We start from the raw sequence: 576,716 nt of genomic DNA, 5'->3' as shown, positions 1-576,716 counted from the left end.
TGGCGGTAAGTGCCGCCTACCACTGCGGCGATGGCCGCCAAAAGACCGTTGCCGTGGCTAACATCCGTCTGCCATAATATGACCATAGCCGGATTTCCACCACAAGAAGGGTGGAAGTGCGGCTGTGGCCATGCTGGCGAACGGTGTTAAAGTGGTAGTGTACCACCAGCAGCACCACACCAGTAGAGCGCTGCCAGCTGCATTATGTCAAATAATACAGCCTGGCGGTGTTCTGCTGGTGGGCGCTGCTGGTGGTAGCAGCACCCCATCCCGTCCCCTGCAGGAAGACCCCTGGAGGGGGTGGAGTGTGTTGTGTGTGTGTGTGTGTGGGGGGGGTGCCTAAATGTGTGAGTGTGCGCGTGTATGCGAATGTGTGTAGTGTTGTTTGTGTGTGTGTGCATGTGTAAGAATGCGTTTATGAGCGGTCTGCGTGCCAGTATGAATGTGTGTACGGATGCATGCGTGAATGAATGGATGCATACGTGTATGAATGCGTGTATGCCTGTGTGAATGAGTGTGTGCCTGCGAGTGTGCTTGTATGGGGGGGATTGGAAGGCTGGGAACGTGGATTGAGGGGGGCTGGTGGGCATCTGGGCAGTGTAGGGGGATGGGTGGACCTCCTACCCGTGACAGGGAAGGAATTTCCTGTCACTGGCAGGGCCTACTGCCATGGTTTTCGTGGCGTCCATGGCGGTAGGCAGGGTTAAAATGCTGCCAGCGGTACAGTAGCAGCCTCCAGGTTGGAGATTGTTATCTCCAACCCTGCGGCTGCTTCCGCCATGAAGGTTGGTGGGTACATTGGTGGGTTGTCATAATGTGGGGGTATGTACGGCCAGCCTGTTGGCAGTACTACTGCCACATTTACACTGACCGCCGTGGTCATAATGACCCCCTAAAAGTTGGCTTACCCACTAACAACTTCCTTTCCCATACCAATTGTTCTTGTGCTGTTATTAGTGTTTTTGCTAACCTTGGCTCCTCCTGACTCCGACCAGCTGCATCTTGCATCTTTCTTTCCCTGGTACTAATTAGTTGTCCTCCCAGGGCCTTCAACTACTCGCAAGCGTGTTCGGGGCCGGTACAACGTCAATGGTATGTCTCCCACAGCTGGCATTCCCCGACCTGGTACAGTAAACACAGTGCTTTGGCAGATAGTTGATTCTATTGAAAAAAGTCAAAAGAAGCATCACAAGCTCATCTGCTATCTCATTGTGATACATGGATTTTCTGTATGCACTTATCAACACTGCCTAAGCTAATTAACCCTTTTGTGTCACAATGTCTACTGCAAATTTGGTCTTTTACAGTATACCTTCATGCACTTTGGACTCTGCAACACCCCTGCTGAGTTTCAGTTCTTCATAAACAAAATGCTTCAGGACTAGATATAACCACTATCATCTATATTGCTGATATCCTTATCTACTTTCAAAATGAAGCAGAGCAAGTCAAGCATGTGATAGCATTGTTAGAGCGACTTAGGGGAGTAAGATTTGTTTTGCTAAATTAGAAAGCTGCTCCTTTCATGTTTCTACAATAGAGTTCTTAGGTTACATAGTATTCCCAGAAGGAATAAAAATGGCCAAGAAAAAAGTGAGTTCTATTTTAGATTGGACTCCCATATCCTTGGTAAAAGAGGTGCAAAGTTTTCTGTGGGTCATCAATTTTTAAAGGCATTTTGTCCTTCCACTGGTCTCCAGAAGCTCAAGGGGCCTTTAACACTCTGAAAAAAAAGTTCATCCCAGCTCCAGTACTCCACCACCCTGACACTACTCAACCATTTTTTGTTGAAACTGATGCTTACCAGGTGGATGTGTGAGGGGTTTTGTCTCAAAGTGATCCTACAATAGATCATCTCCATCCTATCGCTTTCTTTTCTAGAAAGCTCCTCTCAGCTGAACAAAATTACACCATCTTAGAGAGAGAATTACTGGCCATTAAAATGGTCTTTCAGGGATGGCAGGATTATCTGAAGGGTGCACAGCACACCATCACCGTTTATTATGATCACAAGCATTGGCAATTCTTCCACTCAGCAAAAGCCCTGACCCCCTAGGCAAATGCAGTGGATTCCATTGATTTTGTAATTACTTACAGGCCATGGACACAGTAACTGCAAGCTGACAGATTGGCCCACTTGGAAAGTGGGTCTGTAGTCAAAGTTAACGAACCTTCCCCTCACATAATTCCAGAACACAAAATTGTGACCATCTGCACTTTCTATTGTAGGAAATTGGGTAATAAATTGTGTGGTGTGTACAAGTAATAGGTCCACAATTGTTATTACTGGAAACCAAGCATCCCTATTGAGTGCTTGACTCTCTCAGAGTAGTGAGGCAGAGCAGTCCAATGCCTACCCAGGGGCAGTGGTGTTGGCTAGTAATCACCATTCACTGGCATGCAATAATAATACTCAGTAAATGATTGTCCAGTCAGTACTTTTTATTTAGAAAAGAAGTACATTTATTACGTGCACACTACTCAGTATTATGCACTAATGTATTAATATATATATATTTGCAGATGGAAAACACCATAAATGACATAGTATAATCAACTTTGGCCCCCTAAAAGGGTCACACAAACATATTGAGTCTATTGGTTTTGTTAAGGTTCAAGAGCAAAAAAAAAAAAAGTGTTTAAATCATCATTTTGTACTTAAATGCAATTATCCAATTATCAAAAATAATAATGCTGCATGAATGCACTTATTGATGCTAATAAAGCATATACTGTTAGCAAGAATCATTGTAATCAGAATGGGGAACAAATGAAGCATTTTTAATTAGTAAAACCTGTGTTTCTGAGTTTTTTTCGTACATTTTTAACCATCAAGCTGCAATTATATAAGTAACCCCTAGAGGGTTGCAGTCACACACTTGGTACCTACAGGGCACTTCAAGATACATATTTCCTTTTACCACCTTTAGGCCTTTCAGGCAATAATGACTGTAACCATACACATGGCCCAAAGAGAGCACAGCACTCCCACCTGTAGAGCAAAAGCTCCATCCTTAGGATTGCTTGAAAATATGAGGAAAATCCTGTAGCGGTTAATGCTTTTGAGTCCCACCTAACTTAGGTTGAGGACTCTTCAGGTCTGTCTTGTGGGAAGCTGCACATTTCTTGATGTCATTGGTGGCCAACCCGCTGTCCTGGGCCACTTCAAAGGGAGAAACAACCACTGCAAAAACAGACAGGTCCGCATGGCATTAGGGTGCACTCCTTCTGGAACAGTGAATATTATAGAAGCAGGTATCAAGCTGTGCCAGGAGCCCACGTGTCTTTTGGTTGCTGTTTTCATTTCCATTTTTAGGGGGTATCTGGTCCAATACTGGCACCATATGCTACCATTTTTTGGGGAAAGTCAAGGGAACCCATCCCTCCCTGCTCTGTCGATTCCCACATAGTTTGCACCTCCATGTGTGGCTGCAGGAGCTGGCATTGTCTCTCTGTGCAGCCTTCTGTAGTGGCCACCCCGCTCCCTTCAGACTTGGGCATTGGGGAATGCAATGATGTTCTCCCATCTTGCTTGGCCTTCGGGGTTTGAGGATGGGGTCTCAGGCCCCTTGATGATAAGTACACCCAGGGGAGGGAGTCGCCAGCCACTACTGAGATTCCAGGGAGGGGGGCCACAAACACTCCCTGATAAATAAATCACACCCTGACCTCTTGGCTCTGGCCCACCCTGGGGGTAAAGTAAGAAATGACGGGGGAGTCCCACATGCTTTGTTGCCAAACAAAATGTTGCCAAATTTGAAAATGCCATAACTCAGACCAGTTGGGCCAATGTTGACAATCTTGGGTTCATTTTACTCCTGGTGGCGAACTCTAGCCACCAGTGGTGCTGTTCTCAGGAAGCTAGTTTTCCTGGCTCCCGCTCCAGCCTTCTTCCTGCTCGTGGTTTCTGAGTGCCAAAGTTGAGGGTTTTTCCCCAACCGGTCCTCAGGGAGTGTAAGGAGACCAGCCTCATTGGGCCTTGAGGAAACCCACTGGTTCTGGGGTCAGCTGGGCACAGTCACTAGTCATTGATTGGTGTCAGAGTGTTCCTCCTTCGAGTTTTCCATGGTAGACCTAGGGACCAGCTGTGAAATCCACAGGCAAGAGAGCATCCCCCCCTTTTGCAAAAGTTTTTAAGGATGAGAGGTATGTTCCAGAAGTTAGGTACCCCGGACAATCCTAGGGTACCACTTCACCTCTCCACTCGTGCCCCAAGCCTCTTGCACAGCATGCTGGAACAGTCCAAATGGCCTTATTCAGAAGTCACTTGTCACACCTGCTCCTGTCTCAAATCCACCTCCTCACTGACATCACTGCCAAGGCTTTGCATGCTAAAGTTGCATAGAGAGCCCACCTTCTGGGTTTGCTCCAGTTGTCTGTCCTCTCTAGTTTGTTCTGTGGGCTTGGGAAGGTCCATCCCTTGTACAGTATGACAGTTGAGTGATTGATGAAGAACATTTTGCCCCACCCTTTTCCTCCTCAAGAGCTGGGTAAAGTACTGTTAATTGCTCCTTTTGTGTGAGGTGCTCTTTGTTCCTGCTGCTGGAGAGATACGTAATTAACTGGGCACAGCAGGGTGACTACAAGAACTAGGCTTTAATCCTGAGCTGAGCCAGAGAAATATGACAACTGTAGATGACCCATAGAATGTACAATTATCATTTTGGAAATTACAGATTTTCCCGCATATCTCAATTCAAGATGTCAGTGGCTTCTCTAGGCCAAAGGGAAGTGAAAGTGCACTCTAAGGCAGTTCTTTCCCTATTTGTATATTAGAGTGTCACTATAGCCAAAACAGTAAATCACAATGACTTTCCTTATTAGTGTACACCAACCTTATAAGGCCTATCCCAAGTGAATATCTAATCCTTCAGAGTACTCATTTTGCCAGGCTACCTATGCGCAGTTACTGGGATGTGTAATCTGCCACACACAGCCCACACACATGTGTACACTCATTTGAACACATTTTCAAGTGTAACTAGCCCAGTGCCCCTTACCCTTGCTGTATCACAGCAGCCTTATCTTAAAAGCCGGATACTGATGGTAAATATGCACATTCCAGTCACACCTGTAATGAGGCTAACCCACAATTAAAAGTCAAAAACTGGGTGACCCAAAAAGTAAAAAATCCAGGTGTACTGAATGGGCGGAAATTAATTGCAATACCTACAGTTCCCTCAATACAGAAGTCTGGTCAAAAGGAAAGTCCCAAAACATCTCAAATGGTATATTTTACAGTGATAACAAGCTATTTGACCCACCCCCTGTAGTTGATCCAAGAAGTGTAACATTGAGGACATGGAACTGCTCTTGCTAGACATCTTGGGGAACAGGAATCCATAGCTAACTGTGCAAGATGATTTTGGTGGCCAACCTTATCAAGGGATATGAAAGAATTTGATCAAACCTGTCCAACTTGTACCAGAGCCAAGACCCTGTGACAATTACCAGCAGGGTTGTTACATCATTTTTCTATTCCTCCCATGTCTTGGCATACTATAAGTATGGATTTTGTCACAGATTTACCTAAATCAAATGGTTTCATTGGTGTTTTGGTGGTAGTAAGATGGCTCATTTAATACCCATTAAAAAGATCATAACAACTAAAGCACTAGTTCATTTACTTATACTTCACATTTACAATTTCATGGATTGCCCTCAGTCATCATTTTCGATCGAGGACCTCAATTTGTGTCTGGCAACGTTTCTGTATAACCTCAGATATGGATCTCTGTTTATCTTCAGCTTATCACCCCCAAACAGATGGGCAAACGGAGTGTACAAATTAATCTATGGAACAAATTCTAAGAGTTATTTACCTCACATTCACCAGTTATTGGGATAAACCGCTCCCTCTAGCCAAATTCATGTATAACAACAGCACTCACACTGCTATAGGTACTCACCTTTCGTTTGTGTCACAGGACACCATCCTAGAATGTCCCTTTTAGCTGACACAGTAAAAGAAAGCCGTGTGTCCTCAGTTCAAAAGGACCATGGCACATGTCTTCTTAGAAAAGAAACCTATCTCGCTATCACAATCACATGAAACTCCAAGCAAAGAAGCATTGCACCCCCTGCCAGAATGGTTGTTAACTAAACATTTACAAATGGAACATCCTAAAAAACTTCATCCACAATTCAAAGGTCCCTTTCTATTCACTCAGGTTCTTGACCCTCTTTCATCAAGTTCACACTACATCCTGAATATTGGACCAACCCAGTGTTCCATGTTTATCTGTTACATCCAGTCTATACTCACAACAGAGCAGAAAAGCCACTTCCTCCACCGGTAAAAGTAGGTCAGCACTGGGAATATGAAGTTCTACTTACTGCACTGTTGGTCTTGCGTCTCTCTGCATGCCCTCTGGCATTCTGCTGGCCATCCAATGTCTGCTTTGCTGTGGCTCCTCTGGTGGATGACAATAGTTCCAAAACATTCTCTGAGGAATTGGAGGCATGTACCCTCCTTGTCCCATATTGCAATGCTGTTGTGATGACTTCAGCTTTGATTGCAGATGACAGACAGGACAGGGTTGCAGATTCAGCTTGCCATCCTCTACCCAGTGTAGCACCACCTTCTACTTACTAATTACCCTCAAGATGTGAAATACAACATAGACCTTGATGATTATTCAAATTGGTGCGAATAACCTACCTCATTGATACTATATGAGGAACAGCTCATAATTTAAAGTTGATGTGGGCATTTGAGTCCACATAGCCAAAAGGCAGCAGAGTAGTATGCAGGGCAAAGCCAAAGCTCAACTCTACACATGCTAGTTGGGAGGATACTTCCTGAGAGCAGAAATTAACAGTCCTTACTACAGGTGTACTGAGGGTATATGAATGAGGTGTGCTTCTCAGTCAGACAGATGGGAGCATCAGTTGTGATTGTTTTGTAGCCAGTGCTCAACTTGTGAAAGAATGAGTGTCAGTGCCCAAAGCTGTGCTCATAAGACTGTGGCTTGCTCTAGTAAATGTCAGTTCACCCAATACCAAGGTATGCCTCTTTAATTAACTACCAGGCAGCCCTTCACCCTAATCTCACTCTTGCAGGTTCCTCCTTTCTCCCTTTTTGATTTTTTTCTATCTTTCTCTTTCTTCTTCTTTCCCTTTCCCCTCTCTTGCTCTCAGGAAGCGTCTGATTAGGAAAATAAGTACCTGTGCTCAAAACTGAGAGCCAGTGGTCCCCACTGGCAACTACCAGCACAAATTAAGCACTGTTTGTAGCTTTTGTATCTGATTTTGAAGAATGGTATGGGTAGGAAAGAGGAGCCAGTGGTTTGTCAATGAAGTGGAGATGATGGAATCAAGATGGTGTTAATCCAAGCATGTTAGACTTGGCATCATTGGCATGGTCTCCCCTCATTTTTTGCCTCTAATTCCCAGGTTGTTTCTGTGTGCTGGACTCTGTGTTTGTTGTTTTTATTTGCTCTGGACACTTTACCACTGCTGACCACTGCTGACCAGTGCTAAAATGCAAGTATTCTCTGTATACATTGTATATGTACATTGGCTTATCCATGATTGGCATATTTTATTTACTATTTTTTCCCTAGTAAAGTATACTAGAGGTACCCAGGGCCCGTAAATCAAATGCAACTAGTGGTCATGCAGCACTGATTGTGCCTCCCACATTAATAGCCATGTAAACATGGCTCAGACCTGCCATTGTAGTGTCTGTTTGTGCAGTTTTAAAAAGCTAATTCGACTTGGCAAGTGTACCCACTTGCCAGGACTGAATCTTCCCTTTTCTTAAATGTAAGGCACCCTTATGGTAGGCCCTAGGTAGCCCTATGGGCAGGGTGCGGTGTATGTTAAAGGAGGGACATGTACTTATGTGTTTTACATGTCCTATAGTGAAGTACTGCCAATTTTGGTTTTCAATGGTGCAAGGCCTATCGCTCTCAAAGTTCAACTTGGGGGCTGCCTTTAAATATCTTTAAAGTGGAGTTTTCCCTTTGAGAGCATATGGAAATTTGGAGTTTGGTGTCTCTGAACTCATAATTTAAAAATGCATATTTTGGTAAAGTTGGTTTTTAACTTGTCAGTTTGAAAATGCCACTTTTAGAAAGTGGGCATTTTCTTGCTTAAACCACTCTATGACTCTGCCTGCTTGTGTAATCGCTGTCTGGGTCCGACTTGACAGTTGGGCTGTTTGTGAATCCCCGCTAGACAGTGACACAAAAGGAGCTGGGGTGTAGCATGCATATCCTGATGGGCCATCTGGGCTAGAGTGGAGGGAGGAGTGGACACTTGCGCCTGAATGGGCTGTGCCTGCCCTCACCCAATGCAGTCTCCAAACCCCTGGTGTGAGTCTGGAGCCAGGCACGGGTAAGCCCATTGGGCTACCAAGGGCCTACCTTAGGAGTGCCTAAACATGTATAAAAGGGAAGGTTAGTGCCTGGCAAGTAGGTATACTTGCCAGGGTGAATTGACAGTTTACAACTACGCACACAGACACTGCAGTGGCAGGTCTGAGCCATGTTTGCAGGGCTACTCTTGTGGATGGCACGACCAGTGCTGAAGGTCCACTAGTAGCAATTGTTTTACAGACCCTGGGCACCTCTAGTGCACTTTGCTAGGGACTTACTAGTAAATCAAATGTGCTAATCATGTAAAAGCCAATTTATACAGAGAGCATATGCACTTTGGCACTGGTTAGCAATGGTAAAGTGTCCAGAGTCCTAAAGCCAACAAAAGCTGGTCAGAAAAATTATGAGGAAGGAGGCAAAATGTTTGGGCTTGACCCTGCAAAAAAGGCCAGGTCCAATAAAAGGCATGTGACTTATATCTTCACCGGTGCTTGAAAGGGATGTTTTTGGCCCCTGCATTCATGAAATAAGCTTACACTGTAAGAAACCCAGATGTGCTGCTCTCTCCCAGTATATACACAAATAAAGATATAAATACCACTATTTGTTTAATTTATTTTATAGCTCTTTAGCACTACTCATCCCAATGCAGGGTGTAAGAGCGCTTTACCTCACACGTACATTTTAGGCATTGACAATAAACCATATGTGTGTAAATCAATGTACAGGAAATGTTACATAATACAGCAAGGGTTACAAGGTATAGGCGTGGCATGTCCTTCATAGCTCACTGTGATTTACAATTTATTAACTGCAAGTAACAAAAAGGAACTCAGTGCCAAAAGCAGTAACCCACTTACCATTTACATAAAATGAACTCTGTTATCTGTGTGTTACCTTGCAATGGATTTGAATGTGGGCCATTCTTAGCATAACTTGTGTCGCTTTTATCTGACAGGTGGATGATCAGCATTCTCTTCAGGGTTGTCTTTCATCAGTTCTAACTTCTAGCTTGTGCATCAATTTCTACATAAAACCCTTTTATAAAATCTCTCCCCATTCATCTACTGGCAGAACAATAGAAGATTTCCATGCCATGGCTATGTGTAGTTTCACAAGTCCCAATGCTGGACTCACAAACTGGCACCTATGTTTTTCCTTTTTGTACAAATTCTCACATCTAATAGCAATTAGACTGGATCTTGTGGGAGCAAGCTGTGGGTCACATCAGCTACAGAGTGTAGTATTTCTCCCCAGACCTGGGATATCACCGGGTATTGCCAGACCATATGATAAAAGTCATGTCCTTTTTTCACACATTTGGGACAATTGCTCGACGTGCCTGAATATATGTGTTGTAGGTGTTTTGGGATAGGGTAAGTATGATGTATGTAATAAAATTTGGTGTACTGTAATCTGGCATTCCACGAAAATCCATTTCTCTAAACTCAGGCCCTTCCCCCATGTGACAGTAGATAACTCTTGTCCCAGCCTGGCATCCCACCATTCTTCAAGTGCTGCAGATTTAGTATCACTCTGTTGAATCTGTGCTTTATTTATGCATGTGCTTGCCTTCCCACTTTGGCCATGGGTTAAGAGAACTCTTAATACTAGGCAATAGACATTTCATGTACAGTGCCCCACAGCTAGATCATCAAATGTCTACAGTACACAAAAGAAACCAACTCAGCCCCAGTTCATATATTTCCATCAGATTCCCAAAGGATCTCAGTTCACTATCCTCAACCTTATTGTCCCTTATAACCAGATCCACCTCTGTCCAAGTGTTGACTTAATATAAAGTGTGTAGGACTATACATTTAGGTAGGAACCATAGAGACTGCTCAGATGCATATTATGGCAACTTGGCATTTTCATGGACATACGTCTTCCAGTACCATTTGGCTATCATCATAAGAATACCATCTGGGAACATATTTTATGTGGATCCCCATAACCAATCGAGTATACTATGCCCTCCTATTTCCGCCAACATATCTTCTCACTTCAGACTGCTTGTTTCAATCAATGATGTCACAGACCATTTCAACTGTGCAGCAGCATAATATAACTATAATTAGGTGCCCCTACACCCCCCTCCACTAAAAGGACATATAGTTTTGCTATTGCTACCCTGTGTCTGCCTGGCCCCCATATTAGGGATGAAAGCAGAATCTGTAGGTCATTTAATTAACATCACCAGCAGTCCCACAAAGAAATACAAAAGCTTGTGGAGGACTATCATGTTCAAGATCTCTAACCTGGTGATTGTCAATTCACGCCAAAATGGAAGGGATTGCTGTAGAGATGCAGTAGTCTTTGTAGTAGGGTTTGTAGTCATTTCAGGACTCCATTGATGAAATATTTTTCAATATGATAAATATTGGCTTCTAGAGAGTTTATGGTGTCAAGTTCCTACTGCAGTTGTGTAACTGGGAGTGACCGACCCTCTTCTTCCATTAATTTAACTAGGGGAAACAAAACAGGACTTGTTGCAGTTAATTTTTAGTCCTAAGATCTTTCCCGAATTTGTAGAGCAGTTCTATCAATTCTAGTACAGTGTTGTCATCTGTACGGAGAGGTATTAGTGCGTCTTCCACATATAAGGATTTGATGTGGCTCTTCACTCCACACCTATCATCCAACATGGGCCCTGTGACTGCAGCAGACAATCCTGGACACCACAGCATAGTGCTCCTTCCCATATGTATGGTCTTGGAGATCACCTTGTAAGTGTAGACTCTTGCTACTGGATCAGTGTAAAGTAACTGCATCCAACTGCATCCAACCCAGGAATCCCAGGCCCATCCCTAATTTGCAGAGTACAGCCATCAGATAGAGCCAGCCCAAAGTTCAAAAGCTCAAGGGAAGCCACTCAGTGTTTGACATCGCTTGTCCCAATCCATAATCCTAAAGAGTCACCATAGGTTTTGATAGTTATTTCTACCCACAATATTTTTTCTACCCAGAGTAAAGCCATTTTGTACAAAATCTACTACCAGGAGTATTGCTGGTATTAAGCGATTCACCAATATTTTTCTCAGTACCTTACTATCCAAGATCAAGAGGGATTGGGTGAAAGGAGCCTAAATTTGGTTGGTCCCTGCCATATTTTGGGAGCCCCACAAGCAATGCCTCCCTCATTGAGATCAGCAGAGTTCCCTTTGTTGTAGCTCTTACATATACCTTTTAGATGCATGTTGCCAGGTTTTAGTTGTATGTAGTGTAAAACTCAACCGAGAAGCCATCTGTTTCAGGAATTTCACCTTGCTCTATTTGCGTGAGTGAAACTTGTATCCCCTCCACAGTTATTGGTGTTTTATAGTTTTTCCGTTGCAGCAGGCTTATGGATGGCAATGTGTGGTGCTCCAAATACTCCTTCTTGGGGTGTTTGTTTACTCTTCCTGGTGCCTTGTACAGTTCTTAATAGTAGTCTTCCAATGCCTGATTGAACTCAATTTGGGAGTTAAAAAGCAATCCCTGGTAGGTATGGATGGCGCCTAATGTGATTGTTGGGGATTTTAAAAGCCTCTGCAACATGCCACCTGACTTGTCCCCATCCACCTACTGATGCAAAACTGACTCTTTGTAGTTTAATTTTCTACTATGTATTACAGTTTTAGTTTAATAAGTGCTTGAGTTGATTCTTGTCCCTTTTAATCTTTAATTTTAAATGTATGGCTACAAGCTTCTTTAATCCCTTAGTGCTCCCATAACACTGTCTTATCTCATATATCATGAACACACCCCTGAGCACAATCATAAATACATCCCACTATATGTGACCATGCCCATGCTTTTTGTAAACAATATTGCCCTAAGCTGTCTCCTTAACTTGGTTTCATGGTCTGTATCTACTAGCGTTATCAGCTGTTTCTTTGGGAGATGCCATGTGGGCGTGGTCTGCCTCATGCAAGAGAAATCTTTAATGGGTTGTAGCCAGACAGTGTGCATCCCAGATAATTTTCTCAAACTTGCTCAGTTAGACATAAAGCACTTTGAACACGTGCAACACACCTTTTCTTTTCAGAACACAAGATTTCACTCTTGTATTCAAGTGAATCTGATCATACCCTATCACCATATTGACAGTCCCACCAGATATGTACGTATAAATTAAAAAATATGATCAGTAGTCATTGGGATGAGTTCAAGACCCCATTTCAATTCCGAAACAGCTGAGTCGGATCCCTGCACATCCAATCAATAAACATCTGTTCCCACGTTGCCACATTGCTCCACCTCAGCCACTGTCAGTGCTCTTTCCTTTGCTGCCTTGTCTTTGGTGGGTCTGCTTTGCAATCCTAATGCTCTAATATTTATGGTAGCTTGATCGAGCAGTTAGGTCAATCATGGAGAAGGGCAAAACATTTGTTGTACTCACATCATCAATCTTGCAATTCACACACTTTAATAAAAAAATAGTCTTTTTGTGCCTAATTACACACCATAGGAATCAGTGGAGGATAATCTTTAAAAATGCACATAAAATCATACAGTAGGTTTACCAAGTTCTTCTTCTGCTGGTTGGTCGAGGCTGTCAGTTGACACACTGTGCCAGCTGGAGAAGTTCAGGCTGCTCCCAGTTCCGACACAAGCAGCAGGGGAAGATCTCTAGAATTGGGGCAGGGCCACTGCAGGGGACCTGTTGGAAAAGCACTGCACAGTTAATTATAAAGGTGGATCCTGGGGGTCCCCTTGGAGTATCAAGGTCGCAAGTGGTGGGGGACCCTGCAGGCACAGGGCAGTTGGATGCAGAGCAACTTGGTGGGCCAGGAGCTGTACGCCAGGATGCCTTCAGAAGCAGGAGGTAGGTCAGTTCAAGGGTCGATTTCAGGACAACAGGGACACTCTTGTGGGAGGTCCAGGTTGTTTCTGAAGTTACTCCAGTGAGGCTTCCTCTGGTCCTTTTATAGTCAATGGTGGGCTGTCTTTCTTGGTATCCAAGTCAGATGACCAATGTTGGTATGATGTTGGTATGATTCAGCCGCTAGAGAGCACAGTACCACCAAACTTGGCAAACTGACAGGGTATGTCCTGGTGGTTGTCAGTGTGAAGTTTGGTTCAGCTGTGGTGTCTAGTTCCAGAGTTAGCATCCAATCAGTGAAGTGGACTTCATTGGCTTGTTGGTTCCTTGTGGATTTAGAATGGTACCTCCACTCTGGAGGGAGTTCTCTGGCAAATTATGAAGCCCCAAGGTACTCTGTGGAACTTTTAGAGTTTTTACAGATGTCCAGCAGCTCCTCAACAATGATTGTCAGGTCCTGGATGTGGCAGGCAGGGTTTGGCACCTTTTCTTGGTGCAGCTGGTCGATAGTTCTTGTGCCTTTGGATCTTCTTGTTGCTGGCCTTCTTCTGTCTGTTGAATCTGAGTTATTGGTCTAGGGATGCCCACTTTATACTGTACTTAGTGGGCGTTTTAGGGGGAACCTGTTATTAACCAATGGGTCATCTATCTTAGAGTGGCTAGACTCACTAAGTGACCACTTCCTGTGGACAGAGGTCACTTTTCTACACCTGATTTTCCTTTCATCCAAGATAGAGGAAAATGAAATGGAGAGTCCACCTCCCATGCAACACCTTAGGGGTGGTGCATGCTAGGTAGGGCCACTCCTGCCCTTTGTGTGTTTTCCCACTGTTGCACCACCAAAAGTGGGGGTTTGCAATGGGAGAGGCCATCTGCTGCTAGCAGCAGGTTTGAAGGTTGGGTTTCAAGGGCGGTAAGCTCTTTGAAGCTCTTAGGCAGGGATGTGCATTCCTGTGGGAGGTGGTGTAGCACATCTTCCCAGGAAGGGCTTTATTCTCTGGCCCCAGAGAGCAATGGCTCTCTCCCAAGGAGTCCAGAATCCTGTCTGGTGGTGGCAGGCTGGTCAGGACCGGCCAGCAACCATGCCAAGGTAGTTACCTTCTGCAGGGGGCACCTCTAAGGTGACCCCTAGGTACAGTTCATAATAAATCATATACTGGTACCAGTTTGGATTTATAATTCTGAGTTGTTTGATAACAAACAACCTAGGGTTTAGAGTAGCCATCATGTAGCTGGGAACTTGTACTGACTAGTGTCCAGCTCATGCATTTAAAATGGCTGCTCTGTTCCCTTACTATGTTCCAGGGTTGGCAAGGACATGGTAGGAGCATATTGCTCATGCAGCTACTCCCTCACATACAGTATAGTGCACCCTGCATTAGGGCTAGAACGCCTGTCAGAGGGGTGACTTACCTGTATTGAATGCAGTGTATAGTAAACAGCGCGCACAGGGTGTGTGCTATGTTGAGTTTGCATTTTGGGATTGCACCAGGACACTCAGCCTGCAATGGCAGTGCTGGGTGCATCTGGATGCATGGACCTAGAGGGTGGTACAGTCAGTGCTGCTGCCCTCAGGGGCCTACCCTTAGTACCCAGTGCCCTGGGTACCTAGGTACCATTTACTAAGGACTTGTAGTTGCAACTTAAGGTGGTGCCAATTACCTTTGCAATTTTTAGGAAAAGAACAGTGGCACTAGGAACCTGATTAGCAGAATCCCAGTGCACTCCAGTCCAAGTTGCATCATGAAACTGGGCAAAAAGTGTGGGGGGGATTGGGGGTAAGGCAACAAAGTGCCAGTTTCCCTCAGAACATATGTCTGTTTGTGACCAGTGTACATTCCTGATGTTTGGTAGAGGTGTTTCTCCAAAGAATCCAACCCTGTCCAGGCCTCCCTTGGTGCCGAAAAGAATGAGCTTTATGCCCCTCTAGTACTTAAAGTTTGGATGGAAACATCAGAGCATGTCATATATACCTTGAACTGAAGAAATTATTGGCAATTTTTTTCGATATCAGATGTGTAACCAGGGAACATAGTTACTTTACTTTTTTCCTTAATCCAGGGACCCATAGTCATGTTATTGTGAAGAATATGAACCCTGACACTGTAGTTAAACAGTCAAGCCACCACCGGTCCAGGAGGGGCACACTAAGGTAGGGACATCTGCCTTGGACTTTGTGGGCTTGTTCCACTTAAATAAACTAGTGTTTTTCCCTCTAGCACTGTGTTTGATAACCAGTCTTCTAAGAATATGTCCATTCTTGGATCTTTGATTCATTCAGGAAGGCTGACCACCTTAATATTGTTTCAAAGCAACAACCATCCACTCTCCTTCTCAGAAACTTAATTAAATCTTGTGGTGCTTTGATTTGGGATTGTGCATTGTTAGAAAAAGTATTGTGTTCTAAATTGATCAATAGAGGGTATACCTACCGATCGGCTAAACGATAATTGAAAAGAGCATGGTACTATGACTGTGAGGGCCTATTACAAGTGAAGGAGAAGCAAGTTCACACTTCACACAACACATCTTCCTGGTGCTCATTGTTTTCTGTCTCCTCCTTTTCTCTTCTGTGCGGCTTGACTTCCTCCTTGGCTCCTGATGCCTCTGAGCTGCTCCAGTTTTGGGATGCCCTTCCTCTTGAAGACTCCTCCTCCTTCTGCTCCACACGCTTGATAAAGGTTGAGCCCATTTTTATTATCCTTTGTAGGAAGTCCACCTCCTCTCTTCCCTCCACCCATGACATGAATCAGGTCTCTGTTTCTTTTTTCCTTTTCACCTGATGTTGTCCTTTTCTTTTCAGACAGGCTCACGGTGACCTAAGGAAGTTTTCTGCTGAGGACTGCTTTATGCAGGTACACGTTGATGTTCCAGTCCGCTGACTTCACACACAGCAAAAGAAGCAAGGTGGACATGGGATGGAATGGAAAATATGGTGTTTTTATAGAGGAGGGAAATGAATGTACAAAAATAAATGGATAAATATACAGAAAAGTGGAGGAACAGATTAATATACGTGGAAAACATGTTAAAATAAAAAAAGATGTGAAAAGAAAAGAAATACATTGATTATTAACTGGCAGTTCTAAAAAGTGTATGGCAACCTACAGAACTTGTAATACGGTGAATAGGATATCCATCAAGTTTGTGACAGAGTATCCCATTTGTCAAATTTTAAATCAGGCCCTACATTACAACATAGGAATAAACCAGAAAGGAGAGATAGTTCACCTACATTCTGAGTCATAACTAGCCCTTTCACCTACCTACCCTAACTTACCAAGTATGTGCTTTAGATGTTTACCTTTGAAACAAGACAGTCAACTCTGAGAGTACTCTTTCTCCCCTTGTTCCCTGCCTTAATCCTGAAAAGGGAATGATCAAATAAATCCTGAGGTTCTTGACATGGTAAGTCCATACATTAAAATATTAATCTGGAATTTCTCCTCAAGTTCTTTCATTAATGTTATACACGAGTGAAAGGGTGGAGATATGATATACTGGCAAAAACCACATGAAGATAACCTACCCACCCAACACATGATCACAGAATACCATAAGGAAACTCAAAATTACTATCCTTTACGAATATTGTGAAGCATTAATTGTGGAACACTCTTTCAGTGAAGAGGCTAGAAATCTTCAAAGTGATTGATCAAAAGGAAGACCATTCCTGTATGGCTAGCATTCATGGCAACACCTGAGATACCTATAGGCTTCCAAGTGTAATGAACAGATATGTTCCTGCTATTTAGAATTGGCCTGACATCTCATGTGAAGTCCTACAGAATGTTGACACAAAACTTTACCCCCTTAAGTCAATCAATTCAAACTGTTGAATACAGACATCTCTTTCATCGACTCAGTCCATATCTCTATGTTTCAACTAGAATCATCCAGTATCCAAAAAATGATGTCCTACTGGCTGATCATGGAATGAGCATCATTCACCTTGATTCACATATTTACTGGGAGCCAGTAAACCTCTCGACAGCAAAAGCTAATGAGGTCTGATTTCTGCAAGCTGAGACAGAGACTCCATATTTGCTATTGCATCATCTATTAGTTTGAGTGTTTCAGCATAGATTATTTTAAAATAATGCAGCCAAGACAAAGCCAAAGCCCCTGTTAAGTTTGCTAAGGTGTGTTTTATGCTCAAGTCTACCAGACAGTGTGTGCTGAATGGGTGCAAAAGATTCCTTGCAGACTTACCAAGAACTTATAGGGGCTTACAACCCATTCATTGCTTATCATTGGTTTGCCTCTGTTATGCTCATTTCTACTCACGCTCTGCTCTTTTGCTACTTTTCTAATTTATTTCCTCTCACTTTTTGCCCCTTTTTCCTTTTTTTTGTCTTTATGCTCATCAATCAATCAATCAATATTTGTAAAGTGCGGCTACTCACCACCTGTGAGGCACTGAGGGGGTGGGGAGGAGTCTCATCTGAAGAGCCACTTCTTGAAGTTCTTCCTGGAGATGGTGAGCGACAGGCTTTGTCTGAGGTGCAGGGGGAGGTTGTTCTAGCTCTTTGCTGCTGTGTAGGTGAATGATCGTCCTCCCACTGTGGTTTTGCAGATGTGAGGGACAGTGGCCATGCCATCTGGGCAGAGCAGAGGGATCCATCTGAAGATCTTTCAAGTTTGCTGAGTGTGTGCCAGAAGGAGGAGGTGACAGAGTTTACCTAGCAGGTCATGGAGAGGGAGGAGACGAAGATGATTCATAAGTTGTGGCATGCTCAGTCGGTGCAGGGGAGTTGCTCATTAGCCTCTTTTACTGTTGTTGCATTCCTGTGCTGCACCTTTCCACACTTCTTTTTTCTGCCACTCATCTCCCACAACCCTTTCCTTATATTCCCACTCCCCACCTGCCCTTCCCTCACTCCTGATAAGTCCCACTCATCACTCCCTGCATTCTTCCCCTGGCTGCACCTGGACCATTCACAGTGCCTCAAACCCTGGCCCATTCCCCCCCTCCAACAGTACTATGCAGCATCTCTCTGGACTCTCAGCCTGGTACACCTGTCCTCATGTGCTGCTGCACCACACAATGCAGAAGGTTCATTCACTTGAAGCCACAGTTGCTTTGCATGCAGGAACATACCCACAACACCAACATCACCCTCACATATGAGACCAAATAGAACACCACCTTCACGCCCACTAATAAACACTGCAAACTACCATGCAGGCTCCTCAACACCTGTCCACTCAACAAATACGCCACAGAAATATGGGACATCCTGAACAATGAAGCCCCAGACATCCTCTTCCTTACAGAAATATGACTGACCCCACCAAACTTGTCGCCAGCTTACCTATTGAAGACATCGGAAACACCCAGACTGCATGGAACGCAATCACCATTGACGAAACCACCAACATAATGAAAACCACCCACTCCGGGGCCCTAACAGACCCTTGCCCTGACCACATCTTCAACATGGGTACCTTTCCAATCAGCAAAGTTCTTGCTTACATTCTGAATTCCTTTATCACCTCAACAACCTTCCCAGGGTCCTGACAACACACAATGGTAAATAAACTATTGGAAAAAACCATCACCAAACTCGTCTCACTAGCAAATTACCACCTGATCTCCCTTCTTCCGTAAAGTAATGGAGAAAACTATTGACAAGAAACACACACCACCTCAAGAAGCATCAACTTTTGGAGGCTACCCAATCAGGCTTCTGGGCTGACCACAGCACCAAAACTGCCCTCATCGCAGCAGCAGATGCCATCAGGATGATCCTTGACCTAGAAGAAACAGCAGCCCCCATACAGCTCAACCTTTCAGCAGCTATCAACACAGTCTCTCACTCAACCCTCATTAGGAGACTTCATGAAGTGTGAATCCAAGGACCTGCATTCAACTAGATATACTCCTTCCTTACAGGAAGATCACAAAGAAATAGCCTGCTACCCTAAATATCAGAAGTCAAATCCCTAATTGGTAGATTCCCCCAAGAATCATCTCTCAGCTTGACCCTATTCAATGTTTATATGACCCCAATGGCAGACCTCATTAGATCCCATCTTCCACTTCCAAGTCAACACTCCTCACCAGATTAAATTTGCCACCTCCAGCCAGGCTAGTCGTAACTGCAGCAGACTGACGGAATCAAAATAGTTTCACACATGCATGAACCAATCCAACTGCAATGGCAATCTACATTGTGCCGTCAAACAACTTGACAAATGGATTGCAGATTGTACTGACTCCCTGCTACCCCGCAAAAACAGCAAGCAAAAGAGAACCAGGAAGCAACCAAGTTGGCACACCAATGATCTCCGAGCCACTAAATAACATTGCAAACAACTAGAAAGAAGATGGAGAACCAATCACAAAGAAGCAGGAAAAGACACCTTCAAAGCAGCACTGAGACACTACCACAGGCAGATCAGATGAGCCAGAAAGAAGGCCCTAACTGAGCACATCACAAACAGCACCAACAAATGCAAAGAGATCTTCATGATCATCAAGGACTCTGCTGCACCAGCTCCCATCACAAACAACATTAGGCCCTCACAAGAGTTGGCATCAACATTCTGAATTACGCAGATGGCCCCTAATTGATCTAATTGATACTCTGCCTGTCGGAGAAGAACCTGCAAAAAAAAATATGCAACCAACTGCATGTCTGTGGTGACATCCTGCATTAGATCTAACTGCCTAAAGCTCAACCCAAACGGAACGGAAGGATGATTTCTGCTTGGAACTCCACCTGCTGGCCAGCAGACCTCGGCCCCACACCAGTCCCCACCACTTATGCCAGTAACTATCCTCGATGACAAACTTGACATGTCAACCCAGGTGAATGTGGTGACCTCTACCTACTTTCAGGTTATGAGGATGCTGTGGAAAATCTTCAAGTGCCAACCAGAGAACACCAGGAAAACTGTAAAACAGACCCTGACTACTAGCAGACTACTACAGCAAAACACTCTATCCACAAATCACCAAGCAGTTCCTCAACAGCCTCCAAACCATCCAAAATTCTGCAGCTAGGCCATCCTCAGCCTCCCTTGACGTTCCCGCACCTCTCCACACCTCAAAGAAGTTTACTAGCACCCCCATACACAAGTACACTCAATTCAAGCTACTGAATCAATCAAGTGGATTCATATAGCATGACTAGTCACCTAAGAGGACATCCAGGCACTTGAGGGAGGGTCATGATGGTTAAGGTGACTCAGTTAAACACCCATGTCTTGAGTGCTCTCTGGAATCCCAAAAGAGGGGTGAAGGTCTGTAGCTGCAGAGGAAGGTTGTTCCAGGATTTTGCCATGAGGTAGAAGAATGAGGCTATTCCGCTGTTGCTTCCATAGATGTTGGGGGTGCAGGCAAGTGAGAGGGAGGTAGAGCCTAGTTGTCTGGTAGGGTAGTGGAAGTTTTGGTGATAACTGATGTATGTTGGTCCTTGGTTGTCCAGTGCTTTGCAGGGGTTAATCTTCAGTTTGAATTGCCATCACTACTGTATGTAGAGCCAGTGGATTTTTCTGAGGTGGAGGATGATGTGGGTCCATCTAGGGAGGTCGAGGTTGAGTCTAGCAGCAGAATTCTGTATGGATTTGGACTCTCTTCAGAAGGTGCGTGGTGATCTCAGCATTGCTGTAGTCTAATTACATGGTGATTAGGGTCTGAGTGATGGTACATCTGGTGTTTAGGGGAAGCCATTTGAAGACTGTTTGTAACAGGCCAAGTGCGCAAAAGCACGCAGAAGTGACTGCATTCATCTGAGACTTCATGGTCAATTTTCTGTCAAGGATTATGCCAAGGTTTCTGGCATGGTTGGTCAGTTTGGGTGATGGTCCTAGATCCAAGGGTCACCAGGAGTTGTTCCAAGGGGTAGTGTTATGGCTGAAGATCAGTATTTCGGTTTTGTCCGTGTTGAGCTTCAGGCAGTTCTCCTTCATCCAGTTGGTGATGCTTGTCATGCACCTGTGGAAGTTTGTTCTTGTGTTAGTGGGATCTTCTGAGAGGATGAGCTTGATGTCCTCTGCATAGGATATGATATTTAGCTTGTGAGATCTTATGATGTTAGCCAAGGGGGTCATGAGGGTGTTTAAGAGGGTGGGTCTGAGGTAGGATTCTTGAGTGACACTACAGATGATGTCCTTGGATTCAGAGGTGAATGGAGGTAAACTGACCTTCTGAGTTCTTCCGGTGAGGAAGGAGGCAATACAGTTAAGGGCATTTCCTTGGATACCAATGTGAGACTTTCTTATGATCAGGGTGTGATGAGATATGGTGTCAAAGGCTGCTGAGAGATCGAGGAGGATCGAGGACACTGTTTTTCCCCAGTCGAGAAGGGCTCTGATATCATTGGTGGCTGCAGTCAAGGCAGTCTTGGTGCTGTGGTTGGCAGGGAATCCAGATTGGGACAGGTCTAGGAGAAGTTCTATTCCAGATAATTTGTTAGTTGTTGGTTTGTGGGTTTTTTCAAAATGTTACCAGGGAAAGGGAAAAGGGAGATGAGGTGGTAGTTTTTGAGTTTGCTTGGATCGGCAAAGGGTTTCTTGAAGAGTGGTTTGACTCCTGCATGTTTCCAGTCTTCTGGAAAAGTAGCTGTGGTAAGTTAGGAGTTGAAGAGGGTAGTGAGCAAGTTTTGGGTCCTGCGGTTTCTGAGCTTGAATATGTGGTGTAGACTTGGGTCTATGGGGGTTCTTGAGTGAACGGAGTTGATGATGGTGGTGGTGTCCTGAGGGGCCAGCTGGTCTCGTGAGGTAAGTCAGTGGTCTGTTTCAGAGTGTGTGTGAAGGTGCTAGAAGTCTGAGTGCTTGGGCCGGGTTTCAAAGTTCTTAAAGATGGTTGTGATCTTGTCACGGAAAATTCAGCGTCTGTCACACATTTCTTAGGAGGGGTGATGCTGTTTTCTCTGGCTGCTACGTTGGCACACTCTCTGATGATGGTGAAGAGCTCTTTGCCATGGTTGGAACTGGACTCAAATGTGGTCGGCTAAGACTTTTCTTTTTGTCTTTCTCAGTAGCTGGCAGTTGAGGTTGAGGGAGGTCTTGAAAGTGGTCCTGTCTCAGGTGTCTTTCCTTGTGCACCATCTTCTTTCCAATAGCTTACAATGGCGCTTTGCTGTTCTCAGCTCCTTGGTGTACCATCTTGCCTGCTTGGTGGATCTCCTGTGTCTGCTGGTCTTGATGGGAGCGATGATGGCCATCCAGGAGTGGATGTTTTTGACAGTTTGGTCCAGGATTGATGCAGTATTATTGCATGATCTGTTGAGGGCATTGAACCATTTGCTCTCTGATACTTTGGTCCAACTGTGGTGGGGGCGATGGGTGCCTCTAAGGTGGAGGTGCAGGGGCTGGAGATGTTGAAGTGTACGATAGAGTGGTCAGTCCAGGTGAGTTTGGTGACATAGCTACACTTGACCGTGTTGCTGGAGTTGAAGATGTGATAGAGTGTTTGTTGTGAAATTTGGGTGGGGTCGGTGACAAGTTGGGTGAGTCTGATTTCATTCATGCTGTTGAGGATGCTGGCAATGTTGGTGTCATTGAGGTGAAAATTCAGATCTCTGAGGAAGATATAGGCCCTCATTTTAACTATGGTGGTAAAAACCGCCTACTGCTGCGGTGACGGACGCCAAAATACCGTCACTGCGACTACCATCTGTTCGCCATATTATGATCACTGCTGGACTTCTGCCACAAGAAGGGCAGAAATTCACCAGTGATTATAATGGCGGACGGTGGCAAGCTGGCACTGTTACCACCAGCACAGCCATGCCAGTTGAATGCTGCCAGCTGTATCAAGACCTGTGATACGACCTGGCAGTGTTCTGCTGGCCAGGCGATGCTGGTGGTAGCAGCGCCCCTTCCCTGCTGGAAGACTTCCTCAACAAAGGTAAGTTGGGCTTCTGACAGGGAAAGGGGGCGGGAGGGTGGTGGGTGTTGTGTGTGTGTGTGTGTCTGAGTGTGTGCATGAACGTTTGAGTGTGTATGTAAATGCGTCTGCATGTGTTGTGTTATTGGTGTGGTTGTATATGTGTGAGTGAATGCGTGTAAGAATGGTGACATGAGTGCTTGTCTGCATGTCAGTGTGATTGTTGTAAGAATGTGTGTGAGCATGTCTGGAATTATAAGTGTCTTAATGTGTGTTTGCCAGTGTATGTATAAATGCATGTATGCCAGTGTGTGTGTGTATGAATGCGTGTATGCCAGTGTGAGTGATTGGGAGTATGCGTGGCGCGTCTGCAGGTGTGTGCATGTATGGTGGGTGGGGGGAGTGTGAGGATCGGAGGGGGTGGGTTGTGTGTGTGAGGATCGGAGGAGGTGGGTGTGTGTGTGGACCGGAGGGGGTGGGGTGGAGTTTGGATGGAGGGGGAGTCTGGTGTGTGTTTGGGGGGGTGGGGTAGCTGCCTACCAGTGACAGGGAAAGAATTCCCTGTCACCAGTAGGGCCAACCACCATGGTATTCATGGCATTACTACCGCCACGAAAACCATGGTGGTAGGCAGGCTCATAATGCCAGCGATACTATGAGAGTTTGACATCTCTGGCCTGGTGGCTGATAATACCATGGCGGTATGAATGGAGAAGTGGCGAGTTACTTGCATCCAACCCGCTATTCTAATAATGTGGTGGTATGCACCGCCAGACTGTTGGCAGTACTACCGCCACATTTCCATTCACCGCCAGGGTCATAATGACCCCCATAGTCTCTGAAGTCAATGGTGAGAGGGTCAATGAAGTCAGGGATGATGGGGCAGAAGCTGGGGTCTGGTACAGGTGGCCTGTAGGCAAGGCTTTCTCTGATGGTGGTTTTTAAATCTTTTTGGAGATTGAACTGAGGTGTTCCAAGGTCTGGATGGTGTCTTCTGTCTCAGTGGTACAGTGGATGTTTTCTTCGTGGATGATACCAATCCCTCCTCCAGGTTTGTTGGTGCGGTCTCAGTGTGCGACCTTGTATCCTTCGAGTGTGGCTTTGGTGATGTTGGGAGCGGATGTGCGCATGAGCCAAGTATCAGTGAGGAAGATGACACTAGGGGGTAAGGTTGATGATGAGGTCGCAGATCTTGGTGGCGTGCTCGCAAAGCAAGGGTGTGGTGAGGAGGAGGCAGGTAAAATGTTGTGAAGTAGGTGCAGTGTAGCTGCGGGGTGTAAGAGAACCAGGGTTCCTGGCACTGGGCACAGCCCAGGCATGGATGGGTACAGACGGGTTTGCCTTTCATACACCTTTGGCATGCCAGTGACATGGCCACGCTGTGGTCTCCACTAAGTAGGTCCTGGGAGGAAGGAGGGGCACTGATTGATGGTGGGCAGGGCAGAGGGAGGTGGGAAACAGGCTTCGGCAAAACAAGTGGAAGAAAAAGGATGGAAAAAGGAGAGAGAAAAAGGAGTGAAAAAAATGAGCCACAGACAGGCACAAAAGGGAAAGGCAAAGGATAAAGACATACAAGGCAGAGACTAGAATGATGAAAAAACAAAAGTAGAAGGAGGGCAAGAATCTGGCTGATCAGGGCCAACAGAGAGGGAGAGAGCGGCACCCGGGACCAGCTCAATGGGGTCGCTCTGCTGCCTCCATTAAGTCGTTCCTGGAAAGAGGGAGGTGCACTGGGTGGTGGTATGTGGGGCTGGTGGTGGTGGCAACACAAGTGGGAGAAGAAGGAGGGAGAAAAAGGAGAGAATAACAAGCTACAGGCAGGCACAAAAAGTAAAGGTGATAAGACAAAGGAGAAAGGCATAAAAGGCAAAGACCAGAAGAAGGAACAAATTAGGCACAATGAGGGCAAGAATCTGGCTGATTGGGAGCCAACAGCAAGCCACAACACTGGTCCTGCCTAACTCAATCGCCAAATACACTTCCAACAGTCCACCACCCCTCCAAGCTCCTCCAATCTGCTGGACGCTCACTAGCACAGATACCTAGCATACACAGGAAGAGAAATAGAGGGCGTGCCTTCTACATATCCACTAAAAACTGAAGCAATTTGCCATAGCAAATCAGAGCCTCATCGTTGCTTCCCAAGTTCTGCCATAAGCAAAAGACTTTGCTTTTAGTCTAGTCTTGCCTTGAGATGGCAAAGCCTACCTACCTGCAAAGCATCTGGATCCCCTTGCGTGGGATAAGAGCACTGCACAAATGGATATAACAATGAAACATATTGTCACTTTCATTTGCTTACTTCTTATTTGATACATTTCTGTGTCTATCTTTGTCCATCTTGTGTTTGTCACTCACTTGGAGCACAGACTCTTGGCCATCTCTCTGATTGGGATCGTTGACAAAATATCAGAAACAGAAATATCGAAGTGGACATACTATTGTGTCAAAAATATTGAGGGACAAAATATCAAGAAGGTAAGTGCAAATAGGTAAGTATAAATGTGATATTCTTGAATGCACAACTACATACCTTGAAGATATATATCTCTTCAAGGTACATATATGTGGAATGATATATAGTAAAACTTTCCTTACCTATAGAAACTTACCTTCAAGATAATTGTGCTCTCGATATTCTTGACACAAAATTTTGATTGACGTTGTTTCTGTTTCTGATATTCTGTCTAAATACCTCTGATTGACTGGCTTCTATTTTTCCACTGTTCACTATTAGGGAACATTTTTTTCCGTTCTTGTGAAGCACTCAATGAGAGTGCCTGCGTATTCCAGCTCTCTCCTTCAGTCCTCCATGTGTTCCTCAAATTCCCTTCCCTCCATTGTGCTTTTCTCTTTTGAACTTCTACCCTGCACCCTTCTTGGTCAATGTTGTTCTCACCATCATGTGCTTCTGCCCTACTTCCTGTGTTGCTGTCACTTTCATGGGCTTTTTGCTCTCTCTTGTGCATCTTCGTCCAGTCACCTGAGCTCCCTCTTGTTCCCTCCCTGCGCTTTGAGCTCCTTCCATGTATGCTTCTCCTTTTGCCCCCTTTTCTCTCTTTTTTGTGCAATACTCTTACTCTCCTCGCCCCTAATTGTGTTGTCTATTCGCACCTCCATTATCCTCTGCTATCAGTGCTTTTTTAAAGTTTATGCCTTTGTGCTAAAGAATTTTTTATTTTTTTATTTACCAGTCCTAGTGATGTTGAGCATCTTGGATGGGTAGGCAACAAATTAAAGCAAATGGTGCCTATGTTATACTACTGGTGTGTTCACGTGTTATCCGTTTTCAAACATTTTCACACCTATGTATGCCAGTTTAATGGTGCCAGTGCTGTCAGTTGCATCATCATTCTTTTTGTTTATGATGCTGCTCAGCGTTGGGGTAAATCTCAAGGATGCAAAAAAGCCAGTTGGTCCTAAAGGTGAGACCTATTGGTGTTGCCAATGCTTGATGAAAACTGTTACACTTTAGTGTGCAAAGCAACCCATACAAACATATTTTCAATATTCCATCTCTAAATGGTGTAGGTAATCTGCATACTGGCATGCAACATATTACCAGAGTTACGCATCTCAGAGAAAATATCCAAGCCTTAGCCCAGATCTCTTCCTCTTATGTGTGAAAGGGGACACCTTCACCTCAAAATTCCCAGAACTTCCCCAGATATGTTAGTTACTTTGCTGACCATATAATAGTACGATTGGTCCAATAACATGGAAACTGGCTCCATCACAGATAACCTGCTTCTTATGATGAGACTCTCAATGGTCAGGAAATGAAACTCAGGATAGGCCTTTCACCAAGAAAGATATCCCTAATGAATGGGCTTCCCATGAAAGAAATTTACCAATGCCTACTAGTATTGTAAAGTAAAACAAATTATTTTAAATGAAGAAAGGGAAATCAGGTAAGCCATAAGAGCAACATGCATCATTAACACATTTCATGTAGTGCCAGACACTCTGTGGAACAAACAAAAACAGCTATAAGTTGTCCACTGTCAAAGCACTGGATTTGAAAGGAGCAAGTGTGAGAAATTGTTCTTTTGATTGCAGGGGTTGGGGTGGTGGGTAAAAACTCTGTACAGTCAACAACCACAGTCCTTGTCTGGGTGAACCACAAAAGTCAGTAAATCCACCTGTGCTTAACACCTTCGTAGCTTGGCACAAAAACAGTCAGGTGTAAGATAGAGGCACCGTGTCAAGAAGAGCAGGCGATATGCAATGTTAAAGGTTTAAGTAAAAGTAGCGCACAAAGCAAAAAGCACTAACTGTGATATCTAGTTACGGTAGACAAGGACAAAGTCACAATTAGAAGCTGATCGACTGCGGTCTAGATACAGGAACCAGATTAGTACCACTTAAAAAGTTATCTTCTCAAAGTCAGATCTGCAGAGTTCAAAACTTCAGGACTTTACAGGAAAAACTCAACTGATACTAGGAAAGTGTCCAGGGTCTAGGGAGGAGTCTCTTGGGGATCAGGAATTCACTTGAGCTAAAGTTAGCAAGGCTCAAGCAGGTCCTACTGTAGGACTAGGTAGGGCCACCTGCTACAGGTTAGATGGGAGTTTGCCGGGGGCCTCTGGAGCTTGTTGTGTCCCTGTAAGTCTGAACAGGAGGTCAGCCAACTGACCCTGGGAGTTACTTTGGTAGTCCTGGGCTTAAGGAAACAGCCCTCTCTCCTTCAAGCAACAAGGTAGGTCTCAAGCAGCAGGACAGTCCTCCGAATAACAAAACAGGCCTCTGGCAGCAGTGCAGTCCTCTGAAGGACAAGGCAGACCTCAAGCAGCAGAGTAGTCCCTTGAGAAACAAGGCAGGCTCCAAGCAGTAGGGCAGTCCTCTGATAAACAAGACAGTCCTCAATCAGCAGGGCAGTCTTCTGAAGTACAAGGATATCCTTCTTAAATCTTTCACATGTTTATGAGTGAACTCAAGACGTCACATATTTATGCCTGATACCTCCCTTCGAACTGGGGCTCACTTTCTGCCCACCCACACATCTGATTTTAGTGTCTTCCTTCCCTGCCCAGGATCATATCCAGGGTGATCATAGGCTGGTGTCAAGGTCCTTTTTGAGTGTTCTGGAGGCTTGTCGTTTGAAATGCAAGTGAGGCTGGCTCCACTCTGCCCCTCCCATTTGCCAGGATATCCCTCTTCCAGATAGACCCAGGACCTATTGTTCACTGTCTGGGCTCAAAATGCATTCCTGATGGGACCAATTAACAGACCCAGGCAACTAAAAACCTCTGGAAAACCTCAGAAAGGTTAGGGCAGGAAAATGGCAACTTTAAAAAAGTAATTTAAAATTTGCTTTGCCATTGAGGAGAAATGTAACTTCATTTGAGTCCAAATATGATATTTTTGCCTCCTCCCCATCAACAGTTAGCACTTATTAAATGTAATACGGTAACCTAATGTTATTCTATGGGAGAGGTAAGCAATACAATAGTAAAAAATTAATAAGGAGTTTTTCACTACCAGGGCATGTAAAACCTATTAACACATGCCCTAATTTTTAAATACAATGTTTTCTGCCCTTTGGGATATTTGAGGCCAGCCTAATTAGGGAAGGCTTACATGCATTAAAAAATAATGTTTAGGCCTGGCAAAAGGTTAAGTGTGCCAGGTCACATTAGCAGTTTAAATCTGCATGACAGGCTGCAATGGTAGGCCTGGAACATGTTTTAAAATGCTACTTTTGTGGGTGACACAATACGTGCTGCTGCCCACTAGTTGCATTTAATTTACAGGCCTGGGTACCTGTGGTGCCATTTTGCCAGGGACTTCTAAGTAAATTAAATAAGCCAATTGGGTGTAAACCAATGTTATGATATTATAGGGAGACAGCATAAGAACTTTACAAGTGGTTAGCAGTAGTAAAGTGCACAGAGTCCTAAAAGCTAACAAAAATGGGTTCAGAAAACAGGAGAGGAGAAGGCAAAAAGTTTGAGGGCGACCCTGCAGAGAGGCCCATGTCCAACAGCAAGCATGGTTGTCTTTCTCCTTGATATGGAATTACCACCATGGGCAATGTGATGAGGAAGTGGGGCAAGGTGGTAATGGAAATGAAAGTATTTGTGTGACAGTGGAAAAGGTAGGTGTGAACTGCTTCCTGCTTTTCAAATTTTTAATGTATATTTTTTGTCTTTACTTGCAGGTATATTACACCTAATGCAATGGAAACCAATAACAAGAGCGTAGTAACAGAATTCCTCATCAGTGGCTTTTTGGAGTTCCAGCATTTCCATACTTTCTTCTCTATGACCTTTCTAGTGATCTACATGATAACCTTGTTTGGAAACATCACAATCATGTACATCATATTAGTTGAACCCCGGTTAAAAACTCCTATGTACTTCTTTCTCTTCCATTTCTCTACTGCAGAGCTGAGTTACACATCAGTGATTGTCCCAAAGGCTCTTTCTGTTGTGCTGTCTGGCTACAGAGCAATTCATTTTATCAGTTGCCTTGCCCAGTTATATTTCTTTGTGGCACTGGTATTTACTGAATGCTTCTTGCTTGTACTCATGGCCATTGACCGCTATGTTGCCATATGCCACCCTCTACAATATGCTACTATTTTGACTAGTATCTTTACTATGAAGCTAGCTCTTGCTGCCTGGATTGTCGGATTTCTGATCCCTGTTCTTCCAATCACTCTTATAGCTAGACTTCATTTCTGTGGCCCTAATGCAATCAATCACTTCTTTTGTGACATTGCCCCCTTGCTACAGCTCTCCTGCTCAGATACCTCCCAGGTTAAATGCCTGGTATTTTTCAATGCAATTGCCATTAGCCTAGGCACAAGTTCTTTCATTATTGTGTCTTACTTCTTCATCTTTTATGTGATTGCAAGATTTCCACCTGGTAGAGGAAAACAGAAGGCTTTGTCCACCTGCCTCTCCCACTTGATTGTTGTGTTTATGTTCTACGGTGCGGGGATGTTGGTTTACATCCGACCTATGAAGCAAACATCTACTGCCCAATACAAAGTTCTATCTGTGTTCTACACCATGGTGCCTCCACTCTTAAATCCATTTATTTACAGTTTGAGAAATAAAGAGGTTCAGAGTGCCCTAAGGAAAGCCACATGTGGGGAGGTTTTCAGACTTAACTGAAACAACTTTTTTAAACTTTGATTTAGAGTAACAAAAATACCTGAAAAAACAACCACTCACAAACAAATTGCTATAATCGCTAATCTGAAGGCACTGGGTCCCAAGTCTGACTCCCAAGGATGAAAATGTGGAATCAATGGATAATTTTGTGGAACATTTTAGTCATGTATCCATACTTTTTCATTCTATTTTTTGCATATTTCAGTTTTACAGTGCAAGATGTAAATGAATACAGTTTGCAAATTAGGATTCTAATCAGCCACCATTTAAATTTAAAATGAGACTAGTATTCACTATGTGTTGTGTATCATCTAATTAGAGGTAAATCCATTGCACAATATGGATGAGAGTACATGCTGTGACGTCATAATACAAAAAAAATAGCTACAGTATTTCAATGTGATTTAAATCACATGTAACTATGTATTAGTATAAGCTATTGATCATCTTTAAGCATATTTAAGCAAATATTTCCAAGTATTTTCAACCTACTATGGGCTGCAACATTATAAATCACTCAAAAAACGAAAATGGTCATTCGTAAAACTTAGCAACCAATATTTTTTAATATAAAGGTGTTGCGACGTGCCAAGACAAGACGAGAGCAATCGAGCGCCGACTGCTCGAGCCAGGACCGCGTGTTCAGGCATTCGGAGACCGGGAGACCACGCAGCTGGAGAGTGGTCGGAGACTAACTACTGGAGATATGTGGGAGACCGGCGTGAGACCAGCACGGAGCGGCATGGTAGAACCGAGAGCATGGAGCGGTGAGTGTGGGGTTAGGGGTTAAGGGTCTGCGGGGTAGACAAGGCAGAGGCAGGAGGTCGTGGGCTATAGGGTTATAGGGCAAGGTTGCGGCGGTTGGGGATGGTTAAGGGTGGAGGGCGGGGGGTTGAAGTGGGCTGAAGCTGGAGGTTGGGGCAGAGGTGCTGCAATGGAGGTGAGGAGTGTGCGGAGTGTACAGAGTGTGCATAGGGTGTGCATAGGGTGAACACAAGGCCATTAGCCACATTGTGCTTACCTCTCCCTGCCTCCCATGCCTCTCCTGCTCCATCTCTGTCATCAACTTTACCCTTCCCGCCCCGGCCCCTGGCACCCCTGCTCCTCCTCACGCCCACCGCACCTTCTGCTGCCCTCTGCCGCCCTCCTTTACTGCCTCCTCGCTGTCGCTGTTCCCTGGTTGCCATTGCATTCTGCTGGCTTTGGCTGCCCCTAGGCCACCACTTACCACCCACCCCACCCGTCCTTTCCTGTTCCTTCGGATTTCCACTACCCCCCACTGGTCCTTGTTCCTCCCCGCTTCTCGCTCCTTCTCACTCCGCCTTGTTTCATCTCCTGAAGACTTCTAGGACAACGCTACCATGTTGTGAGGAGGGTTACGAGCGCAGTGGGTGGAGCAGGCCACCGCTGAGTGTGTGCCATGGGGTTCTTGCGGAAGCGGCCCAGCTATGCCTGGGTGTGGCTTGTGAAACCCCGGTGAGACCCACTCATAGCTCATCCTCTTCAGCCACCTTCCCCTTGTTGACGGCCTGTTTGCATCACACAAGCCTCCCCAGCCCATACGCCAAAGGGAAAAAAGGGAAGAGAGACTGCAGGAAATTAAGCTGCTACCTGCTATCATCTAGTTGCCAAGGTTATGAGTGCACCAAGAGTGTAGCAGGGGAGCAAGAGAGCGAGAGAGCTGCAATCCTAAAAATGCACTCCGGAAGAACTAGGCCTCCCCCCACCTCTCGCCATAGGAAGAAGAAGCTAAGTCAGATAGGGGGGACTGACACACGTGAGACTCTAGTCAGTAACATTGATACCATCGATCAGTCACTGCTCCTACAGAACAGCTGCTCTAACTTGATCAACACAACTGACCAGACAGGGTCCCATGGCAGGATCAACCAAGGAGGTCCGAGGACAGTGCAAGACATTCTTACCGCTGCAAAGGGCCAGTCCAAAATTGACCCAAAATTTCTTCTTCTTAAGCACCCGGCTTCAACTATCTATGCGACAAACCCAAGTATTCCAGGTTTACCTTACCCCCTAGAACCAACTATTATCAGCTAAGTAGCCGCCTTTGGTTTAGCTCCAAATCCAGAGCGCACCCCTAAAACCGTTGGGCAACCATCAAGCCCATCAGTCTCCCTGCCTCCACGGCCATCTTCCCTACAAATGACAACTAAATTCTTTATAGTGGCACAGGTCCATTCACACCGCCCCAGGATGGAGTCCCCACCCAAAGGTGAAACTGGCAGCAGCAACAGCTGCACAGACAAATTTAACTTAGTGGACCCCAACCATCTTTTCTCCCCTCTCTGCTGTCATCACCACCAAGGCAGCCATCCCAGCATGCCAGCTTAGTCCATCCATGCCCATTGGACTCACCAGGCTTGAGCCCGAACTATCTACCAAGAGCTTGCTCCTGCGATAGTCTGCCTAGCACAGTGTGAGCAGACCCAATCTTGGGCCAGCACTCATCAAAGCACCCAAAGCACCCAACGGACGGACACTGCCTCAGCCTACCCCCTGACAGCTCCGCACTCCGGGAAAAACCAGCTAGCTGCTCACAGCAGAATCTGTCTTCACTTACCTCTCTGGAATAGGAGGCAATGGTGGCAATATATGGAGATGGCACCTTGGGGCAGAGCCAATCCTGTTCCACCCCGCGCTCACCCTCAGGGTCCTGTTCCAACACTACGCTCCAATTGGGCACCAATGTGCCTTTTGAGATTGTCACGGCCAACAGTCTTGAATATCATACAGCTCACCACAGAAGCCCTAAACCTCCAGTCCACTAAAATGAACACTCAAATCAAGCTGCTGAATACATTAGCAGTTTTTACTTCAGGAATTGATTAAAAAATTGCAGATCTCAACAATTTGATAGTTAAAACCCCAGAACTCTGCAGATTCCTGGCCGCCTGCCTGTCCTTGTACATGTTCTTCAATCTTGGATAAACTGGGATCCTTACAAGGAGCCTTAAGCAGCGTCTTTGAGGTCTTAAAAAGAGCTCTGGCCTAAAATGAGGTGGCTATTTCAGACTTGTCTCCAACCCCATGAGCGACAACCCCCTGCAGCCTCTAACAACACGTCTGCAGGATACGCCCTCGGAGCCTCCCAAGCCCTATGCACAGGAATCTAAGCATGGACATCGAACGCCAGTGAACAATCAAGCAGTATTGCTGCACGAAACTTTCTTGAAAACTTAGACTCACTGAGCTGCATCCTTGGGAGTCAGAACTCAGGGCCTCCTCCCAGCCCTGGGGGCCTTCCTCCTTCTGCCACAATTGGCACCCCAGCCAAAAATAATTTGCCACCCCCTCTCCGGAATTAATGCCAACGGAAAGGGAGGAAGCACAGGCTATGAGCACTCAAAAAGAAGACAATTACTTCCTTCTTCAGCAACCAGGCAGGAGGTCCTAAAATATCGACCTGCTCTCCTTTAGGGCTCAAGACCCAAGCACATACATCCCCATCAGAAACTAAGGATGGGAAATCTATCCCTCCCCAAACTGGTGACTCACCCTATTTCTGCCTCCTTACAAAACAAATCTCGAGGAAGCGCCTCTGACGGAGCAATTTAGTAGTAACACCACTGCCAAAGGAGGCATTTCCCAGACTACTTCTCCGGGAACTGACAAATACGCTTCATCAAACACACCTCTCACTGTTACAGCAAACTTTGGCAAAAGATCTCACCTGGTCCAACTCTCCCAGAACTTAGTAAGTCAAGAACGGCTCATGACGAAGGTGCAGGAGAGGAACCTCATGCCAACAGTGCCAATAACTTTTGAGGCTAAAGGGCCTCAAAACAGGACCAGCTGCACGATGCCCCTTTCTCAAGCAGCCCTACGAGCCCTTTGATGATCCTGCTTAACTGTGGCCAAAGCTCTACAGCAACTTTGTTGCACTCAGAATACAAATCAAGAGGCACATTTGACCTGCTGAACCACTGGAACATTCAATGGCTGCTAGGACAGCTTCCCGAGACCACAAATCTTACCTCAGCGGATATGGTCTCAGTGGAATTTATCCCACCCTTGGCACCCCAGATGAATGAAGTAACCGAAGTGACCTGGACCTCGGCAGAGGTAGCAGAGCAAGTGCTTAGAGTAGGTGCAACTCTCAGGAGCTGGGGGATACATATAACCCCCGCAGCACACACCGCTTATCCGGGAAACATCCTGAACAACGAGGTCTAAACCACTACTTGCCTGAACCACTACTGCTAAACAACTAAAAAGTCTCTATAACTAAGTACTGAACAACTACTGTCTGAACAACAATTGTGCCTGAATAACAATTGCCTGAACAACTAATTTTAAGGTAAGTTTTTCTTTTGTCTTTTTTATGGTTTATTAGTTGCTTAGAATTTATATATATATATATTCTACCCTTAGGGAGCCCGGCTTAGCACAGCACCCTCACCCTGCTCCAGAGCTTAGTCCTTCTCTAATGACTGGAGCTGGCTACCCAGCATCCTGAGCATAGGACCAAGGCAATCATGACGGGACAGGCCACATACCAGCAACCAAGAGGACAAAACTAATTTTGCAATATGCTCCTGGAACATAAATGGGCTGCTGGACAAATTGGAGGACAAATGCTTACTTAACCACCTAATGTAAGCCCAGATAATAATGTCGCAAAAGAGCTGGACAGAATCCCCACCTACAATCTCAGATTTGTGAGCTATCATGTCCCGGCAACAAGGAAGGCTCGTTTTGGGCACCTAAGTGGCGGGTTCATCACATTTCTCAGTTCAACAGTGAAGAGGCACCACCACATGCCCCCAGTCACGTGCAAAATCTGCTGACAGTTTTTTCTCTCTGCGACACAAGGCTCCTCTACCCTCCATCTAGCCCTAATAAACACCTAAATCCCACAGGGGAAAACCTGCAAACTGGAAGCTGCATGGCTGTTGAAAGAGTATATTGAATAACTATTTAATAATGTTCCATGTCCCCAATGGATTCTAAGCAGTGATTTCAACAAAAACCTACTGGGATCTAAGCTTTCTGATGAAGCCACCGTGGCGTAGAACTTCTTTTCGCAGATACCAGACGAAATTCCACCTGGAATTTGCAAAAGAGACAGGCTAGGAAACAACTCATAACCCTTTGTTGGGAATAGCTGGGTTACGCAGAGATCATTGCATCCAGTTGTGACCTCTGTCAGCACTTTCTGGCACTGCTATTTCAGCATCTAATGACCTCCTCACTGCAAGAACCCTTTAGACCACTCCACATATCACTAGAATGCATTGAAAGCTGCCTATGATTGGCTCCCTCTTTAGATGCCTTCATCCGTATCACTGATAAGGTAACTCTACATTGTACCTAAATTTTATTGTATGGATGTTAGATTCCCTCCAGACTCAAGTTAAGTATTCCAGTGCCTGTAATCCCACATTAGCACTATTTTCCTGAAGAATTTACTAGCAACCTTAGACTATAACCAACTTCCCTTATGGCTGTTTACCCTACTGACCTAGGGTGGGATTGTTTATATTTATACATCATCAGGTATGTTATTGTTCATGTTTGAATAATTTTAATTTGTTGTTACTTTTTTCTTGTGTTGTGAACTGTTTTGGATTGTGTATGTTCTTTCTTGCAGTCATAACAGAGCCAGAAAGCCACCAAATGAAGAACTAAGGGCATAATAGAGAGTCATAAACACAACTCTCCTTGCAAATAGCTGAAATTAGGTGAAGGAAAGTTCATATACAGTGGTGGCTCTTATTTACTCTTCCACTTCTAGCCAGTCAATGCCGTCTTCAAATTGCTACTTTGCAAACAGTGAAAATGTTCAGCGAAATAAATCTCCTAGAGAAATTACATCTGATTTAGAGTTGGATGGTAAGAGAATATCCTCTGGTTTCAGGAGTACACGTTATATCTAGAGGAACCTGCACTGTGGAAATTTCAACTACTACTGAACTCAGAGGTTGGGGAAATTCAGTGATGGCCTTTCCTTCAAAGTTAGCACTTTCTCCAGAAATTAGAAGATTATGGTGGTCATTACAACCCTGGCGGTCGATGTTAAAGCGGCGGTAAGACCACCAACAGGCCGGCGGTAACATTTTTGCAATTACGACCGTGGCGGAAACCGCCAACAAAGAGAGCCACTTTAACACTCCGACCACCACGGTGGTACAAACAAACAGCACGGCGGTCACCGCCAACAGACAGGCGGAGGACAATGTACCGCCCACAGTATCACAACCTACCAATCCACCACCTTTTCCGGGACGGATTCACCGCAGATAAAAACACGGCAGAAACAGGATTCCGAAGGGAAAATGCTCACCTCTACACACCCCACGAGGAACTAGGACACCATGGAGCCGGAACTCCAAATTCTCCCTGCGATGGTCTTCCTGCTCCTCTACCAGGAGCACGAACGCCGGGGGCGAAGACCACGGTGAGTACTGCACCTACGACACAGGGGAGGGGAGGGAAAAAACAGGGACACACACACGCAACAGGCAACACCCCCAGCCCCACCCTCACCCACGACAACACACACACTAATACATATTGATACATCACAGTTACACCCCCCAACTCCCCTGGAAGAATGCAAAGACAATAGAAAATGAGTTTAACCATTGTAATATATTAAAATCAAGTTGGCAAAAATATATATATATACACCTGTAGCCGGGTCTCCACGACCACGCCTATCTCGGCCGCGGGCTGGCGCCTCGGCCGCGTCACAACGGACCAACTCGCGCGTCTCCATGTTTCCATGGGGAGGATTTCCGGATCTTGGGAGGAAAAGAAAAGACGGGAGACGGAAAGGGGGAGGAGTTGTCCTGGGAGACGCCGATGGAGAGTGACACGAGAGAGATGCCGAAACAGGAGCCAGAAGACCCACCAGTCCGCAGAAACAGTGGAGAAGGGGGAAATCGGACCCCCGAGACAAGCGCTTGCCGCCACGACCCTGGAGGGTCGTGGCTTGATAAGGTACAGTCCTTGTTGCAAGGACAGGGGAAAACAGTAGCACCACTAACAAAAGGGGGAGGAGGAGGAGGAGGAAGGGAGGGAGTGAAGGGGAGAGCAGGTGTAACAGAACCCGGAAGGAAAGAAAAGACAGACATAAAACAATAATCTCAACGGGCCAGCACTAGAGAGGTGTTGAATGTCACTAGTTTGGTTTTGCCCTTATATAACCTCACTACCGGCTTCCTTTGGTCACTTACCCTATTCCTCCACACTTCCCCTGCATGAGTACACATAAGCAACCCCAAAATACCCCAGAAGACTTACCTTCGTTTCCTGCTTTGTTTATATTTTCGGTTTCACCTGGGAGGTCCAAGAACTGCCACCACGGAAGACCTAGAGGAAGAGACGACAGGGACAGGACAAGAGAAGAGAAGAGAAGGGAACCGAGCAACCAACAACACCCCGTACCAGTTATTATTCCCACCTTTAATACAATAAAACCTTTGTACATACACTACGTACATCTCCGACTCCTTAGTACCGCCTAATCCCCACCACAACACCATTAACAAAATATACACAAAGCATAGTAGTCCAGGTAGTGCTCCAATTAAGTCCGTGGAACACTGGGCCCACACAGTATGGGCGAGGCCCACACAAGATCCCCGACCATGACAGACAGAACACTGCAGGGGCATCAGAAAGCAAGAAAACAGGCACCTCAGAAGGAGGGAAAGGGGGGGCATCTCAGCCGCTTGAGTGCACAACGCCAAATCCACGAGAGGGCCACATGCCCACTGTTCAATCCTGGGGAGTGCAAAGCCACAGTCTCTCAAGTCTCTACAGTGGGTGGTTTGCCCACTGCCATATCCTGGGGAGTGCAAAGCCACAGTCTCTCAAGTCTCTACAGTGGGTGGGTTGGCCACTGCTTTATCCAGGGGAGTGCAAAGCCACAGTCTCTCAAGTCTCTACAGAGGGTGGGTTGTCTACTGTTCCATCCTGGGGAGTGCAAAGCCACAGTCTCTCAAGTGGATAACAGTCTCCACTGGTTCTGGAGGGGGCCTTGTGCCCAGAGTGCATCATCCTGCTAAGGACAGAGGTAGTAGATGGATCTCTCCACTGGTTCTGGAGGAGGCATTGTGCCCAGAGTGCTTCATCCTGCTAAGATCAGAGGTAGTGGATGGATCTCTCCACTGGTTCTGGAGGGGGCATGGTGCCCAGAGTGCTTCATCTTGCTAAGGACGGAGGTAGTGGATGATATCTCCACTGGTTCTGGAGGGGGCATGGTGCCCAGAGTGCTTCATCCTGCTAAGGACAGAGGTAGTGGATGGATCTCTCCACTGGTTCTGGATGGGGCATTTTGCCCAGAGTACTTCATCCTGCTAAGGACAGAGGTAGTGGATGGATCTCTCCACTGGTTCTGGAGGGGGCATGGTGCCCAGAGTGCTTCATCCTGCCCGTGACGGACTCAGTAGTGTCAGTGCCCTTGGCGATCATGGGCCAGCGGAGCTTGAGACGGCGGTGCCCTGTTCAGCGGTGCTTGAGACTGCGGTGCCCTGTTCAGCGGTGCATGAGACGGCGGTGCCCTGTTCAGCAGTGCTTGGAGCGGCGGGCTCCTTTGCAGTGACTCAGCTGCTGGCGGTCCTTCATGGCCCAGCGGGGCTTGTGCTGGCGGTCCTCTCTAGCCCAGCGGGGCTTGTGCTGGCGGTCCTCTCTAGCCCAGCGGGGCTTGTGCTGGCGGTCCTCTCTGTCCCAGCGGGGCTTGTGCTGGCGGTCCTCTCTAGCCCAACAGGGCTTGTGCTGGCGGTCCTCTCTGTCCCAGCTGGGATGACGGCTGTGGCCTCCTGGGCAGCAGGGCTGGCGGCGGTGGCCTCCTGGGCAGCAGGGCTGGTGGCGGTGGCCTCCTGGGCAGCGGGGATGATGGCGGTCTTCTCCGCTGTGCTGCTCTTCCCAGACTTGCTGAGTTTCTTGTGCCCCTTCCCCCCCTGACTCCACACTCCCACCTGTACCGTTGGGAGCGGCTTTGGTGGCTGGAGTCTTCCCCCTCACCCGCCGGGCACTGGCCAACTTCTGATGCTTCACAGTTGGGGGACTGTCTGTGCTGTGGCTCCGTGCCACACTGGCTGCCCTGGTGGCGGTGCACTCCAGATTCCGGTGACTACAGGCACTACTGGTCCCGGAGATGTTGTGGCTGAGGTGCTAGTTCGGGACGTAGGAGACAGACGGGGTGGGGGAGGTGTGGGAAAGAGGTGAAGGTTGGACAGGAAAGGTTTTTTGGAGATACTGGGATGGGTAGCTGGAGGGTGTTTGGGAGTGGAGGTAGAGGTTGTGGTGGTAGGAGGTGTTCGTTTGCTGACTTTGGGTGAAGGTGCATGCGCTGGAGGCTGTCGTGAGGTGGATGGCTGTTGGGTGGGTGTGTGCCTGCGTTTGTGTATCTTGGGAGGGGGCATCACAGACACACTGGGAGAGGACACAGGGGACGTGTGAATGGTAGTGGGGGTGGTGACTGCACGTGAGCGGGGTGTGGTGGTGGGTGTGCTGGTGATGGCAGTAGTGGCTGTAGAGGTAGTGCTTGCAGGTGTGAGTGTAGACGAGACTGAGAGGGAGGAGGGAGACGAGGAGGAGGGGGACACAGTGGAGGCAGTGGATGTTGGTGTGTCTGCATGGGTATGATGCTTGCATGAGTGCCAGTGGGATGTGTGGTGCTTATGTTTGCCTGAGCTTCCCTTGTGTGTTGACGTGTGTGCATGCTGGTCTAGAGGTGTGCTTGGGATAGGCTGGGGTACAGGGGATTGGGTCTGGGTGGAGGAAGTTGGAGGGGGGAGGCTAGAGACAGGGACAATGGCTGCCATCAGTGCTGAGGCCAGAGTCTGAAAAGCTCGCTGAAGGGCCGCCTGACCAGAATGAATGCCCTCCAGGAATGCATTTGTTTGTTGCAACTGCCTTTTTACACCCTGGATGGCATTCAAAATGGTAGACTGACCAACAGTGAGGGACCTGAGGAGGTCAATGGCCTCCTCACTGAGGGCAGCAGGTGTGACTGGGGCAGGGCCTGAGGTTCCTAGGGCGAAGGTGATGCCCACCCTCCTGGGTGAGCGGGCACGGGGCAAAGGCTGAGGGGCTGCTGGGAGGGCGGTACTGGAAGGGGGGGTGGCGGCTGTAGATGGGGGGGCACAGATGTTGCCGCCACCACAAGGGAGCTCCCATCAGAAGACGAGTCCGTGTCACTGGTCTCAGCTCCTGTCCCCGCCGTAGAGCTCCCCTCGCCCTCCATCCCACTGGTGAAGTCCGATTCCGTAGTGTGGCCCTCCACGGCCATGTGGGATGCAGCCCCCTCGTGCTCCGGTGCCACTGCTCCTCCGCCTGATAATGCTAATGCACACAAGAACAGGGAGACCACAAAAAGGGGGGGACGACAGAAGAAAGACATATTGAGTGCTTTGGCGGACACGACAGACACAGAAGCCCCCTGCACTGCGCCGCGCTCTTGGGCTCCTATGTTCAATTCCTGGGAAATGGCCTACTAGGCTATGGACGACATCTGCACACATGGATGACACAGGGGCATGACTAGGTGTAGTTGGCACTCTACAGTGGTGTGGTGGGGTGCCACATGGCCTGCCTTATGGAGGGACCTTGTCTACAGAACTCGCCCTGGCCTAGGGAAACCCACAGCCCACCTCCCCCACCCAGACCCCTCCACTGCACGCTAAATCAGCAGAATGAGAGTGTACTCACCCGCTTGTGGCTGCTGTGATGCCCCCAAGCGCCCATGGTGGGTACGCCACCGACAGGATCCTGAACATCAGGGGGGTCATGGTGCGACGGGCACCCCTCCCAAGTTAGGAGGCCATCCCCAGCTGAGCCTCCGCCATCTTCTTGCTCCAGCGGCGAATGTCCTCCCATCTTTTCTGGCAGTGGGTGCTCCGTCTGTGGTAGACCCCCAGGGTCCGGACATCCTTGGCGATGGCACGGCAAATATATTTTTTCTGGTGGGCGCTGACCTACATGAGCTGTACAGGGGGAAGAGAAACTTATTACCAACTGCACCGCCAAAGTGATTGGCCCCAATCCCTACCCTTGCCATGTGGCACATGCACTCACCATTGTTTCATGCATGCTGCACTCTCCCCCCTTCCTTCTTACATCCACCCCTCTCCACACAGGCATAGCCCATACAGCATGCTCCCAGTGTACTTACCTGTTTGTCTGGAGGACCGTAGAGTAGCGTGTACTGGGGGAGGACCCCATCCACGAGTTTCTTCAACTCCTCCGATGTGAAGGCAGGGGCCCTTTCCCCAGACACTCGAGCCATTGTCTCTTCCAGACCGAGGTCACAGCAGCACTTGCAGTGTAGGTCCTCTCCTGTCGAAGATCAGGTATCAAGGGATTGAACAGATAGAAAATGGCAGTCACGTCCAAGGCGGTGCCTACCGTCACCGCTGGCGTACATCGTCATTGGCTCCTGGGACCCATAGGGTCCAATGTTAACCAATCCAGCATTGCGCTGCGGTCTTCGACCGCCTACCGCGATGGTGTACAACGCCAGCGCAGTTACCTCACATCCCATTGTCCCACTTTACAGGCAGCTGCCATTTCAGGGGCCCACATGGCTTCATTTTCAACTGCATCACACATACCTAGGCCTAGACTCAACACACATACAGGCCACTTTTTAGATTATGATTGGTGTTCTGTGTGAGCTGTGGGTACGTACCTCTGAGTTGTTTGACTCTGTGCTCGCTGTTGTCCTTCATATGCACCGTCCGCTGGGACATGTGAGGAGATGGCGGCATCCTCCGGTGTACCTACCGTTGGTGGACCTGTCGACAATAGAGGAAAGACATGTGATAATCACATACAGGCTTGACCATGCCACAATGCAGGAACTGTGTACCCAGTTGGAGCCAGACCTGATGTCAGCTATCCGCCATCCCACAGGAATCCCCCCTCAAGTGCAGGTGCTGTCAGTACTCCATTTCCTAGCAAGTGGGTCTTTTCAAACTACAGTGGCCATAGCATCAGGGATGTCCCAGCCTATGTTCTCCAACGTGTTGTCCAGAGTGTTGTCTGCCCTGCTGAAACACATGCAGAGCTACATCGTTTTCCCTCAGGTGGAGGATTTGCCTACAGTGAAAGGTGATTTCTATGCCCTGGGACATATCCCCAACATCATAGGTGCCATTGATGGGACACATGTGGCTTTGGTACCCCCCCACAGGAGTGAACAGGTGTACAGAAACCGGAAGAGTTATCATTCGATGAATGTACAGATGGTATGTGTGGCGGACCAGTACATCTCCCATGTGAATGCCATGTTCCCTGGCTCAGTGCATGACGCTTACATCCTGCGGAATAGCTGCATCCCTTATGTGATGGGTCAATTCCAGAGGCACCGTGTGTGGCTATTAGGTGAGCAGCCGGGAAGCTAGTCAGTGGGAATGGTTGTCTGGGTCTGGGGATATCCCTCCAGGTTAGTGTGTGTCTAACAGTTGTCCCTCACCATTTGCAGATGACTCTGGTTACCCCAACCTGTCATGGCTACTGACCCCAGTGAGGAATCCCAGGACAAGGGCAGTGGAACGCTACAATGAGGCCCATGGGCGAACTGGGAGGGTGATCGAGCGGACCTTCGGCCTCCTGAAGGCCCGGTTCAGCTGCCTCCATATGACAGGTGGATCCCTATTCTACTCACCAAAGAAGGTGTGCCAGATCATTGTGGCCTGCTGTATGCTTCACAACTTGGCTTTGCGACAACAGGTGCCTTTTCTGCAGGAGGATGGTCCAGATGGTGGTGTTGTTGCAGCTGTGGAGCCGGTGGACAGTGAAGACGAGGAAGCAGAGGAAGAAGACATGGACAACAGGGACTGAGTGATCCACCAATATTTCCAGTGAAACACAGGTAAGAATACAAACCTGCCTACTACATGTAGTTAAACACTACTACCTCTCTACTGTCTGTCGTTTTCACCCAGCGTATGGTCACTGAGTTGTCACTTTCCCTTACGATTTCACAGATCTGGGTCCCACAGTGTGACACCTGCTTTGATTCCTCATGGACTAGAGCTGTGTGACATAGGTATGTTGACATTACAAATGAAAGAGCTTTTTGCCACAGTAATTGCTAATACAGTATTCTGAAATCACAGACTGACTCCAAATTGTTTTGTGCTTTAAGGGTGCTTATTTTAGTGCTTAAAATTGGAGGGGGTAGCAAAATGGTGAGGGGTGATGGTGGTGAAATGTCCATGGCATAGTCCAGTCTATTAGTCTCACAGGTGCATTGCCCAAATGGGCAAAGAAAGTGGAGCTGGGGCAGTTTAAGGATGGACAGGGTGACAAAGTGGGACAGTAGAATGACAATCAGGGTGGTCTCATTTCTTGGTGGGGGTCTTGGCATCGTTCTCTGTCTTGTTCCTGGATCTCAGGGACCATTTGCAAGGTGGTTCTCCCTCTGCAGGGGGTGGGGTGCTGGTGTGGTGGTCCTGTGGTGGTGCCTTCTGTCCACTAGCGTCGGCGGAGGTGGTGGGCAGTTCATCGTCCATGCTAGTGTCAGGGGCCCCTTGTAGTGCCACAGTGTCCCTCCTGGTGTTGAGTACTTCCTTCAGCACCCCAACGATGGTGCCCAGGGTGGAATTGATGGTTCTGAGTTCCTCCCTGAAGCCCATATACTGTTCCTCCTGCAGGCGCTGGGTCTCCTGAAACTTGGCCAGTACCGTTGCCATCGTCTCCTGGGAGTGGTGGTAGGCTCCCATGATGGAGGAGAGGGCCTTGTGGAGAGTGGGTTCCCTGGGCCTGTCCGCCCCCTGTCGCACATCAGCCCTCCCAGTTCCCCTGTGTTCCTGGGCCTCCGTCCCTTGGACCATCTGCCTCCAGGTCCCTGTTGTTGTTGGGTTGGTGGGTTAGCCTGGGTTCCCTGTAGTGGTGGACACACTGCTGATTGACGTGTTCTGGGGACAGAGGTATGGGCCCGCTGGGTGGGTGCTGTGCTGGTGTTTCCAGAGGGGGGAAGCTCTGTGGTGGCCTGTGACTGGGTGTGGGGAACCGACTGTCCCGAGGTCCCAGATGGGCCGAGCTGGTCATCTAGATCCAGTTGGACAGGTGCTGTCATCACTGTGGGCCTCATCGGTTGGTGGTGTGGACATGTGTGGACCCTCCTGTCCGGTGATGTTGGGTAGGGGTCCTGCAGGGGTATAAAAGGATGTTTATTACATCTGTGTGTGGCATGGTGTGCAATGGGTGGGTGACCGTGTACCCCAGTGCTTGCATTCCAGTGTGGGACCTTGTGTGATGATGGTTTAGGGGGGTGTATGGGTATGTGCAGTGGGCATGCTTTAGTGATGGGTGTCCATGCTTTGTTGTTGCATGCAGGGCTTGGGGTTAGGATGTGTGGTTTGTGATGTTGGGACATTTGTTAGGAGTTGGGGTGATTTGGGTGAGGGTGAGGGTGGGGGTATGTGGTGGCATGCAGGTAGGGTGGGGGATGTAATAGTTACGATTTAGTCCATTCCTCCACCTACTCCTGCGAGGCCCTCAGGATGCAGAATCGGCAAGACCTGCTCCTCCCATGTTGTTAGTTGTGGGGGAGGAGGTGGGGGTCCGCCGCCAGTCCGCTGAACCGCCAGGTGGTGTCTTGAGACCACGGAACGCACCTTCCCCCGTAGGTCGTTCCACCTCTTCCTGATGTCCTCCCGATTTTTTGGGTGCTGTCCCACTGCGTTGACCCTGTCCACTATTCTTCGCCATAGCTCCATCTTCCTTGCAATTGAGGTGTGCTGCACCTGTGATCCGAATAGCTGTGGCTCTACCCGGACGATTTCTGCCACCATGACCCTGAGCTCCTCCTCCGCGAACCTGGGGTGTCTTTGCTGTGCCATGGGATGGTGTAGGTGATGTGTGGGGTGGTGTGTGGGGTGATAAGTGTGCTGATATGTAGTGGTGTGTAGTGTGAGGTACGTGGAAGTTATGTGGGTGATGGTGTTGTGTGCCTGTGGATGCTGGTATTGTTGATGGTGGTGTCTCTCTCTGGCCTTCGTTCGTGATTTTTGGTTGTAGGGGTTTGTGGGTGATGTGGATGTGTGTTATATATTGTATTGGGTGTGTGGGAGTGGCGTGTGTATGTGTATCAGGTGTGTGTATTTTGAATTGTCCAATGTGGCTGTGTTTTGTAAATGTGTATGTATTTTGAGTGCAACGGTGTGTACCACCAATGGAATACCGCGGTTGAAAGTCCGCCACGTGGATTCGTGTGTCGTGATAGTGTGGCCGTATTTCTGTTGGCGTGACGGTGGAGGTTTTGTTTTCGCCAGTTTATCACTGACCTTTGGTGTGGTGAACTTGTGTGGGTGTCTGAATTTTGGCGGATTCCGTGTTGTGGGTCATAATGGTTGTGGTGGCAGTGTGTTGGCGGTCTTCTGCACGGCGGTATGCGGCTTTTACCGCCAATGTTGTAATGACCGCCTATGTCTTAAAAACTATGTTCAAAACTGGTCCTAGATTCTGAGGTTTTGAATTGGGGGAATGGAGGGATCCATATACACACAAATTGAAAATGTTTCTATTGTTGACTGTAATCTGAATCAGAAAGCTTATTTGCCTAGGTGTCACATTGACATGCAGATGTGTCACTTATGAACGTAAAAATTCTGTGATGCCAGCAGATGTTTCCACATTCATAGTTTCCACCTTCAGGAATAGATGCCTGTATTTCCAATAAAGTGTCTTGGGTGATCAGGAAACATACCCTGAAATGCGTACGTTTGTGTTAATCACACACATTTTCAGTACCTCCCTAAAACTTTGACCAACTACAATGTTCAGCTGGTCGCACAAATACCTCACCTCTAATGAAGTTCCCATTGTTTCCAAGGAGGTGTAGGGCAACAAAAGACAACCTCCATGCATTGATTGACTCATTCAGTTTTACCAGAAGCACCGAAAGAATAACAGTATCATAAAGAATCTGAACTGCACACTTATGAAACGTTTGAAGAGGGAAGTTTAATATATAATCAGATGTGAGTCCATTTAGTCTGTCCTGCTTCATCATGTACAAAGCTTAAGTCAAATTACATAGTGAACATCATTCTGCCAACACATCCTGTTCTCATATGACGTGGGGCTTATTCAGGGCAGGCAGCAGGTTCATGTGGCAATAATATTTTTGAACTTCATATTGGCATTTTTGATAAAGAAAGGTTGTATTAAATTTCCTGACAAACATATCAGAACTATCCCGCCTAATAACAATAATCAGAATACAATTGCGTTCAAATTATCTTAATCATTTGAACAAATGGTTCAATTACTGTATTTACTACTTAGCCATGAAAATAAATTCGAAAGACTTGAAGTGAAACAGATTTTTAAGCTAAAATCCTAAATCCAGTGCAGACTTCTTTTGTTGGATGAAGAAGAATTTCATTTTTTGGGGGATTAATCATTTTTGTTTCTATTTTAAGCATGAATAAAATCATACTTATACAAATGAAATAAAAAATAATGACTAATTTACAATACTTAATATTAATGACAATTTAAAGACTGTTACATTTAATGCTGTTTATAAATAGATTACAACCCTACAGCACAATGAGCAATATATAATTATCGTTGTACTACCAACTGAAGGAGACAAAATTTATCTTTGATTCTAACTTTATGTATATTGTACTATTTACATTCAATTACGTATTTTTTATTGTCATTCTCTGACTTGTTCATTGTTTACTTGATTAAAATGCAGCATTATTGTTGTTCAAATGTGAATTTACCTTGAAAAAACAAAAGACAAGAGGTTTGGCAAAACAGGAACATTTGGTTTAATTAAACACTACAGCCAGAAGAACAGTTACAGAAAAGGGGTCTGAGGACTGTCTCAGAGTACCTTTAATATGCGTGGTGTTTTATACATTTTTCTGGGTACCATAAAACAATTACAACATTCCTTTTTGGATAAAGAATGCGAGTCGTAGTCTTGGAGTCATATATAAGGTCCTAATAATAAATGGAGGTGAGCCTCGACCTTGCATATATTCAATGAGGGCCAGCAGGTACCTGTCCAGATGTCTGGCCTGTGGGTCGTGTGATAGCTGTGTGCTACTGTGTGTGCTGTGTTCTGATTGGATGAGTGTTCCTAACTTCATCTGGAATCTGACTTTATGGTGTTTGGGAATGCATGCACCCCTCTGTCTATGTGTGTTTTATTGGGGCCAATCTCTTGGGAACCTTGTGGTGTCACTGTGCCTATCTGTGGGATCGATCTGAGTTTCCTGTTTTCACGTTTGACTGCCGGCTACCTGCTACCCCACCTGTGACCTGCCAGTCAGTAACCTCAGGCCTAGGTCACAAAGCCTGCCTGGCCATGTACTTTGGAGTCGGGATGATGGAGAGTTCATGACGGGTGAATTCGGTAACAGTGATGTGACTTTGTTTTTATATATGACTGTATCATTGTGTACAGCAACATTGACTTTTTCAGTATTAACATTCCCCCTTCTAGTTAAATTTTCAAATACACCATCTAACCCATACTTTATGACAGTAATATTATTGGGGCCTACCTCCCTAGTTACTTACATTCTACCCAATTTGAGGACTGCGTTTTTACAGAAGAAAACCACCATTTGCAGGAAACCACAAGAAACAATAACAATATGAAAACGGGCAACAGTAATGTGCACAAACTGGCCATTCACCGTGGGAGCAAAGAGAACAAGTTTGTGAACCACTCCTGCTCAGGGGCACCTTCTTCCTCACACATGTCTCTTTGTAAATAGTGCAATGCTTAGATGGCAAGAGTCAGCGTCCAATTGTCCATGCCATTGCCTGATATAAGCATGCAGCAGGATACACCAATCATCTTACACATCCCTCCCTCCATTGTAGTCATGAAGTCCAACACATGCTGATGTTGCATAACCATGAGGCTGATGTCTCTCAGTTCTTCCTTGATTGAATTAAGGTCGAACTCAGTGCTGTTCATCATCTTGAGCAATTCCCACCTGGATATTTGTAACCAGGGGGTGTTCGCTTTTGTCTGCACATTGAAGAAGGGTATGGACCCTCCTACTGACAACAAGGCTGAAATCTGAGATGTCTGTGTACTGCCCCAGTCAAATTAATCAGCAGTTCATTTTTTTGCAAACCTGATGCAACAGTCGTCTTCTGTAGTGGGTGTTGGCACAACTGTGACAGATCTTCTCAGGCAATGACCAGGGTTGAGGTGTGTATGGTGATGAGGCAGCAAAGGCCAAGTCATCCAAGGACAAGCTGAGTATAGGCAAACTTGCCACATTGCCAGTAAGTGTCCATCAGTGTGGAGGTGCCCTGTTGCATGTCCCCAATGTGCAGGATTGAGTCACAGTTCTCTTTACCAGCTGGATTGTTGTCAACATCAGGGCAGTGCGCCCTCTATGGGCGACTAAACTGCAAAAACCCAGTCTTTATGCAAGATCATAATTAATGCATTGTGTTTATATGCAGTTTGTTAACCTTTTGCATTGCAGAGATTTACCTCGAAACCACTATTAATGATGTTTGCAAATAATGTTCAATTGCAAAGTATTGCTGCAGGCTCACAGAGTATATCAGGGTGTGGTTCCTTTCTAGGACCTTCTAGAAGCTTTCCCTGCAGCATGACTGGGTGTGGTTTGTGGGCTGGGCCAGACTCTATATAAGGAAGCCAGCCCAGCTCCACGTGCTCACTATTCAGAGGTCCCGGTGCAGAGCAGCAGCAATTTCCTGAGCTCCTGTTCCGGAGGCCTACCTTGACCTTCCAGGCCTTTGCCCTTCATTGTATTGGTGATCCTTGTTCATGGCGGTAAGACGGAGGTCGGGCTGGGCCCCCAATCTCGTTTTCAAAGGCATTCGAGTTTTTGGGCCTAGCATTCATGTTGAAATATTTTCCTTGTGCGTGTGAATGTGCTTGTGGTTTTCTGGCATTTACATGTTAGTATTCGAATTGGAAAGATGCACGATTCATTCCTTGCATTTAACTCTTGATACTCATTGTGCGCTACCATTTCTTGGCATTTGCATGGTGACATTCAAATCGGCAAGACGTGTGATTCATTCCTTGCATTTAACTCTTGATATTCATTATGCGTAACCATTTCTTGGCATGTGCATGGTGACATTCGAATTGGCAAGACACGTGATTCATTCCTTGCATTTAACTCTTGATATTCATTGTGCGTAACCATTTCTTGGCATGTGCATGGTGACATTCGAATCGTCAAGACGTGCAATTCATTCCTTGCATTTAACTCTTGATATTCATTGTGCGCAACGATTTCTTGGCATTTGCATGGTGGCATTTGAATCGGCAAGACACGAAATTCATTCTTTGCATTTAACTCTTGATATTCATTGTGCGTAATAATTTCTTGGCATGTGCATGGTGACATTCGAATCGGCAAGACGCACAATTCATTCCTTGCATTTAACTCTTGATATTCACTGTGCGCTACCATTTCTTGGCATTTGCATGGTGACATTCAAATCGGCAAGACGCGCAATTCATTCCTTGCATTTAACTCTTGATGTTCATTGTGCGTAACCATTTCTTGGCCTGTGCATGGTGACATTCGAATCGGCAAGACGCGCAATTCATTCCTTGCATTTAACTCTTGATATTCACTGTGCGCTACCATTTCTTGGCATTTGCATGGTGACAATCGAATCGGCAAGACGCGCGATTCATTCCTTGAATTTAACTCTTGATATTCATTGTGCGCAACCATTTCTTGGCACTTGCATGGTTGCATTTGAATCAGCAAGACATGCGATTTATTCCTTGCATTTAACTCTTGATATTCATTGTGCGCAACGATTTCTTGGCATTTGCATGGTGGCATTTGAATCGGCAAGACGCGCAATTCATTCTGTGCATTAAAACTTGGATAATCATTGTGCGTGACCATTTCTTGGCATTTGCATGGTGATATTCGAATCTGCAAGACGCGCAATTCATTTCCCGCATTTAAAACTAGGTGTTAAAATTCAAGATGTTACATTATATGTGCATATTAAGTCCTTAATACAATTCCTATTGTGTTCCAGGAAATGTTCAGGTTATTTTTTGTCCTCATGAAAAAAGACCATGTTTGTTCTGAAAACATAATTCTAGAAGGTTCTTATAATCCTAGACAGTGTGTAACATTCCATGAAGTTTCATTGAGAAGTTGTATTAACCATTCTTGATTATTTTCCAGGTACCTAGATTTCTTGAGGCCTAGTTAGAGTCTAGTTCTAGGCCATTCATGTTTCTTCAGTCAGAGTGTTATTTCATGTTCTGAGTATCATTGAACTCTTGATTCAACAGAGTGTTATTTCATGTTCCGAGTATCATTGAACTCTAGATTCAACAGAGTGTTACTTCATGTTCCGAGTACCATTGAACTCTAGATTCAACAGAGTGTTATTTCATGTTCCAAATATCATTGAACCTTAGATTCAACAGATGTTATTTCATGTTCTGAGTATCAGTGAACCTTAGTTTTAACAGAGTGTTATTTCATGTTCCGAGTATCATTGAACTCCTAGAATCATAGTCTAGTGAAAGTCAATGCGATAATATTCTGATATTGTGTTATTTAACCTATTGCTTCCTACAGGTCTCCTTCCCAGCTGTTCCCTTCCTATTCCCCTTTTCTCCACTTGGACTCTCTTAGGCTCTGTGATACTTCTATCAGAGTTTTGGAGCTGTCTTGTGGTGGACATGTTGGGTATGTGCGCAGACCCGAGGATCTGGTCTCCCTGACAATTGTTCCTTTTCCGCTGAAACACAAGGAATACAGTGTAACTTTCGGTAGAATTAGGGGTTGTCCCTCCATTTCTATCCACATTGTTAGACCAGTTAGCCTTAGGGTGGTCTTCCCCCAAACTTTTTGCCTGCTTGCCTTCAACTTGTCTGGATTTTTGCTCTGTTGACTCTGTGCACTTTACCACTTCCAACCAGTGCTAAAGTGCATGTGCTCACTCCCCTAAGCATAGTTTGATTGGTGTTCACCAGATTGGCATCTTTAATTTACCTTTAAGTCACTTGTTTAGAGGTATACAATATACCCAGGGCCTGTAAATTAAATCGTATCAGTGGTCCTACAGCACTTATTGTGCCAACCACTTGAGTAACACCTTAGAACTTGTCCCAGGTCTGCCATTGCAGCCTGAAGAGCAGTGTCCCACTGCCATGTAACCTTGGCATTTAAATCCCCTTGCCAAGCCCGAAATCCCCCTTTTATTACATACAAGTCACCTCTAGGGTCGGCCCCAGGTAGCCCATATGACAGGGTGCTCTGTAAATAAAAGGTCAGACACATACCTTTTAATTTTAGATGTCCTAGTAGTGAAAAACTTCCAAATTTGATTTCTCACTACCGTGAGGCCTACCCTTCCTATAAGGTAACATTATGGACTCCTTATTAACATTAATAAGCTGTAATTCCTAAACCAGAGGTGGTAGATATTTCATGTTTGGTTCCTAAGAACTTCTAATAATAAACCCTCTTTTTGGTAGGCAGATTTATTATTACAAGCTTGAGAATGCCACTTTTAAATAGTTGGCATTTTCCAGCCCTTAGCCCAGACAGTCACAAATTAGGGGGATTAGCAGAAATTGAATGAGCCCTTAACTGACTTGATGCTGGGTGGAGCTAAGCACAGCCCCACTTCCAACTGAATAGGCTGCGCTCTGCCATCACACAATAGGCTTAACAACCCTGTATTGTCAGTGCAGCCAGCTAGGAGCCAGGGCAGGGGAGGTAGAAAATTCCTGGAACTTCAGAGAACCATTCTGGAAACTCACCCAATGTCTAGGAGCAGCGCACCAGGGTATAAGAAGAGGGCTCTCAGACCTGCTCCTCAGTTCACTATTATACCTGTAGCAGGACTCTCGGAGGACTGCCTGATGTTGTGACCTTCTGTGGACTCTGCCAAACTGCTTCTACACCTGGAAGAACTTCTTCGCTGCTAATAGCCTGCTTAGGACCTTCAGAGACCAGTCCTGCTGCAGAGCCCTACATCACCACTTACACCCAGGACTCCAAAAATGACTTCAAGAGCTAGTTCAGCTGGTCTCCTGTTTTGAGCCACAGGGACATAACAGGCTCCCACCATCTTAAACCGGTTCCTGAAGTCAGCCTGAGTGATTCCTGCACTCCCAAGAGGTCTCCATGCACTCCTGGACCCCTGGTTGTGGGGCTAAAGGTACTCAGGTGGCCATTTTCCAAAACTGAGGGCTTGCTATTTTGAACCTTAAACTTTATAAATTCTGAACTCTGATTCTACAAATTAGATTTTCATGGTTTTGTTGTCAAATAATGTATTATTCTCTAGTTTTCTAAATTGGTTTAGTTGTTTTTTCACTGTGTTGCTGTTTGTGTACTGCATAACATTTCCCTTAAGTTTAGCCTGACTGTTTTTCAAGCCTCGCTACCCAGGGTTAAGCACAGTTTAAATTAGTGACTTTTTTGGTTTACCCTGTAGGGGATTGTGGCTGTTGCTTGACCAGGACTCACACCCCAATCAGCCAACAACCCAATTTCTCACACACGTACATCTATATATCTATCTATCTCAGTACCCCAGATTTCCTGACATAGGGTATCTATGGTGTTATTCAACTCTCCCACATGAGACTAATTTCCCTGCATATCATCCAGGTGGATAGCCCTACACTGGAACTCCACATCTGAGATTCACCTTTTATTAAACCCCTTTGCTGCTGGGCGTCCCACCCCCCGTGCTGAGCCCTTTTTTGGGTATTTGGGGTAGTTCGCACTTAGGCCTTCATAACCTTTTGTCCACATTAGCTATGCATGCCAAATGTGCATCCTTTTTTTCTAACATCCTAGGGATTATAAATGGACCCAGAGTTTGTGGGTTCTCCTGGAGGAGACCAAGAAATTAGCCAAAGTACAGCAACATTTTTACTTTATTCCAAAAAATGGGGAAAAGGGCTGCAGAATATTGAAATTGAGGTGACAAAAAACAGCCATTTCTCTCCACTTTTTACTCTGTAACTTTTTCGTGCCATGTCAGATTTTCAAAAGCAATATCCTGTTACGTCTGCTGGAATCTTCTGGCTGCGGGGATACATAGGGCTTATAGGTTCATCAAGAACCCTAGGTACGCAGAGCCAATAAATGAGATGCACCTTGCAATGGGTTTTAATGGTATGCCGGGTTGACAGCAATTCATTTGGTGAAATATAAAGAGTGAAAAAAAGGTGTCAAGGAAACTTTGGAATTTTCAAAATGGGCACAAGTTAAGGTGTTGAAAAGCAGTTGGTATTTGCACATCTCTGAATTCGGGGGTCCCCATACTAGCATATGAATTACAGGGCCTTTCTCAAATACACTTCTTTATTACACACTGTCTTACATTTGAAAGGAGAAAATGTAGAGAAAGACATTGGGCAGTAACACTTGTTGCTCTATTCTGTGTTCCCCCATGTCTCCCGGTAAAAATGGTACCTCACTTGTGTGGGTAGGCCTAGTCCCCCCGACAGGAAACGGCCCAAAAAGCAAAATGGACACATCACATTTTTACATTGAAATCTGACGTGTTTTTTGCAAAGTGCCTAGCTGTGGATTTTGGTTTCTAGCTCAGCCGGCACCTAGGGAAAGCTAGCAAACCTATACATTTTTGAAAACTAGACACCGAGGGGGATTCAGAATGGGGTGATATGTGGGGCTCTCACCAGATTCTGTTACCCATAATCCTTTGTAAATCTCAAAATTTGGCAAACAAAATACTTTTTCCTCACATTTGGGTGATGGAAAGATCTGGAATCAGAGAGGAGCCACAAATTCCCTTCCACCCAGCATTCCCCCAAGTCTCCGATAACAATGGTACCTCACTTGTCTGGGTAGGCCTAGTGCCCGTGACAGCAAATGCCCCAAAACGCAACATGGAGAACATCACATATTTCAAAAGGATATTGACCTGTTTTTTTCAAGGTGCCTAGCAGTGGATTTTAGCCTCTAGCTCAGCCGGCACCTAAGGAAACTTAGCAAACCTAAAAAAAAATTAAAACTAGACACCGAGGATAATTCAGAATGCGATGACTTGTGGGGCTCCCACCAGGTTCTGTTACCCAGAATCCTTTGCAAAACTCAAAATTTGGCAAAAAAAAACACTTTTTCCTCACATTTCGGTGATGCAAAGTTCTGGAACTGAAGGGGGCCACAAACTTCCTTCTACCCAGCATTCCTCCAGGTCTCCCGATAAAAATGGTATCTCACTTGTGTGGGTAGGCCTAGTGCCCGTGACAGGAAACGCCCCAAAACGCAACATGGACACATCACATTTTCCGAAAGTAAACTGACCTGTTTTTTGCAAGGTGCCTAGCTCTGGATTTTGGCCTCTAGCTCAGCCGGCACCTAGGGAAACCAAGCAAACCTATTTATTTTTGAAAACTAGACACCTAGGGAAGTTCAAAATGTGGTGACTTGTGAGGCTCTCACCAGGTTCTGTTACCCAGAATTCTTTGCAAAACTCAAAATATGGCAAAAAATAATACATTTCCCTCACTTTTCGGTGATGGAAAGTCCTGGAATATAAGGGGAGCAACAAAATTCCTTCTACTCAGCGCTCTCCCTGGTCTCCCGAAAAAACTAGTACCTCACTTGTGTGGGTAGGCCTAGGGCCCACGACAGGAAATGCCCCAAAACAAAACATGGACACATTACATTTTCCGAAAGAAAACGGACCTGTTTTTTGCAAAGACCCTAGTTGTGGATTTTGGCCTCTAGCTCAGCCGGCACATAGGAAAACCTATCAAACCTGGACAAATCTGAAAACTAGACACCTAGAGGAATTCAGAATAGGGTGACTTGTGGGGCTCTCGCTAGGATCTGTTAACCAAAATCTTTTGCAAACCTCAAAATATGGCAAAAAAACACTTTTTCCTCACATTTCGGTGATGGAAAGTACTGGAATCTGATTGGAGCCACAAACTTCCTTCTACCCAGCGTTCCCCCAGGTCTCCCGATAAAAATGGTATCTCATTTGTGTGGGTAGGCTAGTGCCTGCAACAGAAATTGATCACACAAGGGTCAATGGTAGTCCTTGCATGAGGGCTACTGTTAACCGTGGAGTGATCCATTTGTGACGCAGGCACTAGGTGCAGGCACACAAGTGGAGTTGTGTTTTTATCAGGACAAGTGGAGAAACACTGGGTGGTAGGAATTGTGAGGATCTCTGCACATTCCTTTAGTTTCTGTGATGAAAAAGCAAGGAAAAATAGTGTTTTTAATCAACGTTTCACTTTTGCAGGGTATTCTGGGTCAGAAAACTTTGTGAAATCCAAACACGCCACACTTCCATGGACTGCCTCGGGTGTCTAGTTTTCAGAAATGTCTGGGTTTGGTATGTTGCCCTGTATGACCGCTGAGCCCAGGACCAAATACCCAGGTGACTGTCTTACAAAACAGGACTGTTTTGTGGTAGGAAATTTTGATGTCTCCACAATCCGTTTTGGGTACTTCCCTGTTGTGGTCACTTGCCCACTCACTAAAGAGAGGCTTTTTTTACAGAAGACTTAGTGGAAGTCTGAGTGGTAGAAAATGGTTGGCTGCCTGCAGACCGCAGGACTTCCACTCACTCCGCAGGTCGAGCCGGGGCGTCGGGTGTAGAGTGGAAAGTCTCACGCTTCCGGCGGGAAACGTGCAGTCCTTTAAAAGTTGTTTCTTTGTTGCAAGTTGTAGTTTCTTTGGAACAGGGCCGCTGTCCTCTGGAGTTCTTGGTCCTTTTAGATGCAGGGTAGTACTCTGAGGCTTCAGAGGTTGCTGGACCCTGGGGAGCACGTCCCTGTTAAAGTTTCTCTCGAAGTAGGGAGACAGACCGGTAGGGCTGGGGCCAAAGCAGTTGGTGTCTCCGTCTTCTCTGCAGGGCTTCAGGTCAGCAGTCCTTCTTCGTCTTAGGTTGCAGGAATCTATCTTCCTTGGTTCTGGGGGCCCCTAAATGCTCAATTTAGGGGTGTGTTTAGGTCTGGGAGGATAGTAGCCAATGGCTACTAGCCCTGAGGGTGGCTACACCCTCTTTGTGCCTCCTCCCTGTGGGGAGGGGGGACGTCTCTAATCCTATTGGGGGAATCCTCCAAAATCAAGATGGAGGATTTCTAAAGGCAGGGGTCACCTCAGCTCAGGTCACCTTAGGGGCCGTCCGGACTGGTGGGTGACTCCTCCTTGTTTTTCTCATTATCTCCCCTGGACTTGCCACCAAAAGTGGGGGCTGTGTCCAGGGGGCGGGCATCTCCACTAGCTGGAGTGCCCTGGGGCATTGTAACACGAAGCCTGAGCCTTTGAGGCTCACTGCTAGGTGTTACAGTTCCTGCAGGGGGGGAGGTGTGAAGCACCTCCACCCAGAGCAGGCTTTTGTTTCTGGCCTCAGAGAGCACAAAGGCCCTCACCACATGGGGTCAGAAACTTGTCTCTCAGCAGCAGGCTGGCACAGACCAGTCAGTCCTGCACTGAACAATTGGGTAAAATACAGGGGGCTTCTCTAAGATGCCTTCTGTGTGCATTTTTTAATAAATCCATCACTGGCATCAGTGTGGGTTTATTATTCTGAGAAGTTTGATACCAAACTTCCCAGTATTCGGTGTAGCCATTATGGAGCTGTGGAGTTTGTTTTTGACCAACTCCCAGACCATATACTTAATATGGCCACACTGTACTTACAATGTCTAAGAATGGACTTAGACACTGTAGGGGCATATTGCTCATGCAGCTATGCCTTCACCTGTGGTATAGTGCACCTTGCCTTAGGGCTGTAAGGCCTGCTAGAGGGGTGACTTACCTATGCCACAGGCAGTATTTTGTGTGAATGGCATCCTGAGGGGGATGCCATGTCGACTTTGCCGTTTTCTCCCCACCAACACACACAATCTGCAATGGCAGTGTGCATGTGTTAGGTGAGGGGTCCCTTAGGGTGGCACAACATATGCTTCAGCCCTTAGGGACCTTCCCTGGTCACAGGACCCTTGGTACCACTGGTACCTTTTACAAGGGACTTCTCTGTGTGCAGGGGTGTGCCAATTGTGGGAACAATGGCACATTTTAGGTGAAAGAACACTGGTGTTGGGGCATGGTTAGTATGGTCCCAGCACACTTCTCAGTCAAGTCAGCATCAGTATCAGGCAAAAAGTGGGGGGGTAACTGCAACAGGGAGCCATTTCCTTACACAGGCACCAACCTCTTTATGGTCCATTCACACGCCATTCATGCACAACAAACAACCTTTTCATAGCGCCAGCCACGGGCCAAATCCAACCAATCACTGCACTCACATTAACTTACCGCTGCCAGACAAGGGCACATCACATTCATACGCCACAGAACGGAATAAGTTTGACTACATTTGACCACCTGTTAAATAACCGCACCCTTCTTCCTGAACATTACCAAATGCATGCGTAACAAACCTTTACTAATGACTCTCATGACAGCCAACCGAGGCTCAGGAAGACATGTTTTTCATGTGCCTTTAACTCACTCACTGTGCTAAATCCAGCTCCTTCCAGTTTGTGGCTGCAAGTTGGGGGTGTCCAAGTATGCCGTACAAAGTGATTCCTCGAACTGAGTGAGCATATCCACCTTTGAAACTAAGGTAGACATGCTGGGGAATTCTTGCGATGTTCCCTAAAGAGAAGGTCATAGGCTATGAAAAAGGGTAGTGTTTGGCACACAGGGGAGTCCGTGAGAACATAGCATATGTCCAAGCCAACATTATGTGCAGTGCTGTGACTGTAATGCACTTATCATACAGCAAACTGAACATCTACTAACTTATGATGGAGAATGAACATGAAAAGCAGGTCAAACACTGACCCATACATGTCATTGTCCTTCAGTGCTCGGATGGCACCAATGGGTTTGAATCCATAGGTGTAGATGATGTATATCTGTACTACCTTTACTATCTGCCTTACCCCTGTGCAATATCCCTGTGAAGGCACACCTACCATAAGCTTTACTTACCCATTCATGTCTCTGTTCTCACCAGAGTCCTGACTAATCCTGTATAGTTGCGAAGCGAACCTATACTAGTTTGTGGATGCAAGTTGGGGGTGTCCGAGTATGCCTCAGGAGGCCTATTCCTCAAAATGAGTAAGCATATCTACCGTTGAAACTAAGGCAGACATGCTGGTGAAGAAATCCTAAGGTCCTAAAGTAAAATGTCAAATATCCTGTGGGACTCATTCACCAACACTTCTACTTTTGTTTGAAAGTGAAGATACAAATTGAGTTTGCACCATTTCAAACAAGTAGAAATGTTGGTGAATATGTCAGACAGGGCTTTTGTTTGACTTATTACACTTACTCTGGTTCTCATTGGCAATCATGGTGGTCCTTGTGTAGTACGCATACGTTCCCTAACAAGCACTTCAAAATTCAGTCATGCTTTTAACAGTCTGCCACACAGGGTACTCCGTGACAATGTGGCATATGTTCTGTCCACTAGTATGTGCAGTATGGGGACTATAATGCACGTTAATTAAACAGAACACCTACCACCCTCTGACGGTGGAAATAGGTCTCAAGCAGGCCATAAGGAAGTCCATGATTTCCTGAAGTAGATGAAGTAAAATTCTGAGGCTCCTTGCCTAACGAAGCAGTGGCCCATGGACGTTCGGTATCCATGCACTGACACTGAAAGGATTACCCAATGGCAGCTCCACGTCAGTCGATTTCCCAGAACTTTGCTTTAGTATGATACAACGTAAAGTAAGTAGGGACACAAAGGCCTGGTTAAGATGGGCACTGGGGACAGTAATACCAACTATTTTGCTGCTTTCCATGCTTTCGAGCACACTTTACAGCGACGACATGCACAATCCTTTTTGGGTGTTTTAGGAATGCGATCAGCAAAGTGTCACTCCTTTAGGCTTATCACGTCCTCCAGAACATATGAGGTGGAAGCTGCTGCTGCTTCTGTAACAGCAGTGAGGCTTTCAATTACAGACAACTGGAAATAAAGGAAAGTCATGAGTCTTCCTGTGGTTGTCTGACAGTAAACAACATACGCATTGTATGTTGCCATCTGGATTAGGTGGGTAAACAGTTTCTTGTACCAAGTGCGCATTGTATGGTTGAAGAACCTGGTCGTTCTTGTCCACTCCACCCATACAGTATACAGATGGGCCTGTGGACTTCAGCCATCTGACCCCAAACCGTGATGGGGGAAGTGCTTTTATCATGAATTGTAGTGAGCATGTATACATCATGCCTATCCAAGAACTTGACTGCGAGCAGTTTGTTGGAACGCAATGCAGTATTCTGGGATTTCTAGAGCTTCTTGCAAACAAGCTCCTGCGGGAATCCTTTGTGGTTACAACAAACTGTATTGCAGGCCACAGTGCCAGCTTTGTAGAGCTCACTAAACAGCTCTACTCCTGTATTTAAACTGTCCACATAAAGGTTATAACCTTTGTGAAGAAGTGGCTGGTCAAGTTCCCATACAATCTTACCTGTGAACCCTAACGCGGGAGGGCAACCTACAGGGTTTAGGGTAGAGTCCTTCCCTTTATACTCTCTCAAGCTGTACACATAGCCAGAAGAGCTCTCACACAGCATGTACAGCTTTATACCATAGCAAGCTCTTTTACTCGCAATGTATTGTCTAAACAGCAGCTGTCCTTTGTACAGCATCAAGGACTCATCGACTGCTATAATCTTTCCAGGAGTATAGATCTCTGTAAACCTGCCAGACAAATGTTCCACGACAGGCTGAATTTTGAACAACCTGTCCTGATCTGGATGATCCCAGAGCAATGCAGCAGAATTGTCATTGAAATACATCATGCGATGCAGTAGCAAAAAACAATCTCTTCTCATGTATAGTGTGAAGATGGGGGTTACCCAAACCGTGCAAGTCATCCAGTAGGACTTCAAGGTGGGTTTCTGCACTAACCCCATTTTGAGTGAAAGGCCCAAAAATATCTTCGACTAAGCCGATGAAGTGAGAGTCCACTAGAGTGCCTCCACGCTCCCTCAGAAATTGGTATGCACGCAAATTTGTTTGCTGCACAATTTCCTGAAGGAAGTCAACATACAAAAATAGATGGACGTAGTCGACTGGCAAAAAGTTGGCTGTATCGACTTTACATCCAGCGTCACCAGTAAAAGGTGGAATTTGGGGCTGAACTAAACAAGGGGGCTGCCAAGAGAGCACTCTCTCTGTGCTTGTGGCCGCATGCACCTGCTCCCTGGGTTCGGCTAACCCAATGTTGTCCTCCTGCACAGACTGTGCTTGCGAAGCGACAGCACGGCTGCCGCCATCGTCTCCTTCAGAATCACTGGAAGAGGTGTTGTCGGATGGGACTCCGCTGACTGAAAAATCACTCCCAGTGTCTGCCCCATTGTCCTCTCCCTCAGATGCTGTCTTAGTATATGCTGTGTCAGTCTCTAATACTACATCAGAGCTGTCCTCTACAACCAATGAGACGCCATCTCTGCTACTGGCTAAACTGTCCCTCTAAAGTACTAGCCTACATAGAAGGCAGATAGAGCCACAAAATTGCTTGTGGGTGTGTGATGTGTCCAATAGTAAATGTTGTCACCTTACCTTCACTTCTTCTCCAATTCGGCAGATTCTCTGAAGACACTGAAAAACAGAAAAGACACAGTATTACTTCACCTTACCACATACCCATCATCACAGCCTTTAGCGCTGGTGGCACCCAGTGCGACAGTCATTTTTGGTGCTCTGCCTCCCATGACCTCCTCTTCTAATTCCCTCAGTACCACCCAGCAAAAGTGCCAAAAGTGCCCCTCATATCTCCATAGTCCCCCTCGCACATACATTTCATTTGTTTTAAAGCTCAGGTAATGTTGACTTTACTAATCCACTCAGCTAAATACATCTACATTTATATCCTTTGCAGGAGGACAATAAACCATTTGCACTACTTTATGGTGTCAAAACTGCCACTAGACAAAAGACAGATCTATATATATATATATATATATATATATATATATATATATATATATATATGCATCCAAAAGTTCATGAAATACTGAGGCTCATTCGTGTGGCGGTTTGACCATGGATTCGGCAATTTCCATAACATATGCCAAATATTTCTTTGTGCTCAAGGAAAAGGTCAGAACACTTCCAGCCAGTTTTCCAAAAGTTTACTATCACACAGAGAGTTCCTCCCAACGCGTTTCAGCCATAGCCTTGTTCACGGATATATACATATCACTTTTATATATGTGTGGTTTCCCTGCGGGGCCCATTGTGACTCCCGGAAAACAACACATGTAAATATATATATATATCTATAGAGATTTGTCTCTCATTTTAAATATATATGTATAAACTGTAAACAAGACCGAGAGGTCGAAATGCGTTGGTGGTGTTGTTTTACACTTTTTTGGATAAAGTAATAAACTCTCCTGGAGTGCAACAAATCAATTGCTTGACAATTGTTTGTGTTGGATATATATATATATATATATATATATATATAGGGAGAGAGAGAGAGAGAGAGAGAGAGAGAGACTGACTCTCTACATCACTTTCTTTTTCATATATGTGTGCTTTCCCTTGGCAAAGCACACATGTGGAAAAAGAAAATCACATGTAGAAATAAATGGCTGTGGGTTGACCTCTCCTGCCCCTCACGACAACGCCTGAAGTGTGAATCGAGACGATCCCCCCCGACTGAGAAAGCTCTGGACAAAGATATCCGATGCTAAAGGTACACTGCACCCGCAGCCCCCAGGCCTTGGAGAACCCGACCACTGGTGCAGCAACGTTCAGCAGGCAGCCCTCCTATTTGTCTAGCCTGTGGTTTTCCCAAACCGACCTCCTGGACCCAGCCTGCAGGACCTATATGACCCCCAGTGTCCATTCATAGGAAAGCATTGGGAGCCCGATGCTCTGTTTGCACCCTGCACTCGAATGCCCCGTGCCGCTGAGGGGGTGAGTTTGGTGCCCACTTGTGGCCCCCCAAGTGCTCCTTTAAACTCCTCTGGTCTGCCTTCCGGAGATGCGGGTACTTACCTGCCAGGTGATCCGAAACCAAGTGCCCTCAGTCTCCATGGGAGCCCATTTTAAATTTGTTTTGACCTCGACGCGCAGCCCTGTGTTGCTGGTGCTGGGGATTTGGGGTTAACTTGAACCCCAACCTCAGGACTTCCTAACCCCTGGAGACTGGAGCTATAAGTCAAGCACTTACCTGCAAATTGTACTAACTTTTCTTACCCCCAGGAAGTGTTTCTGGAAATTGCAATGTGTCAGCTTTCAAAACAGATTATTGGCATTTATTCTTAAACTGTGTAATTTATCAATACCGAACAAAGTAATATTGATTCATATGTGAAATATGTACTTATTGATGTGCTTACCTGCAAATTGAAACTTGTGGTTCTAGAAATAAATTTAAAAAATATATTTTTTCTGCATAAAAACCATTGGTCTGGAGATGTCATCGAGTGTGTGCTTCTTCTGTTGTCTGTGTGTACAGAAACTGCTTCGCACTACCCTCTGATGAGCCTAACTGCTCGACCACGCTACCACAAAAGAGAGCATCAGTATTATCTACTTTACCTTCTGTTAAAACTCTGGGAAAATCCTAGACTCTGTGCACACTAGATCTTATTTTGATACAGTATAGAGAGAGCCAGCTTCCTATATAGGTGGATCAGCGGTGGTGTCTATGACTTTGCATTTGCTGGACTACTCAGCCAATACCTGATCACATGACAAAATTCAAAAATTGCCTTTAGAAACTGATTTTTAAATTTGCCATTTTTTTTCTAAATTTTGAAAAGTCCTGCTAGGGCCTTGGTTAAGTCTCCCTAGCATTACCTTTAAGATTTACATTTTATTTTAAGTTAGGGGTTAGTAACTAGAAGTAGTTTTTAATTCCAAACTTTAGTAACATAATGAGCAGCTCAAAGGAGATGGTTGTAGGACTCAATCTCACCCCTTACCTCCATCTAGGGATGGGAGAGTTAGGGTCCCTCTGCAAGCTAAAAAAGATTAGAACATGTTTCAACCCTACCAAGGTCAAGCTCCAGGAGCTCTTGGCAGAGTACACCAGGGACCACCCTGCTGAGGAGGAAAGATCTCTCCTCAGACAGGGAGTATGTAAGAGATGAGGAGGATGAACTCCCCCCTCCTCACCTAACTAGGGAGATCAGGGTCCCAAGGTCCCTATCTCCAAAGAAAGTACTAACAGAATCTAGATCTTCCACAGGGGAGTCTAGCTCCTCTGGGAACATTGAGGGCATCCTCAATAAAGAGGACCTTCTCTTAGCAAGGATGGCCAAAAAGTTAGCTTTGGAGCAACAATTCCTAGTTATAGAAAGGGAGAGAGCGGAAATGGGCTTAGCACCCATTAATGGTGGCAGCAACATAAATAGGGTCAGAGAGGATACTGATATACTAAAATCTCCAAAGGTATTGTCTCTAAATATGAGGAAGGTGATGATATCACCAAATAGTTCACATCTTTTGAGAGAGCTTGTGCAACCAGAAAGCTAAAGAGTTCTCACTGGGAATCTCTCCATTGGGAAATGTTTACTGGTAAGTGTAGGGATAGACTCCTCACACTCAATGGTGCAGATGCTAAATCCTATGACCACATGAAGGCTACCCTAATTGAAGGCTTTGGATTCACCACTGAGGAGTATAGAATTAAGTTCAGAGGGGCTCACAAAACCTCAAGCCAGTCCTGGGTTGATTTTGTAGATTACTCAGTGAAAAACCTAGATGGTTTGATAACTGGCAGTGGAGTGCATGACTATGATGGGCTCGTATTTGCTTATGAAAGAACATCTGTTAAGTAACTGCTTCAATGACAAGTTACATCAATATCTGGTAGACCTAGGTCCATATTCTCCCCAAAAATTGCGAAATAAGGCAGACCATTGGGTCAAGACTAGGGTGACCAAGGCTCCCACAGCGGTTGACCAAAAGAAAGGGGTCACACAGACTCCCCAGGGGAAGGGTGGTGAGACACCTAAGGTCTTCACAAGGGCCCCAAAAACCTGCACAGGAGGGAGGACCTGAGCCTCTTTACAGTCCACAAATGGATATAAGTGTAAAAACATTGATCCCTAGAAGGCCTGGTGTCACACCTGTAAACAGCATAGACACCGAACTGGAGACTTGGCCTGTCCCCAAAAGAATCCCCCTTGCACTGCTCCAGTTAGTACTGGTATAGCCAGTCTCCAGGTGGGATTAACAGTGTGCCCAGAACAAATCAGGGTCCACCCTGAAGCTATTCTAGTCTCTGAGGGTGAGGTGGATGTCGCCACACTTGCTGTCTGGCTGCCTAGCATGCATAAATACAGACAGCACCTCTTAATAAATGGGACAAAAGTAAAAGCCCTGAGGGATACAGGTGCAAGTGGGAGGAAAAGCAAGGGGGCACACTCTGGATAATTCTAGACTGCTCACTCATTTTGTTGGTGTGGAAGTGCATTGTGGCGGCCATCTAACTTGTTTGTTTAAGAGGAGAGAAAACAAAAACTCCAGCTTAATTCTTTATCTTGTTTAGGAAAGTTTTCACCATTCTCATTACAAAGTCTACATTATTTTTAGCACTTATTTAATTCGTAAATTTATTGTTGACCTCATTAGAGTTCAAAGGAGAATTTATTAGACATTTGTTGTTGTGGTGTTTAAGCAGAGTTAATGATATAATTTAGTCATGACCTCTGTTGGGAATATTATTTCACCACCATATTTCCTTCAACAAGCGGGCCAGCCCGATATTTGTCGGGAGGATTGGATCGAAATTTTAGAAAATTACATCATAGCACTTGATGGTCAGAACTTTTCGTCGGCCAGGAAAAAGGCAATTTTGTTGAGTGCTCTTGGTAACGAGGGGCATCGAATCTTCAAGTACTTGCCAGTAGCATTAGGCCCTAATGGTCAGCCTATGGATGACGTTTATAAAGAGGCTATAAAAAGGATGGAGAATCGTTTTGCAAGAGAAGTTAATTTAATCATGGCCAGATATAAGTTTTACGCACAGCATCAGGGGGAGCACTAGTCCATTGATGAGTTTGTGGCCAGACTAAGAGAACTCTCTATTAAATGCCGTTTTGGTTATATGACAGAGGAATTGATCTGTGATCAGTTGGTTGTACAATGCAGGGAGAAGAAAATTCAAGAGAGACTTTGGGAAGCAAAAGATCCTTCACTCATGGAGGCCATCGGAATGGCTAAGATAAGTGAAGGATCACAGAGATGCATGAAAGAAGTTAACAAGAAAGATAAGGAAATGGATGTATCTGTGGTTGGTCAGGATCAACAGAACTGGGCCGAGAATGAAGTCTGTGCAATCAAAAAAAAAGGAAAAGAGAGGTCTGAGCAAGAACAAAGGGGACAAAAGTATTCCTGGTGTCAGGAGTAAAGGGGACTGTACCCTGGGTGGTAGCAGTTTCCATGACTCTGAGTCAAAGAAATGTTTTGCTATTAACAAAGTTTGCAGGAAGTGTGGAAAGAAAGGTCACTAAGCGAGAGTGTGCAAAACCAACAGGAGTGTGAGTTGTAGTGTGGGTGTGGTTGAGAGTGCAATGGGAAATTTGTGTACTGACAGAGTTCTCGTAGTAAGTGAAAGCCTCAAGATTAGAAGTGGGGCTATTTCCGAGGAGAAAGAGAGGTTGTCTAGGCCAAAGGCAATCTTTAATGTGTGTGGGAAGAACATTGAACTAATGGTGGACTCTGGGTCCATGTACGCTATCATACCCAAACGTGTTTTCAAAATGTTGTGGAAGAATGTTAAACTTATGCCAAAAGACATGAACCCAGGTGGTTATCAAGATGAAGCATAGACATTTTGGGGTACATGGAAGGTAATATACAGTATGGTTCGAGGGTTACTAAGGGTAAAGTGTATGTATCGTTTGATGGACATGCAATCTTGGGCTGGATGCACCAGTTTGATCTGAACATTATATTAAATCCCATTGCTCCTAATCAGGTACTGGTTGTGGATGAACTCACTCTAATGAAGGTGTTAACTGAAGCGGAAAATGTGTTTAACAAAAAATTGGGATGTCTTAAAGGCTACGTTCATAAAGTAAATGTGAAATGTGATGCTTCTCCAGTACAGCATAAATCAAGGTGGGTCCCACTGTCAGTTCGTGAGGGATTGAAAAAACATTTGGCAGAGATGTTGGAAGATGGGGCCATTGAGCCTGTTGAAGCGTCAGAGAGGGTATCGCCAGTGGTTAATAACAAGAAAGCTGATGGTCGCCTGAGATTTTGTGTTGACTTGCGCTCTGTCAACCAAAATATTGTAGTGGATGTTTTCCCGCTTCCCAATATAAGTGAATTACTTACCTTGGTGAAGGACAAGAGAAACTTCTCTAAACTAGACCTAAGGAGCGCGTATCACCAAGTAAGATTACATGAGAGCTCAATATCACTCAGCACATTCATCACTCCAGAGGGAACATTTTGATTCACTCGCTTGCCGTTTGGGTTGGCATCCGCTGCCAGTGTTTTTCATCAAGTTATGATGAAAGTTTTGGAAGGGGTAAAGTATGTATTTTATTTCCAAGATGACATTTTGGTGATGGGAAAATCAGAGGGAGAGCATAATGCCGCTTTAGTGTTAAGGAAATTGGAGGAACATGGTCTCACACTTGGGGCCAGATGTAGCAAACAGTTTGCGAGTCGCAAACGGCGAAAATCACCGTTTGCGAGTCGCAAACGTGTGTTTGCTATGCAGAAATGCATTTTGCGAGTCGGAACCGACTCGCAAAATGCATTTCCGACTCGCAAATAGGAAGGGGTGTTCCCTTCCTATTTGCGACTCACATTGGTATGCAATTCCATTTGCGACGCCGCAAATGGATTCGCAGTTACCATCCACTTGAAGTGGATGGTAACCCACTCGCAAACTGGAAGCGGTCCCCATGGGACCCCTTCCCCTTTGTGAGTGGACCCAAAAATATTTTTTCAGAGCAGGCAGTGGTCCAAGGGACCACTACCTGCCCTGAAAAAATCCGAAAACTAAAGGTTTCGTTTTTTTTTTCTAAGTGCAGCTCGTTTTCCTTTAAGGAAAACGGGCTACACTTGGAAAAACAAAAAACTGCTTTATTTAAAAGCAGTCACGGACATGGAGGTCTGCTGTTCCCAGCAGGCCTCCATCCCCGTGAGTGCCCATAGTCGCTATGGGGGCGCAAATTGCGACCCACCTCATTAATATTAATGAGGTGGGTCTTTGCGACCCCATAGCGACTCGCAGACGGTGTCTGAGATACCGTTCTGAATAGCAAATTGCGAGTTGCAATTTGTGAGTCGCTCGGACTCGCAAATTGCAAGTCGCAATTTGCCGGCTTCCTACATCTGGCCCTTGATCAGGAAAAGTGCACCTTTTTAGCCGAAGAGGTGGAGTATTTGGGTTATAGTGTGGCTATGGTTCAATCAAGCCAAAACGTTCCTTATTGGATGCATTAAGTGGAGCATCTGTTCCACAGGATAGAGATCAATTAAGATCTTTCCTGGGGTTGGTGGAATACTATGCTAAATTTGTTGAAAAGTTTGCAGAGAAGACAGAAGGTCTAAAGAAATGTTTGCGCAAGGGGAACAAGTTTGAGTGGCAGGAAGAACTACAACTTTGTTTTGATAAAATTAAGAATGAGCTATGTCAGGCAGGCATATTATCAGTGTTCGATAGAGGTCTAAAAACTGCTCTCACTGTTGATGCCAGTGCTTGTGGTTTGGGAGTAGTGCTTTCTCAGTTTCATAGAAGTGAAGTAAAGGCTGTGGCGTTTGCTTCTCGCACCCTGACGACGGCCGAAAAAAACTATTCGGTCATAGAACGGGAAGCTTTGGCAGCAGCCTGGGGTGCTGAATACTTCTGTGTATATTTGTGGGGCTTGCCATTCGTTTTGCAGACAGATCATAAACCGCTGGTCAGAATTTTGGCTCTGGATGGTGCAGGGAAGGGTTCCGCCAGGTTAGCTAGGCTTGCCGCCAGGCTTCAAAAATATATATACACTGTTGAGTTCCTACAAGGGTGGAGAAATGTTCAAGCGGATTGCTTATCCAGGCTATCATTGAACTGGGAGGAAGTGGATGGTGATGGTGTGAGAGATACAAATGAGGAGGGTGTCGTTGCCACCGTGCATGATGTAGTGGATTGTGGAACAGGTTTGTTTTCGGAAATGCAGTGGAAGGAGAAGATGAAGGAGGATCCGGTGATGAAGGATGTAATTAAAATGATTAAGAGTGGAGGGGTGAGAGAGAGTGTTTTAGCCCAGGCAGTGAGACACTATTTGAAGGTGCTGGAGGATCTATCAGTGTGTGGTGGTGATGTGATTATGAAGGGAGATTGTTTTGTTCCTCCTGTAGGGTTGAGTTTTCGTATCTTTCATCTGGCGCATGAGGGTCATCTTAGTCAAGGGCTGACCACCAGGAGAGTGAGAATGAACTTTTGGTGGCCAGTCATGGACAATCAATTCAAAGAATGGGTGCAAAATTGTTGCTTGTGCAAAGTGAGTGATAAGAGAGTGGTTCTTGAAAAATGTGAAGGTGCACATTTAGTGGATCCTGGCAAGTCTTGGCATACTGTCTGTTTGGATTTTATTGGACCACTGAGAGAGTTGTCTCCAGATATGAAATTTGCAATGGTGGTGGTGGCTATTCACTCGAGGTGGTTGGTGGTGGAATTTTTAAGAGATGTTACTACAAAAACCACCATTAGTGTTTTAAAGAAGATCTTTAAGGAAGAAGGGGCTCCAGCAGTTCTTATTACAGACAATGGCACAACTTACTTCGCATGACATGGTTGAGTTTTTAAGAACTTGGGGAGTCAGACATTCTTGCACATCCTTGTATAATCCCAGGGGAAATGGTGTGGCTGAGAGAACGGTCAGGCTTCTCAAAGGGACTTTGCAATTGGCTTTGACAAATCAGTGTGATGTCAAGGATACCATTTTTGACATGGTGTGGGCTTTCCGTACTACCCCACACAGTGTTACTCAGAGGGTCCTTTTTGTGGACATGAGGGGGTGTTTACCTGGCACTAAATTGGTGCCAGGGTGGTTAAAAAAAGATTTGTGTGGTGAGACAGCTTTTGATGATTCGACTGAGTTTCCCAAGGTGGGAGAGAAGCGAACTAGTTCATGTGTGAAAGTGGGAGATTGGGCCAAAGTGAAATCGGGCAGAATACAAGGAGGCTTAACCAAGTTCAAGGGTCCTGTCCGGGTTAGACAGGTTGGTACACATTTTGTGATTTTGGAGAATGGTAAGAGGTCGGAATTCAGAAATGTAGCTTTATATCAAAAGGGTGGAATAATTGATAAGGAATTTGATGAATGTTGTTCAGGAGCGATGTTCATGAGTGGTGGTGAGGTTGTCAGTGGGAAAGGACGGATGTTTGTTGGCGATTGCATTGATGAGGTTGCAAATGAGTTCAGTGATGATCCTGTTGAGGGTGAGGAAGTGCCTGCTCTCCAGAAGAGGATTAGGAAGCCACCATCTTACCTGGAAGATTTCGTTAGATGAATTATGTTACATGTAGCTTTACTATTAGAGAATGGGAAAAGCATATTTTATTGCATACATCTTTGCTCATTTTGACTTGTCCTAGGTGATGTTTTGTTATTTTTTCATTTCAAAAGTTCATATTTTTGATCTTTGTTTTATATATTCTTTCTTTGTCTTTGGTTGCTACTTTAATGTAGATTATCTTTCTTATTTATAATTTGTTAATGAACGGGAGAGGATGTGCTATGATGTGTATAGTTCTAGGTATCACGAATTGTGGAATGTGAAGGAACAGGGATTCGACGGTGGGCGGTTGGCGGAGCAAGTCTGGTAGCCAAACGCCAGGTTGTGTCTTTGGAGAAATAAACTCAACTTATTTCAAGTAAACGCGTCTCTGACGTCCGTTCACAACAGTGTCCATGTAGGTCTGTGAGTGGTGTCAATGTATTGGTGGTGCATGCAGGGCTTGGCATTGGGATGAGTGAGATGTGATGGTGAGGGTGCGGGTGTGGGAAGTGATGGAGTGATGGGAGTGAGGGTGAGGGTAGGGGTATGTGATGGCATGCAGGTAGGGGGGTGATAGTAATAAAGAGTTGATTTACCAGGGTCCAGTCCTCCTCGTACTCCGGACTGGCCCTCAGGATGCATAATTGACAAGACTTGCTCCTCCCAGGTTGTTAGTTGTGGGGGAGGGAGTGGGGGTCCACCGCCAGTCCTCTTTACAGCGAGTTGGTGTCTTGCTGCAATGGAACGCACCTTCCCCCGTAGGTCATTCCACCTCTTCCTGATATCATCCCTTGTTCTTGGGTGCTGTCTCACGGCATTGACCCTGTCCATGATCCTCTGCCATAGCTCCATCTTCCTAGCAATGGATATCTGCTGCACTTGTGTTCAAAATAGCTGTGGCTCCACCCTGATGATTTCCTCCACCATGACCCTTAGCTCCTCCTAAGAGAATCTGGGGTGTCATTGTGGTGCCATGGGTGTTGGGTGAGTAGTGTGGGTGAGGGTGTGTAGGGTGATGTGTTGAGGTGTGTGTTGTGAGGTGCGTGGGTGGTGTATTAGTGATGGTGGTGTGTGGCTCTGGTATTGTCTGTGGTTGTGGTGTCTGTCTTCTGCCAATGAATTGTAGTCATAAAGGGGTGTGGGTAATTTGGGTGTGTGTTTTATAGTGGCGTGGGTGTATGGGTGTGGTGTGTGTATGAGTGTCAGGTGTGTGTTATTTAAATTGACCAATGTGGTGTTCTTTTGTTTGAGTGTGTGTAGTTTGAGCACAGCGATATGTACCGCCAATGGTTTACTGCCATTGAATGTCCGCTGTGGTGATTCGTGGTGTTCTGTTGGCGTAATGGTGTGGTTTTTGATACCGCCTGTTTATCACTGACCTTTGGTGTGGTGGAATTGTGAATGTGGCTGAATTCTGTCGTATTGGTGTGTGTGTGTAATAATATGGTGAACGGATATCCACTGCGGCAGCAGTACGTTGGCGGCAGTCAGCGTGCCAGTAAGTGTGATTTACCGCCATTGTCATAATGAGGGACTATGTTTGGACTCTTTGAGAGGCTTCTCCCAAAACTCTCTCACCAAACACAGGTCTCTTATAGGGTGGCTGTTAGACCTGACATCCTTGGTGTAGTCTCTCCTATCTTTTTGTCCCTGCTTCCTATGCTGTGACTGTGTGCTGGACTTTTATTTTGCTGGTTTTTGTACTCTGGGCACTCTACCACTGCTGATCAGTGCTAAAGTGCAAGTGCTCTCTGTGTACCTGTATGTGTAATTGGCCTTTCCTTGACTGGCATATTTTAATTACTAGTAAGTCCCTAGTAACCTGCACTAGAGGTACCCAGGGCCTATAAATCAAGCACTGCTGGTGGGTCTGCAGCACTGATTGTGCCATCCACATGAGTAGCCCTTTAAACTTGGCTCAGACCTGCGACTGTAGTGTCTGTGTGTGCAGTTTTAAACTGCCAATTCGATCTGGCAAGTGTACCCAATTGCCAGGCCCAAACCTTCGCTTTTTGTACATGTAAGGCACCCCTAAGGTAGGCCTTAGGTAGCCCAGTGGGCAGGGTGCAGCATATGTTAAAGGTAGGACATGTTCCGATGTGTTTTACATGTCCTGACAGTGAAGTACTGCTAAATTCAGTTTTCACTGTTGCAAGGCCTATCTCTCTCATAGGATAACAAAGGGACTGCCTTTAACTATCTTTTAAGTGCATTTTCCCATTGGGAGCAGATAGAGATTTGGAGTTTGGGGTTTCTGAACTCACAATTTAAAAATACATCTGTTGGTAAAGTTGGTTTTTAGATTGTCAGTTTGAGAATGCCACTTTTAGAAAGTGGGCGTTTTCTTGCCTAAACCATTCTGTGCCTCTGCCTACTTGTGTATTCCACGTCTGGGACAGACCGACAGTTGGGCTGTTGTGAATTCCCTCTAGATAGTGACACAAAGGGAACTGGGGTGTAGCCTGCATATCCTGATGAGTCTCCTGGATTGAGTGGATAGGGAAGAGCTGACACTTACACCTGAAAGGCTGTGCCTGTCCTTATACAAAGCAGTCTCCTACCTGGAGTGCGTCTGGTGCCAGGCCTGTGCAAGATCTTGTGAACAATAGAAACTTTCCTTTGAAGTTTGCCTACTTCAAATGCAGAGAGGAGTATAAGTAGTAGCCCCAATCCCCCAAATTTTTAGAACACTTCTGGATCAAGAGGAACCTCTGCCAAGGAGAAGAGCTGTTGAGCTGGTGGAGGAGTACTGCCCCTTTGCTTTGTGTGCTTTGCTGGGTTGACCTGCAGTTGCTGCCTCTGCCTTAGAGAGGAAAAAAAAATGACTTTGCTGTGTATCCTGCCTGTGAAGTTTCTCCAAGGGCTTGGACTGAGCTTTACTCATGTTCTGAAGTCTCAGAGCTATCAAAGACTTCCTCTGCCAGCACCTGGATTCTCTCATTGAGACTCCTACCCTGCCAAGTAGTGCCTAATCCAGTACCTGGTCCCTTGAAAGGAGAAGCTGGAGAAAAACCCAGAAAAAACAAGTGAACCGACTTCGGACGACACCTGGACTGACGCTGCTGCCTGATCCTGTGATGCCGCCTGCAACTGAAACCATGGTCCCTGCTGGAGTGCGATGCCCCCAACGGCCCTGCAGACCCGACACCGCTGCAGCCTCGATGAAGTCCACAACTCCGTAAGTCCCAAAGTGGCATGCCATCGATGTCTGTGACACCCAAATCCGCCTAAAGTGTAAGAAACGGACGCTTCGCCCCAACACCACCTCATCCCCTCAGCTCTTCTGCAAGGACCCAACGCCTCACACTGACGCCTCTGCTCCTCTGTTCCACAGCACCGGAAATGATGCCGCACCAGATCCAGTGACGCCACAATCCTCGACTCCGTGCACATGCTTGTTTCCTCATTTTTATAAGGTACTGTACGTAGGGGTCCGTGCAACTCTGTGACCGGTGCCATTGGCATCAGATTGTTAGGAACGTCTGTGTCACAATGCTGTGATACCACCAAATTGAAGCATTTGTGTTTCTAAACGCTACATTAAAGTTTAGTCTTAAAAAATTCATAACTTTGTTGTGTATTTTGGATTTTTTTCATTTTGGTCTTGTTTTACTCAGATAAATATTGGTTATTTTTCAGGACCGGTGTTGAGTGCTTTGTGGTGTTTTCACTGTGTTACTGTGTGTGTTGGTATAAATACTTTGTACATTGCCTTTGAGATAAGCCTGACTGCTTGTGCCAAGCAACAAAGGGCAGGGATTATCCTAGATGGGTATCTCCATTGCACAGACTAGAGTGACGGTCCCAGCTTGGACAGAGTGCAACCTGACTGCCAACCAGAGACCCCATTTCTAACACTGGTGGGACAGGACTTGTATTTGTACTTGACATACAGTGATTAAGTGTACAGTTCTGTTTTCAGTGAAAACCATTACGTGACCACATACTATTTGTTTTTGTTTACCTCTTTTTTCTACCTCCTTTTTGATTCTTTTTCCCCTTGGGATCTCTCTCCCTTTTTGGAACTCTTGCATCTTTATTAGAACCTTACCTACAAGCATGTCTCAATCTGGCAATGCACCAGCTGTTGCTACACAAGTTGTGCTTGCGTTGGATAAACTGGAGGTGTATAGGTCAGCTTAAACAGTTTTGCAAAGACCTTTCCTGCCCAATCAAAAGCTCTACCATGAAGGAGGAGCTGCAAAAGGCACTGAGGGCCCGGGTGGCAACTAAGGAGCGTGGGGGGCACACAGAGGAGGAGGAGGAGTATGAGGAGGTGCAGAGCATACATGATGTTGTGTTGGTTAGCCCTGTTCTTCCTGGGGGAGGGTCTCGAAGGCAGGCAATAGTTTCTTCCAAAGGTCTGGCCCATGAGGAGTTGCAGGACAGACAAACAGAGAGGGTACACTAATTGGAATTAGAGAAACTTAAACTGGAGATGGAAGAGAGAAAATTGGCCGTAGAGGAGAAAAAGATGCTTTTAGCTCATAAATTAAGTTTGAGGGAGCTGGACTAAAGGAGCCCGTCCAGCAGAGATGGTGGCAGCAGTACCTCAGTGCAGATTGAGAGCAGGGTACACATTCCAAAGAACTTAGCGAAGAATTACAAATGGTAGGATGACATCTATCTGTGGTTTAAGGGGTATGAGTCAGCCCTCCACATGAACATGGTCCCTGATGGCAACTGGATGACAACAAGCCACTTCAAATTAAACTTAGAAAAAACCAAGATCATCATCTTCGGTCCCAACAAAACAGCATGGAACGACCCATGGTGGCCCACCATCCTAAGACCAATCAATCAATCAATCAATCACAACATGTGTAAAGCGCACTACGTACCCGTTAGGGTTTCAAGGCGCTGAAAAGGGTGGGGGGTGCTGCTACTGGTCGAAGGGCCAGGTCTTAAGAAGTCTCCTGAAGGTGAGAAGGTCCTGGGTCTGTCGCAGGGAGGTCGGGAGGGTGTTCCAGGTCTTGGCGGCGAGGTAGGAGAAGGATCTGCCACCGGGGGTCTTGCGCTGGATGCGTGGGACTACGGCGAGGGCGAGGTTGGCGGAGCGGAGTTGGCGGGTGGGGGCGTAAAAGTTGAGTCTGTTGTTCAGGTAGGCTTGTCCGGTGTTGTGGAGTGCCTTGTGGGCATGGGTGAGGAGTTTGAAGGTGATCCTCTTGTCCACGGGGAGCCAGTGGAGGTCTCTCAGGTGGTGGGAGATGTGGCAGCGGCGGGGTACGTTGAGGACCAGTCGGGCGGAGGCGTTTTGGATGCGTTGGAGGCGTTGGATGTCTTTTGGTGGGATGCCTGTGTAGAGTACGTTGCCGTAGTCTAGTCTGCTGCTGACGAGGGCCTGGGTCACCGTTCTTCTGGTTTCCGACGGGATCCATTTGTAGATTCTGCGGAGCATGCGGAGTGTGTTGTAGCAGGAGGAGGAAACATCGCTGACCTGCTTGGACATGGTGAGGGTGGAGTTGAGGACGAAGCCCAGGTTGCATGCGTGGTTGGCTGGCGTTGGCGGGGCTCCCAGCGCGGTGGGCCACCAGGAGTCGTCCCAGGCGGAGGGGGTGTGTCCGAGGATGAGGACCTCCGTCTTGTCGGAGTTTAACTTCAGGCGGCTGTGTCTCATCCACTCGGTGATGGACTTCATTCCCTCGTGGAGGTTGGCTTTGGCGGTGTGGGGGTCTTTGGTGAGGGACAGGATGAGCTGGGTGTCGTCGGCGTAAGGGAGAATGTTGAGGTTGTTCTGATGGGCCAGTTGTGCGAGGGGGGCCATGTAGATGTTGAACAGCGTCGGACTCAGTGAGGAGCCTTGGGGTACGCCACAGATGATGTTGGTGGCTTCGGAGCAGAAAGGAGGGAGGCCGACTCTCTGGGTTCTGCCGGAGAGGAATGAGGAGATCCAGTTGAGGGCTTTTGGATTCCGTTGGGGCGATCTCTTCTGGTGATCTTGTAGCCGTCCGGGATGGCTATGGCGATGTCAGGTGCTGAGGAGTCGTTCCACCAGGTTTCGGTCAGGAAGGCTACGTCTGGGGCGGTGGTGTCGAGCAGGTCCCAGAGCTCGATGGTGTGCTTGCGTGCGGAGCGGGTGTTGAGGAGTATGCAGTGGAGGTGGTTAGTGCTGGTTGTTGTAGGTTTCCTTATCCTGGAGAGCCTCATGCTCTCCAGGATAAGTGGACTGAGTCTTTTGAGGTGGTGGAGCACAAGAGTGATGTTACCTATCTGGTGAACTTGCTGACTCCTAGGAACCCTTTAAGGGTCCTGCTTGTGAACCGCCTCAAACCTCACTTTGAGAGGCCTGAGTTAACAATGCTTTTGGCTACAGATGATGGGGTGTAAGAGGAAAGTGAGTCTCTTCCTGACCACCTGTCTGCACAGGAGAAAGATGAATCTGTCAAGTGTGTGAAACTCTCCCCCACCCTGAACTCACAGCAACAGAGGGACTGTTGCCAGTTGTTGAAACAGATTGCCTTTGTGTTTTCCTTGACCCCAGGGGTCATTCATCTGTGTACACATGATATGGACACTGGGAACAGTCCACCTGTAAAATACAAGATTTACAGGGTGACTGAGAAGGTCAGGGCTAGCATCAAGGATGAAGTTTCCAAGATGTTAGCATTAGGGGTTCTTGAGTTCTCCAGCAGTCCATGGGCCAGCCCAGTGGTCTTGGTCCCAAAGGCTGCTGCCCCCGGTGCCACCCAAGAACTCAGGCTCTGTGTGGACTACTGTGGACTCAACGCAGTCACAAAGACTGACGCGTACCCATCCCCAGATCTGATGACCTCATTGATCGGTTGGGAGCGACCAAGTTTCTCAGCACCTATGACTTTAAGTCTGGGTACTGGCAGATTGCCTTAACTGATGGAGCAAAGAAGATGTCAGCTATCCCACCCTAGATGGACACTACCAGTTATGGGTTATGCCCTTTGGCCCCAAAGGCAGAAGAACCTGGACAGACTATCTGCATTGGCGTTTTCTGTACCAGGGCGGTGTTCCACCGTAAAGTCCATTTCCTGTAGGGAGATAGACCACCTTAGCAGTTTTGGGTTTTCATCCCTCATCTGCATTAACCATCTTAGGGGTCTGTCTGAACCTGGAGGTGAGTCTCAAACAAGTAGGGCCTCAGCTTCTTCAGTGTCCAGACCACAGCAAAAGCTTCTCGCTCAATTGTACTCCACCTCTGTTCCTGGGGAAGTAACCTCCTAATGAAGCTTCAGGCTCATGTAGGCATTCTTAATTTAGCTGTGCAAGTACTGCTCCCACTCCATGGTCTGAAGCGTCAGTCTGCACAACGGATTACTTGGAAAAGTCGGGTGCCTTCAGCATGGGTGCCGTGCATAGGGAGGCCTTCAGGGCATCAAAAGCGGTCTGGCAAGCCTCAGTCAAGATCACCTTTTTGGGTTGTTTCTTCGAGGTCAACTCAGTCAAGGGGAAAGCAATAGTGCCATACCCCTTGACAAACCTCCTCTAGTATGCTGTGAGACCTAGAAAGCCTCTCATCTTTGTCTGGCTCTTGGGAGGCTCCTGAAGCAGAATGGTATCAATCTTTGGTGCAAGGGTGCCACATTGCCCCTGTCCACCTGGTGTCCAAGGTAAACAACAGATCCTTGCCCTACTTGGCCTTTACGAAACTTAATAGTGAGGCCTGCCTTCTGCACAGCCTTCAACACCTCACAGAGGTGCTGCAGTTGTTCCTCCCAGCTGGAGCTGAGCACTGCAATTTCATCCAGGTAGGCTGCACTGAAATCCTCTAAACCAGCCAAAACCTAGTTGACCAACCTCCAAAAGGTGGCAGGGGCATTGGATTGATGGGAATGACTCCGTGATACCATCAAATTGAAGCATTTGTGTTTCTAAGCGCTATATTGAAGTTCAATCTTCAAAAATTCATAACTATGCTTGTGTATGTTGGATTTTTGTTGTTTTGGTATTGTTTTACTCAGAGAAATATTGGCTATTTGCCTAAACTGGTGCGGTGTACTTTTGTTGTGTTTGCACTGTGTTACTGTGTGTGCTCCTGTGTTACTGTTTCACTATGTGTGTTGGTAAAAATACTTTCCATATTGCCTTTGAAATAAGCCTGACTGCTTGTGTCAAGCTCCCAAGGGGGTGAGCAGGGATTATCCTCAGTGTATATCTTCATACCCTGAGTAAAGTGAGGGCCCCTGCTTGGACAGAGTGCAAATTGACTGCCAACCAGAGACTCATTTCTAACAGCACCCAAACAGTAACTCAAAGAGGCTGAAGCCAACCCAGTTCTGGGATACCTCCCTGTAAGCAAACAGCAGGCATGGGCGGAGAACATCCCATCTCCTCCTGAGTCTGTCAAACAAAACCATGATCATGCCCCTCAGGGTCTTGTTAAATCTTTCCACTCGATCATCGGTCTGGGGATGAGATGGGGTGGTGAACTTGTAAGCAACTCCACAGTCATCCCGCATTGCTCTCAGTTAGGCAGACATACATTTTGTACCTATCTGAGACCACGTCCTTGGGAAAGCCCATTCTGATGAATACACCAAGTAGGGCCCTAGCCACTATGGAAGCAGTGACTGTCCTGAAGAGTATTGCCTCTGGATACCTTGTGGCATAGTCTACTGCCACCAAAATGCATCTGTTGCCTGAGGCAGTTGGTGGGTCTAGGGGACCAACAATATCAAGAGGGAGTCCCAACCACTGACAATGGTATTAGAGGAGCCTTAGCTTGCCCCCTACCTTGTCACTGGCCTGAAAAGTGACTCACGAGCTACAAAACTCCTTTACTTTTTCTGACATGCGGGCCATCAAAAATGATTAGCCAGCCTAGTCCAGGACTTGGTCTGCCCCAAATGTCCTGCCAAGGGAATATCATGGCTTAAGGTGAGAAGAAATCCCCTGTACTTCTGGGGGACCACCACTCTCCTGGTTACCCCTGGTGGTTGGCCACTTGCCTCAGTATAGAGGACTCCATCCTCTCAATAAACCCTGTGGGGTCTACTGACATCCCCCTACTCTTGCCTGGAGGCAGTCTGCCTCAGGCCCTCAAGAGTGGAACACTCTCTTTGTCTGGTGGGTCCACCTGCCCCTTGAAATTCTGCCAAGTCAGGCAGGGCTTGCAGGGGTGGGGGCTGTCCTTCGGAGGTCAGATGCTCCCCCTCAGGATTAGATTCCTCCTGCACCTCTGTAACTTCTGGTGCTGGCAAGCCAGACCCTGTGCCCTATCTCTTACTTCTGGAGGCTTGGACCTTTTTTCTAGGATCCAAGGGGCATATTTATACTCCGTTTGCGCCGAATTTGCGTCGTTTTTTTCGACGCAAATTCGACGCAAAACTAACTCCATATTTATACTTTGGCGTTAGACGCGTCTAGCGCCAAAGTTCATGGAGTTAGCGTCATTTTTTTGCGTGAACACCTTCCTTGCGTTAATGATATGCAAGGTAGGCGTTCCCGTCTTAAAAAATGACTCCGATGCATATGCGTCGTATTTATACTCCCGGGCAAAAATAACGCCCGGGAGTGGGCGGGTCTAAAAAACCCGCATTAGCGCCGGATTTTAACGCCTGGGTCAGGGCAGGCGTTAAGGGAACTGTGGGCTCAGGATGAGCCCAGAGGTGCCCTTCCCTGCCCCCAGGGACACCCCCTGCCACCCTTGCCCACCCCAGGAGGACACCCAAGGATGGAGGGACCCACCCCAGGGACATTAAGGTAAGTTCAGGTAAGTATTTTTATTTTATTTTTTTGTGGCATAGGGGGGCCTGATTTGTGCCCCCCTACTTGCCACTATGCCCAATGACCATGCCCAGGGGACAGAAGTCCCCTGGGCATGGCCATTGGGCAAGGGGGCATGACTCCTGTCTTTGCTAAGACAGGAGTCATTTCAATGGGGGTTGGGAGTGAAAAAGAAATGGCGCAAATCGGGTTGAGGCGATTTTTTTGCCTCAGCCTGACTTGCACCATTTTTGGACGCCCATACTCCATTTTCCCCCTACGCCGGCGCTGCCTGGTGTACGTCGTTTTTTTTAACGCACACCAGACGGCGCCGGCGGCTAACGCCGGCTAACGTCATTCAATAAATACGGCGCCCGCATGGCGCTTCAGAATGGCGTTAGCCGGCGCTAATTTTTTTGACGCAAAACTGCGTTAGCGCAGTTTTGCATCAAAAAGTATAAATATGGGCCCAAGTGTCTAGCACTTCCCTGTTGTACAGCCTGTGGCCTGGTCACAGCACACACCCATTCAGGGATGTCCAGCATCTGTGCATGGACCCTTCTTTCCACCTCTGACCATTCAGATACTTCCAGATCATTTCCTAGTAGACACTTTACAAGGATGGCAGGAGCTACAACTACCTTTTTAGGGCAATTCACAATTCCCCATTCCAAGCTTACCATGGCCATGGGATGGAGCTTGGTTCTGCTGCCTTCATGTGTCACCTGGTGGAACACACCAGGTAGGATCTGCTCTTGAGGAATCAGTTTCCCTGTGACCATGGTCATACTGGCTCCTACATCCCTCAGAGATCCACCTCAGTCCTGCTGACTTTAGGCCTCTGCCTGTACTTCTCCATGCTTGGAGGTAAATCAGCCAGGGTTGCAACATCCACCCTTCCCACGAACACTAACGTGACCTTTCTGATAACCTGAACCCATCCCGGTGCCAACTGCCACTCCCATCCCTACATTAGCAATCCCATGGGACTGCCCACCTATGGAGAACTTCTTGGAGCAGACAGCATTTCCTATTTTGTGCCCAGGCTCATGCCACTCAAAACACTTCCCTGCCTTAGCAAGTTCCTGGAACTTTCACGCCTTAACAGGATCATAATGCTTCCCCAGATACCCTCTTCCCTTGGAAGTGGCATTGCTCAGGCCCCCCATGCCATTGGGGACTCTTCTGAGGACTCCTTTGATATTTTATCTTCCTTTCCTTGGGTTTCTCCTGTGAAAGACCCTGTCCTCCTTTTTTCTGATACAGGGTGGTTGTTGTTAACTATGGTTATTAACCATTCATCTGCTGACTCCCCGAGGTCCCTTGGTTTTGGAGAATGTAGAGTGTACCAGCTACTGGTGTAATGTCTCTGAGACACAATGAGTCAGAAGGGGCTCCTTCATGATTAAATTGTATAGCCATTCATAGGTACCTACCGTATTAGCCTGTATCCAGCCCTCCAGTGCCTTTACCGAGATGTCCACAAAGTCAGCACAGGGCTGGGCATTGTTCTTCTGGGTGTTCCTAAACTTTATCCTATACTGCTCTGGGGTAAGACCAAACTTCTGGGTGAGGCACTTTTTCATGTTGGGATATGCATTTGTCCCCTCTTCCCCTAGGGTCAGGCGTCTATCCCTCCCAGATATTGGGATCAACTACCAAAGGAGTGAACCCCAATACTGAGGCTTAACTCTCCTCATCCTGAGAGCCGTCTCAAAGGCTGTCAGCCACATGTCTATGTTATCCACCTCTTTATAAGCAGGAACAGCCCCCTTTGGTAGTCTGGGAAGAAGCCCACAACCCCTGGACATCTTAAAGTCTACTTCACTGCCACCATTTCTCAGTACCTTCTCTTACCCACTTTCCGTTCTCCAGGGCTAATGTCTCTACTTATAATGGTATATAGGCCAACAAGGCCTCAAGCTCTCTCTCCCTGAAGGACAGGTTGGCCCCTTCTGAAGGTACCCCCTTTCCCCAATTAGCTTCAGGCAGGCCCTGATAACTGTGTGGATAGATGACCAGACATTTCTCCCCATCATTGAGGTCTAGGTATTCTCCTTCTTCTGAGAGGTTGGATCTGGCATCCACCCTCTCCTATCCAACTGGAGCTTCTTCTGAGCCTACCTCCTAGGCCTCTACCCAGGCTGTCAGGGATTTGATCAGCTGATTCTTTCTAATGTTAGTAACTGCTGGCAATCCCCTCCTAACATTCAACTCCCTAAGCCGGACAACAGTAAGTGTGGTTAGCTAGTTAGATCAAGCTCCATGGTACTCCTTAAGCTTTGTGGCTCACAAAAAACATTTGTAAAACTTGAATCAGAAATTTAGAAAAATCACAAAAAATAATACATTGAAATTAGTCCAAATTAAAAATTAAGAACAGGTTTTTGCACTAGGACAATTTAGAGGATTTTTAATTGGCTTCACTTAAAACTGTTTTGTGATATTAAACACAAGTACTGGATCCCACTACTGTCACCAAAAATGTTGGAAAGTGGATTATTGGTAAGGGGATGTAAGTACATACACTTAGCAATAGGCCCCAAACACCCACTAGGTCCAGTCAAAGTCTCAATAATTCAATCCCGGCTCAATCCTTGGTAGCATGGCAACAAGCAGTTAAGCTTAACTTAGGAGACAGGTGTGCAAGGCATTTAATAACCGCCCAAAACAGTAAATAAGTAAAACACAATAAAAATCCCAATTGAATTTATATAAATTGATTCTATTTTTATCTTTAAAATGACACCAAAACAACAAGAATCCAATAAAGTAAACCAGAGATATGATTTTTTTCAAGATTAAGGGCCTTATTCTGACCCTGACAGAGGAGTTTCCTCCCTCACAAATGTGATGGCAATCCTGTCAACCGTATTAAGATCTTCATTGAATATATTGCGGTCATAATATAGAAGACCGGACATCCACCACATTTGTGATGGAGGAAACCCTTCCGCCAAGGTCGCAATAAGGCCCTAAGGGGGTTATTCTAACTTTGGAGGAGGTGTTAATCCGTCCCAAAAGTGACGGAAAAGTGACGGATTTACCACCAGCCGTATTACGAGTCCATTATATCCTATGGAACTCGTAATACGGCTGGTGGTATATCCGTCACTTTACCGTCACTTTTGGGACGGATTAACACTCCTCCAAAGTTAGAATAACCCCCTAAATGTTTTCTAGCGCACAGAAACCAAAAGCGTCAATCAAGACATCTGGTTGCACTTGACCGGGCCAAAGTCACAAGTTGAGGCCAACTGCAATGGAGCCCTGTTTTGCTACATTGAGCGGGAGGCCTCGGTCAAAGTTCTACCTTCGGATTTAGAAGAATATTTGAAGATCTCTCACTGACCGGGATAAAGTCACATGTTGAAGCTGACCTTGCTGGAGCCCTCTTCTGATACGTGTCGTAGGAGGCCTCAGTGGACAGTTCTACGTTCGGACTTGGACAATTTTTCAGGGTGGAAATCTTCGTCCGGGACCAAGTCGAAGTTGAAGACAAACTCCCTAGAGCCCTCACTGGATACAATGCGTGGGAGGCCTCCGTCATCTTTTTGTCTTCAGACTTAGAAACTTTTTGGGAGCTTTTTCTCTCCGATGTTGGACGATCCTCAACAGCAAGCCGATTTCAATGCACTGTTGTTGGATTGCCTTTTTACAAGATCTCAGTGAAATCCTTGAAGTCTGGGGCTCTGTAGCTTTTCAGCGGGACGAACGTGCAAGTCAGGCTGGGTCGCGGCTGACATTGGCCGGCTTGACTCACGACGTTGGGTCTGTCCACTTAAGGAATTTTCTTCCAAAGTTGCTAGAAACTTCTCCAAACTTCTGGATCTTCTTCAAGAAGTTCCTTTAAGGTTCTTTAGGTGTCTACAACTCACCCCAATATCTCATAAGCTCTGAGTTGTTCCTTGGGGGTTAGGACTCCAACTCCCAGAATGCACACGGTTCGAATCCAGAAATGACCGCTGGTCAGTTTCTTCAGGGGTTGATGCAGGGGACACTGGTCAGCTATTCTTTACCAGCCGCATACAGGGAGTCCAGTTTTTAAGCAATGGAAGTCAGACAAAGTCCTTTTCTTGGTGAATCCCAAGTGTGCAGCGAGTGCAGTCCTTCTGAGTGCAATGTCCAGATACAGGCCAGGGGGTCCAGTAGGGCAGTCCTTCTTCTTCTTGTCTTGTTCCTTTAGAGATCTGAAGTGGGGTACAGTTCTGCCATATTTATCCTTGATCCTGGGGTGGCTAGTCAGGAGGAGGGGCCTGTCCAATCACATGCAGGCCACCACCCTCCTGACTGACCACTTCCTGGGAAGTGTGGCAAAAATCATTCCCATCCAGCAGCATTCCTCCAAAATCCAAGATGGCAAATATTCAATCTAGAGGTTAGATCTGGCTGAGTCCACCCACTGGTGCGGTTTAGTTTCCTTTAAATGCACAAAAAACAAGTGATAGACGGAATGCTGAACAACGTCCAACATTCACCCCAGTACAGAGATATGGGCCTAAATCCATCATTTTTTTTGCTACCCATGCCATTCCAGTTTGAACCCAGCCACATGCAAATCGGTCTTGACCCTGTTCCCCATGGGAACTGTCCAGCCGAACTGTCAAGCCAGGTCTTCCCTGGACTGGAAACAAGCATCTTAGGACCGTTTTCAGGTTATCACCCTTCATCAGCCAGGCTAGCTTGACTCCAGTGGTATGGGGAGCAAGGGACCCACATCTGGGCATACCCTTCTCACTTGGGGCAACAAATGGAACAAGTGATGGATGGAATGGAGGATTTGGCTTAGCAGTTCAGGCTTGACTGTTCCCAAGGAGAACAGGGTCAAGACTGATTTGCATATGGCTGGGTCTAAAGTGAGGTGGTGTGGTGAGCAAAGCAGTGATGAATTAAACCCAGCTCTTGTGACTGGGGGTGAATGTTTGCATTGTTCAGCATTCTGCCCATCATCTGTTCTTTTTTGCATTTGTTGCCCTAAGTAGGAAGGGTATGCCCAGACGTGGGTCCCGTGCTCACTGCTCCACTGGATTCAAGCTAGCCTGGTTGATGAAGAGTGATACACTGAAACCAATCCTAGGATGCTTGTTTTTGGTCCAGGGAAGACTTGGCTTGGCAGTTTGGGCTGGACTGTTCCCATGGAGAACAGGGTCAATGCTGATTTGCATATGGCTCGATCCAAACTTGGGTGGCATGGTGAGCAAAAGACCGATGGATTAAACTCAGATCTTTGTGACTGGGGGTGAGAGTTTGCATTGTTCAGCATTCTGTCCATCATCTGTTCTTTTTTGTATTTGTTGCCCTAAGTGGGAAGGGTATGCCCAGACGTGGGTCCCGTGCTCAGTGCATCGTTGGATTCAAGCTAGCCTGGCTGATGAAGGGTGATGCTCTGAAGCCAGTGCTAGGATGCTTGTTTCTGATTCAGGGAGGACTTGGCTTGGCAGTCCAGACTGGACTGTTCCCATGGGGAACAGGGTAAAGACTGATTTGCATATGGCTGGGTCCAAACTGAGGTGGTGTGGTGAGCAAAAACATATGGAATAAACCCAGATCTGTGTGACTGGGGGTGAATGTTTGCATTGTTAAGCTCTCTGCTTATCATCTGTTCTTTTTTGCATAAGTTTCCTTTAACACACCCATTTCCAGGCCTCTCTCAATCTAATCAGAAGGCATCTGGCTATCTGGGTTTGCAGGAAAAGGGGGAGGTACAGTTGCTGTCTCAAATGTCCTTAGCTCCTTTGAAGTCCATGTTTTGGCTGATCTCGATATGGAGGGATAAGACTTCAAATAAGACTGCTGAGACTTCCTTCGAGGTATAGGTTTTTTTCAGATGTAATTATCAATCAAACTAGATAAATTGGTAGCACTAGTGGGGCAGGTCAGATGACGAGAACAAAGCTTCCTCAATGTCATTTTATCTCCAGATGCAAAAAATAACTTCTTCTGCCTAATGGTGCCCTATTGCGGGAATTTACTAAATGATGAAGCTGACAACGCAGTGGAATATTCTAAAAATGCTTAGTGCTGCACAATACAACACAATACAACTGTAGCTCAGCGCAGCTCAGTGAAATATAATCCACTAAATTGTGGTTATTTTATGATGAATCTGGCGAAGCTCGCAATTTCGAGGCCTTACGGTTACGCAGGTCAACAAGCTTCCAACAGATCTTTCCGCAAGACTCAGCAGAGTTCTGTGTGGTTCAACATGGATAAGCATAATTTAGTGAATCAGGCCACAAACTTTCCAACTACGAACAACAGGCCTCAGGCATCTTGAGCCACTATGGAGAGAGGCGAAAGCTGAGAGCCAAAATGTGAAGTCAGCACCAAAAGCACCATATGTGCTTGCCTCCTCAGACTAGTTCCTGCAAACCCCAACTGGGCCGCCAGTTGACCCACCCGACACCCACCTCTATTGACCCCTCAGTGCCCCCAGAGAACCCCCAGGTGACCAATAAACTACTTGCAGCTGCACCAACGCTATGCCAACCCAACCCCAGCATAGTGCACCCAACTTAACCCCACTCACCTCACCACCGAGATGTTAGAGGGGACATTGAGGCAGGGGCAAAGATCTTATAGGGTAAAAGGCAAGCTTCGTACAGCAGAAGGCAACACACGGAGGTCAAAGATGGGAAAGATGGGGACGGGGGACAAAGAAGAGGGAAAATGCAGTTGGGCAGAATGGGCCTTGGCACATGCACCCTGGCCACTTCCCTGAGCCATCACAACGGAACTGCCACTGAGAATGCTGAAAATGCTGGAAATAAATTCACTGTGCTCCGCCTCTCTCTCTGCAGGCGTTAAACGCTGTCCTGCTACAGCCTCCCGAATTAGGAGGCCTGTAACCTGTAGTCTGCTGCCCTGGAAGGCTGTGCCCAGGGCCGGTAGGGGACACTTAGGCCTGCTCGTGGCTCACTTTCCCCTCACATCTTGCTTCCTCTTCCTTATACTAGGAGACCCGTAGCCTGTAGTATGCAGCCACTCGCTTCCTACTACTCAAATTAGGAGACCCATAGTCAGTAGTCCACGGCCCGGCGAGGCTCTGCTCGGGGTCAGTTGGGGCCACTCATGGCTAGCTTCTTCCTCTGCGCTCGCTTCCTCCTCCTCGTGGCTCTTAGCCCCACGAAATGCGGAAATACAGCAGTGTGGCAATACGCAGTCTAACGTCAGAACAGCCCTCCTACCATTTTATGATTATTATTATTATTAATATTATTATTACTATTATTATTATTAGCTGTTTCAGTATGTTTGGCAGACAGTTGTCAAAAGTTGAGCCTGAAGGCTGCGATGTACTCTACGATTTTTCACCATGAACTATTTCAAAGAAGCGAATCAGTTTGTTTTGAGTTTCTGTGACTGGTATACTAGGCTTAGGAGCCATGGAAAGGATCATATGTGAATCAGTTTGAGAGCAGATGTGTTTGATTTTGTAAATAAAAAAGTTTGACAAATTATCACAGTAATTTTGAGAAGGTTTATAAAACACATTCAAAATAGAAAAGCTATTTGGACCCCCACTTCAGCCTCTAAAGATACATCATAACAAGGATTGGTGCAGTAGTCTCCAAAAGGGCAATTGTACATATTTAGGTCCATATTTATACTTCTTGACGCAAACCAGCAGCAGCGCTAGTTTGCGTAAAAAAAAATATCGCCGGCTAACTCCATTCCAACACGCCGGGGGCGCCTTATTTATGGATTGATGTTAGCCGGCGCTGCGGCCTGGTTAGAGTAAAAACAAAATGACTCTAACCGGGCAACGCAGGCGTAGGGAAGAATGGGGGTTATGCATCAAAAAATGGTACAAGTCAGGTTAGAGTAAAAAAATCATGACTCTAACCAGACTTGCACCATTTTTTGATGCACAACCCCCATTGAAATGACTCCTGTCTTTGGAAAGACAGGAGTCATGCCCCCCTGCCCAATGGCCATGCCCAGGGGACTTCTGTCCCCTGGGCATGGTCATTAGGCACAGTGGCATTGTTGTGTAGCCATTTTATGTGTGGCTCCATGCACGTTAGTTCAACATGCTAGGCCGCTGTGCACTTTGTCCTAGATATATTTGATTCGGCTTTGCACTGTTATTTTACAATAACCAGTTTTTACAGTTTTGTTTTAATTTCTTCTATCACACTGTTTAGCTTAGTTCAGCACTGTGTTCTCAAATAATGCATTCTTGATCGCCCTGTGCTTCAGTCAAAGCTACAGTCTGGTACATTGCCGGTACACATGGTAGAAGTTTTGTCTCCAGCATTCGTATAAAATACACATCCTTACATAGGGACATTTTCTTAGAACATCTGCGTATTAGTTATAAAAACACTTTCTAGTCCTAGTACATGTCAAGAGGGAGATTCCAGCCCGGGAACCACAACTGTATGCTGAATGCCCGTTGCAGACGCTGATGCAGATTACAGGCCTTTGCTCAGGTATGAGGGTTGATGTCCTCCCAGGGGAACCTGAAAGGCAGGCTTAGAGCTTAACATGCTGTGCTCAAAATATATCTTAGAGAGAGAATAATCTAGCGGCACTATGATAGCCTTAGTCTTGTGTTTCACTCTCATCGTCACTATTTTAATATTATTGTGTTGTGTAGTCCTGGTTATTGCAGCTCACGCTTTGCTATCCAAAATGCAGTTGTTTTATCAAATCAATCTTTAAAACTTATACTGCCTTTATTGTCATTTATATCTGAGACCGCATTGTGCATGAGAGAACCGGTTGTGACCTGAGTGACCACGACTTCCCTGAGAAGAACTGACATGTCATTCGCTCGGCTGCCCAATTGTCTCTGCCATTGGGGGGAGATGAGGCACTTCTAGTTAGCCGGAGCAAAACCCAGATTTGGAGTGACAAGCGTCATCCACCGTGGGTCAGACTCAGTCCCCCACATTGTGGACGATCTTGCTGCTCAAAATCCAGTAGTCTCATTAAGATAATGAGAGCCTACGCAACAGAATGGAGGGGGGCCCAAGTTAGGCCCCCCATGCCACTTAAAAAACCCCAAATACTTACCTCTACTTACCTGAACTTACCTGGGAAGGGTCCCCCCATCCATGGGTGTCCTCCAGGGGTGGGCGAGGGTGACAGGGGGTGTCCCTAGGGGCAGGGAAGGGCACCTGTCGACTGCTTCCATGGTCAGAGACCATGAAAATGAGCCCACAGGTCCCTTAACGACTGCCCTCACCCAGGAGTTAAAAATCAGGCTGGGCGCCATTTATTAAGGCCCGCCCCCTCCTGTGCGTCAAAATGATGCGGGAGTATAAATAAGGCGCACATGCCTTAAAGTCATTTTTTGGACCGGAACGCCTACCTTGCATGTCATTAACGCAAGGCGGTTTCACGCATCCAGTAAATAACGCACACTGCTGAATTTTGACGTTCACAGGGTCAGGCGTCAAAGTAAAAATATGGTGTTAGGTTTGCGCCGAATTGGCGTAAAAAAAGTTTGACGCAAATTTGGCGCAAACAGAGTATAAATATGCCCCTCAGTGCCTTAATATGATTCGTTTCTATCTGTACCACTTCGTAGCTTAAGAACTAAACATTTTTAGAAAATGTATGAGGTGGTCTCACCCACATAATGACATGCTTCATCATCGGCCAGCTCACCCTACTCTGGTAAGATAGTACTACCAGGGTGGACACAGCGTCAAGAAGGGCTATAGTGAGGGAATTCTTAACAATTATTTCTACTGGATTATTTTCTAGGTAAACCACAAAGAATACTTTATTAGGTGATACTCAGGGTATATGTAAAAATAGTAAAAAAGTATCCTTAGATGACTTTCTTGGGAGTTATGACTGTTACGTACCACTGTTATGCCAACATGTTTCTGCCACTAGGTAGCCTAACCTGGTCTCAGACATTCGTCAGGGCTATTTGATGACATAAAAAACGTTTCCAGGTAAACTCACCTAGTAAAGGATAACAATAGAAGGACATTAAGGTCGACCTATGATATCGAAAATAACTCAATATATATTTACAAAAATGTCTTACAGAGTTACACACGTGACACTGCACACTAAAAGCACACTGCATGCACGAAACAAGTGTGAAATACACACATGGGGATAAACACGTTTGGTTTCCATGCTCTTTTACCTATCTTACCTTATAGGTTAAAACCCTGTACTTCATGGTCTGTTCCGGGGTGGACTACACCTGTAGTCACATACTGCAGAACATATGTCATACATAAGTTTCATGATAACATCTTTTTTGCACTTCCAGCGGTGATGGTTTTAAATAGCATGATAGATGAACATATAAGAATAAGGGACCCAAGTTACAATATGCCACATTATTGAATAGTGCACGTTAAAATGTTATGCACATGCATTGCTTTGCATTTGCTTTTCGAATAATAATTACATTTCAGCTGCAGCCAAGGTGTCTCTCTCTGCATGTTTAAAGTAATATTCTTTTAGCTTCTGCAGCTGAAGAGATGGGTTTTGAAAAATTTCAAGTAATTCAGTTAAATGTTAATTTTTACGTTGTTGTCATGGATGCGAAGAACAGTCCACTGAATAAAGTTTCACTTCTTGTTCATTTCCTCTGTGCAACTAAATTGTGTAAATTAATAGCCCGTGTAAATTAATGTGCAAGAATGCATTATTTTGGGTGGATTGGAAGCTAACTGTTTGGTGCTCTGGAAGAAACATTTTAGTGCTGCTGTTGTACATGTCATGAAACTGTGGGGCATTATCTACAAGCGCCTCTGGCGTGTCACTTTTTGTGAAGCTCCAGTGGCGCTGTGCACTGAGCTATATTTACAAGGAGGAGCTAAGCCACCTTTTGTGGCTTAACGGCGCCTTATGACTATGGGCCCCCGATTGCTTTTGACACTGCCCCAGATTTACAAGGAATCGTAAATCTAAGGGAGTGCCAAAAACTAACACCACCCCGGGGTTAGCATGGCACAACGAGGAGAAATACATGTATTTCTCCTCGTTTTTGCTTTTTTTTATGTGCACTGCATTCTGCAACACACATAGAAAGAGCACAAGACCATGAATGGTTGTTTATGTGCAGGGACACCTTCCTGCACATAAACAATCATTCCCTTCAACTTAGACACTCTTGCATTATGGTGCAAGGATGCCTGCATTGCGAGATAACTTTATTCCCAGCACTGGGGAAACACAGGGATGCTCCATTTAATTATACGGTGCATCCCTGCATTTCAGAACTGATGCACTCCCAATTTTGACGCAGCCCACACCAGGTCTTTGTAAATATGCCCCTGCGTGTTGCCTTTATCTGAAACATAAAAGATGTGTCATATAGGGAGGAGTTAGATTATTGTGCTAGAGATGTTACAGCGTCCTACTTTTTGTATAGGGCTTGTTATTATTTGTTTGTTTATTTGACAAATGCGCTGCAGCTAACATAATTTTTTAATGGCAAATTTGCATTATTGCATTTATTAATGAATTGTCCAGGATCTAGCTTACTTTTTACTTTCTATAATGTTAATTTTTAAAATTGAATAAATGAGCAGAACTAAGAATTAGAAAACACCACTTGTTTAAGTTTTTTTTAATGATTATACATGAGGATTCTCCCTTCCTGTTACTTGACCCTCCTACATGTTAAATGGATTGGAGCACCAACAATATAGTCACTAATAAACTTGTGAGGTAAATATTAGGTAAGGGTTAGGGTTATGATCAATGCTAGTATTAGTTAGGGTTAGATTGAGGGATAAAAATAGCTCTGGGGTTATGGTTAGGTTTCAGTTTAGGGTTAGTGTTAGAAATGGGGGTTCTGGTTGGCTAGGGTATGCACCTCAGCCAGGCAGAACTTACCCACTCTAGTCAGGGCAAGGGAGTTACAGGTCCAAGATAACCCCTGCTCACCCCCTTGGTAGCTTGGCACGAGCAGTCAGGCCTTTCCCAGAGGCAATGTGTAAAGCGTTTGCACAAGACACACACAACACACGTACTGCTAGATGTACACCACAAAGTAAACACAACACTGAGCTATGTAAAAGTAATCTGTATTGCACAAAACATAATTAGACCAAAATTACACATAAGTAACATTGCTACCTTAGCAGTTGTCAGAATGTTACACAAATTACTAATACTCTGCAAGAATACGCAGTTGGCACATAAGAACACGTAAGTACTCAGGATTCTGCAACATAAGCAGTAGTCAGGAATTACAGTAAGAATTCTATGCACTTGTCATGAATAAATCCTAAATACCCATAAAAGGAACATTAGAAAACATCTCCCAAGTCATAAAAATACATGTCAGCAAATCATGCCCATAAAAAGAACATTAGCACGTATATGTAATGGCACGAAAAACAGGTAACACAATTCTCCTAGGTCCATACTTGGCTCACTGAGCCACTATATTCCTAAAAAGTACCTGGTTTCCTGATAAAGAGGCACTCCCAATGCCTAAAACAGGAACGAGGGCCCCCCGGCGATGCTATGTGCGAAACGGGGGCAACTTGGTGCTGTTGGGTAGAGAGGGGCGATTGGCACCTCTCTGTGTAGAAAACGGGCCCCTCCAGGGGCCCGCGATTCGGATGGGGGCCAGCCTCGGCCTCCTCACACCCTGTCCTCGGGGTGGGGGCCGGGTGAGGCCCAACAAGCAAATATGGAGCGAGAGGAAGGGGGCCTCCGTTGAGGTCTCCCTTCCCCGTTTTAGCCAGAGAAAATACCCGTTTTGAAAAAGAAGAGCGTTCTGCTCCTAGTGCAGAGACCGGGGAAGGGGGCGCTCCAGTGCGCCTTCCCCGCGTCCTGCAATGCAGCTTCTTTGGAGCTCAGACCCCTGCAGGGGCCCAAGAAGGCACTCGCCAGCACCCGACGTGGTGCACAAGTGTCCCAAGTTGTTCCCGGGCCGCCGCAGTGATTTCTTTGGGGATAAGAGACAGCTGGTGCCCCGGTGCGCTCCCGAGAGTGGACAGTGCCCCGGGGGCACCAACAGGAGCATGCTTGCTCCTCCGGACGTCTTCTCGTGCCCCGAGGGCACTGAAAGCAGCGCAAACCTCGCGCTTAATGATAACTCCACGCCTGGGATGCGGCGGTGATCCGGAGCAGCAGGGGAGCGCTTGTCGAAGCACGAGGAGATGATTATCAGCTCGGGCTGCGGCAATGATATTTCTTAGACACAGAGCGCGCTCCAAGCAGCAAGAGCGGCACAAAAGTGACCCCGGGCTGCGGTGGTGATCCTGGGACAGAAAAAGTGCTTTTAAAAGCTTGCAGGGCACTCAGGAGTACTCTCCCAGTGCTTCCTCATCACAACAGCCCTCTGTGTGCAGAATGAAGTTTACAGAGGTCAGGGGCCACAGCACCCTGCCTCTCGAGACAACAAGTGAAGAAGGGGGGCGCAGGGCTGGAGAACCCAGCAGCAGGTCAGCACAACAAGGGGTTACCAGCAGTGGCAGTTCCTCCTGATGACCAGGCAGCACAGCAGCAGCAGTTTAAGGTGGTCCTGGTGCGTCCTTTCAACAGCCTCCTGTCCAGCTCCAGGTAAGGTTCCTGGAGTCCCCAGACTGTCCAAAGTCATGTCTAAATTGTGGGGAAAATTCCCCTGTACTTATACTAAGTTTACAGTGTGATTTACAATGGCCAGGAGAGGGGGTTCCAACCAGTTACAACTGGTTCTGGGAGTGCCCTTTCTCTCCTCCAGCACAGGCTCCAAACATTAGTGGGGGGTAAACGACCCTATTGTGTGAGGCCAGGGCACAGCCTTTACAAAGGCAAGTGTACCCCGCCTCTCCCTTCTCTCAGCCCAGTAAGGCTTTACAATATGTAGATGCACCTCTGTGACCCCTCCACCCTCCCTGTGTTCAGGCTGTCTGAGAAGTATGCACAAAGCCCCAACTGTCAGTCTGCCCAGACTTGGATTGGAGGCAAGCTGCAAAACACCAAAGTCATAAGCACAGGTAAATGCACACTTTCTAGAAGTGGCAGTTCTGTGATAGTAATAAAAAATACACCTACCCCAGTAAGCCACATTTCTCACTACTATCACAACCATACAAACATGCCTACGCTACCCCTCATAAATCAGACAATACCCCTTACACATAAGGCAGGGCATTTCCAATGCAATCCTATGAGATGGCAGCACTCACAGCAGTGAGACACCAAGTTAGGCTGTTTGTCACTACCAGGACAGGCCACGCAAGATGGCACATGTCCTGCCTTCTACATACATGGCACCCTGCCCATAGGGCTAGCTAGGGCGTACCTAAGGGGTGACTTACATGTAGTAAAAGTGGAGTTCTGGGCCTGGCAAGTAAATTTAGATGCCAGGCCCCTGTGGCAGGAAACTGCGCACACAGGCTCTGCGCTAGCAGGCCTTAGATAGGTTTGACAGGCTACTTCAGTGGGTGGCGCAAGCAGCGCTGCAGGCCCACTAGTAGCATTTAATTTATAGGCCCTGGGTATAGGGATACCACTTTACAAGGGACTTATAGGTAAATTAAATATGCCAATCAGGTATAATCCAATCATACCAATTTTGTAAGGGGGAGCACATGCACTTAAGCACTGGTTAGCAGTGAAAAAATGCTCAGAGTTAAAACGTCAGCCAACAAAGGTCAGAAAAATAAGGAGGCAAAAAGCAAAAAGTCTTGGGAGTGACCCTGTAAAAGGGCCAGGTCCAACAGTTAGGTTCAGGTTAGGTTCAGGGGTAGGATTAGTTAAGGGTTAGAGTTAATTTCTGGTTAGAGTTAGCTTTGGAATTAGGATTATGTTTCTGGTAAGGATGAGTTAAAAGTTGGGGTCAGGATCAGGGTTAGCATTAGCTCCAGGGTTATGGTTAGGCTCAGAATTAGGGTTAGGTTCAGAAATATGGCTAAGTTTAAGCGTAGACTTTTGTGTAGGGTAAAGTTCAGTGTTGTGTTAGGGCTAGATGTGTAATAGTATGTCTAGGATGTGCTATGTATGCTGTATTTCATTGCCTACAGTTTTATAATATGCATATACTAAACCAATGTTTTGACATACAATATAAGCATAAATTATATCATTATAAAATACATAGCATATGCTGAAAATGCAACATGTTTTTAAGATATATTTTGTCAATGATAAACATATACCATTATGGGCCTGATTTTAACCTTGGCGGACGGCGGAGGCCGTCCGCCAAGGTTCCGCCGCCAAATGACCGCACCGCGGTCACAAGACCGCGGCGGCCATTCTAACATTTCCTCTGGGCCGGCGGGCGCTCTCCAAAAGAGCGCCCGCCGGCCCAGAGGAAATGCCCCTGCAACGAGGACGCCGGCTCAGAATTGAGCCGGCGTAGTTGCAGGGGTGCGACGGGTGCAGTTTGCACCCGTCGCGTATTTCAGTGTCTGCATGGCAGACACTGAAATACTTTGCGGGGCCCTCTTACGGGGGCCCCTGCAGTGCCCATGCCATGGGCATGGGCACTGCAGGGGCCCGCAGGGGCCCCGCGGCACCCCCTACCGCCATCCTGTTCCTGGCGGGAGACCCGCCAGGAACAGGATGGCGGTAGGGGGTGTCAGAATCCCCATGGCTGCGGAGCGCGCTCCGCAGCCATGGAGGATTCCCCCGAGCAGCGGAAAGTCGGCGGGAGACCGCCGACTTTCCGCTTCTGACCGCGGCTGAACCGCCGCGGTCAGATTGCTCGTGGGAGCACCGCCAGCCTGTTGGCGGTGCTCCCGTGGTCCGGCCGCCAGGGTCAGAATGACCCCCTATATTCGGATATTCAATATTGTTTCATACAAGCGTTCAATATGTTGAAAAAAATACTTTGTATACATGAATAGAATCCACAAAATAAATTCACATAAATGGTCGCAGTAGTGGATCTAAGGGCCAGATGTTCCAAAGGATTTTACCCATTCTGTGTCTATGGGAAAAAGCTTTTGTACATATGGCCCTAAATCACTTGGAAGAGGAAGTTAAATACCACATAAATAGATGAAATAATAAAAAAGCTTGCATGGAAAATATACTCTTCCATAACTAAAATAGTCAGTGAGTGTTTTAGGAATGATACCAAATCATGTTATCTTTGAGTAATTGAGACTTGTTAGGTATATTTTGTTCATAAATTTGGAAACAGCTGCATCTTTTGGCTTCCACACATTTCAGTTTAGTGATACTGGGGTGACCCAATAGGCTATTGGAGTACTGTCTACAAAACCTAAGAATAAAAAATCTTACATTTAACAGAGCTGTTACTATACATGGTCCATTGCTACTACCCCTGATTTGGTATGTAAAAGAAGATTTAAAATTGAAATATTGCATACAGTCATTTGCTCTTGATTGCAAGAAATATTACTTTGAAACACTCCTTCCACTCCAAAGAGTTCAACTCCATATATGTGGAGGGCAGGAAGCACGTGCAGGCCACTTTTTGCTGCTGTCCACAAGACCAGTTCTAACGTGATGCTCAATACCCTCAATGTGGCGTTAATTGAGAACAAAAGAGTGAAAACCCCACACCCCATTTAATGTTTGACGAATCAGCTCAATTGTGTTGCACAATTTCTCCACCTAAATTCAGAGGATCTTCTTTACAGGGATTAAGAAACGTTCCAATTTTTAGTTAAAAGCTGAATAACTTGAAACATTTATTCAAATTCTGACATTTTAGTCTTAATTGGATATGAAAGGGTATGCTGGTAGCATCATTAGATAGATTATGCAAGTTTTCCAATAATGCTTTGCAGATAATCTATAAGGGCCTCATTCAAAACCATTTGCACAGGTTTGGTGGTCTAAGGTGGGAATGCCCGGCGATATTCTGAAGAACAACATACTCGAAGGTTTGGGTGCCGACAAACTTTTTTGACCCATTCCCAGTCTGTAACTGGCTGAAAATGTACTCCTCCTAAGGGTAGAAGTAAATGCCTTCACTAGGTGGAAATAGAAATGCAATAGAAATCTGTGCTAGCACAGGTTTGTGCCAAAAAGTATAAATATGGGCCAGAGTGTCCACTGAATCCTTTATCAGCTTGAGATGATTGTAGATATCAGGGTCCATATTTGCTCACGTTTTAAAGAACATTCATAGCTTTTTGTGTTCTTTACACAGTGAATACCCAAGTCAAGTTGTTAACTAAATACAGTATAGTTTGACACTCTTGGGAGAAACAACTTCAGTGATTGTAACTAAGGGTTACTATGTTGATAGATGAACTAAACAATGTTATCGTTAGCCTGGAGAACAGCCCCCGACCTCCAACACCTAACCTGAAACAGGTTATCACTGTCTGTTGCCTTAGAATCAGGTACACCCAAGACTATCTTGTCTACCACTAATAAGAATGACCAAGGTCAATATATCGCAATCATTCTGTAAATAAAGAGAGCAACGGGACACTGGTATAGTTTTCTATCAGGGCATTGATTAAATGGTGTGGATGACAGCTTTCCAGGTGATCATGTTTGTCATTTCTAATACGTAACAGCCCCAGTAAGTTGTTTCTGCTAGAAAGTCTTGCATCACTCTAGCGTCACTCATCAGGGTGCAAGAGCGATGGAACTCTTAAGTTAGACTTATCAAACTACACAAGGCCACTTTGCATGGCCTTGCCTGGCCTGGTAAATCTAGACTAAGGCAACACAGCAAAAAATGCTATGCTACATTACTCTGCCATGAGAATGCGTCCCATGGGTGGCGTGTGGGTGTTCCCAAGCCTCCTCCCCTTGATTTTGGTGCATTCACAGATTTAACATTATTGGTAGACATGGGAATCTGTCAAAATCCTAACCCTCCCCAGGTGAGGCATGACGATGAGAAATATCTTTATCTCTCCTTGTTACTTCCTCTTTCTATATGAACTGCATTCTGCAGCACACTTAGAGGAAAATGCCTCTCAGGATTGTTTTTGTGCAGGAAGGTACGCCTCCCTGCATAAAAACAGACCTTCTTACAATACAGGGGTCGGCATTGACACTAGGCAGCACATTGTGCCTCAGCTCAGGGAAAAGGCAAGAATGTGCGTTACAATGTTAACTATCGTGCATTCCTACCCTTTCCCTATCTAAGCACATAAGATCAAGTCAATCTGTCATCACATATGCCTGCTCCTTAGAATGAAACTATTGCTCTTAGAAGCTAGCCTGAGAATGGGCATCAAGATGCTAGTCCTGCCTCTCATCTATGGAAGCTGTGCATTATTATTTGGTATCCTAGTGACTAATGCCCATGAAGTATGCTGCAATATGACTCATCATAGGTCTTTGGATGTTTGGTAGGATAAATCCAGTGCTCAGGGACATCCACTGGCTGCCTCCGACAACTCACATTAGTTTCAAGTCTTTGACAGTAAAACTGGCAAACTCTCTACTGTAGCCATGGTGTCCTCTGAAAATATGAATGCCTACTACGGTCATTTTGCAAGACCATGTTCTAATCCCTTGTGCCAATATGCTAATATATAAAAATGTACATTCATGAGTCAAACTGGTGTATGTTTTCCCCATCGTCCTCTTTCTTCCAAAGTTTATGAATTACAAAGGTGACCATACCATATTCCTCATAGAATGCCACTACTAAGCATCCAGGACAGGTGAGTTTCCTTTGACACTTTCTGGAAGGACTTTAAGAAAAAACTTTGGGGAATTCTCATTATTTACTAGATTTTCTTCAATATTATTGTACTACTGAGCAGCTACTCAATATTAGACTCTGCAGCTCACATTTACTAACATTCTGTACCTGGTGTACATTACTTTGATAATGCAAACCCACAAAGTGTAAGGTTGGGATTTACTATCCGACACAAAATAGGATTTGAGTTGGATAGTTTCCCAAAAGTAACGCAAAGTTGTGCAATGTGTTGCCGTGTGTTACACTCCATCAAATGGGCGTTCTATGGGTGGTGCATGGACATTTCTGTGCAACCACCCATGGGTTTTGATGAAAATCCCTACCTACAAACAATCATAAACCAGGATTAACACCACAATCCTATTTCTCCTTGAGAAAGAGACAAAAAGGAGAAGCGTTTTCATTTTTCCTCATTTTCCCTACTTTGCATGCATGCTGCATTTTAAAAGTGTTAAAGGATAGTTTTTGTAATGGAAGGGTCTGCTTCCAGCTTGAAACATATTCCTTACAGAATGCCCATACTCTTGCACTACAGCACAAGGGTGTGTGTGTTGGCACATGGCAGCCTAAAGTGTGCCAGAGCAGGGAGAGAGGAAATCAGCAGCACATCCTAGTAGCTAAGTTGCTGTTCCGCTCTCTCCCTTTCAAGGCATTGCATTACTGTTAAATTAACCAGGGTCCAAGTGTCTATTCCTAAACATCACCCTATTACTTTTCTTTAGTGGCAAGACTGTGCTTTGTTTCACTCAATGCTCTAAAATCTTCTTCATTTCAGCTCGTAAATCTCTTTAATTTAGGGGCACTTCCCTCAACGAAGTACTTAACAGAGGAGATTTCACTATATTTTATTCACCTAAATACCAATCCACAAAGAATGCACCAACATCACTGCAGTCTATAACCTCTTTAACCTGATAAACTCACCCTTCCTTGAGAAAGGACACTGTTCGACTTTGTTGGTCCTGATTCTCAAAAATTACTTACACTTTTTGAGTAATTTATACTATTGAGTAAGTTTACTGCCTTTGTCTATTCAAGAAATCTATTCATAAGCTCCTACTTAAAAAAAGAAAAAAAAACAGTATTAGATCCAGCAAGAACCATACAAGGTCAACCATTGGTACTGCGCCACTCAAACATAAAAAATAAAATAAAATATAATATAATAATGTAATATAATATAATAAGAAAAGAAAAGAAAAAAATGTAAAGAAAATAATACCAAGGGAATTACAATACAAAACTACAGGAAATGATTAAATAGCTTAAAATAAAAATATATTTAATTTCATGTTGAAAAATATTCGAAAAGTACATATTTATTCATTAATTATGAAATATATTTTAATACCACATTAAAAATGTAAAAATGTATGTAAAATTATATTTATTCAAATAAAACAAAATTAATTTTATGTGATTCTATTGATCAGTTGTATTTATGTATTTTTATTTCATTTATTAATGTTCAGTAGATAAAACATGTAAAAAACAAAGTGCGTGGTAGCAGAAGAAACATACAATAGTCTGGGATAGCAGCCGTACAATGTAACTGAAATAATCTTCTCCTTACAAGTGAATGACCTCAACTAAGGGAATTTAAAAAAAACACAAGCCTCCCGTATGGGCTTGCCAAGAACCAGGAGGCCCTTGTTAGCCCACTTAAACATAGTTGCATGACAAAACACTGGTGGGAATATTGCCGGAGTAGCCAGACATTTTCTGTTTAACTTGCACCCATACCTTGCAAGCAGCCTTGATAATCCTAAACCTGGTTTTCATGTAGTATCTAGGCTCCAGAATTTTAGTCAGACTTCTCACTGCCTCGTTCCCGAGAGCCATCTCAAAGATTGTAGGGCTCTCTCTTGCAATAATGCTACAAGGGCTGCCGCCAGTTAATAAACCCATGTGTTGAAGCATGCACGCCCAAAAATAAAGTGTTAAGTTAGGACCTGACCACCCCAATGACATTTCGGGAGAGCCATATGTTTGGCTGCCCGCCATGGACTCCTATATCCCCACAGGAAGCTAAAACAAGCATTCTGTAGGCTAAGAAGCCGATGCTTATTGACTTCCAATGGAACCTTCCTCAAAATATAAAGATTTTAGGAAGAATCGACATCTTAGATACATTGCACCTCCCATAAAGTGATAGATGTAAATGGTCAGTTTATAACCTGAGGAGGAACCAGACTGTTTAGCTAGGTCTTCAATTGCGGTGAGTGCGGTCGCAGGATTGATCGTGCCTACTGCAGTATCATCAGCGTAGGCCAAGACTCGATATTCTACCTGTTTTAAAATGGCAGGCTTGATGCACCAGCTTTCCTCAAGCACAGATTTAAAGGATCTATATAGAGGAGGAATAAAAAGGGAGAGCAGGGACATCACTGCCGAGTACCCCTTGAGATCCTTAAAGAGTCAGACTCCTGACCCAATATATTAACAGTGGCTCTTGGCGATACAGCCCCTTAATAGCCTGAATGAAGTGTCGTCCAACATCCTTCCACTCCATTACTGCCCACAGAAACCCCTATGAGACTCAATCAAATGCCTTCTCGGCATCCAGAAAAGCAAAACAGATAGGCACATTTTGAACTGCAAGCATATCTAGCAGAGCAATAGCCCTTCAGACATGGTCAGCTATACCACAGCCAGGTATAAAGCCATGCTGATGGGTTCAAACACCCTACTTAATCTAGTCACCAAAATGTTGGCATATATCTCCCCATCACTATTGATCAGAGAGATCGGTCTATAGGAGCCAAGGAACTCTGCCGATTTATTTCTCTTTTTAAAGACTATTATTTTAGAAATGCCCCAAGATGGAGGGATAATCCCTGATTGTGCTTGAAGAAAAGTCAGCAACATATCATGCTTAAGTACATCAAAAAATGCTGCATAAAGTTCTCTTGCTAGAGATTTAATTGCCTCTAATATCTCCTCTGAGGTATTTGGAGTGTCTAACATTACTTGGTCTTCTTGACTTATTATAGCTGAGTCTAATTCATTGAAGAGAGTATCATAGCCCGCCCCTGTCTCTCCCGACTCTTCGGAATAGAGCATTTCGTAGAAGTCCTTAAAGACCTTTAAGATGACTGAAGGAGATTCATGTAATTGCCCCTATGGTCCCGTATAGCAAGAATATTGTTTTGAGTCATTTTCCGTCTAATACATTTAGCTAACAATCATCCTGTATTCTCTCCAAATTCATAACAGTCTGCTCTGAACAAATGGAATTTAGTAGCAACTTCCTTCCTTAGGTCTTGATGGATTTTAGCTTTTAATATAGCTAGCTTTTGTTGCTCTGCCTGAACATCTGATCTCTTAAGTAGCCCTCTAGTTAACTCTACCTCAGTTAGAATAAGCTGGTCATAAAGGTTTTGTCTATCTTTCTGCTTTTAATCACTTTGAATAATTATCAGTATATAATTTAAAGAACTTAGGGGGCCATTTTGAGTTGGTGGATGGAAAACTCAGTCCGCCAAACTTCTGACAGTGTGGCCGCCACCTACGCAAAGCAGACAGTGAACATTGCGATTGTGCTTGCTGGGGTGTGCCTGGACTGTGTCAAGTGTATGGGCAGTGCAGGGGCCCCCCTGTGGTCCCCTGCACCTGTTCTCTGCCAGCCTTTTCATGTCAGTGTTACCGCCATGAAAAGGCTGCCAGAGAATGATGCCATAATCCCCGCCCTGGCGGATTAGGATCTCTGCAACCGCCAGACCGCCAGGATCCAAGATCCTGGTGGAGTTGGCGGATCCCTGGTGGTTGGACCACAAGGGCTGTCATGTGGCGGTCGTAAGACTGCCACACTCATGATCAGTCCCTTAATCTTTCTACTTTACGTGGGAATTTATTTTTTGAATTTAAGCTTCAGAAAAATAATTTTCATATAATTTACTATATTTCCATTAAAAAAAGTTAATATTGCTTTGACTTTTTTTATTTTTTATATATTTAAAATACATTTGTAAAATATATTTATAATAATACTTAATTTGAACATATTTTTAATATTCATTTTTGATCTAAATGAACCTTTTTGTTTTTCACTCTACTTTACCATGCCAAAATCTCTGCATGACTTTGGAATATGCTGTACCACTAACAAATTAGCTCAAATACATGTATCAGTGTTTCAGTATATTTCTTACATAGGAAGCATCATTGTTCACTTTTTTAAGATTGGTCCTATTTAGGCTGTATCCAGGTAATAGGATTAATATAAACAAATATGCAAGCCTTCAGGAGAGAGTTATTTATTTAACTACTTAGCTTATAACTTGACCAATATATTTTATTACATTCATGAATATCAATAATAAATGAAAGTACTTTAACCTGCTTTTTGGTCTACATTTAAAATAAATACATAAAATGATTTATATTGATATGTAATATAAAAATATTTTTAATATTTATTTTTAAGTTAAATAAGCATTTTTATCTTTCCCCATAATTTATCTTCAGGGATCTCCAACAACCCTGCAGTCGGTGATACCTCGAAAAAAAAAAGATCAAATACGAGCAACATGTAACAACGTTGCAGTTTGTTTCTGAAATAGGTGGCAAAATCTTTTACGTATTTTATAATTTGCCCAAGAAAACCTGTATTCAGATCATAGGGTTAAAATGCAACGATCTGTATCTATTCGTCACTGCTGCCACCCTCAGGCATTTGTGAAGTGTTATTGATACACACAAAATTCATAAACTCTGCAACTGTAACGTAGACAAGGGCACTTTAAAAGAAATCGACTTTGAATGGGGGTCTCACGGTTTTGTGAGAAAAGCCTCTGCTTATCTTTGTTTACCTCTTGAAAATTAAAATGTGGGTGTGCACCCTAGATAATTTCCTCAAAATATTCCACTGTAGCAATAGATTTTGGAAGGGCTGTAAAATGATGATCTAAGCAAGTATACACCACCTTAGTTTCCAGTTGCCCTTGAAGACCAGGGGCCGTAATACATAAGGTGGCCTGGGAGCACAACAGACATGTGCACCCGTTTTGTGCACACACAGAGCACTTTGGCATTACAGAAGGGCCTGCAAATTCTTGTTTGGCTCCTCTCCTGATACAGATAGTGCTGGCACACATGTGGCACCTGCGCTATCATTAGAGGGCATTCCCTCATTTGCATGATGATGTGGCCCATTGGAAATGAAAGAATCTCTTGGCTTGCACCAATGCTGTATTACCGACGTGGAAGCAGAGGCAAACATGCCTTTAGGAGGAGCACTGAAGATGCACCACAAAAAAGTGGTCACCTTCAGTACACCTAATAAAGGCAGCCCTATGAAGGGGAGAAAGGGAGTTCTATGCACCCCCCAGACATTCCCTTCCAGGTGGGTACAGTTAGTCACTGCACCTGCCTGCAAGGGGATCTCTCTCCTCTCTTGAAACTTCAGGTGGGTTGCTGCCTGCACAGACAAACACAAAACAGCTTTTAAACAGCTGCTCTGCATTTTTCTTGAACGTGCTGCCCTCAAAGCAGCGTGAGTTTGCAGCTGGCATGAGAGCAGCACAGACTTAATAATTGGGTGCACTTTTCCTAAGTGCACCCAACGCACCTGCCTAAAGGTGCGCCATGACGTAATTCAGGGCAATAGTTGACTCCTGCACTCAATGTTAGCGCTCTAGTTCTGGCTGTTCTCTTTAGGTTCACGAGAAATCTGGACATTCATTGGCTGCAGGTTAGAAGAGTAGAGCAGTGGTTCCCAACCTGTGGTCCGGGGACCCCTGGGGGTCCGCCAAGCCTTCTCAGGAGGTCCGCGAGAGCCTAGAAAATTAAAAAATCTTAACAAATATTGACAAATTAGGTCCCCAGCTTCCAGTAATGACTCAGGCGGGGGTCCCCGGATTCCCATGATGATTCAGTGGGGGTCCCTGGGTTCCATTCATGTTAAAGTGGGGGTCCACAGGAATCAAAAGGTTGGGAACCACTGGACTAGAGGATTGATTACTCCTGCTATAGGCTCTTCTGGCTTGCGGCTTGACATTCATGCCAACGCTTCTGAGCGCATACAGTTTTGAACGGCTCCCCCAAGACTTAAATTGAAGCTAATTGCTGTGGTTGCGGAGATAAACAGTTAGTGTTTACAATGCTGCGGCCTAGAAAAGAATGTTCGCACTGCATGAGCACCGGAAAGCAGCAGCAGGCCTGCACGCGGCCTGCTCGCGATGTGCTGCTATGTCAAAGACACAGGGAGCAGCCCAAGGAATGCAAGGAATGCACTCCTGGGTAATCGCGTGCGAGCACGCGATCAGCACTAACTGCTACAGACAATATAAAGTTCAACATTTGCTAATAACACTGCAAAGTCAATTTTACTCCACTCATGGTGGTCCTGCAGGCTGTACTAGGATCTCTCCAATAATTATGAACATTTCAAAATACAGGTGAACAAGGCAAGGTTCAGTCAGATTTCCTCGCAGGTGTTGGTGGGTGTCCTGCCCCTCACAGGTTCCCCTTCACTATGTTAATAAGTACTTCTGAGGCCAAGTAAAGTTTAAATCTTCTTCTTTAATCCACTAACAAGTAGCATGAACTAGGACAGCTCTTTACCCTTTAACAGTCAACCCTTCTCTGCCTGGCTTAGTGTTCTGATGTTACCATGGTAACATCATGGCATCACATAGAATCTCTGTGTGCCATAGCTCTTTGGTGCAGTAGATTACAACACAGGGTGCACTGTGCAGGTTCAGTTCAATAACGGATTTACTGCTTCATTCCCTTTTGCTCAAGCAGGGTAAATTGTGCAAAAGGTATGTGATCTGTTTTACCATACTTAATTACATAATATGAACCATTAATCCAACTGGGTATTTTCCTGATTGTCACAGACTATAGGAATTATTGTCACCCAGTGAATATGAGAGCACCCCTGTAACATACTTACTAAACATACTTACTAAAACAATTTAAAAAAAACATTGCTTAATGTAAAAACACTAAAGCAAAAGGATCCCAACTAATTATTCAATTATTTGCTATAAACCACTATGAATCAAAATTGTAGATAATCGACTTAGAGTATCCACTTAATATGATTTCATCTATGTAACTGACATAAGCTGGTGGATAGAGCCATTAGATAGTTTACCAATTGAGGATTCCGCTTTCCCTTACTAATAAAATAATCCAGTGCAGGAAAAGGGATTATTAAAATGTGTCAGAGAGAAACTGCAGTCTTGTTGTGAAGTGTGGCTGAGCTTCCGTAAAGACACAACTGATTGAGTCCTAGTAGATCAAAATATTTTAATAAGGCATAAATGTCCAAACTTTAGGAAATTGCATGTGGTACATGTGAAAAAGCAACATAAACAATAATTCCACTCATGAATTAAATATTGTAATTTTTTTACACCAATTTAGTTTAAACGAAAAAGTATGATTAAGAAAATGACACTAAAAATATTATCCAATTCTTATAAAAATCATGCTTTTTTAAAAGCAAAAACTGTTTCATGAGAAACATTGGGAACTTAAAAACAGCAATCTTGGTTAATGGAGTATAATTGACCGGGACTTAGGCACTCCACACATCTGACATGTGATAGAGCATATTCATCTATGCAGGCATCCTTGTACTTTTCAATTGCTTCTTCTCTCTGCTAGGATGCAAAAGGAGCATGGACCCACTATATAGACACTTAACTGCCAAGCTGATTACCAAACAGATCTTGAAACAGGGGTACCTTCAAGTGAAGAAGGTTTGGGAATGAACAATAAACTAAAATATTTAAGAACATAATAAAGAGAAAAGTTGTGTTCACCTGCAAAGAAAGAGGTATCTCATCATTACTTGATGTTGGAATTCAATATCCCTCTTTGTTAAAGCTCTTCTTACAATCAGGGTCTTACTTAATACAATGTAGCAATCTCTTAATTTAGAGAAGACCTGCTCCTCCCAATCTAAACATTCTCAAAGAGGATGCCTCCTCTGAATCATTGGTTCATCTGGGCGCAGAGCATAAAATACATGCTGCTCCAAAATGGTGGTCAAGACTTCTCAGGTTTCGAGAGTGCACCCTACCATGTGATCCTACAGGCAGAGACAGCACATGTTTACTGCAGACACAACACAAGTTAGTTCTTGTTATGAGTATAGCTATCACAAGAGGTTTCATATTGTTTACATTTGCTCCTTAAGGCATCCCACAACAAGTTACACTATACCAAATGTTTCTTTCCACATATGACAGGTCATGGTAGAATCGTCATACCATGGTGGAACCTGTATACACACATTGGCCCTCATTACAACCCTAGCGGACAGTGATAAAGCAGCCAACAGGCAAGCGTTAAAAAATTTGGAATCATGACCACGGCGGAAACCGTCAACAGAAACAGCCACTTTAACACATGGACCGCCACGGCGGTAGCAACAAACAGAGCGGCGGTAACTGCCAACAGCCAGGCGGAAGACAATGTACCGCCCACTGCATTACAACACGCCTATCCACCAGCTCTTCCGGGGCAGTACCAATGCCATAAAAAGCGCGGTGGAAACAGTACTCTGAAGGGAAACAACTCACCTTTTGTCAACCAAGGAAGAACCACGACGCCATGGAGCCCAAGCTGCACTTTTTCCCAATGCTGGTGTACCTTCTCATACACCAGGAGTATGAACGCCGGCAAAGACGACCATGGTGAGTACTGCACCTAGCACACAATGGAGGGGGAGGAAAAAGAGAGTGACACGCACACGCAACACTCAACACCCTCGTCCCCAACAACATACACACAAACAGATGCAACTACATTACATATACATCCTGTAACCCTCAGGAATAATGCAAGGACAAAAGGAATTGATTAAATTGAGTGTAATATTATAAGTATAGAAAAATATGTTCTTAAAGCAACAAACAGTATGTAAAATATATGCAAAAGGAGGGACAATTCCCACTCCAAAATGTCCGTGGCCCACACATAGGCCAAGGCCACACGTGACCCCTGCCTCAATACGGAGAGAACACTGCAGGGGCATCAGGTCGAAAACACACAGGCACCTCAGGGGGACAGGGAATGGGGGGGGCACCTCATCCGGAAGATGGTACAATGCCACTGGCCTGGAGGGGGCTCAATGCCCACTGCTTGGTCCTGGGAAGTGCAAACCCACAGTCTCTCAAGTGGGTGGTTTGCCCACTGCTTGGTCCTAGCGGGGGGCAAAGCCACAGTCTCTCAAGTGGGTGGTTTGCCCCCTGCTTGGACCGGGGGAGTGCAAAGCCACAGTCTCTCAAGTGGGAGGTTTGCCCACTGCTTAGTCCGAGGGAGTGCAAAGCCAGACTCTCAAAGTGGGTGCCTTTTTCCACTGGTTCTGGAGGGGGTCTTGGGCCCAGTGTAGTTCATCCTGGCAAGGAGGGGCTGAGGTGATGGAGGGGGCCTTGAGCCCAGTGTGCTTCATCCTGGAAAGAAGGACCTGGGTGGATGTCTTCTTCTACTGGTTCTGGAGGGGGCCTTGTGCCCAGTGTGCTTCATCCTGGATGGTGCAAGGTCACAGACTCTCACCTGTGTGTCACACCGACAGGTGTTGCAGGGGCCATGACGCACTTCAGCCCATGTAGTCACCACTACACACTGCTCATCGGTGGTGACAGCTCCTCAGTGGATGCCAGTTGCGCTGCAGGTGGCGGTGCTGGCAGTGGTGGTGGTAGCCTCCAGGCCTTCACATGCAGCCTCAGACGGCTGCCCACTGGGACTGGTGCTGCTAGTGGCGGTGCATGTGGCGGTGCTGGACGTGGTGCAGGTGGCGGTGCTGGCAGTGGTAGCCTCCAGGCCTTCACCTGCAGCCTCGGACAACTGACGTGCCATGGTTGGTGCTGTGTGCCCCTTCCTTGCCTCTGCAAGCTGGCGTCTTTTTCTTGCTGGATGGTGGTACCTTCTTCCCCTTGCTGGCTGGTGTCCCATTCTTGCCCTTGCTAAGTGGCGAACCTTTATTGGCCTTGGCAGGTGGTGCTGGCACACTGGCTGGGCTGACGGGTGACTCCTTGGAGCCTCTCACACCTGCAGTTGCTGCAGAAACCACAGTGGCCATGGACTGGATGGCTGAGGTGCTGGGCTGGCTTCTGGCCACCCTGGCCCGAGGTGAAGGATGGGGGGTGGGGGAAGGGGTAGTAGTTAGGTCAATGTTGGTGAGGAAAAGCTTCTTAAGTACACTGGGGTGGGAAGAGGGGGAAGGTTTGGGTGTGGAGGAAGAGGGAGTGGTTGTAGGAGGTGTTAGTCTGCTGTGTTTGGGTGCAGGTGCATGTGCTGGATGCTGTCGTGAGGTGGATGGCTGTTGGGTGTCTGAGTGCTTGCGTTTGTGTACTTTGGGAGGAGGGGTCACAGACACAGTGGGAGAGGACACAGGGGATGTGTGCATGGATATTGGGGTGGTGACTGCCAGTGAGGGGCGTGTAGTGATAGGCGTGCTGGTGATGGAGGTAGTGGATGAGGATGTAGTGCATGAAGGTGTGAGTGGAGACGCTGCTGGGAGGGCGGTGGACAACGAGGAGGAGGGGGGACACAGTGGAGGCAGTGTATGTTGGTGTGTCTGCATGTGGATGGTGCTTGTGTGAGTGCTTGTGAGATGAAGTGTGGTACCTGAGTTTGCCTGAGTCACTTCTGTGTGTTGATTTGGGTGATTGCTGGTCTGAAGGTGTGCTTGGGATAGGCTAGGGTTGAGGGGATTGGGACTGGGTAGAGGAAGTTGGAGGGGGGAGGCTTGAGACCGGGACAATGGCTGCCATCAGTGCGTTGGCCGGAGCCTGGAATGCTCTCTATTGGGCCACCACGCCATAGTGAATGCCCTCCAGGTATACATTTGTTTGATGCAAATGCCCTGCTACACCCTGGATGGCATTCAGTATGGTTGACTGCCCAACAGAGAGGGATTTCAGGAGGCCAATAGCCTCCTCACTGAGGGCAGCAGGCTGACTGGGCCAGGACCTGAGGTGTCTGGGGTGAAGGAGATGCCCACCCTCCCGGGTTTGCGGGCACGGGAAACATGCTGAGGGGCTGCTAGGAGGGCGGTGCTGGTACGGGGTGGTGGCTGTACCTGTAGTTGGGATGGGTACAGAGGTGTCCGCCACCGCCAGGGAGCTTTCATCAGAGGAGGAGTCGCTGTCGGTAATGTCCACTTCTGCCTCCGTCGTGGTGCTCCCCTCGCCTTCTGTCTCACTGGTGCCCTCACTGTCGGTGGATTTGTCCTCCAGGCCCTTGTGGGATGCAGCTCCCTCCATTGCCTGTGCCTCTGCTCCTCCGCCAGATGATGCTAATGCACACAAGGACGGGGGGACAAAACAAAAAGGGGGGGAGAGACAGAGGATACACTTGGTCAATGCCAGCAACAACACTACTGTTTGGTGTACACAACTCACAGGGAACACCCCAATGCACTAGGCCATGCCCTACCTGTTACAATGCTAGTCACCAGCCCATGGGGTACAATGCCTAACGCCATTAGCTGCACACCTGAAACCTACAGGACCCTGCCCAGTAGTAGATGCCCACTAACTTTATTGGGCTGAGAGTGCATCTGAGCTTGCTAATCATTGAACATACCCTGCCATGTTTGTCCTGGCGTAGGGGCACCCACAGCCCACATCCGCTACCCAGGTAAACACCTTAACGCGCACAAAGTTATGATTCTGAATCTGTACTAACCCCCTTGTGGCTGCTGTGATGCCTTCAAGCGCCCATCCAACTCCAGATAGGCCACGGCTAGGATGCGGAATATCAGGGCTGTCAGGGTACGATGGGCACCCCTTCCTCCCTGAGAGGCCAGTCCCAGCTGGGCCTCTGCCGTCTCCCTTGCCCAGCGGCGCAGGTCCTCCCATCGTTTACGGCAGTGGAAGCTCTGCCTGTCAGACCCTCTTGGTCCACACCTCCTTGGCGATGGCACGCCAAATACCCTTTTTCTGATGGGCGCTGACCTGCAGAAACAAAACCAGCAGAAAAGGTTTTAGTCATACTGTTGTTATAGTCATGGCCCAACATATCCCCTCAATCCCCTTACGCACATACATTGTCCACCAGACATACAGCACTCTGCCCAGGACACCTCGGACCACCCCCACACAAGGCTTACACACACAGCAATCCATACGTTCATGGCCCACACACCATGCTCACAGTGTACTCACCTGTTTGTCTGAAGGACCATAGAGTAAAGTGCACTGGGGTAGGACCCCATCCACCAGTCACTCCAACTCCTCTGAAGTGAAGGCAGCGGCCCTTTCCCCAGACACTCGAGCCATTGTCACTTCCAGACACAGGTCACAGCAGCACTTGCAGTGTAGGTCCTCTCCCGTTGAAGGTCAGGTAGCAAGTGAGTGAACAGATAGGAAATGGTGGTCACGTCCGGGGCGGTGTGTACTGTCACTGCCGACGCACATTGCCATTGGCTCCTGGAACCCATAGGGCCCAATGATAACCAATGCGGTGTTGCACGGCGGTCATCGACTGCCTACCGCAATGACGCACAACGCCAGCAGAATTACCTCATTTCCACTTGTCCCTGCTCACAGGTCAGGCAGCCGCCATTTCAGGGGGGCACAGGCCATGGCACCTAACTGCGTCACAGCAGACACTGGCACATCAACTGACTTACAACTTTACATACTGTTTCTGTAAAAAAAAAAAAAGGCATATTAATGTTGTAATATGTGTGTATATGCCCTTCTGCTCACCGTTTTTCACCATAGAGTTCAAACACTGAGGATGAATAGGAGATGGAGACATCCCCCGTGTACAAACCTGGTGACAATGGAGGACAGGCACATTATCCTGACCTACAGACTTGATAGAGCCACAATCCAAGAACTTAGTGCCCAATTGGAACCAGACCTGATCCCAGCTATCCCCCACCCCACAGGTATCCCCCCTCTAGTACAGGTCCTGTCAGTGCTGTATTTCCTGGCAAGTGGCTCCTTACAAGCAACAGGGACCATGGCATCAGGGATGTCATAGCCTATGTTCTCAAACGTGCTGACCGGAGTGTTGTCTACCCTGCTGAAACACATGCGCAGCTACATTGCATTTTCCCAGGAGAAGGATTTGGCCACAGTGAAGGCTGACTTCTATGGACTGGGACATATCCCCACCATCATTGGTGCCATTGATGGTACACATATTGCATTTGCGCACCCCGAGAAATGAACAAATGTTCAGAAATAGAAAAAGCTTTGACTCCCTGAATGTACAGATGATGTGTTTGACGGACCAGTACATGTCCCATGTCAATGCAAAGTATCCTGGCTCTGTGCATGATGCCTTAATCCTGAGGAATATCAGCATCCCATATGTGATGTCTCAACTCCAGAGGCACCGGGTGTGGCTAATAGGTGACCCCACGGTAACTACCAAGGTGATGTAGGTATATGGGTGTGGGTTAGGCCCTAAGGGTGAGTGTGTGGCTAACAGGTATCCCTCGATATTTTCAGGTGACTCTGGTTACCCCAACCTCACATGGCTACTGACCCCAGTGAGGAATGCCAGGACAAGGGCAAAGGAACGTTACAATGAGGCACCTGGGCGAACAAGGAGGATCATAGACCGAACCTTTGGCCTCCTGAAGGCCAGATTCAGGTGCCTCCATCTGACAGATGGATCCCTGTACTACTCACCCAAGAAGGTGTGCCAGATCATCGTTGCATGTTGCACAACCTGGCCTTGAGACGCCAGGTGTCTTTTCTGCAGGAGGATGAGACTGGGGATGGTTGTGTGGCAGCAGTGGAGCCTGTGGACAGTGTCAAAGAGGAGGCAGAGGAAGAAGATGCGGACAACAGAACTACACTAATTCAACTGTACATCCAGTGACACACAGGTAGGAGACTGTAACTTCACCTTCCATTGCAGTTTTGTGTTTGAAATTGAACATGGCAGCCTGAATTCCCTATTTCTATGGCCACTTACTGTACCCTTTGGCATCTCTATTTTCAGATCTCTCTGCCCCACTCTGGCTCCTGGTGTGTTTACTGCTGCCCACTACAGGCCATACCTATGTAAATGTTACAGTGCATTTGAATTGCAACGTTTAAAGTTTGTGAAACTAATACATTTGTCAAACAATTGACAGACTCCATATTTGATTTTGTTCCAAGGGTGTTTATTTTGGTGCTAATAAGTGGAGTAGGTATTGCAATGGGCTGGGTTGCTGATGGAGGAAAGTCCAGCGTAAAGTCCAGTCTATTTGTATCACAGGTGCATTGTCCAAGGGGGCATAGGTAGGGGAGTAATGGCAGTTGAAGGTGGACAGGGTGACAGAGTGGGACAGAAGGGTGACAATGAGGAGGGTCTCATTTCCTGGCCAGGGTGTTGGCAATGTTCTCTGGCTTCTGTCTGGATCGCAGGGACCATTGGCAGGGTGGTTCTCCTTCTGCAGGGGGTGGGGTGCTGGTGGCATTTTGTTCCTGTGGCGGGGCCTCCTGTCCACTAGCGTCGGCGAAGGTGGAGGGCTGTCCTTCGGTGTAGCTAGTGTCAGGGGCCCATTGGTGTGCCACTGCCTCCCTCATGGTGTTGGCCCTGTCTGCCAGCACCCCTGCAATGGTGACCAGGGTGGTGTGGATGTCCCTCAGGTCCTCCCTGATCACCAGGTACTGTCCATCCTGCAGCCACTTGGTCTCCTGCAACTTGGCCATTATCTGGCCCATGGTCTCCTGGGAATGGTGGTATGCTCCCAGGATGTTGATGAGTGCCTCGTGGAGAGACGGTTCCCTGGGCCTGTCCTCCCCCAGTTGCACAGCAGTCCTGCCAGCTTCCCTGTTGTCCTGTGCCTCTGTCCCCTGAAACGTGTGCCCACTGCCACTGACCCCAGGTCCCTGATCATCCTGTGTTTGTGGGGTTGCCTTGGGTCCCTGTAGAGGTGGACACACTGCTGATTGACCTGACTTGGGGACAGAGGGATGGGCCCGCTGGGTGGGTGCTGTGGTGGTTGTTTCCTGAGGGGGAGGCTCTGTGGTGGGCTGGGACTATGCCTGGGTCACCGACTGTCCAGAGGTCCCTGATGGGCCAGGTTGGTCATCATGATCCAGGCGTGCAGTGCTGCTGTCATCACTTTGGGCCTCTTCGGGAGGGGAATGGATGTGGCTGGCACCTCCTCTCTGGTGATATTGAGTGGGGGTCCTGTGGGGACGTAAATGCAGTGTTATTGTATCTGCGAGTGCCATCTTGTGCATGGATATGTTTCCCTCTGTGGTTGTTATTAGCAAAGCAGCTTTGGCTTGTGTGAGTTGTGATTGGTTTGGCTAAGGGATTGCCACTAGAGTGCATGCGGGGAAGATGGGTGTCCATGCAGGGATGTGATGTGGGTCCATTGATTGGTGTAGAATGCAAGGCTTGGTAGTGGGATGGGTGGGCTGTGATGGTGATGTGTATGTGAGGTGGTGGAGTGATGGGGGTGATGGTAGGGGTAGAGGTTTGTGATGGCATGCAGGTAGGAGGGGATAAAGTAGTAAAGATTTGACTTACCAGAGTCCAGTCCTCCTGCTACTCCTGCCAGGTCCTCAGGATGCATGATCGCCAAGACTTGCTCCTCCCATGTTTTTAGTTGTGGAGGAGGAGGTGGGTGTCCACTGCCAGTCCTCTGCACATCTATCTGGTGCCTTGTAACCACAGAAGGCACCTTCACCCGTAGGTCGTTCCACCTCATCCTGATGTCATCCCTTGTTCTGGGGTGTTGTCCCACGGTGTTGACCCTGTCCACGACTCTCCGCCATAGCTTCATCATCCTAGCAATGGACGTCTGCTGCACCTGTTAAAGAATAGCTGTGGCTCTACCCGGATGATTTCCCATACCATGACCCTTAGCTCCTTCTCTGAGAACCTGGGGTGTCTTTATGGTGCTATGGGTGTAGTGTGAGTGTTTTATGTGTGAGGGTTTGTGGAGTGATGTGTTGGGGTGTGTGCTGTGAGGTGCGTGGATTGTGTATGGGTGATGGTGTTTTGTGGCTCAGATTTAGTGGGTGCTCCTGGCTTGTCTCTGTCTTACTTGCCAAAATCTTTGGGTTGTAAAGGGTTGAGGGTATTGTGGGTGTGTGTTTTATACTGTTGTGGGTGTGTCAGTGTGGTGTGTGTATGTGTATCAGGTGTGTGTATTTTGAATTGTCCAATGTGGTATTGTTTTGTTAGTGTGTGTGTAAATGAGCACAGCAGTGTATACCTCCAATGGATTACCGCGGTTGAATGACCGCTGCGGTGATTTGTGGGTCATGATGCTGTGGGCTTATTTCTGTTGGCGTAACAGTGTGGGTTTTGGTACCGCCAGTTTATCACTCACCTTTGGGCTGGCGGACTTGTGTGTGTCTGTATAATGGCAGATTTCTATGCGTGGGTCATATTACGGGTAGCGGTATACCGCCGCGGTCGCGGTATGTTGGCGGCAGTCAGCATGGCGGTGAGCGGCACTTACCTCCAATGTTGTAATGAGAGCCATTGTTTTGATTGAAATAAACAGTTTACAATTATGAAAAGACATTCTCTATCTTACGTCTCTGACTTGGACCTCTGAGAGCCAGGTATTAAAGGCCTATATGGGCAGGGTCTCACTCTTCTAGAAAATCTGAGTTCCAGCTATTGTCTACAGCATAAATTTCAGCAAAGTTGTGAGAGGCTAGTTGAGGGCTAGCTTTTTTGGCCTTGGCATAGAATTATTGTTACTCCGTAGTTCTGGGCAGAGCATCTGCCTTCACGATTTGTGTACCAAGGTGAAAGAAAAAAACAAAATTGTAGTCTTCGAAATACAATAATCACCAATTATTAGACTGAAAACAATGTAGATTCCGGTGGTCTTTATACACAGTAACTTGATTGTGGGTTCCAGTTAAATAATTGTCGCGACAGGGCCACTCACCTGAAAAGCAGGATGTCTGCAGGGGCGATGGTATGCCCCCGACCTCCTGGAACACCTCTCAGCACTTCTTGGTGGACACAGAAACCCCGGCTGGTGTCCAAGGAGAAAAGGGGGAATGGAAGAGAAAGAAACAAAACACTGCCACGTCTTACCGGTCCAACCAGGCACCCTGTATCTTTGGAGGGCAGGTCATTGTTGACAGAGTGATAGTAGAATTAGTGCTCTAAACTTCCTTGAAACTGAATCTCTCTTTCTGATATGGGCACGGGAGCGGTAGAAAAACACCGGGATGCTCCAGCCCTTTTCTTGGATAATAATAACTGTTGGCAAAATTACTAACACTGCACTACCAAAAACCCAAACTGAGTATCATAACAATAAGTACTGCGACACTAGGGCTGGCTTCACAAAGATTTACTGTTGCACACTACAATTAGAACTGTGATTGCACTTATCATGCACAAGAAAGACAAACAGGGGCATTAATTATATCACGTATAACTTTCCTGCATGCATAGGGTTAAACTAAAAGGAACAAAAACAATCCAAGAAATACAAATGTCCGCTCTGGGTTTAAAAAGTTAGGGTGGCAAAGTTTGATTTGGTTTCACTGCGTGTGTGAAAAACCCTTCAAAAGCAAATTCCTCAAACCTGAAACACATGCATGAATTACTTAGTTTAAATCCAAGAGTTATGCTATTAGAGAATGACAAGTCATGTAAATGGTCTTTTAAAATTGCACTGTCACTTTTTGTAGTACTTAAGCTCAAGCACATTTCCTGAAGCACATTTAGGCAAGTAACTACAATAATAATGTAGAATGTTCAGAAAAGCATTTGTCTCTTCAAGATAAGCACTCTGCCAAAATATGAGGTCTGAAATATACCAGCTGTTCTAGGAAAGCGCGGCGCTCAAAGAACAAACTCCCTGGAGAATACTTGTCACTTAGCTGCAGTCTTTTCCAGAGTGCTGGAGGAATGCCTGGTGTCAGCTGGTACAGGAACAAAGAAAAGAATTGCCTCAAAAGTCATGAATACGAGGATGACAGCAGGGGCTGGACTGCCAAATCATATGCTGAGATTAAGAAGCAAAACAAAGCCAACCAGGGAGGCATGCTTCACTTTGCTATTAATATCCAATCAGGAAAGCAGTTGAGTTTCCACATGTGGATGAGTCACCACACCCAATTAGAAGCACATGTCTACACCTGCTCACATTAGCAAACAAGCATTGGTAAAACAAGCATTGATTAAACCAATTGTGTAACACAGCACATTATGTTTATTTAGCAAATAACACAGGAGACACCTTGGGGATTCCTGACAATAATGACCCTGCTCCTGAAATGTTTTTTTCAGAGCTAACAGGTCCATATAAAAAAATGTTGTTGTTTGTTTCAGCTTTAACTAAGTTCTTGCAAAAAATGGATGTTTGACATAGGATGCAGCAAGATTGGTGCTGAAATCAAACTTTTCTTTAGCAGGGTGAAAGCTTCCTCAGCTTTGGGTGTCCAAATGAAGGTCTTTCCTTTACATAATGAGAATTTGATGGTTGTGGTTGTGAAAACCTGGGGAAAACCCTGTGGTAGAAATTTGTAAAACCTGAGGAAGCTATGCATCTGCTTTACTACACTTGCAGATGGCCATTGTAAAACTGCTGGCACATTAGACTCATCCGCTTCCAATGCCAAAGGGGAAATCACAAACACCAAGAATGTTAAGGTGGGCTGATGGTATTGACATTTCTCCAGCTTTGAGAATAAGATGTTTTCTTAAGTCTGTTCCTACATGAAACCGGTGTTACTTTTCCACTGATGTGAATACTATGAGGTCATCTATATAAACTACTGCAAAATATCAATGAATTATCTACAGAGACTATTAATAAAATGTTGAAAAGTCTATATGCAAAGACCAAATATTGATATTGAAATAAATGGAATTTGGTGCAAAATGCCATTTTCAATTCATCCCCTTCCTTGATCCGAACCACATAGAATGCCTCACAAACGCCTAGTTTGGAAAAAATCTTAGAGTCATTCACCTGATCTAGAAACACTAGTAACATGGATAGGGTATAACAATTATTTAGGGTAATTTGATTTAATACCCTGTAGTCTGTGCTGATGACTAACATAATATTAGCATCAACAATATTGTATAACAGAAAATATTGTGTAAAAATTTTCATTTACCAAAATATCGGTTTCCTATCCTTATCATGATAAAAAATTGTAACACACTAATATCATCAACAAACATACAGAAAATTTAGTTTCTTTTATATATATATATATATATATCAAAACAAGGCCCTTTCAGGGTTAGAGTGACACATACATTATGCAAAAAACAAAGGAGAACTCTGGGAAGTTCCCAATTTTAGGTGGAGAGCAGCTCTAGTAAGGAGCTCCCTGCAACACCAGCGACACTCTAGATTTGGCACAGTTCGACAAATCTTCTCGAAAATGATCCCAAAAAGTGTGCCTTGATTCTTGTTGCACCTGGAAAGTTTTGGGGTGATCTGCCAAGCGGGGCTGAGAAAAAGGGGCGGGTGAAAAAAAAAGCATTTCCCATGTTAATTCCCATAGAAGGTTTGAACACGACTCTAGTCCGAATCACTGGACTGCATGCCACTAAAGTGAGCTGCCATTTCATGTAATGGGAGAGAGTCCTCGGGGCTGAAAATAGAAATGATAAGTAGTATAAGAGGTCAGGGTGGAGGTACCCTAACCAAAGGGGTGTGATGTAAGGGTGTTGGAGGGTCAAATTACGGGTCTAAAAAGACTTTTCTTCACCATGCGAGATATTCTTCGAATATTAGAGGATACTCTTGAATATTTGAGAATATGCACAAAAAAATAAAAAAATCACAGACTCATTCTTACACTAATTCATTTACTCATACATGCAGTCAGACACTCATTCGTCCACTCACACACCGACTCAGACACTCATGCACCCTCTGAGACCCACTCATAAACTCACACACCCACTTTCAGACCTACTCAGACACTCACGCACCCACTCACAGATTTACTGACAGAGACAAGTCCTGTGGCCAAACCCCCCACTGCGCAAGGTCACAGGCCGTGCGCGGCACGGGGTTGGGTGGTTTTAAGGGCTTGGCTGCAAAGGCCAAAGGCTGTACGCACATTGATTACAACAACGTATAGTAAATAAATTACTTTACGTTATAAAACATAAATATTCACTGAAAAAAAAGGTTACAGGGATATTATAGTTAGGTTCTGAATTTACTCGTACAAACCCATAGAAATGCAGCAGTTATACTTAGAGTTATTTCAAGTAAATATAACTTGTACACTAAGGTAACTATAACTCGCTCCTTCACCATGCACTGCTAATTACTCCACATATTATATCATTGATGACATCTTCTATGGCATCTTTGATATTATCACTGCAGCATTTTCAATACATTTACTGATACTGTGTGTAGTACAGGGCCTGACATCATTACAACTCCCAGCAGGCACTGTTGTAAAATTGCAAACACCAGACCTGTAGTTCCCTTTTTGAAACTCCCAATTGCAGTGTACCCACCTGGGAGGATAACATTTGTATACTGTGTGTAGAACAGAGACTGACATGATTACAACTCCCAGCAGGCACTGTTACTGTTACTCAAACCATAAGCACAGTGTCACCTTCGCCAAATACCCTTGTCTGTGAACTACCAATTCTAGTGTACTCACCTGGGAGGATATCATATGAATAGTGTGTGTAGTACGGGGACTGACAAGACTGCTAAGGCCAGGAGTCCTGTTACTGTTACTACACTCAGCCAGCCCTGTGTCATTTTCACCAAATACTCTTGTTTGTTAACCCACAATTGTGGTGTACCTATCTGGGAGGATAGCATTTGTATACTGTGTCTAGTGCAGGAAGAAACATGACTGCAACTCCCAGGTGGGCCTGTTCCTGTAATGCAAACCACCATCAAAGTGTTCTCTTCTCCAAAGACCCCTGTGTCTCAATTCTCCATTAACGTGTACTCACCTGGGAGGAAACCATTGATATAGTGTGAGTAGTACCGGGAGTTACATGACTGGAACTCACAGGAGGCTCTCTTATTGTCACCCAACCACCAGTTCAGGGCTCTCTTCCCCAAACACCATGTTTTGGAACAGACACATGAAATGTTCTCACCTGAGGGGATGACATTTCTTAAGTACATGACTCCAAAGTGACAACTCCAAACACAAGTTTACTTGTCCAAGTACCCTTGTTTGTCAACTCTCAATGGAAGTGTACTTACCTGGGAGGATAACATTTGTATACTGTGTGTAGTACAGGGAGTAACATGACTGCAACTCCCAGCAGGCCCATTTTCTGTAACTCCTATCACCAGAACAGTGTTCACTTGTCACAGTGCACCTATTTGTGAACTCTTAATTGAAGTTTACTCACCCGGGAGGGACCAAGATACATATAATGCTCAAATCAGAGATGTGTCTTGCTACCTAGCTCCATCTTGACATGTTGACCCAAGATGAAAATATTAAAGACAGGAAGGACACCTTACCCTGTGTGCAAAACAAGGATCCCAAAGGCCTCATGATGCATCACTATAATGTTAATGGCAGCAGGCACATTCACAAAGCACTGACAACTTGATGACTCCAATCACATATACAATAAATTCCTGGATCTGCCTGCATCACAATCAACTAGGCCTTGAAGTGGTCAAAGCCAAATACTGCCCAACCACTGTTTTGCCTGTACTGGTGGCAACATGTAACTCTCAGCCCATCTTCCCATGTGCCAATGACCTGCTCAATTCAGCAGACTTAAATGGAATTGGCATGCTTCACGAATGTCACGTCAATACAACCAATATCATGGGTAGCTATCACCATAGGATAACCTGCAAATCAATAATGTACAAGGGCTTTGCAAAATGTCACTGTAAACTTTTGGTGGTAGATGTCACAATACAATCAGTAACATTGTATCTTTCACATCAACAGGTAGAACTGCCACTTGGCACCCAGAGGTCACAGAACAGACAGCCACTATGGATGAAGCCCTCAGTGAAGAAGACACTCCTGGATGTGGAGGACAGTTCAGGCCCGTATGGACAACCTGGTCAGATCCCAACAGTGATTCTCACTGTGCCTACATCAACACCTCCCAACCAAGTTGCCTTGACATCACAGGCAGCCATTCGCCCCCTCAACCTGTGTCCATAAGACAGTGCCTACCATCTTGTGCCCCCCAGTCCAGGATCCTGAGTTGCAGCACAACATCTTAAATAATGATGGTCCTGGAACAAGTGGGAGGGTGGCAAGGGCACAGGCACGTGGGGGTAGAGTGAATGGGAGGGATGCTGTGGGCCAGCAGAGGGAGGCCACTGGGGCTGATGTCAGTCAGGACACCATCAGCCACGTGTTAGGGGTCTGTCAGGAGTCCCAAGGTATGATGGGCCTGGTACTTGCAGAACTCCAGGAGATCAAGCAGCTGCAGTGGGACATCCATAAGGATATGTGTGAGCAGTGGGAGGCCCACAATACCAGCATGGCCTCCCTAACAGGAGTGATGAGGGACATTAAAACCACCCTGAGCAGGTATCATCAACAACAATCTACCCCTTCCTTTGGTGCACCAACACCAGGCACTTCATTTGTGCCAGTCACTGGAAGGGAGGCCCTGTCAGGGGAAGAACACGCCACAGACACCAGCACCTCTGTAGCAGCAGATCCCCCCCACCACACAAACAGGACATCCAGCAAAGTCTCCAGGAGGTGTGGATGGCAATACACCCACTACTTCCAGCAAGTGACCTATTACTAAAAGGCCTCCTCTGTTGTGTCTCACATATTCACTCTGTTGACTGTTTTTTAACCCCCTTCCACTTCCTATGGGAGGAGTACACTGGACTTTGGACTCACACTTGCGTGGCAGCTACTCTAATGATTTGATCTGCAATGACTGGACCCCTCACTGTCCTTTTCAACCATGCCCCAATATGAATTTAAAGCACACATTCCCAATAAATCCACCTATCACAAAGTCATTGTCTGCTTGCTTCTGTTCCACATTTTTGCTATGTAGAGATGTAAGACCGTGTGAAGCAGATGAGGGAGACAAAAGATACTAATGCAAGGAGGGATATGTCATAGGTACAGTGTCCTGCTAAGTATCACTACCAGCACACACAAATACAATGCTAGAAGTGCCTGGTTAAACCACAAGCTTTTATTCCAGTGCACAGCACATAGACTGTCAATATGTCAGGACAGTCATAGCCAGGAATGACTAACTTATTGTGTTAAGGCACAGCTCCCCCAGACCACAGAAGGAATGGCCTTGTCAGACATTGTCCCAGATTTAAGAGGGCCTAGCTCCTCCCTGCGCAACATTAGCATCATTTTTCTATAACACTAATATGGCCCAACAAAGCCAAATTTGCCACACCATATTTACGAAGTGGCCCAATGCATGCATTGCACCACTTTGTAACCACTTGCACCACATTATGCCTGTGGCCTATGAGATCCCCACTGCAACATTTTTAGCAGCTATTTTTGATGCCTGCACAGAACAGGCATTAAAAGGGGGCATACCATTGTTTTCAATGCCCCCTCTATGTACTCTGCAGGATTAGCACCAACATTTTGGCACTAATCCTGCACAGTACATCAATAGCGTCAAACATTTGATGCTATTGCCCCTACCCTGTGCCATGGTGCGCCGTAAATTAAATACGGCGCACACATGGTGGTGGTAGGGGGCGCTAAGGGGCACAAGAAAAGTGGCGCAGCAGTGGATGCAGCACCACTTTTCTTAAATGAGGCCCATTGTCCTGTAGAATAGGCTAAAAGAAAAGTGAATGGTATCACCAGCTTGTGCCTTATCACATACCAAACCAAAATAATCCAACATCACATAAACCAAGGTACAGACAGAGGGCTGTACAACAGTACCTGATCACAGGTCCATCATAATCCAATGATCTTGCATCTGGTGGTATGACACAAACATTTGTCAGTGTTGTGGCACACACACACTGGCCTGCAATCATGAAACACATCTACAGCTACATGCAGGTCATTCAAGAATAGTGTTTAGCCAATGTGAATGGCAAATGTATTGCTTGCACTTGATGACAACATACTACATGGCCACAAGATCACACACATGATGCAATTGGCACAACACAGCACAATGAATAAGTACAATGTGCACTTATGACCTTCACCCAAAACCTTTTTAAGCTGCCTTGACACAGGTCTCATACATACAAAATCTGTGACCCACATTACCTGGAACAATTCATGTCCACGTCCTTATGTCGAAACAGCATCAGATACCTAAAAATGCCACAACTCTGAAATGCCAACATGAGGAGGTAACGGTGAAGGGACCTGTAAAAATACATAAAAAAGATTATAGGCTTGAATAAATTCCCATTACACAATTCATATGGCAGGCATCTGGAAAGGAATTTACATTGCAATGTGACTGACACAAAAAATTTAGCTACATCAAGGTGGCAATATGTCAGAGGTTAACCCTCTAAGCACCCTTTGCATTACACAATTCATATGGCAGGCATCTGGAAAGGAATTTACATTGCAGTGAGACTGACACAAAAAATGTAGCTACATCAAGGTGACAATGTATAAAAGGTTAACCCTCTAAGCACTGATTGACTGAATATTGCAGAGTATTAGCTCTGCAGTTGTTGCACAACACTCAACTCCACACATTCTAACACCTTCAGTCCTTTGTATAGTCACAGTCATTATGTCACATGACATACTTAAGCTCAAGAAAAGTAGCTATTGATGAGATCTTCTGCAAGTCAGCTCCTTCCTCTTCATCACTGTCATCCTCTCTTGGCATTTCAGGAGTCTCACCCAGTGGCACTGCAGGCAGCCCCTCTTCTGGGATGTACAGGATATTTCTCCACAGGGCAATGTTGTGGAGCATGCAGCAGGTCACAGTGATCTGACACACTTTTCTGGGTGAGTAGAGTAGTGCTCCACCAGTCTGGTCAAGACAGCAGAATCTGGCCTTCAAGAGCCCAAATCCTGCTTCACTATGCGCCTTGTTCTTGCATGGGCCTCATTGAAGCAGCCTTCCCCTGGCATAGTTGGATTCCTTATTGGGTCAACAATCAAAGGCGGTTTGGATATGCAAGTCTCCTGTTGAGGAATGGGACATATGTGTGTTGGAAAGTGGATTATTGGTAAGGGCAGGTAGGTACCTACACTTAGCAATAGGTCACAAACCCCCACTAGGTCCAGTCAAGGTCTCAGTAGATTAATCCCTGCTCAACCGTTGGTAGCTTGGTCCACGAGCAGTTAGGCTTAACTTGGAAGACAGGTGTTTAGAGAATTTAATATCAACAAAACAGTAAATAAACGCCACACAAAAATCTGACACCACTTTATAAAAATAGAAAGTATGTTTATCTTTAATATGACACCAAAACAACAAAAATCCAATGTAGGGAACCAGAGATATGAATTCTTAAAGATTAAATTAAAAAAAATACTTTCTAGTGCCTACAAACCAAAAGTATTAACCAGGGACATCTGGTTGCACTCGACCGGGGCAAAGCCCAAATTTGAGCTGACCACGATGGTACCCTGCTTGGATACATTGAGCGGGAGGCCACAGTTAAAGTTTTACCTTCACACTTAGAAACTTTTCTGGAGCTTTTCTTCCCCAACATCGGATGGTCCTTCTCAACAAGCCGATTTCATGCAATGTCGTTGGATTGCCTTTCTGGGAGCCCCCGTCAAATACTGGAAGTCTGGGTCTCTGGAACTTTCCAGTGGGACAAACTTCAAACTCAGGCCAGGTTGCGGTTAACTGTGGCCGGCTTGACTCTCAACGTCGGGATGGTCCACTTATAGAGCTTTTTTCCAAAGTTACTCCAAACTTCTGGATGATCTTCCAGAAGTACTTTTTGGGTCCTCAAAGTGTCCACACATCACAGTTTGGGGTGAAAGATGGGCTCCCCATGTGGAGGGTGAATCACGGGTGATAAAAAAAAAAAAAAGAAACATTGGGGACCTGTAGAATGACAGGGTCTCACGCACATGACTATAATTGCCTATTAGTTTGCTTTGCCCATATAGAAGTGATCCGTCCGTGCACAATAGAGAAGCAAGAGACACTCTCTGGATGAGGATACGATTTGGTGATGATTAGTAAGTGCGTGCTTGTATGACTTATAATGGATGCAGGTGAGTGGTGTGCCATAATGATGATGATATGGGCTTATTTGAGTGAGCACTGATATGATTGATTGTTTACAATGGGTGCTTCTAAGTGATGTTTTAATAAAGGAATAAAGGTGATATCCCTATAGGGTCATATCATGGAGCTTTAAATACTACTTAGGTAGTACTGGGAGGATTTGATTAAGGGATATATTTTTTTTAAACGTTTTTATATCTATGGGAAGTGTAGAAAACTCAGGAATTTATGTATTTTTTTGCTTATCCTTTATTTCTGTACAGACATGAAATAAATGTGTTGGCAGAATATATAACCGTCCTGAAGAAGGTGATGGGAGGACTGTGCAAGACCACCAAACACGTCGGAGCAAGCTGGATTGCTGGACCCATTGGAACTGCTCTAAAATGATTAGAAATTGAGTGCACAAATCAATTGGCTAGTGCACACCAAAATTGGGACAGCATGAGATGATAGACTAGATAGGATGAATAATTTGTTTTAGATTAGATTATATTTAGCAATCCCCCATGGGACCCACCAGATTTTTTAATAGTTGTTTTATCTCTGTATTATATATGGGATTAATTATTAAATATTTTCAATTATTCCTTAATTAAGAGTGATCATTGGAGTTAATGAGTGTCTGAGAAGTGTGTTGAGTGGTGAATAGTTCTTTGTTCCCCCTAGGGGTTACTTTTCTTAAATCACGGTGTTACGGTGCCCTGTCCCCTCAGGTGGATAGGTAAAGTGGGGGCCTCTCTCTCCCTTTTTTTGAAGCTAGAAGCTAGGCCAAGACAATTTTGGGCAGAATTATCAACACTTTGAACCAGGGCAATGTATCATAACGTGATGCAAACCAGCACAAAGTGTTGATAAAGGGGTACATACTAATGTATAGTGTAATGTACAGCAGCAACCAAAGTTGTAGTGTTGTGATGCTCTAGGTGGAGCAAGCATTGCAGAGTTATAGGTACAAAGACAAGACACTGCTACTGTGTTGCCCAGCACTGGCACACATTTAGACTGCCTAGAACAATGCACACAGTTTTTTGCGCCATAGTGCAAACATGTGTGAATGATGTACAACATAGGTTGTGTACTTGACAAGGGCCCTAAGGTAATACAACATGCTACTTTGCACCCACGGGGCATACAATGGTTGGTACATGGATGTTATCATGAAACCACTCATGGTTTATTAAGGCAAAGCCCTATCTACTGAAAAAGCAAGAGAGGACTCTGCATTAGGAATTCCTCCTCTAGGCAGGCAGGCAGAGTATTTGAGAAAAGTATTTTTTCTTCAAAAGTTTCAATTTTTGCATGTGTGCTGTACAGTACAGCACACATACAAACTTGGAAAAGTTGTCTAATTATAGTATTTTTTACTAGAAGGCAGCCTAAAGTGTGGTAGCTCAGTGGGAGAGAGATACAGTACATTAGCATATAGGGCAATATTCTGCTCTCTCATGTAACACAGCAACTTTGGTTGTAACTTTGGATTCTGTTCTGCATTATAAAAGTAATATATTGGTCCTTGGATTTGATGCAAATTACTGACTAGGGTCACCAAATAATATTGCCTCCTAGAGGCAGGCGATAAAAAGGTTAAATGTTTTAATTTCTCTAAACATTTCCCAAATTCCATGTGTGTTGCACTGTACAGCATACATCCAATGGGTAAAACGATATAAAGTGTTTAGGCACAGTATTTTGTACTGGAAGGGTAGCTTGCCTGTACACGTTCTATAGTCGACATCATGTACACACCTTGGCACTATGGGGCAAAAGTGTGTTTGTGCCGCTAGGTAGCCCGATTGAGCAGCAAGACCCTTTCGTTATAGATAAGGTTCGACTAAGGTCTTTGCCCCTACCGCAATGGCTCGCAACAACTTTGGCTACTGCTCTGGGTTGGGCCATAAATTAGTAAATATGTCCCTTTATTCAAAAAGTCAGTTCCTTTTTCTTTGTTTGTTTGTATCTAAATCTAGGCTAAAGGTGGTTTAGAGGGAAAGTCATTTCTTTAAAGTGGTAGTCTGGGCAGCATTGTAACATAAAATGTAAACTAAGGGCCAGGGACCACATGTAAAAAGCATTTTTCTAGTCACAAAGGGGCTGAATTGCAAAAATGTTTCTGGGATGGTAAAAGCTCAAATTGCGTTTCGGAAACTTATTACCGAATCTCAATTTGGGTTTTGCGATTTGGTATTAGAAAGGGGTGTGTTTAAGGCGTCCCTTCCAAATACCGACTCTGAATGGTATGTCTGATTGTTTTGAGACTGTGAATGCGTCGCAAAACAATCACAGTTAACAACAATTTTAAATTGGGGCTAACCCATTTGCAAACCAGAAGGGGTTCCTAAGGGACCCTTTCCCCTTTGTGAATGGTAGCACAAATAAATTTTCAGAACAGGCAGTGGTCCCACACTTTTCATTTTTCTTTTTGAAATGCAGCCCATTTTTCTTTAAAGAAAATGAGCTGTATTTAAAAAAAAACAGCTTTATTTAAAAGCAGTTACAGATATGGTGGTCTGCTGGCCCCAGCAGGCCACCATCACTGTAAGTGCAGCCATTCCTATTGGGGTCGCAAATTGTGACCTACCTCATGAATATTGATGAGGTCAGTCATTTGTGACCCCATTGGGAATCGCAAACAGTGTAGGTCACAATTTCTAACCCACCATGATTTGCTGTCACCACAAGGATGGTGGCCTGCTGGGGTCCGTTTTTTAGGTTGAGCATAAGGGTATGACCTCTTCTATACTTTTAAGTATACTTCTTCTGTGGGCTTCCAGCTATTTCATTTGTTAGTTTCAGTGTCATTTAAAAACCATTGCTTGCTAGTGGTCAGTTATGCCTCTTTGTCCCTCCTTCTTCTGTATGGGAGCAGGGACCAACTAATGTATAATTACGCTTCGTCCTGTTTATCTAGTCTGTAGGGGACTTTTTTTCACTTTGTTTCCTGCTGCTATCAAGGAAAGCTTCCCTTTTCATTTGCAGAGCATTCTTGCCCTAAGCTTAGCTGTAAACAAGGCTATAAATCAGGCTATCTTGGTCACATTTGGTCTTTGTGGGCTCTCTGCAACCTCTCTCAGCTTCCTGCCTCCCGCCCTTCCTTAGCTTGGATTTTCGTTATCAACTCTACCAGACCTCTGCAATCCTTGGAGACAGTGCCCACGTCTGTTCCCTACTTAGATCCCACTTGCAGCTCCATCAGTGCACCTCAGTTCACACACTCCAGGCCCTCAGCTGTGCCAGTGCCAGAACCCCACACATGCTGTCTGCCTTAGCACCTCAGCTCTTGCCGTCAGTACACTCTGCTGCTTCAGTACTGAGACCTCGGGCATAGCTCCATCAGTGCACCTCATTTCACACACTCCAAGCCATCAGCCGGTCCAGTGCCAGGAACTGCACACACGCTGACTGCCAGAGCACCTCAGTTGTTGCAGTCAGTACACGCTGCTGCTCTAGTACTGGGACCTCAGACGCAGCTCCATCAGTGCTCCTCAGTTCACACACTCCAAGCCCTCAGCCATGCCAGTGCCAGGAACTGCACACATGCTGTCCACCAGAGCACCTTAGTTCTTCCAGTCAGTACAGCCTGCTGCTCCAGTACTGGGGCTTGGGAGCAGTTCCATCAGTGCACCTCATTTCACACACTCAAAGCCCTCAGCCGGGCCAATGCCAGGAACTCTACACACATTGTCTGCCAGAGCACCTCGGTTGTTGCAGTCAGTACACTCTGCTGCTCTAGTACTGGGACCTCAGACGCAGCTCCATCAGTGTTCCTCAGTTCACACACTCTAAAACCCTCAGCCGTGCCAGTGCCAGGAACTGCACACACGCTGTCAACCAGAGCACCTAAGTTCTTCCAGTCAGTACACACTTCTGCTCCAGCACTGGGACCTCGGGCTCAGCTCCATCAGTCCACCACTGTTAACACACTCCTAGCTCTCAGCTGGGACAGTGCCAGGAACCCCACACACACGCAGTCTGCCAGAGCACCTCAGTTCTTACTATCAGTACACTCCTCTGTTTCAGTACTGGGTCCTTGGGCACAGCTCCATCAGTGCACCTCAGTTCTGCCCCAGCGAGGTCACTTCCTTTCACATACTGGGACCCTGCTCACTGCAGCTCAATTCTAATATTCAGTCCCACTGTCAAGCCAATTCCTGACCCAAAAGAGCAAAGCACAGCTCAGGCAGTGCACCTTAAGTCTAAAATCCAACGCCACTGTTGATGGGAAGCACCACAGCTCTTCCAGAATCCATCAACTCTAACATTCAGTGAACATTTCTTCTCAGTACTAAGGTTCACACACATGCCCTTTAGGACTCCTCGCTTCTGTGGTTCAGAGCCAATGCCACTCCCATGCTGGGCCCCCCTCACAGCATCACCAGGGCACCTCCAGGCTATCACTTGACAACACTGGCACGCCAATACTAGGTTCCACACATAGCTCTATTAACATACCTCACGTGAGACCTTCTGACCTTGTATGCCTGTTACTACTCCAGTACTGCAGCCCACATACAACTCATGTTAGTACACCTCAACCCTAACCTGCAGCACCCCATTATTCCAATACCAGGAATTACATGGCGCTCCATTTCTAATTCCTCACCCGCTGCCTTTCTGTTATTCCAGCACTCGACCACGACACAGCACTGTATTTACCCCAAATTCTAATCTGAAGCGGTCCAATATTGCTGTACTGGGGTTCGCATATAACTCTGCTAATGCATCTCCTGCTGTTCTGCAGTGCCCCCTGCTGTACCACACTGTGACAACTGTCTGTTTCACCTGGCTCAGTCTGTTCTCTCCTTTACTCTGTTTGCTTTCAATGTTTTCTTTCTCCCTTACTTTTCTCTTTCCAGCTCCTAAAATCCACATTTTAACAGTCTTGCTCTTTCTTTCAACTGTTTATTTCTACTCCTCTTCCTTTTAGGGTCGAGCGCTCAAAGCACTCCAACCCTGTTGTAATCTCTCTAATAGGCTTGTAAGCACACCCATGTCACGCCTATCAGTTTGGTTGGTTCATGGGCTTGCCTTTTAAAATTCGCTTGGTTTCATTAGTGAAAGGTATGCATACGTCCTGACTTTTCTGGTGTTTAACCCTCCTTGGGCGTACCGGCCAACTACTGAAAACATACGAGGCTCCATGTTTTCCATATGGTTTCTGGACTACTTTTTCTCTTTATTTCGTAGGCAGCGCGATCTCGCTGGGCAGTAGTTGAGCGCTTTGCATGACATCGTGGCCGTCGGCTCATTTATGTGAAACTGTTTTACTTTTCATTTTCAGTTTATGTGGCAAGAAAAGTCCGGTTAGGAGTTTACAACGCTAATAGCTCTCACTCGAGCAAACGTGAGACCCATTGCATTGCAAATGCTTGTTTATGTTACAGTCATCCAGTTCATACAGGTGATTATAATTATGATATAGCTTTTACAAAGCTCAGCCAATCTGAAACGTGTTGCATTGATCCTTGAGGCAGAAACAAATGCTGAGGTTCTTCCTTAGAATAAATTATTTCAGAAGCCATTCACAGGTACAATATCATACGCTTAAACTTAGTGTTTGCACTCATTAAATATCATATATTACATAAATCATTGTACTCTATTTACAGCAGTATCGTATGCATTACTTGAGCCTTAGCATTTCACCTGTAGACAGTAAACCAACGAAGTAGGTGTGCCTGTAGCATGTAGCACATATGAGGTTATAGTATTGTATTGCATCGTCATTATAGTTAACCTACACCGGTGTTGGGTATCGAAGCGCAGAGGGTGTTAGTATATTTTTCAAGCACTTCCAAAATAGGCGCATAGGATGTGCTGTGTTAAGCATTTATCAGAACATCTGCAATGCACAAACACAATCACGCTTGCCTTGCAAGTACTGCAACATTAGTTTATGTGAAAATGACTAATTTCCTTCATCACCCTTCATGTGGTTTTCAGTGTCTGTGGCCTGCATGTTCACCGCAGTTTGTTTCTGCTCTGTCTGGGGTTTTCAGAACCAGAGGATGATGGTTCTTCAGCTCAACAAGAGAATTGTTGCTTTCTAAGTAAGAGGCTGGCAGCTTGGTGTCTTCTGTCCCCATATGCCCATCTCATAGTTTGATGCTGTTGTTTTTATACAGTCATGACTTATCTTTTTTGACCAAGGGATATTTTCTTAAGGCTTCTCTCTAAGGTGCTGTCCAACTGCAGATACAATTATTCCTGAAAAAGCCTGATTGTCAAAGATAAAGTCTATTTCTTGAGGTGTTTTGTTCATCTCAGCACAACAGGGCCTGCAGTTATGGTTTTTATATACAGAAGGTATAGATTTTTCATGCAGGCGTGTGGGCTCAGACTCTGTGATTATCCTAATGTATAATCATCTACCATATCAAAGATATGCTAATATATTCAGAGAAGACACTTCATCCCACAATTTCTAGTGGGATGTTTCATAGAAAATACCTTCCATCTCACCTGAGTGGGCGTGTACCATTCAGGCAGGCTAAACCACTAGTCTGGAGCTTGTCATAATTCTTTCTTATGTGGAAAAAAAAGGGATCCATTTCTTTATATACAAATCTCGAGGGGTATAACCCTAAAATATCTCTTTTAGTCAACGAGTACACTTATCAGGATTAAAACCAGATTAACTCTGGATGTTTACTGAAAATAATGGTCCATACATCCATTTGCAACTTGCCTGCATGTTCCGGCAGTTACAAAAGCTGAATGGGTCTATGGCTTTCTGCAGGGCTCAAAAGATCCCTGCCTAACTCTTATGCAGTATTGTGCAGTTTTGCTATAGGTATGAGAATCTTGTACCTGTTTTTAGTGGAGTTGAAAGTCTTTAAGCATTTTAAAAGTGAGGAATATCTTGCAGAAGGAATTATGACATTTGAAAATCTTATAGTGGAATACGATTTGGACAGCAGGGAGGGACTTTTACATATTCATGTAATGAAGGCGTGCACTAATGTGATACCTAAAGTCAAAAGAAGATTTGGTAGAATATATTTTTGACTATTTATATGTGTAGTTTAGAATAGTCCATCTATACTAGCCTACATATAGTTATCTTTCAGTTTTACGGTTGTCAATATTTTGGTTAGAATATTTTTTGCATGCTATATTTTGGATACAGCATTCTCCTAGAATACTGTTGAGATTAGAACACAAGTTAGTCGAGTTGGGTTTATATGCAGATGTGGAATCGACAAAGTGCACCAAACTCTTTTCATAATGTTTCTGGCTACACTAAAAGTATTGGTAAAGGCAGCAGGTCTGGGTTTACCGTGCTAACACATGTAGCTTTAACATATTAGAGTTAGACACATCGGCGGTAGCTAGAAATAGCAAATAGAGTTTTAAAGTCACAAAGCAGTCTCGCATTCGGCTCTGTGTGTACTGCAATGGAAGCGGAGGGCTACATCAGAACAGCTGATAGCAGTAGATGAGAGATCTCTACTCCCCTAGGCTGGGCAAAGACTTGATCAAGAAAGTCTTTTGCCATTGGCTGAAAGAGGCTGATCCAACAAAGCCAATGTTTGTGAGGGTGGCCCTAAAATCCACTCTAATTATACTTCTACCAATGTCTCTGACTGATAGTTGTGCTGCTAACCTGGGCCTAATGAAAATAAACCTCAAGTGAAGTCACTATCATTTTGTAATAATGAGGCATATATTTCTGGCTCTAGGTTTAAAAGGCAGAAGCTGAAGATCAAACATAGCTCTGCCTATTTTTGTGCAGCCCATGTGGCAATGTAAAACTGAATGCTGGTTCTGTAACTGCCAAGATGAAAGATTGTGTGAAATCAACAATTTGTCAATTTTTCATTGGGTCGTTAGATGCCTTCCCAATATCAATGTATCTAGGAACTTCATAAGGAAAAATACATTTATGAAACCTCTTAATAAACCTGTTTCGCAAAAACTGATGGATCTTGAATAGTGGTCATTCACTGTACCATTAACAGATCCATGACTGCCTTTGAGTAGGTTTGCAACATGAGGAAGGGTTGAAAACATATCCTTCACTGAGAAAATCATCTCAATCTTTGACATAAACATGGGACCTCACCATATTCACTATCCTGCAAAGATAGGGTTCCTGAACGTGTAAAAAAAAAAGTTTCAACTATGTGAAATTAGAACCAAAGTCCAGGTATCGTCAGGGACAATTATTCCCAAAGGATGATTAACTCTCCCCCACCAAGGCCCTGATTCACAAAGGTACCTTACACTTTTGAGTAAGTTTACTACATTTTGGTATTCCGAAATTCCTTTTTTGTAGTAAATGGCAAATTTGTACCAAACTTACACTTTTGTTCTAAGTTCACCAGTACACAGGGCCAACATCCGGTACTGCAACATCCTCCCATAGAAAATAATGGAGTTAGATACTTACCACACAATTGTACTACCAAAGTGCATTTTGTGAATACCAAAAAGTAATAGACTTATTCAAATGTATGAGGTACTGCAAAAGTAGAGTTTGTGAATAGCACTTTGTTGTTAGTTTTACTGCTTTAGTACTACAAAACATACTACAAAGTGCAGTTTGTGAATCAGGCCCTTACCATGGCACGCTTCATCCCCAGATTTATGATTTAGTGCTTGAAAGCATCCCATCGCTGTTCTGATAGCTTTGTAGAATCTTCCTACTGTGTTGGGATACAGGTACCAGACTGCTTGAATAGAAACCATGGATTACTATTGTGGGACAGTCAGTCTCCTAGTGCCAACTTTATTCCTGTCTCTGTCCACAAGATGAAAAGCAAGCGGGTCTGTGTCTTAGGTCCTGCATTTTATTCTAGTCAACATGTTTGGCACTTAAGAGAGATAGGAACTTTTATCAGTATTTTATCAGGACTAAGATTTCACACAATCAAAAAACTAGAATACTGTGACCAGAGTCACTTTTTATGGAACTGTTCCATAAAAGAGGTTATGTGTGTCTTTATACTGGTATTTCAGTGGTGACTGTAGTACAAGTGTGTATACTACATAGCTCTTCAAAATAAGAAATGTGGGGAATTTCGGAAAAATCTCCTATGATATTTCTGTAAAGTGTTGCCGAAGGTATGGTGTCAAGAGACAAGGTTGAAGTACACAACTATGGTATGATAGTTACACTGCTCTGTTATTGACTGAAATACAACCCACATGAGCCTGCTGGTGCATTTGGGGTGCTTCAAAATAGCTGAAAGACTTAGGCCCACATGTACATAGAATCCTATTTGCAACTTCCTAGTTGCGAGTCTTCGCAATTTGCAAATAGGAAGTCACAAACAGCAATGTACTAATGTATCTCAGACACATTTAGCGATTCCCAGTGGGTCACAAATATAGATCTGCCTCATCAATATTAATGGGGTAGGTCGCAATTTGCAACCAATTGGGAATGGGCTGATACCACAGGATTGTGGCCTGCTGGGGTCAGCAGACCACCATGCCTGTGATTGTTTTTTAAATAAATAATTTTTTTTTAATGCAGCCCGTTTTCCTTAAAAGAAAACGGGATGCATTTCAAAAACAAAAATTCAAAGTTTTCTTTACATTTTTCATTCACAAAGGAGAAAGGGTCCCTTGGGGGCCTCTTTACATTTGTGAATTGGTTACCACCAACTTGAAGTTGATGGTAAACTGCAAATGTTTTGCAACCACATTCCAGTCACAAAACATTCATACATCCCCATGCACGTCACTATTAGGAAGGGACACCCTTAACACGCCCCTTGGTAATATAGAATCACAAACCTATTTCTACAAATCAGACCATTTGAGAATGCTAAAAACCTTTGCACATGAGGCCCTATAATACTTTTCTTGAAGGTCATGACTAGAGAAATATCCTTGAAAGGGCAAGTATGCTTTGGCTGTATTTTCAAGTAATGGCAGACCCGACAGTGGGGAGACAGGACTGCACAGAGGACAAGAACATAGTAAATTAAGGCATGCATCCAGAATGTTAGAGTATGCACTTTTTTGTAAATAAATATAAATGAATATCCCATGGCCAGGCAATCACTCCAGCATACCACTCCACATCTGTCCATAAAGTGAAGGACTCAAATTTGGCATTTATTCAGTTTTGATGCATCACTGGATGGTGATGTAGTTCTCACTTCATCTCGTTGCACAGAGACATGCTGCATATCCCACATCTTTTTTCTAGTTTTTTTTTTTCATTATGAATTCTGCTGCATTGCAAACAACATACAACAGAAATAAAACGCACTGTATGTTCCTTGTCTTTTTATTCTATTAAGGGTTGGGTGTTCATTTCTTATAGTGAGTTGTTTGGCATATCATAAGAGGAGATGAGTAGTGTAGTATATTGTCAGGAGGCATCCCTTACCATTGACCTTTCACAGGGATCTGAGAAGCCGTGCTGCTTCTCACCTGTGCTAAGTGCATTCTATGGGAGGAGAAACTGGTGGTGTGCATCAAGGGGAGGCACGACCTGGTGAAAGGCTTTGTGCTTATAAGGGGTGCTCTCTGCAATGCGGCTCAATAAGGAAGTACAGTTCCTAGGAATCCCCCAACTCTTACAACTATTGGAGATGGTGGCAGTTATCTTGGATTGCTGATAAAACTTCCCTTATGGTTCACAAGGTTGTTGCTGGACAGTTGAGTTATTAGGTTATTGCAGGTAGGAGCCTTGCTTCGTGCATTTGTGATCTGTGTTGGAGGCACAGTAACTTGTAAAAAGGAGGTTGCTAAAAAGGCATCCATGTTTACAGAGAAAAATGAACTTTGAGCTGTTCATTGAATTAGAATTTATTACCCATTATTTTGGGGACTAATTATAGCCTTTTGAACTTGAATTCTTGTATGAAAGGATCCTATAACCAAATAACCAAACCCCAAGTGAACATAATTGTTTATGTATTGTGCATTTAAGGTCTAAGAGAAGTTAAATTTGTGATACATTGGTCGATAAGGAATCATGGAGTACAAACAAATATTAGTTGATTTCAGTTACAGCATGGTTAAATCAGCAACTAACTAATCAATTATACACATGTGAAGTTAGAGGTAGTCATCTTACCAAATAGGGAAGGAATGGAAGCAACATCACATTTCTAACTTATAGCTTGTTGTATTTTAGTTTCAAGAACACTCCCTTTTTACAACGAGACATAGGCCCTCATTACAACCCTGGGGTAAATCCCGCTTACCGCCGTGCAGAAGACCGCCAAGACACTGCTGCGGCGGTGGAATTCCGCTACAGCTATTACGACCCACAGCTCGGGATCCGCCAAAATCCAGACATCCACACAAGTCCGGCAGACCAAAGGTCAGTGATAAACTGGCACAAAACAAAACCGACACCGTCACGCCAACAGGAATAAGCCCACACTATCACAACCCACGAATCCACGCGGTGGTCTTTCAACCGCGGTATTCCATTGGCGGTACACACCGCCGCGCTCAAAATACACACACATTTACAAAACACAACCACTTTGGACAATTCGAAATACACACACCTGATACACATACACACACCACTCCCACACACCCAATCCAATATAAAACACACACCCACATCACCCACAAACCCTTAATACCAAAAAAACGAAAGACAGCCAGAGAGAGACACCACCAGAAACAACACTAGCATCCACAGACACACAACATCATCACCCACACAACATCCATGAACCTCAGACAACACACACAAACACATCCCCTCACACATCACAACACACACATCCCCATACATCACCCACACCACATCATGGCACCGCAACAACACCCCAGGTTCTCTGAGGAGGAGCTCAGGGTCATGGTGGAGGAAATCATCCGGGCAGAGCCACAGCTATTCGGATCACAGGTGCAGCAGACATCCATTGCAAGGAAGGTGGAGCTATGGCAGAGAATCGTCGACAGGGTCAACGCAGTGGGACAGTATCCAAGAACTAGGGATGACATCAGGAAGAGGTGGACTGACCTAAGGGGGAAGGTGCGTTCCCTGGTCTCCAGACACCAGATCGCAGTACAGAGGACTGGCGGTGGATCCCCCACCTCCTCCCCAACAACTAACAACATGGGAGGAGCAAGTCTTGGCAATACTGCATGCTGAGGGCCTTGCAGGAGTAGCAGGAAGAATGGACTCTGGTAAGTCAAATCTTAACTATTAGATCCCCCACCCTACCTGCTTGTCATCCCATACCCCCACCCTCACCCTCACCCCCATCACTCCAAGACCTCACAAATGTCCCACTATCACAACCCACCATCCCAACACCAAGCCCTGCATACAACACCAAAGCATAGACACCCATCACCAAAGCATGTCCACTACAGATACCCACACAGACCCCACACCAAATATCACACAAGGACCTAGACAAGAATGCAAGCACTGGAGAACAGGGTCACTCACCCATTGCACACAATGGCACACACAGATGCAATAATCATGCCTGTACACCCCTGCAGGACCCCTACCCAACGTCAACGGACAGGAGGTTCCAGACATGTCCAGTCCCCCCACAGAAGAGGCCCACAGTGATGACAGCAGCTCTGGCCAACTGGATCAATATGGCCAGCCCAGCCCATCTGGGACCTCGGGACAGTCGGTTCCCCCTGACACTGGCACAAGGCACCACAGAGCCTCCCCCCTCAGGAAACACCAGCACAGCACCCACCCAGCGGGCCCATCCCTCTTTCCCCATGACACGTCAATCAGCAGTGTGTCCACCACTACAGGGAACCCAGGCAAACCCACCACCCCAAGAAAATCAGGGACCTGGGGGCAGTGGCAGTGGGCACACAGTTCAGGGGACAGAGGCACAGGAAAACAGGGGAACTGGGAGGACAGCTGTGCAACAGGGGGAGGACAGGCCCAGGGAACCCACTCTCCACGAGGCCCTCTCCAAGATCATGGGAGCGTACCATCATTCTCAGGAGACGATGGCAACGGTACTGGCCAAGTTTCAAGAGACCCAGCGGCTGCAGGAGGAACACTATCTAGGGATCAGGGAGGAACTGAACACCACCCTGGTCACTTGTAGGGGTGCTGCAGGACCTTGTCAATACCAGGAGGGACACTGTGGCACAACAAGGGGCCCCTGACACTAGCCTGGATGATGAACAGCCCACCACCTCCGCCGGCGCTAGTGGACAGGAGACACTGTCACAGAACCACGACACTAGCACCCCACCCCCTGAAGATGGAGAGCCACCCCGCAAACGGTCCCTGATATCCTGGAAAGAAGTCAGAGAACATTGCCAGACCCCCACCAGGAAATGCGACCCCCCTGAATGTCATCCTTCTGTCCCACTTTGTCACCCTGTCCATCCTTAAACTGCCATTGCTCCACTTCCTATGCCCCCTTGGACAATGCACCTGTGAAACAAATAGACTGGACTCTGCCATGGACATTCCTCCACCATCACCCCTGATCATTTTACAACCCCCTCCACTTATTAGCACACACATAAACACACATCTATCACAAAACAATCTGAGTCAGTCTGTGCTTTCATAAATGTGTATTTGTAATAACTTTGGAATATAGCAATGTCAATTTAATTGTCAACATACCGATGTAACACAGCTCTAGTCCATGAGGAAATATAGCAGGGGGCACACAGTGGGACCCACATCTCTTAAATGGAAATGCCAAGTGACAAGTCAGGGTCCATACACTGGCTGAAAGTGACAGACTTATGATAGTTCAAACAATAGTATGAGATGTGTGAGGCAGTGATATTTTCTTACCTGTGTCTCACTGGAAGTATTGTTGGATAACGTTGTTTCTGTTGTCGATATCCTCTTCTTCTGCCTCCTCTTCTTCACTGTCCACAGGCTCTACAGCTGCCACAAGACCTCCAGCTGGCCCATCCTCCTGCAGAAAAGGCACCTGTTGTCGCAAAGACAAGTTATGCAGCATACAGCAGGCCACGATGATCTGGCACACCTTCTTTGGTGAGTGATAGAGAGACCCACCTGTCATATGGAGGCACCGGAACCTGGCCTTCAGGAGGCCGAAGGTTCTTTCTATAATCCTCCTAGTTCAACCATGTGCCTGATTGTAGCATTCCTCTGCCCTTGTCCTGTGATTCCTCACTGGGGTCAGTAGCCATGACAGGTTGGGGTACACAGAGTCACCTGCAAATGTCGAGGGACAACTGTTAGACACACACTAACCTGTAGGGACAACCTCAGACCCAGACAACTATTCACAGGGTATAGGGTCCTTGTCCTCACCTATTAGCCACACACAGTGCCTCTGGAGTTGCCCCATCACATAAGGGATGCTGCTATTCCTCAGAATGTAAGCGTCATGCACTGAGCCAGGATACTTGGCATTCACATGGGAGATGTACTGGTCGGCCACACACACCATCTGCACATTCATGGAATGGTAGCTCTTCCTGTTTCTGTACACCTGTACACTCCTGCGGGGGTACCAAGGCCACATGTGTCCCATCAATGGCACTTATGATGTTGGGGATATGTCCCAGGGCATAGAAGTCACCTTTCACTGTATGCAAATCCTCCACCTGAGGGAACACGATGTAGCTGCGCATGTGTTTCAGCAGGGCAGAAAAAACTCTGGACAACACGCTAGAGAGCATTGGCTGGGACATCCCTGATGCAATGGCCACTGTTGTTTGAAAGGACCCACTTGCTAGGAAATGGAGTACTGACAGGACCTGCACTAGAGGGGGGATCCCTGTGGGATGGCGGATAGCTGACATCAGGTCTGGCTCCAACTGGGCACACAGTTCATGGATTGTTGCACGATCAAGTCTGTAGGTGACTATTACGTGTCTCTCTTCCACTGTCGACAGGTCCACCAGCGGTCTGTACACCAGAGGATGCCACCGTCTCATCACCTGCCCCAGCGGACGTGCCCTATCGACAAGAACAGCGAGCAGAGAGTCAGCCAACACTGAGGTATCACAAAATGTCATTAGCACACATTTATTAATCCTCAATGTCCCTGTTACTGTGTGTATGCAAGGCCTAGATAGGTGTGACACAGTTAATATTATTGCCATGTGGCCCCCTGAAATGGCGGCTGCCTGACCTGTAAGGTGGGACAAGGGGATATGAGGTAACTTCACTGGCGTTCTACACCGTCGCGGTAGGCGGTCGAGGACCGCAGCGCAATCCTCTATTGGTTAACATTGGACACTATGGGTCCCAGGAGCCAATGACGATGTACACCGGCGGTGACGGTACGCACCGCCGCGGACGTGACCGCCATTTTCTGTCTGTTCACTCACTTGATACCTGACCTTCAACAGGAGAGGACCTACACTGCAAGTGCTGCTGTAACCTCAGTCTGGAAGCAACGATGGCTCATGTGTCTGGGGAAAGGGCCCCTGCCTTCACTTTGGACGAGTTGGAGAAGTTAGTGGATGGGGTCCTCCCCCAGTACACGCTACTCTACGGTCCTCCAGACAAACAGGTGAGTACACTGTGAGTATGCTGCATGGGCAATGCCTGTTTGGAGTGGTGTGGATGGAAGATACATGGGGGGGGGACTGAGCCCTGCATGAGAGGACGGTGAGTGTATGTGCGTCAGGGCAAGGGTGGGAACGTGGGTCAATGACTATGACGGTCCGGACGGTTAAAGATTTTCCTTTTCCCCTATATTATTCCTCTAGGTCAGCACCGACCAGAAGAAGGATATTAGGCGTGCCATCGCCAAGGACGTCCGGACCCTGGGGTCCACCACAGACGGAGCACCCACTGCCGCAAAAGATGGGAGGACATTCGTCGCTGGAGCAAGAAGACGGCGGAGGCCCAGCTGTGGATGGACTCCCAACGTGGGAGGGGTGCCCGTCGCACCATGACCCCCGTGATGTTCCAGATCCTGGCGGTGGCCTATACGGAGTTGGATGGGCGCTTGAGGGCATCACAGCAGCCACAAGGGGGTGAGTACAGTCACATTCATCTGACCCTGCGCGCATTACGAGGTGTCTGGGTGGGGGAGGTGGGCAGTGGGTTCCCCTAGGCCAGGGCAAGCTTGGTAGGCAAGGTCCCTTGTGAGGCAGGCTCAGTGGCACCTCAACCCCACTAGTGGTTAGTGCCATCTACACCTAGTCAGGCTCCTGTGACTTCCATGTGTGCAGCAATCGGGCATAGGTCTTGTACCCCATGGCCCTGTCAATAATCTAGGGACTATAAGTGCATGGTGTAGTGCAGAAGTCTGCTGTGTCTGTAGTGTCTGCCAACGGTACTGGTATTGCATGCACTGAACATGTCTTTCTCACCCCCCCTTTTGTGGTCTCCCTCTTCTTGTTTGCAATAGCATCATCAGGCGGAGGAGCAGTGGCACCGGAGCAGGAGGGAGCTGCATCACACTTGGCCGTGGAAGGCGAAACAATGGAGTCTGAAGCCACCAGTGGGACGGAGGGCGAGGGGAGCTCCACGGTGGGGACAGGAGGTGACAGCAGCGACAGAGACTCCTCCTCTGATGGGAGCTCCCTTGCGGTGGTGGGCCCCTCTGTGCCCCCCGCATCAACAGGTATGCCCCCTACCAGCACTGCCCTCCAAGCAGCCCCTCAGCGTGTGTCCCATGCCCGCTCACCCAGGAGGGTGGGGATCTCCTTCGCCCCAGGCCCCTCAGGTCCTGCTGCCCTCAGTGAGGAGGCTATTGACCTCCTGAGATCCCTCACTATTGGGCAGTCTACCATTGTGAATGCCATCCAGGGTGTTGAGAGGCATTTGCAACAAACAAATGCATACCTGTAGGGCATTCATTCTGGGCAGGCGGCCCAACAGAGAGCATTTCAGGCTCTGGCCTCTGCACTGATGGCAGCCATTGTCCCTGTGTCCAGCCTCCCCCCCCCAACTTCCGCCACCCAGACCCAAGCCCATGTACCTCAGCCTATCCCAAGCACACCATCAGACCAGCATGCACACACATCAACAGACAAAAGTGGCTCAGGCAAACATAAGCACCACACATCCCACAGGCACTCACACAGGCATCATACCCATGCAGACATACCAACATCCACTGCCTCCACTGTGTTCCCCTCCTCCATGTCTCCCTCCTCCCTCCCAGTCTCGTCTCCACTCACACCTGCATGGACTAAATCTTCAGCCACTACCTCCATCACCAGCATGCCCATCACTACACACCGCTCACGTGCACTCACCACCCCCACTACCATTCACACATCCCCTGTGTCCTTTCCCAGTGTGTCTGTGGGCCCTCCTCCCAAAGTACACAAATGCAGGCACACACCCACCCAACAGCCATCCACCTCACAACAGCCTCCAGCCCATGCACCTTCACCCAAAATCAGCAGACGTACACCTCCTACAACCACTACCTCTTCCTCCACTCCCAAACCCCCTCAATCTACCCGTCCTAGTGTGTCAAAAAACCTTTTCCTGGCTAATATTGACCTCTTCCCTACACCACCCCGCCCGTCCCCTAGGGCCAGGCTTTCAAGGTCCCAACCCAGCACCTCAGCCACCACATCCCCAGGCACTGTGGTGCCAGCAACTGCGGGCTATTGAAGTGCGCCAACCATCAGGGCTGCCAATGTGCCACGGAGCGAGGGCAAGGACATTCCACCACCTGCAAAACTTGAAAAGTTGCCCACATCCCGGAGGGAGAAGCAGAAAACACCTGAAACCAAGGGCTCAGGGAAAATGAATGGGGATAGTGGCAAGCCTGCTGCGCCACCATCCAAGGTGGGGAAGGGCCAAAAAATGAAGGGCAGGTCAGGAGAGGGCATGGTGGCACCGACTGAGGGACCAGTGTCACACCTTCTGTCCACGTCGACTCCAACCTATACGGCCGAGAAGACCGCCACCTGCACCGCCATCTGCACTGCCACAGAGCCCGCCGCCAGCACCGCTGCCACAGAGCCCGCCGCCAGCACCGCTGCCACAGAGCTCGCCGCCAGCACCGCTCCCACAGAGCCCGCCACCAGCACCGCTCCCACAGAGCCCGCCGCCAGCACCGCTGCCACGGAGCTCGCCGCCAGCACCGCTCCCACAGAGCCCGCCGCCAGCAGCGCTGCCACAGAGCCCGCCGCCAGCACCGCTCCCACAGAGCCCGCCGCAAGCACCGCTGCCACAGAGCCCGCCGCCAGCACAGCCACGAATGACACCGCTGCAAGCACCGCCAGCTGCCCCATGAATTCCTCAGCCAGTGGCACCACCACAGACATGGCTGCCATCCCCAGTGGTCAGTCATCCAGTGGAGACTGTTATCCACTTGAGAGACTGTGACTTTGCACTCCCCAGGATAGAGCAGTGGGCAAACCACCCACTGGAAAGACTTGAGAGACTGTGGCTTTTCACTACCCAGGATACAGCAGTGGGCAACCCACCCACTGGAGAGACTTGAGAGACTGTGGCTTTGCACTCCCCAGGATAGAGCAGGGGGCAAACCACCCACTGGAGAGACTTGAGAGACTGTGGCTTTGCACTCCCCAGGATACAGCAGTGGGCAAACCACCCACTGGAGAGACTTGAGAGACTGTGGCTTTGCACTCCCCAGGATACAGCAGTGGGCATGGAGCCCCCTCGTGGAGCAGTGGCGTTGTGCATTCATCAGGCTGAGGTGCTCCCCTCACCCTCCCCCTGAGGTGCCTGTTTCATTTCGATCTGATGCCCCTGCAGTATTCCCTCGGTTTAGAGTCAGGTATCTGTGTGGGCCCAGTGGTCCACGGACAATGATTGGTGAACTATCCAGACTTGTGTAGTTGGTGTACATAATTGTATATACTGTATTTTGAGTTTTGACTACTGGATTTTTATTGATTACAATTGTTCAACTCATTTCCTTTTGTCCTTGCGTTCTTCCAGGGTGTGGGGGGAGTGTATATGTAATGTTGCTGCATGTATTTGTGTGTATGGTGTTGTGGGTGAGGGTGGGGGTGGGGGTGTTGCGTGTTGTGTGTGTGTGTCACTCTCTTTTCCTTCCCCCCTCCCCTGTGTTGTAGGTGCAGTACTCACCGTGGTCGTCATCGCCTTCTTTGGAGCTCTTGATAGACGAGCAGGAAGACCATCGCCGGCAGTATCTGCAGTTCTGGGTCCATGGCGTCCTGGTTCCTCGTGGGGTGTGGAGAGGTGAGTGTTTTCCCTTCTGTGTACTATTTCCGCTGTGTTTTTATTCGCGTTGGTTCCGCCCCGGAAAAGGTGGCGGATTGGCATCTTGTGATAGGGTGGGCGGTACATTGTCTTCCGCCTGTCTGTTGGCAGTTACCGCTGCGCTGTTAGTTTGTACCGCCGTGACGGTCGGAGTGTTAAAGTGGCTGTCTATGCTGGCGGTTTCCGCCGTGGTCGTAATTCCAGTTTTTTTTCCGCCGGCCTGTTTGCGGTATTACCGCCGCTTTAACACCGACCTCCAGGGTTGTAATGAGGGCCATAGTGTTGGTTACATAGATATTATTTAGAGGTATATCATTAAACTGTTGGAGTTAGATGCAAGATGATTAGGACAGGTTACTAAAAGCTTCCTTATTTGTCTTGAAATACTCATTCTAGTCTGTTGGTTTCTATGTCCGGCAGAGCAACGAACGTGAGAGTAATATCCAGTGTCCATGTTTCTACTATTTGTCTTGTATGCCATATTGTGTGTGGTCAGAAATGGAGCAAAAAATGCATAGCTACAGTTGGATCTAGGCTACTGAGTTTTGACATATGAAGAGCCTTGTCTCTTTTGTTTTGCGGCAGAGGTGTCCGTTATTCTTATGAGGAGCTCAAAAGTTATGTGCCTACCTAGTCTTGAAAAATACCGCAGGTGCATAAAAATGGTTTAACTCACTGATAAGGGGATGGCCTGGCAGTTTGAGCTGGACTATTCCAGTTGGAATAGAACCTTGACTGATTGAATTTAGTGGATCTCTGTCTAGAATGGCATACTGGGTTAGAAAATAATGATCTAGGATGCGGCAACAAGGTATCACCAGTGGTTGAGATTAATTCAAGCATTCCTTTCACCAGCCTGTTTTTTGTTGCAGTAATATTCACCTTATCAAGGCACCTAGGATTTAATTTAACCCAAACAAGAACACCAGAAGCCGTTGCTGGAGGAGTATATTCCATTACATTTTTCAGGTGTTTCTATAGTAACAAGATAAAAAGCCTTGAATTATTCCACATGCGACATTAGTTCTTAAAAAATATTGCTACCATTGTCAAAAAGAATATGATAAGAAGAAATGACAGATGCAGGTTCACCATGTAATTTGCAAGCAAGGCCAGGTTTCTGATAGTCACAAAAGCTGTCCTCTGTGACAATGTGAACCTTGTTGATTTGACAACCATCCTTTTTTCCAGTGGCTAAGTCAAGGAGGATAACTCATTATAGCTCACAGCTTTTCTTATCTCACCTACTCTTTCTGGGTGTTAAACCAGATCAGAGATTCATGCAACCTGGCCTTGTCATTTTCTCAGATGACAAAGACATTGTGCATAAAGCTGCACCACAGCTTTATATTGGTTATGGAACATGCTGTTGATAGTTAGAACTAGACAAGACAAGGCAAGGCAGAAAAATGTATTTGGTTATCTACTTATAAATCTAAGATAATACATGATGAAATCATACCATTAAATGTTAAAATATTTTAAGAGAAATTGTTTAAGATTATGCATGGGCTAAATTTAAATTATGCCAGTGTAATATGCATAATTTGGGGAATTTCACATTAGACTTGCTATGCAAAATTCCTTAATTAAAGCCTCCACTCCAGTTTATGTAACTTAAAGTGCCATTTGTGTTAAAAGTTTACCCTGAACATGCGGGAATAAGAGAACACAAATAGATGTTGTTTGTGGTACTTTTGTTTCAATTCTTCCTTGCACCAAATATTGAGAAGAGGAAATATTTTGCACTAAAATATAGACTAAAATGACAGATTTGGATTTTTTTTTTAATTGTTTATTTATGCATAGAAAGGAACACATGTAACTATCCACTACATCACAGCAGATTACATTTAAGGAAAACTACAGTCAGTCGACCAACCAATGGCAGTACCCGTTCGAGGCCCCAACCCGAGTTCACATATTGTGCTCGGACCTAGTAGGAATAGAGAAATAAACATTTATAGTACTAGACTAGGCCTAACCAACCACCTCAAACGTATTAGGTACATTGATTAGTGGCGCCAACCACTACATATTCAGTGCAGTGCATTTCAAAACATTAACTATCAAACAGACAGAACACTGTGATTATAGTGAGCACTGACAGAACAATGCCCATATGACATCGAAGGTATCATGCATGCATGGCCAACGGGGGGGGGAAACTGGACAACAGTCCATATACAAATCATGGACAAGGATGAGGATGAGTTCCACTCATGACGACCCCCACATCAAAAGCCAAACCTGAAGACACACCCATAATGATACCTCAAAACTCACAGTCATGCCTCTATAACTGCCAACCTCATTCCTATGTCCAAGCTCAGCAGGTTGAAGCGTCTGTTAAGGGGTCCTCCCCCTCACTCTCTTGCACACCAGATAACTCTTTAATCATGTCATGCCAGAGCTCCAAGTCGGGGTCAGCATGTTCATCCACTCGAACCCTTTGCAGGCGACACTCCTCTGCAGTGGCCCATTCAGCGAAGTCACTCAGCCAATCAGCACGCAGCGGGGGTGCGGGCTAACCCATCGGATCGCAATACGCCTCTACGCCAAGATAATCCCCAGCTGTGCAAATCTATACGCCATCTTACGACCCTTCTTAGGGACAGGGAGCAGGCCCAGCAAACAGTGTTTCATTGCTACCTGCACTCGCACAGCCGTGACCTCCCTGGGTGCCTCCACTACCTGACGCCAAAAGGGCTGGACAGAGCTACAGACCCATGCCATATGATCAAATGAAGCCGACAACCCCCCACAATGGCCACAGCTGTCAGGTCTTGAGGGGGATATTCTATGCAGACGTTGAGGTGTCAGGTATGCTCTATGCAAGTAATATAAGTGCGTCAACTTAAATCGAGCAGTGCTAGTCGCATCTTGCACCAGTGAACAGGCTCTATTCCATTCCCCGTCTGTGAGTGCTACACCCAGGTCAGCTTCTCAGAAGCCCCTTCTTTTCTGCATCCCAGTTAGCCTATCTCCCTTGAGAGCTTTATAAGTTCGGGACAGGAGACCGCAGTCACCTCCAGGGTCAAGAAAAGTCACCAGGAGGTGGGATTCAGCTGGCTCCTCCGTAAATGTCGCCCACATCTCTCTGGCCATCCGCAAAATGTTTGCATACTGTAGGAACTGCCCCTGGCCCACTCCAAACAGGGACTCCACTTCTTTCTTTGTAATAAACGTGCCATTGTGGTATAAATCACCTGCATTATTACAACTACCTGCGTGCCACTTCGGAAAATCCATCACCTCAGCAGCCTTGACAAAGGTCCGGATCCACCATAGCGGAAGCAGGCGCACGTACAGGGCCCTGCGTAGAACCCGCACAACCGCACTCTCCCAAGCTCTCGACACCTGTTCTACCAAATAGGGGGCACCCTGTGGAACCCTAGAGCCCCCCATTAGTATATGCAGGAGACGCTCCACCCAGACAGAGCCAGTTAACAAATCCTTTTCCCAATTAGGAGTGTCCTCACACCACCGGAGTGCATACTGTAGTATCCCTACTAGGTAATATAGGTAGAGGTCTGGCAGTCTGCATCTTTTGCCCGCCCAGACTAGAGAAAATAGTAATCTATCCAGCTGCCGGAATAATGAGAGTGGAAGCTCACAGATTGAATTCTGCATGACATACAGGCACCGGGGGAGAACGATCATTTTACTAAGTGTGATTCTACCCATAACCGATATTGGGAGAGAGGTCCAGAATTTAACAGAGCTGCGGAGGCCCTCCAGTACTCTTCTCATGTTTAGAGTAAATTGCAGTTGTGGGGAGTGCGTCACTCGAACGGCTAAATATGTAAAGGACTCAGGCCCTCATTACGACCTTGGCGGGCGGCTGAAGCCTCCTGCCAAGATCGGACAGTCGGGCAGCCGCCAATGCAGCCGCACTCCCGCGGCGGCCATTTGGAGATCCCCGCTAGGCGGGCAGACGGAAACCTAGTTTCCGCCCGCCTGCCCAGCGAGGATCTCGGCCGCAACACAGGAGCCGGCTCCAAATGGAACCGGCGGTGTTGCGGCTGTGCACTGCCCAGTGGCATGGGCAGTGCAGGGGCCCCCAGGGGCCCGTGACTCCCCGTACCGCCAGCCTTTTCCTGGCAGTTCAAACCACCAGGAAAAGGCTGGCGGTAGGGGGACTTGTAATCCCCTGGGCAGCGCTGCCCTTGCGGATTAAAACCGCCGGGGCTGTTGTGGCGGGAAACCGCCGGCCCCAGTGGTGCGACCGTGGCGGTCTTAATGCCATGGGAAGCACCGCCAGCCTGTTGGCGGTGCTTCCGTCAATACAGCCCTGGCGGTCTTGGACCGCCAGGGTTGTATTGAGGGCCTAAGTCTCCCAAGACAGCCCCAAACAGGGTAGCTCTGGCGCCACCAATGCCGACAGACCTGCCATCGGGAATAATACAGTTTTGTGCCAATTGATTCGGAGGCCCGATACCTGCCCAAAGATGTCCATCATACCCAACAAGAGGCGGACCGCTCTCACCGGGTCTGTGACATACACCAGGGCATCATCAGCAATCAGCAATATTATATGCATTCTTGTCCTCACACTGATGCCCCACCCATCCAGCCGAGACCGTAGTTGTATGGCCAGAGGCTCCATAGCCAGCGCGAACAGCAGTGGCAACAATGGACACCACTGCTGTGTGCCTCGTTCGATAGTAAAGGACTCCGACACTATCGCCCCGGACGCACTCTCGCCCAAGGCGCCGTATATAAAAGACGCACCCAGGATAGAAAGACGGGGCATATACCCATCCTACGCATCACCTCCCATAAGTATTCACAGGATAAAGTGTTGAACGCTTTCTCCATATCAAGAGCCACCAGGGCTGCAGGAAACGTGGAGTCGCGGGTCTCGTGTAGTATATTGTGTTAAGTGCCGTATGTTCATATGAGTCCCCCTCCCTGGTATAAATCTGCATTGATCACTCTGTACCAAATGTGTCACCACTTGACTCAAACGAGGGGCCCAAACCTTGGCCAACAATTCAACATCCAAATTTAGCATGGATAACGGTCTAGAGGAGCCTGGGTCGTCCGCCGCCTTCCCAGGTTTCGGTAGCATGACTATCAGTGCTTCCCGCATATTTTCCGGGAGAAGGCCCTCACCATGCACCTCATGAAGGATTTCAAACAGCCGCAGCAGAATCACAGCGGGATAAGTTCAGTAAAATTTTACTGTTAGCCCGTCAGGACCAGGCGCTTTCCCGGATGCCATTCCTCCCAACGCCTCCACCAGATCGTCCAAGGACACCTCCCCCTCCAACTCCTCCGACTGGGCCTCCATAAGTCGAGGCATCCGCAGACCATCCAAGTACTCCCATATACGGGTCACACCTACACCACATGGTGTGGCATAAATAGCCCGCAGGTGCTCTCACAGGTGCGAATTCACTCACAGGTGTCCTAAAATCTTTTCTCCAGAAGGATCACGAAGCATCTGGATGATAGGAATGGGACGCTCCCGCCAGAGGAGCCAAGCCAACATACGCCGCAAGCGGTCCCCCTACCAAAACAGCCACTGCCTATGATTCCAGCGGACATAATTATCCAGTCTATCCCAGAGTTCTACAATTCTGCCACTCATCTCAAGGCAATCCGACTCCGACGCATCGCCTTATCTATTTGGCGCTGTAAGTCTTCCTGCTGCGTGAGCTCCAGGTCCAAGCGCTTCCTAATACCATACATTTTACTGAGGCTTTTCCCTCTGATAATTACTTTCAATGCCTCTCATTCGACGCCTCAGGCCGTAGCCGTACCCCACTTTGTACTAAAATAACCATTCAGCACACCTTGGAGGTCTTGTTTATATTCGGGATCACCCAGTAGGTCTGGCTGAAGACGACACAGGGCGATCGCAGGCTTGGGTATGTGTGTTTCACATTCCAAAAGGAGAGGGGCATGGTCCGATAAGAACAGAACCTGATAAACAACATGGCGGACCTCAAGCGATCCGTCATTGGCAAGAAGGAATCAATCCAGGCGGCTGTAAGCCCCATGGGTGGACGTGTAACATGAAAATATTCTAGAGGTGGGATACATCTCCCTCCATACATCCACAAAGTGTAAATTCCTCATAACCATCCCCAATTTGGCAGTCATTTGCGACTTAGTGTTCATCTTTGGCGAGTTCCTATCTAGGATGCCATCTAGGACGCAATTAAAATCACTAGCCCACAAAATAGGCATCCCTGTGTAAGATATTAATTCCTGTTAGAGCTGATGATAGAACCCTGCATCATCAGTGTTAGGGGCATAAACATTCAACAGACAGAGCTCTCAGCTATCTAATACCCCGTGTAAGAATATGTATCGGCCTTGTACCTCTGCTTTTAGGCTTCGTAACGTAACTGCCCCCTCAATTTTTTCTGCACTTTTTGCGCTTCACTTTCTATTAAATGCGTCTCCTGTAGGAGAGTAATATGTACGCCAAGCCGCTTAAGATATGTGTGTACTCTGTAGCGCTTCACAAAGGAATTCAATCCTCTAACATTCCATGTAACTATGCGTGTCAGGGTACCCGCCATATTTTGTTCCATTCCGCATGGTCCACTACAGTGCTGTACCGCCCCCTCTCCACCCACATGCAGCCCCCTCAACACCACCCTCCGGCATGGCGCACGCGCAACTGATGATCCAATACCTTCTCAGCAGAAGAATGCCCACAGTGCTCACATTGTCAAAAACAGAATACCAACACCAACTAGAACCCACATAACACTCCCTCATCCCACCCCGGGTAAACACCACCCACTTTAGTGTCTGCCAAATCATCTGTGTACCCCGCTATCACTTCTAGTGCCCAGAAGTGGGGAAAAATCGCCGCTCCCGCTCGATGGTGAGATTCAGGTCCGGACTACACTGCAACACTCCCAACACTCACCAATCATCCGGCACGTACACACACTGTTCCCAACAAGTGAACTAACAATGGGGGGGTTTCACAGGCTCACCACTCTGCCACGGCCCCACACCAACCTCCAACCCGGACCCCCACATCCCCAGCACCTAAAAGGCAGCAGTAGACAGGAGAAAACAAAGGGCCATAGAGCCAGGGGAGAGCCAACAGAGGGAACACCCCGAGCATCGACCCAGAACCAAAGTACTTGACTCCAACCATAACAAAAGGTCCAATATATCATTCAGGTGACCTTAGCTTCCCCTTCTGTAGACAAGCCACTCGTGACACAGGGGGATCCGGAGCGTGAGGACGCCTCCGATGGGACAGTTTGTACCAACAGTTTAGCCTCCTCACGCTCCTGTCTCCTACGCTTAAGACTCAGAGTACCATCCGATCGCATAATCACTCGGCTTCCACGGCCGGCATCATGGCATCTGGTACTCCTGCGCGCTGCAGTACGCACTTCCTCCGGCCCTTGGGGTCTCCCACCAGTCTCCCCCGCAAGGATTCCGGCATTCCTGTCCCATCATTCCTCTCCAACCAGTCCCACACTGCTTCAGGAGATTGAAAGAAATGTGAACAGCCCGCATGAAGAACCTTCAACTTGGCTGGATACAACAACATATAAGTGTAGCCCAGGTCTTTCAGCTTACGTTTAACACCAGCATATGACTGTTGTTGGAGCTGCACCGCCCTGGTGTAGTCAGGGAATAAACGAATAGTGTGATTCTCAAATGTAGGATCTCCATGTTTGCGCACCTCTTGCAAGATTGCGTCGTGGTCTCTATCGTTAAGGACCTTGGCTATGATCATTCACGGAGGGGCTCCAGGCGCCAAGGCCCGGTGTGCACGCTCTACCACAAACACAGGCGGCAATGAGGCAGCAGGCAATGATTTACGGATCCAGTCCTCCAGGAAGGCCTCAACATTCGCCCCTCTACTCCTTCGAGGAAGCCCACTACAGCGTCTCGCCCTATCCTCTGCATCCTCGACACGTGCTTCCAGTTTGTGTGTTGTACCTTCGAGGATGGCCACCGATGCCTTCAGCGTGTCCACATCAGACTGCATGCAAGTCACTTTTAGCTCAGTGGCCACCAATCGTTCTGCCACTACCCTCAAATCGTCTCTCAGCAGGTTGACATCTACCTCTATGGCCGCAATCTGAAGACTCAATAGCAGCCAGGATTTGCGCCCGGGTGGGCTCCGCTCCCTTCTCCGAGGGGCCAGGGGTATCTTTTTGCAGACTCGTTCCTGCACTCTGCACTGTGTATTGATCCATCCGTGTCTGCTGCATTCCCTTGTTTGCTCTGTCCTTGCCCATGGTGCGCACTTGATGAGGCGTCTGCTACAAGCGAATACTCCCAGTGCCGTGCACCACACTACCAGGCGCAGCGCAAGTGGTCGAACCTCGTGCCCTCGCCACGTACCACTGCCTGGTCCCCAACTGCCTCAACCTCACCGGACCACTACAGGGTGAACACTGGCACAGGCAGTAGCAGCGCAGGCGTCGTCCTCCGCTCAATGTGTCCGTCTCACAACCAGCCAGTCCCGCACTCCAGGAGCCGACCGACACAGGACCACCCAATCGGAACACCGCTGCAGAAGAGGTACCTCCCCAGAACAAGCTTGGTGACAGTCCCTAGCTACCTTCGCACGTTCAGCGCAGCTCTGTTCGTCACCGGCAGCCCAAGTGCCCTCCCCAGCTGTTCAAGGACTGACACCCTGCAGGATCCAAGTCACTACGATGGGCCTCCAGGCCTACGGGAGGGGGCACCTCCAGCTTCACGCGGGGGGGGTGCAGGGGGGGTATGGTGCCAGGGCACCACTGAGTCCAGATCCTGAAGGCACCCCCGACTGGGTCACTCCCCCTAAATTGCCCCTCACTATCTCTGCAATCAGTCGATTTTTACTGATTTTCAAAACGCGCCCGCGATCGCGGCCCCCATCTTGGGGTCAGGCGCTCTTAACATGCGCTTCCCCGTGGAACAATCGCGACGCCTTTCACCGGTTGCTGGTGCTCCCCTTGCGCCCCCCCGCGCTCCAGGGGTCTCCAGGACCCATCTACCGGGTTCACAAGGGCCTGGGGCGCAGGATCACGAAGGATGCCGAATCCGGGAGCACTCCTCTAGTGCTGCCGGTCGGCCATCTTGCCGGCCAAGCCCCTTCACAGATTTGGATTTCACATATGTACATGTGATTTCACATAATTTAGCTGTTATTTCATGTAATCACACAAAATACAATTGTGTGAATTTCGCACACCTCTAGTTAGTTAAGACATAGATTTGCATGTGGGATGGTGAATGTTCCATGCTAACAACAAACAAACAAGGGGACAAAACCATCAGTGCTAAAGATGTCTACTAGTGATTGCCAGTGGTCAGACTGTTTGAGGCACTGCTCCCATCACCTTTTGAATGGAACCAAGCTGCTCTCCCCTTATGTTCAAGTTCAGAGAGGACCTGGCTTGGCAGTTTGGGTTGTACCGTTTCTTTTGGAGCTGTACCAAGGCTGATTTTCATATGGTTGGGTCTTATCTGAGGTGGCATGGTGGGCAACAAATGATGGGTTCGAATGCTCCCCTTAGCAATTGCCAATGGATAGAGTACTTGCAAGTATTCCCCCATCACCTTTTGATTGTTTGATATATAGTGGCCACTGTGTTTTGTTTGAAACAATTATAGGAAGTGTCAGCTGGATACAATGACATTCCACTGGATGAGGAACATCTTTCATTGCCTTCTGGCTACAGTCTTGATCACCTGGTCGAGAACCAGCTAAGTGTATTAGAGTCTTGATAATAGAACACTTTACAAGTCTCAGTTATATTTCCCGACTCTTAGCATTGTAGAATTGATCAATACATATCAGGGGTGAGACTGTATATGTGAAAAATTAGATATAGTTTCTACTTGAATCTTGTTTCACTGCAGGGGAATAAGAACACATTAATATTCTGCAATTCATGGTATGAGAGTATACTAGATCTCTAATACCTTACACTTTGGCATGTATACATAACATAAGCAATGCAATGCCATCCTTATTTAAGAAGGAGATAATATTAAATATTTAATAGTTCCAAGTTTGTTTCTATCAGACAACCTGACTTTCTGAAATACTTCTCTACGTCCCCAATTTCCTTCAAACAAGTCCAAAGGAAACAACTGTTCTTTGTAAAGGAAATCCTAGATTTACTTAGCAGCGTCCTGGCTGGAGGACCATCGTATCACTGAGCCCAAATGAACCATCAGGATCTCATATCTGACATCACTGAGGTAATGGAATTTCCCCTTTCTCATACTTGATGTGCCATAGTAGACTCAGGAAGGACTGAGAAAAGTGCAGAACAATTGAATCAATGGAAAGTAGGGGTGTAACTCCATATCTTATTAGACTGAAAGTTTAGGAGGGGCACAGAGTATCGAGGTAAAACTTAATCCAGTGTAAGTATAGTTCAGTCAAAGAGCAGGATTCAGTGCTACTCACAGGGAATACATTTAAATAAATGGGGTGAAGGATTATCGAAATGATTAATTGAAGGCATTACCTGATTTAGACAGTAGTACTTCTCTGAAGAAAAACTTTACGTGAGAAAAATTGCTACTTCAAGCAAACTGAAAACAGACTTCGTGAAGGTTCATTTATGACATTTAAAGTAAAAATATTTCAGTACAAGCATGTCAAACATATTGCTTCTAGCAGATTCCTGGAGATTTGCTATACAGTTTGCCTATTTACATTTGAAATAAAAGCTAGAAAGCTTTACACTCATATGGCGTACACAGTGTTTTGTTATTTTATATCAGGTCACTTTACACATGTTTGCAATGATGTGTTTACGAGTTCTGCAAAGTCTAAAGAAGATTTGAAAGTACTGACAAGGAGAAGGCACTTTTATAGGAAGTTAAGGTTACTGCCCAGAAACGTAGTTTAACTGCTTTATTGTACAGATTATTTTATAGGTTTCAGGAGTTTAGGTGGAAGTATTTTCAGGTAACAAGGGGCGAAGTGCTCACCCCTATTTCAACAAACAACAGCATTATGTAAAATGGAAATGCTCTTCACGTCATTTGCTAGCTGCAAACTTTAAGGAAATTGTACTTGAGGATGTGTAGTGACAAATGGTTAAGGTAAAAGGGCCTGATTTAGAGTTTGGTGGACAAACGACTCCGTCACAAACATGATGGATATCCCGTCTGCTGTATTACTATCTTCATAGGCCATTATGGGATTGTAATACGCCGGTCGGCATATCCATCAAGCATATGATGGAGTAACCCCCTCACCCAAACTCTAAATCTGGCCCTAAGGACCTCATAATGAGTTTGCCGGTCAGACAAGCGGACCTCCAAACTCACAGGGAGGATGCCACCCCCATGGAGGTGGCATCCCCCTGACTGTATTACAATGTTCCCTCTGGGCTGACCAGGTGGAACATTGCATTACGAGGTTCCAGCAACAGTGTTACAGAATTGGCCTTGGTGTCCTTGAGGGAGCCGGAGCCAATACCAGAGCACCCCAGCACCATTGGAATGTGCACTGTTTCAGAGCACACAGTTCACATTCTGATTGTGCTGGGCAGTGCAGGGACCCGCTGTGGCTCCCAGCACTGAATTTCCACTAGCCTTTCCATGGGGGAAAGGCTGGTGGAAAGTGGGGTTGTAATGAGCACGGTGGCGCTGAGTTCAGTGCCGCCATGGCTAAGTACAATTCCGGTCGAGGTCGCCCCGTCGGGAACCACGTTCCTGGCGGAGTCGGCAGTCCCCTGGCAGGTTCGCCCATCGAGGTTCTAATGTGGCAGTCTGACCGCCATAGTTGCAGTGGTCTAACCATCACTGTGAGGCTGGAGGTCCCTGGACCACCAGCCTCGTAATGAAGCCCGAGTCTTGCTGTTCTGCAACTTTGGAGAGAAAATTAATGTTTAATGCAAATTTTCCGACTCTCTACACACACCATATGCAAAAGATGCCTCTTCGAGCACCCAGCCATGTAAAAGAGGTACTGCCAGGCAGATAGAAGTGGATAGTGGACTGAACCTAAAAGCTGGTCAATTCTTTCAAAACAAGAACTCAGCTAGTAATTGGGAAATTCTGCCCAAAGCTGCAGTCACTGGGGCAATGTTGGTAAATGATCCTGCTTCCTTAAAAAAGGAATTCAAAGGTAAAAGTCCTATTTGTAACTCACGAGGTGGTGGTGGGGGGGGGGTTTAGGGAAAAATGTGCTGTATGGCAGTGGTTCCCAACATGTGGTCCGGGACCCCTGGGGGTCCGCGAAGCCTTCTCAGAGGGTCTGCGAAAGCTTAGAAAATTAAAAAATATGAACAAATATTGACAAATTAGGTCCCCAGCTTCCAGTAATGACTCAGGCGGGGGTCCACGGATTCAAGTGATGATTCAGTGGGGGTCCCTGGGTTCCATTAATGTTAAAATGGGGGTCCACGTGAATCAAAAGGTTGGGAACCAGTGCTGTATGGTATTTGGGGACTGTTTACATTCACTAAACAAAATATTATCAAGAAGGAATTCGTAGCAGAGTGCTATGTTGCAAGGTGAGAGGGAAGAGTTATTGTTTTTGCTTAACACGTTTGTTGCTCAAAATGCTACTGTAGCTTCTGTTAAATTGCTACTACGCAAAGATCAGGAGCATAATGGACGAGAGAGAGGGTATAACCATTGGAAATTCTTCACTTAAAGAGTCAGAGAGTTGTGCCACTTACATATTATTACTTTGCCACCCTGCCATCACTTTTATCTGGCCTGGCTGACCTAAACCTTACAGAGGTGTGACGTTCAAGGCACTCTTTTTGAATGTTCATAGAACCTACTCTCATATTGATTTTTTACTAATCTCATCGACATTGGCCAACACTGCCAAAGCCGTGGACATAGGCATCCAAGACCATTCAGACCATACTGCAGTTACGCTATAGTAGGAATTATGTAGATCAGCTCAACAAATCCTCACAGTCCTGTAGACAACCATGATCTGTTACTTAGGCATAATGTACAGAGTGCAGTTGAGAACTAATTAGGTTGAGAATACAACAGAGAGAATGCCCAGGACCTAGAATGATCTCACTTACAAAGGTCAACTTTAAACAACACTTCACTAAACTCAAAATCCAGTCCTTCTTATCATAACCCATTGTCTTGTCTAGGAGAATGAGAAAGGGCACTTCCACATCACCATTGGATTATGCTCTCTCATTTGAGCCTTTAGTACAAAGCAAAAATATTAACTGTGATATTGTAGGTTAAGCCACGAGCACTGGTCGTAACATATCATATGATATATTATGCTTCCAAATCAAGCCCACAGATTTTGTTTCTAGGATGTTTGTAGCAATGGCAAGGATTTAATCAGTTATTGGGTTTTAAAGACAGTTAGTAAAAGTCTAGGAGCATTGGAATAGCCACAAACCAAGGAAATAGTATTGCGATTTTGCAGAATCGTGTATTCACTTGAGCTCTCGTAGGACTAGAATAAGTAGAAGTAACCATCCACTCGAATATTTAAAAATGTACGAAATCAGCATCTCTCCGTTGTGGAATGCCTTGTTAAATTGTAGATTTAATGGATAGGAAGAATCAACTGTATCAAATTGACTGCAGTATATCACCAGAGCCATCGATTCCCTGTGTTTGATTGAAATAGCAAAGGATGAAACATAGACATTCGTTTAGAATAATAAAGCACAGAAATTGGCCAAATCAGTACTATTGAGAATTTCCCATGATAGGATTTTGGGTGTCTCAGAGTTTGGCAAATACATCCTGGTGACTCAATGTGCACCACCCCAAATGTTGTCCTTTCCAGCTCAAGATAGACCTTTGCGAAGACTAGAACTGGAAATGTGCAAAGTACCATTAAAAGTCCTAAAGGGGATTTCACCTAAAACACAAACTCTAGGGACCTCCGTTTTGTCCACCATGGTTACTTGTCACATTGAAAAAGGCCAGTGAGAACTCATCAGATTACTAGTTAGCCATCTTCTCTAACACCATTCATAAACAGGCATGACAAATAAGGGATACTTGTGAATGGCACTGATATCATCTATACATTTTTCTGCTTATGTACCCCGATTGATTTCATATGTTCATTTTTTTGAGTATCTCAAACACACGAAAGGTGACCATTCGGCTGGTCTGTTGCTACTGGAGCAACGTCAGGACTGATTTGTATATTGCATAGTCCAAACTGAAGTGTCATGTTGGGAAAAAGAACATTGGGTTGGAATGCTACTGTGAGCAATTAATAGTGGTTGGGCTTATTGCAAGCATTCCTCCCATAACCTTTTGTGTGGCTGATGTAATTTCCTGAGTAGGCAAGCGTATGCCCAGGTATGGGTGAATTGCTCACTGTACCACTGGAACCAAGTTACACCTGACTAAAGAGCCCAATCAGAGTGAAACCGGTCTTCGGTTGCTTGTGTTCGAGTTTAGGGAGGGCCTGGACCTTGCAGTTTGGGCTGGACGATTCCCATTGTGGCAGGGTCAAGACTGATTTTGCACATGGCTGGGCCAAATTGAGGTGGAATGGCATAGTTGGCAAAAGAACAATGAGTTGGAATGCTACTCCTGCTGATTCCCAGTGATTAGATTTATTGCAAGTAGATTTTGTGTGTTCGATCTAACACCCTAAGTGGACAAGGGTATGGCCAGACATGAGCCCAGTGGTCAGTGTGCCACTGTTACCAAGCTATACCTGAATGAAGAGCTCCAACTGGGGTGAAACCTGTCATCGGTTGCTTGTGTTCCAGTTCAGGGAGGTCCTGGCCTGCCTGTTTGGGCTGGACTGTTACTAATAGTGCAGGATCAAGAACGGTTTGCATAAGGTTGGGCCGAAACTGAGGTGGCATGGTAGGCAAGAGAACAATGCGTTGGAATGCCTCTTCCGTAATTGACGGTGGTTAGACTTGTTTCAACCATTGCTCCCATCACCATTTATGTGTTTCATTTATATGAGTACAAATTATTCATTTATAAACACATACTTCATTTAGTATTGTTACCACGGATGTATTGGTTATTTTTTATTTAACAAATGTGATAGTTTATCAGTTGTTTATATATTTAATCCACACGGTCAATAATGTTTCACAGAAGCAAATGTTAGCTGAAGGTGCATGCTGATTTTAATTTTGATAATATTCAGTAAGAAGATTAATATCTTGATTGTTATTCTTAATATCACCCAATAAGAGGGCTGTTCATTTCAAAACAGTCAGGAAAGACTATTACATTTGTTATAGACAGGTGTTATTGAGAAAGGAAACTTCACAATTCCAGGGAGCCAAGAGATTGGGTTTGAATAGACAAAAGCTGTGAACACCTTTTCAATGGTCATTGGCAGACACCTCATGACTGGCAGACAGGCCTTATCTCCTGGAGGTACACCATAGCTGTTGCACACAGAGAAAGAGACACACAACAGCCCCATTTATATGGAACAGATCCTCCATTTTTTTCAACCAAGGTATGCAGGTGAAAGGCAACGCCACCTAACAAACTTATTCAGGCTGCTAATGGTGCTAAGGCAGCTTAGTTGGAGGCATGAAAGGAAGGGATGGAGAACAAATTTAGGGAAACTCTCAAATACTATTACAATGTTGTAATTCTTGTTAATACTCTGTTTATTAGCTGCTATTGTTGCCATTAGAGTGTTTGTTTTTATAGGCCCTCATTATGACTTTGGCAGTAAATACCACCTACCGCCGCGGTGACGGCCGCCAACATACCGCCACGGCGGCTACCATCCATCCACATTTATTATGAACATTGCCTGACTTTCACCACAATAGGGCGGAAATCCAGCAGTGCTCATAGTAGCGGACGGTGGTAAGCTGGCGCTGCTAACACCGGCACCGCCCGACAGTAGAACATCGCCAGCCGTATTTTGACCAGATATACGGCCTGGCAGTGTTCTGCTGGTGGGATGCTGCTGGCGGTAGCAGCGCCGCTTCCCATTTCCTGCCGGATGACCTCCTCGCCAGACAAGGTTAGTAAGGCGTCCGACAGGCGAGGAGGTAGGGGCTGTTGTGTGTCTGAGTGTGTGAGTGCATGTGTGAGTGTTGTGGCATATGCATGGTTGAATATGTGTAAGTGCACGCGTGTAAGAATGGTGAAGTGAGTGCATGTCTGAAATTCAGTGTGATTGTGTTTAAGCGTGTGTATGAGTGTGTCCGGAAGTATGCGTGTATGAATGCGTGTATGGCAGTGTATGTATGAATGCGCGAATGGCAGTGAGTGTATGAATGCGTGTATGGCAGTGTGTGTATGAATGTGTGTATGGCAGTGTTAGTGAATGGGTGTATGCGTGATGCATGTGGGTGTCTGTGTGCGTGTATGCAGGGAGGGGGGGTTGTGGTGAGGGGTGCTGTGACTGTAGTGGGGATGGGGAGTGACGTATGCATGTGTGGCTGTGGGGCGGTGGGGTCATTTGTGTGGTGTGTTCCTGTCTATGGGTGTGTGCGTGTATGGGGGGTGTGTTCGTATATCATAGGGGGTAGGGGTGTGTGTGCATGTATCGGAGAGGTTGGGGGTGGTGTTTGTTTATCAGAGGTGGTGTGTGTGCGTGTATCAGAGGGGATGAAAGGGTGAGTGAGTGGATTGGAGGGGGGTAGGGTGTTAGTTTGTGTATCGGGTTGGGGGGTGTCTGTATTGGGTTTGGATGGAGGGCAGGTGGGAGCATCAGGTGAGTGTTGAGGGGGTGGGGAAGCCACCTACCAGGGACAGGGAAGGAATTCCCTGTCACTGTTAGGGCCTACCGCCATGGTTTTGTGGCATTGCTAACGCCGCGGAAACCATGGTGGTAGGCTGGCTCATAATGCCATGGGTGGTACTATGTTGGCCGTCGGGCTTGAGATAGACATCTCCGTCCTGGCAGCTCATACCTTTCAGAACTCATGAGCTGTGTTTGAGAGGGCTTTTTAATAATAACTTGGTGCCAGGGGCATTAGAGCCATAGCTGTTATGCACTACACATGTCGAAGCAATCCACATTGATATTGATAAGGTATTTTTTTACATTACTGCTGGAAAGTGTGCCTCGTGCACTGAGGTGAACACTGCTGATAACATTGCAGATGATGGGCACTAATGTAATTTTCTTTGATTGTTCAGTATTATGACTCTAAAAAAGAAAAATAGTAGATCGGGGTGACTTTTTCAGAGCGTATGTGGCTCTTACTACACAAAAGCTTGGAGACCCCTGCTCTAAACCTTCGATGGGTGAAGGGTGCCACATCTTCAAATGTGACTGATGTAAAATTGGAGTATGATCTAACACTTCAAACTCAATAATGTCTACAGTATGCACAGAACAATCCACAACCTCCAAACACTCTAACCATACATGAGTACAAGAGTGTGTTCTACATGAATGTTTCTGTGCAACCCGCTTTTGGCACTAAACAAAAATACCGCACAGCTTGTAAAGCAGTTCTTGGAATTTATAAAGAAGGTAGAATCTTCAAAGTGCTACAAATGCATACAAAGGTTCTAAGTGATTCTACTGCATAAATAGCAGAATTTCATGCAAAGTTATTTACTCTTCAGAAGGCTAATCTGTCATTTCCCACACTTATTAAGTAAGACTCAGAAACAAATGCTCTGGTACTATTAAATTATTTTAATTAATAAAAATGTATTAGAAGAAAATTATTTTAAATTAAAAAATACATTCACACCTAAATAAAACAAAATACATCTGTATTATTAATTATCAAAAGAAATGTGGAGAAATAATTTAAAATCATTTAATAATGTTTTAATAACGTTTTTTGCTAATTACTTTTTAAAAATTCTGAATATGTTATCAAAATATGCCATACTTAAATCTCAAATAGGCACTGTTTTTATATTTTCTAAAATTATTATTATTATTTTTTTTAATCTATTTTAAGTATTTCAGTTTAAATTAGCATTATTTCCTGTAAGGTGTTATTTCAAGGCCTTACAGCCACTATTTTATATGGGAGAGTACAAGTGGTTGGCCGTGGGTAGTGCTAGACGTACTAATGCTCTTTTGTGGTAAATTATACTCAGAGTTTTTTCATTCCTAAACTAGAGGTGGTAGATATATCATGTTTGGTATGTATGAACTTGCATTGATAAACCCACTCTAACAGTAATATCAGATTTATCATTACAAGTTTGAAGATGCTACTTTTAGAAAGTTGTAATTTTCCTACCCTTAGCCCTCTGTGCCTGCAGCCTGCCTTAGGTCACATGACTGGGTGTAACTGACAGTTGGGACTTTGTGGATTCATCCCATACAATAGTGGAATTTGCAGAGCCTGAAAGGCCTTTACTCTGCAAGATAGGGGGGTGATGCTAAGCACAGCCCCACTTACACATGAATAGGTGGGACTCTGCCGCGCCACAATACGCTTAATGACCCTGCATTGTCAGTGCCACCAGCGAGGATCCAGGGTGGGAGAGGCAGGAAACTTCTGAAGCTTCAGAGAACTCTTCTGGAAACTTCTCCCAACTTTTAGAAGCAGGGCTTTCAGACTTGTTCCTCTGTTCCTACTGAACTTGCGGAAGGACTCTCAGAGGACTACCTACTGCTGTGACCTGCTGTGCATTTTGCCAGACTACTGCTGTACCTGGAAGGACTGCTTTGCTGCCTGGGACCTACTTGGAACCTTCAGATGCCAGCCCTGCTCTAGAGCCCTGCATCACCACCTTCTCCCAGGACTTCAGAAGTGACTCCAAGGTCTAGTTTACCTGGACTCCTGTTCTGAGCCACAGGGACATAACAGGCCCCATCCATCTTGAACCCGCACATGGACCCAGCCTGTGTGAGTCCTAAACCCCCAAAAGGTCCTGGACCATTGGTTGTGGTTATAGGTGCCCAGATGACCAATTTCCAAAAGTGAGCTCAGTCAAAATTTGGCTCAAAAGCATTCTGAGAACTAGGAGGGGACCAGGACCTATCTGCCTGCCTACCCGATCAAGGTGCACTGCCGGTCAGAATGACTTTGGGGCTTCTCCCGCTCAGTTATTCTCCGCAGCAGCAAATCCTTTTCAACTGCTCCTCGCGAAAGGGGTATCCTACCCTGTGGAACTGTCTTCAGCTACAGTCTTCTGCTTGGTCCTGCTGGAGATTTTTGACTTCCATTTCGACAGTTAAGTTTATAGGTAAAAACTTCACTGCAGCTTTGCTCCCATGGCTACCCAGCCATGTCACTCCATCCTCGTACACTCCTGAAGCCTTGCCCCGCTGAACTTCTACCTTCTTAGGGACTTTTTTTTCAAAAACTTTCTAAGTCTGAAGGTAAGTGCTGACCAGGCCTAATCCACTTTATGTATCCGACCCACGCTTCATCATGGTCAACTTCAACTTTAGACTTTGCCTGAGTCTAGCCCGACCAGATGTCCCTGAGTGGTACTTTCATGTATAAGTGATATAATTTTTTTAATTCACAACCACAGTTCTACTAATTGGATTTTGATTATTTTGGTGTTAAATAATTTATTAAAGTTTTCTCTATGTTTTTAAATTTGTTTGGGATTTGTATTGTATTGTGTTTTCACTGTGTTGCTGTTTGTGTACAGCATAAATACTTAACACATTGCCTCTAAGTTTAGCCTGACTGCTGTTTGTGCCAAGCTACCCAGGGTTAAGCATAGGTTCTATTTGTGACTTTTTGTGGTTCAACCTACAAGGGACTGTGGCTGTTGCTTGACCGGGGCTCACACCCAAGTCAACCAAAAACCCAATTCCTCACATGGCTACATAGCTTTTACTGGGTCCAATGAGCACTAAATAACTTATGCCACAGAGTATCTATGTGGTCACACTCCATATGGGCTACTCTTTGAAATATCAACATATGTATTCGATCTTGAAGTTCCTGAAAGGGTGGTGGAGCCAAGAACTAGTTCAGCTGAGCATTCTTCTGAGTGGATTTGTTGCAGATGATTCAGGAAATTAGACCTCTCCAATATAAAAGACTCCACCACTACTGAAGATAATGCTACTGGCTGGTGGATCTCCAAAGGGGGAGAGCTAGCTCAGTAATTGATTACTGATAAGCAAGTCTTCTGATCATCATACAGAGCACATGAGGGAGAATATAGATGTACAGTAATTCTGCAATAGTGCAAATTAAAACAGAAAGGTGTTGATGGACCAAATCAAAATGCAATATGGGGCGATGTTGTTCAGCAGACCCTTGACAATACCCAAGTCCCTTCAGATTAGGCAAGTATGTCCTCTTCCTATTTTTGTGCTACACCAAGATGAGAATTGCTGTGTTAAAATCATTGGTTCTATTCTGGGGATTGATGAACCTCTTATGTCTCCAACGTTACACTTGGTTTCCAACTACATCAAGTAATGAGTATGCTGACATGGTGCAAGCAACATCTTCAACAAGTGAACATAGTGCTGCTACAGCAACCATAGCCATCTTTGCAACTACAATTTACTATGCACCACCAATAGAATCACAAAATTGTATTATATGAAAATGAGGCAGATCCAGATTTGAAATTGGAGAAATACAACACTAACCAGAAATGACCATCTGTCCAATGACTCAGTGCTACAGATGAATTTTGCCTATTGCTTGTTCTGTGACGAATACATTTTTCCACCAAAGTCATACATCTGTATTGCTTTTGCAATAATATGAGACCTTATGGGGATTGTAATGTTGATCATAATTTTGTTATTAGTACATGAAAACTATATTTCTGAAAACAATGATACTGTCTCCTGTTGTTCAGGAATTACAACTGTTAGCTCAGAAGACTTCTGAGATAAAATACTGAGTGGGCACAGGTGCCACAAAGAAACCCAAGAGGGTGTTCCATATGAACAGACTAGAGCCTTACCTCCTGAGAGATTTCACAGTGAATGTCATGGCTATGTCAGAGGAAACTGTGGAAGGCCTGAAGTACTCCACAGTGACATGAAGGATGGCACTGTGGAAGGGGTTTTGTTAGCTGAGCAGCAGAACGAATGTAGAGAGGAATTAGGATGGTTTGCCAATCTTGTCTTGCTGAAACCAGGGTTAACACCTGTCCGTGTGCATGACATAGACACAGGTGACAGTATGCCAAGGAAGGGCAGGATTTACAGATTGTCTCACCATGTTCAGAAAAGCATTAAGGAGGACTTTGCCACAATGTTGGACCTGAGGGTCATTGAGAGATATCACAGTCTTGGGACTAGCCCTGTGGTTCTAGTACCAAATCAAGGGTCTACTGACTTGCAGTTCATTGTGGACTAACAAGCTCTCAATGAAGTAAACAAAACTCATGTCAATTAGTTTCAAAGCGGTTGAGATTGTAGATTGGTAAGGTGCCGCAAAGTACTTGAACATCTTGGATCTGACCAGTAAATATTGGCAAATCACTTTGGCACCAAATATCAGGAGAAGACTGCATTCTACATGCCAAAGGGGCCGTATCAATTGAAGGTCATGTCCTTTGGGTTGAAGAATGCTCTTGACACTTTTCAGCGCCTTGTGAACCATGTTCTCACAGGGCTAGAAGAGGTCTGTGTGGATTACCGCGATGACACTGTGGTGTTCAGCAGTTTATGGCAGGACCACATGAGACACCTAGGACAGGTGTCGCATAGGATACAGGAGGGGACTGACCATCAAGGCAATCAAGTGTCAGATGAGATTGTCCTCTGTATGTTACCTTGGGCATCAGATGTGTCATAGGGAGACTGGATGCCACAATTCTGTTTGTGATGGATTGGAAAGTGCCTACTAAACAGCCTTAACTGAGGGCCTTTTTAGAACTCACTGGGTACTACAAGAACTTTGTGGTGAACTAAGATAATATAGTTGCTCCATTGACTGCTTTGACCTCCTTGAAGCAGCCAGGGAAAGTGATATGGATTGAGGAGTGGGAAAAACATTTGAGGATTTGAAGAAGGCACTATGTACTGCACCTGACTACAATCAGCCTTTCATTGTACAGAGGGATGCCTCTGACAAGAGTTTGGAGTGGTATTAGCTTACCTGGATGATAAAGGTATAGAGCGTCCAGTGGCCTTTATTAGTCAGTAATTACTACCCAGAAAATAGAATGGAGCAGCTGTTGAGAAGGAGTGCTTTGTCATAGTGTGGGCCTTGCATAAGTTCTGTCCTTATTTGTTTCACACAAGGTTTGTGGTAACATTTATCACAAGCCACTGAAATGGTTGGTGGCTATGAATGGAGAGAATCCCAAGTTATTGAAATTATTATTTTTTTGTTCAAGGGATAGACTTTGTAGTGGAGATCATAGCTTGATTGACCCATGGAAATACTGATGAATTTGCCCACAGTTTTACCAATCTGCCCACCTAAGCTCTCCAGGCTAGGAATTGGATTGGGGTGTTCTCATCTGAGAGGGGCATCTGTTGGGCAGCACGGTAATGGAGGCGCATCCCTGTCCTGAGTGTCCCAACTGTGCTGATGTATGGATCCCTAAGGCTGATTTTTGTTGTCATAGGCAAAAATGGATCATGCATGTGTGCCATGGCATTGGTTTGTCTCACAGATTGCGCTCTTGTTGGACTGGAAGTGAATAGTCATCAGTAGAGGTCAACAGGTCATTTTTGACCTGTGTCACTGGAGTGAGGCCTACAGGCTCACTCATTTTAATGTTCCGATGCTGTGTGCTTAATTCACCCCTTGGCCTACATTGGTTTGGTGTGTAGTGTTGTGCAGCACAAGAGTGGTATACCTGCGCTGGGTGTATGTCTGTCTGAGAAGGGTACAGTACCGGGGTAATGCTGGACTGTGCACTGTGTGCATGGTAAATGCATGTGCTAGGTGTATGTGTGCCTACAAGTGCCACAATAAATGAAAGATGTAGTGATGTGCAGTGTGTGCATGGTAAATGCATGTGCTGGGCGTATTTGTGAGTGTGAGTGGTACAATACATGAAGGATATAATGTTGTACAGTGCTTGCATGGTAAACACATGTACTAGGAGTATGTGTGTCTGTGAGTGGTACAGTAAATAAAGGGTACAGTGCTGTGCAGTGTGTGCATGTTAAATGCATGTACTAGATGTATGTGTGCCTGTGGATTGTACATACTTGGCAGACTATGGATTTCATTTTGGGAGGGCCATGCCTGCATAGTGGAAGTGAGGAGTGGAGGTAAAGGAATTCCCCCAGACAGATTTGTGTATTGCTGCATTCCTGTAAGCTGGCTGGGACACACACTGGAAAGGGGAGAGTCAGGCTTACCCTGTACACTTCAAAGGGTGCTCTTTGATTCAGCGAGAGCTCAAAAGAAAGGGGCTTTAGAACATCTCAGGAAGGAGAAGGGGATGATAAGAGAACCATAAACAGTAGGGCACAGGCCCTGGGCTAAATGTTTGATAAACATATCATTGTGGCTGACATCCAGGTGTGAACTCTCATCCCTCCCATGGCCTGTGTTGTGGGGCTATAGGTTTTGGAGTCACTCCTGCTGCAAGACTTCTGACTGTTACCAGGAATGGAGACCAAGGCCTGCTAGCCTCCCTGCTGGATGAGGAGGCACCATCCAGGTGTAGCATCCTCCCCAGCCTGGTACCCACTGAATGGTGAGGCGACACTAAGAACTGTAAATCACACTTCTTTATTCCCCCACATGTACCTGTGAACTCCAACATTAGAAACCAAGCTTTCATTGCTTTCAATTCTATCTATTACGCCACACTTAAACGGAGTCCTCAGGAAGCCAGAAATGTTCCACTCTAAAACATGGTAGACACTACATCTCCACCTCCATTAAATGAAAACGTACATTTTTTTCTTCAATTAAACATCTTGGCGCTTTGATCGGTCAACCCGATCTGGTTACGGAAGCTGTAAACTGGAATTTTAATCTTGGCAATCGCTTCAGATGGTAAGGAATCAACAACAGTCGTTGAGTTGACAGAATCAGGCTTTATGTCACAATCTTGAGTTGAAGACTGATTAAATACAGGCCTGAAGTGAAAAGAGCCTCTGGTAAAAGACTTTCATGGGCTCTGGGCAGTCATCATGTGTCCTTTGGTAGACACTACTTGGAAAGTTTCAGCATCGTAAGGAGCATCATATATTTTTTTGCGTAACTGTTGAGTGATCACCAAATCGCCTTTTATTAATGAGAGGTCTTCTGCATGTCACCTCTTGTCTGCATAACCTTTCATTTTCTGTTTGTGAACCAAGGCCCTGATTTATACTTTTTGGGGCAAAACTGCACTAACGCAGTTTTGCACCAAAAAGTTTAGCACCGGCTTGCACCATTTCTGCGCACGAGATGGGCACCATATTTATGGAATGGTGCAAGCTGGTGCAAAGGGTAGGATAGCGTAAAAAAAATGACATTAGTCGGTGGGGCTGAAGAAGGAAGAAGGAGATTTTGCACCAAAAATGACATTAGGCAGGTTAGAGTAAAACAAAAAATGACTTTAACCTGCCTAGAGTCATTTTCTGACGCAAAACCATCCATAGCACATGACTCCTGTCTTAGAAAAGACAGGAGTCATGCCCACCACACCAATGGCCAGCGCAGGGGACCAGGGTGCCCTGAGCATGGCCATTGCACCCAGTGCCATGTAGGGGGCCCATTTCAGGGTCCCCAATGGGACTTAAAACAAAATACTTACCTGTACTTACCTATACTTACCTGGGATGAGGTCTCCCATCCTCTGTTGTCCCTCTGGTGTGGGTGGAGGTGTCCCTGGGGCTTTGGGGGGCACCTGTGGGCTTTTTCCATGGTGTACCAGCATGGAAATAGGCCCCCAGTCCCCTAACACCTGCCCTGACCCAGGCATTAAATAATGGGGCAAAGCAAGCTTTGCACCAGTATTCGACCCCTCTTCCCCCATGCCTGATTTTAGCACGGGGGAATAAATATGGCGCTAAGGTCGTAGAGTCATTTTCTACACAGGAATGCTTACCTTGCATCTCATTAATGCAAGGTAGGTTTCCATGTCCAAAAAATGACTTTAACTCCATAAATTTGGTGCTAGACGGGACCAGCACCAAAGTATAAATATGGAGTTAGTTTTGCACCAAATTAGCATTTAAGAAAATGACGCAAATTTGGGGCAAAACAAGTATAAATAGGCCCCTGAGTCTCTTGCGCAACTTATGCTTTCACTTCTATCTCTTTCTGTGGTCCATTGAGGTAACTTGGTTGCCATCACTCTTCCAAATATCGAAGTCACAGAACTTTCACCTGTGGTTGAGTGGAGCATCGAATGATGAGCTTGTAAAGAAGCATTTAATACCATCTTTAAACTGAGCTTCTCAAGAGCTGCACACTGTACTGCTTTCTTTAGTGTTCTCATAAAACGCTGAACAAATACATTGGCCTGTGGCAATAATGGTGTGATCTTTTGATGGTTTATGTTCAGATGCTCCAGAAATGTTTTAAGTTCTTAACTGTTGAAGGGTGGACCACTGTCAGATTTTACAATGTCTGGTATGCCCCTATTGCAAAGATGCCATCAAGCTTTTGTATTACTCATTCATGTGTCATGGATGAATGATCTTTGTCCAAAGGAAAATGTGAATATTCATCTTCAATCACCATTAAATGATGTTCATTATTAAGTGAATCAATGAAATTGATGGTTATTCTCCCCCAGGCATGTTTAGTGAGCTCTGACATGTTCAGAGTATGTTGAGCACTTTTGGTTGACAGGCAATTGCAAATGTGACAGGCCTTGAACTACTTTTCAACTCTTTCATCTAAGTATGGAAACCAAACTCCGTCTTGGAGAGCTCTCTTTGTTGCAACAACAACACAATGTCCTTCAAGAGCCACTTCGTTCACCTTTTGTCGTAGATCTCCACGATTAGGAATCTCACAGTATAACTCCTTCCTGCATTATGGACCATTCATCTTTAACATTTTTGTATTTTTGATATTCACCATCATTACTGAGAGGTTGAATGTATTCATTCTATGACTGGTGTGTAATTATGTATTTTAACTTCAGCAAGTAATTATCATGACACACGGCAGTGGCAATCCGGCCCAACAACACAGCAGCTGCTGTACTGGACTGGACTTGACAATGAAACCGATGTAGATCTCAGCCGTCTTCAATGGAGTACCATGACCTTGGATAGGCACTCTTGAAAAGCAGTCAGCAGGATTTTGATCCTTTCCTGGTGAGTCCACTATTTTATAATTGTACTCTTGCAATTATAGTCCCCAACATTCCACTCGAGGAGGCATATGGCTTTTGAATTGCCGAAGATGGTCAGCAAAGCTTGATGATCAGCCACCAGTGTAAAAAGCTTTCCATACAGGAATATGTGAATATGCTCACAAGCCCATACTACAGCCAAATTTCCTTCTCAGACTGTGAGTAAACACATTCTGTTTGAGACAAACTTCCAATAGCATAGGCATAAATATGTAATCTAGCATTTGGGTGTCCACTATGCTTACAAGTAAAGCGCATAACCCGACCGGGCTAGCATCAACCACAATCTCAGTATGGAGCTTTGAATTAAAGTACACCATTTCCATAGCATTTTCAGTGGCGTGTTTGATTCTCTTGAAACTTTTTTCACATTCTTGTGAACATTTAAAAAAAACATCTTCTTTAACTCTTGTAATAGAGCACTAACAGTGGCAAAATCCTTAATGTACCTTGAACCGAAGCAGGCCACTCCAAGAAAAGAATGTAGCTTTGAAACATCTCGTGGGTGTTTAGCATTTGTCAAAGCATTGTCAAAGCTTGTCCTTTTACAGGATCAGATGTCATACCCACGTCAGAAAAGATATGATCAAAGAATTTCAGTTTTGTCTTGTTGATCTCGCATTTGTTTGCATTTAAGGTCAACCCTGCATCAATGAGTAATTGCCATACTTGGGTGACAGCTCTATTGTGCTCCTTCTGGGTAACTCCAAAAACAAATATGTCATCACTGTAATTTAATGCATTCATAACAGGTGGTATGATGAGTTCTACGGGTGATGACACAGCAAAACTGTCTCTTGTATCTCAATAAACCAACATGTGTAGAAAAGCTTGTGATATATCTGCAGCTATCTTCAAGTTCTAACTGATGATAACCTTTATTCAAATCAAGTCGAAAAAAGACCTTGGTACCATTCAATTACATTATTGTGTCAGCAATGTGGGGTCCTAGATGTTGTTCTCGTTCAATTAGTTTGTTTTCCTTATGCATGTCAATGCCTATGTGCACAGCTCCTTGATGGTCCTTTTTAGGCACTACTATTACAGGAGAAACACATGGCTTTGGACCAGTTGAACCTTCAAAAATGTCATGCTTTATTAATGATTCAATTTCTTTTTTAACAGCTTCTTGTAAATGAAAAGCAACTTGTCTATGTCTCAGAGCAACAATAGTCAATAACTTTCCTAAACCATGGAGAAATTAATGGAATTGACTTACTAGTTTGTGATGAGCATTCATGTTGTAATTCTCTGAAATCAGTCCCAGTAGCTGTGTTGGAGCTGAGCAAGCAGATGCTTGCTGCTGTACCTTAAAGCACATCGATCAATGCTTGTACATTTGTTTTCGTTTGTTTCACTGTCGCTATAAACAACCCTTGACCCTTCATTGGTGTTGATGCAGCCAAAATGTACACAATGGTCGTTGACGGCGTATTCTTCATTGTACTTTTCTTCAGTCATTATACTTATTGATGCATCACTATCGATAATGAAAGGTAATGAACATCCATTTATTTTCAACATAATCTTTGGACAGTGTTTGTATGATTTTGTTGATTTGACATGTCGACTTTTGTCTGATTGACTTCTTTTCTCACAGGCGACCAGTCTGACATGTGGATATTTATCTGAGGTAAGCATTGGCATGGCACAATCACTTTCTTCACTTTCACCTATTATTGAGGTCAAAGGACTGTTTGATGATGATTTAGATGATGATCAACTTTATTTAGTATCTATGTGCCGCAACTGATCTTGTCGCTTGGCCTTGTGGGCGTGCATTGGATGTAGCTTCTAGAACCTTCTAGTGGCCATTTTGTCTTCGCGCCATGACACAATTACTTTTTCCTGCGCTCTGTACATTGTCACAAAATGGTTCTCTTTACCACAGCCATTGCATATTTGACCAATGGCAGGACACTTTCCTTTATGTGGAAAAGCAAATCCACATCTGAAACACAACTTCTTTTTGTGTGTAGATGTCACTTTGTGTCCTTCAGTCTTTTGTTTCTAATTACTTTTCACACTGATGACTGACTCTCTCAGGGCACCTTTGGCCTCCATGTCAGCAGTTTGTCTTTCAGTACATTCCTCACTTCTGGCAACCATCAACACTTGCTCCAGACTAAGACTAAGAGATTCTCTCAGTAATCATTGTCTGAATGAATGGGTCAAGTATTCATCGATCACTCTAAGCTGCATGGCTTCTTCATCATCAAATTCATTTATCTTACAGTGTTTGATGAGTGTGTTGAGTCTTTCCATTAATTTATCGATTGTTTCATCAACTCTTTGATGTTCTTCACTGCAAACATATTGTTTATAGTCAACGTTTGGTACTGAATTGAACTTGTATTTCTAATCTGACGGTATGTGATCAGTTCTTGGCATTTTCTTTATGACTTCTTTCACACCATCACCAGCAAGATTTTTGAGATATTTGATAATCTTCCTGTAATCAGTCTCCAGTCGTAGCATTCTCCCCAGACTGGTACCTGCTGAATGGCTAGGTCACACCCAGAGCTGAAAATCACGTCTTTATTCCTCTGCGTGTACCTGTGAACTCCAATATTCTAAACCAAGCTTTCATTACATTTAATTCTAGCGATTTCGTCAAACTGATTCGGAGTCCTGGTGGAGCCAGAAAGGTCCGCTCTAATTCTTGCAAGACACTACACCAGGGAATCCAAGACCACCTGCCCTGGAGCCTGGAGCACTAGTGCCTGCCTGCTTCCCAAGACAGTGTGCCCTGTGAGGGAGAGGAGAGTGTTGGAGATAGTAAGGTCCAGTGGGGAGCCCTGTCAAGTGAACTCCTTTGCGAGATGTCAGGAAATGCATGCTGCACAATCTGGTCATTGCTCATATGCAGGACAAAGTCAATGACCATTATATGCCAGAGGTGGGCTGCTAGGAATTTAGCCATTTTCCTCAATGTGCCGATTCGGTGAGAGTCCATGCATAGTGAGTAGCCAGTGACCTTGTATACCAGAAGGGATTGCTGTAATAAGATTGCCATGCTGTAAGGGCCATAGCCTTTGTGCCGTGGTGGACAGTGACTTGGTATGCCAGGAGGGGCCACCATTGAGAACTTTGCTGCACTAATGAGGCTGAAGCACATGCACAGAGAGGATATGGTGACCCCCTGGACAAAGGGGATCACTGGAAGTAGCAGACGTGCAACCTGATTGGAAACCCCCTGGAGAAATGAGGCTGCTGTAGGTGCACTAGCACACAGGAATCAAGGTGAAGGACCTTGTTGGAAATGGGGTCTTTGGTTGGCAGTCAGGTTACCCCCTGTCCAAACAAGGACCCTCACTCTAGTCAGGGCAAAGGAGAAACACACCTAATTAACCCCCACTCATCCCCTTGGTAGCTTGACACAAGCAGAAAGGCTGAACCCAGGAGCAATGTGTAAAATATTTTTACCAACGCACACAGTAATACAGTGAAAACACTACAAAATGGACACCACACCAGTTTAGAAAAATAGGTAATATTTATCTAAATCAAACAAGACCAAAGCAACAAAAATCCAAAATACACAAGTCAAGATATGAATTTTCAAAAGAATAAGGGCCTGATTTATGAAAAGTTTGCGCTGCATTTGCATCATTTTTGTATGCAAAAGCGACGCAAACTTACAAAATGCAATTGTATTTTATAAGTTTGTGCCACTTTTGTGTCAAAAAGTGATGCAAAGGTGGTGCAAACTTTTCGTAAATCAGGCCCTAAGAGTCTTACTTCATTGAAAACAATGGAAACATTGATTTTAAACAAAGTACCTGATTTGCATAAAAAATAAAGCCGCACAGTGAGCGTGCATCGGAAAAGTCAGTGATGCATTTATTCCTTACTCATAAGTGAGGCCGTGCATTTTTTCTTCTCCAGTCGGGTAGGCGATGTATTGTTTTTCTCCCTCGCATGAGAGCGATGCGCTGATTTTCAGATGGGGCACCTTGGATCCGTGCAGGTTCATGATGATTTTTGAGGCCCACGGATGATACGTGAGAAATTCAGTCTCACAGTGTTAGAAAACAATGCTGCATGGGGTTTGCGTTATTATCAGCAGCCACAAGTGGGTGTTGGGTTGTTTCACAAGCTGCGATGACTTGATCTCCCAGCTGCGAAGCAGGTGGAGTGTCGATTCTTGCCACGAGGCGGGTGGCACGTTATTTATCAGCCGCGTTGAAGATGATGCATTGAAAAGTTCCACGCACGGCGTTCTTTGCGTGGATTTCAGCTCCTGTTCTGTGACTTCACCTTTCATGGGACCAGGGACCAGATAGGGCACTACTTGGCAGGGCGGGAGTCTCAGCAGAGAGCCCAGGTGCTGGCAGAGGAAGTTTTTGATGGCTCTGAGACTTCAAAACAGGAGGCAAGCTCCGTTCAAGCCCTTGGAGATTCTTCTCAAGCAGGAATGCACAACAAAGTCCAGTCTTTGTCCCCTTTCACAGACAGAAGCAGCAACTGCGGGATAGCCTAACAAAGCACAATCACAGACAGGGGCAGCACTTCTCCTCAGCTCTTTAGCTCTTTAGCTCTTCTCCTTGGCAGATGGTCCTCTTGGTTCCAGCAGTGATCTAAAATTCTGGAGTTTTGGGTCCACTACTTATACCCCTTTCTGCCTTTGAAGTAGGCAGACTTCAAAGGAATGTCTCTGTTTTCACAAGATACTGCCTTGCGGATGCCAGACCCCAGACACACACCAGGGGGTTGGATACTGCAGTGTGTTAGGGCAGGCATAGCCCATTCAGGTGTAAGTGACCACTTCTCCCTCTACTCTAGCTCAGATGGCTAATGAGGATATGCAGGCTACACCCCAGCTCCCTTTGTGCCAATGTCTAAAGGAGATTCACAAACAGCCCAACTGTCAGTCTGACCCAGACAGGGAATCCACAAACAGCAGAGTCACAGAATGGTTAAAGCAAGAAATTGCCCAATTTCTAAAAGTGGTATTTTCTAACTAACAATCTAAAAACCAACTTCACTAACACATGTATTTTTTAATTGTAAGTTCAGAGACCTCAAACTGTAACTTTCTACCCTCTCTAAAAGGGAACCTTCACTTTAAGAATATTTAAAGGCAGCCCCCATGTTAACCTGTGAGAGAGATAGGCCTTGCAACACTGAAATACAAATTTGGCAGTATTTCATGACATGGACAACACATGTAAAACACATCAGCACATATCCCACCTTTACATACACTGCAACCTGCTCCTGGGGCTACCTAGGGCCTACCTTAGGTGTTCCTTACATTTATAAACATGGAAGGTTTGGGCCTGGCAAATGGGTACACTTTAGCAACACAAAAGGATGATGGACGGAGTGCTGAACAATGCAAACACTCACCCCCAGTCACAGATCTGGGTTTAATCCATTGTTCTTTTGCTCACCATGCCACCCCAGTTTGGACCCAACCATATGCAAATCAGTCTTGACCCTGTTCCTCATGGGAACAGTCCAGCCCGAACTGCCAAGCAAAACAACTGATGGATTAAACCCAGATCTGTGACTGGGGGTGTATGTTTGATTTGTTCTGCATTCCGTCCATCATCTCTTGTTTTTGCTTTTGTCGCCCCAAGTGGGAAGGGTATGCCCAGACGAGGGTCCCGTGCTTGCTATGCCACCAGATTCAAGCTAGCCTGGCCGATGAAGGGTGATACCCTGAAACCGGTCCCAGGATGCTTGTTTCTGGTCCAGGGAAGACCTTGTCTGGCAGTTCGGGCTGGACTGTTCCCATGGGTAACAGGGTCAAGACTGATTTGCATATGGCTGGGTCCAAACTGGAATGGCATGGCAAGCAAAAAAACTGATGGATTAAACCCAGATCTGGGGGTGAATGTTTGATTTGTTCTGCATTCCATCCATCATCTCTTGTTTTTGCTTTTGTTGCCCCAAGTGGGAAGGATATGCCCAGACGTGGGTCCCGTGCTTGCTATGCCACCAGATTCAAGCTAGCCTGGCCGATGAAGGGTGATACCCTGAAACCGGTCCCAGGATGCTTGTTCCTGGTCCAGGGAAGACCTTGCATGGCAGTTTGGGCTGGACTGTTCCCATGGGGAACAGGGTCAAGACTGATTTGCATATGGCTGGGTCCGAACTGGAATGGCATGGCAAGCAAACAAACTGATGGATGAAACCCAGATCTGTGACTGGGGGTGAATGTTTGATTTCTTCTGCATTCCGTCCACCATCTCTTGTTTTTGCTTTTGTCGCCCCAAGTGTGAAGGGTATGCCCAGACGTGGGTCCCGTGCTTGCTATGCCACCAGATTCAAGCTAGCCTGGCCGATGAAGGGTGATACCCTGAAACCGGTCCCAGGATGCTTGTTTCTGGTCCAGGGAAGACATTGCCTGGCAGTTCGGGCTGGACTGTTCCCATGGGGAACAGGGTCAAGACTGATTTGCATATGGCTGGGTCCAAACTGGAATGGCATGGCAAGCAAAAAAACTGATGGAGTAAACCCAGATCTGTGACTGGGGGTGAATGTTTGATTTCTTCTGCATTCCGTCAGTCATCTCTTGTTTTTGCTTTTGTCGCCCCATTTGCTTTTGTCGCCCCAAGTGGGAAGGGTATGCCCAGACGTGGGTCCCGTGCTTGCTATGCCACCAGATTCAAGCTAGCCTGGTCGATGAAGGGTGATACCCTGAAACCGGTCCCAGGATGCTTGCTTCTGGTCCAGGGAAGACCTTGCCAGGCAGTTCGGGCTGGACTGTTCCCATGGGGAACAGGGTCAAGACTGATTTGCATATGGCTGGGTCCAAACTGGAATGGCATGGCAAGCAAAAAAACTGATGGATTAAACCCAGATCTGTGACTGGCGGTGAATGTTTGATTTGTTCTGCATTCCATCCATCATCTCTTGTTTTTGCAAATGGGTACACTTGCCAGGTTGAATTGGCAGTTTAAAACTGCACACATAGACACTGCAGTGGCAAGTCTGAGCCATGTGTACAGGGCTATCCATGTGGGTGGCACAACCAGTGCTGCAGGCCTACTAGTAGCATTTGATTTACAGGCCCTAGGCACCTCTAGTGCACTTTACTAGGGACTTACAAGTCAATCAAATATGCCAATCAAGGAAAAACCAATTACACATACACTTTACACAGTAGCACTTGCACTTTAGCACTGGTCAGCAGTGGTAGAGTGCCCAGAGTACCAAAAACTGAAAAAACAGAATCCAGCATACAGTCAAAACATGGGAAGCAGAGGCAAAAACCCAGGCGAGACCACACCAAGGATGCCAGGTCTAACAGACCTGATAGGATCGTCACATCACTTGCACAGTGGGATGAACCATAAACATCCCATAGGTCAGAATGAGCCGCAGAGAACCATCAGCTGCTTCAGTGGAGCGACTGCGTGTGAGCAAATTCTGTGACTGATAAGTGTTGCTTCTATGGGCTGAATAGGCGTGCTCAAGAACGCCACTCACTACAGGTCTGCAGGTGCAGGTAAGACTGATTTTGGACCAGTTGACCCCGGGAAAACTTGCTTGCTAAATAGTACTGCAGCGCTGCAGTGGAGCTCTGTTGACTTTAAAATACAGTCAGAACGGTCTCTTGAGACTCAGACTGCTAGTGGAGCTTACCCTGGATGTTGCCTATAGTGAATGGGGAATAACCACTATAGCTAGGATCGAAGCAGTAGTGGGAAGCAAGGGAACCACCTAAAGAAACTCTACGAACCCTGGCCTCAAGGGGACTGTGTAGTTATGAATGTTGTACTTCTCTTTGTGTAGGTAGCAGTAAAAATAAAATACTTCTTTATCACAAAGGTAAGCATTTGGCAGGACAATCATCTATTGCTGTGTGCATGTTGAATGTTGAGCCAGTGTATACCTTGCTATAGCCACACCTCCCCCTGAGAGAGTCTTGGACTGCTCGAGTCATGCTTACCCTGGACCCGCAGAAGGGGTACTTGCCCAGGCACTCAGAATCCAAGGTATATCGGCCCGGGCCATCAGAAGTGAAAGTCCTCAAACCTCCCCTCCGCCAGTTTGACCCAGTAAGCGCTGCGTGACCCATGGTCATGCCCCAGGGCCCTCTAATTGTGGTTCTGACACTGAGATAAGGATATACCTTTACGGAGTGGGAGCATGACAGGACCTCTCAATAAGCAGTCCTACAATTTTACAGAAAATATTAACAGTAATGACAAGTTTGACTCACCTACATTTTATTATTTTCAAGAGCATGAGAAACTGAAAACCATTTTGATTACTAATCGCAAATTTATTCACCACTCTTTATCGATTTGCTTTAGACCAAGGATGCATATTGGAAGGAAAATATTAATGAGAAAGTGCTTGGGGGATCTAAAGTTTGTAAAAAAATGAGCCCTAAACAAATTATGTTCTTAAATAAGACAGTTGACCAAATAATTTGCATAACCTTTGTGTCTATTAGATATCTGAAAACACCATCAATTGCATACATTAATTTGACACACATTACATGTTACACGTGGAAAGAAAACATCACTGATAGTGATTTAAATAAAATTGAGTAGAATGCAGTATACACCATTATATTGTTTGTTTCAGATGGTATAGCCTTATGTCCTGCAGATACTGATAAGCATATGCATAGGTTTCTGTCCAAAGCTATTTTCCCATTAGCAAGTAGACCAGACCCTAGGTATAACACATATTCACCCACTACAATAACTACTGATAGTGTAGAAGATTTGTGCCAAGGTAAATTAAATTGAATAGAATGGAGTATACAATACAACATTGTTTGTTTCAGATGGTATAGCCTTATGTCCTGCAGATACTGATAAGTGTATGCATGGGTTTCTGTCTAAAGCTAATTGCCCATTACAAGTAGACCAGACCCTGGGTATAACACATAATCACCCATTGCTATAACTATTTATAGTGTAGGAGATTTGTGCCAAGGTAACTGTGCCAATGTAGCATGAGTGTTCCAAAGACACATATGTCAAAACATTGAGAAGATAGGAACTCTCTTCTGGGACTATATCCAGGGAAAATTAAATGTTTTGATTTCTAGCAACCCTGATTAATGTTGCCATAAAAAGACATGGTATATTCTGAATGGGAAGCTGCAGAAATAATTAGGCAAACGGATAAAGAATTAATGTAAGCCACTTTCAAGGTTGTAGACAAATGGCTGTCATACTGTTTCTAAATATATGAATACAATGTCGACCATCAATTCCTTCACTTTCACTCTTTTAGAAGAAATCTTGCAAAGGGGACATGCTCAAATGTATGCGTTATCCCCCTTAAATTGGGCATTTCAAACGCTCAGGATGCACAAAGTGCCATGGCTGCTTATAAACGAGTCAGACATGTTTTCCCCTGATAATTTGACATCAAGGCAGATAATGATGTCTTATAAAGAAGCATCATACAAAATGTTCTTAATCAAACAGGTAGAGAGAGCTCATTTTGTGTTGCTGAGATCCGCATCTTATATGGTGTCTTGCTGGAATAATCTTGATGCTAATCACTGCTTTTTATTTCTGTCAGAAACATACATGTGTTGATGGGTATGAAAATATGCACAAAACCTTCCTACAACACGTCTGGAAATTCCCTTTTACATAAACTTGTTGCAGAAAAGACAATCCTGTTTTCATTAATACGTCTGCATGCACCATTCTATTAAGACCTTCACTTCAATGGGATTCTATCAGTTTGCTCCTAACTTGTAGTCCTTTGAAGGCCAGCCTTGCTTGTTATCTCCTTACAGCATCTGCTTCTTTCATTCCTTCTTTTTTACAAACCAGGTTTTATTACTTTTAACATATATTAAGAACATTTCATACATTGTAATCATACTGTTAAGGAGCATTGTATGGTAGCACCATCCTTATTTGTTGCAAAGTCCGTAACAGTCCCACTACATGTCCCATTTTTTTGATGATTATGAGGACACTCTCTGGCATTATATGTGGGTTCCTCCGTTTCTGAACAAAAGTCCATAGTAGACAACCACTCCACTAGAGGTAGAACTTTAGTTGCGTTCCAATGATGGGCAATGTCTCTTTTAACAATTACAATGGCAATTCCCATTAGAGTGTACAGGCATCTATCCCACCACTTATCCTCAAGGATACCTAAGAGAGCAAGTCGGGAAGATTGGTCCACTGGTCTGGCATTATGTTAAAGTGGGTTTGGAGCACCCCTGTTCAATACTTTAAAATGACAGAGCAGTTCCACGCCATATCGACAAAGTTGATATTACTGATGCCTCACCAGAAGAAGGGAGCCTAATAGTGTACCATATATTCCGGAAGGTAAAATATGGAAAAAGTAGGTAGTTGAGCTGTATGAAGCACAGATGAGAGGAAATCACCAGCTCATGTATCGTCATTTTTGGATCCATCCACACACATACCTCCAGGGAACCCATCAATGCCTCCCACTTCTCCCTGAGGGCTGTGAACCGGTCAAGTGGAATAATATTAAGTGATTTTTTAAGACCCCCCCACCTAATTGGGCCAACATTTATCTTAGCTTCTAGTGGGTTAAATTATGGTGGATCAGTCAAAGAAGCCTGATGGGAAGCCAGTGCATGTCAGAGATGTAGGTATTCATAGAATTGAGTTTTGTATAAGTTGCACCTCTTGTGAAATATTGAAAAAGGATCACAATATACCTTTCCAGGCATTTACTATTTTAGCTATCCAAATAAAATCCCACTTTTCAAAGCCTGGCAATTGGGTCCTGTGCTAGGTCGGAGGTCTCAAACATGGGTTTTCAATACCGCTTGATCCAGCACAGTGCAGCTCACCAACAGAGGACAGTTTCTTTAGTTACCTCCGGGAGATAACTAGGGATCTGCTCGCTGTACAACAGCCCAATACTATTGTTATGGCCAATTATAAATTACTGAGATCGAAAAGCAGAGACTTCAAATCCTTCATTGAGCCAGTCATTTAGGACCAGTATTTGTGAAGGCCATTATTAAAGGTGACGATCTATCATACTCAATAACCCATCATATGTTAATGGTATATATTTATTGTATGTAGTCTCTCAGGATCAAATCACCCATAACAAGGATCATATTCTGGCTTGTAGGGCAGTGAACAAAGCCTGAGGTTTCATTAGCAGGAAATTCTGCACAAAGTATAGGAGTCTTTGTAAGACCACAATCTTAGAGGGGTAAGCAGGCAGGAGTCTTGACCATTTCATAAGACCCTTCTGAGTCTTAAGCACCACTGGGGTTAATCTGAGGCTTCAGGTAAGGTCAGCACCAGTGCAACACATATACTGAGATACTTAAAGCTAAGTTTGCAAATTCAGAAGCAGGACTGCGTCACCTTTATCTGGAACCAGGGTCAATTTAGCCCAACTGACTTGCAGGCCAGAGACCTTGCCATATAGGTTTAACATAGTGTCAAGCCTAGGGCTCGAGGTCTGAGGGTGGCCCAAAAAAAAGAGGATGACATTGCAATAAAGTGCAATCCCAAGCAACACTACAAAAACTGTCACTCATGTCTTGATTATAGGAATACTCTTTATGGTGCGATCACCAAGCAACTCACTAGAAATGTACAAACTGTTCAGAACTCAGCAGCCAGACTCATCCTCAACCTCCCACACAGAACCCACATCACACCACACTTCAGGGAACTAAATTCGCTTGCGATACATAAACATGCTCAATTTAAACTCCTCACACACACATTCATGACATTACAAAACTCAAGCCCTACCTACCTGAGCAGTCACATCTCCTTCCACCACACTCTCAGACACCTCCGTTCAGCAGGACTCCTACTCACACACCCCATTTATATACAGAACCAGATCAGGAGGATGGGTGTTCATCTACATCCCTCCTAGGGAATGGAAAGACCTCCCACTCCACATCAAAGCCTTTACATCTCCTCTTTAATTCCACAAGAAGCTCCACAAGTTTCAATTAACCAACCATCCTCATCCACGCACACAAATCCCTCCGCAACACCAGCCCGACCTACCTCAACGAAAGAGTGAACTTCCACACTCCCACCCCCAACCTCCGATCAGCCGACCTCGCACTAGCTACAGTCCCCCGCATCCAACAAACCCCCACAACCTGGAACTCCCTCCCCACCAACCTCCGCAAAACCAAAGACCTCCTACTCTTCAGAAAAAACCTCAAGATATGGTTGTTCGAACAGTAACCCCTCCCTCACATCCCCCCCCCCCCACAAGTGAGTAGCACACTCTATAATATTTTTTTGATTGATTGATTGATATTATAGGCAGTGGTAGGCAGCTACCAGCAGCTGTTTATCCTGAGCCCCAAGAACTGCATTAAAGAAGTGTAATGTGCATTCTTACTGCATTTATTTTATTTTCCAGCACCACCCAGAGCTCCTAGATCATCTGTAGTATCATGTCACTCAAAATGGCCTTGGAGCAGATGGTCCAGGGTGCAACTCATGTTTAACAGTGCAGGCATCTCCAAGGCCAGCGAGGTGTGTCTGTCCATTTTGGCTTGGGCATTGAAGGAAGCCAAACAGTCTTTACCCATGATGCTACAGCTAACAGGGGTAATGTTCCCTAGGATGTTGCATGCTGAAGGAGTAGGGTAAGGGGCCTTCCAGGTAGCCATGCTTTCCTAGTCAAGACGTTCACAGAAGATTCCCAGCCAGTGTGAATTATAGATCTATTACAGCAGATTATAAAGTGATCATATGGAGCAGCCACTGTCTCTTATCATCCAACTTCAGGGAGTCTCAGACTAGATCACTTTGTGGCTGTTTGTGTGCACGCAGGATGCCTAAGAGAGGAAAGGAAAAGACCAGGTTTGATCCGAGGATCAAGTGCCAGAGCCTCAATATTTCAGCTACTTGTGTCGTAATCACGTGTCCGGCTCCTTCCATCATACAGGGCCTGAACCTTCAGCACAAAATGGCTGTGGAGGGCAGGAGGCACATCCCAGTTAGAGGACCATATTCAGTGGAACCATTCTGTGACATCCAGGACTGAGTAAGAAAATAAGCAGGTTATCAACTATCCATCTGCCCATTTACACCATGGTTAATGTGTTGTATTGTGGCCAGCAGGGGCACCCAGTCAATGAGAGTGTTTAAGTGCCCTGAGGGCACAACAGTCTACAAGAGGAAGATTGAGGCAGAGCGGTGAGGGAGTGTCATCTGTGCACAGATAGATCAGTGACTTAGACCAGATTCATCCCTCCCACCTCACTGCCAAGCAGCAAACACGAAAGTGAGTGATAAAACATCAAGAGCGCTAAGGGTGCCTTGCAGATCATTGTTTAGCTTTTTTGGTTTAGGATAGGACAGGACCTCGCCACAATTCCTCTCATCCGGGTGCATTGCATCCTCCCTGGGAGCGACAGGTAGGTACTCTGGGCCAAGGAAGACACCATTCTGGTGACTAGCACTCTAATTGTCATCGGGCTTGCCCCAGCCCTAGTCAGCAGGTCAGTTCTGATGCCACCAGTAGCCTCTCCCTTTGTGAGTCCGGGTCCAGGTCAGATGACGAACATTCACCAGCTCACTTGCACCACAGCTCTAAGACTACACCATGGGCAGAAGTCTGTTGCACAGGCAAGACCCAGGACCAGACAACAAGAGATGGAGGAGCCATGGAAGACAGATAGGGGTGGAGGTAGATCACCTGCCCCACCAAACTCACTGTGCAGAGCCCTCCAAGGTACCCACGGCACAGCTCGGGTAGCCCCTCAGCATAGAGAGGGGCAAGGCCATGACACCTAACCAGGGTGCATGACAGCTGCCTTCAAGTGAGCCCTGCCATCAGTGTCAGCAGCTGTTTGAGCTTACCGCTTCTGCGCCAGTCAGAAAGAGGTGACAGGAATGATGTTTAATTTGAGCCGGTGGTTGCTGGTGAAGCCACAGGCAGTCATTTTTGGTGACCAACACTTATGTTTCCCCAGCAGACATTTCCAGGGAAAAAGAAAGAGGAAAACACACAAGGAGGAAAGAAGGAGGAAGAGAAAGATGGAAATACTATCACAAAAGGAGAAAGAAACAACCTGCATGAGTGAGATAAATGGGCATGGAGAGCCTGGTAGAGAATGAAGGAGACCTGAAGTGCTTTTCAAACTATGAAGCCTTGGTATTTGGCACGGGGACATGAAATGGCACCGGCTGCGGACCTCTGGGCAATGCTTTGGGCACTGGCACTCATTCTTTTACGAATTTAGGACTGGGTAGGACCCAGGGTTTGTTGTCATGGTTTGCACTCCACTATCTCATCCATGGCCCACCTGGCTCGGCACAAGACCCCTCTTGTTTCTTCAGCCCTGGACATGACTGGATGATTCTGGAACAAATGTTGGCACTGCAGTTGGCCAGGGCATGGACAATGGTATAGGTGATCAGTTTCTCCAGTAGGCCCAAGCTCAGCCATCATCTGGGCCTCTATATGTTGCATATGTTGCATTTCCTTAGTACTCTGGCAGTGCCTGTAGGTGCGAAGGAGGCAAAAACTGGCTCAGGGCACCCCACCACCACACTTCTCACAACACCTAGGTAGCAAACACTGTTTTTACCTCCTCAGCTAGATACAGCATGCTCGTGGGTTAGTAAGGGCTGAGCAAAGCCCTCTTAGATGGCATCCACAGTATTGGCTCTGCAAGCCACACCCCTCTTTAATTCCTTCTTATCACACACTTATAGGAAATGGTTCCTACATAATTCGAACAAATTAATTCGGTGGTTGATTGACATCAGATTTTGTATATTTCTTAACTGTTCAATACTACTAACATTTTAGGATATTACTTTTATCCTTCCCCAAAAGATGTTTGACAGTGTCTCATGGGTGAAAATAAAAAAATAAACATGATAAATAGGCGCCTTGCAATTTAAACCCAAGAAGAGGTAACTATAACGTTTAGGCCGAAACATTCAACTTTTGCAGACTCAATTACCCATTCATTTTGCTAATCTATTGCACACTATATTTCATGCTTCAAACACAGTGGCCATCATCTCTGTTTTTAAAACCATTTGGCTCTAACTTGTTAATGGGCTTTAAGCTTTAAGATTATTTTTGAATTCATCTCTTTCTTCTTCAATTCTTTATTCTCGAATCTGCTTGGTGGGATATTAACAACATTTCTAAAAGTTGGATGTGCAATTTTATTTTTTTCCTAGTCAAGAAATAAAGATTAACATGAATGGAAAGGCAATGGTAATACATTCTACCTGACTGGATATAAATTACTTGAAGCTATGGCATTTTTGTTTTGGAGGAGAGCTGCTTACTAATTTAAGTGAGAATTGGACTCTTATCTTTTCACAAACTTCAACTTTCTCGAGTGAGACCTGTGTTTCAAAAAAAGTATGAGGCATACTGTTTGACAATTCTGAATTACAGAATATGCAACAGTGCTGATTAAAGCAACTCTTTCCCTTGGCATGACAAGTATATGTACACCAAAGAGTACCACAGCCATGGAGGACTTGTTTTCTGAGGGAACGATGATGTGTGCAAAATCTTGCTTGCATCATATATTAGAGGTGGGGCATTCCAATTAGAAGCTCAAATATATTACAAATTGGCCATCTGAGCCCCAGTTGGACACCACAAAGAATTCCCAGAACACCAATTAGTAAAGGGTGGCAAGAACCTTCATCTGCAAGCAGTATTAAGAAAACAAATATAAAGTTATGTGAGATTTATGGCAATGTTTGGAAGCCCTAGTATCTGTTGGTGGTGATGTGGTGAGATAGGATTGTATTCATATATGTGGTGGAAGTGCTTCCAAACTTACATGAAGATACATTCCTTGTTTATGCACTGCCCCAACACATGTAATCCTTACTCCTGGAGTTGCATCATCTCTTAATTAGTATGACTGATACTGTTCCTGACTAACGAGCTGGTGGAATATTTATGTTAGAGGGAATAACACTGCCTGCCTCCCTTTCTTAGCTGTGACCCCTATGCCAACAAAGTAGATGCACTTCAAATTGGGGCTTCAACAAAACCTCACAATGCACTGCTAATTACCCCCCATATTACATCACTTGTGACATGTCATATGACCTTATTGTTAACTTGGCTGTAACATCTGAAATTACATCATTTACGACAACACTCCATATGAGGGGGAAGCGAGTTATAATTACGTCATGGCACGAGTTACAGTTACTTGAGATAAGGATAACTGGTGAATTTCAGTGGTTTTGTTAATGTAAAACTGTATGTTTTAAGTGGCATGTTCACCTAACTATAACTTTCCTTTAAGCTTTGGTTTTTCCAGTGATTACATATATATTAATTCCCTGCCTCCAATGATTTCCATCAGTGTGTGTTGCAGTACCAGTGGCTGGCCATGTGTGGTGTTCCATTTACTCTGAAGCTGGGCTGGTGTACATTTAAACACGTTTTGACACTTCCAGGGCTGCAATAACTTTATGAGTGCATTTTGTGAATTGCAGTGTTATAAATCTTTTACCGGTGTGTGCTTTGTATTGACATATTTCTGGCAAATCACTCCTGAAATTTCATAATCCCCACTTATCTTTGAATATTTATTTCCAGCACTTCCTCGTCCCTTCCACGTTTGCTACGAGGTAATGATTTCTAGCTAAATACTGTCTAGGCTAGAGCCCCAAATTATTAGTTTGTGATGTTTGTCTTCATTCAACCCCGTACCTACCCCAGTTGAATCACGGGAGTGTGTTCATTAGCATAATGGTCTCTAGCTGTGCAGCTCTCGTCTGGCTGGCAAAGTAAAATTGTGTGCTTTTCAAATCTTTGTGGTGTCACTGAAAAACAAAGCGCTTTTAGTCTTCAGGACTGACAGAAGAAAGAGACCTTTGGACGCAGGACAGAGCAGGACTGCTGTCCTGTATTCCCAGCGGACCTCTGAAAACCTGGCCAGTTCTTGCTGGGACAGGAGAGGGAGGAGCGAAGGCGTTTCCCAGTTTTACCCCTTCACTGCTGTATTCTGACACGTTTTTTGGAAGTATGTGGCTAGACTATGTAAAAGAAGCTTCGAAGCGCAAGCCTCTTCGCGGGGCAGGGGCAGGGTCACGACATAGCGTTCAATGGAGAAAGGAGTGATTATTATTTGGAAGTCAGCCAATGTAAGGCCATATAGCTTGTCTTTGCTGCGTTACGAAACGCTGCATCTGAGCCACGCCGTCCGAGCTATATCCAAGCCATCTGGCTTGCGTCGATGTTCAGACTCCTCCCAGCCCCATCTCCTCCTCCCCCGACCTGCTGGCATAGAATGTCCTTTCACTTTGAAAGAAGCGTTTATAGTACTCTGTTCAGGGTGAGCATTTAACACAGACGCCGAGTAACAGCCCCGGAGCCTGGCAGCTGTGAGTACCTTACTTAGTACATGCAAACCGCTGCATATCAGACGTGCACCTCTGGTCTGGTACCCGTAAAAACTTTCTCTGTGCTTGTCTTACGCCAGTGGCGTGACGAAACTTGACCCCCGCAAATTACATTGAGCCCCTAACCCCACAAGCTGTGCAGTGGCTTGACAAAGCCCCCTGCGGTGCGGGGTGTCCCCCGAGCTCCAGGGGACCCCCCTCAGCACAGTACTTACTGGGTCCGGGTGGTGGGGTCCTCAATGTACTTTGCAGGGGGACCCCCTAATGTTTCGTTATGCTACTGCACCCATGCACAGTATACTTTGCAGAGGGGACCCTGCAGCTCAGGAGGCCCTTCGCCCCCCACCTCTCACGCAGGGGGCTCCAACCGTGCAATGGCGTAACAAAGCCCCCCACCCCCCCACGATGCAGGGTGCCCCCCAAGCTCCATGGGACCCTCGGCACAGTACACTGTGCATGGGCGGCAGGCCCCTGACTGGGTCCGAGGGAGGGTGTTATTAAAGGTACTTCGCAGGGAGACCCCCTAAAGTTTCGTTATACCACTGCACCCCTGCTCAGTATACTTTGCTGAGGGGGCCCCTGTAGCTCGGGAGGCCTCCGCACCGTGTGGGCTGCGGGGGATATTGTTACACCAGTATCTTATGTTTAGCTCTTACAAGCAACTGTGAACTCAGACCCTTCTTTTCAGATTCTAAGCAGCAAATACTATCTCTTTACGTAGCGATATCTCTGTAATTCCTTTCATTCCTGCTAATTTCTTGTGCCTTGGGAAAGGCTCCACCTACAACGGGAGCTTGTAATAAACCTGTTTATTGTGCATGTACTTATTGCGTGCAAGCCTGGTCTTGCAGCCCTGCCCGTAAATAGCACGTTAAAGGCGGAAAACAAGCCAAATCATATTTAGTGAATACGTTTTCTGTGCCAGGTGTCCAGTGAGGTGTACCGTACCTTTCCTACCGCTCGTGAAGTGCTACTGTGAAGAAGCATTCGCCACACTATTTCTAGTAGCCCATGAACTATTAGCCGATAACTTTATCAACGTGTGTGGTCATATATGCATCTGTTCATACTCTATGCATCTGTCTACAGGTCTGTCCATCTATCCGTTCATGCGGCTGTTTATTCCTTCATCCATCCGTCTGTCCATGTATTCAGCTGTCCGTCTGCCCCTCTCGTATGTATTTCTTATTTGTATAGTGCGAGCCTAGCCTCAGGACAGAGAAGACCTGTACAGGGTCGAACACAAGCGTGATGTCAGCAAGTGATGAGAGGTAGCTGGCCTGTGGACTGTTCATTCATAGGGATGTAATGTTCTTTAAAAAGGCGCCTCCTCAACTGTTTGCTAAATTGGCGCAGCTGCGGGACAGTCTGTGGCGTTGCCAGTGTCATGGGCCGCAGTGCAAAAAAGGACATTGGTCCACTGGATACCGTCGACTCTAAACTGTGAAATACGGTAGTTTTCAGGATTCAATGGGCCTCTCAGGTGTCTAGGCCCCTGCGCCACTGCACCTGTTGCACCAAAGGAAGCTATGCCGCTGGGAACACTGTGAAATACGGTAGTTTTCAGGATTCAATGGGCCTCTCAGGTGTCTAGGCCCTGGCGCCACTGCACCCGTTGCACCAAGGGAAGCTATGCCCCTGGGAACAGTCCTGATGGGTGTGGAGATTTTGGGCCATATGTACGAACACATTTTCCCATTGACACAGAATGGGAAAAACCCTTTGCTACATCTGGCCCTTTGTTCCATATCCTGGGCGCATTGATGGAAAAGGTCTGCTGCCTGTTTTTTAAATCTCTACAGTTTTAGGGCCTGATTACAACTTTGGAGGAGGTGTTAATCCGTCCCAAATGTGACAGATATACCACCAGCCGTATTACGAGTTCCATAGGATATAATGGACTCGTAATACGGCTGGTGGTATATCTGTCACTTTACCGTCACTTTTGGGACGGATTAACAGCTCCTCCAAAATTGTAATCCGGCCCTTAGTCTGCATTCCGATGGTGTCCTAGCTGTGGGTGTGCCCTACTCTACACACATACCCATCACTCATAGCATGCATTTATCCATACATTGATCTTTAATTCACATTTCTGCTCCTATACCCGTCTGTTCACCATTTGCTAAGGCTTCCCACATCAGTGGAGGCTCGCATTGTACATAACTTCACTCTGAACCTGCTGTTGGTTGGACAAAATGTACTGAATCACCGAGTTGCATGACTACACCCTCAAGCAAATGGTTTGTGTACAGAAGTAGTCATCTGGGCTGCTAATTATCGGTCCTGATGAGCGCATTGAATATACTTAACCTTTATGTGTGTTGTTTGTGTAGAATATCCAGAAATGGTGAATATCAAAACTCTATAGAGAGATTGAAGTGAATGGAATCTAGGTGGAACAACTTTCCACAACTCTCGCACCACTTACCATAGTCTGTGCATTTGTGTGTCTTTATGTTTTATGGCATGTGGGAAGAGGTGAGAAATAGCAGCCGGTTGTTAGGACACTTCATCACAAGTGCTGGGGGGCAAAGGAGGGCATGTAGGAGCTCTGATCACTAAAACAACGAGCGTTGCCAATGCCAATTTTTTAACTGGTGTATAATGAGAAGTTGCATGTACAACACTTGTGATAGCAGCAGTGCACCCTTAGCACATACACCTGGACACACATCTGATGCAGCAATACACAGGAAGCAGCATTGCATACTTCTGTATGTGTGCGATTTCCATGGTGTCATTGCAGCAGGACACCCGTGTGCTTCTAGGTAGATAGCTTTCATAACATTATTGTCTTTGTCTACTCGGAGCAGCTAGTGGTTGCCATCTCCAAGTTGCTTACCTTCTCAGTACTGTTTATCGGCCCATTAGCAGTTTCTACATTTGACCTGGACCATGATGCTAGCTTCCTTGGTGGTGATTCATCACACCTCTGGCATGTCTAATGACCCGCTTCCCTTCTGCATCTAGTACGAAGTCAGACACGAGCTGAGTGCTCTCACCAGGTGCACTTCGTAATTTGTCAGCAACCTCCCTGAGTCTCTCACCGGGTCTGAGAGGGTGTCAGGCCAGATTGTAGGGGCTTATTTGCAGAGACTTTGTTGTCGACGTCATCTTTTTATTTTTATTTTTTTCCTTTTTACTTGAGAGCATCCAGACTGCACCATCACCTCTCTGCATTGCTGGCACAGGGCCGAGCTCTGGCCAGGGAAGTAGCTCGGTGCTCAAGGGTATCCTGGGAATTGAACCTTGTGGGCATCAGTGTAACATTCATGGTTGCTGTCCTCATTCTGCCGGTCTCCTGTATGTTGACATTTTATTGCGATTTCCTGCCAGTGAGTTTCCTTTCATGGAATCTGCTCCATTACTGGCTTCCATCTTTTTTTGCGATTTAACACATAAGTTGTCGGTGACCAACAGCTTGTGGGATGCTTAGCATTCCAGACTCCTGCTGACGTAGTTTAAGCAAGGTGTTCCTCTTCCCTAAAGGTGCCTGTGATGGTCACTATGGATGCCAGCAGTTTAGGGTGAGGTGCGACTCTGCGATGGCTTCTTTTGGACTGGTCTCATTTATGAAGCTGCAAGTAGCTGTCAACAGTATGCCTGACTCATTGCTGCCTTGCCCCTTTCCCTGAGAGTCAGATGGTCCTTCGCCCCACAACGAACAGCCACAAAGGTCTATGTGAACAGGCAGCTTTGGAGTGATTTTGAGACCCTCGCTGCCCGTGTGTTTCATATTGGCTGTTTGGTGGAGCACCATCTTCCAGCCCTGTTGGATTGTCGAATTTGGGGAATTAACATGAACGTGAATTGTTTTAGGGGGGTATTCAGATTGTGACCATATGATTTGATGTTTCTGATGGCCTTTGCAGAGGTAGCAGCAATTTTAGGTCCCTTCAAATGTACCTAGTTGTACGCACAAGCAGTGCTCTTCTTCGCAGCTTCTTCTCTAGGTACCCGGAGATCTGGTGACCGGGCCGAACCCCCCCTTTCCCTACTGGCAAGCTGTTGGTTCAGCTTCATTCATGGATGTCATGCTGATTTTCCCTTAGTGGTCTCGCATGGTGTGGTTTGCCCTGTTGCAGCAAAATGCAGTAGGCTCTCAGTGACTTTTACCAACAGATCTCTACAGTCTGGGTAGTTCTTTTCTGTCATAGGTTCCTTGCCCAAGACTTTGACTGTCCTCTTGGAGGCTGAAAGAATAAGCTGCAAATATTAGGTCTCTACTAAACCTTAGTGGCCTTTTAGTCGACGTCTTGAAAAGGGTGTAACAGAAAGTCTTATAAGCACCACTGACCGTCTTTTTCCTCTTTGTGTCAGGAGCACTCCTGTAGATGCAATCCAGGGTGGGTTTTACAATTCTTATAAGATGGTTTCAAATTGGGTCTGGCTGTGTCCACGCTTTGTGTTCATTGGGAGGCTGGTAAGGCTATCAATAGCACTTGTTGTGGTCTGTATAGGAAGGTAGCCTCTTTCTAGCCTTGTTACCCCCACTTTTGGCCTGTTTGTGAGTATATGTCAGGGTGTTTTTACTGTCTCACGGGGATCCTGCTAGCCAGGGCCCAGTGCTCATAGTGAAAACCCTATGTTGTCAGTGTGTTTGATATGTGTCACTGGGATCCTGCTAGCCAGGACCTCAGTGCTCATAGTTTGTGGCCTATATGGGTTCCCTGTATGGTGCCTAACTGTATCATCGAGGCTCTGCTAACCAGAACCTCAGTGTTTATGCTCTCTCTGCTTTTAAAATTGTCACTTCAGGCTAGTGACTAACTTTACCAATTCTGATTGGCACACTGGAACACCCTTATAATTCCCTTGTATATGGTACCTAGGTACCCAGGGTATTGGGGTTCCAGGAGATCCCTAAGGGCTGCAGAATTTCTTTTGCCACCCATAGGGAGCTCAGACAATTCTTACACAGGACTGCCACTGCAGCCTGAGTGAAATAATGTCTATGTTATTTCACAGCCATTTTACACTGCACTTAAGTAACTTAGAAGTCACTTATATGTCTAACCCTCACTTGGTGAAGGTTAGGTGCAAAGTTACTTAATGTATGGGCACCCTGGCACTAGCCAAGGTGCCCCCACATTGTTCAGGGCAAATTTCCCAGACTTTGTGAGTGCGGGACACCATTACACGTGTGCACTACATATAGGTCAATACCTATATGTAGCATCACAATGGTAACTCCGAACATGGCCATGGAACATGTCTAGGATCATGGAATTGTCAACCCAATACCATTCTGATATTGGGGGGACAATTCCATGCATCCCCGGATCTCTAGCACAGAGCCCGGGTACTGCCAAACTTGCTTTCCGGGGTCTCCACTGCAGCTACTGCTGCCAACCCCTCAGACAGGTTTCTGCCCCCCCCCGGGGCCTGAGCAGCCTGGTTCCAGGAAGGCAGAACAAAGGATTTCCTCTGAGAGAGGGTGTTACACCCTCTCCCTTTGGAAATAGGTGTGAAGGGCTGGGGAGAAGTAGCCTCCCCCAGCCTCTGGAAATGCTTTGATGGGCACAGATAGTGCCCTCTCTGCATAAGCCAATCTACACCGGTTCAGGGATCCCCCAGCCCTGCTCTGGTGCAAAACTGGTCAAAGGAAAGGGGAGTGACCACTCCACTGACCAGCACCTCCCAGGGGAGGTGCCCAGGGCTCCTCCAGTGTGTCCCAGACCTCTGCCATCTTAGATGCAGAGGTGTGAGGGCACAATGGACAACTCTGAGTGGCCAGTGCCAGCAGGTGACGTCAGAGACCCCTCCTAATAGGTGCTTACCTTTCTCAGTAGCCAATCCTCCTCTGTGTGCTATTTAGGGTCTCTCCTTTGGGCTATTCCTCAGATAACGAATGCAAGAGCTCACCAGAGTTCCTCTGCACTTCCCTCTTCGATTCTACCAAGGATCGACCGATGACTGCTCCAGGACGCCTGCATAACCGCAACAAAGTAGCAAGAAGACTACCAGCAACATTGTTGCGCCTCATTCTGCTGGCTTTCTCGATTGTTTCCTGGTGGTGCATGCTCTGAGGGCTGTCTGTCTTCACCCTGCACTGGAAGCCAAGAAGAAATCTCCCGTGGGTCGACGGAATCTTCCCCCTGCTAACGCAGGCACCAAACTATTACATCACTGGTCCTCTTGGTCCCCTCTCATCCTGACGAGCGTGGTCCCTGGAACACAGGAGCTGGATCCAAGTGTCTTTGACAGTCCAGTGGTCCTTCTGTCCAAATTTGGTGGAGGTAAGTCCTTGCCTCCCCACACCAGACAGTAATCCTGTGTACTGTGTGAACTGCAGCTGCTCGGGCTTCTGTGCACTTTTGCAAGACTTCCATCGTGCATAGCCTAGCCCAGGTCCCCAGCACTCCGTCCTGCATTGCCCAACTTGCTGAGTTTGACTCTGACGTTGTGGGACACTCCTTTGTGACTCTGAGTCGACCGCTGTCCTCAGATCTTCTAAGTGCCTGTTCAGGTGCTTTTGCGGATGCTGCCTGCTTCTGCGTGGGCTCTCCATGTTGCTGAGCACCCCATCTGTCTCCCCCTCCAAGGGGCAACCTCCTGGTCCTTCCTGGGCCCTAGCAGCACCCAAAATCCTCAACCGTGACTCTTGCAGCTAGCAAGGCTTGTTTGCGGTCTTTCTGCGTGGAAACAACCCTCTGTCGTCCTCCAGCACGCCGTGGGACATCTTCTGACCAAAGGAGAAGTTCCTGGCACCTTCCGTTGTTGCAGAATCTTTGGATTCTTCCACCCAGAGGCAGCCCTTTTGCACCTTCATCCGGGGTTTAGTGGGCTCCTGCCCCCCTGGACACTTGCGTGACTCTTGGACTTGGTCCCCTTCCTTTACAGGTCCTCAGGTCCAGGAATCCGTCTTCAGTGTTTTGCTGGCAGTTGTTGTCCTTGCAGAATGCCCTATCTTGACTTTTCTGTCTTTCTGGAGTAGTAGGGTAACTTTACTCCTACTTTTCAGGGTCTTGGGGTTGGGTATCTTGGACAGCCTTAGTGTTTTTTAAAAGTCCCAGAAACCCTCTACACACTACACTAGGCCTGGGGTCTATTCGAGGTTCGCATTCCACTTTTGGAGTATATGGTTTGTGTTGCCCCTAGTCCTGTTTCTCCCTACAGCATTTTATTGTGATTCGACATTGTTAGCACTACTTTTCTAACTGTTACTTACCTGTTTTTGGTTTGTGCACATATCATTTGTGTATATTACTTACCTCCTAAGGGAGGGTATCCTCTGAGATACTTTTGGCATATTGTCACTAAAATAAAGTACCTTTATTTTTAGTAACTCTGAGTATTGTGTTTTCTTGTGATATAGTGCTATATGATATAAGTGGTATGGTAGGAGCTTTGCATGTCTCCTAGTTCAGCCTAAGCTGCTCTGTTATAGCTACCTCTATCAGCCTAAACTGCTGGAACACCTCTGTTCTACTAATAAGGGATAACTGGACCTGGCACAAGGTGTAAGTACCACAAGGAACCCACTATAAGCCAGGCCTGCCTCCTGCAGTCTGTCAGACAAAGATAATCTGGGAATCCGCATCTTGAAGGGATTTTCCTTTTGTCAGACTCCCATTTATTCTGTCACTCCTTCTTGGGTCTTTTCTATTTTTTTTGTCAGGGAATTGCCATAGCCTTCCTTAGAGCTTGTATCTGAGGAGGCACTTAATATTTCGAAACCAAGGATGCTCCTCTTTATGGCAAGTGGGCTCTTTGCCTTCCAGGGCCCTTTTTAGGTCAAGCCTAGCAGCGCGCATGCGCTGCTCTCTCGACATGCTGTAAACTACTCTGTGAGCTTTAACCCCGGCCATCTCATGCCCATCACTTTAATTCATTCCTTGGTCTGCCTTTCAAAATTCCCTTGATCTTGCAGGAAAATGCTTTACTTTTGTTCCACCTTGAGCCTGTTTTGTTACCACCTTGGAGACTGACCCTAATAGATGAATTATTGCAAGATCGGCCACATACCTTAGTGTGGCACACTACTTTTTTCTTTTGCCTCTCCACTTCACCTTCCGTGGCCATATGTTATTTCTTCCTCTTCCTTATTTTTGGGCATACAGCTGTTTCTTTGTGGTGTCTGCCCCCAAAGGCTGCAAGCTGGAGGGGGGTTCTTTTTTTTTTTTAAGTTTCATATAGCGCAAACTTGATCGGAGGAGCGCTTTACATGAGAACCACTTACACACAAGTTTAGCATTTGAAAAACATACAAACTGGAGCATTTTAAACAGAAAAACACATAAATCCTCAACACGGCCCTCCTGACACATCGGGAGAGCCAATACTACTCACTATTCACTGCTCTCTGGAATCTCGCCCCAAAATGCTTTGTGGGGAATTATTTTTACAATTGTTTTTTTGCCCATAACTCAGCCTGTGGTGGTCCTACAGCAATGGGACCACCACCATAAAATTCAGCACGACACACACTTTCTGTCTAGGTCATCTCTGAGTCCCCACACTAGGTTATGGGGACCCCAAAATAAAAACCTCTCCTGCCGTTCAGTGTCTTTTTAAGCTGTTTCATGGCTGGAACATTTGTTTTACAGCTGGGAGTAGTTTGTGTTTTCAAGGGCCTGTCGCGTAGGCTCTCATTATCTTAATGAGACTACTGGATTTTGAGCAGCAAGATCATCCACAATGTGGGGGACTGAGTCTGACCCACGGTGGATGACACTTGTCACTCCAAATCCGGGTTTTGCTCCGGCTAACTAGCAGTGCCTCATCTCACCTAAATGGCAGAGACAATTGGGCAGCCGAGCGCATGATGTTTCAGTACTTCTCAGGGAAGTCGTGGTCACTCAGGTCACAACCGGTTCTCTCATACACAATGCAGTCTCATATATAAATGACAATAAAGGCAGTATAAGTTTTAAAGATTGGTTTAATAAAACAACTGCATTTTGGATAGCAAAGCGTGAGCTACAATAACCAAAATTACACAACACAGTAATATTAAAATAGTGACGATGAGAGTGAAATACAAGAATAAGGCTATCATGGTGCCACTATTTTATTCTCTCTCTAAGTTATATTTTGAGCACATCATGTTAAGCTCTAAGCCTGCCTTTCAGGTTCCCCCGGGAGGACATCAACCCTCATACCTGAGCAAAGGCCTGTAATCTGCATCAGCCCCTGCAACGGGGCATTCAGCATACAGTTGTGGTTCCCTGGCTGGAATCTCCCTCTTGATGTGTAGTAGGCCTAGAAAGTGTTTTTATAACTAACACGCAGATGTTCTCAGAAAATGTCCCTACGTAAGGATGTGTATTTTCTACGAATGCTGGAGACTAAACTTCTACCACATTTACCGGCAATGTACCAGACTGTAGCCTTGACTGAAGCACAGGGTGATCAATAATGCATTATTTGAGAACACAGTGCTGAACTAAGCTAAACAGTGTGATAGAAGAAATTAAAACAAGACCGTAAAAACGGGTTATTGTAAAATAACAGTGCGAAGCTGAATAAAATATATCTAGGGCAAAGTGCACAGCGGCCTAGCATGTTAAACTAACGTGCATGGAGCTATACATAAAATGGCTACACAACACCCTCCCCTTGTCGATAGAAAGTGGTTCAAGCCAAAGCTAAAATACTCTAACCTAAAATATGTTTAAAACCCTATTTAATTTTGACAAGTCAAGAGGACACACAAGCATACTCCTCGACAATTTAAAAAATAAGCATGTGGCTAAGAGCCGAATTCAAAGAAAAATGTCAATTGAAGACTGTTCCAAATCAAGTACTAGTCATGGAAAGCAGGAGATCATCCTCTTTGGCAGATGACAAAACCTGTAAATCCGTGCCAAAAATGACTAAGGAGCAGGTGTGTTCCATAGCCCTAGTATCAACCAAGGCGGCGTCCCGTGCAGTGCCCATTAACGAGTTGATGGTAACTTCCTCCTTGAAGGGTAGCTCGTAATCAACTTCTCTTAGCAAGCGCAGCCGCAGTGCGCGTGTCTGGTAATGAACCCTTAACGAGAACATCAACAGATCAGCATCAATCACTGAGGGGCGTTTCTGTGAAGAATCAAACTTCCAGTGCATGTTCAAAAGAGCACCAAAGGCACCGAAACACGGGCTGCACACAATCCGTCTGAATGACAAAGACCAGTCACACCCCAAATGTTCCAGGAGTGCTGCTCCAAATTGCTGCATCATACGTTCACGACACAGCTGTGCTGATGGGAACACCTTCATTTGTCCTTGTTGCGGCGGAACAGCCATTGCAAAAAAACAACAGCAACAGCAAAATGCCGGCTAATAAAGCCAAAGTTATTGGAAATCCCCCAAAAATACTTCTGAAAATTGAGTGAATAGCTGAAGGTATCAAACCGAATATAGATGAAAAGGTGTGAACAAAACCAATACCAACAGCTTTAAAAAAAATTGCTAATCCAGCCATGCTGGACGCATTAAATATACATCCCACAAGTTCACCAAAGTGTCTCGGAAAGTTCGTATTTAACAGGGACTGTATTTCTGCAGATGACCTTGCCACTTGAAGCGCATAGGTCTCGCGTGCAGATGTAAGGGCCACATGCTTCTGAAACAATGAAGCCTTGACTCTGCTCAACCTGTCAAAATTCACCTTGGAAGTAGCAATATGAGGCCAGATATCAACTACCTCCTTAATTCAGTGGGAGGAAACAACACGTTCCCGCAGCATGTAACGACCTTAGAGACCGACACAACGTAAACTATTCCAGCCCGCATGCCACAACAGTCTTCACTATTGAGAAGGATGTAGCTGCCGTTTGAAAGCACCTGGAACGTGTGTTTAATCAAGGGGACTGGAACTCCCTTCAGATAGCAAGCCAAGTTTGCAACCAAGGTATTACACGCCCCATGCAAGGACAGCTGCTTACAAATCATCTAATGGCTGACTGAAGTCTCGCATTCACTGCCGCTAAGAAAGACCTCTTTCATGCCATTGAGGCATTTGTACGAGAAGGGAAGCTCCCACACCTCATGGATGTAACTATCTCCCAACTTTTCATATCTGCCTACCGGAACGTGTTTCAAACAAGAAGTGAATTGTAATGTTGAAATAGGCAGATTAATAACCCTGTGTATTAACCACTCTGCCGAAGGAATCTCGGCCACTGTAAAAGGCAGTCTTTCTATCTTTTCAATGTTAAGCATGACATAAGTCGCTTCTTTCTTAGCCATTAGTTGTTGTTGCCGCATTAAATTAAAGGAAAAAAATATTTCCCTGGCACTGATGTGCTGCCACGGAATGCGACCCGCCTTCAATGTTTGAAGTGTCCAACCCAACTGCATAATGGACCTGGTCTGACTCTGTCCATGGTATAAGGAAGACATATCAGATCGTATAATGTCTATAGCAGAAGAAACAATGTTATGAATTGTATATATCTGGTCGGACAAAGTGTGAATCCCATTATCCACAACAGCTAATGCCTTTTTCAAATTTTCCTGGTCTATTTGCCTTAATCTGGCTGCAGCCTCTTGTTGAGAAAATTTCCATATTTCATTGTATACTTCATACAAGAAACGCTTCCTATGTGGTATCTTGGGGCCTAACAAAAAATCTTGTAAGTCAGTGTTGTTGGACAAGAGATTGAGGTATGCTTTAACCGCATCAAGTGAGGCCGATTTTAGCCACTGTTGGCACAATTTTCCTACACTATGGGGTCATTCCTACATTGGCGGGCGAACCGCCGAATGACCGCACCGCGGTCAAAAGACTGCGGCGGCCATCCTGGCTTTCCTGCTGGGCCGGCGGGCGACCGCCAGAAAGCCGCCAGCCGGCCCAGCGGGAAACCCCCTTCTACGAGGATGCCGGCTCCGATGCCGACACTGAAAATCTTAGTGGGGCCCTGTTAGGGGGCCCCTGCAGTGCAGGGGCACTGCAGGGGCCCCCAGGGGCCCCACGACACCCGTTACCACCATCCTGTTCCTGGCAGTGAAAACCACCAGGAACAGGATGGCGGTAAGGGGTCGGAATCCCCATGGCGGCGCTGCAAGCAGCGCCGCCATGGAGGATTCCCTGGGCCAGGGGTAAACCGGCGGGAAACCGCTGGTTGCCCTTTTCTGACCGCGGCTTTACCGCCGCGGTCAGAATGGCCAAGGAAGCACCGCCAGCCTGTTGGCGGTGCTTCGGTCATTTTAGCCCTGGCGGTCGCCGACCGCCAGGGTTAGAATGACCCCCTGTATGTTGTAATTATGTCAGCATGTTCCGGTGATATATAGCGAGGGTCTGGCCTACTCGTCAGGAAACCCTAGAGGAGGTGACAAAACGTTGATGACACCCGTTGGTATCTATGGGCCACAATAACCACCCACCTGGACGTGTCAGTGAAGCATTAAATGTAGCATTCTGGACCCACTCATTGAGCTCGTGTATGGTTGCATTTGTATATTTTTGCCAATTTCCACATTTTGCAGGGGCAGGTATACTGGGCATATTTAATTCTCTGATTGTTGCTAAGCCTAAACAACTTGTTTGTTGCACTGTTTCATTTAAAAAGATCATTTGAACAGGGATGAGACATGCTCTAAACAATGTTTTTGTACCCTTGGTCTGCCAACTTTTTGTTCCCCAAACACTTTTCAAATCAATATATTTGGACCAATATTCATAACCTTCAATTGATAACCAGGAAACAAAGGATTCCGAATATATAAATTTCGTATTGGTCAATAACATATGTATGTCCTGAGTAGGAGTTACTTTAAAATAATATGACTCAGCATTTTTTTGACGATGCCCAGAAAAATACGTAAACTTTTCAGTATAAGTTTTTGAACTCCCTTGCGGCAGAGTTGGACAATGTTCCCATTGCGTGTAATTAAATATTGTTTTTGGACTACTCGCTCTATGTATAAAGTGAGGCCCATAATATATATAGCAAAACATATCACCATAATTTTCTCTAAATTGGTAAACATCTTCGTTTTCATAGACAGTGTAATATTGCAATTCTGTCATCATAGAATCAACTGTTTTCACATCCCAATCATCAGACACAATGCCTGGTATGACTATATCATTCATAGATAATTTTAACACATACGGTATTTGAACAATTTCAGTGGGACCATATATATCAAACATTACTTTGTCCCACACAATCCCATCAGGAATAGGTACTGCGGAAATGTTCACAAAAGACAAGTCTCTTTGAATCTTATGTGATGAAAAATGTGGTTTCAAAACCTCCTTCACCTGTTCAACCGTTGATCTCTTGGGAAGAAAATGACCATGTATTAACAAGAAAAAGGTAATAACAAAACGAATCCAATGTCGAAAGGCTAAGACAGTCAAGGAAAGCCATACATAGTTCCATGGAAAAATAAAATATGTTTCTTTAAGCCGATGTATTAGCTTAAGTGCACCTGACAGGTCAGCTGTCAAAGAGGCGAACAAGTCCGATAGACCGTCATTAAAGTCAGCAAAATAACCAGAGGCAGTTCGTGCAAATGGCGTAGCTGTGGTCAATGGTGGAGTTGGTGTTTCCTGTGGTGGCACACTGTAGACAGCACCATCTGTCTGGCTTGTAATCATGGTGACTTGATCAAATGTTTCTAAGGGCCAGATGTAGCAAAGGTTTTTACCCATTCTGTGTCAATGGGAAAAAGTGTTCATACATATGGCCCTAAATTGCTTGTTGTTAGTGGATCTAATACAACATCATCATCATCCACCCTTTCCCAAGCTCGGAGAGGTATCAGTGTTGGTATAAACAACTTGAAGCGGAACTTCTTCTCCAGTAGTGAGAGGGATTCGGGAACTACTGGATGTTCCTCTTGATCGGCTGTGCAGAATCGGCCACATGTTGTAGTTTGACATTGTCAATTGAAACAGAACGATTTTCTTTGGCACCTGGCAACGGTGGTAGAATAACAGTTCTGGTACCATGTATCCCCAGTACAGGGACTGGTGCCCGATAAGAAGGGCCAAATTCTTTTTTCACTGCGACCTTTTCACGTACAAGAGCCCCAATCCTGGGAATCCAGCCGGTAGATGTTACAGGCACATCCTTAATTCCTGTGGAGGCAATACTTAGAAGAGTTATCTTCACGGAACTGCTATAATTCCTGTAAAACAGTGACACGATCATTTATATCAAAAGGTGTTTCTGCTGCCTCCACGCAGGACCATCAAGATCCGGAACAAACATTCGAGTTCCGAACAGGAATTCATATGAAGTACGACCCCCCAGGGACCTTCTAGGCAGGTTATTTAGTGCTCTCTGAACTCCATACAGATGGGTTAGCCAACTACGACCCGTACCCAAGACTCTGGCTGTTAAGGATTGCTTTAAATCGCAGTTTAATCACTCCACTACACTATTTCCCTCGGGATGAAATGGAGACGAGTACTGCAGTTGGACCCCCAATGAAGCCATGGTGTCCCTGAATGCCCTTGAGGCAAAAGCAGGGCCCTGGTCCGAATGGAACGCCGCAACTGCATATGTACTGATAAAGACTCGCAAATCTTTAATAACAGTCCGAGCGTCAGCCGAGCGCTGTGGCCACACCCATATAAATCTGGAGCATGAATCAACAGCGACTAATATGTATTTATATGCACTATCAGGAGTTAGTGGACCGCAGTGGTCGAAGTACACACACTGTAATGGTCTATTGGAAATTAAGAGGGGTGTCTGCGGCGGGCGCTTGGCCGTAGAAACTTTAATTTGTTGACAGATGTCACAACAAAGGACATACTGCTTAGTCTCTTGGTAGAAACCGGGATACCAATAACAGGCCTGTAAGAGCGATATTGTACCCGCCACACCAGCATGTGCTGATGCCACTCCCTTATGCGCTGCTTTGATCAATTGTGGTCTTATATCTTTATTGGGGATGTCACGTACGCCTACGCCTGGAATTTTAACTTCATCGGTCAACATACTTTCCATATAGTATTGACATTTTTTAGGAAATCCTTTAGGATAAGGCATACCATCAATCGTAGCTTTTATGGCAGCCAAAGTGTCTGTGTCTGGTTTGGAACTCAAACGAGTCACTGCAGCTACAGTGGCTACTGCCACTGCCGACTTTGCGGCTTCATCTGCCAAAGTATTTCCAGCAACATGTATTCCAACGCGCTGGTGTCCAAGTGTATGCACAACATGGACTTTCGGTAGTATCTCTTTCAGGTCTGCTACCTTCCCCCACAGGAGTCTGTGTTTTATGGTGTTGCCTTTGGAATCTCTGAACCCATTCTGACGCCAATAATGCAGATATTAATTAAAGGACTGGACACAGTAATATGAATCACAAACAATCAGTGTGGACTACGCTGGATCCGTATGTTCTAGTGCCATCAGCAGAGCTTTTAGCTCAGTCAATTGTGCTGTACAATCCCCTAAGGTCTGTGTATAGGTATGTAGGGGACTGAATTTCTCACCTCCATATAGCCGCTTACGACTGCGCAAGAAGCAGAATATTGATGTTTAGTTCCAATCGCTGGTTGCGCAGAGCCATCGGTGTACATGACTCTATGATATTGATCAATAGGCAAGGTATTCGCTGGAACTCGATATTCTACTTCATATTGTAGAAATTCTTGAGTTTGTAACGTTGGATCGAAAATGTAGTCTACATCAGTGGCTGTTAGAGACATTGAGGGTCATTCTGACCCTGGCGGCCGGTGGCCGCCAGGGCCACCGACCACGGGAGCACCGCCAACAGGCTGGCGGTGCTCCAACGAGCATTCTGACCGCGGCGGTTCAGCCGCGGTCAGAAGCGGAAAGTCAGCGGTCTCCTGCCGACTTTCCGCTGCTCGTGTGAATCCTCCATGGCTGCGGAGCGCGCTCCGCAGCCATGAGGATTCCGACCCCCCCTACCGCCATCCTGTTCATGGCGGGAAAGCCGCCATGAACAGGATGGCGGTAGGGGGGGTCGTGGGGCCCCTGGGGGCCCCTGCCGTGCCCATGCCAATGGCATGGGCACGGCAGGGGCCCCCGTAAGAGGGCCCCGCAAAGTATTTCAGTGTCTGCCTTGCAGACACTGAAATACGCGACGGGTGCCACTGCACCCGTCGCACCTTCCCACTCCGCCGGCTCGATTACGAGCCGGCATCCTCGTGGGAAGGTCGTTTTCCCCTGGGCTGGCGGGCGGTTTTTCAGCAACCGCCCGCCAGCCCAGGGGAAAACTTGTAATACCCGCTGCGGTCTTTTGACCGCGGCGCGGTATTTCGGAGGGGGGAATTCTGGCGGGCGGCCTCCGCCGCCCGCCAACATTGGAATGACCCCCATTGTATCCAACGTGGATGAAGTGCTTTTGCTTTCGGAACGCTAGATTTTGTAACAGCCTCTAGAGCTGGAATTGGAAAAACAACAATGATGCGTTTCCCTTGGGCAAGATGTCTTTCTTTAATACCAGCCATCTGTACAGCAGTGAGAATTTTCTCTGTGGGTGCAAAGCGTTGTTCAGCAGCTAAATACAAATGTGATTTGTAAGCAATCGGGACTGTCTCACCTTCATTAAGTGTTACATAGGTGAAACCGATGCCCCCAGCTATTAACCTGATGACCAAATGTGTTTTGTTGTCCCTTGTGGGTAAATGTTTTGCTGCTAGCATGTCTGTCTGCAATTCTCGAAGAGTGCGTGTATGTTCAACTGTCCAGAATTTACTTGAAAAATCGGGACGTATTAAGTCATATAAAGGTTTTATGCGCGTTGCATAATCAGGAATGTATGTTGTGCCAAAATTTAGAAAACCCAACAAGGATTGAAGTTTTTTAATTGTATTCAGTGGTTGTAATTGTGCACATTTTTCTACAAATTGTGGCGCTAGGATCTTCCCTTTACTCGACAGCTCATGTACCAGGAACAGGACGCTGAGGAAGGCAATTTTTGATTTTTTAAAGTTAAATTTGTAGCCAAGTCCTGCAAACCCTACAACAATGCGGGCTACCCGTCTTAAATGTTGTAGTAACTCATCATCTGTGAGATATATATCATCCACATATGACAATGCTTCAGGGTCTATCTCGTGTAAAATAGCAGTCAGACGAGCCGCAAACAGTCCTGGGCTGTTCTTATACCCCTGAGGAAAACAACAGAATTGTTTCTGAGAGCCTAATGCGCTAAAGCTTGTTAAGTCCCTGCTTTCAGGCGCTATTTTCTGGCATAAGAACCCATTCGAGATGTCTAAAGTTGTTTTGTATTTTTTCTGCACTATTTTGCTCATTAGTGCAGTGCTATGTGAGTTTTGTATATCATATGTACGTGTATGTCCGTTTAAATGTCTGTAGTCTAAGACTATTCTGTATGAATGGTCCGGCTTAGCTACAGGGAATAAAGTGTTATTCATCGGTGAGACACAGGGTTCAATCACACCCTGGTATTCTAATTGTGTAAGTATTTCTCTCACCAGTGCCCTTGCTTCATGTTTTATGGGATACTGCGTTTGTGGCTGAGGTTCACTTTTAATAGGAATGACATGGTAGGGAGAGTCCCTATCCCACCCCACGTGATTTCTATATAACGCGGTTGCTTGTGCTAGAGCCCATTCTATAGAATAGGACTCGGCGAGTTCCTCTGGAACAAGTGGTGAGAAAGAAGGTTTAATAACCTCTTCCCCATATGGGCAGGTGCGGACAAAATCAGGCAGCCAATCTTGTTCAGCCAACAAGATATCATATACTTTGACTACACGGTCCCAAAAGATTGCGTGTAACGTGCGTTCAATGTCTCCTTCTAATTGTCGTGTTACATTGTACACCTTATCAGGCTCAGAGACACGCATGTTTGCTGTTTCTACTTGTATGAAGTCATCAGTTGCTTTCACCTCCAGATGCTCTAGAAGATTCCGGCGAACTATTGTGACCTCTGCTGCGCTGTCTAGCACTGCTAGAGACCAATTCTTGTTCTTCAAGAGGACTCTCTTCCTGTGTGGCATGTCTAACTGAGACTGCTGCCACCTTTTTCTTTTTAAATTGTTGTTTTTGTTGTACTGGTTTCTCTTCCTTTTGAACAGAAAGCTCAGAAGAGCGTTGTGATTCCTGTCTCAGTTTCACGTACTCTGTTCTTCGCTCTGATCACCCACCTCTCTCCTTTCTTTTTTCCGATGAGTCCTGAAAGGAACGAGATTGGCGTGTATCAGTATATTGATATCTATCAGGCGTTTTTATATTCTCTCTATTCCTGAGTTTATATATTTTCTGTGGGGTCTCCATACACGGAGATTCTCCCCTTTCTTTTTTAGGTGTTTGTTGCCTTTTATCCCAGTGTTTCTTTTTACCCTCAGGTTGTTGTTTATTATTATCTTTATTAATTTTACCCTGAATTTGAGGTTTTTGTAGTCTAGCCTCTAGGCTATCTCAACCGATACTTGAATATGTTTCCGCTATTATTTTAGGCAGCTCCCGTTCCTGATCTTGTTGCGGAACGTCATGGAGCAGCTGCTTTCCCTTTAAGGTTACTTAGGATGATCGAAGAAACTGTGGCAAAATGGCCCACTAGTTCCGTTCCCAAATCTAGGGCCGGGGCAGCTCCGTATTCATCTTGAATTTGTTTAAGCACTTTGGTTCGCCAGTGTTGGTGTACCGTGTGCTGTTGTATAGAGCGCGGCAAATACCGTGCCCCATGTATTACAGTTTTCAACTGTAGGAACCATCCCAAAGGGCAAGCACATAGTTAATATCCTATCTTTATTCTGAGGTCCCGTGTGGGGAAATACTGCCTCCAGCATATCAATTTTTTGTGCTAGCGAAAACGGAGTCTCCAGGATTTATACCTGGTGTCACTGCATGTGGTTGTTCTGGAGCAGCACGCGCTGGGTTTGTATTTAAAGTGTGCATTACAAATTGTACTAATCATCTGTATATTGCTGTTAACTCAATGTATAAGCGTCGAACCTCAGCTACTGGCATATTCTCAACTGCAGGATGTGGTGTATATGTGGCCAATAAAGGACAGGTAGGACCATCATTACTGAATGGACCTAATCTAACTGGTAATATTGTATGGGGTAGGGCGCCAACAAGCCAATTATTATGTTCTTGATAAGATAGAGGTATCTCTAAATATGCGTACGCCCTGTATTGTCCAGGCACGTTTGCAACTGTATATGTGTGAAATGTATTTGAGTTTCCATCAGCTGCTGGAAATGTGACCCAAGAGTAAAAAAGCTCTGTTCTATAAGCTGCGTGGGCATCCACCACAAACGTGACTGGACCTCCCTGGGCTGTGAGGCCATTTGCTAGTAAGTGTGCTGTGAGAGGTTGTCTCATGTTAACAGCTATTTGTACAACCTGGGGATTCGCCATCATAAAGCACAAAGAGTTCAGAGAAGGAACACCAAGATGTTTTTTTTTCCTTTTAAAGTTCAAGCTTGAACAACCGCCAGCTGAAAATAGGATTACCTATACGGCTGTGGTGGAAATCCTCAGTACCACGGACGTCTCCGTATACGGAACTGAGCTGTCATTCTATAAAATGAGATTGAGATATTCCAGTGGACCCGAAAATTAGAGCCTGACCAAACGTTGGGCGCCATGTCGCATAGCCTCTCATTATCTTAATGAGACTACTGGATTTTAAACAGCAAGATCATCCACAATGTGGGGGACTGAATCTGACCCACGGTGGATGACACTTGTCACTCCAAATCCGGGTTTTGCTTCGGCTAACTAGCAGTGCCTCATCTCTCCCAAGTGGCAGAGACAATTGGGCAGCCGAGCGCATGAGATATCAGTACTTCTCAGGGAAGTCGTGGCCACTCAGGTCACAACCGGTTCTCTCATACACAATGCGGTCTCATATATAAATGACAATAAAGGCAGTATACGTTTTAAAGATTGGTTTAATAAAACAACTGCATTTTAGATAGCAAAGCGTGAGCTGCAATAATCAGAATTACACAACACAACAATATTAAAATAGTGACGATGAGAGTGAAACACAAGAATAAGGCTATCATGGTGCCACCATTTTATTCTCTCTCTAAGTTATATTTTGAGCACAGCATGTTAAGCTCTTAGCCTGCCTTTCAGGTTCCCCCGGGAGGACATCAACCCTCATACCTGAGCAAAGGCCTTTAATCTGCATCAGCATCTGCAACGGGGCATTCAGCATACAGTTGTGGTTCCCTGGCTGGAATCTCCCGCTTGACGTATACTAGGACTAGAAAGTGTAAAATGTCCCTACGTAAGGATGTGTATTTTCTACGAATGCTGGAGACTAAACTTCTACCCCGTTTACCGGCAATGTACCAGACTGTAGCCTTGACTGAAGCACAGGGCGATCAAGAATGCACTATTTGAGAACACAGTGCTGAACTAAGCTAAACAGTGTGATAGAAGAAATTAAAACAAGACCGTAAAAACTGGTTATTGTAAAATAACAGTGCAAAGCTGAATAAAATATATCTAGGGCAAAGTGCACAGCGGCCTAGTATGTTAAACTAATGTCATGGAGCCATACATAAAATGGCTACACAACAGGCCTTGTTGTAATATTACTGGAGTAGTCCTACTAGGTCTGAAAATGTGTAAGGCACTACACCCTCTAGGGGCTGCATATATGAGATTATGCTTTCTATGGGCTGACTATATGGTTACATGACCATGTTTCTTCCAAATGCTATTTTTATTGGGGTGTCCTCTAGGGGCTGTTCTGAGCATTACAGTCAAGATAGTACAATATTTGCTGCACTTGGAAACTTTAATGCTTTGCAGGGCATTCCTTTTAAAAAACATTTTTGCACATAACTCAGCACATGGTGGTCCAAGGACAATGGGACCACCATCAACACGTTCAGCACGACACACTTTTTCAGTGTAGGTCATCTCTGGGTCCTCATACTAGGTTGGGGGACCCCAAAATAATAACCCTCCCACCATTCAGTGACTTTTTTTTGGCTCACTCATGGCTAGAACTTTTGTTTTACAGCTGGGAGTAGTTTGTGTTTTAAGGGCCTTGTTTTTAATATTGTGTAGTAGGCCTGAAAATGTGTAATGCACTACACCCTCTAGGAGCTATGTATATGGTTTCACTGCATTACATCCTGCTTTTCTGTTTTCATGTGGTTATGCCCTCTCGGGGCTGACTATATAGTTACATGACCATGTTTCTTCAAATGCTATATTTACTGTGGTGCCCTCTAGAGGCTGTTCTGAGCATTACAGTCTAGTGCCAAGTGTATGAAGGAATGCAAAAACACAACGTTTATTTCTTATAAAGGTTTTTATTGGGTATACATGATGGTTGTATATGTTTTATTGATCTCTCCTTATTGCAGTTATGACCATGATTCATGCCAACGTAACATCCTTATTACACTATGACTGAACACTCTTGATATGTTTGGGTGACCCTACTAGGGGGTCACCAGTGGTTGCACAATATCAGCTGTGGTATGTTCCATTTGCCGATGTAATGTACTGCATGGCTAAATACTTATAAGGTCCCAAAGGCAAGACCTATGGGCTATGAAAATGCTTGTTTTTGTTTCTTTCCAGCTTGGTTGATGTTGTGAATGGCAGCGGTGGCTGCAGCAAATGTCAAAGGTGGGGGGGAGTAACGGGACGGGGGAAACAACTCTGGAAAAAAAAAAAACTTTCCTTTCTTGTTGCCACAGCCCACCGCCTCCTGCCATCTTGCGCTCTTCTCCTGGTGTCCCAGCATTCACTGTTACTCTGGCACAGGCTCCCCAGCAATCCTGGTGCTGCTTTCATGCTAAACCTAACATGAAAGCAGTGCCAGGATTGATTTGAGTGGCTCGGACTGACACTCAGTCACAACCCTGGAGCCTGTGCAGTTTCTCCAGCTGGCCTGGAAAAACCTAAATGCACATGTGTGTTTAGCTGGCCTGAAACGGCTGGCCAAGTACACATGCGCACTTAGGTGGACTCTCTTCTACTGACCACCCACCTCCCACGACCCAGTCCTGCCCCTTCCTGCAGTAATGGCTGAGCCAGCAGATGAAAAATAAAACAATATTAAACTATTGTATTAATTTTCATCTCCTGGCTCTTGGCCAGGGGGGTGACGCTCCTCTGTCATTGCGGAGGAACCACCGTTGGTGAGTGGCTCCAGGAGTTTGGCCTCAGAGTGTGTCCTCCTTCCTTAAGGACCAGATTACACTTCCTTCTCTTTCTAATGAAACAGTTTTAGTGCTGGAGGAGGCTTGATATTATAGAGATGTCCCCAGATAGTGAAAGCCTATATTTCCACATATTCTGCCTACCAGCTCTGCAGTAGACTTCTAGGGCCACATTACAGGTGTGGCGGTCTGAGGACCGCCACACTTGTGGTGACGGTTGGACCTCCACACTGTAGGCGGTCCGACTGCCATATTACAACCCTGGCAGGTGGACCTACCTAAAAACCGCCATCACTACCAGGAACATCGTTTCTGACAGGCTGACGGCAGTCTGAGCTGTACTCAGCCATGGTGGCGATGATTACAACTCAGCTTTCTGCCAGCCTTTCCGTGGTGGTCACCCCACCATTAAAAGGCTGGCAGAAAGCCAGTTCCAGGTCCCACAGGGGGGCCCCTGCAATGCCCATGCATAGGCAGTGCAGTGACCAACCCCCTGCGCAGATTCACTGTGCATTTCGATGGTGCTGATGTGCTAAGGTATTGGCGTCGGGTCACTTGAGGGAGCCAAGACCAATACCATAGCACCGTTCCCGCCGGTCAGTCCAGCTGGAACAGTGTAATAATATGCTTGGGGGGGGGCACCAGAATGACAGTGGAATCCTCCCTGCGAGTTTGGTGGTTGGCTTGTCCGACTGCCAAACTCGTAATGAGGCCATTTGTTACTTTTATGCCATTGCACAGCAGGTTTGTAAAAAGTCAGCTTCCTTTCTGAGCTGGATGAAAGCAGTGATCTCCTGTACATATGACTCACAAAGTTCTCCCTTTTCCACCCTTTGCACAGTCTCAGTCCAGTCCTGTAATGGCTGCTTTCTGGGTCGCTGTGAGTGTAGTCTCCATTCAGAATATGTGCATCAGTGTTACGTGGGATACTCCCTTGTCCTTAGTTTTCCCATATAGGGTGGACGTGGGCAGGGTAGAAGGTTCCTGGACTTCTGGATCAGAGTACCTACTCACATAATGCTATGATTACATTTTTTTAAGTTGATGTGTTATTAACAATTACTTCAGATGTTTGCCTGCTTTGTTGTGGATCTAGCCATGGGTTTACTAGTCTAGTGTGTCCTCGTTTAAGTAAAGAATGAGACGAGGAAGTAATGCGTTGAGTGGAAGCAGTGTTTTTCATTTAAGCTAGGGCAGCTGGTGTCTTGGGGTGATGGGTCAAATTCTTTAAGCAACTATTGGGACGTGAAAGGGGATTAAGAGACCTGACATTACTGGAAAGTAATCAGCACATTTTCAAAGCTCCCTATAAAACAATGATGTACTGGCTAAGCTGCTGAATGCCAGACAAGGAGTAAAGAACTCCCTTTTTTGGTGGTGCACCCTATTCTGTTTGTTTTGTGATGTGAAATATTTGGGAAAATGTTGTATAAATTGTAGCATCCCTCCAGCCTATTAATTATAGTCTGGGTAATTGTGTCAGATGTTAGAAAGTGGATTGGAGAATCCAAAATGTCTTCCTGGGCTCCACAGTGAAAATTAACTTGATTGAGTTTTATTTTAAGCGTTCAATTGTACTTCAGGAATTCCTTTTTGCAGAAATCATCTTTATTTTGTATGTGCCACTTGAAAAAATTCCAAACCTCTGATTCATACAGTGTTGTCAAGTTTTCACCTAAAGGTCCAAACCAAACAAATTATTTTATGACAGTTTCCTAGAAATGCCCTCCGTGCATTTTGGGAAAATCCTGTCTTCGGAGAAAAGAAATGTACAACTGCAAATTAAAACATAAAAAAATCCAAATTCATGAAACATTACAGAACCTAAAAACTATCACAAAATGTGCATGAGCTGCCTCCTTCTTCTTTCCAAGGGAGAAGGTATTTGCCTGAAACATGGGCGGTAGTTTCACAGCAGTTCAGACGGTTGTGAATATCCATGCCTACGTCCGAGGCGCGGCCAGTGAGAGAGGTTTTCTGATTACCCACTAGCAGCTCATAGAATGGGACTAACATGGCTGAAAGAATTACCATTCAGAGTGCTGAAAAGTAATCTGAGTGGTTTCCTCTTCTAAAAATTTGAATAGGTCTCTCTGTTAGGATCATTGAGATTGGTTATCAACAGTCAATCATACTTTTTGTGGGCAGTCTACCCCCAGCTTTTTGGGTTCCAGGTAAGAGCGAGCTGTATGAACACATTTTGTTTTTCTGTGTTCGAGCAAGTAATTTATGTAGATTCTCTGGTTCACTGTCCAGTTGTAATCATCCAGGGCGGCGCTGAAGTCAGCACCACCCTACTCATTACAAACCGTGTTCTCCGTCAGCCTTTTCTTGGCAGTTCAACTGCCATGAAAAGACTGGCAGAGAACAAGTGCATGGGGGCAACAGGTGGACCCCTGCACTGCCCATGGCATGGGCAGTGCAGGGGTCCCCCTGCCCAACACCCTCAAAATGCACACTGTCTGCTGTAGGTGCTGGTCTCCCCTGAGTGTGGCAGCATTGCTGCTGGCTCTATTATGAGCCGGCGGCAATGCTGCAATACCTTTCCCCCTGGGCTGACGGGTGGGAACCTTGGTTTCCTTCTGTCAGCCCAGTTGGAAAGTCATGATAGGGCCTGTGGGGATAACGGCGGTCTCCTCACCACGCCGACTGCCAAACTCATAGTTAGGCCTATAGCCTGACATTTGATCTCTGTCTTTGAAGCCCAGCATATATAGCAATATAAAGGCAGAATTTAAAGGCATCTTTATTGATTGCTTGCATTTTCGTGACCCACCAAAATTCAGATTGTTTAGGAAACACTGTTTTATATATTTATTGCTTTTAATTAAAAATTGTTATTAAAAGAAAATGTAAAGTAATGTTTGTAGTTTGATTTTTTTAATGTAGTTTACTTTTTAATACTTCATCCTGTAATTTGGTGTTTTACTTTATTTTTAATTAATAATTGGGATGACAGTTTATATAAATACTAAATTGTTCCATTTATATATTTATTAAATATTTATTTTTATAATGTATATTTCATAATTGCAATTGTTTGCCATTGCTCCTTTTGTTAGAGTAGGAGGGAGATCACTGTTTTAAGATAAAATGTAAAATATTTTTGTCAAACATGACTTATTTGTAATATAAAATTAATATTTGTACATTTAATTTTATTTGCTTTGCATTTAATGAATATTTATTTTTTAAATATGTTTTAAATGTTTATTTGTTTGGGTTACAGTTAAATATTTTATTTTAAAAATGTAGGACTGGGAATAGTGAATCGGACAAAGTCCTGCACTTGGCAAGTTACTTTTTATGTTATTGTACATGTTTTAATATCTAGTGTTTGATATTATTATAATTATAATTAATATTTAAAATATTATTTGTTTAATAACTTTATTTTTTATATTATGTTTACTTTTTGCAATTTTAAAATATATATATTTAATTTGTTTGTAAAGTTCTACCTTTCTGTACATTATAAGTATATATTTTGAATGTAATTGTTTTTTATATGTTGTCTAAATAGTTTGTAATAGTTAAAAATGAACTCTTATCGATTTTTGTCAACGTGTAATTTTTTTTTTTACTTCACACACAAAGTATATAAAATTGATATTTTTTCAGTGATATTTGTCAGACCACAGAATGCCCTCAGACTACCTTTCGCCATTGTGTTGTTTATTCTACTTAATCAACTACACATTACTAGTCTTGACCTGTTTCGCCCTGCTCCTTCCTGGCCAGCCCTGGTCGAAGGTGTCCAAGGCCTTTGTCTGTTGCAGGGTCAGAGCCTTCTTCACAGAACAGCGCACCCCCCCCCCCCACACTTGAATATGACATCTTCGACATGGAGAAATAAACTTTTGTTTGTCTTTGTACTGGTGTGTATATATGGGGCATCTGATCATGGACTGCTGGATTAATTTGGCTAAACCCTTCATAAAAGATGTTTTTATCTTTGTATGATTCAAAGTGAGAGGGTGTATCAGTTTAAATGGTTTGTTGTTCACCACAAGAGCATGTTGCAGTGCAATACTTTTCATCTCCATTGTCTACAGGTTACTTTACATTTAAGATTGTGCCCAGTGAGTGCTAATTGCTGCACTCATCTCGGATGTTTGTTTGGAAGACTTAAACTGTCCTTCACCTCCGTCCTCTGTACTATTGGGGTTTGATTATAGATAACCAGTAGTTTTTGTTATGTCAGCTTCTGCATTTTGTTTGTTCTCTTGATTATGTTATCTTCCAGGGAAGTTGGACATTGTTGAGTGGTCCCCTCCCAGCTGGCTGGTGTGCTAGTCTGAACATTGCCTTTACTTGTCTATTTATTAAGCTGTAGAGTTCACTGACCAAATTCCTTTTCAGTCCTCTGGTGAAATATGCTGATCTCTGATGCTTTCTCAACAGTGGCCCTGCTTTATCTTATTTCTTCATCTTCCTTCCTAGCTATCATGTTGTTGTTGCTCTTTCTGGGGTGAGCTAAAGCTTAACTTGCCTTGAGAAGTGTTGTCATTCCATGCTTTCTTGGCTCTTGCATCACAGTCTCTGGACTCATGGGCTTAAGTTTATCTACCTCTAAACCTACATTCTGATGGTCACCTAGGGACTTGGGAAGAACTGTCTGCCGAACCTCCAACAGGGAAGTTGCCACCACACTCGCTACCTCCCCGCTGGACCCATTAAGACTTTCTGCTAGGCTGACTGGTGCAATCCAAGGTTTCTGCCGGTCAGCCTAGTGGTAAAGTGGCGGCAACATTGTCTCTGACTTGTAATTGAGCCGGCAGCAATGCTGTCGCCTGCAGGGTGCACCAGCACCATCGCCATTTTCACTGTCTGCTGGGCAGGGGACCTCTGCGCTCCCCATGCCAAGTGCATGGGCAGTGCAGGCTTCCCCCTGTGGCCCCCTGCACCTGTTCTCCGCCAGCCTTTTCATGGCAGTGATGCCCCCCATGAAAAGGTAGTGCCGCCCTGGCTGATTCCAACCTGCACCCGCTGTCAACCGGTCAGGATCAACGATCCCTATGGAGATGGCAAACCCTTGCTGTCTGTCAGATTCTTAATGTGGCGGTTGTACCCCCACAGCAGCAGCGGCCCTTACCGCCACCGCAAGGCTGGAGGTCTCAAGACTGCCAGCCTCATTATGAGGCCCTTAGTGTTATCTGTGGTGTATCTTATTACCCAGATGAGCTGGTCTTCGTCTATATTTTCTCCTGTCTTCAGCTTTCTTTGACCATCACTCTTGTTGTAATTCTATGATTTATGCCTGTGTCATCTCTCACCTTTTAGTTTGCTTTGACTCATTTTATTTTGACTAATTTCTCTCTCTCAACGGTCCCACAGTTGAATTCAACCTTCCTTTGAACACAAAGGCCGCCAGCTTTTCCCCTAGTAACAAAGTGTATCTTTTTTCCTTAGGATAGCTTTTGTCTTGTAGTCATTTTCTTGTTGTTTCTCGTCCGTATTTTGTTTATTGGGTGTAGTCCTTTATGAATGTCAGTGCCTGTCACTGTTTAGCACTCCTTAAAATGTATTGAGGGTTCTCAAATGTTCTCTTTCATTTTATAGCATAGGGCATTTGTCTTCTGCAATCCTGTGCTTTGTTCTTAGAGCGAAATTCATAACACAATTCTCTCTGTGTAGACCAGTTGAGGATACCTCATCATTATTTAAAAATGGCAGTGCCTAGAAAATAATGTATAATTGTATCCATCTTCTTTTGGGCATTAGCAGTCTTTGCAGATGCATGCTTTCCTGGTTACTCATTTGCATTACTCCTTATTGCACCATCAGGTGTGTATACAGTGCCTGTGACTCTTCTTTATTGCTGTTTTTTCTTACCCTTCACCCTTTTCCATGTTGGCCATTGCTCATATTGCTGTTGGGTATTGGTATTCGCATTTTCCCCCATGTGGGCTTTCACTATTTGGATTTAGGGCTCAGTTGACACTATGGCTGTAAGTCCATGACTTAAGCTTGCGCTTTCCTCTGTGGGCACTTCCCATTATGTATATTTAACTGTGTCTCCTCTTTTGGGCACTACCAGTACTTGCATTTTGTTCAAGCAAAATATTTACTGGCAGTTTCCCCATGGGTGATATTCAGTATTTGTTTTCAGAATTCCATTGACACTGTGAGTTCCTAATGTTGAAATGGTCTTTCTTAAGTTGTTTGTGTTACTTCTGGTGTCTTAAAATACAAGCAGATCAATAGACCATCATTTATTGCTTTGAAAATTATGTCTTTGCCATCCAAACGATGAACATGGGAATGCATGCATTTTTATTGTCTGATTAAGCTTGAACTTTCCTCGAAGTTCATGAAATCCATTTAGTGTGGAAATAAAGTGGACCCAAAGTTCTTGAGTGATGGAAGTTTAGGGCATATTTCCGCCTGTGGCAATAAAAATGATCTGCATAGAGACTCTAATAAAACTTCTGTCTACAAATTTACACTTGTATTTTGGACATCAGGAGTGGTTGAAGATGAATGCTGCGCAGATGGTGTTGAAATGTTTTGGCACTTGCAGAAGTGCACACCATGAAGTTTCCAAGGTTTTTCATGTACCTATGTTAACAGAAGCAATAATTGAGCTACTTGACTCTGTGTTGAAATCCATAAAGAATTACATCAGGTTAGCAAGCCACATGCCCTAAAGTCGCCAAGGGATCATGAACTGCAAAGACCAAATGTTGATCTAATCCCTCTGTGAAAGGGAAGAGAAACTAAGTTAGTTGCTTGCAGCCGGTGGTCATATAATACTTCTGCCTCTTCCAGCTTGAAGGTGGGAAGCAGGTCTTGCAGTGGGTTGACAAAGGAACTCTGGCATGGTAGCAGGTGCTCCCCCACCAAAGATCAGTGAATGTCATATGCATGGCTGTGCAGGCACAATGGATGTTTCATGCTCTTACTTTATGCCAGGCGCGTCTTGCCTCGACTCTCATTGGATGAGTCTTTGTAAGGCTTAGCCAATGAGAGGAACATACAGGAACCTCGGGCATGGCCAAAAGAGAGAGAAGGCGGACTTGTAGCACCTCACCCAATCACCAACTGACAGAACCTTTGCTAACCAATACATAATCACCACAACTTACACCAACTAATACAATTTGTTTCCATATACCTGACTGGTTGTGGTCAGTGACTGCAACAAGATCTGGGTCTGAATGTGGAGGGACAGTAGATCAACAGAAAAAGAGATTTAGGAAGCACCACTAAGGGAAGAGCTTTGGCTACACTCACATATTGTTAAGGTTGAGCACATAATGTAATTGGACAGATGTGCTTCCTTTGAAAAAGAGGCTCTGTATTGTACTTTCTTCCTTGTAGGAACGATTATGCTCAGTTCAGCAGGACTGAGTTTGTTATAGTGACAAGCCAATGGTCAAGGGTATAAGCCTGATTTGTTTATTATGAGAGGTTATAACAAAGTCAACAGCCCTGACATATTGATTGTGGAAAATATATGTTGGAGCCAAAATGCATTTACAGATGGACTGCTATTACACTGATTTAAAGTCTTTAGAGAATGTTTTTCTTACGCAGAATCTCACAGATTTCTGTATTTTTGTGTACATGTGTAATTGTATTACTATGTGCATGGTTACCTCATACGAAAGCTTGTGCTCAGATGTTCAATACAGTGGGCCTGATTTTGTTATGGTGATGTGTAGAATAAAGGCTGTATGCCTGTTTGAATGACTGGTAAAGGTTATGTACAAGGAAATAGGTCTGATCTGTTTACCAGGAAAAGTTATAACACTGGTAATATTCCTGATTTATTTAAAATGAAAAGCATATGTTAAAGCCTATAGACCTTTAAAGGTGGATTGTGATTAGGTAGTGTTAAAAGTTATGTACAGGTATTTTGTTACACGGGATCCCGCAGTTTACTGTTATAGGATTTAGGTACTGGTTGCCCCCTTTGACAATTCTTTTGGGTAAATGATTTGCACAGTGATAATCATTGGAACGTGTTCTTACAATCATTTCCACACTGTTTTGCTAACTTTAAATTGGTGACTGTTTGTAATTATGTGACTGTGTGCTTGAGGATTGTCTTGTGGGAAAGCTTATGCTCAAATGCTCAGCACTGCAGGCAATAGTTGGTAATGGGGACAAGACAATGAGAAAAGATATAGGATTGATGTGTGAACTGTGAAAAGGTATGTTGAATGCCCTAGGTCTCATCTCTGTATTATGAAAAGTTATGATGATGTAAAATGTGTGACCTATTTATTTGGAAAAGCATTTGTTAAAGTCAGTAGGCCATTAAGGTTGTGTTGTTATTCAATTATTTTAAAGGCCGTGTACCAGAGTTTTGTTACATGGAATGACACATACTGTAGTAGTCAAAGGATGTGTTATTAGTTACCTCCTCTGAAACTCTGTGTCTTCACAGTGAAATTCCTTGTAAACCCCTATTAGGGGGAATGTATCTAATCTGTTCAATTGTAATCATGTATACATTTCTAATTTTATGACGGTATTTCTGCTGGATGTATCTGAGAAAGCTTATGTTCAATACATAAAACCCCATTTAGTTATGATGGTTATCTAGTGATAAAGGATGTAGGTTTGAATGGATCATTGGGTGAAGATATGCCAGAAGCTATAGATCTGGTTTGTTTAGAATAAAAAAGTTATGACAGTGGAAGTAAGCTTGGCTTATTTATTGTGAAAACCATATGTTAACTAGTTTGGTGATGAGGACCTAACTGGTCCGTCCTTAGCCATGGTGGTTGTGTGTTGAGGACGGAACCATCTTCTGCACACGGCCACTAAATCCCCCTGCTGCTCACAGCAGGGGGATTTAGGTTTTTTGTTTTTCTTCCTTTGGAGCTGGGGAACAGCTTTCCCCATCCGCCCAAGGCATTTTTTTAGTTGAATGTAATGACAATGGCACGCTGATGTCGTTACATTGAAAGTGAAATGAGCCGATTGGCTCATTTCACTTGCTTTGGCTCTTGTGGGGCTATCATGGCCCCCGAGCACCAAAGCAAACGGGAGAGGTATCGTTGGAAAGTGGAGAACCTCCCCTTTACAAGGGTACCTTTCCCAAGTGGATCCCTGCTTGGGGATCACCCAAGGAGGACAATCCCCAGGCAGGGATCTACTCCACTAGATCACTAGGGATTTATTTTTCTACCAGGAGCAACCCCTTTGGCAAGGGCCCTCCCAATATTTGCTCATAGATTTTAGCTGTTTTCTGCCCCCTGGGGAGCAGGATACCACTAGACACCAGGGACTGTATAAATAATATATGTTGGGGAGTGGCCCTTGGGCACAGGTCACTCCCCATTATGGGGGCATTACCTTGGCAGTTTTCTGCCCTCGGCGTCAGATTGGCCATATTTATAGGCTGATATTGCCCCGGAGGTGGCAGAAAATCACTAGACACCAGGGATTATATTTTCTTCTTAGGGGAGGGGGCTGACCAACATGGGCATGGCCATGCCACAACTATCACCTCCAAAAAAGCGAAACGTATCCAACTAATGTCATTAGAGTCGCCACGCAAGGGCTCCCATTGCCCTTGGTTTGATAAGGTCCTGTCACTGGCACTAGGCCCAGCCGCACAAGTCATGCAGCATTTTTATCGGCACGAGTGGGGTAATGCTGGGTGGTTGGAATTTTGTGGATTCCTGTGGATTCCAGATGTTTCCATCGCAGAAATGTAAGGAAAACACATGATTTCAGGCAACATTTGAGGTTTGCAGGGCATTGTGGGTAACAAATCCTCATAGGATCCATGCAAGTGACCCCATCCTGGATTCCCTTTAGGTGTGTAGTTTTAAAATATCTACAGGTTTGCTCTATCTCGCTAGGTGCCGGCTGAGTTAGGGTCCAAAAACCACAGCTACCCATTTTGCAAAAAATGGGTAAATTTTTGTTGACTTTTATGTATCTATGTTGCATTTTGGCCTGTTCTAGTCATGGGCACTAGGTCTACCCACACAAATGAGGTACAATTTTCACTGGGAGACTTAGAGGAATGCTGAGTGGAAAGAAGTGTGTTGCTCTGTGCAGGATCCAGAAGCTTCCATCTCAGTAATGTGAGGAAACTGTGGTTTTTTTTGTTCTTTTTTTTTGTGGAAGTTTGAAGTTTGGAAGGGCCTCTGGGTAAAACAGCCTGGTGAGAACCATGAAAGTCACCCCATCCTGGTTTCCCTAGGTGTCTAGTTTTAAAAAATGTACAGGTTTGCTACATTTTCTTATATGCCAGCGCAGCTACACCCAAAAACCACAGCTACCCACTTTGCAAAAAATAGGTCAGTTTTGCGTGTAAACATTTTATATATCCATTCTGCATTTTGGGCCATTTCCTGTAGCAGGATAGGCCTACCCACGCAAGTGAGGTACCATTTTTATTGGTAGACTTAGGAGAATGCTGGGTGGAAGGAAGTGTGGCTCTGTGCAGTTTCCAGAACTTTCCATCACAGAAATGTCAAGAAAATGAGTTTTTTAGTGAATGTTTGATTTTTGCAAGGGATTCTGGGTAAAACAACCTGGTCAGAGCCATGCGAGTCACCTTATACTGGAATCCTCTAGGTGTCTAGTTTTCAAATATGCAAACAACAACAACATAAACCTCCTTCCGAATATAGACTAAAACTGAACCATTTGTATTAATGGATAAATAATATCTCTCACTGAAGTAACCAAAGTAAGATTAGAAACTACCAGCATATCACATAATTTTGTCTTATATCCACCTTTCGAGGTCCCTGATGTACATATGGTATATCCGTTTGATAGATCCTTTTAGGATTGAACATTTAGTTGGATTTAATATTCCTGCACAGATGTCTCATTATTTTCCCCAATGGGCATTTAGTACCAATGAAAGTCACTGGGATCACATCATCTGACAACCAAGTCCTATTATTATTGAGGATTCCTCAAGTAGGAACCCCTTTCTTTGTATATCATGTCGTTGAGAAGTCTGTGGGAAACATAGGGGGTCATTCCGAGTTTGACGGGCGGCAGTTGCCGCCCGCCAAACTTCCCCCGTCAAAAGACCGCGGGGGCCATTTCGACTTTCCCGCTGGGCCAGCGGGCGACCGCCAAAAGAGCGCCCGCCGGCCCAGAGGGAAAGGCCCTGCAACATTGAAGCCGGCTCCGAATGGAGCCGGCGGTGTTGCAGGGGTGCGACGGGTGCAGTTGCACCCGTCGCGATTTTCACTGTCTGCAAAGCAGACAGTGAAAATACTGCTGGGGCCCTGTTAGGGGGCCCCTGCACTGCCCATGCCAGTGGCATGGGCAGTGCAGGGGCCCCCAGGGGCCCCACGACGCCCGTTCCCACCATCCTGTTTCTGGCGGTGAAAACTACCAGAAACAGGCTGGCGGGAAGGGGGTCGGAATCCCCATGGCGGCGAGGATTCTCCCAGCCGGGGGAAATCAGGCGGGAAAAAGGAAGCAAAGGAAGCACCGCCAGCCTGTTGGCGGTGTTTCCGTGGTCGTCGACCCTGGCGGTCGATGACCGCCAGGGTCAGAATGACCCCCATAGTGTTTTAAGTTGTGCTGTTTGCAGGATATCATGTTCTGGGTTACAGCTACCATTTGTATTACTTTTTTACATTCAGTAGCATCCTGAAGAACATGGCTCCAGCTGTGCGTTTCCACCGAAACGCACGTTGGTGTTAGACAGGGGATGAAAGGATCACTAATTATTTATGTATTGCTGCACCTGTTCTGTGCATATTTATATCAGACTAGGATTTGTATCAAAAGGTGTGTTATACTGCTTTGCTCTTGTTATATAGACTAAACTACTTTTATAATCTGGACGTTCTTCATTTAGTGATTTTCTTTTTTTTTTTTTTTTTTTCTTTTCCGGATGCATTTGTTTTACATGCTAATTGTTATAGTGACCTTGATTTACCCCTATATATGAATAGTATTGTTTTAACTTTGGGGGTGAGTCATGTTTTTAGGTTGTATGTGGGGGATGTGTGTATGTGAGTGTCTGACAGTGAGAGAAATTATTTATCCATTAATACATATGGTTCCGTTTAAGTCTATATACAGAAGGTGGTTTATGTTGTTGTTGTTTGGCTATCCCCCTGGTTTACCACCTTTAGGTACCTTTTTCAGGGGCCCTCTTCTTCTACTAGTAGTTTTCAAATATGTACAGATTACTATGTTTTCCTAGATACCAGCTGAGCTAGGGCCCAAAAACTACAGCTACCCACTTTGCAAAAAGCAGGTCAGTTTTGGATTGAAAAATTGTATGTATCCATTTTGCATTTTGGGCTGTTTCCTGGGGCGTATATTAGGCCACCCACACAGGTGAGGCAGCACCATTTTTATTGGGAGACGTAGGGGAACAGAGAATAGTAGTACAAGTGTTATTACCAAATGTATATCTCTGCATTTTCACCTTCGAAATGTAAGACAATGTGTAAGAAAGAAGTAATCTTGAGAAATACCCTCTAATTCACATGCTAGTATAAGTACCCAAACATTCACAGATGTGCAAATAACCCCTGCTTTGAAACTCCATATCTTGTGCATATTTCATATAAATAGGTTTCATTGTTATCTATTTTTTATTATTTATATGTTACCATATGAATTACTCTCTACTTGGCACACAATTAAAAACCATTGCAAGATGTAGTTCAGTTATTGGGCCTGGGTACCTTGAATCCTTGGAAAACCCACAGACCCTATATATCCCCACAACCAGAAGGCTCTAGCGGATGTAATGGTATATAGCTTTTGTGAATTGGCCATCGTGATGAGAAGTTACAAAGGAAAACAATGTCAAAACGTTTTTTTCAGAGTAACTTTCAATATTTTTTTTATTTCAGTACTTGGTTTCTTTGGGAAAACCTTGAAGAATCTACACAAATGACCCCTTGCTGAATTCTGAAATTTTAGTTTTCAGAAATGTGTAGCTTTCTGGGACCCACCATGGTTTTCACACCCGTTTACACCACAGACTGGAAGGAGGTTGAATACACAAAAAATGGGAAAAATTGGCTATCTCCTAGCAAAATGACAAAACTATGTAAGAAACCTTGGTTTTCTGAGTCAAGTCTTTCTGTTTCTGAAAGCTGGCAAGATGGTGATTTTAGCACTGCAATCCTTTTGTTAATGCCATGTGCAGGAAAAAAGACACTTTTTTTCTGCAGGAATGTTTTCACATTTTTTCCCGAAAAAAACATAATTTAGCTATATTTTGACTAATTCCTCGCCCCCTCCCCCCCCCCCAGAGAAATCCACAAAATCTGGGTACCGTTAGAACCCCTAGGATGTTTGAATAAAGGATGCAAATTTGGAAATGATAGTTTATGTGGACAAAAAGTTAGGGAGGCCTAAGCGTCAACTACTCCAAGTAGCCAAAAAAGGCTTAGCACTGGGGCGGGGCATTAGGATGTCAGGGGGGGGGTGGATGCGTTAGGAGGCCTAGCAGCAAAGGGGTTAAAGCCAGTAGGCTTATCAGAGTAGATTGTTATTAAAATGTGTACTTCTATTTTGTTGCATGCAATATGAGAAATTAGCTAAGAAGGCATGGGCTTTGATGTTTGTTTCCCATTTGGACACACCCTAGGGTTGAACATTTGCACTATGGTAACCCTCTCTAGGTCCTCATAGTAAGGTCTGATGGGTTTAGTTGCCTGCCAGGTAAAAAAAAAAAGTAAATAAATACATACATAGCGGGGATTTGGGTAAGATCTCCTCTTCCTAATGTCTTTCGAGTTGTCATCCACATTCTTTCACCCACAGACACATACAGCATAGGGCAATGGGCCACCCATTAGCTCTGTTCCCCTTCTGAGTGATGTTGTTTTGCCTTTTCACATGTGCATATTAGTCTGAAAGTGCCTCTATGCCAGGAATGGCAGGCAGTTCCTTCAGTTTTACATTTTCTCATTTTACAGGCTATCTTTCATGTCTTTGCTAAAGCTCCACAGATAGTGCTACCAGACCATTTAATTACCACTCATTTGCACCCACTTCTGCTAAACTGGTTGGCCATCTTGGAATGGTATTGACCATAGTGTAACATTTAGAAGCAAGCCACCTTGAATCGGTACAGCAGCTATGCATAATGCCATCAAGCAATGGCCACCTAGTGTGATGTTTACTCATCTGTCTTATTTGAATGGTATTGTGCAGAGTGATTCATTGTTCTACTACTCCAGGATGAGCAATATTTTGCTTAAAAGTTGTGGCAGTGTTGGAACTTTAAAGCAACCCTGTCTGCAGTATCATTTCAAAATGGCTGGCTGCTGCAGTTTAATATTATACTTTATTTCAAGCATATGCGTGCTATATGAATTTTTTGTATACTTATGTCACCCTAAGAGGGACGGGATTGCCCAGACATGGGTCCCATGCACAGTGTGTCATTGGAGCCAAGCTAAAACTGGCTGATGAGCCCATAACAAGTGTGAAACCGATCTTGGGTTGCTTGTGTTCCGGATCAGGGAGGGCCTGGCTTGGCATTTTGTGCCGGGCGTTTCCCAATAGAGCAGGGTCAAAACTGATTTGCATATAGTTGGTCCAAACTGAGGTGGCATGATGTGTAACATAATGATGGCTTGGGATGCAGCCCTGAGGAATTACCAGTGGCTGAGATTAATTAAGCATTCCATCCGCCTTTTTTTGTATACTTTTGTATGTTGAGGCAGAGGTGTGTTTTCTTATTTCTACTTTTATTTTTTGAATGCATATTGCATATGCTTTGGTCTGTACTTTATTATGAATGGGTAAATGGGTGAATGCAGGAATGAGACTGTGTGGATGAATAGATAGACGAGGAAACGAATGAGCAACACAGTGCATTTATGGTGAAGTACTGAGTGCTTAAATGTACCAGTGATTGAAGAGGCACTTTCATTTATAAGCCAGACCTATTGGTATTATGAGTGCTCGTTATCATATTGCCTTTCGTAACATATCACATGTTTTGTAATAAAAATATTAAAAACTATAACAATACAATTTTTTTATAAAAAGATTAATATGTAAACCTTTGGCAAACAAGAATTGAGGTACTTACTGATGTTTATGCAGATAGTAAAATCATCTGTACTGTTCCATTTTATTTGAATGTAAAGAGCTGCTTATGAAGTATTTAACAAAAAGAACACATCCAAAATGGCTGGTTCATTGTAGTTTAGTGTGAGAAATAAACTACCACTTACTGGAAGGCAACCTCAGTTTACACATATACGAGTATACTCTGTTTACACCTACTGGTAAAGAAGCATAAGGAGAGAATGTGGCCTAGCACTGACCTTGGAAGTGGGGAACTAAGTTTGAGTCCCTCCGTTGACGTGGTCAAAAGACTGCTGACGGCATTCAGACCTTCCCGCTGGGCCGGCGGGCGCTAACTATGTTAGCGCCCGCCGGCCCAGCAGGAAGGAGGGCTGCAACACAAGAGCCGGCTCCGAATCGAGCCGGCGGTGTTGCGGCCGTGCGACGGGTGCAGTTGCACCCGTCGCGCTTTTCACTGTCTGCTAGGCAGACTGTGAAAAGCTGGCTGGGGCCCTGTTAGGGGGCCCCTGCACTGCCCATGCCAGTGGCATGGGCAGTGCAGGGGCCCCCAGGAGCCCCAGGACACCTGTTCCCGCCAGCCTCTTCCTGGCGGTGACAACCGCCAGAAACAGGCTGGCGGGAATGGGGTCAGAATCCCCATGGCAGCGCTGCTTGCAGCGCTGCCATGGCGGATTTGCCCAACCGGGGCTAAGTCGTCGGGAAACCACTGGCCCCGGTTTTCTGACCGCGGCTTTACCGCCGCGGTCAGAATGGGCAAGGAAGCACCGCCAGCCTGTTGGCGGTGCTCCTGTCATTCGCCGCCAGGGTCAGAATGACCCCCTTAGGGCCTAAAAGTTCGGCGGACGGTTTTGCCCATCTGCCGAACTTCCGCACGGGAGGTTGCTGCCATAGTGGCTGCCTCCCTGACGGGCCCATTAAGAGTTTCCCACTAGGTCGGCGGGCAGAAACCTGAGTGTCCGCCAAGTGGGAAATACCTTACAGCAGTGTCTCCGCCTTGTGATTGATCCGGCAGCAATGCTGTAGGATGCAGGGTGCACCAGCACCCTCGCAATGTTCACTGTCTGCAAGGCAGGCAGTGAACATTGCGAGGTTGCTGCCCTGGGGGGGGCGCACTACCCATGCCAAGTGCATGGGCCCCTCTTGGGCAAACAGCACCCGTTCTCTGCCAGCCTTTTCATGGCAGTGTTACTGTCATGAAATCGCTGGTAGAGAACAGAGTTGTAATCCCCAGGGCAGCGCTGGATTAGGACTGCCATGACCGCCAGACCACCGGGGCGACTAATCCTGGTGGTGCATGCGGTCCGACTATGGTACGACCGCCACAGTCATAATGTGGCATTCGGACCACCGTATTTGGCAAGGGTCTGTACGCCACTGTGAGTATGGCAGTCAAGAGACTGCCAGACTCATAATGACCGCCTTAATCTTCAGCCTTCTGCCTCGTTCCTCTAAATGGAAATGGAGCTCCTCGTGACAAGCTATATCCTTCAAATGCTTTACCCTATTTATAACTGTTCAGGCACCCCTGCCTTTTAACTCTTTGAGCAGCTTTCTGTTCTTCAGCCACACCTTTTGTTTGTTAGGTATCAAGGAGTCTATGGATGCCCATCTCCACTAAGATTCAGTGTGCGACCTGATCTGATCATTCTTACAGATGCTGTTTCTAACATTCTTTTGTAACTTTCGCATTTCTTACCTTTTGAAATAAATTATAGGAATCATACTAAACCAATCTAAAGCGCTCGAAGTGAACCACACATTACTAAGTAGGTTTCTAGTATTTCAACAATACTGTGTTTTATGTTATTAGTATATGCTTATATGGCATAATGTACACCCAATTGTACATTATAAGAAGGTTGCCAAGTGGTTCTGTGACCTGATGAAGGCATCCATTTGAAAGCTGTTACTTTATAAAGGTATTAATTCTTAGGTGAGTTTCAATAGTCTTGTAATGTAAGTAGTGGTGAGACCGCTAAAAGATCTAGCGGGGCTGCTAATGACGCGTTTCCTGAGGAAGCTGTGGCTTTACTGTATCACTTCTCGCTAAGCATGCGTTTTACAGCCGCCTCCTCTACCACAAGCCCTCAAAGTAGGGGGCAGGGAGTGCTGCACCACCCTCAAAATAACCAGGCTGGACTTCAGAAGGCTAATGAGCAATGAAGATGCCTTTGAATTTTGTTTTTATCGTGACATATTCCTGTGAATTCAAAAGATAGAAATCAGACTATGACTTATGCCACATCGCTGCTCATTCTTTTCACCTGGGCATTGGCGATGAGAGTGGGAGGTTTTTGTAAAGTGATTACTTGACAATCACACTGGTGTGAAAGGAAACACTGTAGGATTCTTTTTTTTTTCTAACACTCAACCTTTTTTTTAATTTTTATGAACAGTACTAATATGACAAAATATAGCAGCAGATAGGAAACCTCACATGAAACACTTTTTTTTGTATTTCTGAAGAATGATGGAAACAAAGATTTTAATAGGATCAACACAAACCAAGACACTTTATTTGGTGAAAGGCAAAAGAGAAATATTTGCTGAAACCCGATTTTCAGAGATTATTGCGCTGCATAGTTTTATCAGTAAAACCACTTGTCTGTGCAAAATTAGTGCACATTACAATGTGCTGTCTGTAAATGATAGTGCACTAACGCACTATTCTTAAATGGCATATTTGCAAGAATGTGCTCGAAAATGCACAACCAATTACATACTACACCCTTAGTACCCTCTTGCAGAATAGGAGAGGCTAATTGCTATACTTGTTCCTTATATGTCACTTATGACTAGATTTGTCGCTATCCCTATGAGTCCAGTTATGTAACTTTGATGGAACTAAAGTATACAAACATTCCATCCACCACCTTGTTGTTGCAGTTTCGTACCATGATGCCCTAAGTGTTACGGGTATGCCCAGACGTGGGTTCTGTACTCACTGTGCCATCAAGCTACATCTGGTTGGGGCCTTATCGTGGTGAAACCAGTTGTATGTTGCTCTTATTCTGGTCCAGGGTGGACCTGGCTTTGCAGTTCAGGCTTGACCGTTCTAACTAGAGCAGGGTCATGACTGATTGTCATATAGCTGGGTCCAAACTGAGGTGGCATGAGGATAAAAATGATGAATTGGAATATGGCCCATGCAGTTGTAGTGACTGAGATTAATTCAAGCATTACATCCATCACCTTGTTGTTTTTGCGGTAACTTTGATGGTAGAACCCCAGTCTGAAAATTGTTCCCACACAGCTGTCCCCCTCCTACGGAAGAGGTCACAGAGGAGGGAAAGACAGGGTGACAACAGTGGAATATGAGCATGTTATTTATTACAAACCACTAGTGACATTTTTTTTATTACATATATCAGAATACACTTATTAGAAAATAATCCACACTCATTACATGATAGCACTATTGTCCAACCGGACACTACCTTAGCACATTGTTCTATGCTTTCACAGAATGTGAAGTTATGGTGTGTAAATATGATTGTGTCTGATGTGTGTTATGGTTGGTATGGTGTTTGTAGTGTTGACTAATGGACTCATATTAGTTCTTTTACTTTCCACTGATTCGTTGACATCTGTGTTTTTTGGTGAGGGTGACCGTGAGGGAGCCATATGACTTTTCCACTTTCTCTTGTTCCTTGAGGGTATATAAGTGATCTGTTGTGCTCTAGACTTCTGTTGCTTTACAAAGAGCATCATGTATTACTGAATCCTGTGGGGGGGGGTGTTTGACGGCACAGGTGGAATGGTTGTTTTCTGTTCTCAACATAGGCATGTTTGAGGAGTCCTTTATATCTGATGACCAACCTGTTGCTAATTACCTGGCTTGGGCTGTCTCCACTGTTTTGTTGTGAGGGTGAACATTGACATGCGTAATGAGTGAGTTGTACTGTCTGTTGCAGAGCATTTTGTAACAAAATATGTTTTTGATGCCCTGTTGTGATCCCTGAATGCATAAAGGTCTGTCTAACGAGCACTGTTCGCTCTCTTAAAGGTGCTGGTTTTACAAGAGGGTTGTGTTGGAGAGGATTGCTTGTACAACTTTACTGATTTGGTGTCATGTTTTGCACGTGAAGGCTTAGGGCCAGATGTAGCAAGCAGTTTTGCCCATTCTGTGTCTATGGGAAAATGTGTTCGTACATATGGCCCTTAGTGCAGTCTGCCTAAAGAGTTCTGTTGAGCCAGTGAGTCTTTTCGTGTGTTTCTGGACAGTGCTAAAGCACACAGTGTTTGTTCTATTTATTGCATTATGTCAATTTTCAATGCATTTTATTCAAATGACTGGTTTCGTTGGGTTCACATGTATTGATGCATTAAAGACATACTAAGTTTGTACAGTTTAGTACCATTAAAATGGGTTAGAGTAGCACCAGGTATTTCCTTTGCTCTTTTCACTTTGAAATATGTTTACAAATTATTGTTTAGCAAATTCCTATGCAGAATATCGTTTTGTACTTAAACTGTAAATAAAACTGTAGAAATGTAATTCCCGTTAACTTGAAGGACGCCGACCCCAGCAGGGAAGGATAATGGTGAGACGGCGGATGATATATATGTATATATATATATATATATATTGAAACACCATATTTCTTCCCTTGAACCACTATTTATCGTCTGAGGGTAGAAGGAATCATTAATTTGAGTGACTCTTGATGAATTTGAATGTCCTGTGGAGTAAATAACTGCGTTTAAGGAGGTTTGTGGTTGTTTCTGTGATATACTTTTGGGAAGAAACAGGTGAAGTGATGAAATTACTCCACAATATTTGAATACATTTCCTAAAAATTCATTAGCTCTGGAGGGGGTGCTGATCAAATAGTCAAATACATCCATGATGTGCCGTTCCAATTATGAAGATGGTTTACTCTTGTACTTCATTAAAGCGCTCTCCGGGGAACTCTTTCACTTCTATCCACACCCTCACCGGGCGTCTCTCACTCGAGGAACCTTCCCTGAAGGTCTCAAGACAGGAAGGTCCCCCTTAGTCCTGAGAAAACCAACAATAGAACCCCAATGACCTCACAACTCACCGCCCCATCGCTCACCTACCTTTTTTTCCGAAAGATCATTGATAAAGCAGACATTGCACAACTCTGCTTTTACATCAGTGCCAACCATCTACTCAACCACTACCAATCAGTCAAATGCTTTAGGCCCCATTCACAAACGTAAACTTAGACATTTGGTCTACATTTAGACCAAAGGTCTAAGTTTTGACTGGGAATTCACAGAGGGCATTTACGGGTAATAACTTTAGGTCCGCACTCAGGGTGGATCTCTGCCCCTAATGCGAACCTAAAGGTTCGACTCATAAGCGCCCTTTGTGAATTCCCAAAGTCGCAAATTTACACGTATAAGTTTACCTTTGTGAATCGGGCCCTTTATTCAGTTGTAAAACCAAAAACGCACATAAAATAATACAGACACTCAGTTAAATACAGAGAAATAAAAATACACATACGAAAAAATTAAGTAAAAAAAAAAAAGTATTATAATTCCCGATATGAACGGTCATAAAACTAGTTATAAGAAATCACTAATACGATGTACACCAAGATTGTAATTAGGTTAGCGTGACAAAATAGAAGGCACAAATATGGAAATATGACAACCCCGAGCTATTCCATTGGTTTTGCTCTCATGACCAAACACCAATGTAAATATTTGATTCTCTTGTTTCGGTTTGTAGTATTTTAAGCATCAGGATATACTGTTTACACCCCCAGCAGCCTACATATTGGAATAATCCAGATTTTCCCAGGCCAGTTATAGCCGGGGTAGAAGGAGATAACATACGATAAAGATTCTTCCGCCGTCACGCCGCGTACTGGGCACCGGGTGCTTTTACCAGCGTTGGCTTCCAATTTTGAGCTAAAAGATAAAAGTGGTAAAGTACAATAGCGAAATATAAAAAAAAGTGGCGAGGAATCATTAGACCAGTATTCGCAAAGGCTAAACTCTATTAGAATATCCTTCACACACCATTGTCATTTAATTCTGCGCACCTTGTCTAGTGCACCTACTTCTTTAAGGGCTTGATAGTAATCATTTAAGCCTGAGGTGTATTAAAGTCCAGGCCAGAATAACAGTGGGTGCAGGTGAACCTTAGAAGCCACCAGTGCAGCAATGGTAATAAAGGAGTGCTTTGAGGCAGGATAACAAAGGCCCTCATGAAGTTGCTTTCTGCGGTACTCACTTAGGCTATGTTTGAATGCTCCCAAATCTCTGACAACCGAGTACCAGTTTACTTGGCTGAAGGATGTTAACCATTCCGCCCAGAATGTAACTTTAGAACTGCTGTTTAAGCCCTCACTCTCTTGCATCTGGGTAGTGGCAATGCCCTGCTCCACAGACATCTAGATTCCATCCTGACCCACCTTTGTCAAGGGCCTACAGAGATATGACCACCCTAATGGAGTTTCCCTGGCTGTACATGAAAGCTCACAACATCTACAAAACCAGTTTCATCATCTACAGAGCCATCATTACCAGCAACTCTTTCTGGATGGCAAAGTTACCACATTCAATAGCTCTTTGCACACTCACAGGTATGGCATTTTCATACTGGCGAGTGAAGAAGTCCAAACAAGCATTGGCAAAGCCAAAAGGTCTTGCCTATGCAAGAGCGATTGGCTATATCAAATGTTTAAGCAATGTTGTTACCTAGCATGTTCAGCATGGCTAAACGTTAGTGGCACCGAGGAGAGTGGTGTGGAGTGTCGTAGACTTGAATGGCAAAGAGGGGAGTAGAGTGTTGTAGAGTTGAGTGGCAGAGTGTGTCGTGTATTGGAGTGGCATAGTGTGGAGTCGCATAGAGTGGCTGTTGGACTTTTTTGCTTATGCAGGGTCATCGCCAATCTTTTTGCCTCTTGCCTCCTATTTTTTCTGACCTGTTGCTGTTGGCTTTTGAACTCTGAGCACTTTACCACTGCTAACCAGTTCTAAAGTGAATATGCTCTCTGTGTAAAATTTTATGTAATTGGTTTATCCATGATTGGCATATTTGATTTACGAGTAAGTCCCTAGTAAAGTGCACTAGAGGTGCCAGGGCCTGTAAATCAAATGCTACTAGTGGGTCTGCAGCACTGGTTGTGCCACCCACATAAGTAGCTCTATAATCATATCTCAGACCTGCCATTGCAGTGTCTGTGTGTGCACTTTTAACTGTAAATTCGACTTGGCAAGTGTACCCACTTCCCAGGCCTAAACCTTGCCTTTTCTTACATGTAAGGCACCCCTAAGGTAGGCCCTAGGTAGCCCCAAGGGCAGGGTGCAGTGTATGGTTAAGGTGGGACATATAGTAATGTGTTTTATATGTTCTGAAAGTGAAATATTGCTAAATTCATTTTTCACTGTTGCAAGGTCTGTCCCTCTCATAGGTTAACATGAGGGCTACCTTTAAATCTGATTAAAGTGTAGATTCCCTTTGGGAGCGGATGGACTCTGCCTGTTTGTGGATTCCCTGTCTGGGTCAGTTTGACAGTCGGGTTGGTTGCACCTCACACTAGACAGTGACACAAAGGGAGCTGGGGTGTAGTCTGCATTTCCTGATGAGCCATCTGTGCTAGAAGGGAGGGGAGGAGTTGTCACTTACACCTGAAAGGGCTGTGCCTGTCCTCACACAATGCAGTCTCCGACCCCCTGGTGAGTGTCTGGGGCCTGGCCTGGGAAAGGCAGGATTTCACATTCAAAAGAGACTTTACTTTGAAGTAGGCCTACTTCAAAGGAGAAATTGGGTATAAGAAGGGCACCCAATACCACAGACTTTAGATCATTTCTGGACATCAAGAGGAACCTCTGCCTGGAGAAGAGCTGAAGAGCTGAGGAGAAGTGCTGCCCTGCCTGTGACTGTGCTTTGTGGAGCTATCCTGCAGTGGCTGCTTCTGCCAGAGTAGGAGGGCAAAGACTGGACTTTGTGTGCCTTCCATCTTGTGAAGAAATCTCCAAGGGCTTGATTTAGAGCTTGCCTCCTGTTGTTTGAAGTCTCAGGAACAGCAAAGACTTCTCTCTACCAGCACCTGGAGTCTCTGGAGAGACCCCTGCTCTGACAAGTGGTGCCCTATCCAGTCCCTGGGCCCTTGAAAGGAAAGCTGGTGGAAATCCAAGGAAATCGACTTCGGACGACTTCGGACCGACACAGCTGCTGAATCCGGTGACGCCGCCTGCAACCGACTCTGTGATCTTCGCTGGAACGCGATGACCTTCGCAGGCCTGACGCCGCTGCAGCCCTGCTGACTCTGTGGAAGTCGCCGCACCACATCGTGACCAACGCCGCTCGAAGTGCGCGGATTCAACGTTTCGCACAGACGCCGCGATCCACGACTTCACGCATTGACTTGTTTTCACTCTTAACCAAAGGGATTGTACTTGGGGGTCTACGCGACTCCGTGTCCGGCGCCGCTGGTTTCGGATTGTTGGGAACGACTCTGTCACGACACCGTGTTAACACCTCATCGAAGCATTTTGTGTTTCTAAGCGCTATTTTTTTGTTTAACCTTTAAAAATTCATAACTTGATTTGTGTATGTCGGAGTTTTGTCGTTTTGGTCTTATTTTGTTTAGATAAATATTTCCTATGTTTCTAAACTGGTGTTGTGTCATTTTGTAGTGTTTGCATTACGTTACTGTGTGTGTTGGTACAAATACTTTACACCTAGCACTCTGAAGTTAAGCCTACTGCTCTGCCAAGCTACCAAGGGGGTAAGCAGGGGTTAGCTGACGGTGATTCTCTTTTACCCTGACAAGAGTGAGGATCCTTGCTTGAACAGGGGGTAACCTGACTGTCAACCAAAGATCCCATTTCTAACAGTGGCATACACTATAGTGGCATAGAGTGAATTGGTGTAGAGTGCATTGGCATAGTGTGTTGCAGAGTATAGTGGCATAGAGTGCAGTGGCATTCAATTAAGGGCATATATTACAGCGTGGTAGGATGCAGTGGTGTAAATTAGAGTGGTGCATAGTAGACTGCAGTAGCCCAGCGTGGAGTGGCATAGAGTAGAGTGGTGTAGAGTGGCATAGAGTAGAGTGGTGCAGAGTGGAGTAGAGCTGAATAATGCAGTGGTGCAGAGTAGATTCGAGTGGCATAGAGTGCAGTGGCGTTTGGTGGTGCAGAGAAGAGGAGCATAGAGTTGTGCAGAATAGAGTATGATGCCATAGTTTGCAGTGGCATAGAGTTGAGTAGTGGAGAGTAAAGTGATGTAGAATTCAGTGGCAGAGAGTGCTCTGTTGCAGCGTAGAGTGCAGTGGTGTATAGTGGACTAGAGTGGCATCTGTTCTGAAATACTTACACAGTTCATTTAAATGTTGTTGTGTGGTGAAAAAAAACCTATTTCTTACCCCAGTATCCAGCAAGATTGCCACATTATTCCTTTCACTTTGAAGTCCGTGAAAGAAAATTAAAAAAACACCTTTGGAAGACAGCATATGACATTTGACCTCAGTCTTTGAAAGCACAGCAAATGTGACAAGATAAGGCCAAGATTTAAATGCCTGTTAACAGAAAGCAAGTTTGTGGAAGAATATAGAAAATATGCTTTAGGAAATGGGAGGGACAAACCGAACCTGGAGAGCCTAAAGGAAATAAAGCTAGCAAATGGAAAGCCAGAAAGTGTGAGTTACAAACCACAAAGCCAATGGTAATCAATGAGCGGAGTACATTCCTAGATCAACTTTCTGGAAGTCCCCAAGATGTTTTTAGCAAACCAGACAGTCCCTCTGTCTGGTAGGTTGCGACCTAAAAAATAAACCGCAAGGCAATAAACCTTTTATATTTGTCAACCTAGGATACAGAATAAAAATCCCATATCCTCCCGAATTACCCGTACCCTACTTCAGTTTAGGAAATTGCAGAAGACATTTCCCTTTTAATAAAGACTACATTACGATGCAGTAACAACCTACTCTTTCCCTTAAAAGCCAGCTGCCTTGCAAATATGATGTTCTCTGTATCTTTGGCTTTAACTGTTTTCAGTGCTCCATTGCTGCTACATGTTGAAGCTTCAGACAGCAGCTGAGATAATATGATATTATGCTTTAGCAATATCAATGCTGAAATGCCTGTTTATACACAAGTCATAAATTAATAGCGAAAGGAGTATGTACCTTATGGTATCAAAATATTATGAACAATACATCTTACAAAATTGTCAACATTCTTACTTAGATATCATCTTGTAGGATAATGTAGTAATGCAGCCATTCTGTCTGAAACATCCACATGACAGTTTCTGAAAATTCTGATATTTCTCAAGGAAATGCCACATTTTACTCTGGGGTAAATGCACATCTTCTTCCCAAACAGAAGACTGTAATTTTCATGAAAATCCTAGCTTTGAAATATCAGATGTTAATTTATATTCAGTGTGTATTTAGTTCCCACACATCATGACATTTTCACCAAACACTCAGAAGTACTGTTGTCACAGGTGAAGGGATTCCACATTTATGTACATTTATCATTGAGTGCCAAGTATGCCCTTAATACCAAATCTCTAAAGATACATTATGCCAGATATTACAGCAAGAAATTCTACAAGGAGTCTCTATAGGAGTACCCTATAACCACTGTTTTGTTGAAACAGCCCAAATATATTTCTCATTAATGGTTACTATTATCCAAGGGACAGTCAGAATATAGTCAAGAACGGCTTCAATGTGATGTAAACTCTACTGTAGTATGATTGCATAATGTCGTATATGATCCACTCATATGGTGGTGTTAGCCAGCATGCCCCTATGACTGCTTGAAAAATGGCACTGATGGGATTTGGTTATGCAAGGTATGACCAGAATGTAGTAAGAATGCCCACAATATGTGAAAAATGAAGCAATATTGTGGAACGGATAGTCAAAATGTCATCAGGAATGGCCGCATGTTCTAATATATGAGCACAATTAGGCCAGGGTAAGACTCCCTGACCCTACTACTCCTGTCCTGTGCTTCTCCCCATACCACCCAAATCCCTACCCCTAAAAACACACATAGTGCCCTCGCATCCAAAATGTGTGCGCAAGCACACACACAACTCCCACCCACCTAGCCAACACCCACCTTCTCTTCTTTGGTCTGGTAGTACTGGAGGTGGCTTTCCAGGCCTAACAAACAAGATAGTAATGTGTGCGGCATTCCACTCACAAGAAAAATAAATTACTTATAATCAAAAAAGTAGTCTTGGAAAAGCAAACATTCAATTTAATGTAAGTTTAAACTGTCCAATCTGATCCAAACATAAATTAAGAATCTGCACAAATTAGAAAACCATCCGTGGTGATACAATTTTAGCCAAATTAAATTGTCCAATCTAGTCCAACATTATATCAAGAATCTGTAAAAATTAGAAGCCCATCCATGGTGATACAATTTCAGCCAACACATGTTTCGTCAAGGGAAATTCTTTTTAACATCCCAAGTGACTTCTTCAGGGCTAAAAATTTTAAACATATTGATAAAGTTAGGAACCAAAATGCTCGAACCAATGGTTGCACAGTGAATTTAAAAGAACCCCAATTGAAACAAAAATGTGGAAGTCTCAAGTACAAGAGACCTTTTAGTGATGACTCACGTGAAAATTGATTAAGCCAAAAGGTAAAAGAACCCAGATAGAATTACGTTGAAGTGCTCCCCCAGAAAGCACACTCAAATCTTGTGTCCTGCCAACCTCCACCAAAACTCCAAATAGTGATATCATGCACTTCCAATTGAATGCACAACTACCCTTGTATCGACAAATATCTTATAAGACTCTGAATAGTACCTCATGATTAGACAATTCCTAAAAAATCCATTGATTGTTGTCCGTTATTGGTCTAATGTTGTTTATATTTCTCATTACACAGTGAATGCTCCAGATCTATCATATGAGCAAAAAAGCCAAAGAAAAGAAAATATAAATGATTCGCACCCAAAATATCCAAAAAATGACCACATGCAATAGAACTTATTAACCAATACGCATTGCACCATGCCACCGTGTAAAATACCTGAAATCCAGCTTCCAAAACTAGTAGTATATATTCAATGTTATGGTAGGTTCATCCTTATATTCCACTGAAAAAATTAAGATATACTAACTAAATGACCAATGAACAAAAACCGGAGCTCTGGTTTCATGCTCTTAAACATACAAATTCTTCTGGTGGAGAGCCGAAAATTGCCCACCAGGTGCTCACCTGATGTTTGTAGTATCCTTTCAGAAAGCGGCGCTGTCATGTGTTCGGAAAACGCCGACCCGCGAGTACGCGTATCTGCTGTACCGCGCGACTCAACCCGGAAGTTAAATACACTTCCGGGACAGCCATGAAATGCTGTCATGAAAATGGAAAACAGACTCATCCCTACTGCTGTTCGATCGGAAAAGATGCATTCCCAGGGCATCCATGGAACGCTATCTTAAAAATATAAAACAGACTATCTTCAACTGCTGTTCAATCAGAACCAGATGATAACCAAACATCTCAATAAAGTAGTGTTGCGCGTTATCGTGAAATTGAAAACCAGACTAATCTCTACTGTTGTTCGATCGAAACAGATGCACTCCCAGGGCATCCATGAAATGCTATCCTAAAAAATATACAAAACAGACCATTTTCCACCACTGTTCCATCGGAAATAAATAATGACCAGACATCCCTATAAAGTGGTGTTGCACCAACCAAAACCCAATACCTGGAAAATTATATAAATTGTTAATTTGGTGCCTAATCTCACAGTCCCATAATATCAATCAGCTACACAACTAATGTATTATTAACTGTCAGTCAAAACCATTGTTGGTAGTTCAGACCACACAAGTGCACTATGCTCAGTTCCATGTAAATACTGATATATTTAGAATGAAAGCCCAACTCCAGATCCAGAGAGGCTTCAAAGGATCAACGGTATTGGAGAAAAAAATCTAAACATTAACCGTTTAAGCGATAACACAATAAGTCTATGTTCCAAATAGTGCAAACCAATGAATTCCACCCGAGACCATAAATAGATAATGTCCCACAACATACTTGACAAATATCCCTTGTGAAGACATGGAAACTATGTTAGAGAATTTTGGTTCATAACCGTGTAACATGTCCTCCGTAAAAGAGAATACATTTGCATACAGTAAGAGTATATCATGTACATTAACAGTGAAACAACAATAACAGAACAGATGCCAATCAAAGGAAATTACAGATTTCAGTCACCCAAAAATAACTCCAATTCCCTATCAGAGTTGAGACCTGATTCCACAGCCCTCAACCTCATGATCCAAAGTGCCTCTTTTTTGCATAAGGCTAGTTCTCTATTTCCCCCCCTAGGGTCTCTAGGGACATGTTCCAGTCCAAAGAATTCATAACTCTTGTGTGCAGTTTGTGAGTGACAGTCAACAATGTGTGCTACTATAGGGTATCTTACATCATCTTTTTTAAGTGCTCGAACCTGTTCTCCAATTCTTGTCTTAAGTTGACGTATTGTACTCCCCACATAAATCTTAGTACATTTACAACGTATTATGTACACAACAAAGGTAGTAATGCAATTGATCAAAGAACTAATGTTGAATTGTCTATCTCCCTCAGAAAATTCCCTGATGTTGTCACAAGCCCAACGGCATACTCCACAACAACCACATTTCAAAAAACCAACTGATTTTGTAGAGAGCCAAGTTTTATTGAGGGAACTAGTGTTAAAGCTGGGACTTAAAATACTCTTCAGGTTTCTACCTCTCCGATATGTAGTTAGTACTCTTTCGGGTATTAGATCTTTTATTGATTCATCTTGTGACAATATACTCCAATGTTTGGTCATAAATTTTTCTAAAATCCAAGACGCATCATTGAAATCTGTGATAAAGGCTTTCCAGGCCTACTTTAGCTTACCTGATGGCCGGAGGCAGCAGGAAGAGTGCATCAGCAGAGACAGGTGACAATTGGCGCTGGAATTATGGGTGTGGGAGGTGCTGCAGCACCCACTATGAAACCCAAAAGACTTCAGAATGAGCAATAGAGGAGCCATCCAAATATTTTTCTTCTGGCACTGTCAAATATCCCTATGCCTTTAGAGAGGTGATATTATTGAACAGCACCCCCTCTCTGAAATTTGTTTCAGCACATTAAGGGAAGTATTTTGCCTGAGCAAGGGCTGGTGCTTGAGGATGCCTAATTCAGGAAAAAGCTCCATGTTGCGTTTCTTTTTTTTTTACTCATTGATTGTAGAATCAGGACTAGTGGTCAGTCTCCCTCAATCTACATGCAGTGCACATATGCAACCAAGTTATTACCTAACCTGGCGACTTGAGTTCACTCTCACTGTTCAGCTAATGAATCAATGAGTAGTTGTGTGGTGGACTGTCTGTCTGGACACATGATGATGTCTTAGAATGCTATGGTCATAAGGGTTCCTTGGCTGCAGTTAGGTAGTGTCACCAGGACTGAGCTGAAAGTTACAACTGCTGGCTCCTGGTGAGGTCATTCATTAATTTATCTTGCTTGAAATAAACTCTCTCCTAACAGACTTACATGGATGCACATCACTACCACTCATCTTGAGATACAATAAGGGTGACAAATGAGAATTGAACCCATACATACAAAGTACAAGTGAAATTTTGCAAGCACCAATTGAAGGAGACACTATGGCCCTCATTACAACGCTGGCAGTCGGTAATAAAGCGGCGGTAAAAAAAAAAAGGAATTATGACCACGGTGGAAACCGCTCAGACAGACAGACACTTTAACATACCGTCCACCACGGCGGTATTATCAAGCACCACAGCGGTAACCGCCAACAGCCAGGCAGAAGACAATGTACCGCCCACTGTATTATGACAGGCCTATCCGCCACCTTTTCCGGGGATGTACCAATGACATCAGAAGCACGGCAGAAACAGAAGTCAAAGGACTCACCTCTAGAGACTCAGGGAACAACCACAACGCCATGGAGCCCGAGTTGCACATTTTTCAATGCTTGTCTACCTTTTCCTGCATTATGAGCAGCAACGCCGGCGAAGACGACCAAGGTGAGTGTTTCCGCCTAGCACACAAGGGAGGGGAGAGGAAAAAGAGAGTGACACACACACACAACACCCCCACCCCCACCCCCAACACCATACACACAACCAGATGCACAAACATTGCATATTCACCACATACCCCTCAGGAATAAAGCAAGGACAAAATGATTGGAAGAAAGTGAGTGTAATATGATAAAATAACATGAATAAGTGCATCAAAATAGAAACGTATATACATATTTACAAATGGAGGGACACTGACCAGTCCTCAAGGGCCACATCACACAGGCCAAAGCCCCACCTCTCACCTGCAACAACACGGAGAGAACACTGCAGGGGCATCAGGTCAAAAATACACAGGCACCTCAGGGGGACAGGGAATGGGGGGGCACCTCAGCCGGAAGATGGTACAACGCCACTGGTCCTGGAGGGGGATTTATGCCCACTGCTTGGTCCTTGGTAGTGCAAGGCCACAGTCATTCAAGTGGCTGGGTTGCCCACTGCTTGGTCCGGGGGAGAGCAAGCCCACAGTCTCTCAAATGGGTGGTTTGCCCACTGCATGGTCCTGGGGAGTGCAAGGCCACTGTCTCTCTAGTGGGTGACTTCTTCCACAGGTTCTGGAGGGGGCATTGTGCCCAGTGTGCTACATCCTTGGAAGGATGGGGTGAGTGGATGGCTTCTTCCACTGGTTTTGGAGGGGGCATTGTGCCCAATGTGATTCATCCTGGGAAGGATGGGGTGAGTGGATGGGATCTTCACTGGTTCTGAAGGGGGCATTGTGTTCAGTGTGCTTCATCCTGGGAAGGATGGGGTGAGTGGATGGCTTCTTCCACTGGTTCTGGAGGGGGCATTGTGCCCAGTGTGCTTCATCTTGGGAAGGATGGCATAAGTGGATGGCTTATTCCACTGGTTCTGGAGGGGGCATTGTGCCCAGCGTGCTTCATCCTGAGAAGGATGGGGTGAGTGGATGGCTTCTTTCACTGGGCCTGGAGGGGGCATTGTGCCCTGTGGTGCAGATCTTGGGGAGTGCAGGGTCACAGTCTCGCACCTGGGTGTCACACCTACAGGATTTGCAGGGTCCAGGACGCACTACAGCCCATGGAGGACTACACGCTGCCCGCTGGCGGTGACGGCTGCTCAGTGGTGGCAGTGGCGGGGCTGGTGTCGGGGCTGGCAGTGGTGGGGGTAGGCTCCAGCCCTTCCCCTGCAGCCTCGGACGGCTGCCCACTGGGGCTGCTGCTGCTAGCAGTGATGCTGGTGGCTTTGCTGGCAGTGTTGGGGGGAGGCTCCATCCCTTCCCCTGCAGCCTCGGACAGCTGAACCACCATAGTTGGTGGTGGGGTCTCCAAATGATTCCCAGTACCAGACCTCCTGTCCTTCCTGCCTGCAGGTGCAGGTCCCTTGCCCTTCCCTTTTGCAGCTGGTGGTGCCTCCTTGCCCTTTCTTGATGCACCTGGTGCAGGCACACTCAGTGCTGCTGGTTGGTTCCCGGGATCCTCTCCCATCTGCAGTAGCTGTCAACACTACTGTGGCAGTGGACTGGGTGGCTGAGGTGCTCGCCTGGGTTCTGACCACACTGGCCCGACGTGAAAGACAGGGGGGGAGGGGAAGGGAAGAGGTCAACGGTGGAGAGGAAAAGCTTCTTAGGGACATTTGGGTGGGAAGAGGGTGAAGGTTTGGGAGTGGAGGAAGAGGAAGTGGTTGTAGGAGGTGTCTGTCTGCTGTGTTTGGGTGCAGGTGCATGGGCTGGATGCTGTTGTGAGGTGGATGGCTGTTGGGTGTCTGAGTGCTTGTGTTTGTGTACTTTGGGAGGAGGGGGCACCGACACAGTGGGAGAGGACACAGGGGACGTGTGCATGGATGTGGGGGTGGTGACTGCCAGTGAGGGGTGTGTAGTGATAGGCGTGCTGGTGATGGAGGTTGTGGATGAGGATGTAGTGCATGCAGATGTGAGTGGAGACGCTACTGGGAGGGAGGTGGAGGAGGGGACACAGTGGAGGCAGTGGATGTTGGTATGTCTGCATCTGGATGGTGTTTGTGTGAGTGCCTGTGGGATGATGTGTGGTGCTTGTGTTTGCCTGAACCACTCCTGTGTGTTGTCCTGTGTGCATGCTGGTCTGCCTGTGCGCTTGGGATAGGTTGGGGTTGAGGGGAATAGGATTGGGTAGAGGAAGTTGGAGGGGGGAGGCTAGAAACAGGGACAATGGCTGCCATCACAGAGGAGGCCAGAGCATGGATGGATCTCTGTTGGGCCACCATGCCAGAGTGAATGCCCTCCAGGAATGCATTTGTTTGTTGCAAATGGGCTTCTAGCCCCCGGATGACATTCACAATGGTTGACTGCCCAACAGAGATGGATCGCAGGTCAATAGCCTCCTCACTCAGGGCAGCAGGGCTAACTGGGGCAGGGCCTGAGGTGCCTGGAGCGAAGGAGATGCCCACCCTCCTGGGTGAGCGGGCACGGGAAACAAGCTGAGGGGCTGCTGGCAGTGCGGTGCTGGTACAGGGTGTGGCGGCTGTACCTGTAGTTGGGGTGGCCATAGAGGTGTCCGCCAAAACCAGGGAGCTTCTATCGGAGGAGGTATCACTGTCAGAACTGTCCCTTCCTGTCTCCTCCGTGGTGCTCCCCTCGCCCTCCGTGCCACTGGTGCCCTCACCGTCGGTGGATTCAACCTCCTGGGCCCTGTGGGATGCAGCTCCCTCTGTTGCCGGTGCCTCAGATCCTCTACCAGATGATGCTAATGCACAGAAGGGCAGGGTGACAAAACAAAAAGGGGGGGAAGAGACAAAGGATACACTTGGTCAATGGCTGCTCCAACACCACCGTTGGCGTACACGACACAGGGAACAGCCCTACGCATTAAGCAATGCACTACCAGTCACAATGCTAGTCACCAGGCCATGGACAGTAATACCTAATGCCAATAACAGCATACCTGAGACCCACAGACCCCTTCCCAGTAGTGGATGCCTACTAGTTTGGTTGGAGGTGGTTCACATCATACCCTGCCCAACATGGGACCTACCCTGCAATGTCTGGCCTGGCCTAGGGGCACCCACAGGCCCACATCCCTTACCCGGGGACGACCCCACCACGCGCAAGTAGTATATTGGGAAACTGTACTCACCCCCTTGTGGCTGCTGTTATTCTCTCAAGCCCCCATCCAGCTCCAGATAGGCCACCGCCAGTATGCGGGCCATCAGGGCGGTTAGGGTTCGATGGGCACCCCTTCCTCGTTGGGAGGCCATTCCCAGCTGGGCCTCTGCCGTCTTCCTTGCCCAGCGTCTCAGGTCCTCCCACCGTTTGTGACAGTGGGTGCTCCGCCTGCGATGGCACACCATGTACCCTTTTTCGGATGGGCGCTGACCTGCAGAAGTATACACATAGCAAAAGGTATCAGTCAGACCGTCCGGCCTGTTGCACTGATGTCCCACCATAGCCCTCCCATCCCCTTACGCACAGACATTGCCCACCATACATGCAGCACGCAGCCCAGGGCCCTTCCACCAACCCCCCCACATGAGGCCCTCAAACACAGCACTCCATGCATTCATGCCCCATGCATCATGCTCACAGTGTACTCACCTGTTGGTCTGGTGGCCCATACAGCATTCGGTACTGGGGTAGGACCCCATCCAACAATCTCTCCAACTCCCACAGCGGTGAAGGCAGGGGCCCTTTCCCCAGTGACACGAGCCATGGTCGGTCCCAGACACAGGTCAAAGCAGCACTTGCAGTGTAGGTCCTCTCCTGTTGAAGGTCAGGTAGCAAGCGGGTGAACAGATAGAAAATGGCTTTCACGTCTGTGGCGGTGCGTACCGTCACTGCCGGCGTACATCACTACTGGCCACTGTAACCCATAGGGCCCAATGGTATCCAATGAGGATTTGCACAGCGGTTTTCGACTGATTCCCAAAACGGCGCACAACATCAGCGGAATTACCTAATTTCCACATGTCCCTCCATACAGGACAAGAGGACGCCATTTTGGGGGGGAGCAGGCCATGGCACTTAACTGCGTCACAGTACACATAGGCACCATTTGGGCCTATACAACAATATTGTGTTACAGTCACAATATGCAATGCAGAGTATTTTGGGAAATATGGAATACTGACCAGCTGCTCACCGTTTGCCCCCTAGATTGCAACCGCTGCAGATGAATAGGAGATGGAGACATCCCTCCAAGTACAGGCCCCTGGTGGACTTGACAACAATGGAGGGTTAGTGTGCATCTAACAGTTGTCCCTCGATATTTGCAGGTGACTCTGGTTACCCTAACCTCTCATGGCTACTGACCCCTATGATGAATCCCAGGACCAGGGCAGAGGAACGTTACAATGAGGCACATGGGCGAACAAGAAGAATAATAAAAAGGACATTCGGCCTCCTGAAGGCCAGGTTTTGTTGCCTCCATCTAACAGGTGGATCCCTGTACTACTCACACAAGAAGGTGTGCCAGATCATCGTGGCATGCTGTATGTTGCACAACCTTGCCTTACTTTGCCAGGTGCCTTTTCTGCAGGAGGATGAGGCTGGAGATGGGCGTGTGGCAGCAGTGGACCCTGTGGACAGTGAAGATGAGAAGGCAGAGGATGAGGATGAGGATAACAGAAGTGCTATTATAAGACAGTACTTCCAATGACACACAGGTAATTACACTTTACATTGACAGTTTTGTATTTGACATTGTCACTGGCAGGCTGATTTTCCAACATCATTGGCCACTTACTGTACCCTTTGGCATCTCTATTTTCAGATATTAGTGTCCATCTGTCGCTCCTGGTATGTTGACTGCAGCCAACAACAGGTCATTCCTTTGTATACAATACTGTACAGTTATATTGCAGTGTTTAAAGCTTGTTAAACGAATACATGCTTAAATGAATTGACAGACTCCATACTTGTATTAATTCAAATGGTGTTTATTTAAGTGCTAATAATTAGAGGGGGTGTGCAATGGGCTGGGGTGATGATGGAGGAAAGTCCAGGATAGAGTCCAGTCTATTTGTATCACAGGTGCATTGTCCAAGGGGTCATAGGAAGGGGACCAATGGCAGTTCAAGGTGGACAGGGTGACAGAGTGGGACACAAGGGTGACATTCAGGAGAGTCTTATTTCCTGGCGGGGGTCCTGGCAATGTTCTCTGGCTTCTGCCTGGATCGCAGGGACCATTTGTGGGGTGGTTCTCCTTCTGCAGGGGTTGGGGTGCTGGTGGCCTGTTGTTCCTGTGGCGGGGCATCCTGTCCGCTAGCCGCAGCGGAGGTGGAAGGCTGTTCATCGGTTTGGCTAGCGTCAGGGGCCCAGTGGTGTGCCACTGCCTCCCTCATGGTGTTGGCCATGTCTACCAGAACCCCTGCAATGGTGACCAGGGTGGTGTTAATGTTCTTCAAGTCCTCCCTGATCCCCAGGTACTGTCCCTCCTGCAGCCGCTGGGTCTCCTGCAACTTGTCCAGTCTCTGGCCCATCATCTCCTGGGAATGGTGGTATGCTCCCAGGATGTTGGTGAGTGCCTCCTGGAGAGTCGGTTCCCTGGGCCTGTCCTCCCCGTCACACAGCAGTCATCCCAGCTTCCTTGTTGTCCTGTGCCTCTGTCCACTGAACCAAGTGCCCACTGCCACTGACCCTTGGTCCCTGATCGTCCTGTTTTTGTGGGGTGGCTTGGGGTCTCTGTAGTGGTGGACACACTGATGATTGACGTGTCCTGGGGACAGAGGTATGGGCCGCTTGGTGGGTACTGTGGTGGTGTTTCCTGAGGGGGGAGGCTCTGTCGTGGTACAGGAGTGTGTCTAGGTTACCGACTGGAGGTCCCTGATGGGCCAGGTTGGTCATCCAGATCCAGGTGTCCAGAGCTGCTGTCATTGCCGTGGGCCTCTTCTGGGGATGGACTGGAAGTTGCTGGCACCTCCTCTCCGGTGACGTTGGGTGGGGGACCTGTGGGGATGTAAATGCAGTGTTATTGTTTCTATGTGTGTCATCTTGTGCATGGGTGTGTTGCCCTGCATGGTTGTTATTGCCCTGGCAGCTTTGCCTTGTGTGAGTTGTGATTTTGTGGGCTAGGTGATTCTCTCTAACGTGCATGCTTTAGTGATGGGTGTCCATGCAGGTCTGTGAGGGGTGTCCATGCATTGGTGTTGCATGCAGGGCTTGGTATTGGGATGAGTGGGTTGTGATGGTGGGATGTGTGTGAGGTGGTGGAGTGATGGGAGTGAGGGTAAGGGTGGGGGTTTGTGATGTGATATGCAGGTTTGGAGGGTAATATTAATAGAGATTTGACTTACCAGAGTCCAGTCCTCCTCCAACTCCTGCCAGGCCCTCAGGATGCATGATTGCCAAGACTTGCTCCCATGGTGTCAGTTGTGGGGTAGGAGGTGGGGGTACACCGCCAGTCCTCTGTACAGCTATTTGGTGTCTTGCTGCTGTGGAACGGTGTTGACCCTGTCCACGATTCTCTGCCACACCTCTATCTTCCTTGCAATGGACATCTGCTGCATCTGTGAACCGAATAGCTGTGGCTCTACCCGGATGATTTCCTCCTCAGAGAACCTAGGGTGTCGTTGCGGTGCCATGGGTGTATTGTGGGCGGTGTGTGTGAGGGTGTGTGGGGTGCTCTGTTGGGGTGTGTGATGTAAGGTGCGTGGATGGTGTATAGATGATGGTGGTGTGTGTCTGTGGTCTTGTCTGTGGTTTTGCTATCTCTCTTGTCGCACTTGTTTGTAATGGTAAAGGGTTGTGGGTAATGTGTGTGTGTGTTTTATAGTGGAGTGTGGGTGTGAAATGTTATGTGTGTCAGGTGTGTGTAGTTTGAATTGTCCAATGTGGTGTTGTTTTGTATGTGTGTGTGTATTTTGAGCACGGCGGTATGTACCGCCAATGGTTTAGCGCCATTTAATGTCCGCTGCGGTGATTCGTAGGTCATAATGCTGTGGGCGTAGTTCTGTTGGTGTAACGGTGTGGGTTTTGGTACCGCCAGTTTATCACTGACCTTTGGGCTGGCGGACTTGTGTGTGTGGCTGTATAGTGACGGATTGCTATGTGTGGGTCATAATATGGGTGGCGGTAATCCGCTGCGGCGGCGGTATGTTGGCGACAGTCAGCATGGCAGTAAGAGTTTTACCGCCAATATCATAATGAGGGCCTATGTTATTTACCCCGAGTGTGAAAGATATCCTGAGAGGGTGAGCAAGGGCTGGAAGACATCTTGTGATATTTAAATGTGCAATGTATCTTGAGTGAGTGAAACCCATTTCTGGCAAGTGTTTTGTTGTTGCATCATAATCAGAGTGCTAGCCTGGCTAGCTGGTGTAGTATAATGGTGGTGTTGATGTATTTGTGTTTTCTGTTTGTTATTGATCCATGTAGTTTTAGTTGTTAAGAAGGGAGATTGTGTGGTGTATTGTTTCTGGGGTAGGATCTGTGTAGATGTTTCTGTTTGGGTGTTTACAAGGTTTTTGCAGTCATGGTTTTTGTGGAAGTGCCGTAAAGCGCCTTGAGTTTTGTCTATGGTAGGAGGTTTTGTTGGTTTATTTGTGGTTTTTCAATTTGTTTGATGTGTGTGCACTTCCTCTTTGCTTCATAAGAAAGGAAGTGTGTAATGTCATGCCATAGAATGCTTAGACAGGCAGTTAGGCGGTGTCACCAGGCTTGAGCTGAAAGTTTCATCTGCTCCTGTTGAGGTCATTTAAGTATCTATCTCTATCATACTTGGAATAAACCCTTTCCTAACAAAGCTACATGTCTGCCCATTAAAACTACTCATCTTGTGTTACAACATGTGGTTTGAATGTGATAAGGGGCTCTGCCTACCACACTCAAATGAGCTAAGTATATAGATCCAACCAATCACTTCTTATTGACAAAATCCACAAGTAATGCCTCCTATGCACCTACTAGACCTTTGCTCCCAGTTAATAGTAGGCAGAAGGCCTAAGCCAGCGAAGATAGGCAGTAGAGGAAGCTATTGACCAAACATGCCAATGATTGCAAGACATAGAAAGAAACAGACAAGTCCCTTCCATTTTCGGCATGTTCATTGTGATGACCTTTTTTTCTTCCCTATACCTGCACCCATCTACTGGGTATTGCCCAGGCTATTTAGCAGGTTGTGGCTGGTCATCGTGCTGGCTAAACAGTTTTATATAACTTTCCAAAAACCACAAGTTAGAGAAAGTTTCAGGCCTATTTGCATATGTTTACTTTATGCATTAATTGACACCTTTTGCCATGTAATACTTTGAAGTCCAGATGTTGTCAGTCAAATGTTCAAATGAGCCTCAGCTAGAATGTGATCAAGGGAGCATTGCTGGCTCATGGCAGCCCATCCTGCTCTGAAAGCAACCTCTTAGCCTACAGCCTACCTGGTAAATGCCAGTGTGGCAGAATGACAAGCCCATCTCTTGATGTGATGGGTGTAAATAGTGCTGACATTAATAAACTCTATGTAAAAACTTGGCAGTGAACAGTCCTTGTTTTTAGCTTGTGTTAGACTTGGCATCCTTGGCGTGATCTCTCCTAACTTTTTGCCTCTTTTTCCCAGGTTGTTGATGTGTGCTGGACTCTGTGCTGTTTTTGTTACTCTGGGCACTTTACCACTGATATCCAGTGCAAGTGCTCCTATGTAAAATGTATGTGTAATTGGCTTTCCATGATTGGCATATTTAATTTACTGGTAAGTCCCTAGTACAGTGCACTAGAGGTACTCAGGGCCTGTAAATCAAGTGCTACTAGTGGGCCTGCAGCACTGGTTGTGCCACCCACATTAGCCCTGTACACATGACTCAGACCTGCCACTGCATTGTCTGTGTGTACAGTTTAAATCTGCCAACTCGATTTGGCAAGTGTACCCACTTGCCAGGCCTAAACCTTCACTTTTCTTCCATGTAAGGCACCCCTAAGTTAGGCCCTAGGTAGCCCCATGGGGATGGGTGAAGTGTATGTTTAAGGTAGGACATATACTAATGTGTTTTATATGTCCTGACTGTGAAATACTGCCAAATTCAGTATTCGCTGTGCAAGGCCTATCTCTCTTCTAGTTTAACATGGGGACTGCCTTTAAATATTATTAAAGCGCAGGTTCACCTTGGGAGTAGATGGACATGTGGAGTTTGGGGTCTCTGAACTCACAATTTAAAAATACATCTGTAAGTGAAGTTGGTTTTGAAATGTGTGTTTGAAAATGCCACTTTTAGAAAGTAGGCATTTTCTTGCTTAAACCATTCTCTGACTCTGCCTGTTTGTGGATTCCCTGTCTGAGTTAGACAGCTGGGCTGTTTGCACCTCTCGCTAGACAGTGACACAAAGGGAGCTGGGATGTAGCCTGCATATCCTGATGAGCCATCTGTGCTAGGAGGGAGGGGAGGAGTGGTCACTTACACCTGAAAGGTCTGTGCCTGCCCTCACACAATGCAGTCTCCAACCCCGTGGTGTGTGTCTGGGGCCTGGCCTGGGCAAGCTAGGATCTCACAAACAAGAGAGAATTTCCTTTGACGTAGGCCTACTTTAAAGGCCGAAATGGGTATTAGAAGAGCACCCAAACCCCTTAAAATTAGATCACTTCTGGATTGAAGAGGAACCTCTGCCAAGGAGAAGAGCTGAAATGGTGAGAAGTGCTGCCCTGCCTGTGACTGTGCTTTGTGGAGCTATCTTGCAGTTGCTGCTTCTGCCTGTGAAAGGGGACAGAGACTGGACTTTGTTGTGCATTCCTGCTTGTGAAGAATCTTCAAGGGCTCGAACTGAGCTTGCATCCTGTTGTTCAAGTCTCAGGGCCACCAAAGACTATCCCTGCCAGCACCTGGACTCTCTGCTGAGACTCCTGTCCTGCCAAGTGGTGCCCTATCCAGTTCCTGGGCCCTTAAAAGGTAAAGCTGGCAGACAAATATTGAAAATCCACACACAGACAGCTGTGCGGGGAAATTTTCGACGCACCTTCCGTGACACGGCTGATAAATAACACGCCGTCGGCTTCGCGGCTGAAATCAACGCATCACCTGCATCGCGGCTGGAAGATTGACACAATGTGGCTGGAGAAACAATGCGCAACACCCGATAACGGAGGCTGATAACGACGCAAACCCCACACAGCATGGTTTTGAAATACCGAGCAACTGGATTTTCAACGCGACATCGCTGGACGCAAAAAAACAGCGCAAAGCCTGCCCGGACCCGAGGTGCCTGTTCGGATTGAGACATCGCTCTCTTGCAAGAAAGAAGAAACAACACGCCGACCCGACAGGATGAGGAATGATGCACAGTCTTGCTTGCGAGTGAGAAAATGATCCATCACTGGCCTTTTCTGATGCATACTCACCCGGGCGGTGTTATTCTGACACTACCCAGGTACTTTTGTACGCTAACAGCTTCTGAAGTTAAGCCTGCCTGTTCGTGCCAAGCTACCAAGGGGGTGACCGGGGATTAACTGAGGGTGATTCTCCTTTACCCTGACTAGAGTGAGGGCCCTTGCTTGGACAGGCGGTAACCTGACTGACAACCAAAGACCCCATTTCTAACAGCTTGCAATACTAAAGTGTATTTTTTTTTTATCACTTTATGATCAGAGGTTAATTTGTAAAAGAATAAATGCAGGGGCACGCAGTATTTCTTAGGAGATGTGATGCTGGAGAGGCCAAATGCCAATACTGAAAAGTTGTGATTGAACCTCATGCCTCTTATTTCCACTACCCTTTACTAGCTCTTTATCTCACTCCTGCAGGGTTTCTCTTCCTACTTCCTCCTTTTGTCATTGATTTCTCTGTCTTTTTACATCCTTCTGTCTCCCATTTCTGCCTTTCTTTCTCTTTCACTGGGTAAGATTGATGATGAAGAAGTACCTACCACCTGCTACCACCCGCACAAATTAATCACTGTTAATTGTGCAGCTGTTTTACGGGCATCTAATATGCATACATGTGACATCATTAAAGTAATAATCTTATGGAATGGTTTACCCTTTATAAAACCCATATGTTGTCAGGCAATAAAAGTACAACCTTCACTGTGCCCTTTAAATTGGACTACTCCAAAGAAGGATGTGGCTCCTCTAAGGCATCAAGTAAAGTGTGATAATCTTCATCCCCTACTAAAGCTATATGTGAAGGCTAAAACTCAAAGTCAAGGTCTATATAAGGTGAGGAAATGTGTGGAAATGCTTTGTTTAGCAGACTTTTGGAGGATGCCCTGATATAAAAGAAGTATCACTGCAAAAAAAAACTTCTAAAGATTGGCCTCCTCATTTCATCTCCAGGGAGAAATCAAAACATGGTTAATGTGCTGTTCTGCAATAACTAGATGCTCTTTTCTACCCCTTTATTGACTGTACTCTTGAATTTTGAGCACAAGAATATCCTGGCGCACTAATATTGTGGGCAAAGTATCGAAAGGTAAGAGCACAGTCGGAAGTATACATTTTTTAAAATTCTTAACTCAACATCTGTGTACCTTGAAGATATTTTAGTCATCGGGGTCATATATGTGGAGTTGGGTGTACAAAATCTATGCATAGTCCTCTTTCGCTGTTTTTTTTTTTTGTCCCTTGATATTCTGTGTACAATATTAGGCCCTGATTTCTACTTTAGTTGCGTTGCATTACCGTCATTTATTGACGCAAAAGCGGCGCAAACTTACAAAATACAATTGTATTTTGTAAGTTTGCCCCGTTTTTGCATAAAAAAATGACGGTAATGCAGCGCAAAAAAGTATAAATCAGGGCCTTAGTGTCTGTAAGAGTTATGCAGGATGCACACCTCTGTTTGGTAGGGACTTCCTTGGGAACACTGCACATGTAAGTAGATTGTGGAGGATCGAGTGGAAACCAAACACAAATGCACTGTGTATCCCAATTTAATTGAAGAAGCACACACGTCATCCCATGCTGTTATCAATGAAACACAAAGTTTACCAAGTGGTGAAACATATTTCTCTCTAATGCAAGAGATGGACATTTCCATATTTCTTCTAACTGGATTGAACAAAGTGAGTAGTCTTGTGTGTTGAATGCATACTACTCATTATGAAGTGATGTCGGTTTTAATTGATGTAAATGTTCCTAGGTTTGGTTGTAAACCAAATAAACTATTTCTAGAATTATAATTTCCTTTGTTGCAAATTGCAGTGCTGTGATAAACGTAGCTATTTTAGCAGTAAGGGGCATTATGAGTATAAAAGGAGGCGAAAAACAATATTTGTACATAACCATTCCCACTGAAGATTCTCAATGATATAAAACAGTCTAAACTAGTGATTCCCAAACTTTTGACTTTTGTGGACCCCCACTTTATCATTAGTGGAACCCGAGGACCCCCACTGAATCATTATTGGAACCTGGGGTTCCACCATCGGTCATTACTGGAAAACGGGGACCTTGGCTTAAACATGGTTGATTTGAACTGCAAAACTATACACAAAATTTCACCAAACACATACAAAAATGATAACACATTTTATTTAGTTTGCAAACAAAATAAAACATTTTTTAAAAATGTTATTAGGAAGGTTGGAGCTTTTGTAAATTCAATTGAAGTCACACATCGTCCATACTATATTCTGTTTGCTGCACCTCCACTGCTCCCAAGAATCAATCTGAGGATACTAATTTAATTTTTAGGCTTCAAATTCTTTGATAGTTACAGTACGTTTTATATTTTTCAATTGTACATTTACATTCAGCCACTTTTTTATATTCACTTTATTAATCTGTTAATATTAGTTAATTTTCTAAGCAGTCGGGGACCCTCCTAGGAGGCTTCACAGACCCCAAGGGGTCCCCGGACCACAGGTTGAGAACAACTGGTCTAAATCATGTACTGTACCGTGCAAAATAAACCTTAGGTGCACCGTTTTTCTCAATGGAAGTTACCATCATAGTTTATCTACACTTGTCGCATTTCTTCTTTGGCACTTTGATACATATAGTAGTTATTTAGCTATGTAATCTTATTGAAAGAGCTTACTGTTGTTTTTAAAAATATATAAAAGACAGGCAGAGACCCTGAGGTTTTTGTCTGCAACCTGTGGACCCTGCTGCCAAACTCTCCATGTGACGTGTACTAAGACTGCCCACGCTTGACTCTACTTTATGCCTGTTTCTTTCACAACCCAACGCTTCCTTGTTTCCGGCCTCTCTTTCATCACGGCTCCGGCGGTTGATCACTGTTTTTCTCTTCTTTTTCTTCTTCGGCCTGCCTTTTCTTCCTCTCTGTTTTTATTGTTGTGCCGAAAAATAAGTCCTTGGGCCTGCAAAGACAAAAAATTATCACTGTGTCCTACCTTTGAGGCCAGTTTTCACTTTTTGGAGATTCAGAAGGAATTCCAGCCCTGCTGCTGTAATCTTCCAGTAATTATTCATCTCCAGAGTGTTGCGACATTCCAAAATGTACGGATTTTTCATCTCATATGAAAATATAAAATTGTGCAAGCAACCGCAACTTTCTTGTTCTCTTAGGGGGAAAATATTTCATTCGAGCAGAAAACATTTCCCTTACAGGCCAAATAAAACTAAACATGAGTAGTTTTCCATTGAGTTCTACAGTAGAAAAATGCCATCAAATATTTGTAAACAAACCATGAGTTGTGGACTTTCATTGCATTTTGTAGGGATGCCTCTTTGTGAAACCTTTTTGTGATATTAATCCACCTCCTTTAACGGTCAAATATTCAACCTACTGGCTCATTCAGTGTTCAATTGCGCTTTCATTTTCAGAATTTCTCTAATGCGGATGCTGAATTTTGATTACAAATGTATGTTTGCATCTTTTTGAGTTAGGATTGCAAAAACGGATTTGTAGTGTTTCTCTTGGATTACCCTACACCTAGGCCACACGACAGGAGGACCCTCTATTGAACTGTGTTTTTCTGATGTTTACTGTATTCGTTTTAACAAGTACCCCCTGCACAAATCAAGGTGCACAAGGAGTGACCCACGCAATGACGTTCATGTTTGGACATCGTGCCATGTTACAGTCAATCAGCTGTTGGGAATGTAACCGAAGAAAACCCAGAGTAATTTGTTTAACCTGTTAGTGTCCAAGGGCCAGATGTAGCAAACGTTTTGCGACTCGCAAACGGCAAAATTTGCCGTTTGCGAGTCGCAAAACGCATATCCCAATGCAGAAATGCATTTTGCGAGTCGTTACCGACTCGCAAAATGCATTTCAGACTCGCAAATAGGAAGGGGTGTTCCCTTCCTATTTGCGAGTCGCATTGGGATGCAATACCATTTGCGACCGCATATGCGGTCGCAAATGGCATCGCAGTTTCCATCCACTTCAAGTGGATGGTAACCCAATCGCAAATTGGAAGGGGTCCCCATGGGACCCCTTCCAGTTTGTGACTGGACCCCAAAATATTTTTTCAGGGCAGGGAGTGGTCCAAGGGAAAAGTTAAAGTGAAAGGAAATGGTCTAAGGGCCAGATGTATCAAAGCTTTTTGCATTCGCAAACGGTGCGAATGCCCGTTTGCAAATGCAAAAAGCCATTTCAGAATGTATCAAAGGCATTCTGAACGCAATTTTAAGGAATCGCTAAAATAGCGATTCCTTAAAATTGCGCCCATGTTTAGAGAGTCGCAATTTGCGACTCTCTAAATAAGAAATCGCAAATAAGGAATCCTTATTTGCGATTTCTTAAGCACATGTATCAAGCTTTTCCTTAATGCGAATTGGGCATTAAGTTATCGCTATTACCACCAAGTAAACCTTGGTGGTAACCATGTGCAAATTTTAAAAATGCATTAAAAATGCATTTTTAAAATTGACATGTAACGCACACATGCCCCTTTGGCATGTGTGCGTCTTACATGTCCCAAAAAATCTTTTGGGGTGCAGCAGAGGGGGCCATAGGCCCCCAGCCCCCTGGGGTTTTGCATTTCCAAAATTGCAAATTCCAGTTAGGAATTCGCAATTTTGGAAATGCAAAAAATTCGCAAATATGGGCCATACAGGCCCATAGGTGCGAATGGGGCCGGTATCGCAATTTGTGATTCGGTAATAGCATTTGCGATTTTTAAGAAATCGCTATTACCGAATCGCAAATTTGATACATTGCATTTTGCAAATCAGAAATAGCGATTTCTTAAAAATCGCTATTTCCAAATCTCAAAAGGCATTCTTGATACATCTGGCCCTAAGTGAATAAAACTCCTCAGATGGTTTTCTCGTTCTCTCTTTGTTTAATCCCAGATATGTTTAGCACGCAGCTCGATGGAAGATTTAAAACATGTTCACACACAATCATCTATGTTTCTTGTGCAGAGAATAAACTCATAGGGGCCACAATAAATGCCTGGCCAACGCCCTAAGAATTAAAAAATAAAAAATAAAATAAGCTTAAATTCATTATCAGGGAAACAGAAGTGTCATTGTTAAGAGCAAACTAAATAAGCATTGCAAAAGCAAAGTGTCCTGCTTTGCCAATAATTGTTGTTTTTCCATTTGCACTTTGCTAAAGGGTGTTAAATTGCAATGGCATAAGCAAAGCTAATAGTGGCACCCAGCCATCTTAGAATGGGATTTCTTTTTTTAATAGTTGCAAGATGTCCTTCACGTTGCGTTTAGATGCTCAGTGGTTGCCACCTTAGAAACATAGACAATAACAAGCAAGATAGTTGAACCTCATTTTTATACATCCAAATGGCTGCCATGTTGCCTACACACGCAACCTATCGTCATCTTCGAAGCATAAAAAATAAAATTCCAAGATTTCCTTTTTACTTGCGTCACACCAAATGAGGCCTTCTTTTAAAGTTGTGCTGCTGAATGCTTAACTCCTCCTTGGCCTACATCGGTCTTGTGTGTAGTGCAGCACAGTGTGTTGTGGTATACAGGTGTTTGGTGTATGTGTGCCTGTGAATGCTACAATACACAAATAATGCAGTGCTGCACACAAAATGTGTATTATATGCATGTGCAGAGTGAATGTGTGCCCCTGAATGTTACAGTGTGTAAAGGATGTAGTGTTGTGCAGCACGTATATGTCAATCAATCAATCAGCAGGATTTGTAGAGTGCGGCTTATCACCCGGGGGGTATCCAGGCTCTGAGGATGAGCCGTTTAGTCGAACAGCCAGGTTTTGAGTGCTCTTCTGAAGTCAACAAGGGTGGTGGAGGTCCGGAGGTGGAGGGGAAGGTCGTTCCAGAATTTGGCAGCGAGGTTGGAGAAGGAACGACCTCCTCTGCAGATCCAGTGGATGAGTGGGATGTGTGTGAGGGCGAGGTGGGCTAAGCGGACTTGGCAGGTATAAGGTCAGGGTGTGGTTGATGTAGGCCAGTCCACTGTTGTGGAAGACCTTGTGAGCGGGGGTAAGTAGTATGAAATGGCATCTCTACTTGATTGGGAGCCAGTGGAGGTCTCTGAGGTGTGGGGTGAACCCTGACCATCTTTGGAGATCAGGGAAGAGTCTGACTCCTGCATTGTGGATGGTCTGGAGTCGTTTCTGGAGCTGGGTGGTGATTCAGATGTAGAGTGCATTTCTGTTGTTCATTTGGCTGGTAATGAGGGCCTGTGTTACTGTTCGCCTGGCGCTGGGCAGGATCCACCTTAAGATCTTGCGGAGAATTCAGAGGATGTGGAAGCTTGTGGAGGTTACTGTGTTAACCTGGAGTTTCATGGAGATCTGGCTGTCCAGGATGGTGTCTAGGTTCCTGGCATGGGTGGTGGGGGTCGGTGCAGGTCCGAGAGTGGGGGCCACCTGGAGTTGTGCCAAGGGGAGGGGCTTCTTCCGAGGATGAGCGTTCCGGAAGTTGTCTCTGGTGGTGGAGATGTCCTCGGTGAGGGAGAGGATGAGTTGGGTGTCATCTGTGTATGAGTCTGTTGACGATGTTGGCCAGCAGAGCCATGTAGATGTTGAAGAGGATGGGGCTGAGTGAGGCGCCCTGGGGGATGCTACAGATGGCTCATGTGAGAAATGAGGCGATCAGCTTGAGTGCGCAGCCACTCATGCCGATGTGGTGAAGTCTGCCGACGAGGATATAGTGAGACACGGTGTTGAAGGCTGCGGAGCGTTCAATAAGGATGAGGGCAGCGGATTCTCTATGGTCGAGGATGGTTCTGATGTCGTCCGTTGCGGCTATGAGGGCCGTTTTGGTCCTGTGGTTGGATCAGAAGCTGGATTGGGAGGTATCTAGTAGGTTGTTTCTCCCCAGGTATTCTGTAAGCAGATGATTAATGGCTTTCTCAAGAACCTTTGCAGGGAATGGGAGGAGTGAGATGGGGCAGTGGTTCTTGAGGTCGTTGGGGTCTGTCTGAGGTGGGTGTCTTTAGGCAGTTTCTTACTTCTGCGTGTTTCCATGTTTCCGGGAAAGTGGTGAAGTTGATGGCTGCGTTGAGGATTTGAGTGAGCGGAGGGCAGTTTTCCTTCCATCCTAGGTTGAAAGCGTGGTGTGGGCAGGGTTCTTTCGGAGCACCTGAGTGTATGGAAGTCATGATGATCGCGGTGGTCTCGGTGTGGGGGGGTCTAGTCGGTGAGCTGGTTGTGTGGGATGTCAGAGGGGGATCAGGAGTGGAATGTGCTCCGTTGGGTGAGGGTCGAACGTGCCAGAGATTTCTGCTATCTTGTAGTCGAAGTGGTTCACAGAAGTCCTGGGTGTGTGAGATTGTGTTTCCGGTGGCTACTGGGGTGGATAATTTTCTGATGATGTTGTATAGTTCCTTTGATCGATTGCTTCTGGTTTTGATATGAGTGGCTATGGCGTCTTTCTTGGCTTGTTTGAGGGAGCAGTGATATTTTCTGAGGCCGGTGTGTTCTGTGGGGTCTCTGCTGGAGCACCATCATCTTGCCTTTCATTTGCATTCTCTTTTTTAGGTCCAGAGTTCAGGGGTGAACCAGGTGGCGTGTCTGTTGGACTACTTGTTTTTGGGTTGTTTGATGGGGGCGATGCTGTCTGTACTGGCGGTGATCAAGTCTGAGAAGTTCTGGGCAGCCTGGTTGACACTGTCTAATGTGTGGATGGTTATGGAACAGAGGGCGGTCCTCCATTGGGATTGAGTAACTTTGTTCCAGCTGCATTGCACAAGGGTGGGTGGTGTGCTTGTGGGCTGTGGTGCGCCTATGATGGTGAAAAGGATGAAGCTGTGACTTTGGAGGTGTGGCTGAATCAGATTCTGTTGCTCGTGGTGAATATGGGATTGAGTATGTGTCTGGAGCTCTGTGTGGGGCTGGGAATGATTTGTGTCAGGCCGACGTTGTCCATGTTCTCCAGGAGGTTGGCAGAGTTAGTGTTGGGGGAGTCATTGAGGTGGAAATTGAGGTCTACTAGGAAGAAGTATTGATTTCACTCGATGGCAAGGGGGGTGATAATCTTGATGAAGGCATTACAGAAAGCAGGGCAGGGGTTTGGGGGTCTGTAGGCAAGGGTACCCCTGATGGTTCATGTGTTTTTGGAAGTTGAGATGTTCCATGATGGGAGTCAAGTCGTCCTCTGTAGTGGTGAGTTTCAAGGAGTCTTTTTGGATGATTGCTATCCCTCCTCTGGATTTGACTGGGTGGTGTTTGTGGATCATTTTTTAGCTGTTGGGAGTTGCAGTCACTATGTCAGGGCTGAGGCTTGCTTGAGCCAGGTTTCAGTGATGAAGACTGCGTCCTGGTTGGTGGTGGCGATGGTGTCCCAGATGGCCTGCTTGCATAGGGATCTGATGTTGATTAGCATGCAGTTCAGCTGGTTCTGGGGTTCGGTGACGGGAAGGGTTGTTGATGTGAGAGGGGAGGTGTGGCAGGTGAAGCTGCATAGTCAGCAAGTCAATGGACATTCTGTGTTCATTGGTGTTTGGGAGCAGCATTCGAAACTGGGTCTTCCGAGGCTTAGGGATTTTGGTATGGTGCTGTCTGCTTGTGAATGGTGCGATACATGAAAAACTATGGGTTTTATTTTGGGAGACCCAGGGCTGAATGTAGGAACATTGAGAAAGGAGGTAGAGGAAAGATTAGTTTATTGCTGCATTCCTGTAAGATGGTTGGGTCACACTGGAGGGAGTGAGAGACAGACTCTTCCGTACACTTCAAAGGGTGATCTTTGACCCGGGGAGAGGTCAGTGGCACATCTCAGGAAGGAGATGAGATGATAACAGAATCATAAATAGATGGCATAAAGTTTTTATTCCCATATTACTGTGGCTGACATCCAGATGTAAACCTCTAGTAACTCCTGTGGCCTGTGTTTTGGGAGATAGCAGATCTGGAGTTGCTCCTGCAATGACAGGCTGCTTTCATGAGGAAAAGGGGGCAGAGGAAAGGCCTCTTCAGAAGGAAACATACCCGCAAGATAAACTTCAAAGACTCAGACTTTAAATCACATTTGGTGTCTGGAAATGCACTATATGAAGGGGAGCTTGACATCCCAAAAGTTTTCAACTGTCATGCAGCCAGTCGGACTGTGTGAGGAGGAGGAGCTCTGCAAGACTTCTATCTCTGACCAGGACTGGGGGCCAAGGCCAGCTAGTCTCCATCCTGAGACTGACTACTAGTGGAGCTTAACCAGAATGTTGCCTTTAGTGAATTGGGAATAACCACTACAGCTACAGTGTCGGACTGCTCGACACACACTACTACTGAGAGTCAAGTGTTTCAAAGGGTACTTGGCACAGTTGCCCAGGACCCATGGTAGATTGAGCGCTGGGGCATCAAAAGTAAAAGACCTCAACCACTAAGGTTGGACCCAGTAGTTCCTGCTTGCCCCAAGGTTGTCTGGGGTTCTCACACATTACTGCTGGAAGCTAGGCCCAATAAACTGAGGTGATCACTGCTGGTACTCTTGTATATGGTGTCCACTAATTTAATTTGTCTGATGTGGTCCCTATTACAACGCTAACAAGATTAGTAGCTCAGGATGATTTTCATTGAATGCAAGTAGTTCTCATACAGAAAAGATTAAAAAACCCTGGTCTAACACAGGGCAACCCAAGACCATTGTAGAAATACACTAGGTGGACTTGTGTTTTACCTCTTAAGCACATCTTCATCTGGCCACTTAAGAATAGTTTTTAACAAGTACCAATGGTCCACAAATACATCTAATGTGATATGTTGGCATTAACAGAATTGAATTGGTTCTCGTTTTTATAAGTGTATGTGCATTGTGGGTGCGTACAATGGCACTACTAAGAAATTCTTTATGCCGGCAGGTGCACTAATGTGACCGCACAAACAGTAGCTTCCAAAGATGCAAGGTTGATGTGATATGTTAGAAATCTATTGAAGTGAAGTGAAGAAAATACCCTTAGCACCCAATACCCGTACCCATCCTAAAAAAAACCCTTGCCACTCGAATTCCCTTACCCACCCTAAAATTACCCCTACCACCCAAAAACCCTACAAATACCCTTACCCACATATATATATGTCTGCTGATGAAGCCAAAGGTTACAGGCACGTTATAGTTAGGAAATAGAATTTAAAAAAAACACAGAAATTCACTTAACCCCTTCGCTGCCAGGCCTTTCCCCCCTCAGGCGCCAGGCCTTTTTTTGGCTATTTTATGCAGTTCGCACTTAGGCCCTCATAACTTTTTGTTCACATAAGCTACCCATGCCAATTTTGCGTTTTTTTTCCAACATCGTTGGGATTTTAGAGGTTGTGGGTTCCCCTGGAGGAGACCAAGAAATGAGCCATAATACAGCGAAAATGTAGCTTTTTTAACTTTAAAATTGGGAAAAAAGGGCTGCAGAAGAAGGCTTGTGATTTTTTTCACCGAAAATGGCATCAATAAAGGGTTTGCGTAGCTAAAATCACCATCTTCCCAGCTTTCAGGAACAGGCAGACTTGAATCAGAAAACCCCATTTTTCAACACAATTTTGGCATTTTAGTGGGACATATCCCATTTTTACTATTTTTGGTGCTTTCAGCCTCCTTCCAGTTAGTGACAGAAATGGGTGTGAAACCAATGCTGGATCCCAGAAAGCGAAACAAAATTCTGAATTCGGGAAGGGGTCATTTGTCTAGATCCTACAAGGTTTTCCTACAGAAAATAACAGCTGAAATAAAAAAGTATTGAAATTGAGGTGAAAAAATAAAAGCTATTTTTCTCCACGTTTTAATCTGTAACGTTTTCTTGCGATGTCAAATTTTCAAAAGTGATACAACATTACGTCTGCTGGACTCTTCTGGTTATGGGGATATATAGGGATTGTAGGTTCATTAAGAACCCTAGGTACTCGGAGACAATAAAGGAGCTGCACCGTGCAATGGGTTTTCATTGTATACTGGGTATACAGCAATTCATTTGGTGAAATATAAAGAGTTAAAAATACGTATCAAGGAAACCTTTGTATATCCAAAATGGGCACAAGATAAGGTGTTGAGAAGTAGTGGTTACATTTCTGAATTCCGGGGTGCCCATACTAGCATGTGAATTACAGGGCATTTCTCAAATAGACGCCTTTTTTACACACTGTCTTACATTTGGAAGGAAAAAATGTAGAGAAAGACAAGGGGCAGTAACACTTGTTCTCCTATTCTGTGTTCCCCCAAGTCTCCTGATAAAAATGGTACCTCACTTGCATGGGTAGGCCAAATGCCCGTGACAGGAAACGCAACATGGACACATCACATTTGTCCAAAGAAAACAGACCTGTTTTTTGCAAATTGCCTAGCTGTGGATTTTGGCCTCTAGCTCAGCCGGCACCGAGGGAAACCTACCAAACCTGTGCATTTTTGAAAACTAGGTACCTAGGGGAATCCAAGATAGGGTGACTTGTGGGGCTCTCACCAGATTCTGTTACCAAGAATCCTCTGCAAACCTCAAAAATTGGCAAAAAAAACACTATTTCCTCACATTTCGGTGACAGAAAGTTCTGGAATTTTGGAAGAGCCACAAATTTCCTTCCACCCAGCATTCCTCCAAGTCTCCTGATAAAAATGGTACCTCTCTTGTGTGAGTAGACCTAGTGCCCGCGACAGGAAATGCCCCAAAACACAACGTGGACACATCACATTTTCCCAAAGAAAATTGACCTGTTTTTTGCAAAGTGCCTAGCTGTGGGCTTTGGCCTTTAGCTCAGTCGGCACCTAGGGAAACCTAGCAAACCTGGATATTTCTGAAAACTAGGCACCTAGGGGAACCCAGCAATCACGCACTGACATCATCAGACCTCACTGGGGGGTGGTTGTTAACAGCTCCCACCAAGCAAAAGCAAACATAACTGTGCTTTCTGCAAACTGGAGCTGTCAAACAGCATAGCTGGAAACTGCATTGCAAGGAGTCACCTGTGGCCTAAAGGTTAAGGTCTCAGGCCCTCACCCTGATGCTTGAGGATTCCAGTCTAGGTGTGCCAGTAGTCACATTCCTGCTTTAATTATTTTTCAAATTCAAATATTTAAACTATATACCGAAATGTGATTGTTCTCTTTTTAATTGGCAAATTCATTTTTCTTTTCAATTTGCCCTAAAATATCTCATTCTAAGAATATCCTTCATCAAAGTTAAGAAAACTCTCTCGATCTCTCTCTCTCAATTTTTCTCTGTCAAAGTCTTCCCATAAATCTTTCTCTCTCAATCTCTCACTGTCTTTCTCTCTTCCATCCCATAGTGGGATGGAAAAGAGCATGAGAGAGATTGGTATTGCAGTGGTCTCTATATACAATGACTTCAAAGTGTCACACTGGCAAAATATTTTGTTCAAATGTTATAGCTAGGTTTTGATGCACAGTACGGCAGTATCACTTGTGGCCTACTTCTAAAGTTCTGGACTGGCGCGCAATAAGTTAGGGTTCAAATCCTCTAATCTCATGTGGTATGTCCATTTATTTACTAGTGTTTTGAATTTGAAACGCTCCTCGTGAAGGAGCATTGAAGTCTTTTCACCAGCAAATCTTTGGGTTGCAGTCAACCCCCTATAACCACCCCACACCCGGGCAGGACCTGCTGCCAAACCCCACCACACACGGCCGCACACCATAGAAATTCACCTATAATAGTTAGAATTATCTCAAGTAAATATAACTCGTGCCCTAAGGTAACTATAACTTGCACCCTTGCCATGCACTGCTAATTACCACGCAAATTAGAGCACTCATGACATCTTTGATAACATCATTGATCATATCAATGTAATATTTACTGTAACGTTTTTGATGAAAAAACTGTGAATGGTGGGGGCGTGAGTTATAGTTACGTTAGGGCACAAGTTATAGTTACTTGAGATCAGTTCTTAATTTGAGCCGGTGGGTTTCGGTGCCAAGCACAGGCACTTATTTTTGAGGGCCTGCATTTAGTTTTCTGCCTCAAGCATTTACTGCGGGCAAAAGCCTCATATGGGAAAGACAGAGGTAGAGAAAAATGAAGAAGCTTCATAAGGGAGAAAGCAGAAAGCTGCAATGGTGAGCTGAAGGGGCAGGGAGTGGTTGAAAATGGATTAAAGAGGCCCGAGATGGCATCAGGATTACGCTGCCTCAGTATTCGTCACTCCCACATTTAATTGCAGCAGCCACGTGTTTCAAGAGGAGATCTTTGGGCAATGATACATTTTTATTTACAAATTTAGTACTGCTTGAGATATCTCTAAAGATAACAGGTGATTTTCTATGGTTTTGAACGTTTAAAATGTGAGCCAAACTATAATGTCGCTGTAACCTTAGTTTTTTTTAAGTGAAAATATATATATGCTTTATACTTACCTGCGAAATACTTACATTTTTGTGGTAGAGGCATATGCATGGTAATGGTAGCATAGTAAACTCATATGCGTGATAAAGGCATGCATGGTTCTATCATACATCCCACTGTCCTATCTAAAAAAGGTGTTACAAGGCTTAATTGAGTGCATTAATTTATTTTATTTATATACCTAGTTGTTGGAGTCAATGAGGCCATCGTTATGACTAAGGAGGCGCAGAATTACCTCATTGAATTCGGGTCTGCCTAATTCCACAAGAATCGTTTTCTCTCCACTTGATAAAATCGCTTTGGCTGAGGTAGCCAAGCGTCATTGCCCATTTTCTTTCCTAACTGAGGAGAGCATATGATGCTTCCTCCTGCCAGAAAGCACCACCCCCCTTGCCTACTGTACTCCTCCACCCTATCCGTTACCATTCTCTACCCCACTCAGAGATCCAGACATATACAGATGTATTAAACACCCTGGAATTTGGAATTCCTTGTGGTTTTGCTTCTGGGAAAAATCTGCCTCACACAGTAATTCCCCATTCCATGGGTTTTAACTTGTAGTTGCATGGTATTGGGGTGGTCTGCAGAGTAATTAGAAAATTGCATGCAATTTTGCTGTGCCTCCCAGTACTTTGCAAATTAGAATGAGGTCCTAAGAGGAACACTTATGTGCATTTCTTTAAAAGTTAGAAAGTTAAAAGTTAGAAACCTACCTGCATATTTACTCATGTATAGATGTCTGACTTCTGGCAGACCATTGATAATCCGTAAGAGTAGTCTTGGAAATGTACACATGGATACTCCACCTCCTGACCACCTATTCCTGTGGATTACCTTATTGCGTTGCAATCCATAGCAGCGAGTGCATCAAAAATGTGTATTGGTCCATTTATGTGTTTTTCCTGGCTTGGTTGGTGGGTGGCAGTGTTGATATGTAGTTTTTCAGGTCTAGTCTTTCTTTTTTTTTTTTTAGTAGCCCAAGTTAACTTGTTCTTTTCATCTTGCTTTTATCATTCGTGACTCCACCTCAAAATAATCACAGCGTTGATGAGAGAAGGTCACAGATTCAATTATAGTGAGTTTCCATGCGGGTTATGGTGATATTCTCCCTGCTAGCTGCACAAGAAACTTTAGCAGGGTCAGGATTAAGCTACCCACTTGATTCTGAGTGCATCTGAGTTTGAGCTGGTGGCTCCCAGGGAGCGAAGAATTGCTTTTAATGTGCTTTGCCATGTCCACTAGTCCACTCCTGGAACTCTTCTCCATGATGATAAACTAAGGTTATGAATCAGGATTGGCTGGTAATGGAAAATCCTCTATTTCCTATTAAATCTGGAGGAGAACCAACCAGTGGAATATCCTTCCGCCGTGGGATAGAATAGTGACGGAAGCTCCAGTCATGGATTTGCTTCCAAAAGTGACACTTCTCCAAGAAATCTGAGGCTTCTTCAATTGCACCGGCTCTTAATGAGGCCCTAAAACTCTTTTTGCTTCTTCCGTTATGCTCAGCTGGTGCACATCTTCTTGCACTTAAGCAGATAAAGGAGAGGATGGTGCTTCTGTACAGTGTAAGCTCCAATGTCCCCCCATCTTGCGGTTGGACTTCCACTGCTTCTCTGTGGCCACGTGCCACCGTCTTGGGCTGCAAAAGCTTCACTTAAGGGCAGCTTGCTCCCAGTCCTAGCCACTCATCTTCCGCCTTGTAATTAGCCCCCGAATAGCATCTCTGCACTTTCTCCTGTAATTAAAGTGGCTAAAAATACTGCACTTTCCACTACCTTCAGGAAAGAAACAGACCGAAAGATTCACTCTCATCCAAACTAGAGCTAAAAAAGAATGAAAAGACAAGAAACTAATGAGGGAAAAATAGCTGTAAAGAAAAGAGAACTATGAAAGGAAGAAAGGGTAAGACATATAAGTAAGAAGGAGAGAAGCGACAGGAAATTCATAAAATGGAAAGATAAGAGGAATGTGGGATTACTAAATTGGATGTAGGTTTACAGGCTTGACAGATGTGGGCGGGGCAGCTGAAGTGTGGGCACTTTCATTTGAACATGTAATACTAACTTTAATGTGTCCTCTCAGTGCACCATAACGTCTTGTAGTCACTGGAGACTGTGATCGTTTTTCAAGTTTCTGAAAAATGCAAAGATTAAAGATTTTTGTTAAAAAGCTCCCACTGGTGAAAAACTTTACTGTGTTAGGAATCTTGTTTAAAAACGTGCTCCTCACCCAAAGAGAAAACATTCCAGCCCAGCCCTTCTGTGCTTTGGGGAAACTGTTCAGTTTTAGCCTCCATTGTTCTCTAGGGTTCACCCAAATTAACCGTGAATTAACCGGTCCTTTATGAGAAGATGCTTGGTATTTAATTTCCTACAAAAATAGAAAAGGAAAACTTGACTCGACTGGACCCATGTTTAGAAACCAGTAACCAGTGTTGTTGGAGGGGCATGACTGACACGCTCTGTTTTGTGGTTCTCAGCTGTATTTGCAGGAGGTTAGCAGATGGTAAATGAACACAGCGTGCCATTCTTGTACACAATTATTTTTGGCAAGATGACCTGTTTTCTGCTGACTTCCGAAAAAAGGATTTCACAAGCATGGCTTGTTTTTGGTTATGAGCCGCAATGTAGCATGCGGTAGAACAAAAAAACACATGCACTGCTTTACGCTGTTACTCCAGGCTGACTCATGAGCACAGCACTTTTCTCCTTAACTGTTAAATTAAGAAAGAGCAAATCGATGGCATCGTTTAACTAATGTAACATTTCCATTGTGCATTGGGTGTAATTGGCGCCTACTTAACAAATAAGCAATGTCAATACCAATAAGTTTGATAATTGGATAAAACTGCCTCTTGAGCCAGTGATGAGTTTAGGCGCTCAACAAGACCTAATAGATGCACTGAGTCACTTATTCCAAGCGCCCTCTGACTCATTCTTGCATTCACCCACTTATCCATCCAATATAAAAACTTGACAAACATATGCAAGATAAATTAAAATGTAAAGTAGTAAAAACAAAACATGTCATTGCCTAAACATGGTGGGGATAAGCTTGCAATAAAAAATAAAGCTATACATAGCAGCAGACGGCCATCTTGCAAAGGTGTTGTACATAGTGTATTCTTGTTTTAAAGTGTCAGTGCAGCTTCCATGTTTAAGACCAACGCATTAGCCATTTAGGACTGTTAAAACAATGATAGAATATGCACAATACAATTCAAAGGTGTACGCTCAGTAAATGTACTAGACACCTCTCCTGGTATGATATTGTGCATAGTGAATTATTGCTGTACCAATCTAAGATGGCTGACATAATGATTCTCAATGTGGTGGCCATCTTAGAATGGTAAAACAGTGATTTACCATGGGCAATACCCTTCCAAGTTAGCCATCTGGTTTGGAACAGTGGCTTCATGGGATGCAACACACTCCAGATGAAAGGTGCAGGCAGTTCTGTGAAATGGAACATACTAAATGAAACACTGTAAAGCTAAAGCACTAGCCTGCCAACCTTGGCAATGGAGTGAACTCTATGTCTGATTATCTGCATATGTGTTCGGGCAAAATGCCATCACTCACAGGCCAATAAGGGCAAAACTGAAGGGGACGATTCATTGCACCATCGTGTTTGCTGTCATAGGCAGAAGCAGAATGTAAATGGCACTCAGACCAGTAGATGTATAGGAGTGATCTAAAGGGCTTCTGGGTGCGTATGTACTATATATATATATATATATATATATATATATATATATATGTATGTGTGTGTGTGAATATATATGTGTATATATATGTATATACATGTATATATGTGTGTATTTATATGTCTATGCATATATATATATATATATATATATATATATATATATATATATATGTGTGTTTGTGTGTGTTTATCTGGTGCAAAGTCTTCGCGAATACTCCCGATCTTGTGCAGAAATCTGATTGGCTGTCAACACTTCAACCAGAAAGTGTTGGCAGCCATTTTGAGACTTGGCTTCAGTCAAGACTCAAAAAGAAATGTAAAACAAAAGAATAGGGGGCAGGATGCGTTTGCCCTAACCCCTTATCCTTGAACACAGCAGCCAGACTCATGCTGGACATCCCTCACCACAGCCACATCTCCACCCACCTCAGAGACCTTCAATGGCTTCCGGCTGACAAATGCATCACTTTCAAGCTACTGATATACATCTACAAGGCACTTCTCAACTTTGGACTGGAATACTTCAACCACCACCTGACCACCCACACCCCCACCAGGTAACTGCGATCCTCCCAATTCACCCTCACCGCCATCCCCAGAATCACAAGAGCACAGCTGGAGGCAGATCCTGGACATGGAACTGTAAGAAAGTACCCTCTTTTTGCCATGGTTACCCCCATTTTCTGCCTGTCAGTGTGCTTGACTGTGTTCACTGGGATCCTGCTAACCAGGACCCCAGTGATTATGCTCTCTGTCCTCCAAATGTTGTCACTGCATACTGGTAATCCAGTATTCCATCCAAAATTGGCATACTGGTGCCCCCTTACAAGTTCCTAGTATATGGTACCTAGGTACCCAGGGCATTTGGGTCCCAGAGGATCCCTATGTGCCTCAGCATTTCTTTTGCCACCCATAGGAAGCCCATGTAAAGGCTTCTGCAGGACTGCCATTGTAGCCTGCGTGAAAAGGTGCATGCCATTTACAAGGCACCAGGTCACTTATAAGTCACCCCTACAACAGGTCCTCCAGCCCTGAGGGCAGGGTGCAGAGTACCTGTGTGTGAGGGCACCCCTGCACTAGCAGACGTGTCCCCACAACCTCCAGGACCATTTGCACAGACTTCGTGAGTGCGGGGATGCCATTTCACGCATGTACTGGACATAGATCACTACCTATGCCATGTTTGGTATCAAACATGTTGGAGTCATACCCCAATGCTTTTGCAAGCACTGGTTGTATAATTCGATGCACTGTGAGGGCTCCTTTGAGGACTCACAGTATTGCCATTCCAGCCTTTTGAGGGTTTCCAGGCAGCCCCAGCTGCTGCCACCTCTCAGACAGGTTTATGCCCTCCTGTTGCTTGAGCACCTCAAGCCCAGGAGGGCAGAACAAAGAATTTCCTTTGGAGGAGGGGTGTTATACCCTCTGTGTTAGAAATGTTTTTTTTGGATGGCAGTCAGGTTACCCTCTGTCCAAGCAAGAACCCTCACTCTAGTCAGTGTAAGTCACACACAATCCAAGATTATCCTGTGCCCACCCTCTGGTAGCTTGGCATGAGCAGTCAGGCTTAACTTAGAAGGCAATGTGTAAAGTATTTGTGCAATAAATCGTACAATAACACAATATAGCACCACAAAAATAAACCACACAGTGTTTAGAAAGCAACAAAGTCTCTTTCAAGCACAAAGTACCTGGTTTCTGGTGGAAAATCTCCGCAAAGGGCCGTAGAAGAAGAGATACGTTGAAAAATGGTGTGTGCGTCGATTTCTCCCCTGCACACACGGACTTGCCGTGGATGAACCTGTTGCCTAGGGCAGTTTTGGGGTCCAATGGACCAACAATGTCGATGCCCACCCTTTCAAAGGGGGTGCCAATGACAGAGAGTGGAATCAGGGGGGTTTTAACCCTTTTTCCTGCTTTACCACTGGCCTGGCAGGTAGGACAAGACCTACAGAACGTATCTGAGTTTGTCCTCATTCTGGGCCAATAAAAGTGGGTGACAAGTCTGTCAAAAGTCTTGCCTTGCCCCAAATGTCCTGCCAGGGAAATGTCGTGAGCCAGACCCAGTAGGAAGGTTCAGTAACACTGGGGGACCACCAGCGCACGTGCTGCCCCAATGGCCGGAGCCTTAGGCTCACTGTAGAGGAGATCATTCTCCCAATATATGTGGTGATCGCCAGAGGCTTAACCTGCCGCCTGGGTTGAGGTTTGCTTCCTCAGACCCTCTAGAGTGGGACATTCTTTCTGCGCCTTGCAGAATTCCTCCCTGGTGGGTCCACCCTCAACTTGCCAGCCAGCAAGCTCAGGTAGGTCACCTAGGGTGGCAATGTCTTCCCCAGTTGGCTCGGGAGCCTCATCCTCAGGAGCCCCGTCAACCACTGCGGGAACTTCTGGGACCGGTTTCCCGCGCCCCTTGCCCCTCCTCATGGCAGTTCTCTGGGCCATTGTTCCAGGCTCCAGACGCCCTTGACTTCCCTCTCGGTCAGCCATGGACTGTGTGGTCATGGAGACCCACTCAGGTAACCCTAACATCTCCAGGTGAGATCTGAGCTCTACTTCTTTCCACACAATATGCTCAAGATCATTGCCTAACAGACAATCTACAGGCATGGCAGGACTCACAGCTACTTTCAGAGTACCAGAGACCCCCCCCACTCAAAGCGAACCAGAGCCACCGGTCGGTGACTCTCTCGATTGTCAGCGACTATGACCTGGTGGAATGTATTAGGGACTATCTGCTCTGTTGACACCAGCTGACTCTTGATAGTAGTCATACTGGCTCCTGTGTCACATAGAGCCTCCACCTTTTTCCCATCAATGGTGACCCACTGCCTGTACTTGGAAGTATTTTGGGTACTTTGGGCACCAGTGGGCTTTGGGCACCATTTCTCCTTCTCCCAGGGACACTAGGGAAATCTCTACCTGTTCCCAAAGCTATCTGGGTCCATCTCCCACTGAGCGCTACACTAGTCAACCCAGGTATCTGTCCGGTAGTGGACGGTGCCCTCTTAGAGCACTGGGGGTCGCCTTTATAGTGACCATATTGGTAGCACTCTAAACATTTGGGTTTGGAGCTCCCTGATTTGTCATAAGTCCCTGGCTTGTTCCCAAATCTGGAAAAGGAATGGTTGCCACCCCCTCCCTGGTAATTCTTTTGGGGGCCTTTGGAGAGTTCCTTATCTGTAAGTTTATCTCCACCCTCTTTCTTCTGTTGGGAACCCTGACCACCTTTGTGGGTGTCCACCCCAGGTACCTTCTTGGAGACTCTGGTGCTAACCCAGAGGTCCGCCTCCTCAGCAAGCTTCCTGGGATCAGTCAGCTTACTATACACTAAGTGCTGGCGCAACTCTGTAAAAGTACTATTGAGCATATGCTCTCTCAGAATCAAGTCATATAACCCTTTATAAGTATCTACTTTGTTGCCCCGCACCCATCCATTCAGTGCCTTACTGGAAAAATCAAAGAAATCTACCCATGTTTGTGTGGTTTGTTTGGTGCTGTCCCTGAACCTCTGACAGTATCCCTCAGGGGTCAGCCCAAACTTGGCAAGTAAAGTGGCTTTCTGAAGTGGGTATGTGTTTTGATCAGGTTGATCCAATGTGAGAAGTGTGTCCCTCCCCAATGGCGGCACATGACCCCACATAGCTACCCCCCATTGCCCTTCAGGAACCTCATGAGCCCTTAGTGCAACTTCATAAGCAGCTAACCATTTATCTATGTCATCTCCCACTACAAAACTGGACACCACATTTTTGGGTATACAAACCTTCTTTTCTCCAGCAGGTCCTGTCTGTATGCTGCCACCATTATTGCTGGATTCAGGCGGCTTTGCCTTGAGATCCAGCTCCTTGAGACTCAGTTCATGAGCCAATAACAGTTTCTTTTCAGCCAAGGCTCTCTAAGCTACAGCTCTTTCAGCTTCAGTCTGTTTGGCTGCTCTTTCAGCCTCAGCTTGCTTGGCTTTTCTCTCTGCCCTTCTTTCCTCCTGTTGAGCCTCAATTTTCAGTTTTGCCATTCGCAATTGGAACTCCCTTTCCTCTCTCCTTTCCTCTGCGGTCAGGCTTTGCACAGAGACACTGCTCCCTGGTCTGGAAGGGGGCACAATTGCAGTGGTAACATCATCCACTGATAGCAACAAATCCTCTGAGGGGCCATTTTCTGGCTCCTCTTCCTTATCATCTTCCTCTACATGGGCTTCTGCCCAGGCCCTCAGCGCTACTTGAAAGACCTCCTTTTTGGAGGCCCTTGGGTGGGTACCCTCATTGCCCTGCAGAACCCTTTTAGCTGTTTGACCGTATATGTATCCAACAGGACTAGGTCAAAGTCTCCTACTTGAGACCCCGTCGGAGACATGTTGTGTGGATTTAGTTTTTGAAAATTGTCAGGAAAAACGAATTTGCAAAAAAGAGATAAAAATCAAGTTGACCTTCAACTGTGGGTAGGTAGTGAAATACTTAGCTACTGTATGTCACTGCACAAATACAAGTCCTATCCTCACCGCTGATCACCAATGTTAGAAATGGTGTTTTTGGTTGGCAGTCAGGTTACCCTCTGTCCAAGCAAGAACCCTCACTCTAGTCAGGGTAAGTCACACACAATCTAAGATTATCCTGTGCCCACCCTCTGGTATCTTGGCACGAGCAGTCAGGCTTAACTTAGAAGGCAAAGTGTAAAGTATGTGTGAAATAAATCATACAATAACACAATATAGCACCACAAAAATACACCACACAGTGTTTAGAAAGCAAACAAAGTCTCTTTCAAGCACAAAGTACCTGGTTTCTGGTGGAAAATCTCCGCAAAGGGCCGCAGAAGAAGAGTTATGTTGAAAAATGGTGTGTGTGTCGATTTCTCCCCTGCACACACGGACTTGCGTTGTTATTTTTCACATGGGGAAGTTGAGCGTCGTTTTCCGGTGCACGGACAGTCTCTTTCTATGGGTCGCGGGATTACCAGATGTCCCCGGGTCTGTGCGTGGATTCTCCTGCTTGTTTTCCGGCTGCGCATCGTTCTGCAGAGCTGTGCGTCGAAGTTTCGCTCTCACGGCAGGCGTCACATCGATTTCCCCTCTGGAAGTCGGGCGGCATTGTCCTTGCGAGGCCGTGCGTCGAAGTTCCGGTCACCCCGAAGGCGTTGCGTCCATCAGCATCGGTGTGTGGCGTTTTTCTTGCCGCGGAGCAAGCTGTGCGTATACATTTTTGGCGCACGAAGAGTCCAAATGAAAAAGAGAAGTCTTTTTGGTCCTGAGACTTCAGGGAACAGGAGGCAAGCTCTATCCAAGCCCTTGGAGAACACTTTTACAGCCAGACAAGAGTTCAGCAAGGCAGCAGGGCAACAGCAAGGCAGCAGTCCTTGGTAGAAAGCAGTCAGGTGAGTCCATTAGGCAGCCAGGCAGTCCTTCTTGGCAGGATGCAGGTTCTGGTTCTGGTTCAGGTTTCTTCTCCAGCAAGTGTCTGATGAGGAAGGGCAGAGGCCCTGTTTTATACCCAAATGTGCCTTTGAAGTGGGGGAGACTTCAAAGAGTGGCTAAGAAGTGCACCAGGTCCCCTTTCAGTTCAATCCTGTCTGCCAGGGTCCCAGTAGGGGGTGTGGCAGTCCTTTGTGTGAGAGCAGGCCCTCCACCCTCCCAGCCCAGGAAGACCCATTCAAAATGCAGATGTATGCAAGTGAGGCTGAGTACCCTGTGTTTGGGGTGTGTCTGAGTGAATGCACAAGGAGCTGTCAACCAAGCCCAGCCAGACGTGGATTGTAAGGCACAGAAAGATTTAAGTGCAAAGAAATGCTCACTTTCTAAAAGTGGCATTTCTAGAATAGTAATATTACATCAAACTTCACCAGTCAGCAGGATTTGGTATTACCATTCTGGCCATGCTAAATATGACCTTCCTACTCCTTTCAGATCAGCAGCTACCACTTCAATACTGTATGAGGGCAGCCCCAATGTTAGCCTATGAAGGGAGCAGGCCTCACAGTAGTGCAAAAATGAACTTAGGAGTTTTACACTACCAGGACATGTAAACTACACGAGTACATGCCCTGCCTTTCCCCCACACAGCACTCTCCTCTAGGGGTTACCAAGGGCACACATTAGAGGTGACTTATATGTGTAGAAAGGGGAGGTTTAGGCTTGGCAAGTACTTTTAAATGCCAAGTCGAGGTGACAGTGAAACTGCACACACAGGCCTTGCAATGGCAGTCCTGAGACAAGGAAAAGGGGCTACTTAAGTGGGTGGCACAACCAGTGCTGCAGGCCCACTAGTAGCATTTAATCTACAGGCCCTAGGCACATATAGTGCACATTACTAGGGACTTATAAGTAAATTAAATAGTCCAATCAGGTATGATCCAAGGTTACCTTGTTTAAAGGGAGAGAGCATATGCACTTTAGCACTGGTTAGCAGTGGTAAAGTGCGCAGAGTTTAAAAGCCAGCAAAAGCAGTGTCCAAAAAGTGGAGGGAGGCAGGCAAAATGTTAGTGGTGACTACCCTAAGGCTGTCAGGTCTAACACTCTGCCTTTGGAAATAGGTGTTAGAGGCTTGGGAGGGGTAGCCTCCCCAAGGCCCTGGTAATGCTTGGAAGGGCACAGATGGTGCCCCCTTGCATAATCCAGTCTACACCAGTGCAGGGACCCCCAGTCCCTGCTCTGGCATGAAACTGGACAAAGGAAAGGGGAGTGACCACTCCCCTGTCCATGACCACCTCACGGGTGGTGCTCAGAGCTCCTCCAAATGATCCCTGGGTTTTGCCATCTTGGATTCTAAGTTGGCAGGGAACTCTGGGAGACTCTGAGTGGCCAGTGCCAGCAGGTGATGTCAGAGACCTCCCCTGATAGGTGCTTACCTGTGTAGCTGACCAATCCCCCTTTGAGGGCTATTTAGGCTCTCTCTCTCTTGGATGGTTCTTCAGATTCAGATTGTAAGACTCCATCAGGAATCCTCTGCATCCTTTACTTCACCTTCTCACCGAATAAACTGCATCTGGACCTTTCAGGAACTGTACAAACTGCAAAAAAGAAGCAAAGACGACTTCTGCAACATTGTATTTTCAGCTCCTGCCAGAAAATTTAACTGTTTCCCAGTCATGCATTCTCAGAGGACAGCCTGCCTTCAGCCTGCACCAGAAGAACGAAGAAATCTCCCTTGGAGTGAAGGAGTCACTCCCCTGCTCCAGCAGGCACCTCTCTGCAATGACGACCAGCTGCATGGGTCCCCTCTCCTGATGAGTTGCGTGGATCCTGCATCATGGGTAGTGTGCTGTAGTGGTCCCGATGGTCCTGACGTTCTGCTGTCCAACTTTGGTCGAGGTAAGAGCTTGCCTCCCCATGCAAGACAGCACCCCCATGCACCACATTTATTGCAGTTGTCAAGGCTTGTTGGCATCCTTTCACAAAGTTCTTCATGCACCTTGCAGCTCCCGCCCCCAGCACTCCTTCCTGTGATGCACAGCTTCCTGAGTGTTTCTCTGGTGGCGTGGGATCCTTTTGTTGTACTGCTGCAAGGGCCTCCTTTTGCACCTTCTTTGTCCCTGTGCTCTGGGACTCCTGTGTGCGCTGCCTGGTCTTCAGTATGCTGTCTGAGTTGCTGAGAGCCCCCTCTGAATCCACTTGGGTAGAGTCCACCAGGTCCCTCCTTGTCCCAGGCAGCGTTATTTTCCGTTAACCTCGAGCTTGGCTTGTGCCAAGGCTCGTTGGCGAAAACCAGAGATGCAAACCAGACTGCAATCATACATCTGGTGTGGGACATCGTCTGCACCAACCAGGAACCCGCATCCATCTTCTTGGGTGCAGTACTGACTGTTGTTCCTCACCGTGTGGTTCTTCTTTTGCACCTTCAGCCGGTTTAGCAGGGGCTCCTATTCACCCTGTACTCTTCTATGCTTCTTAGACTTGGTCCCCTTCTTCTACAGGTCTTCAGGTCCAGGAATACATCATTGGTGTATTGCAGTCTCTTCTGGTTCTTGCATAATCTTCTTTCTTGTGTGTTCTAATAAAGTTACTGTGATTTGCTCCTGCTTTCCTGGGCTCTGGGTTGGGTTCCTTTTACTTACCTTTGGTGTTTTCTAATACTCCTAGTGGCTCTCTACACACTACACTTTCCTAGGTGGGAAACTGACATTCACATTCCACTTTCTTAGTATATAGTTTGTGTTCCCCCAGGCCCATTTCTAACTATTGTGATTTTCACTATTTGCACTCTTTTCTAACCGTTTTTACAGCTAATTCTGCATACTAGTGTATATAATTTGTGTGTTACTTACCTCCTAAGGGAGTATAGTCTCTATGGTATATTTGGCATTTGTGTCACCAAAATAAAGTACCTTTATTTTTGTAACACTGAGTATTTTCTTTCATTTGTGTGAGTACTTTGTGACTACAGTGGTATTGCATGAGCTCTTCATGTGTCCTAGATATGCCTTGGCTGCTCAGCTACCCCTAGATAGCCTGGCTTCTAGACACCGCCTACACTTCACTAACAAGGGATAACTGGACCTGGTATAAGGTGTAAGTACCTTAGGTACCCACTACAAACCAGGCCAGCCTCCTACAGGAACACACTCCCACTCAACCTCAGACCGGCACCTCGCTGAAGCAGTTCAGGAAGGATCTCCAGACCTGACTCTTCAAGTGATCAGCATGCCTACGACAGCACCTTGAGACCCCATGAATGATAAGCTACGCTTTACAAGTGCCTTACTGATTGATTGATTGGTCCAGCATCACTCTAATTTACGTGCTTCTGATTGACCAGTTCATCATCTGCTTCGCTTCCTGTTGTCTTCTTTGCCATCCATGCCATCATGTTGCCTCTGGACTAAGTACTCCTTCAGCTCTCTTGCCGTTTTTCTTCATCACATGCTATATCTTCTTTCTTTGCTGACTTTCTTCTTCACCTCATACCATCTTCTCTGTCTTCTTTCTTTGCTGCCTTCTTCTTCCTTTGCTGCTGTCTTCTTTCTTCTTCACTGCACGCCGTGTCTCTGTCTTCTTTCTTCGCTGCGGTCTCCTTTCTTCTCCGCTGCAGGCTGTGTTCTCTGTCTTCTTTCCTCATGTTCACTGCTGTCTTCTTTCTTTACTGCCGTCTTCTCTGTGTTCTTTCTATCTAACTAGATTACAAATATTAGAAAAATGTTAGAATAATGTTTGTTTTAAATGTAATAAACCATTAATAGTTGATGCTGTGATGTATGTTGAATTAATAAACAACACTTTAAACAACTAGTAACAGTGCATCACATTTAAAACAAACATTATTATAACCTGTTTCTAATATTTTGTAATCCAGTTAGATAAAAAGAAGAAAAAAAAGAAAAACCTATTGGCTTTGCCAATGCTTGTTACTATATAGCAGGCACAGACCGAACATCAAATATCTTACTTTGTGAAAACGTCACCAGGTCCGGTACCTTGGCTTGCCTCTCTGAGGGATTTGGGTGTTCATGAAATAGACTAAGTGAGAAGAGAAAACCCCTCATCAGCATGCCACCCTAGACTTACCTGACAGAAGCAAAATCACAGCAGGATTGAAATCCCATCTAGATCTTAGTCAAGTGCAGCCACGGATGCATTGAATTTTGTTGGGGCTTTTTGGCTTAAACTATTAAGTGTGTGCCTTTAGTTCCTTTATTCATTTTGATATAATGTGTCTACTCTATGTTGTTTAAGTTTATTCACTATATTGGTTTGTTTAGTATTTAAGGATCAATAATCCAACATTAATATTTTAAGTCAAGAACCAAATCAACAGCGTTATCGCGTGTTGCAGTGTGGGAAAACCCGGCTGATTTGTGCCACAGGTACATGTGGTTAAGTCCAGGTCTTGTCCCTGAAACTATAATTCAGTCCTGTAAAACATTATATTATTAATTTGTTGGGACCCTTCTCCCATATTGCTAATCCGGAATCACACTATAGCATTATGCAATGGAACTACACAGAATGTGGAAAGTGACCTTTCAGTCTAGAATCAGCTGCCATACTCTATGGAACTCAGTTAAAGCTGGATGTGCCCAAAATGGCCAGACGCATGATCTCACAGTAAGTGTGACCAGATACATTAAATTGTTTCGGGAACTGAAACTTAGATGCCACAATGTAGCAACTCATGAGAAACTGAATGAAACTGCATGTGAAATCACTGAAACCCTCTACTCTTTTCGAACTGCATGAAACCTTTGTTTAAATAAATGAACCACTTCTAAAACAGCCAATAAATATTAAGGAGCTCATCACATTTTCATTAGGATTCAGTGGGATATTAGTCACACATCTCCCTGTGTACCTCATTAATGCAAGCCATACAGTCCAGGCACCCCCAGATTTCATTATTTCTATCCAAGATCAAAAAATAATATTGGGTAAAACTTTGTGCATGTTTGGAGGCTGGGGGAAGGGGTAGACACACCACACATACAATATGTCGATCATTTATCCTTCTGATTTTACCCAAAAATCTGCAATGGTTGAGGTCACTGACTTTCACTGAGCAAAAAAGACAAAGTGTTGGCTGAATGAACTCTCGCCTCATTTCCTAATCCTTCTACCCAGGCCGCTCTACAACAATATTACCCAGACAATCGCTTTCTGAGTGATAATTCTTTGTCTTATGTTTTGTTATTGATTAACCAGTGTTGCAAGGCCTACTTCACACAACCTCACCCTTAACACCATTACTCAGTTGTTCATCAGTAAATCATAAAATCTCACATTGCGCTTTGACTGCTTCTAGATTTGATATAAAATGTTCAGCAGATTATAAACAAGGCCGGCCTGGGAACCAAAAGCAGCCCAGGCAAATTTTTTCAAACCAGCTTTAAAACTTTAGGTATCAAGCAGCGCTGGCTTTAGGGCAGTGCGACTGGTGTGGCCGCACTGGGTGCTGACCTGGGGAACGGGGTGCTGACCTAAGGGGGGGGGGGTGGGTGGGGGCACTGTGTTTAACAGTAACGTGGGTTTTAAAAACACATGCTGCAGAGTTCCTTGTGCATCCAGCTTTCAGACAGCAATAAAAATGGCAAGATAACTCTTGTGATTAATGTTCCTGCTGGAGAGAGAGATGGAATTTTGTCACTCGCCATAAAGTAGCGCAGAGGGTTAATATGACTGCTGCAAAGAACGCGTACTATGCAGATCACAGATCTGTATTTTATGTGGCTAGTTGAGAAGATTACTGCTTTTGTCAGAGAGATTCTTTTGGTGTCTCAGTTTATAAAATACAACTCTAATATAGGACAGTGTATGTTATGAACTGCCATTGAAGAGCTGCATGCAAATTGCATAAATAGGTTAGAACATTATGTTTTTTCCCTCAGTCTTTGATTCTCTATTTCTAATGTTGCTAAAACGAGTTTGTTTGGGTAGATATACATTCTTGGATGTAAACTCAGCCTTAGCCAGTTCTTTAAAACAAGTGAAATTTATGTGAGAGAGAGGCTACGGAGAGATGAGGGTCGCTTTTGTCCAGTGTTAGTGAGGTAAACCAAGAAGGAGGTCTTGGGGGCAGGAGGGGTGGCTGCCAAAAATGATTGTCGTACTGGCACGGGCGCTAAAGCTGGCCCTGGTAGCAAAAGAGCACAGCAAGTGAGCTTACCCACTGCAATGCGAATTTAGGGGTAGGGGAGGTTTCTCCCGCAAAGAAATGTTTGACAGAATTGCAAAAATTGCATGTTTTTCTACACATATTGCATTATGGAACCTTGTCCAACAATTGAAAAGGTAGATGAAGAATGGTGACAGGGCTACGTGGCTCAATGAATGAATAGGTGGATGGTGAGGAATGGGTGGATGAATTCATTCAACGATGGCTGACAATGAACATAGACTTGTAACTATGTGGAGCAAAAGGTCTGAATGCACTGAGCAAGGGTGGGAGCTGTGGTTTTCATTTTAGCGTCTGCATTAAAACGTTGACCTACCCAAACACTACTACCACCGATCCTCATGAAACAAGCATTGCTTAATGTTTTCAACAAAATGCAGTCCAGGGCTAATTATAAAAGGGTGTACCCATTAGACCCCCAGGGTTTATTTCCAAATGTGTTATTGTTGAACAATATTGAAAAGATCAACTAATAATATTTGTAGGACTCTCTGGTTTAATAACGTTTTATTTTTTTGTAGACGGTCCGGTTAATAAACGTATACTGCCAACAATATGACAGCTACAGTGCAAAATAACTATGTCCACCAAGACAGAAAAACATGCTCCAAGAATCCCTTTTCAAGTATAAAGGTAAGACGACTAATGAAAGGCAGTCATGTTTTGGGCATACGCCAGGGAAACGGCGATAATACGAAATGATGCTTGATCATTTGTGAGCAATGTTTGACTTTCTTACTTGTGAAATTCCACCTGCATCGCATGGCATGAAATGCTACATAAACAAGCCTCGGTGGTGGAGTTCACCATCATCGAGATAAATGCCAGCGCAAAGGAAGATTGACAGGGAGAAGTGTTATTCTCAAATATTTCAAAACACAATTGATGTTCAGACCGTGTGGGCAGCCACATTCCATTAGGAGCTATTGATTTTACCAAGCAGCTGCTACCAAGCACACAGACATAGTTCAGTGGATGAGTCTGTGTTCTGTAAAAGGAATCGCTCAGTCATCACAGTGACACGACAGTTCTTACTAGCTTGCAAGCCTCCAAGAACCAATCAAAACTAATATTAATGTAACCAATCAAAGTGCACGATGTTTTCCTGGTGGTATGTCTCACGCCTATCAGCAGCTAAGAAGAACTTGGTAGCGTGCAAGCGCTTTGACCTGCTGTAAGTCTTGTGGGCTTTTAACCACGCCCACCACATGCCCATCGCTTTCACTTGTTTGTTGGCTTATCTTTCAAAACTTCTCTGTTATTATTGGTAAATGGTTTATGTTTATCCCTCCTTGGGGCAGTTTTGTTACCACCTTGGAAAGCGACCTTGTTACATGGATAATTGCACGTTTGCTGATATGTTTGACTGCAAGCGAACTTCTTTTACCTTTTGTGTCTCTCCTTCGTGCTCATGCTCATGGCGGCCATGGTGCTTTGAATAGGCTTGCTTATGTCAACTGTTTTACTTTTCATTTTCAATGTATATGGCAAGAAAAGTCCAAATAGGAATTTAGAATGCTAATAGCTCGAACTCGAATAAACGCAACACCCATTGCATTGCAAATGCTTGTTACCTACTGACAGACATCTCTTTGTCAATGTGCCCTTGCAGGTTGAATATAGGAGTATGCTTACTTTTTTACTGACTTACTCACTGAATCATTCACTGACACTTTGGCATGCATGGATACTTTGGCATGTGTGCAAACTTATATAAGAGAACAAGAAGATTTTTATAACTTGCTGCTTCTCACAGGCATATGTATTATATAATTTTTAGGTCGAACGTACAAGAGCATGCGCTAATGCATGCACTCTTGCTAGCAAGACTCTGTTCAGTAATGGGCTTCTAATCCGCCCATGGCTCACCATTCGTTCTCATTGTTGTCGCTCTTTTTTGCTGCCTTCTTATTGGACAGCGCTTGGCATGCTTTATTTCCTCTTTATTCTGTGGCACAGGAGCCAAGGACAGATTAATTTGCTTTGATTAGTGTCCCTCTACCTTGCCGTCTGCTGCTCACGCTTTAATTCAGGTCCTAATTGCACTATCACGCGGTCAATGCAGAGGTCTGCTCGGGTGGTTCAGGTTGGTTGAACTGTCCTCCCACCTCCACATACATACAAGTACCTGTGACGTCAGGATTCTGTCGATGGATCGCATGAACTCGGGGAGCGGCAAACCATGCGCTCCCACCTAACCCGGTCAGCGGGTGCGCAAAACAAAAAATGCACGTAGTATTCCCCTCTTGATGCACTTTTATGGAGAGGCCTGACAGCTGTTTGGTGCATAGCGTGGTCGCAACACGAAACGTAGACGGCATCTCTTGCTTTTCACCATGGGACCCAGGCCCAACACTGTGGGGGTCATTCTGACCCTGGCGGTCATTGACCGCCAGGGCCAACGACCACGGAAGCACCGCCAACAGGCTGGCGGTGCTTCCTGGCCAATTCTGACCGCGGCGGTAAAGCCGCGGTCAGAAAAGGGAAACCGGCGGTTTCCCGCCAGTTTTCCCCTGGCCAAAGGAATCCTCCATGGCGGCACTGCAAGCAGCGCTGCCATGGGGATTCCGACCCCCTTCCCGCCAACCTGTTCCTGGCGGTTTACACTGCCAGGAAGAGGCTGGCGGGAACGGGTGTCGTGGGGCCCCTGGGGGCCCCTGCACTGCCCATGCCAGTGGCATGGGCAGTGCAGGGGCCCCCTAACAGGGCCCCATTAAGATTTTCAGTGTCTGCTTGGCAGACACTGAAAATCGCGACGGGTGCAACTGCACCCGTCGCACCCCAGCAAATCCGCCGGCTCCATTCGGAGCCGGCTTCATCTTTGCTGGGGCTTTCCCACTGGGCCGGCGGGCGATCTTTTGAAGATCGCCCGCCGGCCCAGCGGGAAAGTTAGAATGGTCCCCGCGGTCATTTGACCGCGGGGCGGTGTTTGGGCGGTTTCCGCCCGGCGGGCGCCGCCCGCCGGGGTCGGAATGACCCCCTGTGTCATTGACACTGCAAGTATTTTGTGAGTGCGCTTCTGCAGTATGGTATTTCAGGCTTGTTTGGAAGAAACGTTTTTGTGGTGCGTGACATACCTACCAGCCTGCTTCTACTCACTGAGGAGCAGGATTCTGCCAGCAAGAATAATGGGCTGTTTTCAGTAGAGTGCGCTTGGGAATCGATGCGCCATCAGGACCACTTTCTCTCGCTCCCTGAGCTGGTGGTCTCTGCAGTTTACGGCCAAGAGGCCCCACTCATACAGCTTCATCGAGTCCAGGGTGTACAGATAACTGGCTGGCAGAGTACGTGGCGCCCTACAGCTGAATCCAGAGAACAAATCCAGCCACGGAAGTCCTAAATACCACATCAGATAAAACATCAATGCAGAACAGCGAGGGCTGCTACTGAACTAACGAAGACGGCTTCTGTGTTCCTGTTTGTAGGCCTCCTGCTGAGGGGTGGGGAAAATTTGCTGGTTCTCCTGATGTCTGGCAACCAGGTGCCCCAGGTGGATACCCTATGTTATCTGCCTGATGGCGCAGGTGTGGGAGGGAGTGGTTTGCTGAGTGCTTCGCTGGGCTCCATGCACCCCAGATATGCCCCTCTGGGTGGTGCTGTCCCTTCCCCCATATCTCCAAATTCATGTTGATACAGAGATGGAGGAATGGGGGATGTGAGGTCATGGGGGACCTATACCCGGAACAGCTCTTTAGCACCAGAAGAGAAGCTGTGGATACATTCTCCCTGGGAGAGGGCCATTATCTTCAACATATGAAGATTTCCAGCACAGCTCGTGAAATCTGGCCATCCTTCCCAAAGGAACAATTTAAATCCATCACACTAACCATTATACTAGAGATGGCCTAGGGCTGCTGCATGATTACTTACTTATATCGTGCCCTTAGGGAAGATCGCCCACAGATGTCCTGCCGGTTCAGACTCTGAGGGGAAAGGCTTCTGGAGCGACCCCCAACACTCAAAGAATGGGAAAAAATAAATGAGGAAGTACAGAGGATAAACTCCAATGTGCGCTTCAAGCTCCTTCAATATAATTTTGTCCATCAGACATACCTCACACCCAAAACACTACACACAATCTATATGACCCGCCAGGAGAATTGTCCACAGTGTAACTTTAAACCAGCAGATTTTTTACATATGGTCTGGACCTGTTCTTGATAGTCTTAATAAAGCAACGAGATGGGCTGTACAGCCTAAGGTCCACCAGATATTGTTGTCTGCTTCCCTCCCCTGCCAAGAAACATTCAAGCCATTGATTCCTCCTTTTGGGACTTGTCCTGGCAATAGACTCATTGCTGTGTGATGACTGCGATCAACACCTCCTAGTATTATGACCTGGCTGCATGATGTCTTGGAGTGGGCTGGGGCGGAGGAGGTGTGAATGCGCCATATCCATACGGATGGAAAACTGTAAGACGACTTGAGAACATGGGCGGCCATGCTAACTGACTTACAGGTGGTGGCGAATGGGAGCAGGATGGGGGCTGAGGATAATATTGCCCACCCCGACGGAAGGACTGAACAAACCTGATCCTGCCCCTGATGATTCACAGAAGGGTTGGGACTGATTCCGGAATAAACACATGTTCCATCAATCTATCGACGGGAGCATTTACCCAAAAACAGGCATGAATGGGGTTTACATAGTTCTATAGGGAGGGATTAAGAGAATGGAGTAGATCCTGCAAAACTCTCATTGGGATACATGTTTGTCTTTGATGCATATGCTATGCCTTTTAAATATGTCCAGGAAAAGTAACCCATTTACAACTTGTTTTGGTGATTATGTCACAAATACTAAGATGCATATATGCATAGCATATAGTTATTGCTAAATAAGCTGTGATACTGTTTACTAGTTGGAGGATGAGCTCCGTTTTGTGTTAACATTAATAAAAAACCTGATAAAGTTTATTAAAATAAAAACATGCACCACATTGATTTTCTAATTATTCATAATACTTGCAAACAGTTTGTCCCAAAAGGCTGCCTATATATTATGTAGATTTTGCCAATACAATTACTGGTGGAACAGTATGGGGAGGAACCATGGTTTGCGGACAATACAAGGCTCTTCTAAAAAGGGATAGAGTTTCATATGGTGCTATGACTGCCAATGATGTTGGGTGCTGAAGATAAATTCTCATGGCAAGCTAGATCTTCCAGTCAACATCTTTTGTGGCAGGAGGTAGCAAAGCTGAAATTAAGTGTGAGAGCATATTGCTGGTATGGTCTTAAGGGGAAATAGACTTGAACCTAAAGGAGTGATATACCAGGTTTTGGAGTTGACAGAGTGTTTTGTGTTATAGAGTAGAGGATGATGTTGTGTTTAAAGAAAAGGGAATGGTTTGAATGATGTAAGGCTAGCAAGACAGATGTCTTAATTAAACACAAAGCTAGTTTGAAATGGTTTGAAATATGTTCTAAAGACTTAGGCCCTCATTCCGAGCCTGGCGGGCGGCGGAGGCCGCCCGCCAGGCTTCCCCCCTCCGAAATACCGCTCCGCGGTCGTAAGACCGCGGAGGGTATTCCGAGTTTTCCCCTGGGCTGGCGGGCGGTCTTCACAAGACCGCCCGCCAGCCCAGGGGAAAACTCCCTTCCCACGATGACGCCGGCTCGTAATAGAGCCGGCGGAGTGGGAAGGTGCGACTGGTGCAGTTGCACCCGTCGCGTATTTCAGTGTCTGCTTTGCAGACACTGAAATACTTTTAGGGGCCCTCTTACGGGGGCCCCGCGACTCCCCCTCCCGCCATCCGGTTCCCGGCGGGAGAACCGCCAGGAACTGGATGGCGGGAGGGGGAGTCGGAATCCCCATGCCGGCGCAGCATGCTGCGCCGGCTTGGAGGATTCCTTTGGGGCAGCGGGAAACCGGCGGGAGACCGCCGGTTTCCCTTCTCTGACCGCGGCTGAGCCGCCGCAGTCAGAATGCCCCGCGGGGCACCGCCGGCCTGTCGGCGGTGCCACCGAGTCACACGGCCCTGGCGGACTTGTTCCGCCAGGGTCGTAATGACCCCCTTAGGCTGAAACCCCTCGGAGTATACTTGCTGCTGGATTTGCCTTTTTGGAGATTTACAAAGAGCATCAGGTGCAGTCCTTAAAATCCATCACAATTGTAGAGTTCCAGGATAGGGCAAATGTAGATTTCCAGGAGAACTTCGGATTTCAAATCCAACCTATCCATTCCAATCCAATCAAATTTATATAATGTGAAATCCCAAAAACATTCACGTGCTGTTGAAGTGCCTGGATCAGAATGAAACTTTGATAGATTCTAAAACTGGAAATATGTGACGTGTCTATAAACAACTCTATAGTCCTCATTTTTTATTTCCTCTAAAAACATTTCCCATAGTCTTTCTAGCTTAATTTTTTGGGGCAATTCATTAAAGCATTTGAGTATGGAAAATAGTACTGCAAGTGTATTCTTTTATGTGCTCTTGCATACGTTTGTGAATCATCTCGAAAATCCAGCACTCTAGTAGTAAAAGTACAAAGAGAGCATAGTATTTTCTGATTGTGCTAATTGTATATGAATAGTCCCCTTTTATTCAAATTTTTAGTTCTGACCAAAGTGTGCTTCAGCTGTCTTGCCAGCCTCATGTTAAAACAAATATTACAAGTACATGCACATAGAATGCTCTTAATCAGTCTCTTTTGTCCACTGGGATGCTCAAATGTCACTCACATTATGCTGCCTTCCACCACAGTACCGAACACAAGCCACTGGGTCATCCTCCTTCAACTGATGGATACCTTCACTTTGAGTCATTGCAGTTTGCTTCTGTTCTTGCTTACATCCACCTAAAAATAGTGCCCAAATGTACATTTAAAGGTAATTATATTTACTTATAACTGCTAGAACCCGTGCATGTGTGGGAGTTGTCACACACTTCGATAAAAATCAAGAAATCTATAGAAATCAACATTGACTCATCATCTTATACCACTTTGGCATATTTATTGATCTTATGACTAACAAACACAAATAATTAAAATAATTAAAAAAAGTGTGCATTCAAATTTCTATTCTGAGGCCACACGCCCTCTGCTTTGTGAAGGCCATTTGAACGCTTCCATCTGGTTCAAGACGGACCTCAAGTAACAACTTGCGGTACTGCAGGTTACTGATTGTCTTTTCAGCCTCAAGAAAGATCCTTAATGAAATATACGTATATATGAAGCGGTTAGCAAATATTGTTATCTATTCGTTTGCTCTATTAGTTTGCTTGAGTAACATTGACATTTTGCTTCTTCCTACCACAGCATACAGCATGGGGTTGTGGGCTTTAGCATATGCCACGTTTGATTACTGGCGCCATGCATTGTTCAACTGATCAGCAGTTTGCTAAGAATAAGATTGATGCGGCTGAATTTACCAGTGAGTGATAGAACATGTGTATACTAGGATGTCATTACAAGAGTTCCATAGTAATCAAAGCATTAATTGAAAGCTGCTAGTCCGTTTAAAAAAAAAATCATAATAAAAGTATATATATTTAAGGTGCATTTAGTCAACCAGCATTATTCTTTGCATGCCCAATAGTCGCTCAGATAATGCTCTTGCCACCGCACAGCACAGACAATAAGTCGAAATGGCTTCATACTTCAATCACTAAATGCTCTCTTTTTTGATGACCTAATTTTGCATAGTCTGCTCTGTTATGTGTATTTGTATGGCATGCTTGTCACCTGGGAGAGTATCCTGGTGCCTTGAGAAGGGCTTCTGAATTGACTGGGTCCTATTTTTGGTGAATTCTGGGTCTAAGCTGGTGGCCTGATTCGTGCTCTAGGAGTGAGGTATGAGGAGTCTCAGTCAACTGGGACTTTGGATGCGGGGATGAAGGCGCGCAGGAGGCTGGCAGAGTGGTGGTGTCTGGTTGGTGTGTGGAATCTGATGCAGCTGTTCAGCCATGCAAGACCTTGGTTGTGCAGTACTTTGTGTTTGTAGGGGTGGGGAGGAGGGAGTTTGAAGGAGATTGGTCTGTGTATGACGAGCCAGTGGAGGTGTCTGAGGTGTGTGGGTATGAGTTTAAGCATGAGTCTGGCTGCTGCTTTTTTGATAACCAGGAGCCTCTTGGTGAGCTGTGTGGTGATGTTGATGTACACTGCGTTACTGTAGTCCAACTTACTGTTGATCAAGGTTTCCGTGATGGTTCTGCAGGTGTTAGAAGGAATCCATTTAAAGCTTGTCCTGAAGAGCTTAAGGGTGTGGAAGCAAGAATTGATGACCATATTAACCTGGCTGGTCATCGACATTTGCTTTTCAATCAAGATCCCAGGGTTCCTGGCTTTGTTTGGTTGGATGGGAATACATCCTAATTCTAACAGCCACCAGGCCAAGGGCCAAGGCAGAAGGATGTGTTGTAAACGGCTTGTGGAAGACCATCATTCTTCTGTACAGATCACTGGGGGTGTGTGGAGGGCTAGAGGAAGGTGTTTTTTCCTCAGAGTATCACCTACATCTTGTTGAAGTTCAGCTTCAAGAAGTTAGTTTCCATCCAGCTTGTGCCTTCGGCCATGCAATTGATGAACATCGTCTAGCAGTTGGAAGTGTCATCAGAGTGGGAGAGGATGAACTGAATGTTTTTGGCAACAAGATGATGTTTAATCTGTGGGCCTAGACGATGTTGGTGAGTGAGGCCATGTAGACTTTGAAGAGCATTGTGATGAGTGAGGAGCCTTGAGGGACTCCATGGATCAAGTTGGAGGCAGAGGAGGTGTACGTGGTGATACTGACTACATGAGACCTGCAAGGAAGGAGATGATCCATTAGCTTGTCATTCTGTGCATTCTGGTCTTGAGTAGGCATTGGATAAGGGTAGTACGGGATCATATTGAATGCGGCAGAGAGGTCAATAAAGAAGAGTGTTGTGGAGTTTCCCTTCCCTGGGTGAGATGGATGTCATCAGTGGCACTGCTAACGTCAGTCTGAGATTTGTGATTCTGCCTGAACCCAAATTAGGAAGGGTCCAGAAGGAAGCTTTCATGTAGGTGGTCAGTCAGTAATTTTTTTAATGAGTTTTTTTTTCAAGATGTTTGCCAGGTATGGTAGCATGGAGATGGGTTTGTCATTTTCCAGTTGTTAGAAATTGGGTTGTTGGTTAACTAAGGTGTGAACCTTAGTCACACAACAGCCACAGTCCTAGTCAAGGTAAATATCAGGAAAATTGTAAATAATCCTTTGCTCATCCTCTGGTAATTTGGCGCAGAGCAGTCAGACTTAATTTAAAGGCATTGTGTTAAGTATTTGTGCAGAACTTCAATAATTAAAACAGTGAAAACACCACACAAAAAGATACCACACTGTTAGAAATGGGGTCTTTTGTTGACAGTCAGGTTACCCCTGTTCAAGCAAGGACCCTCACTCTAGTCAGGGTAAAAGAGAATCACCCACAGCTAACCCCTGCTTACCCACTTGGTAGCTTGGTAGCGCAGTAGGCTTAACTTCAGAGTGCTAGGTGTAAAGTATTTGTGCAAACACACACAGTAACTTAATGAAAACACTACAAAATGACACAACACCAGTGTAGAAAAATAGGAAATATTTATCTAAACAAAACAAGACCAAAACGACAAAAATCCACAACACACAAGTCAAATTATCAATGAAAAATCAAAAAGAGTCTTTAAGTAGTTTCAAACACACACTAACACTGTCAGCGTGAAAAAGTACCTTGGGCGCATCAAAAATAAACCCACACGGCGAGTGCGTGTCAAAAAGGGCTTGCGATGCGTTGATTCCACTCACGAGCGGGACAGTGCGTCGTTTCTCCTTTCGCCGGGGCGGGTGTGTAGTTTCTTCTCTCCACAGGAGAGAGATGCGTCAATCTGGTCAGCACTCTTGGGTCCAGGCAGGCCTTGCGTTGTTTTTCCACGCCCAGCAGGACTTGAGTCGGAAATCCAGCCGCACGATGATCCGAAAACCCCGCAGCCTGGGTTGTGATCTCCCAGCCTCTGTCGGCGATGCTGTGCGTCGTTTCTCCTGCTCCGTGCGTCGATTCTTCGGTCGCGTTTCCTGCGAGCGTTGTTTCTCAGCTGCGGAGCCAGCGGCGCGTCGTTTCTTCAGCCGCAGTTCAGAGTTGCGTCGATCTTTTCCCTGCACGGCGCTCTGTGAATGGATTTCCTTGTCTTTAGGCAGCCAGCTTCTCCTTTCAGGGTCCCAGGAACTGGATGGGCACCACAGGGCAGAGTAGGAGTCTCTCCAGAGACTCCAGGTGCTGGCAGAGAGAAGTCTTTGCTGTCCCTGAGACTTCAAACAACAGGAGGCAAGCTCTAAATCAAGCCCTTGGAGAGTTCTTCTCAAGATGGAAGGCACACAAAGTCCAGTCTTTGCCCTCTTACTCTGGCAGACGCAGCACTTGCAGGATAGCTCCACAAAGCACAGTCACAGGCAGGGCAGCTCTTGTTCCTTTGCTCTTCAGCTCTTCTCCAGGCAGAGGTTCCTCTTGTTTCCAGAAGTGTTTCTAAAGTCTGTGGTTTTGGGTGCCCTTCTTATACCCAATGGATCCTTTAAAGTAGGCCTACTTCAAAGTGAAGTCTCTTTTGAATGAGAAATCCTGCCTTGCCCAGGCCAGGCCCCAGACACTCACCAGGGGATTGGAGACTGCATTGTGTGAGGGTAGGCACAGCCTTTTCAGGTGTGAGTGACCACTCCTCCCCTCCCTCCTAGCACAGATGGCTCATCAGGATATGCAGGCTACACCCCAGCTCCCTTTGTGTCACTGTTTAGTGTGAGGTGCAACCAGCCCAACTGTCAAACTGACCCAGACAGGGAATCCACAAACAGGCAGAGTCACAGAAATGGTATAAGCAAGCAAATGTCTACTTTCTAAAAGTGGCATTTTCAAACACACAATCTTAAAATCAACTTTACTAAAAGATGTATTTTTAAATTGTGAGCTCAGAGACCCCAAACTCCACATGTCCATCCGCTCCCAAAGGGAATCTACACTTTAATCAGATTTAAAGGTAGCCCCCATGTTAACCTATGAGAGGGACAGGCCTTGCAACAGTGAAAAACGAATTTAGCAATATTTCACTGTCAGGACATATGAAACACATTACTATATGTCCTACCTTAACCATACACTGCACCCTGCCCTTTGGGCTACCTAGGGCCTACCTTAGGGGTGTCTGACATGTAAGAAAAGGGAAGGTTTAGGCCTGGCATGTGGGTGCACTTGCCAAGTCGAATTTACAGTTAAAAACTGCACACACAGACACTGCAGTGGCAGGTCTGAGACATGATTACAGAGCTACTTATGTGGGTGGCACAACCTGTGCTGCAGGCCCACTAGTTGCATTTGATTTACAGGCCCTGGCACCTCCAGTGCACTTTACTAGGGACTTACTTGTAAATCAAATATGCCAATCATGGATAAGCCAATTAAATACACATTTTGTAAAGGAGCACTTGCATCATAGCACTGGTTAGCAGTGGTAAAGTGCCAAGAGCAACAAAAACAGTACAATCAGAGTCCAGCACACATCTAAAACATGGGGAACAGAAGCAAAAAGTTAAGGGAGACCACGCCAAGGATGAAATGTCTAACACACACCAAGTTAGAAAAATAGATCTCACTTTAATAAACAAATCAAGGCCACAAATGACAGAAATCCGCTAAGTAGAACTTGAGATATTGATTTTTAAACGTCTTAGGTAAAAATAGCGCTAAGAAGCATGAAGAGCTAAAATTGGTTATCTAGTAGCAACAAACCAGGACAAAGTCAAAAGTATAGGCCCAATGTGATGGAGTGCAGGCTGGCTACATGGGCCCAGTTAGGCCCGCTGAACATACGTACTTTAATCCTGGCTTTGGAGTGTGGTGTTGGTTCTGAACAATGCAGTAAAGGTGGTGCGTTGATTTTCTCCATGCAACAGCGGCAATGTGTCAGTTCTGAGAAGGGGCTTGGTTAGGGAGTGAGTTCCTACTGCATCGACTTTGAGGATCTCGGCTCTCAGGCTGTTGATTCGCAGGCCAGTGGTGAGGCTGCGTTGACCAGTCGAGGCAGTGTGTCAGTACCAATGAGCACAGAGGCTGTGATGCACAGATTCACTGTCATCGTCGAGGCTGTCATTGATGAGGATGCGAGGACCTTGCACTGGGAAAAGTGTTACAGTAGCAGTTCTAAAGGCGATGCAATGGTTCTGTTCCATACAACAACTGTAATGTGCTGATTCTACTTCTGCAGCAGAGGATGCATTGGTTCCACTGGAGCAAACAACTTAGGTCCACTTTCAAGGATCCAGAACTGGGGGGCACCACTTGCAGGGCAGACTCACAAATGGCAGAGTCCAAGTGCAGAAGCAGGGTTGGCAGTCTTTTATGTTCCTGAGACTTTGGATCAGGAGCCCAGCCAACTAGCCCTTGGAGCCACTCTGGTTTTGGGGTTGGAGAGAAGCAGGTCCAGTCCTTCTTTCTTACATGTAAGAGGGCAACAGGTCAGCACAGCAAAGCAGGAATCCAGCAAAGTGAGAGTCCTTGTAGCAACACAGCAGTTCTTCTTCCTGGCAAAGTATCAACAGGTCCATAAGTGTTCTGAAGTTGTGGTGTCAGAGGTCCAGTACTTATACCCAGTTGTGCCTTTTACGTGGAGGAGACATAAACATGCCTTTGTAGTGCATAGAGTCAATGTCCTTCCTGCCCTCGCTCTATGCTCACTACAGGGGCTTTTGAAGTCCTTTGAGTGTGGAGAGGACACAGCCTACTCAGGTGTACTTGAGGCTGTTCCCAGCTCCTTCCTCCCTTCTTCCCAGGATGGCCCATCAATTCACACCTAAGTTCCCATTGTGTGTAGTTGTCCAGGGGGAATACACAAAGTCCTGCTGTCATTCTTCCCAGACGTGATCAGAGACAGGCAGCAGACACCAAGTGGCTAAAGTAAGAAAAGGTCGACTTCATTTTCAGAATTAAAATTTTAAATCCAACTTCACCATAAGTTGAGATTTTAAATTGTGAGTCCAGAGACACCAAACTCAAAAAGTCTATCTCTCCCAGCTTGTGAATTACACTTGTAAAATGTAATAAGGTAATATCAATGTTATCCGATGGGAGAGAGAGGTCTTGCAGTAGTGAAAAGTGACTTTCTGAGTTTTTCACTACCAGGACATGTAAAACTTAAAAGTACATGTCTTATCTTTCACATATATTGCACCCTACCCTCTGGGCTGTCCAATGTCTAAATTAAGGGTGACTCACATGTATGAAAGGAAAAGGTTTAGGCCTGGCAAAAGGTTTATTTTGCCAGGTCAACATGGCAGTGTAAATCTGCAAAATATTCATAGATTAGCTGCTTTGGCATCTTTATCCTTTGCAAAACAAGCACACATGATCTGTCTTGAAGCCACAGCCCTCAGCTGTGTGGCACACATTTGAATACTTGAATCTGACTAGAGGTACACCTAGTAACCACTTGTGGTACTTCAGCTTTGGCATTTGACTTGAGAGGAACCTCTAGTAATTACTTGTGGTACTGCAGGATTGATAAGACTTCAGTTGGACCTGATGCGAGGGACAACTAGACCTCATCTGAAGTACTGCAGTTCAGTTTTGTGAGAGAATTTTCAGGATTTTTCATGTGACTTAAAAGGGACCTCTAATAACTTGCAGTACCACACATACTGAATGTCTTTCCAGACGCAAGAAAAAAAAAACACAGACACACACGCATGAAAAAAAAAGGTTAGGCATAACTAATAGTTAGGAAAACTTTACTTATTCCTGCACTACAAACCCAGCTTAAGCTAGACAAACATTAGTAATTCTCAATTTATGGTTATAACTCAAAATTATAATTTATGCACCACCTTCAAATTACTCTAAATTGTGCACCTTTGTATCCGGTGTTGTCACCTGACTCGCCACGCTACATTAACTATAACTCTCACCTTCTCCGTGCACTGTGTTCTCACAACTGATGTCATTTGAGATGGCATACGTGTTGTTATGAACGCTATGATTTCATATGGTATTATTGATGTAATATAGAATGGTATAACCAGTAGTGGTGGGCGATATATTCCATTCCACCAGCAGAGTTGATGGAATTTTGGCGATTCCATGTTACTCTTGTTCTGGCCAAATTCCGCCAATTATCACATGGTAGAAATGTTGTCTTGTGTGCGACTCTAGCACAGTGAGCTGGAGAGCGCAAGTGAGACTTGGTGTCCCTAACTTGATTTCCGGTCTCTAGGAGGACCTCGGTTGCAATTTTTCTAATGTGTGCTCAGAAGTCCTCTGCTCAAGTAGAAAATCTACTTAAGCAGCATCAAAATCATGTCAAATAGCTGCACCCTCTGGGGTGCGCGTAGTGCTGTTTGCACCGATTTTTCAACAAAGAATGCACTCCCTGTGCTAAATCACAGTGCGAGCAGGGCAGCTTGTCCGTTTCTGCCTTTTTGTGGAACTCTGCAGAATCTTGGAGAGTTTTTATGTAACCCTGCGGAATTCCGTGGCGTCAAATCACATGGGTACCTCCCATCCCTAATAACCAGTGCATGGAGCAGGTGCGAGATATAGTTAAATGTACTGTTGAGAGTGAGGTGACAACACTAGATGTTGCGGTCTCCATGCACTGGTTACTATGTTTGCTCTGTGTCTATATTTATAGAAAAGCACATCAGTAGAGAGTCCAGTTGTTTAATAAACTTGTAACAAAAAAGGGCTAAAGCTAAGATGTCCAGGACAACCCTACAGTGTCACAAGTATTTGAGTGTGATCCTTAGTAAGCAATTTTCATGCTGGCATGCAACAATAGCAAGAGGAGCTATGGGTGAAGCCAACTGTACTGGATGTGGGTGAAAACCTTTGGCCCTGACATTTATTTTTTCCCCAAAGTAAGCACTAAGTTGAATCTAGTATTGTAGTGTAGAACCAGAAGGACTGAATAGCAGCCTGAGGGTACAGCGGGGTACAACACTGAGCTATGTCAGCCCATTTTGAAAATTCCTCAGGCAAAGTCACTAAGATACATTTTAGGGTGGGCATCAATTTTACAGGTAGCACAAAGAACAAAAGTTCCATGGACGGGCCTGATATATTATTTGCCAAATCTATAAACTCCACATTTAAGACCAAGGGTTGTTGCCTTACCAAGGCAAAGTAAATTTGATTTCCTCCTCTTTCAAGGAAGTTGGCGCCTGACTATTTGTAAGTGAGAATCCTCTCGAAAGGCTAACTACTCAAAAACCACTTAGCAATTTTTTTGAATTTACACCCGAAAATCTTAGCAATGAACCTTGACAAAGCAAAGACTAATTTATTAACTTCAGAAAAGTCGCTCAGTGGATTTATGCCTTAATTTAAACTAATCCTGTTTGTCAAGTAGAAGAGTCCCGCCCAGAAATTGCAACAATCTGGCACCAAAGTTGATAGGGAAGCTGTTTGCCTTAAAAAGATTGTCATGCAATTGAACCACGTACAGGTAAAAAAGGAGTGGCTCTAACAGGCACCTTTGCTTTAAACCCTTATTTGTGCATTTTCTTTCAGAGGTGATAAAGATTTGGCGAGACTTAATCTTTATCCAGGTATATGAGTAATGCTAATTTATTGCTTATTATAGTGATAAGGGGATGTCTGAGCCATCCATTGTGAACCGAAGCAATTCTCTGTCAACACTGAAATGCAGTTTTAAAGTCATAAATGCTGCACACAGTGGCAAATCTTTTTTGTGCATAGCTCTATGGATCAACAAGGACTCTGTTGTCAGATTATCCTCCATGCTGCAATTTTGTTGGAACCCTTTTTGTTATAATGACATCGGGTTGTTTGCAATAGCCCTTCGTTTCAGCTCATGTAACAATAATTTAGCAAAACATTTACCACCAATGTCTAATAGGACTACTAATCTATAGTTGGAAGGGAGCATGTGTGAACCTTTCTTGTATATTAGGAATAGAATGGGCCTCGTCTAGCTTTCTGAAATGCTTCGAATTAGAAAAAATGTGAGCTGAATGACATGGCCGAAAATCATTACTTTCTTTAAACATAGGCACAGGTACTCCAATTCAGATGAGGGACCTCATTGGTCTTAAAACTGAGAATTATGTTAGCCACATGAGCAAGGTTAATTTAGATTGCAAAATCTACCCCTTTACTTAGAGGAAGATTCAGTCTTGAAGGGTATTCTTCGATGTATAGTTCCTTCACAGATTCAGCCGCAGGCTGTCCTCACAGACGGAGGAGACACGCCTCCTCACCTTTTGCCCAACAAGAAGAGTGTCTCTCAGGCTGAGTAAAGATCAGCCTGACAGACACTCTTCTTGTTCAGGTCAGGCAGCCAGGAGCTATACATGCACTAAACGGGCAGGCTCCTAGCTGCCTGAGCTGAACTTTGCTGAGCGGAAAGTGTCACAGCTCTTGTGGGCATGAACTCTTCAGCTTGGCACAGGACCTCAAGGTGCTCCCGCTTGTGATGAGCAGGAGTGTCACTGATTGCCTCAGACCTGGGCATTTCATTTTTAAGCCATGAAATCCCCACGGCCGAGTGTCAATCACTTATACCACATCACAGAATTTGGCCAACAGCTCTCACTGACGCCATCCCAGTCTGTGACAAGGTAAGGACTTCTTCCTCCTCTCATTGGCTGACCTAAGGCAAGAGGAGTCAGCAGTCCCAACTCTCCTGACACCTCCAAAGAAGAGCTGTGCAGGTAAGTGTATGTGTTTTTTTTAATGTTTGGGCTATCCGGGTGAGTATGTACGAATATTTGGGAGTGAGCAATGTGAATGGATGTGTGTGTGTGTGTGTGCGTGCATATGTAACTGCATGGGCATGAGTGAGTTGGTATTTCTGCATGCGTTTCCCATCTGCCCAACCCCCTTACTAAAATTACTGGCTGCATTCTATTTCTCAGGCAGTATGGGTTTCTCTACAACTCTTGGTTATGTTTAAAGTTATTTATCTAGTCCCAAAACGTGTTCAGGTTCTCTCGTTGCAAATCATTAACAGGTCAATCCACTGCTTCTTTATGGCCTGACGTTTTGCTGGCCAAAATTATTTTTTATATTCAGCTTCCATGAAGTTTATCATTGTTAACTGACTCTGAGAGACTGTGCTTGTTGGCAACCTCCTTCCTAGTTGCTCTGTTTATTTGTTCTTGATAAGCAGTTCTTTAGTGTGCCAAAATGGCAAAAATATTTGGAGAGAAGCCTTCAAACCTGGTGCTTTGATATGAAGGACATTGGTTTAGAAGTTTTATACTGTTGAGATTGAAGAAATGAATTTTCCTTTGACATACACTTGATGACTAAAAAAGAAAAGTGTTCTTCAGATGTATGTAATATGTGTCTTTCACTGTTATAATAGTTGCCATTCTGCATGTATGATGTAGTATTGTGTTATGTCTTTAAGAATTGAATGTATAACACAGGTTGTAGTTAATTTAGGAATGTTATGATGTAGGATGTCACTGGACTGGCAGCATACTACAACTCTGTCTGGAATAAAGCTCTGATTGGCAACACTGAGCAGATTCCGGAGTCATTCTTCCCTTACACTTTGATGAGGGGGAGGTCAGGAGTGTGCAGTGACATGAACTGGATTTCCTGTTCTGCAGTGAAGGTTTGACATATCAAGACGAGGCTAAGATTGAAATACAAGACCCAGCACTGAGGTAATGCGTGTTGCACTTTTATTAATGCCTCAACTTTAAGGTTCAATTGTGAGGTGCAATGCTTAATTAAGAGGCAGACTGGCGCTGGGAGTGATAAATGCTCATTTGTCAGAGCAGTGAAAGAAAATCAGTCGCTCGTAAAGTTTTGCATGATTTGAAACAGGACTCTTTCACGTCAACCATCTTGAAGTCGGTAACGCTCACTCGGAGTGTCAGAAGGAAACAAGTCACTTGGGTAATATTGCAAGTTGTGGAACAAAATGTTTTTTCTGGTGGCCATCTTGATGTCAGGCAGGATTCTGGACAAAACGTAAGAAGCAAAGAAAGACGCCATGAAAGTTGATTTTGCATTTTTAAAGACTCAAATAAGAACAAGGTATAACTTTTAATACCGAAAGGAGATGAATAAAAATGACTAACAATATTTGTCACATTGGTATCTGTTTATATATTTACTTCAGTACAAATGTTTCAAGAAAGTTAATCATTACAGTCCTTGGAGATAACGGAAGCTGAGCAAATACATTTAGATCAAGAAATTGTTTCTTCTAATTCTTTTTGCCGGCTAATGTCTTTTGTCATGTCTCATCAGCAAACTTTATCTCCAAGATGTAAAATGTGGAGAAGAAGGTTTGGCTGTGCTCCGTATTCAAATAAATAAATTGTTACTTCTGCATTGTTCAGGCAGACAGACAGGACCAAGGGCAGGGTAAGCAGGACACATCAAACACTTCAATGGGAATTGCTAGAAACTTCTCCTACATCGAAGAAGGCCCCAGGTATAAAAATAGGGCCCTCAGACCCACTCTTCAGTTCACTACCTGGACCTGCAGAAGGACTCTCAGAGGGCTTCCTGCTGCTGTGGCCTACCATGTACTCCACAAGACTGCTTTGCTGCACCTGGAAGGTCTACTTTACTGCTTGAAGCCTGCCTCGAGCCCTCAAAGGCCTGCTTTACTGTTTCAGCCCTGTTTCTGATGTTGAACCCAGGACTTCCAGAGTGACTCTCAGGGCTAGTTGGATGGCCTCCTGATCTGAGCCTCAGGAAGAGAAAAAGGTTCCATCTTCAACCCGCAGCCAGCCTGAGTGAGTCCTAACTCCCCCAAGTGGTGCCCCTCCAGTCCTTGTCCTTTAGTGGTGGCGCTAAAGGTGTTTAGAGAGCCAAAATCCAAAACATTTTTGGCTAAAAAAGCTACTCTATGAATGTAAAAAAGACCAGGACCAACCTTGTCTACCCGCCCAAGGTGCATCATCAGTTGACTTGACTTTGAGGTGGCTTCTGCTACGCTCTTCACCACAGCAGCAAATCCTGTTCAGTGATCCTTTTCAAAGGAGTATCTGGCTTCCTCGAGTTCCTGTTGGCTACAGCCTCCACCTTCTTCCCTCTGGAGGTTTTCAACTTCCAAAAAAAATGAGTTAGGGTCTGATTTGGAGTTTGGTGGGGGTGACATTGTCACAAACATGATGGATATCTCATCTGCCATATTGTGATTGCATTATGGCCTTTGGACATTGTAATATGGTGGATGGGATATCCATCTCTTTGTGATGGAGTACCCCTTTGCCAAACTCTAAATCAGCACCTGTTTGTATGCTACTTAAATACCCTACAGATTGCCTTTAAGCTCTAAGCCTGACTGCTTTGTGCCTCCTAGCTGTGAGTTAAACACAGGTTAATGTAGTGACTTTTCCTGTTCACCCTAACAAGGATTGTGGCTGTTGTCTGAGCCCTCAACCAACAACCCAATTTCTCACAGTTGCATTCTGCGATAATTCAATAACAAGGCAGCTATAAGATTGAGAATTATAGAAGGATGCAGTTCAACAGAATTCAGAAAAAAATACCAGAGAAAACATGATTTACCAACCATTTTAAAGATGACTCGCGCAGAGGTGCAAGCACAGACTTATGAAGTAAATATTGAACAAGGGTATTTAAATACAATAGCACTCATTCAACAAATCTCAGTTAAATATGAGAAGAAAGATGAAAAAAATGAATAATCAGAAAGGAGAAAAAACGCAGTGTTGTAGATTTGTAGATGTGGTTAACAATTTCCTGACACACCACCTGTCCATTCTTAGGACAAACATGTCGGAAATGTAGTCTAATCAACCATTTTGCAGTTGGGTGTAAAGCTAAGATGGAAATCACATCATAGAGAGAAGTTAAAGGATGGAAAAAAACAGGATGCAAAAGGTACCTGCAAGTACACAAGCCACATGAAGCACTGTGCGATTGAGTCTATACAAGAAGACAATTCAATGGAATGATTATAAACGCCTGTTGTAAATTCTGAACAAATGAATCATATAATGAAAACTGCTACAGTAGGCACTCTTCTGGGTTCACACAAAGCACTGTTTGCTTTGGACAGTGGAGAAACATATTATGTGCATCTGAATATGAGAACATAGTTAACGAGCCTGCATTAACTCCATTTAATGAAAAATGTTTCAATGGGGGGGCTAAACATCCTGTTAGTAACAAAGGAAAGTTCAAAGGATTGCTTACATATGAAAATATGTTGGGTAAATAGGAAATTCATGTTTTAAAAGGAAAAGCTCTGGGTCTTTGTTTTCTAAGCAAAGTTACTGCTTGATTTGTGGGTTTGATTGCAATGGCAATACAATTATAGGAAAATGTCCAAGTTTATTCTAAAATCTACATGAAAGTAGTTACTTTGCACATAAATGAATCTGCTAAACCAGTAAGTAGCACAGGTACACAGTAGAGTTCCAATACAAATACAAAGTAAAGTGGAAGGAGAAATACATTCTTTATCAACAAAAGACATAATTGAGACAGTAACTTGCCCCACCTCATGAGTTTCTCCAATAGTAGTGGTTCCAAACAAAAATATACACCTGCTCAGAATATGTGTAGTGATGAGAAACTGCAACTAAAAGAGAAAGGTATCACATTTAAATGACATAAGATCTTTCAGTGGTGCTGCAGTAATTGTGAGGTTAGATTTATGCAAATGATGTAATTAGCTGTAAATTGATGAACAATTAAGATATGTAACACCATTCTGTACTCATTTCAGATTGTTTACAAAATGTTAATTATTGTTTTTGTTCAGCTCCTGAAATATTTTAAGAAACAATAAAGAATGTCATCAGACCAGTAACAAAAGTATGTGAATTCTTAAGTGAACATGGTCTCACTTTTATATGCTGAAAAGTGTGAAGAAAACAAACAAGAATTGACATCCTATGGTCACATCCTATCAAAGGAAGGAATGCTCTCAGATTCAAGTACATTTCTTCTTTAGACAATATGCCATATCCAAAACCACTGTCAGAGTTGCATTAATTCCTTGGTATGGCCACTTATTGTTCACAGTATATGAAAGACTTTTCAACTATAAGTGCTCCATTACCTTAACTAAAAGAGAAAGGAAATAAGTTTCAATGCAATGAAGCATGTGAAATGTAATTATTGAAAATTTAAAGAGACATTTCATCTGCAGCCCATTTATCATATTTTAATCCTAAAATCTGCACAGAATTATTAGTTAAAGCAAGTCCAGCAGGATTGGGAGCAGTACATGTGCAGCATAAACCTGGAAGAGAAAGCATTCAATATGTGATAGCTCATGCTAGCAGAAGTTTGAAAGAGAAAAAAAAATACTCTCAGACAGAAAAATATAGTTTGGCAGTTGTTTGGGCATGTGAGCATTATTGTTTTCTTCCGTATTGGAAACTATTTGTAGTGATTACTGATCATCAAGCTTTATTGACATTATTTGGTAACCCAAAGGCAAAAATGCAAAAGATGGGACCTGAGATTAATGGATTAGAATTTCAAAATTATACATAAACCAGGTAAGGATTTCAGTACTACTGACTATTTATCTAGAAGTGCTGTTTAGCCCATTAAGAGCAAGCAGCATGAGCAGAAGAATGTGTTTGTTTCCTATTTAAGACTGCAACTCTTGGGGAAAAAAGAAAGAATATAAATTTGAATGGCAGACTGAACGAGTCAATGGGTTAAGAAAATAGAAGGAGACGTGTGTCCTTCAGAAGCTGATGAAAGTTTATTGGCTTTTAAAAACTGTACATAATAAGTTGGCAGTTGCTTCTTCTGACTTTCTTTTAAAAGGAACTTGGATAATAATCCACTGTGTAATTCAAAGATGTGTGATCAATTGCTCTGAAAAGCCACAGAGGAATATCTGCAGCAAAAAACGTTTAAACAAGGTAATGATTCCTGGGCTAGAAGCTCATGTTGAAGCAATTGTTCACAGAATAACTTGAATATAAAAGTTACCTGAGGCAGTTTGGATAACACTAGCAGCCGACTTTCATGAAGCCACAGATTTAGGGCATTACCAATTTGTCATTACGAGTGAATACTCAAGAATCACATTAGTAAATCAAGTAGCATCAACTTCAGCATCTTCTCTGCTACCAGTTCAAGATGAGGTATTTTTGACTTGGGGAATACCAGTTGATTTAAAACTGATCAATGGACCACCATTTAACGGTGAGGAGTTTAAAAAATAATTAAACTATATGGGAGTATCACATAGGAAAATAACTCCACATTGGGCACAAGCAAACTGAATGACTGAACAATTTAGGGACACATTTAAACAATAGTTCAGAGAGCAAAACTAACAACTAGAAAATGCCCATCAGAAATTATGTTTAGACATGTGAGGCAAAGTTGTCTTCTAAAAGTGTCTGCAAAACCTCCAGAATGTCATGAAGAAGTTCTCAAACAAGATATGGTATGAAATGAAAAAGTGAAAAGTTTTGAATACAGCAAAAAAAGACTTGTCTAAACTAAAGATCACTGATCAGGGGGCTTAGTGCTAGTTAGGTAACCACGAAGTATAAACATTATTTTGATCTAAATACCTTGACTCTGACAAACAAAATAATTGATGATTTCTGCACAGAATAAAGAGAAAAGTGTAACTGGAAATTTCTCTTATTTCAAAGGTTTTAAGCAATTAATAATAGATTAAACTTATTATGGTTATAGGAATGGAAAAAGAAATTGGAAGATTGATACTGATTCAAATGAGCTAAATATGGATATTGGGATTAAGTCATTTTCCAGCATTACTCAAATTACAAACAATACTAAAAGTATCATTAGAAAATCAATGAGGTATTAAAAAACATAAGAGATGAACTGAACAATGTTAAACAGTCTGGTGCAATTATTACAGCGTTGTATTGAATAAAGCCTTGTTTGAAAACCCAGAGGAGAGACCGGAGTTATTCAGACATTACATACACCTACATTGTAAATAGAGTGGGTGGTAAAGTTTGCTCTACCGGTGGAGTTCGTAGAGTTTTTACCACCCCATTTGGAGTGTGGAGTTCGGCAAAAACTCTGTCATTCACCTCGTGGCAGAGTTTACCTACACCTACTTTAAAGCAGCCCAGGTTTACTCGCTCACAGCTTATTTCATTTATTTATTTCATTTATTTTTTATTTTTTGTATCCTCATTCACTTAACCCCGAAGTCTGAAGTATCTTATTGAATGCACCTCTGGGGAATGGATTAATTCCAATTTGGTCTCCAAATGAGGCCCTCAGACTAGGGGGGGATCCATGTTTCTGGGCTGGGATAGCCCTCAGGAACGCAACTATATCGCGTTCCTCTGGACTCGCAGTTATGTAATGATAGGACAGACACTGTTTTGTTGCAAGCCAGTTTATTAGCGGCCCCCAGAACCCATACCTCTTCTCAGTTCTTTCCTTCCCCCTTGTATTGTATACTAAATTGTACATTAACGAGTCTTTCCATTCCAAAAGTGTTGGGGGGTCGGACTGGTTCATATCCTACATATCTCTCTCCTGACCAATACCATCATATAGAACAACAACTTGGCCATATTGTTATTTACCTCAATTTCTCCCTGTGTACAACCAAAAATAATCGGGGGGGGCTTACCTTACACTTTATAGGTAAAATCATATTAATACAGTCGCCAACCTCGCTCCAAAATTGGCTAAGTCGAGGACACTCCCAGAACATGTGCAAAACTCCTGCGGATTCCAGGCCGCATTTCCCACACCTGAACTTATTACCGGGCTTCAATCTTGTTAATTTCTCGGGGGTCCAAAAGGCCGTGAGAATTGAAAACAGAGGATTCCTTCTTAAACGGGCAGTTTTAACTGTAGAATACAGCAAAGCAATAGATACTTGCTATAATTCTCATCTGTGCTCCTGGGAAATGTTATTTCCAAATTTCTTCTAGCATAAGGAATTCGCCATCTATCATGTCCACGAGTGTCGAGTACCATCTCAATAATTCTTTTTTGTCCATTTCAGCCTTCTGAAGCAGCCTTTCCACCTCATTCGAGCCACCCACTCCCCCTTTGACCTCTTTCACCCAGCTTCTTATTTGCAAGTATTTAAATTTAGAGAAATTTCCTGCTGATTCCCTGATAAGGTCTTCATAAGAAATCAAGCCCACTGCCGTACACAGTTGCTCCCATTGCCGAAAACTGACCTCCTTCAGAGGCACAGCTAAAACATCCTTGGTCCATTCTGGCGAGCTCAGTGAGTCCCATATGGGGCATATTTACTGTAATATGGCAATTTAGTGGCAATCTCACCTCATACCAAGTTTTGCCCAATCATGCGGAGAAGGTACTCGCGCTTTGCATCGCGTTATGCGCCTCTATACTGCAATATTATTTTAAAAGCTACCTTTATAACTATTTGTGTTCTTTTCTTAGTTGTTTATTGCCCTGATTTTATAGGACTTATTGTAACCCCCTTACCTGCACTCTAATCGGTTCTCCCACCGCTGTTTGGCGGGTCCGGTCTCTGGGGTATTGATTTTGGGTGCCATCTTGGAGTGGTGGTCACTTTGGGCGCCATCTTGGAGTGGTGGTCACTTTGGGCGCCATCTTGGAGTGGTGATCACTCTGGGTAGGGTTGCTGACGAGCGGTCTAGCGCTCCGGCTGAGTGGAGGGACGCCTATTTAAGGCGACCTGCCCTGGGGGCTGCCCTGAGAAGGTACTCGCGCTTTGCATCGCGTTATGCGCCTCTATACTGCGATATTATTTTAAAAGCTACCTTTATAACTATTTGTGTTCTTTTCTTAGTTGTTTATTGCCCTGATTTTATAGGACTTATTGTAACCCCCTTACCTGCACTCTAATCGGTTCTCCCACCGCTGTTTGGCGGGTCCGGTCTCTGGGGTATTGATTTTGGGTGCCATCTTGGAGTGGTGGTCACTTTGGGCGCCATCTTGGAGTGGTGGTCACTTTGGGCGCCATCTTGGAGTGGTGATCACTCTGGGTGGGGTTGCTGACGAGCGGTCTAGCGCTCCGGCTGAGTGGAGGGATGCCTATTTAAGGCGACCTGCCCTGGGGGCTGCCCTGAGAAGGTACTCGCGCTTTGCATCGCGTTATGCGCCTCTATACTGCGATATTATTTTAAAAGCTACCTTTATAACTATTTGTGTTCTTTTCTTAGTTGTTTATTGCCCTGATTTTATAGGACTTATTGTAACCCCCTTACCTGCACTCTAATCGGTTCTCCCACCGCTGTTTGGCGGGTCCGGTCTCTGGGGTATTGATTTTGGGTGCCATCTTAGAGTGGTGGTCACTTTGGGCGCCATCTTGGAGTGGTGGTCACTTTGGGCGCCATCTTGGAGTGGTGGTCACTTTGGGCGCCATCTTGGAGTGGTGATCACTCTGGGTGGGGTTGCTGACGAGCGGTCTAGCGCTCCGGCTGAGTGGAGGGACGCCTATTTAAAGCTCCCCCCAACGCGCAGCGGATACGCGCAGCGGGCGTGCCTTCGCTGTGCCGGAGTCGTGCCAGAGTCCTGCCCGTCTGCGCCTGTCTGCGCCCGTCTGCGCCCGTCTGCGCCCGTCCGCGCTAAGGAAGCGCGGCTCGTGGCAGAACTCTGGACCTGGTAATCATGACTGTTCGTTTGAGAACCTATAGTAGGTCCGATTTACTGGCCCTTCGGGGTCAATGTACACGTTGCAAGTGTTCGCCTGTAGGCCCGTTGTGTGGCCCATATCACTGTAGGTGCGGTGTATGGTCATTGGAACCCCCTCCCTTATACGCTCCTTAGGGCCTGCTGTAAAGAGGATAGGACAACGGGACTTGAGTATCTGGAGCTTAAACGTCAGATCTGTGGTAAAGCACTATCAGGAGATTTACGACCTTCTTGCTGATGGTTTGCCGGATGTGCTTTTTCTGACGGAAACGTGGCTCCAGGACTCTGACTCCTCGATAACTAACTTAGCTTTTCCCCCAGAATATGCTATTTTTACTTTAAATCGTACGACTAGAGGTGGAGGTATTGCGATGGTCACCAAACGGTGTTATCCCTGTCAGTGGAAAGCCGCTGAACTTTTGGGGTGTGAGGGTGCCCTATTTAAAATAGCATTTAGTCATCAGTTTACCTTCTCTGGGTTATTAATTTACCGGCCTCCGGGCTGTGATTCTGTTTTTAGGGCTGCTCTTCCTGAGTATATTAGCATAGAGGCACTAGGATGCGCAAATTTTAATGTTGTGGGAGATCTTAATCTCCATTTGGACTGTCCTTCCTTACCTACTATTAGGAGCTTTTTGGCGGATCTTGAGGCTTTACAGCTCTCGCAGATGATTACCTTCCCCACACATAAAGGTGGTCATATTCTTGACCCGTTCTTCACAAATTTAGAAGGTCTCAGAGTTCTTGGTTCCTCTCAGTTGGTCTGGACAGACCACATGTTGGTGAAAATGGCATGCTCTCTGTCTGACTCTCCTTTTGTATCTCAGGATAGATTTGTTCTTAAACGACATTGGAACAAATTAAGTCTGGAGGATTTTTATCATCAGCTCGAGAAGGCTCCTTTAGGTCCGCTCACCGAGGTCGATTGTGGATACGATTCCTTCTGTGAGTGGATTTCTGGTGCCCTCGATTCTCTGATTCCTATGTGTTGGTCTAAGTGTCACCGGAAGGAGCCGAGCCCTTGGTATGACACTTCCTTGGCATCTCTTAAGAGGGTCTGTAGACAGGCCGAAAGATTATGGAGGAAGTCATATCACTCTGATCTGAAAATATGTTATCTTGCTAAAATCAAGATTTATCACAGGGCAGTGTGTCAAACTCGTGCCTCCTTTTATGCTCAACAGTTTCAGAATTCTACCAATCCATCGAAACTTATTTTTAAAGTATTAAAGGACCTGATGGCGAAGAGAGTAATTGCAGGGGAAATATGCTCGGATTCACATTGTGAGGGTTTGGCCTCTTTCTTTCATGAAAAAGTGCAAGCCATCTATCGCACTTTCCCAACGGGTTCCCTGATGCTAGAGCAGGTTGGTCGCACCTTAGGTGAGGGGGAATGTCTTTCCATCTTACCCCCCTTATCTCTGGAGATGTTTGACTATCTCAGCGCCAAAATTAAGTCTGGCTCTCCGGCTGACCCGTTGAAACCGGCCCAACTTAAGACTCTGGCACCGGTTTGCCGCTCCCCGGTACTGTCCTTGATCAACCTGTCTCTTTCTTCTGGAGTGGTTCCCGTTAGATGGAAGCAGGCAGTAGTTACGCCAATTCTGAAGAAGGCGACCCCTGACCCCCTTAAACCTGAAAGCTACCGCCCTATCTCCCTTCTTCCTTGGGCCACGAAAATAGCAGAGGCCCATGTAAATGCCACTCTTACAGACCACCTTGGTAGGTTTAGCATTCTTGATCGTACCCAGAACGGGTTCCGCGCGGGTCATAGTACGGAGACGGCCCTCCTCTCGATGGTCGAGCATCTGCGCTCCGTGATGGATTCCGGTCGGACGGCGGCACTGTTGTTATTAGATCTTAGTGCCGCCTTCGACACGGTCTCGCACGGAATTCTGATTCGGCGTCTTGAGGAGGTGGGCGTCTCTGGCTCCGCCTTGCACTGGTTTCGTTCCTTCCTTATGGATAGGTCATTCCAGGTGGCGATCCCGCCCGGTAAGTCGTCACTCTACCCGTTAGACCAGGGAGTCCCACAGGGGTCTTCACTGAGTCCCACCCTTTTCAATCTGTATGTGAGACCGTTGGCTGCGGTCGTCAAGCGGTGGGGCCTAACCATGGTATCCTACGCAGATGATACGCAGCTGGCGGTCACACTGAGTGGGGACTCAGACCTGGAGGCTCCAAGGTTTTGTGATGGTCTGCGGGAAGTGGCTAACTGGATGAAATCCAACTGTCTCCAGTTAAACACCAAAAAGACGGAGATTATGGTGGTTGGTAAACAGGTGGTTTTGTGGGATGATAAATGGTGGCCTTCGGAGTTGGGTGTGACTCCCCTCCCAGCGGCAGAGATAAAAAACTTGGGGGTATGGTTTATGGTTTGATTCTTCTCTGAGTTTCATCTGTCATACCAAGAAGGTGGCGGCTTCTTGCTATGGCATCATCAGAGGACTTCGACCTATCCTCAAATTCTTTGATGCACCTACAAGACAGCTGGTGGTTCAAGCATCAGTGCTGTCTAGGTTGGACTATGCCAACTCCCTACTGGCGGGGATAAACCAGTCAGAATTTCGGCGGCTCCAGCGGGTTCAAAACGCTGCGGCCCGACTGGTGACTGGTCTCCCCAGGCGATGTTCGGTGTCCAATACTCTGCGCTCTCTCCACTGGCTCCCTGTGCAGCAGAGGATTAGATTTAAGGTTCTCTGTTTTGCATTTAAAATCTTAAAGGGTACTTCCCCGCAAATCATGGAGAAATTGTTGATTCCTTATGTTCCCTCTCGCACTCTTAGATCGTTAGGCCAGAACTTAGCAGTGGTTCCGCGCTTTAAGCTGAGCAGAATTGGGGGCCGCTCCTTTCGAGTCCTGGCAGCGAGTTGGTGGAATTCTCTTCCTCCACAAATCCGGGCCATTGATGAGCTCCTTCAGTTTAGGTGGGCTATTAAGACCTTTTTATTTGTCTAAGCTTATCTGTTGTGTTTTGTCTTCTTTTGCCCGCTTTTAGTGCTGTGTTGTGTTTACCTTCTTAAAGCGCCAGGACGCCCCTTTGCTGGGGCAGCTGTGCGCGGTACAAATAAAAATAACATAACATAACATAACATGCAATAATTTAAATCTCACATTCTTGAAAAATTTGGACTCACAGCTTATTGATATGACTGAAAATTATTGTTTTGCCTGGTTTTAAGATGGTTGCTTCTTGGTATATGAAGGAACAGAGCATGCACATACGTTCTTGCCTGGTCTTAGTGAAGCACATCTTGTTCTGTTCGGCAGAGAGATCCTGAGAGAACATTTGCATCATGGACTGCAACACCTGAGAGAAGGTGGATGCTACTCAGCAGGTGGCTAAACTGGTTTCGGAAGAACTGTAGAAAACCATGCATTGCTTTATTGTCAGCCCTAGTGTGACCTCCGAGGAGTGCAGCCTGCACAGAGTTTTTATGGAGTAAAGCTTGTAGGTTCTGCCCACCTCTAATTGTAAAGCGCCTAGGAACTGAATCCATGATGGATTCCCTAATCTGAGGATTTGGGTGTATTATATGGTATGACTGTGTTGTATAAGAGTGCAAAACTCTTGCAGAAACTGTCTTGTTTGCAATCACTCTTATTTGAACAACCTTAAGCTCAACCCTGGGTAGCTATGGCTTTTGACTAGAAGGCTTGTTCAAAGGAACTAAGTGTAAAGTATTAAACAGTACCAAACAATGGAATAAAAAAGTCACACAACAGAAATGAAGTAGGGCACAAATGTATAAAAATAGATTATATTTTTATGAATTTTTAGGGACCTTGATAAGCAAAATCCACCGGAGAGTTCTGGAGATACATTTTTTTTTCAAGCTATTAACACTTTTTAATCCAACCACAAACAAGCATTGGTCAACAAAACGTTTGGAAACTTTTCAAAGTTCATAAAAGCTAGTTTGGCTACTCTGGCCCAGTTTAGGTGGACCAATCTGACGGGTTGAAGGTCTGGGAGCCAATGGGGTAGATTTGGACAGTTACCTAGCCACCAGAGCACTTTCCAGTCCAGTTCCAAACTTTCTGCACAACCTCATAGACTATAATGGAGTCGTCCTCATACAGGATAAAAATATGCTTAAGGATTCTCTGGTTGCTGTACGGTCTACGGGGGTGCCTTTGCAGTGATTTCTCAGTCCACAGGTGATGAGGGGTGACTTTGGCCACAGAAGTCAAGGTCCTACAAATTCCTCTACGAGACAGTAAAAGGACAGCTGGTGCTGGGCTACTGTTCTCTGGACACAGCGCTTCGAAAGAAAACCTTCGGTGGAAGCTGGTGTCCCTCTCGGGGACCAATCGTGACTGTGGCGGCACTTAAGGGTCTGGCTGCCTCATGTGCAACTTTTGAGTGTTCAGTATCAGTCTCTAGGGCCTCTGGTGGCTGATAGCTGTGGATCTTCTTTGGTGGCTACCAACTTGTTGGTTTGGGCTTCTTCAGCTCCTTTGTCCCTGGAGCTGGTTCCCGGGAATCAGCCACTGATCTTTGGAGTCACTACTTTGTGATTGGACTGGGACATGACTTTACCCCACACCAGTAGCTGCAGACAGTCTCACAATTTCTAGTCCAGAATGCAATATGTGCAGTCCAGAAGACAGTGCAGCCTCTCGTGCGGTTGAAAGGGCAGCAGGGCAGTCTTTCTTCAGTCATTGTCCCAGTTTTTTTTCGATCTGAGGTTCAGGGTGCCAGGGGTGCCATTTTATCCCAGGAAAGTGCCATGAGGGGACAACATGGTTACTAGCCAATGGGTGACCAGATCCAGTCCCTCTTGGTGATGAATTTCCGGCAAAGTGTGGCATTTAGCAATCCCATTGTGCACTATTCTAGCCACCCTCAAGGTGTCTGAGCTGTCCCTCGAGTGTGAGGATCTTGTTACCCCCCACCCCCAGAGATGTGGCTACCTGGCAGCAACATGCCTGTGGAAAAAACGGTTTAAGCACTAGTCTTCTTTCTCTGGCCCAGTCTCCAGGCTGTCTACCTGAACAAATGGCAACCTCTTGGGAGTGTTATCGCCATTTGTCCACCAAAGGTGGCTTCCCCTTTGAAGCTCACCTTTTGGGCCAACACCCCAAGTGAGGGTAGGCAACACATAGCCCTTCCTTGGGCTGCTATTGACACTAAGTTTATGAGTCATTCACACGACTCCCCAGGTGGGCAGAAAGCTGTCTGTTGTCCAGTGCCCTTGTGAAGCCACTGGACCAGCTGGGTCACTAGTCACAAGTTGCAAGTTTCTAAAAGTTGCATTATTTTAATAGTGACATTAAATTTGACATGGGCATCAGGTTGAGTTTAATGCCACAATTAATTTGATACCTTACAATACCCAGTTAGGTAGTCTCATTCAGGGGTTAGCGAGGCTGGGGTGCCAGTCGGTAACTCTATACTGTCCACTAACTTTTCCACAGAAAATTGACAATTGGGAAGTGTTGCTGCTAAGACATATAAAAATATATGTCTCACTTAATAATATACAGCTCCCTGCCATATGGTTCTATACGCCTTACTTAGGGGATACTTGCATATATTGTTAAGGGAAGGGATGGCTTTGCCATTGGCATGAATGACAAATTCAAACTGGCAGTTCAAAAACTGTCCTTCCAGTCTCCAGTCGCATGCTGAGAGCCATTTTGTGCTTTCTTACACACAGGGTAGCGCAATCAGTGTTTTAGACCTCTGACATACATGCCCTTGGTAGCCTGGGTACAATATACTAGGGACTTATAAGTATGTGAGTACTTGCCAGCTGGGTATAGCCAACTGGATAGTACATAGTTCAACATACACTTTGAAGGGGGTTAGAACACTGGCACTGAGATATGGTTAGCAGGCCTCAGTGCACTCTCAGTCGAAAAAACAGCAGTATCAGGCCAAAAATGTGGGAGTGAACATGCAGAAAGAGGCATTTCCTTTCAACTAACATGTCAATGTGCAGATTTGGATTCATGACTGAGACAGAACACATTCATTCATATTCATCTATTATACTAAAGTAATTCATTTCAGCAAGTAAACATACGTATTGTCTGAAACAAATGTAACATAAAGCATGTGGACCAGGGATGCTGCAAGTAATCTTGAAGGCATATATATATATATATATATATATATATATGTCCACACAAAGGGTCAAAAACAGTTCTTGGCAGCGCACTCTTGTTGCCTGTGCAGGTGACGGAGGAGACCACCCTCGAAATATTCATGAAAATAAAAAAATTCACCGCACTCCACAGGGTCCTGTGTATCGCTTTTATTAGAACATTGGAATGCTGGAGGCTCCATTGAAAACAATGGAGTGCTGCGGGCTTTTACTGGCCGGTAAAAGCCCTCAGCGCCAACATTCCAATGTTCGCTTTGTTCACAGCAACAGCTGTGAACAAAGCCTCAAGGAGCTCGATGGGATTTAAATCCCCTCGGGCTCCGTGAAACTTTTTTTTTTTAATAGAACATTCTGCCCTGTGTGGCAGAATGTTCTAATAGCCTTAGAACCCGCCGTAGGGGGCTCTACCGGCTATTAAAGTTCCTCTCCCTTGTTAAATTTTCTCGCCTTCGGCTCGGGCATTTAACGCGGGGAGCGGGCCTTTAATAGCCGGTAGAGCCCGCTACGGCGGGTTCTAAGGCTATATTGAAGCATTCAGTAACGCATTTCAACTTATTCCAAGTCTTGTTCATAAATATATATATATATATATATATATATATATATATATATATATATATATATATATATATATATATATATATAAGAAAGGTGCCCTTGTCCTCATCAATCAGCCATTAGGATGCACTGGCGTTCAGCAGTTCTGAGAGCGTGAAGTAGGAAGGGGCGGGGTAGCAAGGGTTACCTTCCGCTTCCTTGTCACATGAACATGCTGGCAGTCAGGAGTCTGTGAGGCACGTCAGCAATTGAGGCCTTACACATCGCCAGTTGAGTTGGAGGTAAAATTTCAAAGCATGACAAATACACTCCAAGAAAGTTAAGGAAATATCTCGAGGGGATTTTAAACTGTACTTGACAAATGTACGTAATTTAGCACTCTGGCCTATTGTGGAATTCATCTAAAATACACCTGTCTTTGTAGTACAGTTAAACACTTATTCCTTCATAGTAAATACATCTTATTAGGGTTTTTGCTGAGAAATAAAGCTGGCTTTAGAAGATTGTGAAATGTGAGTGACTTTGCCCAAACAAAAATGTGAAAATGTCAATGGTAAAATCTCACATTTACGCATATTGACAACATTGGAAGTTTATGTCGAGTTTAAGGTGATTTAGAATTAGTAAGCCATTTGACTTAGCATATATTTACCCAAATCATGTAGAAAAAATGGTGGGAGAAGCAGCAGATTAATGCTGGATCGAGTCAATGCTAGTCGGAATATGCCAGTTATAACTCGAAAATAAGGCAATGGTGCACAGAAATAGAAATACAAGTGTTATGGGTGTTTTACTACCTGTACATCAGTTAATGAAAAACAGTACCTTTTCATAAAGCTTTGGTTTGAAAAGATAAGAGACATATAGACTTGTGATATAAAATGTACATTGGATCTAATCATAGAATCATACTCCTGCTGAAAGTGTGAATCCCAGGGTCTTGCCCTAGCCACAGTTAAGTGGGAGTATAATCTTTCTGTAATCATCCCATGATATGAAGTTACTCATTGTGATCTTGGCAATGCTTTAATTAGTGGAGTAATCATCGCAAGCAGTTATTAATTGCTTGGGTCAGACCTCCCCCCCTTGTTTAATAACACAGGGAAACCTATTGCCCCTTTCCATATTGCTGGAATCTTACTATATTCTAGGATTCTGTTAAACCATACAATAAATACTCAAACCCACAGGTGAATATACCACCAAAAACTCGCTCTGCCTCCCTTCTCAGCACATTGCTAAAGAGACCATAATCTGTTTATTGGTGCTAGCTTTTCTAGCTAATGATATTGGAACCGCACTATTGAAAGAATAGGACTAGCCTACACATTAAAGTGGATTTTCTCATTTTAAGGAAGTGAGTACTAGAGAAGACCTCTGTCCTTTCAATACTGTTGGGTGTTGCACACAACCACTCCATCTCAGCTTTGAAACACGTCACACATACCAAACTTATTTTGTCATTCTTTGGCTTTTCATAACATAATAGTTTTTGTTTTGATGGACTATTTAATGTTGATTACGTCTTTCTGGTCCACTGTAGTTTTCTCTTAGAAAACTTCAAATACTGTTATTCTCTGTCCATAATTTGAGGCCTCTTTGTTAAAGCACCAAGTTTATGTGTTTGACTTTGATTTTCATGTCAGACCATCTCTGGCCCACTGGACCGTAGAAAGATGACTGATGTAGTAGGTTTTGTTGCTTTTGAAGCACTTAGGAAATGTAATGAAATCAGAGATAGTGAGCCTCTTGCACATATTTTTGTCTTGCCATAGCGAAAGATCATTACCTACAATATATTTAACTTGGTCTTGATTACTGAATCACTAACCTCTCTATTAAATTGAGTGTGGAAGACCAAAAGTGTCTTATTCCTATCTTTTATCATAATATGAATTGATGGACGAGATTCAATCATGTCAATTTAGGGACATCATTGTAAATGAGGGCATCTGCATTGCTATATGTTCAGTATCATAGAACTTGCTTCACAGTACTCCCTATACCAAATAAATGAGTCAAGTCGTCTAAAGACCAAGATTGATCACTTTCACTTAAGTGAGCTGGCGTTTCAGGGTAAATCTCTCTGAATTTAGGAGACTTGGTTTCTAAAAAATAGCTTTGTATATTTTGGTACAAATGTATAGCCCTGGGCAAAAAAAACAATCAGTGTGGCTCAGTTCATTTATCTTTCAAAGCAGGAGGTCCTAGAAACTGGTGGTACACCAGTGTAGTAAGTACTGTATAGAGAAACTTCATCATGATGTTTATCCTTGAAGCACCTGGAGTCTGTTCAGCCTCTAGCATTGGTCCTAAACTGGAGCTGCAAATAAGGAGCAAAACTGACGTGTTGACTACATGATTTTGCTTTTTAAAGCAAGAAACAAATGAACTCAAGTTGAAAATTGCTCAAAGTTGAATCAATGTAGCCACAGTAAACGTACTGCAGATTCGATATTCTACTTTTTGTTTTAGATAAACGATTAGAAAAAGTTATGTTGATTAGTTTAGCAAACTAATCACCCTAGAGGATGTCCAGGTCCTTATGTAGATGTGTCGTCCCTAAGGTGCTTTTACGAAGAGCCAGGTGTCAAGCTTCTTGCACTACTTGAGAAGTGAGGAGGAGTCTCTGATGTGTTGAGGAAGGTCGATCCATGTCTTGGCCGTGATGTAGGAGAATTAGCGACCTCCTGTGTTGCTTCTGAAGCTGCAGGGAGCGTCTCTGAGTGAGTAAGGCCAAGCGTAGGTATCTGGTGGATACAGATCTTGTATTACACAAAGTGCTCTGCAGGGTTGGCGGGATAGAGTGTGTGTGTGTGTGTGTGTTTGTGTGCGCACGCGCACATGTCCTTTTTATGTACCCTTGGGCACTTTGGTATTACAGAAGAGGTTGTAGGTGCTTGTGCAGCCCTTTTATTAATACAGGTCTCCTTCTTAACATAGGCCCAGGTCACAGCTGCAAAGCACATTTTTCATATTGCTTGCTGCTTCACTAGCTTATGCTAACCTTTCTAGTATCAACCATGAGCAGTTATCAGGTGAGGATTCTGTTCATTAACTATAATGTTCCCTTATTTTAATATGCAGTCGTCTAAAATCGGGTGTTTTATATTTAGTCATACTATTGACATGCTCTACAAAAGTTATTTTATTTTCACTGCTGAAACACTTTTTTAAGGATCAGTAAAATAACACAACTATAAAGCAATTAAAACACTATTCAGATTTAATTCTAAAAAGCATTATTTTCATGGACTTTTTTTTCATTACCTAATATTCATAAGACCTTTTTGTCTCTTCCAGTTTTTTGTTTGCTGCCATGGATTTCTACAGCTCTCTCAGCTCTTGGTTTCTGGATATCTCAAAAGCTCAATTTCAACAATTGAGAAGCGTTTTGGATTGTCGAGTCAGATGTCAGGACTGGTGGCTTCATTTAATGAGGTATTACAAGGCTGTGTAGTGTTGTTGAAAAGATACGAGGTGGATCAAAGCTTACCATCCACCAGAAAGTGAGCTGTATAGAATAAGCTGTTTAGCTACAAACATTCTCTCCTCTCATGAGTGAGGAACGTCCATTGATGATTGTACATCTTTTTAAATCAAGTGCAGACGATTGCATTCTGGCGATAAGACCTAAAGTAGGTAAAAACACTGGACTTAGTAGGGGCAGAGGAGGTAGCTCGATTTACCCTACAGCATCTCTAACAATCACCAACAAAATGCTTTGCAGAATGTTCCTTTGTTTGATGATTTCTGCTTGGGTTTCGAGACGTATTGACACGTCAGTCAGCAGATGGCCCCCCCCAGTGCTTAGTGCTTAATTTGTAAATAAAAATGTGCCGGTGCCCAAAGGTCTCCCCTGAAGCATGCAGCTGCTGCAGTTGAATGTGCAAGCACAGAATACTGAGGCAGGGTAATCCTAAAGCCATCTCAGGCCCTTTAACTCACTCTTGCAGCTTTCTGCTTTCTCACTTTGTGACACTTTACCGTCTTTCTCTTCCTCCATCTTTTCCATGTGTGTCTTTTGCTCTCAGCAAATGCCTGATGCAAGAAAATAAGTGCCAGCCCCCAAAATAGGTGCCGGTGCTCCCCACCTGCAACCACCGGCTCAAATTAAGCACTGGTTTTCCTTTTAAATTATGGGCTTGGGAGGGAGGATGATTAGCTGGGAGGGATATCAAAGTAACGCTCAAAGAATTAAAAGTACAGTAAGAAATCAGTATTGCATCCGTAATGTTGGTAGGGTGTGGTGAATGAAAGGCAAGGTTACTTGGATAGTGTGCATGTAGCGTAAATGATAGATTTATACATTTTGGGAGAGTCCTACTTCATAGCTATTGCAATAGCCCTTTTTACTCTTTGTCAAGATGCTAATTTTCAACTTAGTGGTTGAAAACACAAGATGCTTTTGAATTGTTCTAATACTTTTAAATTAGAATATGGTCAGTGTGGCTTGGATGTTATGACAGTCTTGAATACGGAGTTTAAAAACCAGGACTGGTGCCTTAGTGGATTAATGAATCCACTGTAGTGGCCTGTGTTCAACATCGTGGTCACAGGTTTAAATCCAAGTGGGGCCACTCAGACTTTCATCGTTCTGAGGTTGATAAAATGAGTACCATTGAGTTGAGTAACAATAAATTCTGTTATTCAGTGCCAAGGGTGAACGTGTGCTTTACAAATACACATTTGTGTTATGTTATGTAAGGCAAATGCTAGTGTCCTGACAGATAAAGTGGTCCGGTGCCTCGCTGAAGGATGATTGTTGGTGTTAAGAGCTTTAGGAATAGCAAAGGAAGGGTTAGTGGATTATTTTGTTTTACAAGAATAGAAATTAGAAAGTGAATTAAGCATGAGGATGTAACACATGAAGACACACTGTACCTTCTATCTCCAACAATGAGACTGCCACCACCACTGTGCTGCAATAGCAGCTCCATGAGCTCTGCCACAAAAATGCCTTAGACATGTAGGTTTAAGGAGTCGCAGCATTCCTACAGAATTGGCTGCGACGTGCCCTAGACTCCGCACTGCGTTAAATCAGACACCTGTATTCTGCTTTTCGCCCTTAATTGTAGGTAACTATTAGGTTTGATATTTTTTTTCCCCTATTACCATTTTATTAGAGTGGTAATAGGTGGGGAAATATTTGTAAGTTTCGATATATTTTAAAAAAGTACTGGGATACTGCCTTGGGACTACCGCAGTACCAAAAATACATTTAAAAAAATATGCTTAAAATGTATTAATACACTGTAGTACACTACATTTTAAATATTTAGTGCACTACAGTGTATTTTCTATTTTTACCATTTTTAAATTCTCACAAAGAGGTCCACACATATTACTGTAATAACTACAAATTAATGTGCTACTTAAAAAGAAAAAAATTTCAGTTTTCTCAAAACTGCTGTAAAAATACATAGAACATTATAAATACATTTCTCCTTCTATTAACACTTTAATAAAGTCATAATATGTAGGGAACAACAATAAAACCTAGTACTCACCTAGATTTAAGACCCAAACACAACAAAACGCACAATGCAGCTAAATTGTTCTGAAAACATCATGGCTTCATTTTACGTTGTATAATATAATAGCCATTAAACAATCACATACTGCCTTATTGTGTGCATGTGTCAGTGCATACCATGAACGTATGGCAGTATACCACTGCACAATGCATAGCTAAGTATTTAAAAAAAATATAACTTTAACACTACTTACGTTATCTACACGTACTACCAAAAATCACAATTTACACCAAATAATCTATTTTTCTGCCACATTACATCTACATCGTTAACACACTTTCAAATTACGTCCGTTTTAAGTTCCACACTCCACGGTATGCCACTACGTTCTTTGCACCCAACCACTCTGTCACTCCAGTCTATGCTATTACACTTTACTCTACGCCACTCCACTACATGATACTCCACTTTATGCTAATCTATTACATGCCACTTCACTCTACCCCACTTAATGCCACTCTACTCTATATTACTACACTGTATGTTATTACGCACTAGGCCACTACATTTTATGACACTCCAATATACGCTACTACACTGTACACCGATCCACGCTACTCCACTCTACGCTGTTCCACTGTGTGCAACTCCACTCTACTAACCTATGCTATATGCTATTGCACTGTGCCACTCAACAGATTGACACTTCACTGTGCACACTACAACACTCCACTCTATACCACTACACTGTACACCACTCCAGTCTATGCCACTCCAGGCTGTGCTATTCCACTGTACACCACTACACTGTGCCACCCTCTACTTTATGCCACTCTACTCTACACAGCCCACTCCTCCACTGTATGTTATTCTACTCTGTGACACTCCAGTATATGTCCCTCCACTCTATTCTACTCCATTGTATGCTATTCCACTGTACGTAATCAAATCTGACACTACACTTGATGCAATTGCCTTGTGCCACTCCACTGCACGCCACTTCAGTGTATACCACTGCACTGTACAATGTTCCTCTGCACACCACTGCACTTTACACGTCTCCACTGTATGACCATCCAATGAACACTATTACACTGTACATCACTCCAGTCTACAGCACTACACTCTATGCCATGCCACTCTGCCAGACCACTCTACCATACTACACTCTGCTCTGGTCTACTGTATGACACTCCACTCTGTGCCACTACACAATACACCATAAGCACTCAATGTTAGTGCACTCTACACCACTCCACTTTACAACACTCCACTCCATGCCACTCCACAGTACGCGTTTACCCTGTACACCACTATGCTCTACCTCACTACATTCTATCCTGCTCCAGTTTACAACACTCCACTCTGGTATTCCCTCTACAACACTCCACTCTATGCCCTACACTGTACACCACTCCACCCTATGCCATTTCAGTCTACTCTATTCCACTGTATGCTACTACATCATACCTACCTCTACTCTGTGCCACTCTACTCTATGCAATTCCATTCTACACAACTCCACTATGCTTTTTCACTCTATGCCACTCCAGTATAAGCACCTTCATTCTACCATACGCCACTGTACTCAATCCACTCTGACACTACACTCTACTCTATTGCACTGTGCCACTCCGCTGTATGCCACTTCTGTGTACACCACTGCACTGTATGCTATTCCTCTGTATGTCAGTGCACTTTACACCACTTCACTGTACACCAGTCCACTCTGAGAATCCACTGTATGCTATAACACTGTACATCACTCCATTCTATGGCACTACACTCTATGCCAGTCCACTCTACTGTAATACACTCTATGCTATTCCACTGTACAACACTCCACTCTGTCACTACACTGTATACCAGTAACACTCAGTAATTGCACTCTACACCACTCCACTGTATGCCACTCAACTCCACTCTATGCCACTGCACTCTATTTTGTTTCACAGTACACCTCTCCATGCCACTCCACAGCATGGTATTACACTGTATGTCACTAGAGTCTAATTCACTACACTCTACCCTTCTCTACTCTACAAAACTCTACTCTGGTATTCCACTCTACAACACTCAACTCTACAATGCCACTCCACTCTGTGGCACTCTACTCTATGCTATTCCACTGTACGTCACTACACTGTATCTCATCCACTCTATTCTGCACTACTCTATGCTACTCCACTCTACAGTATTTCACTCTGTGCCACTCCAGTACATGCCACTCCACTCGAAACTATTCCAATGTATGCCTCAACACTGTACGTCCCCCCACTCCACTCTACTCCACTCCACCGTACAGTATTCCAATCTATGCCACTCCAATAGATGCCACTCCACTCTAAGCTATTCCAGTAGACGCCACTACACTGTACCTCCCTCCACTCTATGCCGCTCTACTGTATGCTACTCCACCCAATGCCACTCAACTGTAGCTATTCCACTCTATGCCACTTCACACTACAACAGTCCATTCTACGCCACACCACTGAATGCTATTACACTGTACAACACTACAGTCTACCTCATTACACTCTTTCTTGCTCTATGGTTTTCTACTCAACAACACTCAGCCCTGTGCGACTCCACTGTATGCCACTCCAATCTATGCTATTTCACTGTACGCCACTACAGTGTACCTCACTCCACTCTACCTCACTGCAGTGTACACTATTCCACTGTATGCCACTCCAGTATGCACCACTCCACCCTACGTTATTCCAGTGTATTCCGCTATACTGTACCTCATTACATTTTATACCAGTCCTCAACACTTCACTGTACACCACTCCACTGATGCCATACCACTCTATGCCAGTCCACATGACTCTACTCTATGCCACTACACTGAACCCTACCACACTGTACACTATTCCATTGTACGCTGCTCAATTGTACAGCACTCCAGTCTATGCCACTTTACTGTTCACTACTACACTGTACGCCAGCACACTCTACACTATTCCACAGTTTGCAGCTTCACTGTGTGACACTCCACTCTGTGATATTCCACTCCACTCTAACCCACTCCACTGTACACCACTTTAATATATGCTGTTCCACTGTATGCCACTCCACTCTATGCTACCCCACTTGGCGCCACACCAGTCTATGCCACTGCGGTGCATGCCACTCCTCTGTACGCCACTCCACGGTATTACACTGTACATCTCTCCATTCTGTGCCACACCACTGTATGCCACTCCACTATAGGCCAGTCTACTCTACCCTACTACACTCTACTTTAGGACATTCCATAATCTGCCGCTAAACTGAACACTACTCCACTACATGCCACTCCATTCTATGTCAGTACACTCTACCCCAGTAATACTCAATATTATTCCACCCTACACTACTCCACTGTATGCGACTCCACGCCACTACACTGTACAACTCTCAATTCTATGGCACTCCACAGCATGCTATTACACTGTAAGCCACTACAATCTACCCCACTAAACTCTACCTTGCTCCACTCTACGCAATCCACTCTAATTTATTCCGCTGCACTGTACACCACCTCACTCTACTCTACCCCTCTACACTACCCCTCTTCCGTGTACACTATTCCACTGTATGCCACTCCTGTGTATGCTATTCCACTGTTTGCCACTACATTGTACCTCAATCCAGTGTACGCCACTGCACTGTACACCACTACACTGTGCGCCAATCCACTCTACAGTAGTCTACACTATTCCACTGTAAACAACTCAACTGTGCAACACTCCCCACTATGCTACTCCACTCTGTGCCACGCCACTCTGCTGTATGCCACTCAAATATACAGTGTTCTACTCTATGCCACTCCACTCTATGCCATGCCAGTCTGTGCAACTGCACTGTAAGCTTGTCCACTCTACTCCACTCTGTGGTATTTCACTGTACACAACTCTGCACTCCCCACTACACTCTACGATATTCCATTCTGTGCCACTCCACTTTAGGCTACTCCAGTATAACCTACTCCACTCTATGCCACTTCATGTTATGACACTCCACTGTATGATACTCCACTATATACTATTCCACTGTGACACTCCACTCTATGCTATTGTACTATTTACCACTACATTATACCTCACTTCACTGTACTCTACTCCACTGCTCTCTGCACTACTTCACTGTATGCTGGTGCACTCTACCACACTCCACTCTTCGCCACTCCACTGTATGCTATTCTACTGCATGCTACTCTGTGCCACTCCTCTCTATGGCAGTTCACTCTACGCCACTCCACTGGATGCCACTCCACTGTACCCCACTCCACTCCACACCACTCCACTATACAAAACTAGACTCTGTTACTCAATTCTACCCTATTCAACTCTATGCCACTCCAGTCTGCACCACTCCATTGTATGCCACTACCAGTGGCGGTTTCTGTGCACGGGCGTCGGGGCTCTGCCCCCTGTATAGTCAAAGTTAAAAGAAAGCAATCATTCCAATATTACATGTTTTTAATTTAAAAAAAACCCTCTTGTAACTTTAAAGAACGGGGAGCACTGTCTGCCCCACTCGCCGACACCATTGTAGTTCCTGTGCTTAATAACAATGCAGACACGTGACTGACACATTACTTTACCTGCTCTCCCAGCAGACCCAAAGTCTAAGTATTTGCCAGGCTGACAGTCTCACAGCCCTGAGGGCTGTGATGTCATCAGCTCGGCTAAGACCTAGCATCGAGGCCCAGTCTACACCCAATGATGACGTTGAGGTGAAGTTAGCCCTGGGCGTTTTTAATGCAAGCCCTGTAGGGCTTACACTCCACATCAATCAGAGAGTGGAGGGTATTGTCATTCCACCCTTTCCTAACTTGTAACAGAGTGTGGGTGGGACCCCACGGGTGGGACCCCACCCTGTGACAAGTTGGGAAAGGGTGTGGCGAACGGGAAGCCATAAAATCGAGTCTGCGCACACTCGACTTGAGTGGTGTCTGAGACTGCCAGTGCTCCCACGCTTGAGCCATTTTAGTAACAGTGCATGCCGTGTGTCGGTTCCGATAGATCTATGATTTACTGCAGTGCCGCATTGACATATGTAAAGGAGTCAGGCCAGCATTCAGCAGTTCACCAGGTAAAGGTCATAAAAAATAAATTAATAGCTGCCGGGCCTAGGCTCACTTGCGTAGTTGTAATTGGGCCATTGTACGCAGGAGTGTAGTGCAGCAGGGGTGGATTATGAATATGAAACGAGACTTGAGCCACTTATTACTATGCGTACAAGCAGAGGGCAGAGGCATGTGAAATGATGGGGTCCCTGTAAGCAATTGCATATTATGGAAAAGTGCATTCTTCAAAATGACTGTGCATTTTCTGTCGAAATTTGGTACTATTTCAAAACTTTTCTTCTTGTGCTTTAACAAGTTCAGAGTTGCAATTATCGGTGCTAATAAGTACACATGCTGTTAACAAGTAAATTGGGTTTTATATGAGCGCAACATCACTTTATTATGTTTGCTTAAAAAAGTGACTTTGAAGTTGCATTTGGTGGAATGTAAATTAAATGTGTTTTTGTATGCGCCAAAGGACAAACTCTGTAGGCCAGTGTATCCAGCAAAATGTGTGGTGCAATTATTGTGAAAAATTGCCCCTGAGTTTCAACATGCATGCATCTAACTTTCACCCACTGCGCCCTACATTGTTTATGTTGTTTATAATCTTTCAAACTCCCCAGGAGTAGCAGGCGTTCTATATATGGCAAATCCAATTAGAAATCACTGCAATTCAAACAAAGCAATGGCAGGAGTATGCATGCATATCATGCGTGATTTCACACGAGGCTGAGGAACCCTATGCACTCACACACGTGGCTGTTACAAGGTGTCGGTCACTGCTAGCTCGCGCCTAAATGTTTAAAATGGCCCCACTGATGTTCATCCACTATTTTGTTTCCACATGCCAGGCCGGGGTATATAGATTAAGTTGGGGCACAGAGAGCCTAGTTGTGCTGCAGTCTGTCATGATTCACCTAGTCCATGTATTACATGTTTTTTTAATATACATATGCACGTATGCACGCATCCCCCCTAACGTGAACCTCCGCATTCATAATCAAAAGCCACCTCTGTGGACTAGACGCGCCAACGCCAGATCATTTAAAAAGTAAAGGAAAACAGAAACACCAGTGCAGAACCAAACACACATCATGGAGGATTTCAACCAGACACGCTCTGGCAAATGAAAAAAGCACCAAAGCAAACAACAAAGGATGTTGGCTAATTGCTTGTTTGTGTTCGTTAAGTGCATGTGTTGTTGTTTAAGGCGAGGGAAGGTCATTGTTATCCTGGGTCTGAATATTATGTACAGTGCAATGGGAATAAAGGGCCGAGTTTCAGTGTAGACAGACCTGTCAAACAAATACACTGTGTGGGTGTCCGGTGTGCCTGGCAGCGCCTCTGCTGGGTATATAGCCCTCTGTGTCAGTGCAGGCACACACTTGGTTACAGGACCTTCATTGTGCCGTAGGTGTGTGGTGTGGTGTGTGGTTTTGTAACTGTATGTCATCAGAGCTGCCAAGCTCCCATACTGCTTGTGACATGTCCATGTTTTGAGTGCATTTGCCGTTTGCGTGTGACATTCAAATGGTTTTGTGACACTTTTCTACAGTAATAAGACACATTTCAGAAAGGATTGTGAGACACCTACAGCTATTTGCACTTTTTTTTAGTCAACAGCAAAGTTGCATTCTGGGATTTGTAGTTTTGTTCGTAGAGATTGCTGGAGGACAGAGAAGTAGATTTGTTGAATCTTCCTGGCATCTATGCCAGCCACCTGGATACATTTTTGTCAAGCTCAGGTCCAGGCAGAAATGTAGGTGATACTACAGCATTGTTTTTTCTGCTGTATTCAGTTTATTAGGTGACAACTGCTAGGGGCATGTAATGACTGTGAATCAACCCTTGCTGGCGTTGTGCTCAAACTTACAAAAGCTACTTCTGCTACACACAATAGCATTTGCAAATGATTGGTTTATTATTTTCACTATCAAATTAACTGGAATTATAGTTCATCTCGCATGGCTTTGTGTTGAGATCTATATACAAATAAACAATGCCTCAAGCCTGCAGCACTATCTTTATATAAAAGAACTTTCAAACTTGAGGTTGTGATTGACAGGAAGAAAAACATGGTATACTCGAACTTCGAGCAGGCTGGAAAAATACTGATTAAAACTCAGTCAGCAATATGTGAGGGAGAAACTAACCCTAAAACCTCTTGACAGCTGCACACATCGATAAAGAAGGAAATCAGGCTTGCCTAACAAGCCAGGCTTATGAAACTTATTCCTTTTATTTTAAAAAATGGAGCTTGAAAATGCAGCTTTTTATCCCATTTTTGTTAAATTAGATTTGCACATGAAACGGCGACTAAGCTCCCCAAAAAATGCTGTGCCACACTGCCCTCTCTCCACCACCCCTAGGACGAAGCCCAGCCCCACCACTCACAAACTTCACCAGCCGCCACTGGCCACTACAGTGTATGATATTCCACTGTCAGCTTCTCCACTATAACCACTGCACTCTGTCACTTCATTCTACTCCACTTCATTCTATTCCACTCCACTCTATGCTAGCCCACTCTACGCCACTCTACACCAGTCTGCTATACGCTATTCTACTATATGCCACTCCACTCTGCTTCTCCACTATACTCTATTACAGTGTATGCTACTATAATGTATGCTATTTCACTGTACGCCACTCCAGTCTTTGCCACTCCCCTCTACACCTCCCCACTTTGCCATACCATTCTATGCCACTCCCCTGTATGTAACTGTATTTAACTCTAACCAGTGTTTGTCTCTGCACTCCACCCCACTCCACTCTACAACACTCTTCCATATGTTATTCCACTATATGGAACTACACTCTAAGCCACTGCAGTCAGCAAGACTACCGTACACCACTCCATCCTACGCCATTGCACTCTGTGCTGTTTCACTGTATGTAAATCCACTCCACTCTACGTCACTCCACTATACTCCACTGAACAACATTATACATCACTCAACTGCAGTCTAAGCCCGTTCACTGTACCACACTATACTCTACTGTTTAGCACTACACTGTACAACAATGTTCTCCTCAATGCCACCATAGAACACTCTAATTTACTCTATAGCACTTTACAACACTCTACTCATCTCCCTCTACGCCGCTCCTCCACAGTTAATATAGTCTATTCCATCACACACGACTCCACTGTACTCCACTACTGCAGTCTATGGCACTTCACTGACCTCCACCTTTTTCTCCAGAATGTGGTAGCGGCCAGTCCATTTGTTCTGGAGGGCCATGGGGGCCACAAGCTCCAACACCCACATCAATTGCCATGGATGATACTCCGGCATCATAGTCTTCTGGTCATTCCCAAGCTCAATAAGCTTTAGGCTGTCCTGCAGCTTGCTTTCTTCATGTACTCTGCTATGCAGGACGGTAGACCTAACATATAATAATCCAGCTTTTGGGCTCTTTCAGAGGTTTTTTCCATGCGTCTCTAAACAAACACAATGCCCTCTTATAGGATGGCCAAACAGTAACTCAAAGGGGCTAAAATCAATCCCTTTCTGTGACACCGCTGTGTAAAAAAACAAACAGCAGGCATGGGAGGTGAACTTCCCACCTCATCCCGAGCTTGTATAAGCCCATGATCATGCCCTTAAGGGGCTTATTGAATTTTTCCATCAGACCATTGGTCTGGGGATGGTATTGGGGTGATGAACTTGTATGATAGGCAGACATAAAGTTAATCCCCCTGTCTGAGACCATGTCCTTGTGAAAGCCTCTGGTGAAGATGCTAAGTATGGCTCTGGCCACTGTGGGAGCAGTGATTGTCTTGAGGGGTATTTGAGTATCTGGTGGCATGGTCCACTACCATCAAGATATATATCTGTTCCCAAAGGAACTTGGTGGGCGTAGGGGACCAACAATGTCAATCCCCACCCTCTCAAAAGTAGTCCCAACGTCTGGCAGTGGTATCAAGGGAACCTTTAGCTTACCCCCTGTCATGCCACTGGCTAGGTGGATACATTGGAGCTGCAAAATGCCTTGACCTTGGCAGACATAAAGGGCCAATAGAAATGTTGAGCAACCTGTTCCAGGTCTTGGTTTGTCTTAAAAGTCCAGTTAAGAGTAGGTCATGAGCCAATATGTAGAGGAACTCTCTGTAGTTCAGCGGAACAACAACTCTTCTGGTTGCCCCTAGTTTGTGGTCCCTGGCCTCAGTACAAAAAACTCCATCCTTCTAGTAGACTCTTTGGAAACCAACAACATCACCCTTTTTTTGCCTTTTCTTGCCTGGTGCAGACCACCTCAGGCCCTCAAGAGTGGGACAATCCCTTTGTCCCTGGCACAGCTCCTCTCTGATAGGTCCACTAGCTTCTTGCAATTCTGTCAAATCAGGCAGACCTTGTAGGGGTGGAGTCCCTCTTTCTGGCACCAGATCTTCCCCCTCAGGGTTGGAATCCCCTTGGACCTCTTGAGTTCCTTGGGATGGCTCACCAGACCCTTTGCCCTCTCACTTGCTCTTGGAGGCTTTGACCATTGTTCCAGGGTCCAAGTGTCCATTACTCCCCTGATGTGCAGTCTGTGTATTCATCACAGCACAGACATACTCAGGCAGGTCCAGCATCTGAGCACTGACCTGCCTTTCCACCCCTGACCACTCAGAAGCTTCAACATCATTTCCCAATAGACAGTCTACTGGGAATGCAAGAGACACAACTACCTTCTTAGGGCCTGTCCCACCTACCCAGTCCAAGCTCGTCATTGCCATGGGATGGAGATTAGCTCTGTTATCTGCATAGGTACTTGGTGAAACATACCAGGGAGAACCTGCTAAAGGGAAACCAGTTTGTCCAACCCCATGGTCAGTCACACTGGCTCCTGTATCCCTCAGAGTCTCAACCTCTGTCCCTTTGATTTCAGGCCTTTGCCTGTACTTCTCAATGCTTGGAAATAAGGTTGCCAAGGTTGCAACTTCCACCCCACCCACAGAAAGAAGGTCACCTGTGAAAACCCATTCCCCATTTCCAGGCATACTTTCACCCCTACACTTGCAATCCCCTTAGACCGCCCACCAGTGGAGGGGCTTCTTTAAGCAGTTTGCAGCTCCCTGTTTGTGTCCTGACAGCAAACAATTAAAACACAACCCTCCCTTTGTAGGGTCAAAATTTCTTTCCGGATACCCCTTGTCCTTATAATCGGAATAGTTCTTGGAATTCCCTCCTTGGTCTGGAATTTGGGAACCTTTTGAGGACTGTTTCTGCCTTTTATCTTGGTTAACCAGGGCTTTCCCTGATCACCTCCATGTTTCTTCTTCGTCACCCGGGGGCAAACCCACACATCAGCTGTCTAGCCCAGCTCCCTGTGATTATACATCTTAGAGTCAACTAAGAGTCAACTAGATAATGATGTAACGTTTCCGATGTGCAATTTGCTCATATGTACTCTTTCATGACTAAATTGTACAGCCCCTCATAGGTACTTAGCTTGTTACATTGTATCCCATGCCATGACATACATGTCTACAAAGTCAACCCATGACTTGGTACTGACTTCCTGGGTGTCTCTAAACTTCATCCTGTTCTGCTCAGGGTTTAGACCAAACCTTCTGATAAAGCTCTGATTCAGGTGGGGATATGAGCCAGCCTCTTCTCCTTCTAAGGTCTAGAGCCGGTCTTTTCCCGCCACTGAGATCAAGGCCCACAGGAGTAAACACTAGTATTGAGAACTCACCCTCCTCATCTTGAGGGCCCCCTCAAAAGCTATCAGCCATTTGTTAATGTCATCCATCTCCTGGTACCTGGGGACAATCCCCTTGGGTAGTCCTGGGTCAAACCCACTAACCCTGGACACTTCTGTCTCAGCTTCACTGCCACCATTCTTGCAAGACTGTAACAGCTGTTTGGCCCTCAGGTCCTACTCTTTAAAAATAAGTTCATGAGCTAACAGTATTTTTTTCTCTCCTCCATCTTGAGTTTGACCATCTGCAACCTGAGCTCCACATAAACGTCCAAGTCTGCCATCTCCTCTGGGGACAGAAATTGGGAAAACACACTGCTTTCCGCTCCGGGAGGCAAGACATCCCCTTCCCATGTGTGCTGCATCTCAGGAACTGTTTCCAGGTTCTCTCCTTTCTTCTCCAACTCATTTTCCTCATCCTGGTCCTCTATTGCTGTCAAGCGACTGCTGAAGCCAAATGAAGTATATAGGTCTCATGGTTCCTGAAATATTACATCAAAACTGCAACACATCTGCCATTTTTAACAATATCATCCAGAAAAAATTGTCTCGGATCAGCAATGTCTACCCAAGCTAAATTATTTCCCTAATGATCCAAAATCCCAAATCAAATATGAAAATCTTTGGACAACAATTCTTTTACGGAGGAATGTCAGGTTTCCAGGATTACTTCTGTTGTTTTTCCCCTCAATAGTGGTCAGGGGATGTCTGTATGAAATCCAGTAATACTTGGTCACAGAAAGCAACTTTGTTGACATATCACATGGGGGTCGGGAGTCCCCTGAATATGATGAGGTCTAATAATAGTGTAATTGGGACATGGTCTGATAGACGTTGTACTACAATAGTGGGTTCTATCATTGCCTATCTAAGGGAAATTGTAACAAGAAAAAAGTCGGGTATGGTGCACGGGTGAGAAATATGTAGTCCCTTTCCCTCAGTGTAGTTCTCTCCATACATCCATCAAGTTTAAAACTTGTATTCCTTGTTGCAGTGCCAACGTGCGGGTTCATTATTATAGTATGCTATTGACCTATCATATTCCGGTTGTAGAAGGGCATTAAAGTCCACTCCTGCCAAGAGGCTTCCTTTTGGGAACTATGGGATAGGTGGGAAAGAAACTAGAAATAATTCTTCTATGCTTTTATTTGGGCCACATACAGATAATAGTGTGAGAAGGTGCATTCTCAGTACACCTGCAGCTCTTCCCTCTATAGCTGTAGATTTATATTGTAGAGTGAAGGATACATTCTGACTCCTCAAAATCGCTGTCCCTCCTCATTTTGCTTTAGTATGTAGACTGAAACTGGTGCTGGGACCTACATTTAGATTATCTGGGTAGATCTGCTAACCAAAATTAACATTGTGTATGTCAACTATTTAAGCAATGCTTTCCTCTTCCTAGGGGAATCAACTCAGTGAATGTTACTTAACAGTATGCTTAGTGGAGTCATAAAATAATTAGTATAGTAGTTGTTTTTCCCTCCTGAGCTAGAATAAATGTAACTCGCCAGTCTCCATCTTCTGAGAACTTTTCATCCTCTTCTGAATTTTGATTTCCTGATTGCTGTCATAAACCATTGTACTGTGTCCCTGCATGCCTTAAACTCCTGCATATTGGAACTAAATTCCTACCCATCCATTCCCCTGTTGCTCCTGTTACCTCCTACCCGCCACTTTCGTCTGTTGCTTCTTTTCCTTCCCACCTGCCTCTTCACCTGTTGCTTCTGTTCCCTCCTATCTGTCGCTTCCCCTGTTATTTCTGTTCCCAGCCACCCACCCCTTTCTCACCCGCCCCATTCCCTGTTGCTTCTGTTCCCTCCCACCCGCCCCATTCCCTGTTGCTTCTGTTCCCTCCCACCCGCCCCATTCCCTGTTGCTTCTGTTCCCTCCCTCTGCTCTGGATCCCCCTCCCACCCACCCCTTCCCCCGCTGCTCTGGATCCCCCTCCCACCCACCCCTTCCCCCGCTGCTCTGGATCCCCCTCCCACCCACCCTTTCCCCCGCTGCTCTGGATCCCCCTCCCAACCCGCCCTTTCCCCCGCTGCTCTGGATCCCCCTCCCAACCCGCCTTTTCCCCCGCTGCTCTGAATCCCCCTCCCACCCGCCCCTTCCCCCGCTGCTCTGGATCCCCCTCCCACCCGCCCCTTCCCCCGCTGCTCTGGATCCCCCTCCCACCCGCCCCTTCCCCCGCTGCTCTGGATCCCCCTCCCACCCACCCCTTCCCCCCCTGATCTCCTTCTCCGTCCCACCCGCCCCTTCCCCGTTGCTCTCCTTCCCCCTCCCTCCCACCCGCCCCTTCCCCCGTTGCTCTCCTTCCCCCTCCCACCCACCCCTTCCGTTGCCCTGGATCCCCCTCCCACCCATCCCTTCCCCCGTTATTGCTCTGGATCCCCCACCCCAGCCATTGCTCTGAATCCACCTCCCACCCACCCCTTCCCCCGTTGCTCTGGTTGACTTCCCCAGTTGCTCAGTTATCCCACCCACCCGCCCCTTCCCCGTTGCTCTGGATACCCCTCCCACCCGCCCCTTCCCCCGTTGCTCTGGATCCCCCTCCCACCCGCCCCTTCCCCCGTTGCTCTGGATCCCCCTCCCACCCGCCCCTTCCCCCGTTGCTCTGGATCCCCCTCCCACCCGCCCCTTCCCCCGTTGCTCTGGATCCCCCTCCCACCCGCCCCTTCCCCCGCTGCTCTGGATCCCCCTCCCACCCGCCCCTTCCCCCGCTGCTCTGGATCCCCCTCCCACCCGCCCCTTCCCCCGCTGCTCTGGATCCCCCTCCCACCCACCCCTTCCCCGTTGCTCTCCTTCCCCCTCCCTCCCACCCACCCCTTCCCCCGTTGCTCTCCTTCCCCCTCCCACCCACCCCTTCCGTTGCCCTGGATCCCCCTCCCACCCATCCCTTCCCCCGCCATTGCTCTGGATCCCCCACCCCAGCCATTTCTCTGAATCCACCTCCTACCCACCCCTTCCCCCCGTTGCTCTGGTTGACTTCCCCAGTTGCTCAGTTACCCCTCCCAACTGCCCCTTCCCCCGTTGCTCTGGTTCCCCTCCCACCCACCCCTTCCCCCTTTGCTCTGGTACCCCTCCCACACGCCCCTTCCCCTGTTGCTCTGGATCCCCCGCCCCTTCCCCCGTTGCTCTGGATCCCCCTCCCACCCGCCCCTCCCCCATTACTCTAGATCCCCCTCCCCCGTTGCTCTGGATCCCCCTCCCACCCGCCCCTTCCCCGTTGCCCTGGATCCCCCTCCCACCCGCCCCTTCCCCTGTTGCTCTGGATCCCCCTCCCACCCGCCCCTTCCCCTGTTGCTCTGGATACCCCTCCCACCCGCCCCTTCCCCCGTTGCTCTGGATCCTCCTCCCACCCGCCCCTTCCCCTGTTGCTCTGGATCCCCCTCCCACCCGCCCCTTCCCCCGTTGCTCTGGATCCCCCTCCCACCCGCCCCTTCCCCCGTTGCTCTGGATCCCCCTCCCACCCGCCCCTTCCCCCGTTGCTCTGGATCCCCCTCCCACCTGCCCCTTCCCCCGTTGCTCTGGATCCCCCTCCCACCCGCCCCTTCCCCCGTTGCTCTGGATCCCCCTCCCACCCACCCCTACCCCTGTTGCTCCTCCGACTCACCCCTTCCCCCCATTGTTCCTCCCACTCGCCCCTTCCCTTCATTGCTACGGTTTCCCTCCCACCCGCCCCTTTCCTTCGTAGCTACGGTTTCCCTCCCACCCGCCCCTTTCCTTCGTAGCTACAATTTCCCTCCCACCCGCCCCTTTCCTTCGTAGCTAGGGTTTCCCTCCCACCCTCCCCTTTCCTTCGTAGCTACGGTTTCCCTCCCACCCACCCCTTCCCTTCATAGCTATGGTTTCCCTCCCACGGACCCCTTCCCTACGTAGCTAGGGTTTCCCTCCTACCCACTTCTTCCCCTGTAGCTACGGTTACCTTCCCACACACCCCTTCCCCCCTGTAACTACGGTTCCCCTCCCATCCACCCATTCACCCATTGCTCTGGTTCACTTCCCCTGTTGCTCTGGTTCTCCCCCCACCCACCTCTTCCCCGTTGCTCTGGTTCACTTCCCCCATTGCTCCAGTTATCCCTCCCACCCACCCCTCACCCGTTGCTCCAGTTATCCCTCCCACCCACCCCTCACCCGTTGCTCCAGTTATACCTCCCACCCACCCCTCACCCGTTGCTCCAGTTATCCCTCCCACCCACCTCTCACCCGTTGCTCCAGTTATCCCTCCCACCCACCCCTCCCCCGTTGCTCCAGTTAATCCCTCCCACCCACCCCTCCCCCGTTGCTCCAGTTATCCCTCCCACCCCACCCCCGTTGCTCCAGTTATCCCTCCCACCCACCGCTCCCCTTGTTGCTCCAGTTATCCCTCCCACCCACCCCTCCCCTTGTTGCTCCAGTTATCCATCCCACCCCCTCCCCCGTTACTCTGGTTATCCCTCCCACCCACCCCTTCCCTACATAGCTGCGGTTTCCCTCCCACCCACCCCTTCCCTTCGTAGCTATAGTTTGACTCCCTCCTGCCCCTTCCCTTCGTAGCTATGGTTTCCCTCCCACCGACCCCTTCCCTCCATAGCTAGGGTTTCCCTCCTACCCACCCTTTACCCCTGTAGCTATGGTTACCTTCCCACACACCCCTTCCCCCTGCAGCTACGGTTCCCCTCCCATCCACCCATTCACCCATTGCTCTGGTTCACTTCTCCAGTTGCTCTGGTTATCCCTCCCACCCACCCCTTCCACAGTTGCTCTGGTTATGCCTCCCACCCACCCCTTCCACAGTTGCTCTGGTTATGCCTCCCACCCACCCCTTCCACAGTTGCTCTGGTACTCCCTCCCACCCACCCCTTCCCCCGTTGCTCTCGTTCTCCCTCCCACACACCCCTTCCCCGTTGCTCTGGTTCACCCTCCCACCCGCCCCTTCCCAATTGCTCTGGTTCACCCTCCCACCCACCCCTTCCCTGTTGCTCTGGTTCACTTCCCCAATGCTCTGGTTATCCCTCCCCCTGTTGCTCCGGTTATCCCTCCCATCCACCCCTCCCCCTGTTGATCCGGTTAGCCCTCCCACCCACCTCTTCCCCCGTTGATCCGGTTATCCCTCCCACCCACACCTTCCCCTGTTGATCCTGTTATCCCTCCCACCCACCCCTCCCCCATTGCTCCGGTTATCTCTCCCACCCACCCCTTCCCCCAGTGCTACGGTTATCCCTCCCACCCACCCCTTGCCCCGTTGCTCTAGTTAGACCACCCACTTCCCCTGTTGCTCCGGTTAGACCACCCACCTACCCCTTCCCCCGTTGCTCCAGTTAGACCACCCACCCACCCCTTCCTCCTTTGCTCCAGTTAGACCACCCACCCCTTCCCCCATTGCTCTAGTTAGACCACCCAGCCACCACTTCCCCCCGTTGCTCCGGTTAGACCACCCACCTACCCCTTCCCTGGTTGCTCCGGTTAGCCCTCCCACCCACTCTTTCCCCAGTCGCTCCGGTTAGCCCTCCCACCCACCCTTTCCCCGGTTAGACCTCCCACCCACCCTTTCCCCGGTTGCTCCGGTTAGCCCTCCCACCCACCCTTTCCCCTGTTGCTCCAGTTAGCCCACCCTTTACCCGGTTGCTCTGGATAGCACTCCCACCCACCCTTTCCCCGGTTGCTCTGGTTAGACCTCCCACCCACCCTTTCCCCGGTGGCTCCGGTTAGCCCTCCCACCCACCCTTTCCCCAGCTGCTCTGGTTAGCCCTCCCTCCCACCCTTTCCCCGGTTGCTCCGGTTAGTCCTCTCACCCACCCCTTCCCCCGTTGCTCTGGTCAGGGCTCCCACCCGCCCCTTCCCCTGTTGCTCTGGTTCCCCTCCCACCCGCCCTTTCCCCTGTTGCTCTAGTTCCCCTCCCACCCGCCCTTTCCCCTGTTGCTCTAGTTCCCCTCCCTCCCGCCCTTTCCCCTGTTGCTCTAGTTCCCCTCCCTCACACCCACCCCTTCCCCTGTTGCTCTAGTTCCCCCACCCTTTCCCTCATCTGCTTATCCCTCCCACCCAACCTTTCCCACGTTGCTCCGATTATCCGTCCCACCCACCCCTTCCCCCGTTGCTCCGGTTATACCTCCGACCCACCCCTTCCCCCGTTGCTCCGGTTATACCTCCGACCCACCCCTTCCACCGTTGCTCCGGTTATCCCTCCCACCCACCCCTTCCCCCGTTGCTCCGGTTATCCCTCCCACCCACCCCTTCCCCCGTTGCTCCTGTTATCCCTCCTGCTCACCCTTCCCCTGTTGCACCACTTGTCCCTCCCACCCACCCCTTCCCCCATTGCTCCACTTGTCCCTCCCACCCACCCCTTCCCCCATTGCTCCATTTAGACCACCCACTACTTCTGTTGCTCCAGTTAGCCCACCCACCCACCCCTTACCCCGTTGTTCTGGTTAGACCACCCACCCACCCCTTCCCTCTTTGCTCTGGTTAGCCCACCCACCCCTTCCACCGGTTGCTCCGGTTAGGCCACCCACCCACCCCTTTCCCGGTTGCTCCGGTTAGACCACCCACCCACCCCTTCCCCGGTTGCTCCAGTTAGCACACCCACCCACCCCTTCCCCGGTTGCTCCAGTTAGCCCATCCGCCCACCCCTTCCCCGGTTGCTCCGGTTATCCCTCCCACCCACTCTTTCCCCAGTTACTCCGGTTAGCCCAAACCACCCACCCTTTCCCCGGTTGCTCCGGTTAGCCCTCCCACTCACCCTTTCCCCGGTTGCTCCGGTTAGCCCTCCCACCCGCCCCTTCCCGCATTGCTCCAGTTAGCCCTCCCACCCACCCCTTCCCGCGTTGCTCCAGTTAGCCCTCCCACCCGCCCCTTCCCGCGTTGCTCCGGTTAGGCTTCCCACCCGCCCCTTCCCCTGTTGCTCTGGTTCCCCTCCCACCCGCCCCTTCCCCTGTTGCTCTGGTTCCCCTCCCACCCGCCCCTTCCCCTGTTGCTCTGGTTCCCCTCCCACCCGCCCCTTCCCCTGTTGCTCTGGTTCCCCTCCCACCCGCCCCTTCCCCTGTTGCTCTGGTTCCCCTCCCACCCGCCCCTTCCCCTGTTGCCCTGGCCCCCCACCCACCCGCCCCTTCCCCTGTTGCCTTGGCCCCCCTCCCACCCGCCCCTTCCCCTGTTGCCTTGGCCCCCCCCTCCCACCCGCCCCTTCCCCTGTTGCCTTGGCCCCCCCTCCCACCCGCCCCTTCCCCTGTTGCCTTGGCCCCCCTCCCACCCGCCCCTTCCCCTGTTGCCTTGGCCCCCCTCCCACCAGCCCCTTCCCCTGTTGCCCTGGCCCCCCTCCCACCAGCCCCTTCCCTGTTGCCCTGTTGCTCTGGTTCCCCTCCCACCCGCCCCTTTCCCTGTTGCCCTGTTGCTCTGGTTCCCCTCCCACCCGCCCCTTTCCGAGTTACCCTGTTTCTCTGGTTCCCCTCCCACCCGCCCCTTTCCCTGTTACCCTGTTGCTCTGGTTCCCCTCCCACCCACCCCTTTCCCTGTTGCTCTGGTTCCCATCCCACCCGCCCCTTTCCCTGTTGCTCTGGTTCCCCTCCCACCCGCCCCTTTCCCTGTTGCTCTGGTTCCCCTCCCACCCGCCCCTTTCCCTGTTGCTCTGGTTCCCCTCCCACCCGCCCCTTTCCCTGTTGCTCTGGTTCCCTTCCCACCCGCCCCTTTCCCTGTTGCTCTGGTTCCCCTCCCACCCGCCCCTTTCCCTGTTGCTCTGGTTCCCCTCCCACCCGCCCCTTTCCCTGTTGCTCTGGTTCCCCTCCCACCCGCCCCTTTCCCTGTTGCTCTGGTTCCCCTCCCACCCGCCCCTTTCCCTGTTGCTCTGGTTCCCCTCCCACCCGCCCCTTTCCCTGTTGCTCTGGTTCCCCTCCCACCCACCTCTTCTCCCTGTTGCTCTGGTTCCCCTCCCACCCACCTCTTCTCCCTTTTAATCTGGTTCCCCTCCCACCCACCCCTTCTCCCTTTTGGTCTGCTTCCCCTCCCACCCAACCCTTTTGCTCTGCTTCCTCTCCCAACCCACCCCTTCTCCCTTTTGCTCTGCTTCCCCTGCCACCCGCCCCTTCTCCCTTTTGCTCTGCTTCCATTCCCTCTTTTGCTCCGCTTCCCCTCCCACCCCTTCCCCCTTTGCTCTGATTCCCCTCCCACCCACCCCTTCCCCCTTTGCTCCGCTTCCCCTCCCACCCACCCCTTCCCCCTTTGCTCCGCTTCCCCTCCCACCACCCCTTTGCTCTGCTTCCTCTCCCACCCACCCCTTCCCCCTTCCCCTTTTGCTTCGCTTCCCCTCCCACCCCTTCCCCTTTTGCTTCACTTCCCCTCCCACCCACCCCTTCCCCTTTTGCTCCGCTTCCCACCCACCCCTTCCCCTTTTGCTCCGCTTCCCCTCCCACCCACCCCTTCTCCCTTTGCCATGCACTCCCCTCCCACCCACCCCTTCTCCCTTTGCCATGCACTCCCCTCCCACCCACCCCTTCTCCCTTTGCCATGCACTCCCCTCCCACCCACCCCTTCTCCCTTTGCTACGCTTCCCCTCCCACTCACCCCTTCTCCCTTTGCTACGCTTCCCCTCCCACCCACCCCTTCTCCCTTTGCTACGCTTCCCCTCCCACCCACCCCTACTCCCTTTGCTACGCTTCCCTTCCCACCCACCCCTACTCCCTTTGCTACGCTTCCCCTCCCACCCACCCCTACTCCCTTTGCTACGCTTCCCCTCCCACCCACCCCTACTCCCTATGCTACGCTTCCCCTCCCACCCACCCCTACTCCCTTTGCTACGCTTCCCCTCCCACCCACCCCTACTCCCTTTGCTACGCTTCCCCTCCCACCCACCCCTACTCCCTTTGCTACGCTTCCCCTCCCACCCACCCCTACTCCCTTTGCTACGCTTCCCTTCCCACCCACCCCTACTCACTTTGCTACGTTTCCCTTCACACCCACCCCTACTCCCTATGCTACGCTTCCCCTCACACCCACCCCTTCCCCCTTTCCTCCGCTTCCCCTCCCACCCACCCCTTCCCCTTTTGCTCCATTTCACCTCCCACCCACCCCTTCTCCCTTTTGCTCCGCTACACCTCCCACCCACCCCTTCTCCCTTTTGCTCCGCTTCCCCTCCCACCGACCCCTTCTCCCTTTTGCTCCGCTTCCCCTCCCACGCACCCCTTCTCCCTTTTGCTCTGCTTCCATTTTTCCTTTTGCTCCGCTTCCCCTCCCACCCACCCCTTCCCCCTTTGCTCCGCTTAGCCTCCCACCCACCCCTTCTCCCTTTGCTCCGCTTCCATTTTTTTCTTTTGCTCCACTTTCCCTCCCTTTACCCCGTTGCTCCGCTTCCCCTCCCACCCACCCCTTCCCCCTTTGCTCCGCTTAGCCTCCCACCCACCCCTTCCCCCTTTGCTCCGCTTAGCCTCCCACCCACCCCTTCTCCCTTTTGCTCTGCTACCCCTCGTATTGAAACACGTATTGAAGTAGATTTCTGAACTTTACCACATATGGAAGCCATGTCGTCAGCCTATGGTAGGTGCAGCACACTACAGAGTTTCTTTCTCTTCATCATCTTATTGGCAAGCATGAGCCAAGAATGCATTGCTTGTTAGAATACAGAAATGACTGCTTTCTTCCTAGTTGCTAGCTGCAGCTTATTTTAGAGAACAGACTGACAAGTGAAGCTTTGAGACCCGCCTCACTGTCCCTGACGCTTCTCTATATTCAGGTGACTCTAATAGTGAGTGTGGCACCAGCCCTCAAAGCGCTCCCCACCCCACCTACCTCCTCACGATCCAAGAAGCCGCAGCACAGGAAGGGACACTCCCATGTTATGAAGGTCTGAGGCCATCGCAGAGTGAAGATAAAACCTCTACCCCGCTTCCCTGTAAACATATCTATCTCCATCTATTTGACCATGAGGTCAGAATACCACATATATGACTACAATTAAAGTTCAGCCATGATGGTTGTGGTGGTGACAGTGTGCTTCAATGCCCATGTATCACCAATGTATGGAATAACTTGTTCATTGTCCAAAGTATGTCGTTATGCCTGTCCATCATTTCAAGGCGAATATGCTACACAATTGAAGTGACCTCTAAACATAATGACCCAATATGTGGACAGAGCAATCAAACTGGTGAGCATTTCCCAGCCCAAAGCAGAGACGTGCAAGCAATGACCCCTATAGAAGAATCTACGATTTTGATTTCCTGCAAAAACTGGTAATGTTTAGAGCATCTAAAGAGGTATAGCCATAATGCTGCACTTGTTTTACTAAGTAACCATGTCCATTTTCTTTTGCAGATTGGAAATGTGGTCCTGATTGTCTTCGTCAGTTACTTTGGAAGCCGGGTCCATAGGCCTCGTGTGATTGGCTGTGGTGCTTTGCTAGTCTGTGTTGCTGGATTTATCATGTCTCTTCCTCACTTTATGGTGGGACCATACGAATATGATCAGTCTATTGCAAGTAAGAAATTACTCCGCTCAGATATAATTTGAAATGCAAGCTGATGTTGTTTTTTGTTTTTTGACACTAGTCTAGAAACAGGACGTTAGACACCTAGGACCCTACGCATAACTCCATTTGTGCAGCTGAGAAACTTGCAAGCGCCATGGCTTGTGCTGCACGTTTAAATTAACGTGATATATTCACTAAACACTTAAGAACTAACGCTGAGTTTTAGCCATATGTAATTTTGCATCGGTAAATCTGCTCACTGGGCAGGGATAGGGCAACCCAGGGCCAGATGGCATATTTAATTATTTATGTATTTTATTTTTTTAGCAGATTTCTATAGTGCAGGGTCACCCAGCGTATAGATGTGCTTTACAGGTTAACATGTGGCCTTAGACAGAACTGCTAAATTATACCTTAGAAGAAAAGTGGTACCTGCATACACGGTACTGGGTCAAACACTAAGTAGAAGGGAAGAATGCAGGTGCTGGTGATGAAGTGGTACAGGAGGATGGGTAAAGGGAAGAGGGTTGGTGGGAGAATGTAAGGAGGAAGGGAGAGGTAGGACGCTGAGGGTGAAGACAGGAGAGAGGGTAGGGGGTGAGGAAGAGTAGGGTTAACACATTTCATTGATATTGAAAGTTATTGAACACCAATATCCTTTTTTGAATAGTCTCAAAACTTTGAAAGGACTATTTCTACCTTGAAGCTAGATGTAATACTTTCATTAGTGGGATCACATCCCTATCCAATGTTTTCCTTATTCCTGAAATGGTGGGTCCAGGGAGGGTGTTGGTTGTACGCAGGGAAAATGCTTCCACATAGACAAAGAGAAACAAAGGTTCGATTATGCAAGTGCAGCTTTGCAATACATGTACACGTGTGTAAATTTACAAGAGTCCATTAACACGAGTAAATGCTTATGTAAGAGATAATACTGGAGACATGTTACTGTTGCTACTTTTCAGTCCTGGCCATTAATTTGTCATAAAGAAGATCTTTTGTATTCTTCTTCAGTAGATGCTGCAATCAGCAGCAGACCCCAGGCAGAATGCAGCATTTTGCAAAAATTTGTCGAAGGCATCAAAAGGGCTCACAGTAATGTAACTAGTATGCTAGCACTTTCCAAAGTGTGGTATGCACCCCCCCCCCGGAAACAAAGGTTATGCTTGTTGCTATTCATGATGAACCTTTCAAGATTAACATACTTGGCTAACAATCAATTTAGCTAAAGATGAGAGGTTTCATATAGTGCAGGTTTTGTGGCTAGTGGGAGAGGTTGCTGGAAATAGCTTCACTAAGCCCTCTCACACGGAAACTTCATAAGACAAGCGCTGGCAAAATCATTAGGACTGGCAACATCCGCCAGCTTTTTGGCATTTTTTGTACTTGTTTTCACATGGCTTTTGCAAAAGTTTGTTTGGAAAGCTGTCTGTCAATTTCTGACTGTTAGAAATGGGGTCTTTGGTTGACAGCCAGGTCACCCCCTGTTCAAGCAAGGACCCTCACTCTTGTCAGGGTAAAAGAGAATCACCCTCAGCTAACCCCTGCTTACCCCCTTGGTAGCTTGGCAGAGCAGTAGGCTTAAATGCAGAACGCTAGGTGTAAAGTATTTGTACCAACACACACAGTAACTTAATGAAAACACTACAAAATGACACAACACCGGTTTAGAAAAATAGGAAATATTTATCTAAACAAAACAAGACCAAAACGACAAAAATCCAACATACACAAGTCAAGTTATGATTTTTTAAAGATTAAACTCAAAAATAGCACTTAGAAACAAAAATGCTTCGGTGAGATGTTAACACGGCGTCGTGACGGAGTCGTTCCCAACACGCCGACACCAGCGGCTCCGGACACAGAGTCGTGTAGACCCCCAAGTACAGTACCTTTGGTGAAGAGTGAAAACAAGCTGATGCGCGAAGTCGGGAATCGCGGCGTCTGTGCGAAACGTTGAATCCGTGCACTTCGAGCGGCGGCGGTCACGACGTGGTGCGGCGACTTCCACGGAGTCGCGGACTTCAACGGGGCTGCTGTGGCGTTGGGCCTGCGAAGAGCGTCGCGTTCCAGCAAAGGTCACGGCGTCAGGTGCAGGCGGCGTCGGTCTGAAGTGGTCCGAAGTCGATTTCCTTGGATTCCACCAGCTTTCCTTTCAAGGGCCCAGGGACTGGATAGGGCACCACTTGTCAGAGCAGGAGTCTCTCCAGAGACCCCAGGTGCTGGCAGAGAGAAGTCTTTGCTGTCCCTGAGACTTCAAACAACAGGAGGCAAGCTCTAAATCAAGCCCTTGGAGATTTCTTCACAAGATGGAAGGCACACAAAGTCCAGTCTTTGCCCTCTTACTCTGGCAGAAGCAGCACTGCAGGAAAGCTCCACAAAGCACAGTCACAGGCAGGGCAGCACTTCCTCCTCAGCTATCAGCTCTTCTCCAGGCAGAGGTTCCTCTTGGTTCCAGAAGTGTTTCTAAAGTCTGTAGATTTGGGTGCCCCTCTTATACCCATTTTAGTCTTTGAAGTCACCTTTCTTCAAAGGGGACTCACACCTACTTGTGAAATCCTGCCTTGCCCAGGCAAGGCCTCAGACACACACCAGGGGGTTGGAGCCGGCATTGTCAGAGGCAGGCACAGTCCTTTCAGATGAGAGTGACCACTCCACCCCTCCCTCCTAGCAGAGATGGCTAATCAGGAAATGCAGGTTACACCCCAGCCCCCTTTGTGTCACTGTCTAGTGTGAGGTGAAAAACAACCCAACTGTCAAACTGACCCAGACAGGGAATCCACAAACACGGCAGAGTCACAGAATGGTTTAAGCAAGAAAATGCTCACTTTCTAAAAGTGGCATTTTCAAACGCACAATCTTAAAATCAACTTTACGAAAATATGTATTTTTAAATTGTGAGTTCAGGGACCCCAAACTCCACATGTCCATCTACTCTCTAGGGGAATCTACACTTTAATCATATTTAAAGGTAGCCCCCATATTATCCTATGAGAGAGACAGACCTTGCAACAGTGAAAAACAAAGTTGGCAGTATTTCACTGTCAGGACACATAAATCACATTACTATATGTCCTCCCTTATCCATACACTGCACCCTGCCCTTGGGGCTACCTAGGGCCGACCTTAGGGGTGCCTTACATGTAAGAAAAGGGAAGGTTTAGGCCTGGCAAGTAGGTACACTTGCCAAGTCGAATTTACAGTGTAAAAATACACACACAGACACTGCAGTGGCAGGTCTGAGACATGATTACAGAGCTACTTATGTGGGTGGCACAACCAGTGCTGCAGGCCCACTAGTAGCATTTGATTTACAGGCCCTGGCACCTCTAGTGCACCTTACTAGGGACTTACTAGTAAATCAAATAGGCCAATCATGGATAAACCAATTACATACAATTTACACGGAGAGCATATGCACTTTAGCACTGGTTAGCAGTGGTAAAGTGCTCAGAGTTGAAAAGCCAACAGCAACAGGTCAGAAACAGGTCAGAAAAAAATAGGAGGTAGGAGGCAGGAGGTGACCCTGCATAAGCAAAAGTCCAACACTGACTAAAGGCAAAAATGTTTTTTCATCTAAAAAAAAAAAAAAAGGCACACATTACCATTGTACTCCCGGCACTGAAGGAACTACGTTGTGTGTAGATTTGCTCCTTCTGAAAGGGCAGCATGTCGTAACTGACAACTGACAGTAAAGTCAGCCAATGGCTGAATGGGGTGAGGTGATGCCCCTTGATGTGTGGTCGAGTGGGTTGGAGAAAAATGTGACCACAGAACCACAGACAAATTAATATAGTATGGCTGAACACCCCTATCAGCAGCTGTCATACACGTACTTTTAGTAAATTCAAAAGCTATTGGCTAACACAGACCTACATATAGTTGTGTTATTGGCTGCTAACATCTAGTCTTTGAGAAAAAAAAGAAGGAAAGAAAGCAGGAAATGAGCAAAGAAAGAAGGCAAAAAGGAAAGAAAATATAGAAGGCAAAAAGGAAGGCCAGAAAGAAGGAAAGTAGGAGGGCAAGAAAGAAGGAAGGCAAGAAAGAAGGGGCAGCGGATTTAAAGACAGGTAGAAGGAAGGAAAGAGGGAAAGAAATAATTAAAACTAGAAAGAAGTGATTAAATCAGGAAAGAACGAGACAAATGAAAGGAAGCAAGAAAGGAGGCAAGAAAGAAGGTGAGGGGGAGAAAAGAGGGGAAGAAGAAAAGGAATAACAAGAAAAAAGATTGAAAGCAAAAAAAATGGAAAAAGAAATGAAAGACAGAAAACTGGAAAGAAATCATAACAAGCATTTGCAATGCAACGGGTCTCACGTTTGCTCATGTTAGAGCTGATCGCGTTGTAAACTCCTAACCCGACTTTTCATCTATCGGCAAAAGTGCTTTTATGTACCTAAACCGAAAAAGTTAAATTAACTGTGTAAAGCGCTCGACTTCTGCCAAGCGAAATCACGCTAATAAAATAGAGAAAAAGTAGTCCACGATCCAACAGAAAACAGCGAGCCTCGCATGTTTTTTGTACTTGGTCGCTGCGCTCGAGGAGGGCTAGCCACCGAAAAGGCATGACGTGTGCATGCCTTCGACTAATGAAAGCAAACAGATTTTATTAGGCAAGCCGACGAACCAATGAAACACACTGACGTGACGTCGACAGGGCTCCTAGCCCTTTTCTGATAACTAAAGCGTCTCGCTGCGATACGCATGCGCGAGCGCATGCAACGCAGGCTCGACCGTAAAAAGGAGGGGTGAAATAAAGATGGCAAGAGAGAAAGACGGCAAGAAGGAAGGAACAAAAGAAGGAACAAAAGAAACAAAGCAAGAAAGAAAGGAAAAAGGTAATGAAATAATAAAAGAAAAAAGGAATACAAAAGGAATACCAAAGGAAAAAAAATTAAGAAAAAAGCAAATCAAGAAGTAAGGAATGAATAAATAAAGGAATGAAAGAAAAAAGGAAAGAACTAAGGAATGAAAGAATGAATGAAAAAAGAAACTCAAGAAAGGAGGAAAGATGGAATGAAATAAAAAAACATAATGAAAGAAAGAAGAAATGAAAAAGGGAAAGAATGAAAGACAGGAGCAAGAGAAATGAAAGAAAAAAGGAAACAAAGAAAAGAAAGAAAGGAAAGAAGGAAATAAAAAGAAAATGTTACAAGTGATGCAAATTAAATATGATAAATACTAGTTTTCTTCCTGGGCAAAGTTTATTAATGAACCATTGGTGAAATTGAGCCCAGAACAAACGTGTTCAGAGGAATTTGACGATGCGATCTGTTATGCAGTGAAAAACCAGTAGTCAGAAAAAAAGGACATTTCAAAAGGAGCATACTGGGAAGGCTGCATAAGCACTGGTTCATGTGTGGCGAAAGTTATTAAAGTATTACACATTGGCAGCAATGGAGCTAAATCCTAGCAATAAATCTCACCATACCACTGCACTGAAAATACAGTCAGCATGCTGACATCTTGGTTAAAACATCTATTTTATGGATTGTCCCCATACCCCTAAAATCCAAAGTGCTGCACTCATTCTGCCACATGGACAAATTAACATGGCCTGTGGTACTAGTGTTTCCCTGACACAAGTTTGTACTTCTGAGATAAAGCATGGAGAATGGCTTGTATTCTTTCATTGTGCATCAATGAAATCAATGAGAATGTAATAAATCTAATGAAAATGTAACAAATCTATAATACTCTCATCAAAACCTCCTTTTTGTGTGATCACCCCAATTTGTGCTGATTGGTATAGACGGTCTTTCAACTCTACACACTGTATGACTGCTGACCAACCCTAAAAGCATGTGCAATGGTCCAATAAAAATAGTAAGATTGGCAACATCCCAAATGGTATGAGCACCCTGCCAGTAAGGTCCTATTATAAGATGTATGAAATATAATAATGACATGGAAGTTAAATTTCACATATGGACAAAAGCACATATTTTGCTGTCCACAAGGTAATTAGGAAAACATGGATTAAGGACTATGACCCTCATCCGACGGGATGGCAGTGAAGACCGCCACATTATGAGTGTGGCGGGTGGGCCTCTGCAAACCCGCCACATCCCCGCCTGTACCACCAGGGAGGTTGGACCTGCCGGGCCAGCGGTTAGCATCTCCGTACTGGTGGTCCAATGAAGACCACTGGCGGAATTGGGAGTCGGCTTTCCACCAGGCTTTCTGCGGCGGTAGCACTGCCATGAAAACCCTGGTGGAAAGGCTACCGGGAACAGGACATTTCTTTCCTGTCACTGGCACATAACTCCCCCACCCCCCTGCAAGCCCAGTACACTCTCTACCCCCTCAATACTAGAACCCCCCTCCCTGACCCCCCTACCAGAACAGCACCCTCTTCCCTAACCCCCTACCAGATTAGCACCCCATCCCCTCCTAGTATAGTGCCCCCTCCCCGCATACACACACGCAGAGACCCACACGCACCCTGCATACACTCATTCATGGACCCGCATGCACTCATTTACCAACACTAACATACATGCATTGACTCCCATGCATCCATACACGCATTCACTCACATGCATCCATACACGCATTCACTCACATGCATCCATACACGCACTCACTTCAACATCCATACTCTCATTCACTTCAACATACATATATGCATTCAACCACGCATACACACACCTATACACACACGCATAAACCCATGCATACAAACATGCATAAACACAAGCAACAAACATGCATACACACTTACATTCACACACGCAGACAACACCCACTCACACACGCACCCACACACCCCTTATCCCTCCCACCCCACTCCCCTGTTGGACGATCAAATTATCCTGTCCAACAAGTAGGTCGTCCGGCAGGGAACTGGTGCTTCCACCGCCTGCAACACCCCGCCATCAGGACACCGCCAGGCCGTATTACAGGTCATAATACGGCTGGTGGAGTCCTTTTGGCAGGGGTGTTGTGGAACCGCCCCTGCGCCTCTGACCGCCAGCATGACTACTGGAGGATTTCCACCCAAAATGTGGCGTAAATCCTTCAGTACTTGTGATATGGTGGGCGGAAGACCGCCAGCACTGGTAGACTTCTGGCACCCGCAGCTTTGGCGGTCTTGTGAAAATACTGCCAAAGTCATAATGTGGTGCCTGACTGCTGCAGCATTTACATTTGCAAACAGACCTTTCAGAATAACCCTTTATGACAGGAGGAAACCCTATTTTAAATAGTAAGTATTTCACTTCTATGTAGGAGGCCTTGTAGCCCACAAGGTATGGTGCCTATTACTTAAAAGGGTAACATGTAAGAATTTTTGGTTGGCAAATTTCTACAGTGACTAGCGCCCTAAAGCTATTTCACATTTTAGGGCTATGTCTGTATAGGTGTAAAGCAAATAATTGTTCAATAATTCTCCAATAATTCTGTATTAGTCAATGTTTCAGTCCCCAAGACAATTCAACCAAGAACCACTGTCATTATACATATGCTTGCTTTGTACATTGATGCCTCAGGGTGTCCTCGTAAACAGTTGTTCTACAGTGGTAGGTAGTACAGTCATTACCTCTTTCCAGATGTGCAACTTACTATGTAGGATCACCTGCTTCAAATTAGTATAAAACTAGTCAATTGAAAAACCAGATCAAAGGATGTGAGAGCTCAGTTTCAACTACTAACAATCCATCCAGCCGACTCTGCAGAAAAATCAACATCTAGACTATTCAGAATGCTGCTCCTGGTAGAATTTGTTTGGAGTAGAAATGCCGCAGGTTATGTCAGAAGGATGAAACACTCTTCATTCCCTCGCCATAACCTCTTACTAAAGACACAAGGCATCTTCTAATTTTTTATCTAAGTTAATTACCATGATATCCAGTGCTCTGAGACACCAAGACGGGTGAGAAGTGGCTTGATGTCTGCTCCCCTGCCTACTGGGATGATATAACATGATGACAAAAGAAACGTTCATCAGCTGGTGGCTACAAAATAAATATTGTTGCCCTATTTATGGTGACAAATTTACCAATCTTGAAAGGATGGAAGCCTTAGTGTAAACTGCTGTGCTTTGAGCTCTTGACCTTGAGTCCACTGTGTGTATTGCTGCACTGAGCCATCTTGCCGGTTTAGTCATCAGAGCATGGAGGTTGTACCTGTTACCTGAGTAACTAGCCCTTAGATTGGTACCTAAGTTGAGTATGTTCATTATCTTTGATGATCAAGGCTACTGGTGTAACATGTATCTGAGATAATAAAGTTGTTCAGATACATCTTATAAGAAGCACAAATCTGCCTTGTTGATTAAAATGGGAGTGATTGGTGGAGCAGCAGAGAAGCTGCCTAAAGTTCTGTACATATATTGACTGGGAGCAGAGGCTCCAATCAGTGACTGAAAAGAGAAAACGAAATTAAGCAAGTGCTGATAACAGCATCAGAAAAGTGGATGCTACACTGAAAAATAAGGCTACTCAATGAAGTACATGCATATGTAACATGAGTAACAGAATGTGACAATAAGTTTGATGAGTGACCATATTTCTCAGATGTAAAATAGTTTGTCATGAATATCAAGGGAGGTGGAAAGATACACCCAAACAAACAATAGAAGGATAGCGAGATCCAAGATGTGGTTGGAAATGTCTCAGGCAATGACTGAAGGATCCTGACCCAAAGAAATTGATGGATTAAGGAGGTTGACTCAATTACTATTATACATGTATTTTATACATGTTTAAATAAGGTCTTGAGTTACTTTAGACTTAAAACGAGTAATTGTGTACAAGGAGCTATGTGACCAAGGAGTAGATCATATTTTATTTACTGCTTCATACCACCTTGTTAGCTGTAAGAGGTGCTACAATTACCAAAAGTAATGCGCGTAAATGTATCTAGCTTGAAGGGATCAAACCAGAGTTGCTTCCTATTGAATTTTAACTTGTGACCCAGATCTGAAACCTGGGGTCAGCAGCAAGTACTTTCTGATTGTGAAATAGGTCAGAAGGTCCTCTGTTGCAATTGATTTAACAAATTGTAGGTGCCAATCATGAACAGTTAAAAATTGAGGCAGTAGAGTTTGCTGATCACTAACCTTCACAAATGCCTTAATCTTGACTTGAACTGACAACCTGTGTCGCACTGATCTATTGGCCTTCATGTATCGTGCCATTTTATGATCAGTAAGGCGCTGATTCTTATTATCAGGGACTTTCTGACAGCAAAATGACATTTTTTTCATTCACCATCCCAATTAGCAATTGCCGAATATTACCAAATTGCTAACTGGTGATGGGAATAGATACTGAATTGGTATTTTGAAGGAGTGTTTTAAGGGCACCCTTCCCAAATACTGATTCTTTTAGGGATGTATTAGTGTGTTGTGAGCAAAATCTGATGGTAAAACATTATTTTACCACCACAATAAAGGAGGTGGTAATGGGACCCTTTCCCTTTTGCGAATTTTCACAAAAATGTGAGACCACTGCCTGCTCACCAAAAATGTTTGTGTTATTTTTTTAAACACATCCCGTTTTCCTTTGAGGACAACAGGCTGTATTTTAGTGAAAAATTGCTTTATCTAAAACTGATATGATGGGATGCTGTCTGCAGCAGTCCACCATGCCTGTCATTGAAGTCAATTGTAGTGGATCTCAATGTATGACCGACCTCGTACATATTAATGAGGCATGTTGAATTTTGACCCACTACAAATCAGTGTTTTGAAAACCAATCTATTAATGCACCGGTTGGCTCTCAAAACACCAGTGGATTCATTAGAACTCAGTATGCAAATTGTGGGCTCTTCCGACAAACCCATTTTATACATTCCAATTTAAGAATCACAAATTGCGAATTGTTATTAGTCGCAATTTACGATTCCTTAAATGGAATTCGTACATGAGTCTCCTAGACTCTACAATGCCGGCCTTCAGCAATATAATCGCCAAGATTTCAGCTTGCACAATATCAAGTTTAGTAGATGTGGTACTAAAATAGTGAATCTGCACTCCTCATCTGTGCCTATCTTGATAATATTTTGGAGCCAAATCTTGATCCTCAGCCCGTGTCCATCTCTAGATTAATTTAAATAGTCAATTCGCTAAAGTGGAATTGGGTTTCCTTGGGCTGTATCCATGTTATGGAGTATCTCTCTTATGAATAACTTTATTTCAATAATGTTCTATGGTGACTAGCTGAATGAACTGTGTAATTGGGAAGATAAAAAAGAAAAAACATATGCTCTGTTTCAAAACAAACATTACAATTTCCTCCTAAACTTTAACCTACCGAACATCCATTTATGAGTGGTGATAGGTCTCTGATCTTTTGTTATCCAATGTTACAGGTGTGTACAGCAACCTGACTGACATTTGTCAGCTGGATGGGACCAGCACGACTTTGAACAATTCCAAGTGCACCAGTCATTCCACAAAGGCGACTACACATGTCCTCTCCTTCCTCTTCATTGGCCAGTTTCTCCTCGGAGTGGGTGGAGTCCCTATTCAGCCATTTGGTATTTCGTACATTGATGATTTTGCCAGCCAAAGGAACTCACCGCTTTACATAGGTAAGTTGTCCATATTCAAGCTGTCCATAACTGTTGCACTTAACTGGTATGCCTCTGTTTTTCTAGCGTTGTTCATACCATCATTAGTCTCCTTTTGTAGTGGTAGACAGGTATTCACCGCATGACTATCCACTATTTTATGGAAATTTGCCTTGACTTTCAAGGTCTTCTCCAGTGACTCTTTAATATGAAACATTGAGCTCTGGCTTTACAAAATCTTTCTCAGGATTATAAACGGCCAAGGTCGAGCGCGTGCTTACCTAAAAAAGTATCCAAATCCCCAGATTCAGGAAGAGGCTGTGCAGAACCAGACCTTTAAGTGAGGATGCAAGAGACAGGCAATTGACTATCCGCTGCAGTGTTACTGAGATCTGTTTCTCACCTGATGCTAAGGAACCTGAGCCAAAAGGCCTCTATAGCGTAGGTTGGGAGACCAAAGTTGCCTAAGTGTGGTCTTGCAGCCAACATCAGGATAAAGCAACAAATGTTTTTCAACTTTGTGACAATGTAAAATGTATTTTGCGAAGGCGCTCGTTCATCTTTAATAAAGATTTATATTGTGTCTTAAGTGCCTGTTTCTATGACTTATGTCCATGCAACTATATGCAGTTATGGGTGTGTGCAGTCAAGCATGTTAAACAGAGTCAGCTTATGCACTCAAAGTTGTTGTATAAATCCGGGACATTTATGAAGAAGCAAACACATTTTACAAAGTACGATTATGAAGACTGCAAGGATTATCTTGTATTACTTGCACAGCCTTTATTTTTAATGGATTTAATTAAAAAAGACCTTCATACACCATAAGTCAATTTTAGACATACAGACCTTTTTCATAATGTCTATTGAATTTATTACAAATTCATTATATTTTTTCAAAATCTCATGTGTTTTCAAATACTTCAGAACATAAATCAATTATACAATTAATACGAAAATCACAAATACAGAGAACAACTCTGAATATCATTCCTGAGCCCAACTCTGCACAATCAATAAAAACAAAAGATAAATAAAATGCCTAATCAATACAAACTCTGATTATATCTTTTGATCCTGACAGTTATCAAAACACATCCATAAACAACATTTTTTTAAAGGGAAAGACCCATATGAGGGTGCTAATAGAAGCCCAATAATCCAATATTAAGGTGCAGTCTATTTTAAGAGGGACCCCCAAGCACTTCTGCACCATACCAACGGGTTTCGATCTCCTTGGGGGCCTTTAATCTCTGAGATCTTCCTCGGGGTCATCCACTTATGCTAGCCGGTTACATTCATCACAATGCTGAGCATTTCTGTATTAAGAATATTATACAATATTTGTCTCTAAAGAGAAAGAGGTAAAACAATTAAACCTTCAGCTGTCACACATTGTGTGCTCTTATAAAAACATACCTTATTACAGGAAAAAAAAGCTCAATAACATTAAAGATGCTTCTGAAAAGATTTCTTTTTTTGGAAGCTAAAAAAACAGAAAAGGATCCATGGGCCATTGAAAACAGATGTGTGCGAAATTCACATAATTTGTTTTTGCGTAATTATGTGGATTATCTCCAAACTATGCATAATTATGTGAAATGAAAAATCCCTCATTTTGTGCTTGAATGTGCTGGGTTGAAATGCATCCTCTTGACAATTTTTTTTCACTAGGACACATTTGAATAAGAGCACTGTGAACAGCAGCTGCTCGGGTTCTGTTGTTTGAGTGCTGTCAAAGTAAATGATTTACACAAATGGCGCCTAATTACACAAAGTGGAGTTATTTCTGGAATCACGAAAAAACACGAAAATCCCCAAATTCCACAAATGACACAGGCATAATCTAGGTTTTGCCCAGAACTTCATAGAACTTTATTCAAAAGGAAAATAATGTCTTTGGAAATATTTCAAGGTAGTATCACCATATGGGGCACATCTAGTGACAGCTAGAGATACAGTGCTACTATACGGTGCCATCTGGTGATGGCTGGCATCACGTGCCTCCTCATGAATACATCAAAAATGCAGGCTAGGCGTGAAATAATTGAGATTTAAAACGCCATGTTGTCTCTATTGCAGGTGGTAAGCGGCCTGTAGGTGTTAGTGACTGTTTTTCCTGCACGTAAACTTTACCTTCCTACAAAAAGCCGTATTTGACCCAGTTCAAAGGGCAATCAGCAGCATAAACTAACAGCATGTGTGCTGGTTTTTGTGAGTGGTGTGGACATATGAGCTATTTCTGAACGTCTTCTTCTGAATTAAGTAGTTTGATCACAGTTGAAGAAGCACAGATTGTTTCCTTAAGCAGGGAATGTCACCAGCAGTTTTTGGCCAATAGCTATTCTTCAGAAGCTGAGATAGTGTATAGAGATGTTTGGGACTGTGGTTGTAAAGCATGTATTGCTAGTGTATAGTGTTGGATAACGCATCATCCAGATCCAGATGTTTGCTCTTGAGCTGCCAGTCATGGATGCATCAACAGACATCATTAAAATAACTGCGAGCCAAGCACACAGGTGTTTCTGTGGCAAGGGCGATGCATACATGGAGAGGATGTCTGAAGGTGGAGTAGATGTGGTGGTATCGGAGGTGGGGGTGGTGAAGACAGATGAGAACGTATATTTTGTTAGGTCTGTGGAATAAATTAGTAACAGCATCCAGGAAGACCAGCATATCTATGGTGAGGAAGGGGATTTGGTACGAGACACACCAGGATGCTACCTATCCTCGCTGACAGTTTCATGTGTTCATGAGCAGGTGTTCAGTTCTTCTGAATCACTATCAGTTCTAGAGCACATCATCTCCATGAGTTGAAGTGACAGTAACTATTGTTTAACAAGAGTCCTGGTTATCTGAATAAGAGGCTCTGGCCTACAGGTGTTTACATTCATTACTGTTATTTTAGTACAGCATTGACTAGAAACATAAGTCAAAATAAAGCAGATTTTGAGTTTGTATGCAGATCTCATTCTGCCAATCAACAACTTGCACACACACAACAGTCACTTCAAACATGCACAGCTCTTGAAACTTAGCTGGAAATATCTTCTGTGCCTGAGAAAGGTGTACGTTGTTCCACCTTATGCGTGGAATGCATCTGTTGGAACTACACAGAGGTGTATCAGAGCATAAAGTAGGGGTAGCTCCTCAGGAGCGAAGGCACTTGCATCTTGGAAGATCCTTCTATACTGCTTGTGAGATGTGTATTGTACAGAAGTGAAGACGGCAAAAGAAGTCAAAAGGTAGGATAACAGCTCAAGTCTGCTTGAGGCTGTACTGGTGGGTGGTAATTGAGGGTGAAGGTGTTTAGACCTCTGGGAGTCACTAATCCCCATTTGTGTTCGAAGATGGGAAAGCAAACAGCAATTAAGGAAGACCTATAAAGAAGTGCTCCGATGAGAAAGACTGAGTATACATGTGTGTGCCAACTTGTACTGTTGCTTGTAGCCCAGGCTCTTTCGGAGACAAAGAAATCTGCAAACATTTTTGAATGGTTCACTTCATATTTGGCTTCTGTCCCTTGAATCTCACTTGCATGAAAATATGATTTTCCACCACCATTTGATTGCCAAACGTGACCACTTCCTCCTCTGAGCAGAAGTGCCTGCTGCGCTTTGTTGGGTGTATATCCCATATCAGTGTTGGCATTGTAGATTCATTGTTTATATCCCATATCAGTGTTGGCGTTGTGGAATCAATGTTTATGTCCCATGTCAGTGCTGGCATTGTAGAAGTCCTGTGGCAGTGACAGCCATCATTTTGCCTACTTCCCCAATGTATAATTATGATGCCAGAGGAGAAGTGTAGTAGCACAGTGGCTGCAGACCGCATATGACCTCGAGGGCCTTTGCCCCTCCAGTTTTGCTATTATTGTACACTTTAACCCCCAGTTTGAAGTTGCAGTCTGCCTTTTGCATAAGGGACTGCTGAATGTAAAGGACAATTATTTCTCACGGACATATCTACAAGTAAGTTTCAACTGCACCATTTTCACCCTTTTGTTGCTAAGCCAAAGAAAACAGGGGCTCAGTGGTCACACTTTCTTTCTTGGGTCTTCTCAAGGTAATGACTCCTTGAGTACTTTAGAGCTTTTTCGTTGGATGTACTAACATGGTCTCCTCAAGTGGTAGCTGCCTGTTCTGGTCTCGATTGTCTGTTTGCATGAGCTTGGCCACTTTTATAAGAATGAGAATGCAGGTAGGATGCCATATATGGTCCTTTCTGTAATGCATTAAGGCCATGAGATTAGGTGACTGCAGTACAATGCATGCATTTGCCTATGTTTATTTGTCATGGAAACTCATTAAAGCCTGGCACGCAAGGAGATTATTAGTGAAAAGCCACCGGGCCTGTGAGCAACTGCTGGTGACCAATCAGTGGCATGCTCAATATTCACACTCATAGGATAAATGACAGTGTGGATATAGACTACAATACGCCTGTTCACCATGCAGAAACTGCCTGGTGATTGGCACTATTACCAACCATGCAGTTTGTGTAAACACAGGGTCTGCATTGTGTGCAGTGGGACTCAAGATTGTGGGGACGCAGTGATGCTAGTCTGAACCCAGAGTGCGACCTACAGCTAGAACAAAAGAGAATGAAACAGAGTGATTTGCCATATAGGAGCTGGGATGTACTCAGACAAGACTGTATGCCATAAGAGGACCCTAACTCCACTGGCACTAGGGTAGTAGAGCCTAAGGGCATCATCCTCTGAAGTACTCAGAGGTGTCCCTCAACTCCTATACCACTGACATTTAATAAAATCCCCATATAGTTGATTAATCACCTCATGGACACATTCAGCACCAGGAAACACATTGTGCGAGTGCAGAGGGACAGAACATCAACAGGCAAGCTCGTAAACTCATGCATTAATTTTAAGTAAAACAATGTTAATGTGGTGAAACCTTTAGAAATCCAAGGGGAAATCTAGCTTTTATAATAATCCCAACAGAAATGCAGTTACTTCTAGCTCATTTCTGCCACGTACCCCTCTTCTTGTGACACTTGCTGACCATTGATTCCCCTGAGCCCCCAGAGGTACTACTTTCCACTTTGGGTCCTCCTGACTATAAGGATGCTTCTCTTCTCCATGTGTGCCCAATGCTCCCTGGGGTTCTCTACATCTCCAGAGCCTTTCAAAGATGCTCTGAGCCACTATGGGTGGACATCTATTCTCATGGTATACTGTACTCTTGAGGGTCCTCTCTATGATCCACTGTGTGCCTTGAGGGCTGCTCCTTAGCTAAGGGTGCTCTTCACATCCTGTGGTGCTCTGTGCCTCTTGAAGTGATCATCACCTCCTGGGATGTTCTGTACCTATTGAAGTGACTATCACATCCTGGGGTGCTCTGCTCTGTACCTCTTAAAAGTTCTAATCATCACCTCCTGGGGTGCTCTGTACCTCTTGAAGCGATCATCACCTTCTGGGATGTTCTGTACCTCTTGAAGTGACCATCACCTCCTCGGGTGCTCTGTACCTCTTGAAAGATGTGATCATCATCTCCTGGGGTTCTCTGTGCCTCTTGAAGCGATCATCACCCCTGGGATGTTCTGTACCTCTTGAAGTGACCATCACCTCCTCGGGTGCTCTGTACCTCTTGAAAGATGTGATCATCACCTCCTGGGGTGCTCTGTACCTCTTGAAGCGATCATCCCCTTCTGGGATGTTCTCTACCTCTTGAAGTGACCATCACCTCCTTGGGTGCTCTGTGCCTCTTGAAGTGACCATCACCTCCTGGGGTGCTCTGTACCTCTTGAAGTGATCATCACTTCCCCGGAGTGCTCTGTGTATTAGCGGTGCTCTTGGCCTCCTTAGGTGCTTTGTCCTTCTAGTGGTGTCCTCTCCCCCTGGGGTGCTGTAGGGATTAGGGGGAGGCATCGCTTCCTGTGGTGCTCAGCCCCTTTGAAGGTACTTCTCACCTCTGGGGCTTCTATCCCTGCAAGGATACTCTGAGTCCCTTTGAAGGTGCTATACATATGGCTTCAGGGGTGAGATCCACCCGCACTCTCACTACACCCATCTGCCACTCTTTTGCTGCTTTCGCTTCTGTGGTAGACCTGAATAGAAACTTACAGAAGGTCAGGTCAAAGTCAATCATTCTAAACTGCTACAGATTGTCAAGTCCTTTATTTTCACTTTTGAGAGTTGTGGTGCTAGCATTTCATATGGATTAGATTTACAGCCTAGCAAGCCAGTGTCCTGATACAGCAGACAGCTAAGAGGGCTCCCCTGGTCCAGGGGTCTGGGGCCCCACACACTGGGGGAGGTTCGAGGTAACTTTTTTGTACTTAATCATTAGCCATGTGGTCATCAGTGAAATTATGCCAATACAGAGCCTTTTCCTGGCATACCGGTGGCTGTACAAGACATTTTGTAGGCATCTTTAGCATACATAGTGGTGCCCACCCTTTGCTTGATGGTGATCTTTTCTGGGATACTTACAGCATCCATGGCATGATAGTATCCACCCCTGCTATAATGAGGGCCTCCTTGACATATTATTGTATTGTATTGTATTGTATTGTAATAGTATTTATATAGCGCTTACTACCCCTGACGAGGCATTGAAGCGCTTTTAGGCGAGTAGCACGCTACTCCGGAACCCAACAAGAATTATTGATGATTTAGTATCGGGAAATATGAGTACAGTTTTAGTATTATTATGAGTTGTGGATATGAGAGTTTGTTAGTTAGAGTTACTGGAGTAATGGAGGGGTGGAGGAGGAAAGAATCCAGAAGTGTTAATTGGGAGTATATGGTAATAGGATTTAGGCTTGGGATGAGTAAAGGGGGATGGAGGAGGGAAGAGTCTGTGGAAGGAGTTAGGGAGATCATAGTAGCAGTGTGAGATAAATGAGGGCAAATTTAGTAGGGTTGTTTGGGAGGTCATGGTAGTAAAGTGAGGTTTGGTGAGTTAGATGTGGAAGCGGAGGGAAGAGCTTAGACAGAGTTATTTAGGAGATGAAAGTAGTAAAATGGATTTGGGATGAGTCCGAGTGGGAATGGAGGATAGATTGATAGAGACATGATATATGATGATGGGTAGATAAGTGTGATATAAGATGAGAGCAGGGATTCATAGATATCTAGTATAACAACCCACCCAGGAGCCATGCAATGACCCACGAACATGCCAAGCACAGAACAACGTACACACATATATATATATATATATATATATACACACACACACATACATACACACATGAATACACACACATATGCACACATATATGTACATACAATACATATTTAGAACCATTGGTAAATATATTCAGTTAAACAGGTTTAAAGAGTGTGTGTATATTTTATTGTTATGACATAGTAGCAATACATATTTTCTAAAGAAACATAACTAGAAATATACACATAATCAGAAAAAATATTTATCAACATAGGCATATGCAGTCCTTAGTTGTTTGAATATGGTGGTTATGAAGGAAAGAGCCAACTCTTGAGTAGTTTTCTGAAGATAAGAAAGTTATCTGTGGCTCTTATAGTTGGGGGTAATAAATGCCATAGTTTGGCTGCTTGAACGGAGAAGGATGTACCACCTATAGTCTTTTTCTTGTATGGTGGTGTTCTAAGGTGGGGGGCCAATCTTGAGCGGAGGTCCTGTTCCATGTATAGCTTTGTGGGTGATACAAAGCAGCTTGAAAGTGCATCTTTTGGCAACGGGTAACCAGTGTAGTGCTCTCAAGTCAGGGAAGATGTGGGCTTGCGGCTTTACATGTAATAGAAGCCTGGCTGCGGAGTTCTGAATACGTTGTAGTTTTTTCATAATAGATAGAGATGATCCATGGTAGAGGCCATTGGCATAATCCAGTTTGGATAGTACAAGCGAGATAGTAGCTTGCACCTTGTGTGGAAATCCGAGGTGGGGGAAGATGCGTCGTAGAGTCTTCAAGGTGATGAAGCTTGTTCGTGCTAATTTGTCCACTTGGGCATTCATAGTTAACTTGGAGTCCATGGTGATTCCAAGGTTTTTAACTTCCTTGGATAATTGTGGAGGTGGTCCTAGATCGTCAGGCCAGACGCACAGAGGGTCATAACTTTTCCAGTCACCACATATGAGTATTTCTGTTTTGGAGGTATTCAGTTTGAGATGGCTTCAGATCATCCACTGATCAACGGCGCTGAGGCAACTGAAGATTTCTGAGCTTTCAATGTTTTTGGGGGATTCTAATTTAAGTAGTATTTGTGTGTCAGCTGCATAGTTGTAGCATGTGAGATGAAAATCATTGATTAGTTCTGGTAATGATATCATGTAGATGTTGAAAAGCAAAGGTGAGATGATTGATCCTTGGGGGACCCCTGCTTTTGTGAGGTAGGGTTTGGACGAGAAGGGGGGCGAGTGGATGATATCTGATCTTTTTTGAAGATAGGAAGTAATCCAGTCGAGAGCAGTCCCTTGTATGCCGGCTTTGTGGAGTCTTTGAGTTAGGGTGTCATGGTCAACCGTAACAAAGGCAGCCGAGAGGTCCAAGAGAAGTAGTGCAGCAACTCCATTGCGGTCGACTGTGTTTTTAAGATCATCCCAGATTGCTATGGGCGGAATCCAGTTTGGAAGTCTGAAAGTATAGAAGTGTCTTCAATGAATTGTGACATCTGGGCGAATGCTGCTCTTTCTATCAGTTTGCCCAGGAAAGGTCCATTTGTGATTGGTCTGTAGTTGTTGGGGTCCTGCGGGTCTAGGTTTGTTTTCTTTAATAACGGTCATATGTATGCCTTTTTCAGGTCTACAGGAGAAGTTCCTGTAGTTAAAGAGTTGTTGATGATTCTTACAGGTGTGGCAGCAAAGTAGATAAAAGAATGTTCTTGAAGATTTGTGGTGGACAAGGGTCAGAAGGGCAACCTGAAGGCCTGCTTGCTTTGACCAAATCCATAAATTCACCTTGGGATATTTTTTGGAAGGACTGTTGAGGCTGGGTTGGTTTATTCTTAGAGGGTATTTTAGGAAAGGGGTTGGTGCTGATGGTTTTCTTCTGTTTTAAATAGGAGTCCAATGTGTCTGCCTTGGTTGTGTAATGAGTTGCTAATTTGTTTGTGAAATCTTGAGTACTGGGATGACTTCCTTCCATGCATGTAGGTTTTCGAAATTCATTGAGAATTTTATAAAATTCCTTGGTTGTAGATTTAGCATTTTGAATTCCGTCTGAGTAGTCCCTTTTTTAGCTTTTTTGATTGATGATTTGTATATTCTGTTAAGTTTGTGTAGCTGCAGTTTGTCTTGACTGTTGTTTGTTTTGAGCCAGGGCCGCTGCAACTTTCTGATTTGTTGCTTTATCTTTTTAAGTTCCGTGTTTCTCCAAGGTGTTGGTTTTCTTTTGTCCTGTTTAGTTTTTCTGAGTGGTATTAGGATATCAAAAGCTCCCTGTAGCCACTCATAAAGTTTTGGAACAGAATTAATTGTATCTAGATCTGTGTTGGCTGTTAGTTGTGTTTCTAAGTCATCAAAATTGAGTTTGCTCCATGGTCGATAGGTGCATGTATGTAAGTAGTTGTGGGGTGTGTTGATTTGTGGAGTTTTATGTCGGAAAGTTATCAAATGGTGGTCTGACCATGTGATTGGCGTGATGCTATGAACGGTAACTAGTTCAGGCTTAGCAAAAATGACATCTAGGATGTGTCCAGCGATGTGTGTGGGATTGTGTACAATCTGATGTAGGTTCAATGAGACTAAGCCAGTGGTGATAGCTTTTGGATGGGGCATATTGGGTTTGTCAAACCAAATGTTTAGATATTATGGCCATTGCTGATATGATGTAGCTCTTCTCTGGTACAGTGGTTACCCCAGAATAAGGGTATCCACCCATGACATACTGGCATAATCATGGGCACCCATTGTTGGTGTATAATAGGCATCCACAGCATGAGATAGTGATGCTTTAGCATGCAAACCAGAATCGTCCATGCGTGGCAGTAATGTGTGTGCAATTGATGAAAATGGTATTCTGATGCCCCAGGTCCAAATGTCAAAATCCGAACGTGCTGAAACAAATGCTTGTATTTTGGAGAAAAAAACGTACTTTTCATTAAACTTACTTGATATGCCTTAAAGGGAATTGAATTCGTATAGCCATTTGTACGTTTTGTATTTGGAAGCAAAAGTGGATGCTTGGAGGTAAAGGGCAGCATTTTCCAAATGTATCCACAGCTAATAATTCAGGCTGAGATAATGACACTTCTTACTGATGTTGTTTCCTTGGTGCAGAGGGAAGAAGTTCAGATGAAACATTTGCAAATATTAACACTTCTTTATCTGAGGCCTGAGCCAGTGAGGTTGGTGTGTCATGCCTCCTGTCCTCATCCTGTAATGTCTCTGTAGCGTGATCAGTAGTAGCACTGATGTAGGAATCTGTAAAGTCGGCTTACCCCTTCTTTCTATGGCATGACATTGTGAGGTGTGTGTAGCATTTGTTCCACCTTGCCCTTTCCAAGAAGATCGACATAAAATACTCATGAAAATCAGTGATAACTGGTGAAATTCGAAAGTGGTGGGAGGTAAATATCCATGGAGAGTTGCATCAAGAAAGTGAAACGAAAACGTCCGAATATATTCTGGGAAAGATACTCCTTTCCTCCCCAAGATCCGTAGAGATCATGCCAAATAATTCAATTTAGACTACACATGAAATATTTCACTTTGTGCAAAAAAATCTGACCCTCTACAAGGATGTTGATGATTCACTTTCTCTAAGAAGAGTGTGAAATAGAAAATGTTTTACACAATTTGCCCTAAAATTGGCTAAAAAGCCATAAGTGCTGCAGGCATCTTTACAGGGCCTGTAAAATTCAAATATATACCGCGCCTTCTCAACAACTACATTCCACACAATTGTATTAATCAAGTAGATTTTACTGCACTTTGCGGAGCCTTTTGCGCACTCTCAGCCCCTGCGGCACAAAACATTTCTCAGTGTTGATTTCATCTCCATCCATGTTAATATTTCTCAAACAGCCACATCAACAGAGGATTCCAGATACGGTTTGAAACCACTAACCAGCAATCGGGACCTTTCGAAGGTCCCTTGAACATTCCAGTTGTAGTTTATTGTACCTTATGGGTCTGACAAGAAACACCCCTCCGGAGCATTATCGCTTGCAGGAACGTGCTCAGAGCACTTACTGCACGTGCACTGGTCATGCAGTCTGTAAAGGGGAAGTTCAAACCGGCTGGAACCCCATCTCCATCCCTTGCTTCAGGAAGTTGTTCCGCAGCAGCAGATCAGACACGTGGTGGTGGTTACTGGAAGAACAGCTGAAATTAATTTCTTAAAAATAAGACCACATTCTATCCGCATGTTCGCATTCAAGGTGAAATGTTTCGGCACAAAACTGAGTACAAGGGCAGATCGGGACAGCTTGGCCATGTAATCTCGGTTCAGAGCAGACGCATCACGGTTACCATCCTAGCACCGCTCTAGGCGCCTAATGTAAATCTATGTGGATGATGGAAATGTGGGGCAGAAAGATATGAAAAGTGCACCATTCTTGCCAGGTGTACAAAAGGTTCTAATCACTGTGAGCACCATGCACATGCAAGCACAAGGTAACAATCATACTTTACACATTGCTAGTAAGGGCGGGGCTTAATTTGTGCAGGAGGTGGGCACAGGCACTTTTTTCGGAGGACTGGGGTTCATTTTTCAACATCAGCCTTTGACTAGGAACAAGAGTGAGAAAGGCACAAAATAAGGGGAAGAGAAGGCTAAGGAAAATAAAGACAAAGACAACAAGCACTTGTAAAGTCAACAGGTCTCAGGTCTAAAAGGCAGTACTATGGGCTCTGCCAATGTTTTTATTATTCGCATGTGTCATGGCGCATGCACTTCCAGGGCTGACAGTTTCGCAATGGGTCTTATTTAAAAGAAACTAGTTCCAAGATGACTACTGATGCATGCGCATGAATAGGGATGTATAGAGACCGTTCTTAATTTACTGATGTAACACGATAGGTGCCTATGTTAGGCTGTTAAAGTAAAAGGAAAAAAAAGGAAAACATTGGCCACACTTACAAAAAGTAAGTGAGCGCCCTGGCACAACCTTGTAGTTGCCAGATACTCATAAAATGAATAAATAACAAAATTAAAACGTTTAAAGTGGTAAACAAAGCTTCATGGAGCAAGAGAGAGAAAAACATGAAGTCAGAGACGCAAAAAAAAAGGAAAGCAACTGACCACAACTGAAAACAAAGGGCACTAGTAAGTGCTCCAGCAGCGCTTTGCAGCAGCTGTAACCCCACAACAAAATGACTGAAAATAAATGTAAGGCAGGTCAGAGAGTGACTACGGTTTATAATTTTAGAACATTTCTGCTCTCAGTCACTAGAGTGAGAGAAAAGAGCACTGTTAGTTGCTTCAGTAAATCCATTACTGAAGTCGCTTTTAGGACTCAGCCCCTGCGCTGTCACAAGACATTTGTTAAATGACATTGGGCTTAGAGCCCGCCCACTGCTTACTGTTGGTTGGCTTCATTGTCACTCTTATTTGCTTGCTTCTTATTCACCATTTTCCACAGCTTTCCTTCCCATTCATGTGTTTGTCCCTTCCATGGTGCATGGCTCATTACTTGTGTCACTCCACTACTTATTTTTCATGCACTACTTTTTTTTCTTTTTGTTTGAGCACTCTACACAAGCGCAATGTTTTTCTTTCTTTAAGCACTCTATATGAGCGTGTGTTTTAAAGCTGTCTCCCTTATGTACTTCTGCTTCTTCCGTGTTACTCTTTCTCACCCTCCCTCAGTTGCTGTTCTTGCTTCCTCTCTGTCCATTTACCCTTGCCATTCTTGATTCCGCACCAGCCCCTTGTCTGTTTGCTCCCTCCGCCCGCCCACCATCCATTGTCCGTTTGTGTTTCCCAATGCACTCCGCCCACCCTTGTCAGCTTGCTTCCCTGACCCCTCACCCACCCTCTGTTGTCCTTTCGCTTACCCAAACCCTCCTGCTGACCCTCTATTGTCACTTTGCTTCCCCATCCCCATCTGCCCACTGTCTGTTTTCTGCTTCCTTTCCCATCCCCTCCTCCACACCTTTCATTGTCAGCTTGCTTCTCCATCCCCTTTCATCCTCAGTTTTAGCTGCTACTCCAACCCCTGATCCCTCTCTCAGTTGTCCGTGGGCTTCTCCAACTCATCGCCTGCCCTCTATTGTAATCTTGCTGCCACAGCCCCTCCTGCTCACCCTTCCTTGTCAGCTTGTTGCCCCAGCGACCATTGCACGCTTGCTGCCCCACTGTCTCCAGCGTGTCCCCTTCCCCCACCTGTATGCTTCTCTCCTGCCATTCCTCCCTCATTGTTTCCTAGCCCTAGAACCCAATCCCCCTTTTTTTTTTTTTTTTTTTTATTAAAGCACATTAGCACTGGCCATGTCATTGCCTTTAAAAAATATATATTTTTGGTCATTCTGCACTGCAGGCCTGCTGCTGTACAGCATGGCCAAATCATTGCCAAAGCCAATAGCTCTCATATGCACACTTTATTGGCTTGGCCAATCCTAGATGCAATACATTATTTTACGCATATTCAAATTTCAGGGGGACTTGTGTTCATTACTTTATGCTTCAATATCGATATTATATTGCTAACATGTCCCCTTGTCTACTTGTTCTCAAAGCATAACCTACTTTCAAATTGTTTGTTGAAACAATAGTCAAACGTTTTACTTTTTCAGGTATACTCTACGCTGTGACGTTCATGGGCCCTGGGGTCGCCTTCATTTTGGGATCCGCCATGCTGCGGTATTATGTGGACATAGATAAAATCCCAGCAGGTAGGTTGGCTGTGGGTGCTGGCTTTTCACTTTCTATAAAGTACTTTGCTGGATCCTTGTTTTGAAACAGACATGGCGTGCGCCTTGCATACAGAACAATTTTATAGCACCAAAGAAAATAAAAAGTTTGAGTGTCAAGGGCGTTCTGTAAACCTGGTAGGTATTTTTTGAACTTTTTGAACCGTAAGTGTTTGCTCTTGGGTGGGTTCCACATTCTATATCTTGCATGTTTGGCTTCTCTCCATTTATAAAATTCGCTGGAACTGTGATTGACGCTTTGTAATTATTAAGTATGTTTTTAACCTCACCCCACAGGGTTAGGGAAGAGAAACACACCACTAATGCTTCAGCATTCTTGAAGTATACTGATTAATACGTTTCTTTCTTAAGTAGGGTTGTAGATATTTTAGTAGAGTGCGCTATCCAGCCACACAACGGGCCAGATGTATCATCAAGGCCTTTTGCGATTCGGAAATAGTGATTTTTAAGAAATCGCTATTTCCGACTCGCAAAATGCCATGTATCACATTTGCGAATCAGTAATAGCGATTTCTTAAAAATCGCAAATGCTATTACCGAATCGCAAATTGCGATACCGGCCCCATTCGCACCTATGGGACTGTTGACCCTTATCTGCGAATTGTTTGCATTTCCAAAATTGCGATTTCTTAACCAGAAATCGCAATTTTGGAAATGCAAAACCCCAGGGTGCTGGGGGCCTAAGGCCCCCTCTGCTGCACCCCAAATTATTTTTTAGGACATGTAAGGTGCACACATGCCAAAAGGGCATGTGTGCTTTACATGTACAATTTAAAAATGCATTTCAAATGCATTTTTAAATTTTGCACATGGTTACCACCAGGTTCAACCTGGTGGTAAATAGCGATTCCTAGATGCCCAAATCGCATTTAGGAATGGCTTCATACATGTGCTAACAAATCGCAAATAAGGAATACTTATTTGCGATTTCTTATTTAGAGAGTCGCAATTTGCAACTCTCTAAACAGGGTCGTAATTTTAAGGAATCGCTATTTTAGCGATTCCTTAAAATTGCGTTCAGAATGTCTTTCATACATTCTGAAATGGCTTTTTGCATTCGCAAACGGGCATTCGCACTGTTTGCGAATGCAAAAAACATTGATACATCTGGCCCAACGTTCCCCGAATATGTTAATGTTAAAATAAAAATATTCTTTCAAACTGCCAAAAATCGCCATGAACCCGAAACATAAGTTTGCTTTCGTAACTAAAATATGAGGCAGACTGTGCAACATATCAATTAACAAAGGCAAATCAATAATCGCCATTTATTAAGGGTGTGCCTCCTAAATATGGAACCCCAAAGTATTGACAGGATAGAATATCGAGGGCAAGATATCGATCATCATGGTACTTAGATGTGGAGTTAGGAATAATAAATCTATACTTCCCTTTGTGCCCTTACCTTGTGATATTTTGTTGCTCAATATTCTGCTCTCAGTATTCTTGTGCCACCCTATTTATTGGTGTCAATCTTCATTAATGGATGGGATTTGATTGCACATCCTTTTGGCACATCTTGACTTTCACCAAGAAATGTTTTAGACAATGTGCAACCATACAAACACCATATCTGGCCTTTTTTAGTCAGCTGCTAAAACATGTTGCAGCCATCATGCATCACTTGCTGAATCTTATTACTTTGGCTCTCTACTTGACAGCAGCAGAAGAGCAGAACCGCACACACAGGCTTTGTCTGATGTACTCAGGATGAACCCTTTAAAGGCCTTGCTCAGGGTTAAGTGATCTGTAGCCAGGGATTGACATGCTGTAGACAATAGATCTGTCAGTTTCCTGGTCGACCAGTGAATCTGCAGGTACTTGCACATACCTTGCACCCGCACATTCATTGGAAGGGGCAGATGCCTAATGTTGCATGTTTCAACTGGTTTCCTCAAAATTAGCAACATTTGTGACATTGGTGTCCAACCTGGGGTCAGGAGGTCCTGATCTATGCCAAATTTTCAGGATGACCATTGACTATGTAAATTAGTTCTATTGAGCGTCATTGTATGTAAATCTCTTTCAAATAAATATCATAAAAATCTTGCATGGATCCAGACCTCCCAGACTAGAGTTAGACACCACTGATCTGAGTACTAAATAGGGGACCTTTGAAGGGTCCTGCCCTTCCTTCTGACAGAGATTCACATTGTCTGGCCATCTCCTGGATCGCTCTCTATTGTGGGCTCAGACCATGCACCATTTTCTCACAGTTGAAGATAATACTGCAAATATAAAATGCCTTTTCTAATACGTTTTCATGCACAGATTGTGAACAACATTGTCCTTCTAGGTGGTGTAGTGGGCTGGAAGAAACGTAGGCATAATTAATAGGTTTTGCAGACTCTCCTGTACTGTATATTTAATAAATAAATGCATTTATTCATTTTTACTTTAGCTGACGTTATTCTCACTCCCAAGGATCCTCGATGGGTGGGTGCCTGGTGGATGGGCTTTCTTGTGACCGCCAGTGTCGTGGGGCTTTCTGCTGTCCCCTATTTCTTCTTTCCAAGAGCAATGCAAAAGGAGGTAAGAACTCGTACATTTAGTTTAAGCAGTGGACCTAAAGTTTACCTTCTGTGTGATATTTAGCCTGTTTGGGTCGGTTTCAAAGTACAAGAGATTGCACATACAATGATGCTTTTTTGTATCTGTTTGCTCCCAATTGTGATATTTGCAATCCCACTAGGAAATTCAGGTTTTGTAGGTACCCAAACGTTTTCTCTCTTTACGATCTCTCACTGTATGTAAATTAATGGAACCTTTGGGTCAGCCCCCTTCAGTCAACATCTTTTTTGCTTTTTTGCTTTTTGGGGTCAGGCTCATTTAGCCCCCGCTCGTTTGAAGCGTCCATCACATTTTGGTTCAGTCTAAAACATTTTGCATACGCAATAGAGACAGCATGATATATGCACAGTACATGCAGTGCATGTGTATCTGTATGAGCTACCTATGTCCTGAATGCTACCTACGTCCTGAATGTATACATGCTGTCTCTGTGTGCCTATGGATTCGCTTGTCTTCACATGTATGACTACATGTTGTCTGTTCTCTGTTCGTGCATGTAGTGTTGGCGGTCTCTGCGTGCACTGTAGGAAAGCCAGATCTCTTGGCAAACACAGTAATATAATTTTAGTAAAAGCACCCCTTCTAGCTCCAAAAGTAAAAAAAATTGTGTAACTTAAGCAGCGTTGCACTCAGAAGAAACAAAGCCTACATTTGCACACTTCATGTAATAAAAAGTCTTCCTCTTTCAGTGTCCATAGCCCGATTACCACAACTGGTCTTCGGTTTAAGGTTTGCTCTGTGTCCACACTATGGACCACTAGATCATCTCTCTCCATTGTGTACGAGCTATGTAGAACAATATTCGCAAACTGTAGGCGTCTTTCTTGAAGGCACAAGACCTTAGCAAAGAAGAATACGTTTGTGATCCTCCTGCACTCTGGGTGCCATCTCAAGCTGCTGCCTTGGGAGGAGCGTATTTGAAGTAACATGAAGTTGGACAAATAATAAAACAAAATGTTTAATGACAAAGAAACATGCATCATTTTAGGCCCATTTGCTCTGCGTATAAAATGTAAGGATGTGTTTTTCATGCTGCGGACAAAACCTTCTCTCAGGACCATTAATGCTGTCTGGGCAAAAGTTTTATCTCATTAGCACAAGTTTTATGAGTGAATCCAGCAATCAACAACTGAACGCTGAACAGTTAACCTTTGAAAAATGTCTGCCAAATTATGCAGCAAATGCAAATTATGAATTATGTGGCTGTTGCAGTAAATCTATCATAACTAGGAAACTGCTACAGTCGCAGTGTTGCATAATCCCAGTGGCCCTAACATTTTCCCTCTAAATGCCTTCAACTGAAACTGCTACAATTGAGCTGCATATGGATAATTCGAGCTTTTTTGTGGCTCAGAGAAGCTACAGAGCTTCTGCCTTTCTTTGACCACCATTTGTATAATTTTGAGGGTGATGGCTGCTGTGTCTATGGAAGACGCACAACTCAGCAGCGCCTACGTGGTATGGCCGCAGAAGTTCATGGGGGAGTGTCTAATGCAGGCAGGTTCTCCAATCTGAGAATATTCTGAAATATGCAAACAACACTGACTTGGGCCCAGTTGTTTTGAGATACCTAGGATTATTCTGTTCTTTAATTGGCTAAAACTCCACGCCCCCTGCAAAGGTATTAAGTGCTGACCTTTATATGGATACAAAAATATTTACCCTGAGCACCAGATTCAGATCACCCCAGGTAAGATATTTTCCCCAAACTTCTCACAGGCCACAGCGGCAAACTAACCATGCCAAAAAACGAGATTGTACATGTACCCTACTAACCAGGACATTGTGTACTTGGTCTGCACCAAAATGCTTCCTCCACATGTCTCCATGGTTTAGCATAGCGTAGCTGTGTCAATGATGACTAGGTCAAAGCCAGTGGGGTAACCTGTGAAGAATATAACAGCATTCAACAGCAGAACAAACAAATGAGAAAAACTGTAGCATTCAGAGTTATTAACCTGAAAAATATTCTTCTCTTTCATTGTAGGGTCAGGGGTTAGCCAGTCCTTTAAAATGTGCATGTCTTGAAACCCGCAGGCACGAGTCCTGGCAACTCTAGGTCAGTGGTTATATGATTGTGCAGAGCCCATCCTGATGCGATGGGTGTGAAGGTTTCAGATCACTAACTGTTCAGGCCCTCCCCTGCCTATAATGCAGGCCAAACAGGCTCCGGGGCTTTGCATAACAGAGTAGTCTGTGTAATTGAAAAGAGCAAGGCGCTGGAAGGAATGCTTCTTTGTGTTGTATTTCAGTTGCTGGATTCATTGGACAGGCAACTTTAGCAGCATGGCAGATCAGCAGAGCTTCGGTTTGTTCTTTGCATTGATAAAATGGTCCATAGAGTATAGTTGCAGCTTGCAAGTCCTTGGCCGTTCCCTTTCAATCTGTGCCAAAACATCATGAAAATCCCAACCACCCCGGGCAGAGCTTCTGTAATTGGAGGGGCTTCTGCACTGTAGTGGCTAGTGCCTACTTGACTCCAGGCAGCTGCCCTCCTCCTGAGGCCTGTTCTGGTGGGAACGCGTGCATTCTCCTGACATGCAGGAATCAGAGATATCCCAGTATTCAAAATACACAACTCTACATTAAAGCTCAGCTCCCATCCTGCCAACACCCAGTCTCTCTGTTGTGTGGATGTCTGGGAGAAATACACATAGGCCCACTGCCAACTTCACCTGGTCATGTGACCCAGGAAACATGCTGTAGGCACCAAATGGTTCGGACAAGAAAATGACAACTTTCTAAAAGTAACACACAAAATGTAATGAAAAGACGCCTGTAATTTATCTAACCACTGGCAATTGCTTGAGGTAGCATCCCAACCCATTGTTCTTTTGCTCACCGTGCCACCTCAGTTTGGACCTAGCCATGTGCAAATCGGTTTCAATCCTGCGTCTCATGGAAACAGTCCAGCCCGAACTGCCAGGCCAGGTCTTCCCTGAACCGGAACACTAGCAACCCAGGACCAGTTGAGCCCTAGGTATGGGCTCATCAGCTAGGTACAGCTTGGTTTCAGTGACACAGTGAGCAGGGAACCCATGTCTTGGCATACCCATGCCACTTAGGGCTGTATATGAGACACAGTAATGGAAGAAAAGCTTGCTGTTTGACTAACCTCTGCAATCACTCAGGGTAGCATCTAAACCCATCGTTCTTTCACTCACCATGCCACCACAGTTTGGACTCAGCCATATGAAAATCAGTTTTGACCCTGCTACTCATGGGAATATTCCAGCCTTAACTGCCTTTTCCATACTTTGATGTGTCGCCTTAAGTAGGTTGCGGTTGTTGGAATAATGAGATAACCACCTTGGGACTGTCAAACTCCTGTGTTGAACATAGTTTATAAATTAAATGGTGGACATTTGAAAACTTCAAGTGGCAAAATAGAATGAATTTCTTTTGCAGCCATCCATGAAATATAGAAGATTGTGAATGAGTGGGTAGTAGGCGAGTGACTGTTAACACCCGCCAACTGCTGGGGAAGTCAGAGTCCCATGCAGAGTACACTGCTCTGATAGGACAGCATTTGGGCAACCTGACTCCCTTCTTTGACAAGTCAATACTCCGGGGCATTCTTCTGAACGTCAGCAATAGTACGCAACATGTTGGTGGTATGACCCTACATACAATAATGTTTTGGTTGAGGTTAACTACTTCTCCAGACTCGTTCATCCCTATCGTGGACACAGTTGTGAACAGGTAAAAATCTATCACTCACAAAGCCTGACACACCAAACACCCGATGTCCTCGTGCCAGGCCCAAAACATGAATGACACTGACAACAAAACCAGTTGCTGAAGAGTTATGTATGAATGGCTGCAAGGCGCTGTGCATACTATTTTATATTAATTACATGACATCTGGCAAGCTTAAACAAGACCCAAATTGCCTGGGATTGCTCAACTGCACAGATGTGCACTGACTCTTGGCACTACAGGTATAACGTCTGACATCATTCACTAATTGACTGACTGCAGTCAATTTGTCTAGCTGGCTTGTTTAGCGTAAGGACTGGTGATTTACTTGAAAGTGTGATGATTGTTGAGCTACCTGGTAAGGGGATGAATGCTAGTCTACCTATGAAGTGATGACTGGTGATCTGTAATTCACTGACTGCAGTCAGTTTGTCTAGCTGGCTGGTTTAGTGTAATAACTGATGATTTACCTGAAAGTGTGATGATTGTTGAGCTACCTGGTAAGGGGATGAATGCTAGTCTACCTATTGAAGCGATGACTGGTGATCTGTAAGGTTGGTGAACGTTCTGGGGAAATGTATGGGAAATGAAGTGGCATAACACTGAAGTGTCTTGCCAGATCTTTAGTAATGATTTTGACTATTTGGACCAACTTCTACTAATTTCCACATTTTTTCCTACTAAGGAACTCTTTGTGGTCTTCAATGCCCTCTGCCGAGGCACATACCCTCAAACACTCCCTAACCAACAACTGTGTTCAGACCTAGCAGTCTTCATTCAGAAAATGGTTTCACTTATTCTTGATCCCTTTCTCTAGTTACTTCTCCGGTGCCTTCTTTGGTCTCTGGGTAAGACCTCTTACTTTGTAATCTACTTTTGACCCCATTTCTTGTGAAACCATTCATAATATACTGCTTACTATTAAATCGGGATCCCCTTTAGATCCTATTCCATTTAACATTCTTAGGTTTATTGCAGATATTGACATGCCATTAATTGCATCTATCTGCAACCAACCCCTAATCTCTGGCACAGCCCTTCTTTCATTAAGACATACCTTGTTGTCCCTCTGCTGAAGAAGCTTACATTGGATCCTGACATCATGACCAATTATTGCCTCATTTCCCTCCTGGCTAAAATGGTGCAAATTCTTGAATGTTGGGTCAGTGTGCACCATTCATAGGACATTAAAAAAAGCATAATTTGCTCAACTTTTTCCAATCTGGATTTGGATCATTTCTGAGCACAGAAACTGTGTTGATCACAGCCAGTTACGACATTTGCATGACCATGGATGAGGGAGGCTCTGCGACACTCATCCTTTTAGATCTATCTGGGGCCTTTGACCCTGCCTCCCATATCATTCTGCTGGACCGATTCCAGCTTACAGGGCTAGGTGGCAGAGTTTTGAACTAGTTTAGATCTTTCTTAAGTTATCATTCTCGGTTTGCTCTTCTCAGACTATACTGCTCTTTCTTTTAGGACCATGTCCTGCTCCAGCTTCCTTGGTCCATAATCTTGGTATCATTTTCGATGCTCAAATCTGGAAATTGATGTCTGCTTGCTTCACCATTTTGGAGCTTCTAAAAATAATTTTAGTACTGATTCCAAAAGCAATTAAGCAACAGTTGGTCCAGGCATTGGTTAACAGTAGACTGGACCATTGTAACACACTGTATGTGGGGCTGCCACACTATCCACTCTTTAGGTTACAGATCATTCACAATGCTGCGGCGCATTTCCCTTTATTTGTACCTACATTTCACAGCATTTTGACACATTAGACCTATCAAACAGAAATGCATTTTCAAAGCTTAATTCTTTTGTCACAAGACAGTTCATTTGACTACGCTCAAGAATTATATCTCCTCTCTCTTTTCAAGATAAATCCCTTCCAGAGCCCTTTGCTCCTCTTCAGCTTACCTTGTGTCAGTTGAAACAGGCTCCGTGTAGCCCGGCCTCCAGCACTCCTTCCTGCAAAGCACAGTCTCCTGCCTGCTGCTCCAGCAACGTGGGACTCCTCTTCAGGTGTGCTGAGTGGGCCTCAACGCGACTCCTGTGCCTGCTGCCAATGGGTTGCCTGTGCGGGCTGCCTCTCCTTCTTGTGACTCTCTCAGCTGCTGAGGGTCACTGTAGACTCCCCTCCTTGGGTCGTGTCCCCTGGTCCTTGCTGGTCCTCTTCAGTCTAGCAAATCTTCTTCTACGTCTCTTGCATTTGCCAAGGCATGTTTGTGGTTTCTCAGCACCACTAACCAAGTGCATCTCGACCGCCGACGTGGGACATCACTTGCATCACTTCTGTGACTTCTCTTCATCTCCTGTGCTGCACTGCTGACCTTCTGCATCCACCATCGACCTGGTCCTGCATCCACAGAAGGGTGGGTAGTGGCTCCTGCCACAACTGAACACTCCATCATGAACTGGACTTGGTCCCCTTCCATTGCAGGTCCTCTTCTGCAGGATCCACCTTTGGATTCTTCCAGTCTTGGTTAGGTCTTACATAATCCTTTTTCAAAGTCCCCCTGTAGGTTTTGGGGAAAACCAGGTACTTACCTCTGGTCTCCTGGTCGCTGGGGGTCTCTCTGGTACTCACCTCTTGGGGTTCCTAGTTCCTGCAGCTCCCATCTACTGATTCCACTTCCTTGGGTGAGGGACTGCCTTTCACATTCCAATTTTTTTATCAGATGGTTTGGCCCTCTCCTAGGGCCCTTGCTGTTTACCTATACTTTTGCCAATGCGTATTGCTGTAAATGCGCTTTACTGATTGTTAATGTGTATATAATAGTGTGTTTACTTACCTCCAGTTGGGGGATTGCCTATTTAGCATTGTAGTATTTGTGTTACTGTAATAAGGTACCTTTATTTTTGTAACACTGTGTGGTTCTTTTATGTGTGGTAGTGTTGTGTGACTATAGTGGCATTGCATAAACTTTGCATGTCTCCTAGATAAGTTTTGGCTGCTCATCTGCAGCTATCTTTAGAGAGCCCTGGCTTCCTAGACACTGCCTACACTTCAATAATAGGGGATACCTGGACCCGGTATACGGTGATAACACCATAAGTGCCCACCACACTCCAGGCCAGCTTTCTACAGTTCCTTACTCCCCAGGTCCATTGGTTCCCTGTGACGGTCTTAGGTGATGGCAAATAGCAGGCTAAAGAAGGAGGATAAGAGAAGAAAAGAGAAAGGCTGGTTAACCACTGGAAGAAGGGCTATGACGCAAAAACCTCTATTCCTTGTATCAAGAGACTATAGATAGAGATGTATACACAGATAAAGAGCCAAGGAGAAAATTAAAGTAACGTCGACCTGGAGACCTGCGTTGAATTCAACTTCTTTATGCATCACCGTATCCACCTCTAACCTAGTGACACCGTGCCCCCATCAATGCTTCAACCTCGGAAGCACCGAGATTAGCCACCAGCTCACCACCATCCTCAACACATCCATCGCCACAGCCACCTTCCCCACCACCTGGAAGCACACAGAGATATGACCCCTCCTCAAGAAACCATCCACAGACTCCAGCGACTTCCAGAATTATCACCCTATCTCGCTGCTCCCGTTTCCTGCCAAGGTCCTGGAGAAGTACATCAACCTCCAACTCACCAAATACCTGGAGAGATACAACCTGCTAGACCCCTCTTAATCAGGATTCAGAGCCAACCACAGCACTGAAACAGCTCTGATCACAGGGACAGACGACATCCGCACCCTACTCGACAGAGGAGAATCTACCTCTCTGCTTCTTCTTGACCTCTCCGCTGCCTTCGAGACTGTATCCCACCACACACTCATCATCTGACTGCATCAATGCGGAATCAAAGACGATGCTCTTAGATGGATGGCATCCTTCCTCACAGGGAGCACACAGAAGATCCGCCTTCCTCCCTTCATCTCTCAGCCAAAGTACACCATCTGTGGCATCCCGCAAGGCTTATCCATCAGTCCTACCTTCTTCAACATCTACATGACACCACTAGCAGACATCATCAGAGCCCACGACATTAACTTCATCTCCTGTGCCAATGATACCCAGCTCATCCTCTCACTCTCAGCGGACCCTCCTACTGCGAAAACCAACTTTCACACCTGCATGAAGAACATTGAAGCCTGGATAAAGGACAACTGCCTGAAGCTTAACACAGACAAAAGCGAAGTACTGATCTTCGGCAGCCACACCTCCATCTGGTGGCCATCACAACTCAGACCCACTCTGAAAGATCATGCCCGAAACCTTGGCATCATCCTGGACAGCAAACTCTCCATAAAACAACATGCCAATGCTTCCTTCTCAGCCTGCTTCCAGACGCTCCGTATGTTACACAGAATTTTCAAATGGCTTCCCTTTGGCACTAAAAAAATAGATTAATGCAGGCACTCATCACCAGCCGTCTCGACTACAGAAATGCACTCTATGCAGGCACCATCGGTGCGTCTGGAACTATTGAGAAGACTCCAGATAATCCAAAGCACCTCAGCCATACTGATTCTCAACTTGCCTAAAGGGACTCACATTTCCCAAAACCTAGAAAACTGCCTCCCCATCCAGAAGAGATGCCATTTCAAGCTTCTGACCCACACCTACAAAGCCATACTCGACCAGGGACCAGCCTACATGAACCACCACCTAAAATCCCACCAGCAAACCAGAAACCTCAGCTCCGCTCACGATGCCTTCGCACACACATCTTGCATCCGCCGTTGCCACAGGAGAATGATCCTTCTCTCACCTCGTTGCCAAATCCTGGAACGCCTTCCCCTCTATCTTTGTACATCACCCTCACCGTCAGACTTCAGGAAGGGACTCAAGACCTGGGTCTTCAACTGAGACCCTCAGCCCAGCACCTGGATACCCTCACGGGTGATAGGTTGCGCCATATAAGCACAGTTAGATTGATTGATTGATTGATTGAAGACTTTCACCCCCCCATGCATTCTGATTGGAGGTTGATGGTTGGGGTCTGGTAGCCTCCTCCTCAGGTGGCTAGGTAGAAAAGGTTTGGGGAAAGCGAACCATTCTCAAGGCCCATCACTGGGAATCAACCCACTTCCCGTCGGAGTTGAAGAATATTTGATGTTTCAAGGGGGTAATGAAACCCCGTCCTATTTCATCAGACCACGCACTTCTTCATCCTAAGGCCTCTGCAGCCTCTCCTACCTTGCCAGAAACACACACACACACGCGTGCACAGACAGACCTCTGCAACTGGAGCGTGTAACTGCTGAGCTGTCATACTTATTTACAATCACGAAAGATGGATACTAAAGTGAAAGTAAAAGTGAAATTGCAGCTATTGCTTAATAAAGACCTTCTTTACTCTTCATGCTTCAAGTGTTCTTTAGCTGCAGTGTATAACGTCGCATTTATCTTGCATCGCGATGTCTCGTGCCGTGTCCTGCCTATTAATACAATGCATCCGACACACTGGCTGTTTTCAGTTTCACAACACGTCATTATCGCCGCTGCTGAGTTTAATACTCTGGGCAACAGCTTTGTTTCCTGCTGGCTTTGCGCCTGACTCAGCAGATCTCGTGACCACGGCAAACCGCGGAAGCCAGCTGCTCGACTCTGATGTATTTGTATTTCCAGGATTTGAGGACAATAAATAATACAAGGGAAAAGGGCCAACACAATGGCCTAAGAAAAAAACATGAGGAGAAACTCGGCCAGGATTTATAGGAAAGGAAACATTTCAAAGAATAGGTAGAAGTTCAAATGTTTAGGTAGAGGCGAGGGAGAGAATTTTAAAGCTATATGTGAGATACCCAAAGAAGCTCCGCGTTAAAGAACTGTACCACACCGGGTACTTAACCTTAATATGCACTCCAGATATCAAGCACCAAAATACCAACAATGCACGTATATTTAGGGGAGGTATATATATATATATGTGTGTGTGTGTGTGTATATATATATATATATATATATATATATATATATATATATATATATGTTACATAAAGGTGTATTTAAGAATAGTTATTTTATGGTTACCTACGTGTACTTATCTGCTTAATATGTTGGTCCTCAATATGTTGGGCATTATATTTTGGTGGCACGATGTTCCTGTTGTTCATATTTCGACTTGAAACCATCACAGTGCAGTAATAGTCTGCGTCTACTCCCAGAATCAGTCGCCTCTCCAATCCCCCATCGACTGTGTATTTGTGTTTGCCAAACACCTCATAGCTGCATACGTGCATCGGGGTATGCTCATGGGAATGCGTGCTGTTATGTAGGTGGAGTTATGTTTACTATGGGAAGGCGTAGGTTGAGGTACAATTATGGAGTTTATGGTAGAAATACTAAGGGGTACAAGGCGTGAGGTATACAAAGAGATAGAGGGTCTTGGACATAGGTAGAATAGAGGTATAAGTTGAGGAAACAATATTAGTAGATAGGGTGGGGTTGACGTACAACTGGTTACTCAGCGGTAAAAAAACACAGGGCATTGGTAGGGGCTTTGGGTTCTAGGGTATAAGTAGGGGGAGGTGAGTAGCTCACAGGCAGATGCACTATGGTGTGGGCAGGGACTGAGGCTCTAGGATATTATTCAGTTAATAGTATCAGAATGGGCACCAAAGCACCTTAGAAAAGGTAATATATGGCAGCATAGTGCAGAGAAGTGGGAGGATGCAGTAGTTACACTCCACAGTTTGAACTGATGCTGCATTCAGACACTCAGCCGAGGATGCGGTTAGTGTCCCCATATCATCACTTAGGTGGTCATTCTCCGCCGTCCGCCAAGGTACCGCCGTCAGAACACCGCACTGCGGTCGAAAGACCGCGGCGGTGATTCTGACATTTGCCCTGGGCTGGCGGGCGGCCGCCCGCCAGCCCAGGGCAAATCAACCTTCCCACCAGGATGCCGGCTCAGAATTGAGCCGGCGGAGTGGGAAGGTGCGACGGGTGCAGTTGCACCCGTCGCGTATTTCAGTGTCTGCAAAGCAGACACTGAAATACTTTGCGGGGCCCTCTTACGGGGGCCCCTGCAGTGCCCATGCCATTGGCATGGGCACTGCAGGGGCCCCCAGGGGCCCCGCGGCACCCCCTACCGCCATCCTGTTCATGGTCATGTTCATGGTAGGGGGTGTCTGAATCCCCATGGCGGCCGCCATGGAGGATTCAGACGGGCAGCGGAAAGTCGGCGGTACCCCGCCGGCTTTCCACTTCTGGCCGCGGCTGTACCGCCGCGGTCAGAATGCCCGGCGGTGCACCGCCAGCCTGTTGGCGGTGCTACCGCCAACCTCCGCCCTGGCGGTAATTACCGCCAGGGTGAGAATCAGGCCCTTAGTGTTAATCAACAATAGGTCAAGGTTCTATGCTTACTTGAGGAGGCATGGTGTGCTTCAGTGCTATGGCTATGAAGAATAGAGAATGGAGTACTCACAATAGGGAGTATGATAAAGAGATGAGAGGCAATCTTACTATAGAGGGGAAGCTCTTCAGCATTGCAAGGAAGGGGTGGGCAGACAAAGAAAGTTACACAATATCACAGAATCATTTGGACCGATTTTGTAGACATTTCATGTAAATTATTTCAAAAGCAATTCTTCCTTCAATCTGTTTTTAAAAGAGAACAATGGGTCTAATATAATGTCTGCAGGGATGTTATATCACAGTGTGGAGGCAAGTACTGAAAAGGAGCCTGTTAAAGTTGAGGTAGACTCACATTTGGCATGTACAAAGCAGTCAGTAAGAGCTGCCTAAAAATCTGAATTTATATCAGAGATGTGTGGTTTTGTTCCTTTTATTACTTTCAAAATAAAACATGCTGCCTTGAAGATGCATTGTGCCTTCAAGAAATGCAGATTCATTTCTGAGCATGGAGGGAAGTGTGCTAATATATCCTGGTGCCTGAAGTAAATCTGAGGTGCACGTATATAATGATAGTGAGTGGGTCAAGAAGCTAGTTAGCACTGTTATTCCAGGCCTAGGGGGAAAGATGGTTAGGGCCTGAGCAATTTAAGATTTTAGGACTTTAAGGGATGAAGGGATTGATTGATAACAGTAATCTCAACTGGTGATGAGACTTCTATCAGTGGGATTGACGTATTAATCCAAGTTAAACTTGTTATTGAGAGGGACCTCATTGTAACATTTTACAATCCTGCCCGGAGCACTCAACTTTTTCTCCTTCTAAGGTTGGTAAAATAAGTACCATTTTAAGTAACCACAATCAATAGTTATCTCAATTACACCAAGACACTCTTCATGGGAGAACATGCTTTCTCCAGGTATGTTATGTTATTTCTGGATGGTAATTCCTGTTATTTAAAAATGTAGCGCATCTGAAGAGGTGATTCTTCAGGTCCTTCCTGAACTGCCAAACAGCCAGAGCAGTTCTAATGTTGACTGGAGTGTGGATGAATTAGCTATCTCAATTGGCATTTCAAGTGAGAGAGTTATGACTTTCATTTTATTGTTAACCGTACATATACCACAGTCCATGGCAAAATGTTTAATCCCCTTGTCTTGTAGAGTAGTCCACTAAAAATCTTCCCTCACTCTCCATTTCATTGCCCTGATGCCACTGTGCCCCTCATGGGTGAGCTCTTACACTTTCCTTGGTATTCCATCATGTGCCACCCAATATTCCTAGCCGTGTAATCAACTTACTATCATATACCAGTTTTCATGGGCTGTATAAATTTGGTCCCAAATCCTCATCCAGTTTCATGTCGAAGGCCAGCTCCTAGCTGTGTGTCTGTGACGTTAGACAAACTTGCGACCATGGATTTGGATTGGCCAAATGTGTTCTGCTACACCTCCTGAAGCAAATACCTTTTTTACTCTTATGACTGTTGTCCATAAACAGGTTTGAGTTTTATTATTCATACTGCTCGTGGGTATGTTTGCAATTTATTTACGCTCACTCCCGTCATCATGTATAATTCCAAGTACTCAATACCCATCGCTAAGCTGATTTCAGTTTTCAAATCCACTTCCATGACAAACAGCAGTTTTTCCCTTATAATCTTGTCTTTAATTTCTCAATCATTGCACATGGAAGGCAATGTCCTCAATACTGCCACAAAGTCATCAACAGGTTCCTTAGATTTTTGTGTTCACTGAAGGAACTTGTGTCTTTCATTTTTCCTACAAGAGTTAAGCTCCTTTTGCTAAGTCCTCAAATCAATACGTTATTCATTTACAACTTCTACAGTATCTCCCTTCTCTCCTGTATGTATTTTAACAATTTCCACTGGCAGTGTCTGTAGAATGATTCCTCTTTATGGACTACAATTGTGTAATAATAAGGCTTTTTCTTATGAAGGCAGAACATCACCATCTATAACCTCTGTGTATGCTTCACAAGCCTCCCTCCATTGCTGCCAATTCAAGCTTGGTGTACCCTGAACAACAAGGACACTAGTTTGATTTGAACACTAATGTCACAAAATCCTTTGACGGGCCATCCTCTGGACCCTCCTCTTCAACATTCTCATCAGAATGGGCTTCTGGTTTGGTTTTGGTTTCGAGGATTTGTAGAGCACATGGCTACCCAAAGGCTTCACAGAGCTGAGGAAGATCATTGGGTAAGAGGAACAGACCTAAACAGGGAACAATACAGTTTTCAATTTTGTACAAAAAGAAGATTCTGACATGTCATGACGAAGTTCCAAGGGGAGAGAATTCCAGATCTTAGCTGCTCTACAGGTGAAGGATCTACCCCCCATGTAACTTTCTTAGCATGAAAGGAATTAATTAAAAAAGCTGAAGAAGATCTGAGTATTTTCCGGGGGGTATAGGGAGTGATCATTCATCTGAGGAAGACTAGACCCTTTTTTCTAAGGGCTTGGTGAATAAAACACATAGCTTTAAAAATAATGCGTTGTTTAATCGGAAGCCAATGAAGGGAAGCCAAGGCTGGAGTGGCAGATGAATATCTGGGGGTGTCAGTGAGGAGGCGAGCAGCAGCGTTCTGCACCACCTCAAGTCTCTTTGGAACATGCGAAGGAGAGCTCAGGAGCAGTACGTTTCCATGATCGAGACGTGAAAGTATCAGAGCCTGAGTAAGAAGTCTTTTGGCTGAAAATGGAAGTAATTTAAAGATTTTCCTAAGCGTTCTTAGAAAACCGAAACAGGTAGCTTCCAGTTTCTTAGAATGGCATTCCGTTGTAAGGTGCGGGTCTAGCCAAAAGCCCAAGCTTTTTAAGGAATCTTTAGGTGGAGGTGGATCCTTAGGCAAGTTCAGTGCTAAAGATGGGGACCTAAGTAAGGAAGGATTCCCGACGATCATAACTTCTGTTTTTCCATCGTTGAGCTTAAGCTTGCTCTCTATCATTCATCTGCCGATATTTGAGAGGCAGGAAGATAAGATATCCTATTCTTGGGTATTCTTAGCAGAGAAGGAGTAGACCAACTGAGTATCATCTGCCGGGGGGACATATAAATGTTAAAAAGAGTAGGGCTCAGAGAGGAGCTCTGCAGCACCCCACAAATGAGTGGCAGAGGTTTAGAAAAAAAAGATCGATCTAGGACTTGAAAGGTCCTGTCCTTCAGGAAGTCAGAGAGCCACTCAAATGGGCTCCTTGAAAAGCCCATCTGAGAGATTCAATGAAAGGAGAATATTATGATCTACAGTATCGAATGCAGCACTCCGATACAAAAGGATAATTGCTGCATAGCCACCTGAATCCAAGCATTGACGGGTGTCCTCGGTAACTGCAAACAGGGCAGATTCCGTGCTATGCAAAGGTCTGAAACCCAACTGAGTGTGATGTAGAAGATTGTAATCCTCTAGAAAGCCTGAAATTTGTTTGTTAACATATTTTTCGATAACTTTAGATTTTATCGGCAGAAGGGCAGTTGGTCTATAATTGCTGAATGACCTAGAATCAAGCCTAGGCTTTTTTAATAAAGGTTTGATTACAGCATGTTTCCAGTTTTGTGGAAGCTATCCTGAATTATTGAGAATCCTACTTAGAACAGGCATAATAACGTCCACTCCGAGGATTTATATAGACGGTGGGCCGGATCAAGGGGAGAGCCTGATTTTATAGTGCTTAGGAGATCGAGAAGTAGGTTCTCAATCAGAGGCTGAAACGCTATGACAGTGACGTTCCAAGGGTCTTGAAATGCCGTAGTGGCTTCTTGCGCAGAGAGATGGGAGAAGCCTCGTTGAATATCAAGAACTTTTTCATAAAAGAAAGCTGCCAAATTGTTACTGTGCTCCGAAGATGCTTGAATTGGGCCGCAAGGAGAAGGGTCTTGAGTTGATTCTTTAAAAAATTGTAAAGATTTCTTTAGGAGAATTGGAGGATGGTTCTATTCTGGCAGCATAGAACAGTCCTTTTGCGGTTTTAATTTCCACATGATAGTCTCTAATTGCTGCCTCATATTCACGTTTAGAGTCATCGTCACAGGTTGTTCTCTATTTCCTTTCTAACTGTTTATACATCTTTTTATGTTGCCGTATCTTAGGAGAAAACCAAGAGGACTTCTTGGTACGTGCAATGTTATGGATGGTCTTAGCAGGAAGTACATTGTCCAGGGAATTGGAAATCTATTCATTAAATGATGACACCAAGCAAGTCTCATTAGTAGTGGAGAACGGACGATGAAGTTCTAAACTATCTATCCAGTTTTTACGACTTAACTTAGACCAGGGGCGATGGGTGGTAGTGCCCAGGCCCTCAGTGCCATTTGGAATTCCTCCTTTCTGGAGGCCTTTTGGGTAGGTACTCCCATATCCCTGCAGAACCCCTTCAGCTGTTTGACAAAATATGTCTCCACCATGGCTAGGTCAAAATCGCGATCTCCTGCTTGAGACCCAGCCAGAGACATGTTGAATGATGATTTTAGTTAAAAGTGTCAGGCAGAAAAACGAAATTGCAGAAAAAGGTAAAAATCAAGTTGACCTTCAACTGTGGGTAGATAGTGAACACTTAGCTATTGTATGTCACTGCACAAATACAAGTCCTATCCACAGCGCTGATCACCAGTGTTAGAAATGGGGTCTTTGGTTGGCTGTCAGGTTACCCCCATCGAAGCAAGGACCCTCACTCTAGTCAGGGTAAGTCACACACAATCCAAATTATCCTGTGCCCACCCTCTGGTAGCTTGGCACTGAGCAGTCAGGCTTTACTTAGAAGGCAATTTGTAAAGTATTTGTGCAATAAATCATGCAATAACACAGTATAACACCACAAAAATACACTGCACAGTGTTTAGAAAAATATATAATATTTATTTGGATAAATGCAGGTCAAAACTATCAAGATTCAGTATGTATTCGTTGAAATATCACTGCAAAATGATATAAAGTGTCTTTAGTCTCTTAAAAGCAACAAATGTCTCTTGCACGCACAGAGTACCTGGTTTGCATTCAAAATCTCCGCAAGGAACCGCAGAGGAAGAGATGCAGGAGAAAATGGGGAGGTGTGCGTTGATATCTCGGGCAGCACACTGTGATGCGTCGTTTATTTTTCACACAGGGAACGCTGTGTGTTAATTTCTAGGGCCTCAGTCTTGGATCCTCTTCGGGTTACAGGGTTTTCAGAAGCCTTGGGGACGAGGCGTTGAAATCTGGTGCTGGCAGGACGAAGTCACAGGGGCTGCGTCGATCCGGTGGGTGTTACATGGAAATTTCTACCGCATGGCAGGCGCTGCGTTGATTTCTCTCAGGAAGCCGGCTGCGTCATTCCGGCTCGGCCTTGCATCGATCCAGTGGGCAGTGCGTCGAAGTTTCAGGCGCTATGCTGCCGCTGCGTCGATCTTCTCCTTGCGAAGTCGGGCTGCGTCATTCCGGTTCGACGTGCAGTGAATTTTTCATTGTGATGGACGCTGTGCGTTGTTTCTGCCAGGTTGTGCGTCGATTTTCCCTACACAGGGAGTTCTCTTGCAGGAATGAAGTCTTTTTGGTCCTGACACTTCAGGGAACAGGAGGCAAGCTCTATCCAAGCCCTTGGAGAGCACTTCTCAGCACAGCCAGAGAGCAGCAAGGCAGTAGGGCAGCAGTCCTCAGAAAAGCAGTCAAGTGAATCCTTTGGGCAGCCAGGCAGTTCTTCCTGGCAGGTTACAGGTTCTGGTTCAGGCTTTCTTCTCCTGGACGTGTCTGTGACAACAGTGTCTTGTCAAGAAGTGTCTGAGTTGGTAGCGGCAGAGGCCCTGTTTAAATACCCAAATGTGCCTTTGGAGTGGGGGGACTTCAAAGAGTGGCTTAGAAGTGAACAAGGTCCCCTTTCAGTTCAATCCTGTCTGCCAGGGTCCCAGTAGGGGGTGTGGTAGTCCTTTGTGTGAGGGCAGGCTACTGTCCTTTGACATGTAAGTGTCAGGCCCTCCACCCTCTCATCCCAGGAAGACTCATTCAATATGCAGATGTATGCAAGTGTGGCTGACCATCCTGTGTTTGGGGTTTGTCCGAGTGAATGCACCCGGGAGCTGTCACTGAACCTAGCCAGACGTGGATTGTAAGTCACAGAAGGATTTAAGTGCAGGGAAATGTTCACTTTCTAAAAGTGCATTTCTAAAATAGTAATATTAAATCCAACTTCACCAGTCAGCAGGAGTTTGTATTACAATTCTGGCCATAATAAATATGACCTTGCTACTCCTTTCAGATCAGCAGCTACCACTCAAACAGTATATGAGGGTAGCCCTAATGTTAGGCTATGAAAGGAGCAGGCCTCACAGTAGTGCAGTACGAATTTAGGAGTTTTACACTACCAGGACACGTAAGCTACACAGGTACATGTCCTGCCTTTTGTCTACAAGGCACCTTGCCTTATGGGTTACCTAGGGCCTACCTTAGGGGTGACTTATATGTAGAAAAAGGGGAGTTTTATGCTTGGGAAATACTTTTAAATGCCAAGTCGAATTGGCAGTGAAACTGCGCCCACAGGCCTTACAATGGCAGGCCTGAGACATGGTTAAGGGGCTACTTAAGTGGGTGGCACAATCAGTGCTGCAGGCCCATTAGTAGCATTTAATCTACAGGCCCTGGCACATATAGTGCAGTTTACTAGGGACTTATAAGTAAATTAAATAAGCCATTTGGGTATGAACCAATGTCATCCTGTTTAAAGGCAGAGAGCATATGCACTTTAGCACTGGTTAGCAGTGGTAAAGTGCGCAGAGTTCTAAACCAGGAAAAACAGTGTCCAAAAAGTGGAGGGAGGCAGGCAAAAAGTTAGGGGTGGCCATCCTAAGGCTGTCAGGTCTAACAAGCACATAGAGCAGGTCTTGAGTTATGATGCTGGCTAGGTAGGTTGCTTAAACGTGTTTTTAGATGGGCCACACCTATCCATAGTGACTGTTATGAGTCCCATCTAGATTGGTCACCGCCTTACTCGCTCGATTAGTGATGTAGCTGCACAGTTCCAAATATGCTGTAGATTAAATTTTGTTTAGTAGGTTGATGACAGGATTAGAGGTAGCCATTGTTGATCTACCAGTGGTAGTAATAGTAAGTAGAACATGTTGCCTTTAAGTTGCCCAGCACATGTACTAAAGTCAACTGTTAATTTGTCAAGTAAACAGAATAGTACTACTGGCTATCCACCATAGGCAGCAACTGCCAAAGGAAAGACATTTTGGTCTTAAAATGCCGTAAAACATACATGCACACATTATAAAAGAACATTGTGTGTACATAAATGCTAATTTTGATATGCAATGCACATACCTCACAACCTGTCATCTGGATGTCTCTTTTTTTGCAGTTTTGAGTTTCTAATCTGGTGGTGGTGTTGCCTCTTTTGTAGCTCTATGCTGAGATGGTTATGTTTTTTCCAGGTTTCCTCAAGGTGATGTTTCTGGTGACCTTGTATGTGATACAGCTGGTCTTGAAGATGATGTGGGCTTAAGGGGAAGCTAAGTGAATAACATTAAGATTTAGGAAGATAAGATCCAAGATGGCGGGCGGTAGAGCTGGCTGATTCGGACTAGCTTTCGGGCCCTCCTCACTTGTCTATGGCGGCTCTCGCTGTTCGGCAACGCACGCCACGCGGCATGATTGCAGGCAGTCCTGGAGCAAAGACCGTGTTTTCCGGGCAGTACGTGGTATGATTGTTGGGAGGGCGGTGCACGGCCGCTGCCCGAGCTACGCTGGGGCGGTCGCTGTCCTGCTTGTTGTTTGCGGGTTGCTGCACCCGCACTGGAGTCACGGCACTGATTGGCTGGCTCTTAATGGCACCCAAAGCTATAAAGTCCAGCCTGGAGGCCACCGCTGTGAGGAGAGACAAAACACAGCTTGCTGCCCTTCTAAAAGATCGAACCGGCGCTAAAGGAAAAGGAGCACAGCAAGGTGTGCCGGCTATGGAAAAACTACCGGGGAGTGCTGCACAGGTCCCTGCAATGTTTAAACAAATAGGGAAGATAAAATGGACACCCCCCCAAAAGGAACCATGTAATGATCGAGCTGGCCCCTCGGAGGACAACAGCGACCAGACACTCTCTACAGGAAAGGTGGCCAGAGGGACGGACACCCTGGATGAGACAGATATGACCCTAAAAAATGGTGGTAGGGAGGGGGGACCCTTGTGGGACATTGATATGACAAACTCCCGGCTGCTGAGGGAGGGAAACACTGAGCTGAGAGAGACCAGTAGTGGTGCAGGGACCTGCAGCTTACCTCAAAATGAGACACTACAAGAGATCACGGATGCGCAAAAAAAAAAAAAAACATCCTAATTTAAAGCATTGAGCTCCAGTTATAGGGGGAAGGAAGATAGGCTATTGGGGAGTAAATGTGATTTTGGACAAGTGGACACCACAGAGAGTTTTTTTTCCCTATCTGACCAGTCAAAGGACTCAGATGAAGAGATCCCATTAACAGATATCGATTCAGAATGCAGCTCTCCGGCCAGTATTTGGGGGTCGAACAAACTGACTTGCAGAAGGAAATCAACTGAACGACTTAGTATTGGGGGTAACCCGGGGATAATGTCTAGGGGGGTGCAGCCAAACGATCAAGACGCTGTAGGTGAACTTCAGTGGGACTACATGGCCACCCAGCAGGCATTTTCAAAGATTAACATTTCTAATGATACCCTAACAGGATCTATAATGGGGCTCTCAGAACAGGCCGGGGCCCCCTCGCTAGAACTTATCTACCGTACTATGGTACATAACCATGAACAAGCTCAAAATGAGAGCAGGAAGGCTAAAATTGCGAACAGACAACTGCAGTCTTCTATTAAAAGAGTGGTAAAGTCCTGTCAGGATATAAGTACTGGTATCACCTCAATGGAGACTCGCACTGATGCATTGGAGACAGAGGTTAAGGCTACAGTTACACAAACGGCCACGCAGGGACAGCAGATTTTGGACATGCAGTGGAAACTAGAGGATGCAGAGAACCGCCAGTGGCAGAACAATCTCCGGATTTTGGGCATAGCAGAGGGCCTGGAGTGGCAAGACACCAGGTCCTACATAGTGTTGTTATTTAAGAAAGCTTTCCCAGATCTTCTTGAATGGAATTGGGAGACAGAGATTCAGAGAGCACATTGATTTCCACTGTTTAAAAAAACAAATATCGGATATCAGTGGAGGACAGAACTATCCGTGGGCCATTAATATATACTTTGGTAACTTCTTGCCGCGGCAGATAGTGTTTGAAAAAACCAGGCCCAACTTAAAGGCAAATGTAGAGGGAGTATATTTTTTTTCAAGACCAGACTTTGCACATGATACGGTAGAGAGACGGTGGCGGTTGAGGCAGTTGATTGCACCTTTTCAGGAGGCGGGCGGAAGCGTATCTTCTAGGCCCCACTCAGTTAAAATCATTTACAAATCAACGACACAGACTTTTGTGCCTGAAATTAAAGCAGGGGAATATTTGCAGCAATTAAGAAGCAGCAACAGTGGTGGAAATTAAATTGATCTATGGGTCTGGGTGATTAGGGTGATTAGGGGAGGGGGGTTGAAATTTTACTATGGAATGATGTTTCTGTCTAAAGAGAGGCACCCCGCTCATTTTTGCTGCTTTTTTGTGTTGTGTGTGTTTTTTTTCTTTTTATCCTTTTCTTCTACCTTAATTGCTGCTAGTGGGATAGGTGGGAACTGTTGTGGTGGAGAAGAATTTTGATTATGTTAGTTTTATTAGCGAAATGGGCTGGTGGGGTGGGCGACTTCCATCGTACAGGCCTAGTGGCCTGGCGATCCTATTTGCAAGGTTATGGGTAGAAGGGTGGGACAGGGAAGGGTGGGTTGGTTTTGAAGGGAGGGGGTCGGGACCGATCGGGGGGGGTGTAAAGTGACACACAGTGGGGAAGACGGCAATAATGCTAAGGGTTTCTTTAACGCAGAATTTGAAAAGATCATGTGGTTGGCCCAGGCAGGGTATGAGAGAAGATAGATAAAATATGGGTCAGGAAAGTAAAATGCATATAGCTACAGTGAATGTCTGTGGGCCCAATGATGGTAAAAAATGCCAGCTGGTAAGGGAAGCCTTCAAGGCCGATATTATTTGTATGCAGGAGACACATATTGTAGGCACGCAGAAGCATTTGATGGAATTTCCTGGATGGAAGCTAGTGGCACATACAGACCAGAACACTACTATTAGAGGGATGGCCATACTTACACAAATTATGTCCCTAGTGATTGTAAAACAGTTTACGGATAAATCGGGTTGGGTGGTTCTGCTGGAATGTCTGGCTAGAGAGTTCAAATTCACAATTTGCTCAATTTACGAATCAAATGTGGATGATCCGGAAATTCTGGACTTAGTTAACACGGTACTCGTATCTAGGGCAACCCCGATTGTAATATGTGGGGACTTTAACATACATTTGGATAATGAAACTCCCATTCAAGAGCAAACAACATATCAGGGTAGAAAAACCAAAGTTTTTCTGGCACTTCAGACATTACTATTAAATTATGGGCTGATTGATGCTTGGCAGAGGTGCAGGCCGCTAGAACCAGGCCATACCTTTTTCTCTTTTCCGCATAATAAGTCAGTCAGGCTGGATTATTTTTTTGTGTCAGCATCTCTGCAAAAGGGGTTAAGGATTGAGAGATATCCCAGAATTATATTGGATCATAATCCATTGGTTTTGGTGGTGGATCTATGGAAGGAAGGGCCACAAGTTAAGTCTTGGTCTTTCGATAGAGTACTACTAGCAGACCCAGTGTATGTACAACAAATAAAAGTCTGGATCTCTGAGTTTTTTTAGATAAATCGTGGTACTGCCCCTTGCCATATAGTATGGGATACGTTTAAAGCTGATGTTAGAGGAGAAACGCTGAGGTACGCAGTGAGAAAAGAGAAACTGCACACTGAACAATTAAATTTAATACAGATAAAGCTGACCGCAGCCGAGCAACGACTGGGGGCGGTGATGTGGAGTAAGGGAGAGATATCAGATATTTTACACTAAATAACCGTTACAAAAGCAGAGGCCGTAAAGATCTATATGGAAACGGCAGCTGCTAAATTTTTATCATATCGGCAGGAATGCTATGAATATAGTGAGAAAGTTGGTAAGCAGTTGGCCTTAAAAATAAGACAGAAGCTAACTCATGGCAGCATTAGCACACTTGAGGATGAAGAAGGGCAATTAGTTAGCAGTGCCCCTGAAATTCTAGAAGTATTTAGACGGTTTTATCAAAAGGTTTATTCACAAGAAGGGCATCTCAAGGAGGAGGAGATGCTCTTAAATATGGTGAATATTCCGCTGGGACAACTGCATGAGGGAGATAAGAGTGAGCTGGAAGCCCCTGTGATGTCCAAGGAAATTGGCATAGCAATCAGCGCTCTGTCAAGTGGCAAAGCAACCGGGGTAGATCAGATTCCTCTTGAGTTCTATAAAACCGTTTTTTTTAGAATTACGGAAGGAACTACCCAGTTTATTTCTTGAAATACAGACAGGGTCCCCACAACCGACTTCATGGGAAGAGGCTACGATAACAGGCTTTTTGAAAAAAGACAAGGAGCTGCATCTACCGGGTTCATATCGCCCGATTTCTTTAATTAACAGTGATGCCAAAATTTATGCCAAGGTACTGGCTAGTCGATTAAGCTCAGTGATTTCTAATCTTGTAGCTCCGGGCAGCACGGCCGATCATATCAGACGTGTTATTACACTGTTGGACGCCAGGGCTGTGGCTAAGCTCCCAATGGCAGTTATACTGCTTGACGCGGAAAAAGCATCTGACTGGGTCCATTGGTCCTTCCTATGGACAATCCTGCGTAAAAACAATATTGGCCCTGGATTTATTTAGGCGATTCAGCAGCTTTATCATAACCCTACCGCCACTATGCAAGTAGCAGGGATGAAATCAGCTCCCATTATTATCCAGAGAGGTACACAGCAGGGTTGTCCATGTTCCCCTTTGCTGTTTGCCCTATATATCGACCCTTTGATGAGGAAACTGCTTAACAATAAGCTGATCAGCCCAGTGGAATTGATAGGGGGCAGCACAAAAATACTCACCTATGCAGACGATATTGTGGTTGTTACAACTGACCCCATGACCGCTTTAAAGGAAATAGAAAATTAGGCTGCACGGTTTGGAATGGTGTCCGGTTATTTACTGAATAAAACCAAATGTCAAGTACTAGCTAATAGCTGGACAATCTTCGAGGATGAACGCAAAAGGACTCAGGTCCAATATCTAGGAGTCAAGCTGACGGCTAACCTTGATGAGATAGTGGAAATAAACTTGGCCCCTGTTTTAACAAGGGCCAAGAAGGACCTGTACTGTATCAATAATTTACAACTCTCGCTGATGGGACGCTGTAATGTGATTAAAATGACCTTTCTACCCAAAGTGTTTTACTTTTTTAGAACTATACCATTAGAAATTGGGCAGGAATGGTTTAAACAAATGGAAGGGCTGACTAGTAATTTTATATGGTCCTACACGAAAGCACGCCGGGCTTTTTGCTGTTTAACGTTTCCAAGGGAGAGATGGGGGTGGGTGCTCCCTAACTTCAAATTACATTATCTGGCGGCTGTATTACAATATGCACAGACACTATATTTTATGGATAGAACTATGCAAGATACTCTTCCCTCAATCTATACACTAATTTTGGGTAAGGAGGCTGAGGCAGTCTTCCTACGAATTTTAGAACCTAGCTACTACAAGAAGGTTAAATTCAAAACGATCACGTCTGCTTTTAAGTTATGGGCGCAGGTTAAGCGCAAGATAGGCATGGGGCAGGTTTGCTACTATACACCGCTCTGGAACACACCTATGTTTCCAGAGACTTCAAAGATAGGTATTGTACAAGATGGGCTAGTCGCGGGATTCAGAAAGTGGGGGACTTTTTTTTCGAGGGTGGCCATATAAAGACGTTTGAGGATTTAAATGCAGAGTTTGTCTTAGACAGCAGAGACTTTTTAAAATTCTTGCAGATTAGGAACTTTTTATTAACTACCTTTAAACACAACCCGTGCGGGAGTAGGATCAAGCTGATGGAGGCTGTGGGTAAATCCATACACTGTACTATTAGGAACTTGTACCCGCTCCTTCTAGATTCAGTACAGGATGATGTGGCACTGCTTGTTAAGAAATGGGAACTGCGGGTAGGCGCTAATGAGTCTGCAGTTTTTGAATCCATAGATATGGCTCAGAATGTCTTATTGTCGGCCGGCCCACAAGCCCAGCATTACAAGGTTTTGTATAATTTATATTATACACCGGCTAAAATTGCCATCTCGGGAAAAAGGGAGGGTAACACCTGTCCACGATGTGGAAGCTCGGAGGCAAATCTTTGCCATATGTTTATTAATTGCGGGAACCTGTCAAGGCTTATTAACGAACTATCTGAATTTTTGAAGAAAGTTCTGAAACAGAATATTAATTTAACACCTCACCTGGTGCTGCTGGGGGTTGACAAGTCTGTCTGTCTGTAAGAACCAACCAAGATACTTTTTGTTCTTGGCAATGTCTGGACTACATGGACTTGATGCGTCTGATTGGCGGGAATCTGACCCTCCGTCTTGGAATCAATGGATTATGTGGCTCCACTGACATTCGCTCAGTACCACAATCTTTAACTCGCACAAAAGCCATGCAAAACATAAATTGCACAACAAACACAGCGCTGCCACTTCGTTTCAATCTTGCATTTTCACTTTCAACCATGATTTCTCCCTTTGCAGCTGCTTTCCCATCTTTCTTGTTTCTTCCACTCTCTCTTGCTTAGGGTCCAAGTCTGATGAGAAAAGTAAGTGCTGATTCCTAAAGATTAGTCCCAGTGGGCCCCACCTTCAGCGACTGGCTCACTTTAAGCACTGAAAGAAGAACTACTTTAAAGATACCTAATGTGAGCTGCTCTCTGTTAAAGACCTGTGTCTCCTTACATCTGACAGCCACACAGTTTTTTTTTTTGTTTTTTTTGCGTCAAACCATGGGCTTTAATCTAAGCACGTTCTTAGACTTTGCTAGGACTCGTTCATATTCCATCATGCAATATCTTGTCTGTTTTTCACCCTAGGTCTTGATCTATCATTTATCAATTGACCAGGAACACAATTCTCTTCTATAAAACACCCCTTTTAAGCAAGAACATATCTGGATAACTCCAATAGGTGGCTTTTTGCAGGAGCATTGTAGGTAAACAGATAATTGTTCAAATCTTTTTGCATAGAATCCAGTGCTTAATTTGTGCTTGTTTTTCCCCGTGTGGAGCACCGGCACTTATTTTTGAGGGCTGGCACTTATTTTTCTGCCTCAAGCATTTACTGCAAGCAAACGACACATATGTGAAAGACGCAGGCAGAGAAAAACGAAAAAGCGTCACAAAGGGGAAAAGCAGAAAGCTGCAAGAGTGAGCTGAGGGGGCAGGGAGTGGCTGTAAATGGATTGAAGAGGCCCGAGATGGCTTCAGGATTGCGCTGCCTCAGTGTTCAGTGTTCGCATATTTAATTGCAGCAGCTGCATGGTTTAAGAGGTTTAAGCACTGATATAATCCTTATTGTTTCATTTGTGAGTTCTCACATGTGGCCAGTGTAAACCACTAAGTGGCTTGTGTTTTATAGAGTAACCTAATGCTTCACTGTCGCATTACTCTTTCATGTGGTGGAGACTTAAATGCTGCAGTATGAGCTGCATCAGTTACCTTGTTGAGAAAATGTATTTAAAAGTCAGTATTTTGATAGTGGACATTTCTTGTCGGCCGGTGCAAGGTCAGTGCATTTCAACAAGTAACCTGAAAATCAGTTTTTGAAGGATCACAAACAGAAACAAGGAGTAACAAATTAGATCCTCTCAGAACTGATCACAAATGCCTGTGGTGGCCCACATCCAACCCAGTGTTTTCCCTCTCTGGTCAGATGCATGTGAAACATCAGTCCTTTGACCAGGAGGATTTAGACAACAGTTGTGCTGAATATCTACATACCCGTAATCCATTGCCCTCCATGTGCATACCCGCAGTGTTTTTCTACTATTGTTGCAACCCTAAAATTCATTTTTTGTACTTAGATTGCCTCTCTATCACATTGAAATGGGTAATTCTTGCCTTTCCAGGGCATATGTTTTTTCTTGCTTCCACAAAACAAGTTAGTTTCTAAAATACCTACACTCTGAATGTTGTATAGTTTCTAAAATACCTACACTCTGAATGTTGTACACCCCTAACTGTGGTCCATGATGTAGCAGAGTCTGTCCTGCGTGGGAGGGCGGGGTGCCAGACCAACGTAACACGTGGGGAGGAGTTGGGCGTATCTCTTTTTGGTGCTATGGGGGCCATGTTTCCTTTACGGCAGTGGTCATAGTTCTGCCTTCTCAAAAGGCTTGGAAGGCAACTGTGTGTTATTTTGTGTGCGTGTGTGTGTGTCTGTCTGTCTGTCTCCAGAAGCGATGCATCTGGAGAAGCACTTTTTGTTCTCTTAGTCTACACCCTTTCCTGATGGGGACTCAGCCGTAGAGAGGCAAAATGCTGTAATTCATGATAACAGACTCAGTCACAGAATGGTTGCCCTGTTGGCTTATCAAAAATGTGTATGATACTCCCAACAAATCAATGGCTGGAAGGTACTGAGTCCCTCTAGATATGTTGTCCAATTGGCTAATCCAACATCTGAATGACGCTCCAATGAAGCAATATGGCTGAATCCTGCTGATCCAAAACCCACCTAAGTGCATCTTGTGTGTTGTATTTTTTATTCATTACATAATCTCTCGAGAAGCAAGCAAGGCAGCCTATGGCCTAGACCTGAAGGTTTAAACTGTAGTGGAAACTATTCCGTCCAAGAGATTTTAGCCAAATGTATTAATTTAAACAAAAAAAAACGAAATTTATGCAACAAGAACAGAGGCGCTCATTTAATGTGGAATTCAAGTAAACAACAGTGTAACAGGTATATTAGATAACATCGCTAGATAAATTAGTTGATGACCTCACTTCTGTCCCTCTGTCACTACTGATTGATACACGTGTTTTGTTTTTCAGGATTCCGAGACGGAAACTGACAACAAAGCAAGGACTGATCTGATTAGTGAATGCAAACCTAATCCTGAGATATTTCAGCATCTATCATTGATTGACTTTATCAAGCGTAAGATTTTCTCATTAAACACACTGCACATATTCAAAAGGGTATATGGGACGAATATGATTAGATATTTTTATTTTTTGCCAATGTACTTTTGCATATGTACTAATATTTGTCATTAGCAAAACTTGCATAGTTTTTAAGCTCACTATTCCCTTCCCGTGCGAATATTTTCTGTTCATTGCGAGATAATATTCATTGCATGGCTAGATAATTTTCTGTCTGTAGCCGAGCGAGTTTGAAAATGTATGCATAATTTTTCTCTGTATGCCTACTGGTTACAGAAGATATCTGTGCACAAAGGTAAATATATATATTTTTTCTCTCTGCAAGTTTCCCATTTCCATTTGTCTTTGCAGAATGGTGGTACTGCTCAAGACAAGCCAGTATCCTGTTGCAAAGCATAACTTATGCAGGTCAATTTCGTGATGTTGACTAAGGATAAATGCCAAATAGATTCTTGATAAAATGTTTTTTATAATGCAAAGGATTCTATAAAGAGGGTTCACAGCCTGGAAACAGAGTGTGGGGCAAGGGGGTGATAAATGATAATTTACATATTCAGGATGAAACTCTTGGAGAAAGAGGTGTGTAATTAGGGTTCTTTGGGGGAGAGCTGACATTGAAGTCATTGCACAGATGCAGTGGGAGAGCTCCAAAGGGGGGACCCTTGAGGTTGCAGAGATTGTCTCTAAACTGTTTCAGTTTAAAGGGGGCATCATCAGAGAGGGTTGAGGGGGGCCGCCCTTAAGCATCTGCTAAGTCAGTATGGGATGAATAGTTCAGAAAGGTATTTAGGGCTTTGCCTTGCAGACATTTAGCCGCCATACAGGTGCTTTTGAACCAATCCTTTTTTTTTAAAGCCATTGGAGAGAGTTTATATTTGTGCTGATAAAGTTCAAGCTTTTTAATCGCTAGGTACAAAGTAGTGTGCTCTTTATATCTAGCATCGTGATTTGCAAGTCTGACAAAGATAATAATTATCCAGCTTTACAAAGTTGCGTGCTTTACCATCGACCTTTGCAAAGGTTTGCAAAAAAAAAAAATATTTTCAACTTCCCACACTCATTATCCTGACGTCAGTTCGATCCTTGTGATCGCTTTCAGTCCTCTGGCCGTGGTATCGTTTTGGAGGTGGTTAGTTCGGGTCGGGTGGGAGAGGTTGACTATTGCTGGGACCTGGCGTCAAATGTAATCGTAATTTTGGTCTCTGATGAACTTTCTTTTGATTTGATAGAGGCAGGTGTTTCATTGCTCCATTGAGGTTGTGTTGGTTTGGCCAGGTCTAGGCACCACAGACAATGACGTTTGGAGTGTCCTTATGTGTGATGCCTTCACAGTATGCTGACCACGGCCCGTTGCCAATGCAACTTAATTACCAGGTTAGGCAGAATATTTTGTAACAATATAACTCAGTTTGTTTTGTAGTGGTGCATCAGTTTCTGAGCCGTTTCTCCTCCAGTAGCCTTGGTGCCTAGGATTTTCAGATTCAATATTGGACTTTGCCTTGACCCAGTGGAGGGCTTTTATGGATATTTTAGTTTGACCACAAAGAAACTAATGGATAAATTGACTAGAATGTTACCTGTAACTTTTAAAATGTAGAGTACTCCCCTGTTCATGGTTATTAGTATACATCTTTATGTTGTATGTAGCACCCTCCATTCCTTTGCAGATCTCTTTTCATGGACAAGTAAGTGGTGAAAAGATGTAACGGTAAAAGCCGTGGAGCGTGTGGTTGACACACTGGAATGCAACTACGAGCACTGGAATATCCCTGCAATTCTCAACCACACGGTTTATCAACTGGTGTAACAACCACTGGCAGATACATATGTTTGTAAATTGGTTAACATAGTATTCATTCATTCATTCATTCATTCATCCGTCTAGTTGTCGAAGTCAAGAACTATCATTCAGAAGTACATTTTATCTGGACAGTTGGATGAGACGCACTCTAAAGTTATTCCGTACATTTCTCGAGATTCCTCAACATTTTTGTCTGTATGTCATTATGAATTTTGCTGTATGCTTTTGAGGTATCAAGGAGTGTGAAACGTGCTTACATGTCCTCATCGGCAGCAATGAGCAAGTCTTCAGTTACAGCAGAGTCTACGCCCCTACTTGTCCGTAATCCTCCCTTCTAGAGGATTGTAATATGACACATATTTTTTTCAGGTTAAATAGTGGCAAGTCTTGAGTTTGGTCTGTAGTGGACTGAAACATTTTTGTTCTTGTTTGTTTCCTTTAAAATTGACGTGATGGTGTCATGATCCTGGCACACTCAGAAGGGAACCGCAACACAGTTGGTAACTTAGTACTACAAACTGTGATCACACAAAGAGAGTCCACACTTCTTCAATACTTGTTCAAGAAACTATGGCCAGATGTAGCAAAGGGTTTTACCCATTTTGTGTCTACGGGAAAATGTGTTTGTACATATGGCCCTATGTGTATACTCTGGCTCCACAGCATTGGTGGTAACAGATGTTATCCTGGCTCATTTAAGTACGATGTTACCACTGTCCCTTAATAACTACAGGAACTGAAGTTTTAACTTGATTTACCAGCTGCCTGGCTTTTTATGATTCACATAACATCGTTACGTGCATAAGGAGCTAAGAAAGTGAGATTTTGTGTCGTCCAGCATCAGATCCGAGAACCTGGGAGAGCTTCGATGCAAGGTCCTGCATCGAGTTACGTTGTGATGCATTGGTTCCAATGAAGCTGTGAAGCAAGGCTTTGCTTGGCTTTGTGTCAAGTCGGTCGGTACTGATGAAGCTGGGCAGCAAGACTTTATGGGGCTTTGCATCGCTTAGAGTAGTTTCCAATGAAGGTTATAGCTGTGCGGAGAGGATTTGTGAAACTTCACATTGCTTTCTTCTGGATTTGGTGAAAACTACAGCTGGGCTAGTAGAGCACCTTCAGGCTCACTTCCAAGGGTCCAAAACTGGAGTGGTGGCACCACTTGGGGAGCAAGACTCACACTAAAGAGAGTCCAGGTGCTCGAGTTCAAGGTGATTGGAGCATTTCTGTCCCTGACGTTCTGATCACGAGGCCAGCCAACTAGACCCTAGCCACTTTGGTTTTCTGGGTTCCAGATATAGGTGCAGTCATTCTCACTCAGGCAACAGTGAAGCAGAGTAGCAGGGCAATAGGGTAGCAGTCCTTCCTGAGACTTCCACAGGTCCAGAGGTGTACTGAAGAGCCCAATATTTACACCTGGTGCCAGCATTGAGGTGGGATACGTTCCTGGAGGTTTCCTCCTTCAGAGGTGTTTGGAATTATTTCCTTCTTCCCTGCCCTGGCCCACCTTGTCTGGGATCATTAAAGGCTAGTATAACCCTTAGTTAGTTTGTAAGGGTAAGCCTTTGTGACATGTAAGTGTGACAGCTCCACCCCCTCATTAAATCAGGGATGACCCATCCTGCCAACACCTATCTCCCAAGTTTCTTACTGTGTGGGGCCAATACACTAAGACTAACTGCCAGCTACACCTAGTCATGTAACCCAGGCTTCAGGCACCAACTGGTCAGGACAAGAAAATGCTAACTTTCTAAAAGTGGTATTTTCAGAATTGTGATTTAAAATCGGACTTCACCATGAAATAGAGCTTTAAATTACAATTATTTAGACACCAAACTTGACATTCCTATCTGCTCTCTATAGAAAGTTTTCGCTTATTAGATTTAATAGGTTAATATAATGTTATCCAATGGGAGAGGCAGGTATTTAGGAGTTTTTCACTGCCATGACATGTAAGACTTAAACACACATGTCTAACATTTTAAATACACTGAAACTTGCTCTATGAGCTTATTAGGGCGTACCCTAGGGGAGACATATATGTATTAAAAATAATGTTTATGCCTGGCAAAAGGTTTATATTGCCAGGTTGAAATGGCAGTTTAAAACTGCACACACAGGCTGCAGTGGCAGGCATGAGACATATTTAAAGGGCTTCTTAAGTGGGTGGCACACTAGGTGCTGCAGACCCTCTAGTATTTAATTTACATACCCTGGGTACATGTTGTTCCACTTTACTAGGGGCTTAAAGGTAAATTAAACATGCTAATTTGGTGTAATCTGATGTTACCATGTTTTAGGGAGTGACCACACACACTTTAGAACTGGTTAGTCCTAAGACTAACAAAAACGAGATCAGCAGAAATAGAGGAGTAATGCAAAACATTTGGGGAAAGACTACCTTAAGGCTGTCAGGTCTTAACAGTATTACTATTATTAGTAGAATTGTTGTTATAATTTATTAAGCACACATTCACTGAGGTATCTTGGTGCTGGAAATGAAAAAAAAAAATTATACATAAAACAAGGAAAAAACAAATAGCAGAAAAAAAAAAAAAACGTGAGATCCAAGACAGGTACAAGTTGGGATGAGCTATAACTGTGAGAATTGAAAAGCTTTTACAGTGTACTTAAAATCAAACTGGAAGCATTTCTTGAGGAAGGTCTTCCAAAGCTTTGGGTCCAAAATATGGAAGCTTCTGCCACCACACTACACCCATTTAAATTGGAACATGCAGAAAGGTGATGTCGCCCTGCACCACAGCAATCAAGGAGACTGGTGGGGGGGGGGGGGGACTGAATGGGAACTAATCAGATATAACAGCCATGCCAGTCTTGGCTCTGTTGCTTGGTCAGAGTACTTTGAGCTGAATTTTCTTTTACAGGAAACCGGTACAGGTTATATTTTTCCTGTGGACTTTGTTTACTATTTTGTGTCCCTTAACTGGCCTCACAGCCATTTTCTGAAACCACTGTAGTTTTGGGATAGCTTGATTTGGAAAACCTAAGTAAATTGGATTACAATTATCTAGGTGGCATGAACATTCCAAGTATATTGAATCTTTTCACTAGAGATAAATGAGTGGATTTTTCTCAGGAACTGAAGTTGGGTGACTTCTGTGATCCAGACTTTCTGACTCCGGGGTAAGAAAGACCACATATGACCAAAAAGCACACCCAGATTCTTAACTGATCTCCATTGAGCTGAGGGGCAGGTTGCAGAGGCCAAAAGTCAGCAAACCAGGTCTTGGAGTAATGACTGTCTTGTCTCCTTTCAGTTTTAAGAAACTGGATCCATGTTAAGCAGTCTCACAATCATCCAATAGAGCTGGTGGACGAAAGGTCATATTTGAGTTGTAGCTGCATATCATCTGCTTATGCCATTGTTGTAAGCCCAAATGTGCAAATCAACCCACATATGGCTGGATATAAATATTGAACAGAATTAGGGACAGACAGTGCTGGGCTTTGAGGAACCTTGCATGGCAGTTAAATGTCACTAGAACTGTAGGCAGGGAGCCATACTGATTGCCCTATGTTAGTTAGAAAATGCACTATTCAGTTAAATATCTATCCGACTACTCCAGTTGCTTCAAAGGAGGTCAAAAAGATGACATGCTTGGCAGAGTTGAAAGCTGCTGAGAGTTCGAGAAGCTGAATTCCTCCACCTTGTCCCTCCTCCTGCCAAGTATGCACTGATCAAGAATGGCTACTAGTACAGATTTCATGCTGTGCAACAAATGGAATCCTGCTTGATCATCAATAGCCAACCTGCTAGATGTTTCTTGCCACAGAAGGGAGTGGTGTAGTAGGGCAATAGTGTTTTACCTCAGATCGGTCTAGACCCAATTTCTAGGTTGGCCTTTGTAGGAAAGTACCATCTTGCCTGGCATGTTACCCCCATTTTTCACTGTATATATGTTGTTTTAGTTGTATGTGTCACTGGGACCCTGCCAGCCAGGGCCCCAGTGCTCATAAGTGTGCCTGACTGTGTTACCTGTGTAGTGACTAACTGTCTCACTGAGGCTCTGCTATCCAGAACCTTAGTGGTTATGCTCTCTCATTTCTTTCCAATTGTCACTAACAGGCTAGTGACCAAGTTTACCAATTCACATTGGCATACTGGAACACCCTTATAATTCCCTAGTATATGGTACTGAGGTACTCAGGGTATTGGGGTTCCAGGAGATCCCTATGGGCTGCAGCATTTCTTTTGCCACCCATAGGGAGCTCTGACAATTCTTACACAGGCCTGCCACTGCAGCCTGAGTGAAATAACGTCCACGTTATTTCACAGCCATTTTACACTGCACTTAAGTAACTTATAAGTCACCTATATATCTAACCTTTACCTGGTAAAGGTTAGGTGCAAAGTTACTTAGTGTGAGGGCACCCTGGCACTAGCCAAGGTGCCCCCACATTGTTCAGGGCCAATTCCCCGGACTTTGTGAGTGCGGGGACACCATTACATGCGTGCACTACACATAGGTCACTACCTATGTGTAGCTTCACAATGGTAACTCCGAATATGGCCATGTAACATGTCTAAGATCATGGAATTGCCCCCTCTATGCCATCCTGGCATTGTTGGTACAATCCCATGATCCCACAGGTCTGTAGCTCAGACCCGGGTACTGCCAAACTGCCTTTTCTGGGGTTTCACTGCAGCTGCTGCTGCTGCCAACCCCTCAGACAGGTTTCTGCCCTCCTGGGGTCAAGCCAGGCTTGTCCCAGGATGGCAGAACAAAGGACTTCCTCTGAGAGAGGGTGTTACACCCTCTCCCTTTGGAAATGGGTGTGAAGGCAGGGGAGGAGTAGCCTCCCCCAGCCTCTGGAAATGCTTTCATGGGCACATGTGTGCCCATTTCTGCATAAGCCAGTCTACACCGGTTCAGGGACCCCTTAGCCCTGCTCTGGCGCGAAACTGGACAAAGGAAAGGGGAGTGACCACTCCCCTGACCTGCACCTCCCCTGGGAGGTGTCCAGAGCTCCTCCAGTGTGCTCCAGACCTCTGCCATCTTGGAAACAGAGGTGCTGCTGGCACACTGGACTGCTCTGAGTGGCCAGTGCCACCAGGTGACGTCAGAGACTCCTTCTGATAGGCTCCTTCAGGTGTTGCTAGCCTATCCTCTCTCCTAGGTAGTCAAACCCTCTTTTCTGGCTATTTAGGGTCTCTGTCTCTTGGGATTCCTTAGATAACGAATGCAAGAGCTCATCAGAGTTCCTCTGCATCTCTCTCTTCACCTTCTGCCAAGGAATCGACTGCTGACCGCGCTGGAAGCCTGCAAAACTGCAACAAAGTAGCAAAGACGACTACTGCAACTCTGTAACGCTGATCCTGCCGCCTTCTCGACTGTTTTCCTGGTGGTGCATGCTGTGGGGGTAGTCTGCCTCCTCTCTGCACTAGAAGCTCCGAAGAAATCTCCTGTGGGTCGACGGAATCTTCCCCCTGCAACCGCAGGCCCCAAAGAACTGCATTACCGGTCTCCTGGGTCTCCTCTCAGCACGACGAGCGAGGTCCCTTGAATCCAGCAACTCTGTCCAAGTGACTCCCACAGTCCAGTGACTCTTCAGTCCAAGTTTGGTGGAGGTAAGTCCTTGCCTCCCCACGCCAGACTGCATTGCTGGGAACCGCGACTTTTGCAGCTACTCCGGCTTCCGTGCACTTCCGGCAGAAATCCTTTGTGCACAGCCAAGCCTGGGTCCACGGCACTCTAACCTGCATTGCACAACTTTCTAAGTTGGTCTCCGGCGACGTGGGACTCCTTTGTGCAACTTCGACGAGCACCGTTTCACGCATCCTTGTAGTGCCTGTTTCTGGCACTTCTGCTGGTGCTACCTGCTGCTGAGAGGGCTCCTTGTCTTGCTCGACGTCCCCTCTGTCCCCAGACGCAATTGGCGACTTCCTGGTCCCTCCTGGGCCACAGCAGTGTCCAAAAACCTTTTTTGCACGATTTGCAGCTAGCAAGGCTTGTTGGCTGCATTTCCACGGAAAAACACTTCTGCACGACTCTCCACGGCGTGGGGGGTCCATCCTCCAAAGGGGAAGTTTCTAGCCCTTGTTGTTCCTGCAGAATCCTAAGTTTCTACTGTCCAGTAGCAGCGTCTTTGCATCCACCGTTGGCATTTCTTGGGCATCTGCCCATCTCCGACTTGCTTGTGACTTTTGGACTTGGTCCCCTTGTTCCACAGGTACCCTCGTTTGGAAATCCATCGTTGTTGCATTGCTGGTTTGTGTCTTTCCTGCAGAATTCCCCTATCACGACTTCTTTGTCCTTTGGGGAACTTTAGTGCACTTTGCACTCACTTTTCAGGGTCTTGGGGAGGGTTATTTTTCTAACCCTTGCTATTTTCTAATAGTCCCAGCGACCCTCTACAAGGTCACATAGGTTTGGGGTCCATTCGTGGTTCGCATTCCACTTTTGGAGTATATGGTTTGTGTTGCCCCTATCCCTATGTGTCTCCATTGCATCCTATTGTAACAATACATTGTTTGCACTGTTTTCTAAGACTATACTGCATATTTTTGGTATTGTGTACATATAACTTGTGTATAATTGCTATCCTCATACTGAGGGTACTCACTGAGATACTTTAGCATATTGTCATAAAAATAAAGTACCTTTATTTTTAGTATATCTGTGTATTGTGTTTTCTTATGATATTGTGCAAGTGACACTAAGTGGTACTGTAGGAGCTTCACTCGTCTCCTAGTTCAGCCTAAGCTGCTCTGCTAAGCTACCATTATCTATCAGCCTATGCTGCTAGACACCCTATACACTAATAAGGGATAACTGGGCCTGGTGCAAGGTGCAAGTACCCCTTGGTACTCACTACAAGCCAGTCCAGCCTCCTACAGCCTTCAAGACAGCTTTAGCTGTCTTATTGTGGTATTGTTTGTTTTTTCAAAAATATCATACATAATATACAGTGCATTTAGTGGCCTTTGGTCAGAGGGATTCATCCATTGGTATGTTAAATAATCAATCACATTTTCCTTCCACCCATCATGTCATACTGCAAGGGGCAATAAGTCATCCCACTTCACCCATTGGTTTCTGTCACTTTGAGTGACTGCAAAAAAGCCTGTGCACATTGATCAGTTCTGTATAAAAATAGCTCTTCTTTCTTCAGTGACAAAACAGATGTAAAGCTTTATTTATTTTTGTATACTACTTTTAAATACCAGCTATTTATTTTGCCTGTACTTTGGGTGCTCATTTAGAGAATTCTTTTTTTTATTACAGTGTTAAACATTGTAGCTGCCTGAAATGTAAATACTTTAGGTATGTGGTTATTATTCTTGTGTCCTTGATACAAAATAATAAATATAAAATGCATACCACTGCTGCCACTACTGATAGACATAGTATTTTAAAAATATCACCATTAAGAAAGCCAAATAAGGGAATATTTTTTAAATGTAACATTTTAATTGTAGCATGTGGCAGTCGCTTTTAGGTTTTATTTGTTTTCTTTGTTTGGCATTTGTTTGCAGTAAAAAATGAAAACATAACTCAACTATTGGCTGGTCCATCGTTTGCTTTATTAATGGAGTTAACTACTCCTATATTGAGCACTGCTGTACATGTCTTGCATGCAACCAATCATTAATAACCGATTGATTGGTCCTCCTAATGGAGGTAATAGACATTTGAGGAAAGATATAAAACAGGGATATTGTAATTGTAATTGTAATCGTATTTATATAGCGCTTACTACCCCTGACGAGGCGTCGAAGCGCTTTTCGATGAGTAGCACGCTACTCCGGTACCCAACAAGAATTAGTGATGGATTAGTATAATTTAATAAGGAGTACAGTTTTAGTATTATTATGAGTTAATTTGAGTTGCGGATATGAGAGTTTGTTAGTTAGATTGACTAGAGTAATGGAGGGGTGGAGGAGGAAAGAAATCCAGAAGTGTTAATTGGGAGTTTATCCTTCATTTGCTCAATCCAAAGGCTTGAGATTAATAAAAGGGGGGCGGAGGGGAAAGAGGATGTGGAAGGGTTAGGGAGAGCATAGTAGCAGGGTGAGATGAATGCAGGAGAATTTAGTAGGGTTGTGTGGGAGGTCACAGAGGTAGAGTGAGGTTTGGTGAGTTAGATGTGGGGGTGGAGGGATGAGCTTAGGCAGAGATATTTAGGAGATGGAAGTGGTCGAAGGGATTTGGGATGAGTCCGAGTGAGAATGGAGGATAGTTTGATAGAGACATGACATAAGAGCGATGAGTAGATAAGTGTGATAAAAAGAGAGCAGAAATTCATAGAAACATGCCAGGCACAGAAACAACATATACACATATATATATATATTTATACACACACACACACATGACTATACACACACATCTGCACATACAATACATAATTAGAAACATGGGTAAAAAATACTTAGTCGTCCATCCATCATCCTGGTAAAAAGGCGGGAACTCCCCCACCTACCTCGGGGGTGGACGGGGCGTGGCCCAGCGGGCGGAGCCCACAGGTGCTCCACAAAGGGAGAAACCCTCCACTCTGTGTCTCCAGCAGAGGAAGACAGAAACTGCGCGTCCCAGTCAGACACAGACCACGCTCCAGCACATCATCAGCTCACCTCCAGGAAGGATTCCAGATCCCCTCCGCCATGGGATCTCTGAGCGCACAGCCCCGCCCCGCCCCATCCCTGCTGATATATAGTGAAAGGCCCAATACTGAGCAACTTTGAGCAAGCATACTATCAGAATCTGTATTTTTGCTTCATTATTTATTCCTCTACTTTTGACAGTGTCCATAGAGAGCAGCTCCAGAGGAAGCTGCAAAAATTGAAATGGGATCCAGTTATGTTTGCAGCCAGTTTTGGCACTGCACAGTCATACATTGATCGAAGTGTAGTTCAGGACAGAAGGGATCAGTCTGCTAAGATTTTATTCATGCATGAACTAAAGCAAGGCTGTTGATTGGCACCATTTTTATATAATATCTTCTTGTCTTATCTCGCAGATTCCCTCTGAACACTTCATGCTTGCCTCATTTTTCGCATCCTTCTTCCAACTCTGTTTTATGAAATAGATTGTGCACTGTTTTCAGAGACTCTTAAAGTGTCCCAACAACTCACTGCAACTAGAGCTAGGTTTGCCACAGTTTTGAAATTCAGGCCCTAACCCCTCAAAGGCAAAGGATATCAAAATAATTATAGGTAGAAGGAAATTTGTGATTTCAATTACATAGGTCTGATTATAAGTGGTAGGGAGAATCAGATCCCTAATATATATGAGAGAAGGGCCCTTAATGTATGATACCCAGTACCTACCTCTTACCACACATGGAAAAGGCTCAAAGACCCCTACCATGACATTTTACATGGGGTAATAGAGCCCTTTCATTAAAAGCTTTCATATAAATGAAATATGCAATTAAAATGTTGTCTATGAGGATAGACTTTGAGGAAACACCACATATCATGACTATCTTTTACCTCACCATGCTCCTGAACATAACTATGGCGGTCATTCTGACCCTGGCGGTAAAAACCGCCAGGGCCGCGGACCGCTGGAGCACCGCCAACAGGCTGACGGTGCTCCCTTGGGCATTCTGACCGCGGCGGTACAGCGCCAGAGGAATAGAAACACGTCCCCACACCCAAGCTTTCATCCTACTCTGGAAGATGTCTTGACACCACATCAAGGAGGCTATAGGCAGTGAAAAGTTAACTTTCTAAAAATCCATTTTCCAAACTAGTTATTACAGATCAACTCCACTGATTAATTGGGCTTGTAATAAATAATTCAAAAAGTCTAAGAATGAAATTTGTAGGTGTTTCTTAGTTGGAGATACCACTATTAAATCTAATATTGCAATTAAACTTTTAATATTGCATCCCAAAGCTTTCCTATGGAACAGCCAACCCTGCTAGAGTGAAAATAGCTATTGGGGCCTTTTCCTTGTAAGGACATGATTAACAATAACCATTAACTTTTCGTACTTATAAATGTTGTGCACACTGCCTTATGGGCAGTGAGACCAACTTAGGGGTGACATTAAACTTTAAAACGTTTAGACCTGACAAAAAGGTGGTATATTGACAGGTCAAATTTGCGTTTTTAAAACTGCACAACCAGGCTACAATGGTAGACCTGCACACGGGTGTTCTCTGTCACTGGATTGAATGGTCAATGGGTGCTGAAGTCCAGTAGTAATATTCAAGTTACAGGCCCTGGACACAGCTTGTACTGTATACTATGGACTTGTAGGTATGTTAATTTGCCTATTAGGTGTATAACTAATTCCAGGATGTTTTGGGGGTTAGAGCACATGCACTTGGGCCTGGTAGCAGAGTCCCAGTGCAGTCTAGAAGTTGGAGTTATTATACAAAAAAAAGCATTTTGCTACACCTGGAATAATGTTCACCGTAGAACCACCAGAAGGTGATTTTGTAGAATTGAGGAGATTGTGTGGGTTCTGCCTTACCTGTGACATCTAGAAAGCTGCATCTCTTCACAAAGACAAACCTCTCACCACATTATGCGTTTTGGCAAAACAGAAGCTGGGGCTACTGCCCCAAATGCGGACTCTGGATTCCATTCTCTTTAGTTAAGACAAGAAAGAGAGGAAGAGAGGGGTCCACCCTTTGTTCTGAAGAAGGATCCATGACCTTCAACAGTGTTCTGGCCATGATTCAAAGAGAAAAGAGGAGAGCCTAAATGAAGGAAGCTCACTGGATGGGCTACAACCCTAGAAAAGCACTGGTTTAATGGAGGGCCGTGGTAGGTCTCACCTGGACCTGAGTAAGAACAGAGATGGAGCACTCACTGCATTGTCCTTATTGACCACTAGAGCCAGATGGTCTAATGGCCTGAGAGAGTTTTTCTGGAACTGAGGAGGAACACTACACCCTTGGAGTCAGGAGGTCTGCTGACCTAACTGTAATCCACTGGATGGAGGAGTACATGGAGAGCTTTGCAGTATTTTTGTACACAAATAAAGACACATATTCCTCCATTAATGCAGACTACCCCAAGGAAGACAGTGTTGTGTAAGTTCATTCAGAAGTTCCTCCATAATTTCCATAATCTTTTTTAATTATGTCTGATACAAAGTCCTGAAATAAAGGCCACTGCTGCTAAGTTTTTTTTTTTGTATGTCATTCCATACATAAGTTTCTGGAGAGTTAGGCAAAGGGACATTAGCTATACAATATTGTTATAATCCTATTAGCAAAAGGCAGAACCATGCTCTATGTGTGGTAACCAGAAAGGCTGAGCAGTCAAATAGACAGATCAAATTCCATAAGGGTCACAAAGAAGTTATGTCAACTTCTCCCTTTTCACAAGCATTGATCATGCCATGCTTTTACTTTCTGAATTGCGTCAGAGAAGTCATGTTAAACAAACGAGGGAAAATAAGGTATACAAAGGAAAAGGAAGCCAAAAGCAAGAAACGTTTTGTACTGTCCTCTGCATCTGTGGAAATTCCCTGGCTGTAATATACACCTGCAATGAAAAGCCATTGTTGACTTAAGGCAAAGTCTCCTAAGGAGAGCTGTGTTAAAGAAAGAAAGTAGGCGCGATACGATTACCACACCCAATGTGGCACTGGGCCTGATTCACAAGGAAATGCGTAGGTTTATCCTCTATATATTTGTGCCTGCAATGTTGTAGAATTTTGAGAAATCAACAGACATCCACAACAGTGCACAATGCAGGCAATCTGCAGGTGTAAGCATGGTCTTAATCTATGACTGCACATTTTACTGAGTGCACCATAGTTAAGCGCACAAGCGGGGTCTAAAATGGCACTGGGAACATTTGTGAACAGTCATAAAGATTCTACTTTGGGGGTGTGAACAAAATACTAAATTTTGTTCTCAATTTTGGCAGTTTTTCTCTGGCCAGTGGGGGGTGTTCGACTCACAACTTCATAAATTCAATAAAAAAAAAAAAATGCATAGTACTATGTCAGATGCAGCTTGCATGAGGAACATATAGTAGGGTGGTATCTGGGCTCTATTAGATCGTTACAAGTATCACTTTCTTAGAAGTGATATCCAAACAGTTTAAAGATTGGTGGTCAGGCCACTTTCAAATTGAATATTCGGACAATAATTAGGGATGGGAGGTAAACTCCGCTGTCAGAGTGAAGAGTTTTGTCCTCTCCCCACTCCACTTGGAGAGTGGAGTTCTGCAAAAACTCCGTCCCCGACACGTGGTGGAGTTTACCAGTGTGGCAGCAACCACACACCAACACCATTTCCTCATGACAGGCCAGGCATTGCTGCTGGGCACTGTCAATAGGTGGTGGCCGTTGGAGAGACAGGCAGCAGTGTTTCGTTTCTTTCCGAAACTCAAACTTTGAAGATTGCGCTGGGCTAACCTCAACCTCCCTGAAGCCCATGCAGAGAAAGACAGAGATCAGGAAGGAAAGCACAGCACCCGCACCACTTGACACATATTTTCAAAACAAGTCTACTCAACCTTATCTTTGATGCCACTGACGCCACCATCCAGAGCAAGGCTAGGTTCAGGAATGCGCAGACGAAGTTCACTTGAGAGCTGCCTGTGGACAATTAAAACCCTACCACGCAGATTGGGTGGGTCTGTGTCTGAAATGGCATCCATGTTAAAAACAGGCAAACATTATTATTTAAATGTAGACTATTTGTAACAAATCATTAACAAAACGAAAACAAGACGGTCAGTTAAGTGATGTATGGAAATCATCCAGGAAGGAAACGTTGAGAGTGAGCTCTGCTTGAATAGACATTTGTTTGTTTCTGAGACTTTGAGGAGTCTACGAACTATTCCCCTTCCAACAGGGCTACTATGTAGGACATCCTTGCCAGAAGCTCTGACAGGCTGTGATAATCGATGACCAATAGATACATGCGTCTTCCTGGCGTAAGTGCATCCCCTGGTATATTGTTGGGACTGCTGCAGTCACATGGTGTCTGTTTGTCAGGGTCTGAGTTTTTCCTGTTACCTTTGCAGAACCCATAGCCTGCTCAGCATCTCCAGCCCAAGCATGGCACAGCTCCAGGCCCGCGTTTACACCCAGAACCCCGAGGTGAGTGTGGAAGCAGAGATAAACAGCTTAGGGCTGAAAACATTCAATGCAAAAGGAATTTTACTGAACTTGGAGGCCAGACCAGTGGAGGCACCTAATTGCAAGATTAATGCTGAGACTATGGGCAGAACTCTGCGGAATCTCACCGAGTTTTTTGATATAGCTCCACGGAATTCCGCAGAGTTCAACTCCTCTAGTTCGGCCACCCACTAACAATAATAGGTCAGAACTAATGGCGAACAATGACAAGCCCCTGAAAGGCGTGCCTGAGACTTGAATACTACAAAATATTACTGAGATGGAATGGTCTCCAAAAGACTAAGGGGGTCATTCCGACCCTGGCGGTAAAATCCGCCAGGGCCGGGGACGGAGGTAGCACCGCCAACAGGCTGGCGGTGCTACATGGGCAATTCTGACCGCGGCGGTTTACCCCTGCCCAAGGGAATCCTCCATGGCGGCGCTGCAGGCAGCGCCGCCATGGGGATTCCGACCCCCTTACCGCCAGCCGGGTTCTGGCGGTTTTGACCGCCAGAACCTGGCTGGCGGTAACGGGTGTCTTGGGGCCCCTGGGGGCCCCTGCAGTGCCCATGCCACTGGCATGGGCACTGCAGGGGCCCCCTAACAGGGCCCCACTAAGATTTTCAGTGTCTGCAAAGCAGACACTGAAAATCGCGACGGGTGCTACTGCACCCGTCGCACGCCTTCAACTCCGCCGGCTCCATTCGGAGCCGGCTTCCTTGTTGAAGGCGCTTTCCCGCTGGGCTGGCGGGCGGCCTTCTGGCGGTCGCCCGCCAGCCCAGCGGGAAAGCCAGAGTGGCTGCAGCGGTCTTTTGACCGCGGTGCGGTCATTCAGCGGCTCCCGCCGGCCCTGCGGTTACCGCAGCCGGCAGGAGTCGGAATGACCCCCTAAATGAGGAAGGACCATGCGCCAAGCCAGCCCTCCCAGACAGCAATTGAGTGCAACTGATCTAGAAATACCCAGATTTGAAACACGTTTGGGTTGGTGTGTGAGAGACAATGAAAGGAACTCTAGACATATGGGGAATTCTGCCATGCCAAGCAGTAATTCTACAGGATCCCACTCCCTGCCAAGAGATCACTCCCCAGTGGGTCAGATGGTTAACAGCAGATATGTCAAGAGCAAAACTGTACATCCTTAGGTTAGGGGGAGAAAACCGCCACCCCAAAATCAAACCAGGATACTAGAGATGTTCCAAACAGTCTTCTACTAAAGGAGTCATATGAATTTCGTGAACAGCTGGAAAAATTCCAAAAAGTATGGGGTGGATTTATCGCTGAACCTGGACGATCAGACCTGTTAGACAGGTAGCTCCCATAGGCAGGGGGGAGTTCACATACACACAGGGCGGTAAGAGATTGGCATGATTCAGGCCATAAGAAGTTTAATTTAGGCCACATCATTCTACAGAGTCAAAGACTGACTCACTGCACCAAACCAATACTATTCAATAGAGTTTTGATTTTTCTTTTTGTTTTTTTTTAAGAGGGGGTGCTTTACCATGTTTATAAATCTAGCAATGTACCCAGTTAAGCAATACAGAGATCTACTCAGTCATTGAGAAACCAGGCATCCTCTTAGAAAAATTCTGATGAATGCTAGACATTTATACAAGCAGGATAGGGGAAGAGTAGGAGGTGAAGGAGGGAAGCTAGTAGTTTGTGAATCCTTCAAAAAGTGTTTGGAATACAAAGAAGGTATGTGTGGTGTGGCATGATTTAAGGTACATGCAGAGGAATAAGCATGTGTGATTTACATCTCCGTGTGTGGCCTAGTCATTGGCGGGTAACCAGACTGGGGAAGACGCTGAAGTATGTACCTTATAATCTCAATTAAGAACTGTTCAAACCGCTGCAGTTTATAGCAGGGATAAATCACTCACATTAGCTTAACCGGCCAAAAGTGCCAGAGTGTGAGTGGAGCAGCCAACATAGACACACTGGCATTTCCCCAACTCCAATGTACACCCCTCACATTGGCCCCTGCCATTTTGGCTCCTACTTCTTCACAAAGGTCCCTTCGGGTGAGATTTCCTCTACACTGTCCTGAAACTCCAGACCTAAATACCGAGCCCCATTTTTCAGTGCCTGTTGGGATCGGAAAGTCTTCTGCATGGTAAAGGATGTGCACCCCAGCCCTGAGTGCCCAATTGTACTCATGTCTGGATCCCTAATGCTGATTTTTGTTGCCACAAGCAAAAATAAATCATGCGTGTGCACCATGACATAGGCCTGTCTCATGGAGTGTGGTCTTGTTGAATCGAAAGGGGCACCCAAAATGCTACCCTCAGTGGCAGAAGGCTACTGTCTTTGCCAGAAGTTAAGCAGCATGAGTGCTGTGGTGGCAGCATACTGTGTGGTGATCAGTAGGAGTGAACAGGCCCTTTTTCACCTTTGTCACTGGAGTGAGTCCTATAGGCTTCCTCACTTTAAAGATCATCTGCTGTGTGCTTATCTCATCCCTTGGCCTACATTGGTTTCTTGTGAAGTGCTGTGCAGCCCAGAAGGGGCGTAGTTGCGCTGGGTGTACATCTGACTGGGAATGGTACAATACAAGAATAATTCAGTGTTGTGCAGTGTGTGCATGTTGAATGCATGTTCTGGATGTATGTGTGACTGTGAATGGTACAGCACAGGGAGGATACTGTGCTGTGCAGTTTATGAATGCTGTTTACCTGTACTAGGTGTATGTGTGCCTGTGAATGGTACAGAGCCCTGGGTTCCGTTTTTGGAGACCCAGGACTGCATGGTGAAAACCTGAGGTGGTAGAGTAATCCCCCCCCCAAAGACAGATTTATGTATTACTGCATACCTGTAAGCTGGGTGTGACACACACTGGGTAGGAGAGAGCTAGGTTTCTAAGTACACTTCAAAGCATGCTATCGGATTCAGTGAGAGGCCTGGGCACATCTCAGGAAGAAGATGGGGCTGGTAAGAGAATCATGAAGAGCAGGGCTGATTGCCCTGTACTAACCTTTCGGTGCACATGTCACAACATCTAGGTCTGAACTCTAGTCACACTTCTGGCCTGTGTTGTGGAACTATCAGATTAGGAGTCACTTCTGTTGGAACAGAGAAGCAGACACCTTAAATGAGGCAGACCTCCAATATATAACTTTAATCACATTTGGGGCCAGATGTAGCAAAGGGTTTTACCCATTCTGTGTCTATGGGAAAATTCTTTGGTACATATGGCTCTTGGTGTCTGGAAATAGACTAGAGGAAGGGGAGTTTTAGACCCCAACAATTGTGATCTGCCAAGCAGTCAAATGTGCTGTGTCTGGAGGGGAAGCTTTGCAAGACGTCTGCCTATGACCCGGACTGGGGACCAGGCCTCTTAGTCTCCCTGGTGGGTGAGGGGGCCCAGGGAATCCAAGACCACCTGCCCTGGAGCCTGGAGCTCCTGCCCCTGTCTGCTTATCAAGACCAGTGTGCCCTGTGAGGAAGAGGTGAATATTGGAGAGAGAGAGAGGTCCACTGGAGATCCTTGTCAGGTGGAGTCCTTTTGCGAGGTGTGAGGGTCTTCACCTGTGTGCAAGAGAGATTCGGCAACCCCAGTGTGCCATGGGATGGCTGCCATGAATTGAGCTGCATGCCACGTTGCACTGATTGTGCCATAGCCCATGCATAGTTCTGAGTCAGTGACCCCATATGCCTGGAGGAGCCACTGTGAAGAAGACTGCCATTTGGTATGGGCCGTTGCCTAGTGCGGTAGCTGACTATGACACCGTATGCTAGAAGGGGCTGCAGCCAAGGACCTCATCGTGCCTATTGGGCAGTCACCCTTGTACTGTGAGATACAGTGACCCAGTATGCTAGAGTGAGTCACCGGGAGCTTCTAGAACTGCAACCTGGTTTGAATCCCCTACTGGAGAAGTGAGAACACCATGGGAGCATCTGCACACCATCACCCAGGCAAGGGACCTATGAGAGGATCATTGCATCGACCACCGCCAGGAGACAAACTGGACACTTATCACGTAGGAGGAGCACAGAAAGCCTCTGGTTGCTTCGGGAGCCTGACCGCAAGTGTTGGTCTCTGCACCGGCTAAGTATAGACACCTGGCCCCTATGCGGCAGACTCACCTGAACTCAGCTGCTTCGAGGACCCGCAGAAGGGTGCTCCCAGGAGCTCCAGATGCTTCACGTCTGCTGGTGCGTATAAGATTGATTTCAGGCGTGTTGACCCCGGGTGAACTTGGTGCTTGGCGCTTAAATGCTGAAACACTATTGACTTTAAATTAGTCAAAGAGAACTTTTATGAATCAGGCTACTAGTGGGGCATCCCCCAATGTTACTAATAGTGAATGGGAAACAACCATTATCGCTAGAGCGAGGAGGGGGTGTGACAGGAAACTGCCAAAGAAACACTAGAGCCTTGATCTCAGGGTGGATTGTGTATTTTTTTGTGAATGCTGAAATATTTCCGTGTTTTCATAGCTGGTGAAATTAAATAATTCTCATTTTTCAAAATAGCGAGTATTTGGCTGGACAAAGATTTATCGCTGCTGCTGTGTGCATTTTGATTTGTGAGCCCATATTGGCTATCTTGTGTTCATCTTCACACCCAAGGGAGCCGTGGACTGCTTCACCACTTTACTAATAAGAGTCAAGTGCAAGAGGGGAACTTGGCCCTGTTGCTCGGGATCCATAGCAGGTCAGACCTCAGGACACCGGGAATAAAAGGCTTCAACCGCCATGGTTGGGTCCAGTTCTGCCTGCATGCTCATTGGCTCTCTGAGAGTTGGTTGTGACAATGCTCAATCCACCACCCCCTCATTTGCAGATCTTTATAGCTGTTTTTCCATCTTTTAACAGACCGGGCATCGTGCATCTGGAAAACAGAGCAGTTTTGTTGTCCGGTAGTCAGGAAGTCTTAAATCCTGGCTTTCATGGAAGAAAGTTTTCCAATTCGCCCTACTTTGCTAACAAAGATTTTACCTTCCCCGGCCACTAGTTTTAAATTAACCTGGGCAAATTTCTGTATCTGAATTATGACTCACTCAAATCCATAGGTACTTTTGGGATTCTTGGTGGGCTGAGTTTGCAGGTCGTATTTAAAATGTAAATTTCAAATGCTGAGTTGAGGAGGATGTTCCCTCAGACAAAACCAATACCGTTGACAATTGTGCAGAATAATTTATGTCAAACTAAATGTTGTCTTCCAAAAATATATCGACTTCAGTCGCAAGAGGTGCCACGCTTGTCCACACTTTATGGCATCTACCTTGTGCGTCATGATAAAATGAGTACTTCAACTAAGGGATTTTTTTGTTTATCTCAGTATCAGACCACATGTGAATTTTGTGCATAAATTGCTTATTGTCAACTAGTGTATTATTACAATGGGAAATAACTTGCTTAATTTGTACAACCACATCGATGTATCCTTCTACTTACCAATGGTCTTAGGCTTGCTTTTTGGCATGTTTTTTCTCTTTTTTCAGCTCAACACGTCACACGTAAGCTTGATGGAAAGGACCACATACATCTACAAGTCAGACCTGTTGGCTTTAGCAATTCTTGTTTTGTATGATTTTCACTTCTGTGGTCATAGAAGTATATTTTAAAACTTATCATAGAAGTTGAAACTGACCTCTTAAAATTCAGAGTGGCAACAAATCTTTTGGCTTGTTGCTTGCAAGTTCTGAAAAGCACAGTCAAATATTGCAAATTTATAAGATTAAAAGGCCTTACTGAAACCGAAAACATAACTAGAACAATACAGCTTAAATGAAAAGGGTACTTTGCTGAGGAACACCTAAAATGCAAAACGGAGAGCTAAAAGCGGGATTATCAGCATCTGTTAACTTGATACTCTTGGCCTCACAAACCAGAGCTTAGATTTACGAAATCTACTCCCTTAGGTTTCTTAGAGTGCTTGGAATAGATTTCTGACATTGTGGAGATTTAGAAAGAGTCCCAAGCATATGTGAGGAATTTTCTACAGTGAAAGATTCCCATGATTAGTGCTACTGTGCTCAAGTCATTCACGTTGATGTGTCTATTGGGGAAAGGTATATGCTTCCATTTTCTTGCGATAATGGCATTACTCCTAGTCCTACTCCCTCGCCTTCCTTTTAGACCAATGAGGCCTCCCGCCTCCCCCCTAGACCCTCCCTTCCCCTTTTAAAACCCCCCCTCACCCTTATCTCCTCCTGTACAAAAACCAAGCCCAAGCAGCAACTCTGACAGTCCGTACCGGGAGGGCGGGAGGGAACGGAAAGGAAGGCGAGGGAGTAGGACTAGGAGTAATGCCATTATCGCAAGAAAATGGAAGCAATACCTCCCGTCCCTCCCTCGCCTTCCTTTTAGACCAATGAGACATAGCAAGAAAAACACAGGAGACGGACACTGAGTTGCAAGAACTTTATTAATATCCTGCACCAAGATCACCAAAAAACCCTACCCCTATTACCTCATAGAGGACAAGACTCAGTGACCTAATACCGACTCCAAAGTACCCAAGTCCGACAGCCTATAATGACGCACAAACGTCGAAGGAGAAGCCCAATTGGCGGCCCTGCAAATTTCCACCACGGAAGTTCCCTGAAGCTCTGCCATCGTAGCCGCCATACCCCTGGTAGACCGACCCTGAATACCTGGAGGAGGAACCACCCCTTTTAAGGAATAGGCCAACAGAATCAACGATCTCACCCACCGACTCAAGGAACCCGTGGAAGGTTTCTCACCTTTACGTGCCGGACCCAAATTAACAAAAAGCGAATCCCCCTTACGAAAAGGAGCCACCACCCGTAGGTACTCCAACAAAGCCCTGCGTACATCCAACGAATGCAAACGGACCTCCTCCCTTGAGGAGGGATTTGGACAAAACGAAGGAAGGATGACCTCCTGGCGAGAATGGAACGAAGAATTGACTTTCGGAATAAAGGAAGGAACCGGAACCAGAACCACCCGATTGTGAAAAACCTTACAAAAAGGAAAGGAACAGGCCAAGGCCCCCAATTCCCCTAACCGACGAGCCGAAGTAATGGCTACCAAAAAGAACGTCTTCAAGGACAGATGGCGCAAATCACAGTCCCCCAATGGTTCAAAGGGGGCATCCGTCAAAACATCCAAAACCAAAGAAAGATCCCATGAAGGAAAAGAACGTACAGGTCGAGGAAACAAATTAATAAGACCTTGAAAAAATCTAGGCATCAAGCGCCCCTCATACTGAAGATTACGCCACGGACCTCTAAATGCCTGTATAGCCACCCACTGTACCCGTAGAGATGCTACCGACAACCCCAATTGTGCACCGTCCTGCAGGATTTGCATCACCTCAAAGATAGACGCGCAGGTAGGATCCAACTCATGACTCAAGCACCAAGAAGAAAAAACCTTCCACTGTCTACCATAGGAAAGTAACGTGGAACGCCGCCTGGAAGCCAGTAAGAACTCAAAGCTACAGGTACCCCCAGACCTGTCAGGCCCCGTCGTTCAACTTCCAGGCCGTCAAGTGTAACCTCCTCAACGACCCCAATGGGAGGCAGGGAAACTCCAGGGGAGACGGACAAAGAGGCAGAGGCCACATCCTCCCGTCTGCCATCAGCCTCAACAACGGGAACCAATTCGCCCTCGGCCAAAGTGGCGCAATCAGGATAACCCTGGACCCCAGATCCCTCACCCGCGACAGAAAAGACCTGAGTAGTTGAAACAGTGGGAACGCATACAAAAGGCCCCTCGGCCAAGGACATGACATCCCGTCCACCTCCCAGGCCTGGGGACACCGAAACCGGAAGCCGAAGCGATCCAACTTTGCATTTTCTGCGGACGCAAACACATCCAGCACTGGAAGCCCCCAAAGCCGAACCAGATGCAGAAACAGAGACTTCCGGAGGGAGAAAAGTTGAGAGGAAGGAATCACCCTGCTCAGTAGATCCGCCCGAACATTGACCACCCCCCGAATGTACGTAGCCCTGAGAGAAGGAACCCACTCCTGAGCCCACACAAAAATCTCCCTGGCTAGACTGAACAGAGCCCTTGACCTGGTCCCCCCCTTGCCGGTTGACATAAGCCTTGGCCACTAAGTTGTCCGTCCGAACAAGAACCGCCGCCCCCCTCAGAGACACATGGAAATGGACCAGAGCCAGTAAGACAGCTCTCAATTCGCGCCAATTCGACGACCGACTCGCCTCCCGAGGGGACCAGAACCCCTGAATCTGAGCTGACCCCATCCACGCACCCCAACCGGAGAGGCTGGCATCCTTAGTCACCACCACGGGTCTCAGAGGTGACAAAGAAACCCCTACCCGAAGATGATCTGCATCCAGCCACTATTGCAACTCCCTGCGAATCAATCCGGACCCCGGAACCCTGTCCCTCAGATAACCGGACCCTGGCGCCCACCTTCTCAAGAACCATGTCATCAAGCACAGGAGATGGAAACGCGCCCAAGGAACCAGAGATATCACAGACGCCAAATGACCCTGCAGACGTAACCATAGAAGAGCTCGGGGTGCAGTCAGTAACACTACCTTCTTTACCAAGGACTGGAGTACACCTAACCTCTTTTCTGACACCGTCACCAAGCCTAGAAGAGTCCGAAACCGAGCCCCCAGAAAAAACAGATTCTGGGACGGAACTAAATCTGATTTCTCCCAGTTGATTAAAAACCTGTGGTTTTGCAGGACCACCAGAACTTGGGCCACCTGCCTCTGCAACAGGACCCGTGACTGGGCATGAATCAAGATTTCGTCCAGATATGGATGAATAAATACCCCCTCTGAATGTAGCAAAACCACCAGGGGGGGCAGCACCTTTGTAAAAATTCGAGGAGAAGATTTGAGACCGAAAGGTAGAACGCAAAACTGATAGTGTTCCTGATCCACAGCAAACCTCAGGAACCTCTGAGAAGACCTTGCCACAGGCACGTGCAGGTAAGCATCCTGCAGATCCAGCGACACTAGAAAGTCCCCTTGCCTGACCAATGGAAAGATAGTCTGAATAGACAGCATGCGGAAATGCACCGTCCTGATCCAAGCATTCACCTCCTTCAGATTGAGCACCGGTCGAAATCCCCCTGAAACTTTCTGAACAAGAAACAAGACCGAATAAGTGCCCTGACCCCGTTCGTCCAGAGGAACGCGGGAAATGGCCCCCTTGACCAGCAAGTCCCGTACTCCGTCCAATAATGCTCTTCTCCGTGACCCCCCTGAAGGCAGAGGGGTGGGACGTACCCCTGAATCTGGAGGTACCACCACAAAATCGATGACATAACCATTGGCCACAATGTCTAGCACCCAACGATCGTTGACACTCTCCTCCCAAGCTGAAAGAAAGTGACTCAGCCTTCCCCCAACCGGCCCTATGCCAGGCTCACAGTGATTGTCAGGACCCCTTCTTGAACCCACCCCGGTTCGCAGGAGCAGACTTCTTAGGAGAAAAACGCGGCTGAAAACGCTGTTTCCTAAATGAAAAGGATTTGTCATCCCTTTTAGGAGAAGATCTGGAATGTTTCTTCCACCCTTTACCTGAAGTAGAACCCCTTTGTAAAGCAAGGCATGCTTCCGTTCCTTAAATGCTTTTGAAAGCATGGATGGCAATTGCTCTCCAAACAAGCTACGACCTTCAAACCTCAGTCTGAGCAAGGCCGCCTTTTCCCCTGGGTCAGCTTTCCAGGAACGTAACCAGAGGGACCTACGAGCCCCAATCAAAGCACCAGAGGCCAGAGCCGAAGTACGGATCACATCAGAAGACACATCAGCCAACAATCTGGCCTGCTGCTCCATACCAGCCAAGAGCACCGAACCTTCCGCCCCTTCCTGAACAGCCACCGCCAGCTTATCAAAGTCCTGCACCAACGACTGGGCCGCATAAGCAGAATATATACCCGCCCTTAGCGCCAGATTCTCAGCTGCAAAAGCTCTTTTAAGACCTGAATCCACTTTACGGTCCGTGGCACCCGTAGGCACACAATCCTCCGGATTGACTGCCGTTTTGCCAATCAGGGTAGCAAGGTATCCAGGCGGACCGAAGGAGGCAATACCTCCTCACCCTCAAGTAAATACAGTTTCTGCAGGAATCGTGGAACTTGAGCCCTATCCACATCCTTCCATTCGCGAAACACCATATCCTTCACAGGTCCCTGAAAAGGCATGGCAAACTTAGAGGGCGTCTGATATTGTGGAAATAAGTGAGAATCCGAGTTTGAATGTTGAAACACTGGGAAACCCAAATTGTCCTGAACGTGTGCCATCACCTCCCACATTTCTTCTCTGGATACATATTTACCCCCAGAGGACGTAGATGGGGCCTCATCCCCCTCACTATCTGACGAGGACTTCCTTGCAGCTGCAGATTTATGGGCAATTTTAGACTGACCAGGCCTGGCCATCCCTGCTTGAAGAGCCCTGGTAACAGCCACCTCAATCATCTCTTGCACCTCCTCCCTGGACATGAGGGGAGTACCCCTACCCTCTTGTAACTGGGAGCCCCCAGGAGTGGAAACGCCAGCAGCACCCTCAGAGGAGGAAGAAGAGACAATCCTACGTCTCTTAGCCGGAGCCTTAGGCATGTTAATAATCCAAAATACACTGCCCTTTACCTAAAATCACTCCCCATATATAGCGACCTGGACCTCCCCCAACAGGAATCCACCAATCCCTAAAAAGGTCAAAACCTAGCTGCCAAGACCATAAAACTGCGGGCAGAACGCCTGTCCTACCTGCAGACAATCCAAAAGCCGTACTCCCGCATTTCCCCACGGCGCGGAAACCCGGAAGCCGACGCCCCAGCCACAAAGGGCCGGCTGACCCAGTCAGCCGGCCCTCAATATGCGATATGCGCCTCCTGAGCAGCCTGGCTGCTCGTCAAAGTCGCGACCAGCTGTAGCACTCCTCGCGGAGCTCCGCGTCCCGAGGAGTGCCTCCATCGAAGACCTCCAGGCCCCGCCGTGCAGGTAAAGGGAAAGAAAACGTCTAGCGTGGGCTAGACAAAAGAACAGGAGGAGATAAGGGTGGGGGGGGTTTAAAAGGGGAAGGGAGGGTCTAGGGGGGAGGCGGGAGGCCTCATTGGTCTAAAAGGAAGGCGAGGGAGGGACGGGAGGTAATGCTCCTTTAAGTAAAACTTTTTACTTTTCCTGAGTTCTACACCACCCTCAAAGTCAGGAGTACGGATGGGTGGCATTCCCACACAGTAAAGGAAACGGGAATTGCCTCTCTTTTTCTGCGAGGCTGATTGATCCGCTCTCTGTGGGTTGAGAGAAAAAAAAACAAGAAAACAAAGTTGCCTTTAGAATGGCTGTAGGGGCCAGGCAGGATACCTACATTAATACACATGGCAGTAAGGTAGACACATTGCCTGCCCCTCCCTGAAAGTGCACCTCAAAGCTACTTTCCAGACAGGGAAGACTGTGGGGAAAGTTGCTTTGACGAGTCTGGTTATCGGCTGACCACTGTAATTAACTTAATGTAAATTAGCTTAATTACATTGCCTGGCCCCTGAGAGTGTTCTCCTCGTTCTGTGCACTCCTCAGTCTGTGGCAGGGCCAGATTGGTATAGAAAATGAGCCCTGGTACCAAAATAAAAGTGACCCTCAGTGAATCAGATAACTAAAAAGAATGTGTCCCACATTCACAACTGGGGCACTTTTGAACTTATAAAGACCCGCTATGTAGGTATTCTGCAGGGTAAAGGGGAATACAAGCATTTGTGCTTACGGGCAATGTTTTGTGGCAATATTAGGGAAATCAGCAGTAACAACCGGTCCACACCCGTCCATAAACAGAAAACCATCCCCGCACTGACCAGTCGGACCAGGCCTTTTGGCACTGCAGCTCGCCCGGTTGGACAGTCTGAGCCTGGTGTGCCCAACGAGAAATATTATTTTGCAGGGCTTCCCACCTGCATTCCTCCCTTTTTTAAATCCGGGGCAGGTGGATGCATGAATGGCCTATTGCCTCGCCTATATCTAATAGGGAGTTGTTCCCTTCCTTGTTTAGAGAGGCAATTACTCCTGCATTTAATAATAGGCATCTGATGTGTACTTCCAGGGTGTGTAATGTCCTGCAAAACATTTGTGAGTGTTTACTACATTCTGCGAGGCTTATCCATTATCCTTTGTAACATACTCTTTCATTTCCTTAACCTTAAATTTATGACTGTGGAGAATGCCCCCATATTTTTCATCTAATGCCATTTAAAATTCTAAAGTTCCTCAAATTCTGTCATTGAATCAGGGTACAGAATGTATTACATTAACTGTATTTTTGGTACCTTAGTTCCACTTAGATATTTGTAAATATTTTTGTCTTGAGCCTCATGTTGAAAGGCAAAGACTGATGGAAGTAATCTATAAGAAACTTCTTATTCAAATGTGCAAGTTGTATTGACAGTTGACATTGCATAACAAAAACCGCAGCGAGGTCATCAAAATTAGTAGAAAAAAATAAAAAATAAAATAAAGATGTTCCTGTTAAAATATTGTCCATGCAGTACGTGTATACATTAGAAATATATGTTCTTACGCACCACGTGCTCATGCTTGCTCTGTTTGTTTTCTTTAGTCTTCCCCAGGGTTTTACTGAAAAACCTAAAGAATCCTGTCTCTCTGCTGGTGATTCTGGCTCAGGTGAATCTGTCTGCAATGGTGGCTGGGATAGCCATATTCATGGCCAAATTCCTGGAGAGGCAATTCTCCATCACAGCGTCGATGGCTAACCTGATATTGGGTATGTACAATCACAGGGAACGTGAGTTCAGCAAAACATTGTCATAAACTCCTGTCCCAGGGCATCCACCATAAAATAATCTGAGCTTTCAGTGTACAATCGGCTAGGTATCCAAGCCACAACATACCCTGAAGATGAAATGCAGGCAGTGCCACTGGAATTTATCTGCAGTGGAGGAAGAACTTAATTATTAGGGTTTACTAAATTATGTGGCAATAGATGGTACATCAGCAACTGCAAGGTAACTATTTAACCTTTACAAAGGTTTACTGCCTTAGTATTTCAACATATGTGATTCTTTTTCAAGTATCTTTAGAGGCTTTGAACTACAAACATTTTTTTACATCTTCAAATGTGCTCCAGAAGGTGAGTCGTGTGGCAAGTGTGTTAATTCCATAAATTACTCTGCTAATGCTTTAGCAGCAGGATTGCATCGTTTTCCAAGAATGCTTTTGGTCCTCAGTCCAACCCTGTGTTGCTGCTGAGAGGCTAAAGGAAGAACGAGGGGTTCAAACTAAACAAGTTGAAGATGTCCCTGTTTATTGTAGCTTCTTGCTTCATCCTCCATGAGCTGAAGACTAGTGGCCCTATCGTGATCGCATTCCCTGCTGCACCAGCTCTGTGTGTTTCTTTTTCAAATTTTAGTGCATGCATTCACTTGAAAAATATCCCAGGTAGAAGATGTACTTCTGACAATCACTGTCCATTGTTTCCGACCTCTGTTTTCTGCAGCCCAGGAACTAACTCGAAGATTTTTCATCCCACCTTCACTTCTGTAAATTAGGGATCTTACATGTAAAATGAAGACTATGCTTTGGTGAACAAATGGATGATCCGCAAACCATGTACTGTTTATTCAGGAAATCGTTTTTACTACTGCACTTATTCTGAGGCTAAAGAACATCTCCTCGTTAAATGTTATGACATCATCAGTGGAGAAGTGTCTGTTTAACTAATAAAGCAGAAATCAGATGTAGTCCTGACCCAATCTTTTTTTTCCTGGCTCGAGGGACCAATCAAATCAATTGATAAGATTTGAGTGATTCCATCTAGGGATTGCTGCAGATCTCAAATGAAATGGATGGACGATTTTTGTGAGATGCACTCAACCATTTTGAGCCCTTGAGAAAAATGAATATGTTTTTAAAGGGCTGAGATTTCAGGTGACCTGGTTCAACTTTGAGGAAATACAGATCAGGAGGATCTGAAGATTCTATGTGACCAACTGGTGGATCGGATATTTGGTAACCTATATGAAGATTGATATAAGGATTATAGTAAATTTATTGTGATAACTTTTTACATGGGAGCTCAAAACCTTTCTCTTCTCTCTAGTCATTGCTGATGTTCTCCCAGAGTAAGAGATTTAGAAATAATAGCAAATGTCAAATATAACCTCATATTCTTTCTTTCTATAATTGCCTATTGATAGGTTCTTTTGATGTAATTGTTGCCTTTTCTACTTATATATCCCCCCCTATTGCATCTCATATTTAACAAATGTTCATTTGTTTGTACCTGCGCATGTATACATATAACATTTGCTTATGGTGGTTTGATGGTGCATCAATTATTCATATATATGTTTAACATGGGTTATATTGCATTATAAAGTTATGTGAATGTGCAACAAGATGAATATGTTAATTCTTGCATTTGACATCATTCGATGTGATGACTGCCCTGTTCAGAATAATCAGAAAATTGTACTTAAATTGGCTACAGATAAGTATTAGAGATTAAGAGCTTCAATTCCTGGAAGATTCAATCCGTGCAGAGCAGTAAACATCTTTCTTGAAGTCCACGTCAGGCTTCTCTGGGTCACTCCGGCTTTCACTGCTGGTTGAGGACTCCACAGCTTACCGAACATGCCTCATAAATGTTTTCAGTCTAACAAAGTGATGGATTTTGTATTCACATTTTCTAATGAAGACCCTCAGCCATGCCTCAATGGTATTTTCTATTCTAACTCTAGTCACTGATGAGGTTTCTTGAAAATAAAGCAGCACGTGTTACACACAACACATCTTCGGTGTTAAATTTTTCTGGCCTTTGTTTGGTCCAGGTGTATGGTTGATTAATTCCCACCTAACTCTCACATTCACCACAGGGGGAAAAGATTCTGCCCATGCAACAATGGCTCTATGGTGGCCTAGCCCTGGGGAGGTTGGATGCTCTCAGGACCCTTACATCAGACCAGGTGTTGTGGAGACCCCAGTGCTCAAACACTAAGCTGAAGTAAATCAGCACAGTATGTTGGTGTACTTCTGGGTAGTGTCTTTGCTTTAAGTGCTTTGTCTGACCATTGGAGGTGGGGAGAATCGTTTATGTATGAGACTTCCTGGCTGATGCCGCCTAGACCACTCCTCATTGACAGTGTGCGATACAGAAGGAAATAAAACAACAGGAGTAACCTTCGTGGCAAGCTTCCCCACTCTGTGGAATGTAGATCCACATATTGTCTCAGTGCAATAGTCAGTTTTTAGGGCGTGAATAGGCTATATCTTTATTTTGACTTTTATTTTGACTTTTATTTCACTTTTTCGAAGGAAAATAGATTCCTCAGCAGAAGATGTTTTATGTCAAACATTTTTCGATTTGGTCTGGCTCAAACCCTCACATAGTCCCATCCTAGAGTCTTAAAAACAGTGCTCACAGTAAGAAAGCTAGGTGTAATACCAGGAACAGGAATGTCTACATGTAACCTAACAGGGAGCCCTGGAATGAACCAGTGTTTCATGTTTGTATTTACACCTCCTTACATTGAACACACTATACAAGTACTCTTGTCTTGTTGTTGCTCTTCTCAGGTGCTATAAACATCCCTGGAGCCATGGTGGGAATTATTGTCGGAGGAGCAATAATGAAGAAGTTCCAGATGTCGCTGAAGCAGTGTGGAGCCATGTGTGTCATTGGAATGGTTCTGTGCATCTTCATAGGCCTGCCCATCATTTTCTTGGGATGTCCAACACAGACATTTTTTGCTGCAGGCCATACACCAGTTGGAAGGTAAAACCAGTTTGTAGGACTATCAAAATGTTACATTGATCTGTAACTCTTGTTTGTCAGTGATATTGCGGCCTGGTCACAAAAGAATTTTGGAGAATGGAAAGTAGTACTCCTCTAGTACTCATTTATGTACTTTTATAAACTTTGCAAATTGGTGCAGAACGTCTAAATTGTGAGTAAATTGGGAATATGTTCAGGAAATGTTCATATATCGTGTTGTACAAATAGAAAGAAATGTGTCCTCTGTATTTCAGGGCTGATTTGCAAATGCATATGAGTACTTGTACTCGTACAGTATTACTTCACATATCTATAAATACTTCTGTGAGTCAACCCTATTATTTTTACTCTTTTATAAGAAGACACCATGGGCTTTATACACTGTGGTCAACTAGCACAGTGTGTGCAACTGAGTAGTGCGAAAGGCTTTCACCAGTGACCAAATCTTGTATTCCGATTTGTAAAAAGGTAGAAGAGTTTGTGGAATGGGCCATGTGCAAAGTGCATCATCTTTTTCAACCTATATCTAGACCTCCATCTGGTAGTACCGCTTGCAGAAATACCGGGAAGAGCAACACTGCACAACAGGTCATTATGTCCCATCCGAAAATTTGCACCTTCTGCCAAATGGGGGAACCAGGCAACTGGTGATGGGGCAAAAAATGTAGAATTTAGAAACTTGGTGATTTTAGAACTCCATATCCATATCCCAGATATGACTGCGTAAAACAGTTTTAAACATTGACAGAGTTAAGTAGAGCCATTTAACTATATCACTGCTGCCTTCTTACTTAAGGCTGGATCTTTCACTCAAACAGCAGCTAAAGGTACCCTGAAAGAGTTCTGGTACTGTTAAACAAGCCTTTCAAGGTTCATTACAGCCCAGTACTACATTTGTATGAACATTTGACCAGTACAGATAAAGCAGTAGAAAATATGTAACAATTTGCAGGAAATTCATAGAGCAATTTTTTCTTATGCATCTGTGACTTCAATAAGATATTTCCACTGCTCGCTCCTATAGTAATTGATTGCTCTCTACCCACTGGGCCACTTTTCTGCAATCAAAGTTGTGCAGATAGGAAGTCGGTGGCTCATCTGATATCATAAAACAGCCCATTTTCAGTAGCTTTTATCGTCTTGGTTTGGTCAATTTATGCTCAACACTTTTACAGTCACCATTGGTTTAATGGTTCAATCAGTGTTGGAATTCACCTTCTTATGCCCAAAGTCATCCACGCCAAGCAGATCAAATTTGTTCATTGTAGGAGAAAATAACTTGAAGTTGTGATGGTTTCTGGGTAAGGACTTTAATAGCAGTTGTAGCAAATCACCTTGTTCTGCAGAGTCTTCCTAGAATTATTTTTCTTTTATGGACTAACTTTTGCCGGTGTTACGGGAATGTAAATGTAACTTGTGGTACCTGAGAACAAACTGGAATGAAAACTAGCCTGCCTGCCTTTCCTCCAATGAATGTAATTAGTTTCCTAACTAGGTGTGAACTGGACAATGAAGTGGTGTACATGCGGACTACTTAAGAGGGATGAGTCAAATGGGTTGGTGCAGGAGCCGGTGGCTACCCAAAGGGCTGACACAATAGTCTTCTCAAGGTGAAATCCCAAGAAGGGGATGCAGGTTACAGATGCTTGTCCACAGGAGGGGGCGAAACTGGTTCTAGAACTTGGAGAGGGACAAAATTAAGAGTGACAGGAGGCTACTGTAAGGGAAACAATTTTAGGGCCAACTTCAGTGAGAGACTTTGGCAAGATTTAGATTAAATTGTGAATGGCAGACTCTAAAAGCAGGATTCTCTTGTGTGGAGATGTTGCCAGTATTGGGTGCAGGGGCGTAGCTTCAGTGGGGGTGTTTGGGGTGAGACACCCTCAAATAAATGCATTCTTGGCTTGGTAGTTGGATCCTGGAGGCCTGCGTCGGGTCTCCCATCTTTGCGTCAGTTTTTCTGGTTATGTGCCAAGAATGAAAGACGAAACAGTGACCTTTATGTAAAACAGAAGAGAGGGCAGAAATACCCACCTGGAAACATTTCCATGACACTTCTTGCACTTAGCTCAGAGAAGAGGGTTTTTTCCCCCAAGAACATTTCGTTAAAATCTGTTCTAGCTATAGAATCTCCAGTATCTGTTAACTATGTTTTTGGTTGCCTTAACTCTGGTTGAAAATTTTGACAAAAAAAAACGCGTTTTAAAAAAATTTTTTTTTTTTATTATTTCTGTCACTGAGGTTTGCGTATATGATACCCGGTTCTTTACAGGAGTCCAGGCTGTCCTATTTCATTTTTACTTGTGACACACGACTTTCTCGTTCCTACAGGGTGGGTCTACATGAGAGATGTCCCATTCATGCGCCCTGGGGGTCTAAGTGTCTTGCTGTTCTCCTGCTTCACCCCCTCCAACCCCCCCATTCTGTCTCTGGTTCCAGGGCACTACCAAGAGTGTAACACAGGCCCCTGCGGCGCATGGGGTTCCAAAACCCCTTAGTGGACCCTCCGTTCTTCAGCCACCCCGCCTCTCCATCCAACCCAAAGCCTATGAATATTTGTGAGATATTAGAGACTTGGGGACCCCTTGTTACCTTCTGCCAGGGGAGGGGTGCATCGTTTTGCCTGACGCCGCTGGGCACCACACCCTAACATTGTGATATTGGGGCTTCAATCCCACCTCACCCAGATTTACAGTTCTTTAGTTTAATCCTGTTTTATTTATTTATTTTTTAATCCCCAGAAGTGTATACATTGCAAGTAATCACCCCTGGTGAATGGCCTACCGACAGGCTCAAATGTACAGTAAATGTATATTAAAAAAGATTCACTCGAACACAAAAAGTTTGACAAGAAACAGAAATGTGAAATAAAAGACAATCATTTATTGCAACCGACTTCAGTGATTTCATTTAATCTCGTCAGCGAGAAGCACTATGTTATACTGTGTTCCATTTTGAAATAACACATTTTGGAGTTAGAAACTAGGCGTTATGCCAGCCTCCCTCAGCGCCTCGAGGAATCAGGGCTGCAGTCGGGCCCTTGTCCAAGCTGCCCTTTTCGTGCTCCATCACCACAGAAGGCTGTTAGAAAAGGTAGCCATTCCTACCATAAGCATCTGTTTTTGTTAAACATCCAGGTTGCTTTCGCGCTATCACCGACAATGCGTGGGCTGAGCACCCCAAGGAACCTCTTTTCTTCCGAGATTGCACAGCTCGTGTAGTTGAAGCGGAAGATGGACGTCAGCAGCGTGGGTTATGTCTCTCATTGGGCTGCAGCCAGGCCTGGCCACTTAACCACAGTCACTCCGCGCGAGGACCCACATCTAGGCATCCCGGCAGATCACTGTGAGTGCGCGCGAGCTGTGAGGGAGCCGGACCTCACAGCTTGTCGTACGTGAGTTAACGCACGAGGCCGGAGGGACAGAGCTAGTCTGTCTTCTATGTTTAGACGCCTCATGACGCCACGACCAATCTGTAACGAGGACGGTCGTGACGTCAGGGGGCGGCGCGGCGGAAAGGCAGAGGCGCGAACAAAGCGCGGTGTTGCGGCCGGCCGGCTGCTCGTGGGCCTTATTTCTTGTGGCAAGAATAAAAGATATTAACATGAAATCTGCCTCCCTCGCATCCTTCATACTTGCCACTACAAATGGCGACGAGGGTCACAGCTTCTACCAAGGCCCACGAGTGTAGCCCACCTTACCTGGTGTTTCGGGAGGCCAGTGGAAAGCGCTGATATCTCTTCACTGGGGACTACGTGCAACCCCTAAGGCGCTGATGCTGCGGTCTCCACACGATTGACTTTGATGACTCCTACCGTTCTGCGCAGCCCAGTAGCCTCCCGCTTTCCGGCCATGTCGCAGACAGGTCATATCTGCGTACCTCCTCTCTTCCTGGACTCTCCTGGTAAGCCATGCATGAAGTGGAAAGGATGGCTGCGCGCATTTGAGAACTATATTATCTCAATTGATGGTCAGGGGTATAGCCCCGAACGGAAAAAGTCTTTGTTATTCGGACTGTTGGGGAAGGCTGGACAAGAGGTTTTTGATAGCCTGCCGGTATATGTGAATCCCCATGGAGCCACAGCTCCGCTGAATGAGTACCAGGAGGCTGTACGGCGGCTTGAGTTGCAGTATGCAGAGGAGTGCAACATCATGGTGGGGCGCCATAAATTCGCACTGCGGAAACAAGAGGAAGGAGAGACTATCGAGGAGTATATTGCATGTCTACGTGTTCTAGCTCAAGATTGTGAATTTGCAGTGATGACTGATACGTACATTAGAGACCAGGTGGTGTTCTACTGCCATTCAAAGAAAGTGCAGGAACGTTTGCTTTCATGCAGGAATCCTTCGCTGAAGGACGTAATTGCCATTGCAAAGGCAGTGGAACGCTCCATGGTATCTTCCAAGGAACTGGCGAACACTAGTCAGGTTTCAAATGTGTTCTATGTACAGGACAGCCGTAAACATGTGCCCGGAAATTCAGAAAGGGCAGCGAGTGATAGAGGGGGAGGCAGGAGGCAGCTCGTCTGTTATAGATGTGGGTCAAAAGATCACTTAGCGGATAGCAGGGCCTGCTCTGCCGTGCACAAAAGCTGTTCTAAATGCAGGAAGTTGGGCCACTTTGCGGCAGTATGCAAAGCAAAAAAATATAATACGGGCAGGAAAGTGAGCTCGGTAAGCGAGAATGATACTGATGCGGATGCGGACATGGTGTTGTCCATTGATGGTGTGGACGGTAGAGTGAAGGGTCCCATTGGCTCCGTCATGATTGGTGTGATAAAATTGCCATTTACGGCTGATTCTGGTTCCCCCCTTACCCTGATCTCTGATAGGACATTTGATTCGAAGTGGCAAGATGTACGACTGCACGAGACGGATGTGAGTCCAAAGGCCTTCGGGGAACACGACATAGTGATGAAAGGTTACTTCTGGGACTCCCTCACCTTTCGAGGGCGCACTGTGAGAACAAAGATATATGTGGCTGAAAATGGGAGGAGCCTTGTAGGATGGAAGGACCTGGCGAAGCTAGGTGTGATGCTAGTCCCTGGGGCAGAAGATCCCATAGTTCTGAGAGATGACTGGGTCAATTATGTGCAGCCTGATGATTTACATGATGGATTAGCTGAGGTCCTCGAAATGTTTGACTCCGTTTTTGAAAACAAGGTAGGGTGTGTAAGAGGATTTGTGCATGCTATACGGCTAAAAAAGGGTGCCCTACCCATAAAACACAAAGTCAGAACAATTCCTCTTTCAGTAAGGTGGGAGCTTAAGGCTGTTCTTGATAAGCTGAAAAGGGAAGGAGTAATAGAGGAAGCAGGTGCATCAGAATGGGTGTCCAAGAAGAAGAGGACAGGGGACATTCGGTTGTGTGTAGACCTGCGATCACTGAACAGAAATATCCTGGTGAACTGCCATCCACTGCCCAACATTCAGGAGATATTGTCGGCCACAGCAGGATCGAAGTTTTTCACCCTGATAGACCTGAAGTCTGCATACCACCAAGTATGTCTCACGGAGGAATCCAAGGAACTTACCACCTTTATTACCCTGTTTGGAGCATACAGGTACATCCGTCTTCCATTCGGCCTTGCATCGGCCTCGGGCGTCTTTCAAAAGCTAATGGACCTCCTCTTCTGCGATATGAAGGGGGTTGAAGCATTTCAGGACGACATTCTGATACACACGGAAGACGAGAAGGGGCACTTAGAACTGCTGCGCAGAGTGTTGGAGGTGCTACAAAAAAGGGGGATGACAGTCTCCAAAGACAAGTGCAAATTCATGAAAGACAAGATAGAATACTTAGGGCACGTGCTTACCCCAAATGGCATCGCGCCGAAATATGATTTAGTGAGGGCCGTACGAGTTGCCCCTTGCCCAGGAGACAAAGACGCCTTGCGATCGTTCCTGGGACTCAGCGAATACTATTCCAAGTTCATGCAAGGATACGCAACCACTGTGGAGCCTCTAAGGAAACTGCTACGGAAGAACGAAAAGTATACGTGGACACAAGAACAAAGCACTGCCTTCGAATCCGTCAAACAGGCAATCGCCGCGGCCCCAGTATTACGACCGTACAACAAGGACCTCCGGAATGTAATCACGGTTGACGCCAGTGCCAAGGGAATCGGTGCAGTATTTTGCCAATTCCAAGGGAAGAAGGAGAACACTGTTGCATTCATATCGCGGTCATTGAGCGAAGCAGAGAAGCACTACAGCACCATCGAGCGGGAGACGCTCGCGTGCGTCTGGGCCGTGGAGAAACTGAGAAATTATTTGTGGGGCAGGGAGTTCGAATTAGTCACCGACCACAAACCCTTGATATACATGATGGACGGTGAAGGACGTGGCAATGGCAAAGCCAGCTCTAGGCTCTTACGTCTACTGTCTAAGTTGCAAGAATATCACTTCACCATCAGACACATCAAAGGGGGCCTCAACTGCAGGGCGGATTGCCTATCTCGCATACCGATCCCGGACGAGGAGAATGATTCCCTGGACGACACGGAGTGCGTTGTGGCAATGGTTGACGCAACAGCCATGTGCGAGGGATCCATATCAGAGGAAGAATGGTTGACGGCTCAGGAGAAGGACGGGACTATGCGGAGGGTGATGGACCACATGAAGGCTCATTGGCCCCCTATCCAGAACTTGCACGGGGCACTCAGAAGTTTCCAACAGATTAGTCCCGAACTCACCATCGAAGGCGGCTTTGTGAAGAGACACGAGCTGTTTGTACCTCCGGAAAGTTTAAGAGACAAGCTAATCAGGATTGCCCATAAAGGCCACCCGGGCAATACCGCTACAAAGAATCTCCTCAAGCAGTACTACTGGTGGCCAGGGATGTGCAGCGATGTCAGCAGATTCATTGATCGGTGTGGACCGTGCTTAAGGGCCGATAAGCACTGGAAGACGACAAAAGGAGAGTTGCAGCTGGTGGACATACCTGCCGGCCCGTGGAACAAGATTGCCATTGATTTTGCGGGCCCATTTACAAGGCTACCTGACGAGTGTAGACATCTCATCGTCCTTACGGATTACTTCTCCAAATGGATTCACTACAAGTTCGTCAGGGAAGTTACCACCGAACGAGTGATCAAGGCATTGACGAAAATTTTCGCGATTGAGGGACAGCCGAAGATCATGGTGTCGGACAACGGCACCCAGTTAGTGTCCAGGCGGATGACGGATTTTCTGTCCAGGTTGGGGATTAAGCAGGAGAAAACCCCGCTGTACAGCCCGAAGAGCAATGGGCAGGTTGAGCGTATGAATAGATTCCTCAAAGAGGGCGTGCAACAGGCGATCGCTTCCAACATGAATGTGAAAGCGTTTCTGGCGGACAAGGTGAACACTTTCCACAACACGCCCAGTGAGGTTACTGGACACACTCCGTTTTATTTGATGAGAGGGAGAAGATGCATGAGTGAGCTTACCCCCAAATTCAATAAGTGGTATGACATGAACCGGGAAATTGAGGCAGAATCTGATGAGAGATTGAGAGTCAAAGCAAGAATAGTGGCCAAACAGGAAAACAATAAGAGGTACGCTGACATGGTGAATAGAGCCAAAACAAAAAATATAGCGCAAGGGGATTGGGTATTGGTGAAGAAACCCAACAGGGTGATGAAGGGGGAGTCTGTGTTTCAAACCCCGGTGCGTGTGCAAGGAGTGACAAGAGGGGCAGTCTGCCTGGAAGGAGCGGGGTGGCGGAGCAAGGACGACATAGTTAGGCTCAAGGCTGGGCAAGAGAAAATCATCATGAAAGATGTCCGTGTGGATGGGGCCGAAGGCACGGATGATGTTGACGAGTGGCAAACTCACGAAGCCAGGGATGTAGTCATTGATGAGGAGGAATGTGTGAATACGCCTTCCAGGCCAGGAATAAGTAGACAGGGGAGTGCGGAGCGATGCGAGAAGGCATGGCGTGGCTTGACGGCTGCCTCAGGACAGAATGGCTGCAGGCCCGAATCTGTGGAGAGCGACAGTCACAATGTAATGGGGTCAAGCCTAGAGGATGCGTGCGCCGTCAAGGCGAATTCACTTCAGTATGTTACTCCGAGCAGGCCAATTAGGCGTATCCGAGCACCCAAGAGGTTCGAAGATTTTGTTATGAGGTGAAGTTCATTAAGTTTCTTGTTCTGTTGAAAAGGGAGATGTCGTACGTGAGTTAACGCACGAGGCCGGAGGGACAGAGCTAGTCTGTCTTCTATGTTTAGACGCCTCATGACGCCACGACCAATCTGTAACGAGGACGGTCGTGACGTCAGGGGGCGGCGCGGCGGAAAGGCAGAGGCGCGAACAAAGCGCGTGTTGCGGCCGGCCGGCTGCTCGTGGGCCTTATTTCTTGTGGCAAGAATAAAAGATATTAACATGAAATCTGCCTCCCTCGCATCCTTCATACTTGCCACTACACAGCTCTTACAAAACACGAGCAGACTAACGACGCTGCTCTGTGCATGTGCAAGAGTCCACGTGTGCAAGGCATTTTGATGAGATCTGTGGAGATGGCTGGTTTATAAGGCACCTGAGATCTACCAAGAAAGGCGGACTATGAGAAGAATCGCTCCAGCCCCCACGGAGACGAAGGCGCTTGTGGGAGACAGAATAAAGGGAATGGAGTATGGTATTTTGAGTTACAAAAAATGTGTCTCTTAGAGATAGACAGTAGCGTGTGCATTAAGATCCACGGCAGTGGAAGTTGATGCGCTATGTTCCTAAGTACCCATACACTTTACCTAATTAAGAACTGGGCCTGTGGGTTGATGAATGGACGAGTCAGTGTGTGGATGGGTGAGCGAACAGTAGCTGCTGGAGTTTAGATCAGCCTCCTGCCACAAAGGATACCAGAATAAACCTCATTACACTGGCCGCAGTTAACCACGCACTCATTCATACCTCAACCATCCATGGACTCAACAATCCACCCAGCCATCTGTTCAGTATTCACTCATCTATTTATTCATCCATGGGCTCACTCTGCCTGTTTTTCATAAACTCACCAATCCGCTCTTCCATAAACACACTAAACCAGCCATCAGTCGAGTTGTGCACCCAAGGTTTCACTCATTTATCCCTCAATTCCGCACTTACCCTCCCATTCACGTATGCACTCGTTTATGCATCCCTCTTTTCATCCAACTTTTGACTCCTTCAGGCATACGTGAAATCACCAATCCACGCAACCAGACACACAATAATCTCAGTTAATGAAACCCTGTCATTACTAGTAAAAAGTAAAAGGATTCGTCAGTACGCAACCTTTAGTGCACTCATGTCATACAAATGTAACGCCCCTCGCCCTTCAGCGTGGACTCCTTGCACCATATGTAAATCTCAGAGGTCAGCCCAAGCTTGTGACATTCTCTGCCTTACCATCTGCCATTGATGACGTTTGTATTATAGTATAGTTTCTGTCTGAGCCCCTCACCCATCCCGGAGAGAAACATCACGAACACAACAGTGGAATAGTGTGAACCTTGGCACACAGACCAGCTACTCTAGAGCACGTGTTCAGCTGCATCAATCTGAGAAAGTTTGCCTCTGCATTGAGTGAGGTAGCCTGCTGGCTTGCCCTTTGATCATCATTTGTGTTTGTTTGCTTTTGTCTCCATAAGTGCGCCGGGTATGCCCAGACGTGGGCCCGGGCTCACTGTGCCACTGGATTCAAGCTAGCCTGGCTGATGAAGGGTGATACCCTGAAACCGGTCCCAGGATGCTTGTTTCTGGTCCAGGGAGGACCTGGCCTTGCAGTTCGGGCTGGTCTGTTCCCATGGGGAACAGGGTCAAGACTGATTTGCATATGGCTGAGTCTAAACTGGAATGGCATGGTGAGCAAAAAAATTGATGGATTAAACCCAGATCTGTGACTGGGGTGAATGTTTGATTGGTCTGCATTCCGTCCATCATTTGTGTTTGTTTGCTTTTGCCCTTTGATCTGTACAGCCTCTCAGGGTACCCTATACAAGCAGAAACATGTGATTTATGAACATATACAAAGGACGAAAACAGAGTTTCTGCCTCTGTCCTCTAGGTACTTATCGCTTCAAAATGGCCGCTTATAGGTCCTAAATTTGATACAAAGTCACAAAATATGGTGCACCCAGGTGTTTGGGATTATACTGCCTATCTGCATATTGTCCCCACCATATTGTCTTTCAAACGGGTATAATCAGCAGAAAAGTCCCTTTTCTGTTGATCTTCAGATTATTGCACAAACCTTATATTTGACACTGTTCATGTGAACAAGGTGGCATTCGTATTTACATATTTACAACAGCAGACATTTATGCACAAATTTCCTGGCTGTGCAATAATACGGACTTTTAATTGTCCACAATATTCAAACTTATACGCAATTAAAAGTCAGTATTATTTCACAATTGCACGCACAAATATATGTTTACATATGTGCACTTAATTAGCTCAGTTTTCATTTTAAATCAGTTCTCTAAAGAACAACTCATCCTGATTCAGACTAGTAGTTTCACATAGTAAGTTTAAAATGGTGCATCTCAGAATACATCAATATACTGGAATAGTCCTGTCACACACAAGAAAAAGGATAATTCAATTGGATGAGAGAAGAGAATACTGTTTCAAATCTTTACACATTCCGGCTATGGCGTTTAACCAGCATCTCATTACTTGAAAGCATGCTAGGCTATCACTGGCTGGAATGGACAGTCTTCCAGGGGTGATTTGTTGTCACAGAGGTGCTGGTGGATAAGATAGAGAAGCTCTGCCAGTGGTATTTACCATTGGGTAAGGATAGGATAATTAACCATCTGCTGCTGTGGTCAGTATGTCAGTAGCGGCTCGCTTTACTTGCAAGGGGCGGGGTGGGTGCAGTGCATGGGGGTTGGGTGGGTGGGGGTAAAATTTATGAAAAAATATAAAAAAAATAAATAAAAACTTACCTGATCCGCCACGCTGCGTCACCCCTCTTTCTCCCGTCGCTGCAGGCAGGCAGAGGCTCCCAGCCTGCCCTGCGGCCAATCCTAATGCTGCTCAGAGCATCTTCAGGGTTGGCTGGGAGCGCCTAGCCAGGGCGCTCCCCGGCAGACTGGGAGCCTGTGCAGGCTCTCTCCAGCCCGGCAACTGTGTTGCTGGGCTAGAGAGAGCCAACAGCGCATGTGTGTTTGGCCGGCCCGAGACGGCCGGCCAAACATACATGCGCACTGAGGGGAGTGCACAGTGCAGTCCACTCACTGCTTGTCACCCCGTGGCCCCGCCCCTTCAACAAACGACGCTCCTCTGCCCTAACGGAAGCACCACCCCTGCAGTAAGTTGTCTGCAGTGTTTCCTACAGGGTTCTGAAACTACATTTACCAATATATGTGATCAGATATAAACTAGGCTCTGAGATGTCCGGATTGGGTTTTGGATTGCTGATTAGACACTTGGGTAGGGACTGAACACACTTTATGCTGTTTGTCTGATGGAGCTTAGGCAATGGCATTGGACAGGGCACTTCTCTATTCGCCACTTGTGCTGACCCTGGTGATAGAACCACTTGCTTGTATTTTGAAAATAAAAATGGAAGGTCTGGAATGCAGGTGGAAAATTAACATATTTCACTTTACACGGATGATATACAGTACCTGATGTGTGATATAGAAGCAATACTAGAATATACAAACTAGTTTTGTCTGGTATTAGAACGAGTTAGTACAAAACAATCCTTTTCCATTGGGCTCTTTGAGCTTGAGATGTAGGAACATTAAAGATTTGTCAACTCTCCCAGTAACATGGCAAACGTCTTTTATTTGGAAATAGTGTTTACAAACTCGGAGAATGGAAATGGATTTGAATGTGGAGGTATCAATTGGCCTCTAAGTGATACTACCGTTGACTTCCATGGAAAGGATATCCCTGGTGACAATGGTCAGAATACCAGGATGCTTGCACGTGTTCGTCAATTGTATGCATCCTAGAACACCACAACACTAATACAGTACTTGCTGCTTCACAAATGCATGGGACTTGATAAAGACCTGTTGGCCAGTATGCATAATGGACGAAGCCAGTTGCACTTGTTGTTATCAAGCTTTAAACAAGATGCTCCTTGCATTTAATGATGAATCAGGCTTCTCTACAGTGGTAAAATCTATCTAAACGAATACTTTTGCAAGCCCCTTATATTCTGGATGTCCATTGATGAAGCTTCCTACCTTTAGAACAGCAGCAACTGATGGGGACTACTGGTAATAGGGAGAGTGCAATCCGAGAACATCAAAGACAAATCCATAACTGAAAAATTCCTCACTTTCCAGGAGATCAAACATACTTATAACATAGCACACACCCAGTACCTTTCATACGCTAAAACAATTCGGACAATTAAATACACCTGGAACATTTCCCCAGAAGTTTCTGCACCATCTGTCACACTTTTGATGGGAATCTGGGATTGAAAGGAAGACACCTTTTTCAGATACACTGAGCAATGAGGAGTACCAAACTATGAACGCCACAGACCATTGAGGCAAACTGGGCAGCTGTTTGTGTTACTGATATAATTGACTGAGAATAGTCTGGTCAAAATCTTGTAAACTAATCTTACCATCTTCATGTAAAGCTAGTTTTAATCTGCCTCAGTTTCATGCAGGACACCTTGTTTATGTGACTCCTGCCACGCTGCACTAGACTGTCCGTCACTCAAGGAATAGGTCCTCGAAATGTGGAGGATGTTTCCAACATATGTAAATCGAACTTTGGATTATTCCCTTGCACATAATTTGATGGCTTTCTTGTTTGTCTCAGTTGTCTCCTCTTGATTCAGTGGCATTCTTCCGTATTCTTGTGTTTGTCCTTCCCAGGAGGACTTAGGTCTCGCAGTGTTCTGATTGGTTGATTTGTATCTTTCCAGTGCTAACGTTCTTTGCATTCAGGGAATTAATTTTCTTTATGCACTCCATTGGAGTGTATGTACTTGCTCCCCCGCCATGTACTGCTACCCACCTCACTTTGCCCCAGTCCCTCGCTCTCCATGTAACTTCCTTTGCTCCTCCCCAGCTTATCCTCGTTCTCCATGTTTCTTCTCCCAGCCCTCCCTGAGCTCACCCATTGCTTCTTCCATTGCCCTCCCAACCCTCCCTGCTTGTCACCTCCTTCCCCTTATAACTTTTTTGTTACTTTTATTTTGCTCTTTAAATGTTTTTCTGCTGCTGCTGTTTTGGCTGACGAACCTCTTAAAATGGATTTTTACCCATGTCAAGAAGGTTGGCTGTGAGCATTTTTGGTGAGGCACAGGAAATGATTTTGTATTGTTTGAACAAACCCTTTGAAGGATGGCCACAGAGATTCATGCATCCCTGATGGCAGTCTTTGAATGCATTTTTAATCTTTGAACAAACCCATTTAAAGATGGCCACCATAAATACATGTATATCTGCCTCTACATCACAAGAAAGCATTGACAAAACCAATAGGTTTCAGTGGCCATGCTTGTAATCAAATGATGCGAGTCCACTAAACTTCAAAAGGTTTGGAATCAAATGAGTGGTTGTTCATGGGTACTACTAATCTCTGTATACAAGATTTTCCTAAAACCTGCCTACTAGGCATATCCCCTTACTGAAATAACTATAATATGAAAAATAGAGCTACTATGCTGTCCCGAGTGCTGGTTAGACATTGGTCTGCCATTAAATGAATGCGAGGAAAACCCCACTCTGAAGAACTGGTTAAGAGATGTTGAAGAATAGTCCTTATTGGAAGAAGCGCTTTTTAAAGAACTGATGAAAAGCTGACAGATGAGCCAACTGCCTGGAAATAATGTTTGCAGGTATTTACTCATCTCACAGAAACAATGCCATATTAGTACCAGATGTTACAAGGTGCTGAATATAACTAGTTTGTGTATGAGATGATTTATTGCACCTCTGTTTGGGAAGGGTGAGAGATATTCTGGAATGATCCAGCATGTTTTAGATCCTTGTTATGTGTGTCACATTAAGTTGTGTAGATATATTACCTATAACCGGACTCTCTCCTAGTACTATCTACACTGTTGTATGCTGTCTTTGCTTGTTAACAATTCATTATATCATGAAAAATAAATGTTCAGTTAAACGAAACTGTATTTCCTGTCAACGTTATGAGACATTTTAGGTATTCCGAAGTGACCTGTAAACAAGTCTTTCTTTTTTTTCCTTAGTGAGGAAGTTGGAGAAACCATATCCAAATGTAACAGCAAGTGTCACTGCCCAGACACAGCTTACAATCCTATCTGTGGCTACGATGGTATTGAATACGTCTCCCCATGCTACGCGGGGTGTGAAGATGTTAGTTTTGACTTCAGGGAAAATAAAGTTTTGGTAAGTTACCATGTTTTTAAAGCCTGTCTATAGCTGGCTCATTATCTCCTTGCTCAATAAATTGGGGGTCTCACCTTGGGGAATGGCAAACCGCACTGCTACCTCAGAAATATATTTAAGCTCTCGGATCTCCACAAAATTTGCTTTGCTCTTTTTATAAGCCCGCCTTAAGCTAAGGAAACAAAGCTTCTTCCACTTCTAGGTTTTCTGTCACCATCTCACGATGGATGACTTTCTTTCCCATTCAGCCGTGGTAGGTAGGTGCTAAGACTCAGTTCCACTTTGCTGTGGCAGGCAGGTGAGTGTGGGACGGTACTTCACGTTGGACTTTCCCGGTGGCTCTTGACTGGGTTTTTGCTGATTTGGTCCCGGTGATCTGCTCTGGTTTAAGTACCCTAAGGGTTTGGAGCAACGTTGCTGCAGTGAGCATAGACTCTGTCTTGCCTCCGTTTGTGCAGGGCTCCATTTGAGCATCCTCAGTTGGTGCTGACATGGGCATGCCTGACCCAGTGCAGTTTACGGGGCTTCTCTCTTGAATCTTTAGACATTTATACGTATTATACTGCTATCTTGGGTTTGAGTGCAAACATTTACACCACCAAACTGACTATGAAATCGTTGGTGTGGTTCCCATTGGTTTGTTTGGCCATGGTATGGGACCTTCTCCCAAATGACTCCTGTCCCTGGGAAGATCTTGGTAGGAGTTACAAGTATATGCTTCAGATTTTCCGGTGGGTGACTCTAATGATAGTTACATTCAAATGCCGTGCTTGATTATCTGTGGCCTGGCACAGTGGCATCACCTTGTGGATTACATACCTCCTTCAGTACTCCCAGCCCTCTAATTGAAAATCTTTTTTCATCCAGTGCCCCCTCGAGCTCATTTCACAATGCAGCTGGCATAACTTTCAAGAGTGATAAGTGGCTGTTGTATGCTCATTGGTTCTTAAGTCTATGTTGGTTGCACTTTCACTTTTGGTTCTGGTATTGCTGGTTTTACACACTGGTGTCCTGATTTCATTTTAAAGGATGGTAGTTTAGCTGGTGGCTCCTGTGTTTCCTTTTTGGTCTGCTGGCTTAGCGATTTCAGTGACTGCTGCTGCCCTGTGTACCTGAGAACACAGGCAAGATGTTTGAGTAGAGGCTCAAAAATTATTTGGAATTGGTGACTTTCCACTTCAAGGAGTAATCATTAATCTTGTTATGGTGAACTTGTAATGTCACTAAATTTACCTCATCTTAACCCCTTGTAGCTATGGCAGAGAGCAAACAGGCTTAACTAGGGTGATGTGTAAAGTATTTATTCAGTACCAAATCAGTAAAAGAATAAAAAACAAAAAAAACAAATTAGAAGCATGGAATAAAAAGTAATGTGCAACATGAAATAAATTCAATCATGGGAAGTGGGGATTTGATTTTTTTAAAGCTTTAAGTAGATATAGCGTAAAAAAGCACTATGCACCAATGATTTGAGGCTAATTTTGATGGAGCATGGGTCAGATACACCAACCATGTTCATCCCGGTCACAGTTTTTATCTTTTGACTTACTCTTTTAAACCCCAACTTTTCAGTGTTTCTGGAGCAGCTCATGGGAGTCACTTCTAAGGTTCCCAGGACCTCAGGGCAGGGGTTAGGGGCCAGGACTCACTCAAGAAGGGAACACCAACAAGGTCCAGTCCAGGTCCAGTTGCTACTGGTCAGCTTTGTACTCCAAGGAAAAGGCCTCTTGCAGGTTCTTGTGTCCAAGTAGCCACACAAGAGGTCAGCCGACTGGCCCTTGGCTCCCACTTCTATGTATACAAGGGAAGCACTTAGTCCTTCAAGGCTTTTCTCAAGACACGGATAGCAGATTGAGTCCTCTTCCGTTCATCCCCAAGTCCCGATAATGTTCTGAAGCGGGTGCCTGCTACATTTATGCCTGACATCAGCCAATAGGTGGGGGTGCTTCTGGGCACTCCCTAACCAGTGAGTGAAAGTTCCAGGAGCCAATCCTACCTACTTTTTCAGTAGATCCTTTTTGCCTTACTGCTAACAGGCACAAGATAACATGTCACAGCAATTTCAAGATGGCAAAAGTCTTCGCCCACACTGAACTTGGGCTCTGTCGGCTGGGTATGTATGTGGGATTGTCATAGGGAAATCACCTATGTCCTCCCTCATCTAACATTAAAATCAAGTTTGAAGCAGGCACTATACCAACACCAAACCTAGGAGGACAATTTCCGATGGGACAAAAGCTGAATTCATCAGCAACCAGACGGGTTACCCAAGAATTGTCTTGGCATCCTGTTAGCTGTCTTTCAAGTGTGCTCCAAGGGTTAGATATGACTCAACAGACCTCTTTGGCAGGATTTCACAGAGTGGTGTCACAGGATGCCATGGTCCCAACTATGAATATTCAGTGGAGTTCAGAAGAGCCATATTGGCACATTCAGGTCACCATATTGTTTGCTCCTAGGAGGTATTTCACACCTTTTTCTGGGCTACGTAAAAGCTGGAATTTGCTTAAGTGTTAATCACAAATAGCCTGCAGGACTTTCCCACAGGAAAAAGGTAACTTTCTAAAAGTTACTTTTCCTTAATATTTAATAAAACAAACAACATCACTATTGAACTGTATTTTTCATAACTATTTAAAATAGTAGTTGTTGAACCTGGCACTTTTTGCAGGGCTATCCTCAATCATTTGTTCTGACCTGTTTGTGTTGGCTTTAGGACTCTGAGCACTTTACCACCGTTAACCAGTGCTAACTTGCATATGCTCTCTGTATAAAATGTATTAATGATTGGTTTCTTCACGATTGGTCTATTTGAATTACTAGTAAGTCCCTAGTACAGTGCACAGTGTGTGCTAGGGCCCATAAATAAAATGTTACTAGTGGGCCTACAGCACTGTTTGTGCCACCCACATGAGTAGCCCGCAAACATGTTTCCGGCCTGCCATCGCAGTGCCAGTGTGTGCAGTTTTAAACTGCCATTTCGACCTGGGAAGTGCACCCGCTTGCCAGGCCTAAACCTTCCCTTTTATTACCTGTAAGTTACCCCTAAGGTAGCCCCAACGTAGCCCCAGGGGCAGGGTACAGGAATTTGAAATATAGGACATGTAATGGTGTGTTTTACATGCCCTGATAGTGAAATACTGCTAATTTCGTTTTTCACTATTGCAAGGCCTGTTTAATAAAACAAACAACATCACTATTGAACTGTATTTTTCATAACTATTTAAAATAGTAGTTGTTGAACCTGGCACTTTTTGCAGGGCTATCCTCAATCATTTGTTCTGACCTGTTTGTGTTGGCTTTAGGACTCTGAGCACTTTACCACCGTTAACCAGTGCTAACTTGCATATGCTCTCTGTATAAAATGTATTAATGATTGGTTTATTCACGATTGGTCTATTTGAATTACTAGTAAGTCCCTAGTACAGTGCACAGTGTGTGCTAGGGCCCATAAATAAAATGTTACTAGTGGGCCTACAGCACTGTTTGTGCCACCCACATGAGTAGCCCGCAAACATGTTTCCGGCCTGCCATCGCAGTGCCAGTGTGTGCAGTTTTAAACTGCCATTTCGACCTGGGAAGTGCACCCGCTTGCCAGGCCTAAACCTTCCCTTTTATTACCTGTAAGTTACCCCTAAGGTAGCCCCAACGTAGCCCCAGGGGCAGGGTACAGGAATTTGAAATATAGGACATGTAATGGTGTGTTTTACATGCCCTGATAGTGAAATACTGCTAATTTCGTTTTTCACTATTGCAAGGCCTGTTTAATAAAACAAACAACATCACTATTGAACTGTATTTTTCATAACTATTTAAAATAGTAGTTGTTGAACCTGGCACTTTTTGCAGGGCTATCCTCAATCATTTGTTCTGACCTGTTTGTGTTGGCTTTAGGACTCTGAGCACTTTACCACCGTTAACCAGTGCTAACTTGCATATGCTCTCTGTATAAAATGTATTAATGATTGGTTTATTCACGATTGGTCTATTTGAATTACTAGTAAGTCCCTAGTACAGTGCACAGTGTGTGCTAGGGCCCATAAATAAAATGTTACTAGTGGGCCTACAGCACTGTTTGTGCCACCCACATGAGTAGCCCGCTAAACATGTTTCCGGCCTGCCATCGCAGTGCCAGTGTGTGCAGTTTTAAACTGCCATTTCGACCTGGGAAGTGCACCCGCTTGCCAGGCCTAAACCTTCCCTTTTATTACCTGTAAGTTACCCCTAAGGTAGCCCCAACGTAGCCCCAGGGGCAGGGTACAGGAATTTGAAATATAGGACATGTAATGGTGTGTTTTACATGCCCTGATAGTGAAATACTGCTAATTTCGTTTTTCACTATTGCAAGGCCTATTTATTTCACAGGATAACATGGGATTGCCTTGAAATATATTTTAAGAGTAATTTCCCATTGGGAGCAGATAGAGATTATGAGTTTGAGTTCCCTGAACTCACAATTTAAAAATACATATTTTGGTGAAGTTGGTTTTTGAATTGTAAGTTTGAAAATGCCTCTTTTAGATATTAACAAGCACAAATGATGGACAGAATGCAGAGCCAATCAAACATTCACCCCCAGTCACAGATCTCGGTTTAATCCATCAATACTTTTGCTCACCATGCCACCCCAGTTTGGACCCAGCCATATGCAAATCCGTCTTGACCCTGTTCCCCAGTGGAACAGTCCAGCCCGAACTGCCAGGCCAGGTCCCGCCTGGACCGGTAAACAAGCATCCTGGGACCGGTTTCAGGGTATCACACTTCATCAGCCAGACTAGCTTGAATCCACGCCTGGGCATACCTGGTGCACTTCTGGCAATAAAAGTGGTAAAGTGGGCATTTTCTTGCTTAACTATTCTCTGCCTGTCTGCTGAATACATGTCTGGGTCAGGATCACAGTTTGGCTGTTTGTGCATTCACTCTAGACAGTCATACAAAGTGAGCTGATGTGTGCCCTATATATTCTGATGACCCATCTTCCTGAGCTAGAATGGTGAGAGGAGCTGACACTTTCACCTGAATAAGGCTGTGCTGGCCTCATACAAAGCAGTCTCCAACCCCCTGGAGTGTGTCTGTGGCCAGGGCAGGGAAAGGAAAGGCAGGGTCTTGTGCACTACAAAGACTTCTTTTTGATGTTTGCCTACTTCAAAGACAGAAATGGGTATAAGTACTGGACCTCTGACACCATATAGTTAGTATCCTTCTGGACTGAGGAAATTCTACCAGGAAGAAGAGCTGGGTGCTGTAAGAGGCACTGCTACTCTGCCTGTTGCTTTGCTGTACTGGCCTGCTGCTTGTTGCTTCTGTCCTGGAAGTGAAAGGACTGGACTTGGCTTTCTACATTCTGCTTCCAAAGTTTTTCCAAGGAGTTGGACTGAGCGTGCATCCTATAAAGAAGTCTTGGGGACATCAAAGTCTTCACCTGGCAGTGCCTGGGCTCTCTTGCTGAGAGTCTTGACTTGCCAAGTGGTGCCAAATCCAGTTCCTGGGCCCTTGAGAGCGAGTTTTAGTGCAACAAGGAAGAAACTAGTGCATCTACTTCCAGAACGACTTAGAACTGGTACTGCTGCCTGAACCCCGTGCCGTGGCCGGCACCGGAGCCATGGTCCCCACTTAGTGCAACGACCACAGCCTACAATGCAGCCCTGACAATGCTCAGCACCTCCCAAGGCTCATCACAGCGTGAGTCCAGAGTGCCGTGTCACCAATGTCTGTGGTACCCGACTCCAACTCCGCAGCAGCACCTGTGGCCCTGTGGTGTGAACACGACACCGCAAAGTTGACACCTCGCTTCTTGACCTGCTAGATTCATCAACTCCGCTTTGTCGTAAAAAACCGAAGCCTCGCTGCCACTGCTACATCACCTCTTCTTCAACCATAAGGAGCCGACGCCTTCCCTCTCCTCCCTAGCAGTAAGGAACTGGAGCCTCACCTCACTGGTAGCAGTAAGGAACAAACGCCGCACCGGCTCCAGCGGCGCCTCACCTCCCTGACTCTGTGCACAGTCTTTGTTTCCTCATTGTTTTCCAAGGAACTGTAACGGGGGTCTACACGACTCTGTGGCGGCTGCGCTCCCTTGCTGGTGATGGCGGACTGTTAGAAGCAACTCCATCAAGCTGCTTTGATATTTTTCTAGCTGGTTCCTTACCAGAGTTAGTAGAATTAGTATGTTAATCTGCACTCTGGTTTCCTATACACAACAGCTAGGCCTGCCACATTAACATAGCTTTTTGGGCCTTGTAACTGTAGGGACATGATAATATTAATGTTCTACATTTCCCACTTTTAAGTAGCATGCATGGTCTTCTTTTCCCTTTCCTTCTCCCCCTCCCCTTTCTTCTCCCCTTCCTACTCCTTCATATTTTCCTCTGCCCCTTTCTCCCCTACACCTTTCAGTCACTGCTTTGCATTGTCATCGACCTGCCCCCATTATACCCTGATGCTTGCACCCGTCCTTGTGACCTCCTCCTCACTGCACGCCATCTCTTGGGATGTTAATGGCCTGACACACTATATAAATTGCAAGAAGGCGTTGTCCTACCTACAGTCAAAATGTGCCCTCCTTCAGAAAGCCTACCTTCCCATCTAGAGTCTGAAAAACTGCATTGGGATTCAGTGAGGCAAATGGTTTATAGAAGCTGCCCAGTGATGATATTGATGACCCCCGGACCCTTCAGGAAATGCAAAGTTGCGATCCTTTTACCCAGATCCCTGCCATCACGATTCTCAAGACCTGGCCCGACTTGGACGGCCGCTATGTTTTTGTTAAAGTAAAGCTTGGGGAAAGGACCCTTTGTGTTGGCTCGATATACGCTCCCACAGGCTCTAAGCATTTCTTTCTCCTCCAGCTTAACCACTTCCTTACGAAAATTGAGGCTTCTCATTACCTAATTGGGGGTGACTGGAATTTGGCACGGGACGCAGTATCAGATCGCACTGACCATTTGTACGTTGGAAATAATGCAGTCAAGGCCCTCCTAGGGGATGTGCTTTCTGATCAAGGCTTGGTGGACCATTGATGCCTCTCCCATTCAGATGATTGGGAGAACACCTTTTTATTGCTAGTCCACGGCATGCAGTACAGACTGAACTATTTCCTGGTTTCCCACTAGACCATGGCCCTCACCCGGGAATCCCGGATCATGGAGGCTGCACTCTCTAACTACTCCCTAGTCTTACAGTCTCTGGATCTAGATCTCACCTACCCAGGTCATAAACCATGGCGCTTGAATTTATCGCACAACAGCACCCCTCAGAGAAAATCCCAGCTTCCTTCCTACATCTCTGCATACTTGGAAGATAATAATGACTCAGTTTCCTCCCATAGGGCACTGTGGGTGGCTGCAAAAGCAACTATCCATAGCCAGCTCCAGCGGGATGCAGCCCTCGCCAATGATCATAGAGTGACCCAACAAAAGGGCCTGGAAAGCAAGATAGTGACTCTCATTCGTCTCTACACCACTAAGCCCCCCCACCCACTGTCCCCTAGAGAAGGCCTGTATGGACATTAATGCCCCGTGCACTTCCAAGGCTGAGTATGCACTCCAGAGGTTTAAGGGTCACCATTATGAACAGGGAGAGAAGGCGGGATGTCTATTGAAGGCTCAGTTGTGACGACATATAGTAAACAGATTTGCATATTTTTATCGGGTCCTTTACACCCTGGAGAAGATGGCAGACCATGCCCGCTTGGAGGCCTTTTTTGATGGTTTGCACCTTCCTGTCCTTAATGAGACAAGTAGGGACTTGCTCAGCATTGAAATTGGTAAGACCGAATTAGCAAAAGGCCATCTTCAGACTTCTCTATCACAAGGCTCCCAGGGAGGATGATCCCTTGCAGAATTATACAAGTGGGCGGGCAAGGATGTAGTTGACACTCTCTATGAAGCCTTCTGTGAAGCCGACCAAATGGGATCACTTGGCTCCATCTAATAGAACGGTGATAGTGGTCCTCCCCAAGCCGGGGAAAGATCCCGTACTACGTGGAAGTTACAGGCCCATCTTACTTAACTGGGACATCAAAATTCTCACTGGTGTCCCAGCAGCCCATCTCCGTAAAGTGATTCTGTCCTCGATCCACCATGCACTAGTGGGGTATATCCTCAACCACTCCTCCAGGAACCACCTCACACACTCCTTCATACACTGTGGTCAGCTAAAGACCTACAGAATGACGCCCTTGCCCTCTCCCTAGACACCGAGAAGACATTTGATCAGATTGAGTGGGTGTCGTCTTCGCAACCCTGTGACGGTGTGGCCTAGAGGAGGCTTTTTTAGCCAAAGTCTGCTGGCTCTATGACTCCCATACTGCTCAGTTAAACTGTGATGGTTTCCTGTTAGTCCCGTTCCCGATAGGGACTTGGCAAGGCTGCCTGTTGTTGCCACTGCTGTTTCTCCTGGACATTGAGGCCCTTGCGACCTCTCTCCATCAATTCCTGTTCATTTCTGGTTTCCCATCCCAGGTGGAGTGTCCATAATAGAGCTCTATGCGGATGATATACTGCTCACCCTTACGGACCTTCCTCGCCCTGTTGGATATCATCGCCAACTTTGCTGCCCTCTTGGGCTGCCAAGTTAATTGGGACAAGAGAGAGAGAGGAGCTGTCACCCTCTCAAGTGACCACAAGCGCTGCAACATCCAGCTACCCCTTCTGCTTGAATTCATCAGGTCTCAGGTACCTGTGAGTCGATATCAACAGGGGTCTGGACCACATGCTGGCAGACAACCTTGATCCCCTGATGACCGACATGAGACTAGACTTTGAAAAGTGGTCCTTCCTCAGGCTAGCCTTGTGGGGGAGAGTACAAGCAGTGAAGAATGTGATGTTGCCACGCTTCACCTGCATTCTTGGTATGCTGTCCTTATTGATCCCTTTGTCTACACTACGGTCCGTGGATCTAGGCATCAGATCTTTTGTTTGGGGATCATCCTGCCCCCACTTAGCCATTGCAAAACTTCTGGCCCTCGCTCGTGTAGCGGCTTGGATTTCCCTTTGGTTGAGCACTATGCTCTCGACCTTCACCTCCTTCAGCTAGCTTACATGCTTCCTGGGACGCAGGACCCGCCACTGTGGGTTTTGGCAGAGCACACACTACTGGCCTGTCTGGGGGGATTGTACCCACTTTATATGGGTGGAGCACCTACGCCTGCCCCGTCGTGACAACTCGATGATGAAATTCTGGCAGCGAGCCCACTACCTCTTAGGGGCGGAACCCCTTCTCCATGTGCACGCGTCCATATCGGGCAATGCCAGCCTGCGCATTGAAGGTGTGGTCTTGGACTGCGAACCATGGAGATGGGCAGGCAGCTTAAACCAGGTCATTGCTGGGGGTACCCTGAAATCCTTTGTGGCACTCCATGAGGAGTTTGGCCTACCACCCCACCAGTCGTTGAGATACCTCCAATTACAACACTGTCTATGAATTGCTTGGGTACGTGACCATGAGCCCTCCAATCATCCCCTGTAGTCTCCCACCTCAAACGATGGGACCGCCTCTGCAGGGTAATATCTGTTTTTTACAGTCTTTTGAAACATCACCTTTTCTCTCTTCCCCTCCTCAATAATCTCCACGTTAAATGGCAAACTATATTGCAGATAGATTTCGCGGTGGAAGGCTGGGCCAAACTCCTAGAGGCGTTTGACCTGGGGTTGAGAGATGTGCATTTGAAATTTTCCCTGTTTAAGATGCTCATGACCGGCACTGGACCCCCGTTGCATGCGGAAGGATTATTGCCTCACGCAAACTGCCGGTGCTGCCCTCATGTAAGATGCAACTTACTACACATCCTCTGTGATTGTCCCTCAATTCTGTTTTTCTAGGAGATGGTTTGGGCCCCGTTGAGTGAGACTCCACTGGTCAAGTTGCCTCTACTTCATCCCTTGATGTTCTTACACAACCCTGCCGCCTCACCAGACCTCTCGTACCTTTAGTGTCGCCTCTTACATATGCCACCTGCCTCAGCCGAGATTTGTATGCCTTGTCATTGGCGCTCTCCAACGCCCCCCTCTCTTGAGGAGTGGTTCACAGCAATGTATCAAGCAGCCTCCCACGAACTAACCATCTACAACCTCTAGGACAGAACTGTGACATTTCTCCGGACATGGGTGCTCTTCCTCCTAGACACTGCACGTTAATCTGTGGCCCTACTTACACCTCCCCGGGCATTCTGCTTGGTGGCTGCATCATGTCACGCCCCCTGGCAATGACTATGTGGACCCCCACAGATGCACCTCTCTCCCTTGCTGCTGCCTCCCCCCTCTCCTCTTGACCCTAATCCCCCGTACCCTTCTTCTTTGTTTCTTCCCCCCCTCTTCTCCATGCCCCCCCTCCGGAAGCGCTTCACCACTTTACCACTGCCCCCCTTCTTGGTTGTGGTGGCTTTTAGCTCACTTGCTCTCTGAGTTCAGAAGAGTCAATCTTCGGACCAGTTTTTGTTTTGCTGGAGTCCTGGTTGCTTTGTCTGGGCATGTGTAACCCTTACCTTCCCAGTTCCTTTGCCATGGTTCTTTTTTCTTATGGAGTTGGCTCTTCTAAATGTTTGTCTATGTCTTCCTATGATTAGTGTCTTTCATTGGTTATGGAATCAGACAAGAAAGAGAGGCAAGGAGGTAATGGCACCATTACTTAGGGTAATGTTCATTACTCCATGTCGAAGTATTCCTAGTCAGGCATGAATCCCTCCAACCCATCACCAGTCCTCCCACCATACTTTGCCTGTTTTGGTATTTACAGGAAATAAGGCATGATTCTTATGTCACAGCCGGGAGGCCGGGAGGAGAGTCACGCAACAGGGCAGGAGCCCTTTAAATTATCTTCGCGCTCCCGCCGTCGCGGGTAGCGCTGTCACAGCCGGGAGGCCGGGAGGAGAGTCACGCAACAGGGCAGGAGCCCTTTAAATTATCTTCGCGCTCCCGCAGCGCGGGACGCGCGCGGGCGGCGCCCGGGCGAAGCCCGGGCCAAGGGCGGGCCCGTCCTTAGCCCGTCAGAGACCGGAGGAGGCTGGGCTGGGCCCCATCTCTTTCACCTGTAGTAAGAGAATTACTTGTTATCTAAGAGTTGTTTAAGAGAGTACAGATTATAGCACCATCCTACTATTCCTAAATTGAGAAGCCTATTCTTCACTCAGCCCTTCCCCCATTAATTCCTCCTCTAAGCTACCCCATTGCGGGCATCTTCCCAATATGGGGAAAAGGAAGGCTATAGATTTACCAGCACAATCCAAGGGTACTAAAATCGCAAAAAAACGCCCAAGTAGACCTTTGAATCCAGCTATACCCAATGGGTTAAACCCATTGGATGAAATAGATCTCCTAGTTAAAGAAGTTGAGTCTATGTTAGGTACACAAACAACTCTAGGGGCAACTAATTTAAAGAGAGGCCCCCCTAACGATAGGAAAATCCCAGAGTTATTTAAAAGGAAGGGGTCAAGGGATCCTACAGATACTATAATAGGGGTAGATGGAGACGGGGGCCCGCATAATTGCAAGGGCCCCCTACCGCTACCCACTTATAACATAGCGAGTTCTCCAGTATCCCAGCTGGGTCTCCCACACGTACCACATACACCAACCCTTCTACCATTGACTCCGGTGATCAAGGTGGTCCCTAGCCTATTCTGTACTAATCGTTTTGAACCTCTATTGGTAATAGAGGACTCGCCCGTGCCCACGAGTGTGCCCAAGTGCAAGTCAGTAGTTGGAAAACTCAACCCTAGTGTTATTTCACCGATCCCCCAGCTCGAGCCAGAAGGCAAAGAACCAGCAGCTAGTAGAGACAACCTGGCTACAGTTCTCCAGAGAGTTGATGAAGTTAAGGGACTGGTTTTAGTATTAATAGATCTTATGAAGAGCAATCATGCTTGTGCTGGACTTTGTAAAGTCTGTGGGGAGGTCAGGGGGGAAGAAGCCTTCCCATTATCTGCCCCACCAATGGGGACGGAGCTAAGGGACAATTGTTGTCTCCCCACTAGAAGGGGGGCAGCTCTTCTAGGGAGGGAAGACTACCGTTGTGATCCCAATATCGACAACATGAGACCCAGGAGGTCTACAAATGTACCTAGGCACAGAGACCGTCAAGGTAGTTGGTCAAGTAATCTTATTAGTGACAGGGCCAGAGGTAGGACTAGCAAATCCGACCCACCGGAAACTGTCCAAGATTCCAGCCTTACACAACCCCCCAGCAAGTCACATAAGACTCCCTCTAACAACATCACTCTCTCCCGATACAATACTGAGAGTATAGTTAATAAAGAACAGGACCTGTTTATAAGTCAGGGAACAAATAAAATCTATTTGACTAATGTTCCAAAACTATCGCCAGGGTTAGCTGAGAATCAAGCTTCCTTGATCAACAAAGTCATACATTGGATACGTTCCCGACGAAGTTGTCTCTCTGTTATTCGTTCTGACATAATATCGGCCAAGAGAAGCAGCATCACAGGGACCAATCTTGACATAATAACTATCTATTTTGAAGACAAGTATATGGTGACACAATTAATGGATTTTGATCGTCGTACCCACTTGGAATATGCAACAACCAGGGAGGGAATTAGACTCATGTTACACCCACAAAATACTGGACAAGCCATGGGACTGGCAGGATCTGATGGTTTAACTAATTCCCGCAGAGGTGCTGCACGAAAGGAAGTTAATCCCAGGCTGTTGCCCAATCCTGTATGACTGACTACTGAACTAGTAACTAATGTGACGGCCTGCTCCAAGGCCTTACATTTTACGGGGGATGACAAAACATTATCACCAAACACTTGTAGTACTGACTCGAGTGTGGTAGACGCTGGATGCACACCCGTGGTGACAAACCAAGATAAATGTACATTAGAACTTATGTCATGGAATGTTGCCGGCCTGGCAAAGAAACTAGATGATGGTGAATGGGCCTCTTTTATTAAAAAAACAGACATATGTTTGTTTCAGGAAACTTGGGCGGAGGATGCCACCAACATAGATGGATTTCTCTCATTTAGTGCACCTGCTATACCTCCAGAGAAGGGGAGGGGTCGGGCAAAAGGTGGGCTCTTATTACTTGTTAACAAGAATTTGCAGTGTGACTACAAGCTTTTGGGAATTGATTCTGTAGATCTAAAAGCCATGTGTATTACGTTTAACAGAAGATTATCAATTGTTATTGTTAATGCTTATATACGATCGGTCCCAAATGGCTCCGAGTCCCATACCCTGGCTATTCTGTCTGAATTTGTAGGCAGCCTCCACCCCTCAACTATTCTAATCATAGCTGGAGATTTTAACTGTACCTTCGAGCCTTCTATTCTCACAAGTGGTTTAACTGATGAAGAAGATGAGCAGTGGGGGATCCCACAACTATCTATTACCCAGCCTTGCAAAAAATCTCGGGTGGCCATGCAATTAGCCACATTATGTTTAAATCATGGCCTTAGGGCCTGTAACGGTAGAACTCCATCTGATATGAACAGCGCACCTACTTTTAAAAGGGGCATGTCGACAAGCACTATTGATTACTTCTTGGTCGATGTTAGGTTGTGGCCCCAATTGGTAGATATGAAAATAGAAGTAAGATGTGACAGTGACCATTTCCCCTTGCTCCTTACTCTTTCTGGAGAAACGTTCAGGAGAACACTTAATAACCATGTCACAATCATTCCGCCATCTTGTTGGAATAACAAATTCACCAAGATTACATGGCCAAAAGTGGTGTCCAACCCTCATCATATCAGAGCAATATATCAGATTTTTTTAAATAATTTGGCAGAGTATGAAGACCAGGCAGTGGGGAATATTCCGATTCTCAAAATACATGACAACATGTATACCCAACTACTGTCTTTTTTTTATAAAACAAGGCGGTCAAAGACACATGAAGGGAAAGGGGCAAGCAAGGGATGGTTTGATGAGAGGTGCTCAAAGGCTAAGTCTGGGTTAAGAGTTGCAGTAATGTCTGGTTCCCAGGGGGAAATTAAACAAGCCAGGTCCCTATACAAAGCAACTTTGTCTTATGCTAAAAAGCAGTGGGAGGATTCCCTGTGGCAGGAATTATTAGATGCTTCCAGAGAGAAGAACAATAAGCGTTTCTGGGAGCTTCTGTCTAAAAGGGAAAATGGAGGTAGGAGTTGTCCCAGCAACCATATCCAACCAGAAAGCTGGGTAGAGCATTTTACTACTCTCTATGCCCTACCAGAGGGCCCAATGGACACCAATGTGGTCCACTCTCCAACAGAATTGTTGGAACCAAATTCCCGTATGGCCCCCCAAGTGGAGTCTCAGTGTGTCCCTGAGCGTTGCCTCATTTTTAAAATAGAAGAGACCCTTGAGGCTATAAATAGCCTAAAACCTGGCAAAGCACCTGGACCAGATAAGCTTCCTGGAGATCTTTACAGATCAGAACCACATATCTGGTCCTGGTATATAAATGCCATCTCAAATAGTATAGCGGCAGGGGGGCAAATTCCAGGTACATGGAAGGGGGCAGAGATCATACCCATTTATAAAAAAGGGAATGCTAATCTCCCAGCCAACTACAGGCCAATTAGCCTTATAGACAACCTACAAAAGATCTTTGCAAAACAAATTTTACAGAGGTTAATCAATTGGGTTGAGGAGTACCAAATCCTTTCCCATCTACAGGCAGGGTTTCGTGCAAAAACAAGCACGATAGACCAGGTTTTTCGATTGGCCATATTGCATTGGAAATATGTACTTGTGGCCAAACAATGCCTGTATGTGGTATTTATAGACCTGCGATCGGCTTTTGATTTGGTCCCAAGAGCCAAACTGTGGGAAGTGCTGGGTAGATTGGGAATCCCAGAGGATCTATTACTCCTGTTAAAACGACTGCATGAGAACACTTATGCCCAAGTGAGGTGGGGTGAACAAGGCGAACTGACAGAACGGATTCCAATCAGAAGAGGAGTTCGCCAAGGTTGCGTGTTAGCCCCCCTACTGTTTACTATATTTATCAACGAAGTAGTAAAGGCTGTGTCCACAGGCCAGAATGATGCCCCTTCCCTGAATACACAAAAAATCCCTATCCTGCTCTTTGCCGATGATTCACTCCTCATTTCTAAGACACCAATGGGGTTGCAGACCCTTGTTGACCGGTTTAACCAATTCTGTAGCGATTATGGGCTGGAGGTTAACATTAACAAAACAAAATTGATGGTCTTATCCAAGGGACCTAGGAAAAGATGTTCCATCCACATTGACGGAGTACCGCTGAAGGAAGTAAGCTCTATAGATTACTTGGGAGTTAGGTTAACCAGTAAACTACTATGGGAAGAGCAGATTACGAAAAGTGCAGGGCTCCTTCAACATAGAGCCTCATCCATATTGCGTTTTTATCAAAGCTCCTTTACAAAGGTTGTTTCCCCAGCAATAAAAATTTACACGGCTAAGGCTCAAAGTGCAGCCCTGTACGGAGCGGAGGTATGGGGTTACGCTAACTGCAATAAGATCAGTGTGGGGGAAAACAACTTTGCAAGGGCTTTAATTGCATGTCCACGCACTACACCCTTGCTTCCATTATTTCTAGATCTGGGGTTAAGCCGAGTAGCAGATCTAGCTACTCTAAGACCTCTCCTTTATTGGATTAGATTATGGACAACCCCCGAACTAGATATATATAAGACCGCATTACTCGATTTACTGAAATGCCAAAATGCTAATACTCTTCCCTGGATTCGCCATGTGGCCCATTGGCTTAGGCTTTTGGGCTTGGGCGACTATTGGGAAAATCCCCACAAATTAGAGAGACGGCACAAAAATGTTTTAAAGTTAACCTATTGGTTTTATGTTAAGGACAACTACATAATCCATAAATCCCATGGTCGCTTAACTAATTCCTTTACTGATATTAAATGGTCCCCAAAGTTTGAATCCTATTTGGATGTGATACCGGACTTGCAAGGCAAGAGCTTATACGCAAGGTTTCGTTTTGGCTCACTGCCCCTGATGTCATTGATTCATAGGTGGGGGTCGATTAATCTTCCCGATACATGCCCTGCCTGTGGCAGTATTTTTGAAACCATTGAGCATTTTATGTTCTTCTGCCCAGCCTATGCGATTCCGCGAACAAAATGGATCCGCAAGATTTGCAGGGACATGGGATTCAAGAATTGCTCCTTGGCTCTACGGGTTCTAAAAAGCCATAATTCAGCTGACGTAATTCTTTCAGTAAGTAAGTATTTAGCAACAGCTTGGCGCATACGTTGCCATCTTCAAAAAGTTATTTAAGGTCTTATCTCTATATAGGTAAGATTTAGAGCCATATGTGCAAATCAAGTTATTGTTTTAATATTTTACACCTATTTACAGACATGTATTTATTTATTTACTTAAGAATTATTATATTCTGTTTTATGTGCTTTTATGGTCATTGATGAACTAAGTTGATGATGAAGATGATCTGGATGAAGTGGGTTGGATAGGGCTTGGAATAGATTTTTCAGACATTATGTAGGTAATCATTATGTGTTTCTGCCATTTTAACACTAGTTTTAGCCATAAAGAGCTATTTTTTATGCATCTGTCTGGTACTCGTGCCATTTTAACATGAATCCGATAACCATTTTAAGTTAATATATAAGCTTTTTATCACACTGTGCTTGTGTCTTAACGACTTAACAGTGCTTAAATTTGCCAAATGATTGTGCCGGTAGTAGGCTCTTTTTGTTAAAGTATGCCATCTAAATTATTAAGGAATTATATTATTATGTAACATCAAATCAGCACTTTAAATTTTTACATCTTGGGTCGGATAGTTTGTATTTATCTTGATGATGATACCATCTGGGAAATATGTATTTTGAAATCACCCCATATTGTTTTAAGAGTTTTAAATATTTGTACTATTTTAACGTTATGAAGCAATTGTCTCAGAAACCCTGGTATCTAAATGTTAAGTTATGTATCGGGATTAATGGTGGAGTATAGTAGGCCATTGCCTACAGAAGCTTTTCCTATTCTAAACCTTACTATTTTCAGCCAGTGTAAAAGTATAATGAAGAAAACGTACCTTTTTTGTACAATTTAATATGTAACTTTTATGACCTATGGTCGAATAAAGTATATGATGATGAAGGCATGATTCTTTTTTATTGTCTAAGACAGAAGTTATCAAAATGTAGAAAAGGAAAGTTCCTGAGATCTCCAGGTGTGGGCTTTGTTTTTTGTGGTAGTACAGCGGCTGCCTCTCTTGAGAGTGAGATTTCCCTCAGAGTAAGGAGTGTGATGATGAAGACTGCAACTTGCACTAATGAAGATCATCAGTAAGCAGTTGGCTCGTTCTGGGCTAATAGTAGTTTTATGTTAGTAACTGAAGAAGCAGGGGAGGTTTGTCATGTAAGGTCTAGCAAACCAACATTCATAAACCTTTTTGTCAATCAGCATAATAGCGCTGGTGCTGCTTGGTTATTTGGTTCTGCTCTTATTATGAATGGGAACAATATGTGGCTCTGATTTGCATAAATAATATGTTTGCTTGTTTTAATGCACACATATTCACTGAAAAAAACAAAGGTTAAATTAATGTTAGGTGAAATACTCAGGAACAACGTAACGTTTAAAACTCTAAAAACACTGAAATTCACGTTTTATAGTTATCTTAAGTAACTATAACTCATGCCCTAAGGTAACTATAACTTACGCCCTCGACCTGCACAGTTTTCTCATCAATAATTTAATTGCAAATGTTGCATGCTATTATCAATAATGTCATAGAAGATTTCATGAATAATGTAGTATGTGGGGTAATTAGCAGTGCATGGTTTTAGTTACCTTATGGGATGAATTGTAATTACTTGAGATAACTACAATTAGTGAATTTCAATGGTATATAGAGTTTACAACATTATGTTGTTACTGAACATTTGACCCAATTATAATGGTAGTTTAAGTATTGTTTTTCTCATTGATTTTCTAGGTTTTTCTAAACGTAAATTAACATTAATTACAATACGTAAATCCAGCTCCCTGCACATAGCCAACCCCATGCTGTGTGAGCACAGTGGCGGGTTAGTCACAAGGACTGGCCTGCAGCTATGCCCTGTGGCCAACCCCTCCCGTAAAGGCAGCCAACCCCATGTTGTACATGGGGTTCGGCTGTGTGTGGCCAGTGGTTGGCTCAAATCAAAGCCTTGGGGACCCCATGCTCCTGGGGGCCTTTGTTTTTTTTTTTTAAAGGAGAGGGAGGGCATGTGGCTCCCCTCCCTGAGCCTCCTCTGGCACTGAGGACCCCATTCCCCAGGCCCATATATATTTTAGAGGTGAGGGGGGCACATGCACCCCTTTCTGAGCCCCATAAGATCCTTGCAACCCCACCTCACAGGCCTTTATTATTTTAAAGGCGATGGGGATCAAGTGACACCCTTCCTGGAGCCTTATTAGGTATTGTGGACCCTATCTCCTGAGTCTTTTTTTAATTAAAAGGGAGGGGTGCCCCGTGGCCCACCTCCTTGCTCCTTATAAGACAACTGTTTTTTATTTAAAGGGAAGGGGGGCGGCAAGGCCTCACTCCCCAAGGTGTTTTCAGCACCAGACACCCCATTCCCACTGGCCTGCATTAAATAAATATGGGTGCCTTGGTGCCCACCCAGGCGACGGACCACCGCACACTTGTTGAGGTTTGTGGGGGGGAAACCCCTGACCCCCCTGGCCTCAACCGGTTTCCGCTTCCCTCATGCTGTGGAAGCCACCCTCTAGGAGCAGCTACTCATACTGCTTCCTCTGGGCAGGAAAAAAACCTTGACCGGTTTCCCTCTCGCATCATTGCGGACAGGGAAGCAGATCAAAAGTCTGCTTCCAGCCTGCAGGAGCAATGTTACAGCTCCAGCCAGCTGGGAGAAGACTTTGTGTTTGCTCCTGTGTTTGGAATTTAAAAAAATGCTCCCACACGTTTCTCAGCCTGCTCTAGTGCAGACAGGTAAACTGCTTTGTCCATGGGGAGGGCTACCACCAGTAGGGTTTATTTATATATATATATATATATATATATATATATATATATATATACACATATACGTACAGAGAGAGAGAGAACGAACTGTGGCAAGACTTCTAAACATATGTGACACATGTATTACTAATAAATCATTTTGTATTTGTTATCATGATTTTAGCAATTAAATCCTAGCCCTGAAATAAACTGAGATATGAGAACCTAATTATTAATAAAACCTACATTTCTATTTAAATGGAACAAATTAATTGGCCTCAAATTAGTCCTATCTTTTTCATTTGAAAAGTGCAGAGCAGGATTTTTTTCATACTAAGATACACAGAGCAAAAACGTGTAAAATGGGATTGCTTCATATATTGCACTGGATGAGATTTTTCTCAAGTCCATAGTGCAAAAACATTTTTGCACCAGAGAAACATTTACAAAAAAGATTATTAAACAACTACAATCTAAATATGAGATATCTTTAAGAGACATATTTTACAAAGGAGAGAGAGGTGACAGTAGGAAAGAGAGAAGGGAGAGGTGAATGTATTGTGGTAAGAAAGTAAAAGAGATGCAAGTGGCTAAGGAGTGTGGCTGTAAAGGTGGGGGAATGACAAAGGGAAAGAGAGAATGTGTACTTCGGTGGTGTTATACAGAATGGTTAATGAACATTATGCTTTATTGGCTGGAATATAAAAACTGTGTGAAACACTTTTTTTAGGAATGGAGCTTCCACCTGGTCAGTACATTTTCTGTGACATCATGAGTTAGAATACTGAAAAGGAGAATTGCAGACCTTTGGCCTTGCCTCCTGCATTTGAACACACATTTCTGGGAATCCGCAGAACAAATGGCTGGGATTAAATAAACACTCTAGTGAAAAGGTATCTTCTCTATTTTTCCTCTGAAGATTATCTTCATTTTTCATAATGTTGCTCCCACTTATGGTGAAGTGAATCATGTAATCATTATTAGCTCACTTTTGAGGCCAAAAATACTAGTGAGTCAAAAGGGTATAGCAATATTAAGGGACCTACAGTGAAACCTGCTGATACATGAAACCGATCTATGGGCAGCAAGGGGCAAAGATAGGGAAAACATACTAACTCGTAAAGTGTGTTCTTGCTGTCTGCGCAACATGAGCTTGTCAATAAAGGAGCCAAAGGTACCCACTAAGAGCAATGCTCCAGTTTCAGGAAATTCACGGAGGTATGGAGAAGACCCAGCCTCAGGCTTTAGGTCGTGGTTGCCAGTTCTGCTACTTTCTGATGACATAGCAGGATGGTGGCCTCCACCATCTCTTAGATCTATGCTCCACCATCTCTTAGATCTATGCCCTCTCAGTGTCTTCCTTAAGAAGGAGAAGTTCAAGATACTAACAATTGCTCCAGTCCTATGTGTGTTGACCCTAGTGAGTGGATGGCAGCATTGGACCTGCCTGATGGCTATTTTCATATCCTAGTCCTGCAAGCTTGTTGACGTGACCTGCTGTTCATGGTTGGACAGGAGCATTTTTAGTTCACTATGCTCCCCTTTGGTCTCAGCAGATCTCCTTAGGAGTTCACAAAAGTGGTGGTGGTGGTTGATGAAAATCGGTGAAGGACAACAATTCCAGACTTTTCCTACCTCAGTGACTGGCTGCTAAAAGCAGGCTTGCCACAGGCAGTGTTTATCCAATTCCAGACTACGATGGACCACCTGCATACTTTGGGGTTCACTATCAGCATGCAGAAGTCACAGCTGACTCCTTTTCAGACTTTCGCTTTCATCTGAGTCATTCTAGACATAGTGCACTTCTGCACTTGTCCTCCCGAGCATAAAGGCCATGACATATCAGGCTCCGCTCTGGATTTCAGTGAGACAGACTCTGAGACTGCTGGGTCTGGTGATCTACCGCACCTGCTGATGAAGCATACTCTATGGCATATGCAAGCTCAGGTGTGGGGTCTGATGTCCCAGTACCGCAACAAGCAGGGCAGAGTGGAGTTGTGGACCCTGTGCCAGGAGGCTTTGCATCTCTGGACACAACTGCAACTGCATTTCCTGGTCATGCAGCACCTGGCAGGATCTCTAAATGCCAGGGCAGATGAACACAACCACAATGCCTCACGGACAACTAATGGTATCTGCAACAGGAGGTGGCTCAAGGTCTCTTTTAGGACTAGGGAATACTTTGGCTAGATATATTCTCTACTGCAGAGAACCAACAATTTCAGCACTTTCACACATTGGAGTTTCCTAAGCGGCTCTTGATGAGAGACGCATTCTGACTAGACTCGAATATGAGACTCCTATGCAATTTTTCACAGATACCCCTTCTTCCCTGAGTTCTGAAAAAGGTAAGAATTGCCAGGCACAAGTCATACTGGTGGCTCTAGATTGGGCATTTCAGTGGGATGAACAACGGGAAAGCAGGGCAGAAATGGATCATCTCTAGATGAATTGTACTATGCATCAAGATTTGCTACCTCATGAGGGCTTGCAAGCTCATTCTATCAAAGTCAAAGCTGTGTCTACCGCTCACGGATTACCTGTCCTGGACATCTGTCAGGCTGCTACGTGGGCATTCTTGTATATGTTTACCAAACACTACTGCCTTGACAGTTCTGTCATGAAGGTAATTTTGCCTGTTCAGTCCTCCAGGACGTTTTGATGTGAACTAGTTTGCAGGCCCAATTCTTGTGAGGTGTTGCTTTGGTATCGATTCAAAGGTAAGGAACCTGCATCTAGAAGTCTCTATCAGATGAACAAGTTACTTACCTTCAATAACTTCTTATAAACACAGCCACTAAAAGCAACTACGTTTTTATTAATCTTTGTACGATAATCTCTATTCGCTTTTCTAAACGTTTTAAAATGAGTGGTTGCACATAATTATTATATTGAGCTTGTGCTAACTTTATCATTTACAGCATTATGGGGAACATGTACGTACCATTTTTCCTGTCGCAAACGCGCCCGATTTGCAGATTCGGACCGTTTGCGACAAGAAAAAAACATTTTGGTATGTACAGACCCTCTTTTGCGATTTGGTAATCTATTTACCGTATCGCAAAATAGGTTTGCGAGTCGCAATTAGGAAGGGGCGTTCCCTTCCTAATTGCGAGTCGCAGCACGATGTAGCATTGTTTTGTGACCATGAATGCGGTCACAAAACAATCGCAGTTAGCACCAGTTTCAAACTGGTGCTAAGCCGTTCGCAAACGGGACCCCTTCCCCTTAATGAATGGAAGCAAAAATATTTTTTCAGAGCAGGAAGTGGTGCCTGCTCCGAAAAAACTGAAAAGAAAGCATTTTTTAATTTTTTTTTTTCAAATGCATCACGTTTTCCTTTAAGGAATACGGGCTGCAATAAAAAAAAAATGCTTTATTTAAAAGCAGTCACAGACATGGTGGTCTGCAGTCTCCAGCAGGCCATCATCCCTATGAGGGCATCCATTCCCAATGGGGTCGCAAATTGCGACCTACTTCATGAATATTCATGAGGTAGGTCATTAGCGACCCCCTTGTGAATCGCAAACAGTGTAAAGTACACTATTGTACATAAGGTTTTGCAGATCACAATTTGCGATTCGCAAACAAGTAGCAAATCTCAGGGTCGTACATCTGGCCCTAAATCTTTTTAAAAAAAAGACTTCATTACTATTTTATAGTGTCATCTGGTAGAGAAATACAAAAATATGAACCTAATGGGAGCCGCCTAGCAAAAGTGACTTGTGACTCTGGCAGCCATTTTGGTCTGGGATCTTCTCCAAAGGTAAGCAATGGCAGTGAAATTTTGATAGAAGCGAGACCATCTAGCCGCACATTCCTTACAATCTCTCCATTCTCCATGATCTGCAAACTGGACTTTTCTACCAAAAATTGTCTGTGTAGGCCCTTAAAATCTGCAAAGTGATTGATAAGCCTTCTGACGTTGCTCTGTACTGCGGCACAAAATATAAAAAAAATTTAAAAAATTATATCGGCCTGCTGAGGTGGCGCCTAAATAGACACCACGCATGTCACTTCTGGGGCGGATGACACCTACGATGATGTGGAATCGTTCAGCGCCACCTACTGCCAACAAGGGGGCACTGTCAAGAGTTTTCTGTTACAGTCTGACACCTAGCGAATAGTCTAACGTATTGAATCTGTGGCTAGATAAAGGCCCTCATTACGACTTTGGCGGTCTCATGACCACCAAACTCACGGTGGCAGACCCACCGCCAACCGGCTGGCAGTGGGACCTCCACATTATGTCCGTGGAGGAGGCGCCACGGTTGGAGCACCGACACCGCCAGCCCTGTGGTGAACTCCTAATAGGGCTGTTGGGGTTCAGGAAGCACGGGCGGTCTGAATGTGGAAAGCGTTTGGCGGGTGGCCTCTGCCACCCGCCAAACTCGTAATGAGGGCTAAAGATAAGGCATTACAAAAGGTACGTTTTATTGCTTTTTATCTGGCACACCAGTCTTATTTGTCATGCTAAAATGTTTTTTGCTTTCCTGCAGTTAGGCGACCTTTCATAATGTAGTATGCAAGTGAAAAAATAAATACATACAATGGTGGCATGCAAAAATGTATTAAGTGTTTTTAAATAAACCCGATTAGGCTTTCATAGAAGACCCATTTTCCTATATTTGAGCTGTGCTTTCAATGTTTTACTCAATTATGTTCTATACGTGTTTAGTCATTCGACTTGCTTTTAGATAAATGGTTCATTTCTATTGTGCATGTCAGTTTGACAAAGATACTAAAGGGCGAGAGACATCTCTCACCAATGTTAATTTGCAGTATGCGAATAACCATAAACCTACAGTTTCTTATAAAAAATAGTCCAGTGTTTGTCCCAACTTTGATCTTTTTACTTGGAGGAGCAGCAGACACAGTGTGTTCTGATTACTGTGGATGGAAAGCCTCCTCTTGCTGCGTATATCAACCACTCTGTGCAGAGTGCACCTCTATGCATGTTTGATGCAGTGGTGTAGCTACCATGTGTAAGCTTTGAGGGATCCATTAAACACTGATAATTGCTGGGTTTACTACCTCAATAGCAGAAAACTGGGACCTTTTTCTTGCTTGCACCTGAGCCCATGGCTTCCTTGGTAAGCCACTGGTTTGATGTCCTACTGCTTGACTTTCAGTCTGTACTCTACCATTTTTTTGCAACCCAACAGCAATATGCATTTTTTACTTCCCAGTGCTCCATTTAGACTTTCACGTCTCTTGCGGAAAATTCATTGCTATTTGCCTAAACAATCACACACAGTTCATTAACTTCAGTTCATAGAATGAGCCAATTTGTCACAGGAATTCAGGTAATTAGGAACTCATGCCACAAGCAAAAATTGATGGACTGGAACCTGCATCCAGTTAGGTAAGGTGTCACAGACACTCTGTAGTGTCAGAAACAGAGAAGATATGTGCAGAAACAGTCATCAACAGGAGAACATGTTCCACTTTTGCTGGTCTCTCAGTGTGTTATTTTGGGCAGTGCTGTTGTAATGAAGTTCCAAAAGCAAGGTGGAAAAAGGTTTTGTTTATTCTTAGTAAAGTTCCCAGCAACTGAGAGGCTGGTTGACAGGAGCAAGCATAGAGAAGCAACTGACTCGTAAATCAAACAATGCATTCCATATAGAATACAAAGGAATGCTCTCGTGCACAGACGCACGCACGAGGAAATAAAACAAAAGGAAATGAAACAAACGTGGATAAATATAACATTCACTATGAACTGTTAAGAAATGAAACAAAAGTGGATAAATATAACATTCATTATGAACTGTTTAGAACATGCAAACTACTACATATCTCCTCTCTTCAATATTATAATAAAAATAATAATTAAATAAATAACTTAGCACAAAACAAAATCAGCATACTTTTTGGGTAGTACAGATACTCTTTTAGGAAGATCTACACTATCATTGTTGACTCTTTCGTGGACATAATCTTTGACTTGTACATTATCCTGCTGATTGACATTTGGCACAATAGGCACAAAAGTGGAATCAATAATCTCAAAGTCCTCATTGCAATCAATAGGATTCTCCTCATTACCCACAATACCAGGTGTCAACTGAGATCTTTCTGTGTTACTGTCACATTCAAAATCTGAAAGAGAAAAGTATTGCAATTTATCCATACAAATGTTCTTCATCAGCCCTGAGGACAAATCCATATATGAATTAGGATCATGTTTTTCAGTACTATTAGTGACTTTAGCAACTCTGCTTAGACTCCACCATGAACCATTATTCAACTTGACTGAGGTTTTTCCCACACATACAACCTTGAATGCTTTTGAAAACTTTGACTCACCCTTTCTCACTCGATAAGGAAGTTTGATCCTGACAAAATCCCCAATTTTCACCTTAGTATTATCAATATTATTTTTGTCTAATTCTCCCTTATTTTTCTTGTCAACTTTTGTTTTAGCCTCAAAATACATTTTTCTAAGGTCAATAATGGGCAATTCTTTTCTCAACCAAGAAGGGGATAAAGTGGTGCGTGGAACACGCCCTTTGAGCATGGAAAATGGTGAAAACCCAGTTGTCAAATTGGGGGACGAATGGTATGCCCAAATCTTTTCTTCAACAAATTCTTTGACATTAAACCTATTGATTATGGCCGATTGTACAGCCTCCACAATAACCCTATTAAATCTTTCCACAAGGCCATTCATATTTGGAGCATAAAGCGAAGTTTTTAAATGCAAAATATTATTGACTTTCATGAATTCCTGAAACTTAAAGGATGTGAACTGTTTACCATTGTCGGTGACAATGCTAGATGGTAACCCCTCCTTAAAAAAACATTCTTTTAAAAATCTTATAACACTGTCAGTGGTGGGTTGGACAATCCATTTGACCTCTGCCCATTTAGAAAAGTAATAAATAAGTACAATGATATACATCTTGCACCTAGCTAGATTATCATATGGTCCCAAAATATCCAATGCTACTTTGTTCCATGGTCTTGATGGAAACTCAGATTTAACAGGTACACATTTACTGGTGACAAGAGACTTATCAGAATTAGAGCAAATGACACATTGTTTGACAAATCCTGAAATTTGCCTATCCATACAAGGCCACCAAAACATTTCTCTTATTTTATTTTTAGTTAAGGTTTCCCCTAAGTGTCCTGCGTGAGCTAACTTAATAATATTGGGGCGAAGCGCCTTAGGGGGAATCACACAATCATCTCTAAAGAGTAAATCCCCTGATACTGAAATGTAATTTCTGACCTTCCAACATATCTGCATAAATGGTGACAATTCCCTTTCACGAGGCCATTCTGTGTTACAAATTTTTTGAATGTTTTGTAATTCTTCATCCTCACTACAACTCTTACACCAGGCATCCTTGGAAAACTCATCCTTACATAGGGGTAAAATATCATCTATAGTAGCAACCACACATTCTTCTAATGTCTCAGGAAACAATTTAACAGAATTGTCAGGTAATCTGGATAGACAGTCAGCAACACAATTGAGAATTCCTTGAATATGTACTGCTTTGAAATTATTCTCATATATTTTTGATAAAATCCTGACTAGACGAGAAGATGCTCTACCAGTACCGTTACTGTTTAGCAATGCTAATAAGGGTTTGTGATCTGTTTTAATGGTAAATTCTCTGCCCCACAAATAAGTTTTAAAATGTTCCACTGCCCATGTGCATGCTAAAGCTTCTCTCTCAATAGTTGAATATTTAGATTCAGAAACTGAAAGAGGTCTTGAAGCGAAAGCCACAGTATTTTCTGTGACATGATTTTTCTGAGTAAGTATTGCCCCTAACCCTTCAGAGCTGGCATCAACGTAAACAGTACAACATAAATTTTGATTGAACTGAGACAATGGTGCCGCCTCAATAATGCTTTTTTAAAGTTTATCATACGCCTCCTGATGTTCACTCAACCATGTAAATTTTACTCCTTTCTTAAGTAAATTTCTTAAAGGTAACGCTATTTGGGAAAAATGAAACACAAACCTAGAGTAAAATTCACACAAGCCCAGGTAGGATCTTAATTGATCTTTATCAGAGGGTATGCCCATCTCTTTTATAGCTTGTAACAAACAAGCTTTAGGAGCTATACCCTTCGAAGATATGGTGTGTCCTAAATACTCTACCTCCTCTGTTAAAAATTTTCATTTTTCCATTTGTAGTGTCATCCCTTTTTCTTGTAAAACTGACAGTACTTTTGACAATCTCATATTATGAGAATCAATGGTATCAGCAAAAATTAGGATGTCGTCTTGAAAAGCCATAACTCCATCCATGTTTGTAAATAGCCTATGCATAAGCTTTTGGAATACGAATGCAGCGGATGCCAACCCAAACGGCATGCGGGTATATCTGAAAGCCCCTTCTGGAGTTATAAATGTAGTTAAATGTCTGCATTCCTCATCAAGAGTAATCTGATGATATGCTGATTTGAGATCAAGAGATGTAAAGAATTTTGCTCCACCCAAAAGTGCAAAAAGTTCTAGAATCTTTGGTAGGGGATGGCAATCAATAATAATTTGTTTATTTAATGATCTCAAATCTGCACATAATCTCAAAGACCCACTCTTTTTTTAACTAAAACTATGGGAGAAACCCATTCAGAGGAGTCTACTGGTTCAATGACACCATCCTTAAGTAATTGATCAATCAAAATACTAAGTTCTTTCCTGACACTAAGTGGAACATCTCTCAACTTGTGTCTGGCTGGTAATGCTCCCACTTTCAATTTAATGTTATGTGTGAATCCTTTAACAGTACCCAATTCTTTTCTAAAGACATTTTTGTACTCTGAAATAATCACTGCAATACCTTGCTGTATGGTCATGCAATACACCAGAACATCAGCAGATGGATCCAAAACCATTCCAAGATTACCTTGATGTCTCCATCCCAAAACATGCTGTCCTTTGTCAACTACATAAATTTTACCTAAAATATTATGATCATGACAAGAAATAGAAGCTACAAAGTAACCTAAAATATTAATTATTGTCTGACTGTAACCATAAGCTTTAATGTCATTGCTCTCCAACTGCCGTCCAGACCAGTTTTTGTTGAACAATGCCTCAGATATGATAGAAAAAGGTGATCCAGAATCCACTAGCATTATAGTTGAGAATCCATCAATGATAACTTCGCACTTTGGAGGAAGATATATCTGGTTGTCAATATCAGTGTTAAAAATATTATGTTGCTTAGACTTATCTTCTGTAATCATCAAGACTACGCTTTCAACATCTTGGATACAATGTTCAGTCTCTAATTGTTTTCCAACAATCAAATTAACATTCCTTTGAGATCTGCAAACTGTCGAAAAATTTCCAGTTTTACCACTTTTGAAACACTCTTTAAATAAGGCAGGACAGGTTGATTTGTTGGTATGCAAATTTGATCCACATCGCATACATTTTAATTTGTTTAGATTATTTTTGTTGTACCCTTTGCTGTACTTATTTTTGTTGACATTGCGTATGGCAGCTACTTCAAGATGATTATCTTTGTCATCATTTAATGTCTTACACGATCGTATTGACCTTTCAATACCTTTAACAACTTCTATTACTTCTTTGAGTGATGGATTTTTGTGTCTCAGAAGTTGTTCTTGAATTATTTTGTTATAACAGTGCATAATAACTTGATCCCGAATATATTGATCAGTAATGACACCAAAATCACAAGTTGAAGCCAAAATGCGAAGAGCAGCCACATATCCTTCAACAGGTTCTGTGGAAAATTGGTGCCGTGAATAAAAGTAAAAACGTTCTGTAACTACATTTGGTTCAACTGTGAAATGTAATTGTAATCTGTCCAAAGCTTCAGAAAAAACATCATAATCATTTATATCAGTTCCTTCAGGTGGTTTATGTGGAGGTAAATGGTCAAATATTTCCTGAGCTTCTGTGCCAATAACGTTTAATAGAAGCCCTTTTTTTCTAGTCGCAGAAAACAAATTTCCATCAATGGCAATCATAAAATTATTAAATAAACCATGCCATTTGCTCCACTTCATGGGTACATCCCCTGGATTTTGTCGTAGTGGCGGATGTGGATTACAACACTGTTGCATTGTTAAATACAAATAAATGTATATAAATATATATATATATATATATTTAAATAATCAAATCAGAAACAAAACAAAAAAAAAATAGGAGCTGGTACTCAGTTTTTGACAGATTAATAATGAAATTAGGTTGCTGACATCTTGAGCAAATTGAAACTCAAGTCAGGTTATGTGTGACTAATTTGAAGAATACAATGAAAAGAAAACAAAATGGGGTCACATAAGTTAAGTTCCAGCTGAAGACTGGCTGTTAAATAGGTGCTGCCAGGGCTCCGAATTTGAAATGTAAACAGTAGCTTAGAAGGAAAGCTACAAGCTGAGAACAGCCTTAATTGCTGACCCACGCTGAGCAAGTCAATAAATCAGGGAGATAGCTGAAGATAACAAACATTCATTTCCTACCGACTGACCGAAGAGAAGCCAAAGTCCCGTAGTTGTAATAAACAAAATGAGTAGTTAATTCAATCAACTCGTAATTTTTCTCCGATGTGACTGGCACTGCTGGGAACGCTCGTCGCCAAAATGTTGTCATGAAGTTCCAAAAGCAAGGTGGAAAAAGGTTTTGTTTATTCTTAATAAAGTTCCCAGCAATGGAGAGGCTGGTTGACAGGAGCAAGCATAGAGAAGCAACTGACTCGTAAATCAAACAATGCATTCCAAATAGAATACAAAGGAATGCTCTCGTGCACAGACGCACGCACGAGGAAATAAAACAAAAGGAAATGAAACAAACGTGGATAAATTTAACATTCACTATGAACTGTTAAGAAATTAAACAAACGTGGATAAATATAACATTCACTATGAACTGTTTAGAACATGCAAACTACTACAAGCGCCTACCATGTTTATGAAGGGTGTAGTATGAGTGATATAGGCCTTAACAGAAGAAAGGTAAATGATGCCCATTTTTGGTATTTAAAGTCAGCTATAATTGGGATGCACGGAGCACCTCTCGCCCCTGAGAACCTTTGCGACTGCACTATTGACAACTTTGTTACAGTCAGTTACCTTGACTCACCTGCTGACTTGATTGCTACTTCTGTGTCTGTTTTGCCTTATTATTTGATTGGTACTTTTCAGTAAATAATGTATTCCATCAGTGCTAGGGTGTAGAGCTTAATGAACCTTCAAATAGGATTACAATAGCACCACTTCATAAGGTACACTGTTTTTTGGGACGACTTCTACTCAGGAATTACCGACTTCTGTGTTGTAATCACTATACATTTACTATAGTTATGTGTATATTGTCATAGCACTTGCGAAAATATGCAAATTATGCAAATCATCCTGGCCTTGCTCACAGTGTGCTCTGCGGGCAGGATGTGTGCTGGAGTCCAGGAGCTCGGACCTCAGTTAAATCTTGCTTAAGGAGTGACATGTCACATATGACTCATCTCAAACCTCATTCCTTTACTATGATCCCCTAAATAACCCTGCTCTATCCCTCCTTGGCTCACCCCTTATCTCATTTTACTACTATGATCTCCCAAACAACCCTTCTAATTTCTTCTCTTGTGTATCCCTCTTTGACTAATGCCAAACCTAATTTTACTCGTATGATCTCCCTAAACAATTCCTAGAGAGTCTTTCCTCCTTCATCTCTCCTTTACTCATCTCAAACCTCATCTTACTACTATGGTCTCCCAGATAACACTTTCTAGACTCTTCCCCCTTCTGTCCTTCATCTATCTCTCCATTATTCTGTTCAATCCACTTAACAGACTTGCATATTCACTGCTTATATTAACTCATATTACCCTATACTAACCCACCACTAATTCTTTTTGGGTTCCGGAATAGCATGCTACTCATCAAAAAGAGCTTCAATGTCTTGTCAGGGGTAGTAAGAGATATATAAATACAATTACATTACATTACAAATTTCTTGTGAAATTATTTCTTATAATTGGTGTTTTTCATAATGTAGAGAGTGGTAACCTATGAACGGATGATAGTGCACCTGGAATGAATTACTTAGGTCATTAGAAAGGTAGATAATGAGATGAATAGTTATTCCATATTTTCGTGTGAGACACATTTTGTTTCTAATATGGGTGTAGCTTCTGATGTACGGTTCAACCTTTTCCTGTCCCCTCCCAGTCAGTGTCCCGCGGCAAAGCCATCTCTCCCACTGTCTCCGCGAAAGTGAGTGATATAAATGTAATAATGATGTACAATATTATTTTTTATGCTTCCAGTATTTTCTTCTGCTTAACTCTGCTAAATTGTGTTATTCTGATGAGGAGTGTAGTCTCTAACCGGTAGTTCAACTGGACATTATGGAGACAAATTAGTTAGGTAAAAGTTTGGGGTGATCACATGTTTGGGTTCAGGTGATTTATGGGGTTTGGCTCTCACAATATAATCACTTACCTTTTGGTTTATGCTTTTAGTTGAGATCTTAGATTTATGGTTCTGATGAGTGATTCCACTATATTTTTCCCTATTCCCTTATTTCTCTTGTGAACAGCTCAGTTATTTTCCCACACAAACGTTTAACTGTTAGCCATGCATGAGTCCCTCTGCTGCTTTGGTACTAGAACTGGAAGGTTTACTTTTAGGCTTTGCATTGAGAATACAGCAACCAACATCTGGAGGCTCCAATCACCTGCTTTGTTCACTGGTATAATACTTATTGCCCACTTGAGTGTGGCACCACCTATTGATAATTTACATACCATTTATGGTCTGGCCAAACTACTGAATGAAGTGGGATAAATCCTCAGAATTACAGTGACCAAGGGTGAAGGTTTTTATTTTAACACATATATGTTAGACATTTAAAGCTGTCACCATACTTTGAACTTTTCTATTGATCTCTTACCTTTTAGCCCAGTTTGTAGCATCTATGCACAATCTTTTGGTGTTATAAGTAGAAGGAATTAAGGGCCAGATGTAGGAAGGCATTAGCGCCTCGCAAACAGCAAAAAACGCTGTTTGCGAGGCACTAATGCCCTCACGCGATGCTGAAACACATATTGCAAGTCGGTACCGACTCGCAAAATGTGTTTCAGACTCGCAAATAGGAAGGGACGTTCCCTACCTATTTGCGAGTCGCACCGCGATGTAGGGTTGATTTGTGACCGCGAAAGCGGTCGCAAATCAACCCGCAGTTACCATCCACTTGAAGTGGATGGTAACTCATTCGCAAACGGGAAAGACCTCTTCCCCTTTAAGGAAAACGGGCTGCAAAGAGAAAAAAAAGCTGCTTTATTGAAAAGCAGTCACGGACATGGTGGTCTGCTGTCTCCAGCAGGCCACCATCCCCGTGAGTGCCTAGACTTGCTATGGGGTCGCAAACTGCGACCCACCTCATAAATATTTATGAGGTGGGTCTTTGCGACCCCATAGCGAGTCGCAGAAGGTGTCTGAGACACCTTTCTGCATACCAATTTGCAACTCGCAAATTGGTTTCTACCTACATCTGGCCCTAAGTGGCCTTTGTGGTTGGTACCAAGAGAGAAGGGAATGCATGCTATGGAGTTTAAGTAGTGATAAGAACACATCTGCAGTTTTCATTAGAGGCACCATCTTCATAGAACAAGCTTGGAATTAGCAGCGATAGCATGCATGTAGATCACTGCATTCAATAACTAATGTGTGTATTGTGTGTTACCCTTAACTTCTGTGTGTAAATTTAAACAGAGGCAAGTGAAATAGTTTGAGCTTGCTGATCATAGTAAAGTAATGTGTGTAACAAGTTGGTTTTGCATAAATACTGTGACAAAATGCCACTAAGAAACACAAAGCAGAAGACAAAACATAATGTCAAAATCATAAGAGTTCATTCTACTGTGTAATACATTAAAAGTGGTAAAGCTACTGCTTGCAGATTTTACTGTAACTAAGGATGCTTTTTTTATTTACCATACTTGTAGTCCTGGAGTTGAGTATTACATGCATACATATTTCGGTGCTCTGGGGGTGGTCAAAATGGTTGGCACTTGATGGTCCACTGGAAAAGGGGGACACAAGGGACTTGTAAGAAAATGGCTCTTTTTTGCATGATCACCCCCATTTTATTGGACTGATGCTATTGGTTTTGAAGTTGTGTAACCTGGTACCCTGCTAATTAGGCCCGCTGCACATGCTCTGACTCCTAAATGTGTAAAAATGATAAAAGTACCTGATTGGCACATTTAACTCTTTTATAAGTCCTTAGTATATGGTACCCTGTCGATTGAGCCTGTAAGTTAGATGCCAATAGTGGACTGCCTCACTTATTGTTCCCTCATTAGTGTGACTATGTAAAACATTACTATAGGCCTGCCACAGAAGCCTAGCTGGGCAGATAAAACCTGCCAACTCAACCAGGCAAAGAAACCCTCTTGCCTGATCTAAACCTTCCTTCCTACTATTTATAAGTCACCCCTAAAATAGAATGTATCACCCCTAAATTAGACCCTACATGCCCAAAGAGCAGGTTGCATGGTAATTAATAAATAGCACATGTGCAACTATGTTTTACAGTGACAATGAAATAGCTCCAAAGTTATTTTTTACTGCGGCAAGCCTGATGCTCCCATAGAACAGCACTCAGTTACATTATTATATTGTATTATATTGCATTGCAGGATCCATTAATTTATGTAGCTCTTGCTACCTCTATGCAAGGTGTTGAAGTGCTTGCCTACATGAGCAGCATGCTACAGGGAGTAGGGTGTGTTGTTGGAAGGATGTGATCTTTGTTTTGATCCTATGTGGAAAATGTTTCCATCTCATGCATGATCACCACCGGAGTGCAGTTATCATGTTACTGGGCACAGCATGTACCAGTGTGTTGGATCATGAAGTGAGAGAGTAGTTATCAGTATGCCGGTAGCTTTGAACCGTTCTGCAGGTCCCTTTATGGTATTTCATAAGGTATAATTTGCTTAGCGGGATACAGCAGTGGGTTGTCCAACCCGAAATGTTGTTTATAGTAATGGTCCTGAGCTAGCATGGTTGGAGGGAGAGAATTGGAGGGATCTGTTGGGGTAGGCAGTCTTATTATCACTCCATACCTGAGCGTTTTTGTGTTATGTAAAGAAGTTATCAGATTGTATAAATTCTTGGAACCTGAAGTGGAGGACTATATTAACGTGCTTCGAATTGTCCAGTCATGTGCAACTGATCTCTTCAGTTATTCCATGCCTGTTCTTTTGCTGATATTTGGGTTTTTGGCTGTACAATTCATTCTGGTGATAGACAACCCTTATAATTTGTTGCTGACCAGTGCTTATTAGGGTTTTATTATAATTGTTGGCCATAACTGTTATATATGCAACTACACTGCTTAGATCAACCCTTCTTAGCTTACCTGCAGATCAAAAGCAGTTTGTTGTTTGAGCTGTTTGAAATTTCTTGGTTGTAAGCTGAGGATTTCACTTGAGGGTACAACTGTGTTCTGCACTCTGTTGCTGGCATGTGAGTGGGTCAGTTAACTAAGAAATAGGCATGTTTGTAACTGTCCTCTGAAGTGTATAAGCTCCTGAATGCTTCTAAAGCTGGCTGGTAGTCGATTCCAGACCTTGGGGGTTTGTACTGAAAAAGCAGTGCCTCCTATGGATTTCTCATGGCAAGGTGGTATGATGATCAACTTGGAATAATATTTAAAAAAGCACTGCCAAAGTCAGTAGGTATGGCTTTTAACTGAAAGTATGGACCTTTTCATTCATAGGTTAGTTTAGGCACTTAATAACTCATCATTCAGACACTTAGTCACCTCTCCTTGCACGCATATTCAATTTATCCAACCACTATTTCATTCTTCCATTCACCCACCTACTCAACCACAATAAAACACATCGACAAACTCAAAAAGCACATGCAGGTAACATTAATAGAATAAAAGTAGAAAAAGAGAAAATGATGGTGTCTAAGCGTGGAAGACATATGCTTGCAATAATATATAAGTAAACATTTACACAAAGAAGTAGACACAAATTGGAGTGAGTGGTATTGTTAACAATGTATCAGTTTTTTAACCTTTTTCATTGCCTGGGTATTTTCACACCCCTGTATCGGATATATTCTATAAAAACAGATCTGCATTAGCTTGTTCAAATGCATATTCCTTTCTCTCTCAGAGCACCATATAAACGGTATGATTTTCAACATATTTAGGGCTTTGTATTGGATCAGACACTCACATTAATATCTTAGTGCAGCCTGAACATATAATGAAAAATGTGGATACATTTTAACATTTTAAATAAATCTCAATGCTTTGTTGCATTTATCAAATGAACAAATATAAATCACAGAATACTTGCAAGGGAACTATTGCCCAGAATGTAGGAGCCCAGCAATACCTAATATATATGGGTTTTCTTAGGGAGTGTAGTTGTCACGATCAATGATTTAATATTAATGCAGCTTACTAAATTGTGGTAAAGTATCAGTTGATGGTGCACTGTTCATTTGATCACTAACAGCAAGCTCAGGGCTATACAGAAAGTATAAAAATATACATTTTCTAATTCTGTTTGATCCCAGAAATCTAATTGGTGGAAAATACACTTACCTTCAACCGATTGGCTGGCCATCACACCATGGCGAACATGACGTTTAGCATTTTGTTTCCAAAACATGGCAATGTACTCTAGACTTCCTCATACAAAACATATCCAATGCCAGGGCTTGCCCCCTTCCAGTCTGTTCTCATGGATCTTCTGAGCACAGAAGTTCCAGACAGTATGGGTTTTACATAAGATCAGGAAGCCACAGGTGAGACACTAGGTGCACTGCAGTTTAGAAATATGAAAGCAAGCTGCAAACAAAATGGTTGTTTAGGCTACCTATTTTTTTCTCCAACGTATGACCTCTGGGCTGCTTTCAAGGGTCCTATTGGCCGCTGCAGTGCCTGCCCAACAAGGAGCTGACCCAATGATGAAGCATGCCACTCTGGTGGGTTACGGTCAACATATCCTATTCTGGAAGACTTCTTTGACCTGGAACCAGTCTTAAAACCAGTATTTGGAACAGTGGATCAAGACAGCAGAACTGCATACTGTTTGTAAAGGAGTATTGAATGGGAGGACATGTTATAACACCTTATAATGCATAACTTTCGTTTGGGGCTAGCTAGAAAAATGATTCAAGGACTAATTTTTAGAGTAATTCAAAACCCTGTCTACTGGTTTAGAAAGTTGGCATTTTCCTGCATAAGCCAAAAGTGCTTTCTCCCAGTGTTCAGTGTCAACTGACTGCTAATAGCTCTTCTATTGAGAGAAGTGTATTGCTCCCAGAGGGCTTGGATGTTGGGAGATGCTTTTCCCCCTGGCAGTGTGGCCATCTCGGATATGTCCAGGAACTGAATTAAACTTCAAACAGGTACATATCCTGCCACAGGTGTAACTCCTTTATAGGCCTTCCCCTTCATTGTCCAGCCCTACCCACAGGCTGGCACTCAGCATAAACATGGTGCTCTTTGTACCCCTTCAGAGCACATCTGGCCCTTTGGAAGGCAGAAGAACTGCACCTGCGGTTGAACCTGTGGAGAGAGACTCAAGTTTCTGGACCTGCTTCCACTTCTAATTAGGGTTTAGAAGTGGACTCCAAGCATCAGTTGACTGAGCTACAAGGCCACAAAAGCTGCAAGATGCCCACCTTCTTAAAGAGCCCACCTGACCAGTGCCAATTGGGCCTACTTTGGACTCTGCTGGTTCCTTCCCTGAGAGGCGGTCTGACCTCCAAGTGGTATCCCTAGGGTCCTGGGGCCCTTGGCTCAGTGTCAGAGAGTACCCCTGCCTAACTCATGGGACTTAGAACCCTTGAAGGATTTTTGCCTGGAGAATCAACAAAAGACTGGTGTTAGACTTGTCAGCATTAGGTTGATCTTTACCCAAACGTTTTGCCTTCTCCTGTCCTATTTTTACTTAATTTGTTTTCTCTGGTCTTAGGACTTTACTACTGCTAACCAGTGCTAAAGTGCTTGTGCTCACTCTCTAAAACATGGTAATATTGGCTTACACCAGATTTGCATATTTAAATTACTTGTAAGTCCTCAGTAAAGTGGTATACCATATACCCAAGCCTGCCATTGCAGCCTGTGGGCAGTTTTAAATTGCCAATTTGACTTGACAAAATAATCCCCTTGCAAAGCCTAAAACTCCCCTTTTATTATACATAGGTCACCCTTAAAGTAGGTCCAAGATGGCCCATAGGGCAAGGTCCAAAGGTTGAACATGTACTTTTAGGTTTTACATGGCCTGGTAGTGAACAACTCATTAGTTTTTCACAACTCTGAGACTTACCCTTAGCTTATTACTTTTAGTAAGTGATAACCTTTGATTGGGAGCAGGTAGAAACTTCATGTTTGATGTCTATGAAATTGTCATTTAATATCCTTGTTAATGGGGAAAGTCGATTTTAAGTCACAATTCTGAAAAATTCACTTTTAGAAAGTTGGTATTTTTTTGTCGTAACCATTTGGTGCCTTTTTCCTGGGTCACATGACTAGGTGTAGTTGGCAGTTGGCCTTTGTGTATGCTTCCCAGACAACCATGCAGTAGAGGGACTGGGTGTTGGCAGGATGGTCCATCTAAGTCATTTTGGGGGGGTGGAGCTGTGCACAGCCCTACTTGCACGTCAGACTACCTCAGCTCACACAAAGAGCTTCACACTAAACCATTATGTGTGCAGACAGACTGGGATTAGGGCAGGGAGTCAGGAAATTCTAGATACGTCTGTGGGGAGAAAACTCCACAATTTATTTCCACTTCAAATCTGGTTTGGGTATTAAAATAGGACCTATCAGACCACCTCTGCAGTTCACTTTTGGACTTGCGGAAGGACTTTCAGAGGACTACCCTGCTGCCTGTGGCCTGCTGTGTACTTCGAAGAGCTGCCCTGTTGCACCAAGAGGCTATCCTGCTTCCTGATGACTGCCCTGCTCTTGAGAAATGCTTTTCTGCTTGATCCTAAGACTTCCAGAGTCATTCCTAGGCATAGGTGCCTGGCCGCCTAAAAACAGAGCTAGGAACAAGAAAGGCTCCAACCATCATGATCCCGCTCCTGGTCTTAGCCTTAGTGAGGCCTGACCCTTCAAGTGATGTCGCTCCACTCCTAGCCCCCATAGGTTCCCAGATAGCCCAAATCCAAAACTTAGAAATTTCCTGCCAAAAAGTGTTCTGAGAACCAAGAGGAGACCAGGACATACCTGCTCACTGATCCACTGAATGTTCAACACCGGTCGGCCTGACTTTGCAGCAACTCCTTTACATTCTACTCTGCATTAGCAAATTGTAGAGCCCTCATTGGCCACAGCCTTCAACTTCGTACCGCTGGAGATTTTCGACTTTCATCAGAGACTAAGTCCAAAAGTACAAATCTTCATTCTGTTAGTGTCAAGTAGTTTATTAAAATGTACTCTATTATTATAAATTAGTGTGGGATTTTTGTTGTGCAGTGTTTTAACACTTTACACAGTGCCATTAAGTTAAGCCTGAAGGCTTTTGTGCCAAACTACTAGAGGGTTAAGCACAAGTCTATTTAGTGACTTTTTGTGGTTCATTCCAACAAGGAGGGCTCACACCCCCTTCAACTCACAACCCAGGCCTACTTCCCAAGTCATTCCAACAAGTGTGCATTGCTGCTGGGCTAAAGATTCAGGTTGTTCCTGCTCAGAGCTTTTCTGCAGTAGTAAATCTGTTTCAGCAGGATATCACAGAAAAGGTATTTGGCCTCATGAAGCTGTGTTTGGCTATAGCTTGTAGCCTTGCCCTTCTAGAGGAATATGAGCTCCAGAAAGTGATTACGTTTGGTGGCAGAAATATTCACCAGGCCAAGATGCCAAAAGTATCCAACCAGCGAGGAACTTTCCTTGGGGGCAACTTTTGAATTCCTCCCACTCTGAGCTTTCAAACCAAACGTCCACAGTTTCACCGGGACTTCATCCGACACCTACCTGGCGTTGTGGAACTCATTTTGACCACAGCCTGCAGCCTTGCCCCACTGGGGATTTTTGACTTCTAATTCAGAGAGTAAGTCAATCAGAAGTTAAAACTTCTGACCAGGTCGACCATAGTCTCTGTATCCAACCGGCATTCTATTGCAGTCAGCCTTAACTTTTAGCTTTCACACAGTCTAGAGTGATTAGTTGCCTGCGATTGTGTTTTTGGTGCTAAAACAATTCATAATTTTAAAGTTCATATCTCCGGTTCCCTTATTGTTTTTTTGTTAATTTTGTCTTCTATTTGCTCATTAATATGTTCTCTGTTTTTATAAGTTGGAGTGGGGTTTTTATTGTGTTGTGTTTTCTACTTTTGAACTGTTTTGGGACTGATAAATGCTTTGCACATTTCTCCCAAGTTTATCATATGTGCTCTGTGCTACAGCTACCAAAGGTTGACCTCAGGTTTAAAGTACTGAGAGTTTACTGGACCTGTTACAGGAATCTGGCATTATTATTTGGTGAAGACTCACATACCCTTTAACTAACAATCCGTTTTCTCACAAGGCTGAAGAGAGTAAGCTGAGTTCACAGAAGGAAGGGATAGAATTCACGGGAAAGTATACTCGGTCCCAATTCAAGGAGTGGCTCCCATGCCCCCTATGAGAAACATTTTGGGAAACATTTAATTATTTAGAAACCTTAATGCTGCTATCTAAGCTTATCTAGACCTTTAGATCTACAAATGTCGCGCTGTGCCCATGGACATGAACAATTTCTGTATTGGGGTATATTCTCCTGCTGTCTCTCTATCAAGAATAAAAGGTTCTTGTTCTTAGATTAAAATCTATTATCTTGGAGGAATGTATTTCATAGAACCATGATATACAGATGTGTATTGTGCTAAGTGTAATTATTAAGATACAACTTCCTAAACTTCTGATACTTAAGTATTCATTCTGCGTCTTTTGTTACCATTAGTTGCCAATGTTGTCACCATTTCTTACAGAAGTGTCCTTTTTACAAGAACCCTTACCCCTGGGTTCATTTTTTTCCCCAGGCTTACTGCCCTTTGTGAGGCTGAGAGAGACAGGTCTTTCTGGGGTGGCAGCTCTCTGTGACTTGGTGCTGCTTGTGAGGCATTCATCTGCTTTCTGATGCAATATCTGAAATCTAGGCTGTAATTTAAAATACGTTCTGAATTTTGAGTGTTGTAGTCTCGCTATGCTTCAGTGGGGAAAATTGCCTTCTGTACTGTATAATTTTTAGAAGGATAGCCTAGGAATGGAACATGGTCGTTGGTGCCACTGAGCGATCGGACAATAAAGAGGGTTGTCCTTCTAATGTGTGTTCTTCGTGGAGACAATTCATACCTTACAAATATAGTGTGACCTTAACCGGGAAGGACAATGGCCACAGAAGGGTATAAAGTGGTGCAAGTTAAATTGTTGCAAAGTTCTGTACAGGGTCTCCGACAAGATTTGGACTTTGTCCCTCAGACATGTTTACAGAGGCCAGAAGGGTCAACAGAATCAGGGCTGCAGCCAAAAGGTGTGTGTGAAGGAACTCCGGAATGAGAGTGTGACACCACACAACTGTGGGGTGATAAAGAGCTACACCTTCAATAAGGATAGCCTCTTGAGCTAGGACTTTCAACAATGCAGCTGGCCACTCCAACCCAGAGAGAAAAATTAACATTAGATAATAGGAATTTTGGGAGCTTCATTGAAAACAATGAAGTAGCTCAGGGCTAATAATGTCTGATATAAGCCTTCTGCTCCAACATTTTGATATTTGTTTTACTGTTTCTCTCTTGTTTCCACAATTCCTGCCAGGATGAAGCCACAGCCACCCCAAATTTAACCTGTACTTAACCCTTTGGTTGGCACAAAAACAGTCACTCTTAAGGTAGAGTCAATGTGTAAAGTATTTATGCAGCACTTCACATAGCAATAAAGTGAACACACAGCACAAGAAAAATCCCACACTAATTTAGAGAAATAAAATAAAATGTAGTAAATTATTTGACACCAAAAACCAAAAACAAGTAGAACCAGAGATCAGCAATTTTATAGGTTCAGTTGAAGATAGTGCCTAGAGCACAGATTGCCAATTATGGATATATGGTCATTCCGGACTGGGAAAAAGTCACACGTTCAGGCTGATAGCAATCACCACTGTCTAGATACAGCGACCAAATTATGCCATCTGAATAAAATATCTTAAATCCAGGTTGGGGAGTGTTGCAAGATCCTGCATCAAGAATATCTCACATAGCAGCAGGTCACCGCTGGGATGTCAGAACACCCTCAGGCCCACTTCCAAGGGACCACGACTGGGGTGGCACCCCTTAGAGGGCATAGGACTCACAGCAGACAGACTCCAATTGTTGACTTCAAGATGGTTGAAGCCTTTTCTCGCCCTGAGTCTTTAATCAGGAGGCCAGCTATCTGGCCTTTGGCGTCACTCCTAGGTCCTGGGTTCAAGATGCAGGTCCAGTCCTTTTCACTCAGGTACTAGGGCAACTGGGTAGTACTCCTTTTGGAAGAGTAGCACAGCAGTCCTCCTGAGTCTTCCACAGGTCCAGAGGTGAACTGAAGGGTTGGGATTTAAGGCCCAATATTTATACCTGGTGCCAGCTGTGAAGTAAAAGGTGGTTCTGGAATATTCCACTCTAAAAGGTGTTTGGAATTTTCTGCCTCCCTTTCCTGACCCCAGCTTGTCTGTGTTCACAAAAGAATAGTGAAAACCCTTTGTGAGTGTGCTCAGGCAGAGTCTTTGGTTTGTGAAAGTGTTGTTGGTAGCAGCTCCTTTCCCTCATCAAGTTAGAGATGGCCTATCCTGCCAACAACTATTCTCCCTTTGTGTCCGTGTCTGGTAGCAATATATAGAGATCAACTGCCAACTACCATTAGTCATGTGGCCTAGGATACAGACCACAGGCACCAAATAGTTAGGGCAAGAAAATGCCCACTTAAAAAAAAAATGGTATTTTCAGAATGTGCCTTTGCCATTAGAGATGGTTTGACATTACAATTTTTTTAGACACCAAACTCGATATTCTTTTCTGCTCCCAAATGAAAGTTATAATTTATCAAATTTAATAAGGTAACCCAATGTTATCCTCTGGGAGAGGAAGGCCATGCGGTAGTGAAAAAACTAATTTAAGAGTTTTTAACTAACAGGACATGCAACACTTAACAGTACATGTTCAACATTTTAAATACACTGCACCCTGACCTCTAGGCTGTATAAGGCCTACCCTATGGGTAACTTATTTGTCTTAAAAAGGAAGGATTATACCTAGGGAAAGATGTATTTTTCCTGGTCGAAATTGCAGTTTAAAAACGCTCACACAGTCTGCCATAGCAGGCCTGAGACCTGTTTAAAAAAGCTACTTAAATTGGTTGCACAATCAGTGAGGCAGGCCCACTAATTAAATAATTAATTTACAGTCACTGGGTACTTGTAGCACCACTTTACCAGGGATCTACAAGTAAATGAAATGTGCCGATTGGGTGTAAATCAATTTTACAATGATTAAATGAGAGATCACAAGCACTTTAGCCCTGATTAGCAGTAGTAAACTGTGCAGAGTTCTAAAAGCCAACACAAATTGGTTCAGAAAACAGGAGAGTGAAGGCAAAAAGTAAGGAAATGGCCCTGCACAAGGGGCCAAGTCCAACAGTCCCTGGCCAAGTTTAATGTGACCTTGTTCATGGTCGCAATAAAGAAACAAGCACAAGGGAGGTAAAACATATATGGGCAAGCAAATTTCCTAAGAGTCAAAGCATAGAAAGTAGAGGCAGTCTTTTCCTTGCTGGTGTTAAGAGAATGTTTCTGCTCTTACATTGCTAAATCATACACTCTCTTCGAGGCAGAATCACTTTTAAACATTGTTGTCTGGCTTAGCAACAAAAGGAGACTGAAGGGCTTGATTTGGAGTTGGTTGGTAACCAAATCCTCAGATTTATGGAGGTAAGGTAGAAACTAAATAAAATTACTTAATCTGGATGTTTTTACCAGCTCTTTTATAATGCACCAGCAAAGTGCTGCACTCATCAGACAACTAATTATACTCTTGATGCTCTTATATGCAGGCATTTTAAGAATGCAGAGTAATTTATTATTATTGTGGCATGTATTGATGTTCTGTTAGAAACCAGAGCAACTGACCTTCAAGGTGGAAATGAGATGTTTAACATCATGTAGAAACTGCAAGGATCACTTAGACGATGACCTTAATCTTGGATAAACGGTGCTCCTATCTATCATTCCTATCCACTGGCTTATTCACAGGGTAGTTTTGTGCGGCTAGGGTCATGGTCTGCTTTCGGTGTGCATTACTTGTGCAGCCTCAATTCCTCATTTTGTTTGTAACCTCTTGCGGGGTTCCATAGTATGCTTTTTTTTCATGTTTGGTGAGTAACAGGGTGCAAGGTTTGCCATGAATTTACCAGCCTGCATATTGCAACATAGTGGTTTTTCACCCTAAATAATTGGGTAATTACGAATCATAAAGCCAGCATTAAAATTCTTCGTAATTAGACTATTTTGTTTCCTTTTTTTAAAAACTTTTTTTTTATCCTATCTCATAGAATGCAGTCTTTCTTTGATTGTTTTTTTAAATACGTATTCTAATTTGTCCAGGCATACTTTTTTTTTTACTTACCTACTCTGTGCAGCAAACATATGTTTTGCTCCAAATTGAACTGACTTTGAGTGGTATGTGAAAAATAGAATAAGTATATTAAGTACCTTAGGTTTAAATTTGACAATGTGTATTCACAGCACGAAGTGGAAAGAGAAAGTGACGATTCTAAAAATGCACCTGTCCCTTTCGGCGACTAGTTGATGATTCATGGTGCATTGTTATAGGATTAGTGTTTGTTTTTAAACCATAGGGTGTTGACTCACAGCAACTAACAATAGTTTAGCTGAATACATTTTATTAGAAGTTGTTCAGTAAGCACAAGCGCCTTCAAGCACCTAATATGCAGATAAAAGGATCTGCTTTGCTGGTTTTCATGTACCTTGTAATTTGAGAATAAAAGTGATTTTTCTGCCCTTTTTAGAGTCTTCTTTGTTTGTGGAAAGACTATCCCATGCACCTAATCACTATCGTGGGAATAACATATATATCCTTTGTGAGAAATTGAGCTGTTGGTTAACTGGGGTGTGAGTTCTGGTCAAGCAACAGCCACAATCCCTTGCAGGGTCAACCACAACAAGTCACTAAATTAACCTGTACTTAACCCTGGGTAGCTTTGCACAAAAAGTAGTCAGGCTAAACTTAGAGGCAATCTGTTAAGTACTTATACAGTACACAAACAGCAATACAGTGACAACACAACAAAATAAACATCCCAAACCAATGTAGAAAAATAGAGTAAGTTTTAATAAATTATTTGACACCAAAACCATCATAATCCAGTTAGTAGAAAGGGAGGTATGGATTTTTAAACTATAAGGTTCAAAATAGCAAGTCCTCAGTTTTAGAAAATGGCCATCGAGGCACCTTTAGGATCACTACCACGTGTCAGGAGAGAATGGATACCACCTGGGGGTTCAGGAATCACTCAGATTAGGTCCAGGCACCAGCTCAAGATCGTGGGAGCCTGTTTTCTCCCTGTGACTCTGAACAGGAGGCCAGCAAAACTACCCTTGGAGTCCCTTCTGAAGTCCAGGGTGCAGGTGAAGATGCTGGGTTCCTTAACAGGGCTGGTCTCTGAAGGTTCACAGCAGGCTCCGGGCCACAACTCAATCCTTCCAGTTACAGCAGCGGTTTGGAAGAGTGCACAGTAGGTCACAGCAGCAGGCAGTCCTCTGAGAGTTCTTCTGAAGGTCCAGTAGTGAACTGAAGGGTGGATCCGAGAGCCCTATTTTTATACACTGACACTCTGCTCCTAGAAGTTGGGAGAAGTTTCCAGAAGCATTCTTTAGGGTTCAGAGAGTTTCCTGCCTCCCCTGCCCAGCTCCTAGCTGGCCGCACTGACGATGCAGGGTCGTTAAACCTATTGTGTGATGGTAGAGCCCAGTCTTTTCAGGTGCAAGTGGAGCTGTGCTTAATTCCGCCCCCTGTATCAACTCAGTTAATGGTCCATTCAGGCTCTACTAATTCCACTATTGTGTGACTGAGGTGAATTCACAAAGTCTCAACTGTTAGTTACACCCAGTCATATGATCTAAGGCAGGCTGCAGTCACAGAGGGCTAAGGGCAGGAAAATGCCAACTTTCTAAAAGTGGCATTTTCAAACTTGTGACGATAAATCCAACTTTACCATTAAAGAGGGTTTATCATTACAAGTTCATAGATACCAAGCATGATATATGTGTCACCTCTGATTTAGGAATTACAGCTTATTAAACATAATAAGGAATACCCAATGTTATCCTTTGGAAGGAGTAGGCCTCACAGTAGTGAACAGCAAATTTGGGATACTTTCACTATTAGGGCATGTAAAACTAAAAAGTACCTGTCTTACCTTTCAATTACATGGCACCCTGCCCTGTAGGCTTCCAGGGACTATCTTAGTGGTGACTTATATGTAATAAAAGGGGAGTTTAAGGCTTCATGATGGGTTTTAAATGCCAAGTCAAAATAGCATTGGATCGCTGCCTTCAGGCTGCCATGGCAGGCCTGGCACATGTTTTAACATGCTACCTCTCTGCCACGCTGAATCTCACTACAGCCTCGAAACTGCATGGGGCTGAACAGTCATTCCTGGTAGTGTGGTCAACTTTCCATTATGACTTTGCAGTACACTTTTCACATGTGGAGAAACATTCCTCACATGGATACACTTTGCATGCACATGAAGAGTGTGGGACTATGAATGGTGTAACACATTTTTCTAGTTTCTTTCTAAATCCCCCTCTTCTAAATCAGGCTATCTAAAAAGATTTAACTTGACTGGAGATTGAGTTTATCGAGTGATTACCATTCATGCAATATTTGCGTTCTAATCCTTTTTTCCACCTCCTAGATTAAACTTATATGGGCATACCCATCTGCTTTGCTTCACTAATGACCGAGCTGAAACACTTATGCACTGACAAAAATCTCTGGAATGCACTTCTTAGTCCAAAGAAGACATTTAATATTTCACTACGCAAGGTTCCTAAAAGGAGATTAGCATGCTGAAAGCACACATTTAAAAATGGTCACAGCAATGAAATGAAAACAGGCCCAAATGCTTCTCCACTGCAATATGCACAGCAAATATATGTATCTATATTATACCGCAAAGCAAATAATGAATTAAAAAATATGCATCACCATGAGAAAAGGGCATCACTGCTTCATCTCTCTCCTATCAGCATCAGATCGCCAGATCCCAGAATTGATTGAGGAGAGAGAGATCAATTATCCTCACAGGAAGGATGGCACACTCCAGCGTCCCGGGATGTGCATGAGATCTGCAAACACTCTCTGTCCCCGGTCCATCTGGTTTCGGCCTCTTATACTTTGAACAAACAAGAGAGGAAGATTCTAGAAATTCCCTCTCCCGGTAGAAATTTATTATTAAAACAAAATGCTCACTGCTTTAGGCAAGCTTTGAGAATAACACCGTCTGACCTGGCCACAGACCCAAGCTGCTAAGCCAAAACAAGTCCGTTCCCTGCTGTCTGAGTACATTCTTATCAACATAAGCTCTTGGTGGGAAAAAAGTTCATGAAAATAAAACAGAATGAAAACATGAGCACATTGTACAACATGGAAAATCACTTGCAGCTTTTAACGTGGCAGTGTCTTATGCTAAAATAAAGTCAGTAGGCAAAACGAAGCTGGTGGTCACTAAAGTGATGGTGTACTGCTAAACTAAGTGCAACATGGAGTCAGTGGTCAAAACACACATATCATTACACCATTCCACTTAGGATGACACACTAAAACATGCAAATACGTGATGAATTAAATACTTGAATTAATCTTAGCTAGCCAAAACTGCCAAGCTAGGTTCTCCTTGAACAAATACACAAGGAAACCAGGCCCAGATTTGCTCTAGTTAGAGCTCATCAGCCTAGTATAGTTTGTTTACTAGGAAACCTTGTGGTTTTTACATTTGATGCCCACATATGGTATGCCAAGAGGTAGTCTTGGGCTCTCTGTGCCACTAGAACCCAGCTTTACCTGTCCGAAGATCCCTAATAAGAGTGAAATTAGTCCTTGGCTGCATGTGTCAAAGAACAGGGAGGACCTGACTCGGCAGTTCAGGCTAGATTGTTCCCATGAGGAGCAAGGTTAAGACTGATTTGCATACGGCTGGGTCTAAACTGAGGTGGCATGGTCAGTGAAAAATGATGGATTGGGATGACGTTCGAGTGATTGCTAGTGGATGAGATTAATTCAAGCATTCCATCCATCACTTTGTTGATTTCATCTTTGGCACTCTGAGTGTGCTGGGAATGCCTAGACATAGGACCTGGGCTCACTGTGCCACTGGAACAAAGCTTACCTGACTCAAAATCCCTAATTGGGGAAAAATTGGCCTTGGGTTGCTTGTATTCTGCTTCAATTATATATTTTCTTGGGAGTTTGGGCTAGACTGTTCCCATGAAGATCAGGGTCAGGGTTGATTTGCATATGGTTGGGTCAAAACTGAAGTAGCATGGTGGGTGAAAAACGTAGCCAAAGCGATTGCTAGTGTTTGAGATTAATTTGAGCATTCCATTGGTCACTTTGTTGTTTTTGCATTTAACACCCTAAGTACACCCTGCTAGGCATAGGCATGGGTGCCAGGCTTACCATGCCGCTGGATTTGCCCAGGTTACCCTCTCAACCCCTGGGCCAAACTAAACACAGAAAATAAAAATAACTTATTAGGGATGGATGGAATGTTCTATTCAGTCAACAGTAATAACTAAATTATTATTGAATATTGGTCATTCTCTCAGTCACATATATCAACTGTATTAGTCATCTCAAACAACTTCTAGAAAGTGGAGTCAGTTGTAACTTGTTTTTAAGGTGAAACAGAGAGTTTTTTGTGGGCACTGATATATGCATTTTGTAGCAGGTTATTTAAAGACAATAGAATATATTTTCATAACCTGCAACAAATGTCTGGATCTATCCATAGGAGGCAGTGAAAGCAATATATCTTAGCTATATCTTTGTGCAACCAGATCTTTATGTCCTGACATTTGTCATCCCTGACACTGAAGCTCAAGAGTACCTTTATATATGCTGATTATCAGGTGCCCCCTACTGGTAAGATAACTAACTCTAGTTTTGTGCCTATGCACTCTCTGAAGAAGATAGCCTTAGCTTCTACTGGGCTCTTGTGCCACTGAATCAACAGATATTAATATTCAGTGATTCCTAACATTAACAGTGCACATATCACTTGCTAAAAATATTTAGTACCCTATTCTTCCTGTTCCTTCAAGGAATCACCTCCATTTTTGATATAACAGTTCTAAATGTGTTCAACAATATTTCAAATAGTTGTGTGTTTCTCAACACAATTTGAATTTCAGAATGTTTCTCTGTATTCACAAACGGACCTCCCACAAACTCCCCAGCAACTGTTATTTACAAAACAAAATTCTGAATTCACGTCGCAAAGTCCTGGCGACAGCAACAGTGTAGCACGATTACCCATCAAAGATGCCGTGAAGCAAGTGGAAAGATATACTCGATAAGTTCCCAGGTTCTGGGAAATGTAGTTGATCATTTGCGTGCCATTGCTTGATGCATTCTTCACCCACACGAAGCATCACACCAGGCACCACTCAAACCCTGTGAAAGCCACCAGCCTTTCCTTCCTTGCAGTGGACTCATCACCAACAGATCTGGAGTAATTTCCTTCAGTCCCCACGATCCATAAGTGGTAAGCCATACCTCCTGGCGTGACCTATGCCTTACATATAGGAAAACGCAACTGGATTATGTTTAGGAAAGTTTAGATCAGTGGTGCTGCAACAGTGTTCTAACTTGGGGTCACAGCTCACTAAAATTATAAGGGTTCCAAAAAGTCTTGGTTACTGAATGAGTGAGTGCAAGAAATGAGCAAAAGCGTTGTGTGAGTGTGTATTTGGGGAAAGGAAGGAGATACCTTATTCTTTCATCCTCCAGGGGAGCCAGTCACATGAGTGACAAACATTTGCTAGCAAAAGCCATCTTTTTTGAATCACAGGTATAAATGGTAATCAAATGGCCAGGTTTTAAAAAAAGTTGTTTTCTGGATTTTTTCTAATTACTATGTCCATTTCACTGCATTTGAAGTAAAGCTAATGCTGACTGTAAAGGAAAGAGGTTGAGCTGCCTCATTGTTTTCCAGTTCCTTCTTGAACTGGCTCCAGCCCGGTCTTTGCTGCAGCTCCTGTCGCTCCTCCAGCTCCAGGGATGCTAGCATGGATTAGAATTAAGAAACAAGATTGGGATTGTTGCTGTTCCCCATTTGTGGTAACATATCAGTTTTTGTGCCCATGGTCGACTGATTAAAAGTCTGTGTCGAAGTACAGATTGCATTCATGAACACCGACTAGTGTTTAAAAAGCACTGGCAAAGCCTTATTTTTTTATTACCCTAAGAAAATATATTTCACTCTTGCAATTATCTTGTGCTCTAGCATGGTCGCAGAAACTTTATTTGAAATCTAATCTCTTTATCTGTTTTAATTATGTCTGCATTCATTTTATGTCTGAACACAATTAAATAGAAACACTCAGGCATCTGACAGGTCCTCCATCATGCTATTTCACGAAACAAGCTACACTGAACAATAAGTGGTCTCTTCCTAGAGACATCAGCCTTCTCTTTCCTTCACTCCTAGTGCCCATTTGCCCCTCTATTGTACAGCATTGCTTTCTGGTGCAAGTGCTGGTGTCCTCAAGGGAAGTACGAGGGACAGATTGTCATGTCTCGTGCACACAGTGAAACACAGTTAAGTTGGGTAGGAAGATGTACAGTATACCAAACGTGCATTGGTTAGTTTCGTATTTCTTCACCTCTAGCTGTAGTACCCACAGCACACCATATATTACTTATTCCCACTGCTTTAGGATGTCAGATGCAAAACAATAGGGTGATGGATGGAATGTTTTAATTAATCTCAACCTCTGGCAGTCGCTGTAGCCACATCCCAATCCACTGTTTTTCGCCCACCATGCCGCCTCAGTTTGGACCCAACCATATGTAAATCAAGCAAGTAAAGAGCACTTTATTATTGTTGCCACGTCTCCCCCTTATGGCCGTACGTATGTGCAAGTAGTGAGAAGGGCTTTGATTGGTCCATACCATTTGACTGCACTCTAAGGTGTGTGCCTGTTCGTCCACTTGTTCCACCATTTCATTTATGGGATACATTTTTTAAGTTCTTATTCTAAAGGGTTTACTTCAACAGCATAGGCTATCACACCCACAATTACAACTTCTACTTACCTTAAGGGCCGTTTCCTTCTTGTCATGCCATATGGGACCATACTTATTCATACAACACATGATAGCTGATCAAACAGATTCTACATAGGCCTTGTGAAAGTCCAGGTGGACGAAACATGTATTGGTTGTATGGACAACTTGTTCATTTTGTATGGCTTCTTGCACTGAATATAAACACCTTTTAAACTGAAAAACGATTTCATTTTCAGACTTTGTTGTAAATTTGTGTGGTTCGCTGCCATTTTTGGTTTATAATTTTGGAAGACAGACTCCATATAACTGTGTTTTCTACGCTATTTTTGTTACTGATTTAAAGCTGATATGAAAATAATGCACAGTACGGCTTATTCTTTTACTCGATCGAATGATGAGGCTGCATTACTGGATAGTGATATTAATGCACCAGCTTAATATTGATTCCCATCTTGGAAAAGGGTTCAAGCCAGCCACAGACATCATGCATCCAGAGGCTGTGATGTTGCCAATGAAGCTATGTTGATGGATGCTACAGCTTGCAGACTATGATTCAGTCAGAAAAAACATCCTGGTGATGCCCATGCCAATGTTCAGTTTTACTACACAAAAAAGATGTTATACTGCTTGGAAACCCCCCCACCCTCTACAACAGTGTAGGTGAAAGAAGACTTCCAATCTTGAATATCTTTGGGAGGGCCTTCAAAGAAATCACTTACTGATACAGACCTTGATTACTACTGGTGGTCAGGGTCAACTTCTTCCCTAATATGTCAGTTGCTAATTTTGTCAAGCACAATCGCATAAAAATACATAAATCATGATCCTCTCTTATCTTTGGCTGTCCCTTTAAATACAGTGTTCCAGTTGCTATGGATGCTGTTATTCTACCACTAACCTTATTTGTTAAGCTTTGAGACCAATCTGCATAGGTAGTAGTGCAAAGCATTCTCTTGGAAATTATTGCCATTTTTTGTGAAAGGTTCATTGCAATTTTAATGCACAACCATGGATTATACTAACAGCAGACCAGCATATTTACAAATGCAGAATTGTGTATATGTCCATGAACTAAATGAAACCAGGAAAGCAGAAAACCAAAGGCATACATATGTGACCTAACCTATATACATTCACTATAATATATAACAGTTACCTTATGTAAGGTGTATTGTCAAATGTAAATGTGTTTATTTTTTGGGCTGTTGTTATGACCACAGGCTTTCTCAGTCGAAAATGATTTAGAGGGTACCATTAATACTGGGTTGGGACTAAAAAATTATAATTTTCATGAAAAAAAGTCCTTCTGATTTCGTGCCCCCTTCATCAATCAACTTGACCTACTGGCAGTAACTCAATGCAAGTATATCAGAACTGTTTCTTAATGTAAAACTTGATGGAATGCAGTGACTAATCAGAAGGTAGAAACTCCATGGTTTTAGATTGGTTGTATGAAGCAAACACGCATTCTGTTGTAACATGTGCAGTTACAACGCAGCTGCTACAACGTGAATGCCATTACTACACATAACCTTTACCACTATATATGTATATATATATATTGTCATCTGTGCGTGCTAAAAAAACATAGAAATTCACTGACAAAAACCAAAGGCCATAAGGACATTATAGATAGGTTCTGAATTTCCTTGCACAAAACCATAGAAATTAGAAATTCAGCAGTTATAATTATGGTTAACTCAAGTAACTATAACTCGCGCCCTAAGGTAACTATAACTTGTGCCCCCACTATGCACAGTCTTCTCATCAATAATTTTATTGCAAGTTTTGCAGTAATAACATAAATGATGCCATAGAAGGTGTCATCAATGATGTAATATGTGTAGTAATTCGCTGTGCAGCCCTCCTGCTTCCAATAAGTTTAAAGCTCCGGGGAGGTGGCAGTTCCAGCGGCTGGGACTGGTGGGAGTGCCCCCCGCACTCAATTTCTTCAAAGCCCTGGCGAGGTGGTGGTCCCTGGGGTTTGAGGGGGCTGTGCACCCCCCACATAGAATTAGCATTAAGCCCCAAGAGGTGGTGGTTCCCAGGGCATCGATAAGCCCAGGAGGGAGGCCCCATGCGCCCGTCCCTTATTTTAAACATGCCCCCGGGACCCTCTGGGACCCCAACTCCAGAGCTAAGGGTTCAGGGTGTCCCTACACTGACCCCTTTTCCTTTTTGTTTGCATTTTGTTTGTGGGACTCGGCTGAAGCCAAGTCCTAAGATGGCTGCCAACACTTCCTGGTTGAAGTGCTGGCAGCCAATTAGAGCTCTACATTTTCCTGCATGAGCTTGTGATGATTGGCGAAGTCGTCACGACCTCAGATATACAAATGTGGATTTCTTTTAATTTCTCCTAAACTACTGAACTAAGTTACACTAAATAACCAAAAGCACAATCTGCGTACTGAAAACTATCTTTCTGCCAGATTTGGTGTAATTCTGTCCAGTGGTTCGGGCTGTAGTCGTGTTGAATTGGGAATTACCATGGGAAACACAACTTTTTTTTTACTGCTCCCCCTCTTTTTCTCGCCCCACAGTTGAGGGATCATACCCAAACTTCCGGTGCACAACAAGAATCAAATGCACACTTTTTTTGGGGAACATTTCGTGAAGATTTGTCAAATAGTGCCAAAGATATAGGCAAGTCAAAAAACATGTTTTCAATGGAAACATGGTCCTATCTATAGCTACCTACTGGCAACCACCAGAAGGTAATGTGTGTGTGTGTATGTGTGTGTATATATATATATATATATATATATATATATAAACACTTAATACTTACCTGCAAAATGCTTACCTTTACAAGCAAAACCTTCACCCCGCATATGTCTTTACCATTCATGCCTTTGCAACGAAATTTGTTGTAAAAGCCTGCGTGGTAATGGTATAGTTATTGTAAAATTATGAATGGAAAGGTTATGCGTTATAACGGTACCTGCATTGTACCAGCTGTGTTGTAAATGTAACATGTGGCAACGGTCCCGTTGTAAAGGCATTTTCCCTTTTAGATTCAATTTATCAAGGCATATTATTCTACTGTTTATACATGGTTATTAATAATGAACTGTATCAAATGCCAATGTATTTCTTTAGTTGGGGGAGGTGTCTATTGCCTGGCAAATGTATTGTATTGAAATAGGTGTGTTGATCTATGCAGCACATATATAATATTATGCTTCCAACACTGGATACAATAGCGGTAGCCTATTGACACAAGTTGTACTGTTGAAGAACCCTACAATTTTGGTAGTAATTCTGATGGTGATAAATATGCATGGTGTTTGATGGCACAAGATTTGATCCTTTCTAAGGATCATTATTGATATTCTAGGAGCAATAGGCAATGTCATCATTGATATATTTATTCAGATAGCTGTTAACATTGTTTATTAAATGGTTTGGTAAAAATTTAAGTAAAAGTCAATGCATAGCATAAATGAGAACTGCTCTATTATGTGATCTGTCAAAGATCATGATAAATACTAATTCTGGATTGAGGCCCATGCCTTCTGAGCATGTTGTACACACTGAGTAGTAGAACAGGGCATGTAAAATGCAAGATACTTGGAGAGCTCGCTCAAAAGAGCATGTACAATGAATAGTATATAACTGTAACCCATGTATTGTTAGAATGTGGAGGTATGCTGCAGGAGCTGATTACCATCAGGTTTATTTGTTTAAAATATGCTTTAATAATGATGATGAAATTCTCTGCCATTTGTCAATCAACACTGATAATACGCAGTGATGTGAAGGTTATGTTTGAATATCACAAAGCTAGACTTAACCTTCCATCCTTCCAGGTTCTGTAAGTTGACTACCAGGACTTTCAGTAATAATATCTGTTATTCCCTGCATTTAGAGTCTGCAGAAGTGCAGGTTGAATCACTGTTGGAAAGCAACCCATTTTGCATGGTCACCCCCAGTTTTTCATTTGTTTAGCAATAACCGACTGGTGATATTAAATTCAAACACTACTGACCAGTCACCAGTGTATATGCTGTGATCCTTAAAACATGTTAAAATTGGTTTGAAACCTGATTGGTGCATTTAACTTTTCTATAAGGCCATAATATATGGCGCAGTAATAAACCCATGGCATGGAAAGTTAAATGCTACGTATGAACTACAGCAATGTGCCATCCACTACAGTGGCACTGAAAATATGACTCTAGACCTATCCTGTGTAGCTTGGCTGCTGTAGTGTAAAACCTGCAGTAGGACCTGTCAAAATGACCCTTTTTGACAGGTAAAGGTCTTCTTTTAAAATATTAGTGAGAATACCAGTGCAACATGTCGAGAATTAATGAACCCAAAAGCTTTATGCACTGTGGCAGCTAGCCTAGCTGCCCTATGTAGAAAACAAGCATGCAGGTTAAATAGTAATAATGTTATTTTGTGAATAAGACCAACTATATAAATAATAAACCACTATTTTAAAAATCCAGTGGCAAAGTCGGATATTTATTACATGTGAAATTAAAGTAACTTTTAGAAAGTTACCTTTTCTGTGCCTGAGCCTTCAGGAGGCTAATTAACATTAGCCTCTCAAAGGTTGTCAGTTTGTGCATGGCCTGAATGAGGTGTGCCTGAGGTGTGAACTTTCTCTGAGGATCTACACAATAGGTTGGTTTGTCTGACAGATAGACCTGAATGGGCAGGGGTGATTCTTCCTTCTGAGCTCAGCAGAATATTCAGGAAGGGGTTTGTGGGTATCCTGCTGACACAACAGTGTCAAATTCTGTCTGAGAATTTGGTCTGGGGTACATGTAAAACTTATGCTCCCTAGAAAGGAATCTAACAGGACCAGAATGTAATTATGTGTATGCTTCATCTGTCTTCTCTTTTGTTGTGGGCCCAGGACCTACTTAAATCTGGGTTCTAGTGTTAGATGTGGAGGGGTACTGGTGATTTTCATAGTACCCTCCCCTATGCACCCCTATTTCTCAGAGCCCAGGTTTAGTGTGGCTGAAGGCTTCAGACATCTTAGTGCTGCTATGGCACATTGCATTTTGGGTATGTTTGCAGGAGTGCAATTAGGAACTACTGAAAAAGTAGGTAGGCCAGTGTCTGGGAAAATTGACAGCACTTGTCAGAGAGGAACTATGACTGACTTAGGGTTTCCCCCGTTCACTGGTTGGTGAACCCTACAAAGCTGTCTGCAACCTGAAAGGAACTCTGAAGGATTGGACCTGCTGCCTCTTGTAACCAGGACACAGACTTCCAAGGATCAGTTTTCTGGCTGCCTGTGTGGCTACCCAGACAAAACAAGCTGCAAGAGGCCTTTTATTGGAAAATATCCAGTTGACCTGTACCAACTGGACATGGACTGGGCTGTACTGTTGGCCTCTACATGATACCCAGAAGTCAACAAGGTACCCCCTGAGGTCCGGTGGGCTGTAGATATGTACGCTTGAGTTTTTTGGACAGCAGAAGAAGTTTTGAAAACTGTTCCTCCAGAAACTCAGTGGGACCTGCTGGAAAAAGTATCCAGCCAACAGTTCCACATCATTGGATTGTAATTCAAGTTTGTCCAGCTCAAAGACCCTAGCACATTTGAAAAAATCAAGTATGTCCCATTCTCCATTGGGACTTAGAAAGTTTCAGTGAGAAGTCTCCAAACTCCAACAGGTTTCAGCCATTTCAAGTATCCAGCCTTCAGTTCCACGGCTACAATTTCAGCAGCAGCCCATTCTTTTTTAAAAGAGACAAAGGGGGTCATTACAACCCTGGCGGTACAGGACCGCCAGGGCTGAAATGACGGAAGCACCGCCAACAGGCTGGCAGTGCTCCCCTAGTCATTACAACCGTGGCGGAAGCGCCGCGGTCGCACCGCCGGGGCCGGCGGTTTCCCGCCACAATGGCCCCCGGTGGTAGTAATCCGCTAGCAGCGCTGCCCAGGGGATTACGAGTCCCCCTACCGCCAGCCTTTTCCTGGCGGTTTGAACCGCCAGGAAAAGGCTGGCGGTACGGGGAGTCACGGGGCCCTTGGGGGCCGCTGCACTGCCCATGCCACTGGCCTGGGCAGTGCAGGGGCCCCCTGACAGGGCCCCATGCAGCTTTTCACTGTCTGCTCTGCAGACAGTGAAAAGCGCGAAGGGTGCAACTGCACCCGTCGCACGCCGCAACACCGTCGGCTCCATTTGGAGCCGGCTCCCATGTTGCGGCCCAGCAGGGATGTCATAATGGGCACCGCGGGAGTGCGGCCGCGCGGCGGTTACAACGCCAATGTTGTAATGACCCCCAAAGTCACTTTCTGCGTTGGGCATTAGAAGAAATTAGAATGCCTTTCTCAAAAACAAATGACAAAGTCCCTTTTTGAAGTGGGACACTGTTTTGACCTGTGGACTTTCAGACTTTTATCAGAACTGTTTCACTTGTTCTTTCCGACCTGGTTCCATTGTGGAAGGCATGAATTTGCACCTTTGTCCCACTCTACTGCAACCATTTACTTACTTTGGGCATTATATTTTTCTTAGTTGTGTTCACTTAAATCCTATTACTGGTTCCACTTATTTGATTTTTGCCATTTTGGTCTTATTTTACTCATAATCGTTTTCTTCATTTTAACATTGGTTGTGGAGTTTTAGTGTGTTTTGTGTGTTTTTCTGTTGTTTATGCACAGCTTAAATACTGTTCATATTGCCTTTGGTTTAACCCTGACTGCTTTGTGTCATGTCACCAGGGATGGAGCAGATGTTTATTTAATTTAATTTGTGTGATATGCAGTAGATGATGGTCTTATCCTTTGGGGTGGATACTTGTCCATCCCAAATAAAAATCAACTTTCCTACAATTGGTAAGCGTATGCTACTGTTTTGATTGGTATAAGGGTAAAGCTTTGAACTTGGTAAATAAGTGTTTGTTTAACCATAGTGTATTTGCTTTATTGAGCATGATTGATATGTTTTCTACTAACGTAAATATTGAATCATTAAACATTTGATATTTACGGTGGTCCCACAGCTATATGAAATGAACAAAGTTGAATATTCAGTTGGATTTCTGTCCACGTAGCACATTAAATCTTCTCTGGATTTTGGTGTAGCATGTTTTATTTGTCTCATTTCTCTGTTGACTTGTATGACTGAGTGACCATGTTGGAAGAATTCTTTGCACAGGGAAGGTGTTGTTCACTTGTGTGGGATGTAGTATCTTATGGCTAGGCTGGTGACAGGATTTCTGTGTACATATGTTATACATCTCCCTGTGTTTGCACCTATGTTTCTTGTGAAGGAATATTCATCTGTGGCCATCACTCTAAGCCAGTGGTCCCCAACCTGTGGTCCGTGGACCCCTGGGGGGTCCGCAAAGCCTCCTCAGGGGGTCTGCGACTGCTTAGGAAATTAAATAATATTAACAGATTAGGTCTCCATCTTTCAGTAATGACTCAGTGGGGGGGGTCCCCGGATTCCAATAATGATTCAGTGGGGTCCCGGGGTTCAAGCAATGATACAGTGGGGGGCTACAGAAGTCAAAAGATTGGGACCCACTCCTCTAAGCTGCTGAACCAAATTTGTAGCATCAACAATGCATTTAATTAAATAGTAAATATGAGTACATTTCATATTGGATACATGTAATTACTGAAATTCCGGTCCACTTAATTGTTGCAGGTAAATGTTTCGATGTCTCTTTTTTGTTGAACTGCTGAATAGCAAGATGTGCTGTGGGCGTGTACAAAAGTGCCCATGATCCTGATTTTATCGTGGGTTGCTTTCCATCATTATACATTTCACTTAAGATCATCTGCATTGACCCTTAGGCACCCTTTCTGACTAACTTTATAGCCTCATTTCATCACATTTTCAAGTACTTCATTTGTGCAAAAATAAAAGAAAATACAAATAAAATAAAGTCTGCACAAATCAATACAAATTAGTAAACAATTTTCCACTTGTGCAAACATTGCTCCTCTGTATTTCAGTGTACTTTTGCTTTACTGTTTCTTGTAGTGATTACAGTCCTTAGACATAAGTACTTCATAAATGGACATAGCCCTTTTTTAGGTCAAGCGTTACCGTTCGGCGTGTTGTATACTTTTAAGTATACTTATACTGTAGGTTCAAGTGATTTAATTTGTTGGTTCCAGTGTCCTTTAAAAATCCTTGCTTGCTAGTGGTCAGTTCTGCCTCTTTGTCCTGCCTTTTTCTCTTTGGTAGCAGCACAAAGTACTGTAGAATTACGTTATGTCCTGTTTATCTCTTCTGTAAGGGACTTTTTTTTTTTTTTTAGTATTTGCCTGTTTGTCTGTGGGTGTGTGTTCAGTCCCCCCTGTCAGGAATAAGGCCATGCGGCGGTCCAGGCCCCGCTCGAAACTCCACTGCGCGGCTCTGCGGTGCTTTATGCGCACCACTTGTCACCCCCTCTTGTTCCAAAGGTGGCCATCAGCATTGTCTGCCCTGTGGCAAAGTTAATAGAGCTGCAGGTTCAGGACATTGGAGGACAAGATGCACTTATCAGTGCTATTCCATGAAGGGACTACAACTCCCATGTTTTTAGAGGCAGAGCCATCTTGGGGTGTGGCAGGCCTATAAAGCCCAGCCACACCAAAGCACGTTGCTCACTATTTTGAAGACTTCGATGCAGTCAGACCTCATGAGAGTTTCTCTGAAGAAGAGCAGAGATCCTGCATGGCAGAGTGACATACAATCAAAGTATCCTTGTTTCCATGGTGAATTCAAAAACTAGTAGGTCGTACTCGTAACAGTAAGGCCTTGGTGAATCCAATGTTGGTGGAAGTTGTTACTTCCAGAAGTAAAACGCACCTTAGCACAACGAGCAAAGCGTTTTCAGTTTCCAGAGTACAGCGGCCTTGGCGCAACGATCAAAGGCATTTCAGAGCACAGGTGTAAAGTGCTCTTTGCATGGCAATTTAAGCGCTTCAGTTCACAGGTGAGAAGCGCTCTTGACGCGGCAATTCAAGCGCTTCAGTCCACAGGTGTAAAGCGCTCGTGGCACGGAAATTCAAGCGCTTCAGTCCACAGGCGTAAAGCGCTCTTGGCACGGCAATTCAAGCGATTCAGTCCACAGGCGTAAAGCGCTCTTGGTATGGCAATTCAAGCGCTTCAGTCCACAGATGTAAAGCGCTTTTGGCACGGCAATTCAAGCGCTTCAGTCCACAGGAGTAAAAGGCCCTTGGCACAACAATCAAAGTGATTCAGGCCACATGAGTAAAGCACCCTGTTAGAAATGGGGTTTTTGGTTGGCAGTTAGGTTGCCCTCTGTCCAAGCAAGAACCCTCACTCTAGTCAGGGTAAGTCACACACAATCCCAAATCAGCCTGTGCTCACCCTCCGGTAGCTTGGCACGAGCAGTCAGGCTTAACTTAGAAGGCAATGTGTAAAGCATTTGTGCAATAAATCATACAACACCATAGCATAACACCACAAAAATACACCACACAGTATTTAGAAAAATATATAATATTTATCTGGGTAATTGTAGGTCAAAACTATCAAAGTTGCAATACGAATTTGTGAAGATATCACTGAAAAGTGATATTAAGTGTCTTTGAGTCTTTAAAAAGCAATAAAGTGTCTTTCAAGCACAGAGTACCTGGTTTCTGGTGGGAAATCTCCTCAGAGGGCCACAGGAGAAGAGATGCGTAGAAAAAGGGGTGTGTGCGTCGATTTCTTCTCAGCACACACAGACTTGCGTCGTTCTTTTCCACGCGGGGAAGTCGGGCGTCGTTTTCCGGCGCGCAGACAGTCTCTTTTTGTGGATGTCGGGGATTACCAGATGTCCCGGGTCTGTGCGTGGATTCTCCTGCTTATTTTCCGGCTGCGCGTCGTTCTGCGGGGCTGCGCGTCGAAGTTTCGATCTCACGGTAGGCGTCGCGTCGATTTCTCCTTGGAAGTCGGGCGGCGTTGTCCTTGCGAGGCCGTGCGTCGAAATTTTGGTCTCACGGCAGGCGTCGCGTCGATTTCTCCTTGGAAGTCGGGCGGCGTTGTCCTTGCGAGGCCGTGCGTCAAAGTTTCGCACTCACGGTAGGCGTCGCGTCGATTTCTCCTTGGAAGTCGGGCGGCTTTGTCCTTGCGAGGTTGTGCGTCGAAGTCTCGATCGTCCCGAGGGCGTCGCGTTGATCAGCGTCGGTGTGCGGCGTTTTTCTCGCCGCGAAACAAGCTGTGCGTCGAAATTTTCGGCGCACGGAGTGTCCTCGTGAAAGGAAGAAGTCTTTTTGGTCCTGAGACTTCAAGGAACAGGAGGCAAGCTCTATCCAAGCCCTTGGAGAGCACTTTCACAGCCAGACAAGAGTTCAGCAAGGGAGCAGGGCAACAGCAAGACAGCAGTCCTTTGGAGAAAGCAGACAGGTGAGTCCTTTGAGCAGCCAGGCAGTTCTTCTTGGCAGGATGTAGTTTCTGGTTCAGGTTTCTTCTCCAGCAAGTGTCTGATGAGGTAGGGCAGAGGCCCGGTTTTATACTAAGTTGTGCCTTTGAAGTGGGGGTGATTTCAAAGAGTCTCTAAGAAATGCACCAAGTTCCCTTTCAGCTCAATCCTGTCTGCCAGAGTCCCAGTAGGGGGTGTGGCAGTCCTTTGTGTGAGGGCAGGCCCTCCACCCTCCCAGCCCAGGAAGACCCATTCAAAAATGCAGATGTATGCAAGTGAGGCTGAGTACCCTGTGTTTGGGGTGTGTCTGAGTGAATGCACAAGGAGCTGTCAACCAAACCTAGCCAGACGTGGATTGAAGGGCACAACAAGTTTTTAGTGCAAAGAAATGCTCACTTTCTAAAAGTGGCATTTCTAGAATAGTAATATTAAATCCGACTTCACCAGTCAGCAGGATTTTAGATTACCATTCTGGCCATACTAAATATGACCTTCCTGCTCCTTTCAGATCAGCAGCTGCCACTTCAACAGTGTATGAGGGCAGCCCCAATGTTAGCCTATGAAGGGAGCAGGCCTCACAGTAGTGTAAAAACGAATTTAGGAGTTTTACACTACCAGGACATATAACTACACAGGTACATGTCCTGCCTTTTACCTACACAGCACCCTGCTCTAGGGGTTACCTAGGGCACACATTAGGGATGACTTATATGTAGAAAAAGGGGAGTTCTAGGCTTGGCAAGTACTTTTAAATGCCAAGTCGAAGTGGCAGTGAAACTGCACACACAGGCCTTGCAATGGCAGGCCTGAGACAAGGTTAAGGGGCTACTGAGGTGGGTGGCACAACCAGTGCTGCAGGCCCACTAGTAGCATTTAATCTACATGCCCTAGGCACATGTAGTGCACTCTAATAGGGACTTACAGGTAAATTAAATAGTCAATCATGGATAAACCAATCAATAGTACAATTTACACAGAGAGCATATGCACTTTAGCACTGGTTAGCAGTGGTAAAGTGCTCAGAGGTCAAAAGCCAACAACAACAGGTCAGAAAAAATAGGAGGAAGGAGGCAAAAAGTTTGGGGATGTCCCTGTCAAAAAGCCAGGTCCAACATGACCCCCCACCAGCCTAAAGCCAGGGGAGAACAATCACTATCCTGATGTACTTCCCTGTTTGAGGCGACAGAACAAGGAACCAGGCCCACAACAGCAGGGGCATGCTCCAGTTCTTCGCCTTCCTGACTCCAATTGGATCCCTCTGTCCATACTCTCAGGGCCCACTAAGCCCATCCATGGGGAACCTTTCTCCTTTCCTGCGGATCCCATCTGTGCAGCACCTAACCTTACATTGCTCACAGATGTATCCCAGGAGCAGGATAGTACCACCAGGACCAACACAGTGGTGTTGCCCATTCTATCCCCGGGTGGGACACTTGTCCCCTCCCCAGGGATAACTCTGTCCACCCGGACAGCAAGCCACAGTGATTACTGACAGCTGCCAGGGATGAGAGCCAGGCCCCAGGCCTCTCAAAGCTCTCCAACCACTGTGGCTGTGGAGAGTGGGGGGCGGTAGCCCCAGGTGCTGGGCACCCTTTAACCACTCTCCCTTCCACCAGGTCAGGGATGACAGCCTGAACCTGGTCCTCCCCTCTGGGGCTTTGTACCCTCCCTCCTGGAGCGGTACCCCCAGAGTCCAACATGGCCAGGGGGCTTACAGAAGTCGCCCTGTACCATTCCTCCACCAGTGCAGGGCTGTTAACCTGCCACTGGCCCTCCAACCTGGGGTCTGTACCTTCAGGTTGGACTAGGGCCCGGGGTGAGGCTTCCCTCCCCCTGCCCTCCCTTCTGGGGTCCAGCACCCTCCAACTAGGAGTGGCCTCCTCAGAAGACAACATGGTAGGGGCACTGTTATCAGTAGCCCCTCCCTCCAGGTCCGGGGGGACACCCTGAACCTGGTCTTCCAGCCCAGGGTCTGTACCCTCAGACTGGATCACCGCCTGGCAAACCAGGACTTCCTGGGAGGCACACCTACCCCCCGCCAGGTCAGAGTTTAACCTCTGCACCTGCCCATTCAACTCAGAGTCACCACCCTGAAGTTGAACAATTGCCTGGCACGCCAGGACTTCCTGGAGGGCACACTGACCCTCCACCAGGTCAGAGTTTAACCTCTGCACCTGACCATTCAACTCAGAGTCACCACCCTGAAGTTGAACAATTGCCTGGCACACCAGGACTTCCTGGAGGGCACACTGACCCTCCACCAGGTCAGAGTTTAACCTCTGCACCTGACCACTCAACTCAGAGTCACCACCCTGAAGTTGAACAATTGCCTGGCGCACCAGGACTTTCTGGGAGGCACACCTACCTCCCACCAGGTCAGAGTTTAACCTCTGAGCCTGGTTCCCCAACCCAGGGTCACCACCCTGAGGTTGGGCAATTGCCTGGCACGCCAGGACTTTCTGGGGGGCACACCTACCCCCCACCAGGTCAGAGTTTAACCTCTGAACCTGGTCATCCAACCCAGAGTCAACACCCTGAGGTTGGACAATTGCCTGGCACAGCAGGGCTTCTTGGGAGGCACACCTGCCTCCCACCAGGTCAGAGTTTAACCTCTGAACCTGGGTATCCAACCCAGAGTCAGCACTCTGAGGTTGAACAATTGCCTGGCACGCCAGGCCTTTCTGGAGGGCACACTGACCCTCCACCAGGTCAGAGTTTAACCTCTGAACTGGGCCATTCAACTCAGAGTTACCACCCTGAAGTTGAACAATTGCCTGGCGCACCAGGACTTTCTGGGAGGCACACCTACCTCCCACCAGGACAGAGTTTAACCTCTGAGCCTGGTACCCCAACCCAGGGTCACCACCCTGAGGTTGGGCAATTGCCTGGCACGCCAGGACTTTCTGGGGGGCACACCTACCCCCCACCAGGTCAGAGTTTAACCTCTGAACCTGGTCATCCAACCCAGAGTCAACACCCTGAGGTTGGACCACTGCCTGGTACACCAGGGCTTTCTGGGGGGCACACCTACCCCCCACCAGGTCAGAGGTTAACCTCTGAACCTGGATATCCAACCCAGAGTCACCACCCTGAGGTTGAACCATTGCCTGGCAGGCCAGGACTTTCAGGGAGGCACACCTACCTCCCACCAGGTCAGAGTTTAACCTCTGAGCCTGGTTCTCCAACCCAGGGTCACCACCCTGAGGTTGAACCATTGCCTGGTATACCAGGACTTTCTGGGGGGCACACCTACCCCCGACCAGGTCAGAGTTTGACCTCTGAACCGGGTTAGCCAACCCAGAGTCACCACCCTGAGGTTGGGCAATTGCCTGGCACCCCAGGACTTTCTGGGAGGCACACCTACCTCCCACCAGGTCAGAGTTTAACCTCTGAACCTGGCCATCCAACCCAGAGTCTACACCCTGAGGTTGGACAACTGCCTGGCACGCCAGGACTTTCTGGGGGGCACACCTACCCCCCACCAGGTCAGAGTTTGACCTCTTCCCCTGGTAAGCCAACCCAGAGTCACCACCCTGAGGTTGAGCCATTGCCTGGCATTCCAGGACTTTCTGGGGGGCACATCTACCCCCCACCAGGTCAAAGTTTAACCTCTGAACCCGGTTATCCAACCCAGAGTCACCACCCTGAGGTTGAATCTTTGCCTGGCATGCCAGGACTTCCTGGGGGGCACTCTCACCCCCCACAAGGGACACGCCGTCCCCAAGGGCCACACAAGAGTCTGGTTGGCGCAGGTCTCCCGACCTCTGCCCATCCGGCAGAGTCTGGGTTTCCCCCAAACCAGAAACGGTCTCACCTGGGTCATTCCTGGGGGGCTCTGCTCTCAGAGCTGACCCCTGACTTTCAAGATCCTCCACTGGGGTCTGCCACCCCCTCTCAACCCTATGTCTGGACTTCTGCACCCCCTCACTAGGAGTGGTACTGCCAGACACCAGAACTGTTGGGATGCTGTCTACAGTCATCCCCCCAAGTTCTTCTGACACTGCGGGGCTTCCCTCAAAAGGTGGCCCTACGGTACAGGTTAGGCTCTGAGACCTACCTGGGACACTACAATCCTCTCCCACCTCACTTGGTCGGAAACCACCTAGACCACTCCCTTCAGGAGCACCCCCAAATGCCTCTTCAGACTCTCTGGTACTCACCCAAAAGTCTGCCTCCACTGTAAGTTCCCTGGGGTCAGAGAACTCACACTCCACCTGGTGTTGGCGTAGCTCTGGAAAATAAGGACCAGACATATGCTCTCCAGCAATTACATCACTCTGCCCTTCACATGTATTAACCACAGTACCCTTCACCCAACCACCTAGTAACTCAGCCTTGGAAAAGCACTCTACATCACCCTCTTGAGACTGGTGAGACAGTTTCTGTCTGTCCCTGACACTCAACCAAAACTCTTCTGGGATGTCTCTACACTCTATATCCAGGACTTCCACCAGGGGGGAACCCTTTTCTCTGTCACTCTCTGCTAGAGTCAGTAAAGTGTCCCTCCCCCCAGTAGGAATATGACTCCCTGTGCCAGTTCCCCAATCCTTCTCAGGGACCCTGTGCATAACGGGAACTACCTCATACCCTTGAACTGCCTGGGGTGTGTCAACTCCCTTCTTCAAGTTGGGCACCACATCTCTGGGCTTGTGCCCTTCTTCAGCAGTACTAGATGCAAGATTTTTGCTGCCACCATCTGAACTGGACTCAGCCCTTCCGGCCTCCAGTTTCAGCTCTTTACAGCTCAGCTCTTGAGCTGCAATCTTTTCTTCTTCCAGGGCTAAAAGTCTTTTTGCCTCAACCTCTGCAAGATACTCCTCTAATTGTTGCTCCTGTCGCCTTTGACTTCGGAGCCATTCATCTATTTCTGGGTCACTGTCCAACTCTGAGTAGCCTTCCTCCTCATCTGAGTAGTCTTCCTCCTCATCTGAGGGGTACTTAGTCATTTGGTTTCTTGCTGCCTCTCTCTCTGCCCATCTTTCCTCCCCCCAGACTATGTAGTGATGGAGCATCTCCGCTTTAGTAGATCTCCTTGCTACAGGAAGGCCCCATTGTCTGCAAAGCTTCCTTAGGTCAGCCTTAGTGAGGTGGTCAGTACGAACAAAGAATGAGTAGGTAAGCAATCCCATTTTGATAAGATCTTATCAGCAAAAACCAAAATCCAAAGTCCAAAATATCAATAGTATATCCAGGAGGACATCAGAGAACCAAGAGCCAAAAAAAGATGAAAAATCAAGTTGACCTTCCACTGTGGGTAGGTAGTGAACTACTTAGCTACTGTATGTCACTGCACAAACACAAGTCCTATCCTCACCGCTGATCACCAATGTTAGAAATGGGGTTTTTGGTTGGCAGTTAGGTTGCCCTCTGTCCAAGCAAGAACCCTCACTCTAGTCAGGGTAAGTCACACACAATCCCAAATCAGCCTGTGCTCACCCTCCGGTAGCTTGGCACGAGCAGTCAGGCTTAACTTAGAAGGCAATGTGTAAAGCATTTGTGCAATAAATCATACAACACCATAGCATAACACCACAAAAATACACCACACAGTATTTAGAAAAATATATAATATTTATCTGGGTAATTGTAGGTCAAAACGATCAAAGTTGCAATACGAATTTGTGAAGATATCACTGAAAAGTGATATTAAGTGTCTTTGAGTCTTTAAAAAGCAATAAAGTGTCTTTCAAGCACAGAGTACCTGGTTTCTGGTGGGAAATCTCCTCAGAGGGCCACAGGAGAAGTGTCGAATTTGTGAAGATATCACTGAAAAGTGATATTAAGTGTCTTTGAGTCTTTAAAAAGCAATAAAGTGTCTTTCAAGCACAGAGTACCTGGTTTCTGGTGGGAAATCTCCTCAGAGGGCCACAGGAGAAGAGATGCGTAGAAAAAGGGGTGTGTGCGTCGATTTCTTCTCAGCACACACAGACTTGCGTCGTTCTTTTCCACGCGGGGAAGTCGGGCGTCGTTTTCCGGCGCGCAGACAGTCTCTTTTTGTGGATCGCGGGGATTACCAGATGTCCCGGGTCTGTGCGTGGATTCTCCTGCTTATTTTCCGGCTGCGCGTCGTTCTGCGGGGCTGCGCGTCGAAGTTTCGATCTCACGGTAGGCGTCGCGTCGATTTCTCCTTGGAAGTCGGGCGGCGTTGTCCTTGCGAGGCCGTGCGTCGAAATTTTGGTCTCACGGCAGGCGTCGCGTCGATTTCTCCTTGGAAGTCGGGCGGCGTTGTCCTTGCGAGGCCGTGCGTCAAAGTTTCGCACTCACGGTAGGCGTCGCGTCGATTTCTCCTTGGAAGTCGGGCGGCTTTGTCCTTGCGAGGTTGTGCGTCGAAGTCTCGATCGTCCCGAGGGCATCGCGTTGATCAGCGTCGGTGTGCGGCGTTTTTCTCGCCACGAAACAAGCTGTGCATCGAAATTTTCGGCGCACGGAGTGTCCACGTGAAAGGAAGAAGTCTTTTTGGTCCTGAGACTTCAAGGAACAGGAGGCAAGCTCTATCCAAGCCCTTGGAGAGCACTTTCACAGCCAGACAAGAGTTCAGCAAGGCAGCAGGGCAACAGCAAGACAGCAGTCCTTTGGAGAAAGCAGACAGGTGAGTCCTTTGAGCAGCCAGGCAGTTCTTCTTGGCAGGATGTAGTTTCTGGTTCAGGTTTCTTCTCCAGCAAGTGTCTGATGAGGTAGGGCAGAGGCCCGGTTTTATACTAAGTTGTGCCTTTGAAGTGGGGGTGATTTCAAAGAGTCTCTAAGAAATGCACCAAGTTCCCTTTCAGCTCAATCCTGTCTGCCAGAGTCCCAGTAGGGGGTGTGGCAGTCCTTTGTGTGAGGGCAGGCCCTCCACCCTCCCAGCCCAGGAAGACCCATTCAAAAATGCAGATGTATGCAAGTGAGGCTGAGTACCCTGTGTTTGGGGTGTGTCTGAGTGAATGCACAAGGAGCTGTCAACTAAACCTAGCCAGACGTGGATTGAAGGGCACAACAAGTTTTTAGTGCAAAGAAATGCTCACTTTCTAAAAGTGGCATTTCTAGAATAGTAATATTAAATCCGACTTCACCAGTCAGCAGGATTTTAGATTACCATTCTGGCCATACTAAATATGACCTTCCTGCTCCTTTCAGATCAGCAGCTGCCACTTCAACAGTGTATGAGGGCAGCCCCAATGTTAGCCTATGAAGGGAGCAGGCCTCACAGTAGTGTAAAAACGAATTTAGGAGTTTTACACTACCAGGACATATAACTACACAGGTACATGTCCTGCCTTTTACCTACACAGCACCCTGCTCTAGGGGTTACCTAGGGCACACATTAGGGATGACTTATATGTAGAAAAAGGGGAGTTCTAGGCTTGGCAAGTACTTTTAAATGCCAAGTCGAAGTGGCAGTGAAACTGCACACACAGGCCTTGCAATGGCAGGCCTGAGACAAGGTTAAGGGGCTACTGAGGTGGGTGGCACAACCAGTGCTGCAGGCCCACTAGTAGCATTTAATCTACATGCCCTAGGCACATGTAGTGCACTCTAATAGGGACTTACAGGTAAATTAAATAGTCAATCATGGATAAACCAATCAATAGTACAATTTACACAGAGAGCATATGCACTTTAGCACTGGTTAGCAGTGGTAAAGTGCTCAGAGGTCAAAAGCCAACAACAACAGGTCAGAAAAAATAGGAGGAAGGAGGCAAAAAGTTTGGGGATGTCCCTGTCAAAAAGCCAGGTCCAACACACCCCCTTAGCATAATGAGCGTAGCGCTTCAGGCAAGACAAGTAAAATCGCTTCCTGCTGTTATAAGTAAAGCTCTTCAAGTTCAATGAGTAAAAACATTTCGGCCTTTATAGTTGTGAATGTGAAAGTATTTTTGGAGATAAGCAAATCATAGTTTTCATTGTTTTTTGGAAAGCATAAAATGTGAAAAGCGTATTTAATTCTTTGAGATTTTCTAGGTCATGATCAAAGGTTTATGTTATGAATGCATATATGGTACAGGATTGATATTCTATGTATGATCATAGTCCAAAGCTCTTGCCATCTCTTGGTTCTGAGGTCGTAGTTTATTCTTGTTCCATGATTCAAAGAAGGGACTTTGCCCTCGTTCCAAAAGGGGTCTCCATCTGATATCACGGAGACACATTTAGTCAAGAGTCTATTGATGAGTTACATTTCTATGAATGAGTAAGTTCATATTTGTTCTAACCTTTTCCTTTCAGATCTCTCTCCCTGCTGTTCCCTACCCTAATTCCCTTCCCCCGACAGGCTTCATCATAACTCTGTGCTGTAGTAGCTTTCTGAGTTGGTGACTGAAAGATGGGCCTTTTGTTCAGCAACCTGCAGATCCCAAGGAAAGGACACTGTGACAGCTCCCTCTGTAAACATAAACCAACAGCAGAGGGGGGCTTTTCCAGGGCCAGCTCGCCCTCGCTCACTTTCTCTTGTTATTTTCAGTCTGTGTGGCAAGAAAAGTCCAGTCAGTAATTTACAACACTAAGAGCTCTAACTCCAGCAAACAGGAGACCACTGCATTCCAAATGCTTGTGTAGACTTACATTTTATTAACATTACGATCTCCTAGAAATGCGATCTGCGCTCCTGAGTTCATTGAAGCTGCACGGCAGGACCCCGTGACTGCATCTGGCTTTAATCAGGAAAATGGCTGGGGGGCTTATCTCCCTGCACTCCAAAGCACAGGGACAATAAAGTGCAGTATGGCTGTGTTCTCAGTGCCAAGCAGAACTGAAAAGTGCACGTTATTACCTCCCACAATTTTATTGGGGTAGCTCTTTTCTTTCTCTAGGTTAATTTGAAGCTCGGCTCAGACCCCGGGAGCAGCAGAAGAAAGTGCTGTCCAACGCAGACATACTGCGCGTTATTGTCCCTGTGCTTTTCCACTCGCGCTGCAGATATTTCGTGGGGTTCTAGTTATCCGGTACTGCCTTTCATCTCTGCGGTTCAGAAAATCCATATGCACCGCATCAGTGCAGGTAAGTATTTTCCTAACGTGATTTTAGCCCGACTGCATTATATTTTTGGGCTTAACAATGGGCATTTTCGGTGTGCTAGCATCCAGCTCAGAGTGCAACCCGGGCTGTACTTCGAGTCACAAGCGCGTCACTGTGGCTCTTGCACCCACTTCCCTTCTTTCGCTCCTGTAGTCCACCTTGGGGCAGAGGTAATGCGGGCGGATAATAGGTAATGATTGTGCCCCTCTAGCACTTCACATACCACTCCATAGATCTGGGCTTCGTCCCCAATCCCCCCCAGTACGAAACAAGGCGACTGACTGCTTATTAGCATACTGATAGGGCCACCGGAACTGCAACAGGCTGCTGTGTGATCTGCACATTTATGAGTTTACCTCACTTGTAGCCTAATTCATCACCTGCGCAATTTGAAGTTTTAACCAAAACATGTTTTTTGCCCACACTGGTCAAGCTACTGCCGCATAGTGGAAGGTCCTTTGAAAAGAAAGCTCTTCACCTTTCATCTGTCTGCTATATGTACGTGATCACCTGACTATCAAGGAGGTGACAATGCTCTCTCTTACAAGCTATCTTGTTTTAAAATCTGAAAAAAATGAAGTAGTACCGTCAGAAAATGTTCAGTTGTTACACTGCATAATTTGACTTTTCTTCACTCAATTTACTCAAACCTACCGCATCATTTTGTCCTCCCCACCTTATAATTCAAGTGGCCCTGCTTATAAGATAGAGTCCAGACATACCGACTGTGGTGGTGTTTAAAACGTTTTCCTTCCGGTCACAGCCATCACACACTTCCTTTCCTGCTCTCCTCGCCTCAGTGCCAGTAGCTTGTGACTGTCTGTTCCAGTAAAGGATGTTCTGTTGCTTCAGTAACTTGCACACGTTTTAATGTTCCATTGAAAAACAGGATTACAAAATCAGACATCGGGCTAATTCAAGTAAAAAATAATAATAATACACTGTAGATATGACTGCAGATACCACTGGCACAACTCCAGCTCCGCAACATAACATTTCCTGCTGGTGTCAATCTGGAAAAAAACAACATAATGAGGTGGGAATTCCCGAGGAAATTAACAACATGAGAGCATTGCCTCTTTCAAGGGTCCCTCAAAACTGCCCCTAGCTGGAGGGTGTGAAGTTTCCTTGGACCAGCCGCATTCCTTTCAGTGATTGTATATAGTGGGAGGAGGGAGAGCGGGTGTTTTGAAAGAGTTTGCTCAAGGGCACTCACTCCCATCAGTAGTGTAACTTCTCACAATCACAGCCCCAGTCTCTGCTGTTCTGCATGTATGGGAGATGTTTGCTCCCATGTAGTGCACATTTTTCCCCAGCTTCCTTCTGTTAACTACTGTCTCCGTAGGTCCATCCCGGAGGACTTTTTGAGCACAGTAATGTGAAGAACTTTTGAGGGCTGTGCCCCCAGCAAAGGCGTGAGTATTTAAAGGTGTTCTTAGTTTTTTTTTGTTATTGCAGGAAGAGCATGGCAAAACTTGAATCCCGTTCCCCAGTCTTGTTCAAACCTGTAGGTGACAGAGCCAAACCCTTGTGCACACACTAGTGCTCAGTGGCTAAACATTGATAAGGTCCTAAAGGCAAGACCTATTGGCTATGCCAATAGTTTGTGCACTGCTGCTGTGCTGTGTATGAGGGAAGCTTGCACTGCTGCCTGTACTGTATGTGCGCTGTGTGTGACAGGAGCTTGCACTGCTACCTGTGATGTATGTGCGCTGTGTGTGAGGGAAGCTTTCACTGCTGCTGCCTGTGCTGTATCTGCTCGGTATGAGTGAAGCTTGCACTGCTGCTGTGCTGTGTCTGTGCTCTGTGTGAGGGAATATTGCACTGCTGCTGTGCGGTATCTGCTTGTGTGTCAGGGAAGCTTGCACTGCTGCTGTGCTGTATCTGTGCAGTTGCCTGAGCCATGTGTGAGGGAAGCTTGCACTACTGCTGTGCTGTATCTCTGCTATGTGTGAAGGAAGCTTGCAACATGGCTGCCTGTGCTATAGCTGCTATGTGTGAGGGCAGCTTACACTGCTGCTGTGCTGTATCTGTGCTATGTGTAAGGGAAGCTTGCACTGCTGCTATGCTGTATCTGCTGTGCCTGAGGAAGCTTTCACTGCTGCTGCTGTGCTATAACCGCCCTGTATGCGAGGGAAGCTTGCACAGCTGCTATGCTGTATCTGCTGTGTGTGAGGAAAGCTTGCACTGATGCTGCCTGTGCTGTATATGCTGTGTATGAGGGGAGCCTGCGCTGCTGCCTGTGATGTATCTGCTGTGTGTGAGGGAGGTTTGCACTGCTGTTGCCTGTGCTGTATCTGCTCTGTATGTGAGGGAAGCTTACACTCCTGGTGTGCTGTATCTGCTGTGCCTGAGGAAGCTTGCACTGCTGCTGCTGTGCTGTATCTGCTCTGTATGTGAGGGAACCTTTCACAACTGCTGTGTGAGAGAAAAGCTTGCACTGATGCTGCCTGTGCTGTGTATGCTGTGTATGAGGGAAGCTTGCACTGCTGCCTGTGCTGTATCTGATGTGTGTGAGGGAAGCTTGCACTACTGCTGTGCTGTATCTGCTGTGTGTGAGGGAAGCTTGCACTGATGCTGTGATGTATCTGCGCTGTGTGTGTGGGAAGTTTGCACTGCTGCTGTGCTGTATCTGCTGTGTGCGAGGGAAGCTTGCACTGCTGCTGTGTTTTATCTGTGCTGTGTGAGGGAAGTTTGCACTGCTGCTGTGCTGTATCTGCTGTGTGCGAGGGAAGCTTGCACTGCTGCTGTGTTTTATCTGTGCTGTGTGAGGGAAGCTTGCACTGCTGCTGTGCTGTATCTGCTGTGTATGAGGGAAGTTTGCATTGCTGCTGCCTTTGCTGTATCTGCTCTGAACGTGAGGAAAGCTTGCACTCCTGCTGTGCTGTATCTGCTGTGTATGAGGGAAGCTTGCATTGTACCTTCTCTGTGAGGGAGCATGCACTGCTGCCTGTGCTGTATCTGCTGTGTGTGAGGGAAGCATGCACTGCTACTGCCTGTATGGTATCTGCTTTGTGTGAAGGAAGCTTACACTGCTGCCTCTAGTATCGGATGTGTGTGAGGGAAGCTTGCATGGTAGATTCTGTGAGGGAACCTTGCATAGTTCCTTCTATGTGAGGGAAGCTTGCATTGTATCTTCTCAGTTAAGAAAAAAACTACTTATCCCTCTCTGTCTTCCTTTCCATCTATTCTATGCAGCTCTCACCAATATATATTCTCCATGCCACATAATTCCACTATACAAATACACTCCGTGCCACACTATTCGACACACACAATTCCACAAGTAACAGTTCAAATACAGACCACAAATTTCGACTCCACACCACACACATCCCCTACACTCCTAATCAAAACACATAAATAAAGACATTGTCATTTACAATGCCAACAGCTTGCACTCTCACAAATGCGAGACCTATTGCATTGCAAATGCTTGTTAACTTACTTTCTAATTGTTTGAGGGTTGCAGCGTATACAAATGTGAATTTTGTTGGCACAAAAGCATTTAAAAAAAAGTGAAAAACTATGTTCTTTTAGCGTAGTTGCTTTTTCAGCTAGCCAAAGTTTTTTTCTTCCTTTCATTCCTGTGAAGCAGTGAGAATGTTTGCTCATTTGAATTTACTTCTCACCATTTTCTATGCAAATGTATTTACTGGATAGTGTCCAGCAACAATAATATCCTTTCCCGAAAATCAGACACGTTTCTTAGAAATGGGGGGAGGAGAAAAGGACTTAAATAAAAAACGTGTGTATCCCAAAGTATTTCGACATTTCAGACCTTGAGTTAGCCAATCGTCTCCTTATTCTAACTGCTGTATTTAAAGGCTTACATTTTGAATATTTTAAAAAATGTCTAATTTTATTACGCTAAATGCCCTTGGGTATAGCCAGATGAAGAAAACAAATGTTTATATCACAATTCGTCTATATCTCACAGTAAATGGAGTAAAGCATTGGTGTGAGGGGGAAATGGACAGGTTTATGATGGGGAAAACCTTTTTCAAAACCCTGTCAAACTGATCCTGTTTTACACTTTGAACTTTGCCGCTAATGTTTCCATTTCGTCTGGAAGTTGGGCTTTCGCTTGTGATAAGCTGAGGGGAAGTTTGTGCTTCATCATTAGGGTGTAGCGCTGGCAGACCTTGCTATAATTGACATTGCTTGTAGGTTTTTCTCTGCTTGAAGGTGTTCAGGTTACCTGTATTGTGAATACATTTGGTTCTGGCAGAGTTTTTGCAGTTTTATTAAATGGGCCAAGTTTGGTAGAAGGCCAGAAATGCTATCCCCTGATTTAACTGACGTAAGCATAATCATCCAGGCTTTAGATCAACACCAAAACTGGCACGCTGACTGAAACCACTCCCTTCCATCAGAACCCTCTTTTTTTATTTGATGGAAAAATGCCCAGTGATGCCAATAAATGAGCTAAACATTGAGTAAATATGTGGGTGACAGAGCTGCCAGATGATATATAAATTATCCAACCTTAGAGTTCGAATTCAAGCTCGGAAGCCTAGTGGCTGAGAATAGGTGGTGATTTTATTGTTTCTGCCATTTTCTCAGGTATGCTAACCTCGGTGAAGTGTGCAGAATGAGTTGTGGAAAACATCTGTTGAGTTGTATTGGGAGAGGGTGGTCACACCCCACATCCAGGCAGGACAAGGTTCAATCTGAGAGGGATGGAAAGCTCCTCTTTTCCCAGATTTAAAACAGCTAAATTTGGTTTTGGATTCATAAACACAATGTCAGTACTCCCAAACCTCAGTCCATGGCCCTAAAATAAATCATGGCCAATAACTGGGCATAAGGCATGACTGAAGGTCATACTAGTTGACCTCTTATACACTTAGGGCCTGATTATGACTTTGGCAGATGGGTTACTCTCTCACAAAAGTGACGGATATCCTGTCCGTAGTATTACAAGTTCCATCATATCCTATGGAAGTTGTAAAACGGCAGATGGGACATCCGCCAAGGTTGTAATCTTGTCCCTAATGGTGGGCAGGTTACTTTAAATTAGAAATCTTCTTGCACACATTTTAACAGTACATCATCAATTAATGGACAATACATAACTAATTTATTTCATACAATTCAGTAAAACATGAAAAAACATCAAAGAAATTGGTAATATCAAAAATGACATGCATGCATTTCCTACGTGTACAAAAATAATTACTTACAACACGACTGAACACATATGCTTCCAGGTACATGAGCATATTAATCATACTAAAGATAGTCATTGCACAACCCAATCGCAACAGAGGTGTACCTAAAACTCATGCAAAATATTGCTCTGACCCAATGTTGCCAGTTTGCTGTTGACAATAAATATGTAGTTCTTAACCCGTGATGTCTACTCAGGGGGTTTGCGACTGTTTACAAAGTTGAATATTGAGTTTAATAAAGTATTAGTATAGATGAAGAAGCATATTTTTTCATTTTAAAATGCTCTGTAAATGTAAAAGAATTTGAAATCTGGAGGCTAAAATTTAAGTTAGTATTTTTGTTTCATTAATTAAATCAAACCGAATATTGTATAGACAATGAGCGGTCTCAATTGAACTGCTCACAAAAAGAGACCATGCATTAGGAGCAAAGAAGACAAAGTAATATGCTGTAGCATCTTTCTACGTCTTTAAAACTTAAAAGACAAATTTAGGAAACCCCTAACCATTGTGTTAAAATAAAAAATGTTGATGTTTCTATATTTGATAGTGACTTAAATAAAACATTGCAATATTTGTTTGTATATTTGTTTCTGAATTGTTGTGTATTGTTTTGAAGTTCAAATCAAAGAAATTGCAGCGACCAGAGGTCCCTGGCATCCAATAATGACCTAGTGGGTTCTCGGATCCAATAATCATTCATTGGGTGTCCACAGAAGTCGAAAGCAGATTAGTATATTGCTTCATATTTAAGACCTAATAACCAAATTAACAAAACCTCCAACTATCACGTTAAAATTACAAAAAAAAAGATTTTTCTATGATTGCTAGTGACTTAGATAAAATCTTGCAATATTTGTTTGATGCATATTTGTTTCTCCTGAATTTCTATGTATTGTTTTGAGATCAAAGCATAGAAATTGCAGAGGCCGTGGGTCCCCGGCTTCCAATAATGATTTAATGGGAGCCCGGTTCCAATATTTATTAATTGGGGGTCCACAGAAGTCGAAAGGTTGAGTATCACTTGGTTACAAAATTGTCAGTTGTCAGTGCACTATCTCGACTGAATGGAATAACTTTTAACAAGACTTTTTCATGATGACATATGTGTGCGCTCTTAAGATATGAAGCTTAAATGTAGACAATCTCAAAATGTGGGATAACCTTTGTACACCTGCATTTAACATGGATAGAAACATAAAATACATACTTCTACATTTTTCCACATTTCTGTGTTTTTATACATCTTTATATAGCCCATCAAGATATGCACATGTCATTTTAATAATTATGAAGCAGGTTGCTTGTAGAAAGTGATTGGCACTTTAAAAGGATGGTCACGTAAGTCAAATTTGGAGATCGTGAACCACCTATCCAATCCACCTATTTCTCACACCACTGAAAAGTTCAATACCCCTCAAAAAGTGTGACAGAATTATATTTACTCTGGTAACCGTTCCCTAGCTGGCTCCCTTAGAAACTTTGAATAAATTAATTTATCTTTTTCTCTACCAGTTCCTAATTTCTAAAAATAAAGAAAGTAAGTATTTTTATCATTCATTGTAATATGCCTGGCTCAGTAAAAATGAAATGCTTTGTTACAAACCTATACCTTACTAACATGTCAATTGTCTTTTCTCATTACAGAATTACACTAAATGTAGCTGCATCCCTGGTTCTGGAAGAGAAGGATTTGCTCAACCAGGATCATGTGGCAGTGGCTGCTCCCATCTGCTCTGGCCCTTTGTGGTTTTGTCCTGCATTGCTGGATTTGTCGCAAGTACTACACAAACACCATCTTTCATCCTCATCCTAAGGTACTGCCAGGTTTGATGGCTTAGTGGACTAATGCGCCCACTATAGGGGCCCATGTTTGACCTCATGATCACAGGTTCAAATCCCAGTGGGTCCACTCAGCCTTTCATCCAAGTTCTGAGGTCGATAAAATGAATACCATTGAGTTGGGTAACAATAAACATCTGTTATTCAGCGCCAAAAGGCCTACAGCCAAGATTGATCACATCAGCTTCTGCCCTCTTGATGAAAATTCCACATTTTAGGAAAATATGCTCAGGTAAAATATCTAATTTCCAAAACTGAAGAACACAATGAAACTCCATCTTAAGTCAAGGCAAATTTGATTAACTATTGAAAATGCATTTTGTATTAATTAGTTGCAAACATTACTGCCCTACAGTAAGATTCTGAGGACCCTCGAGTACCAATTTGGTGACCTATGCAGCTTAAAGATTCGGTAGGGCTGCAAGAATTTCACAAAAGATTTTATCACTTAACATACTATTTTTTGTTACGTTGAAGATGTAGGATTCTTCAGTCTGGCTTACTTCATACCAGTAAAGATGTGTTATTTTAAACACCAACACATTTAAACTGCTGTCAATCCGAGAAATGATGTCTTAATTTGTCTACTAGGTTATGTTTAGAGGCAACACTAATTCACTTTGTTTTTGTAAATTAATATCTGTATTGGCATGATTTGATGTCTATAAACAAGGTAGAGATTATTCACCTTTGAAATCAATATTTTTCTATGAGGTAGGAGACAAGTATAGTGTGTGGCAATACATGACAAAGAAATGTATGTAGAATTCACTTTCAGATCACATGCATTACCCACAAAGGTTTCTGGAACATGGAATCTGAGTTCTTTCAGAACCAGAATCATAGGTAGACACCTGCCAGTTCTCATAGGCCAGAGGTGCAAAGCTATACCATTTGCAAAATTCACTCTTTCTAAGGTGCTAACAGACTTTCCCCGCTCACTTTGAATCACAATTAGGTGTAAAGGGGCATTTTGTGTCTCTTGTGACTACATTTGTGTGTACAAACTATTGTTCCATTATCAGCATCTTCTCTTGGGTAGTAACTGACTCACAAAGAGGAAGCTGTCAGAATTGTGATGAGCAGCCCTAGAGGAATAGAAAGTGGTCCGAGGGACCAATGTATGCTTTGCCTAATGCCTTTCCTGAATGTCAGCATTTTTAAAGCAGCTCTGCCACTTTGTGGACCAGGACCTAGTTTACCAATAAAAAAGAAATATTGACATCCAGGTAATGTTAACACAGCAATGGTGGTCTGGTGTCCCTCACTGGTTTGTGACTCTGCATGTTCACAGCTATTCATGGGGTGGGGAGTGAAAGAATGCCACCTGGTGCCTCGTTAACTTTATTGTTATATTAATAATAACATTTTGTGACCTGACCTGTGAACGATCTGCAAACAAAAATTGTGTGATGCAAATGATTAACAATATGTCCACAATCCAATCAGGAGTACCAGAGATACGCAGACTAAATTGTAAATAGCTCAAAGAGACAGAAAGCACTAAGTGTAGGCATCTGGTCGTGCTAGTTCAGGACATACTCATAAGCTCAGGCCAACTTCAATGGAGTGTGAGCCAGGTACCGGAAAATGGTTAGTCCCGCTGAAAAAGTTACCTTATCAAAGTCCAACGTGCAGAGTTCAAAACATCAGGATGTCACAGGAGGAGCTCAACTGATGCCAGCCAATGGTCCAGAACCTGGGAAAGCACCCCTGAGGATCAGGAACTCACTTGACCAGAGACAAGCAGGGCTTAGACAGGTTCAGTTGCAGATCCAGGTAGGTCCTTTTGCAGTTGCAGCAAGTCAGCTGGGCAGCTGCATGGAGACATATGGAGCTTGTTGTGTCCCTGTAGCTCAGAACAGGATGCCACTTAACTAACCCATGTAGTCACTCAGGGTAGCATGGGGTGAAGAAAGGAGGTCCAGTCTTTCTTCTCGGAGAGCAGGTCAGACTTCAAGCAGCAGGGCATTCACCTGAAGAACAAGACAGGCCTCAAGCATCAGGGCAATCTTCTGAAAAACAAAGATGGCCTTAGGTAGCAGAACAGTCATATGATGAACAAAGCAGGTCTTAAGTAGCAGGGCAGTCCTTTGGGGAACAAGGCAGGCCTCATGCATCAGGGCAATCCTCTGGGGGAACAAGGCAGTTCTTCAACTGTAATATCCATAGGTCCAGAGCATGCTGAAGGGTGGGTCTGAGGGTCCAATTTTTATTCCTGGTGCCAGCTTTGAAGTGGAAGACACTTCTAGATTTTTTGCCCCCCATTTGCCTCTTGAATTTCCTTTCTTCCCTGCCCAGGCTCCAAAAGGTCCAGGGTGACAAAAGAGTGGAGTCAAGTTCTTTGCAAGTGTTCTGAAGCAGCTCCTTTAAAATGTAAGTGGGGTAGGGAACATCTCTGCTCATCCCCATCCTGCTAGCATCTAGTCCCCTTTGTCTCACAGTCTGGGCGAAATATCCAAAGAGCAACTGCCACTCAGTTCACAATCATTTGACACAGACTACAAGCACCAAATGGCTAGAACAAGAAAAAGCCAATTTTCAAATTTTTGACATAAACTTTTACTTTACCATTAAATAGGATTTTATATTACACGTCCAAGCATGGCATTTCTACCGGTTCCCAAAAGAAAATTAAGCCTCTGGATAAGCCGGGTTCCTATCGACCTATCAGTCTTCTCAGTAACCATTATAAAATATTTTCAAGAATAATCGCAACACTAGTGCATTTGGACCAATTTGATTCTTGCCAGATGTCGGCTAATGCTAATTTCTTAATACAGTCTATTGAGTATTTTAGTAAGAATAAGACCCTGGCTACTATCTTAATGCTGGACACAGAAAAGGCATTCAACTTAGTTCAATGGGAAGTATTATTTACTATCTTAATCAATTTCTCTGATAAAATGTGGGCCATCTTCGTAATCTATTTCGGAGCACAGAAGCAACGATTATGGTGAATACACGAGCAGCAGGGAAAGTTTCAATTTCTCGAGGGACACGCAAGGGGTGCCAGATGTCTCCCATGCTATTCACATTGTTTATAGAACCATTAGCAGCAGCACTGAGTCAAGAATCTCAAATCATTCAGCCTTTGCAGGGTGCGCCCAAACTAAAGTTGTGGGAATGCAGATAGAATCAAAATGTATCAAGGAAGGGGAGAGGCTAGGTTTCCTTTCAGTCAATGATTTTGTAACCTTAGGACAAGTAAAAATGTGGGAGCAGCTTAATTTAGACATTCTAGAAATCCCGAAGCAGCTTTACTATTCCTATTCTCAAATTTACTGTTTCATTCAAACAATGTCGACTACAATCAGTCCAAGTGCCCCCTCCAATATCCAAGACTGTTACTGGAAGAGTCAGCTCGGGATAGGGATATGATACCAGCTATTACAGCAACAGTTTCAAGCATTATGAATTCCAGATGCTTTAAAGGAGATCGAGTCAGAAATAGGAGGCCAAATTGACAGGCGGGTAAGGAACTAATATAATATGTTGGCCCACAAAGCTATTAAGGGTACACATTTTAAAAGAATGACTTTTTTTAAAATATAAAATGGAGATTATATTTTACACCTGCTCGGGACCAGAAAATGTTTCCATCGCCATCCGGGGTTTGTTATAGATGCCACCATAATGTGGGAGATTGGCTACATGTATATTTTTCTTGCCCTATCCTACGGAAATTGTGGGGAATTTTTTTTTACTGGTTAAGTGGCCAAATAGGTGTCCTAATTATCCCAGATCCCCTAGGAGCCCTTTTTGGCATCCCTAGTAACCTTTGGCTCGCAATACATCAAAAGCAGAAAGTTTATATAGCCTAATTGGTTGCAAAATCATTGATATTACAGCAATGGAGAATAGCAACACCTCCATCCTTTGAAAGGTGGGAAAGTAAGATGACGCAAGTCAAGACAAGGAAATAGAGATATGATTGAAGGAGGGGTGCAATGCGACAATTATCCAAAATTTGGGGAAAGGGAGGGCGGCATCAAGAGCTCCTACAAGAATGCGATCAGGAATCTAGAATATGACTAGATCACACTAATTGGTGAAACTACTGTAATGTTTGTACGCTTGCCTTTCACACCTGTATCAAAACGTGTCTGACCCTGGTAAGTCACTGCACTACCAGGGAAGACACTTCCCTGCAATTAGATTTAAAATTATTATTTTTTGATTTTACACAAAATCTACATAATCACAATGATTATGCAAGTCTTAAAAAGGTCAAAGTTTAAATCAGCGCTATTCAGTGTAAGTCCAGGATAGCCATATCCATGCCACATTTTCAGGATAACCACATAAAATACATTTACATGTAGTAAATGTTAAGGCAGTTAATTTATGTAGCCGTTTTTTACCCTGAAAATCTGGCATGGAGCTAGCCTTCCTGGATCTACCTTGGGCATCCCTTGGCAAGGTATTGCAATGATCTGATGATGCTGGCACTCATAACATTTTCAAGAGATGCTGATTTACTAGCTTCAGTGGTGTAACGTAAAATGATGCGGCACCCTCTGTATAATGTGAAGAGGGGTCCCTGAGTCTTGGATATCTCCCTGATATTAATTGGCCTTGGGCAGAATGGGGCGACTTTGACAGGTGTTTGGGGGTCCCCCAATGCCACAGGGGCTGCAAGGGCCTGAGTTATGCTCCTGATTAGCTCAGTTGCTTTGATAGTGAGCTGGGGAAAATTGTCACCATTAATCCTAAATGAGATAAACATTGTCTTTTTATGGTGCACATTGGATAAATGATTCTGTATACTGCTATATGATAGAGACTTCTAGCTGCTAATTCCTTACCTTTGGATTCTCCCCATGCATCAGACTGGATCTGGAAGATTTTCATGAGCAGTTCCCCTCGCACTGGTATGTGGTATCAATCTGTTCCGCATCCGTTGTCAGTATCGTTGGTGCCTGAAATGATGTCACAGTTCCTATAAAGGTACCACCCAGGTGTGCGGACATCAGTTATTTTTTTTCTGCACCAGCCAGCACCGATCCGGAGAGAGCTACCCCTCAGTCATTTTTTACTGGTCTTTTTTCGACTTCTGTCAAATTGTTTGGGAGAATTTATTCTCTTGGTCTTTTGAAGGATGTCTTTTAGGAAGACAGGCTTCAAGCCCTACGGATCCTGTCCTCGGGCGATGTCCATGGTGGATTGCATCTTGTGTGCTTGTAGAGAAAGACCATGACCTGAGGTCATGCTCTGAGTGTCAGGCCATGCATCCGAAGGCTTAGAGGGAGTGGTCGCTAAAGTTGATGGCGTCTTGTCATGTGACTCCACGCAGGTCCAGGTTTTAGTCAAGAGGAAGGGCCTGGGAACGGTTGCTAAGTCCGAAGTGGTTGTCATTCCAATCAAAGTCCTCGGGTGATCTGGTAAGTCAAGGCACAAAAAGAAGAGCAAGAAGTCGATGGCGGGGTGTTGTCATTCACGGTCTTGTTCTGCTGAACCTGTGCCTGGGCTCACTCCATGCCTCCAGAGTTTCTGGAAGCTAAAGAGACCCCCGCCTCATTTTTGGGCAGTCTGGTTCTGCTGGTGCACCACCGGGCTTCATAGAAAGGGAAGGGGCCCATCAGGTTCCACACTGGCAGAATCAACATCAGTGCCAATGGGCTCCTAGGGATCAAGTCCTGGATCGGGACCTGCACCAGTTGCACCTTTCTGACCTTCCCCAGCGCTGGTCCTGATGTGCCCACCAATGTTATCCCTGAGTCCGACACAGAGGTCAATAGGCATTGGCCGACGCAGATTCAGTGCCGGCAGAGGCTTTGCCCCCTTGATCGGAACTTGAGGCCTATTTCACTAGACTAGGCCCCGGGGAGGACTTGGAGTGGTCGCTGGACCATTTAGAATACCAGCCTTTTGAGACAGAGATGGACTAGGGTACGGACATGGGTAAAGCCAGCTGACTTTATCCACCTACTGTGGCTACAGAGGAAGGAGCTTCTTATACCATAGTGGTGGTGAGGAGGGCAGCTGAGGTCCTGGACCTTCAAATACCCTTGGTGGCCATTGAGATTAATCTCTTGACAGAAATGCTGCAACCAGGAGCTTCCACCTCAGAAGCCCCGCTCCTGTTCAATTATGCATTTACTGACATCCTACTGGGTACCTGGTCCAAACCCAGCGCAGGGACTCCTGTGAATAGGATGCTTGCCCGCTGTCATTGCCCCACACCTGGGGACCCAAGTTTCCTGATGCATCAAGCTCACTTCAAGCCTTTCCCTCCCAGGGCGTGTTTCCTACCGCTCCCCCGGATAGGAAATCCAGGAGTTTGAATTAATTTGGGAAGATGTTTTCTTCCGCCAATCTTGCTTTGCAGACAGTGAACATCGCATTCTTATTACACCCATAGGCTGTAGAATATGGTTGCGCAAATGCTGCAATAGGTCCTGGAAGAGGCCTGGCCTGTACTCTTTCAGGCTGTTGCCGATAGGAGAGATGCAGCAAAGTTCACAATTTATTGCAGATTTGACAGGACCAACTTGCTAGACAGAACGGTTTTAAAGACAGTGGCTCTGAGGTGCCATGCCTGGCTGAGGACATCTGGCTATTCAAGGGCTGTCCAGGCTTCTTTGATGGATGTGCCCTTCAATGGCACCCGTCTCTTCCGAGGCAAGGTGGACTCCACGCTCAAGCGCTTCAAGGATTCTTATGCTATGGCCAGGTCTTTGATCCTCACCCCCTCCCAGTCTGCTTTAGCCCCTTCCATGGCTACTGAAGGGGGTTTCCAACTGCACCACCACATGCTGGTCAGCTTCTGTGTGGCATGGCATGAGATCCACTGACCTCGTGGGTCAGGTGCCCAGCGTTCTGGGCAGTCCACTGTCCTACCCTGCAGCAGCCTTTAAATCCTCCTAGTCTGCTTCCTCCCCATCTTGCCCATCTTGAGCCAGTTTGTGGCAGGATTCGCCATCACCTGCTCTGCTAGCATTCTATTACTTCAGACAGGTGGGTTTTGCACACAGTCTGAAGGGGCTACTCCCTTCCCTTCAAGACTACCCCTCTATCCATGCCACCATCTTAAGATTGGAAGAACAAGGATCATTTGTCCCTTCTCCTTGCCCACAGACGTTACCTGCATTTCACGGAGGACCATAAGCACTTTTGGTTCACTATGCTCCCCTTTGAACGTACCTGCGCCCCTTAGGTGTTTACCAAGGGAATGGCGGTGGTTGCAGGTCACCTGCGGAGATCAGGGGTTTCAGTCCTTCCCTTCCTTGACCACTGGCTGTTGAAGCGGGCTTGCTACGGCCTGTCATCCCTCACCACCAGACAACGGTGGACTTGCCAAAAAGCAACCCCCCCAAGGGTTTGCATGCTCATTCTACCCTAGCTAAAGTTGCGACCACTGCGATATCACGTGTAGGTTCTCTCCTGAGCATGTCAGGCTGTGACGTGGGCATCTCTTCACATGCTTACTAAACACTACTGCCTGGACAGTCAGGTCCATAGGGATGGACACTTTGCCTGTTTGGTCCTGCAGGACTTTCTTGTTTGAACTTGGTTAGCAGACCCACTTCCAGGGATGGTGTTGTTTTGGTATCTATTCAAAGGTAAGGCATCTGTAGCTAGAAGTCTCTATCAGATGAACAAGTTACTTATACTAGGTAACGCTTTATCTGGTAAAGACTATATCTAGCAGCAAATTCCTTACCGGCCCACCCATCCTCCCTGCCCTGCAAACTGATTCCTAGGGGTTCCCCTTTTCAAACCGCAACGCATACTTCAGACACCAAGCAGATCGATGCCATCTAACGGTGTGCAGAGGTACTGCTCACATAAATCTTCTAGGTCCAGTTTGACACCTGTGGAAAATTCAAAGGTTGGGAATCTGCAGCTAGATATAGGCCCTCATTATGACATTGGTGGTCTTTTTAGAAGACGCCCGTGCTGGCAGCCACCAAAAAAACACCAATGTAAGTGGTCTCATGACCACCATATTACAAGTCAGAGACTGAAACCACCAGATTACAACCAGAAACCTGACCCCGCCAGGCCAGCCAAGGGCGGGAGAGAGGCAGTTCCAGCACCACCATGCCACAAGGACTCTGCCTGCCATATTACAAGCAGTAATATGGCACAGCAGTCCTTGCATGGCAGTGCGGCATCGGCAGTGGAAGCGCTGATATCCACCCCCTCCCGGACAACCACCTCGATATGGGCTGCTGTGCGGCCCAGACAGGTAGGTGGAGCGATTGAAAGGGGGGTGGCAGGTGCATGTTGTGTGCGTGAATGTATAAGAGCATGAGTTTGTGTGTCGGAATGGGTGTATGTGCGTGTGTGAATTAATGCTGAGGGGGATGTGCATGTGTATGAATGCGGAGGGGGTCGGGTGTGTATGAATGTGGAGGGGGATACATTTATGTATGAATGCGGACGGGAATGTGTATGTGTATGAATGCAGAGGGGGATGTGTATGAATGCGGAGGGGGATATGTATGAATGCAGAGGGGGATGTTTATGTGTATGAATGCTGAGGGTGTGTGTATGTGTAGGAATGCATAAGGGGTGGGGGAGTGCATATGTGTGAGAGCAAGTGGGGCTGCATGTATGTCAGTGTGAGATCGAGTGGGGGTGCGTGTATGTCAGTGTGAGAGCAAGTGGGGTTGCGTGTATGTCAGTGTGAGAGCGAGTGGGGTGCATGTATATTAGTGTGAGAACGAGTGGGGGTGCGTGTATGTCAGAGTGAGAGCGAGTTGGGGAATGTGTATAGATGCTGTCGGGTGGGGGTATTTGCAAGTGTGTGGACAGGTGGGGGGTGTTTGCAAGTGTGTGGACAGGTGGGGGTGCGTGTGCCAGTGACAGGAATGGGGATTTCTGTCGCCGGTGTGTTACCGCCAGGGTTTTCGTGGAGGGGCAGCCATCTCAAAAATTCTAACGGGTTGCTGCCTCCTGAAACTGCAAGCGGTCTTAGGCCTGCCACCAGCCCGGAGAAGCTCACCACCGGGCGCGATGGTTCGACCGGACCTGTGGAACTGGCAGCATTTTTGGCAGTTTGGCTTCGCCAAACCGCAAGGCTCGTAATGCGGTGGTCTTTACTGCCGGGTCTGCATCAGTTAGACCGCCACCACGAGTGTGGCGGTCTTAAGATCGACACATTCGTAATGAGCCACATAGGCCCTCATTCCAACCCTGGCGGTCATGGACCGCCAGGGTGGAGGGACACGGAAGCACCGCCAACAGGCTGGCGGTGCTTCCACGGCCATTCTGACCGCGGCGGTAAAGCCGCGGTCAGAAAAGGGGATCCGGCGGTTTCCCGCCGGATTTCCCCTGGCCCGGAGAATTCTCCATGGCTGGGGATTCCGACCCCCTTCCCGCCAGCCTGTTTCTGGCGGTTTACACCGCCAGAAACAGGATGGCGGGAACGGGTGTTGTGGGGCCCCTGGGGGCCCCTGCACTGCCCATGCCACTGCCATGGGCAGTGCAGGGGCCCCCTAACAGGGCCCCACAAGGATTTTCACTGTCTGCATTGCACCCCTGCAACTCCGCCGGCTCCATTCGGAGCCGGCTTCATTGTTGCAGGGCCTTTCCCGCTGGGCCGGCGGGCGATCTTTTGGCGGTCGCCCGCCGGCCCAGCGGGAAAGCCAGAATGGCATCCGCGGTCTTCTGACCGCGGAGCGGCCATTTGGCGGTTCCCACCAGGGTCAGAATGACCATCATAGTCTCTACCTGATAAGGAGTTACCAAAGATAGGTAACTTGTTCGTTAAGGCTAAAAAGGATTCTCTGCAGAATAAATTGGCTGACATGCAACTAATTTCCTGCAACATATTCAGAAGTTACTCAAGAATTATATTTTTTCCATTTAGACGCTTCGTAGGTGCTTTATGCCACATAGGTTGAGTCATGCTTAAAGATAACAAAGGCTATCTAGTCCCAGTTCACTGCAAATATGTAATCTTTCTTCTAAAACATTTCTGCAGATTAAGGAAGTTCAGTCAAAATGGAACATTAGCCTCTGTCTGTCATGAGGTGAACCCAAAGCTTGTTGTAAATTAGTGTGTCACATCAAATGGAGTTGTATTTCCATTGCAGCAAATTTGATGGTTCTCATGCTACAAATTAGAGGTTCCTGCTCTGGGGCAAAGTTTTCTAATTCTATGATTGTTTGATTTTTCCTCACAGGAGTGTGGAGCAAGAAGATAAATCACTAGTTATTGGAATACAGTTCATGTTGCTGAGAGTTTTAGGTAAGATTAGTTACAAAATTACTGTAACATATATTAATGTTGCTCTGTGCTCTCTTCCTTGCATGTGCAGTGAAAGTATATTAAACATAGACTAAAAGAGGAATATACTGAGCAGTATTCTCACCTGCTCACAACATCATGGTAAAAATATGTGTCTGTTCAACCCAAAACAAGCAAACACTTTAAATTGATCTCTGTGATCCAGAAAGTGACATTTAATTTGATATTTGTCCCCACACCAGGGTTAACTTTTGTGAAAACTCAGCTAAGGTCAGCACATGAAGCATGGTTTGGCATTTTTGCAGAGGTGCTTATTCCTGTGTTGTGCACGGTGGAATTGACAAACATTCTTTCAAATATAAGGAGCCTATTGTAACACATTTCTCCTTGTTTTCTGATTGTTATGCTGGAATTCTCTCATCTTTTATTTATATTGAAGCGCCTTTTTCTTTATTGCATGCACAATTGAGGGAAACTTAAAAGAAGAGTCTGTCAATATTGCTGCAAAAGCTCAGAGGAAGTAGAAGTGTAATTTATCACTAGCAGTGTTCATAAAAGAGGTGATTCCTCATTATGCTACACAACGTGTGGTTCACACTCATACATCTCTCACCAGTCCTCATGCAATGCATTATGCTAGAATAAGTTTTGTTTACTCACATTTTAATGCATTGCATGCTTTTGGTCATTCCTCAGAGAGTATGGGCCAGATGTATTAAAATGCAATTTTGCATTTTCTAAATAGCCACTTCATAGAAATCGCTATTTAGGAAATGCAAAATGCTATGTACAGTGATACTGATTTCTTAATAGAGATTCCTACAAAGCAGGAATCTTAATAATGCAAAATCACAAATATGGAATCCAAATGCATTATTAGGAAATCACTATTTGGGAAATGCAAAACCAAGGATGACAAAGGGCAAAAGGCCCCCTAAATGACATCCATGTTAAACATGCCATGCGTTTCCTTACTACTACATTCTTATCAGTATTTATCCTTCAGTGAAAAGCACATCACTCATCACTAACTGAAAGGAATTTTATTCTGCTTGCTTTTTTATTGATGTATCAGGAAGAGCACATCATAATTAATATTAGAATCACATGCTTGTTAGTGATTAATCTTTGATGCTGCCACCACTTCGGTGATAAAAAAACATTTTCTATTCCAAAAGTTAACTTAACTGTGTCTGTTTGTTAACTTCAGTTTAGCACACCAAATTACTAAATCGTTTTAAAATATTATGTCTTTATCAGTGATACGGGCACCATATTGTTTCTTTAATTTAAAGACAAATTAAAAAATATTTTCCTATTCAATATAAAAATGTTTATTCGTTGTTATTGGGTTTTTATTAATTGACTAATTTCAAGAATTTGTCATTATTATTTATTCATAGTAATTCGGTGGATGAAAGATTTGCAACAAATATGTAAAATATGATGCCACTTCCATGTTTTTGAGTTTTCCCAGAGAAACCAGTGATGAGGCCTAAATTGAGAAAAGTGTTTTTGTGCTTTCCAAGGGTTTGTCCGACAAACCTTGGAATGGAAATGAAATGGTCTCTATTGTTACACTGTTTGGGGGTAAAGGGAAAGGATGTTTTAGATTATCAGCTGATTTCTTTGCGGATGATGAGAGAGGGTTAAATGAATTTGAAAAATGTACGAAGAAACTTGCCTGTGGTAAGCAAGATTATGGATAGATATTATTTTGTCAAAAGAGAGGAAACGGAGTGTGAGTCTGTTGAAGGCAGTCTAACATGTAGTGATGGACGTTTCAGAGATCAGTTTGTGTTATTTTGTCTTAGTGATAGAATATGGGAGGAGTTATGGTTAAAGGATGAACCTCCATTTAAGTGATGTGGTTTTGATTGCAAAGACGGTGGAATATATGTGTAAATGCGTGGAGGTTATAATGAAGGGGGTGGTTAAATTTTGCTCTTGACAGTATAGTGTATCTGACTGATTGATAAAAAATAAAACTTCTACAGACTAATGTAAAAATATAATTTAATGATGTAGGAGAGCTATGGCAAAGCTAGTTACATGGCCAATGATAAGTTACATCCAGCACATATGCCTCAGTGTAATAGTTGTGGTAGCAAAGGTCATTTTGCCATGTACTGCAAGAGTGGTTGTGAGTTTGACAACCAAAGCTGTGATGGAAGTTTGTGATGAGGTACTGCAATTGTTATGCAGAGTTAATGATCATCCTCCTGATATTGTAGGTGTAGAAAATGTGTCTCTAAGAATGATGTCCAATTTATGCTCAAGGATCACCATTATTTCTGAAGAGATCTTTGAAAAGCATGTCAGCAATACCATGAGGTTGAGAAAGTTGCATATCTGTCCAGAGGGTTACGGTGCCCAACTCATTAAGTTGTTGGGTTATTTTAAAGTTTTTGGGGAATTCAGAGGAAAGTTTATAGCCAGGAAATATATGTTTCAGTTAAAGGGGACTACACTATAGAAGGGTCACATACAAAAAAGTTAGAAATCATTCTAGATCCTAAGGCTTTCCCAAAGGATTATTTAAAGGAAGCAAATCTATCCTGTTCTGAGATCCAGAGTGTGGGGTGGGATTTTTAAAAGAAGTTCCCTGATGTATCTTATGAGTGCCTAGGGTGCTTAAAAAGCTCCATTCATCACATACATCTGAAAGAATGGATGACACCAGTGGTATATAAGTTACAAAGGTTGCCTTTATGTGTGAATGAAGAAATGAGGAAGGAATTGGACAAGTTGTGCTGTGATGGAGTCTGTAGTTCCCATAGAGGCATCGGATTGGTTGCCTCCTATAATTGTGGCAGAAAAAAGGTTCAGGGGCCATCAGGCTGTGTATTGATTTGAGAGCACTTAATAAAGAGGTAATTGTGGATATGCTTATTTTGATCAACATATCAGAACTCTTATCAGAGCTACATGGAGACAAATATTTAATACCATTAAATTTATTTTCTGCATATCATCGAATGAGGCTTTGTGACAATTGTTAAAAATACCTCTTTCATCTCGCCTATGGGTTTGTATAAGTTTGTCAGAATGCCATTCAGATTAATGTCTGCAGCTTCGGTCTTTAAGAGAGCCATGCCTAGTATATTAAACGCTATTAGTGCTGTCAGATATTACCAAGGTGGTGTGACTCTTTTTTGGAGAAACACTGGTAGAACATAATGAAAGAGTGTTAAACGTTTTTAAAAAGATTTGCTGTATTCATTAAATGTTGATTTAGTGTTGAGGTGATTTTTTTACTTAGGTCATATTGTAAATGGTAGTAGAAAGGTGTCAAAAAAGGAATTTGTTAGCCCATTGAGAAAATAACTTCTTCAGCAAACAAAGATGAATTGCTGTCAACTTGGGTGTAGTGGGATTGTACAGTAAGTTTGTGAGCACTCTGGTTGATAAAAAACATGCCATGAGGGCATTACTACTCAGGGTGTTGAATTCAAGTGGAGTGTGGAGTGTGATTTGGGGTTCCAATAGTCAGCGAAGGGCTCCTAATTGGAAAGTCTTTGCACCAGGAAATATGTGTGTAATAACTACTAATACAAAACAAATAGGTACACTGTTCCCAGAAAAGGGAACTCAATACTGCCCTGGTAATTACCACAGGTCAACTAGGCACTTCTATAAATAAAATGCAGGAGCCCTCACACACCCCAATGGGTGTCATGCTTCATCATTGGGCCTGCTCCTCGATGGGCGGTGCTGCAATGCCCGACAGGCCCCTCAAGGGGGCTCTTTCTGATAGGTGCCATTGTCAGTTGTAGGAGTAGACTCAAACCTATTTGTGAGGAAAGTGAAGAACTGGAGATAGGGTGTTAAAATTGACTTTAGGCCCAAACATAAATGAGTTTATTGTCCCTATATGGTGTAGGTCAATGTTAAAAACAAAGGTAGTGACCAATAAAATGATGTTCCCTCACTCAACTAGGAAATAGAAGAGGGGAAAAGGAAATTAGTCCTTTAACCCTCAGTGATGGTTGGCATGTTTCATGCCTATGTTGTCACCTAAGGATCAGTTGGCATTTCTTCAAGACCTAAAACAAACAATAAGTCTTTTACTTCACTTGAGAAACCCTAAGTGAATTTGTAGTGTGTAAAAATATTGAATGGACTACCACAAAATTTTTGTTTGCGTGGTCCATTCCGCGTGACGAAATCGATTTGCGGCCACCGGGTAGGTCACGAGGAACAGACATGCGTGCAAATTTTGTGGTAGTCCCACAGCTCGCACATTCCCAAAGGTCCCTTTCCTTAATATAGGAGGGTCAATCTTAAATTAGGGCTTCTAGACTTACGTAAGTCCTTCCTTCAATATTTCATGCAAAGTCTGCTGTGGCTGTCTTCTGTTAATAAGAATGGGCCCAGATATTTGCAGAATTTATTGGTCTATGCCCACTGATCACCCGTGGATGGGGTACATGCTGTTTGCACATCATAATCTTCATGCAACGACCATGCTCTGCACAATCCTGCTTTGGTAATTCTGAAAATTAGGCATTAAGCTTACAAGAGTTGCATGCACAAACATCATGTGATGTTAGTATATTAGTATCAACTCATTCCCCACTTGTTCCTGACATAATTTAATTCCTTTATTATTGTTTAAAGGACGATGCAATCATGCTGAGTGTTCAAAACAGACACCCTGAAAAACAAACAAGAGGAAATGGCATCCACAATTTCACGTGGAGGTTATTAAACCTGGAGAAGTGCTGCAAACTGGCCTGCCAAAAACAGTTGTGGTGTAGAGCGCATACCACTGGAAGTTGTATTCAATATGTGAGAATATGTAGTTGTAATTATGATGTTAGAAATTGTGGTTGCTGCCCTTATTATAGCGACAAACAACAGAATGGCGTAGTCTTGTTGGTACAGTAACATAGCTGCCACCATCTTGTGATGGAAACATGGAAGGTCAATAAAAATACAAAAAAACAAATGAATACACTTTGGGGAAATGCAACGGAATAGTATATGGGAAATATGTTACAATTAAACTATTATGCTAAATAAACAGCCTATTCAGCTGAACCACCCAAAAAGTGTCACAAAAGGCCATATTCTGTAATTTATGAAGAATAACAGATGTCTGTTGGTGCTGTACAAACATATTAAATTGAAAATAGAAAAGCTAAATAATCAGGATTAATACTTTTAAAATAATTAATATAATATGCTGAATTATTAAAACAAAGCATGTCTATTCTATCATAGACCCCCTTGGGCTGTATTATTTCTAAATTTCTTATTCAAAATATTTCCATTTGTAGTAAATGCCGATGTTCTGGAGCTGATACTGTTTCAAGGACTTGAATTCTCATCTGTCTAATGTTATGTCTCTCTTTATTAAAATGCAACACTCGGGGCCACATGTACGAACGGGAAAATGTGTGACTTCCTATTTGCTAATCCACATGTATGTTTGATGTGAGGCCTCAAATAGCGATTTGTTAGCCAGTAGCATCGCAATTTGAGGAATCGCAAATAGTGATTACCTAAAATTGCTAATGGTGTCGTAAATTGTGAATTTCTTCACAAATTGCGAACTGCACCACAAAATAGGGAAAAACATTTTCTAGTCACGGGTAATCACCTCTAAACCAGGTAGTGCATCACAGAACCTGCCTGGAGGCCACCCTGAGTGGAGGATGAGTGCAGCTGCCATTCACAGCACAGATCCTGCAACCTCAAAGGAGCCCAAGTAGCAGCAATAGCCATCCAAACTGCAGACAAAAACTCCTGGAGGAAGAAAAAGAGAACTAAAGTTCTCTGAAAAGGAGATGGACATACACATGGATGAGTTTTGTGAGAACCAAGATGTCCTATTTTGGAGGGCATCACTGACTGTTCCTGAGTCACAAAAGAAGAAGTTCTGTCAGGAAATCCAAGCCAAAATAAATGCCAATCGAGTCACACACCACTCCATTGAAAAAATATTCAAGAGGTGGTCTGACCTCAGGTCACATACAGAATAAAAGGTGGCTCAGCGAATCACAAAATCCCAGGGAACTGGAGGCGTGCCCCCAACACTACCACCACCCACTGCATTTGAGGCCACGGTGGAGGCCACACTGGAGCCTGAGGCTGTTGTGTGTAAGTCTACAGTTCTGCTTCAGGAGAATCACAAAGTAAGTATAAATTATTCACATTTGTCACATCTCAGAGCCTTCAGCTATGCCCAAATCCAAATGGTACAGCAGCATGCATCAGACGTTTGTTTCTTAAAGCGTAACTAGTTTACCATGACAATGGATTATGGGTAATGTAGTCACAAAGTCAGCTTAGTAGTCATATATAACTTTATTGCAGCAGATGTCATATAGGTAAATAAAATGTGTCTACTTTGTCTCACAGATCTCCCTGACATACATATGAGGACACCAAAGTGGAGGAAGTGGATGATGACAACATGGCAGCAGAGGACCCCATCCCTATAGATAGTCCCCAAAGCACCAATCCATCCCACTGTAGCACCATGTCACTGTCACCAGAGGCCGCACCAATAGAGGAGGATGATGTCCCTCTGCCACCAAGTCCAATCCCACAGCCACGTGTGAGCCAACACCAGCATCTTCCAGTGCGTAGGCACAGGAGGCATCGTGAGGCACATGATGCTGTTGAAGATGAGAGCAAGGGACAGGTTTTTGTTGGTTTAGAAGCATCCCTGCTCCAAAGTCAATGCCTGCAAAACAAACATTTAAAAATATTTAGCCACAATATGTAGAACATGGGGCAGAACACATCTGTTGGCTTGAACACTATTGGGACACAATTGGCAACAATGAACTCCAATGTAGTGACCCTGGTCTCTGCTGTACAAGATTTGTGCCAGCAAATGAGGGCCACCCGTGCCCATCAGAGGGATTGGGATCACAGTGCTGTGGCTAAGATGGACCGGCTAAGTCATTCCATAGGTCGATTGGCCACTTCTACTACCAGCCTCTCAATAAGAGCCGTCACATTGCAGGTTGAAATGGGACACTTCGACTGTGACGTGTCCAGGAGCCTAGGACAGATCACCTCTGCAGTAGAACTGCTGCAGACAGCAAAGGTTGCAAGAGGTGCAGTAGATAGGCCACTGGATAGTGAGGAGATATGTAGTGTGAGCAGCGTATTAGCCACTGATGCCTGTGTCTTGTGCCACAGCAACAGCCATAGCCATGTTTGAGAACCAAGCTGGGACAACTCATGGTGGAAATAGCTGCAAAAAGCATTAATGCTCACATATTTGTAGCTTTGCTGTTTCACATGGCTATTACGTGTTTGGTGATGTAACCAACACTATTTTATATTGCATTTACCACCTTGTAATTCTGCATATTCAGTTACACGATTCAATTAGAGTGGACTGACATTAAAGGCTGCTTTAGTTACCAAAATTGAGTCTGGTTTAATCATTTCAATAAATGTAGTATTACCCAAGGCCTACCTTAGCAAGTAATATGTTGCTATGTGATCTTGTCAGCATCTCCCCATAACTGCTGCAGTCTTGTCCCCAGGCTGTATTAGTGGGGTGCCTGTCTCTTCATCTTCTGAATCTGTGTCCTCCACATTGAGGTGTAGCCCACACCCGGCTGCTATGTTGTATAGGGTGGCACAAGTTGCCACAATTTTGCAGGAAACATCTGGAGCATATTAGAGTGCTCCTCCACTTATGTGAAGACACTGGAATCTTGACTTGAGCTTGCTAAAGGTACATTCGAATACAGCTCTAGTGTGGTGATGGGCAATGTAGTACTGCCTCTCATTGGGGTCTGCAGAGGGACAGGTATGGGGTCAAGATCCAAGGTTGTAACACATATGCACTGTCTCCTGCAAAAACAAAAGATAGGTGTGAGCTGTACAGGACTTACTGTTACACCAACACATATGTCTTTTCTGTTAAGGCATCACATTACCTAGTAGATAGCCATCATCAAATTCCCCATGTTCCAGGCATTGGTGTACTTTGCTGTGCCTGAAGATGTATGCCTCACGGGTGCTGCCTTGGTATTTGGCCACTATATCTGTGATGACATTATGGGCATTACATCCCATTTGGATGTTGAGGGAATGGGTATTTTTCCTATTTCTGGAGAGATATTCAATATGTCCTTGTGGACAAATGGGAATATGTGTCCCATCTCACACCCTTACACATTGGAAAAGTTGGCAATGCGGTAAAGATGAATTCAGTAGTGTGTATTTCCTCTGGATTCACAGGGAGGTATATGTAATTCTGCAGGTGGATGAGCATGGCATCAAGGAAACTGTTAAAGAAAGGTGACAGTGCACCTTGGGACTTCCCACCAGCAACTGCAATCACCTCCTGGTAGCTCCCAGAGGCCAAAAGGTACAGAGAGCATAACACCTGCACACGGGTGGGGATGGAGTTGATGTGCAGGGTAGTGCTTCCTAGATGATATGTTAGCATGTCTATCAAATCTAAGACCACAGTGCTGCGACTCTGTCCATTGGAATATGTTGATCCTGGCTCTGAAAATCCTCTCCTGTCTTCTCCCCCTCCTCCTCTTCTGCTGGGCAGCCAAGAATAGCCTCCTCATTGCAATCACTAAAAGAGCAGCCATTGTGTAAACCCCTGATGCCTTCTGTGCCACCTTTTATACTTTGAACGCAGTTACCACCTGATTGGAATCAGTGCAAAATTGCATGTGCAAATGGACGTTTTTTCGACTGGTAGCAATTTGTGACAGCCTCGAACACATGGTTTGTAATTCGCAAATTCCGATTCTCTATTTGCGAGTCGCAAAAATCAGTCACAAATAGAACTGAATCGCTAATTGGTCACATTGCTATTTGCGGCTGCTGAATAGCGTTCGTACATACCGAAACGCCACTCTTGCGGTCACAAATAGGTTTGTGACCAATTTGTGAGTCACAAAATGTTCATCCATCTGGCCCCAGATTTCATTTGGGATTATTGATACAAATGTTACTTTTTTCTCTGAGTCTCAATTTGATTGTTATCTCAGTTTTCTCAATGTTTAGAATTCCAAATAGGGATTTAAGTTTGACACCTCTTTTGGGGAAAAGCTCCAGAAGCTTCTTCTACATCAAAGTGGGCACCAAGTATAACAAGCCTTCGCAAAGCAAATAGGTCTTGCCTTTTGTACCTATTAACTCTGCCAATGCTGTTTTGGGGAATTTGAAGGTTGCAGCTGGAAAAGCACATAAGGGAGAAAGCAACACAGAGTGTGAAAGGGGCAGATGCACATGAGAAAGCAACAAGGATTACAGAGAGGTTAGGTTTGCAGAAGGGAAGCACAAAAGGAAGAGAGCAACATGGAACATGGGTAACCACACAAGTGAAAACAACATGGAGCGTGGGGATAAATGATGAAGAGTACAACATTGAGGACAGGGAAGGGGGAGTTTGCAGAGGTAAGGACACAAGGAAAAGAGTTAAATGGAATGTGGGGAGGGGCATTTTGCAGGGAAAAGGAGAAGCACATGAGAGATCAACACATAGTGTGTAACACTTTGGTTTTCAGGGGAAAGCACACTGGTAACAGAGAAACAAGTGGTGCAGAGCGAGGTGGGATGAAGCATACATAGGAGACAGCAACACAGAGCAATGGGGTTTTTGGTAAGGTCCTCAAGAAGCTTTCACTTACAGAGAAAACCTGTGTGGTACACGAGTTCTAAAGCTAAAAGCAATCTGGTAAGACCTAATAAGGTCTTGTGGTGAGAAGATGATTTAGGAGGGAAAGAGGGTGTTGCATAAAGATAGCCAATAAGAGGGCAAAGAAAGAGAGATATCTAAGGAGATGGAAAGGTGAGAGAAGAAAGGAAGTGGAAGGGAGTGGCCTTAATGAACAGAAGAAATCAAAGGGATGGCTGAGGGAGGAAAGAAGTGAAAAGTGACTGAAGAGGAGAAGAAGAGGTTTGAGAGCGGCAAATAGTGAAAGAAATGTTGTGTTCAGTGGGGGGGGGGACAAGAAGTACAGAACTGTAGAGGGACAGCAAGAGTACATAAAATGAAAGGTCAGCACTAGAGAAACACAAGGACGGAGAGAGGAGGGAAGCAGAAAGGGAACAGAAGAAAACTGGAGTGAAAGCAGGTGAGAGAATTGAAGAGATAGAGTCAGATGGAGAAGAAAGATAAAGGCATGGAAGGAAGAGCAGCAGTAGTAGATTGGAGAAGGGAGGAGCTGAGTGAATGTGAATGAGAGGAGGGAATGCAATAAAGGATGTGAAAAGAAGGCAAGTGGGAGAAAAAGATAAGAAGCCGGAGAGTAAGCCAGACAGGAAAGAGAAAAGCAGTGCTGTACTAAGGCTTCTGTGGGCTCTGGTGCAAGGGGAGAAAACGCCAGTTTGCCCATCGATTGTGTATTTGACTACAGCCATAATTGGGGTTCAGTTGGCTACTAAGTTACCTGGACCCTGGTGCAACTGCATCTGCTGCACTGTTTCTAGCTATGCCCCTGGAAGGAAATGTAATAACGGAAGAAGAGAAGAAAAATACTCTTTATGCCCTAATAAACCATACTGAGAAAAAACATTAAGGAAAAAAACTCAAGAAGCATGTCCCATGAATTGCAGGCCTATTGTGGGGTTTTGAAGACATTAACAAACTTTTCAAATGTCATCTAGTTTTATATAAAGTATAATTCTTTGATGCCCTGTTTCTGCTTTGACAATGAGATACAGGCTATGATTTCCTTAGAAGGCCTACTGTTGGACTAAGGATGCTGTGCTGAAGGAAAGAGCAAACTGGAGAAAAAGAAAGACCTCTTAACGATGTTGCAGAGAAACTGGAAGAAATAAAAGAGCCTTTATCTCTGGCCAAAAAAAGGAGACTGATTTAGATTGTTGTAGCTCTGCATAAACACTGGATTGCCCCTGCACCCCAACAGTTCACCATCTGTTTTCAGCTTTGAGTATTTACTCATACCGGGCTTTCATGCCCTGGTTCCAATGTACAGGATCATTAAAAGGCCTCACCTTTGATTGCAGATCTTACAAGGTTGAGGGGACACCAGGAGAGACACAGGAGAAATCTCAACAAACAATTAATAATTGAAGAGAAAGCATAATAACTCATTTTAAAGTGACTGGAGGAGACAGGGTTCAGAATGTTCAAAAAAAGACATGTTGCGCAGCAATGTGAGCTGTTGTGAAACACTGCTTAAACTAAAAAAAAAAAAAAAAAAAAAGTGCTTTGATGCGACCAACATTAACCACGTCATGATGCGGCAAACTTCGACCCTGTTATAGCATTTTATGTTTTCGTTTTTTATTTTAAAGCTACCAGCAACGCTGTGGGTCCTACGTCAGGGAATATAACAACAAAAAGATGGGGGAATGAGGTGGGCATATGTAAGCAAAAATGGTGGGAAGGGGTAGGGGGATAGGGGCGGCAACACAAAGACATTGTGGGTGGGATAGGAAAGAAGCAACAATGGCAACAAAAGGTACAATCAAAGCACGAGCAGCGGAGACACTAATTAAGAAGAATCCATCTGTGCATAGCCCTTATGTCAGAGAAGAAACAGGAAGAGTCACTTGGGCTATGCTATCCAATTAGATGGCAGTAAAAAAGTGAAATGGAAGCCAACGAATGGTAAGGAACGGGGGGCCAAGCCCTTTTTGTAAACAATAGTGGCTCGCAAAGGAGAGTGCATGGACTAGCGCATGGCTCAAACTGGCTTGACCCTACAAAGGGGACCTCTGACCCACTCCTCAGTACACACCTGGACCTGGGGATACTAAAGAATGACACCCTGCTATTTGAGGCCTGCCCTGCTTGCTGAGAAGGAGGACTGGACCTGCTCCTTGCATCCCAAGCTGAGTGATTCCAAGAGTAAGCTGACTGACTGTTCAGAGCTACAGGGACATAAACTCCAGAGGCACCCCTACAACTGCTGAGCTGATCTGCTGCACTGAACCTGCCTAGACATGCAACTAGATCTGCCTGAGTCCTGCTGGCCACTGCTGGAGTAAGCTTTTGATCCCCACGTGGTGCCTCCCCAGGTAGAGCTCTCTCTGATACCTTTGGCTAGTATAAGAGAGAGTTCCACCTGGCCTAACTGAAGTTTCCGCAGCATATGTTGCGATGCGAAGTCCAGCAAATCTTCATGCCACAACAGAAAGCTTCATCGGAACCGTCGCTGAGCAATGCAAATCCTCACCTCACAGCTGGCAGCTGTATGCGAACTGACACCTGACCACACAGTTTCATCAGAACTGACACAACGTAAAGCAACTCACTGCAGGACCTCGTGTTGCAGCCCTCGCAGTTCCTCAGAATCGACGCCAGACAACACAAACCCTTGCAAAACACCACTGTGCAGACCGCTCACCAAGGAGAGAAGACACAGTACTCAGTGGGCCAAACTTGGACATGTGCCTGGCCTGCACTCCATCACGGTCAACCTGAATTTGTGGCTTTGTCCCTGTCCAGTGCGATCAGAAACCCTCAGTTGTCGCTTTTCACCTTTTGACACTACTTACAACTAAATCTTTAAAATTGGATTTAAGTTAAGACTGACTGCTTTTGTGCCAGGCCACCAGGGGGTTAAGCACAGGGTAATTCAGTGACTTTTTGTGGTTCACCTTTGTGGTTCACCTTGCAAGGGATTGTGGCTGTTGCTAGAACTGGGCTCACTGCCCAGTCAGTCAACAACCCAATTTCTCACTGTCTGGAAACAAGTTGTGTGGTGTTTGTTTATATGTATGTGGTATTTCTGTAGTGCAAACCAAACCAAAAGGCATTGTATTCGGATTGGAATAGTCTGATATGATCGGCATCTTGGTGGAGTCAGCATCATTTCATCCACACTTAGATGTCACCTCTCCTGTAACCTGCTACCTTCAAGATGCTTTCACTCCAAGGATAAGGACTGTTATTTCAAGACAACATTATTTTCTAACTGCTGACATTTTCAATCTTATGTTGCTCTTTTGTGGGTTATGATCTCTCACAAAGGCAGTGGAGAGAGAATAAGCATAGATGTGCTTTCTTTTTAAGTACATTCATTGATTGCTCATTGTGAAGTACAAGGTTTCTGTTATTTCAGATATCTTCATCCTCTGTGTTGTGATTCACAGAGTCGAATAACACAAGGATCTTTGTTTCTGAGCCAGAGGCAACTTTTTTTTGTTTTTACACCAAGAGGAAACAGAACCCCAGCTGGTGTGTTACTACCATTGCCAAGAACTTACTTCATACCATCAACAGAATGTGCATCAGTTTGTTAACACTGTATGCATGAATTGCATTCTTTCAATATCCTGGTTTAACCAAAATATATTTTCTTTTCAGCGTGGATGCCCTGCCCTGTGTTGTATGGCCGCGTCATTGACAGCACTTGTCTATTATGGGAAAGAAAATGTGACAGCAATGCTTCGTGTCGCTATTACAATAACACGCTGTTCCGACAAAGGTATGAATTTCCTCTTTCAATAGTTCATCAGTATACCTGTTTCCATCAGTAGCTGTTATTGTAGTGTGGCTAACCTAATAAATAGTTAAAGAATCTGAGACCAGCTCATAAAGAGAATCAGATATGTATTCCTGAAGTATCACACCTGGAAATGAGCATATGTAATTTCCACAAAAGGAAATGCTACTGTAAATAGCATTTTGAATGAATGAATGAATCGTTGAAAAATGTTCTACAGAGTGCACAGGTGCGTCTAAGAGTGTTCTGGTGTTAATGACCACAAGAGGACAGTAAAGCCAGAGCAAAAAAACAGTTTTTACATTTTTTTTATAATAATAGACTATGAACTAACAGAGCAGAGTTCAAGCGGATGTTCATTCCAGGCCTCCATCGCTAGATAGGAGAAGGAATGTCAGCCCCTACTAGTTTGTCTGGTCCTAGGGACTGCAGCCAAAAATGACTGAGAGGAATCTACAGCCCTAGCCAGAGAATGAAATAGAGCCTCGATGTCAGATACTGAGGGCCAACAATGGAAAAGGCCCTATGAGGCTTGTCTAAAGATTTATTTAGAATTCTCTTTTTTACAGGTGGTCAATTTAAAAAAATGCAAACAAGGAGAAATGGGCACCTGCTGTAAAAGCCTAAGAATGAGCAGAGCAGCAGCATTTTGAACAACCGGAAGTCTTGTAACCAAATAGCGAGGAAGGCCCAAGTATAAGACATTAGCATAGTCCAGCCTAGATATAATGAGGGCACTGACCACCATCTTCTAGAAGGCAAAGGAAGAAGAAAGTGCAATTTTTTTAAGGTGCCCAGCAGATCAAAGCATGTACACACCACTGAGGATACCTGAGGTTGAAAGGATATCAGGTTATCCAACCTACCCCTAGACTTTTTACAACTGTTGAGGTTGATGGCAGAGGTGGGACCTGATTGGGCCAATAATTTAGCCGGTAGGTAAGTCCTCATGAAAGGACTCAAACAGAAGAAATCCAGTCTTATCCGTATTGCACAATAAATGACTGGCACAAAGCCATTCCGCAACCGAAGTGAAGCAGGCCTCAAGAGGTTGGCAGTCAACCTCAGCTGCCTTCATGAAAGAGAAAAGAAACTGGGTGTCATCAGCATAAGACACCACTTGAAAGCCAATTGATTCCACCAAAACCACACGGCCTAATAAACATTATAAAGTGTTGGGCTAAGAGCAGAACCCTGAGGCATCCCAATTGAAACTGGCTTAGCTTCAGAAAAAAAGGGCCATCCAAACAGATTGACCACAATGTCCAAAAAAGGATTCAATCCAGTCTAGCGCTAAATTAGATTCCAAGAAAATGTATGAGGACCTCATGAAACATGATGTCAGATGCTACAGAAAGATTAACAACTGCCATGCTGCCTTTCTGTCCTGACCGAGGGTTAATTTGATTAATTTGGTCACTTCAAGTAACACTGTCTTCATGCTATGTCTTGGGTGAAAACCAGATTGATTAGAATGAAGACGTTTATTGGTCTCCAAATAATCTGACAACTGCCTATTTTTAGTTTCTCAAGGTACTTGAAGATCACTGAAAGACAGGAAATGGGTCTAAAAATTTGAAGGAACATTAGGGTCTCCTATAGATTTTTTCAAAAGTGGAATCAACTCAGCCTGATTCCAGTGGGAAGGCAGCATGGCAGTTGATATAGATTATTTCAGAAGCCAATTCAATATAGGATTGACTAACTCAATCACTGTGGACAACCGGAAGGAGGACAAGGGATGGCTGGTGCTTCTAACTCCAAAATATCAGATTCAATCAAAAGATGGAATTGTAATAGTAGAGCAAACAGTACTCATAGTCACAAATGGAACTTATGGGCTCTTCTAAATTGTTGTTGTTGCAGAAATATTAATCAAACTAGCCTGAATCTTAAAGGTTTTATCCTTAAAGAACTGGTAATCTATCACACCACTCCTGAGAAGGGATATTTCCACTCCTGCAGACCATAGGGGATAAAAACCACTTAACACATTTTAAAACCTTCTGTGGTCCATTAGTGGCTGAGGATATTTTGTTTATCAAAGAACAAAGCTTTGACTGCTTTAATTGCCGAATGATATCTCCTTAAAGCTGCTCAATAGGCTTCCTTATGCTTCAACCAATAGTGACTCCGCCATTGTCTCTCAGTCCTCTTACAAGCACTGTTTTCCATGGCTAAGACCTGAGTGAACAAGGGAGCTGAAGGGCCACGGGTGCAGGACTTAAGATGAACTTGGAGAGCCAAGGTATTAGCAGCTGCAATGAGCCAGCTATCAACCGCTTTAGCATCCAGTTCAAGATAAATTGGGCATTGATTAGGTGAGCAGGTTCATGCAATCGTTAGGCGTAATTCAACTCCAGGCATGATAAAATCAACAGTAGGTGAACATCCCTAATTAGATTTAGGGCCTGATTTAGATCTTGGCGGATTGGGTATCTGTCACAAATGTGATATCATGGAATCGTAATAAGATGGACAGGACATCTGTCACGTTTGTTACAGCATATTCCCTTTCGCCAAGATCTAAATCAGGCCCTTAGTATCAACCCACCAACGGAATCTAATCAGTGAGTGATCTGACCATAATGAGGAACAAGGATCCTTAACAAACATTGGGAATTTGGAAAAAATGAGTTGAATCATGTGGCCAGCATGATGCATGGATTGGTGACTAATTGAAGGAGATTCAAAGAAGACTTCCTATCCAACAGAGCTACAGTATTGTTATCCAACACACAGAGTGAATATTTACATCCCTGAGTACAATACACTGTGCATATTGCACAATGAGATGGGCCAACACTGCATCAAGTAATTTAATATCGCCAGAGTGGCCAGGAGGACAGTATATTAGGATACCAGGTAGACAGTTCTGAGGAGTAAAGGATAAACAAAAGCCTTGGCCCTTCTATCTCCTTAACTGTAAATGTGGAACATTGAATATCTTATTTGCATGCAAATGCCATCCCTCCTCCTTTCCTGTTGGGGCTAACCAAGTGGCGAAAAGTATAACCTACAGGGATAGAAGCCTCCACTTCAGGCAGGGAGGAGTCCAAGAGCACGTTATCCATAATGAATCATGAACAGGGTCTCAGGCTGTTCATCACACAAAAGGGCAAATACCTGCATTGCATGCTTATGCAGTGAGCATACATTAATTAGAAGTGCTATAATCTCAATTTAGTGAGAAATCAATCCTTATTTGAAGGATGCTACTTATTACCCATGAGGATATCCAGGCGCTGTGCTGCGGAGTCAGTTGAAGAGCCCGGTCTGAAGTCCCTTCCTATAGTGGGTCAGTAAGCATGAGGTGAGGAGGCGGAGGGTGTTCCAGTACTCTGCAGGGAGAAGGGAGAAGGAGCATCCTTTGGTGAGGCAACAGCGGATGCGTGGTACCTGTGCAAGGAGAGTGGAGCAGAGGTTCTGGGGAGGTAAGCAGCAGTTAAGTTGGTGGTTCATGTAGGTGGGTCCTTGGTCAGGGAGAGCTTTGATGGCATGAGCCAGGAGCTTGAATTGGCATCTTTTCTGGATGGGGAGCCAGTGGATGTCTCTCAGATGCTGGATGATGTTGGTCTTCTTTGTCAGGTTGAGGATCAGTTTGGCTGCTGCATTCTGGATCATCTGGAGTCTCCTCATGATACCGGTGGTGGTGCCTGCAGAGTGCGTTGCTATAGTCTAGTCGGCTGGTGATGAGGGCCTCTGTAACTGTTCTCCTGGAGCTAATGGGGAGCTACTCGAAGACCTTGTGCAGCATGTGGAAGGTGTAAAAGCAGGATGAGGAGACAGCATTGACCTGATATTTCATAGAGAGTTTGCTGTTCAGGATGATGCCAAGGTTGCAGGCATGGTCTTTCGGAGTAGGGGTGGGTCTGAGTTCCAATGCCCACCAGGAATCATTCCAGAGGGAAGTGTGTCTCCCGAACATTAATACTTCAGTTTTGTCAGTGTTGAACTTCAGGGAGTTGTTATTCATCCACGCTGAGATGTTCTTCATACAATTGTGGAAGTTGGTCTTCATCCTGCTGGTGTTCGCTCAGGGTGAGAAGATGAGCTGTATGGCATAGGAGACAATGTTGTGGGCTCTAACGATGTCTGCAAGTTGTGTCATGGAGATGTTGAAGAGGGTTGGATTGAGGGATGAGCCTTGAAGGACACCACAGATGGTGCTCTTGGGTTGTGTCAGAGTCACCAGATCCTCGGAGTCTGTGCACGTTACCATCACGTCCACCACTGAACAGCTCCAAGACTCTGATAGATAAATCACAGAGACTGAGAGAGTTCAAGAGGGGAAGAGGGGACTAGGAAGGGAACAGCTGGGAAGGAGACCTGTAGTAAGAAAAAGGTTAGAACACACAATATGAAAATTATATCTCCTGAAATCAATACTAGACTATGATTCTAAGCCTAGTCACTCTGAAAACATGAACAATCTAAGAGTTAAGTTTAAAATGACTAAGTTTCAAGATGGCCGGATACCTGTAGGGGAATCAAGATGAATTAAATGAAAACTTTCTTATTCAAGTACTTCCCTTTACATGAGAATCAGAAAAAACATTCTGACTAAATTTTAGACCAGTCATATAAATCCTGTTTTGAGAATGTATACTAGGACCATACAATATTGCATCTAGAAACTCTGGCCTTCTGTGTACTCTTAAAATGTTTCAACACAAATTGGGCATATTGCATATATATATATATATATATATATATATATATATATATACATATATATGTATATATATTAGACACCATAAAAGGATTGTGCACCATGAATAACACAATATGGATTCAGGAAATAGATCACATAACTTGTCAACTCGAATATTACATAATAAATATCCTAGAATAGTAGCATACAATAAACAACATGAATTAAACTTGAGGAGAGAATTGTGCGTCTTGCCAATTCGAGTGTTACCATGTAAAATACCAAGAAATGGTAGCACTCAATGAATATCAAAGTCAAATCATCATTAATCGAATTGCGCGTCTTGCCGATTCGTAATACACGATGTAAATGTCAAGGAATAACAGCTCACAATAAATCACAAGATCAAAGTACAATGAAACGAATCGCGCTTCTTTTGCCGATTCTTACGCCACCATGTAAAATGTCAAGAAATGGTAGCGCGCAATGAACAACAAAGTTAAATGCTCATGAAACGAGTTGTGCGTCTTGCCAATTCGTAAAACATCATGTAAATGTCAAGAAATATTAGCGCGCAATGGACAACAATGTTTAAACACCATAAAACGAATCGTGTGTCTTGCCGATTATTAAGCCACCATGTAAATGTCAAGAAATGGTAGCGCGCAATGAATAACAAAGTCAAACCTTTATGAAATAAATCACGCGTCTTGCCTACTTGTAAACTACCATATAAATGTCAAGAAATGGTAGCGCGCAAGTAATCTGTTACTCATTTAAGAATTTAAACCAAGAATATGAAAATTCTAAATAACGGTGTTGGGACAGTCCAACCACCGTCTTACTGCCCGGAACAGTGATCACCAATGAAGGATTAGGGCAGAAGACTGGAAGATCCAAATAGGCCGCCGGGACAGGAGCTCAGGAAGAAGCTGCTGCTCTGCACCGGGACCTCTGAATAGTGAGCACTGGGAGTTGGGCGGGCTCTCTTTTATAGAGTCTTGGCCCAGCCCATAACAATGCCCAGGCATGTTGCAGGGAAAGTCTCTGGAAGGCCCTGGAAAGGGGCCACACCCTAACACACTCTGAAAACCTACAGCAATACATTGCAAAGGAACAGTATTTGTAAGCATATTAAAAATAAGTTTTCAGGATTGAACTCTGCAATGCAAAATGTTAAACCACAACATATCAGCACAATGCATAAATTACTTTGTTTTGAGAGTGCTGGGTTTTTGCATTTTTGTCGCCAATAGAGCGCGTACTGCTCTGGTGTTGACAGGTTGAGAGGTGAAGGGAGGGAGATAGATTATTGGGGTGAACCCCGTGAGGAAGGGAGCCATCCACTTGAGTGTACGGTTTGTTGATTCCAGTCTGATTCTCCTCTATCGAGTAGGGGTTTGAATGTCATCTGTTGCGGTGATCAGGGCTGTTTCGGGGCTGTAATTAGCCCTGAGACCTGATTGGGAAGGGTCCAGAAGGTTGTTACTCTCCAGGTGTTCTGTGAGTTGGTGTTTGATGGCTTTCTCCAGGACTTTGGCGGGAAACAGTAACAGTGAGATGGGGAGTTATTTCTGGAGCAAGCTGGGGTCTGCAGAGCGTTTGTTGAGGCACGGTCTGACCCCTGCGTATTTCCAGGCATCGGGAAAGGTGGCCGTGGCAATGGAGGTGTTGAGGATGTTGGTGAGTGGCAGCTGATTTCGTCACTTCTGAGGTTGAAAAGGCGGTGGTGCCATGAGTTGGTGGGTGCTCCTGAGTGGATGGAGTTTGTTAGGGTGTTTGTGTTCAGTGAACTGAGTTGTTCCTATGTGGTGAGCTGGTGATCAGCGGCAATGGTCGATGGGATGTTGAGGGGGTTGGTGGGTTGGGAATCGAAGTTCCTGAAGATAGTTGCTATCTTGTTGTGGAAGTGTTTGGCGAAGGTGTCGTAGATTTCTTGTGAGGAAGGGATCCTGATTTGTGCATGGAGTCTCTGACCAGCTGCTTGAGGCAGATGTTGTCCAGTCATTCCAGGAGGTCGGTAGTATTGCTGTCGGTGGGGTCATTCAGGTGGAACTTGAGGTCTCCCACGAATATGAAGTGTTTGTATTCAATGGCCAGCAGTGTGATGAATTCCGCGATGGCTTTGCTAAGGCTGTTTCGGGCTCCTGGGGGTCTGAAGGCAAGGGTGCCTTTGATGGTGGTTTTGTCATTAACAAGGAGCTGGAAGTTCTTGTGTTTCATGATCGGCGTGATCTAGTCATCGATGGTAGTGCAGGTGATTCCACCTTTGCAGCCCTAAAGCATCCTCCATTGTCTTTAGGTAAGGGAAGAAATTAGCAGGCCATTCAACAAAGTATACAGAAGAATTTTCCAAACCATTTGTCAGACAGAACCTTACCCTGGCAGGATGCTCCTGGACGCAGAGCCAATAGCTCCTGAGGAGAATAGCAATATCAGTAATCAGGAGGAAAAGTGCTGCAGGCAGCCTGGCTGGCACTGGGGAGTGTTCATAGCCTCCTTGGGTGACCAGAGCACTAGCAAATCAAAATAATGTTTCTAGTCGTTACGAGGGACAACAAATGGTCGCACTAGCTCTCCAAAAACACAGATGAATCGGTGACTCCAGGATGGAAAAACCTGAATCCTTTCACCAAGCACTGTATTTTATCTTATACCCCCATGTAAATTTAATTGTCAACCTAGGTAGAATAAAAATGCAGCAGTGTTAAGAAAAGGGGTGGGTGAAATATTATATTCCGCCCTTGGAATTAGCAGAATTTTGCAAAGTTACAAGAGCAACTCAGAGTTCTGGCCAAATTCTGCTTTTTCACCGTGTGGTGGAGTTTTCTCTTGCATGGTGCTCCAGAACGGTAAGTTGAAGAACACAAGCGAGATGTGGCCATCCCCAAGAACAGTGTTTTTCAAACTTTTTAATGCTGCCCAGTGAAAAAATACAAATCTTTGGGGCCCCCCTCTGAATTTTTCACAATTCTTCAGGTAAGATGGCAATGTTTAAACATGTCTAGACTTTTTTAAACATTGCAGTTGTTTTGTCACTTTTAAAAAAATGCAATAAATTGTTTTCTGCTTAAAACAAAACACATTTATCTGCATAATGCTTCTTTTGTCAGGAGCCTGGTGCCCCCACTGCGATCACTTGAGCCCCTCTAGGGGTCCTGCCCCCAGTTTGAAGGCCCCTGCCCTAGCACGATTTCCAGTCGCTAGGAAGGCATCTGGCATGATTTCTCTAACGCAGGCAGTCGCCGCGACCATTCGCTGTCAGAAGGCTGCCGCTCGAGTAGAAAATTTACTTCAACTCGAGTAGCTGCGCCTTCTGGCATACCGCGTGGTGCCATTTGCACTGATTTGTTAGTGCGTAATATGCTTCTGGCCCTAAATTGCAGCACATGCAGCGTGACATGCATATTTCCGCCCATTGGTGAAACTCAGCGGGCTCTCGTGGAGTTTTTATGAAACTCTGCAGATTTCCGCAGAGTCAAATTTCACGAGTTCCATCCACTCCCCATGAAAGAAGTGCGATCCAAATGGAGACAGACACATCAGAGAATCTTTGCAATGGAGTAGCATTGTTTAATTGATGCTTCGATGCAATGGAGCAGCATGGTTTAATTGATGCTTCGATGCAATGGAGCAGCATGGTTTAATTGATGCTTCGATGCAATGGAGCAGCATTGTTTAATTGATGCTTCGATGCAATGGAGCAGCATGGTTTAATTGATGCTTCAATGCAATGGAGTAGCATTGTTTAATTGATGCTTCGATGCAATGGAGCAGCATGGTTTAATTGATGCTTCAATGCAATGGAGCAGCATGGTTTAATTGATGCTTCGATGCAATGGAGCAGCATGGTTTAATTGATGCTTCGATGCAATGGAGTAGCATTGTTTAATTGATGCTTCGATGCAATGGAGCAGCATGGTTTAATTGATGCATCGATGCAATGGAGCAGCATTGTTTAATTGATGCATCGATGCAATGGAGCAGCATGGTTTGGCTGATTAATTGTTTAATTGTTTAAATATTGATTGACTATATCACATTGCCAGCTGCATTGCCTCCAGGCACCTTCGTTACATATTTGCACCCTCCTGGGCACGAGATGTAATTTGTATCAGCTCAACATCATGTAAATTGGTCAAAACTGAAGCTGAGATTTAAATGGAGGCTTCCACTTTGAGATAAAATTTAACCACTAGCTACTATCACTTCCCAGTGATGAGGCCTTTAAAAAGGGCCTTGCAGGGAATGATGTTACTTCAATTTAAAAACAGCAGATGTCCATAAGCAAAGCTACATTCTGGAATGTTGATTCAGTTGTTAGTGACGTGGTTTTCTCTTCACTAGACGGCCCCGTTAACATTTTTACACTGTTTCTTTCACAACTTATTTATATTTCAATAGCACAACCGCTGTACCGCTTTGCCACAAACAAGGATTGTAATTACAATTTTAATTTTGCCTTGGGGATTTCTTTTCACTGGCTTCTAAAACCTATTATGTGAAGTGTATTTGTACGGCGCACAAGGACAATTTGTACAGTCCGAAGCGCTTTCATAGACTGTGTATGACATTGGAATGGTGGCTAAATATATTTTAGATGTAATCGCTTTGTAGTGAACAACAGAATAAACGAATTTCTCCTGAAATGCACGGATTAAAAAAAAAATAGTTATATTTTCAAAAAAGGGTTCCGAAACGTATATTTTTGTGTACATGGAACCTCCAAATAATTTACATTTTAGGTTTGCTATCCTGTCAGCTGAGTTAAACAGAGCACGTTCACTCCTTTTTCATAAACTTTGTTGCGGGTTGCCAATCTTTAGCGATACTATGTTCCAAGATATCCGCTCTTTGTAAAAGGTGAAGGCATGTGGCCTAGGAATTTCTGAAATCAGGGCAAAAGTCTCAATTTTAAAAGGCTGTAAAATGGCACAGTGTTCCAGGTACAACTCGTGTGCAAATGGAACTAGGAGTGAAAAGTATTTTTCCCCTGATTGGAAATTCCATACAGGGATTTGAATTTTTTTTTTTCATTTTGAAGGACTTGAGTGGATTAAACCAGAAACAAGAATTTATGATTCTGTCTCAAAAACAGACATCTTTAATTCTTTGCTCTTCTGAACTTTTAAATTGTAATTAATAAGTAAAAGGAGCTGTTCCCTCAGATGTAAATATATCTATCATATTTGTGAATTTAAAATGGGGTAGCTACATTTAGAAAATTATCAATAAATTTGTAAACCCAGACAAGTGTGCAGTATTTCCCATGAGGCCTCTAAAGACCATTTGTCATCCTTTAATTAGTAGAGAATTTAATCAATTTGCGCAATCTTATTAATGTGCACTTTCACCATAGAAACTAAGGGTGCACTAAGTATTGGTGGTGCTGCAGTGCAGTGGCCAAGTGAGTAAAAGTAAGGGAAATTAACTGTTTTGTGAGGCACACATTCAAAAATAGAAGTACTTGACAAGAATATCTACTGATATTCAGATTTCTGCTGGTAGTGTTCATTATGGAAAGAACAATCCTACGCAGGTCAATGACATTCTCATCCCACAAAATACAGCAAGGCCCTTGGACAACCTGGGACAGCAACTCTCTCAGTGAAGATCAGGCTGATGTCTCGTGAACGTTTCAAGTACTCAAGGAGCAAGTGATCCCGAATTTCCAACAGATGCACATGGAAAATGTGCTCGCAAATAAGCTAGGATTTAGAACCTTCTGTTAAGGCTACTATCACCGTCAAACTTTGTGAGATCTACTGCTCCTTTAGTCCTAAACATTTCATAAGACTATCTGGTTGCCTACATATTTTCTGTGAATGGCGTGACATTAGGTAATGGCCATTATGACCGTTTGTGGCCATGTCTTCTTCAGATACTGCTTAATTAAAGAACCTCTCATCCCCATTCAACTCAAGCATCTTGCCTCCTCCTGTTCACTCGAGTTCATAGCATAAGCCAGTACCCATATCGTATTCTACTCGTACATTACCGTTGACTTTGGTAATTATAAGTTTATCAATGCCTGCAGTGAATTATGAACTTTTTCTCCTCAGCACAAGAGGACACTTTCATCTGTAAAAAAAAAAAAGTGTGGCAAGGCCAACATATAAAAAAACTAATTCACATGTAATCACCAATATAATACACAACCACCTGGACTCTAATCTAAAAGGTGGGCTGTTTAATGGTCAGCCCACCAAACCCAGACCTGTGATGTTGTAAAACTTAAAAAGACCAGATTATCAGGCTTCTATTTATTTCAGAGACATGATTCTGCTTAATGTCTGCAACTTCATGTGACATCCTAGTACCAGATGGCTATGCCTGGATGGATCTGGCAAAAAGGAACTGGGCCTAGCTGTCATAATGCAAAATGAAGTAGACGTCTGCCATAAAAGACTCTGTTATTTCAAAAGTTTGTCTAAGTGATAAAGCTAACGCACAACAAAAGCATATCTGCTACCCTCCTATACGTAGAATAATATTCCTAGGTAAAATGCATAAGCTACTCATCTTAACGGCAATTCAATACACAACTAGCATCTTCCTCTGGTACTTCAACATACCTGGAAATTCATTAGGAGATCAATATAAAATTGCTTAAAGAAATCTGCAGTCTTCATGTCATCACTCAACTTGCCTCTCTGTTACCAATGAGCTGAGACAATAAATATGACATTATTATTCCTTATCTAACATCCTCAAAGTTGATTTGCTATTAATTCTCTTTTAGTTTCATATTTAAAAGAGAGGTGATTACAAATTGACTCCTGAAACCCCTGAAGAACATTTCAATATAGCAACTCTCTGAAGAGCTCAGAAATCTGAGGACATCCCCACATACAACTCACAAAATACTACATTGAAGTCCCCATTAACATCAGCAAGCTCATTCCTCTCATTCACAAATCTATAAAAGATAAAGACTCTGCTCTTTGGTATTTCAAAGACATCAGTACTTGCAAAATGATAACTAGAAAACAGGGAAAAAAGTAAACAAGGAAGAAGCTATGCAAGACATGAACAAAACCGGTATGCTTTTGAAGGGCCTGTACACTGGTCTATTCAGGCTCTACCAGATAACACGTGTCTGCCCTTTAGGTCATGTTCCTACCGCTGAACCCTCTATCATTGTTATAACAGAACAATATTATTGCATGTTCTAATATGTGATGAGCATTGTTACCTATTCGGATAGGTCAGTGTTATTTAAATATTGTTCACTTTCTGTTACTGAAAATTGGAATAGGGGCCATATTATATAGTACCTAATACTAAATTGTGATGGGAAAATCTGGGTGGGAGGTTCCAAAAATCATGTGGACACTGCATAGTATCCACACTGATTTAGTTGTAAAAATGCGAAATCCTTACTCTGTGGATGTCCAAAACATGCTAGGCAATTCTATTCTTCAGTCTTATAAATGTATTAAACAAAATAGAAATTACCTTTAATAGGAGGTATTCTCTTTTTTCATTAGGAGTGAGAATGCAGACTCAACAAGATGAGTAAATGTTAGGGCTAGTCATAAATCAAGAATAAAATGGATCAAGGCCCATCCATGTTTCTAACCTTAATAAATTCATAATCTTTACTTAACCTAGATCAAAATGCTTGAATCATTTTCACCTTTCACACTTTTGTATATTTTTAGATATTTATCACTCACCAAATCTTTTTTATCCCTATCTTCAATTTTAAATTGCTACGTTTGAAGTGTTTACTTTTTTATTGTGCCTCAAACATTAGCTCTCTTCTTTCCATTAGATCAGTTCAGTCTTGCTCAATCACTTCTGTTTTTCATCATGTTGTCTTGTTCTAGTGCATTGAATAAAGTCTTTGTCACTCTAAACATGTATCTCACCCACATTGTTCATCTGACAACCAACTCGTAAGTGTGTAAGGTGAGACGTGCAGTTTTTGTTATATGGACAACTTGCCATTCTCTATGTGTGGGTGTTGGTTAGCCTCACTGTGAGCGGTCATCTGATTTGGCTGTTATGGCAAGTTGGCAGCATTCCGCTTATTACTAGTTGTTCTGCTATCATGTTGTTTTAGTTGTGATGGCTGTGATGTCATTGCCCATTTCTTATGTTCCAGTTCATGGATATGTTTGTTTGGCTAGTATAAATGTCTATTCCACAAACATACAGGTTTGTTGTGTAATCGTTGATCTATGCCATGGGTACTCACAAACTTTTTCTCGGGGGCCAAAATTGCAGTATGGTTTGCGGTCGAGGGCCGCACTGAAGTGACAGCGGGGGCGGGGCTTAGAGGGGGCGGGGCTTAGAGGGGGAACAACCACCCCACCCCCTTTTTCAAAACATCGCCATCTGCTCTCACCCCTACCCCAGTAACACACACAGCGCCATCTGCTCTCACCCCTACCTCAGTAACACACACAGCGCCATCTGCACACAGCGCCATCTGCTCCCACCCCTACCCCAGGAACACACACAGCGCCATCTGCTCTCACCCCTACCCCAGTAACACACACAGCGCCATCTGCACACAGCGCCATCTGCTCTCACCCCTACCCCAGTAACACACACAGCGCCATCTGCACACAGCGCCATCTGCTCCCACCCCTACCCCAGTAACACACACAGCGCCATCTGCTCTCACCCCTACCCCAGTAACACACACAGCGCACACACACACAGCGCCATCTGCTCTCACCCCTACCCCAGTAACACACACAGCGCGCACACATACAGCGCCATCTGCTCTCACCCCTACCCCAGTAACACACACAGCGCACACACACACAGCGCCATCTGCTCTCACCCCTACCCCAGTAACACACACAGCGCACACACACACAGCGCCATCTGCTCTCACCCCTACCCCAGTAACACACACAGCGCGCACACACACAGCGCCATCTGCTCTCACCCCTACCCCAGTAACACACACACACAGCGCACACACACAGCGCAATCTGCTCTCACGCCTACCCCAGTAACACACACTACATTAAAAACAAATAAATAAATAACCAAAGAGCCTTACCTGACTCAAAGCACTGTAAAGATGCCACAAATGTGGAACAGCAGGCAGGCAGGCAGGCGGGCAGCAGACGTGGAGCCGGTGACAGGAAGCAGACGACCAAAGCCCCATAAAAGTTAGCTGCAAGCGCTGACTTTTATGGGGCTTTAGCTTCCAGGATCGTCAGGGCAACGCCATAAACAATGGCCGCCGTATGTAAACATAGAGGAGGGCCGCGGGAGCATGCTCCCGCGGCCCTCTTCTATGTTTACATACTGCTGCCATTATGATATGGCGTTTGGTGTGTGTCTCTCGGGCCGCCAAGCTAGGTCCGTGGGGCCGCTGGCGGCCCGCGGGCCGTACTTTGAGTACCGTTGATCTATGCTATGCCTGAGGCCCGCAGACACAATATTGGGGTTTTCTCCAGTCTATTACCTGTTATTTCAGATATGAGTTCTCAGAATGACCACAACCGAGGACATTCTCATGCCAAGTGGAAACAAATCTGCTTACATTTTGTGACATATGTGGCACACACCTGATGGTTCCGGGTAAATGTTTGCTGTCTTCACTATCCGTCCATTTTGTTGGCCCTGTAAAAGAGCCACAACATAGTAGGTTGTAAAATTAGGGACACCAGTCCTCCCATATTTATCTGTCACATGGTGGTCCATATGGCTACTCTCCTCGTGCCTCTTCCCCATACCATTTCCAATAATTGTGTGATCAGTTATTTGAAAAAGATCTGTTTTATTGTAATGGGTGATGCCTTCAAAAAGGGGACTGGGTGCTTAATTGTTGTTGATGCTTTATCAAGATTACCAGCCATACCTTTCTCATTCTCGTGCTATGTTTGTTATGTTTGTATGCCTAAATATCTAAATGTCTCAGGTTCCAATTTAAATATGGCCTCTAAATGATTAAAGGTGTCCACTGGTTATCAGGAACAGCCACAATTATCCCAATAGATCTTAAGCCTTGCTATGTTTCCAAACTTCCTAGTAGTGCTAATAGTGAGTTTGTTTTAAGCAAGCTGTTTGTTGGATCTTTTAAAAACAGGAATGCATCATTCATCAACATAAGGAGAAATTACAAGTTACTGGTGTGGTAGATGCACGCACCAGTCTTCAGCCCTTCTTCCAATGTGCATGCCTGCAGTTCCTTGATAACCATAAATAGAAGCAGTGACTGGGGGTACCCCTGTCTTGTGCCCTTACATACAAGCTACTTCTTTGAGGTGACTTTCTCAGTTCGAACTCTAGCTAGTGATTGTGGATGTAAGAGTTTTATCCACTTTAGGATACATTCCTTTTCTCTCAGGTTCCACAAAACAGGTATGGCCAGAGAAGTGTATCAGATGCATTTTCTATGTCCACCAAACGAACCGCTGATAGCTGGCGTGTTCAAAGAGCCTTGTCCAGGATACAGAAAAGTTGTCTGAGATTGATATGGGTATTGTACACAGGAATAAAACTACTTTAGTTTTGATGTCCTAGGGCCCTTATACGTGATAACAGTCTATTAGCTATCAATTTTCCCAGTAATTTATATTCCATATTCAGCAGGGCTAATGACCTATATGACCTCACATCTAGGGGGTTTCTTCCTTGCTTTAGCAAAACCACAATTATGGTCTCCCTGATTGGTTTAAGTAAGATCCCTCTTTCATGCACCTCTGTATACATTGTCAGTGGTCTAGGGGGAAAAAGTTGTTTTGTATGTGGCGTGATTCAGGTGTCAGCCCATCTGAACCGGGTATTTTTCCTTCCGTTGTCCTGTTCTTCTTTTTATTTCACTCAGTGTGAGGAGGTTCATCTAGTGCCTCAGTTTGCTCATGAGCTCATTCAGTGATTGGAATATTTCTCAGATATTCTATAGTTTGCTCTGTTGATATCCTGGGGGAGCAGAATACAACTCTTCATAATCCTTAGTCAATGCATTATTAATTTCCACTTGAAAAGTTCAGTATCTCTTTCAGCAGCCAGGCTGCAGGCAGTCTGCTCAGTCATTCATTATGCTGTCTGGTGAAATACTTTGTGGTTTACTCCTTTCTGTTGTTGGGTCAGGGTACTGTATTTCTTCTCAGCTTTTGTTAGGTCCGGCATATGTTGTTGATCAACTGTAATGTGTTCTAGATTACAGATTATTTGCTCTTTTGTTCTAATGTTTCTGCCTATTTTCAGTTATTTCCATATGTGGTCTTCAGGCATATTCAGCTAATAACCTACATAAAGGCATCCCATTCAACAGCATTGTTTTTGCCATGCATTATTGACCTAAAATAGTGATCAATGTGCTCATATTTTGGACCTGAGGGCTGCATCCAGTAAGGCTTCCATCTGCAGCTGCAACATGGGCACCATGAGGATCATTCTACCCCATTATATCACCATCCGGAGCAACTTGTGATCAAATTCTGTTTGACCTAAATATTCTATGATGCAAATTATTTTCTGCTTCCCACCCCCCAGAAACATTTCTGCCTCCTGCACACCCCATGAACTGGAGAATAAAATGAGTACTCTGGACTGCCAGGGTGCATTTCTCTCCAAATGTCTACTAAAAGTCATTGTTGCGTCCATGTCTTGAACTTATGTGAAATTGTTCTGCATTTGGCTGTGGTACAGGTTTGAGCAATGTACCCCTCAAGTATGCTAGGAATCTAGTGCCTACATGTTGGCATCACCATTTGTCTCTTAAATCATCTATTTCTGTACTTGTGAGAACAGTTTTCTGTAGGCATGTTATATGGGCCTTTCTGTGCTTCATGTTTAGCAGGTATCCCCGATCTCTGTATATTCCAGGTGATATAGTTATACCTATTAGGCATGAGTATATTTGGCTGATGTCATTTGGAGGACCCAGTTTGTCTTCTCTGTGGTGCCCTAGTGTCATTTCTTGAGTGGGTTCCTTTTCTTTGGGAGGTGAGATGCTTATTATGTCTGTCCAAACATACCACTTCTGTTCTATTTCCTAGTTCTGTCTGTACTGTCATGTTCCTGTTTACTACCCCGGTTAGCATTGTTCCCTAGTTCTACCACTGTGGTTCTCAACGCTGCCAGCTTGATTTCATTTTCTATTACTCTATGCCAGGTTCCTGTGGCCAGTTCTCAAAAGATCCATATCAAATACTACTGAGTGATTGCTTATAGTGTTGTTTTTTGTGATTAGCATTGCTTGTGAAATTAAATTATATTTTTATGTGTCCTTCCAGTGTGCTTTCCATATTTCACAGTGAATTCCCCTTTTCCTCCTACCCCCAGGGTCTTGTGCTCTTAATTGCTTCTTTGTGGCTTGCATTTTAAAGCTTTTGAGTTTCAGTATTCTCTCCTTGGAGATCCACTCTGCACTGCTGAACTTAAGGTATGCCTCCATGTTTTTCAGTCAGCCAATAATTTGGTATAATTATCCATAGAATAATGTCCTTTATTGTTTGCCACCAGTCCTTTATTTGTATTCTGTTTGGGCAGTGGGTTGCTCTTTTCCCAGCTACATTTTCATTAAATCCTTATAAACCATAAATGCTGTAGCATATAGGGGCTCAGGAATCACACAACTTGCTTTCTGTGAATGTCTCTGGGACCTGTGTGACCCACCTTGCTGTGGTTAGATTTTCCAATGTACACATGAGAACACTTCCTGAGTTGCTCACCATTTATTATTTAGAAGTCTTTGCTATTGGTTGCCTAGGGGGTATGAGTAGGGCCCTATATTATTCTGACAGCCCTTGGTTCAGAAATTACCCTATAGCCACCCGACTAGCTTCTGGTCCTTATTACTTTGAATCCGCGGGACCCCTCACCTACCATGTTTGCACCCTCTGCATTGAGTGGTTCTGTGTCAGGGCCGGCAGCCCCCCTTGCTTTCTAAGAGAGCGTTCTGTAGGCTAGCTCTCCTGAAAATCCAAGCCTGGCTCATGGAGCACTCCTTTCCCAGTCTCTGCTGTCACTGTTCTTTCATGCCAGCCACTGGGCTCCTTCATCCACAGCTGAGGGTTGGGTGCTTCCACTCCAGGATAGGCCCCTGCCAGCCCTCACAGTGGGCACTCACAGGATGAATTTCCCTTTTGTTTCAGAAGCAGAGCACTACTGCCCCTCAGTCACAATTTGACTTGTCCCCCGGTGGGGTCAGGATTACCAGCACCCTACTGCATTTCCCATGCAGGTTGACCTCCAACAAAATCTTCTGTAATCCTTCTTTGTGGCTTAAACCATCTATTTCTCTGCAAAGACATTTTCAAGGTCTGTTCTATTCACAGTAAGAGGCGCTCTCAGTGTTCTTTGTGCAGGAATCTTGCAGTTAAAGAGGGATTGACCTGGAAAGAGCAGAGGAGCCCATCTTACTCCATTATGTGCAAACCCCCCAGAACTAAAAGTTAATTAAATGCATCTGAAACAAGCTCACTAGTCAAATTCTCTTGTATGTATGTATGTGCTGTTTGTTCAGTGTCAGCCTAGCCAAATGGTTGCTGAACACTCTACAGGGTCAAAGGCATAAATAGAGTCAATATGTGATTAGGGGGATGCTAGGTTCTGAGAGTGGAGGTGGACTGTTTCTTAGTTGGAGTGTTATGTCCTCTAAAGAGTGGTGTGTTCATTTTCTTTGTAATTTGGAGCAGGGTTGTCATGGTCTGGTATATACAGGGATACACTTCAGGATTCTGTGTTTTTAAATGGAGAAGGCATATTGTCATGCATTGGAGGTGATGAGATTGTCAGTCATACAAGCCTTTGATAAGGTTCACTGGGGCATGTAGAATGTCCTTTCAAATGTGGAAACTGCTACACTATCGAACACAGTGTTGCCACCGTAAAGATGTGAGAGTAGAAGAATTTGAACAACAGTTCTGAAGTCACTTTCTAGGAAGGCATTGTTTCACACTTCAGTCTATCAGACTGCTGTAGCTTTCTTCACGGTGTGCTCCTTGATGGTAAATTTAGTGTCCACGGTTAATCCAAGTGACTTAGCAATAGGTGGAAGTTGGAGTTGCAGTCGCTTCAGGTTCATGTTTTTGAGCCTTGTATGGATTAGTTGTTGCTTGTTGCTCTTGGCAAATAGTAGTAACTCTATCTTGGTTCCAGGCCTGAATGCCCAGCACCTACCTGAAACTCAACCCATTCAACACAGAATTACTGCTATTTGATGAAAACAACAAACACAATACAGTACAAACCTGGCTGAATGGCATGAACCTTGACCACGTCTAACCTCAGCTCATACTGATTCTGAAGAAATATGATGACATCACCCCCATCTTGATGGAACTCCATTGACTTCCCTTGTCCCTACCCTCACCATCTTCAAAACTAGCTGCACCATATTCAAAACCATCACATCCAGCACCCTGCCTGTCTGGCAGACAAGTTCCCTATCTTTGGTGTATTTCAGCACACCTGCAGCTGGGACACCATCAGACTGCAGACTAAGAAGTGAAAAGAGACAAGACAACAGGCCTTTTCGATCTATGCACCAAGGATCAGAAACAACATCCCCGTATCCACCAGGACTGCCCCAACTTGTCTGCAATTTAGGAAAAAGATGAAGGTTCACCTCTTTAAAGAACATTATGTCACAATGCATTAATAGTCCCTAACCCAGCTTCCCCTCCTATTACACGTTGTCTTTGATCATTTAGTTCACCTTGCTGGTTTCGACTAGGTTTGTGCTATAGAAATAATATAGATATGCATATTTTGGTGGGATTGAGCTTCAGGTAGATGCTGGATATCCTGGTCTTGGTGAGGTGATTAGGTGTTGATGGCCTGGTGTGGATGAGAGTTTAAAGTATAGTTGTTTTGCTGGCGTATTGGTGAATGTCATTGCTATTATAGGTGAGAAGAGACCCAAGTGGTTCCATATAGAGGTTGAAGATGGCAGAGGACCAGTTGAAACTACTCTGAAGGTGATGGAGATTATCTGGGACCTGGAAGTGCCAATGTTGAATGAACCCATGTTGGTTGGATAAGTTGGGTAGGTAGGGAGAGAACCGGTAAAGAACGTTGCAAGTGAATCCCATTAGAGACGTCTGGGTGTGGATGATGGTAGGATGATCGACCTTTTCAAAAATGGTGCACACCTTTTTGCAAAAATGAATGGCAACAGCTGATCCATTTGCACCCCTTCCTCCCTTAAATGTTAAAACATTTGAAAATTCATATTTAGGAAAGAGAGAACTGAAAGTAATTATGCCAGTAAAGAGGTCAATTCTGGGCAAATGTAGAACAAAAATTACATTGTTCAGTAATGCAATGATACTGTTGTTACAATGCTCAATACAGCTTTTAGGCAATTGTTCTTCAAAATGATACATCAACACCAATTATTTGGTATATGTCTCTCTGTTGACGCTGTTGTTGGAATAGTGATGGCTTCTGTCCATTGAACAGCGTTAACTAGTGATACCTCTTGCAGTTTGTTTCATTTCTCGAAGACCAAGATGCTTTTACCTGCTTACATTTATAGAAGTATACTTTTATTTGCATCCACGAGGAACAGCAAGCTCACCATCAACAGCTCGACAGTGATGTCCTTATACGACGGCTGCTATCTTGCTTAGATTATATGGATATACCATCATCTGTTGCTTTTTTTTCCTTTTATCAGTATTTTTTAAAAACCTAACAAAAATAAGTGTACAGAAAGATCAGAAATAATGAATTGCCACTTTTGTCTTTTTTAGCAAATACCACTGCATTTTGCTTATTTGTAGTTCAATTGCATTTCAGTTTTCCAAGTTTCTGGACATAGATTTTTCGATCCAGAAATAATGAGCACTGTAATCTCTATGAAATTAGCCTACATACAGTTTTGCACTGACAAAGGAAAATGTTCATTTTAATTGACACATTTGTTCTCCAAAAGACTGAACAGGCAGTCTTGCTTTAATTGAATGTGCCTCATAAAAGCTTTCTTTAAAATTGACACTCAGGTTTTGCAAAACTCATTTAAGGAAAGGTGACATTTTAAAATTATCAGATTTTATTCCGTTTTCGGCAAGACAACGTTCCAGACAACTGTACATTTTACTAATTTACGGCATTATATTCTATTATAATTTCAGCATAACAAATACCACATACATATTGCCATTTTATTAAATTTTTTTATTTTTATCAGAGGTTGTGATTGTTTGTAAATTATGTACAATTTGTTGCCATGACTGATAACATCTATCCTGTTGGGCTTGGTGGCTCAGTGACCTAATTCATCCACTGTCAGTGGTTCGAATCCTCACAGGAACACTCAACCTTTCATCCTTCAGAGATCACTCAGATGAGTGCCACTACTCTGGTTAACAATAAACCTTAGTTGTTCTGTGGCAAGACTCCCCCGGATGGACATGCACTATGTTATGTTAGGCATCATGTACTATCAGTAAAACATTGTGGGCCTTGGGCTGATGTTATTTAGGTTTATTGATTATTTTAAGAGTTTAGCTAAGAGAAGGTTGACTATAGCTCTGTTTATTATGAGAGTAAAATGTTTTACCCATTTAAATCACAACAATTAATCTATATGAACATAGTCCCCACCATGCTTTCTTTCAGGAATCAGTGAGTTTATAGAAAATGTAAATACTATTCAAGCACATGAAATTGCACACCACAGGACACTGATTTATGTGGAGCATAAGTGTAGAGTTAAAAGCTCTGACATACAACTGTGTAGAGTTAATTTAAAAGTAAGATTACATCCATTTACAGGGCAAAACCCCAGTATCCCTAATATTGTGAATCAAACGCAGAATCTAACCATCTAAAATAATGTTGTTTGTGCACCATAATTGCACTTCGTTGTGTAAGAAGTGTTCTGAACAGGGCACAGTGTTTCAGTATTTTGGTCAGATGAAGCAAACATTTATTATTCCCTCTCCATTGTTGTTGTAATTTATGGCTTTGCTGACACTGACCTTTATGAAGGGTGCTGTGCACTTGTATGGAATCTCCATATCCTCTGGCATATCCTCAGAAAGGAAACAGGGATGAGGGACTATGGGCCTGATTACAACTTTGGAGGGAGTCCCTCCCCTTCATTATAAACATTAAAAAAATATATCCCTGGTGTCTAGTGGGCATTTCTGCTGCCCGATCGCAGATATGCTGAGAGATACATCAAAGGAAAGGAAATGCCTTTCCTTTCCTTTGATGCCTCTCCCACCCCCCACCTGCCAGTCGGAAGAGAAATGCTTAGTATGCTTCCGGACTTCCAGCGCGATGGGAGGTGACCTCTGATGAGGTCAGCGCACAATTTCCACTCTGGTGTCATCAGATGTCATGTGGGGTGTTGGGGTGGAAGGGGAAGTGATTCTCCTTCCATCCCTGGGGAACCGTGGCCGAGACCAGCTTGTACCGGGCACCCCAGCGGTTAAATGCCCGTTACAGCGTTCAACGGTAACAAGGAGAGGGACTTTAATTGCTGTATAGCCCAGTTAGGAAGGACTACAAGGCTTTGGAACATTCTGCCACTAGAGGGCAGAATGTTCTAATCAATAAAACAAAGTCTTCATGGAGCCTAGGGGATTGAAATCTATTTGGAAGGGGTGGGTTGTAGGTGTGTCTTCCAAGTACTGAATTATTATCTAAAATATCAATGCAATGCAACTGAAAATCATTTGCAAAACTTTGATATTTTAACAAAACTTCAACCGAGGTGGCAATGCATTTTCAATAGGGAAGGAGTTTCCTTGGGATCCCTTCTTCTTTGTGTATATAATGAAAATGGGCTCTACTGAAAATATAAAAAAAAGTTTTTCTGTATTTAAAAGCATTCACAGACATGGTGGCTCTCTGTCCCCAGCAGGCCACCATCCCTCCCTTTAATAACCTCCAATCATAGTGAGTTGTAGTGGTTTGTAATTTGCAACCTACTGGATTAACATTTATGAGGTAAGTCTGATTGTGACCCATTACAATTTGTTTTTTTAAACTCTTCTTATTAAACTGTATACTGTTTACAATAACTGAAAAAATCAAACCAACACTTGTCTCTCGTCACACCATATCCCCCAGTGCTCAGAACAACATTGCTCCCCTCAACCCTCATTTGCACCCTACACAGGTGAGGGGATGTTAATTAGTCCAAGTCTCTGTGATTTTGCAATAGGCCTCAGACTTTGTTGAATTTTCTTGCGCAGCTGCGTGCCTTGTACACCAACTTTTCAGTCTGCATGCACCAGTCCAGGTTAGTCGCCCACCGTTCAATTGTGGGAATGTTTCTACTGCCCCAGTGCTGGACTATGTTCTTTCTGGCCACCATGAGGACTATGTTGCACCACAGCAGAGCATATTTTGGTATTGTCTGGTCCTCACAAATTCTCAGGGTGGCCAATGCCGGACCCATCGATATTGTGTCGCTCTGACCTCTGTCAAACGATCCCCTACCTGGTCCCAGTAGCATCGAAGCCCATGACAGCCCTGCAGTGTGTGCAATAGCATGCCCTGCTGGTCATATCCCATCAGGCACTGATCTGTATCTATCCTCCCCATGCTCTGTAGTCTAGTCATAGTGTAATAGGCCGTTTGTAGGATTTTTAACTGGACCAGGCAGAACCCTCCTAGTCGCTCAGCTCCCTTGGGTGCTTGCAGACCTCTTCCCTGTCTTTATCCTCCAGCATACCCACATCTGTCTCCTATGTCTCCTTCAATAAGGATGGAGGGGTTGATTATTGTTAAGGAGATTTCAGTAGATCTGGGACACTCTGGCCCTAATTACGACCCTTACCACAATGGTCCAACACTTTGGCAGCAGTCAGACCTCTACATTATGACCGTGGCACTACTGGAGGGACTGGCGGTGCTGGCGGTCCCAATCCGCCAGGGCAGCACTTCATGCAGCGGTGCCTTGGGAATTACGAACCCACTCTCCACCAGCTTTTATATGGTGGTTGCACCGCCATGTAGAGGCTGGTGGAGACGGGGTGCAGGAGCCCCCATGGACAGCCCCATCGTGCTTTCCACTATGTGCATTGCAAACAATGAAAAGTGCAAAGGGTGCTGTTGCACCCTGCGCACCGCAACATTGCCACCAGCTCAATTATGAGCCGGCTTCAATGTTGTGGACTGTTCTCTGCTGGCCCGCGGGCGGAAACACCATTTCCACCTGCTAACCCAGTAGGGAAGTTGTAATTGGGTCCGCAAGAAGGCGGCCACACTGGTGGCAACCTGGCTGCGGGAGTTTGGCGGGCACCCTTTTCCACCCGCCAAACTTAAAATTACCCCCTGTGTGACTGTGAAGCGGAGCCACTAATACTCTGTATTCTATGAGAATCTCATCCACGACCTCTTGAAGGGCATCCCCATAGCTTGTCAGGATGTGTTTCACTTGGAGGTACCGATAGCTGGAGGTATTAGACAGCTCATGGTGGTTCCGGAGGGCTTCAAACAGGAGGAGCCACCATTCATTTTTTTATGATCAGACCTTCTAATAAAGTGGTTTTGTTCTTAAAAATCTTTAATGGTCACAAAATACTGGTCTTGAATTGGGAGCAGTATTTTATTACCGTATATACCTTCATCTCGCCCTTGGTTTGATCCTGAGCAGGCGTGCATCCAGATGAGGACACTGCAGGTTACTGAAAGTATGTAGCTGCTTCCTTCTCAATATGTGGCCCTTCTATCGTTTGGTGAACCTGGGATCTCAGACATGCGCACTGACACCCACAGACACCTAAAACACACACACGTACACATTCCTGAGTAGATCAAGAATGAAAAAAAATAAGGGCAAGAGAGAAGCAAGGGAGCAGAGAGTGGCAAGAAAGAGAACAGTGAGAACATTGGCCCTCATCAGCCACCAATTACTCATCCCTATCCCTTGGTGAGATTGGGACCTCAGAGCGTGCGTGCACAACTTTCCTTAGAGAAACACAATTATACAAAACAAAGGTGTAAGAGAAACAAGAGAGCAGAGTTTCTACATCAGCCCTATACCATATACTCATAAGAGTTGAAAACTTGTGGTAAAAGAAAATCAGCAGACACTAATACGCTGATAAGGCCTTCGCAGAACTTTGATTACGACACAGTAATTGGGGAAATTCTGCATTATTCTTCGATGCAGAATTACTGATAATTGAGTAACCCTGCTCATGTAATTAAGAGTAATTTGAGGGAAAAAGTCTGTCACAAGATCAGATTTAACGAGCGTGAGTTGGCGCTCCAAATCGGTATTTGTATTCTGCTGTCCATGTTGGTCACAAGGATGCTTTTTGTACTGAGAACATAGTGCTAAATGTCGGGAGTAGGTTAGAGTAAAATGCTACCCAAGAGCACCTCGTGCCTGCTTTTTGAGTTCTGTTGGATTTCGCGCTACTTTATACTGCAAAATGCATCTTTTATCCATTTTGAACGTGAGAGGGCATTTGTGTGCTAAGAAATAGCGCCAATTGCAGAATTACTCTTCTCACTTAATGCAATCACAATCTTGCAGAATTCTTAGGAAATTCTGCATGACTATGCTACATTGCATTACGTGAGTTACACACATCCCTAATGCTGATACTCACAGACAGACATCTGAGCATGCTAACATAAGCAGGACTGACTAAAATAGATGTACCGAAGCATTGCACTGACTATCACAGGGATTTAAATAGAACAAAATCCTAATTTTGTTCAAATTTTAAATTTTAATTTGCATTTTACTGTCGGGATTAAGCAGTGGATTTTGTATAGAATAGTCTCGCAAGTGAAATAAACAGGCCTATATCAGTTCCAATATAATCGTGTTTTAGAAATAAACATTTTCAACATCCAGTTACCAAGGCAGTTTGGGGGTGAGATCTGTCTAATGAAAGTCATACAATACTATTGGGGCCATTTTTGACAAATCTGTTTTGGAAAGATCTCAGATCGCCTAAAATTCCTACTTTTCTGAGAGTTGCACAGAAGGACATCTATATGTTGCAGTTTAATTTGTCAAGTTGGCTCTTGTCAACTGCAGTTCTTACAGTACAATAAAACGTTCTGACAAAGACTGTAAGTCAGATATATGGGTTTTGCCAAAGCTTGCTGCAATTGCATTCATGTACCCGGTACAGGGGAACACCAGGCATTATTTTCTAGTCCAATTTCCTGGAAGCCTTGTGTTGAAAGGATGATAATTGTCAGATAACGTGTCTTAGACAACAACCTAAGACTTCTGCAGGTTATTCTCATAACTTTTTCTTAAATAATGGTATCTCTTGGGGCATTGCTGCCTGCTTGGTGTATAGAATTGCATTGTAATATTACAGTGTTACGCTGTGTCTCTTTTCTGTACCTGTGTATTAACGTTGTGTGAAATACCTAACCCCATGACTACTTATTTGGCAGTTTTCCTCATCACACTGCTGACAGTGTTCGACTATATGTGGGGCTTTCCTACCTCGAAGCCTTGAGAACACATTTGCCCTTCATAAACTGTTTATTTTGCAATGAGGGCTATACAAATATACACATAGTAGAAATGTAATCAATGCTCCTCAAAGTAGTCCAGATAATACTCAGTGCCAACCTTCATTATGTCAAGAGGCAATGGGCCAGGCCCCATCTGTCACTGCTTCCAATAGTACTAACGCTACTGCTGTCTGGGGCCTCAGCCTTCAAGAATGGTGTAACTTGTCTGCACCCAACCACGCACTCACTCAATCAAGTTCATCCACAAACTCGTGCATTCATTTAATCATCCATGTGTTCACCTGTTCAGCCATTCAGCCATGAATTCATACTTTGGTCTGTTTTCTCAGTCACTCACTGATTAAATCATCTCTTTAGTCTCTCATTCAATAGTTGACTCATTTTCAGTCACATTTCCACAATTACACGCACAAACTTGGCAAACATCAGAGAAGCACTTTCATTTCTAAACTGCAAGGCCTATTGGATTTTCAAAAGCTTGTCAATTTTTCTTACCTCCATAGGTTTAACTTTTTTGTCTTTTTATTCTCACAGGTATCTGGGACTTCAGTTAGTCTTTGAAGTGGCAGCCTTCATTTGTTTCTTCATAGTATTCATCGTTCTGCGAAATCAAGAAAAACGAGCTTTGAACAATCACAGTCCGGAAAACCAGACACTCACCACCATGGTCGAAAATGGCGAAGGTTCCTCTGTGTGATGGAGATTCTGACCATGAACGTAGCGCGTGCCTGGCGCAGGCCTTCTCCCTGCACGGACCAGGGGGCTCTCCTATACTGCACTCTAATCTCCAGCTGCGGCTGTTTACCTGGAGGTACTTAGCACCTGCGTGATACATTTCAAATCAGGGATGCCGTCATTTTTTTCCAAAAATCAAATACAATTCCATGTTATAGATGTATATTATAGAGCAATGGACCGTGGTTTCATGCTCCCGTACACAACTTTTCCCAGCATCATGCACTCAGTGTGACAAAACCAGTGTGTTTTATGTACAGGACACTATTGTGATGTGCAGGCAAAAGCAGTGTTCTGAATACCCCTACAGAGAGTCCTGAAGAACGATGACTACATCACAGCAGACACTCCTGATCGCATATATAAACCCCCTGCAGGTTGTCCATTTAATACACTTGTTTATTGAACACTTGTTTGCTGTTTTAGAGTATAAGAGCTGTGAACATACATTTTGTTTGTTGGCCCAAGTTATTTGATTTTAGTCAAATACGAAAAGTCTCGCTACAGTCTGTGTTTTAACTCTGATCGTTTATTTTAGAAAGTGCACCACCTTCTAACTTCCATAGAGCAGCAACTTAGGTTTCAGTGGAGATTTTAGGTTAGGAGAAAGGCAAATAATAGTAAATTAGGAGATTAACCTTACTGCATAGACGATCTACCCACCCTACTGGTGTACATGAATCACTGTGAGGTCGTGCACCGCGGCAGTGCAATTGTGGGCTGGGATAAGTGTGCGTGCTTCTGGAAGGGGCAAAGAAAATCACATTATTTCTCTCATGAAGTTTTCTGCAAACCAACAAAGCAGACATCCTTACTATTTATGATATCTCCATACCAAAGGTTATCATAAAGTTCTGACTCATTGTTTAAGAAGCACCAGGTCTAAGTATGGACATGACCACAGTCCTGCTTCCCACTGAAGAAGAGGATGGCTCTTAGGTGTGCCCAGAAGCTGCAGCATGATGTGGGAAGAGGTTCTGATCTGTGAGGACACCTATATGAGTGGTGCCCACCTGAATTTGTAAACACACTTCAAGTCGTGACAGAAGTCCTTTGGTGGGAGTTCTAATGAATATCCTTGGGACAAGAAATCTTGAGAATGGACGATATTACTAAGTTAGTCACAGGGGCCTGATTCCCAAAGGTAAACTTGGACGTTTGGTCTAAACTTAGACAAAACGTCTAAGTTTATGACTTTGGGAATTTATAAGTAGTATCTTTAGCTCAACACTAAGGGGGGGTTCTAAGTTTAGAACAAACCTCTAAGTTTACCTTTGTGAATCGGGCCCTTGGTATTTGAATATGTTGATCTTATGAGAGAAGTACAGTATCATGGGCAGGTGACACCAAAGTGTCTTTAGGGTGCCAGGAAATATCCTGAGCTATGGATGAGCCAGTCAAAGAGGTATTGGGCTGCTAGGCCAATTGACAATTTGCCATTTCACATGGAACTTCTGTCACTGAATAAACCAAAAAATTATAGAGTTTGACAATTATCTGCCATCTTTTCTCAACTGCTGAAATGATACTGAATGTAGCAATGGGAAAGGAAGACAACAAACTAACACAAGCATAACGGAACAGTTTTGTTCTGTGATCTGACCGATTGTTTCAATATTTTTAAATAAAGCTTTACTGCGTTTGTAGTTAACTAGTTTTCATATTTTTAGTTCCTTTTGATGAGTCATTTTTGCTTACTCTTGTCGGACATGATATTGGGAAAAAACATGTTTCGACATTACCAAAAATAGGGTGTAGCAGAAATAATAATCACAACGTTTTAAGGCATGGATTATCAACTTGTGCATTAGTCTGATGCTAAAATAAGTTTTTTCCTTTAATCACAATTGAGATTTTTCAAAAACTATCTACAACTTGTACATTATTTTCATACACACACAGTTAAATTAATTAATGCATTGCGAAAGTGTGATCTCTGTTGCAATTCTTATCTACATCTGATCATCAGATGAAACTACATATTGTTACTCATGCACTAACATTTTCATTTGCATCTAATCTTGACATATATAGTTTAGCCATCACAAACATATCAACATAAAACGTCTTTCTATATCCTTTTATATAACCTTACTTAATTCTTATCTCCTCACTGCACAACCTACTCCTGAGTTGGGTTAGGCAATTAAAATGATTTAAAATTGTGAGTTGCATTCTTCCTTACCCATAAGTGGCATCCATTAAGACTTGTAAGTTTCAAATTTATTTGATGCACCTCACACTTTTCACCTCTTACACACAATTCCCACTGAGGTGTTAGGTGTTCGTAGGGTGATACAATAATTTTTAAACAATTTGAATAATGTCCCTACTGTCTACTAGTTTGTGGACACTAGCAAAGTTACCCTTGTATGTCCATGACCATTCCTCTGATGTTTAAGTTTTTGTGTGTTCATCTCTTGGAATATCCACCCCTTCACTCACACTCACATCCTACTTTTGATTAAGTTAAACAATAGTTGCTTAAAAAAGAGTGATGTTTCTGACTTTACTCCTGCACACATGGCAACTGAGTCTAAAGGGGTTCCAGGAGAGCTGTAGCCATGGTACCTTTTCAGAACATCCAGTGCCTCTTCAAATGTGTTATGTTTAGCTTAGTTATATCTGTTTTTCATCTTATGTGGATATGGTCAAGATCTGGTACTTGCTGGACTTGACACTACTAAGCTAAGACTCATTTGCTTTGTTTGATTCAGTGAATCACATGTAAATTAAGCATATGCAAATTAATAACTTTCCCAAATGCAAGACGCACAAAAAAAAGTGAATACTTCTAATTGTAAGTAATAATAGAGCACAGATCTATCATCTGTAGCCATACACAAGATGGAGTAACTCTACCTCAAAAGAAATTTCATAACTTCGCTAAGTCAACATGTGGGCAACTGTTATTGAGATTTCAGTAATTTTTTTTTTTTTATACTGTTGAGACTTTTATAATTACCTTTCTAATTGCACAGATAGCTATAGCTTTTTCACCTGACCATTGGAAAATATCTTTCAGATTTTAAAGAGATGATTAGAAATTTGGTGCATGTTAATATGATGTCTTCTAATGCAAAGTACCACTTTCAGCAAGCAGTAAGGTGGTCTCCAAGGTAGCAGTACCGCTATGGTGAGCTTCCGTATGCTTAATAGACCAGACTTTGGTAGTTCCAGAATAGTTCTTCATAAACTAGGACTGTAAAATCGAGTGGCAGTGCAGCATATATCGGTTGTTTGTTTTGAACCCTGAATGTTCCAAAAAATAGAATGACTCTCACTAGCTATAGAAACAAAATGCAAAATAATTGCTGCCTCTTGTAATGCAAAGCTATCTGACCCACTACTTGAAAAGTAGCCCTGCTTCTGAACATTGTCAACATTTTCTTTTTGTTTAGTTCGTTGTTCCATAATAATTGTTTTTTCATATAAATCTTCATACCACCATTTTTATTCCTTAGAGCTATAAATACCAGGTGTTATTATCAGTGATGCTCAGTTTGTTTGACCTCCAAAGGATGGGTTATTTGCCCTTACATGATTTCAAGCTTGTGTCCTGCAGCTCTTGCCAGATATAGAGAAACCAGAGCTTAATTGAGCCATTGTATTTTTTGTTACCTACCCCCAAACAATATTTCTATCTTTTTTTGTGAAAGTAGGTACTGTTATAAACCACCTGTTCACAGTCAACATGTTATTCAGGATTGGAGTGCCATACATTTTAAATGTCAGTCTTCTAGAAGTCATTTAGCAATTTTGCCTTAAAAATTGATTGTTCTGAATGAAAAATCTTAAACATCTATTTGTTATTTCAGACAATATAGGAAATGTTATGCATAAAAAGGGTAATTTCTTATATATGTGACACATACAATTTAAGACACAGTTTATAACTTTACAAACTCAATTTGTTTATAAGTATTTTTGTTTTGTGAAAAAAAATGAACGTTCTAATAAACTGGACATGTTTCACCTGTAAAACGCCTCTCTATATTGTCTTTTTTTTCTATAAATTCACAATTTCAATATACCTTAAGAATTTCAGCTTTGTGTCAGATTTTATGTGATTGAGAGAGTTTCAGTGGAGATATAATTCTTCTATTACTGATTCCGGAAATGGTTCCCATGGATCTTTTATATTCTGGAGAGGTCACAAATGCGAGTTATGAAGAGGGGTAGTTGGAAGTTAATTCACTAGTCCAAGTCAGACACTCATGGAATCATTTCAAGATTCTAGGGTTGGACATTCTTGGCAAGACTAGAAGCCACAGTATAAGGCACATCTTGCACTAACTCACGTGCCTTAGTCTTTTGCGCCTGTTGTGTTTTCCTTCTTGATTCCCCTGCCTGTCCCAGCTGAACTGCGACTTTGAATCTTTATTGACTTGCGTGGTAAACTTTGAACTTACTTTCGTTGTGTTTTTTTTAAGCTGGCCACCATTTATTTGCATCCCGTGCTCCAATCTTGGTTTGTAATAAGCAACAGAACTCAACATTCCCTATCAGCCCGGAGAAAGGGGTAATTTAATTCCTAAATACATAAGTATCACACAAGGTCATTATTTTATGATGTACTCATTATCTGAGTTATACTCTTTTTCAAAGAGTAATGGTCCTTTGGACATCCCGAGCAGATATTCAGTGTCTGTCCTTAACCATTGTCTCTGTGGCTCTTCTTTCCCCAATTTTTCCCCTGGTTCTTAATTGAGAAATGTTTATTGCTTATCTCAGGTTGAACAGTGTGATTTTTGGCAGACACATTCTTGGTTACATTAGACACCCTCCCTGTTTCTACCACTTTTAAACGTGTAGAATTCCATATAACATATGCTTTTTTATGTGATGCTTTCTTTAGGTTTTGGCTTAAACAGCAAAAGAATGAAAACAAATCAACCAGGCACAGTATAGTTTGAATTAAACACCAATAGATTTCAGAAAACAACTACAATTAAAGTGAAGTACCTACAAAAAATTGCAGAGAGAAAAATAACAGTATATAGTCTGTTCTTTCTTAGTTCCTGTCCTCAGATCTTAGCTGCAAATGGTCCTGGACAATTGCCTGCTTTTTGACAACTCCAGGTCCAAGAGTCCTAGTGCAGTCATATCTGCAGTCATACTACTAGACTGAAATTGTGTTGAGTATTTTGCTTCTGATGTCCTGTGTCCCCATTCTGTAAACTCTCAAACTGAGGACCTTTTTAAGCACTTGACTCAGGGTAGTGAGACAGAGCAGTCCAACGCTTACTCTGAGAGGTGCTTAAGTGCTTATGAGACAATTCTCCGGTCAAGGACTATTTCTTTGATGTAGCATGTGGGACATAAACCTTTTTGTTTACTTTTGATTTCACAACGTTTGGCATTTTTATTAACAAGTTGGCCCCACGCAGGTGTCCCTCACTTCTTGGGCACTTGTGGGAGTAGTCCAGCAGACTGTGTGGACTTCTACTTCCCTCTCTGGTCCAGTTGCAGGCAGACAGTGGAGAAGCCTCTATTCTCCAGGTGTCAGAAGTTTGGGAAAGAGCACAGTGCCACTCATCATGCCAGCCCCAGCCCTGCTTAAGGCCACAAATTTCAGAACCAGAGGGACCCCACCCAAATGGGGTACTTTTAATAAAGGCACAGTGGTAGTTCTGATCTACCAGAGAGACTCAAAACCATGTGTGCTTCCTTTTAGGGATTTACTTGCTGCAGGTGTCTCCAGCCACGAGTGGATACGTTTTTTTATGATAACTCTAGTCCCATTGGCCCAATATAGAGTTGTTAGCTTAATCACAATGAGTATTGTTTTGGGTCCTCCTGAAACCAGCTATCCAGGGGGTGTTTCCTTAATGTTTTTTTTACTGCACCTTGACATTACTTATTCCTCTTTTGCAGCACCAGCAGTTCGAAGGACCCTGAGCCTTCACTTTGGCCCTCCTCTGCAGCCCTTGAAGTAGTATCCTAGGATCTTCCTGGCAGCAGTACACCATGGTCCTCAAGTTATTTTCCAAGCAAACAAATCTTCATCCACTTGCAGAATGTCAGTGTATTTCCACAACCAAGACAAATCCCCTTTGTTCAGGTCTGCAGGAAGTCAACCCTCTGCTAGCTCTGAGAGAGAAACATGTGACAAGTGCTACTGGCCCTGGAGACAAAATTCAATGAATGTCCTAGGAGGGCAAGTCGAGAGAGTGTCAACCACACTCTAGACAGGGGCCATCTACTATGTATGTCCATACTCCTCCTTTGATTGTTCTTCTCTTTCTCAACTGTTCTTCCACGTGCAAGGGTTTTAAAAATGGAGGTGGAGGATCCTAGAGGGTGGGGGTCCCTATCCAATCCAAACATGCCATATCACCCCCATTCCTAAACAGCAATTTCAGGTCCTTTGTCCAACCCCTAGCACAGCATTCTGGGAAAAATTACTATGGCAGCACATTCCACTCTCTAAATCATGCTGTCTCGTTCAGGTCTGGTTTCTTCTACCTAGGCTTCAAAGAGAACGTCATGTAGTGATGTGAGCAGAAGTCTGCCTGCCCTTCCTAAGTCCCATGTGAGAACATCCTGCTAGTTCAAGTCTAGGAGAGGCACCTTATTAGCTTATGGAGAGTTTACTGCCACCCTTTCTCTGGAGAGAGAGAAGGCTAAACGCTAAGCATGGGTTGTTTCAGAGCGAGCTTTAAATTGGCCTGGCCAGCAGACTAATAAATTGGCCCAGCAGCTTAAAGCATCAACGTCGATTAAGCTACCTAAGCCTCTTCAGGTGTGAACTTGTGTTATGTGTTACCTCTTCTGAGCCATTTATCTCATCTGTACACAGCAGCTGACCCCATTTTTTTTTTTTAAAAGGTAGACCATGAAAGTTGCACCACAAATCCTTTTTTAACAGAAGCTTAGATTGGGTGAGATTCCATTTGGTAAAAACATTGACAACAGAGGTTCAAAAACAACAACAACAACAAAAAATGGGTCTAATCACGGGTCAGGATGTGATTCCTAAACCTGCCATTCTGCATTCACTATGAGGTAACAGACTATGTTTTTGGCAGTTTTGCCTCATTTAGGATTGAGTCCAATGAAACTTGGATGAGCAGCGAGTGAAACAGTAGAGGATAAGAGACTCAAGCATGGGTTCTGAGTGCACACAGGTAACAATGTTGAATATTTGGTCCAGTGATTCCTAGGTTTCTTTATTCTCTCCCATTAATAATGAGGGATAAATAATTATTGTCAAAGTCAAGAGGATGTTTTTTATGTGACAACATGTGCAAACACAGGCATGCGTACGTGAGCATAGTTTTGCTGTGTTCTTATTGAAATCTGTCTCTTTCTGTGTGTCTTATATCTGTGCACTTTTTTATTCCCCGGATTTGCAGTGTTTCTGGTATTTATTACTAAGTGGGAGGTGCCATGTAGTACCACAAGCTTGGTAAATAATATATAGTAGGGTTTCTGGTTTTCAGTTAAAACCAATAATAACTGATAAAACACCATAGGGAATATTTGTATTTAAGCATAAACTGGGACGCACTAGATTATTCTACACATTGACTGATTTGATGCCCTCTGATGTTAAAATAGTACAAATATGGCTTCTGCCATTTAGCATGTTTTTGCGATGGATGCTCTTGGGCCATGGAAAGCCACTTAATATGCCTTTGTGACAGCCTGCATGGTCCATCTATTCCCAACACCAGCTTCATCTCCTATTTTGGGAGGATGGCTTACCACATATGGTTTTGGTTCACTGTTCACTGCACCTTGCCGTGTGCCAGCAGGTTCACAGATGAACTATGAGAAGGGTCTCAGTCAAGGGCATGCAGTATTACCATAATGTTAACCACATTCACTGAGAAGCTGATAGAGTTGTGCTCCATGAAGGCTGAAGTATCAAGATCATGGCAACAAAAAGCACCATACATACAGGGAGTGCAGAATTATTAGGCAAGTTGTATTTTTGAGGATTAATTTTATTATTGAACAACAACCATGTTCTCAATGAACCCAAAAAACTCATTAATATCAAAGCTGAATATATTTGGAAGTAGTTTTTAGTTTGTTTTTAGTTTTAGCTATGTTAGGGGGATATCTGTGTGTGCAGGTGACTATTACTGTGCATAATTATTAGGCAACTTAACAAAAAAAAATATATACCCATTTCAATTATTTATTATTACCAGTGAAACCAATATAACATCTCAACATTCACAAATATACATTTCTGACATTCAAAAACAAAACAAAAACAAATCAGTGACCAATATAGCCACCTTTCTTTGCAAGGACACTCAAAAGCCTGCCATCCATGGATTCTGTCAGTGTTTTGATCTGTTCACCATCAACATTGCGTGCAGCAGCAACCACAGCCTCCCAGACACTGTTCAGAGAGGTGTACTGTTTTCCCTCCTTGTAAATCTCACATTTGATGATGGACCACAGGTTCTCAATGGGGTTCAGATCAGGTGAACAAGGAGGCCATGTCATTAGATTTCCTTCTTTTATACCCTTTCTTGCCAGCCACGCTGTGGAGTACTTGGACGCGTGTGATGGAGCATTGTCCTGCATGAAAATCATGTTTTTCTTGAAGGATGCAGACTTCTTCCTGTACCACTGCTTGAAGAAGGTGTCTTCCAGGAACTGGCAGTAGGACTGGGAGTTGAGCTTGACTCCATCCTCAACCCGAAAAGGCCCCACAAGCTCATCTTTGATGATACCAGCCCAAACCAGTACTCCACCTCCACCTTGCTGGCGTCTGAGTCGGACTGGAGCTCTCTGCCCTTTACCAATCCAGCCACGGGCCCATCCATCTGGCCCATCAAGACTCACTCTCATTTCATCAGTCCATAAAACCTTAGAAAAATCAGTCTTGAGATATTTCTTGGCCCAGTCTTGACGTTTCAGCTTGTGTGTCTTGTTCAGTGGTGGTCGTCTTTCAGCCTTTCTTACCTTGGCCATGTCTCTGAGTATTGCACACCTTGTGCTTTTGGGCACTCCAGTGATGTTGCAGCTCTGAAATATGGCCAAACTGGTGGCAAGTGGCATCGTGGCAGCTGCACGCTTGACTTTTCTCAGTTCATGGGCAGTTATTTTGCGCCTTGGTTTTTCCACACGCTTCTTGCGACCCTGTTGACTATTTTGAATGAAACGCTTGATTGTTCGATGATCACGCTTCAGAAGCTTTGCAATTTTAAGAGTGCTGCATCCCTCTGCAAGATATCTCACTATTTTTGACTTTTCTGAGCCTGTCAAGTCCTTCTTTTGACCCATTTTGCCAAAGGAAAGGAAGTTGCCTAATAATTATGCACACCTGATATAGGGTGTTGATGTCATTAGACCACACCCCTTCTCATTACAGAGATGCACATCACCTAAGATGCTTAATTGGTAGTAGGCTTTCGAGCCTATACAGCTTGGAGTAAGACAACATGCATAAAGAGGATGATGTGGTCAAAATACTCATTTGCCTAATAATTCTGCACTCCCTGTACAAATGCCTCAAGAATCAGTATAGTACAATAAAGCTCAGCACCCAACCCTGTTCTTAAGTTACATCAGGATGGTCTACAAAACATGTTTATAATAGCTACATGCTCTCTTACAGAAGAATCAGGGGTCATCATGAATATAGTTAATGGCAATGAGTAAGCCCAGAAGGGGTCTAAAACACAGGGTAGTGTGACACTCACTTGCAATATGAAAGCACCGGGCAGCTGGCAATATAAATACATATCTCATGGCCTAAGTAGAAAATCTTAATTTTGCTGACGTTTGTCAGTTGTCTGAAAACTAGAATAGCAGGAAGATGTGTGCTTTCAATGCCCACCTTTAAGCTTTTGTCTACAGCAATAAAATGTTAATGAGGTGCAACCAGACACATCCTTCAAATGTGGTGGGACTATGCATCTGAAAAGAAAGGTTTAGGTGCAAATAAGACCAAAATAGAGGTGCTATAAATCTTGAAATGTTACTTGAGAGAGCAGGTGTGGGCAGTCACATCCCATTAACTAGCTGGCTACCTGGTGTAGAAAAGGGAGCATGATGACCAATAACAATGACTGTGTGTGTCACAGCCATCTTTCAGATACACATGCTCTCAGCAGATCGATAATACATTTGTCTGCAGTTGTGGTGCCAACAGATAGTTGTGCCTAGACACACATAGCCATTGATTGCGTCAATTTCATGAATTCAAATACCAATCTGATGCAGCATTTTTTTAAATCAGTGTACACTTGTAGTACCTTGAAGGCTGCATGGATACACAGGCCTGTTTTGAGACACATTTTAAAGCCCTACTAACATAGCTTGGTCCTTTATACTGAGAAGGTACCCATTTTCCTGTGTATCCTCTGTTGATCTTTTGCCACAATGAGGGTGTCTAACCTTTACTGGACCTGTCTGCTGAGAATGCATAACACCGAGGCCACCAAACATCCATGTTAGGTTCTCTGAAATGAAATTGGTCCACAGGAGCTCCAGGAATGGCTTCATAGCACACCTGAATGGGAGCCATGTTGGAATGGTCTCAGTAATGTGTCTCCAAGGTTGTACCTAATGGGTATTAACCAGATAACAGCAGATGGACTTGATGTCACCTGTATAAGCAGAAAGCTTGATCCACCCCTTTAGCAGTCAGAGGCTCCATGATGGTTATGATGGCAGAGCCAGGAGTAGGAGTATGGTGGCTGGAGGCAGAGCCTGTGGGTTCAGTGTTAGAAACTGTGTTCATATTTAAGTTGAAGCACAAACAAACAAAACTTTCACTGGGAACCTCTTTTATTTCATACACTGCACCACACGTCTGAGGCTCTGTGATGGTGGTGGCTGGAGCAGTGGTGTGTTTGAGGGGAACTTGGGGTTGGGGGCTTAAGGGTTCAAATGTTTGTATTCTAAAACGGCTGTCATTAGGATTGTAAATGTTAGTGGATGTTCAGCAAAATGCAGTGGTCTGTACCAAATAAAAAAGGAGTTGACTGACATCTCTCAAAGTCAGTAACTAAAGCAGACTCACCAAAACAAGCTAACCACTGAAGAAGGTAGTCTGGCACTCCTTTCTGCAAATCATATACTTTTGTGGTGTGTGTAATTTGTGGTGTATTATTTCAACATAAAAGTGTGGCAGGCAACTACAGCTGTCTGTAACCAGACCTAAACACATAACATCTACTAAGTCTTCTAAATGAAAAGAGTAGTTAAAAATCAGGCTCAACCACTCACGTCAGGACCTGTTCTACAGTAATTTGAAACATGCATTTACAACCCTTCAATCCCAACTGAGCTTCTGGCAGTGGCTACCCATGCACCTTAAAGGGCTGAGTGGCCCTTTCCAAAATGATAGTATTTCCCAGACTGTTTTACTACTTAACCAACGTCTCAGTCTTTCCCGGTCGACAAGTATTCTGGGAGCTAAACTAGAAATATGGAACCTGTTATGGAACGGTGGGAAGGGACGAGTGGCCCTTAATAAACTCCAGCTGCCGGTGGGTCGAGGAGGCATTGGAGCACCCTCTTTTGGGACCTACTACCTGGTGGCACAAATACAATGGGTATCCCAATGACTGGTGGAAAAGGATCTTTATGAGAAAAGCACAGGGGACGGTCCTTTCCCCACCACATACTACACCAACTCCTCCACCCAAAAATTAAACAACACCAATACTGGCTCCTCCACGTATGGGTTGCTAGGAAGTGGCTGGCCTGAATCCCTCAACTGATGGAACACAATCGCTCTTACTGTTCTGTGATTCCCCTTCAGGGCCTCCCTGGACGCCTAGGACCCTTCGCTGCAGATCAACTGTCGGTCTGCATTGAACACTCCACAGACATGGTGGATAACCTCTTCCAAAATGCTCGGCTCCTCACATTTGACCAATTACAACAAGGCGACAATGTTCTCTCGGGACAATTCCTACTACATGGGCAACTGCTGGCCAAACTATGGCCCATATTTATAATTTTTTTTGCGCTGCGTTTGCGCCGCTTTTTGAGGCAAAAACAGTGCAAACTTACAAAATACAATTGTGTTTTGCAAGTTTGCGCCGCTTTTGCGTAAACAAATTATGCAAATGCGGCGCTAAAAAGTATAAATATGGGCCTATGTTCATTATGGGGCCTGATAGACAATAAACCACCTACCCACATGGCAATACACCCGATAAACATTACAGGGGAGGTGCATCATCTAATTACATGGTTCTACGGAGCCATAAAGAAGCATTTGGGACATGCACAACTTCAACAGCTCTGGGAGGAAGACTTAGACCACTACATGAAATGGAATGGTCTAAAGTCCTAGAATCTTCCCAGTCCATTTCCAGAAACACAAGCTTCAAAAATAGTTAATATATGGTGCTACACAGGGTGTATCTTACTCCTTCCTGTCTAAACCATGTTTCCAATGGCAAACCTGGCATGTCCTAGATGTCAGACTCAGACAATTGACCTTAAACATATGCTCTGGACCTCTCCGCTATAACCAACTACTGGCAAGCCATAAACAGCACACTAGCAACAGTCACTAAATTAATGACAGAAAACACCTGGGAGGCAACTGCAACAGTCTTTCACAGGGCAAAAAACTATAAGGTCCTAGCGCGTTTTGCTAATCTTGGCAAAAAGCCTGTCAACCCTACACTGGAGAGTGCCATATTTCCCGACTCTGCTCAAGTGGCATAGAGCAATGCTACATTGGGGAGAGGTGGAAAGTTTGCCATTACTTTGGGAAAAGGCCCGATGACTTTGTAAGCACCCCATTGCTGCAGCCTTGGATATCATGCTCCCACAATTTAGGAACCTCACCGCCGAAAACCTCCCCCCTTTCCAGACTACATAACCTCATAATTCCTCCTTTCCAGAAGAATCCAGAGGTGCTAGGGACTCTCCAACATACACCCAAATGTGTCCCCTAAGCTTATCAATGCACTTTTGAGTTGCTCCACCATCATCTACTTGCCTCTCCCCCACCCCTGAGAGACTATCCAAAAGATGAAACACCCTTCTGACTACCACCCCCTATTCATCCGTCGCCCTAGCCCTGCACTCCTGCCCTCACCTCAGCCCAATACCTGGACACAATGCATTGCGTACACTACTTGCCCCCTATTATTTTTCTGCACCCCAAATCTATCCCCAGTTACATGTTTGCTCCCACACCCACAAGAGGTTTCTCTCATCCCCTTCAAATTGATATATTTTGCCTAAACAGGATCCTTAAGCTACCCATAACCCATTGGGACATTGGTTCACAACGCATGCTGTTATGATTACCCACACAAGAAATCAAAATATCCAACAGGGATAAATCTATACCACGTATCTAAGCAAAAAACTCAATTTTTTACTGAGTAGTAATTTCTTTATTCCAAATAAATCAATTCAATCAGTGTCAACAAATCGCCTGTACACCTAAAAGAGTAATACAAAAAATCAGACTATAATCAAATCCAAAACAACCCTAACATTCAAAACAAGCACCGTGATACATAAAATATAAGCTGCTTAACCATTGAGTGGCAAGCAGTCACCATTCCAGGTGGTGACAGTTGTGGGAGGAAAGTATCCTGTTCCAGTGAGAAAAGTCAATCACTGAAATAAAAGTCCGATCCAGTCCCCAAATTATTCAATCCAAATGTTTCAGGAATTCCAACAGTCACTCCTTAGTACGATATAGTCGATGCGTTTCGGCCTTAACAACTACGGCCTCCTCAGGACAATGAAGACAGTGCCTTAGCTTGGAGAATTCATTGGAAGCACAAGCAGTAATTTAAACGTGCATGCAGCCGGACTAATGCTTACTATCAAGAAGTTGCCAGACGTCTTTAAGCAGAAATAAGAGCTTCGCCCTATTACGGCGTGCGTTATGATTACCCACAGCTCTAACCGAGTTAAAATTAATGTCGTCTATACATGAATATTGAACTCATATTAATGTTTTCCAGTCTGTTTTTTCCTTGTATGATGGATTCTCATTGTTGCTTATATAAATATGGACTGTACAACTGTACAAAACAGTAGATTACCGTTCACTCCTTGCTTACAATTCCTTGTACCCGCAAGGGATGTAAAATAAAAAACTCAATGAAAATGTATTGTATATATGTGTGTGTGTGTATTCACGAAAAAAAAAAAAAAAAAAAAAAAAAATGTCAATTATAGTTAGGTACTGAAATATTACAAAACCGACTGTTTAAAAACCCCAAAACACTGAAATTCACCAGTTACAGTTTATTGAGCTATTATCTTCAACCCCACCATGCCCTTCTTATGACCTCACATATTACATCACTCAGGACAAGTTAAATGACATCATTCAAGACATCACTGATGACTTCTCAAATTACATCATTGATGACATCATCAATGTCACAGCTTGATTAATAAAGCATTGTCTTCAAAAAATGGGGCAACCCCGTATCCTGGGACCTGGGTAAGTGAATGATATAACTGAAAGATTTTTGGTCCCTCCAGGGGAAGAAAATTTATTAACTTCCACGACAGTGGTTGTACCATAAAGAAATTTCTGTATCGATGAAATTTGTGAATAATATATCACATTTAGTGGAAACTTAAATTCCACAAATTCAAAAATTTAAAGTAAAGTAATCAAGGTGCTCCTGTATAACGGCAGAGTGTGAGTGAATTAAGTGTTAGTATAAGTGCTACAGTGCTATTTACATGAAAACTAAAACCAAACTGTGGTTAAAAGCAGGAGGTCTCAGATAAGCACCTATAACAATAGGTACTATGA

General features: G+C 44.8%; 1 protein-coding gene across 1 annotated transcript; it reads left to right on the top strand.

The window, feature by feature from the left end:
- Positions 1–186,164: 186,164 nt before the first annotated feature.
- Positions 186,165–565,968, top strand: SLCO2B1 (solute carrier organic anion transporter family member 2B1). The gene is made up of 15 exons (XM_069203800.1): positions 186,165–186,253; positions 277,729–277,840; positions 312,726–312,863; positions 335,931–336,093; positions 346,398–346,619; positions 360,284–360,382; positions 362,823–362,953; positions 390,053–390,158; positions 417,530–417,694; positions 420,505–420,703; positions 434,858–435,017; positions 511,396–511,565; positions 521,727–521,791; positions 535,068–535,188; positions 561,788–565,968. Exons 2-15 carry the CDS (start codon positions 277,763–277,765, stop codon positions 561,948–561,950), a joined length of 1,980 nt encoding a protein of 659 aa, XP_069059901.1. The 5' UTR covers positions 186,165–186,253; positions 277,729–277,762; the 3' UTR covers positions 561,951–565,968.
- Positions 565,969–576,716: the final 10,748 nt, after the last annotated feature.

This window comes from Pleurodeles waltl, chromosome 8, assembly GCF_031143425.1.
Source record: "Pleurodeles waltl isolate 20211129_DDA chromosome 8, aPleWal1.hap1.20221129, whole genome shotgun sequence".
Taxonomy (NCBI): domain Eukaryota; kingdom Metazoa; phylum Chordata; class Amphibia; order Caudata; family Salamandridae; genus Pleurodeles; species Pleurodeles waltl.
The sequence above is the reverse complement of the archived record's forward strand: the minus strand, read 5'-3'. Positions and strand labels throughout refer to the sequence as shown.

Coding starts and splice junctions, on each gene's coding strand:
- SLCO2B1 (XM_069203800.1), top strand. CDS start 277,763: ATGACAGCTACAGTGCAAAATAACTATGTCCACCAAGACAGAAAAACA. Junction 521,792..535,067: donor CATGTTGCTGAGAGTTTTAG/GTAAGATTAGTT, acceptor TTTTCTTTTCAG/CGTGGATGCCCTGCCCTGTG. Junction 535,189..561,787: donor AACACGCTGTTCCGACAAAG/GTATGAATTTCC, acceptor TTATTCTCACAG/GTATCTGGGACTTCAGTTAG.